The sequence below is a fragment of the Varroa destructor genome, unplaced genomic scaffold (assembly GCF_002443255.2).
Source record: "Varroa destructor unplaced genomic scaffold, Vdes_3.0 BEIS01000001.1, whole genome shotgun sequence".
In the NCBI taxonomy this organism is placed as follows: Eukaryota; Metazoa; Arthropoda; class Arachnida; order Mesostigmata; family Varroidae; genus Varroa; species Varroa destructor.
Window position 1 is genome coordinate 25,728,387 of NW_019211454.1, and position 544,751 is coordinate 26,273,137.

Genomic DNA, 544,751 nt, shown 5'->3' on the forward strand with positions numbered 1-544,751 from the left:
GACAGATAGAGCAGTGGGGGAGTAAGGATCAGTGCCAGGAAAGTGACACCACAAGACAACTATTGCTGTTGCTAGTGTTCATTTTGTGGCAGTGCCTCGGCGGCTGACAGCCACTCAGCCGCGGCATTTGCTGTTGCGTTAGAGGCGGACAAGGATGACTTTCACTTCGGTGCGAAATAAACTTGTACGTGTTCTCGCCAATCAATATGAGCCAATTTGCGCCAAAACGAAAGACAATCACTTAGATCTAATCAATAGAAAAAACATTAATCAAGTCTTGTCTTAGAGTTAGAATTGTTTTATTTAAATTATTGACTTGAAAACGATTACATAGATGTTCTCCTTCCCGAGAGTCGATGAAAAGCAACTGTGGCATAATATCGAAGTTTTTTTAATCAAAAAAATATTTAGTATTTTTGACAAGCGTTTCTGGGTGACAATCTGGGTGAAATTGCTGATCTGGCATTTGTTACCTTCTGCTGTCGTTGTGGCATCTAGTACACACATTGCTACAAATGACCGAATATTATAAAATTATGGCAACAGTATGCTTAAAATAGTAGCTGATTATTAACGAATTCACATGTCTAGTGTCATACCTGGTTCTCCTCACTATTCTTGAGTCGGCGATCATTGTCGATTTTGTCCAGATCCTGCTGAGATAAAAGGGCACGCACATTGATCGTGCAAACCTTGTCGAACTCTTCTAGACTGTCCACGGGTGTCAGATCGTTTACGCTTGGTGGTAACTTGGCCGAACCTTCAACGAGTAATAGAATTGGATCTACTATAGGCTTGGTGAGATCCTGCTGTTCAACCATATCGAGATATTTGAGCGATTAGCGTCACAGATTCGAAGTTCGATTGGCTTCGATGTTGGGCGCCATGTTTGTTTACAGATTCGATATACAGAAGCACCGCCCTCTAGCGGCGTGCGCCAGAAATGGCGCCAAATAGAAATCGCTGTCAGTGTTACTCGAAGCATAATAGAGTAACTATTTAACAATGAAGAGCATTCCTGATGATTCAATGTAATATGTTGTATTTTGCTCGGATTATCCCGCAGCCGGTTAGTGGGCTTACTGTAATCTTACATGCCATTACTTACGCTCAGTTAAACATAAACTGCTGTACAACAACGTTTAGATGTTGAAAATATTTTCATCTTTGTTTGAAAAATGCAGTAATACTTGGTTGAACTAGTTTTTAATTTTTATTTCTTCGGAAGTAGTAATAGCTCTGAGACTTCGTGTTACTTTTTTACCGAATACTTTGCACTGCGTTACAGTAACAAAAAATAGCAGCGCGATCTAAATGTGATCCTTATCATTGGTGTCTCTTCGTTCAGGTGAGTTGTACGACCCTGACCATGATAGCAAGCCGAAGGAACTGAATGCTACCTGCAGAACCAAAGTTCTACAAGACCGATAAACAAGACAACAGAAAACACCAAACAAAGCCAGAACACTTACAGTAGAAGCATAGAATATATACACAAACATACCAGAACAGGCATACATATATATGGATGGCTTCTATATGCACCGAGAGCTCGAAGAATGAACACGCTCGCGTCAAAGCTTATAGTTACACGTGCAGGGTTTGTATCATGTACATACATACACACAGATACACACAAAATGAAAGTATATAACAATGTTCGCTTTTACTCTAAAAAGTTTTAGTCTTACTTCAGCATCTGTTAAGCTGTTTGTCCGCGTTGTTTGTTAGATCGAGGCTGCTGCATTGCTGAATTTTGAATAATGGAGCCAATTCGATAGGTCAATGAAGTATGGTACTAGTTAGAAATGTACGATAGTTTAGACTCCGATCAATTCGCACTGCCCTGAAAAACTGCTCAGAAACATCTGACACGTATACGCAAATATGTTTTGTTATTTTGTACTATAGAACAGATAACCGTATAATGCTATAACAGAACTTCGTTTAATATTAATATATTATATAGCTATAGATTGTATGTATTTGTCTCTAAGGTAAAAAAAAAAAGATACAAAACTCAAGCCAATAAAATGAAAAAATAATGTTGGATGTCGGAGGTAACGTATCAACACGTACCTTTTTCCTAAATTGTGCATTATTGTTACGCGTCTATCTTGTGGTAGCAACTCCGTAAGCCAATTATATTATTTTTTACATGAAAAGTGTGATCGCATCGTGAAAACATACGAAGCATTATTTCATAAATCCCATAGAAGTCGAATCGGAATGAAAGGGGATTATATAGAATATGAAATAGAAACCATTTCATACACAATAACTGGCTGCTACAAGCTGCGCTGTAGCGCATACATGACGTAGGGACCCTCAACCTGCCCTTGTCTCGTATTCAAAATTCGTTCAGTCACATATGAGGTACTAAATGGTGACGCCAAACAATCGGGACACTACTACACTGTCGTATGCTAGGAGGTAGATCACGCTGGCGCGCTGCGTTCTTCACGCATATTGCACTTTTGTCCTTGTTATCAACAGCACCGGCAAGGGTAGTCAAAACAGCGAGCAGCGGTTAAACAGGAACAGTAGACAGAATTCAAGAGGTCCCATGTAGGCTCAAGCTTACATTGGGCATTGCATTCGCAAAATGACTGTCGCCGGAGAACACCTTGTGAGGAAGAGAATGTTGGCCATCGCAGACTTTTTCTTGGGTTTGGTCCCAGTCGGTCTGTTGACCGCCGCCTGCCCGCCCGCTCGAATTCGTAATACTTCCACGGCGGCCAGATCGATAGATAAGCAAAGGAGTGCGACCGAAAACTGCCAAAACAAGATTGGCAAGGAAACACGATTTATATATATATATATATATATATATATATATATATATATATATATGAGCGCATGTCTGTGAGAGTGCGGTAGCACGCAATAGGTACTAAAATGGTTTGAACGCGTTTCTGAAGTAACACTAGTTCTTTGGTAATTGTAACTAGTCATTTGTGCTGCGAGGTACCTGGCACTAGCATTTCCAGAAGCACATGGATCGCGAAACGGCCAGGGAATAGCAAACGAGCGAGCAAATGAAGGAACTAACAACGAAGTCATTTTGTGGCTGCTGGTCGTGGTTAAGATAGTTAAGAGCGGTGATGATGATAGGGTAAAACGAGGTGTATGAGGATGAAAATGAGGGTAACGGCGAGAGGGGGAACTGGTTGGGGAACAGTTGTTGATAAAGGTGTTGATGTGGTGGTCGCTTCGGTGACTGCCCATTTTGGCAACGACACATACAGTTCGTAGGCGATGCCACGATTAGACGCGGGCCCATGTGATGATTGTCCGCTGCTGTTGCGGCGGCAGCGGCGGTGCTGGGGGAAAAGTGCGCCAAAGAAAACCTCTATTGGTCGGCCCGTCGAAGTGCTCACTGTTTGTTGAAGCCGCATCTGCCGTCGCAGCTGAGTGGAGGGACGGCCAAGGCCAAAATAGTTGGTACTCTCTTTCGCTTTTGACTCGTTCTTTGATTTGGCCTTTTTTCTGATTGCTCACCTTTCGCCACCGTCACGGTTTTCTTCGTTTTCTTCGTGGGCTGTCTCATGTAGGGCATTGAGCGAGATATGCATAGATATTTCGGTTGATTGTAAATCAGTCTTGATCTTTGGTTTGATTTGATATTTTTGGATACATAAGAACCAATAAGTTACTGAGTTAATCAATGCCGTTGTGGAAAAAACGGAAAGACATACGCATTCAGATAGATTGGGACGTGTTTACGAGTATGTCAATAATTGACTTATTTAGTGTTGAAGAAAAACACATTTCGTTCTCATTAGCCCTAGACTGTACTGTGCCAATGTAGACGATTGCAATAAACACATAATAACAATAGTAAGAGAAAATAGCGCGTTGGTAATTATGACATAGTACTAATTTCGAATTTATACGGGCGGCAAATTTTATGAAGCTTCAATAAAAATCAAATACGCTGATCCCGATCAAATGCGTGTCAACCCCACCCCACGGTAATGTTCATGTATCGTTGCATTGTTCCTGTTGATCTGTCCATCTGGGTCTGATAGCGTTCCAGCCCACATTTACGTCGTGTACGGGTACGACACTGCTAGTTTTCACAATAGTGACGAGACAAACACCACTGTTGCCAGCTAAACTGAATATGTAGAGAAACACTTCGCTGGTTAGTGTTATGTTTGATCCGTCCAACTTCTGGTTGGTAATTTCTAAATGGGAAGCGAGGGCCAGCGAATAATATGTTAAAAGGAATGGCTGAACGGTTGCTGATCATGCTGAGGACCAATAAATTGACCTAGACTATGCAGCCATTGAAGAATACGGTAAACACAATATAACATGATTACAATAGCAATTAATGGCCAAAAAACACTAATGTCTATGGGGATTAACTAGGCAGGCTTTCCTACATTCAGCTTAGATTAATGTTCTGCAAGGAAGCGTGACAACTTCTAGTGCAATCACCGAATATCATACAGACCCTTGTCATGTAATGTAAAAATGGGAATCGTCATTCGTTATCGAACGTTTCCTTTGCGATGCAGGCAGATACGTTTGACGATAAGCTATATCCTGTATAGATACTATTCGTATGCTTAGAATCTGTGTTCAAACAAAAGTTTACCTTTGTGCAAGTGTGATGCCAAGGCTGTTCTACAACAAAAAAAAAGAACGAACTTCAAGCTGTATAAAGGCTTCAATTTGCGCCACAGTGAAAACAACAACAGCTACCTTAGCGTTTTCATCTCATTAACATTGGCATGAATTACTGGTTTTGCAATCAGCTAGGTTACGAGCATCGGCGCGCTCAACGCCGTAACGCAAAAACAATAGTATCTCTAGTGAAACTAATGAGTAATAGAAAACTTTAATGCTATATTGCAAAGCAGGAAGTACGAATTTATTCTGAGCTTTCATTAAATTCATTAAAAAATAAAAAAAGGAAAGACAACCCCACTATTATTGTGGGATAAGCATACCCACAATATGACGGGAGTACACTAATAACGTTAGTAGGCGTAACTGTGCCCCACTACTTCAGTCCCAGGCGGTCGCGCTGGACAGTCTTTTCCTCGATGAAGTGACTCGAAATTGGCGGAAGCCATTTAAAAGTCTGACGCTTTCACGCCATCTTTTTAACCTTCGCACACTTCATAATATAGTGCGATCAGATACACCTATCATCTCAAAGGCTCCGTTGTTTTGGCATTTTGGTAAACATGTAATTTCAAGGACTGAAAAAACAACGATAACAACCGCCAATTAAGTCTCTGACGATGATCGTGTGAACTATAAAAATCCCTGAAATGTCATTATTGCGCACCAAATATCGCTGCGCGTGTCATGTACTAAGTTCTTTGTATAGTATTGTGTTACACATATATCAATTTTTATCTCAATAACCCAAGGTACGTCCTCTGAATGGTAGACATTTGTAGATATGGAGACTTGAGAAATGTAGTACACATCAGCAATTGACGGTCATTTATCTTACATTTCTTCTCGGAAGTGTCAAAAGTTCAAGCTTTGTACTGTGCCGATGCCGTTCCTTTATTCCAAGGCCAAGCTTGTGACGTCCTAATTATGAGCGTACGCCGATTCACTGCACTCTCTCCTCTTTCGTCCTATCCTTGATGTATACGCTTGTTTGGATGCAATATTAAACGCGGTCTCGTTTCATTCGTCTCGAAGGCAAATGCACTTATTATCAGGCCGTAAGGCTGGAGTATTGCGACAATAGTCAATGTCCTCTGTGCAGCAGTGACAACCATAGGAGAGTTCGGAGTATGTTGGGGCTGTTTTAGTTCAAGAGACAGTCAGAAAACGATTAGTGATGCACGCATCCGTAATAGCAGCGATGGCGGCAGAAGTTACAGCAAGTACCATCTTATCGTATACGAACGCAAACGAGCGTGTGGCATTTTGCCGAAGTTCGCGGAAGGAACCAGTCTCTGAACTTCAGCGTCCCAGGCCTGAGTCGCACCTTAGGTAGCTCATTTAAGCGAACCAGCTAATTGAACTATGCATCCGAGAAAAGGGACTGTCATCGCAATTGCCACCATGCGCATATTACGGCGTACCCGCCCAAGCTATATAGGGGCTGTATAATTATTATTACAATGACAGTTACTAACCAGCGCTACCGTGTCGTCTACATTGTAACGATGCGTACTAATTGTTGAGTGTTACGTTCGGTATCGCCGTTAGGCGTTCCGTTAGACAGCTGGCTCCTAGCACGAAACGAAACGCGTCTACGCCCGGAGTCGAACCTAGACCATTGCGTGTTCCTAAAGTTAAGAAAAGCACTACTCTAGAAAGTGTAGCTATCGTTGCTGCTGTCCGGCAGCCATTGCGTCTGCTTGTGTCTTTATGTACGCGTGTATCCGACTATCGTATATTATTGATACTTAAAATATACGACATCGCAAGGGGCCGTCCTCTTCCTTAGTCAACCTTTAACGTTCGTCTTTTGCACAAGTGAACGGCCAAACTGGGCTTGTTAAATGCCAAGTGTGGTGTGGGCTTACAGCCGACTACCATCAGATACTCGGCATATGCATATGTCTGTATATAATACTGTGAAGCAATATTAGTTAAAGTTGGATGGATTTAATCGTTGCAGCACAGTCGTATAGAGCGGCACCGCTGGATGCGTTTTTAGATATAAGATGTGATAAAGACATCGAAATTTTCGACAAATAAGGACCAATAGAAAAGAGATAGTTGTTGGTTGGGAAAATTTTGGCTTCTTAGGAAGCCACGTGCATACGATTATGGAGAATTGATATTTTGTCTCCAGTCGACTGACAATCGGGACTTTTGATCAGCATACACGTAATGACAATCAGAAGGCAAACCTGCGGTTCATCCACTTACTCCAGTCTCCCTCGTCTACCGTGCCTTATACTAGTGACATGCCGTGGTACGTTTCTCGTGTAAACAGAAGCGACTATTTCGGACGCTGAGGCAGCTGCGCAACGATCAGACAGTAACTGCTAGCTGGCCGAATAAGCGTTGAAGACGGTGCGACGGCGGCTGCAGTAGACAGAGAAGCTGGGTCAAATTGGCTATATCGTCATTGGGGCAATTCAATATATTCGAATAATAATAATATACCTACTGTGTGTGTGTGCTGGTGATGCTTTGCCATCTGCCACGTTGGTGCTTTCTGTGTTAAGAAGGCAAGCATGGCTTACGGGGGCAAGAAATGAACTAGGAAACTTAGCTGGGAGAAGAGCTATCCATCTATTTACATCGCGTCTGGAGGCAATTCAACACGAACGACTATGGCGAATTTGATTTTCGAATGGCTTTAACGTTGCCACTGTGACCGCCGCCAATCTGCCAGCTTTTTTTATTGGACTGACTTTAGATGCATTCATCTAACTACACGTTCGAGGAAACAAAGACTTCACTATGTATTGACCAAGACGTGTGCAGGGCAAATATGTAAAAAAACAAAGTGACTTTCTACGTGGTTGGTACGGTGCATAACAATGATAGCGTATATCCTAATCCTGTTTACAATAGGACCCTCCTCAGATGTTCGCCCGTACGTTAATATCGCGAGTTGTGTATTTTTAGTATTGCTGTTTATGCCACTGTAGAGGTTCTTAATTATAACGAACTGATACTTACTTTTTATTGATACTTAAATATCCGAAATAGTAGTCGGATTTTGTTTATACGAGGCTGAATCTCTCAAGCCAATTGTATTATTTCTAACTAATCATTACTATTTGATATACAATGACTGATTGATGTGGCAGCAGAAAAATAGCGGATTTTTTACGGCTCACCTGTCGACGGTTTACCACCAACGATCGTAAACTTTGCGATATTTTGACAGAGCGTTGCATTGCAGTAGATGTTCTATTTGTTGCCAGAGTAATTTTTCTTAAGGTTTGACCTAAGGCATCAACCAATTACTAGAAAATAAAGTCACCTGTTTGGTACCTCGCAGTGATTTCTTAGATCGTACTCATCGCTTGGTAAATGCTGCGAGGCCCGCATAACAGCAGAGTCTCAAACACGACCGGGAATAATTCTGAGTATGCGCATTCTTTCTGCAGGAGAAATTTTGAAAATGTGACATTTTGCGCTTTGCAGAGTACGGTTATGTAAACTACTTATCGCCATCGACCGTTGCCTTTCACAGACGAGCATGAATACTGACATGTTGGCTGTCTCCTTCTTATAATTTTCCTCTAATTGCTTTTTGCATGTAGGCTCTGCTACGTGCTTTCGGTGAAGTTCGTTCGATGAAATTTATAGTAATTCTCTCGCTTTTATTTGGTCCACTTATAGTTTCATTTCTTGTGCCTAGCGTATTTGTTTGCGAGGGTGCGTGCCTCTATGGGTGCGTGTAGCTTTCTTGACAGGAATGCGATGATACCGAACTTGGAGGTAGACGAAGACAAATTGGGGAACAGATAACGTGCACAGTGCACGACACCGAATCAGTGCCATCAACTGGTCAAACATTTTATTTTTCGATAGAACACAGAAGCCCGTTCTGTTAGTCGCTACCCCATCAAGTCTGTAACTAAAGGTGAACATCATACAGTCATCGAGGATTTCTACATGCTCTTTTGCTATGGCTGTGTGTGTATGAACTATACAGAGTATATCTGTGTGAGGTTGCTGCTGCGCAAATGGCAACAATCGGCTACACATACAAGGCCTGTAGGTACGGGTCCGAAAGCTGCCCTTGTCTGGTGGTGCACCTTTAGAGCAGACCGACAGGCCCACTAGCTTTGTCTAACGGTCCGGCAGCCGTAGCTGCAGCAAGAGAGCTAGCGCGATGCTTCGCGACGTTTCAAGCCAACGTGACATTTGTTGTTGTTGTTGTTGTTGTTGTTGCCACCGTTGACGACCGTTCGAACGCCACTCATGCATAAAGATCAATTGGAGGATACGCTTAACTTTCTGCGTGAGCCAGTGGAAAAAACTTTTCAAACGCAAGTGTAATTTCGATGTCAATGCTGATGTTGGTAGCGATAACAATAGTATTGTTGCTCTAGTTTGACACGATCGGATGGCACCCGCCGTGGGCGCTCTCGCTTTGTAGTAGCACGCTCGCACACTGAAAACACACAATTTCGTCAAACGGGATATATACGTGCTTCTCAGTTTTACACGACGCTTAAAAATTGAAACAACGTCTTATTGGCGTCTCAAAATTACACTCTACGACATTATTACGACAGGAATAGGCCAGGGGCATCTTATTTCTCCTGTGGAGGAAATGACCTCCAACAACGATTGTAGCTACCTAATTGACCGATTATTGCTATTGCGATTGTCATATCAGTCCTACAACAAGAATTACGCGATATCCACAAGGAGAAACTGTCCAAGCCAGAATAACCCACGTAGAGTTTAGTCCTGTGCAACGCTTTTACATACGCAACACTCATCTTTTCCGTAAAAAAAAAACAGTTAAATACCCTTCAACTGGTATCGAGAAAATCGACCTTCGTTATGCGAAGAATAAATCATGCGACTAATTAGTTTTCATTGCACTAGAACTACTAATAGACTTAGTTCCTGCGACAACAGCATCTGTTTCTGTATCGTAGACTCTAAACTTCTCTAAGTTCCAAGTTTTACGTATCGTATCGCCACTAGGCAATCCATCTGGCTTCAAGCATGAGCCAAAGTGTGTTTCAGCCCAGCATTCGAACCCAGATCACAACGTGTTCCTAAGCCGTCTGATGGGATGCCTTACAGCAGTGCCAGACGTGAAATTCAAAACATTTTTTACTTTTAAGATTTTTCTTTTATGCGTTGCTTTATTTCGACACAAGTTTTAAAATAGCTGCTTTAGTTGCGTGTTTCCCACAGATGTTTTTGTCGGGACGTTAGACCCGTTAAGAGAACGAACAAAATATCAAATTAAAACATCAGTAATTTTCTTATAGTGCTTTCGTCCTCACTCTGCCATTTTTCTCATCCGGTCAACACACAGGACTGGCGTTGAAAATTTCCTCGTCGATACTCTTTTCACTTTCAAATGTACGTTTGTTAATTTCATATTATAGTAATAAAAAAAAAAAAAAAAAGTTATAATCCATCGGAATATACGGTGGATGTGACCCCATCTGAGCTATAGCATTATTATGGAGAAGGACAAGGTTGCCTTGTCTATGGCCTTTTCTGTTGAATGGCTTGATTCACTCGATCCATCTAGGCCACACGTAGGTCCTTGTTCGTCTTGTAGACTGTCTTTTTCTTCTCAAACATTTTGCAGAACATAGAACCCAGCCAAACACAAATCACCGTTTTCTTGGAATAGAAATCTGGCTTAAACCTAGGTGGCGTATCTCTTGGGAGAACTAGCTATTTTTCTCTACCTGTATTTCTCTGCGTTATGTGGACGTGGGGGCACCGCTTATTGTCGTCAGTGACGACTCTGAGTGGAAACCTGTCATTACGGCTGCGTGCTGACCAGTGCCGAACAAGGTGTTGGGGAGCAACGAGAAGCTGCTCGCTTAACTCAGGGGTAGATAAGGTCCTAATTTTTAAGTGAATTTTATAGATCCAGTATGCTTGTCGATAGCTGCATGGCTGCAGTTTATTTTCTCGCCCAGTTTAGGGATTGTGTTCCTTCAGTAGTGTCCCTCTAAAAGTCTTTTTAATAGGCCGCTATCGACTTTAAATAGCCGTTTCGTTATAGTCTCCTCGCTGCCCAGGACATAAAGACTCGATGCTGCTGCGTTAGCTGTTTGACCTCGGCGGAAAGAAAAATCGAAAGTAGGTATAGAAGATGCACTTTCTTTTCGTTTCGAACTCTCGCCTTCGGAACCTGAATTTAAACGAAAATCTCTTAATGCTCAATGAAATTACGATGGATTTAATACGAAACAAGATACTTTTGAATAGTAAATAGAAGTAAACAAACAATAAAGAAGTAAAAAAGGAAGTATTTAAATCGAATCGAAGTGACGAAAATCACAAAGTAACTAATGCTTCCGTGAGGGAAACCTCTAGACCACAGTGATAGACATGTGCACTTTACCAATGTAAATTTAACAATGTGTTCTTTTATGGTAACAAAGAACCTGGAAGAATAGTTGATGAGGCTGCCTGGTTTTGCGAATGTATCCCGAAAAGCTAAGAATCATTAACTGTTTTAGGCTTCAAGGCTCGAAAATGCTATAAGTGTTGACCAAACATGAATGAACTGATGATTTTATGATAAAGCGGTTAGCGTCGACCGGAACGGACAGCGAAATAGAGTAGCCTGACTAGATCCTGCAATACCGTATAGTACAAGTGTCAGCTTCAGTGTTTGTAAAGATCGCTTATTCGATAACTATATTTAGAATCGTTTTGCAAAGTAGCGTTAATCTATAATATAAAGAAATGGAGAACTGATTGAAACAACTCATATATATTATCAAGGAGCATTGCTAGTAAACTTGATGAACGGCTCCTCAGTACTGACAACACAGCACATAAACGCATTAAATTGTCCAAATCTATTTAGTGGGTCGGGACAAATCTGACTAATTTTTGAATCGTATGAGAGAAAACATTGAAATTTGGGTATATGCGCCCCCCTGTGAATTTCTCAATGGATGTGCACTTGTAACTTGGGCCATTTTACCTGATCCTGTTATTAATGGATGTCTGAGTATCGGGAGTAGAATACGTTACACTATCGTTTGCGTATCAAAACGAGGAAACAACCGAACTAATACGCACTTAAAATTATAGAATATCTAAGATTAGCAATTGCTCAATTTTGTTGTTCTTTACCTAGATCGTGATCGAAGCGCTACAATTAAGATCGAAAATAATCGTCGAGCAACTATACAACGTACGATGAATTGCTACGCTATACATTAATGAAACTATATATCTATATATAGCAATATTAAGCATCTTCGTTTTGAGCAATATTTTGTGATTGTAAATGATTCATTGTTAACTCAGACTAATTCGGCATTGTCACCAAAGTCGTTTTCTTTCCATATGTCGTCTTTATTGTGCCGGTAATAAGGCCGCAAATTTTTCTTAGAGTTTATCATACGTGTTCGCATCTGTACTGGACTTCGTTTGTAGAGCTTTTTGTTTCTCCGTTACATCTTCACTAGTTTCGTTACAACTGCATAGTACATGTTTCAAAAAAATCCCACATTTAACTAATAGCAAGCACTTTATTCATGCTCTGTTGATTAAAAAAATTATTTTCCCTTTTTAACTACTTGATGTGTAACCACTTCCGCTATCGCTTTCGATATTCTAGTTTCTGTTTTTAGAATGATCGCACCAGCAAGTATTGTTCTTTGCTTAAAACCTCCTCTCAGATGCTTTCACATGGTAGATTTCAGCGAAGTTTCACAAATTTGAAGAGGAACAAACTTCATAACTGCAAGTTGACTTCAAACTTTAAATGATAGCCCTGCCTCTGAACTCATCTCTCTCTCTCTGATTATATTTGATTAGCTTACAATCGTCAATTGCCAAAAGCCTGACGCTGAATACCTACGAAAATTTCGTCTGCTAATGTTACGTAGCCTAGATATTAATATTAAAATATTCGGTATTAAGCTACTTCCTGGTACGCTATTTTGACGCGGAATTCTACGTTACTAGTGGGCTCCAGCAAAACTGGTGACTTGTTGATAGTGTGAAAAATAATCTTGGCTAGCAAGTCTAGTACCAAAAGCCGACAGTTTATCATAAGCAGATTAGCCCTCGAAGCTTTTAATTCTTTCAGAGACAAGAGATATCAATTGGAGACGACGATTTGATTGTACAATAAAGCACTAGGGCGCATGACGTTTCGCATTCGTTTTTAAAGATCATCCCATAAAACACTGTTTAGCGCCGATAACAGTTCGGCTGATGCATTTATTATTTGAATACGATTTGGTTACAAAGAACTCGCAATTATTCGCGTTTGCACTAAAACTATAAACGGGCAAAAATCGTTTGAAAAACTATTACACATGTCCTGCCATCGTTGCAGCATAACTTTTCTCAATACTGAAATTAAGTTGCATTCAATTCGATTTCTCCGGACAATTCTAGAAATGGCCGGAAGCATTTTAGGCGCATGCGTAATACAAACAATTTCCTAAGTGGTGCCATGTTTTAAATAGACAAATGAATGATTTCTCATGTGGACACTGTATCATTATCTTCTATAACTTAAAAGCATACTCGAACCATGCTTGTTTACATATATGCATTATGAAAGATTTAAGACCAAAATGTTAGGTTTTATTATAACCGCCGGGTGACGCCAATGAAGCGCAGTGAGACTGATCTGTTTTCTTATACATACGAACAAGGCCTATCGCAGGATACGGTTATATATATATATACACACTTATATATCTAGCTATATTAAGTGTAGTCGGAAAAGCAGGGAAATCATAGTGCGCTGCTTTTCACGTATATCAAAGCTTAAAAGCGGCACTCACGATGGGCTAAAGATATGTAGGTCCCGAATCTAGAAAATTAGAAGAGATCGCAACAACGGCACAAGAAAGCGCTTTCTTGTATATGGCTGAAGCAGAAAGAAGCACACATTTGTGCTCCTGGTCGTGTTGTTTGCGTGTGTGTGTGTGTCTGTCTATCTGTCTTTGACTGTTCTTTCTGTTGTTGTTGTTGTTGCTGCTGCTGCTGCAAGCGCCTTGTTGCTAGCATCTAAACTACCTTACCACGGAAAACTTTCTTCTTCATCGCTATAGTGAGAGTCTTTGCCATTGGCTGATGAACGCAAGCCGTTCACGTTTCGGGGCGAATAGCAACAGTGGCACATTTGGCCGGTCGGAGTAACGTAGTGCCCAAGTAGACGGGAGATCCAGAGCCTAGTCAATCGTATCGAAGAAGTCGGCATCGCAATTGCCGACGGTTTCGTAGCTGGAGCAGCGGCTAGGAAGGCAGATATTGTAGTAACGTTACCGCGTATCACGCCAACAACAGCTACAGCAATCAATCCGCTTGGTTCGTCGCTTCGTCGGCCGTTCAGTTGCATAGACGAAACCGTTTGCCATCGCGGCCCCCTTCGGGATCAAAACTCGGTGCTGCTGCTGCTCCAGCCACCAGTCACTTGGTTCGACGTTGTCGCTACTTCTTTGGCGCTGTCTCGTCAGCCCGCCGGTCGGTCATTCGTTCGTCTCGTTCGCAACGGTAACCCACAAGTTTCTGGGTTAACCGTTACCCAGCTGCAGCGACGGACTGACCTATATCCTGGCAACTCGTCGGCTGGTTCTTGTCTAACGAGCGGCCGCCGCTTCTGCAGCGCACAGAACACGGTTGTTCTTTACACACAGCCATTGCCTGGCAACCAGCGACAGCAGCAGTTAGATAGCGAGTTAGCCAGTCGGTCGACAAGTCCGCTTGCCAGCCATCCAGAGGTCCGGGAAGAGCACTTCTTCAGCTTCAGGGTGCACGATGCACCGACAACAGGAGCGACTGAAGTAATAGCGGCGGCCACGGTAAAAACGACGTTGCATGCGATGAGCTCTAAGGCCGGCCTCGCGTCGCTGGTGCCGCTGCTTCTCCAATCCCTAAGCTGCTCTTGCCGTTATTGTTGTTATGGCTGTACCGAAGTCGACTACGACCACGACTTCGCCGTTGTCAGAAGCAACAACAGCAACCGCTTCAGCAACAGGATCGGCTTCAGCAGTTATAAAGAAGAAGGCACTCGAACGCGACCAGATCTTGTTGGTGTGGCATGGCATGATATGGCGGCACTGCAACAGAAACAATTACAACAACGGCAGCAACAACTACGGCTCTCTTTCGCCACAGAGCGGTAACGGCGTTTATCGAAGAAGATCAAGCAGGGAAGCTGGTTGGCTGACTGACTGACATCTATCGAACGGCGACGCTAATCGCCGTTCCCAGCTGCGCAGACTGTCCGTCCTTCTATCTCATCTCATTCTAACATCGAATGAGACGCAATCAGCCAACAACGAGGAAGAGTTCTCCGCCTCGCCGATGCTAAACGCTGGCGGACCACAAACCCGCGATCTATTTGGTGAGTTTACCATATGCGTATGTGTGTGGTGTTTAATAGCGAATGGTATGCAGGGCGACGGGCAGATCCAGATAGAGCCGCAATGGATCGACCCGGGGCACACCGCATGGGGGGCTTCGATAACTCCAAATCCAGTTCAACAGGGCAGTTGACCCAGCTAAATTATACCGAGCTAAATGCGCACATTACGAGCTATAGTTACTCTGTCCTGCGATTGCCTTTTACATGCCTACATTCGTCATTCGAATATCACCACCACACGACCTATTAAAAACATACTCAAATGTGATACTAAGCTTTTGATGCAGGATTAGATGCAATTATTAATTAAGTTATTGCAGTATATACAAGAACGTAGGCTGTATGGGCCAAAATTTACTTGATATAATTGTTGACAATAATCAATGCCATAGAAAGAAAGTATGCCAGTAATCCCACTATTATCTAGTTTAAACGAGTTCACAACAATTCGATAATATTCGACGATTGAAGGCGCCTATGTCGTCCCATGTGGTCTTACAAGGTGGCGTTATATGCGTCAGAGATATCCATACACTTATAATTTTACGCGAGGACTGTAAAGGGAAAATGTCCTTCCTTCTTGAAAAGGATGTGATTATGGCCAAAAATACGATGCTTTATAATCAGAGTGAAGCAGGCAAAAGACTATTCTAAAATAAGGTCGCAGGAAGTTCTTCCGCGTCAAGTGAGGTCGACGTATAAATGGCTCTAATACACCGATTGATAAGTTATTTGTTCAAGAAAAACGGGGGAAAATATCGCTCATTAGGACAAACTTGACCCTGCAGAAGTCCATACAGCTGTTGTAATTATATGTAATACTTGTATAAATTATTACCTATGTGGCATTCTGGTCCATGACGGTTACAATCGACAACGTAGTACATATGTGAGTAATATTTCTTCGTTCGAATGGTGCATTAAGTCAATAAGATCGTAATAACTTCTTTTAAAGGCAATCATATATGACACATTGTTGACGACAACTGTGTGGTGCGAGCAGAATGGGTGGCAGTTTACGTCACACATATACGCTTTCCGACTCACTTAAGACCACTTTTTTTTTGTAATATTAGCATCCGATTCCGTATCTATTCGAAACCCAGCGGCCCATATAGCCCCATAACATCCTGATCTATTTAATCCTTCAGGGTGGTCATCTAACATATTCAATGTAATAACTTTTCTAAAAGCTGAATTAGTTTAAATTTGACTTTGAATTGTGGCTCTACAACAGGTAAGAGTGGTCGAGAAAAAAAATCTAATTAATAAAGTTCTCTATGACTCAACAAAAGTTCGATAAAGTGCAAAAAAAACATACTTTTCTGTTTTTGCGCGAATCGCACTGAGCTCCTGACCGGCACGCAACTCGAAAAATCTAAAAGTTTGATAGTATTCAATTTTAAGATCAATGTTCCGATAAAGCCGGGAAAAAAAACGGAACGGTTTATATATCAGAAAACCAATGGCATTTCTATTGGAGTGTCTGCCTTATGAACATAGGACGAATTTAATGATAAGCAATAACATTCTCCCTAATGTCAATCCTCAGTTCTGCATTCAAATATAAGTTTGTCTGGCTTAGAAGAAAGAAAGGGAGAATAAATGAACGACTATGGGTCCGAATTTAGGTCAGACTTGAAGTCATCAACGCCAGACCAACGGATATGATAAGCCAACATTAAAAAGCCTGATCGTATTGGACTTCCAAGGGGAGCGAAGCCATCTTGTCGACTTAAAATTCTACAGCTTTAGAAGTTGGCTCTAATACGCCGGGTCTGCGCGCCATCCGCATGCTAAATTTCAAAATGTATCTGAGACAAACAAAGCAAAACAATCGTACTGTTATTATGCAACACGTAGTCAAACGATCAATAGCAACTCGTTATTTCCGAACGTGTGTCAGCAAATAAAACGTTTAATTTCCCTAATTTTCATCAAACGTGTGTTTATTAGATTTATGTAAACAACATTACCTGGCCGATATGTAAACATTGTAACGAGTTATACGACGTACCTGTTCACGTATCTATTCTACTCAGTTTTTGAAAGCGAGTTTTGTTTACCATCGTGATCAATTCATCCTTCTATTCATGATGAGATCGTGCCATTTTCAGTTTGGGTTATGTAAAACTAAGCGTGTATGACATCGGCTTGCCCTCTTCGAGCCTCTATTGGCACAGGTTTGCCCAGCTGGACATCATCTTTTCCGTGAACCGCTCAACAAGCAAGGGAATACAAGATTTAAATGTTTACAAAAAAAAAAATTTATATTTATGCGCGCGTGTCATTCCTTAGTTCCTGTTTGTTGGAGTCCTGTGGCAGCTGTTGTCGCCGCTAGGTGTCGTTGTCATTATCTTTTGGTATTTCGAAGATTGATCCGTTAGCAGCACAAGTAATGTCAATATCGAGGTTATATTTACTTGTTCAGCTTCCCGCCATTGGCAAAGCAGCTGCCATACCTAGTGAAGAACATTGGCAACAGCATCCAGGGTAGCATCAACAGAGCAAATGAACGCTATCAACGGAAGCCAAATCGTTACTGCCGCCGCCGCCGCCGCATCAGTAACGTCGCTGCTGTCGACTATTAGCACTTTCTGCTGCAACAAAACTAATTAAAGTTTGTCGTATAGTTCATTAAGGTGCTTCATGAAGTCGACGTCACTACCGGCTAGAGTAAGCGCCATCACGATTAAGACATTTGTGTACATAATATAGAAAGGACGTCAGAGGAATACGCGTGATTATAATAACAAGAACAAAAAGAACTGACAATACGCATCCATATCCTGACAAAGGCGATTCATTCCCACTTTTTGTTCAGAAAACGACAATCGCAGTGTGGTGACAACAAAATCGAGTATCGGTACATTTATTGTAGGATGCTATGAGGCTCTTTATTGCTTTCATATACATATATAGATACACTTTTTATACGAATTATGCTGAGGTGTTGGACAACTTAAACATGCAGCTGTGATAACGGCGCAACGCTTCTATACGCCGATGGCAGTAATAGCAGTCAGCTAGCGCTCGCTCATGAAAGCTAACGTTAGATAGACTATACATCGTAATACGGTAAGCGCTATTCCGACTTCCTGGCCAAGTATGACCGTCACCTTGGACTCAGGGCCGTCGATTTACGCCGCTGCTGTTCCTGCCATTGCTAAGGCTTAATTCTGTTTGAATGCTGACTTTCCGACGCTGGATGATGTATTAGCAACGCTAGTAGCGCTCAGTCAATATAGTATTTTTGGAGCTGTTTTGCCATCTGCTGTTGCGCTACCTGACCATAGGGCTAGTATAGTAGCGGTAGTAAAACCCCAAACTTAATGCCGGTTCCGCCCTGACCCCCCTACGAACGATTTGGCGCTCACAGTATGCAGGCCGATAGCGAGTATGTGGACACCATCACATGGTTGTTGTGTGTGTGAGCTACTGGAGCAGCTCACTACCATGCGCATATGTATATATAATATATATTTTCTTATGATGGGCACATTTATTTACTAGCTTATCGTACTCTGCTATGAACAGCGCTGGAGAATATACACCCAGAAGTCTGCTGAAACGCTGTCTCTCCTGTTAAGACGATATGAAGCATGGCATAACAACAAAAGCAGTTGTATATTGCAATGTAGATATATATGACAAACAAACTATCGGGTTTTAAGCTGGTTAGGATATCCGAGAAGCAGATCCCGGATAAGAAAAAAGTAGCTTTTGTCCCAGCGTTATAACGGACAGTTAACCAACTAATTAACGCCGAGAGCTTTGATTACAATGGCACTGGGTTCGCCCGATGAACTAAGGTTACTAAGGTGATAACTGTTATATATTATCAGACCTTGCTCTCATTGATCCGAAGATCATCACTTCGGGGAAGTGCGTGTACATTCTATATTAGCCGATCATGAAGACATGTTAAGCTCCATATAATTCGAAAGAACATTAGAAAATTTCTCGATTCGATTAAAAAAATCATCGATTGATATGCGTTTTACTTCAAGTGGTCCAAAACGGTACACGTTTAACTGAAAAATAGGTCGATCGTAATTAAATTGTTAGTAAGCAGCCAAACTAGAATTTATCACAACTTTCATACGAACACATACGTACATATCGTAGAGAATCTAGAATCTTTTTCCTATATACATACCGCATCAAATACTTTCGCCAGATCTCATCTACTCGCCGTCTAATATTAATTAATTAAATCAAGGTTGTTTGTTGATTTGATCGAATATTTCTGTTAGGGGTGACCTTCTTGCACTATGCTTCTATCAGCAGCAGCAGCAGCGACAGAAGGAACCGCCGGCGGTGCCGCTACAACAACGCTGATAAACTTCTTGTCGTTGTCGTCGCCTCTACCGCTCTACGTGTTATCAATGTCGATTGAGGTTTTCCTTTCGTATCAGTTGTCACCACGAATCGTCTCTGTCTAATATTCACGATAGTCGTGCCGTTATTGATGGTTACATGACTAGAAAAAGCTTCAATAAGGCTAATCAAAGACTTGTGAATCTACCAAAATGTCGCACATATCGTCTGGTGCGTAGTTAAGTATATCGCGATTCGCCCGTAGATGACGTACGGTTTCGCAGTCTCATCCTGGAGTCCAATGGGGCGACCGGTTCGTTGCGAAGAGAGGTTCTAGCAGGAGCAGTGGCGAGAACGCGAGGGCGTGCGTCCCAATAGGAGTAAGATGACACAGAATAGTACGAGACGTTCCGTATGCGCGGCTACACTTCAACATTGACACATTTTGTCGGCCTATATTGATATTCATCGTGCCTTTTAGAAAAGCGAGTACAAATAGGTAGCGGGAACATGCATGTCTCGGGAAGACAGCCAGGGAGACGGGCGGACAGATGATGGCACGATAGCGTTTTACATGACAACATGCAACCGGTGTATAAATGGCCCTTCTCATGTATCTTAGGCGTTAGCCTAATTAGCCTAGTAAAAAAAAGGACCGGGTAGCTAGCTCCGATACGGGGTTCGAAACCTCCGCGAATCATCTGGAATGTCACGCACATCATTTACGGAATTCTAAATAAAGAAATACCTGCAAGCAAGCTCGTTTAGTCCCGCTGGAATGAAGGAACTTGCGACAAAATTCCGGCCAACGAGCTAGAAGTAATTGTTGAGGCGCAACGAGTCGCTTCTGTGATCGGACATTCATATTCCACACATTACCACACGTTACCTGCAGCTAGTTTATTCCTTTTTCCTTCCTTTTTTCATCTTCTACCCGATTTTGATTGCGAACTGAAATACTGTGTACGAAACAGAAGAATAAAACGAAACTGATGGAAGAAATTCACAAAGAACCGGTAACGGATCATCGCTGTCGGCAAGTCAACCGAAACCGAGTGGAAATCCATGATCCGTGCGCCCTCTGTGGCCGTGCAGTGAAGTTTGCACTTTCACCGGTAACCGTCCATTGATAGTCGTTGTAGTAGTAGTAGTAGTAGTTGTGATAGCCGATTACTGCCATCGGTAGTTATATGCTGATTGCCGGGTACGACAGCGGAGCATAGCTTGCCAGTAGTAACCGAGCCAGCAAAACGTAAGACGGCGCCGTATATTTGTGTAAGCAACATTCCTCGGGAACGAACGTTCTACTAGGGAGAAGTTGCAGCGCAATAGGCTATGCGTTCGCCTGCCGCGGCTAGCGATTCGCTGGTGAAACATGAAGCGGCTTGTCAGCCACCTTGCACGTTGCTTTGCGTGGAAAACTTATGTTTGGTCTTCAGCATCGCAAAGCTCGGGCCCGCCGGTCGACCCAGTTGGAAGGCGAAAGTGGGACAGGAGACCGAAGTCGGGTAGATGAGTATCACGGTGATAGTGGCGCTAGTGCTGCTGCTGTTGTCATTATTGATGTTGCTGCAGCTTCTGCCGATGCCGTCTTGTGCCCAGTCGCTCAGCGTCGGGGGAGAGCAGCAAAAAGCGCAGTCCCTGTTACTGGCGCCACCACACTCGTATATAGCCTATAGAAAAAGCAGCGACTCGAATAGCAGCTGTAGCGGCGGCGACGGCCGCGTGGCAGAAGAGGCCAGAAGAGCGGACAAGGAACGCCACTTCTGCCGTTACTGCCTTGTCTAGTTAACGCTTTCACTTGCCGCTGCTCGATAGCCGCTTGTCGGTAGTTATCTTCGGCGTCGTCGTTGTTTTTGCGATTCCCGTCTGCCGTTGGCCCGGAACGGATTAAGCGGCCTGCGCCGACTTGTAAAGCGGCGAGAGGAGCGGCGCCGGGAAACGAAGAGGTAACAATGAGTGGTGAGGCGGGCTAGCTTTGATTTAAACAGTCGTAGCGTAGTAATCGCCTCGCGGTGATGCATTCTTTCATTGTGCCAAAAAATGAGCCTATTTGGCAACGACTACTGTGACAATTTACTGCACCGTTTAGCCGTCTGCTAGGGCCACCCCTCAACTGTCATATATATATATATATAGTAGAGTTAGTCAGTAAGCAACTGTAAGTGCTGATCCTAACAAGAATGATGAGTGCAACACAAAATATTGAATCGGTATTTTTTTTTTATTCCTTTCCTAGTCGTCAGCAAAATGGCTACGGCAAACCAGCAGCCGAAACCAAATCAGATATTCTTTAGCTATCACATTAACAATGAGATTCTTATCAACTTATTAGGGTTGCGGCGATAAACAGATGAGTTTATTTGTGAACGTCCGTCCATCTGTGCGTGTCTCAGTTTAATTTTGCGGTCCTTTTCCTATTAACGAACGCGTCGCGTATAGCCTGTGGCATTACACAGAGGCGTGGTAATTTTTGCGCTATTATATACACTTGGTTCGTTCTATTATCTAAGCTAAAGTCGCTTGAATTGAGATGACGATAATTTGAATACATAGCGAACGAATGGTAGCTGAGACATAATGCAGGACTGCGGAACTAAACAGAGCAGTACGCTGAGATATGTGTACACGGTGAAGTCACGGGTCGTTCGTTGTCAGACCACACCGCTCGCTTGTAGAAGTAGCGGTAAACAGGAAGTGCCTTGGTCAACCGGCTGTTTCGTCGCCGCTATAGCTATAGTATCTAAATAGTGCCACCGCCGTAGGACAGACTGGGCTGTCTGCGCTTACCTGCTATTAGTCATTACTACTACTGATGCTGTTTCATCAGCATCGTCAAGCCAGCCCGACGATCATATGTTGTCAAGGCTCTTTATCTCCCTCGAACAACTCAATATGGCTAGATAATGCTTAGAACTGAGCGCACACTGATATCCATTCGATTCTCGATTGTACATGTATGCCTACTCTACCGGCATTCGCTACTGAACAGCGTCCATGCCCAGGCGAGATGATTCAAAGCTTTTATAGAGCATACTTCATTTGTCAGATGCACTTATCTCAGCGTGTGTCTGGCTCATTGGTAGGAAGTCGCTAAACAGGCGGAGAGAATCCACAAGTTGCCTATTACTCGTATTAATACGATGGCGTGTAATGCATACTATTTGTTCTCTCTTTAGAGTGATTGACCAGAGTGAAGTCCTATTGATGGACGCGAGCTTGTTGCGCATGCCCTAAGCGGCCGGCAAATAACAAACTGTGCTAGTGAAGGTCGTCAACCTCGAAGTTGAGGTCCTCGACCTTCACTTCCGCCTATGACTCCAAAACGTGCGCTCGTTACCATCGGTGAGGATGGCATATATTGGCAGAAACTCACACGTTAGATGCTATACCAAAAGGGTTTTTTAAGGCTTCGGTAATAAAAAAAAAAGCTGAAATATATAGGATGTCCTTTTTTTTCTCACTTCGTTACCTAGCAGCGCTTTGGTGCCGTCTATTTCACTTGTGTACATGGTCACATTAGAGCATTACCTTTGTTATCATTTTGCTATCACATGGACTCTATAATTTTAATGTCACATACGTGATTAAGAAGATTAAATTGAAGTTATGAGTTCGGCCAGAATGACTGTCGTTGCATTGTCGTATATCTTCGTTATAAATTGCCAAACGTACCAGGAGACTGCCTTAATAACATCGTTATAGAATTATCATACGAGTGGTGAGATTACCGTTGCCAATCGTCGCAGGATGTTGACTTTGCGTTTACTTCATCGCAGAGGCAGTTATGGAATTACGGATTGGATCCTGCTTCAGTTAGCTTTTGACACGCATCAAAAGAGAGTCGCAATTTGCGTAAAAACATCTGACCTTTGAAGTTATTTACCAGCGCAAAATTCTAACAAAACATTCGACGTACATTTGATGTAGAAACATACAAATTTTTTTCTATATATTTAAATACTAAAATAAAACTTTTTTTTTTTCTATTTGTATTTATTCCAACGGTTTTATGACAAAGGGTTTATTGCAAATTCAAAACTTCCCTCCTAGCCACTGCCTGCCAAGTTCCTGGATTGATAAGTGGTCACACGTAAGTTCTCTTACCGCCGAGCTTGTATGATTACGGTGGTCTACAGGATTAAAACTAACAAAAATGGAGCCGACTAGGTTACCCAGCAAATCGATTCCAGATGAACGTATATAAGGCATCTTCTAGCGTATGTGGCGACCGTCGCAAAAGGATCCTGCTAAAATCAACGTTGAACTAAAACTGCTTAGACTCCTAGTTCCGACGGCCTCGCTCGGCTGACTGATGGGATCTCGTGTAAGACCGCCGTATGACAACAGAGCTCGGAGTGAATGACCCCTAGGTGAACTGTCGAACGTGTCCTAACAGAACTCGTACAACGAGAATGAACGACAAATAAAGAGAAGCACTAGTTCTGAATAAGCGTGGTGGGTGTAAATGACTCAGAGCAGGTAGAATACAACGCCATCGGTGGGTTTAGAACAGGATTGATCGCGTGCACGCAGATAGCTTTTATGCTGACAGTGTTCTGCAGCGTCAACCAAACTATGATGACAATCCCTCCGCGGTGTGACGGTAGCAATTTTGTATTATGTTTATCGCTAGCCGCTGTTCCGTTCGTACGCTGGTGTCGTTGCTATCAAAGTCGTGTACCTGAACAATATTTTATCGCTCTTCCTTTGTTATGAATCAGAAAGTAATCTATTAAAGAAAACGACAGAAAAGGTACATTTTTTTTTATGGAAAAATTTAAAAGGCAGGTCTATGGGTTCCAGACACAGAAGCGTGTCTTAAGGTGCGTCGCCTAGAAAATCCTATAGTAAGCTAGTAAGATGCCAGATCGTTGAAAAGGATATTCGAGGAGCAGTGCTAAGCGACAGGCTCTAATTGAGCAAAATGTATTTGATATTTACATGTGACTTTTTGTTCACCGATGATGGCTTCGTACGTAAGAAGCTTCATGTTACGTTTGATTACCTTCACTTTCAAAATCCATTATCCATTTTGGCGGCAATCTGCTGACGCACCCATTGTGCGCCTTTAATCAGGGACGAAATATTAGTGACATACGTAATATATTTTAAGGTCGACCTAAATAAAATAAATTTATACTCACCACATTATATAGTAGATATGATGAGAACTGGAGCAAAAGGCGAGGGGGCGGAACAGGCAAAAAAAAATAGGGGCGTGCAGTTACGAGTTTCGCTTAGACTAGTCCATTGAACTCTGTTCATTAATAGGTTTACAGGGTTGAACCTACCCGGAAGCGGGAAATAGTCACCGGATATTAACTAGTCGTGGGTTGGATGCTACTTAATATACTTTTGAGTTGGAATAGATCAATTCTAGGAAGCTGTTCCTGGTTACACGTACACAGAGCCTCACACGTATAATACACGTACAGCATACCTTTCGATGTATATTTATTTATATTCTACATATATGTTTGCATTGTATGGTTAATGTGCGCGGATCATAGATATGAACATTGCAAAAGTGTGTATATTGTAATTATAGCGGCTTGTTAAGAATTTATGAGCTTGTATCTTGTTTGCGTTTTTTTTTTATCCTGTACAGTAACCTCCGATAGGGCCTGTTGCCAATTCAGAAACGCTCTTGCGTCCCCTCCACTTTCCTACTTTATACTCATTGATACTGCAAAATATTAAGCTTTTGATAAGATTTATCCCATTGTCGGCATCTCACTTGTCTTTGTCACAGGAACTTCGCGCCATTTTCGTTGGTAGTTCACTGCGCTCTATCTAAGTAAAACAAAATAAAAGCACGACGACGACGTCATCGCATTTTCCAATCAATTCGAAGCGGGTCGGTGCTGCCTATGCTTAACGTTCAAGACACATCAGCAAAACCGCTGCTCTCTCGAACGTCATCTGAACGGAACTCGGTGGACCGCTCCGTTGGGGACCGGCCAGTTGATGATGGTTGAGGTCGGCCACTCATCTCTTTGCTGTAGAGGGAGGTCATCGACCCTCTGCCGTCTCTTGTCTATCCGCGTCGTTTAACGCGCGCGCGAGCCGCTTCTATCTGTAAATACGTTCCTACTATCGACGTGGACTCAGAGAGAAGAGGAGATGAAAGGAGGGGGGTAAACGGGCAACAGGGTGCGGCAGAGCAAATAACAGCACAATTGTAGCAAGAGTATAGAGGAAACAGTTTAACAACAAATACCGTTCGATACCGCTGTCAACGAATCAAGCCTCACTGCTAATGTAGCTAAGCTGTTGGTGTTTTTCGATCTTACGCCGTCTGCCGTTTCAGAGCAGAGATGAGCCACACCAACGACGTAAATAACAATTGATAGCAGCAGGAGGAGCAGCAACATGAGATGCAATGAGTTTTATGGCATACTGCACGATAATGCTCGAAACAAATGTGTTAAGTTATTTGACAATTGTCTATTATAAATTGGCTAGCTATAGCGTTTGGCATCGAAATCAATGCGATGTTGTGCGGCAAGGTGCTGTTGATAACGCTATAAGACTCAAGCTTATTTTTTCTTGAGGTTTAACAACGAGTCATTCAGAGATGACTGCAAAATACAAAGCAAATGGGAAAATATAACATGATTGTTTTTTTTTTTCTACAGTGACGATTTAATAACTTAGGCATTCTATACGGATCAGCGATGACGGCCCTAGATATTCTTCAACAACGGCAAAGGCCGGGCTGTGTATCCACCTACAGTGGCACTGTCGCTGTCGCTGCTGATGACGACAATGAAAGTGACAATAATAAAAGTGCCCTAGCGACCTTAAAGTCGTATCGGCAGGGGTGAACGGCCTCAATTAAGCGCTCCTCCGTTGCGGAGGCAGTAGTGGTCAATCTACGAATGTTGGTTAGTCGCCTCTCCGTGCCTATACTCGGACGTACATACGGCGACAGGTCGTTCGGTGGCCTCATGCGAGGCGAGGTAATAGCACCCTACTATTGTTAGCGCTCTGTGTTTTTCGGGGGATTTAGCCCCCGAAAAGAGCTTCGAGGGTAAACTTGGGCAAAAATCAGAGAAGGACGCCCACGGGCATAACAAGAGGCAACACTACGCAATGGACCAACCTGCTTTGGGGCATGACGTTGTATCTCACACCGAGCTGCGCAATCCGACCCATCTGGGTTCAAAGACCTCAGTAGTCGATGCAATCCGTCTGCTGGGTCTATTCCGCTACACCGGAGGGTGCCTGAGCAAAGCGAGCGGATGGTCGGGCCAAAATAGGCACGCAACCTACCAACGTAAACCAGCCAACGAATCCAGCAACGAGCACCAGTACCTAGGTACAGATCCGCCTAAGGGCTCATTGTCAACGTTACACAACGCTTGCCGGCGCGCGGTGCATATCGCACGAGCCACGTGCTTCGTTTACCGGCTATCTCTTAGGCTTTCTACCGTCATACATATATAACAACGGTAGACCGGGTTTTCGATGGCAATCAGCTGTTTTGATAGCGGAGCGCGCAGCTGGCTTATATTGAATGCTGGTGAACACCCACTTCTAAATGCAGTTAGCCGAGGATGTGAAGACCGACTCTCGCAACTGCTCGAAAAGTTGTTACGGCAGGTGGCTGTCCGTTAATAGAATTTTAGAGAGTTATTCGTGATTGTTGTGCGAATAAACGGCGAAATAATGAAGTATTTACGTGTGTGTGTGTGTGTGTGGGTGCATGTTTAGCCTTTAGGACGATCAAGGAAGTGCTTCACAACTATAGTGGACCGACATTAGGAGGGAAGTTGGAAAGAGAGAAAAAACAACAACTACCCGCACGCCATGGACTGTCATCGTCTAACAAGAGGATCTTGCTAGTGCAACAATTTGACTATTACGTTTCACTAGAGATTTTGTTTCTCGTCGATCGATTTGACCGAAGTTGGACTGGCGCTCGTTGATGAACGGGGCATCGGAGATAAATAATCAACTTGAAAGGTGTGCTAAGATAACAAGACAGTAACAATGTACCTGCTTTTCTTTGAACTCAAAAAAAAAAGGTCGATTCCATGTGCTAACCACTCCATTCTGTAAAAGCATATAAGTAAGTCTATTAAATTTATTATTAAAAAATGACTACAGACTAGATCTGTCTTCAAAAATATAGATCTGCTTTTGAATAGTATCATCCATTGTTACGTCACTAGCTGCCAATTATGGAGGCTGCGGAACCTCCCCACTCAAAGAAATCTTTCTCCGAAGTCCACAGTTTGGTCTGTGATTCGAATGCTGCTTAAAACTATTGAATTATGGTACCATCAGGCAAACGTAACAGGTTGCTTGGGCATTAGTTACATCTTGTTTGGTAGCTATATTTATTTATTACTACCGTGTGCATATATATAATAATAATAATACACACCTCAGTTTTTGGGTCGTAACTTGATGAAGTTATTTTGGTAGAAATAAGGCCGACATTAATTGTTTGTTTTATCATGTCGCCACGGTCTCTTTTTGTAATGGGATGTTTTGGCAGACATTACCTGTTGTCGGAATATGCTGTTATGCCCTATGTATAGTAGAATGTTAGCTTCATTTTATAAGAAAATTATAAGGAATTACTTCGCCAGTGGATATTTCTGGCTTATTTTAGCTAAGTCATACACTGTTGTCTCGCTCGCAGCATCGCTTTCGTACTTCCGCATTCTGCCTGCCCCCTTCAACGTCGATGAAGGATCATTTTTTTACCCCTATGAGAGCTCTAAGTTTTCTGTCCAAGTAGTTTGCCAGATACGAATTCATGAGATAAATTGAAACGGACAGCGAATCATTGCTTTACGCTGATAAAATTAGAACGGTGTACACCGTCATCAAATAAAGATTTCACAAAAAAATAAAGATACATTAATATTGAAGGGTTAAGTTGTCTCTGAAAGCTTTGTCTTCAGGTATATTCATTTCTAGTCGCCTATTGGTAGAGTGCAACTATGGTGTAAATAAGTGAGTCTTTGAATGAACGGTAAGAACGAGTTTAGATACGAATTCTGTGTGTTTTACAGCTAATCTCCTAGAGAAGTTTTCTAGAAATACTCAAGACTTTTCGAAGCAGTTGAAGGTATTAATGATGCAGGCCTTACAAGTTATCGGCCGCCATAACTCCTTCGTATATAGTATATACAATGTATTTAGGACAAATCGGCTAACCTCGATTTATATAGTAATTTCTTTAAAATTTTGATGTATAAACTAGACCTTTGCGTGCAATTCGATTAGACAACGATTCATATAGTAATTACGTGTGCTCGAACTCAATATAGATGGGCTTTCCCTGAGGTGAGACTGCTTCATCGAACATTAACGCTATCCAACAACAGGACCTAATTAGTTAATTGATATGTTTTTTTTGTTCGACTACGTTTATAATAAAGTATGACATTATACTACAAAGCTAAAATTTACCGTATAATTTTACTTCATCATTATCGCTATTATGTAAAATAGGTCAGCTTCTGTAATTAATATTGATTTTTCGTATATCGTATCGTTTGTCGAGAGGGCAACGGTAATACCCTTGCAGCTGAGTGACCTGAGAACACCCTGGGGGCGCCTTTATTTTCTCATTGACGTTTTTATTTTTCCCATTCTATAGGAGAGTAGGCTTTGTTCGAACTGATAGGCCATAAGACAGAATCCGTTCGGCAACAAAGACCAACGCCAGTACACACCTCTTGGTATACACATAATAGATTTTGGGACACAGTACATGAAAGTTAAAATCGACGAAAAAAATAATAGGAAAGTGGAAGATATAGATATATATTAACTGCTCTCATCGATTGTAGTCGTATTCTACTTAGTTGAGAAACACTTGTGTTGTACCATTAGGGATATTTTTCCCCCAGTCTACCGAACAAAGTAAATGTCGGTCATTCTTAATTTGTACCTGTTTAAAGTTACAATTTAGCAAATATATATAAAGCAAATTTTTATCTTAGAATAATTTTACTTTTGAAAAGTGGTCTCAAACTATCGTCCTCTACAAGAAACAGCTGTGCTCGTATCAGACGAACTGGCAAAGTTCAAAAAGCTCATAAAGTTAATCTGTGTTTTATGGACTCCGAGATTTGGGACATTTTGTAATTGCAACTGAATAAACTGTAAATAATTTGTCTATATAATAATATAATTCTTCGACAATAATAAATTTTAACACAAATTCTTCTGCTTTGTTTTCAGGTAAGAGCAGTATAAACAGAACGGAGTCCCTCTAAGTTACGCAAGCATAAGAGCCCAATACGTCCAACGGGCTAAAGACTCTTAATACTACTAATCTTGTCATAGTATTTTTTCATAAGTTTTATATTTACGTAATACAAATAAACGTTTGCAATGGGCCAAATGGCTAGTGGTTCGATCGACTATTGTAGTTTTATCTTCCGCGTCGATATTTAAATTTCGCGCGCTTTCTTATATGGCTCTTTTCCATAATATGCGGGGCGGTCGCAATAAATTAGGACACTGTTTGACGGGCTGTTTTTCGTAATGGGAAGAAATTGATTGATATGTTGTCTTTTGATACCAGAGAAACAACGGTATTTTGTATGACAAAACCACAAACTGCGCATGGCAAAGGCAAAAGGCTCGTGTTCGGAATATGAATGAAGGCTCCCAGTGTCTTCACATTGGACGAACCCCCACCGAGGTTATACGCCTTCTTGATTGCCCGAAGCGATTTTGCCGGTTTTCATGCTGCTTCCAAAGAAGGTTTTCATGCAAGCAATGCGGAAGATTCATTACAGGGATTAGATCCAAAGCGTTTAAAAATCATTAAAAGGGCCATTTCTGATTATCCGAAAGCTTATATGCGGAACTGAGCGTCTGTTTTCGAAGTACAGAAAAACAGTATCTTTCATCAATTAGGTTGCCCATATAAGCCTCAACGGTGATTTTTTAGACTTTGATTTTTTTCGGACCTTTTAGTTTTTCGACCGTTTCGAGCCGAATTTAGCGTGCTCGGGCGAGATTTCAACAAGTTTGTACGCGTGAATATAAATTTACTTACGATTATTATTTCATTAAAGAATTATACGCATTTTGGGAGATGTAATTTTTAACTCGAAATTTTTTAATTTTGCAATTTAATCGAAACCATAGCTGAAGCAACTTGAAATTACATTGAAACTTACGCAAAAAAGATGATTTTTGTTTAGATGTAGCATGAAAGCAGGCGGTATCTTTGATGTTGACCATGCTCTATATATACAAAACTTTTGATACGTAAAGCTGTTTATTCAGCTACGATATCAATAAGTCTGTATCCATAACAAGCTTCGTAAAAATTAAGCCCTATAATTTTGTAGTATTTGCCAGAGCTTATGAAATTAAGCGTTATTAGATTACTTACTCGGAATGCTCTGTGCAAAAATATGTTCTTTCGGGTACAGTGCAGAGATACGTTAGCACGGACCTGTACATTGATTCGGTCCAACATTATCTATAGCGGCTGGGAAGATCACCAACTGAAGAAAGTACTGTGCAGTTTGCTATACTTCAAGTGTTTATACCTAGACTGCCTGTTAACTTCAAACTTCGATTAACTTGACACCTGGAATTTATTTAGATGGCAATGTCTACTTTTCAGAAAGGCTAATGCTAGGTTTTTACAAGGCGAATGTAGAGCAGGTCTAGCATTTACTATAAATGTAGCAGAGTTGAAAGCAGCCGAATACTATTTACCTTGTTTATATTTTGATAGAAATTATGACAAGGTCTACCAGTTCATACTGGTAAATTTCTATGCGAGCAATAATGGTATTGAGCCAAACAATAGTAACGTTACTATGGCGTTGTTGGCTTTTCGATCTCATTTACGAGGATTCGTCCTCTCGTGTATTCATTCTTCTCGACGATCTCTATAAAATAATTGATTTTTCCCTGTGAAGCAGAGTAGAGCCTTGTCGGACATTTTTCAGAAACAGCAAACCATACTTCGTTTCAGTTTCCGTGTCCTACTCAAGTTTTTCATTCACTGCCTCTTTTTGAAACAGAGGCCATTGTTACGGTCGTGATAATACCATCAAGCTGCAAATATTCTTTTAATTCTGTCAAGAAGTTCAGATGGAATAAAAAATTATAATATATAAATATTTTTTCTTCCATGAAATTCATTTGAAAGATCGATAGTTTTTCAATTGAGTTATTATCGTTATTGTTATTCTACGAATATTTGAGTTGATTAGATGTTATATTGACTTGAAACATAGCTCAAACATCGGCGGTATAGGCATTAGCTATAAATTAAATTTATCTTCCTTTAATTACATAATTTTTCACAGATAAACATCGTACCACAGTTTGCTCTGAAAACATTTACATAGCACCAAGCAAGTAGTAACAATAATCTCATATATTAAAATGTTTACTAAAAACATCACCAAAAACTTAAATGAGTGAAATGTTATTATTGCTAGATATTTGGTTCCATACGATATAGACTTTAAGATAGTATAGGCGGTGTCAATATGACATTTAGCGCACATGTCGTTAGGAACTCGTACAGGATGCTTCAGGACTCGAGGTAAGTTATAAGGGAAGTTGTAGACCTCATAGTCTTTCCCAGTGGGCTATCTGGAATTTGAGCTCTTAAAGTTGAAATTATGAAAATTATGAAAGAAAAAGTGATATACCAGATATACTTTTAGGAAGTAGATGATTGTGTTGGAAATGCTTGGAAAAGTAAAAGTATGTGCATGAAGGATGAGAGGCGCAGACTCTCTCCTACATGCACACTGATGTCAAACTTCAGCAACTCTGGGATAAAGTAAGTTAAGATGAATTCAGTGCAATCGTGCGATGTGGCAGAATTGAACGAGCAGTCAACTTTTTAGCCAAATTATTCATGAACATCACAGAAAGTGGTCGAAGTAGTGATCGTTAACTCACCGCACGCTTAGTGCGAACACCTATTTTCTAAGATATCGAGTATTTCAAGCCGATAACGAGTGCCTCAGTGAAAAACATTTTTACTGACCGAAATACAAGAAAATCAATCCATCGCTTGAAAATCAATACTTTTCATCTACTTTCATTAAAAAAAATAAATAGAACTCGCTAAGTGGGCCCACTGCAAACAACAGGCCCCCAAATGTTAATAAAATAATTCTAAATATTGATGTTCAAATAGAAACGCACGACAATATCAAAAGGAGCTAAACTACTTAAGCTGATAGTCTGAAGCCTACTTGGTAACTCTGACCGCAGGATTTGTCCCAGAAATACCCGCTACCTTCGAAAACATCTGTCAGTAAGTTTTTACCATGTCAAGGGCGCGTTATACTTAAGGACTGTCATTTCAAATATTTATTGTAGCATCAACACTTGGCTACGATGGGTAATGAACTACTACTTCACAAAGCAGTGAATTGTTTGGATGAAATGCCACGTTTTTAACAATTGAAGCATGTTTTAGAAAAACTTCCGCAAGTTTCAATGGTCTTGGAGTGACAGCAATGAAAGAACAGAGTCTTACCTTTGCACGAATCTTAAGCGTTCGGCCATGGTAGAGATCTTTCGACAAATCAATTTGTTAGACAATCACATAATTCCACAGGGATACTGGCTAAGTCTTTTTTTTAATAAATTTTTATTTCCCTAGATAAAATGAATACTGGTGCCCCATGGTTTTATAATTTAAAGTGCTTCAATTAATGGATTCTGTCAACTCCTCCTTCAGTTTTGAAACACCCTGTATATGTATATACGTTCATCGAAAAAAACTGCTACAATTTACAAAAGAAGACTTAGGCGCGGTACTAAGTTTTTGAATATTGCTTCCGTGATTGCTTCCATGGGAAGACATCGTTCATGAACTATTTTGTTGTTATACATTTTTCTAAAACATCTCTTTTAGCTTTAGCTAGCACTCAGAAATGGCTATAATTTTAATTTGGTTTCTGCTACAGTGGCGCTTATATGCAATCTTCTCTGCGAATATATAAATCAAGATCTCTGACCCAGTAAGTCCGTAAAATCCAGTTGGAACGTCGTGTCAACTATTACGTCTGCTGTATATTCTGGACATTTTGGAGGCGTAAACGTAAACCTAAGTCTTTAACTATAAGCCTGCCGACATTTCATGTATATCGATATTAACTACGCCTGGTAAAAATAACCGATCCATAAAAAATCTATCGTTTTTCTATGAATAAACGTAGATTTTCCATGGTGTTAAGATCGATGGCTACATCAAGTTCGAATACGTGTATTTGTAAAAAAAATTGCAAGCCAATTGACATCCAGTGGTAAATTTAGTGATAATAAATCTGCATTATGGAGCTTAAGATTTACATTACCTATGCTAAAATCTTGTTTTGTAGTCCTATACTCAACTGTGAAACGGCGCACTTTTTAAAAGAAAGTATTAAATCTAATCTTTTAGTTCATTCGTAAAAGTCTACCAAAGCTTGGTGCATAACAGAATTCTCTTGTAAGCAATATTCAGGTCCGTATATTTTCGCCGATATTGACGGCGGCGTATGTGTACAATGGAGAGTCTATGTACAATGCATGATGTCCCGAAGACGTTCACCCATTACACTAGCACTCACGGAATACTGACCATTTACACGTATTTTGAAAGTTTTAAATTGATAAACGCTTTCCCTCAACGAGCGGAAGACGGTCAGCGATTTCCAGTATATAACGCATTCGAAAACAAATTTGAACTCGAAGTTCACAGTACCGAGGGATCGAGACTCGCTACATTAGGTGTCCCAGTCAAATTGAATATCCAGCTACAATGTTCTTCCGTATTTTTGTCTACAGAAGAATTGTGTATTGATATTTTTGATAATTTTTGAGTGTAGTTTGAGCCGTAATAATTTTCAGGATTTTACGCGCAATAGCAGTTACTGGCACCGGTCAAATACTCGAAGGATCTATTTTTTAACGTTTTTTTTTATAGACACAATAGTTATCCTAAGGATTTCTAGTATTCCTCATTCGTCGGAGGACTTTTGAAAGATTGATGAGAGCGACGTGTTATTAATTAACAATCCAAGCTTTTGATCGTGACTAAAAGCATAAGAAGAATCTGGCGTTTTATTTGCTTTGAACTGTAACTTCTTCAGATGTTGCCAGATGTTTATTGCACAGACAACGACGGCATCGTCAGCATTCTGAAGAGGTCCTGCTCTTGCGAACGTTTTCAAATTTCATCGATGGCCTATGTCTTTTTTAAGTGTTTTTCAGGTTTTCGACCTTCTCTCTATTGCTTGTGGTGGATATTCCATAGGATCTACAAGTTACATTTAGAGAGTCCCTTGACGCGATCCTTTTGCGACCATAGTCTTGAACGCCTTCACAGTACAGACTGCATAGTGTTCCCTAGTACCGCGTTGGGTTTTCGTATTCTTGGCTATTGGAGTTGTATCCTTGTTTTTAGGCTTGACGTGCTTTTTTAATCCACTCAAGTATGAAAAAGACGTCTGAATTCTTTTTATCCGTAGGGAACAGATTTAAACGCTCATTTTTGAGGCTGACTTATCGTTACATAGAACAACATACAGTATAAAAGTGGCTCTTTAGTCGTGACGAATTGATCCTGGTGTGTATTATGTATTTGAGTAAGATATTTTATTTAGACATTTCTCAGCTGTTCCGGGTCATAACAGAGTTTCTTCCTTGATTTTTGGTTGACTGAGATCATCCGACATTACATTAGCATGCTGTGAATCTGCGAGACCTTCTAGCTCCACGGTTAGCTTCTTCATGTAATTTAGCAGCCGTTGGAGTTATACTATTGACAAAAAATAGATCAATGTTAGATACATCGCACTATCGTGGAAGGTAAGGTCGCAGACGACTATCTGAGATGAAAATTCGGTAATTTTGATGTTGGCACACAGAAATATACTTTGGCATCTTGTTGTAACAGATCGCTGCAAATTACGTTGTCGTAGTTTACGTCTGTCATAGAAATTAGTCCAATTTCCACGAATACTAAGATTAGATGTATTTATTCGTGAGTGTCGAAGTGATTGTGCAGTCTTTCAGCAGTTATACTTGTGCATATTCTCGTTACACGCAATTCCCTCGTGTTTATCTATATTTACGCTACGATATATATTTAAGTACGATGAAGGAGTTTCTGTTAAAATACTAGTCCTGCTAGCACTAGTAATACTGCTAGTACTTTTTTTTTATATTACTATCTTTGTGTCTTCCCCTTATTAGCGATTTTGCCAACTTTTGTCACTGTCTTATTTCTCATAAGTCTTTTTGAGCTGAAATCCCTGAAGAGTAACTCTATTGATACTCCAGTCTCGTTGTATCTTTTTTTTTGCCGAGAACACGTCGAACATAACTTTCCGAACGGTTTTTTTGTAAACTGTTGCTGACTTTATTGAGGGCTTGTACCTGCTCTACTAACCGATCATTCGTCTTTGTGAGCCATTCCACTGACAGCTTTACCTCGTCGCTTTCCTGCTCAGGATATGTATATGACGTACTTGTAAGATATTCGAAATAAAACACAGAAGATATTTTTCTGAGACCAGACCTGCACTTGTGGAAGGCTCTTCAAAAATGTTTGTATAGGCTATCAGATCGTCGGTTGTTATTAGAGAAATCAATCTAAGATAGATGCCATATTTATTAAGTATATATCGATTAGTTAGTGATTCTCTGAGTTGATAACTCATGGTAGAGTCAAATTGTCTATTCTGATCTTGAAGCAGAACGATATCATTGAAGTTATCGAACTGCAGTAATATCTTGTCTATTTGAAGTTGAAGTCATTTTCAAGTCTTTTTTTTTTCTTATTTATGTTAGAACTCTAAACTGGCCTCTAGCTCGATGCCTTAAGTATTGTAACATAACAGCTTTTAAATTTTCAACCATTTCTACTGTTCACGTTCATTGAGCATATCGTCAAACTGGCTGGTAATCTTATACTAGGATTCTGGTACAAGTGCTATAAATTGAGGTGAACATATGGCAACGTATTTTTGAATAAACAGATTTTACAGTGGATTCTTAAGGTGAAGACGCTCGCTTAAATATTTCACAAATTTAGGTCTTCAAGATGAAGAAGATTGCTTGAAGAATAGATTTTTTTTGGGTTAACTAGATATTATAATTTTTTCAACATTGAATAATAATTTCAATTTTTTTGGCTTTTTAACTAGTAGTTGATTTTTTTGCGTGATTGTATATTGAGACATATATTTTCGATATCCATAGTATCTTTGAACATAGAGAAACTTGAAATGTATATTTAACGTAATATATATATATATATATATATATGTATAGTCGTTTATTTACATATTAAAATATTTAGTTAAAAAAATTATTAAAGACAATAGCGTTCAGTATATTAATTGTCTAAATGTCATTCCTCAAATCATCATAGCCCGAATGGTATGTTCACCTTCTAATAGGAATTACATTTGGGGTGGGTGCATTTTCAGCCTTAGCCCGTTTTGAATCGGCGGTGTACGCTGTGCTACCGCAGCTGTAAGCAAAAACGAAGATGTTCCGCATTGCCATGGTGTTCGCAGTGTCCAGTCAGCAATGGTCGATGCTGTCGACGTTTCATCTGATGCCTCTAGCGGAGTGCCAACCCAGCTCGCCTTTTAACCCATTGGCGACTAGGCAATTTTATCATTAGTAGTAGCATTATTGTTTCTAGCAAAGACAGAAATACAACAGCAACGAGTAGAAAGTTGATCGTTATCGACTTCTCAATGCACGATTTTGTTTTTGCAACGAGTTTCACCGAATTGAATTTTTCCATTCAATGAAAAGTTTTCAACTTCGTTTACTGTTATTTACGTTGTTATTTATGCTGCCGCTGGCACCGTTTCTGTTAAGTTAATGTTTCATTCTATTGATTATTAATATAATTATCCCAACTATTGAGAATATTACATTCACGTAATCGAACGTAACGACGCAGACTACGCTTACGGTCTCCGGTATGAAGTTGCTCACGTTCGTATTGGTTTAAGCAAGAAAACAGGAAGATTTTCGGAAGAAGCTAAAAAAGAGAGACTACGGATATATGTAAGAGGTTATAGAGAAAGAGTATTTATTGTTGGTTCTACCACTATGAGGGCCGTTACCACCCCAGAAGGTTGACGAGTAATACACGACAATTGAAGAAATCTAGTTAATTGTTATTAGACGAAAGATGATAGAAAGAATAAACGTTTAGAGTTTGTCGAAACATTCTGCATGCAACGATATACGAAAATAGTTCGTTCGATTTTTTATAATCGCCACCAAAGACCAAAAAAAATTGGTGGTTTAGAAAAAATACAATATCGTAGATTTTTTTGCATGCTAGCGCTTGCACAAAAATACACTCGATTGAAACGTACGGACCAAGAAAGGCATAATCGTCTACTTTGCTTAAACGGTGATCCTGGCAGCCTTAAACAGGTACAAACTCATTAGCTTTTAAGCTGCACTTCAGCCTTAAAAAGAAATAAACCTTTCCTTATCTGTGGAGCGTTCCCAGCCCACTTTGCCTTGCATTGCATTACGTGGTCACGAGTCTTCTTCGAGACCGTTTCGAAATAACAAATACACAATATGCCGTACATCGACGATGACCTTTTATGGTGTCAGGAGCAGAGTGACAAAACGATGACAGAGTTGACCAATTTGTCATGCCTGGACACCACGATCACGCTTGTATCAACCGGACCAACTCCAGTTGAAGGCACGCTCACGGAGCTCAGCCACACCGACCTCACAGGGCTCGCAACAGCTCCGGACGCGGAAGAGTCCGAAGAGCTCTTAAAGTCGCTTAACGATTCGCATCTCGACAATATCGAGTCTATCTTTGCCGATCTCGAGCCACAAAGCAAACAATTAGACAATCTAACCATTCTTGGCGACCTACCGCCGCGGCGACGAAAGCGTAGGAAAAGTGCGGATAGTACGTCACATCTGACGCCAACCATTGCCCCTCTGCAAGCCGATGACACATTCTCAACGGTAAGTTTCACTAATGTAAAAATAAGGTTACATAAAGTCTTAAAACCAAATTAAATAGTTAGTTAAATTAATTATATCACCGAAATTGAAGTTTCTGAGACTAACCGTTCCGTTTTACCAATATGTTATCTATTGTCGCTTCATCTGGATTTCTGCCGGTGCATCCATGTAGCATCTTGAAACAGCTCTAAGAGGATCAGTGTACCATGTGGTTATGTTTAGCACTTACAAATCTCATGTAGATCTATCTTTGTCGTAGAAAAGTCAACCAGTATTACTAAATAGACAATATGAGACTTTCTATGAACCTTATCTGATTTAAGCAAAATTAGTCTGTTTATTTGGCATTTGCTACGTAATATATATATATATTATATGACTGAAAATAAATATACGTCTTCCGTCATCGAACCCAGTTTCCATTAAGCTGCCTACATGAGATGGCAAAGAAACTACCATTGCTTAAAAACTCTTTTTGTTGTTTTTTTTTTTTACAAATTTGTGGGTTCATATTCACGGCAGGTTCAAGTAAAGGTTGAGCCTGGAGATCTGGACGGACTTGACGTCTATATCAAACAAGAACCGAGCAATACAACACCCGACAGCGGAACAACAGATATCAGCGATTTACGTAAGTAGCTAAATTACAATTTGCATGACTGTATAGTACACGTACAATAGGAAATTGGGAGCCTAAATAAAGAAATAGAAATGTCTGTTTTGTATTCTAAGATGTTATATATATATATATATATATATATATATATATATTCGTAGATGAAAAGGATGTATACATGGAACTGTAATAGGCACGTCTTTTCCTGAAGATCTATATTTCGTAGCTGAACCGGATACGACTGAACCTTTGCAACTCTATTATAGAAAAATAAATTATTTTTTTTGATAAAACAGATAGGTCGACCGCTTCGGTATTGGGTTCCCAGTTTTGAGCCCGATTATTAATTACAAAGTTTTTATTTTTTTTGTTTATGTGGAAATGTATATCAATTTCGTTTGTCCTAGAGACAGTTACACAGGGCTTAATGGCTTGCCTAGCTGTTGCCTACCCGAGCCAAAGAGTAGACATTGAATGGTAGAATAACAAGAATTATTATATCTAGAGTTTACGAATCTTTATGAGTTTTGAAAATACTCTATTCGAAATTTTCACTGCTTTCAAGTAATTTTTTTTTTATAGACAGGCCACGGTTTTACCACACATAGAAGATTTTTTTTGTCATATTGTCGTTGTAAACTTTCGTCCAAAACTAAAACAGCGGCAAGATCCTTCTATTTATTATATGACTCTATTTTATTACAGAATCATGTTTTACATAACTATACTGCGGTAATGAACATAGAGGAGTGTTCGTGACTTCTAGAACGAGGTGATAGTTAGGAATTCCGGCATAATCTTCACACAATTACTGCTCGATTTATATTAAAGAGTATAAATGATTCTACTAACGATTAGTTAAGTAAGATATAACCCGTGGCATCGAAAATATTCAAGGAAGGAGAATTATTGAAATAATTTTAATTTCAAAATAATGACGGCATTTGGGGGCATGTGTCTCAAGCCAATTATTTTAGCTGCCCTTATATCCATGATGCTATACTGTCTACAAAGAAATTGTCGAAGACGTTTCCCTAAGTCAACGGTGCGCGTTGCTTTATTATTATTCAGGTTTATAGTTAGTATAGCCACGTTCTTACTTGAATGTTTTCTAGAACATCTGGATTTTTACCAGCCATTACAGCAACCTCGTGGATCATGTAGTGAACTGTTCGAAACAAAGATACCCGTATTTATTAGTTTACGACCTCATTTTCAGGAAATACGTGCCCTCGATATACCTGGCACGCTTATATTTATATTGACAACGTATAAACGTACGTGAAGCTAAATACTGAAACGTAGTTTTAGTATGCAGGAAACTTCACAACAGTGTACTTTTTATTTTTTTTTTCAAGTTTTGTTGACGTTTTTTGATTCGTTGACTTTTCGCATTTGACAATACTGAGATAGTTAACGCGAGCAGTCTTGCGTCGGATCTTTTTACTTTGCCTGGGACGTATGTATATCAACATTAGCTGCCGAAGCGAACGAGAAAATTATGTTTGCAGGCATATTGCATAGTTGTTCGAATAATATGGCTCGCGAATTCGTGATTGCTGGTTCGTCCTTCATGGCAACAAGGTACAAAGAAGCGCTCCTCGCTGGAAGAATCGCGTAACAAATGTTGCTTGCAAAGCCTATTTTTCTCAAATCGTTTTCATTTCCAGCTAACATTGATATCCAATATCTACGTTCCAACAGCGATCGATTAATTTGATCACTTCGCTCTATCAAAGTTCCCCTTTTAATAACCGTAGACATATTTATATACAGAGCTGCTGTTAGTTAACTCAGTTCTAGGGCAAGTCAGCTGTTACCAGTTGAAATATTGGATACGCCGCAGTACGCGCCACCTGCCAATAGGATTATCATGTCGTACTGCGATGGTTGAAGATAAAAACCTGTTTCAACAACAACATTGGTAGACTGGCGCTGCATGCACCATGCATGAACCTGGGCCTGGCACCGGCCAGGTTTATCACATCCAGCAGCCCTTGACGGCCGAGTAACGCTTTGCTATGCCTAAGTTTTTACGGCATGGTGAGAAAATTCAACGTGAACAAAGGGTTATCGATTCGATGCCGCGTTTCGCCAGCTCTCAATCCAAGTGCAGATTCTCTCAAGATTCTCTTCCATCTGATCCGGAGTGTCACTCATAAGTTCGTGTACAATTTCCTCGTCATATGCTGACTTGGCCTCGTCCAGCAGCACTTGGAAGATTTCGCACTGAACATTATCTTCAAGCTTCTTGCCCTCGTAACCACGATGCACTAGTCGATCGTAGAGCAGTTTTGTATTAGTGCGCAGTACGAATACAACGTCAAACCAGCGTTTTGGAAAGAAGTCACAGCCATGGTAATCGACAATTTTCCCTCCAAAAGGTTCACTCATGCGATCCTCCATCTCGTCCATAACCTTCTCCTCATCGAGAATGGCGCAGTCGTACTGCTCATCGTACGCTTCATAACAGTTATTTGCTTTGGCTAATTCAGCAATGTTGATCCACTCAAGATCAGCCACACGATTAGCCAGCTCTGAGCACAGGGTAGTCTTGCCGGTTCCAGGTGTTCCGGTAATCAGTATATTTGGAACTGTTCGCCGTTCCATTTCTCGCACCACAGTTAGCCTAATTAGCTGGTCCACATGGACGAACTGGTGAGGCGGAGCACGTTACTGCCACGCAGAGAACGCACAGGAGAACATAGAAAATCTCACTTGCAACAGCCAGACTCGCCTACAGTTGCCAACATTATGCATCTAAATTCTGCATAGTTTTTGTTCGCACCGTTTGCAGATCGTTATCCTTCGATACGTATTGATTTTCTTACGAGGTTCGTAATTGTATTCCTGCAGAAATCGGCGAACCACGTGGGCTCGTGGCTCAGTTCGATCGGCTGACGACGCATTCAGTGTTATGATGTTGCGCTGCTGTCGCACCATTGTGGGGGGAAGTCTGTTTGTCGCTTCCGGGCTTGCGCGTGTCAGCGCCACGAGCGGCCGTTGTCGGTACTACCGAACTTGGGACTAGCGATAACTGACAAACGATCGCGAGATGGCGCCACACACCCTAAGGAAAACCAGCATAGGAGTTTTTGCCGTACATAAAATTGGAGTTTTCGTTGGTTAAGCAAGTACGTCTCACGTGAAAAGTGTGTTTGTTTGTCCAACCTCGAAACAGCAGCATTCCCACATACCACATACCTGTCTCCGTAAAGTAGCATAATAAAAGGATAATGGCGTTTTCCTAAAAGTAGCCAGCTTAGTTTTGCAAGAACTGGTGTCGATTATGTACCACAAAAATCACACTTGGAATCTTGTCGAAAAAGAATATATCGCTAATTAAGGCCCATCTTCCTTTTGCAAGTCTTTCCTGTTCGACCAGCTGGCCTGCAGAGTTATCGACACGCTGAGGAACGGCACCATAAATAATATTCGCTCATAGATTTGTGCTGTGGATTTGATCGACTGTATATAACATAATAGGATTATTACTATAGAGTTGTATTCTTGATAAAAGTACGAATTTTCTCAAGTCATAGCGTTTAACTTACCGGTGCCGAGCCGACCAAAGTGCGCGCACAATATATACAACAGACAACCCGTGATAGATGTAATGTAGCCGTTAATTCAATAATGGATTACGCTCATCTGATTATTCGTTATTGGTAAAGTATAATTAGATAAAATATGTCAGCGTATTACATCTAAAATATAGTTCAACGTCATTCTTTTTGTTACAACAATATTAATAAGTATGAGTTGCAATACCCGACGAAAATCTAAAATGACGTCAAAATTTTATTTACATTATTATTACGCCATTTGTTTTTAGCCAAATACAAGACCTTTAAGCGCATGTATATAAGCTAGTTAGTTAATTCGGTCTAGCGGCCGCCAAATTTAAATAATAAAAATGGTTAATATTAGTGTTTTAAATGATAGCGGTATATAACGAGGGAGTTCATGCTGGTCGTATAGAAAGAGAGCAGATTTAGAAACAAAATGTATATATTAATTCTGCGATTTGCTATTTGCCCCATTTCATTTTTCAAGGGTCAGTGGCATTTACGGTGTTGATATGGAGGGTGGCATAGCGTAGATATGTTTAGACTCGTATTAATTTATTTGAGGATTTCGATTATACCACATTAACGGTCAGAAATCTGAGCATGCCAAACCTGTTTTTATTTCAGTCATTTACACACAAGCGGGGCTTTATTCTCTTGGTCTGTGTCCAAATCGACTCGATTTGCCTTCACCGTCAAGAGTCGCTAGGCTGGTTAAGGTAAACTTTTCAACACCGACTTTATAAGAAATCGCCACCGACCACCTCTGAGAAGCATGAACATTACGAGAGCGAAAACGCCAATCAGATCAAGTATGGGTGCGCATTATATATATATAGCAGCGATGGCAGAGAAAGAGCTGAGACACCGCAGCGGGCTACGTCGATCGCTCGATCGAGGCGCTTGCCGCCATGCCGGGTAATCTCTATTAATAAGAAGTTCATTATATCGGTTATTATCGCCGACTGCCGGCACTGCTTTATCATCGTTTACGAACATTCATGCATTCTGCAGTGGCGATACGCCCAGATGACGGGAGCAACGGCGACGGCAGCAATATTGCCAGCGGCAAAATCTCAGATATTGTCTATTTCTGCTACTGGTAACGTCTTGAACTACGAGCAGTTTTAGTAAGTTTAACTACGTTACTTACTTAGTGATAAAGCATTCGGTTCACACACAAACGAACATATGGACGTTGTGTATCAGCTTTGTTTCCACGATTCTTTCTTCAATCCCCGCCTGGGATCTCTTCGACAAAAAAAAAACACCGATTTGACAGGATTGTGCGCCATAGTTGACTTGTAACGATTCCTTTGTTCGATTATGTAGTTTTGCCCGATTATCACCTCCTTAGCGAAGCAGAGCGTACGAATGGGGAGAAATCGAATGTTTCTTTCACATCAGCCGTGGAAACCGTTGGCCCTTAGCGTCATATTTCTATGATGTGTCATATCATATGGAACACGTGAGCGTACTCCATTCTCCAGTTGGTCTGGCATAGTATGAGTAGAATAGACTTGAAGGCTATGAGGAGTTCTTTGTGCGGCATGCACACGAACGAGCAGATGTCGATAAAGTTAGTAAGTCGAAATAATTATAGGGTAATGGAATATATGGAGTGACTATTTGCTTTCTTTTTGTGGACCCACTGCGATGACGGCGGCGGCGGTGGCAGCAGTGGTAGTAGCGTTGGCGATTCAGGCAAACGGCAGGACGAATGCCGTTGTCAACATGTTAATCGTTGTTCTTGTTATTGTTATTAACGTCTTCATCGTTAGCTGCATGTTTTCATGTGTATCTTGGTTGTATGCTAGAGCGCATGGTTCTGAATCCTGTGGCCGCTGCCCCTTGTGAGAATCGGAACGGATCGATTGATCTTCCACGAAATGTTTATCGTATCGTTACCAACGCCAGTGAGCGAAATAACAAAAAAAGTCCGCTGTGCTAGCAAACCAGTGAATAACATCGTCAACAGCCTTGATGTCGCCTACGCCTAACATGCTTCTCAGCCTTCCTTGTTCACTTGAGCCTTTCCTTGTTCCTGCTTAGTATGTTCAGATACCAACGTAGACAGTCTGATTCAGCTCTACTAGAATCATTGCTTATCAAATATTGCATCGATCAAAAATACCTAGAATTTCGTAAACAAAAAGAGACAAGTGGATGCAATGTGGATAAGCAGGATACGGGGGCATATCGAATGGACACCGATTTAAAATTTGTCGCGTGATGATTTTCAGCTGTTAAACAATGAGGGGTTGAAAAATGGTTTCTTTAATTTACGTGGCCGCCTTTGCGACTTCGGCGGAAGCAGTAGACGGGGCTAGCAGCAGGAGGGCAACGGCAGCCTTGAGGCGTTGACCACGGTGTCTGTCACTCGACTCGAGGGTGGTGGGAGCGATAGCCGCCATCGTTCGCTGCTTGGGTCATTAATGACTTGTTTATCGTTGGCCATTTTTGCTGGACGTCTGTATACGGGCACAGCTCCCACTACCAGAGGCTATTCAATCTATTGAAATGTGAAAGCCGACTAATGACTGACTTGTGGCCACCGATGGCAAATTACTGCCGCTGGCTCTTCCGTTCACTTACGTCCAAATTCATGATCTAAATAGTACGATGATTACAATAGGCAGTGGCAATAAATACTGTACAAATAACGCCACTAATGATAACAGAGAATGCTCACCTAGATAGCATCATGGTCAATCATATCAGCCGCTAGCCGACCTCTATTTCCGTGTTGAAGATGGAGAGCGAATTTTAGACGTACCTCTTTCGACGCACACCCGTCAAGGATTCGGCCATGACGGCGTCGACGAATCCAGCTTGTTCGCTTCGCCGAAAGATGTCAACAGACTATTCAACTTAAATTTGAAACGAAAAGTTACCACTGAAATCTTCAAAGGTCCAATGTTCTTCATAACTTCTAGTATAATATAACGACAATGCTTCGACGCTGCTATATTTGTTCATCAGGCGCCAGCATTTCTGTCAGGTGTCATCTACTATTTTTTAGCATTGCGGCTTATTTTTGGCCGCGTTGATTACGCGTAACATTAAACACTGATATGACGCAACGTGATATGTAACCCCCTTTTTTCACTGTTATACACGCATGACCATTCATGATATCCATCTGTAAACTACGCGTCAAATTATGCATTGGGTACGACGTAGAAGCTTGTCTGCGGCAAACTGTTCGCCGGCTTTTTGCCACACAACCCGTTGGTAACCACAATGATCTAGATTCATTCTATTCTGTGAATGTGTACATTGATGCGTGCCATTTTGCGGCTCTTGCATAACATGAATGTGCCGCCTTTCGCCCCCGAAACTTCTGGCAGAATCAAATCTTAGCCCAGCTTCGCATCGTCTCCACATGCACGAATAAAAAGTTCAGACTTAGCATTGTGGGCAGCATACGACTACGTGCCTATGTGGTTACTGAAGTAACGGATGCACACCCAACGAAAGGGAGATCAAAAGATTTGCGTAACGAAACCAGTGTCCTGATAAATGATGGAGGTGATTTGTAACTTGCAATTGTGTCTGCCGAAATTCTCCTCTAGTCAGGAACCATCAAAGGTACCGCCGCAGCGGTTCCTCACTTGCTCGTTCGCTTCCACTAGCTACTCGTGAGGCCGCTTTCACTGCGCAACGGTTGTGGATCGTCGACCTATGCAACGAACAACCTCAAAGAACTGCTGGATGCCGGGCGTTCAGTGTCCTCCAACTGGACATCCAATCTCAGATCTCGTGGCTCACTCCGTCAGCGAATGGCGAGATATCTTACTTAACAACAATACTTTAGGGATAGTGAAGAACAGCTAAAAGAAGATCTAGCCTACTGACATTTCGTATCACTTTAAGCCGCACCGCTAGGTAGGTAGTAAGCGTCGATAGAAGCATTGGTTCGTGTTCAATCGCTGTTCAACAACGTATTCTCCGTTTGAGTTTCCAAATCTTTCAGTCCATATAGCTAAACGAGAGAGCCGCTTGTGGGGAAAGAACCCTCCTATAATGATCGCATAATCTCTTCGAAGTGAACTATCTTACGGATTGCCGGTACTCTCACTCATGGGCAGTTCGGTTCGGCGAGTGAGGCTAGAAGGGTTGAATGGCGCCCAGATTAACACTTCGGCTATGCTTACGTGTGCTGGAAATAATTTGAAATCAATCATTAAAACTTCTGAACTTACAGCAACCTATTGCTTATTGCCGTTTCACCGTCTACATACTAGGTGCTATTATTTCTAAGTCATCTGTGACCAGTCAAGTGCTGTAGATGGAGGCCCTTTTTGCCGCGTATCTGTCCATATGTGCCATATAGAGTTTGTGACTATCTGCCGGGGTCGGCCATGAAGTCTGCTAGATTCAGGAGGTTCTGCTTGTGATAGCCGTACAGCAGAGCACGACCACGACAATGATGATGACAGTCATCGTAGCAGGATCAGCAGCAATGGTTACTAGCGTCACCACGTCAAACTCATTTTCTTCCTCCTCCAGTGCCTCTCCGACGCTCGGCCGCTGCCTGCGCCGATGCCGCCCTACGCTCCGCATCGCGATGGATGGTTACTACAAATAGGTAGCACTAGTACTGTCTAATGATAAGAGGCAAGAAACCATGTAGTGTTTGTAGTAGTAAAGATTGTTAGAGTGACCGCTAGCTGCTTTGTATCTCAATCTCGTCTAGTTCGCGCTTCTGCTAGACAGGAGAACTACAACGATGATAATGATATTCATGGTAGCGACGGCGACGAGGTAAACGCAAACGGAGCAATGGCCGCCTCAACCATCACTAGGCTCAACCCTCTCGTTCAGTTTAACCCAGTCTATCGTTCAGATGGAGGTTGCCGCTCGATCCCTGAGCGCAAAGCTATGAAAGTCCATCCAGGCAACCATCTGGTCTGAATGTCTCAATTTTTGTTCGCTCGTTTGCTCGCCCGTTCAAGATAAGTGCGCAGCGCTTCGTGCTGATGTGGTCATCGTGGTTCTCTATCGATTGCTGGCAGTAGTAAGTAGGTCGTAGCACTGGATATGCGGCCCACCATCGGCAGTTCGAGTTGTCTCATGACTTTCTTTCTCATTCATGTATCGTCTGGCATCGTGGCTCCGTCCATTGGTTAGTCGTCGGTCTGTAACTCTTTCGATCTGGATGTCTGGAGGCCGACTGCTGTGACTGACCACTATACTACACTAGTTAAAGTAGTTTATAGTAGAAGTGATAGTCCGTAACATTGGCTATTCGACGGATCTTAGGGCGAACACTTTCGTTGGTACTGAGTCCCTACTTGTATCGCAATCTTCCATGAAGAAGAGTTGGTTTGCGGTTGATTTGCACGATCTGTGCTTTCGCGAGGTGCTTTGGAGTCGACTCTCTGTGTCCTTTCGAGTGTCACTCGCTCGCCACTGAGCGGTTGCTGTAGACGAGCTAAAGAAGACGAATAGTCTAAACCACAGTAAAGGGATAGAAACACAATGTCACTTGTGAGTGGGCGGATGTGTGTTCTTTGTCCACAGTTAGTAATACAATTTCTTTCCTTCACCCTGATCCAGAAGTTCAGACAAGAGTGGCCGACCTGTGACGCAATCGTATGTCGGAAGCTACTATTCGGTCTCCGGCAAACAACACAAGATTGGCCGAAAATATCTAGTGGAGTTCTACATAAAAATGAGCAAAATTTTTATTTTGTAATCTTTCCGAGAGGTGCAATAAAGGTTCACATAAACGAGAGCTGTTTATAACTGATCTTCTATTTTCGATTTATTGCATCTCAACTATGGTCACAGTTTGGAGAGAACGTATCGGAGTGTGGCACGTCATTTTGTCCAAGGTCGTATGGAGGTTAGCTGAACTAATAATAAGGTATGGATTGCGCAGTAGGTTAGAGAATGGGGACGAGTTTTTTGGCGATTGCAGAGGCAAAGGCCATCCTTGTAGGTTTCAAAGGTTCGAAACGATGACCGCTAGCAACAAGCTTCAAGGCCAGAGGAGAGTCTGTTGCTCACTTCGTCCCTGGATCACACCATACGCGTCTGTCTGAACGATGGTTCAGCCCGGTTGGGTTTGGTGAGCTCGAAACTCAACGATGTTTCGCGCGTGACGCCCAGACCACAGAAATGCTGTCTAGTATTATTTTATTATCATTCTATAACTTAAAAATACTCAAAATAATTTTGTCAAACGCTTCCTGGCTGCATACACAGTTCGATATCATTTTGCTGACAAAAACATGGCGTATGACCTTTTGTATGATGAGTGTACCATGAGCGTCATTAGTCCTAAAAGTGATTTAACCAAATGTTGCACAAAGCGGAAGCGATGCTTGTTTTGTTTGATTATGGGGGTTTGTTCTAATTACGGCTGTCGATAATGTGAAATGATCGATAAGAGCCGCCGTGTGAAAGCGATTGTTCCATTCAAGTATTAGCTCGTCACCGCTTGGTGCACTGCTAACGGTTGACTGTGTTATTGGCTTTCGAAGTATAATTATATAAATAGATCAATTTCGCTCAGCGGGCAGTGCAGCCACAGTCAGCGAGAATGAAAAACAACGGGAAAACAGCGGTCCGATAGTCTTTTTATCTAGCTACCACGAAGATAACTATAGCTGGTCACTTCAGATAGCAATATGGCCTTTAACTCTCGCTAGGCAACACTCATTCTGTCGCTCGCACGCGAGTTCAAGGCCGTCGTGGCCGACTCGTCGAACATGGTAGTATAAACACGCGCGAGGGAGGTAAGATGGGAGGACTAACGAAAGTCGCGCGACAGAAGGGAGAGTCTACTTCACCTGATTAGCGATCGACAAGCTCTACGAGAGAGGTCGCCAAAGCGCGAAGTAAAGAACATCAGGCGAAGACGAAGGCACAGCAGCGGTGCTAAAAGTTAGAAAAAAAAAGGACGAAACTTTTATGAACGGCGATCCAGTGACGACACCTCATTCAGCCTCGAGGGCGGATAGTGTGTCCCAAACCGTTGCTTGGAGAACAGACGCTTCCTCGAACAGGCCTGCCAGTCTGCTGGCCTCTTTCTTTGAGGGATCGTCGACTGAGAGGCGAACGAGTCGAGAAGTGAGGGCGTGGCTGGACGAAATGCTTTGACTGGCTATTTTGATGAGAATTTCGTCTCGTTGGGTGTTACTCCTCTTTCTTCGAGGTAGCCCATATTCGCTCCTCGTTTAGTTCCTTGTCGTCATGATTTTTACCGTCGTTGCCTACCTTGCTGGAGAGATAGACGCACGACTGCAACATCAAACTTTAAGCTACAGAGCGATTTGTCGTGGCCAGCCTCCATCCACAGCTAGATCCCATAATTAGCTCGAGGAAAATAACACCAACAACGAGATGAGGAAGAAGATCATTATAAGTGGACCTCAATACGCTATAGCGCGACGGAGGGGAAAGGATCGTGAGGGCAGAGAGGACGATTATCTGGACAGCAGTATGTGCTATGAGAGATTTGATAAAGGGTAGAGCTTCAGAGAACTGGTTGCTAACGAAATAGGCAGCCAATAGATAACTGTATGGGCAGTGATATTAGTAGTGATAGCACCGGCAACAGAAAAAAGGCAAATCGTCCATCCGGTTTCGGTGTTGTGTACGAAAGCTGACACATCCAACGATCCTATAAAAAAGGAAAAAAAGAGTCGATAGACATTTATCATAACGGATTCGATTCAAGATAGTAATGGCGTAGGAACTGCGCGGTCCTCTGTCGGTGTACAAAGGTGTATCGTGTTGTCGTGTGTAGCTGCCCGGTGTGTCTCAAAGGTGCGTACATTATACTCCAATCAATGTCCTGACACTACTACTACGACTACCTTTTTTTCCATGAATAGCAGTAGAAGAACATAGTGTTGAAGCGCTATAGTCGGCGGATGAATTAGCTGATTGCACTCTTGCGCAGACGGCAATCCTCTGATCAAATTGTCAAAAGGGAAGAGACACAGTTAAAAGGGAAGCTCAGCTAGAGGGCGCTTACGCTGCCAGATAGCGCTGTTACTAGCCGCTGCATTAGCGGCGAGCGTATACGACTATCGTATGGTGTCGCACCCGCGGCGGTTCTTGACGACCGCTCACAAGGATTGACCGGCGTTGTTATTGTTCCTGCTGCTGTTGGCAAGTTTAGTAACCAGGCCGTCCAGTTTAAGACTCGGTAGAGACAGTCGTAGTTGTCTAATACCTTGCTTAGTCTGTCGCAATGCCGCTGTCAGCCGATGAAGCACAATTACTCCGTTCAAGCGATCGAGAAAACAGGAACAGCCGATACTGCTGCTATTGATGCTGATGGTAATCTTGTGACGTGAGCAGAAGGATCTACTAACTGGTCGTTGTTGCGATAATGGCAGCGGCGGCGGTACTGGCTCGTTGAGTATAGCTTGGCAGAATAACAGACCGAGCGTGGATATACACGCGAGAGCAAAAGCGCGCGCGTGAAGTACCAGAAAGGAAATGATAGAGCCAATGATAGGCGAATACATGAGAAGAAGAACGAATGGCGGCCACGACATTAGAGGTTAAAAAAAAAAGTAGGGACGTCATGATAGATTAGCAATCGCCGGTTAGGTTTAGAAACTGATGTTACTGCTGGTGCATCCGAGCGGCCCTGTTAGTTGTAATGTGCTCTACTGCAGGCACGAAATGTGGCAGGCGGTTATGCCTGCCAGGTCATCGGCCAGGAGTCAAGGTTGTGAGCGCCGCATCCTTTAGCCATTAACAGCAACGGCATCATCCACTGGCCAGTTGCCACGGGTGGCCATTTGGCCCCAGCGTCCGATCTGTGCAACGGTAACGCACATTGTATGGACCGTGTTAGCGGCTAGAACGGAAAGACAGCGAACATGTTTCAGAGATGTGTGCTGCCTCATCGAACGAGTTTAGAGAAAACGCTCACATGCGTAACTCACACTGTCCGCAACGTTGGTACAATGACATAAACGAAACCATCGGCTCTGAGAACAATGCCCGACGGGTCACTTATTAGGGCGTTTGTTGAGCATCGGTCAATTGAGGCAAATCAAGATTGGACGCTTGCTAAAAGTTTTTCGCAGATGTTCCTCGGTCGTCAATATACGAACGTACCCTACTGATACCAGAGCTCTGATCATCTCTATAAGAAGAGACAGAATGTTATAACATACCTATATACATTTAGCGGAATATAATTAACGTTTCGACGTCATAGTCTTCTATATTTCTATATATATATATATGGAAAGATCTATATTCCTTATTTGAACTGGATTCTTTTATGATCCACCTCCAGAAGCATTATTGACTAATCAAACCTTACATCGAGGCTAGGAAGACAGTCTGGGAATACAGCAGCAAAGACCCGTAGTGCCAGTTTGGCTTAACTGGATAGGTCGTTTGTTCTGCTTGTCTCTTTGATTTGGGGGTATCACGCGGAATCTCTCCACTCGTTCTTTCGCTAGTGGCTATTTCTACAGTCGTCCGGTCGGCACGCTTCCAGAGGCCTCTCAGGGGTGCCTCAGATGACCAAGGACAGAAAGCACGCTAGACAACCCTTGCATAACCCGTTACTTGAGCTCCAACCCATCAGGCCCTTTGAGATTCAGAGAAGATAATCCCATTGACAGGCAAAGCTGCTACAATGGAGGAACACCCACGCTTAGAGGCGGATATCCGTGACTACTGCGCGCAGAGCTGCTCTAACCGTAACCGTGGCACTAATGTTAGTTACCCTTTTCCTGTGGAAATAGCCGAAATACTATAATGCCGCTTACTGCTTGTTCCAGAAGATCATTTGTGCATAGTGTCTCCCCGCACTACTGCTAGCCAAGCGTGTGGTATATCTTTAACCATATATACGATAAGAAAGATTTGCGTGGCCAGGTCAAAGCACGTCAAGGATCATCTTCCAGCACCCCCTTCCCCCACCCACCTCTATATTTCGATGTCTTTGGCGATGAGGGTTTTAAGTTTTGACCAGGGTCTTGGTCCAAATACTGTCTAACTAACATCGCCAGCAATTCCCACCATAATGACAAAAAGAACAAGTTTTATTTGCCATTTTTCCTGAGCGATTGAAACTTTCGCTGTTATTGCTAGCTTAACACTGCTACGTTCATTTCTAATGTATCTGCTGTTCTCCTTTAGAGCTTAACGTGCTCTGTAGTATTTCAGAAGGTGAAAGTGGTCGAATTTTTAAACAAAATCCCTGTATACCTATGCAACCCCCACTTATTCCCCGGCCCTTTACACTCCACCCCTCTAGGACGGCTAGCCAGTAGTACATTTCGTCCTCTGGCACGCGAGTTCGGCGCCATACAGCGAGGTCCAGTGAAGTTCGATTCGTCACTGGCTTGTCTACCGGATCTTTTCATGTCCGACCCCGGCATGGGCATGGATATCCGCTCGACTCGGCACCAGCCCGAAGCTCTAGCGCTACAGAGAGAGAGAGTAACGATAGCGCTGCTGGTAGTTATTGTGCGAGCGAGTGAACGATCGACGAGGCAGATCTGCTCATGTATCGCTCCTTCCCTCCCTCATCATCATCCACCGTCCATCGGGGGAACCGCACTCAGCGCTGCGCCATGGTCCCCGCTGAGGTCCAGGTGACATGCTGACCTCGAAACACTGACCTAGCCCTATAACGGACCGGTCAGAGGCCTCAGTCTATGCACCTCGCTGGCCCACTGGTACTCGTTGCAGTCCTCGTCGTAGCAGTAGTAGCTGTTGTAGCCACTCCGGCTTCCAGTTTGGCTTGAAGCGCTCGCCTGTCTCGGCTCAGCTTCTTTGGCCGTTGTCGCTGCTGCTATTGCTTCTGCAGCCGTACTGCCTTGTTATCTAGCGGCATAGCTAGTAAGCAAATTGATAATACAGTTGGTGCATATAGTAGCCTGGCTGCAGCGCTCAAATGAGCAACCATGCAAGAAACTGCTGGGGTTGTTATGGCGTCTGCAACGACAGCGGCAGGCACGAACGCTCATAGCTTTGCTGTGCGCATATAGTCTGCCTTGCGGTCTCCTATACTTGTCAGTACGGTGTAATTCTGTATGATATCCCAAATACGCAGTCAAGATATTCAACGTCGTTAGTCGACCCACAGCATGGCCAGACAGGCGTCGTCAGCCAGAAAACGAATATCGACGTACAGTCCCGTTCCAGTGATGTCCGATCGACGGGAACGTCTCAAAATCAGGCAGGTTCGAAGCTTAGGCCCTTCGTATACTATCTGCGGGTACGTCTGTTACTATGACGCATTTTCTCTTCGAACTTGTTTGTTGGTATTTTTCATATTTGTGTGGTTCATGCGGTAACCTGGTTTTAGGTTCAGGCGTGCGTCCTTCCTTGTAAACGCCGGTGATGTCTTGAGGCGCAAACAGGCCTCATCGCTCCATCCGGTCGAAATCATTTAGCTGGCACGCACGCGCACACACACCCACCAAGATTCAGAGGGACACACATGAGCATCGTGTATATATGGCTATCCGCATGTGGGCATCACGTTAATGTATATGCATATCGGTCATAAATAAGCGTTTGTGCTAATAATAAAGTAAGCCACGAGCAATATTTATGTGCAATATTTGCGGCCGCTGTCTAAACATGAACGGGCTTTCGGTATTACAAAGTGAATGAACCGATGAAAGATCCAATATGACTTCATCGCGGACCGCTTCGTCTCTCGGTTGACCCACAGGGAAGGATTAGGCTCTACAAATTAATCTATTTTGACGTATGCATACAACGAGTAACCACTAGCGACTGCCAGTCGCGCATTAGCTCACTCTCGCCATTGCTGAACTGCTTACCGCGACAGTGGCATCCTCACCGCCAACTGACCACTGGAATTCACTACATTCGCTAAAAGGCGATCCTTTCGCGATTCCTCCACGCGTCTGTGCATGTATTCAATCGTTGGCTACGGGCGTGATTTGGTGTGGTTTTTTTTGCGTAAACTATTATTCCGTTTGATGGCTGTTGGCTGGGTCATTTCGACTGATTCGGATGATCTCATGCGTTCTTTGCCGATCAGAAGCTGGGCAACCGCAATATGCCTCTATGTGTTCGTGTGTTTGTATTCAGAGGGCTTCAAAGCAGGCATCTGGTCTGATACATATTGGTCGGCCATTGTTCTCGGTCTACTGTACACTCCCGATTTCGCCCGTTCGTCCTTTGTGCTTTCTTGTGCCTCTGCTGATGCGTCGTATGTTACAAGTATGTGGAAGACAAACTATACCTCTACCGCTATATAGCAGGGCGGGCACGCGAGCGTTGCCCTCAGGGCTTTCTTCCGCTAACTGCTGTTTTGTTGATAGGTTTTCAAAATGGGGTTAAGACGCAGACTAACTCGAATCTGTGAAGCTTGTCTAAGGCAATTTCTTGTTCTAGCAACTAGCTGACCGTCCCGTTACTTCTAACTGGAACTTCTACCTGCTTTTCATTCAAATTTGGCCGCTCACAGTTCCGCGACCTAGCAGCACTGGCTTGATTTTTCGATCATTTAATCGTCGTTGTTGACGTTGTCAACACATTGCTATCACGAGCATCATGATCCGATGCCGATAGAGCGAGTTCCGGTGCTTCCGGTGCGCGGTCAACCGCCGGGTCCAATCTTTGCTGACCGCCTCGAGTCCCATCGGCAGCGCCGACAACACCAGCGACTTTCCTGCCGCTGTCTTTATTGTTTGGTTGCTCGGCTGGCTGGCTGCGATCCTGGCTGACCGGAGGCGGAACCTATACCGTTACCCTGGCCGGAGCTGGCCTTTCCGCTGTCCGTTTCTCACACGCATCTCTATGACTTAAACGAGACCCACAATGATTTAGTCAACTCTCAAGTTTTCAGGGAGTAATCCCCTAGTAGGGCCGTCTTATTTTCATTGTAACGGCGTCGTTGCGCCACATTTTAGCCGTCGCTCTCCCAAGGTGCCAAATAACGAGGAGGAATGGTGAAAGTTCTGCTGTTTCTTCTGCGTCGTGTTCCTGCGATTATAGCCATCGAATTTGCGACAGCTCGATTTTTAGGAACACTTTTTTGCGTTGTCAGCCGAACCGGAGATATGACACTCACGCTTTACTTGTCCGTGTCATCGTTGATGTACTCTACGCATGCATCGATCAGACTGCTGCGATTCGACTGAACTCGAAGGATGTCCGATAGAGATTTGATGATCGACTACCGAGATCGTCTGTACAACGAGCCGCTGCAACAGTTCTGACTTCATATTTGAGGGCTCGACACTTAATTTAGTATGCGCAAAACGGCGAAAGTTTTCCGAGAAAGAAAAAAAACATGGTTGCTTTAGATCGAGAGCGCCGATTAATACATTTTGAAGTCCTTCGATATTCAAAAATATTGCAAATCGTGTGCTAGAACGCGATCGGTCACGTATAAATTATAGGATTATATTGTCCCGCTGGCTTTGCAATGGCTCGACATAGATAATTTTCGATATTATTCTGTCACAAGTGTTGTCACACAACAGTGTGACGTCTATTCATTACAACGAGCAGTGAATCGACGACACGTTGTTGCTCGCCAGTATTGTAACATAGTCCAATGCACAACAGCAATAGATTCATACTAAATTAATGATGACGTTGATAAAGCCAACAAAGAAAAATTCGAAATACTTCTGGACAACGAAATACCCTTCGCTGTACACTGACACGTACGACAATAGTTAGCCACATGAGACTATTTTCATGTCCGATTTATCTTTACTGAGCACACGCGACCTTTTAGGAGAAAGGATTAGGCAGTTGTCCTATTTCTCTCCTAGTAAAAGGATCTCGCGATCAGTTTATAAGACTGATCACCTCAAGACAATTGCCGATATGTGAATCAAGATCGAGATAATAGCTATTTAACGCGACGTATGGTCAGCATATTAATGTTATCTGTTTTTTTTTTTTAGATAATTCACATCACGGGTTCCACCTGTAATGACATCGCCCAATCCATTAGCTTATTTTTCTTTAATATATAATAGTCGGTTCTTTTAGCTGCCCTGTGTTACTACATGACGCATAATATCTGTGAAGGTACACTCAGTTGAACATCGTTTCATTTAGGCGCCACTGCCGCGTCCTTCGTACTAGGTATGCTGATATATTTATTATATAGCTATTAAATTGTTCGCCCCCCCGAGTAATTAAGTTATCGAAAGCTTTGGCTAAGTTAACCGCGCCGTCAGAAGCCGCGTAAACAGGACACGGTAATAGAAGTATCGTCGGGGCCGATTTGTCCGTGGCGGAGACTGGTAGTAACTGTAGATGTCCTGTGTCGAAGTGCGTTGAGCCGTACGAATGACCACAAGTTCGCTTTTTCTAGTCGATCAACATTGTATGGACGATCCGCTTGAGCAATGCTCAGACGAAGGTTTTTGCAGTACATCCGCCGGAAGGTCCCGTTAGAAGGCTGGACTTCCGACTGCAATTGTAACAGCGACATATTCGAACAACGAGACGAGTATGAACTCGACACGCCGAACCCGAAGCGAACGATGATAATCAAAGTATAGAATATATATATTACTGGTAGTAACACCCGCAAGAACCGATCACCAGTCGCAGTGGCCTACTCTCGATTGATCGTTGTTATACGAGTTCGATGAACTATCAATCCTGCTCGCGTGCATTAGCACTGTTTTTCATGATGACCGGCAGTAGTGATGGCCGGCAGTGATACTCATCGACAAGGAAACGCGGACTTTTCTCATTCGAAGAAAACTGTGCATTGACTAAATCGTTGAAAAAATACATTGTTGCAATGTTTCTCTAGGCATACTAGGCATATTATTGTTTGCGTACACTGATACGAGAAGGCCTTATGTCAGACAAGGATCTAACGGCTCGTAATAGGGGTAATAGTATATACTATTAACTCCTGTCGTAGTAGCAGCGGTAACAATCTGCCGCTGTTTGAAGCAATGTTTAAGGGAAGCTCTGGGCTTGAAATGCGACACATTTATTTTCGAAAGCAACGTAAGAACACATAGTTATACAATAATACGACCAGAATAATGTAGCTGCATGGTTATAGTTATTACTTACCGTGAGTGAACACTACTAAGAAACAGCGTTAAGTGAACTAAATAATAAGCTAGCCCACCGATAATAAAACAAGAATTACCTGTTCGTTAGACGTATGTTTAAGTTCTTCTTGTTAAGGATAAAAGGGTGACTCACTTGACCGGAAAAAAAACGTCAGATTGCCTAGCAGGTTGGCTATTTGCTAGCCGTACGAGACCGGTGTTAACCTATCCAAAGGTTCTCAGCGACGACCGCTGCTGCTGTGATTGCAGTGGCTAGCTTAAGGTCGTTCCTACGGAACCAGGAAGCCAAAAATAGAAACTATCCATGTGTCAAGTTGGATGTCTGTTTACCTAGTTTCAGACTGTACGCTACACGAGTGGATGGCAAAACACGGCCGTTCGTTGTCATGAAGGTCGAGAAGTTTGAGACGCCCGAGAAAGAGGAAATAACCGCGGTTGGCCATTATTCTTTTTCGTTCTGACTCAGGCACTTTTCGTATCGCTCTCCTCTTTACGCGTTCGCTGAGCAAAGAAGACGATGACAACGACAAAGAAGCGGCCACACGGAGCTGCAAGGGCGTCCCATCATTGACGGCGATATCTGATTATCGATCCGGATCATTGTACACTTCACTTCCATAAGTCCCATTCTCACCTCAACAAAACAACTTGCTCAAGGTTTCGTACTAGATTCACCTTGAGAGTCATGTCTGCTTCTATCGCCTGTTGAGGAAATGGTGGGGTGATATGTGAACTCAGTGGCTAGCCAATAGTTACTTCGAATAACAGCTCACAACGAGCAATCCGTCCGCAGGCCACGAGAAGCAGCTTAGCAATTCGTGCGCCATGTTGACTTACTTATGAATACTACTTCAGCTGCAGATTCGTGGGGAACAAAAACACATTTCACAGGCCTGCCGCCGATATAAGCTTGTACATGATAGAATATAGAATTTGCGGCCGAAATTTTTCGGCATGCTGCACTGCCTTGAAGGCACTGTGACTTTTGAATTGTCTCCTTCAAACGATGACCTCGAAGTCTTCTCAGGTCCGAATGTTTCGTTTGTTATTTGAACTTGATTCGGTTTCATATTTCGAATGTAAATTCATTTTAAATGAGTGTTGTCCATTAATAATCCTCAATGACCTCGACTGTGCTACCTGGCTAACGAGACGCCGTCGTCGGATCCGTCCGGCATTGCTCGATCACATCGCATACTTCACTCACTTAGTTACACATGTGCGCCGTTCCGGCGAGCACAATCTCGTCCAGCGGAACCTCCCATTGCTGTCTGTGTTTTTCTGCCTTGTCTGCTACGGACGTTTCGACCGGTAGTCCGTCGTCCTCAAGTCCAAAGCGCCTGCTCTCGTGTACCACAGCCCGGAACCCGGAACGCGACCTTCAGAAACATCCAGACACGACATGATTAGCGAGCCGGTCAGATGCAGTTCACTGAAGTACAATACGTCATGGGATGGGTACCACTGCGCTTGAGCGGCTCTCGTCATCGGAATAACGAGCGCGTTATCCTTCCCTGCTACGAAGCAATGCACTTATCATCTCTCGCATCCATTCAGGCAGATTCCGTCTATTGTCCTAGCGTCGAAAAACGAACGAAGTAGAAATTGACAAATACAGTTACGTACGCGAGCACAAATCTCGTATGAGACAAAACGTAATAACATCGACTAATGAGTAAATAAAAGCTCGCGCTGCCCAACTGTCTTGGTCTACGACACTTTTAGATTTACATAGTCCAATTCGGACTTCAATAGCGGTGGGTGCTGCTGAATTTAGCAATCAAAAATAGGCGTCGCACTTCCACGTATTTTTTGCACAGAACACCAGCGGTTAATACGCTGATTATTTTCAGTGCAGTGAGGGTCCGTGTTTACAGTCTGTACGTGGCGTGGTGGATAGCGTCAATAACAAAAAAGAAAACACTATTGCAAAAACCCAGAATTAACTGTTTGTTAAGGTCTACTTGTTTGTGGATTGTAAATTTGAATGGCTGCAGATTTATGTTATAAGGACCTGTTCTAAATTTGGCAGAATGGAGCCGAGCCACCGATGTGACTTACTTAATTTTCTTAATTTCAATCTACATTAATTGCATTGCAGTTAGGAAAATTAAATTTCTTATGAGGAAATTATTCTTATTGAGAGAAAAATTTTACCTTTATGTAATGACATACTCCCATCAGGGAGCTACACCGAGGTGTGGTCGTCTGCTGAAACCAGCCGATTTCACAACATATCCTAAACAACTTCAACTACTTCCCGCCCATATAACAGAGCCTGTTATATGCTTCTTAACTCTGGCGAAAAGAGGATGATCTCGAGGTCTGAGGTGAATCCTTGCCTCGTCAGAGCTATAGCTAATAAAGAACGACTTATAGAAGCTGATTCGAATGGGAACCGCGTCCTTTAAAGTGTTCTATCAAATACCTATTAACTGGTTAATATGCAGCCATCCCATGTATCTGTTGTAATGTGTACGTGGAAACAACGTACGTATTCTAGAGAAGTGCCACATCTGCTTCAAATGCTCCTCTGGAGGGTATAGGGTCGAAGAATCGTCCACGTCGTTCATTGCATATATATCCAAGCATGAGTGGCAGAAATTTAGCGAAAGCTACATAGCCAAACACTCATAGAAACATCTATTATATGCGAAAGTTGCTGATTTCTACTGGTTGTAATACCAGCGTATGTAACGAGGTGAGTGAGTGAGCAAGCGACGGAAAGAGGTAAAAAAAACAGGCAGAATGCATTGTTATTTCGGATAAACAGTGTGAACCCTTTACTGGTGTTTGAGGTGCCCCCGGTTGTGTCATATCCTCTTGGCTCGTGTTTTCGCATAAGTGATCCAACCATGTATCGCATCGTCATTCGATTCGATCGACAGCGATGCACTGTGATGTTTCCCGTGCGCACCGGTGAACACTTCGAGTACCAATCGAAACGAAAAAAACCGCTCAAATTTTCGTGGTGAAAATTTGGTCTGCTCGAAGGCGCGGCTGCGGAAGCGACACGCCACAAATGGCAGTAACAGTGGCCGGGGCCATCGAATCATCGCCGAGGTGTTCATTTGTAAAGGAAATTCTTCGAAGTGCTCAAGGTGCTTCCTAGTAACATAATACGTGAAGCAAAGGGTTTGTTCGACTTTCGAGGCTCGAATTTGAAGAGAGATTCATTGCCTGCAAACGAGCTGCAAACGTTTTTATGCTCTAGCTTTTGCTTAGTGCTGTTACTCTCTGTCGACTCCAGCTAGGACAACGGCGACATCGGCATTGATGGCCAAAAATCGATGCGTATTCAACTAGTCGCGAGCCTACGACAATCGAGCAACCCAATGGGTTCACGGTAGCAATCCCGCCCAAGGTTGTTGCGGCGTGTTCGTGGAACTTGTACTTCGCAGTCCTCTCCGCCTTGTCTCGACGACGGCCACACGCAGCAGCAGAAGTAGAAGCAGTCTGTAACAGTAATAGCACGACTCTGCTAGACAACTGCCGCTGCTGCTTCTGCTTGTGCTGGTTGTCGATTTTTGTCCTTAAAAATTGCCTCCAAGCTGGAGGCTTATTTTTCTCGGCTTTTCAAGAGCTTTTCTTTTTCGTTTTCCGGCTGCTGCTGCTGCTGCTGCTGCTACCGGCGATATTTAGACATACCCCTCAAAGAGGCGAATAGGCATTGGTGACACCGGGAGTACTTGAGTTACATAAGTAAAGGGGTTGTGTTGTGTAACCGGGAAATATGGCTGGTTCCCAAACCTTTTGCAGATCATTCCTTCTAATTTTTGTTTTCTTCATCGTGCCTACCTAATGCTGACGTACTGTGTCAAAATGTCGGTATAACACACACGCTGCCGAGGTATGCTGTGCTTTGCTATTTTGTTGCAGTGTGATCTAACAAGGTTTAAACAAAAGGAGAGTTGACCTCGACCTGCCGCAGGCCAGACTCCTTCCTGGAGTAGCGAAGCGCAGCGGCAGCTCAGAGTGCCAAGCAGTAGTTACTTTATCTTGTTGTTTCAGCCCAGCCGTTCAGTAACCCCTTCTCCTTTCATCCAAGTGGGACAGCTTAAGCGAACGGCCTTCAAGGGTAAGCGACGTTTGACGCAGGCAGCGGGTAGTGTAGATGTTGGTGCTGATCGCTTGCCTGTGTGCCTGTCCGTTGTTGTTGGCGTTGCCTTTGTTTTTGGGGAGAGGGCTGTGACGGCCGTGGCTTTTCTTCTCACGGCACAGTGAACCAAGCAAATCGAAGCCAATGTCAAGCCGTCCTGTCTTCCGCCTAGCAGTGACTGCACAAGTGAGCGGTGTCCTGGGGTCGCCGGTGAGTGAGATGCTGCTTCACCATATCCGACGTTAAGCCCAGGAATGCTGATTCTGTCCTAGTCCCGATTGTCCAGACGCCTAGTCCATATATTCTCTATTTCTTGTTGTTACCATCCAGTTTTACTGCTAGCAACACGCAGCTCAACGCAGAACGCCGCTGCCTAGATGAGCTGCCCTGTCAGAATAACATGTACGCCGTCGCCTAATCTCATGCCCTCTAGACGCCCAAGGACATTGGTAGAAGCCACCCTTTCTATCTCGTCTGCTTTGCTAACCTTGCCATTTGTAGCCTCGCTAAGCTTGTATTACAGTGCCATGGCCACCCGTCCACGCAGCCAACTGCAAGAGGTTCATCTATGCTCCTGCTTTTTCTCCCTATATTGGGCCCAGTCTCTGCACCGCTACCGGCTACGTGCCAACTTCCTAGAATTCGATAAAAGCGACTGGGCCACATCTTCAATGTCATTACTACACGACCTCTGCGTTTCTTGTCCCTTTCTTCCGCTTTCCCTCGGTACCTCCATTTCCTGAGCCAATGCCAAAGACAATGCAAGTTTGATGTGAACGGACGGGTTTAGAGGTGGACGGAACGCCTTTCGCAAGTTGTCAGGTCGTCTCCATTGTGCGCGTGCGTGCAAGTGTGTGCGGGCGATAGTAGTAGAAAAGAAGGCCACCAACAGGACGAATAGGTGAACGGTGCTACCAAGTAGCAGAAGCAGTAGTAGCCCTATGCGGGCAACGGCAAAGCCAGATACTGCTGCGGTTGCTGTAGCAAAAGTTCGCTTTAGCTGGTAGTTGTAGCTTTGTCCTCGGAGTAGTGGCAGCGAGAAGGACACCTGGGTAAAGTAGGCAGGAGGTGTGCAGAATGATAGTGGCGACCGCATTTCCTTAATTTCCTGCTGCTGGTGCCTTTTCTGCAACGGTGGCCGCAACGGCTTCTGTGCATGCTTTTGCGAATTATTCCCCAACTACTTTGATCGGCCTCCGCCCTTTTCTCTGCGCTGTCTCTTTTTTCCCTTCATTCTTGCTTCTTCTCGTTCTAGTCGATTCTTCGTTTTCCTGGAAGCTCTTTCTTCCTTCCTGGGTATCGTCATCCGGTCCTGTGGTGATTCAGCAGGAACTTTCTGTATGTCGGAGCGAACAAAACCTTTCGCTTTTAGCCTAGGAAAGCCGCTGATACTATCCTTTCTGTGTGACAGAGGGTACAGTAGTAGCGGGCACGGCGGCAGCGGTGGTGACGATGGCGGCAATAGAAGCCGCAGCTGAAACCAAAAGAAGGCCAAGACTTGAGCGAAGAACTGGGAAAACCACAGACGGACTAGAAAGTAGGTTATTAGGTAGTGACTGGCAATTCTTGGCTACCGGGAACTAGCCCAAAGGGGATGCTTATTTCCGGAACAGTCTCCTTCCCTTTCGCCTAGGCGATACCCGCTCCCACAGCAAGTCAAGGTCATAGGTCCGTCCGAAAAGATGCCGTTGAAATTCTAGAGCCTACCCAAGGTCCATTACCCAGCCGACAGGAGAACCGTTCCCATCATACCATCGTCTCCCCCGGCTCCTCAGTAATTATGGTGACAACGGCCAGAACCAACAGTTGTCAACGGCACCACTCGCTTTTAAGTTAGACGTTACGAAACGCGCCCTATACAACACAAGGATCGAGCAGCAGCTAACAGAGGTGCCCGGAAACCTAAACATGAGCTGTAGGTGTATGTGTATGTTATTATACTTTTGCGATCAGATCAATTCCGTCACCTAAATGGATAGAACGATGAAGGGAACAAACGAATTACATACATTAAACAGATCTGTTCGGTCTTTCTTCCACACTCTCACACAGACACCGACATGCAAAGGTCACCACATACTATCATCATCAACACCATTTATCGTTATTGCCTAAAGCCATAAACGGTCATATCGATGGCTAACTTAGCTGCTTTGCTATTATAAAAGGAGCGCGTTCATAAAAATACAGTTGTTCATCTTACGTAGTAACAGGTGTCGTAAATAAGCACAGACGCCGGTCGGCATGCGTTGACTTGGTGCGCTGATCCGAGCACATGCTGACAGGACACGCAGACACGTATACACAAGTACAGCTACACTTAGGCCTACTGACTGACCAACAAATCGGGGGACATCCGGGGTATAACGTGCGAATTCCACCCCGAGAATGTACACAGGGGAAGAAACATGTTGTCTTAGTAGTCAAACCGGGCAAAAGGATAGAGATGCATATATATATAGCCTCATATCATGAACATTTGGTAACGATTGCTATACGTAGAGAGTTGGCCACACGCGCCGTCTTCGGATACGTGGAATAATGGAGCCAGTGGCAATAGCAGTCACCTCAGCGTTAGGTGAACTCTCTATCAGCCCTACTCTATTTATTCTCGCCTCACAGCACTACCGCTCTCGCTTGACTCCCGCTTAGTTCCCATTCGGGCTCATTTCGCTGGCTGATCCTTTTGTTGTTGTTGTTTCCGCTGCCACTGCCGCTGACGAAAGTTGCTACAGTATGTATGCCCCATCGATTAAGTAACAGCCTGAACCGGTAGTAGCATCGGCGACAGGCAACTGCGACAAGAAGAACAAGAACTGCTGCTAGCGCGGCAGCAGCCGAAAGCCGGACGGGACGCAACAACGGTTAGACAGTCTGGGAAGTAGGAGGAATGTATGAGGTATACATCGATATAAGGACGTCACGAGGAGTCGACCTGGATGTGGTAAGAAGGCTAGCATGTGTACGTGCGTATGTTGGGAGAGGTGTAGGGGTGTCAGCAGATACCTATCAGGGGTTGAGTTGGCCTGGCGACAGCGTCATCCTGCGGCTGGTTGGTGTCTGTAGGGTTATCGCTGTAGTCGCACTGCAGTGTAGCATAATGTACAGGGAATAAAAAGTTACAGAGTGTAGACAGACGCGCACGGTTCTTCGACTTACGCCGTGTTTTGAGTGCGGTGCCCACGGCAGCAGTAGCAGTGTGCCAGACAGACGGGCAGGGAGCGGCGATGGGGCGAAGCCTCCTACCCCAAAGGACCACGCTAACCTTGAATACACGCGCCGATGTCTTCTCTCCGTCACGCTGCCGACAGCAATCGAGTCAGCCACCCGAACAACGCAAATACGGCAGAGACATAGCCTGCTGCTGTTGTTGACTGCCATGCAACCAGCCAGTCGGTCGGTCGGTCGGCCGGCCTGGCTGTTCCCTACTCCTCATCGCCGCCTGCTGTTGGCCTGCTCAGCGCTGTTCTCCTAGGCAGTCAGCCAGCCCTACCCTTACCCACCAGACATTGACTCCACGCGACTGGCAGAAATACGACCATTCTACTAAATCCCCCAACCAACTCAGGCCATTTTAGCTGGCTAAAGGCAGCCCGTATGTCCACCAAATGGACGGGCAGACGAACGATCGGTTGGTGGGTCTGACAGTTATCCCAGCGGAGACCCTAAGTGGACTGTACCTTCCCCCTGTTTACCGATGCTGCTACCCACGAAGTTGTACCCGTTCAGTGACCCCCACAGCAGCATCGTCTCCCGTCGACACCCGTCGTCTCCCCAGCTGGTGACTGCTCATATTAAGGGGAGAGGGGCGTAGATGAGTACATCTGCCTAAGAAAGAATGGCACGGATCGAAAGCTATAAGGCCAAGCCGATTAATCTCCTTCCGCATGTGTCACTTCCTCCCTCAGCTGAGTCACATGCTTGACGTAGGGATCTAGGTGGCGTAAGCGATATAGGCAACGGGGTATGGACACACAGAGACAAGTGTTGGTATCTTCAATTAAAGAAAATTCATAAATTTTCGTTGACAACGTATACAGACGTGTAAAGTAATGCAGTATCTAGCTTTTCGATCACAACTATAACAACAATCAACAGCTAAATGACTTTCTCATGAAATTGTTACTTTATTTTTATGTGTATAGATGTAATGCATTTACGTAGATGTAAAATCAGGTAAATCGACAATATATCATATCAAGGTACGTTATAATTTAGCGCGCGATCTCTATCTTTTATGTGCGGTATTGTTTCATGTTTCGTTCAGAGCACCTAAACAGAATCGGACATTGAAATCCTGACTTTTTTTTCTAATGAGTTGCTTATAAGACTGTACCTAGATAAAAACATATCAACAAAATGTTTTGTACATGTTACAAGTGCCCTTTTTTTTGTTTGTTTGCTGACTTTGACCACAGATTCGGTTTGGGATTTAAACCACTGACCCAATCATTCTCAATGCGCAAACAACTCATTAACAGCAACGGTGTGTCAGGCAATATTGGTAGGCAATATAAACTTGTTGACGCGTTTCTCATATTCACTATACACATACAGCAAATTAAGGTCTGGACTTATACCAGGCCAAAGCTACCGAGAATTCGAAGGCGCTAAATGGCCAAAAAGCTTAAAAAGGTGAAAAAGGATACTGAATGTCTTCAGAACTTTTACGCTTATCTGGATGATCTAATAGCAATTGATATTCCCTAAAACAGTCGTTTCATCCGTATATTAGAAATGGTTTCTTTAAGTCGTAGGTTTTGATTAATTTCGAGCTTTTCAAAGCTAAACCCCACTGAGTATTTTTTGATTTGTCTCAAAAAGGCATTGCTTGATTTTTTGAAAACCCGCCTAAAAACTAGCAATAGTCTGTCAATTTCGGGCAAAGGACACTGCTATCGTCACCGAAAGCATTAAGGACAATCAAATAAGATCCATTAGTGGTAGCAACGATATTTGGCCTATTTTATTTGTGGCCGTTGTAGTATAGCGACTATAGTTTAACGACAACTGCAGCAGTACGGCTTCGTCCCCAGCTTGAAGAGGCGGAGACGAAAATTGTGATAGAATAATACGAGCACTACTAATATTAACTGGTTCTGGGGGCAGCAAAAGCAGTTTTAAGCTGCCATCGTCCGTGCCACCCTCGATATAGCCGCTTCTCCCCGGTTGTGCCGTCAACAGGAAGTGCAGGAGGAGGGTAGGCGGATTTGTGCGGTACGACACATGTCCTGTCTGAACGGCCTTGGCCCTTCAAGGCCGCTTCACCAGCGTGGAGCCACCACCCACTACTACCCTAGCATTGTCCAACTCACTATCGTGTCAGTACACTGGACATTCACTCTGTATAACCTTTGCCCTTTCATGGCAGAGAACGAGGGCAAACCGAAGCAAATGCGCGGGCGAAGGGGCGGAAGCAAATAAGCAAGCAGACGCACAGCCGCCCTATCCCCACCTGGCGGAGCTCATCGCCAAGATCCGCTCATAGTTTGCTCCAATTTTATTCGACTCTTCGACAACAAGGCCGAGGACGACCGAAGTACTACGAGTCAGACAGCCCCATTTACCAAGGACGTTTCAACGGCTCGTCGCTGGATCGAAATATACGGACAACGTATGAGTCGACGTGTCGAGGCAAACCCTAAGAAAGCCTTAGGGATGTCTGCTTGAGAATATTCAGTACATTCTAACGCTCCGCCTTCACGACCGCTATGCACGAAGCGCCATTTACGCACGCCACCCTTGTGATCAAATTGCAGCTGTTGCTAGACGGTCTGTAGCTGGTGACGATGCACGGGTAAGGTTACTAGCATTTGGCCATAATAGCATCTAGACTACGTTTGTATTGATTCAGTAAGATAATGTTTGATTGCCCGTGCAGATATACGTCACAGAACAAAACAACAACCGTACTTCAGCAGGTGTTCGGCCATTTTTTATTGACCTTTCGCTTGAGAAATGCAATGTGACTTTCGTATTGATAAACATAGCCCTCTCTAAAACCTAAGTCCAGACATAAATAGCCTGCCAGAGATCTCTAATTGCTATCATCGTTATTATTATGCTGCTATATATTTTAATATGGATAATTTGCAACGTTGTATGAAGATACGACGCAACAACAATAACAGATGACGCATTATAGATACTTACTAAAAAAAAGGTCAAAAAGATATATTCATTCCGATCTGGTCTTGCAGCAAAAAGCGTATCTTGCCTGCACAACATGCAATTTTCATCTCATTCATAGTATATATATATATATAATAAACTAATTCTTCGAGTGTATATACAAATATGTATATTCTAATACATTTTTCTTTAAGCTTATTGTTTTGCTCTTGACGAAGCCGTTCTTCTAAAGATCGCAACCCGCATGTAGTCTTCTAATAAATCATATTAAAAAGTAGCCTTTCTGATAGCCATATAATGTTCATTTTGTGGATACCATAAAATTTATTGCCCGCAAACGAGTGTTGTTCGATTCGAGACTGCCTCTCTCGCACTTTTTAGAGCTTAAGAGTGACACGATAGGACTATAGCTAAGTTACGGTGCTGCCTAGACCGAGGTGTCACCGTCAAGAAGAGCGGCGTGCCGTGTGCAAGCATCACCGTTGCGCGTATGGCCTCGATGCTGCCGCCGTCGCTGCTACTACTTTGTGCGTGTGAGAATAAATGATGCAAGCTAGCCAGTAGATTAGGGCGGTAAAACGTGTCATTCTTCATTTCAGATATATGAAGCACGTATGTAGACAGATAGACAGGCAAACAGGCAGAGTTTCCAAACGTGATCTGGTTGATCGGCGGCCGGCCGGTTAGCTTTAAGAGCGACAACAAGCGCTGCTTGATGAGCTACAGGTCTGGGGCTCGTTCTCTTTACTATTGGAGCAACGATAGGACTTAGCGCCAGTTCAGCTCGGTGCTGCGTATGAAACGATGAGGCCTTTCCTTCGTGTCGTTGCGTATCTCAGTCGCAAGAGACAATAACAGAACTTCGAGACAGAGAGGTGAAGATCAGGCGCGATTTTCAGAGATCGAGAAGACCCACCGACCGCTGCTCCTACCACTATGCACCGACCAGCTATGACCGGCGATTGGCACATGCCGCCTCCGGCCAATTCGAATGTCTAAGCGATGGCCACATTAGCCTCTGATGAGCAGACCACAAAATATCACTTTACGCTATCACTGTCGCTTATGCACATTGTCGTGTGCACTCTCTTTTTTTTCTGGTTAGCGTGTGTCCGTCCTAGGCACGCCCAGATCAGCTTTGAGTTGTGTTTAACTTGCTTAACGTTCTGTGTCTTGTCGTAAGCTGCTGTTCTATATATCTGTGTGCAGTCTTCTATTGGTTTCTCGGCGGGGCACAGAAAGGCCAGAAAACCCTTTTACCTCCTTTGGGAACAGCTGTCGCCGGCAGCAGATGCAGCAGCTCATGAAGCCGCGTTTCCAACAGTGACAACACAGTCTACTATGATAGCTAACGTCGGTAACAACAGCGAAAACGACACTTCCACGCCCAGAGTGAACTTTTCTAGTATGGTAGCTTAATTTCCAGCTGTTTCCTGTTTTTATCTGCTGCTGCTGCTGCTGCTGCTACTCTTGTCGTGAATGACAAGCGACGCGTGCCTGGGGTCCGTCGTTTAGGTCGTTTGCCAAGAAAATGCCTTGCCTCCTTTCCTCACCTTTTTTGCGACTCTGCGTTACGCTATTGCAAACCGCAGTCCAATAGGAGCCTGATGCATTACTTATGTGTGATACGATGCCCGAGACATTGACGACAATGCTGTTCGTGACTGGTGACTATTTGTGCCGAAGCTGGCGACGCCGTCACCTCGGCGAAGCTGCTTGTAGCCTCCTGATTGTTTGCATGTTTCTTGCCTGTCTCTCTGACCAGCGGCCACCTCGTCTAGGTTTTTTCTATACGACGCAGATGAGCCGAAACGAGTGGAGACAGACAGATAGTAGAGACATGGTTTTTTGTCGGGAGACAGTACCCAGCAAGCGCCAAAGCTGTAATCGCGGCAGCGGTAACAACCGCAGTCTTCATACATGCCGCTGTCATTTACCCATATAAAATATATTGTCGACTTTTCAGCGACCCCGTTCTGAGTACTTTCTCAGTAGCAGCAGCAGCCATCGCCGCCGTTGGTGCCGCGGCCAATAGTGAAACGATGAGGCAAGGCAATGTAAAGGTGACGGCGGCCGGCGATATAAACGCCAACTGCAACGCCGACAACATTATCACCATCATTTGTTATTCTTTATCCGCTGCAGCGCGTTTTGACCGTTCTGATTTCTCGTTAAGTTGCTTGTTGCCATCGTTGGGGGGAGAGGGGAGGGGATGAAGGTAAAAAAACTGAAAGCTTCGGCGTAGAAACATATATATAGAGAGTTCAACAAGGAAGACTCGGAAGAGTTAGCGAGAGCTAAGAGGGCAAGACAAAAGAGCTTCCTAATTGATTGTAGAATAGTTCGAAGAAACAGCACATAATTATCGGCGTGATGTTTGTATACATATGTTCTTAAAGGAAGTATAAATCAAGATGAGTTTACAGGGAAATACACAATCCGTTATCGAAAAAAAAGCCGTCTACTTAGTTACCAGAGACCCATCGCCTCGACGATACCCGTATGTAATGCCACCTTTTCTTTGCAATGTATGATATTTACACACCGGACTGGTTCCTTTTTACAAAGGATTCAAGGTCTTTTTAATCGCATAAATCGTTTTATCGTTAAAATACGTTAAAGCGGCAGTCCTATTCTTACAGGTAAGTACCCTGTGTTCGTTACTAATCAATGACATAAAGGCAGCTAAAAATTACGCATGTGGTCGAGTTTGATCGAAAATAGCTTCGCACCCGCACTAGATATTGATATTCGGGTTGTCAAAGCTGCTCCCCTGTGCTTTCTAATGATGTCACGACATGTCGATAGAGGAGCATCTACAGACTTCAGGAAGGAGGGCACTCCTTGCTTGAAATACTATATTTCTGAGTTGCGAGAAGCTTGTGATTTCCTATTTGGTCCTGACACACTTTTGACATAATGCCGCACACTTTAGATCGGATCCAAGTTCGATGAGTTTCCAGATCATGGCAAAAACTCAACACCGATAGCTGAGAGCAGCTCAGGAGAACACTTTGCCATACGAGATGATGAGCCGCTATGCATCGACACTTAGTTTCCACCCGAAAGTCACTCTCGTACCTAGGATAGCATTTTCGTCTGCTTTTCCACACTGCTTTGTGCTTTTTTGTAATCCCGTTGAATAATAAACGTAAAGTCCCGGTACCGCAGAGAAAAATCACGACTCGCTCGGATGTTTGACTTCCTAAATTACACAGGATTCGCAGGATCTTTCGCCAAAACATATGTAGACGTACTGAGCGTAATTATCCAAAATTAAGAAAATGCTATTGATCTGTCTCACTTTGAAATTATTTTACCCATTTGGAGTGCGCATGTGCGTGTAAAGAGTTTATTCGAGGTTTTCTGATTGCTCATGACAGCTATAAACGACTATCTTAAACATGGCGTTGGAGAATCCTTATGGATATAGGGATAAACTGCACAGGAACGTGTTTACACTGTTGAAAAACCGCTACAGACAGGGAATAATCCTCTTTCCTCGCTGTGTTATACATCGTTTCCAATCTCTGATACAGAAATTCCGTCCTCTACCTTTAGGCTACATTGTCTGCTGGACATTCCCACTCAGTTTTTCGTGCGCTGTCGCTTTTTTGTATTGAGTCTGGCTATTACGATCGTTGCTTTGCAGCGAGGTCTGCTCGTAATTCTATCAAGAGTTCACATATGGCCGGCAAGGCACAAACCACAATTGAAGCTCACTTCGAAATTATCTGCGGGTGCAACCATATTATCATTGGAGAGGGTGATAATTGCTAGTATCATCTGGCTCTTTCCATAAAAACAAAAAGACGAAACCGAACCCTCGAATTTCCCTACGTTTTGGAGGTTTCGGATAGCCATTGCGTTACCCGTCTCCTTTTTTCCAAAGCTTCTTAAAAATACTCTTAGAAAGCAGAAGGACGCAGCTTTACATAAAAGCCACATGAATATGAAATTCGTTTAGGGTGTGGGGATACTTTCGATTAAACTCGACGATGTGTAAAATTTTATTAGGTAGCCTTATTAGGTTAGTGAATATGTATATATTCGCCACCCTAGGCAGGTGACGTAAGACAAAGTGAAGCTTGCTTAAGCGCAATACATGCGAGTGAAGAGAAGTGAATTGTTTCTCTTCTTATCTATCATTTCCTAATCTCCCATTATTCAAGATAACGCCTGGTCGCTCGGGGCGCTGCCGTTGTTGCTGCCGATAGGTGGGCGGGATGCCATTTGCGTCGATTATAGACAAACTGGCAGAAGCAGCATCTGTAGAAGCAAAGCCGCTTTGTTGCCTACATTGTGTAGAACGGTTACACGTCGAGTGCAGTGCGGTCAAACATTGTGTGTCCTGCTAGCCTTTCCTGGCTATCCGCCTTGCACGTAGTACGTCTATGAAAAAAATTGGGCTTGAAGCCTGCAGACGGCGTTCGCAGCCTTTGACGCGAACACATCTACTGCGCTAATGGCAGCCCTCCGTCTCTCTGGTCACGAGCACTTCACCAACCCGCAAGCTACGAAATATAGTTTTCCTTATTTTGCCGTAGCCTTATTCTTCTTTTTATTTTCACCAACATTGCTACTTCTGTATCGTAGAAAGCGAAAATAGTAGTCAGCAATGGTGGTGCAGAGGGATGATCGGCAGTAAGACGGTCAGCAGCTCCGGACGCTGAAAACAGCGCAGCGCTGACGGATGGAACAGCCGATCAAACACATGGCTACAATATCTTCGAGCTTTGAAAGCGTCGCAGGAGGTTATGTTGTTACTGTCATTGTCTCAACCCTGTTCTCCTGTCAGTGTCCGCTGTCTGTACTTCATCAGTAGTAACGCTTCGTCACGCTTTCGCTGCCGCTGGGAATAAACTCGCGATGTTGGCTGACTGTCTGGCTGGCAACCTTTACTGTCTGTCTGGATGTCCTTCCCTGGCCATCTCGCAAAGCCAGTATTATCTAATTAACAAGAAAATGCCAAAACAGTATTGAAGAACTACTGCAAGCATTTCTTCTATTGTGTTGAAAAGGAAAATGCATAGGGGCCAAATTGCGGGGTAAATGGTGTTTTACTATTGAGCCATGAATAGCCGCTAACCACAAACAAGTTTCGATTCTATTGGGAACTGCAATAAGCTGCTGCAGTAGAAAAAGCTCGAGAATCAATATCAGTTCCAATAGTAGAGAAAGACGTCGCGACTCAAGTCGTCGACACTGTTATTCGGTGCTAAGACGACCTCGGACGCTAACTTTGTTCGTTCTGACCACCGCTTTTGGCGGACGAGCGCCGTCGTTTAGGTGTTGCCTAGTGGGGCCGTTTGAACAAATCGAACGAACGCGCAATTTTTCATCATGGCCTGCGATGACGTCCCTTGGGGAGACTTCCGCAAAGGTCTGTAGTATGTTAATTGTGATGAAAGCGAACGGTCAATTCGAAAAGTGTGGACCGCCGTGACTGCTCTCATCGTCGTTGTTAGTTAGACCTTTCGACTATCTCTGTGCTACAATTATATGCTATACGAAAGCTATGGATAAAGTAAGCGAAAAGCAAGCATGCAAACAAGTGATCTGTGTCAGCGTAACAGCAAAATCTAAATTGAACTTGCAGAAAAGCGAACCGCTTAATTCAGATCAATATAATCGTCGCTGATATTGAGAGAACGATGCGTTTTCGAGTGACCTTTTGCACCGAACGTAACAATGAAGGTAGAGTAATTAAGTAATATTTTTCGTTCTGCTTTATAAAAGGAAAGGAGAAAATGGCTGGAGAAAAAATTTGTCGGTTGGTATGTAATCAGATTCTATTTTTTACGAACCACCCGCCATCTTATGGCTTTACTTGACCAGCATTAATGTTCCGTGTACACTTAGTCGCTTCGAAGACAGAATCTGTAAGGGTCCTCATGTGTTTTATTGCCCTCTAGGCTAAGTAACTTCGACCATTTTCGTACGCGATACCATGATGCCAACTAATCTGAAAAAAGGAAATAATAAAAAAAGATTGATGTACAAATGGCACAAAAAAAAAATCATAATATTAACCTCTCTTTAACCGGTCAAGGATTGGCTTAGAGATTTACATCCGCAATGATTTTTTTTTTTTATTAAAGACGTCATTCTTGTCTGGCTCTTTCGATAAGTATTCTTGAAAGTGGGTTCCTGGATTCAAAAGGGAAGGTTTTTTCATGGCCATGTTTTTGCACAATCTTCTAACTTCACTCAAAAGTCAGACTGCTACCTGGACTTCCCTATTGTTAAACAATAGACAGTGAATAGGTCACAGCATCCGTTAAATGACAACTTTAATAGTGACATTATAAGGAAGAGATTAAGAATGCTCTTTATCTGAACGAAAGTATACCCACAATGATGAGCCTTACAAACGATGAACACAATTAAAGAAAGTTTTACGTTTTCTGTGGCGATCCTTCATTGCGTAAAATTTTCAGAGGCAAAAAAGAAAGAGGAAAAGTACATCTTGTTCATTGGCATATTTTATTAACAACACGTATCAGAGTATTGCTTTGACGCGATGCAGAACTCAGTTCGCTAGCTGTACCTGACTCTTAAATGGAGCCTCTATATGGCCTCGTTTATATCTAGTATATATTTCATAACGTAACTGTCTACCTAATATGTACATAAAGTGTATTTTGAGCAGTGACGAACCACAGAGGGGAAACACGATAAACCCATGTTTCTATGTGCGAAATTTCCAATAAGTGTCTCCGTGGTGAGCGTGGCAGTCCCGCACTCATTAAGCAGAGTGTAGTAAGCTTCCGCTAACACCGTCTATCGCTTCCACAAAATAGTTTGGACATGATTGTTTACAACGTCGTTCCAAGCTTTAGCAACTTACCTAGAACTTCGCTTTTCTTTGAAGCGGTAACGACTCGTTCTTAATCTTATTTTCAGCTATGAGACCCAGCTGTATGTAATTCGCTAGAATGCCGGGGCATACAAAACCCGTTTCATGTCAAGTTACGACACCCCGTTTTACCATATTGAGCGCAGTGTCATATGCACAGTCTATTTGTTAATTTAGTAGCGCTTCTAGGAATCAACAAGTTTCATGCGGGTATTTCTCTTCTCCATGTGTTATACTTTCAATAACAAATCCGTGGAGTTAGTAAACATATTTGCCAAAAGATTTACTATTGTAAATCCTTTACAGACTAACTCTCATCGTATTATGCCTATATAGAGGGTGCCTGTATTCCCGATAAGCGCTGTTATGAGCAGAGGAATTTAACAAGGAACCACAGCGGTTGATGACCACAGTTATTTGCTCTTCATTCCATTTGCTTTTGATGGCATCATCGTGATCGTCCTCTATCAATGTGGTCGGCTCAGACTCCTTAGATCGCGCGGTGATGAAGCCTTAGCCCATATCAACCCCCAATCTAGGTTGTAAACCGGCCGGCTATGTTCGGCACGGAACATCGCTGTGGCAGCCAGTATTTAGCCTGCAATAGTGCTAGTCGATGATTCTGCCGGGGCACGCCTCGGGTTAAGTTCGATAGTTTCATCAACGGCATCCCAAGTAGCACGTTCTCCAAATAGCGACATCTCGGTTACCGCTGCTTTGGGTATCTCGAAATCATACAAAATCACACCCACCCACCCTTCTGTCGCCCCCGTACCCTCTCTCTCTCTCTCTCTCTCGGCTACTTTCTTAGCGATGCTGTCTGTGTTGTAAGTCGCGGATGGCCAACAACGAGCGGCAATAAGAGCTGCAAATAATTTACGGTAGTTGGCGGTGGCTCACAGTTTGCATTTGTTCCCGATATCGCCATGTCGGCATCTCCAGGAGTTCACAAGCTTTGCTTAGTACTTTTGTATCATCCCATCATAATTCTCATGCAAAGATCAAACTGTTAAAATAGGTTTGTCGGATACTGCTTTGGTTATAACCCCCGTTCCCCAGACACCATCCTCATTTTTGATCGATGCTCCGGGGGGTTAGGGCGACCTTGAGGTGCAGTACAAGTGGAGCAATTGTTTAAAGCTGAACTGGTGTTGAACATCTCTAATTTCGCCATATTTTCATCGTCTAGCCTTTGTTTCTCTAAAGCCGTTTTTTTGCGCCTGCCATCTATGTTCGCCGTCACCTCATACTGATTAGACTTTGCCCAATATCTCAAAGACATTCCTTACAAATGAGAAGCAAATAAAGCGATACATCAAAGATAAATCCACAGAATGCCAAATTGAACAAAAGGAAACTTCTCAGGCCGACGAATTACTATCTCACGGTGAAAATAAACACGGTGTTGTCCCTAGCTGGCGGGGATTCGCGCCAAATCTTTTATCCACCGATTTACAACGAGGAAAGAGCGTGGCCATTTTTTTTATCGTGCAGAACCTCCCACATGGACTTCGCACTATTAAAGTTTACGGTTAACTAAATCGGAACCCCAGCGAACCTGTTAACAACGAAGCGTCCCTTTAAGGTAGTAGGCTATGCGCGGAAATCGATAAACCCAGTTATCCAATACTTTATTGCTGAATTTTTATACTTATTCTCTTGTTCCATAGTTGTTGTGTTGCATTGTATTGTACTGCATACCATAGATATTCGTTTTAAAACTAAATTGACTGAACTTGATTAGATCGGGCTGAACTTACGGAAGGCGTCGGAACTCGCGGTGGATAACGCGTAGCTAACAGCGAAGGAGAGAAACACAGTATCATAAGTTCTATACAATTTAGACGGATACGAGACTAGAATATAGGACTTCTAATTACTATATTCGTCCCATTCACCTCGGACAAATGCATTTTTCTCGCTTGCTCGTAATATGTTTTCTCTGTTATTACTGTCGCAATGGGATTTTCTGCTGGAAAAAAATCCTGCCATTTAACACATCTATTTTATTTTGCTATCGCCCCTCTTGTGTATTATTATTATTTATGTACACCTACGTTGTCGAAATTGGATTTTTTCCTCTGTTGGGCGATGCATTTCAAACAATTCTCTCAGCTACATTTGATTTTTACTAATCCAGTAACCTACTCTATAGCTGATTCAGCGGCAACCTAGGTCAACTCATTCTGCTCGTCCACTTCTGTCCTGCCGTGGATAAAAGTCCTTCCCTGTAACAGGACAAAGTTAACTAAAGTTAGCATAGTGGTCCATGGTTCCAAGATCAGGAAATGACAGCGCTATTGTAGAAGCCGGCGACAACATCTCTTGCACGTCTGCTAGGTTGTACGCAAGGTAACCTATATTACATCACTATGTTATCGAAAAGCTATTGATCGTTTTTGTATCTAGATAACTTAAAAGTAACGTAGGTTGCATCGAATCGGCGTTGCGTCCTCTCGCTATTTGCAGGTTGGTAGTAGTAGATGTACTGAAACAGAATTCGAATGCTTTTGATCAGACTTAAGCTGGAACTCGCTGAAGGTTGTTGAAATTTCTCCAAACATGCGTTATTTACTGTCACAGTACGTTACCGAAGGAAACGGGCCCAATATAGTTCCGTAGGTTTTGTTTTGGAAATTACGGTGTGAACTATGTTCCTTGATATGGCCAGTTCATTACGGTGAAGGTTTATGAAGTTATTGTGAAAGTTAGGCAGGACCGACATGTGACTGACTAACCATGATATCATCAGAAAGCTAAACCGCTAAACAGTTTCAAGCCAATTGAAGATACTTGACTATAAAAAAAAGTTTGATATTTGGATGATGCAGAAAAATGGACTTAATCGTGAACCGCAACAAAATCTTTTTATTATTTACGTTTCTTACGGACGATGAAAAATGTATCATGTACAACAATAGCCTAAACAAAAAAACGTTTTGTGAAAACTCAAAGACTGATGCCAGACAAGGTAACGTTACGTGTTTAGTGGAAATTGAAAAGCAATTATGGGTTGTTTTCGTTTACCAAATGGTTGACTCAAACCTCTACTGTTAACAGCTAGCAGTATTACAAGGATCTAATCGGAACTAGTGAGCAGAAAAAGCGTTGTCTTCTACCATGTACATCTTCAATTACCAGGCAAAAAAACTGACAGGACTTGGATGGAAAAATCTGAATCCGTTTGTCGTATGGTGCGCATATTAGTGGGTGTCCGCACCAACAGGCTACCTGTTTTGCAGGATATCCTTAATAATGTTGGTTTAGTTGCAACTGAGGGGTGAACAAATCACCTGTTTTTTTTTTTAATTTGTGATTGTAACTTTTCATTATATTGTAACTTTAAAATATTTGCCTCAGCTTTGACTTTTTCAACAATCCAATATCCTGCCCTAATCTGGTCATAGCCTATTATATTTCCTGTCTATTATCATATGCGTTGGCGGTCGTCTACTACAGGAGGCTGTGCGGGGGAGCATGCCGATGTAACAGCTTCGCATGGTCTGAGTGCCGCGTAACCACAAGGCTCCAGAACAACATCTGTACAAGCCTTACATTTCCTCTGCAACTTCGATCTTCGTCTACCTCTCACATATTAATAATCTCCAAACCATAACATTTTTTTAAGATATAATGTAAAAAAAAAAACAGCCTGTTGGGAATTTCTATTATATATACAGGTTTACCACAAACATATAATGTGGGCCTGTAGAGCTGAATCAGACGCTGCTAGACATTGAGTTTTACTAATACCAGGGATGGGTCCCGCTGATTTTCTTAGAAAATAACTTTTCTTTGTCTTCGAATGTAAAATTTGATTCATTGGCTCGCTTTTAAATATAGGCACTTTTGTTATCGTGAAATTTGTGATGCTCTAACTTTTCTCCTTGTGTTTTTGGCTGGCCATTTAAAGATAGTAGTTACATATCAAAACGAAGTATCTTGAAGGAATCTCGCTTCACCGAAGTAAATTTGGATACAAGATACATCCCAATGGTTTCTAACAACATTTACCTTTGGGACTAATTTTGAACTACGCAGTTTTTGGGGGCGAACTTGTATATTTTATAAGCTAGCTCTATTATGTAAGAATTAAATGAATGAAACAGATTTACCTACGGAGTGGATGGTGTTAGTTAAAAATCTTCTACAACGACGACGACGAGTATAGATCTAAAACAAAAAAATTGATTAGGTGATCCTGTGCTCGTCGTGTTGCAATTTTTCGAATGACCATCTAATAGATATTTTTTATGAATACTGAATGGCAATGCGCCGGTATTCGGTGCGCCTGTACAAGTCGTGGTGATCGCAGGAGATCCCGAATAGGAAAAAAAAACTCCCCTGACCGTCGAAAATTAGATTAAGACAGCTGCGAGTTTACGCCTTTTTGGGTAGTTCCGTTACTATATTTGAGAATGTTTTTACAGTATTTAGCGAACTTTGATTGTGTTTCTGCGCGTAGCTTCCTGGCAATGAAAAAAAAAAAAAAAAGGGAATTAAATTTAAAACGCAAGACCGTTTTTGGACTCAATTCTTTCGGCACGTGTGTCGTTACGGTAGTTTGATTAGTGAAAGCGTCGGACGAAGCAGTATAGCACATTTTGTCTGCTTTATGCACATATACAAACCAATTCAGTTTTTTCTGCCATTATTTGCTATCTTGACCAACTGTTTATTGGGTCATCAGTCACCGAGCAAAGAACATTTGTGCTTGTGTGGAAACAGAGCCTGATCAGCAAGTCAGTGAATCACAAACTGATTACCCTTAATGTAAAAATAGTTTGTTTGTCGTTGTTTTTAGATGTGCTTCGATGTTGTTAAGATCAATTATAGTCATTTAAGTAACGTTTCCATAGAGAAATTTCAATACAATGGTCTCAGCAGACTTATATGTGCTTTCTCTTTTTAGGTATGTGTGCGAACATACTGACAAATACATTTAAAGTGCGCTTTTGGGTTTACTGCGGATCATCCGAACCTGCGTTACCTCAGTGCCGTCAGCGTAATTCACTAATCATCTTGTTTGGCGTAGTTTTGAAGCGTCGCGTTCTCAACGCTTTGTACTGTGATACCTAGACGATCGCAGCACTTGCTGGCCTAAAAAGATTAGAAGCTGGCTTTGCCTACCTTCTCTTCCTTACTACTGCTTTGGCCGAATAACGTTGTTCTAATATCTTTTCGAGCTAGCCTCAAGTGACGCGGCCTAAACACACGGACGGCTGGGCAAAACTCTTGTACAGCGATAATAGCATTTAGGGCGGAATTCGCCTGAACAAAATGGATTCATCATACATATACACACACACACACACATTAACACCAAAAAAAAACTCGCGTGGATGCGCCCAGCGATATTAATCCAGCAGATCTTTGAGCTGCCGAATTAGTAGCGCTGTTATCGATGCAAACGTCTTGACTGTATACACTTTAATTTTTTCAAAAAGTTATATGTCCAGAAGAGATGAAGATTTGCTTGAAGTCTTCAAAGCAAAGTACCTCTACATGCTTTATTCCTAAACCAAGCGATATAGCTTTCTAGCTGTAGACGACCGGGGACTCCTTATAAAGCGAAATGACGGAAACATGAACACATAATTAGTGCTACCTTGACCAGCGCTATTATATGTGTGACGTTTGTCGTCATAGCGAACTCTCTGAGTGCTTCATTCAGCTACCTCTGCCTTATCGTGTTATTCGACATAAATTGCAGAAATCACCTACGAGCCAGCGGAGAATTGTCAAACGGGACGAGAATGTGTCTTCTACGAGAATAGGTACATGACCGCTGTAAATATTGCTGACAGTGATTATCATAGAATTGATGGTAGATTTTTCCCTATCTTCTTGGCGGCGTTTGGTAAGACCGAAGTGCACGGTACGACCACAGTAATAGTTGCAATAATCCGCTCGAATGCTGTTTTCAGTTGCCTTACAATCTCTGTCAGAAAGATTCGGTGAATGAAGAGAGGTGCCCTCCGATCGACACAGGCGGTTGCCTTATTTGGCTGCCTTCAACGCCTTGTCGCCAGTAATGGGTCGGTAATTGTATAGCAATTGCCGCGGCCCTAGACGGCGTTAGAGAGTGCGGTCTCCTTGCGCTGTTTTGCTGACTACTGCACCCCTGATAGTCTGGAATGGCAAAGGCGATGGTGGCATCGCGGAGTCAACAATCGGGGTCTAACAGGCCATTGCCGTTGCTGCTGCCATCGCCGGCATCACGGACGCCCCAGACCTTGGCTCACTTCCTGCCACGCGCCTAGATTGACCTTGGAACTGAATTGGCCTGAACTTGGCCTTGCAGTACAGACGGACAACTAGCCCTACAACGTCCGTCTACCCGGTACCAACTTTGCTAAAGTATGTTTCCCTCTTTGAATGGCCTACTCTTGATGCAGCGACATCCATCGACTCTATAGACCGCTCATACGATGTCGTATAACTCTGCTTAGTAAACGGATGGTCCTAGAATTTTAGGATAGAGAAATGGGAACAGCTAACTGATCCTTGCGTTGACAAGAGTGATAATAAGAATGATAATAGCCATTGTCCGCCGCGTTTTCAGTCTCTTTGGTTTTGCGAATGAATCCATCCGCATCGACATATAATACAGCAGTGAGCTCTTTTGAGCATCTTGACAACGTTTTTCATTTTCTGAAATTTTCTATGTTTGACCCTGCTCGCATTCTGCATTTGAGAAGTGCTGGAAGCTAGATTTGGCGAAAGGTCGATTGCCACGAGTGAAGAAGAGATGGATGAATAGGAGTTTGAACGGCCATGTGTTGCTCGTGTGCTGCCGCTATTGTCACGGCTGTTAGTGCTTTCTATATCGATATATAGTCAGTCAGTCGCGGGGTTAACGCCTTCTCGACAATAATATCACAAAGCGGTTAGGCTTTTTTTGCCCAAAGGCCTTAGAGGTACACAGGACTAAGGGCGCTGTGCCGCTGGGGCCGGGTTGCTCAGACATAGACACACCTCGTTTTGTGGTGGGAGCCAACCGTCTGATGGAACGCCTAACGGCGATACCGGACGTAGGACTCGAAACCTGGACGACTGCTAGGACAAAGCTGGGACGAAGTGAAGACGACTATTTGCAGCAGGTCTTCCGGGCCTTCTGACGCTATATAGGAATAATCATATCCGCTCCCTAGGTAAAACTTCCATCCACTGAATCGATTACTGCTCCCTATAAACACAAACACTCAAGCAGATATACAAACATATAAGTGGGCGAAAGATGCTGCTCTCGGCAGCATAAACAGCAAATACTCAACATTTGTAAGGCAACGAATAATCGGTGTCCTACTTGATTAAAGCAAATTTAAACAGAAAATATTAGCACTAAAGAATGTGCTCTGACAAAAATGAAAAATCATTGCAGGTATAACTTTCCTAAGGGTGGTCACTCTTATATTCACAGAGTCATACAGTTATCAAAGAAGAGCTTGCTATTTATTTATCGCGATCTATTAAGTTCTTATTCAGCAATAAAGAGTTTACGGCACTGCATAGACGTTTAGCTGAGGGCTATACATAGTTTTACTCAGTCAGGCCTGTTGGCCACCCCACGTTAGAGATGTTGACTCCAGATACAACATAATAAAACGTTTACATTTAAAATATATCCATAATAAAAATGCATTCTATTAAGGTAAAACGTTGGATTTTGAAATTGAGTCGGATCTGTTGGACTAAAAAGCAAACAATTCGCAATGAATTTCTGAAGGCTTAGGTTTTTTTTTGGAGAGTCTTTACCTTTTTGAGCCCAGGGCATCCGTTAAGACAGTAATTTCGATTTCATCTTTTTCTTTTGCGCCCCCCGCGCCATTTATCTGATTCTTACTCTGACCCGATTTCTTGTTCTTCCGACTGTCCTGCCTGTTCTTGAAATTTTGTTACAAATAAACCTGTTTCATTTCAGAAAACCCATTTTCATTGTGCTTGACGTTGAATTCATAACTTCGTTGTCGGGAGTTAAGAAAAGAACGGCACCGACAATAGATATGAATAGGGAACAGCAACGCTTACGGCAATCCCATCTTTTGGACGCAATTCAGAGCGCTCTATTTTCCTTCTGGTCAACCCCCGACAAACAACGATGCTGGAGGCAGCAGCGTCTGAGGCACGCGCCTGCCAAGTCGATTTAGCATGACCGCGCACGTGTATCTATATTTGAGTTCGCGGCTCCACATCGCGGATGAATATAGTAGAAAAATAGATGACGGTTTTCCCTGCTGCTGCTTACAGCTTTGTATGCGTTTGTCTTTTCTGACGTATGTATGCAAATATATCTATGCGTGTTTGTATGTATATGTGCATGCATGTGGGTTGTGTATGCGTACATGCGTGTTTGCGTGTGCGCCTATTCGTGTAAGCGACTATGTAGGTGTAGAGGAAGACCGAAGCACAACAAGTGTCGTAACGTGCTGATGCGGGCGTCTGTACACTCTTCGTACACTGGGCCTTGATTGAGGGACCGGTCGATGGCCCAAAGGACGAGCGGAGTCAGGGTTCACTACCCGTGACAATGTCCAGTCAGCAGTTGATACTAGCGTGAGGTGCAGACAAGACCAGCAGGATGCCGAAACGAGCTGACCAATCCCGCGTCCTCGCTCGGTCGCTCGCTCTCATTGCCTCTTTGTCTGCCTGCGTACTTACTAGCTTACTCGCTCTGCCGTTGGCACGCAAGACACAGCGGGTCGTCGCCATGCCATGCGATGCAGTGCCATCGACATTAGAACGGACGGAACGCATGAGGGAATAGAAGCGCAGGCAGCGCTACACACAAACATCTACCCACACTCGCCTCTAATACACCGACAAAGACCTTTCCTGATGGCGAACTCCTTCAGCCTAGCTGCCAACCAGGCAGGTAGACGAGTACCCAACGGGCTAGCGAGCGTCCTGTTTGCGGAAGCAGGCTCCGCGGCTGCTGCAGCCCGACCGGGAGAAAGCCCTTGCAAACAGAGATGAGCTACTCTGCTAAGCTAGTTTCTGTACGTTTTGCTGGTTCCTGGTGGACCTTCGGCCCCACTCTGCCGTCTTACATAGTCATTGTCACGTTTCTTGACAGAAGGGCTGAGAGTGAGCGGGCACTGACGTTGGGGAGTCAGAAAGGGAATCAAATTTAAGGAGCCCAGGAGGCTAGCTAGCTGGCCGATCGCATAACGAGCTCGCCCGCTGCTATTTTCCGAGACCGCCCTCTAATCACATAGAAAGCGGCCGAGTTAGGGACCATGCTTGTATATAAACGTAGCGAGACGTAAACGGCAACAAGTCCTAAGACATCACTACTGCAACTCTACATGCGAATAACTTGGTGTCGTTGTCATCATCGCGGGTTCCGTTGTCATGGAGATAATGCTGCTGGTGCTATTATAAGACGCAGTACTATGTTTTATCGAGGCTATCGGCTTTATCTGTTGTTGATGTTGTTACTGTTGCGATGTAACTGCACTAAGGTGTACGCTGGAATACCATGAATAAGGTACTCTGATGAGCAGTACTTGTGCAAAAGTTCATTTGCACCGTCAGGGTAAGGAGGTCCAGAAGCTTCCATTTGCCAACTGCACGAAAAAAACGTGACGTTCGTTCGTCTATGCAGATTCCTTTATAACAATGATAAAGAATTATTAAGGTACTAAACAATAATCGCTTTTGAAATCAACGCAATATTAATTGTATAAACACGGCTCTATATAAACTTTGAGTGCTTGTCATTGCACATGGTCTTTGTTATTACGACTTAATCTTCTTGTAGCTCATTATTTTAATTAACTCATCATATATTTCTCCATACTATACTACTGTTTCAGTACGCAACTCGTTTTGGTAGTGAAGCCCTAGGCGGAGGTACAATTTCATACCTATACCAGCTGTTTTACCCTTTGATAACAGTGAAGCTACCGCATTCTGTTACCACCTCGGATATCTACAACTCGAGAACAGCTACTTAGGTGGCCCTCATCAACGCAGAGCACCGCCCATCTCACAGGCCTTATATTTGGCCAGACCGACACTCAGCTGGAAAAACAGGTTCTAGTGGTTTTCGTATGTTTGTAATAAACGCTGCTCATAGTCAGCCTATTTACACGAGATACCTTAAGGGCCAAGTCGTTCACTATTAGTAGGACGGCAATTTGCAAAAACAAGCAGCTTCAAACTCATTTTACATACAGTCTCCTGGGCAACCTTCGGCGGAGAAATACGTTGCTGCGTTACCGTAAAGTCGAAATGGCCTATAGAACCGAAAAGAAGCTGTAGTTATTTTCAAGGGAATTAATTAGGATGGACTTTAAAATACACTTTTTCTATTATGTTTCAAAATTTTGGTTTCCAAGCGCTGTTTTCATAGATTAAATAGAAACAAATTACGGCCAAGCGTAGTGCAGGACGTACATGACCCGTATATCTGTGCCTTCAGGCTCTGTCTGTTTATTGCTGTTGCACAAAGGCCGCTCCATAACGATTACGAATTCCTTCGCCCTTTGTAGGACTGGCACCTTCCCCGTATCTTTGTCAAACATATCATGTAGCACATGCCTAGGTGGACTATTAAGCAAAGTACCCCTTGAAATCTACCATACCTGGGAACTTTGAGTATTCGAAGTTTATAAAATATCTGACGAGAAACTTACTGCAACAATTTTCTATAATCATAGTAGTCTCTAGTGAAGACAACTGAAGACCTCAGTTGGTATGACAGCGATTACTGTTCCTTTTCGTGATTAGATTCTATGCTAAGCAGCTGAGATGAAATATCGAAGACGGAGAGAACGAACAACGGTGACGCTACATGACGTCATAATGATGTCGGTGTCTTGCCACAACTGAGCCGTCTACTAATAGGACAGGTCCACTCGTCTCAGATGCATCCGGTATAGAGGCAGACGGCTGTCCAGCCAATATCATCACTAATGATCTGCTGCGACCGGGCAGGAAAGCGTCTTTTGGCGGGACAAAAGTTGGTATTCCGTTATCTCAAAAGACTGACATTCTGCCCAGCTTTTTACCCACGTCTACGGCAGTGCGTACGTCTCTAACTATTCACTAGCAACACGGCTTGTAAGCACGAATCCTGCCATGACTATGACATATTTATTTGTGTGTAATGCTATCTATACCTAAGAAACCCTAATCAGAAATGCACAAACTGCCCAGTCAAAGTAGTATTTCTAGCCGAGTAGAGAAAGCCCGGGTTATTTGAATTGTACACGGTAACAACTGACGAGGGTTAATAACTCACTAACCTAAGAACGAGAGGTAAATAATCTTTATCCGGTAGTACAACAAGCGCCGTAAGAATACGAATTAAAAGGTAACGAAATGATTCGAATTGTGTCGTTGCACTCTCACACTGCACTCGCTTACAAGATATCCCCTATTGCCTATCCTTGGCATTGTATTGGCAAGAAAAGGTTTAATGCATTTGGTTGAGTTATGTGGTCCTTTTTTCCCCGATAACTGACGAGACGAAGCTAGGTATCCAAAATTATACAACCGAAAAAGCTGGGTGTTCTCTCGACCTTTTTTTTCTCGCGTTTTGTTCCCATGTATGATTTTTTTTCTTGGTTTACGCTAGCTTGAAGGAACACTACTACCTGCCTGAAAAAGCAATGGTAATGTCGCATTGTACACATTATTCATAAGTTACAGCTTATTGTTAGCCTGTCTCCCCAATCGGCATCTCCCTGTCACGGCTTAAATATGCATTAAGCTTCTAAGCAACTAAGGCCACAAAGCCAAATCAACGGCTATCACTGCCTAGTTAACACCAATGTACCCCATCCTTTACCTTTCGAGGTATCGTAGATGGCTTCAAGGGCTCTCACGTGCGCATATATCATAGATGTTCAGATTCTTACACTCTAGTCACGTATGCACAGCCTTAAGTATCATGATGTATGCGCTTTCGGAGGACTATACGAGAGAAATATGAGTGTCTAAACTTATCCAGGAGAAATAGCTTGGTGCTGAAGGAAAATTGTAAAATACACTGGGTACCCGTACACCAAGTTCATAGTAAGCCATTTTTTTTACATGGTTCAGTATATTTACTCGGCTAGAATATAATCGCTAGCTCCCGCAATTAAGAAAAAAAAAGGCGCTTTACCAGAAACTCATTCGTTTCTCACATGTTGTATAGGCAACTTTCCCAAATGGAAAGATCTTGTGCGACGTTCTCTGTATACTATATTTTTGCGAAGTATGCGTGAACGATTGAATCCGTTATGTCTCTCAGACTGAGCCCTGTATAGCATGCCTATTTCGACTTCTTCGATGATCTTTAACTACGCATACTATAGGCATTTATACAATATATCGGTGAAAAGGTAAATTACATATCGAGAGAGGCCGACCGTGAAGTAGCAATAGTAGCGGTGGTGCCTGTATTTTCTGCAGGTAATGCCACTTGCTGGCATCGCTACGGCCAGTGGTAGGAACGCCGCCGCTGCCTCCACAGTTGCTGTCAATGGCAACCATTAGCCCCCATCCGGCAACGCCAAGCGGAGACGCCAGCGACGGCGGCAGCCGCACCGGCCACTGCCGCTTTCAGCACAGCTGACCCACCCAATAGATGTAGAATTAGAGAAATGGCAGTCGACTGTGTGGTACACACTGTGTTTTCCGGGTTGGAAAGATTCACCGAGGAGGGGACAATAGGAAAGGGAACTCCGACTCGTGGCAGGTGGCCTCGACCGTCAACTTTTCGAGGGAAAAGAGATCGCCAGACAAGAGTCATCGCGTGTTCAGTACCGGTGTATTCCGTCGTCCTTTCAAAATAGCATCGTTTAGGATTAAAGCCACCGCTGCCACGGAGCAATAACACGTTTATCCTGGGTCTCCATCTCTCGCTCATCCATTCAGTCATCATGTTTTCCCGTCGCCTCTCTCGACCACTAGTTAAAGAAGACAACAATGCAAGGCAATGTTGCATGATGCATAATCATTTCAACTGATATTTCTATAGCTATACTAATTGTGATTCTATGCTAGCTAGCTCAGCTCGGCTGACTGGCGAAGGTGCTCACACACATAGAGAGACTATAGATACAGCCAGCTACTCTAGCGGGCAAGACAAACGTGCGAGTCGTTATACCGCTTAAATAAAGGTTTGCTCTACGAGATAGGAACATAAAGCAAAATTAAAAAAAAAACTTGATAAAAATAGTGAGGTCATGAACTTGTACGGGTCGAACGCATAAAGTCATTGTTGTAGCTTAGTTTCCGTTTGCCCCGTACAGGAAACGTTAGCAACCGCAGCGATAGTATTTTCCAACAGTGAATGAACAAGAAAGGCGAATATAATCTGTAGCCAAAAAAAAAAGCTTATAAAGGTCTGGCAAGAAGAGCCTGTTTGCAGAACGAGCGCTTCGTAGAAAAATCAAAACGTGGCAACGATAGCGATAGCAGCCCTAGGGTTGGGGAATGATTGTGGCATGAGGAAAAATCAGGAGTACCTATTCCAGGAGACTAACAGACAATTGCGTTTTCGTTATTTAAAATACATTTCCGGTTAGAAGTTGATATCCGTTCAATTTCCGTTTCCGGTCGAATCGACATTGCCATACTCCTAAATCGGACGTTCCCTCAATGCTACAGCAAGAAGATGCTACTAGCCACACCTTATCGTTATATTGTCGTTGGTACACACACACAAAAACTCTCACTTACATATAGAGAGAAGAACTTAGAAAGAAACACGAATACATGAAAATGCAGTGGAATCATTGAAGTGAGCTAGTCTGCATGATATTCGTAGACAAATGCCATGGATAACGTGTGTGCCCTACCTCCCTCTGTACGCGTCCATCTGGGTTTTTGGAATCTAAAATTCTCCTTTAACTTAACATCCTGTTGCATCCTGTTCACTTAACATAAGATAAACCTTCAATGATACTTGGTCCAATTTGGGTAGAGTGGACCTATCTTGTCTTACTAACCAGGTATCTGCACAGACCTGCAAATCTAATCCATAACGGTGGACGGCTTTGATCGTTGACCGGAGTCTGCAGCGTTCGTATTACGGTTTCTATTGCTGTCTGGCGAGCGCTTTTTTATTATTATACAGTCAAATTCTAGCATCCAAATCTAGCCACTATTACAGCAGTCTATGCCTATACACAACTTCCTGTTCTGCCCTAGTCGTAGCCTTTGCCGCTGATGGAGTTGATACCGTCATTGTCGTAATCCATCTACATCTTCGCTTCTTTTTCCGTAGTTATTGCCACTGAAACGCACTCTCCCGCACTACTTAGTTCCAATTAGGTAGTGGCTTTCGTAGGCCGTTTCGTGACCGTAAACCCGGCCGTAAGCTGGTCAGATCGCTATCACTACTTCAGCATGCTCCCTCTCCTTCCTTTCTTTTACCCAAGCTTGACATCGTTCTGCTTGCACAATCCCGCTCCGTATGATGGACCTTGGCTCGTTTGACCGCTTGGCTTCCAATGGGCAAAAGATTTCTCAGGGGAGACTGACCCCAAAGAACAGCCGAAAGCGATGACATCCCAGAGACTTTTAGCGAAGAAAGGAAGCTGACTTGGCTCAATGCGACATGCGGGTTCTAGGTTACGTGTCGCGTATCTCTATCTGGCCCCACCTCAGCCCCAAAAGGAGTTGCCCCTGGCGAAATGCAACCAGCCCTACCAGTGGCTGGCCGGTTAATGGTCGTTGTGGCTCAGATTTTATCCCGTGAATGAAGTAAGGCAAACAGTCGTTTCTAGTAGATGGCCAAACGCGGCTCTGCACAATATCTAACTGAAAATTCGAATATAGGGAACAGTTTGTATGTGCTTCTTGCTTCTATATGCATTCCTTCTCTATTCGTCCAATTTGACTCTAGTCGAATTTGTCTATGTCACCGATATGAGCGAGACTGTGTAAGCGAAAACCGATCGAAAATCCCATTCCATTATAGACCTCAGTCGGAAGACTGAGCTGACGATGTTCTTCATAAACGAATGTTCGGAAATCTAATATTGTAAGGTTTACAACGACCTGTTGCCCCGCGCCTCAGGCACTCACGAAGTGTTCGCGCGAAAAAAGCCCGCACTGGAGCAGACATTTCTATTATACTCCATACGATGACATTCAATTTTTTTACCGTTTTAAAGGATTTTTAGTGACAGAAATTGCACTAGCTCAATCTGGACCATGTTTACTTTCAGACTCAAAGACAAATATTGTCGACAAAACCCGACATTCTAGCGTTGATGTCATATAATTCAACCGTATGCGATATGATGGCAAGTCCGAATCATACTTCAAATTTATACAGCCAGTCTAGATTCCAGTTTGTTTTCCAGATTCAGCTAATGGGGTTTTTCGAAATGTGTAATGTTGGTAAGTTAACAGAGCACAGCACCAAAAAATTCTTGTTCAGCACAAGCTCTCGCTGTTTGTCTTAGACGCGTGTGCGTATTTTTGCATCGCCCAATAGCGTCTGCTTAAGCAGGCACGCTCCAGCTGCATAAAAAAATGCCTGGACCCCTCACGCCTCTCGCTAAGCTTTCTAAGTTTAGCAGGGGGTGCTAGTGGTATTGACTCAAAACGTACATCGTTGGACGCGATAGAAAAAGCAATGTTAGGAAATAAATAAAAGGTAGGCATTTTTAACGGCCTCGACTGATAATAACGTACAGGACAATTAGTCGTCCTATTTCCTCTTTTTATTGAAGGTGATCATAAACTGCCCTCATCGGGAACTTAATGAATACGTAATTTGGAAGTGTTTTTCTCTCGTCGTTCACGTTGGTCGTTAGGTTCAGAAGGCTGTGTTTATGGCAGATCATAGGACAGAAGGGACTGTCAATATACACCACAAGATGTATCGATATCCTGCTAATTGTAAATAGAATCATCGTCTTGTTAAAAGTACATGCATCTGTTATCACCCTCGTGAGTGCAATTTTTACATATTAAATAAATATAACGTACATAAAATCACATTTCTATAGAAAAAAAAAAACGTAGTAAAATCTGCTGGGAACACCGGCGTAACAACTACGCATTAGATAAAACAAAGTTTGCTAAGCCGTAAGTAAATGCAATATGTTACCTTACACAATGTTGTGTACTTCGAGTTTTTTTTATGATCCACTTAAATCTACTTCACTAAATGAATCACTTGGAAAGGCATATCGTCGTATATTTTACTTTTAACGACAGCCCATGTCACACCTTTTTTTGTAGATCCTTGACCTAGGACCTTGACCACACTGTGCGTCGATAGAAGTTAATTTAATTGGTTAGGCTCATAACAGTACAGGCCCTGGCAACATCGGACGCGGTTTTTCAGTATTAATGCAAATCAAGAGAAATGAAAGGACAAAACTTGGCTTATAAATACTTCTATTCTTTGGGCCTGTAGGCGCCCTATGAAGGGTTCGAAAGGCCGTCATACGGCGAACACGCAGGGCGGTCTAAGTTTTCGACGTGCAAGTTGGTTGTTTGGCCTGCTTTGCTGAGAACCGCTTCAGATGTGAAACACAAAATACCTACGAACTAATAAAGAGATAGACCGATAGATGGACTGACAGGACCGACAGAAAGGCATCACTCAGTCATCGAAACACAGATCAAAGAAGTACTCTGAGTTTTCTAATAGGCTACTTAAAACGGTTCGAGTTTGCCGTCCAAAGGGGCCATCAGGCTTAGATCACCACCATTATTGCCACTGCCACCGTTGGATGACAAATGCGGCGAAGCTCAGGAAGGGTAACTATATAAGATAGACGGTGGGCTTTTACGTATGTAATTCAGCATTGCCTTTATTGATTGCTTGCTGTGGTAATGTTTTCGTTTCTCAACCTGTATCTTCGTCTAGCGGCTACGGCGTAGACTGCAAATATGTCGGCTTACCTTTAGCATTTGTCGCGAATTTGATAAACTGGCTCATTTTTTACTTGATTGTATCGAAGATACAATTAGTTTTCTACGACACGTTGAAATAGTAGGAAGTTCTTCATATCGATTGCAAGTACTTAATGCAACGTGCAATTGCTATTAATTAATTAAGTTATATAACTACTTTTTTGTATAAATTGACATAGTAAAGGAAAAAGTGAAGTTTCACTGCTCTTCTATTTGTTACTGACATAAATTCAGGTGCTCTGGTTAATCTCGACTTCACCTGATCTCAACGGAGTTTCAAAAGGAGTGGGTAATGAAACGCATCAAAATGAAGTTGTCATCGTGGGTCGATGACATATAGTCAGATCATTTCGGTTTTGGCAATAGCAGCAGCAGCAGCAGCAGCTTCAATGGATAGTATGACTTTCTTTTCTCCGCTTCAGGCAGATCTAACAGAAAAGCTGGATGACTGCTTTTCTTTACGAACAATAGTAGTTATCTTCGGATTTTTTTACCGTTAGTGAGTAGCTGATTCTGATGTATTTAATCAAAGAGGATATAAGTTAGAAATGAAGTAGGTAACTTGAAGCGCTTGCATTGCCGTATGCTTACCAGACAACCTGCTCGTCGCAATGTTATACCACTAATTCGAATGTGGCTTTATCGATTTATGGACAGAGAAAAACAATTGTATTCTTATTGCGTTTGACACGTATGCCCCAAGCAATATTTATCTACCTGTTCCTTTGCCTGATCTCAACCCCAGCTGGCCCAGTGGCCCATTTTTTCTTTACCTCAACTCTGAGCGCTCAACCTCTTTGCCGAAAACGGACCGAAAAGTGTCTATTCGTTTGTGTCTATTCATGCCGTTCCAATCATAGAAGTTTTTGAAAAAAAAGAGGGCATAGGTAACATGCTCCTCGCTCTGAACTTACTGTAGGATTTTTCGAAATACGCGCTGACGATTACAATTAAAATAATGAAGATAGAAAACAAAAGAAAGATATAAGTTTTATTATAAGCTCGGTCCAGGACAGACGAAAGCGCGTGTGTTGCAGGGAAGATTTGCATCATTCAGGACAGGTCAGTTTGTATGATCCATCACTGAACAATCGGACGACAGAACGGCGTTAAGCAGAAGAGAAAGCAATCTAGTTAGCAGTGCAGGGCAAATATGTGTGCAGGTTGACGCTTATACTCACAATGTACATCGGGCATATGTATTCGGGATGTGTCTCAAAACACATATTCGCGGTGGGCGCCCTAAGAGAAACAGCATCAGGCTGTAAATCAGCCTTGATTGCTTCCAGTTTCTGAAGGGGCAATCGATAGGCCAACGTATCTTACGTCAATGTTATCAATAACGAGACGATTACGCAAATCATAAGTTTACAGGCGTTGGCTTTATTGTGTAGCCATTAAAGAAAGATACATCGAACATATAAGCGGACGCGGACTACTTTGCACTGAGCTTATGTATTGACTGCCATGCCTACAATGTGTTCGAAATCAATTGAGACAGAGTCATTGCCTGTTTATAAGCCGCATCTACATAAAACTAGACAATTGGCTGGCATTTTTTAGGCAGGTAGATAGGTAGGAGCAGTCCTCTCGAAGGCTTTATTCACAGCTTTGATTCGAAAGCCTAAACCATTTACAGGTATTCTGGAAAATTCAGTCTCTAAATGTATAAATCACGTTTTGACTTTAATCGCACACAAAGAGATGGTGGTACGTACAAGTTCGTTGAAATACCGCTCACATATGCCGAACAGAATGAATCCAGCGAATTCGGAGCTACTAAAAGTCAAGAGATGAGAAATGTTAAAGCTTGAAAAAAATCAACAGTTGCAAGAAAACCTAACCGTCGAACCCGACTCAGCCGGTAATAGATATTCTTCCTTTAAGAATGACCCCTGATTTTGGCCATAACTTCGGAATCACTAGAAGTGGCCTGCTGCACTATTTTAATTATTTTTTAAGACATAATATGACATTCCCGCTTCGCCCTATGGGAATTTTTCTCGATGTTTGTGAACAGCCCCGTGGAGGTTGTCAACAACATCGTCGACTGTAGAGTTCGGGCGACCTAGGAACTCTTGCAGGGTTTATAATTGCAGTAGGATTTCATCCAGCGCGAAGACATTGCGCAATAGCTGATCTTCGCTTATAGCCTAAATTCGAACCTCCTGCCCCGTCGTAATTGACTTATTATATCTTCGCAGAAGGAAATGACTTTCTGGCCTTTAGCACAGAACAGAGCCGTGAATGTATGCGTGCCGACAGTTCCATAGTATATGTTCTCATTCATCTCGAATACATATGTAATTAACTACCTCCTGCAATCTGGCCGATAAAATTTCTTACTTTTATATGAAGGAAGAAGTATATCCGTATAACAAAATTCATAGCAGGCCGATACTATACGGTACGTGTATTTAATAGTATGTCTGTAGTAGGATAGTCCTTTCCGTAGGATATTTCAGCGGAATAGTTACAACAGCTATAGCAGCGGCTAACGATCGTCATGTACCTTTTAAAAGTAGGTAAAGGTAGGCGCTAGTAATGGAGTTGTACGCATACGTTGCCTAGTCCTGGCCAGGTCTGCTTAGGCGTTTTACTGTTTGCGCCCCAGATATTTTGTTTTTGCGAAGCTTGTGAATCTACAGTTACTAAAGTAGCAATCGCAATCGCGGGGCGCGACATATAACAGGACTTAGACTTTATTTTAACTTTAGTCGCTAGTGGTAGTGATGGTGCTGCCACTGCTGCAATGAGTGTAAAATTCTCGACACGGTAATAGGGGAGCAGAATTTTCTGACGGACGGCAGTCGTATCAGCTAGGACATAGCGTACACGTGCCGGCGAGGCGTTTATTCGCAGGTTTATATAGGCTGCCCGCGCGTACTTTCTTGGTTACTGCCTTATTTGCTGCCTCGAGGGTTGGTGCAGTCGATGATTTTTTGTTGTTGACAGCGGCCAGCGACGTCGCTTCTGCCATCGATTCCACTAGTAGCTACCTGACAACTTGATCGATAGCTAAAGGCGCCAATCTTTAGATACGATAGAAACAGGAACAGCAGCAGCCACATCGGCAATCGCTATGAGAGAAAGCCCTGGCGAAAGAAGAATCAGGAAACGCTACGAAATCACCCTTTCATACTCTTCGGCTTGTTCTCGGTAGGACGCTCACTGTTCAAGGCTGATTCAAAACGAATATTTATCTGTTTTGTGTGTGTGTGTGTGTGTGTGTGTGTGTGTGTGTGTATCTGCGCGCGCGTTGAGAACCCGCCGTCACCCTAAAACTTCTTAGCGCGCAATTTGTATTTCTGGCTGTTATTGCGTCCGTTCGTGTGTGTGCAAATTGTATGGCGCCGCACTCCCAAACGAGATCTCTATATTCGTGATAGCGTGAACGTTGTTGCTTCTGTTTGTTAATGTACGCTGCAGAGCCCCTATACTCTACAATACGTTAACCATGTGAGGCCACGCAGCACCCAACAACGGCGGCGGCGGCAGCAGTAGTAACACGGGTGGCCACCAGGGGCAAATTCCGCAACGATAGACAAAAAGAAAGAAGCGAGCGTGTTTGAATGCCTGCTCGCCTAGCGTAAAACTGCATGTGGCTGTGTATGTATACTGTACGAGCGTTTGGCTCTATAGGGTTCAATCCTGGAAACCCGCTCATCTCATGCCCAAGGACTGTGGCATTGCCGGCGTAGCTGTTGCCAGCCACGACCGCAACAGACGAATAGGCGACTGTAATACAAGTAGGGAAGCAAGCGCGCACGCGTTGAGTGGCCAAGGAGAGCTGCTCGGCCACACACGGCAGGTCAGTGTCCGCCGTTGGCAGAGTCAGCGTCGCGAGCAGTGACAACGGCCTGCGCCGACGATCAAGGCCTTGGGACAATCTCGCGAATCTCTGGCAGACAACACGGCGACGACCGCTGAACCTGAACCCGCTAAATCGGCCCGTTAGCTGTGCATCAGAGCGCACCACTCGAACGGTCCCTCCCTCGAGACGCACTCAAGTCAAGCTTGCATTAATAGCAACAGTTATGAATTGACAACGCGTGTTGTGCATGCATTGGTAAAAACTAGCGAGAAATCGATTGGAGACATTGCAGGTCAGGCTGGAGCTAAATGATACCAAGGGATCAGATGCGTCGATAAAGCGTTAGCGGGAAGGTTGTGCATACGAGAATATGATGATGTTTTATAGATATCTTCTTTATATTGCTTGATAAAAAAAAAAAAAGAAAAAAAACGCTATGGAAGTGCACACGGTGTTGTTTCTGCTCGAGAAGCCAGTTCTGCTGTTCTTCGACATTGCCAAATCGCGATTCTAATGAACTCATAAGACCCTAATGTAGACGTAGACTGAACGTCAGTCATGCGGTTGCTTGCCCTTGGCTTCCTGAAAGTAAGCACCCCTGCCTTCTACTCTGAGTGCAAGTCTGGGAAAACATTATAGAAGTTTGAGACCCAGAGGCGGCGATGGCAGCAGCGACCAACCGTCATTGTTGGTAGCGGTGCTTCCTGAAGTTTCAGCCACCACCGTATATCACTATCGCTGCGCGAGAGACCACCCGGCGACTCTACGCGAAAAATTCTTGCTTTGGCAAAGAAAAACAAGCATGACGTCTATTGAAGTCATATAGACACACCACCACATCACCGTAACGCCTTCTCGAATCGTAGACCTATCGTAAGGTTGTAGGACATGATGATAGACTTCACTGTTTCTGCGACGCCATACAGTCTTGTAATATCATTTTAGCAGCATGGCTAAGAAAAGCACCTGCCTTCTTTCTTTTCTCGCCTGATAAGAGAATGACGATGGTAGCAGATTTAGTTGTTGTTTACTACAGGCTAAACAAACGGGCATTGCTAGCTTACACACATGGCACTGCTGTAACGTACCCGACCGCGACGCCAACCGACGCGGCGCGCTCGTGGTTCGGTTCATTGCGCTCCGGGACTTCGGCACGTCATTGGACTTTCGATCACTTTCACTCTCTAATCCCACTATTTGCCCCACCTTGTGAAAGCCTTCTCGGAGTCCTTTGGAAATGAGTCTACGTATGAGTCTGCGGTTGTGTGTGACTGTCTGAAGCTATCGCTGTCTGAAGTTGAGGCAACGAGCTGGACCGAACGGCACCAAAAGTAACCACCGAAAGCTAAAGACTCACCCTGTGCCCTCGTCGCTCGTCTTCATCGGTCTCTCGTTTTGAGCATATCTCTTCTGCTTTCAATTAATTGGACGTAACGAAGCGGGAGCCTCTTCGTGGGCGGCTGGTTTGGAGCAAGTGGCAATGTTATATCGATGCTGCCGCTCTGATTGCCGAGCAGCAAACCTTAGAGAGGCAGCGATCAACAGCGAGGTCGGGCGACTGGCTGTTGTCTCACTACAAACACACAGTGGCCACCGTTCGACCGACCGATGTCTGTCTGCGAAGATGAGACGGTGACGTCGACGAGGCCGATCGCACGAAGGAAGGCACTTCGCGCTTCGAAGGAGCTTTTGCTGTAGGATATAAACATGCCGATGTTGTTATTCGTTTAAATCACATGTAAATGATTCAGGAGAAAGAAACGGACAGACACGCACTAACTGATGATAATAGTAAACAGCGAAAAGAGCACACTTACAGACATGTACGCAGCGATAACCTAACAAGGAGTAGACAGGCGTCAGGAACCGATAGAAACCTCGATGATGAGTGGAATATGAATTTTATCAGATCGAACATAAAACTATATTCAGCTATCCTAATATTGTTAAGGCCGCTCTGGGTGCTTGGTTCTTCAACATGATCTTCCGGCTGAAACCACATCCCATCGGCGTTATCATGTTAATTAGTCAACTCCATAATTTGATTTAGCGAACCTGATTTCATTCGTTAGTATGAGTTAGCATTAGGTAGTTTTTTGCCCCTTGTATGAATATGTAAATGTAGTCGGACTTAACGTAGCCTTGTAGTTGCGACAGTAATACTAATAGCGCTATCAGTACCATGACTCAGTCTGGTTCTCTGACTGATTGTATAAGTTGAAATAAAAATCATTCTGCCACTTATTGGTTTTGGCAATGTTCGCCTACCTTACCTTCCTAATTTCGTCGTCCTCTTCCTCGTTACCACCATTGTCATCATTATTATACATTGCTCTGCTTTGCATTGCCACTCGATCATGAACAAAAACAACGGCATAAATGCCGTCTATCATCGTAGCGTGTACGATGACCCGCCGCTTGCCAGGCATCCAAAGTTGGCTGACCGCAACAAAAAAAGAAGCGCTCCTATGGAAGCGTTTGTCCTTAGTGTTGTTGTCTTGACGGCGAGGCCTTGTTCCGTTGTCTAAATATAGCGCGCTTGCCCTCCTACGATGTCGCTCCTATAACAGCTTCTGCGATTTTTTCTTCGCCGTCATCTGGTACTGCCGCAACTTTTTCTACGGTTGCGCCTGCTGACATCGTTCTGTTTCCCTCCGTTCCTCCTCTTGTTTTTCGGCGACCTATCTACTCTCACAGATCTGGAGGAGTGTCTACGTGCTCCTCACCTCAGCCTGAATCAGTCCCATTTCTGAGCAGCAGGCGACCACTCCCAGACGGGCAGGTAGTGGGCAAATCATTGTCAAAGCGAAGCAAAGTAGAAGCTGAGAATAGGAAAATAAATCTTTATTTTTTGTCTGAAGCAGAAAACTTCCTTCTCATATTATCTCTCCGCTTTTACGTTTTTCGCCTCCTTCTGTAGTTGTTATTGCCATCACTTCTGCTTCGATTACCGCTATCGCACTGACGGATCGAATTGTTGTTTTGGTTGTTGCCATCGCTGCAGCTGCCGCGGTATTATTGTTGTTATCGCGCTTCTGCCCCAGAGTGCAAAACCTGCCGCACCTGTTCATATTTGTATAGGATCTGGTTGACGGCAGTTTTCTATATCGTTCATAATTGGTCAACCTTGCTCGCCGCCGATGAATAATCCGGAGACGGTGGCAGCGATGTAGTCGTATGACGGAAACAGCGTATGTGTGCAACTTAAAGCTGCGTTCTATCAACTTCAAGTGAACGAATTAGTTGAGACAGCCAGGGAAAGATATAGAAGTACTTTACCTACACTGCAGTGTTTTTGCTATTAAAAAAAAGTGTAGTTAATTAATGTTTCAAGTTTTGAACAACGCCGTCGGTAAGCATTGCTTCGAATAGCTGGCTCACAGTACGAGGTGTGGCTACGTCTGGTTTCGAACCTGCACCGCCACGTATTTCTAATGGGTAAACACCTTACCATTGCAGCGTGCGGGTATGACAATAGAGAACTGTATAGAGTGACGAGCAAGATTTAATGTGCAAATATGATAACCAAGGTTCTGTAGGCAGCTCCTTCTCTAAAATAGTAGTCGACACTGATTGGTAATACTGGGTTCAATTAGAGTGAACCCCCACTTGCGTCTTCTCTCTCACCATTGTGTTGACTTTGCTCCGTTTGCCGTATGAGTTATATCGTTTCATACGGAGGCGCCCACGAAACATACACCATTATATATGGCTAGTAAACAGGAAAGGGTAGCAACCGACAACGATAGTTCGATAAGAATTGATATCCAGGGGAGACTGAGAAAGATATGTATCGATTTATACGAAACGAAGTAGAAATATAGCGTTGCCACTAAGAAGACACCGCAAACACGACCTGCTCAGCTCACTCTACTTTGTTACGGAATGGAGGGGTTCGGCCGACCCGGCTAGCATAACGGGTTAGAAAACAAAGCTGTCCCCCTCAACAATGTCGAGTCGCGGCCTTCAACGTGAATCGAAGTTGAATAACTAAGTATTGATCAAATCTACTTGGTCAAAAATGGCAAACCCAAACTCGAGGGTGTTGCTGTCGTTGATGCTGAATGTAGAGATGGTTGGAGGCGTTGGCAGCGAATATCGCCTCTACTTTCTGTCGCGTAGCGACTCCCGAACCTAGAGACTATCGACTAGAACGATGTAGCGCGCACGGCAGATCGCACCTGCGACTGTGCAGCACCAGCTGCGCATTTTCAAGACACAAACGAAGTCGGACAAAAGCAAAAACAACGGGTTTGCGAGGCGCCCTGCCCGCTGAACTGTGGTTATACCGGCTCTGTTCTTTCGAGGAGGATGAGAAGGCTGATGATGAAAAGAACAAGAGGAAAGGGAAAGATGAGGTGGGGGGACGGGGGGGAGGTCAGGATAGCGAAGGATCGAACCGCGAAGATCGGGAGGCCATAACACATACTTTGATCGTGGCGGGGAGCAAACTAAGAGATCGGATGAACGAAGGCGTATCTGCCAAAGAACCAGTGGCCACCGATGTAGTTCTAATGATCCGAATGCAATGCATATGCGTCGCGTCTTTGCCGACTCCCCTGTTTCTTTTTCTTTATTTCGTGAAACTGGCCATCTCGACAGCCTGAATGGCGGCGGAGTGCGTGCCAGCTGCTCTACTCTCGGATGGACAGACAGCGACCATCTGGACAGATATTATACAGAAAGAAGATCGACATCGAACGAACGACGAACCTCCCCTTGCCAAACTAGTCCGTTCTGTCGATGAACTTTTTTTTTTTGTAACCCGCGAGCATCTTTCACTCGAGCGTCTTAAACTCGAGATACGCTCGGTATCGCGCCAGAGTTAGTAATAACGGTACCATTTGGTTACAGCTAGTACGTCCGCATATGTACATAAAGCAGAGAATTCGTGTGTACATTCTGACGTGAGATTACGGTACTCACTGCATTTCTGTATTATGGTATTGTGCAATTCTATTATGCTTGTGTCGAGTTTCGTAACCCCCAATAAGGCCATTCGTGCTAGGCCGTCATAGAAGCAATACATTCGGATATGACTCTATACAGCCGATAAATTAATTCAGTTCTGTGACATACGTAAATGCAATTGGCCCCCGAATAACTTAACGTGATAAAGTGTTCTGTTGTTGACTAGCGATTCCGTATGTAGGATCGCAACCACATCATGTTTTTCAAAAATTTCAGCCGCACAATGATGCTTTAGAGGCACCTTCTTCGTGTTCTGTCATTTAGCATAGTGTGTCTGTATATATTGCGAAGAGGTAAACGTAGGGTATCATCGCGTACGGCTACTGCTTTACTTGGTCATAGTTCAGGCTATATGGTCTGTCCAGCTGGATACTACTCCTCGCTGATTCATCAACCTAGTCGCTATCTTGTGTAGCAGCTTCCTTCACAGTTGACACAATGCATCCTCGTATTGCTGTTGTTTAGACTGCGGAGTCACACGCTCACGAGGAAAGGGTATTTATGTGTCTAGGTGCAATTAGGGCGGAAAGGGCGATAGTCGAGAAAAGCCGATAATTCGCGACCGGGTGGTAACTGGAGGCGAAAAGCCTCCTGCTATGACAGACCGCGATTCGGATTAGGTGGGAGTAAGTAGTCGCTAGCTCCGATCGTCGAGCTGGTAGTGCTGCCCGTAGCGGTGGCGGCGCTATAATAGTGACGTCTGCTGCACGAGCGACGGAGCCTCACGGACGTTGAAATCTCCCTTGTGGTAGAATATGAACGCTAGTAGAGATGACGATGATGATGATGATGATGGTGGTCGTAGATGGCTTTAGTTGTATCCATCCAGCTGGGGGCACCCGCTGAACTTCCTCAGCTTCCGTGACGAACGCTGCACTGACAGACAGCGCCGTGCGTCAGGCCGAACCCGGCACTCACCAGCCATCGAATGAATCCGGACAAAAAGAGGCGATAAGGATTTCTGCTTCTTTGCTTTCCACTTCGTCAGTACACTTTCGCAGTAGCGTTATATAGAGGATAGGTGTCTACTGCACGATTCAACGTCGACCGGACGCAGGCACCTTGCCGTTTCGCCCGTTTCCTTTGCTCACTTCTATGTAAGTGTATCATGCGCATTTGCTTATTCTTTCCGTTGCTTACCTCTGCTTCGACTCCTACTAAATCGAAATGCTTTGAGTTGTACGTCTCGTACCGCCGTTAGCCACTCCATCAGACGATACGGTCATAGTATAACCAGTAGTGGTCATACTACTACGAAATTGGGTCTTAGCGATTGTTGCCGTGCTTTAGCACCCCTCGCCCCTTGCCGAGTAGCGAATGGCCAAGCGGTAGCCCTTCTTCCGTGAGCCTGTTCTACGTCTACTTCAGTTATTTCCGCTGTATCCTGCTACGCTACGAAGGACGAGCTACAAATACCGTAAACGAGCGTTTCTCTCAATGCTCCCTATGTCTGCGTTGATTTTTTGTACCCATAGGGCCTCCATGGAATGTGTATGGGTACAGACGACCATCACACTATCCCCGCATCGGATCTTCGGCGTTCAGTTGAGGACGCAGAAGAGATAGAAAAAAAAAAAAGAGAAAGAAATGCCGTAGGATCTTTTTATGCCCTCATCACCCCGTAAGTCCATAACAGCGTAGTTCAACAGGCACCAACTACGTTAGATTCGCTAACGGAACTTATCAGAAGTATGTTGCCTCTCCCTTTTGATCTCAAAGCCCAGACGCGTTAGAGGCAGGCTTGAGACAGAGTGTGCTTGTTGCCTTACGGCTTACCCACTAATTTTTGATGCTCGCAAAAGACCACGGGGGCTCTATCTCGACTAAGCACTAACTTCACTTTTTACGGTACACAAATAAAAGCAAACGACAGTTAAACTGTATTAAGTAGGTATGCCCAAACGGAAATACTTGTCACCTAGGAACCGTTACTGCACTGATTTGCTGATTGCAGAACAATGTACCATTGTCTAGTTTGAGTAACTTGGGCAAATTTATTTTCATCGCACACAGCATCTCTGACATCCTGCAGATTGTCCAAAAGAACGCCATTCCACTGAGGTTATATGGCCAGCCTCAGGTATAACTGTTTTGACAAAGAATGACCACCCAAATGAATACACACATATATCGGTGTTTACTGGCTGGATCGGTTGATCCGAAGGCTTCTGCAAAAAGCCTACAGCGATCATATAAAAAAAGCAATAGATTAAGGCAGGGATAGATCAGATTCTATAACCAACTGCAAATAGCGCAAAGCTTTAAGGTCTACGAGTGTTTGTACGAAGGCCCAGAGAGAGCGTACGGAGCTCACTGAATACTTGCAGATGCCATAAGCATTAAATGTTTATAAATTTAACGACTATAAACGAATCGAACAGCTGTCGTCAAACTCGGATTACTCCGCCTGGCGTTGATAATATTTCGTGAATTTTGCGGTACTTCTCTAGGTCGTTTTATCGCTTAAAAAAATTATATCACTATCGTGCTGTAAATCTAAAACTGACCAAGAGATTTTTCAGGTCAGTGAATTCAAAAAGGAGTGCCCTTTCCATACCTGAATTAAGTGACTTCTCCTTTTTGATGTAAGGCACGATCCATTCATAGTAATGTTGTCTATCAACCTTATAATTGCTACCAGCTACACTCCTTGTAATCACGGCTGAGATTATTAATCAGACATCTGTAATCTGTTTCTATCTATCCTGTAAAAAAAAACTTCTGTCTGTGTGTTTATCTATCGGTTTACTCTCCTGTTAGTCTATTCTCCTAAATGGACCCACGTGGAGTGGTCCTTTCTATCTGTCGTTTTGTAGCCTGCTAGAGACTCTTCCTCAAGCACTGGCCGTTAGGTTCGATTTGGGTAGTTTGTTGGCTTAAGGCCTAGTTTGGACGATTTGTTCGATCACCGTTGAGCATCATTATTGAAGGTTTGTATCGAAAAGTGGCCGCTTTTTCAGGCATCATAGTTTTTACTTAAAAAGAGTTTTACGTATTTTTCTCGCAAAAGTGATGAGCTGCTAGCATTTGCGAAATGACAGAGAACTGTAGAGAAGTTCAGAAATAACTTACTTGCAATGACAATACAAAGTACGTGTGCGCACACGCAGCGACCTGTTACGCGTAGCAGCGTTCCAAACAAGCTGACCTATCAACACGATAACAAAGTTTGACTAATGTTAGCTTTATGTAACACCATTTTTGCCTTTCTATGGTGATCGTTTCCTCAGGTGCCGGTAGGTTGCAGGTGATGCATTTTGTGCAAAGGCAGAACGACACGATCATAACAGAGGAACGGGCTGGTTACAACAAAGCATCCTAATAGGGGAACTATGTTAGTATAGCAGAGTAACTGCATCGGAGTACGACTGTTCGCGGATTTAGCCAATCACTAGAATAGGATTACAGGGTAACCGCACCAGGGTAATCACGGGACGGCTGAGATAACGAACGATTGCTGATTCAGCGAAATAATAGAATCACTGTGACCAAGTAAACGAATCAGTAATAGCGTCTTGAGAGACGTGCATGCATGTATGTATTCATAAGGCCAAGTGGGTGATGCTTTACACTATTCGAAACTAGCATTAACTAACTACTACAGCGTACTAATGGAATCATCATAACAAGGCTACATCAGAAATGTTCCATTGAAACAACGGAGCAGTTGAAATCTAAGTGGACAACCTAGGTAGGGTAACTGCCACGCAATAATCGTTTGTGTGCTTCCAAACATCTTCTTTTTTTAGGTTCGATTTGACAACCGTTAAACCAAATAGTTATGGTAGCAGGAGCCCAGTTAGAACTAGATTGAAGATTATATATATGGAAGAATTGGCAGTAGTCCCATTCAACAGGTATCGTTCAAACAGCATTTGGTGAATTAATCTGCTAAAGTTACTTTGTGAAGCGAAGTACCTGCATTTATGTGCTAGTCAATTTCCCTACCTCGGGCTTTTTTTTTTTAACGTTAGCGTCTAGAATTGAGTAACCTAGAACAGTTGGCACGTTCTAGTAGCAGTTCTCTAATCAACATGCGGCTTGCGGCCTCGTCGTCGCTATTACCGTTGGTGCCGCTTGGCGTAGATTCAATTTTCTTTTTACCGCACTTGACAATTGTGTACGCTCCGAAAAAAAGTGCCTAAATAGGTAACTAGGTCAGGAGAAACATACGAACAGGACATACGGATATGATACGGAGTTTGTTGCGAATTCAGTCACATAGTCAGCGGGTCAGTCGATTCTCGGCTCGGTCCTGGGTCGAATGACAAACGGGCGAGCGCTCGCCCAGGCAGAGCACTAGATTGTCTAGCCTGCTGGTTGGCCTACAATGTACCTGTGACATTATTTTGTCCCTTCAGTCGTCTTCCAGATTTCCGACAATAGTAAACTAGTGTTCCTACCGCACATTTCTTACCCATGACCGGTAATAGAATAGGATTGAGACCATTTGCAAAAACTATTCTTGACTAGCGTGCGATTAAAACGACCGGACGGGGGTAATAATAGTAAGAAGGACAAAGAAGATAGAATCGATTTTCGCTCTTGAAGAGAAATCAAGCTGCGTTACCGATGTCATCGTCGGTGAACGTTAGTTGGCGCCGCCGGATCAGGTGAGCGCATGGTACGTTCAGTAAAAGGCGGAGCAGGCCGAAATGTCCCAGCGGCCATAGCTTTTTTGTCACATGCTCGTTTCACTGGTTTTTTTTTTTCGACATTAAAAAGCCAACGGTGACCGCAAAAGGAAAATGAGGGAAGAGTCAGCGGGAAAGGAAAACAGGGATCGCCCCAACGGAATCGACCAAAACAGATGTACTATTGTTGTAAGAGTAGTGTTTTTATTTACGAAACCGAGTGGCTGCACTTCCGTCGGAGCACTAAGTGAGCAGTCAGTTGTACTAGCCGATAGGACAGGCAGGCAGGCAGGCAGGCAGGCAGGTAGGCGCAGAGATAGGCACATAGCCGAAGAACGAGCTGATCATTTGGAGGGCCGAGCGGAGCGCATTGCCACAGCTCGCAAAATTATGGAATCGAAATATGTACGTCTGCATATCTCTAGGCGAGTGTATGTATGTGCTAAAGTGTAAGCGCACAAATCTAGGTTAAATGCATGGACCCTCATTTTGCCTGAGCTTCAGAAAAGCTGGCGACGATATGCCTTTCATGTGTTGCCACTACGGTATTATGACAATGGTGTTTGTCGGTTAATGGTATGCCTACGCTAGCGGAAATCACATGCTATTGTTGATGTTCAGTGGAAAGTAGTAGTGGTGGTGGTCAAGAACAAGCTCTAATCACCATAGTAGCTATGTGTTGCTCGTTAGTTGCTATCAGAGAACTTTCCTGCGTCCATAGCATAGACAGGTGACCTAGAAAATTAGCTCTTAATGCCATCCATATTTCGCCATAACATGTGCTGTGGCCAGCTTTTCGACTGTTTGTCTGTGGTACATGGCATTGTCGCTACTTTGGCTACGATGCATCAGCGTATAGCCCATCAGCTTGTAACTGAACGCACACACATACAAGAACTTAAATACATCTAAACACCATTCAACTGCTAATGAAAGGTTGCGATTCATTTGCTGTTTAGGCCACACCAAATCGCTGATAGGACGGACGTTATAAGTTAAAACATTAATTTTACTGCGAGAAAAATGCACATCAAATCTGCCAGTTGTTTAAAAGCGAGAATCAGACAGAGAAAACCTTAGCGAAACAACTCATTATTCAGGTAACTTTCATAACTTAACTAAGGTAAAAATATGATCCGTTAATTTTATTTTGTCCTGTCATGACGCAGTGGTGCCTTCCATCGATATATTAATCAGGCATTCGACCGATCAATAGAAAACTAGTTAGTCCACTTGATGCATTACCGCGATAGATTGTGGTGACATGAGACAACGACGTCACGCGAATCATGCGTGCTCGGTACCTATTGACCTAAAGGCCTTACTCGAACTGCTTCCACACGGCTGCTTAAATACTTAGTTACCTACATACCCAGATTCGTCAGAACAACGTCTGTCGTCGATTATGGTAGAGAGACAATAAGACAAGAAGGCAAAGGAACGCCTTCCGCTGATTATGGAAACAATGTGCGCAGGGTTGAGGGAAAAGTAGGGACGTGTGTATAGCGAAATAAACATAGCTAAAAAAGATTTTCAAAAAAAATGCCACGGCCAGAAGAGCGATTCCGGTTGCGTAACCAAGAGGAGAATGAGTTACAGAACGGCTGCCAATGACTGTGCGAGACAGCGAATAAAAGATAGAAACAGATGAAATGAACCTTTTAACCTCTTATTGTGTTTCTCGGTTGGGTGCTGGCTGACTGGCTGGCTGGCTGGCTGGCTGGCTGATACAACTGACGACGGCCATGACGATGGTAAGTGCAGTGCAGAATGCCTGAGACACCGCTGACCTAGAGATGCCGTTGGATGCAAAAAGTCGAGCTCTCGGGGGATAGCGCCCGAACCACTCGCAGGTCACTGTATGATGTCTCATTGGAAGAGAGAAAAATCTGCCTCTCTGATGACGGTAGCTTTCGTTCTTCGGCTCGCTTCTATTCTGCGATCATCCTTCTCCATGTTTCGATTTGGCTGACTACACAGTCTGTCCCTCTTGTGTTTTTCCATTTCACTTTCGCTGCTGGTAGATCCGCCGGAAGATGTCAATGTCGTCATCCTCTCTCAGTTGCCGCTAGAATAAATTATTACTGATATCATATTCTCGTAGATTTCCCTATGCGCGTATATCGTTCTGCAATAGCGATACCGCATCTAATGAGTGCTCTTCTGCCCTGAGAATAGTAGTTAGCCGTATGACGAGTACATTATTTTACCATGACAGTTTTTTTTATCTTTACTTGACAATTGGCGTTCATGCATATACACCGATACTTATAGAACTATATTCTTTCATAGTCTTAGAGAAACTCACTTATTTTCGGTCTTTTGCTCATTTCTTTAGAATGCGCTTACCGCGCACTTGCGCGATGCGTTAAATCGTGCTGCTTTCTTTTTTACGCTGCCATATACGACGAGGAGCGGCGGGGTTCGCGGTCAAGGTAGTAGGAGTAACATGCATACGAGCGCGATACGATGGGTCTAGGTTTTTAGGTTAGTGGTTCAATGCATAATAGTTATATTTGGCGGCGGAACCTGTTTTTCATCATTCTCTGCTGCTGCTACTGGAGTTCTTCTTGCAGCGTGTTCTTGACCGGGACGACTTGCGATGGCAGCTAGCTGATTGGGCTAACCTGACTAAGTCCACTGGGTCGGCAGCTGCCCAACTGCTGCTGCTGCTGCTGCTGCTGCTGCTGACTCTGTCTGCTGGCGTCAACGCACGTAGTGAAAAGCGCATTATTGGAGTTAGTGCCGCCGACGTTACGATTAGATAAGACACTCGTACACAAGCATACACATACGTAGTTGGGTCGATAGTGAGTGGCGGGAAGCCCGGCGAAGTTTTCAACAGCAACTATACACTATTCCACACGAAGAAAACTGGGGATGCTGTGAAAACGGTGACTCGCTGCTTGTTGACTCGTAATGGGACGATGATCTCGACCCGCGTTGCTTGCTCCTCGATACGAAATCTATCAAAGAGGACGCTACTGTAAATATGGCAAAAATCTGTTTGTCAGTCGTAGCTGAAGTAAAGAATCTTACCAGCCGATTGAAAGTTTACAGATTTGTCTCTTGCGTCTCTCATCCGTAACGTACTTTAGATAGTGCACATTTTCTAGCTTATAATCAAATTTATGGCCGTACGTACGTCTGTAAATCGCCGAAATGAAACTAAAAATGGTAAACGTTTATTTATAACAGCCGTAAACTGTTTTTAGCTGGCTTACCACCATGAATCGAGAACAAGCAACTAAAACGACCTTTATTCTGTCGTATAACCCTCCTTATACAGTATGGTCTGCGGTCACACCTGACGCCCATCGCTTTATTTTTTATTTGTTGCGCGAGAAGCGTCCGATGCGTCTATTTCAGACATATTATAACTCGAAGCACATGCTGTTGTCGAATAATACCGTAGCATATAGACAGAGACGAACGTACTCACGCTCACGAACACCGGATTGAATCTATTATAATTTTAGTATGGCGTAATTGTGGTAGGAATTGCCAAAAAAGACCACTCTCTAACTGCTAGCGCATAACGAAACGCCGCATGGATAGCTTTTCCATTCCTCCTTTCTCAAGTCGATTTTTTTCCCCTTCTATCGCGTAGCAATACATAACGCCGAGTCAGATATAGACACAACAGGCCCAATTATGATAATAACGACAATCATTGGTAAAAAAAAAATGCTATTTTCACTTTGTGGTGGCATACCAATTCACAAAAAGGCTACCCCGACCGGCGGGGAGAGAACTGGTAATCGCAGGTCGACTACAGGTCGATTCGACGACCTGAGAACGCCAACGAGCAGCGGCGACAGCAGTAACAACGATGCGCGCAATAAGCGGGTGGGATGGGACGCCCTCAAGCGACAAGTACAGACCAATAGGAACGGAAACGCTTAAAAAGCAATATTGGCAACAACAGAAAGAGAAGGTAACCGTAGCGAAGACTACAATAGATCAATGACTGCTGCTGCCGTTACCGCTGCCGCCAGCTACGACCGAATTAGAAGTCAAATAGTTTTACAGATAATGACAGTCATGGTAGTAGCAGCAACAGGCAACGACACACAACAGAACAAGCTAAGGTGCATAGAAACATAAAAGCATATAGACATGCTTACTGATTATTGCTAAGGAGGTGATTCTTGTGTTGGACGGCGCAGGGACCATTCCAGGCCGGCAACAAAAAAGTTCGACTCTGTGAGATTTGTCGACTGGTGACATTTGGCTGGCAATTTTAGCTCAACAGATAAGCGCCGACCTGATCGCCCGGTGTTGCTTCGTTCGACTGAGTTAGAAGCTGTTAAAACCTGTTTAGATCTCTACTTTTTGCCAGCAAATGCTCGTCAACTGCACTAGCAGTGGCATCGTTATCGGAAAATGGGTCAGGTTAATATCTGACGGCGGGATGGCCAGAATTGTCTAAGCGGCCTTGAGAGTATCCCACACGTAAACCTACCGGCAAGGACATACACCAATGTTGAACCTACTGATCTAGTTGAGGTTGTTGTTAATGTTAATCCGATAGAACTGGTACGAAGTTATCTTCTTAATTATGGACACAGGTTTGTTGTATCCTATCGCCGTACTGCCTTCGTCAGTATCCATACAGCACGTGTACGTTTGAACGGGAAGCGTTCTTTGCTTATTTCAGGCCAGTAGTCGCCATTATCCCTAGACGAACCTTACGAGCATTTACCTTTCGGGGGCCTATGTTTCTACATAGTGTCTATTGATACTTCGGCACCGTTGCCGAGTATCTCACAAGCCATACGCACTACAGTTTGTTGCTGCTGTTACTCTCATATTTTGTTTGTGTTTTTATCTATAAGATAGACACGTGAACCTAATCGATAAGAACGCCATCTACAATAAGTATTCTGTAGTAGATATCTATAGGATTTAGGGTGCATAGTTATTTGGTTTGCTTTGGATAGTTTAAGCTTCGTTTGGCTTTGGTCGTCATTTTTCGCTCTGTTTTTTCTGTTGTTGTTCAGTTTATTGGATCGAAGTAATACGCGAACGTCAAATGCCGCGTCAAATCGGGCGTTCTATATATATAGTGTTGCTGTTCTTTCTCGTGCGCCATAACCGCGTTCGTCCGGCAACAATTCATTGGGGCTGGCGGCAGGCAGTCGCGGTCACCGCGTTGCGCCTTCGTAATCGGTTAACTGGTCAGGTTGGTTACCAGTTAGGCAGGCCACTACGCGGTTGCTTGGCCAGCAGATGGTGAGGTAAAGTGTTGGCTTGCGGCGACGGCGGCTCAATTCTTGTTGTTCGCGTTATCAAACAGATAGCACATAGAACTAAACTCATATTTCATGTCATTGGCTAGAGGTGGTTATGTATATATATATATATATGTATAGATATATTTGTAGTCGTAGTACATGTTGTGGCGCTAGAAAGTAAACGCGATAGGATACCAACAAGATGGGACTGGATAAGCACTAGTAGCATAACTCGGAAGCACGTTTGCCCCCGCCCGTTGTACGCTGGTATAGGTCTGCTGCCGTAATTCGTTCGCAGTTTATTGACTATTGACTGCTACTACTACCCATATTCTAGTCCAGTAGTAGTAGTAGTAGTAGTAGTAGTAGTAGTAGTAGTAGTAGTAGTAGTAGTAGTAGTAGTAGTAGTAGTAGTAGTAGTAGTAGTAGTAGTAGTAGTAGTAGTAGTAGTAGTAGTAGTAGTAGTAGTAGTAGTAGTAGTAGTAGTAGTAGTAGTAGTAGTAGTAGTAGTAGTAGTAGTAGTAGTAGTAGTAGTAGTAGTAGTAGTAGTAGTAGTAGTAGTAGTAGTAGTAGTAGTAGTAGTAGTAGTAGTAGTAGTAGTAGTAGTAGTAGTAGTAGTAGTAGTAGTAGTAGTAGTAGTAGTAGTAGTAGTAGTAGTAGTAGTAGTAGTAGTAGTAGTAGTAGTAGTAGTAGTAGTAGTAGTAGTAGTAGTAGTAGTAGTAGTAGTAGTAGTAGTAGTAGTAGTAGTAGTAGTAGTAGTAGTAGTAGTAGTAGTAGTAGTAGTAGTAGTAGTAGTAGTAGTAGTAGTAGTAGTAGTAGTAGTAGTAGTAGTAGTAGTAGTAGTAGTAGTAGTAGTAGTAGTAGTAGTAGTAGTAGTAGTAGTAGTAGTAGTAGTAGTAGTAGTAGTAGTAGTAGTAGTAGTAGTAGTAGTAGTAGTAGTAGTAGTAGTAGTAGTAGTAGTAGTAGTAGTAGTAGTAGTAGTAGTAGTAGTAGTAGTAGTAGTAGTAGTAGTAGTAGTAGTAGTAGTAGTAGTAGTAGTAGTAGTAGTAGTAGTAGTAGTAGTAGTAGTAGTAGTAGTAGTAGTAGTAGTAGATAGTAGTAGTAGTAGTAGTAGTAGTAGTAGTAGTAGTAGTAGTAGTAGTAGTAGTAGTAGTAGTAGTAGTAGTAGTAGTAGTAGTAGTAGTAGTAGTAGTAGTAGTAGTAGTAGTAGTAGTAGTAGTAGTAGTAGTAGTAGTAGTAGTAGTAGTAGTAGTAGTAGTAGTAGTAGTAGTAGTAGTAGTAGTAGTAGTAGTAGTAGTAGTAGTAGTAGTAGTAGTAGTAGTAGTAGTAGTAGTAGTAGTAGTAGTAGTAGTAGTAGTAGTAGTAGTAGTAGTAGTAGTAGTAGTAGTAGTAGTAGTAGTAGTAGTAGTAGTAGTAGTAGTAGTAGTAGTAGTAGTAGTAGTAGTAGTAGTAGTAGTAGTAGTAGTAGTAGTAGTAGTAGTAGTAGTAGTAGTAGTAGTAGTAGTAGTAGTAGTAGTAGTAGTAGTAGTAGTAGTAGTAGTAGTAGTAGTAGTAGTAGTAGTAGTAGTAGTAGTAGTAGTAGTAGTAGTAGTAGTAGTAGTAGTAGTAGTAGTAGTAGTAGTAGTAGTAGTAGTAGTAGTAGTAGTAGTAGTAGTAGTAGTAGTAGTAGTAGTAGTAGTAGTAGTAGTAGTAGTAGTAGTAGTAGTAGTAGTAGTAGTAGTAGTAGTAGTAGTAGTAGTAGTAGTAGTAGTAGTAGTAGTAGTAGTAGTAGTAGTATAGTAGTAGTAGTAGTAGTAGTAGTAGTAGTAGTAGTAGTAGTAGTAGTAGTAGTAGTAGTAGTAGTAGTAGTAGTAGTAGTAGTAGTAGTAGTAGTAGTAGTAGTAGTAGTAGTAGTAGTAGTAGTAGTAGTAGTAGTAGTAGTAGTAGTAGTAGTAGTAGTAGTAGTAGTAGTAGTAGTAGTAGTAGTAGTAGTAGTAGTAGTAGTAGTAGTAGTAGTAGTAGTAGTAGTAGTAGTAGTAGTAGTAGTAGTAGTAGTAGTAGTAGTAGTAGTAGTAGTAGTAGTAGTAGTAGTAGTAGTAGTAGTAGTAGTAGTAGTAGTAGTAGTAGTAGTAGTAGTAGTAGTAGTAGTAGTAGTAGTAGTAGTAGTAGTAGTAGTAGTAGTAGTAGTAGTAGTAGTAGTAGTAGTAGTAGTAGTAGTAGTAGTAGTAGTAGTAGTAGTAGTAGTAGTAGTAGTAGTAGTAGTAGTAGTAGTAGTAGTAGTAGTAGTAGTAGTAGTAGTAGTAGTAGTAGTAGTAGTAGTAGTAGTAGTAGTAGTAGTAGTAGTAGTAGTAGTAGTAGTAGTAGTAGTAGTAGTAGTAGTAGTAGTAGTAGTAGTAGTAGTAGTAGTAGTAGTAGTAGTAGTGGTGGTAGTGGTAGTATTAGACTACTCCTAGTAATAATAGTTGTAGAAAAATGGCACGTTCGTCCAATTGGAACTTCTCAACGTGTTTGATGGAACAAACATGAACCATAGCGGCGTAACATTGTTCATTAACAAGGAATTAAGCCGCTAAACGGGTAAACAGAAAAAAAAAGTAGATGCAGCATGTGAAATCATTGTTATCACGTCGTCGTCGTCGTCGTCATCGATAACAACTTAACGAAATGATCCTATTTGTAGTCTACGAATGGACAACTGGGTTCTGAAGTTCTGAAGAAGGCAGGAAATGATAAAACGAGCGGCTCTTGTTTGGTTTGGCGTGAGATCGGCGCGGCATTTGACGTGAGAGTACGTATCAACTGGAATGCCGAGGTACTTCCTAGAAAGCGTTCAATAGAGAAAATACATACAACTGTGGCGGTGAAACGTTGAAAGCAAGATAGTCGTCGGGGATATTGATCATGTGGTACGATAAATTTACACCGGACATTTGGATGAAGAACGAACCTATAGCATTTTATGCTACATCGTTTAGCGAAAATGTGGTAGAGTTTAGAACGTCAAGCGCTGTTGTGAAATACTCTATAGACAACTAACTATACGAGGCGTATCTAATTGAATTAGTAACAGTGTGCTTTTTGTTTTATGTTGTCGATAGAAATGTAAATGTATTGAGTTAATGAGAAATGACCCAGAAATAGCAAAGTAAATTAGTGACGAAAAACTATTTAGCATCATGTGAGGGACGTTGGCTCGCGGACAAATACTAACGCATCGAGTCACGGACTATTCTGATATAGCCTACGCTAGGAAGTCTTGTTCCAAATACTGTTTAATTAAAGAAAGTGTTGTTACGAGCGAGCTGTCATTCAAGACCCATAAGCGTTCTCATCGTAAGATAGACGTGATCTTTCCTCCCGGTATTGTCTGTCCGCATGTATCTGATTCATTTATAATTAGAAGCAAGGAAATTGCCGGTCGGAATCGATAAAACAAAAAACATTTCAACCGGTGATACCATATGCGTTCGCAAGATATATAAGGCCTGTTTAAAGAACAGTACTGTAATTAACTAACAATAATTACTTTTTTTTTTTTTCTGTTTTACAGGTAAGTGGCTTTGCTGACTCAATATTCAGTCGATGTCACGCGTGGTTCTATTATATATCTAACTAGAAGTTGTTTTATAGAAGCAAGCATTATGTAATACGATGTGCTACACATCACATACATGTACATCATGTATATATTATGAAGACGACGTCGACGACGATTGCGGTTCCTCCATCTTCAGTGCGTCATATGTCCGCTTGGCTGGCGGGTGGGCGCCGGTCGCTGATTGTGACGAAGCATTTGTCGTTCACCCTGCAGGAGGTTCTAAACTGGACCTGTCTTCAGCGTCTAGATCGCTCCAGCGGCAGCTTGATCGCAGTGTTAATCATTTACCATCCGCGCGTTCAATTCTCCTTCTCATTTATTTATGTATGTGTGTGTATGCGTTCTATATTCTGGTGCCTATGGTCAGTGCTCACATGAATGTACCGTGCAGTGTCGCAACGCCGAAACATCACCACCATTACCGTAATAGTCAGCGCCACCATCAGCGAGGTGCGTAAATACGCATGTTCGGCATCAACAACGACACTTCTTCGTCCCTCGAGTCCTCTCCGACTGGTACCATTTCGACCGAGTCCTTTGCGGTAGTGGTGTGCCTTCTTTTTTGGATGTATCAGCAATAACAGCCAGCGCGGCGACCGCGAATTCTCTGTCGGCGACCAGACGAATAATCCACTTATCCTTTCTCTTATGTATCTATCGCTTGTCCGTTTTGGCAGCTAAGCTCTACTAAACTGTTACTCTTCTACCATTACATGCAAACTTCGTAGGGTATAGCATATGCTCGCTATTAACGCGTCCGCCAACCGCTTGGTCTGACGAACTGGCTTGTTTCATAGAACGAGTCCTCTCATTATTACTGGCGCTAACGTAGCAGCCTCATGTCCTCGTATGACTAACGCGTCAGTTCCAATCGTCAGCCCAAGAAAAGTAGTTGGAATGGCCCTTTGTTTGTTGTTGCTCTGTTCTTTTGCAACCATTCTCTCCACTTTCAATGAACAGTGAGCGGCAAGGGTTCTATAGGTAAGAACTTCTGCTGCTGCTGCTGCTGCTGTTAATCCACCGACTATCGCCGTTGTCGTTATTGTCGCTTAAATGTCGACTTCTTGTTTCGTCCCAGTCGGTGCGGTGCGGCTGCGCTTTTCTATCGCCTGGCTCGGTGAATGTGTACGTGTGACTCCCGCCCGCTGCGTCATCTGCAATTCGTTTTCGCGGCCTGCGACAGCTCGTCGCTAGCTGCTGCTGCTGCTGCTGTTGCCTGTGGTAGTGTTTGAGAGAGAATTTGCATCCTTGAAGGGTCACTCACTCGGCCGCCGCTGCTGCCGCCACGTGTGAAGGCGCGACCAACGAAACAACGATGTTGGTTGCCGGTGACAGCAATGGCAGCATTGGTAACAGCAACTTCAGCGACGAAGGAAACAAGAACAGCCCCTTTGTACTTGTTGATTCTGCCACTGTCGCTGGATAATCGACGGGGAATACGCGCTCGATGTTCGCGGATCCCTAGAAAAAAACAGAGCACTTCGTAACCAATTGGACGGTGATCCGTACAGTCATAACGCCGCGCGCTCATAGGGTGCTATTAATGGTATTAATAGCGACAGTTAGCGCGGCCAGCACCAACACAGCTACCGGTCGTCGCTCTGTTTGTTTCGCACGCGCTCCGGTGCCGTTGCCGCCGCTCGCGTTCCTATTAGCACAATCGTCATTGCACCTCCTGCGAACTTGAACGAGCGTCGAGGTCTACATCGTACCACTCGAGTTACTGACTCGTTTCGGAACTGTTCAACATCAACAGCAACGTATTATGGCAGCGTAATAAACGCTGCTAGCTGCCGTCGGTGCGCATCGCGTTCTGGTCGACACTACTTTGCCATCAGGGGCAACGCTAGCGTTAGTATTCTACTAGTAGTAGAAGTGTTAATAAATACGTCTCGTATTGGCATCTATTCATGACGACTGGTTGCTAAATGAATGCGAAGATGTTGCTAAAATCAGCGACACCAACGACATCAGTTACAAGCTACAGATATCAACAGGCGCGACAGCAGCATCATCATCGTTCAAGAATCACGACGCGACTGCTGATGGTGATGATGCTTATGAAGACGATGAAGCTGGTGACGGCAGTGATACAGAATGCGGTCGTCACCGCCGCTGTCGCCACCGCCGCTGTCGCCACCGCCGTCGTCGACGTCGCAATGCAAAAACAGAACGACATAAAATGGAATTAAGCAGATCGGATCCCAACACATGCAAACAAATCGAGGCGAACAGACCAATAGCTAGACTGGCCAACCAGCAACTGACAGAAAGGCTTCTTCTTCTTCTTCTGGAGAAAGGAGGCCCCGGCAACGGCGGCGTCGAACGGCGGCTACGGAAGCACCACGAGGAAGGTGAGGGCGAGTAGGGGCCGATACGGGCAGGACAAATGCTAGACAGAGACGAACGGACATGGCGCGCGCAGACACACACACACACACACAGACGGACCGAACGAACGGCGGATACGCGCTAGGCCACATATAGTGAAATACATAGACGGCTAGATAAACTGAGCGACCGAGCGGCACGACAACAGTAGTGATAGCGACGACGACGACGGCAACGACGGTGGCACCGGCAGAGCGCGTCAGGCAATGCACTTCCTCTTAAGCGGGAAATGCGCGCACACAAGCACACATACACTGTCGGATAGACATGTAGATAATGTGGACAGAAAAGAGGAAACCCATGGAGAACGCAAAGAAAAAAGGACAGAATGCCGTACTATAGCAGAAGTCGTGGCGGTGTTGATGATGGGCTGGAATTGCCGTGCGCTGTCTGGCCGTTGTCTCCACAATTAGTCGCCCGTAGGCCTGTCGCCCGGTCGTTTCTGTTCACATATCTAAATAATGGTAAGTAGCTAGGTAAAGTGAAATATAATAATTCTACGACCGGATCACTTAAAATCGACGCCGGGTGGTGAAACGACCATCATAAGAATGGTGACAACAACAACAACGTAAAGTGGGTAAAGGTATCGTAGAAAAGCAAATGTTTGAAGTAAGAAACGTTGCTGGTAAAAATATGAGCTTCAATCCGCGAATAAAATAACAGCAGTTGCATCGTAGTAATTACGACGAGACGCGCAAGAGCAATTCATTAATCGTATGAAACTTATTGTTATAACTTGGTATATGATCGTGAAGTTATTTGAACAAGAATATATGGATATATCGTAATGATTAGCACGATGACATGACGCCTCAGTTATAATTCGAATATAATATTCTAGAAAATTCATGGAGGCTTCAATATTTTTTTCGTTGTTCTATCAGTTTATGGACGGACGATACGACACGCCTTCCTGTGCTTCTTGACTATTCTGGTCTGCTTATACATTGTTCCCAGAGGCATAACTGTATCATGGTCTTCCTCGATGTTGGTCGAACGAAACATAAACAAGGTAGCATTTCTACCCAGTATCATCGTTGGGATGATAAGACAGGACTATCTCTCTATTGATTCGTTCGAAGCATTTATAATAACATGCTAACTGTGTAAGAGTGGTAAATTTATATATTGTTGTGGGCCATCAAGATTTACCGGCTTGACTAGTCGCTACCGAAGGAAAAAGGTAGGGAAAAACAGCAACAGCAGGAACACCACCATCATCAGAGACAGCGAGTTAGAAACGCCAGCGACCGCGTCGTTGGCATCACCAAACAATGACTGTTGATATTCAGCTCTAATTATGGTGACGGTACGTCCCAGAACTGTACCTAAACATTACCAATAACAAGCTTGCTCGAGCCAAGTTAAATTGAAGAGATGTGCTTCGTCACTGTAGAAAAATCACTTCAACCAATATTCATCGTGCTCTAGATAGGTTAGGTGGCGCAATCGGCTGTACTACGCTATAGAAAAAACAATGATAACCGCAGCATAGATAAATGGGAAGTCTCAGCCATTCACGGCCACGTGTCGAAAGCAATCTAACAATAGATCAAAGGGATCACAGACAGATTCATTAGATAGTACCACCCATTCCTCCGTTCACCGAGATGACGCTGCATCATCTCACTACCTTAAATATACATGCGCATGCGTTCCTATCTTCCTGTATATATACGCGTATATATATTCAAGGACGAGATCGGTAGTGATGTGGCGGCGCTGGTTGGTGTCTGCGATGGCCGCGCTCCTAGCGTTGGAGGAAAAAGGAGAGAGTGTGGCCCTGGTGCAGGCTCTTGAACCCGCCGCCGCCGCGGCCGCCGCCGCCGCCGCCGCCGCCGCCACGGATGGTAGCCTGTAACGGGCGCTGCCCTTGCCGCGACTGTTGTCGTTTCGATGTCGTTGTCATCGTCAACGGCTGTGCATTAGCTATCGCTACCGCTGATTTTGCTGCGGATAGTGAGTGGTGCCGGTGTCTATGCTAAGACGTATTGGTGACCCAGAAAACATCACAGACGATATTCGACTGTATGCATCCGTCCGGCACCGACGACGCTACCGTTGCCGTGCGGCTGCCCAGACAGGCTGACAACTACGAGCGCTTCTACTAGACGTTTGCCGTAGACCGCCACTTTGATTACTACGCTTATTAACTTAGTCATGTAGAAAAATACTGTTACAGCTGTTAGATCTGTTCAGCGATTCTGTCCGCCTAACAGACTACATGTCGATATACAAAAGTGTGACCTCTGTTTTTTGCAAACGCGTCAAGCACATTCGCGATGAGTGTCTGCAGTATCGCATATCGATCAATATTGTCAAGTGCACAGAAAAGCACAGTAATAAATATGGTTATGTGAAGGCGCACGTGGCGTAAGGGGGAGACCATTACTTGAAGGAACGCAATTCGCCCGTCGCCGTTTAGAAACAAGATGTAACGTGGACGATTTCTCGATCGTTTCCGCTATTCCAACGGTCGGCGTAGTTTCTTTTCGAGTTTTGCTTTCTTTGCATCTCATTGGTGTCGTCTTCCGAAACCTGCCACTATTATGTTCTATTTAGAAAAGTGTTTGGCTACGACCTAATTACCGCTGAATTAAGCAGATTAAAAAAGCGAGCCATGTTAGTAAGGAGACAATCATACTCGCTGCGACTGCTGTCATTCTTCGCTCTATATGCGACTGAAACGGTCAGCCGATCGTCGCCGTGTGACTCCGGTCTTAGCGCTACGAAAGCGCTAAGGCTGAATCGATAGCGAGAAAGATGAGCAGAATGCAAGATCTATTTATTTCAACGTTCAATGCTGATTGCCTAGAAGGTTTTAATCGGAACCGAATAGAAATGATCAAGCTGCTGGAGTGGTTGCGTCTGTGCTATCTCTCCAATAAAGAGTCAAAATTACCCCTGCTATCGTTGTTGTCACCGCTATGGCGACATATAAAAATCAATATGCAAGCAAACAGGGAAGCTGCTAAGCGTCGGCAGGAGCGACGAGTTGGCGCCGATCCTTCCGGAGTTTGTAATGGCCGCGTCTGACGTGAGTCTACGATATCGTCGGATTCCGGTTCAGCTTTCCACCCGCTCCGATCTCTACTTTCCCGCAAGCTACCGTTGATGGAATACATTATGCATTATTATATAATTATCAGATTAAAATTCTTGCATGCACAACTGGCGTCGCACCAGGCCGTAGCTCAGCAGTCGCCACTGAGCTTTCGATTTATGTTGCCGCGTGATCGATGAGTTGTCATCATTGACGTTATCGTAAATCTAAAATGGCTACGTCAATAGATCGTTTCTGTAATTGTTCGAAATCATCAAGCCGAAACATTTAGTAGCTGATGAACATTATCAAAACGCAGGTATTTCTTTAATAATTGGAAAACGGATCTTAATTAGCATTTATCTATTTATTTAGCACAATTTCGAAACATTTCAAAAGCATCAGTCAATACTTACGACGTTTCTTAAGTATACTTGAGTTTGGTGCCTTCGCATCTTTATCACAGACTTTATTCAGACATTCTGCATTTGAAGTTCACCGGATAGTTCCACAATATGCAATTCACGGTGTCCGTCTATTATTTTTCGAGAAGGCGCGTCCCTGTCTTCGTCATTTAACTCTGATGATAATTAAACCGATAGCGTATATATATATATCGAAGCTAAATGTGTTTTTCGGTGTGCTTGAGGCCGATCTTGTAGCTCGCAATATGCTGCAATCTATTGTAATACGGCCATCCAGCCATAAACGGCGAGCCGCTGCTGGGAGTCATTAGTGAGCGCCGGGCGAACGTGGCGAAGTCTGCCGACGGATCAAGCGACGCCACATCGAGCGCCAGTATCACCATCAGCATCATCACCACGGTTATAACGACGGTGGCCGGCGACCGGATGCGCGCGTATTCCTGCGCTCTGTTCTCCACTGCGCTCTTCTTTCTTTTTCGTCTCCTATGTTGTGCGTGCTTCTTTCCGTTTTCCTTGACGTGCTGTTTAAATCTTTCTTTGAGCAGCTTGTTCCGACGCTAGCGACTTCTGCCTATCTGTCGATTGGGGAAGTTTGTTCACAGCGTCGCTTTCGCACTGCCGTATCGCGGAGTCTGCTCGACCAATAGTCGTTCCATAGTCTTTGCCGCTGCTGCTGCGGTCTGTCTTCGATACCCACTTTCGTTCCGATGAGTTTCTTGTGAATGAGATCCCAGCACGACGTTAGTACTAGCTAATCGCTGGTGCCAAAAGATACGGTTTTTCTTTCCGTTCCTACTCGCGCAGACGACTGGCTACACATGTTGGCCACATCGACACATAGAAACCGGCGAGCACTGATAAACAAAGTAATTGAAGGATAAGCTGCAGTTTGGGGCAGAAACGACTGCTGACGATATAGTAGCCAAGGGTTTCGAGTAACTAAAATGGCGAGTATTCTAAATATAACGACAGAAGATGAATACACACGACAGTGCGCATTGCCTGTAGTGAAACCCTTGGCGAAGGCACAGTGTGGGAATGTGTTGGTTGACGGAGTTTCGTGGTACGAGACCACTTGCGTCTCTTTCTCTCTCTATTCGCCTTGCATTTATATTATGGCCTGCTACCATTCAATGTGTGCCTCATCCAAACGTATATATATCGATTCAGGCAATATTTATGAGTGCGCAATGACCTGCCTTCTGGTTAGCGAGCCTGTCCTGGCGCTGGCCTGCCGAGCGAGGCCGTCTGTCTGTCTGTCTGTCTGTCTGTCACGCTCACGGGCCGGGTGGTGCCCGCGAGCACATTTGCGTAGACATAGGTGGAGAAGCGGTCGGCACCTGCCACGGAGAGAGCAATACTCAGTGGGTTGCTTTGGCTGATCGGGTGGCTTGTCAGCTGGTCGCAGGGTTTATCGAGAGTTTGAGGCATCGGTGTGGGTATCATCAGTCGTGGTAACAACAGTAGCAGCAACGGCGATTTAAGAAGGCTCCGAACAACGGATGAGCGCGCGTGGAGGTCGCGTGTAGTGCGCGACTCTAGCTTGCCGGCTTTGTCCTTCACCCTTGGTAGCTCATCGGACTCACAAACTTTTTTCGTTTCCACTACGCAAGACCGTGTCACTGGTACGCGCAGGTGAAGCGGCGCCCTCACTATGGAACAACATCGAATGGCCTCCAACAGCAACATTACAATCATCAACCAGCATCTGGTGAGATAGAGTTTGGCGCTGTCTTTCAACATTTCGTATACTGCGCATGCTAAAAGGCACAATTTCGAACTTCGCATCCTCCTCGATTTGTTTGCGCGTTATATTTTTTTACTCACACACAAGTCTCAATGTAGCTAGAAGCCGGGCTCATCGTTTAGTCCCAGTCGTAGATTTAAAATCCAGTACGCTTTGTGGGTAGATTAATGAGTGACTTGCGTCTTCTCCGTGTATGTTTTGGTGTCTAGTTGGCTGTCTGTCGTTGTCATGCTGGCACGGCGAAGTTCATACTTATCCCACTGCGAACATTTGTAGTTAAATTCAGTATGAAACGGTTGCTAGCCTTGTTATTAGGCAACCTTTTAGGCAAAACGAAAATCGATATCGATGTATACCTAATGCGATACAGGATCAGTAGAGATACAATTACTGTAGACACAAATTTGTACATAGCAATACGGTTTCCTACAACCTTCAGTTGGCAGACACCTTCTAGTTCATCGGAACTGTTTTCTCGTTGATCTTTTTCATCAAAAACCTTTCCGTGAACGGTTGATAATCTCATACGTTAGTAGCATGGCATCTCTTCTCGTCGACCCTTTTTGTTAAATATCGAGCTACTACCGTTATCGTTACTTTAGCCGCAATTGCTGCACACTTGTGCTAAATGTCACGATTATGTTCCACGTGTTTGACGTGTATTTTTTTCAACATAAAGATTTTCCTCGAAGCGCGATCTTTTTTCATACCACTATTACTGGCAGTATTTATACACCAGTGACTGTCACTTCCAGCAGCGCGGCGCTGGGGTTTTGAGCCGCGGTCGGCTAGGTTTACCTAAGCAGCAACTACTGCTGCCACTGCTCGTGCCGCTGCCGCCAAGGGGTCAGGAACGTACGCGGGCGGCGGCGGCTGCTGGGCGCACCTTGCTCCCCGCCCCCGTTTGGCCTATAATACACTTCGTCTTCTACTTCTAGCTAGCAGATACGCTGCTTCTTAGCCAGCCAGCCAGCCAGCCAGCTATCGATGCATGTACAAGTATCTAGGTAGATAGGGGGGTAGTAAAGCTAGTGGACTTGTTGGACGAGCTACCACAAAAACAGACAGCCAACGAGCCACACGCCTTGAGCGGCAGACACAGGGTTAGAAGCTCAAGGTCCTGGGTGCTCTCAGTCCACTTCTTCTCTGATCCTGCCGCATCGGCGGCGGCAGCAGCAGCATCAGCCAATGCGGCTGCTTGACAATCATCTGTAGAGTGAATGTCGTATTACAGTAGCAGCGATAGCCCAGATGAAAGATCGAACGAGTGGCGGTGCTTGTGCCGCCACTGCTGCGCTGTAGGCCGTAACTACCGTTGACGATGGTGCACGAGTGAACGAACCGTACCTCATCCCCAACCAAAACCCCCACTCGATTCCCCACCCCACTTAATCATGATCCCTAAAACTCAGTAAATGTGACTTAGCGCTATTTATCTCTCTCTCTCTCTCTGTTCAAACGTTATTGGAGCTGCATTAATGGCGCGCACGCGATCACAACGCTCACTTGCTCAAATTGACGGTACTTGTACGGCTACTACGACTATGGAGCATACTGTTGCCCCAACTGCTAATATGGCCGCTGCGGCTACGCCAGCGACTGCTGATCGCGGTTGCAAGTCTCGTACTGGTCCCTCCGTTTGCCTCCTCGCAACGTAGGGCGTCACACGATTTCCGTTATTGATAATAAGGCTACCGATCTCGAGCCGTCGTTGGTCTTTAGTTCACATCGACAACAGTACCCGTCAGTATGAGCAGCTGCTAGTCGTATGGCACAAACGATAGATGACGTACTTCGCAGTCGTCCGTTCTCTATCTGCGGTGTCCATCATACTGCACTCTGCTGCACCACGGTTGTTTGGGGTGGCCTGCGACCTGTGTTCTAAGTGAGCCTGGTAGACGTCGGAAAGTAAAAACGTCAAGTTGCTACATGAATAGCTGTGGAACTGTCTCTAGTCCACTCCATTCATATATTGGAGCAGTATTAACGACGACGATGACGAACGGGCTTCGCACTCGGCCACACAATGAAGTAGTCACTGTCGAGGTTAACGGGTCACGGTCGAGAAGGAACAAGGTATTCAGGACGGCGGCACGTCGCCGATAACTGTCTCCATTGAACGTGAAGCGGAAGGCGTGCGGTAGCGACGGCGGTCCGTTGCTTACTTGCACCGTGGCCGCTGCCATTGCTGGTATCGCCATGCGACGACTGGGTAGACAGATCCTTTATGCCGCGACGTCGTTGTCGTCTGTATCGAGCAGAGTAAGGCGAACGCTCGTTGACTAGCCAGCTAGCTAGATTAACGACACGTAGCTGGCTATAATTGCCAGCTATGCATTGCTACACATAGTTGCTCATCCTATTGCGACAGAAGATAATTCCACCCTAAAAAGACAGGGGTGCGCTATTAACAGCTGATACCAGCAGGGTGCGTTCGTTGCGCCGCGGCGGCGACCAGCCGAAACGGAGTGGTGACATCAATAGAAATGTAAATGATGCCGACAGGACAAGAACGAGCGAAACAGCCCAATTTTGAACGAGTGAGTAATTATTGGAGAGATCGATTTACTGTTTCACTGAAGTTTATTTCGGGCTGGAATGGAGTTACTATTTCTACCGTCAGAAGTTGACGTTTCTGTTAAACTGATAGCTTCTCGTGTTCGAAAAGACATTACCTAAAAATGTATATCATTTTATGGCAACTCTCCTTCTATTGAGAAATGTGTAAAAAGTACTCAACGGTCTCCTTTAATACTTAGTTTAAATCAACAGAGAAAAATCAATCACAATCCCTCTAAAAATACAAAATTGGATTTGGCACGTCTGCTGTTTTAGCCTCAAGGTGAGATTGCCAAAAATACCTACCCAAAAAAAAGATGTTGTGAAATGCATTAAACACTTTGTTGTTAACAGAGTATCAATGAAATGGCCGCTCGAACTAAAACAAGAGACTTTCCATTCTTGAGCGGAGTGACTTACATCAGATTACAATCTGGTGTCTTATTGGGGGTACGTTATCCTCAAAGAGCGCAAAGAGGGCATCTCCTGAAATACTCTGGCGAAGGGCAAGTCTTTGTAAGTTATAATTGGTTCTTCATTCAAGATGGAGAGCATCTTGCCGTTGTTAAGAGACACCACCAGTTTGGACTAAATAAAAAATACCGCTGCAGGAGTTAGGAATCCGCTTCAAGGTTTTACAAACAATAGTTGGAGTTTGATTGATACTCAATGAACAAGAGGAGTATAATCCTTTGCGCGGCCGACTTAACGTCTTAGATCATGTTCCATAATCAAGCACACTTTGCGTTAGCGTCAGTTACAGTTGTAATTGTCTTCGTCCGTATATTCGTACACTCTGTAATACTACACTACAGTAAATGGATCGACATGTGTACAATTTGTATTTATGTTTACATTATTTGTGTGTGGTAGATTGACGATATGTTGCTGTTGCTGCTATTGTGCGCTCTTCATCTTCTTACGTTGGCTCGGATTCGTTAGCTCAGGAGGGCCTCGGGGAATCGGGAACAGCGGTGAAGACTGTGGCCGCCGGAGCGACTACAGCGACGCGCGCTTTCCATATGTCCAGCAGGAGGACTATTCGGACGACCGATCTATTTGCTGCTCAGTTAACTCGCTTTATACAGAGGAGACGTAGTGCTATTTAAACCGAGAACCTAAAACTGGCCGTATGACGATGAGTATCTTGACAAGCGATAAAGGCGACAATAATTACGTTCAGAAACAAACACCCCCTTCTCGTTCGATTCAATTCCTATGTCCAAGCGTAGGATGGCTTCAAATATCGGCAAAGTCGCTAAGAAGTCGCGGTAAAATACGATAACTTGCTACATACACATGTGTAGGCATTACAGACGGTACCTGTATAGGTTGAACGAACCATCAACAGTTGAATCTATGGCAAGGCCTGTAGCTACGGCCTATCTCCGTTACTCGCTTGGATAAGACAGCCGTCCCCTCCTACAACGCTCCCTTCATTGGTAGCAGATATTTTTGTACTCAAGGATGTGACAGTATTCGTCCTAAGGACCTCACCCTCGCAACCCAACCCTTTTTATCCAGGAAAAAAACGAATATTTCGTTCAAAATGGGCCTCGACTGGCAGCGCAGTATAGTGACAACAGCTACAGCGTTCGCCTCTGGCGCAGGAAACGGCATACGCGTGTCGGTGTCGAGTAATGTTATTTGTGTGGCTAAGCGAATCTACGGCGGACGACGCCCCGACAATTAGAGGGGAGCTGCTATTGGAGGGTGGGAGGCTGACGCCGTACTCACTCACTCGTTGAAAAAGCTTACATACAGAGGGCGGACTAGAGTAAGACCGAGATCGCGAGTCATCAGCGAGGCGGATGAATCGCTGTTTTGCCGCCAGTACTCTGCCACATACATACATACACAAAACGAGGAAAGGAAGAAATCGCGAGTAAAATTCCTCCCGAATTTCACCCTCGTCGAACTCCCTCGTAACCTTGAAGAGCAATCCGCCCGCGTACCATTCTAAAGGGAAACCAACTGGGCCCCTCAAGACAGACCCGGGCAACAGCCCAAGCAACTTAGCCGAGTAGAGCAGCAGCCCAATCTCTCGTCTAACTTCAGCTTCTTTGATGTTGCTGCCGCTTATTCTGTTCCTTCCTCTCCGCCACCTCTAAGTGTGCTTCCCCAATCGAGTCTGTAGCTGTAGCTGCGCGTGTTTGCATGGCCACTATACGGCAGTGGGTACACCGGTAGTGTAAGCTAAAACACTCTGTTATACGGAGCCTATCGAAGGCTTATCAAAAGCGATCAAAAACATATCTCAACGAGATGATAACAATAGCTGCTGAGTAATAGAAATGTTAACCAACGAATCAACTTCCTTCGAATACATACATTCTATTCGACCGTCAATGGCACCACACCTCACCGTTGTAGGCCACAGGTATCGGAAATAAACATGGAGATAAGTCGATATATTTCTGCATGCACGTCACGGTTCATTATTCCATTTCGTACGTGAGTGTTCGTTGGAGCCAATCGAGTATGTTCGCTGGAATCGTTCACCGTCAAGGGCCTGAGCTATGCAAAAGGTTATGGGTCTAAGCTAAAGAGCCATCTCGAGGTTGGATCATCATACTTCGACAAGTCAATCCTTCTGACCATGACTGGTCGGCATGGCACTCTCGTACTCGACGTATGGGTGACTCATCGTGGTTAACCATAGATGCCGCCGCTTGGCTTCCAGCAATGACCAATGACTCAACTAGAAGAAGGCAACAGGTCCTTTGTAGAGTGTTATCTCGGCAGTACCAAGAGCAACGAGAGTAGTTAACCGGATCAAACGAGCACTGTCGGGTAAACCACAAAAAAGGGTATTAATGACGTTCGGCTGTGATACATTGTATTACCTGACAGTTATGTACATATCTAGTATGTGACAGTCTACGGAAGAAAAGAACAGTATAGAAAGTTTATATCGTTTCGTATATAGTCAATTTCACTATACTGGAGAAGGTGTATGGATATAATATACAATTAAAAATTACTATTTGATTTAACGTAACAACTCCACGAGCAAACAGTCACGCAAAACAATATGGATCAGTTATGAAACTCCTATATGTTTGTCTAAAAAATGAGTGGGGAATTTTACGATGCGATAATGCACCTACCCGCCTTAGTTACGTAAGTTTCTGTTATGCGAGTAGATGTAACGTAACACATTACAGTGAGCCAATGCCGTCTGTTCATACCCAACGTCTGCCGAGGCACCGCTAGCTAGAGTACAGCACCCCCTGAACTAGAGCTGTGAGGCCTTCGTGGTACAGTCAGACTCTCGACATTTTCACGCTACTTCACTCGCTTTATTTCGCTTTTACTCCCCCCGCCTCCCACCTCCCAGCTCTGGCCTCCTATGTTCCCCGCTGTAAAGCAGGAGGAAGTCGAGACTGTATTTATTGAATTATGATCTGCCTTTGCTACCGCCAGCGGTTTCGAATTGGTGTTCTCTTTCGGGACGACACGAACGCTACAATGAAAGCCGTCGAGTATCGAGGGAATGTTGGGCTAGACCAGTTTCACTCGTTGATGAAGGGTTTACATGACATGGCCCAAACCTGCCAAAAGAATAGAAAATATCTTCGTAATCTAATCAGATCGGAGGTAATTATTTTACCTATGTATTCTACTACTCACTTTGGAAAAATACGTCAGTGTCCTATGAATTGCGTTCAGAGTCGGACTCCTATAACTGGGTATTGAGTGGCATATTTTACATAGAAAGAAGGCGCAATCTGACGTGATGTCCCATCTGATTACTTCTTCTGCTAAATATTTCGAGTTTTACGTCCGGTAGCGTTGTTGGCCACTCCAGCAGACAAAACTGCCTCTTCCAGTGTTGTTACTCAATGGGCAAGAATTATTTTAATTTGTATGTATATCAATACGTTATATTTTGCGATGTACCTTTTTTCGCCCGCTTGTTCTTCTTTTCATCGTCTCTATATATTACTTCTTTCTTTCTTGTTTGCGCTGCTGCTACTATCGTTTTTGTCCAATGCCGTTAACCTCGCGCATTGCCCCTACTTTGCCTCTCCAGAAAGGCGGTGCGAAGGCACGAAGAATTCAGGCATGATTACTAGGGAAAAAAAGGCTGACATTTTGTTGTTCGCATGTCGTCATAGACGTCAGAGTGAAGCTGAAGCGGGTCTCGTTCTTCTTTTTTTTTCTGGAATGCCTCCATGTGGTTGCGCTTGGTCAGGAAACTTGCCGAGCCTACGTTGATTTTTTGGGCTCTTTGTGGCAGCGGCGCTAGCAGGGAGCACTTGTTTCACTGCCGGGTCGATTTCGCCTGGGTCTGGTCCGGATTATATTCTGAACACGGCATAGACTCTGTTGATCCTCGTTGTTTCCTCGGATCGTTGTTGTTCTGCTTCTCCCTTAGGCCACCAACAACAAGGACAGCCGTAACACGATGACGAATGCTTCCTTCTTCGTATACCAGAAATTGGCCCGCAGCTACAGAATAGAGGAAGTGGAACCCGCTTCTGTGGCCCGCTGCCACGCCACGTTCGGCGTCGCCACGATTCACCCGCGGCCAAACTGGCATTCAAGCAGTGGCAACTGCGTCTCAGACGCTTCTTATACCTCTTTTCCTTTTTCATATTCTTTTCTTTATCTGGCCGTCTCCGAGTAGCTTTCTGCCGGCGCTGTCACCGTCGCTGGTTATAGTGCTTCGCAGCAAACTGGACCTTCGGCGCTTCGTTTCTGGATCCGAGTAAACGAGAAAAGGCTGGCTGCTCTGGGTACAACCGCACGAGCCGCACAACACGGTATAAGAGTACAGTGGTAGTTGGTACTGGTCTTCAACGGGTCGACGTTGTTCGCGTCCATTGTAGCAACAACCCGTCGTCGAAACCCGACGATGCCGACCAAGTTGGACCGGAGCCGTTGGACCCACTCATTTACTGACTGGCTGCCCAAACAGTTCAGACGACGCTGTCGCGGCCGCATCTGCAGCAGCGCAGCGGAGGTTCAGTGACTTCTGCAGCGCACGTCCACCAGCGGCGGCAGCAGAACTTGTCGCTGCTGCTGCTTTTGCTGTTGCCGCCTCAGCGCCGCTGTCCGCTGAAGTTGAAGCGGCCGTCAGACGAAACCGCTGTCCGCCTGCTTTTCACGGACACGAAACAGCGTCACGGAAAGTCTCGCCTTGTTGTTATCTGGCTGTGAGCACCAGAGAACTGCTGCTGCTGACGATGCGGACACAGCTACCGCAGCGAACCAGCCGTCGAATAAGCCTACCGAGCGTTGGCTACCAAAAGATCCATGCGCCGGTGTGGTGGCATCGAGCACGACAACAAGCACTGCGTTCAGCATCAACAGCAGCAGCGGATGGACGCGAGCACAACAAGGAAACGACGAAACAAAGCAGAACGTCCGATCAACGTCCGAGCGACGTGGCTACGTTTAACCGATGTGACGTAGCTAAGGAATGCTTCGCTGTTTGACCACGAACTCGGCTTGTGAAAGAGAACGTTAGACAACAACAGCAAGATTGTGCCTAAGCTGAAATGTTTCAAAGCCGATCAACCAGAGATATAGAGGGCTAAACTCCGGCGTTACGGACAGGCGAAAATTGTATTTCACCACCCAAATGCAGTCAATGGTACAGGCTAGTAAAAACAACAATAGAGCCAACTCACCCGTAAGCTTGTTTGATTGTTAGCTCGACCATTGATTACAATTTCGTCGTTAGATCGTCAAACACTTGCCTCTCTATTAGCGCAGTATGGCTCTCGTATGCTATTGATAATATATTATGTTGGAAAATAGGTTTTTCCTTAGCTGCTCGAGATAGAGAAATGCGGATAACGTTAGCAGTGGGAACAGAATGTCCTTTGTAAGCAAAACGTTTTATAGAATAATAAATGAAACGTTGACTTCTGTCAACCTGAATCGCGCAAGATCGTTTGTGATATGTTATTGGAAAACTTTAAGTTTGTCTAACTGCGTCTCTTTACATTTATTTATACGACGATACACTAAAGATACAAACTAGTAGTACCGTACAGACCCGATTTGAGGTTCAACGTAAATTACTAATGCGAAATGTACTAACTGCAAGGGAAACTGGGTGACGCAGCTACACGATAGCATGGAAGGTAAATCATCTATTGCTGGACTGAATGATTCAGCTCGAACATTAGAAACGTGAAAGGAATTTAATTTGAAGAGGGACCCGAATCTAGAAGTAAGTAGAATACCAACTTGCTCATTCCCATATGTTTTACCGTTCAGGTCCCGATGGGAGAAAACGTTTGTGTCCTGCACCGAAGCAGGTTATGCATAAATTCAATAGAAAAATATTCTCTTGGCACTACGACGCTGTCCGGAGTTTACTATCTATCTATGCAAATATCTATTTCTCAACAGACCGGCACACACACGCACCCCGGTTATGTGCGTATGTTGCTCGTGAATCTTTGTTAAGGCAACTTCGGTGCGATGACTATGGTTCATGTCGTAACAAACGCAGCAAGTGCGGTTACATTGACAGCGCCACAGCAGCAGCGGCGGCGGTGGCGATCGCGGCGGCAGGCCAGCAGCGGAGCAGACGTTGCGTACGACCGCAGTTTAAATTCGGTTATGCAACGCAGACGGCGCACGAGTGAGGAAGATGGCGACACTTACCAAAGGCCAGCTGAAACAGCAGCTTCGCTATCGTCGGTATTGGCAGCACAGCCCGTCATCTGTAACGTCTGTGTTCGCCGTCGACTTTTCCAGCAGCAAGCGACCCTCAAGACGTTCTTGTTTTACAGTTACCCATTCTGCTCGCTGCCGTCGCTACCAGCGCATCATAAGTTAGGCGAGTAGCCAATCTCAACAGCAGCAGCAGGAACAAGAAAAGAAAAAAATAAATAAAACAGAAAAATGGCCTATCTTCCCGTTCGCACCGTCGTGCTGCTGAGACAACACGAGACAGAATGACACCTTTAGTAGTCCTGCTTTACCGGACCTGCGGGTCCAGCGGCGACCGGCGTGTATATTTTGCAGTACCCATACATACAATGTCCGTATTCTGAGATCTAGCTACGGCGGAAACCGAGCGCGTGAGCGACTGCTCGTTCCTTCGCTTGCTGACTAAGCCAGGCGTGCGATATGAGCTGTTGGCTTCTGATAGTTGCGTCGCCTGTTGTCAATGTCGTATTCACTATCTGGGCATAGATGTCGCCATCTTTGTTGTCTCGGCTATCCGCTCATTATTGAGCAAATCGACGGGACTTCTCCATCGCAGGCTACTTGATGTGGCGAAGTATTTTATGCATCCGGCTCTCGACTGCTGCTGCCTCTGCCACCGCCACTGTTTGTGCTCTAGGATTTTCTATGTAAACAGAATACTTATGCTTATATATAAGGAAAGAGGGAAGTATAGTTTTACTGCGGGACGGACGCTAGGCAGGTGTCACTGAGCAGGTATTTTGCTCATGTATAAATGTATTACATTATGTAACAGTATGACAAATAGAGAGGCATCGTCCTATTGACTCCCGATTGTTCAAGAAACAATTCGTGCGATCAATTAAACATATATTAGTATAAGGCTAGGGCTGATTCGCAGCTCGAACGAAGTTCTGCTATGCTGACACAGAATTTACGTTTTAGAAATTATTCTGTATTTTATGGTAACTCAGGTGATTACGAACGGCCTGTAGTACCTACCAACCGTCACGACAATAGGTTAACAAAAACGTAGTAAAGCAGAAGATTAACAGGAACAAGAAGAGTGCAAATTTTGTTTTTAGATAGTTACTTTGTATCCTTTTGTGCTGTAATTTGTTGCATAAAATTTTTCTGCAAAAACCTCGAAATACATTTCGGATCGATAGTACAGCAGCCGAGTGCGGTGAACGCGAGTACGTACGTCGAGCACCGCATGCTAATTCTTCCCGAGTGATCGTAGCGAAAAACTTTAGCTAGATCACAGTTGAGGTCGCTAATCCGAAGCCCCCTGTGTTCTATTACGTGAAAACGGGCGAATATTGTCTAGCCAGAATCAACAGTTTCTGTGGCATCGAAGCTTAATTTTTCAATTATAAAAAATCGAATGGGGAATCCTTAGTAGCCTATCTGAATCACCTAGAGCCACGAGAATATTGAGCAACAACATTTAAGCGATTCTAAAAAACTTAGCATCGTTTTACTATCAGCGGTCTAAGTATAACCTCTAAGCTTTTGCTTGTATCCATTTGGCAGCCCTAAAGTGACCGGAGCAATGCCGTTGTGCACGACGACTTCGTGGGTACTTGCCCGAGCACTCGTTGTAACGTGGGACGTGTGCGGAAGTTTTATGGTCAGTTTGGGCGTATGAATAATGAATTCTAGACAGATGTTACAAAGTGCGCGTGTCCATGTTCTTCTTTCAGTAGACCTACTATTTACGCTCTATTCCGTACAAATATAGAGACTCCTTTGATTGACAATCATCACAGTTCCAGGACTGAGAATATCAAGCAGACCGTTCTTATACTCGAGTCGACTGAACCTGCACTATTTAGATTTAAGGTAGACACTAAAGTGGCTAGGAATGCCCCTAAAATGATAGTGAAATTCCATTTGCTGTTGTGAGAAAATTCCCTTTCCTATAGACCCACAACGATTGCTTTCTACTTAATTGTAGCCGACATCTGATGGCATTAATAGACGGCGGGAATCGGTAGAGTTTTTTTTTCGGCTTCGAAGGTCTTGTGGTCCTGATTCTTGCCCTGGACTGTTTGCTCCGCCGTGTCTGAACTTATTAGCACAACGACCATTCGTAGAAGAGCCGTACGTTTCACCGCCGTCACCTTCACCGAGCTACGTAACCAATGTCTTTATATAGGCAGTGCGGGTCACAGATGCGACAAATCGCAAACTCAATACCGCACCACGACGCTTGTACATAGAATACGAAATACGCGTTATACGTCCTACGTAGAACAGAAATTATTTACACGGTCGAATCGAGACGGAAGACGAAGTATAGTTATTGTGCGCCGTCAGCTCTATTCCTAATTTTCTCTTTCAATAGCTTTGTGCCGATGGTCTCTGCCTGTGCAGCAAAACGACTGAAAAAAGACATTCTCGACTATTAACAAAAATGAGTGGCGTTGAGTGTGACATCTCTTATTATGATATAACATTTGAATAGAAAAGTAAAAAACACTATTTACATGAGGGCAAGGCTCGATTTGTGTGAATGTATGTGTGTGTGTGTGTGTGTGTGTGTGTGTGTGTGTGTGTGTGTACATTTACATACCTTTTTAAATCTTTAAAATTTCAATGGTAGATTTGTGTCGTCCGACACGGTACGCAGCAATAACTGCTGTTTCCGGCTCAGCCTCAATCTATTCGATCGGATGCGTATTTTACGTTAGATACTCACCAATAGCTGCAGCAGCGGCAACGGCGTCTATGAAGCGCAAGGCCTCCGTCGTAGAGTGTCGCTATCAAAGTGCCATTGCTATCGTCGACTTGGGCACATTTTGGTCACAGTCTTCTTGTGTTCAGCAGCGAATTGCTGGTAGGGGCTGTAAGACTAGACGGTTACGCCGCTGTTGTTTGATTCGTCGCGCGATCACTGGATTAGCACAAACGCCACGAAGCGACTGCCCGGTCGCCGAAGGGTTAAGAGACTTTCAGGGCCGCCAGGGTAAACAATTGTGCGATACAAGGTGCGCGAAAGCCGATAGACGCCGTTGCACTTTCTAGCGTGCATTTGTTCGCTTGTCTGTGTGTGTCCGGATACGGATCAGCATATTCATGGCTGCTTTTGTTGTTGGTACCATTACGGTAGTCAGCTTTCCAGGCCTAGGAGCACTAGCTAGGATCAAGTGAAACGTCCACATTAGCCTGCTGTTCTGGCTATGCGCAGTCTACGGTCCTCAATTTCTATCTTTTTCTTCTCGATATGACTAGCTACTTGCCTTCGAGAACAAAAACAGGAAGCCTCTTAAGACCCATACAGGCAACAATTGATCTCGGAGGCTTGCCATCCGACCAACATGTCTAGAACACAAGCGTCACACATCATTTGTCTATACATGCATATATACTGTGTGCGCGTGTGTATGTCGGTGTGTTTTTGTTTGTGTGTGTGTGTAATACCCAGTGGGCAAGGAAAAACAGTGTAGAAGAATAGATCGTATTACACTGAAAATGCATATAAGCGTTTATAACACCGATAAGTTCCTTTGTAGTCAAATAAGAAAAGGTAAGCAAGGAAGCTCATGATGATAAACTACATAAATGTATAGCGACGCTGTCCCGTTAGACTGCGCAGATTCAACAATGTCTATGTTAGAGGAACTTCTAAAGTGGCTTAGTGCGTTGGTGACGATGACACCGCGTGCTGGTCGATGGTATACCGATGAATGGTTTCCAATACACGTTTGGTCGAATACAGGTTTGGTCCGGAATCGGATATGGGGTATCATTCAGCGAAACATTCGTATGCCACCACTATGGCCAGGCACCCACATAGCAGAATGCCCACTATGTAACGTCTACTTTTGCTCAGCAACAATTTCAGACTCAAGTTCTAACTGATATTGTACATTAACCTATGCTTTGAGCTCTAACCTGGTATCCTACCGTTTTGATGGCGCTGACGTTGGTGTTGACGGGCCTACTTTCACGGCGGTAATGACGGACAGCTAGCTGAAATAGCTACATTCGTAGCGAGTTCGCAATAGCAAAGTAAACCAGATTTTTTTGCGCAAACGAACTTTTTCAACTTTTTTTTCTCACGGGATTTTGATCATCGAAATCGTTGCCGCCTGCCGGGCAAAAAGCCCGACTCATTTCAAACTGGTTTAAGGTGACCCAACCGGTACTCGTCGAATATTTTTGCTGTTGATTTTCAAGCGGCGGCAATAGACTGAAGTGCGAGAGATAGACAGGGGCGCGAGTTCTGTTGCTTTTGTCCGATTCATCCCCAGGCCGAGCTGGCCTGTAGGTTGGGACCACTCCATCCTACATTGCTAATGTGTAGATATGCATAGAGTCGAGTATTGCGCTCCGTTTTGGGGACATTTCGCTGTATATTTCTTTCTCTTATTTACTCGCTTCTCGCCCGTTTCGGCTCCTGATTTGGTCGCACCTCGGCCAAAAACAGAACTTGATTTAAGGATTACCGTTTAAGTTTTGAGGAAAGCACACAGCTGTAGCTTCCCACCTTTGTTTCTTTTTCGGTTAGTCTCTTTTTCGCGCTAGCATTGGCCCTTTATATATATGCACGTCTCTATAGTTGGCCTGTTTCGCCCCATTATTTCGTCTACTTTCGCATATATATATGTCCTATACCTTTGCGTAGTTATCCGTATGGCAATGGATTTCTACTTCAGTTTTTTACCTCTCGTTGCCGCCCTGTCGCCATCGCGATCACCGTCTTCGTCGTCGTCGCCAAAAGCAATCTTTGCAAGCAGTGTCCATAGTGGTGGTAATGATGGTGGACCTCATCCAGTAAATCCACTGCGTTAGGCAAGCTGGCGTCGCTACATCAGCTTCTAGGTTTAGGATCATTCAAAACAAAGAAATGAAGAACGAGGGAGAGCGTTGACCGTTGTTTCATTTCGTTTCTTTGCTGATGATAGTCTTGAAGCGTACGGTTGTGTTTCTGTCTATTTGTGTCATTGTTAAAAGCGTTCCCGCATTAGACTATTGCCTACTCTCTCTGATGGTCCTCAACTATGGGTGCGTTTAGAGATGTTCGAGCATACCAAATTACGAAAAAGAGACACACGCTCATACCCATATCACCACCTGCATACGCGCACAGAAGCGCATAAACAAATATATAGATACATGTGTAAAGACAGGGGTGAAAGAGGATCGAGTATCTGCAAACTCGGTGGAACCTGTTCCTCCTAACGATCGGCAGAGCGCTGCAATACAACGTCAGCCCATGTCGCTTTGTTGCGTTGCTGCAAAACTGCGCGAACCAACGAATCGTGAGGTCGTCGTAGCGGGCCCAGTAGCGGGTTGTAACTTTCAAAGTTTCTACTTTTTTACGTATTTTTTTTCGATTGGTTGCAGACGGTTGCTGGTATTGCAGAGTCAATTGTAGAGAAAACTGACAGCTGCTCTGTACAGATGCAAATAGTTGTAGTCAGTCGCAGATACTAGCGTGATGTGTAGCGTACCGTTCAAGTAAAAGTTTATGGCTAACTTGAATAACGTCATCAACTAGACACAAAAGTGTGCTGTATTTGAAGGTGTTACAAAGCTCTATTAGAGCCAGACACGCCTCGCCATGTCCGTGCCATCTTATGCATGCGGAAAGCATAGGCAGGACATGTAAACGTATATGTCGATTCATATGTTTGTCACGACTTAATATCATTTTATTCTACTCTGGCCGGTAAAAAGCAAGCTTTCAATACTCTATGACAAGGTCGATGATTGTCTACGCAGTTAAAAGTTAACTTCCTTAAAACTTTATTTCGGCGAAACAAAGATGAATCACGTGTCAGGATAAGCTATAGGCTAAAATAGAACGTCAACCTACGTGGCTGAATAAGACCTCAATTATGAGATCCAACCACTGCGTGTGACTGGCCAACGGAACATCAGTGCCCTTCTGCTTGCTGATTACGTTAAATCTCAACTGTAGCACACAGTCGCACAGATCGGCAGAAGCAGGCTCGCTAGAGATACATTCATGTTGCGTAATTGTGCCCCGTGTATACACCAAGCCTTGTATATAGCTTCCTCTAGCCGTCTCTTGTTAAATGATGTTGTTGCCATTGGTTAACATGTTAGTTGTACTGCCGTATTAGAAAAATGGTCCGTTTGGCCTAATGGCTAAAAACAGCCAATACATGTTATACAAGCGCTGCTGTTGACCGCAGATATGTTAATAGTTAGTTGCTAGTCGTCCGCTAAGACCATCTAAAGCAGTGATTAGTCTACTGATTTACCAAAGTATTATTTTAGGATAGTGCGATTTTTTATGCTTTCAACTTGAGTTCGATCTATATATTAGAAAAACGGTCGCTTTTGGGAGCGCTTTTTGTGACACCCCGGGTGGCGACTGCTTCGTCGCACGCACGTCACGTACATACGTACGTACGGCGAAGCAGCTCAGCAGGACAACAGTTAAGTAGAGCTCGGCCTCTGACTATACAGAGTAGGTAGAGGGATATGACCTTGAAAAAGACAACTTTATTTCGATACCTTACTAGGGACGGTCACTACGGCGATCCGTTAAGGAAGGAAGAATCTGCTGAGAATTCGACACGGCGCCATCGAAAGCTACCGCTACGCTGCCGACAAAAGCTCTGTAGCTGTGAAACTGCTGGTTTGTGTACCCCCATTTCAGAGCCTTATCGTCGGTGTATGTATAGCGGCTCTATTGGAGGTGAGTGATACTGCTGCTTCAGCTGTAGTGGGTCAGCCGCTATCCCTCACCATGTAGAGAAAAGGGGTGGGCGGAAAAAGGCGGCTAACAGGCTGCGCCTGGAGCAGCCGCTGCCGCGAAGCGTCATCAAGATGTGAGGAAGAGAAAGTGAAAGACTTAGGCCAATGTTAGTGGTGGTTGTTGTTATCGTCATTGCACTGATGCCTGTAGCAATCAACTCGAAGCACAATGGCCGCTGGTGAAGTGTATAATTGAGAATGTGATTTATACCAGATGCTGCTGCTGCTACTACAACAATCGGGCGGCTGGCCACAGACCCTGAGGTGGCGTTGCTGCTAGTGACATCGACAGTAGCGGCGCTTCAGTCGCTTGGAATCAAAGGACCAGGCAAGGAAGTATTCAGGCAAGAAGACGTCCTGACAGCGCGTCGAGCCTAAGTACAATATACAGAAAGAATGATGTAGATGATTCGCTTGGCTATACTATCCATAGTGTATTAGAAGCAAGGCGGTAGCAGTACAGGCTGACTGAGAATATGCCATAATTGAGAGCACTTCATATAGATTTATTCGAAGTTCGTTTGGTGTAGTCTTAACGGCATAGACCAATTGACAGACTGTTCGTTACGACCAGGCGTATCGCGTAGACGTTTTTTTCGTGCATACGTTCAAGTATGAGTAGAAATGCAGCGCATTCCAAGTGCCGTTTGATAAGTACCCTTACTGCATTTCTATCTAAACACATAACGCCCACAACGATAAATGCATGGCTCAGTTTGACTGTCGTTTGTCCTTAGTGCTCCTAGTGTTAGCGCTGCCGAACGACTTGTACGTCCTGAATCGGAAAACTAATCTCAATAAACAGCGTTAGCACAATGATCCAATTTGCAAACTGAGGCATCTCAAGACCTTGGTCGGTTATGACTTGAGGCGTTTGTTGATAGCAGAGATTTGATAGATTTAGCCGATGTCCTCCATACAATTCGACGATGAAATCGGACTGATTCATCGTTCTTATTGTGCCTGCGAAACCTTATCTGTTCGAATGAACTCTGATACCGCTATTGCTGCTAGTACAGTCAATCAGACAATATAGCGACCAATACATATACGTACCCGCATACACAGTCATATCGCAGTTCATAGATCATCGGGGAACCTCCTTCGAAATCTCAGCTGTCGTCTTACGAGCAAGTTGTCCGACAACGCTATCAGCGCTGCTCGTGGATACGTTAGAAGAAATAGATACTGAATGCTCCTGTTAAGCGTTTGGCGGTATGGTCATGCGACCATATAGTTACTACAACAGCAGAAGTCCCTGATATCAGGGTGTCATTTTCGCTAGAAAAAGTTAACCCAACAAGCAGCAGCAACCGCATCGATATCGCACCGTCTCGCTGGCTTTCGCTCTCGCCTTCAAGTCAATCGCGCGCGTAGTCTCGTCTACGAAAATAAGGCTCCTTAAGAGCTCGCTGTATGTGGGACATATGTCCTCAAAGCCTTTTCTTTAAACGGATGGATACTTCGTTTCGTACGGGCCGTTCAGGTGAGCAGGCAGGTCATGCTGTTTTTCGCCTGAAGAGTCTTAGAAGAAGCTCAGAAACCAGTGCTTCCGCTATTGGGCTTCTTGAGCGGCTGTAGAGGCCGTTGCCGCCGCCGTCGTCGCCGCCGCCGCCGCCATCTCCGTTATGGTTGATCTCTCCTGTTTAAGAAGTCTGGTTCAAGGAGATCGAACAGCGCCGGCGGCGCCGCACTATTACCGCCGAAGCAAGCGAAAGAGGTGGTGGAGTGAGCCGAGCCTCCGCAGTCACTCACACTCGCAGTCGTCGCCGTCGTGGAGGCAGCAGCCGCACTTACGAGTGGCCGATAGTAGCAGCAGCAGTAACAGTACGAGGTGATCAAAAAGAGAAACTGTTTTCATTGTGCGGTCGTCTACTCTGCTGCTATTGGTAGTAGTTTTGCCGCAAAGCTCTGCAACCCCTTCTCGCCCTAAGGTTCAGACTACACATGCCTTTCTAGAAGAGTTAAGCACTATTCTCTCTCCTTCTTGTGAGTCGTGCCTGTCTGTGGTCAGCCAGCTCCGTCTGCCATTAGCGATTTCTACCTTCGCCACATATGTCTGTCCTCGCTTCTATCTACATATGCGCAGATATCAGCCAGCTCCACTGCATCTAGTGAGTTCCTTTTTTTTCGGCTGGCGGAGCGCTTCCGAGTTTTTCGTGACCTAATCTGTTGCTTACATGCAGCAACCTAATCTTGAGAGATGTTGATTCAACCACTTAAGCTACTGGGAAAACCTAAGGAAGTAAAATGCTTGATGAAATAAATGAAGCTGAAAGCTCACAATCGTTGGTCGACGGCAAAAAGCTATTGTCCTTTTATTCTGATAGCATGAAGAGCCGCACGTAGTATATTTATATCTATACACTTATATGTATATATAAGCTTTATTTGTGCTCACTAGTAGACAGATTGCACAAGTCATTCTACAGAGTGGACAAACGTTTCGCTTATTTATAACGTAGCTGATAATGTGGATGATAACAGTGACTATGATTACTCGCTTGCATCGAAAAGTGAAATGCGTACTGGCCTTTTTTTGCTAATTCCGAATGACCGACACCTTTGTCTGAAGGCCAGGATTTAGGTAACAATAGTTAGGCTTCGCGGGCCCTTATCGAAATTCCTGCTCAACGCCACGTGAAATCATCTTGTTTTCCTCGGAAGAACACCCCTTTTTTTTCGTATCTCCCGCCAAATGTTTTTACGCCCGACTTCTTCGATCTATTGATTGCATTCGCTCATGCTAGATAACTGCATACAATGACCGCGTCGGATGAGCGGGGCATCTTCAGTGAGCGACAGTCATACCTGATGCTTCCTGGCTGCGTTCGACGAAATGAAAGTTTAGATAAGCGCACTTCACGGATAGGGCGGCAATGAAAAGGCACAGACTTAGGCTAACCCCTTTTGATTCGCAAGAAACAGATGCCGTTTAGAAAGCGAGTCTGAAATCATACAACGTGAAAACACCGATCGTGGCCACCAATAGCTTAGTAACGTTGGTTGTGTTCCTTTGGTCGTTCTTCGTCTTCATCATTATCACTACGATGGGAAAGAGACGCGGGGCCAATAGATGGCGATGATGACGGCGGTGATGTAAGGCTGTATGTTCTGCCGAGAAAGTCTGCGAACTCCGAAAGGAGAGCAAAAAAATAGGAGGACGAGATGTTTAAAGGCGCTTTTTTCCTACCGAATCTCCTTCAGACGCGTCTCGCTAAGCTGCTCTGAGATTAATGCCTGCTTGTCCTACCAGCCAGTCGGTTCAATCAATGCGTCTTTCACCTCGGCGTCCGCTCGGCTATTGGATACGATTTTACTTTCAATGTCACACGTCCAGCTGATCTTCCGATGCGCATATAGAAAGAACTATGTTGGTGCTATGGCAGCAGCAGCGGGCGATTTTTGGTCTTCCGACGACTACCTACTCCTCACAGCCCAGAGGAACTTCATCCGGACGATGGGAATGTCCCCACTGTGGATCGAATGGGAGAAAATGAATTTTAGTCTCAAAAAAACTTTTACGGATCGAATCGAGTCGCCGAATGTGGGGAAGTTAAGAGCGACGAGTACACGTTTCGATAATGTCGTGCGTATGTGAATTGAATGGTTTGATCAGAAGCTCGAACTGGTCCTCGATGCTGCAGACAGACTGAATATTTTCCATAAAAGCTTCGAAGTAAAAAATTACTGATCTAATGAAATTGCGAGAAGCGTCGAGGTAAATGATAGGTGTAAAAGACAAAAAAAAAAAAAAGAGTTATTCAAACCATTCTTGCCGCGAGAAGTAAGTTAGATCGGCTTAGCCGCTTATATTTGTGGGTGTGGGTTAACTTGCTGCTTCGCAGATCCCACTGAGTGAGGACAGATTTCCAATTTTGCGTGTTGGTCATCTTGTTTTATTAGTGTATCATAAACCCTAGTTGTTATGTAAATGATGATGAGTGGATAGGATCCTAAGTGGTAAAACAAAAAACGATATAGTAGAAACTGCTCAATATACACACATACGACTCACATCTTCGTCAACGATCGCTTATAGTACACGAAGGACAGGGGTCAGGGGAGTCGATATGGTGCTATAGGTCACAAATGATGCATATACATGGCAGTCGCACTCGTATATGGTGGAAACCCCAAAAAAATTGTTGCAATGGCTCTGCTAAGTCGGTCAGTCGAGACACGGTCCGGATCATTGTGTTGATTCAATGTGTGCGCGCGGGGTGGCGGATGTTACAGAACATCGGAAGACCGCTTGGAGGAGGACTGACGAAACAGCAGCGGCCTAAACTAGTCAGACGCCTGGCCTGATATAGAACTATCCGTTAACTTTAACGAACGCATCATGTGTATGTATATATATATATAGAACTTGCTAGTGGCCGTGATGCGATAGTGTTATGATGCGACCGACGGTGTTGGCTGTAAAGGGCAACTGGCGCCGCACATCGTCACGGTGGGCTAGACCATTGCCGATGCAACGAATACGGCTCTGTAACTTCATGGACTAGGCACATAAGCAGTCAGTTTGAATCTTGGTCACTCAGCGACCGAATATAGATATTGCTAAGTGATTAACAAGTTGAAAATAAGTTGAATGTGTCGTTGTGTGTATATATCCCACGCTAGAAACTGATCGCGTGGCCATATAACAGCCACTAGTCGCGCAAGATTCAAGGGAAGTAAATCGCTTCTTCTTACCAATAATTTTCTACCTTTCTTTTTCTGTTGCACCCCGCCAGAGTGAAGATTATTCCATACAGCTTCTAATTTTACCCGAATGTATGTTACTTTTCACTAGCGATGAGTTGTCATGACATACGTAATAGATATTGTCTTATCACATAGCCAACTGTGTTCGAGGAATGCAAAGAAGGATCGCAGAAGTAACAACATTCAATCAAACCGGCAAACTATTGGCACTAAATTTGGAAACATTTTTATGGCTGGCTCGGGGTCTTGCTACGGTAACGTTCTTACGTAACGCTGCTGCTGTTGCTACGATGATGGGGTAGTCGTCGTAGATTGTGGCCGGTTGATACGACCCGATCGGTATACATACGGTCAACAGTCATATCGGTCGCTTGTCCTTTGTCGCTGGGTTGCCACACTTCTCCGTGCCCGTAGAAGCGGTCACAGCAAAAGCAATAAGTAAGGTGTTGGCCTGTGTGTGTGCCTGTCAACGATGCGTGTGCTCGTGGTCGACGAGAGACGAACGAGACGGCTGAGCGGTTTATCGCGAACTTTATTTACGATGCCCACCAGGTAGTGCAGCCACAAAATAAATCGCGATAACAATGATTACTAAAGATATAGAGACCGCTTGCTAAGTTTTAGGTTGTATACTTATATATACATATATATAGATGACCGCATGGCAAACGCCCAGCAAAATCAAACCAGAATATTATCCTGCGCATCCGTCAACAATACTAGCTGCTGTCTAATTATAATTATTAGGGTACTATATACGACTGAACGACTGTTCGTTTCTATTGGGCATTTCGCTATAAATATAACGCTGTGTACGCAAAAATATCGAGTCTGGAGTTCTGCTGCAAGGTCGATTCTGTCGTTTCATACTCGTAACTGCCCCGTAACTTATAAACCGCTAGCATAATGTCTAACAGCGCGCTACTTAACTTCCATCAGTTTCTTTTTCGTAGCGTTCATCGTCTTTCCGTTTCTACCACTGTGTACTGTTATATGTTCACCTCACCCTCGTCAATAATGGTTTAGCTTTTGAAAACGTCCGTCCACGAGGTACAGCGCTGTAGGCAGTCCTAGAAAGGATCAAGTTGCTCCACGTGAGGAGGAAGGAGAATGATCTTTGACCAATGTCGTCATTAATCCACTAACAACAATTGGGTGACGGCATTAAGAACGGCACGAACAGATAGTCTGCAGGCTATAGGCGACATACATATAATGTGAAACAACACACGGACGAACGAGCTGTATATATATAAAGGGGGAGAGAGAGTCGGACGAACCGTTCAGTCGACCGAAGACGGGTAGTGACAACTCTCTGATAGAAGACTGCCTATGCATTGATAACTGTATATCTGTTTATTTATACGAATCTCTGTATTTGCGTTACCATGCTAATACCGCAGTCACCTATTATGGTCATCATGGCCAACACGGTGATCGACGACCGCGAGCGACATCACTATTACTAACCCACCACAAGGGTACGTTTATCTATCTATCCAGTTACAAGAACTATCCTCACCAATACCTACCTGTACTAATCGCCCAGCACCTTTAACTTAGCTTGCATCGCCATGCCATATGCAAAAGTTGGCCGTTTCGTACCACACGTTATTCTACCCAATAGACCCCGCAACGGCTACGTGGTTGTGGACAATCAATGTCATTATTAGTGCTATTATTATTAGTATTTCTGTTTGATCCATGTCTACTGATCGGGCACAGTTGTTTGATTGGTTCAAGTGGAAATAGCCGGGAAACAACGACATCCATACTGTCCCTAGGTCAACTGGATATGCGCAGCAGATTCCGTCCGGATCTCGCGTACTAACGTTGTCACAGACTGGCATCCTACATGAACATATCTAGGATCTCTACGTAGTCGGTCGTTCTCAATGTGTGTTACAGGGCGGTGCGTGGCCATGCAACAGACTGCAATCATTGAACAGTCGGACGCGGACCACTGCTGATAGTAATGATCTGCATCGAACCGGCGCTGCAGGCCGTTGCACAGACATCCAGAGGAGAAACGTGTATATACAGACCTGATAGAAATACACGTACAGGCACCTAAAAAACTGCCAGTGACAGTTAACCCCGAACCCGGATCTGCGCGACGATGACCAAGTGAAAGCTTAGCCATTCTAACTAGTCTTGGCTCGAAGTTGCCGCCAACCGTCACAACCATAGCGGCGACGAGCGTTACTACTGCTGCTGCAACGACTGGCCGAACAGGCAGACTGGTACGGAATTCGACCTGTTACTAAGAGCCATCGCGCACGTCGATGCGGGTGCCTGAAGGTCTCAATAGGACTGTGTATATCTGCCTGCGAATACGCTTATAAATTTATTTTCAATAAATATTTAACTATTATGTCATGTCGACGTTGGTTGTTTTTGAATTCTCCTGCTGCATAAACGTCTCTGTAGCTAGCTACTCGTGTAAATGTGTCTGCCATCTACAGTGTCGATAGACATAACTAAATACTGGAACTCCCGATGTATTTACGTATAGCCGCAGTATCAGCGGGAGTGGCTCTTGCAGTGAGAGCAATCGTGGCCGGTCGCTGGAGCCAGAAGCCGTTCCAAAAAGGGATGAAAATGTAATTAATCAACAGGTCAGCCACGTGCCATCAGATTAGGAAAATGAATGTCGTCTTTGGTATACCCACAGATCGACAGTTGACTTGAAGTGTTCACCCGCAACAGAAGATGGCAATTGATAACTGTGGATGTATTTTTGACTGTATAATACCCATAATATCAAAGCGAATTGTTACGTCGCTAGCGCGTAAGGGGACAGGGCGGGACCATTGTGTGTACAGCCATGCTTCGTAACGAACAGTCTGGATTTTCTATTAGAGCGATGCTTCGCTGGTGAGTCAGCAAAGCAAGCGACCAATCGTTCCCGAATTTTAATAATTGTCTCCGCTTCCTTATCCGTTTCATCAACATCGTCAGGACTATCGTCGTCATAATAACCGCCAACAATAAAAGCGATGGGGAAGCTCTTCTGCTGTCAGATGACCCACAGGTTGTGGTTGGGTGTTCATCAGTTAGTAGTGAGTTCGCTGCTCGGACGCGGATAGTGCCGAACACCCTACACCATCACAGCCTGCAAACGGCAATTTTACCAGCGAACGCTACTCCTCGTTGACGACCGACCATCGTCACCACAACGATGATGACGGCGCCAACAGAACAGTAATGACTACTGAGGTGCCGCCGCAGCAACGGTAGCGGTGATGCAGCTACAGTCGCATCGTATCATGGCCACTACAAGTAACGAATGCAATGGACGGCAGAAGCAACTACACCCTGTTCCAACTAGCTTCTAGTAGTACTATATTACACTATACACTATATGATAAAAGCTCACGGGTCCGCAATGCACCTTTGCTTGGTCGGACGGACAGAAGAACGAACGGTTCGATTGACGTGGCCGCTACTGAACGAGCTCTTGGCGCTACTGCTGAGCACTCTGCATGATTAGCAGCAGCAGCAGCAGCAGCAGCAGCAGCAGCAGCAGCAGAATGCCTGTTGATGATGCGTCTCACTGCGCTGATTGTTTGATCCTTGATAGTTCGTTCACATTGCGGTAGTGATGCGCTGAGCGGCCAAGCGCAAGACCGACAGCATGCGAGAGTAAGAAAGAAAGCCCGCGCGCGCGCACCAGCCAGCAACCACAAGTTCACATGAACGTCCGTAAACCGGCAATGCCAGTGATGGCGACAACGACATCACCACCATCATCACTGTGTAGCGGTTTGGCGTACAACATTAACAGCAGTAGCGGCCAGAATGGGTGAAGGCGCCGCTGCTATGATCGCTGCTCTCCATTGCTCACGACATCCGCCAGCCACGCAGACAAGTAGAGCGCATCACTAGTGCCATCGGGGCTACAAAACGCGAATGCCCTCCCCAAGGTCGATGTCAGCTGCTGCTGCTGCCGCCACAATGATGTTGCGCAGATGGTGACAATGCCACTTGTGTTACTATTATAGCGAGATGCTGCGTCCATCCGATCGTCTAGCTGTGCATCTGTCTGTCCCTGGAGCATTTGTCTCCCTTTCCTTTGTGTCTGCCATTGCGCGCCTGTTCGTGGAGCAAAACCCATGGCTTCGCGGCCATTGGGCACTAAGTCTGTCATCCCCACCACCCCACGCTACAACAAGCAACCGGCGGTACAATGCCGACGCCGGCATCGGTCGAGGGCGGATATGGTGGGGCGAAGGGAGCGACCGAGCGACAGTTGCGCCGAAGGCGACAACGGAAACAATTATATCTAGCCGCAGAGGATATACAAATAGAGAAAGAAAGAAAGAAAAAATATATAGAATACGCAAAAATTGGATTGTACATGAAAATTTCTCTCTTTTTTGCCGTTCGCTGCTGCCATACCCACAGGGAGAGATACGTGCACACACGCACACGCGCGCGCACACGCACAGACACACACACACACAAAAACACACACACACACACACACACACACACATACACAAACAAACACACTTTTTTCAATTCGATTCTGCCTGAGCCTAAAATAATAGAAAAGCGTTTTTCGTGGTCGTCGCTGCTCGTCACCGTTGTAATAATAACCGTCGTTGTCATCGCCTTGCTTGTGGCTGGTCGCCTACGTATGGCAGATAAAGGATCAACAGCCGATGATGGTGGAATACAAAATCTCTCTGTTTTCCTTTATCCGGCTCCTTATTCTCGGATCATATTAGATTTATAGGCTTTAGTATCAGTATATGTACATGTAGCCCGTCGATCCACTGTTATCTATGAGCGACTGCGCGCTTCGAAATGACTGTTTGGGTTTATAGAGGCTTAACTGCTGTTAAACAGAATGGCCGATTGATGCAAAACACTACGAACGTTGCCTGTTCAGCCTTGTCCTCCGAGGGCAGAAGCGGCAACAGTAAAAAGACTTGGGCCATCGCCCAGGAGAGAAGTGACACAACTACTGCTGCTATGCTCTAGATGTGTTGCTTGCTGCCCTTGTGACTGCTGCCGTTACGTTAGATCCGCTAGCGGACTGTCGTTGTTTGAAAAGCGTTCGGGCTACGACGCTGGTGACTGTAGCGTTGGGTCGGCGGCGACTCGCTGCCTTGTCGCCGGTGTCACTGGAGCATGGTGCCTGTTTTCGGAGCACCGGTTGGTGGCAAGGTGCTGGTTACGACGACGGCGCACAGAGGAAGCACCTTCAGACCTCATAGCCCACCGTCCTCATGACAACATCAAGCAACATCAGTAGGTGCTGCTACTGTCGCTGTTCGTGACTGCTTTAGCGGTCGCAAGCGACTTTCGTCGTTGGCTTTATCGGGCGCTCGTAGGCTGACGCTTTCTATTGCTGGGGCCAGCAGTGGCCGGTAAACTGGATCGACGTCAGAGATGACAACAGCCGCTCGTTGCCGCCGCCATATCCTATCCTTCTCTGTTTTCAAGCTCAGCACCGGATCTCGGGAGTCGTCGGACAGCAAAATCCTCACCGGCGCATAGTAGAGTGCGCCATCGGCGTCCGCAGATCCCGCCATTACGGCCGCTCCGCCACAATAGAGAACAACTGAAAAATTAAACTCTCCCATTTTTACGTCCGGATGTGCCATTGAGCATTTCATCAGACGAACTACTGTCATCACTTACCGCTGATCCTTGTCTTACTGCTACTGCTGCTGCTGCTCCTGTTGATCTCAGCGGCTGACGACAGGAGGAAGGAAGTTAACAGCAGCAGCGGCCGCGGCATGAGAAGACAATTATTCCGTACGGATATGACTCAGTAGCGCTTTATCACGATGCATTCATCAATGTTCCGGCTTCGGGGACATTTTCCAGCGACGACAAACATCATCAGACAAGGGAGTACCAGCGTGAGTAACGCCCCTAGCAGACGTGACAAATGCAACCTATACCATCACCTAACGATAAGTACTGCCTTGGCCGGGCTCACTTCGAGAATTCTGTTAATAATTAGTTATCTGAGGTATATGCACATACTTCTGATAACTAAAGGTTTAAGTCCGGTACTACGTTGAGCACTGCCTCAAACAGGCATGCGTCCGCAACAGTCCAGTAAACTCCTCCGTACTTTCGATTTTGTCGCCCGTGAATTCTATTCATGACCATTACCTTACATCGAATTGTCCAGTTTGAAAATATCGCCAAGGAAGAAAGCTGTACACGCAATTGACAGACAGTGATAACAACATCAATTATGTCTGGAGTCGACTACATAACATGCTTTTATAAGTTTCCAACGTTCAACTAAAGTCGTGAATTTGGGAAGAGTGGATGTATTTTCCTGTCGGCAGTAACGCACAGCGTATACACGCTTACGACGACTGGTCACCATAGCGACTATTATAATATTAATTACTATTATCGCTACGGAAACGCAACAGCCACGCTATGGCTACCGTAACTGCCGTGACTTATTGATCTACGATTGTTTGAAGATGACTCAAGCGAGGCGGCCAAGGGAACAAAGCCGTACGTTTAATATAGACGCGCTTCCGCCAGCCTATAGTAGACTTAGATGTAGCTGTAGTGGTAAACGTCGAGGATCAAAAAGACGAGACGCCAATATTGTAGCCACTCTCAATGGTAATATAGAATTATATATATATATATATATATTTGTTTTTCTTTCAGCGGCGTTTGGTACAGTGATCTTGCACTAGGTACGGCTGGTTAATATACAATAAGACGATAATCTCTTACGACGACCATCTTTCGTCAATGTCTGTTGTCTAACAGCCGACGCTTGCTCGCTCCTTCACTAGAGTAGATTATTAATGATTTTTTTTTTCTTTACAGGTGAGTACCTACTTGATCATTACACGAAGATTGGCGACATGACTTAGCTGCCGACTTATGTTCCTCACAACTGGGCTGATTCGTCGAAGAATTCCCTAGGAAAGGCGAAGGGATCGTTCTGCCGGACATAGCCAGAAAAGAAAATAGGGACATTTATAGACGGCTCCTTCTGCACTATTACGACACAAAACTGCTCACAGTTAATGCTAATATTCCAGCGGCAATGTCTCAGAAATAATTGGCCAAAACGATATCAGCCGCTGTGAATTATTCTTCTATTACCGCATCCGTGCCTAACAGTTCCTATTCCATTTATTCCTCATTCAAGGATAAACTATCCCAGATGGAACGATCTAATTATTCCCGCTGCAAGTGTCGTTTCATCTTGTTTCGAATTATTTATAACAACAAATTTAATTACGGCACCAGCGTGTCTCTCTTGGCCATCTAGAGTAAATGTAATACAAAGATGAAATTAATGGGCGTCCCAGTCGCAACCCCCTAGCAAAGAACAGCATCAGCTTGACGCTGAGGAGAAAGTTCCGTCGAAATCAGCACGCACGCACGCCGCGACGCCGCTCTCTGCATGGACAGTTACGCACGTCCACCATTATTTATTTGCCTAGCAAGAATATCGTTCACGTCAAACAATCTAGCTCAAGCGGGCGCCATTCGTTTGAAATGAATTTTTTTAGTACTAACATGATTCGGTCTGATAGTAGTAATATACTTTAGACTCAGCTATCGTAGCAGTAAATGAGACTTGAAACGGCCGAGCTCGTAACAGATGCCCTTTCGTTATATGTCACTGGCTTTAGTGGTTTTATTTGACCTGGCAAACGTTCATTCGAAAAAAACGTACCAAATGAGCATGCCAAAAAGAGATTCATTTGTCCTAGACTGCGTACAACACCTAGCAGCTGCCGATTCTCACCGTCTCTCAATATACTTTACCTCTTTGCCCCTATGTGATCTGCGAGAACGACGTACGCACGTCAATTAGCAGTCAGCGAAGGCGACTAGCTTCGCTGGGGTCCGTCGCCGAGGATGCGGCTAGATTTCCTTATTTTGGCTCTGTGCGAATACCTACCTGTCAGTTGGTTTGTGCGTAAGCGGCTTCGATTGCCACCCCGCCGTAGTTACAGTAACACGCGTTCGATCCTTGTCGTCGCTAGCAAAGGCTGTTGTTGCTGCCAGCTTTCTGCATCCCTTCAAGCAATTACCCGTGCTATCACAGATTCCTGAGTAACAACAACTTTTTAGCCCGACTGAGTTGTGCCGTAACAACTCTATGCTTAGACACCGAAGGGTGGACAGCTCAACGCTTATCCTGATGATGCGGATAGGACGAATGGGGAAAAGCGGGCTTCTGAGTTCTTTCTTTCCTCCTTCCTTCCTGCTCTTCGTCGTTCGTTACTGCTTTTGGAAAAAAAAGTACGCTATAGCGAGATTGTGAGACAAGACAATTTATCTATTTCGTTCTTGACGTACAGCAAGAGAGCATACACACATTCAAATATCTCTCTATAGACAAATAATAGGAGGATCTGTGACGTCTAAACGAACTCTGCCTTTATCAGTATCGCCATTAGCACCATTATCAACAGTGACGGCCGTCGCTGCATTACGACACATCAAAAAGCAACGATAACAGCACCTTTACCACTGCTTCAACAATTACATTAGCTTACAACGTTCGCGTGCTGCTCCTTCACTGATTTCGACATCTTTATTCGCTCCGATCGGCGACCCTCCCGCTTCCTTCACGTTCGCCATTACTTCATTGTAATTTCGTTTCACTATTGCATTCAGACTTCATACACATGGATGCACGTAGACGTTTTAATCTATATTCATTTTAATAATTTCCACAAGCTTATGACACATTAGTCCCTGCTCAAAATGATCTATACGCTCATAATCCCTTTAATTTTTCACTTAATAACATCTCCTACCCATTACCCTAGCTACTCACGTTATATTTGTCAACGAATCATAAACTACACAGTTTGTCCTACCGATATCCTCGAATCTTCCCTGCTACCGACATCATAGAGAACCATTGCGTTACGGAAACATGTCGTTCTCATTTGTAATGTACATATATATATATATCGATTGGTAAGTGTGAGCCAGCAGCAGCAATAGTAATAGTGGCATCTGTATAATAAGGTGTGTAATAATGGTTAATAGTGTTTGTGTAACATTCGGTCTCCGCCCCTTTATTGATTTTTTGACTTTTTGTTTGGCTAACATTCTCCCACCGAACGTGTTGCCATCGCCGCCGCCGGTGCCGCTGGCGCTGTTTGAAGCTGCCCGGCTCGTATTCGGATATTACCATGATTATTATTACTTAGTTATATGGCTCAGGCGCACTTTTTCGAATTACACTCTTTCATCTAGTTCTCCTTTATGCCACTGTAAAAGAATTTTTTTATGCTTTTATTTGACACGACGTCGGTGAATCACTCTTGCCGCTACTGCTTCTGCTGCCGCTATGCTAAAAAAGTACCATGTCATTCGGCGGCGCTGTTTACCGCTGTAATATTTGCGGCTATTTCCGCTGGCACAGCAGCATTTGTATTTCATAAAAACTGACATACTTTCGCACCCTGCTAACTTAGGCTACTTTATTCTCTCTCCCACACACACGCCTACATGTACGCACGTCGCTACGTTTCAGCACGGCAACGGCCGTACTGTTGACGACGCAACGTCTTTGCTTGCAGCAGCCGCCGCCGCCGTCGTCGTCGTCGGCGTTGCCGATGGTGCTGCCGCCGCCGCCGCCATTATTTGGAATGGGCAGATACGCGGGGGAGACGAGGGCAAGTTGGAGAGACGAAAACGATAAGCGGAACACAAATTAACAGCATCAGATGAAAGCCGAACGAAGTAACGCAAAGTTTTAGAGCAACTGAAGCAACAGAAGCGACTTAGCTAAGAAGGGACAAGCTACCCGGCCATGTTGCGGCGATTTCTTCCTTTGAAAGGCGCAATGCTTTACAATCTTACCTCTACCCCCAATAATTCCCGGTTCTACGGCGCCGATGGTGACGTCGTGTCAGAAGTATCGTGTCCTTCAATAGTCCTCAGCGCTTCGAAAACCCGAGCCAAAGGATTGGCTGCATTATCCATTTTGGTCGTAATGTCAGATTACAATTCGTAAGCTCTAACTAGAACAAGAACGCAACACAAGCGAAAAGGCGAAGTATAGCACAGTTACTACGTCTAGTACTACACTTCGCCTTATTGGTAAGGTCGATGTAACGATTTCGTTAGCAGCATATGTGCACGGTCTTTTCTTTTTCTAGCTGTTCCCCGTTTCGGCTGGATCTAGTGTCATCGCTCAATGTCGTTGTGACTATTTATCACTGTCTCCCGTTGCTCTCGATATGTAGATCGTTTTCGGATTTCCGTAGCTGTATCAGCTGACATTGAGCACGAGAGTACGCGCTACTCGGGCTGAGGATCTAGAAATCAACACGTGCCGCAAGTGGAAAATCGAGTGGACGAAGGGAGGTGGCTTTCGTGTTTACCTTAGAAAGGCAGGTTTACCCTCAGAACGAAAACTAGGGGCTTAACTGCGAATGACAGTTTCTCAATACAGCGTCAAAAACGGACAAAGGACAAGAGGAAAGCATCAAAAAGACTGAGAGTAGTGCTGGCAGGCAAAACTATAGTCGTAGTTCGTTGGTCAGTCTGTCGCTCGGCCGGTCGCTCGGTACCGTTTCTGCGACTGTACCCGCTGGAGCGGGTAATCATCGGTGGGATCCGTAAAGAACTACGGCAAAAAAACCGTTGCTTGTTATAGAAGTTGCCGAAGTAGATGACACACATGACGACAACAGCAGCAGCAGCAGCAGCAACGACAAGAACAATGGTGATGGAAAAGACTGACCACTTCGGTTCGAACACGACGCTACGTTGCTGCGCCGGGGGCGACTACAACGCCGGTGAGGCCAGTGGGCCTGCGCGTGAACGGCCGTCTAGATTGATTGGGCCGTTAACTGCTGTTGCTGCTGCTGTTTATTGCGGTAAAGAACCAGACTAAATAGAGGCAAGAGATATAGCTGCAAACGAAACAGCAACAACGGCTGAGGGAGCAGCAGTAGCAAGAAGACCTTGACATGTCTCATCGTCTTCACTTGTTTCGGCTCTGTGGTACCAGCGACTGCCGCGATGGCCAGTGGTGGTAACCGTGCTGCTGCCGGTGCGGGGAGCTGCTGGGATGGGATGGCACTGAAAAGCATGCGCAAAGCGGACGCTAACGGGGTCCACTGTTGAGCGACGACTTACGATGTAACAGACAGAGAAGACAACAACAATAATAGCAACGCCAACCGTATAGACGGACACACCGGCAGACGGGCTAATGAACAGAGAAGCTGATAGGCTGATAAAGAGATAGACGTCTAGACGAATCTGGTCTGACAAACCGATTAGTGGATTGGCCGACCGATGAGCCACTATACAAGCTACAATCTTGGCTAAGTTTTTCAAACTCAGATTTGCACGACAATAAAAGATAAAGGCCTGCTGGCAGTTCTATTCTTCTTTGCTTCGTGATACCTTATGCGGTTGATATATTGGTGCGCCTAAAACAGTATGCTATACTCTATTGTATAAAATATAGATACTGGGGTGATAAGAAAAAAAGGTTTAGCTGAAAGAACAAAAATGAGGTCAATAACGCAAAAAACCTTAGGCAGCCGTAATGGAAAAATCCCACTGTTAGCTTTGTATCTCTTTTTACCCCCGATTCGTACTACGCTGTAGGACTGCTGTTGAAATATTTTGAGACGTGGTATGATTTCGCACACATACAACAGTGATTACGGTCATAAAGTTAAATTTCACAATTTTTCTGTGTAAATGAGTGCATCAATAACTATGAATTATATTGATCTGAAGAATCAGCTAGTAATTGCAACATTGTACAATGAATTTGAAAGATTTCCTCAAATTTTCCTAAAGGATAACGGCTATAAATGTAACTTCACCAAGCCCCATAAACTTAACATGTCGCAAAAGACAAGTTGTCACCATTTAAGCGTGAAATGACACATTTTCTTAAAAGCCAATAATGCCTTGAGCCGACATCTGCTTTTACGGAGCTGCCAAGGCTTATCTGTGCTGTTCAGTAGATAGATTAGATAAATAGATACGCATCGGGATTCATAATGATCGTTCGTGTACAATTTGCCACCATTTTCACTGCAATACATGAAGAAGAGTAAAAACATCTCTAATGAAAAAGCTCATTTTCTAGTTGCTCGGACATAAGCTTATGATTGGCTATAACTGCGTGGAAAAAATGTATAAAGTCCCGACTATATGTTTTGGCTGGCCTATTGCCGCAGGCTGTTAGCTCTTTCAGGCATATTTTGTTCCAGGCAGTGTCCTTTTCCACTTGTTTTAAAATTTTTTTTTCTTTATTTTACAACGCATCGGTGCATGAGCGTTTCCAGCTGCTCTCAGAGTACTCTTCCGTTCTTTCCTCTGCTCTCCTTTTTATTAGGCAAAATACAATGTCGAAGTACTGCATCACTGTGTAGTAGTTGTGAGTGCTAAATAAAAGATGATATCTCGTCTTGTCACGGACCAGAGGAGGGACGTTCCTCAGCACGTGCTGAGAGCCGTTGAAGCTCGTCGAAACGCTTCGCTGCTTCTTAAGCCATCGCTGTGCACATTGTGTCTAGCAGGATGATGGCATAATGATTCTTTGGCCAATTGCCATCTGCTCGGCATCCGGTGACCACGGATCCTCATATTCCCGGAACATCAGACTCGGCGCTATGCGACAATTGCTTCTGAATATTGTCTGTTTTTCGTACCTTCTCTATATACACCTTTACAGTTTCAGAGTTCCGCAGCGTCGTGCAAGAAATGGTCATAAAATATAGATAGAATGAGAAATACACTAATGTCCGAAAATATAGGGAAACTATAATACAAACGGAATTAGCGGCTGTTAGGCAAAGAAAGGTTATTGTGGCTGACAGGTGCATAATATGGTGGTGGCTGTTGGTTCAATTGCGGAAAGTCTAGACACAGGATCATATTTTGTCTGCGAAAAGGATCGCTTCTGATCGCTGATTAACTAATGAACAAAAAAAAAAAGAGTAATATCTTGAAGGGAAGTGCTTTTTTGGTCTCCAACAGCAACAACAACAGACGCGTGCTATCTATAGTCTATTCCTGCTTTACGCTCAAACATTTCGCAAGCGAATTATCTCGCACGGTATAAAAAGGTCTGAAGACACGCTGACCTTTCCCCTACACAGGATTTTTCGTATCATTAAAACCGATCATCATGTGAAGTACGCCCCTTTGCCCGATTCTATTAGAGTTAGCTGGAATTGATTCCAGCTTTTACTGCTGCCTGCTTTTGTCGACTTGTCGTTTCGGCACGATCTCGACAATCTCTATCGTTACATGTACACGTGCAAATTGATTCTGTGTTCTTTAGGTTATTTTATCCGGCGTCTATCGACATAAAGTATGAAAACTTTTAAAGCTTATTCTGTAAAAATTATCGATTACAGTGATTCTTGACAGCAAACCCTTTGACGTGTCCTATTTGTACGATCGGGTGACTCTGTTCACGGGAGCATTTTACAGCATGCATAATTCTAGTAATCCTTCGATGTGGCCAAAGCTTCATGGGCAACTATTGTGCTACCTCGTTAACAGGAATTAACTTGAAGCTTATTCATGCCGCCATTCCTTCATCTGTATGTCATGCATCCATTGTAGATTGATTTGTAAACCAAATAAGCGAACACCAACGTAATCGCTGGATGTTAACGCGGAAAGCGGCAAAAGACTGCCTTGTGACAACAACGATTTTCGCTACGGCACTGAACACTCGAATAACGTCGAGCACTGTCGTATGACTGCGACGTTCGTCCGTTTATTGTGTCAGTCACTCTGGACACGATCCTACCATTACTGTTGGCCGTGCCTACGTCCGCTCTTTCTCTCGGTCTATCTTTTTCTATGCGTATGTGTGCGTTTCGACGCGCTCATGCCAGCAGCAGCAATTGCACCGTGTTCCTGCTGGTGCCGTTTGGTATAGCGCCGCATCTGATCCGTTGGTTAAGATTGCTGAACGGCTGATTTCCCTGCAACGACTGCTCGTACTGGCGCTACCGGCCCGTAGTTGTGGTCCCGGCTGGCGTCATTTTCATCAGTACCACTACCGCTGCTGCCCCCGCTAATAGCAGCAGTCGCATCCTGCTGTTTGGTATTATGGTTGTTGTTGATGTTCGTGGCCGCTGTTTTATTGGCGCCACCGTCAGAGGCAGGTGTTGCGCTACTGCTATTACCACCAGATCTAGCGCCGATGCCGCCATTGCCATTGCTATAGGCGGCGATGGCGGTCGACGGATGATTCGGCAGTCGCGCAGAGTGTCGACTGACGACGACGAACACTACTTTACTTCCCTCGTTTTCTAGCTGCTGCCATAGCAGTTAGAAAAGCTAACTGTAGTTGTAGTATCGGTAGTGATAGCGGCGCCAACGGTGGTGATGCTGATCTCACCCTATGGCCCCCTATTGCGATCGAGCTACTGCCACCGCCGCTGTTACCGGCTCACTGAATGAATAACTGCATAACTGGATAGATGTTTTCTATCGTTTTCGTCTGCTGCTGCCGCTACCTCTGTTGTGTAAACTTTGTGGCAGCGTCAGTGATAGCGGCGGCCTGCATTCGCTACGCTGGTGGTGTTGATGCTGATGATACGTTCGTTGCGGCCGTCTGCAGTTAGTGCCGTGGCGGCCTATGCCGGCCCTGACGCGCATCTCCTCATAATGTGTGACCTTGCCGGCTTCCTCCGTAACGTAACGCAACGCAACGCAACGCATTGTCTTCCTTCACGTTGGCCGTTGTCGGTAATTTTTACTTGTCGCTACTGTCATTGGTCGGACGATAGCGGTAACCAGTCAGCCAGGCAGCGTGAAAGGGCAGTAGCAGCAGCGAACGTTAGCGGCCTGGCGTTCCATCCCGACTGATTACGGAAAGTAAGCGCTGCTCTTGTTGTCCTCCATTCGTTTGGTCATCTATCCACCCGTCTACCCGACCCTCTCTCTTAATGAGTGTGTCTGTTTGTTCTCCAGCCAGCGACTAAAAAAACCGTTCGCCCCTACCGCTGTTTGTCTAATCGTACGAATATCGACCCCTGCCGTCTGATCCAGTCAACCGCGTAACTACCCGCCCGTTTCGTCGTTCGTCAACCAGTCACCAGTCGCCGTTGCTGTTGCTGCTTGCCCCACACAGCACCGCCGATGGTATAGCGGAATAGGGCGACGAAATCTGGGATCTGGAACCCTTGAGCTCCCAACGGCAAGACAGAACGCCATCAACGACGTCAGGGTCAACGCAATTGGGAGGCGGCGGTAGCCGCAACGACGAGAAGGGAAAGGTAATGCCATGGCCGCGAAAACGCTACCGAATGAAAAAGTAGGCGAACTGATGGGTCGTTTGGCCATTGCGTCGGAGGGGGAGACGGGGGAGACGAAAACTGCTGAAAGCGTTTTGCATTAAATGAAAAGAAAGGAACAAATAATGGAATCGACTGATCAATCGGTAACTAAGTCGGCTTATCGGACTCGAGTCAACCGTACCCATAGAATGTCGACAACATCAACCGGCGAAACAAGCAGACACTAGCAAATTGAAGGTAGAGATGTTCTCAATACGTAAAAGCCGAAGAAGGATAATAAGAGGAATTCGCTTGATTTGACCGACGTGTCGAAACAATCGTTCTACGAGCGTTATACGAGGACATCACGGGAGCGCTCGAAGTGTAGGCGAACTTTTGTCTGTAGGGGGGCAAAAGGAGGGACTAATCCGCATAATGATTAATTGGTGTCCACAACCGATTGTCAAGTAGAATTCTCAATAGGCACGCCTTTCTGTTTTAAACGTTCTGCCGTCAGCTTATAGGCTCGGCAAAAGTCAAGGGTACGAGGGTTAGTCATGGATGGAATGGCGATAGAATGTCGACTTCATTGAACAGGTATAATAATGGTATGTCATTGATAACGACCCTATTATTGGCTGCTACTGCTATAGCGGCTACACTTCGTACGCGCGCCACGCAGTTTTCCACCATGCAGACGTCCACTCAAAGCTCTTATCGTCGGAGAATGAGGAACTCTATCGTATGAACGAAAAAGAACGCGGCGCTCATGTCAACGAACAGAACGTTGGCATTTGCTTATTGACTCGGGGTGCCGGTACACTCCACGTATTATGTAACAGTGTTGTGCCAGTCCAACGTTTCTATCGTCTGTGTGGCTCACGCATGGTTTGTATTGCTGATTTTCTGTTGCCGTCAGTCGCCTGCGACGTCCGTAATGGCTGCAGCAGCAGTCGCCGCCGCCATCGCTCCATGCTTTGCTGCTGTCGCTGCCCCGTCAACAGTGGCCCTTATGTCCACCACGACAATTCAAAACTGAAGTTTTCGAGCGTCTGTGCGTTTGCTGGCCGTTCGTTAAAAGATCATGATCGGCCCAGCTGCGACTGAAGACTCAAATTTCCTTGTTGCTCTACACAGCCACAGCATTGGTAATGGCAAACGCTGACATTAGCACAGTAGCGCGATTGCAGACAGCATAGCGATTCCGTCGACTTCGTCGTTGCCGTGATGTTCTGGTCTGTTCTCTAGCGAATCCCGGCGCCGCGTAGCTGTCCTTCATACTTTGGCAGTGTTTCGAAGCAACAGCAGTAACAGCATTGTCGAGTCGGGGTCTTCTGATGTCCCGAAAGGATTTTGAAAATGATCTGTTGTCGCTGCTGCTGCTACTACTGCCATGTTGATGACCTGTAACTGTGAGTCACCAGCAGCCGAGTGGCAACTGTTGCGAAGAGCCTCCCAGACGGAACGGCCGATAACGCGATGACTGAAACTGAAGCCGAAGCAGATGGGGACTGCTTTTTCAACTGAAGTAGCAGCAACGAATGGCTGGATACTTCGATGGTCCTCCTGATGATGTTCTTATCGCCGCTGCTACTACAGCAAAGAAAAAGGATTATGAAACAGAGTTCGCTGAACCGTTCGCAGTTGTTGGCGGGCAGGAATAATTCGCGGCTCCTGACTCGCCTTGGTCTCAAGGATGTTCCAAAGGCGATTCTATGTTTGGCCTATGCCAAGGGGAAGAGCTGGCAGCAACAAGTATTACTGCCACGCAGCAGCTACTGGCTTTACCGCGAGATTGCCCTGTAATGGCCAACATCAGTGAAGACGAGCCATCACTGATTTCTTTTGTAATGGAAAATGCAACCGCTACGTTAGATTATCATGTAATCGATAGAGCTAGTGCTGAGGATAGGAGTAACAATTACCCAGATATATTTTGTTTGTTATAGATGAAGACACTATTTGCGATAGTTCTAATCATTTCTGCAGAAACTTATTTCCCTATTACAGTGCATAAATCGAGCAATATGCCCCGCTTCTAACCGAATATGCATCTACCAACATGACTTGTAGCAAGTGGTGAAATTCCAGCGGCTCTTTTATATCGACCAACAAGCATCATATGAAGCTGTGAATGCGGAAAAATTACGTCCCTTATCGTAGTCACTTCAATTTAGTGGCGCCTGTAGCCTCGGTTCTAGTTGCTTTGGCATGGTTACCCCCCGTACTTATATGAACTATATAGGAATTACCTTGCTGGGGTAAGACTCTGTGAAAATGATCACCACTGCATAGTTACGATGTGTCGCATTTCTATTTTCTCGCGCATAGATATAACGGTTTTACTCTTATTGGCGTGTGGGCTACTGTCGCCACGGTAACGCTCGTTTCGTTGCGCGACACTTTGTAACCCACACGAGCGAGTTGGTCGCCACCGCATCACGCAGCTGCCCAGTACCTGTCTGCTGTCACTGAGTGACTTCGTGTGCCACATAGTACTGGTGCGTGCTTTGCTAGTTAGGCGGCAGCACCACCACTAGCGGGAATAAACGCTTCAACGTGCAACCATAATGATGTTATGACGTGTTTGCAGCGGGTGACAACGACGGCGGCGATGATGTCCTTGACTTCGTCTCTATGCAACAACAGCAACACGACCCAATCATCCGCTGCTGCCGGCGGCGATTACCCAATCGGTTATGCTTAAACATGGATGAATTCTGGAACAAGGTCGTTCTGCTTTTACTACGAGTCAGTGTTGCTTGGCATTTATATCTAACTTACATATTTAACTTATTTAGATTGCTAAACTTTATATTCGTCTAGGAAATTATGCATGTAGCATAAACATCGTACAAATATTCGTCACCGATAAGTTCGACGAAGCTATTGCAAGTGACCTTTGTACCAACACCATTAACAATATACTCTTGGCTATATATATAAAGACTTGGCTGAGGCGGCGATAACTCCGATGGAGGAGTGTGACTATATATATGAAGACGGCGAAGGCAGCTCTTCCGAAGACTTTCGACTAGCCGTTGTTATCGACATTTGATAACGATTATTCAATGTCTGTATTACCGTTCTCTCAATTAACTCTTTTACCGCGGCTATGATGATGATGATAATAATAAATATCAGAAGGCTTATGAAAACAATTACGATCCGTCCTATCATTCTACAACCGGTGACTGCCGATGAAATCGCGATGCACTGGTTACTTCAACGAAATCATCTACTTGATCTTCTTGTTGGACGTTAAGATTTCCTGGATAATGTTATCTACGTTCTTCTGTGCTATATAAAATAAGTTTCATTTTCAAGAATAGCGATTTCAGCTTTTAAAAACGAAGGTGATAGATACCGGTAGGTCAGCGCTGTCTTGCAGATCCAACACTTTGCCGTTCTGAACCAGATACATAAATAAATCTTTGGGCGATCATAGCAGCAGTATGATTCGCTCGCGTAAACGCAACCTTCTCTCAACCAGACGATTGTTAGAGTATGGGCAAACAACCATCTTACTGAATTTCGCTACTCATAAGATGTTACATTTTCATTATATATGTAGACGACAGGTTTTTATATGGTTATAGGTATAACGTCCTTACAATCCCGAAACTGACGGTAGAGCTGATCGGCCCTTGCCGTTATCACATTGATCTATCAGCTGTATGTTGCGTAGACAGATGTACACGTTCCGCACTCACAATTGCTTCCGTAAACCCGTATTCCTTCTACATAGGAAGGCCTCCGAATCATGCCTCGGAAAATGCTTTGCATAAATAAATACCTATACGTAGCTACAACCGTTTTATCACCTGTGATCCGCTCAGCGTTCTCGGCCCGGATGTATCAGGAGCCCGACTGGCTTGTCTCTGTCTCGCTGTCTCGTGTTGTGCATTTGATCGTCAAGCCAGCTTTTCTCGGTCAAAATGCATCCTATTCCGCTGACCCCTTCACTAACCTAAATTCGAACAAAAACCTATCGGCACTCGCAAGGCCTTTTTCGCTAGTATCTAAGGAAGTAAAGAATTTAGATTGGCGTACATCACTTCTTCAAATACCATTATTACCGATGTATTATGTATTGTCGCCACTACTGAATCATCCGAAAACTAAAAGAAGATACAAGGTAACAGGCTATCCCAGGCGTCTAACTACGGGTCTGCGTATACGACCCTTTTCAATACAACTCATGAACTGGCCTGACCTAGTGTGTGACACTAGTTAATGTCCATACGTTTATGAGTGTGTGGGTGTGTAAGACAGCTGGAGCAGCATCGGAATCACTAGCGGTGATCTTAACTGTTTGGCGGGAGTCGTCTTCGCGTAGAAATCGCACAGCAATTTCTTCGTAGCCAACGGCGCGGGTGGAGCCCATCGAGTTGTTCTCCACTTTGACCGATGCGCTCACTATCCGGTGTATTGTAACTCTCAAGCCCCGTCCCGTTGGTTGTCGCTGATCGTATATGATCGTTGGTCTTTCTGGGCCGACCCAGACAAACACATACACATCCATAGAATTCAAAGACCAGGCAGTGATGGCGATAGTCGTCGACAAGAGGAAGGATTGCAGGAAAGTAGAAAGGCGTCAGGTGGCAGGCGAGGCTGGGAGAGCACATTTTGTACCACTGGGATAGTGGAACAAGACGCCCAAAAAGTTTCTTCTTTTACATAGCTTCATGAGCATCTTGAAGAACTTACTCAATACGAGAATCCGTTGCAAGAGCATTTGCTTATTGCGAACCTAAGAAAGACTCAGGACACAGATATTATAGGTCCTGCAACAAACATCGGGATCCTTGTTCCCCTTTATCTCTGTCTCGCACCTTTTTTCGTCGATTCGAGTGTCCGATCTAGGCTTGCGGTCCGATCGATGATACAGCGAAGATAAGCAAACCTGATCGACGCAATCAACTGATAAAAACACGTACGCGACGATTGCCATATTAGTGTTCCCACTCTTTCCTGTATTAACAGGTGCTGTGTGCGTGCGCGGTATGTTTAGGACATCATATTCAGACGGCTCGTTTAAACCGGACGTTTTAGGTGGCCAAACGCACTGCTTTTGACCCTTGTCCGTCTGCCTTTCTGCCCACCTATCTGGCCGGTCATATCACGGTTACCGTCGATCGCTGTACGAAAGCAGCAGCGGCAATGCGGGTATTAGTAGTGTATATGACCGCACTTCGATCTTCTACTGCAGTCAATGCCCCTAGAATTGACTCTGTGTTAATGTAAACAATCATGCGCGAGTTCAAAGAGTTTAAACAGGTTCAACTAATTGCGCCACGTGGATAGCTGGTGTTAGCGGTCGTTGGCTATGCGACTGGCTTATAGGCGGACGTCCGCGTAAAACAAGAGGGAAAAACACGGTAGTAATGTTTACAACCGCGAAATTTGACTAGTAATCTGACTAAAAGAACGCACAACGTCGTAACAGCCCATAGTAGTAGATTCTACTTCACACCGTCCTATAATGCTTTGCCCTGACTATAATTTTTCATTGCCACCACTAACCCTAAGTTACCGCTGGGCTTCTGTGTGCACTGCTATCGAATGAATCGTATAACATTTCAAGAGCGGCTGTTAATAGCTCTCTGCTCGACTAAATTATACTAAACATCGACTCCTTGGAGGAGACGTTTCTTAGTGAGAAATTGTAGATTCCTGCAGCTGCTTTTTCTGCAGGCCACGGTGAGTCTTTTCTTTATCATCTATTATTTTCCATGATATAACACAATACATCAATACCGCGGCTGTGGTCGTCGTCGTCATCGCTGCCGCAAATAGTAACAGGCAAACTGTTTACAGCTCTTGTTGTTAGCTATTCGTTGTTGCCCTGCGACTCCATCATTGATGCCTGCGGCGACACCGGCTAAGTAACGGACCGACCCAATAGGCTGCGCTCAGCTTGTACGTGTATATATATATATATATATATTACGTTAGGTCAAGGTCGTGTTACTCACTGTTCGTCGGCTGCTTTCCGTCTGCCGGCAGTTGTAGCGGTAACGACGCGGGCTCACTTCACTATGTCGGTTTAAAGTCTAAAGCGAACGGTAAATAGTGACAAGAGAAATGGCGGCTGTTGGCTGATTTGCCATGTTCTATTGGTGACTGTACGACAAGGCGTGTACAATTCGTATGTGCAGACGTAAATACATTGTGATTCAGTGAACTGCTGCACAGACATCGTGCTGCGTGTACCGTTTACGTGTACGTGTCTCGGGCAATCTGTGCTTTGCAATCGTAATGACACCAGCAGATCCAGACATAACATCGGGCTGTTGTTTCTTTAGGGTTAAAGTTTCGCGCCTCATTCACAGAATGAGCCCGATTGAGTCGTTTCGAGAAAAATGGCAGCCGATTATTGGAACACTGTTGAATACGCTTCTTGATGACGATACTGATGCACTTGCTAATTGGTCATCATTTCACCTCAGCTCAGGTCAAGGGGTCGCAAAGTAGAAATTGTTGTTGTCGTTTAAACCGCTAACAAAAGCGTCTCACGAGCTGAACACTTCTGTTTGCTTTAGCTAGCGGAAGATAAAAAAAAAAAAAAAAAAAGAGGTATTTGGGTGAATTTTCGAAAGACTTTAATACTGAACTCTCTTTCTGAGTCAGGCAAACTAACAGGTAGGCGCAGATGGAACGAAAACGAAGATGGTCGTATTCGTCATTAGGAGGATAGACTTTCAATTAACGAGATAAACATGAGAAGCGTATATGCTGCCTAAGGACTCGAACAACATATACATAGTTTTGAGGTTTTTGGTAGACTGCAAGAAAAAAATTGCACATATTCCCCAAAGCGTCACCACAACAAAAAATATCTTAAGTACTCATTGAGTAATAGATAATCAACCTGTTTTTTTTTTTTTTCGTCTTCTGTCTAAAATAACCTACACCGGACCCTGTAACGACCTATATTTAATATCTCTGCCGTGGTTATAATATTATTATTCGTCATCTTACTTGACAAAAAGAGTGAGACCAATGTTGAATTGTCGGCCGTCACTAGAACTTACGAATTTTATAATAGTTTATACATTACTTGAATCCACTCGCTATACGAAAGCATAGACACGTCGAAGGATCAACGGCGTCATTAGATCAGTTCTACACGGGCGTTTATGGACACGAAAACACACACATACACGCACCAGCGGGGAGGAATGACTACGACAATTACGCTGATGATGATTGTTATTTTTGATGCAACCATCACTGACCCGTGGCCCACGCTACAATAACCGGCTGCTGACAGTGCTGTTCCCTGGCCAATGATGATGCGGTAATAGCAGCTGGAACTATTACATGGATACAGTAACATCGGCACTGCTCGCGGAGTCCACAGAATGCAGACACCATCAACACCGCCCAAACAAAGCCCCAGTTAAGGGCGCCAAAGTTCGACTACCTACTTTGTTACTTTGTTGATGATAACGCTGATACCGACTCTGACAATATCAGTAGCGACAGTTGTATCAGTAACGTCAATAAATATAGAGAACCTCGCTCCAAACGTCTTGTGTAAATGAAGGTCGGTGGCAAGATGCTGGCGGCTACAGCAGCGCAACGGGGCAAAAAAACGACGACGAAGAGGAAGAGAAGGCAGCGACACAATGGTAGCGGAGACTGAAGTTTATGAAAATTCCGCCGTCAAAAGCCGGGGCAAACGGCGCAGCGCTTGAAAATGTTTGACAACAGCAATGACGTACACGGTCGGGGTTCGACCACCGTCATCATTATCATAGTACTATGTATATACATTTCGTATATTATCGTTCGTTGAACGGTGCAGCTATTGCTCCTATCGCCACCATCGTACGTCAAGCAACGACGTCCGCCCGCTGCCTTCCCGTCTCATGTGTCTGTGCGCATTTACTATACATGTACGTCCTTCCTTTTGCCGGTCCAATAAGATGGCAGCGACTAAAGTTCTGTCTGCGTGTTCTGTTGCCAGCCATGACGGCAAGCTGGTAGGACTGCATATAAATGCTACGTGTTGTAGCAGTGCTTAGTAAGTACGGCTTTTCATAGTGAATTCCTTTTTTCGCCGATGCCTTCACACGAAAAACGAAGCAAACACTTCCTTCAGTGTGTATACGACTACGGTGCCCTAGCAATAGATGAAAAATATATCATATATATATGTGTGTGTGTGTGTGTGTGTGTGCGTGCGCGTATGTATAATCTCCATTACAAATAATGCCTACATTAACGCATCGTTCGCTGCTCCTTGCGTATTTAATACTCGACCCCGGTCTGTCGACTATGGCACGCCCCTTGCCGCCCCGTACATCACTGAAGCCACGTTGCGTTCATCTTGTAAAAAAAAAAACCCTTTTCCACTATTGGTTGGATACAGATGTTCCGCTATCTATATTTCATATATGAAAAATGTAAAATTTTACTGGACCTGAGTTTACCAAACTTCGATAAAAGCTGACAGTATTTCGGTATTATGATCTGTGTAACATATACGCTAGAAAATATATAAGGTGTTCAAATATCTACTCATCTACGAGAACAGACCTGACGAGTACGGTGATAAAAATGCCAGTCAAACGTTCGTATATTGGTGTTTGATCCCTGCCTCGTTTTGCATAACAGTAACAAACGATCGTTCAATGATGAATTGAATTATTATTGTATAATGGTACGACTGCCATACCAGTAGAAGGGACGATGGCAGACCACTTTTTCGGAGGGGATTTCTTCTATTCGACCTTTGCAATTAGTCTAATTATTATCTTAGTTTCTGGACGGAGTCCAAGTCCGGCCCCCTCGCCCGAGGTACTTCGACAATGGCCTTGAACTAATTACATTGTTTGCGTTTTTCTATAAGGATCGTTATCCAGCCAGCCGCTTGCCTGTTGGCCTGCCGCAGCAGCAGCAGCAGCAGCAGCTGCTATCGTTTTTGCCGCGCAGTGTAAGGCGTAATGGTGTTCTGACGCTTCTGCCCTGTCCCATTTATACCACTACTGGCACTATTAACTTCGCTGTCATTTCTTCCTTCCATGCTAATTATTTGCAAGTAATTATTTGATTTTTCTAATTATCCATCACCTGCGGATCAAAAAGCAAAATAACGAACGATTCCTCTCTATACATACAATGGTCCATACTATTCTAGTTCTGAATAGATCAGCGTTAGTCAGCACCAGAGTTTGGCCAGGTCCGTTCGGCCGTCTCTGACCCTCCCATCTATTATTATTGTTATGCCGCTGCTGCCGTCTTCTACCTACCGTTCAGGCTGACCATTGGCAGTGCGGTGACGTCGCTGTCTTTGTCGCGGTGCTTCTCGCGAATTATCTCGACTTCGAGTCGACCTCCAAGTTGCCGTCAGCAGCCGCAGCTCTAGCTGTCAGGGGCAGTGCTGTGCTTCAGCAATAATTGTATGCTAAAGTGGGGCAATGCCAATCGCCAGAGACAGCAGCAGCGAACGTGCCGGCTAACTGACATATCGCAACGCCACAGCTCTCAGTTTTGTTAGACGACGGACAAAGACAGCATCAAACAACACACGACCAGTAGGCAGCGGCCGTCGATCTGCTCTGAATGAATTTGTCGTCGTTAACGGCGGCGGTTGAATCGATAGAGTCAGCGCAGCAGCAGCAGCAGCAAACAACGCCGATGGATTACAATGCCTGCGTTCTCCTCCTCGTGACACCCTCCATCCAATGCCTTAGTCAACCGGCGACGTTATCATCGTCACTGTTTGTTGTTGTTCGGTTGCATAAGACGCTAGCAATAGTTGAGGATTTCGTGATGGTGATGATGATACTACTATAAGAACTTCTTTGGCTATCCAATGCCAAGCGAAAGTAACTGTGACTGTGGTTAAGGACTGCTGTGGACAGAGTCGGCGGGAGCAGCAGCAGCAACGTTCAATGAGGAACTTCTTCGTCTTCTATGTGGAAGACGTCGTGTTGTAACGCATTGTTATATGTGTGTGCGTGTGTGTGTGTGTGTTTTGAGTCACATGGTTGTATGAGTCTCGAACTGTTGCCATTCGATCTTAGAGCATCGGTTTTTTGTTGGGCACCGGGGTGGTTATCACGACTGGTAGCGTGACCCTGAACGGGACCCGTACGCGTTCACGTTACGCCGCTCTGCTGATGTTATTGTCGCCGTTGTTGCTGCTGTCTCCGCCATCGCTGCATCAACGCCTCGTCCGGCAAAACCAGCTGCTGGCCTGCTATACCAGGAACGCCAGCCAAGCAAAAGTATGGTATACACAAACAAGCAGCGCAAAGCAACCCATTCATGCTCTGATGCTAGGCCGCTGCGAATGCTATGATCACCCCCACTGTGCGCGACTATATGAAGGTACAAAAACGCTATGCATAGCGGACCCTGTACGCACTGCGTCAATCCCCACTCTGGGCTCTATACTGTGCGCTTATGTGGCGAGTGGTAAGAAAATGGAAAGCATACGGACACCATTTAGCACCACGGACACTTACTTGCTAAATAAATGTTTAGGAGGAATACGTTTGTCATGAGTGTACAACACTGGAAAGAAACGTGAACGTCACGCACAAAATGGGAACATTTCCAGATAGGGGCATGAATATTAGTAATGATAACACACAAACATGGCGACAGCTGAAACAAAGCGTGAAGTACAACGAAGTAAAAACTGCCAGAATTCGGCCCGCAGAAGTTTTCACCAGAGTTGTTCTGATACGATGTTCTGCTCTTAGCAGTGGAGTTAGCTCACTGCCAAGTGCTCATACAGGTAGAATCTGTGTGTAAATGACTGCCCAATCACACACAGCTCATTTTGCCTAAGTCAATATTTCAATCAGATATTCTCGAAATTCGGATTGTGCTTTATCGCCGAAATCGCTGGCTCGTTTTTCCGTCCCTTCCGTGATGCTTAGCCGAGAGCTGTCTGTATCTCGCTTCCTAGCGGCATACATCTGCTCATCGTAGAGACTGCATTTTATCATCATATAGTACTAAGCAAACAAAAAGATTAGACTTTCTCAATCAGTGAGACGGTGATACAGTCACAAGATTTAATTTCGAATTTAATTGCCGTGAGATACGGGGGAAGGCCGTAAACATAGAGGAAGTTACGTTCGTGCATGCATCATGAACACGCATAGAACCTGTGACAAAGCAACACCATGCACTCTATGAGTCCATCTATAATATTAATAGCAGCTTCGCAGATTAAAAACTGTTCCTTAAACCCGAGTGACGCACTCGACCAAGGGCTGAATAAGAGCAGAAGCTTCTCCTGTCTACTCACTTGTGTGGCCGGCCGTTATCTTGCTCTACTGCCCATCATCGTCACTGTTATCATCATCACACTCGGCAACGCAGACTCGTTTGTCTGTATTGACTTTCGTCTCGTCTGTTTTTGTAGCTGCACATAGTTCCGACGAACACCGCTTTGAGCTGATGCTGACGATGCTAATGATGATAGTGATGAAGGTGATGCTGACGAGCGAGGCCATCTTGACTCCAGACCCTGGACGTTCCGCGTACATCCCCGTTCCCCAGAGGCAAACGTTGCAGTCACTGTTATCTAGTTTCCCCTGTCCGGCGACGCCAGCGGTGAGGCACTGAGCGTCGGTTATTACAACATAAAGATATGTAGTATGCGATTTAGTTGTCGGCCGGCACCATCGTCACTGCTACTGCTGCTATTATCAGCCATAGCAGCAACAGCGACTTGTTGCTATTGCTAGTGCCGGCTTCTCTTCGCCAGCTGCTCTTGACCTAAAAGCGCCGGACCCAGGGAACATCACCAAACCCGGTATTAGCATCGCAATCATCATCATCAACGGTTGCGGCTACGGCGTCAGCCAGACCCCGTCCGGCGACGCATCGCTGGCTGACGCGCCGCGACGGAGCTTCGGAGCCAAAGCTAACTAACTAGCTAGCAGCAAGCACCAGACGACCTGGGCTGCGCGGCGCAGCTTATGCAATCCAAGGTCTCAAACGTCATCGTGGGCCAACAACAAGGGGCTACGATCAGCGTTGCACATACAAACAGCAGCCAGTCGCACAAACTCACTGACACAGGCGGACCGACGTGATCACACAGACACAAAATGAAGCAAAGCGCCAAACAGTCAATGCGTAAGCGGCAGGTGTTTGTGTGTCAGCCTCCCCCGGTTGCGTCCCTGTCCCCTCCCCACGATGGACCCAGCCCTTTAAGCTGGTGGTATTTTAGTTCGCGTTATTCTTACTTTGCAGTCGCGGTGGAGGCTTTATTCACTACGTGTGCCCTCTCGCCTCCTTTTACTCACAAACCGATCGCCACCACCCCCCGTTCGGACGTCGTGGGGCCCCTCTTAAAACATTTACGTTAGCTTGTTACGCTATCGCTGTGGTCGCTGAAACCACTTTTACACGCATGCACAGCAAGGCACACAAATCAGAGAAGATTGCACAGGTACGATCGCTCTAAGATGTTACTTTTGAAAATTGTTGCGAGAAGTGCGTAGCAAGGGAGCAACGCTAAAGCCGTACTCGGCTATAGATTTCAATCGTAAAGGATGTAACAGCAGATTCGAATGAACGTGTTTCACGTAGACCCCCTCCTGGCATACGACACGTACAGCGTACTTGATGTGTTCATCCTCATTCCTCGAATTGCTTCTCTCGCCATTATATAACCGTTCGTATCGATATTCATGAACAAGTATTATATATCTGCGCCCCAGGACAATTTCTTAATTCTGCTCTTCGGTAGAAAAACCACAGCAGTAGATGCGGATATTATTATTGCTACTTTTATCGTCCTACATCAACGTCTTCGGTTCGCAATTTCCCTAAGAACAGATTGCACACATATCCAGTAACAAAAAACAGTAGTTCCTATAGCACTTGACGCTGAATATCGATGCTGCAGTTCTGCGGGATCGAGGATGGAATGGATTTGATTGAGAAAGCATTAAATCGCGCATCGCGAAACGAACCAGTTGGATTAATAGCAATATCGGGGCGCCACCTCCCCCTTCCGTCCGCCCAAATGCCCGACCGACCGCCCGCCCAACCACCCGCCAGTCCGCTTTCGCCACTCACAACAGCCGCGCAGGCGACCCCTTTCTCCGTTCGCTCGTGTCACCGTGCCGTCTTCTCCCCCCTGTTTGTCGGGTTGTCTACGAGTGTTGTCGTCGCTGCTTCTGCTGATCATTGTCTGTTGCAAGGCTATAGAGCTGGCCACTGTTACGCCAACGAACGGACAACAATGCTAAAGGTAAACGGAACACACCGATTGCGCTTCTTAAACCACTTGTGCTTCTGTAGCAACATCAGACAGAACGACAATGACATCAGCAGCAGCTGAAAGGCTGCCGCGGATGCTGCTGCTACCGTAGCCTTAAATAGCCCGTGTGGCAACGGCGATACGACGCAATACGGCCGGCCACGATGCGTACGATCTTGACCCAGTTAGTAGCCGCGACTGGAGTTGTGGCGGTCGTATTTTGGCAAAAGAGTGCCTAATACTGCTGGAATTGCGGCTGTGAACGGTAACAACATGCATCATCACCATTAGCAACATCGTCGTCGTCGATAACAACAGGAATAATAGCCCCTCGTCGCCGTAACGGCGGCAGCAGTAACAGTCCCGGTGATGATAGACGTACGGACAATAGCAACGGTATCCACATGAACAGCTACGGCAGCAGAACCGCCTTTACATACGGTGCTGTCAGCTATGCAATAGAGCAATATGCTGTACAACGCTGTACATGCAAACGCCAAGTCTAACACAAATATCCATGTATATATATGCCGCTGCTGCTGGACACTACTGGCACTGGCAACGACGTGTCGAAGGAAATACCGGTAAGCGCCAATAGCAGCATACAGGCAGGTGCACGTACAACGACACGACACAAGACGATGAGCTGCAACTCGCTCGGTCACCATTTGCCAGTAATTCACCAGCGTAGCACATAGCCCCCATCGTTAGAGCCGCACACTTTAAAAATGCTATATTTATACGTCCGTCCATATGCTATGGCTAGATGTACAGGACAATAATGATGGCGATACCCGTGACGACGACCGGCACACAGCGCAATGACGCAACACCTCTAGGGAGACACATGAAACGATGCGTGCCTATATTGATCGAAGGACTACAACTGTAATTCGTTTGTCGGACGAGCATATGATAATACCTGCGTAGCTAATTAGTCACAAGTACGACCTCTAATTTTTGCCGTCCGTAACTTTGGCTCAGTTCCCAGAGAAGGAACTTGGGGCAAGCTAAAGTTCTCTTGGCTAGCAGCAGTCTAACACAGCCAGCAGTAGCAGCCGAAGTAACAGCATTTGGGTACCGCAAGGACCGTTGAGGTTCCCAGTTAGTTATTCTTGATGGCCACTTGTGTACTCGTCTAAATATTTCCTCTATCTGTATATGAACGTATAATAGTGATTCGCTCACGTAGTAAGCTACAAAGTGACGACAAGCAAAAAGATCTAGCGCAGTGTGAATAATTGTTTAATTTAGCAACGCCGGGCTCAAACAGAAAAAATAACATGTAGTTTTTATTTTCGTTCATATTGAAATTGTTATAGAAAGCGTGCAGTATACCTGACAAATTTCAGTAAACACGATAAATTGATGCACTCCGTAATATCCACTAGCGCTGAGCCCATAATATCCTGGGTAGTCACATAGTTGGGCTGGGAATCGGAAGCGTACAACGGCAAGTACAACGACGCAGATTGCAGATTGGTCTCTGCGGAAAGCAACGAAATGTACACAAAAATATATGCCTATGTATAGCTAGTGATATAACCTACGATAACGCGGTTACCGCCCGATAATGTTGTTTAAGTTAATGTGTATGCGCGTGTTTTTTTTTTCTGACAAGGACGCAACGGATGATCCAGTTGCGTATCAATTTCATTGAGCAGCGGCAGAGAACAGATTAAATAGAAATCATTCTGGCACAATTACTTTACGAAGCTTTGTCGTAGCATACAGCCAGATCATTATTTCATAAGCCTGTTTGCGTTATATAGTTCGAATTATGAGCCAAAGATGAATAGGTGTTGAGCAACTAAAAAATTGCTTCCATAGAAAAGTTCAGTAGCTACCGTAGGCATGTAGCTATTTTACCTATTTGAACAAGGTAACCGTTTACTATCGTAACTGTCTGGACTCAGCTTTCGATTAGGATGAAACTCATTTGCAAAAGCTTCGTCAGTTGTTAAACCTCAACCAATATCTCAAAGTTACCACGAAAAGATGCTCATTTTCTACGGGGGTATGATCCTTTCGAGTTGAAGGAACAGCTGTGGGCTCAGTCGGTCCAGTCAACGAGAGCTAAATTTACTATGAAATGAAAGCTAACTCTTGCGCTGATAGTCAGCCGTGGCCGAGATACAAATGAAGGCTCACTCTTGACTGAACTGCGGCGGTTTTATCTGAAGATGGCAGAGGACAGACCACAAGTCGTAACTTCGAACCCCCCAAATGTTCTTCCTCAGCTACTCATATAGCAGCGAAAGCTTCCTCAACAAAGCAAAACATTTGCATTCGTACAAGAATGAATAAAACGTATATATATATATATATATATAACAATGACTAGAGAGACAGGCCATTATACAGCATTTATCTTTATCAAACTAAGTTAGTAGGCAATGTCTTACTATCTACTTTAAGCGTTTCTTGCGTCGTCTTCTGCTAGCCGACCTTCTGTGTCTCATCTCTACTATCGTTCGCCTTGAAGTTCCTCTCGATAGTCATTATGCAATCGCTGCTTATTCTTTTCTAGGTGCGATGTCAACATTTGCTACAAACTGGCGTATCTAAGTTAGATATCCCAAATTCCTTTTCTAACTTGTAGCATTACGTGGCGGACAAATCCTCTTGAATGAAGGACAAAGCCATAGGCCTCGTCGGATTTGCTTGGTAACGTCCTTTGCAGCTTGACGCAGACCTGCGCTAATGCGCGACTCAACGCGAGCTCTACCGGTGTAAAAAACGAGCGTTCTTTGCTACTGTTAAGCCGTTGCTGTTTCACCGACAACTGGGGTATTATGAGATAGTGCACTGTAGATGAGTTAAATTATTTATTATGTTCCGTTACAACGTATACTCTGAATCTGAGATAAGATGAACACGCATTTCTGAAATCTCCACAAGGGAACACTTTTGCAGTATTAATCTGTATTTTCAAACATAGCGTGAAAGGTTACCCCGCCTCAGTCCCCAGCATAGAAACCAAACAGGAGTATACCTACAGAGTCTACTTATTTTCAGATTCGATTTTATCAATATGTACAGTGGGGAAACCTAGAATTAATACTACAATTGCAAGCTACACAACGCATTATTTCTGCTTCCGGTGCTTGAGGAACGGCTTGGTTAAATAATGGACAGTTCAGTCCCATTTAGTCGGAGAGCGAGACAATCTTGCCGAGTTTAGTGTAGCATAGCAGTACCCGAAGCGCTACTCCTACATCAGCTTAACACACCGTCGCTTTAAATCTTCTTTACTCGCATTTAAATCTGTGTGTGTCGACGACAATGATGATTATCACTATTTAATTAACGAGACAAGCCGTAACTACGATTGATAGCGTCACTCTTTCTCCGCTTCTCCTGTCTGTAATTGCTGACGAACTCCAGTGTTTTGTTGGAAGATAAATGAACGCTTTGCGCACTACAGTCTTAGCGTCGTCAGTCGATGATAAGGAGGCAAACTTCCAAAGGTACTTTGTCTGTATATCTGCCCGCGCCCAGTGTTCATATAGTGTATGCATACCCACTGTAGTAATCGTACTGACCCTGACCAGCATCAGCGTAACTTCGAGTCCCTCCGCGCGCCGCGGCTCAGTTGCCTGCTGCATTGGCTACGATCACAGCCAGTATCAGATGCCTGTTCAGCTGTGTTCTTTGCGTGACAGTACTTAGGAGGGGGAACGTGTAGCGACTGGCCGTCTGCATTTAGCGAGCGCGCAGGTCCGCTTCAAATACGTGCCTGCGTCCTCCAGTAACCTCGACGAGTGGGACAAAACTGGCTGGGCGTAGAGTCATACAAATGCTACGCACCCGTTGAACCTGAATCGGCTCGGCTGGGCTGCCGCCGCCGACACTTCCACCGCTACGGCCGCTGTCGCTGGCTTCGGAGAGGGCTGCGAGGGGAGAGGGTAGATCAAGGGTAAGTGGTGTGATTGAACGTGCTGGTGTAAGCCGCACGAGGGATGGTTAGTCCTGTGAGCGCTTCCCCGCTGAACAGCCAGCGTTGCGCGAGTAACGTTGTGGGGTGGTTACGGATGTGACATTTCAGTAGCCATATTTAACATACAGTGAGAGTTTCAGCAGCCAGATAGCGAACCACAAGTAAATCTATGCGAAATGGTAGAGGCTCGTGCGACGTATGCCGCAGTACTTGTATACGACGGTTTGCGTCTGCTACGGCTACTGCCATAACGGTAACGACAGCAGATCACTGGAGATAATACTAGCTAGTCTCAGAGTTCAGTGTCGTGGATCTTTGTCAAGTGAAACCACTTAAAAAGTGGCAGTGTCTAATACCCGTTCGGACTAGGTATACATGTTCATACATACATGCACAGGCTATAGAAGTGGCGACTTTTCTGCAGACAAAAAATTGCAACAGAGTCCTACTACTGTTACTGTGGTGGTTGTTTAGCAAATTTGTGATCGTCACCCGTTAGCTGTGTATGTATAGTGGTGATTTGTTTGACTTCAGATAACTAAACCGAAACAAGAGTGCAGATTGACTGACGAGCGCACCTCGCGGATTATTAAATGGGTGCAGTCAGTGTGGACTTAACTCGGCTATTGTTAGCGGCAACTGTCGGGAATAAGTTGAGAATGGCCGCCGAGCAGGTGGTGCCTGACCAAAGTCCGAATTCGGACGCCGACTCGATGCTGTCATCGGGCGAAGAGAGCGAAAACGAGGTGCTTGACCTGCACATTGACAGGTCGCGCTCTCCGGCTAGCTCACCGTCACCACCCCCACGAAGGGCGCCGTCGCTCATCTCGTCCGATCCTAAGAGGACAACCTTCAAGAAGTCTCTAATGAAACGATATTGTAAGTTCGTTGTCTTTATAATGGCACATTGTATTCCATAGATAGATACATGAAAGTTGACACTACCAAAGGCACCGTTGCTCATCGATCATCTGCTATACCCCAACTGATGCTATTAACAATTTATTACTATTATTATTATTATTATCTGTATTAGATTATAGCAAAAGTTTAGGAACAGCATTCGCGATTGTCAGCAAGTGGTCTGCCCTCGATTCTTCTCTAATAATTAATATCTACATGCACATACGCCTATATATATTTGCGTGTGTCTGTGTGTGTGTGTGTGCCTGTGTGTGAGTGTATGTGTATATAGTTGCAGAGAGAAAAGGGCGGTATGCAGAGTTGAGGCAGTTTTACCTCTTTGGCTTTTTCAACTCCCTCCCCACTGGGTAGCTGCCTGAAAACTTTGTCCTCAGCTTCGTCCTGTTTATTACGAAGGAGATATAGTATTTATAGAATTATTATTGTCGTTGTACGAGTAGTAGCAGTGATAGTAGTAGGTAGAGCACAGTCCTTCCTCGTGGATTAAGCATCTTCGGCGTTGGCCCTCCTCTTTGTGAGTTGCTTGGCAATTCCCTTCCTCGTGGCGCTGCTATGGCAGCGGCATCATGCCGCTTGCCTGCTCTCAGACGCTTAGATTGCCGTGGCAGTGGTAGCAGCGAGTTCCGCCAGAGCATCGGTGCTATCGTATCCGTTTGCTGGCTGCTGATGCTGTTGCTACATGAGAGTCTTCCACGCTTCCGTGTCTTCTGACGCCTGTCTGCCTGTGTGTCTATCTGCCTGCCTGCTTTCGCTTACCTGCCCTAGGAATGCACACGCTTTTCTCTCCTGCGGCACACCGAGAAAAAGAAGAGCTTTTTTTCGACGTGCCGTGGCGGCTGCTGCTGCTATTGCCGTCACTGGTGTTGCCTCCGTCACAACGAGGAATCGAACAGCCGTGGAGAGAGGAGTCGCTCAGCCAACAAACGCACTGTTACCCTGCTGCTGCGGGTGCTGTTAGCCAGCGAGCAAGCTGAACGGCGCTACCGCCTTACTCTCTGGGTCAATGGCACGGCGCGTTTCAAGGCCAGTCTCGCGCATGCTCCGGAGGGCCTACGGTGCTCCTTTCGGGCCCCACAATGCTAGTCGATATTGTACGGCAACGGCGACCGTCGCGGTGACTGGTCTCTTAGGAAATGGGCGAGGGCTGACACGAGTCTCTAACCCCTTCCCTAATGCAGCGGGGTGGGGGGATCAAGGGGCAGAGAGAAGAGAATGAGGGAGCGCCTTAGGGATGCGGACATACTTTGCTAGCAGCAGTAGGAGGGTAGAAGAATGTTAGACCCGTACTCCTCCTTCTCGCGGCAAGCATACGAGATGTGGTTCGGTTTATAAGACTTGGAGCACAACCTCAAGTTGGACAAATGGAAGGGCTAGGGAGTGCGAGTGGCTTTAAGGGATACTGGAAAGATTGATTGGGAGGCATCGCTGTATTGGGAAGAAGCGAATAAGAAAAGAGCCTGTCGTCCGGTTACTCCTTACCCGTTCCAGGAAGCCTGCCCACCGAGGCTCCAAGCGGAGTGGTCGGCGTATGGCGCGATCTTGCTTTTACGATTCCACTTTTTGTGGCCGTTTCTAAAGCCCACCAACTCTTGGAGGACAACCAATCCAAGCGGCGTTCTAAGGGAACGGTCGCTTGGTGGAGCGGGTGGGCAAATGACGACCGGAAAAGCGCTAGCCCATAACAGACGGAGTGCCTTAGGTAGTGGTCGCTGGTTGATCCTCCACACACTATCGTCGCGTGAGCTAGTACAGCTTGCCAGCGCACAGAAAAGAAGAAAGGCCAATCCGTTGGAAACGGACTCGAAGAGTAGCTCGTATCTAAACGCTGAGAGACGGCAATGGCGTTACCTACGCAGTCGTTCATCCATTCGCTAAATCGACTCAACCTGAGCTGAGTCGCGTCGAAAATTACTGCGGAAACATAGTTCGAAGTATACTGACTTAGATTGGGGTGAGTTGGCACTGCTTAGTTGCGTGAAAGTAGCGACAGACGCGCAGGTTGGTCGGTGGGTTGGTAGGCGCTCGCTAGGGACAGCTAGACGAGAGCGAAGTAGAGAGAAAGAAATGGTCCTTACATACATACGTAGGTGGATAGGTCGCTTTGACTTGGCAGCCCTTTTTCAAGCCTTAGCGTTCTTCTCCTATAACCCAGTTTACAAGAGCCTGATCGTCCAGCGCCAGCCTTGGAGCTGTGGTGAATAGTGCTGCGTCTGTTGTTGCTTTCGCTGGACAGACGTTTAGAAAGTTGAAGTAGGGAAACTGGTTGCCTGACAGCCAGCAGGCATTCTGAGAAGCGCTCTCCTTTGCGACGACGATAGAAGTCGTCGTTATGGCGGTGGCGGTGATGGTAGTCTTAACCAAGCATTACTCACCTCGCTCACTGCCTCTCAGGACGAACTCACCTGGTAGTTGCGTCCTTAGCAGTACTGCAACCCACCTGGGGTGCAGTACTGCTAAGGAGCTGGGGTGCTCCCTCGGGAGGAACAGCCTGAGCTCCTGGCTTATTCCTGCTGTCGCTGCTGCTGTTACTTCTTATCTGCGGGATGCTCCCCGGGGCTATTACAAATGGCTCTCACAGCCGACAGACAGACATTAGGAGGTGGACTCCCTGACTGACTGGCTGGCTGGCTAGCAAGCAATAACAACCAGCGAATAGTTGAACCCAACAGCCAAAGTATGGGTCGTAGCATTGCATGCAAGAAAAGGAAACGAACAGACAGATACAGCTTTAAGCAGTGAGAGAAACAGCTATAGAAAACTTAGCCCCATAACATCCTGAATCACCTCCGAGACCAATTCACAGTCCAGAGATGTATGAGAGCAGAGGCAGGCGAGTAAACGAAAACGCCCCGCACCAACACGTACCTATACATGCATACACATACTAGCGGCGGTCAGTCAATCGGCGGCCCTCATTACAATTTTTATCACGAGACAGACATAATGGTGCAATGTACTTTCTACAGAGGTCGAGGCAGTGATACTAATCGTCAATTTTGTACTTGCAGATACGTGGTTTGTATTTGTAAAAGTGGCAAATAAAAATGAGCAATGAAGAACTGCTTATAGGTGTGCTCCAGTCTATAACTCTTGTATAAATTTAATGTATATATGCAGTGGTCTATGTATGTTCGACTTGGCATCGAGATGGACGGCGACCACGTGTCGTAGTCCTTGGACGCTCATGCGAGCTTCCTGGTTGGCCGTTGGACGACGGTTGGAAGTTTGGCGAGTCTCCATGACCCAGTTCCTTCTCCAGCATGAGCAACGGTCGTATAGTGGGACTGACGGATCGACAAAGAAGCAGGTTGCTTGCCATTAACTGTTGACTGTAATCTAGCAATTATCCAGGTACCCGCGCTGTCCATTTGCCGTCGTCATCATCGGCTAGCTTGTTCGTTCGTTCATTCGCTCGCTGTCGCCTAGAGGATTATATAAGTCGAAAGCGCATACTAGCACAATCAGCGGCAGCACCGAATGACGCGGCGGCAGCAGTCGACGCGATTTAGCCGACAGCCAGCCAGGAAAATGCTGATGGTGCTCACTTTCCTTATAGCGGCATCAACAGCAGGACAGTAACAGACCGACAAATCGCGCGCTTATATTATTACCAGCATCACGAATATCACTACCAACTACCACGGCAGACTTCTGGTGCCAAGATGTGTGTCAAGACCAACTAACAGTAGTGGCTCGTCTAACTGCCGCTGCCGCTGTTGTCGCCAGTGTTGCGTTGTTGCAAGCAGCAGTAACGGCCCCCGCCCCCGCCGATACGCACGGTACCCGTGCCACGCTAGATCAACTATTGACGATATTACTAGTGCAATGCAAATACTATTAATAGATTGTTCTCGCTTAATCGTTTGAGTACCTTTATGGCAAACGGTCCCGCTGCTGCTACTGCGGCGGCATCTAAGGCCGCAGCCCAACGTCGGCAACGCCGCCAGCTGAAGTAAGGTTGAACGTCGAAAATACGATGAAACGGGTCCAAAGTTAGCATCCCTTCAATAACTTTTGACTTTGCTGCTATATGAAGAGCGAGCGAAGCTGCATAAAAGTAGGTGCAAGAATAAATAGTCGTTTATGACATTGTAGCTGCTGTCATCACCGGCGCAACACAACAATACGCACGCATTCGCATAAAAGCGTTCATGGCGCCAATTAAATGGGGTTAAACAAACGCCATGCAAAACCGACAACTCGACTCATGACCGTCGAGTTTGCAATGCGGAGCCTGTGCAAAGAGACTTCGCTTGTGAGCGTTCTTCATAGCGCCGTAGCAATAGGCACAACGGCAGCAGATCGCTAGGCCCTTAGCTGTTCAGGTTCATGCAGGACGCGATTTCAGTCCAACGGACAGTCAATTTACGTATGCAATTCTAGTCGCAAGGAATGTGATAAATCCACGACGGCTGGTCGTTCCCATGTCAGTCAACCATCGTTCGGGCCGTCATCCTCGTCGCTACCGCCGCCGCCTAGTATCGAACAAGTCAACAGCAACCACTGCAAATGGACGGACCTGAGCTAATAGTAGCCGATGATCCGTCTGTCCAGCAGCAGGGGGCCTCTCCCCCTCTGACTGTGCGTGCTCCATTATACGCCGATGACCGGATTCGGTAGCAGCAGACAACAATGTTGGCTGAGGATATCTGTTCGGGCAATGCTGTATCCGTTCACACGCCTCCGTTGAACGTCCCGTTTAGGATGCTCATACCGAATTGAAATCTAACGAGCTATATAGTAGCGAGCCTGACTGCTACGAGCGAATGCTGACTGCATGCACAAGTTTAATTAAAAATACTCATTCTATCTAAAATGGGCCTTTCTTCATACCTTTACTTACTATAAGCGTTACCACTGTCTATGCTGAATCATCGCTTGTACTTCAAAATGACAACAACTAACTTCGTGTACAATGAAATAGAATTACGACACTGTCTCACGTTGAAGTCCGAGACTAAACGCATACATATAGCGGTTCTATATAGATACTATACATATCACAGGATCCGTGATATCGCTAGCTACACAGTCAGTCTTCACCAGCGCCAACGTCGCCATGTGACGATGATGATGTAAAAGGAAAACACTGACGGTTAGTTGATGCGTGCGGAAACGCGGAAAGCGAAGCTGGCTCGTCCGTTGCCGTCGCCACTGCCGCTGTTCTAGCTTTGCGTAGTATCGTGCTGATGTTCAGCTGCAACGGCTATGACGACTACGATCCGGACTCTGCACGAATGCTGCGATCGCTTTGGCGCTAGTGTTGCTAATGCTGATGGCGGTGGGTAGGCGACGACGCTGTCGAGCTTTCATAACCGCCGCTGCCGCCGTTACAACAGCGGCGGCAGCAGCAGCAGCAGCAGTAAACAAGAGCTGCGGCCGCTAAAGCTTTCGTCACTGGCGTCAGTGCTGTGCGCGGCGCGAGGTTCACAAGCGGCACTCTAGTTGCGGCTGCTGCTGCTGCCGCCGCCGTAACGAACGCCAGTCGCTGCAGCATTGCGCGAGCTGTTCGGGTCTCCTGTGAGTCGCAGTACTCAACAACAACAACAGCCACCGTCAGTGTCATAGGCGTTGCGCAGTGGCCATCGACCAGCAGTCACTTGGTCATACGCAACGGCTCAGAGAGCAACCAAACAAGCAATTTTCAATAGCACTTCTTCAACTGCTTGCTTAACTCTTTTATCGTCGTCGTCTTGTGCAAAGGGATTAGTGTCTGCCTTCAGAAGCGACACGACACAGTCACCGATCCAGCAGCCGGTTTCGAAAACGTAAGCACAGGCCAAGACGATGATGACGGCAGTGATGACTACTGCAGTAACAAGCGAAACGAACCGGCCGACGGACCAACTATTCGCAGGTCAAGCAAAGCAAAGCAGCTATCAGTTGTTCGTCAATCAGTTCGTCAAGCATCGCAGTAACGGCGGTCAAGGCGGCGGCAGTAGCAGCAGCAGCGTCGGCATCCACTATAACTGTGACAACAGTAGCAACGGCCAGCCAAAACGACCAGTCACTTTCTGCTTCTTCTTCATCGAGCTCCACAGCGGCCACCCAGCTAAAAATGATTGCTCGGATCATTTTTAGCAAAAAAAATTTGGAGCTATTTATAGGCAATACATAAATACGCAATGCAGGCACGTTCACAGTGGCTGACCGGCGCGGATGTGTAAGTACAAAAAAGCATAGCATGGGTACAATGAATTGTTATGTAAGATATGGCGTTCGAACGCATTGGCCTAAGGTGAGAGGAAGCACGGAAGCTTTCGAAAAGCTGCGATCGTAGTCACTCATATACATCATTTTCTAATGATTTTCATGTAAGACATATTTGAACTTCGTTATTGTAGGTAAACAAAGTACGATTCATATCAACTATCATGCTATCCATGCACCTAAATTCGTGCCATTAGCATGCCATTAGTGCCTTTTCGCACATAGAGCAACTGGAACAGGATACTCTGAAAAACATAACTTAACAGTTTATCTAAAGATTTAATTATTCATTCGCAGTTGATGGCGGAGATCTTTCCCGATCCCATAACCGACACAAGCATCAGGCTGCGGTGGATTCGGACTCGAAAAACGCCCTTCTCGTGCACAGCCTCATGCTCCAACAGCAGCAGCAACAGCACCAGCAGCAATTCATGGCTGGAACCGGTCTCTCCTCACTGCCGCCTTCACCCGCCGACTCAGGAGTATCTGATGTCGATTCATCATCCGGCCACCTCTCAACTGACGAGGCCGCCAAAACATCAGGGGTGTCACCCTCATCGTCATCATCATCATCGTCATCGTCATCGTCGTCGTCGTCGTCGTCGTCGCCGTCGTCGTCGTCGTCGTCTTCCACCTCTTCTCCTCCTTCTTCAACATTAACAACAGCAGCGACTTCATCCCGCTTGCATGGAGACCTCGGTGGTACGAAGGCTTTTCTTCTTCCATTATTATGATTGTCGCATCAGTGAACTGCAGCTCCAATTAACAGTCTATTTGTACCAGTTCGTGTAGCTACGTGTCTATACATAGATGGGTTAACTTGTTTATTGCATGCATTTTTCCGACCATCGTCGATACAGACGGATGACTCACTCTTAAGTTGGTACGCTGATGCAAGCAGCCGTTGTATATCGCATCAGCGCAAACTACGTTAAACTCTAGAATAATAGTAAACATCATCTTCATCACTCCCCACCGTCACCATCATCGTGGTCATTGGTGCAGTGTGTATTCGTGGCGTGTGTACGTAGACAATTCGCAAGAGTTCGTCACTGCTTGTCCAAACAACAACTGACTGCTAGCTCGTCGCTAGCATAACAGCTGTATGGCTATACGATACAGTATCATAGATAGATTGAACTGTACGGTTGCTTCGTTACCTCAACGATGCCACAAATTACTTTACGATCAGAATTTGACCGTGAACGGACGCTGATATACTAGCCAACACTGTAGTAATACGCTTGGCAAATTTGAAATCGTAGAGACCAAATATGAGTTTTTCTCCAACACTTCTAGACGGCATGTGCGTTAAGTGGAGGCTTCGATATTTGTTGTACTAATAATAATAACATTATATACTCAAAAATTCACTGTAGCCGCATCGCCCTGAGGAGGGACGATGATAACGATTATGCAATGGCCCCGTCAATAGCATTGACGGACAACGATGCTGTTCATAACTAACTATAACCATTGTGTCCTGCTGCTGACAATGCAACGAGGTGCTACCACTGTAGGGTCCTTATCACGTTCATAATCGACCCGTCCCTTCGTGGTCTTGTTGTTACTCGTCGTCCCCTTCTAGTGCTTGCTATCGCCATCCTGAATTCATGGCAGCGACCTGAGTAATCGTTCTACCCTCACCATCGCTGCTGTTACGCCTGGCTAACAGTAGCAGTTGTAGCGCAGAACCAACCGCGATGGCGCACTCGGTAGCGTGTTTACCTGCTAAACTTACCTAAGCGACATGTGGTGGTGCAGGTTCAAATCCCAGCGTGGCCACTGGCAACAATCGAATGTTGTCGCTACAACCACATACACTTAGATATATATTTCCACGTTGGTTGCGTTAACTGGGCGCTGCCATTCGTCGCTGACGCTTCGTTGTGGCACAGTTGCCAATGGCTGCTAATGGTATTGCGGGACTCCGAAATGGGACTATTGCATAATCGACCCAACGAGAAGTAACAGCGCCAGCGTTGCGGCCGCTGAGAACGCTGAAGCACTGCCAACAGCAGCAGCAGCAGCAGCAGCAGCGGCAGTGGCAACCGGCAACGCTTTTGCAACAATAGCGCGTCGTTGCCGGTTGCTGCAGCAACTAAAACACCGAACAGTCACCGGACGCAACGCAACATGGCGATATGGAACGAACGCGTTGCATTACAGCCGCAAAGCTGCTGAGGAGATATATATATAGAGAGAGAGAAAACGGTGATTATGAGGATACTGTTTATGTTATTTCGTCAGTGGTAATGACTTTGAACTTGGAAGTCAACAACAAATTAAACAACAATTTCTCGGTGCCCTGAGCACACGGTTGTAGCGCTTCAAGCAAACGGGCCGCCACCGTGCCGGTGACCCAATAGTTGCCCGCGTAGGCGCTCACTATGATCGCACGGAGCCGCTATGATGCCGCCCCGCCAAACATTTTCGTCATGGTTTACTTGAAATTTGCTCCAACTGATATCAGTCCAATATTTCGACATTTCCGATCCGCTTCACCTGTCTGTTCTTTCTTGAAAATTTATGTGCGACCATATGCTGCTGTCGGCGATCCCATTTCTGCAGACGATCACATATCGTCATCGCCAAAAACAACGACATTGCGTAGCTATTTCCAGTAGTTTTTGTCGTGACATACCGCAGACGGGTCACTTAATCACCTATTTACTCTCGACTCGGTCGCTAGCGTCGCCATGTTGACGGACAATAGACGGAAGCAGTAAACCGCCTACGTCAAGTGTCTACCGCCAGCTTGGGGGTCGGCCGTCACTGCGCTGTAAATGATGCTGGCGACTGCGAGATTTCTGCCCGTCGCAACGGCTGATAGGAAGCCGTGGCACACAGTAGCGCTCACTGAGAGCGCGGTACAGAGTGGGGTCACAAGGTGAGTTGCCGCCGTTGCTGCTATTTCGCACATTGATTGGATCGAAGTTCAACCTCCTTGTCATCATCGTCGCCGCCGTCGTCGGCGCTACTGCCAAAATGGCTAGGGCTGCATCGGCCGATCCCTGGTCGAAATCTGATAGGAGAACGACGCTGTCTGGACAGCTATTCCGAGTTCGTATTCGCTGAATGTAGATGTGTGCGTATGTGCGTGCTTGAGTACGGGAATCAAACAACAGGGTGTAAGGGCATCGCGTATGACAGCATTCAGTGTGGAAATAGAAAGAAACGTCGTAGAGACCACAGCATCAGGGGAGCATACCAACCCGGCTTTATTTAGTATTCCCGTTCAAGTGAGATGTTAGCAAGCTGACAAAATTGAGAGAAACGTGGAGAAAGATTGGTGGAAAGCTACGCCACTTCTGGATGGATCCGTAATGGCACTCTCTTTTCCTTTTCTTTGTATCCATTTTCCTATCTTTCCTCTGTTTACTAGGCAAACACCAGGTTCAACAAGTTGGATTAAGAGCCTGCTGGCGATAGTGGTCACACTGAAAATGAATTCTTCTAATTAATAAACAAAGCGCTATCTCGTCTCTCCTCTTCAGTTACGTATACGAGACGAAAAGGTAGAGTAAGAACGCACGGGCGTTGGCCTATATCATACTATGCTATAGATGGCTAAAAAACAAGCGAGGAACCGATGAGCGTGCTCACGAACGTACATGTATGCAGACAGTGGCTGCCCTGAAACCTTACCCGGACGCATTCACCCAGAAACACAGACTCACATCCAAGTCTGCACACGCGCGATACAGTGAACCGAAAGGCTTCTACGATGAGCCTACAAAGGACCATTTTCTTCCTACAACTAACGCTGCACGGTTGGAGCGGAATTGAGGTGAAGGAGTGCGGGAGCCCCACACCCACCGATGCGATGGTCCCCAACGAGAGTTCGTCAGCTACCTCTCCCCACGCGTTAGCTTGCTCGCGCCCCCAGCCATCCCCTTCCCCAGCGTCAGTCCACTCGCCCACGAGAATCCGGGGGAGCTGGGCTAGAACCACCCGTAACTCTCCATTCCCTCCTTTCTGTGTCTTTGCCAGTCGCTCCCGCTGGGGTGGCGACTTGAGGGAGATTGTGTGCGTGAGCAGCGCGGTGTCGAGGAAACCAACCGACCGCTCGACAGCCAACAGCGTCTGGGTTTGAATCGTCAGGGAATCCCCATGGAAGTAGAGGGCCAACCAGCGCTAAGGGAAGCAGGATAGTGGAGTACGGGAGCCTAGCAAGCAAACGCAGGTCGAGCGAGGGTCGATAGAGTGGTTAGGGCGATATGGGGGAACAATACCTACTTTCGACACCACCCACCAATGCCGCTGCGGCCGCCGCCGCCGCTGCTGCTATTCCCCGTTTGCTACCTCGGCTTCTTCTCTCAAGCCAACCCACGATCACCGTCACCGCCATCACTTCTCATCGCATGCCCAACGCTCATTGAAAGTAGAACGCGTAGAGCTGCGACTCATACGGATAGCTCAGCAGCGTGAACCTTGATAACACAAAGGAACAGGAAGAGCGTCGAAAACAGGAATGCCGCCTCTTGGCTGTAGGTTCTCTACCTTTGCCATGTCGATGCTCGTGGTATGGGGCATTTTGGGCGACGCTTGCTGGCACAGATACCACAGTACAGTGGCGAGCTGGCTGCACCAAAGAACCATGGTGGTTGGCGCCGCGCATGCGTCAGCGTTTCAAGGTTAGAGGGTCAGTAGTAGGAGGGAGTGTGGATGGTATCAGTGTGCATGAGCTCGCGTCTGTCTGTTCGCGTCAATGTGTATGCGTGTCTGGATGCATCTGGCTGTGATGGGGAGCAGTTGTGGCCAGGCGTCTATCAGGGGACAGCTTCTCTGGCATTAGTACCGCCATCGCCATCGTCTCTCGGTACGGGTCCCACTGGGTATCGGCGCGTCTCTCAGTCGCCAGGTCTGTTGTCCCTCTCCGATGGTCGTGCTGATGCCGTCAGTACGGGTCCATAGCCGGCTACCTAGCAGCAGCAACCACAGCGGTAGCAGACAGCACTCGTGCCTTCCTCACGCGCGTCAGCAGCAGCGCTGGCGGTATGGCCAGCCGGCAACCAGCAGGCGACCCGATGTTACACAGTGTTACGTAGGAGCTAGATGGCACGGCCAAGCCAGCAAAACCGTACTATCAACACTACTGTTACTATAGCAGCAGCAGCAGCAGCAGCAGCAGCAGCACATCCTCTACGACATAAAGAGGGCGCTCGCTGACTAACTTGCTGAATGAGGTTTACTGCTGCTGCTGCTGCTGCTGCTATTAGCCTATTGTTTAAATGAGTGAGTGAGAAGAAAGGCAAGCGGAAGAGTCCTTCCTGGATGTATATGTACATTTACATATATCCTGATCGCCCATGAAAGAGTGAACGCTTTGGTTGGCTACAGTAATGTTGATCGTGACAACAATGCTAGGTGCTCTGTATGACAACGCCAGCATTGACGTTGTGGCAGAAGGAACCATTGGAGTGCCTATAGCGCTAGCATGAGCATAGCTAGGCAGACAAAGATAAGACGTGGCATTCCCAAGCTCTCGCATGCTCTCATAGGTAAACCCTGAAAAAGCTTGAACTTGAACCTTGAATAGCGAAGTGAGAGGCCCGACAGGTGAATTGGAAATCACTGTATATTGGAGGACTGTAGGTAGGCAGGAAGGTATAGCTGCTCTCTACGAAGGAGCAAAGAAAGAAAAGATCGAATGAGTAAGCGGCCGCGGCGGCGGCGGTGGCGGCGGCGGCCGCAGGAGAGAACCAGTGGAAGGGTTACTTGGTCGATTCGTGTGATCAAGGTCGCAATGCTTTCTTTTTATCTTTCTTGCTCGCTAGTTTTCGTCGTTTCATCGTTTGATTGTAGGAGCGGCTAGGTATTCACTCAGGGTGATCCACCCCGCTCACTTGGCCTATAGATATCAACCACCACAAAGCAATGACAATGTAGAAAAATAGCGACTTCCTCGATCGCGAATGCGAACAACTGAGTTGCATTATCATTATTGTGTTGGCTCATGGACGTAGAGAATAGGTTCTGAGAATAGTTGCTCCCATCGCGTCAACAAGGAAAGAAATCAGCAAAAGTACACAAAGGTTATGTGAGAAAAAAAAAAAGGAAATAGGGGAGTATACCATGTGAAGCCTGCTTTTCACATTGGGGGAAAAGAGTATTACAATCTTGCATCGAATATGGGAAACTTTTCTTCTGTAGGGATTAATTTGCATCTGAGTTGGCCGATTGCTCAGCCAGCAGGTTAACCGTTTGGTTATCAGCCGTTTTGCGAAAGCTGTTGTCACTTTCTCTTTGAAGTTTGTTTAAAAGGTCAGAACAAAATTCTGCGTTTCACGTTTAGCTCTCACTACGCTCACCGCCATATTCGTTCGTTTTCCGGTAGCGACGAAATGTAGATGTGTCACTGCCTTCGGTACCATGTAGGCGCACAGAGGGAATAGGGAAAATAAACTAGCCTGACGGAAGTATAATAAAGGCATAGCGCAACAACGAAAAGGGCTACAACGACGATGGCGACAGCAGCAGCGTCTTGTCCGGTAGCTTGGCTAGGTTGGCGTCTACTCCAGCCCGAACATATGTCGTGACTAAAGCATCTTTGTAATTCCAACAGCTCACGCTTGTTGGCATGCCAACGGCAGCAGCAGGAACACAAAGGAGGCACTACGTCCATGGAGTTACGTTTGTTAGAGATACGCTGCTCTGTTGCTGGCATTGGCAATTGTGATAGTACTGGTAATAATAAAGGCGGAAGGGCTATATTAGCTGATGCGCGATGTTTGTCGTTATCTTCCTCTTTCTTCGCCTGCGCGTGTTGTGTAAAAGAGAGCACCGTCTAAAGCATGTTGTTGACAGAACTAAAACACTCTCCAAGGTCCAGCAGACTAACCTGGACGTCCTCGTGGACGGATTGTTATTCTTGTTGATGCTGCCGCGGCGGCTTCTGACGTAGCTGTTGACCATTCGCTTAAGCGGCTGTGCGTCGGCAGCTTGTTTGAAATGTTCCGTTCACGCTGTGGCTACTCTCTGAAGCAATAGCAGCACTCACCGTATTTGTTAGCCTTTCGTAGTAACAGCAGCAGCAGTAAAGTCAGGGGCGAGAAAGAAAAGAGAACAGCAAGAGGCCCACCTCTGTTAGTGGCGACGCCATCGCGTTATAGCTAACGGCATAAATGGCACAGACAGCAACCGAGTGGGTGCATGGACCACGGCAGCAGCATATCTGTTGTTGTTTTGGCGCCCCCAGGGCCCCTCAAGGCTCATCTAATTTATCAGAATATATATTGGCACAACCACAACACACACATATATATATATATACATCAAGCTTTACGCACTTGACTATCACTACAAGCATTGGGTGAAAAAAAAGGCAATCAAAACACGATGCATATGACGATAAACGCTACATAACGTTGTCATTTTTAAATTCACAAGTTCTATTTAGCTATGAAATGCTAACAGATCTAACTTTTAGTACCAGATGATTCATCAAAGCCAATGCAGCTAATTTCTCCGTCTATGTCGTTATGTTTTTCGTTCTCTTCAGACTCCGATTTAAGTGGAATCTATACCGGCTCCACAACACTCCCCGCTGTCCAGCAGCAGTTTATGTACCGCCAACTGCACAGCGGAGGCCTACAAATTACGCCGACTTCGTCACAAAATCTACTCGGTTCATCAGGTTCGTTGCCATCCGCTTCGTCGCTCAATACCAACGGAGGATTCAGTCGGCAGTACGAAGATCAGAAGCCGTTCCTGCCACTTGCACTGACCAAGAATCTTCCTGCCTCAACACAGATCCTACCAGCGCCTGCCGCATCCCCCCACAGTCCAGGGGCGGGTTCGCCCCCTGCTGGTGGAACCAATAGCAATGGAGGCGGCAGCAACAACAGCTTCTTCCCCAACTACTATTTCACTGCCGGCCAGTCAAACGCTGCTAATCTCAGTAGTTTGTCGCCCCAGCAGCAATACTACCAGGAGGATCTAGGCTACTATTTCGCTGAAGATCTATCGACTGGTGGCGGCCTAAAAGCGAAGAAAGCGCCGGGTGCTCTTGGGCTTGGCGGACTCAGCCCGAAACGACCAATCAAGCCATACGATCCCAGCCAGTCCCAGCCCCTGAAGCGCAAAAGCCGCGAAGGATCGACCACATATCTGTGGGAGTTCCTCCTTAAACTACTTCAGGACCGCGAATGCTGTCCCCGCTTTATCAAATGGACCCACCGCGAGAAGGGCATCTTCAAACTGGTGGACTCCAAAGCCGTCTCTAGGCTGTGGGGTCTGCATAAGAACAAGCCAGACATGAATTATGAAACCATGGGTCGTGCCCTCAGGTGAGTATAAGTAAATAATAAGTCTATGTGTGCTAATTTAATATTAACTGATTAGCAGAAGTACGTATAGAACCACATACAATACACACACGTCCCCGCTTGAGCTAGTAATTTTCCAAGGCTCTACAAATTATCAATAACACTCTTATTTGTTGTTTCTCCTTGTTACTTGTTCGCAGGTATTACTACCAAAGGGGCATCCTTGCTAAAGTTGACGGCCAGCGCCTGGTCTATCAGTTTGTTGATGTGCCCAAAGACATCGTCGAAATCGACTGCTCAGGAGCCTAAGTTAGCCTCGAGGCACCTTCAATAATAATAATTAACCACTCAAGATGTAACCCAAAAGATCAAGATGCAACGTCGACAGCACCCCCGACTGAGTTACCACCGACTCGCCGGCAAGCAGCCCTTTCGCACCGTTCGTAGTGAACTGGTTCCGGACCTGTCAACCAACAACGAGGACGAATTTGGCATTACCATTGTTTTTAGATCCAACGAATCCACTCGAAGATATCCACCTGCCGTGGATTTTTCTCATACACTGCTCAGAAGCATGATAATTTGAAGCCTATATCTTGCCCCACCTGGCAACAGCGCGTCAAATACATACGTATATGTATCGGCTCTAGCTTAAAATTCAGGACAAAAGCCCCGTAGATAGATACCCCTAGTTCCCTTTTCCGCGGCTTTTTCTTCCTTTCTCCGCCCCGCCGGAGATCAAAACACTAACAACAAAAACGAGCGAGCGAGTTGACTTGCGATTTGGAGCGCCGATTTTTGTGCTGTCTATTGAAACAAACAGAGAAATAATGTCGCTGAAATATGTCAATCAACTGAACTGTGATTCGAGGTTTGAAATACGTCTTACGTGGGTGCGACTGTAGGCGTTCCGTTCACGAGCTATCATTGATCGTTTCCTGCCACCCTGCTCCTTGTAAATAACGAAACGACCACAGACCTGTTTGTGTGTCGTCGATAAGACGTCACAACAGATATAAGGTGGAAAGGATGCTGATAAAAGTAATTGAAGAGAAGTAGATAATGACGCTAGCGAGCAGCATGGCGATTTTACAGGAAAAATAACAACGGTGATGAGGTACGGCGTCGGAGTACCGCAAAATCAACATGGGGACACGATATAGAATGCAAACGACAAGGGGGAGAGGGGGAGGGATAAGTAACCGACACAGAGATTTCAACGTGACAACAGCGTAGAGAAGAACGAACAGCGCAAGAGACACAAGTGAATTAGTTGACTAGCCATATAAATATACATAGCTATAAATATATGATAGCTTACAGGATAGACAAATGCAGTAGAGTAATAATGATTGAGATGAAGAAAATAAGAAAAACCCGACAGAAAACAAAGATTGGACAGAAAGATGGTATATTCATAACAATAATAATAAGAATAATAATAATTATTATTATATTGATAATTGATGGACATTAAAGACGACGGTGATGATGCCACCAGGTAGAAGGCTAAGGATAATAGTAATGCTGATGATAAATATTATGAAATGAGATAATAAGAATACGAAACTAAAAATACACACACACACACAGACACACACACACACACACACACACACATACACAGACACACATAGATACACAAATACATGCAATTGATACCACATAAACAATAATTAACGTTTACTTATAATAACTATAATGATGGATAAACAATGAAAGAAAGCTCGTATAAATGACGAAATATAACTGTAATCGATCACTATTATTATTATTATTAATATTGTGCACGATATAAAATAGACGACGTTAATAGAACGGTACAACAGTTGTGTAACAAACTCAGTTAATAGTACAGCGGAAAATGGAGTGAAAAAGAATAAGGCACAGGGAGAGAAAAGTAAGACGATTGCTAAGACGCAGTTAATGAAACAGCGACACACACGCGCACGCGTTCAGGGAATGATTATAACTTAGAAGAGGACACCGCGTTAAACAAAAATACAACAAGAACGACAACAACAAACACAGATACAGACGTGAAGGTTTATTATATCGACAATACGATGCTGTTCTATTTGCCGCATAAAACTGTGTTGCGTTCTCTAGGAGAGAGACACAAGTACCGTGTAGTCAATATTATTTTTGTAGTGACATTTGAAAGGCATCAAAAAGCCGACACTGAAACCGATAAGCACGTACGAGTACATGCGTATTTAACACGCCCAGATGTCTGCCCTCTATTTAGAATCACCCCCGAAAACGCTCATTTTCAGAAATCAACGACATTGGCAAACAGATACATAGAGGCATATCGAATCACTCAACCCAGCACACAATCAGACAAGTAACCAACTCTCTTTCAATTAGGTGCTGACGTGATGACATTTCGTCGCATGTATCTTATAGTATAATAACTATTCTTAGATGAGAGTGCTAAACAGGGGAACAGAACATCAAAAGGAAAATAAAGGAAAAGTATAAATAAACATCGATCATCTCGTCCCACACTTGCAGAGTGCTCAATCAATCTTACACCTACCACACGTGAACATCTCATAACAAATTCAGGATTGTCCAGATGATCGTCACAGATTGATATTGTACTGATAACACTGATGACATAATATAATGATGACTCTTCGTTACCTTTACTACTTTTCGTATAGGAACTGTTTGTTCTCTCCGCATAACCGACCGACTTGCTAATCTGAAAAGTTCAGCGGGGATGGAATATATGAGTAATATAAATATATGCATACATGCGCGACGGATACAGAAGGACATAAATCATGGAGCATTGCAAATAAACGGGATGTCGTTAGAAGCAGATGCCGAAAATAGATTAATATAGTGACGATGACGACAATGGCGACGATGTATATGGTGGCGTAATCTTTGTCTCGACCTGTTTTCACGGCCACGACGACGACAACAACGACGACGATGACGACGATGATGATGATAGCGATAATGGTACTCTTCGTTTTTCAAGAATCTCTGTCGATACTTAATGAGATAATACACTCTTCCCTATCTATGGATGAACATGTCGTTCTATAACAGTCTGTCACGTATTTATCACGCCAGCGCAGCGGATAGCAGAAAACACTACGAAAATGGCGCAGAACGTTATAAAGTTGTTCAGAAGAAAAAGGAGAGGAAAAAGAGATAGAGATATGCTATACTGTTGCTGAAGTGGCCTTATTTTTGAAAACAACAACTGCTATTACTACTGCTACTACCATTACGCTGTACTACTCTGACAACAATATTTTACTGACGTAAATACATTATCAACCAACGACCACCTCACTCAGTGAACATCCTCTGACACATTGACATAATACAGCTATTATATAAAGCAACGAGATTTCTTGACAATTAATAATAAAGTAGAAAGTTATTGTATTATTCTATCAAAAAAACTCGTCCCCCGACCCCAGTCGATGCGACAGTAATACTTACATGCCAATATCCATAAACACGCAGACACTCGTGAACGGCATCTCAATGTTGACAAAGACGTTTTGTAGATTGAAGCTGAAGTGACGAGAAGTAGTCAAACAATGGCCAGCGAATAAGTGAGAACAGAAGCATACAAATTACTTACAAGGTGATAATAATAACGACCAATCATGAAGAAAAGTCGGCTAACATAGATATATGGAAATAAAATATAAAACTATGGTAACAAGTTATACATACTACAACCAATATTGTTGCCACAGGCAGTAATGAAAAATATGACAGATACAAATTGTTCATTTATTTATCTTCTATTTATCAAATGTACTCGAAACATATTTTTACTACTTCCGCTACCCCATTTCAAAAAATGTGTCCCCATGTCAAAACCTGTAAACATCCAAGTAATTACTACATTGCTACTGATTACACAGAAAGCGAATAACGCCAGACATATACATAGACAGGTATACACAGAGAATCACACAGTCGCATCAAAAACAAAAGAAACACATACATACATAAATATGACGAGGGAATGAGAGCAGAAAAACACCCATACAGAACAAATATAAACTTACATACTGATAAGTACGCACGATTCTAAATAAATGAAAATGGGTCTATAAAAAGAATGTTATATAAGAACGAAGTTGGTTAACGTGATGGTGATGATAAATAGAAAGAAATATGGCATACTTTTTGGTGTCCACGTATTTTCGTATTGATCCTGGCTGAAAACGAAATGAGATGTTTTTCTCACTTGTGTACATTACTTGGACAGCTGAAAAAAGGACTGGCGAATTTTGCGTAAAACAAAGTAAGCAAAAAAAAGAAAGAGAGAATCAATACGCTCCCGTATTTCTCAGGCGCCCCAAATTTTGTAGACCTTTCCTGCGCCATGTTTTAGTGCGCTCCCGTTTTTAAACGAATTTTAGACAAAAATCGAGAAAATAGTAAACGACGGCGCTGCTTGTACTGTACGGCCCGCTAATCCTTATCCATTTATTTGGTTTCCTACGACTTCTACCACAAAAGTTGAATCAACAACATAAAAATGTACTACATTAAATAATACAGTCATCAACAAGTAAATGGTGTTTAGAGATCATTCGTTACCCGTCTGGTCCCGTCGTGAAGACTCTTTGTATTATTATTATTATTATTATTATTATTATTATTATTGTTATAAATTATTATTATACCACGCTTACGTCGTGTGAATCTTCTGTGCGCGCCTTGTGCTTAGCCGCACTTTGTGCCGAAAGGTTAGTCGGCTGGCTAGATTCCCAGGTCAGATCACGTTCTGTGTAATAGTTTTATTTTCGCTATCTTAACTTTCTTAAAAAAAAAATGGAGCAGTAAGAAGACACTTCTCCAGACATCGAACGAGGTAAAAAAAAACCATGATGTCTAGACAGATTATAACAACAACTGTAATGATGATGATGATGGTGATTATCATGTCAAGGATGATAACCTGCGCTCTCTGACGAGCAGAGCCTTAGCTGGCAGTACCCCACCTCGATATACCTTCGATGGGCGCACATATAAACAGAGAAAAAGCACATGGGATACATTTGGCGCGGTCAATATGCCTCCTGCGCGCTGTAGAGAAAGCCTCAACTCAGTTTGTCAAATCTGCCGAGCGCAAAAATCACTGTCGCCCGCTTCCTCACACATACAGGAATACACATAGACACACACAACACAGATATAACCTGGTGTGCTACGTCGGGTTGTACAACTTATCAGACGTAACGGACAATGTGAACCGATTGAACATCGTGTGGGCGGCGTGATTCAATTTGCTGCCTGGAGAATAGAAGTTCAAGGGGGAACAGGATGCGTAGGATCATAGAACGGTTTCCAAACGACTCCACCCGCCGGCCAATGTTCTCCACAAAAGAAACAGTTTGTAAATACGTGATTTGGCGTGGCAGGCGTTGAGGGTGGCTCTTTTTCTGTAGGTGCCCTGTGTAACCGTGACCGACCACGAGGAGACAGTCAGCTAGTCATAGCTCTAGGTGTTTCTGTTGACCCAAATTGCGACGGCTGGTAGCTTCTTCTCCTCAAATAATGTCCCGCCGCGACACCGCCCCCGACGCCCTCACACACCAATGTATCTGTACATAATATATTAATAAGCATATGCTCTATATATAATATTATGCTCACGAGGCAGAAAGACTATATTAAATAAATGTTACAATGTCCTTGCTTTGGAACCCGTAAAATCCACCGATGTTTTCTATATTCATGGCGAATAGCATTTAAGAATACTTTCTTCATATATATATATATATATAGTAATAGAACTTGAACAAAAGAGCAGAATTCATATTATAGAAGTTTTAGCAGCGGAGGTGATGGGAGTAAAGCAGTAAGATGACCGAAATTGAACATCCTTCAAAGTATAATACACAAAAAATTAGGGTTGCTTCTTTGTTGTAAGTTCTGAGTTCTCAAAAGGATGTACGCTAGAAATATCAGAAGATGAGCTCGGCAGCAGGTTTACTTTGGCTATTCATTCACACGATGTTTTCCGATCAGTTCATGCGATCAAACATAATATGTCATCTTAAATCAGTTTCTTCTTTTACTGCTAGCTAATTTATCTCTAGCACCGTTGTTGTTACCAAGTTACTGAAATGTCTAGACATTTGCTGATGATGAGTATACGTCCTAGCTAACGCGATCCGATAGTCTCGTATAGATAGATATTAAAACAGCTCGCTGTCGTCCAAGATACTCTATGGTATCACTAAAAGAGAAAGTAGATAAAAGTATCCACCTTCGGTATTATGCAATAGCAATGGCAGAGTCTATTGAATCGGGAATTGTTAGAAAAGGCTTGCTAATATAGATATATATATATATATATATATATATATATACATGCCTGCCTTTCTATCACGCTTGAACGGTTTTGCGATGATGAATAGCTTGTTTTAATAGCCTCGTAACGCTAGAGACGCCGTCGCTCGATCATCATCATAATAATCATTCGACATCAATGATAAATGCTTATACACACTTTACAATGACGAGCTGTGTATGGGTACGCAGAGGCTCGCCAAAACATCCGTCCCTTATCGTAGTGTTTTTGTGTCAAGACATAGACTCCAACTTGCTAGATCAATAACGATAGTCAAAAAAATATTTTGTTTTTGGGCTTTCTTCTGCCAACATTTGGAACACACTAAACTTCCTAACTTACTTTATTTGGGTTTACACAACCATCCTTACCGTTCGAATATCATACGAGTTTCTTCCAGAATAAAACAGTCTTTTGCAAAGCGACTGATTTATAGATGCATCTGAAGACTTCTGCTCATCTGTTCTGTTTCATTTGCCTTAAAAGGAATGCTGCTTAAATATGAACAGGTCTTATTAAATAGAGCGAAATCTAAACTACAGCAAGACGCAACCAAATTTAGGCCCCGCCAAAACCTCTAATCAGGTTCCGCGTTTTTTTTGAAGATTGTCTAGAAAATTACTATTCATTCTCGATCTAAAGGTTGTCTGAATGTAGCGCCTTTGGTTTCTGGTATAGACTTTACACTAAGATGAGTTTGTTTTCTGCGATGTGAGCAGTGCTATAGACACATACACCTAGTCGACGATGAAGTTTTATTGTATTCATTCGATTAAAGGCAATCAAAAGCTTTTATTTTATCTGGATCTTTTTAGCAAAAATTAGGTATGTGTCTTTTTTTCATAGTTTACATAGGATGGATATAACACACGTAATAATATCACTGAGCCGATATTTTAATTTCAAAACAATCTACAACAAAGTTCTCTTTTTTTCTTTTAGCAGTAGTACCACTTAATTTACATATAAAACGCATTTACTCTTTTTTTAACCGACAATGAAAATATTTGATGACGCTTTTTGAGCGACAACTTCATTTAGACATTAAACACTTTCTGCATACATTGTATGCGCCTACACTTCCAACTATGCTTAATCAATTTGTACAAACTATTTTTTTTCGCTACCCTAAAGATGCCCCTGTGTGATTTGGGTATTGTTTCTTCAAGGAGCTGAGTTGACAGTCAGTCAGAACACTAACTCTATATACCATAGGTATCAAACTGCTAGAACGAATGTAACGCTGTTGGAGTTGTTTAAAGACGCTGTTTCAGTATAACATTAAGAAGCCTTGATAAATGCTTTACAATATATATATATATATATATATATATATATATATATATATATGTCATCCATACAGATATGAATAAGAAAACTCTTGATAACAAGTCACCCCATTAAGTATATACATTTATTGGCTTCCACTGATGTTTACCAATATATGACTTATAGGTGACGGTTCCAAACACGCTATAACCAGTATTCTAAATCAATTTGATTTCATCATTTTGTACATAATATTAATTTATAGGAGGGTATCTTCGCACCGAAGATACTCGCCCACATCTGCCTGATGGAAAACGACAATTGTCATGGGATCGGCCTTCCTACACTCGGCTGTAGCCTTAGCTGCGACTCCGAAACCAATCGGTAGATCTGCCATGTTGTAGACCACAATTCCTTGATAACGCTCTACGTTTTCGGAAATCTGCGACACGCCGCTCTTGAGCACGTTATGTCCATAGAGGAACTGTTGTTCAGCGCTTGGCTTAAGCCATACTTTTCCTTTCGCATACGGCGCAATTTGATCCAACGCTGTTACTTGTAGCCGAAATTTGCCTTTGGGATAGAAAGCATAATACACACGGTAAAAACAACAAATGCTATTTTTCGCTACGATCGTTGTAGCTTTAAATCCACGTAAAATTTTTATTAATTCTTGTACGCAAAGAGATCCTTGTTTACAGTCGGTTTCTTAGATGATACAACACTGTAAACTGCACGCCATCGTAACTTTATACGTATATATATATATATATATATATAAACTCAGAAACGACAAGTCAGATCTTGGTCATTTGAAAGAGCAGGATTTACCTGTCTATGAAAAAAATTTTCACGGAATACTTCAGGCCTCGTACTCTGAAGATACAGCGGCTTAGGCCGTTCTGTGTCGAAGTATTGAATGGATGAGTAAGGTTATTTGCTTATTTCACAAGCAGGAACTGGCTTAAAAAACTCTTTAAAAACGCATTAAATAATTACAGTAAGGAATCTTGCAACATTAAGAAATGCAAGTCCTATGGCTCACACTAGCCCGTCAGCTACAAAATGTATCCGAAAGGCTGTGTCTACTCTGTTGTCCTCAATTGTATGTTCATTCAAGTAAAATCTCCACCACGCCTTTGCAGTGATGCCACTGCAGTTCTGCTGGGTTGCTTCCAATTAATTTACATCTTTTGTAGTTTAGTAATAGTTTATAGCTCAATCCGACAGACTTAAGGGAGCTAGAATGCGAGCAGCACTTGACAACTTACCGGATTTAGTGAACTTTCCAAAACATACACCCATCATCAGCAGTTGCTCTCTGGGTACGTTGCAAGCCATTTTAAGTACACTTTCTGAAATATAAAACACCCTGTCCTTCTGTATACGAAAGCAGTACGTGCCATCTTTCCGGTCTATGAGTAGTTTCACTGATGCTCCGATGAACTTGTCTATCTTTTCTAGGACGGCTTTTGTCTCCTCGTCTGTTAAAGGCCTCATATTTGTCTTTATAAAAGTAATAAGCGCTGCAAGAATGAAATTGTTATGTTGTCCAACAATCTGCGGACTTATTAGTCACAACGCACAGCGATGATAGCGCTCAAATATATGGCTGAGGTCCTGCGAAATCGAACGTATGGGTTGTGTTTTGATGCAGCACGTGTGTCCAACCGACACAGACCCTCACATGTCTAGTGTGTCCTGTATTTACACAGTCAAGACGGAAACATTTGATGATTTATCGAAATTTTTTTTTTAACTATGTATCTACTCTTTTCTTTACAGACACATATACCTGTTCTATGTGTTTAACCATTTTTTGTATGATATATAGGATTTACTTACACTTTACTTTTAATAAATATCATTTGTGATCATGTATAGTCACCTAAGAAACAATAGAGGTATAAATTCACTTTTTATTACAAAAAATTAATCGTTGTTCAAGCGTGTTGTCACGGTCATCTTAGGTATATATACCTAAAAAATGAAGCAAATCTGCTCAACTTAAATTAATATAGATTAAATAGTTAATGGGCGCGATTAAATTAACTCGGGTTCTTCTCGCTAGGTATTTATTGGTCGTTAGGTTAGTACATGGGAGTACATAACATATATTTCTGATTCAAACACCTTTTACCAATTTATGTGAATCAGTAATTTTTTAGAATATTTTTTAGAATTTTTTAGAAAATTTATGTGAATGTTCTCAATGGTTAATAGTAGTATCTTGAACTACATATGTTTTTGGTAACAACATATTACAGAAAGGTAGGGCCATATTTGGGAGGCATCAACTCGGTAGCACAAAAATGCGGCCATAAAGTCTGATACTTTGATGCTCCTATGAATACTTTACTTGAAAAACGTTTTAGTGGTTACGAATGAAAAGGATAAACCAAAGAGGATCTACCCCGCGCCGTAGCCTGAGGGGCTAGTGCGCAGCTCCTAAGTGTATTGCCATGGTACCCATAACTAAAAGGCGTTCTGCCACGTAGCGAAAGGATTGCCATATATTAATAATTCGGAGAATAAGAAGCTACAGGAAAAGAAATAATTAGGAAAAATAAAATATAGGGCTCAATAGCTGCTTGTATAATTAGCACGCCGTTCCATAGGTTTATTGGAAAAACCCCACATAAGTCCAGCAAGACCCACTTCAGTTAGATTTTTAATGGGGGTGTGTCCTTGGATATGGACCTAAAAAAAGATGATTCCGAGTATTTTTTCGTAGCCTCGAATTAAAAAGAAACAGGAAACATCCAGCAGAAAAAAGATCCATTTTTGACTATTTTAGCATATTCCTTAACTAATAAACATTAAACTTCTAATAATCACAGGGTGTGTCATAAACCATTTCTCTAAATCCGATCGAGATACATTCGAGAATGCGTACATCCGTTCCTTTTAAATGTGATGTAATTCCCAAGAGTAATGGAACGTATGCCAAAGGTATGATACTGCCAATCGATGAAAGAACCGTCCTTCTAAAAATAACAATTATTATTAGCCTATACTTAGTGTTTCTTCGAATTATACAGGTAGATCACTTTTACTGGCTGCAGTTTGTGTATGAGGTTTACGATCCCTTCTAAGAAAATACGTAATCATTGATGGCTTGAGCTTTCTTTAAATACGTAAAATCGTTATCTAAACCCTTTTGGTATAAGCAGTAAGGCTAATAATGGCGGACTATCTCTATACAATTTACACAACAGCCGCTAAGCCAAGTAGGCTTGACAACATGTAATTGTTTATGCTGTGCATTTTCCTTGTTACGGTATGTCTCGGTACGTTTAATGGCAGCCTTCTGGATAAATTTCCCCATGAATCTCCGCCGAACAAACATACCTAAGTGGTAATCTATTTGCGACGTGTTTTCTAGTCAGAAATGTATAATTCAATGATAGTATAGTGCACTTTCTTCATATGCTCTGTAAAAATCTCGTCTTCATTGAGGTACAGGGGTCTGCTTTCCACGTGGCTGATGTAGATTATACGAGGCGCGTAGCAATCGCTACCTCATCAACTCATACCCTGAAGTTTCCTGGCAAGATTCTTTTTGAACTTCGATGTCTTCTCCTTTTTAATACTCTTCTTGAGCTTCTCACGCTTCTGTTTGCCAAATTTGCCGGCACATTTTTTTAATCCTTTTTGTTTTCGTTCCTGTTGCTGGGACTTTCTCTCCATTTTCTTCTTGTTGATTCGTTCTTTAGAGCCCCCCATCTGTTTAAATGTCGATGACGAAAAAAGCTTAGTCTTGCAGCATCAGTATGCAGATTAGTCAACAAGTATATTATTGTAATTAATATGGCGAATTTAGTCTATTATACAGCAAACATCTGTGCAAGTGCAAACATTTACGGAGATTATTACCTGAATATTTTTCGACGCTGCAACTGTTCCACGAGCGTCTCCGCTTTGCTTCTTTTTTTCAATCGCGGTCACTCGAATGGTGCGATTTTTCAAAACTTTTCCCGAAAACTCTAGAGCCATCATCGCAGCACTTGATTCCTTAAATACAACAAATGCTATCCCCTTACCATTACCTAGAAACAATGTATTTTGTTAAATTTTTCAAGTTGTCTGTGGCTGGTTGATATTGGTCCAATGCAGTATAACAACGATTGCAATTAAGAAATCGCCATAATTCTTAATAATTAACCTCCCGTTGTGTTCCTCTGTAATATACGTAAATTTGAAAACTTTTTGAAAATATTTTTGTTCTCGGTAATTAACTCTCACACATATATATGGGGATACAAATCGGTAATTACTAATTTTTAGCCGGTTTGATCAGAAGTGAGCATACCCGTGATACTATCCCTGATGACCCGCACATAATCGATTTGGCCTGCTTCACCAAAAAATTCCCAGAGTTCATCGTCTGTGACATCGAAGGGAATGTTTCCGCAGAAGACGCTTCTCTTTGGCGGAACAGTTGACGCTTCACGCCTGTCAACTCGAAGATGGTGGCCTTCGAACTCAATCCCATTCAGACTGAGCGCTGCTGTCACCGAGTTTATATCGGCAAATACGACATATGAGCATATCTGTTAACGGAACGTAATGTTGTATTGAAAAGTTAGTAAGCAGAATAATTTAATGCGGTGGAAAAATGATATAAGGGCATAATAATGCGAATCGCAGTGCGCTACGATGTCCTGCGAATATATGCTAGTTCGTGTAGCTGGTACAATAATGCTAAGTTATAACTGATGGGTACATGTAAAGGCTGATACACTAATGCTGACGTTTCAGATTGAGCTCCGTGGGGTACGGCTTAAATATGACTGTTATTTAATTGATACTATAAAAGCTTGATCGCTCTGCATCATTAGCTGAGAAATTAATGTTGAAGCCTGTATGTTATAGTAAATGAAAGTGCACACCGTCGTTCCTTCCTTGATAAGAGATCGTTTCTTGACCGCTGCCTCGGCTGGGATAGAAGACTTCGCTGGAATCGCGTTTGTGAATCGTACAAAAAGAATATCGCCGCATTTCCCGAATATTTCCTTTATCTGTTTCCTTCTTGTCTTTGGAGGTAGATTCTTGACAAAGATCGTCCTGGGTATGTATGTAGGATCATCCTCGTAATAGCAAAAGTTGCGCTTGTTATCTTCCTCGTTCTCGACACCTTCGGATTTCACCTTATCTGAAAGAACATCCATGCACAGTGGCTTCTGTTTAGCGCAAAATAATGTTCTGTGTTATTTTATTGCAAAAGATTACGATGATGATAAGTCTAATAGTCTTTAATGTTTGCCTGTCTAGTTTAATTGAAAACATTCGAAAACTGCGATTTACTCACCAGTATCTTTATGTTTAGCCGTTTCTTTTAGTTCACTGTCTTGTTCTTTCTTCGTCCGCTTCTGTACTTTTATGTCCCCGCTGTCATGTTCAATTGTTTCCGATTTTGCTTTTTTTTTGTTAATTCGAAACAGAGCGGCCTCTTTGTTACTCATGCCTTTTCTAGGACTCTTTAGGGTTTCGCACGCCTTCGGAGTTCTTTCGTTAAGCTTCTCCGTCTGTGGCAATGCGTAAACAAAGCGGCCCTTCTTTGCGGTAATATGAGCGGCCTCAGAGGACTTCCCTTCGGCCAATTTCCGTTTGACGTCTTGCTTTTTAAACTGTACTTGCTGATCGCCCAGTTCTTTGCCAACTTTCGTGGGCGCTTTACGAGGCTTGAACTCCTCATACATTTGCTTGACGTGTGTCAACTTAACAGGTTCAGAGCCCTCGGCGTTATTAAAGGACGATTTTCTGCCAAACAAAGCAGACAGCGCGCCCGCTACGTACTCGGCCATATTTTAATACACCGTTTGATCGCTAATATCCTGCAACGATAAAAAAAAATTGATTTCCTGTGAGATTACTGCTGGTGCTTCATGGAATACAGGCTATGGTCATTTAGCAAGCGCATTATTTTTAATACAACGTTATGTTATTAAACAAAAAGGAACAACTGATATTCGGCTGGTACAGTATGGTCAAAAACACGCTTCTGTTACACGTAACAGTTGCATTTTAACAATACCTGCACATATAAGTCTTATCGATAACGATTCATAAATTGAAAAAAAATTGCGGCTATAATTCGGTATGCTACATATTAAATGCACTATAGTCAAATTGGCTGAAGTTCGACTGCGTCTGGGTATTGATCAAAATTCTACATAAAACACTAAAATTTTGACCACAGTGACTACGAAAAATTGCCGCGTTTTTCAAACTTGCCGGCATTGCCGGTTGGCCCTTGTGAGATTCACAACACTTATCGTCTCAAATTCAACGGCCAGAAGTTTTCGAGATCTACGATATTTGCAAGGGCAACCTTATATCAGACAACAAAAAACTTGACTGCATTTTCGTTCCATTATACTTTATCATACCCCGAGTATTCTGGCTACTGAAATGCTACTTAATTTGGTTAAAACTGTCAGTACTTTACGTGCTCGCGAGCTTTTCCTTTCTTTGATTTGAGAATTCGTGTTTCTTTGTGCTCGAATTCGTTGTGCAAAACACTGTTGCTGTGCTAAATGCTTCCAAACACACGGGCCAGAGCGAACCGGTCCAAATACGACGATATTCAATTCTGTTTAAACCCTCTATCCAACTGCGAGTATCAAAACAACATCGGCTTCCGCCTTTCGCGCCCGCTGTTTCGAACTAATGCTAATTCGAATGCAGTTGACAAAGAACTTGATTCTGTTTAATCGCATCGTGTTTCGGTTTGCATATTATCTAGGCTTTTAAACCGTATTTATTTGTTCTTTTTACTTTTGCAAAGATGAGAACGACCGACCCTTTGCAATTCTCAGCAGCTGATGTCCTTCATAGTAGAGTCAGTTGCCGTAATCCGGTTGTTAGAAAGATACCGTTCCGGGAGATGCTACCGATGCAGCTTAAGGATAAGGTGTCAGGAAAAAAAGAAAATTCAAAGGGTAAGACCATTTACGATTGTTGTATCATAACAAGTTTCGCGACAACTGAAGGAAGGTAACAGTAGTTTATATATATATATATATATATATATATATAAGAAAAACGAAGCATGATTTTTAAAAACGAGCAGGGTTAATTCTGGTTGGATTTGCCAGCTACTCTTAGGCGTTATAATATTGTGGTCTAGATTCGAATCCGGGCATAGACACACAGTTCGTTCCGCGCTGAGAACCAGCTGTCTGACTGAATGCCTGCCGGCGATGCCGGACATAGAGCTCGAAACACAGAGAGGTCTACTCGAACTAAAATTGGGCCCTAATCCAATGGAAGAGATTGCCTAAATATTAGCGTTTTAATAAGAAGCTACGACTGTTTTAAATCGTTATCATTTTTTTTTCAAAATTAGTTATATGGACATCTTCTTCAGGTGCCTCTGTCTTTTCAATTTTTCAAATTAACACTAATTCATTGCTGCTACGGGCTATTGCGCCAGCGACTGGTTTCAAGGCCCGCAATCTACGTGCAAGGCAATTTATTGTATTGTATTAAGTGATAAGATACTAAATACCTAAGCTTTTAGGTAGTCAATTTTTACAAATTTCAACATATGATTCTCTTTTATTATCGGTCGTGTTTTTTTATTGTTGCTGAGATAATTTAAATGAAGACTCTGGCCACTTTTATTCAAATGATGAATTGATGTGCAGGTTATCCCAAAGATGTATACATCGTTTGAATGGTTGTAACTCCGGTTTTTTTTTATACATATGTTGAAAATTAATTGCAAAAGAGGCTACATAATATGTGTAACCTACCTTCTTACACCAAATGGTCAAATTTTTACTGTTCTGATCAATATTGTGCTTAATAACGGGCTATTGAGATCAATAAACATGGTGTTTGTTTTCGGTGTTTGGTATTTCTTACAAGAAAAAATCGATTGGCATCTATTTGGGCAACGAAGAGGGTGTTCCATGGGTTTTATTGTTTAACCTATTTGTTTGAAAAATTCTTATCAGAATGTGTTCTTCTATGAAGATAATGGTATATAGGGGCTCTGTTTTGTCAAAAATAAAATTTATCATTCTCATCAAAATTTTTCCTAGTAAATGGCAAAGCAGTTTTGCACTATAACCAGAAAATTTGCACCAGTCATTGTCCTCTGAATACAGAACGGCCGTTGACCCTTCGCTTGAAATATCGCCCGCCTCTATAATTCCCGGTAAATATACAAGGTTTTCTCATGTAGCATGTGAATTTAAAACTGCCCAGTAAATGCAATTATATTGATTAATTGTGCCATCTAATTCAATGTGGCTTCATCGCTTCAAATAATTTTCCGTAAGAACTGCGTGTTGCGACAATTTACAAAGTTTTATGACTTTAATTGATAGTATGTTCCATTGACCTTCCATGTATCTTTTTAGTCGACAAAGGTTTAAAATGTGAGAGACACTTGATTTGCCGACGCAAAGGGCACGACTTTACCGTCTTGAAGATTTTTGGCATATTTCGTAATAAATTTCCAGCACTTTTTTTTGCTTCTTCTTGAAAGAAAATTTTTGGTCTTTCAATGCGTTGTCTGTGAACATTCTTATTAAACTCATCTTAAACTCATCTTTAATCCGATTAATTGTAAGCCACACAGATGGATTTGCCTGGGACTCCCTGCGAAATTATATTTCTATTGCTGCCACATTTTGGTACTGAATATCAGTTTAAATAAGTTTTCTTTGTTTAAAAAATTTATCTTCTCATTATTTTCGATTAATTACACCGTGAAACAGGAGCCAGCAATCCGAAAGTTGTGACTCGTTAAACAACATATGGAGACGCATCGCATAATTACTGATTTTAGTGTATTTGTCCCGCATGTTCAGTATACTATTTTGCAATAGTTTTTCTACAGTTTTCTTGATTATTTACTATATTACGTGCTAGCAACTTTTTAACAAAAGCTAGCAACAAAAATTGATTCCAATATTATATCCCATTATATATATTTCAATATATATAAAAAAAAGACCACATTTAGTATTGTGGAGCACATTATTTCTTCCAAGATATCATTATCATATAATACTTAATTATTATCTGATAATATATCATCGGCCCTTTATAGATTATTTACCTTTGCTAAGATAAAAATAGTAACAAAAATACAACATATGGAGACAAAAGTTTCTGCCAATTATCGATGTGTATTGGTCAGATTATTATTTGTGACGTCTTACTCAAAGAACATTTTTCTCAGCTAGTTATTTTTGGCAGCGTAGATGTTAACATGCAAAAGCAAGCAATGATCAGTTTTTCTTTTTCTTTTGTTAATTACTACAGAGTGTATCAATTTTTGCCACTTGCGTGTATATTGGTATTTGTATTTTACAGGTGTCGCTTGTCTTCCAGAGATGTTTACGCTGTTTACCTGTTTAAGCAAAACGGACTTCGACACTCTGAAGTGCCCCAATGAAGTTAAGGCCTTTCAACTGTGCTACAAGAACCATACTGTATGTATAGCCTCCAACAGGTGCTTCTTCTTACCTGTTCTGTCTTGTAATAATGTGAATAAGTAATATATATATATATATAATAAAAAATAAATAAGAATGAAAGTGGTTGTCGTCGTGAACGCAAAAGCATTCATTTATCGTTCAGTGTCAATGACATATGAAGTAATGTTCATGCCGACAAGACAATGCGTATTTCAAACTGTAGGCCTATTGTTTATCAGTGACATGGATTTTAACGCGTTCCCTTTGAGGATATCTAAAATGTCTATTTTCTTAATAACGTTGGTTTTCTTTTTACAGGCGAACGTTGCTGAGTACAAAGCTAAAGGCTCCCTCGGAATTCTCGTTCCCGACCAGAAACTGAATGACATGACCTCACAACAAATCAACACCCTCCTGAAAAAGTACCCGATAGGGCAGTTCATGAAGAAGATTCGCTGGTAGTCGAAGCAGATAGAAGAGACGGTCTCTTTCGGTTGCTAACCATAGAACATTTAAATGAACTAATTTAAACAGTCATCTAATTTTGCTGTAATACACGTGTAGTAAGAAATCGCATTGAAAAACAGAATAAACGCTTATAGCTTTTAATGGAAGTGTGTTTATTATGACCCGGCTCGATTGTGTATGGCACCTTTTGTTCTAATCCTTGCTCGCTAATTTTATCCAATCCACAATCATTAGTGCACAACTCCACCAACAGCCCGGCGTCTGTTTTATAAATGGGAGAAGTGCATGGTTTTAGCTGTGAATGTTTCTATCTTATGGGAGCCAGCCCGGCTAAGCACATTACATTTTTATTTCAGATGCATCATACCTTTGTTGGTATCCCAGTATATAGGATAAAACTTGTAAAAGAAGTTCAAGGGCATTTTTTAACGGCATTAGTCTTGCTTGAAAATCACAGGACTTCGTTGTGGGATCAAAACATGCACTTAACCTTACTTAATTGTTTCCTCAGCAAATATTTTTCAAAGCAAGTGAAAGTCATATTTATGGCATAATGATATTTGTTAGACTGAGTTTTTAACCTGATCGGTTGTCTCCGAACGCATGACCTCCTGCAAGCGTCTTTGTGTGTCATGGTATTGTCAACAAGGCCTATGAATGTATAAGTATTTATATATTCTATGACTATACTATGTTTTTTTCTACCTCTGTGAATAAGAAGGACTGTCTACCTGACAGTTCGAGGTTTCAGACACGGTAGCAAACATGTCACGTGAAATGAGCATTAGGCACCACGAAAACTTTAAAGAAAGTTATTTTTCTTAACCATAATCAAAATATTTTGGAAATATTTGTTTTCTATATTTTTGTGTGCAAGCTTTAAAACATTAATTTTTAGATGCATTGCTGGGTCGAAAACGATTGCTTATCACTAATTATTGTTTTATCTGGCGCAAAAAATAATCACAGAGCGAGTTTCCCGCTTTACATACAGTAATCATGTCTTTACTACCCATCACGTAGTCCAAGCACCATTTTTAGAGCTGGCATAAGAACTATTTTCCTTTAATCCTTACGTTTAAATCAGCGAAATTATCGACATGGTCCCTATCTGACACATTAACACTTTGTCTTGGATTGGCCATTTGTTGGTAACGCGTTGCTGAATGGTATTGGGTCTTAATGATGTTATTTCGTCTGAAAAGCCCATTTCAAAAACACTTGTCTTGTTAATTCAAATCCACATATGGCTTGTTATACATCAGCCAACGAAAGCCGTTTTCTAAATTGGTACATTTTCAAAATTTTTTAACTAATCTTCAGAGACCCAATTACTTTTGTGTGATGTTAATTGTAATAGAAGTTTGGTAAAAGTCCTTGGGTGGGTCGTACTCCTACTATCAATAAGTCAAACGTTTATAATTAACTAAGCATTGTTGTTTCATGTCACCGTTCGGTGTCGGTAACCATTAAATTGAACGTAATTTTATTTTTTGGGTTCAACCGTGCGGGATGAGCTATACTCTACGCGTCTCTAATTATGCTTTCCTAATGTTATGTTTTTACATTTACATGCAATATTAAATAGAACAAAGCTTGCGCACTGTTCTTAGGTCTCTTATCTGACAGTGTCTATTTTTGACTTACGTAGTTATAGTTTTGTGCCCTCTGAATTCATTTAAAATTATTGTAATGGTAAAAAAAAATCAGTTTAAATCCTACGAGCTCAACTAAGCCTCACACCTTAACCTAAATCTGAAACAAATGGATATAAAGCAGTTTAATCGTTTAAGTGAACCTCTGTTCTTTCATAAGAGATGGATTTATTGGTAAATTATCACCATCATTTTTATTATAACCCAATGTAGGCTGATAAGGAGCATGAATGATTGTCTCCACCTAATCCAAATCATAATAGTAACGAAATGTAATAGTGTTGGCCGTGCCCTTTAAGTAACGGTAAGTGATCGTACCGCAAACTTAGTACAAGTCGTAGGTATATTTTTTAATATAGAAAATATGGCGAGTTTTCGACATCTCGAATGAATATTTCAACGATTTTTATGATACTTCGAATGGTGACAAGACTTCAATGGAAAACGTTATGGCGGGAACAACAGATATCGACAAGTACGGTCCACACTAAAATGAATGAAAAGACAATACTCGTACTCAGTTTCGTTTCCTGCCCAAAAAACATGACAGCGACACATTTGAATTAGGCTAACTAGATAATACAAGCAAGCCGACGAAGTTGCTTAAGCTATACCATGAAATTATTAAAGCAGTAAAATGGAGTAACACAAAGATAACCTATTGACTTGAACAATGCGGTGGACTTTGGCAGAAAGTCTATCAGATCCGTGGATAGCGTAACAACATAAACTTTTTCAACGATTGCAGGCTAAAAAGCGAGGTTCAAGCTAAGCAGACGGACGTGCTTTGGAATTAAATAAAAAAACTAACGAAGCATACACTATATATATATATATATAGATTGAGAACAGAGTCTTCACTCCATATACACACATCTTTTATATATACGCACAGAGTAGCAGATCATAAGTTAGCGATTACAATAAGAAGCAGATTTAACGAAGTGATGCATTTGTGATACAGGCACTTTAATACCATCACAATACTTGCCATAGGGTTAATATATGCCTAAACTGTAACAACTATAGGCTGTGTCAAATGCCTATATGCTGTTTCGTTTCTCCCCGTGTTTGCAAACAAGTAAAGGCTACCAGACTATTACGCGACTACAACGCAGCAGCATTTGCGGTTTGTTATAATTTGGCTGCGATAGCAGCAAGTTTGAAGCGCGTTTGTTTTTCATAGAAACCTGTCGTCCAAATGAGGATCAATCGCGGTGGCAATCCGCAGGTGCCGCATAGAACATGGATGATACTTCTCGTTACCGAAGGCCACACAGAAACATTAGATCAAAAAAAAAGAAAGGCTGACTTACCGTAGATAAAACGAGGCCAGGAAGATCCCGAACAGATCGCAACTCAGCTGCAGTACAAAGCAGAGTACTTGCCGAGCCAGTGACCTTAGCCACGTCATGCTCCACAATTTCGCCAAAAACGAGTACTGGGAACATACCATATTTGTGAAGTAATTGTTAAAGTTGATACTAAACGATGCAAGACCTTAGTTGAAAATTACGAGAAACAAATCGATTAAGCGGTTCTTACAAGGCCATTTAGCTGTTTTTTATCTGTGGTGTAGATAAACGCCGAACGATGAGCTAACACAGTTAATAAAAAGACACACAAAAACTCGTGTCTGTTTTCCATTTCGAGAACATGTAGATGGAATAGTAGCTTTTGGCACATCCTACAACAGTGACTACAATGGTCATTCAAACAGTTTTATTGACTGCTACCAGAATAGTACCATTTAAGAACCTACTAGAAACTATTTTTCAAACTATATTGAAGTACGACGTCAAGTAGGTAATATAGATAATATCGTGATTCAATGTACGACAATCAACGACAAGATGTTTTCCAACAAACCAGGAACCTTCGACGGTGCTTAGTTCGTATATCTGTTAGCGATCTTAGAGAAACAAAAAGATGCTCGAAGCCAGATCTGACATATTCAAGGTGTATGAGAAAGAATGTTTAATTTGGGATAATCGCAGCCTAGTGAACTACACCTTCAAGATAGGTTACTGAGTGCGGTAATATGCTTGTAGCATATTATAGAACTGGTCGGGACGGTATTAGGATGCCCCTATTACAAATGTGTTACATAGTTATGTCTGCTTTTCATTGCTATAATTTACATATTTTCTGCAACTTTAACATATATAAAGACTCCAACTCTCCAGGACGCTATTTCTAATTTATGTATAAACCTAAAAGAAAACCGTAAAAAAGAAATATGTTTCTTCGATCAGCCTCATCGAGAATTGCCTACTGCGACTAAATTCATTTGGAACATTTATTATTTTTATAATTAACGTGTGCCATACTTTATCTTATTACTAGCTTTTCGCCGTTTCTATTTGTACACAAATTTCTTGTTTCTTTTTTTCTTATCTCTTTTTCTCAGCCTTTGCTTTCAAAGGTTTGACATGCAATTATTGCGCACCTGCTTTGAAACATAAGACTGCATTTTAGCCTATTATGCTTTTTTTCCTGAAACAGGTCAAGTGCATTGAATCTAGAGCAATACATCTGTTCGGTAAATGATTCCCACTAGCGGCTTCAACGTCAGTTTGGACTACGATATTGAATCTTGTTCTTTCGCATTTTCTATTTACGCAACTTTTCAGTGGTAGTTTTTCAGGCGTTTTACGTACGGTACTTGAGCTGTTCGGCATCGGATTTCAGCGGTATTCCAACTCATTTTAAATATTCCCGCCACCAGAGCGCACACTGTTCCTGTTTCGATTTGCCTTGTTGCGTCGTCCGCATTTTCGAACGACTGTCCTGTCTTTGATATTACTCGTGTACAACAAAGTGGTAGTGATCACAGTGCTTGACGGTGCTATCGATTGTAGCGTGCAATCTGTCGTGTGTTGATAGTGACAACGGGTGAACGCACACTTTGGTGCAACTGACGATCGATCAGCGAACGGGAAAGTTCCGTATAAAATCTGTCTGTCTGTGTGTTGCTATTATAGCGGTGTGTTCTTCAAGACGAGTCGTTCCGGTGAATGCTACTACTGTGCTCGTTTTGTTGTGAGAGTGCTGTTTCGGAATTTTTGGGCAGTTTGAGACGTTGTTCTTGTTGCGTGTGTGCGTTTACAAGTAGTCGTCCAAAGCTGCCGCCGTCTACTCCACAAGCGTCTCCACATACCTCCGCAGTTGTGCGAGCCACCCGGCCGATTCGAAAGCGGACGGCATGGCGAAAGACAAGAAGAAAAACCGCCGCCAGGATGATCAGAGCAGGTTCGTTCGTGTCGGATTGATCTGGCAAGTTCCAAGTCATCCGAGTAAGCCTGATTAATAGATAGACTAGACAAAGCATGTAACCTGTGCAAGTTGCCGGGCCCCATTGTCTAAACGTTCAGTGACCGACAGATGAAGGCGAAACAGTACAGTGCCATGGCTGTCGGTGCACGTTTCAGCAGTAGACGGCGTAGCCTGTGCGGGTAACTGATTGTTGACAATGGGCTCTACTAAAACAGCCTATGGCCTCAATTGTCTCTGATATAAGTTAAGAACTGCTCAAACTACGACGTACTGTGTTTGGCATATGGGTGAAATGTCTCATCAGGGCACAAAAATTTATGTAGAACGGACTAAATCGCGGCATTATAATGAAATTGGTTCAAGGATCTTAGAAAAGAAAGATAAAAAAATCATACCTCTCGTTTCCTATTTTATTTTATTTTAGATTTATATTCATGAAGCCTAGCTGTCTATGAGTTGATCGTAAAATGTGACATTTAAATGGCTCTACTTCACGCCTATAATTAGCTAATCAAAGTACCTATGGAAAATACTTGTATTAAAAGCAGGTAAAGCTCTCACACTAGCCATATGTTGCTAATATTGGTATCGATTGTAGTTTTGATATATTCGTTTTGAAGTGCGGACGTGGATTTAGGACTACGTAAAACTATTATAAAACATCGATAAACATATAAACATCGAGTAGAATGTTCCTTAAGCCATTGCCACTTTATAAAAGTGACATTCATTTATCATACGAAATATTACATTTTCTCAGCTACTATTCTAATGCTAGTACTTTGTAAGTAGAGAACCTTACAATTAAGTTAAGCCAAGTTAATTATAATTAAATTTTTAAAGAAGTTAAATAATTTTATTCAATATAAGCCGCATTTTCTAGTAATTGCAATTTGCTAATTTACCTAAATATTTACACAGAGTGTTTCTGATAATTATACTATGATTCATTTTTTGTTAGTGTTGTTAAGTGTCTTTGCATCTAGTTAGTTCAAAGTATGTAAGTTTATTTACGTATGGATTTGTTGAACTTGAACGTACAAACTGAGCAAAGTCTCCGTATCAAAATTTTTATACAATTTGCAGTGTCTCCGAAATTCAAGTACGATAATTATTGAAAGAAGCCGCAAAAAAGCTTGTATGATAGATCAGCGCAATGATAAATAAGACATCAGACTTATTGCCAGTTTCTCGTTGCAGTTCCCCTAGCCGAGTTTCCATTAGCCTACTACATTGTTTGAACGTTCTGTTATATTGCTGTGTTATTCCACACATACATATAATTTTAGCAGGTAGATAATAATAACTTCAGTAATTCTGTTACCTTGCATTGATTGCTTAGTCATCCTGATTCAGAAAATCGAGTGCCATTTTTTAGCCATCCTGAGCCATGGCGAGCCATTCATTATGTCAATTATTTCGTGCCGTCAGTACAATTGAATCACCGCAATTTTATAACGAATTTTCTGCATGGTTTCCTTTGCAGCGATGACGAAGCAGAGCAGCCCACGGCAGCGGTTGCCAAGGGTTTGGGGGACGACATCGAAAGAGCAAGAAAAGCGAACAAAAAGGACAAGGGCAAAGAAAAACAGGACAAAGATACTGAGCTCGATCAGGCCAACCGGAACACATCTAAAAATGATAACAGTGACGATAATGAGACTCCTGAGCCAGCAAAAGGTTATACATTTGAAAATTTAAATGCCATTTTTGTTCATTCTATCAAATTATACCTTACAACCTGCGTTAGTTTTACTTACTAGCTAAAACCATTTTCGATGTTTGTAGCTAAAAAGAAGGACAAGAAAAAAGCTACCAAAAAAAAGCAGGATTCTTCGGATGATGATATGCTTGACCTTGTTAAAAGGGCGGCCCTTGGTGAAGCCGGAAATAGCGATGACGAAATAGCCGTTATAGCTCCCAAGAGCAAAGCAAAAAAGGTCAAAGGTGGCTTCGCTGCACTTGCTGTAGAGGATGACGATGAAGAAGAAGGTAATCTAAAATATAAATCTACGCTATAATTTTTGTTTTCACTTTATGAAATATGCAAATTTTTGGAGAATACACGACGCCTATTCTGAGACTCTTGAGTGATTATACGTAGTATTAATGAAGCTCCTTTAATATAAAAATTAAAAGAAGATCAGTATTCGAGATGCAATTTTTATTTCCACATATGGGATGTGCATACAAACAGTTCTAGGTATAACTTGGAATAATAATCTCTTTAGCTCATACCCTAAAAGTAACAATAGACTTATCAGCGTGACGCTCGTGACACAGTACGTAAATTCACAGCGTAAAAGGCCCATACATTTTCTTACCATAACACATTTATGTACACATAAATTTACAGTTATGACTGTAACTCCCGCGAAACTAAAGAGCGGGTTTGCGGCACTTATGGACGACGAAAGATCCGACAATGATGACATAGAGACTCAAGACTCCGAAAAGTTCATTGAACCGGTGAAAAAAGAAAAACGGGAGAAGAAAAGAACGAAATTGATTGCGTTTTCACACAACAGTGACGATGATAATGCGAATGTTGTTAAACTCGAGGACTGTCCTGACTCGGACAATGAAAAGGTACAATCTATTATGCTAATACCAACATACCCCATTTCTTTCTGAGAATACTTCATTAATAAGATAAAGATCATTGTGCTGAATTTTGCAGTTTGCTATTTCTCTTATCATAGTTTTTGAGGCAGTACCTATATGCGAATATGGAATAGTCAAAAGGTCTTTTTTATTTATACTAATGTGCTTCTCTAAATCTCATTATACTCTTTATCTGAGCTCAGGCGATCAAAAAAGAAAAAAAAACTAAGGATAAAAAAGGCAGAAAAGGTAAAAAAGACGCCCTTGAAGAGGGCGGTGGAGGCGAAGAGGACCTTGACAAATTATTAGCTGATATGAATATTGAGATTAAGGAGGATCCTGCCAAAAAGGATAAGAAGAAAAAAAAGAAGAACAAAAAAGAGGCCGAAGGCGATGGTGTAGAAACAGAAATTCAGAAGGAAAACGTCATAGAGCAACAAAAAGATCCGGTCAGCACGGAAGATGCTATAAACGATAAAGTTGAACCTGTTGATGACGAAGTAGCGGGTGCTACCGCCGACGATAAGAAGAAAAAGAAAAAGGTTTGTATTATCATGAATACATTTGACGCAAATATGCATTTTGATTTTAAGCGGCGTTCCGATTAACTATAATTAGAGTCAGACTTATCTGATTTCGATTGCTGTATTTTACAGAAAAAAAAGAAGGACGAAAGGGAGACATCTACTGCACCAGGTAACAAGGAAAATGGCGAAGGACAGGAAGTTGCCGAGGAAGAGACTGGTAAAAAGAAGAAAAAAGACGCCAAAGGAGCCAAAGGCAAAAAGCCCGGAAAAGCTGCCGTAAGTTTAAAAATAGGCGGATCCCGCTTTTTGTCTGTTTTTGGATTAATCAGTAATAAACTATGCCATGACAAAGTAGATTTATGCTCACGCGGAAAAACGAACATTTGCGTAATACTTGGCTAGAGGTGGATAACTCATCCAAGGGCTAGCAGAGAAAGACAGATGCGGAAAGCTGGAATCAGTCATGTTCTAGAATCTTGTTGGTGCCAGCTATTTTGAGCTCTACACTCGGTAGTTTTAAACGTGTTTGAATGGAAGTTCCATGACAAAGACAGCTGGTCGTCAGGGTCTTGCCTTAGTAAATTAGGTTTCAGTTTAAGAGTATCATTAGATTTAAATTCGAAAGAATGATCTAAAGGATGAAATTTTTGAGCTAAAGTAGGGGTGATCTTTGCAGATGCCTTATAAAACCATAAAATATAACTGAAACTTGTGCAGTTATATTTTACGGTTACCACTACACTCAGCAACTGGCGTCGGGGACTGAGCCGATGACGTTCTAGCTTTGCTATTATTACTTTGGCCTCATTTTTTCAAGGATCTGATGGCATCCAATTTAACAGATTGGTAAATGGAAGCTTTTATAGCCAGCTGGTGGCTCTTAGGCACTTGGAGACAAGTGTAGTGGCATAAAGACCCTGCGGCAACTTTTCGTATGAGAACAAGGACTGTTTAGTCAGTCCTCCACTATTTGTACAGTAATAATTATTAATTTTAAGTATTTAATGCTGAATTTCTTTAAATGCAAATGCTACTGTTCCAGAGTTGTTCAAGGCTAGGCTGAATGACCGGTAGATTTTGAGTGGAGTCGCAAATAACTTGCTCGTTGCTGTAATGCAGAAGGGGACAGGTCATCTTTCGGTGATTTTAGCTGCGATATTTGTGTCGGTAGTGAAGAATGGATAGTAACATCGCTAGTGTGATTACGTCATCGGAAGAGTATTAACGCGTATCAAATAGAAATAGGTCATGCCACATTACTGCACTATAATTGGCCTTTATTTAATAGCTAGTGCATGCAAAGTATCTAAGGCATGTTTGAGAACCAGTGATGAGAGAATAAAAAACATTGGTGAATGAAAACATTGGTTCCTGAAAAAGATGCACATTAGCCACCCAGATCTTGCCGCCCCTAAGACTGCAGTGTTGACAAAGCTCCCAGAGGTAAAACTTTCACAGATGTGTTTGGATTAATAGTGGTGACACTTCAAGAAAGTATTATCAGAATCAACAACGTAGGGTTCCTGAATGGCCACCACTTCAATGTACCACTGAACGTACACAGGTAGAAAAACTAAGCCATCTTCTTTTCCTATTGAGGGACCTACCCGAAAACGTCTGTGAAAATTGTCAAAGCCTTATTCGCAAATCACTTAATCATCCGTCCATGGGTTAAGTGAGTTCTAGACGAAGCAGACCCTTACTCGGTATTATAGAGTCGCCACTACACAGAACTTAACTGTGAATCTCACGAAAACAAAAGCAATGAGGCTTAGGTAGCTAGGCCGAACAGAATAGCTCCAATACGAAGTAGCTGTCTGTATGGCATAAAAGGTCTCATTATACCCTAATAATTCATCGAACCTACGTCAACAAGTTTCTATGCATATAGCTGCAGATCCGGTAGAACGACTGCGACTTCATATCGGACATAGATAAAAGAAGGAAACGCAATGAGTGCAACGGATACCACAAAGAGTCTGCAACGTCTATGCATCTTAATTGCTTCAACTTTTTTTCCTTCAGTAACAACATATGGCATCAATGTAGAACTGATCGATTTGATCGTAGAGAACTTCGGGTAGTCATATCGGCCGAAAGCGTGTTGTTTCAAAACGTGTGTTGGTAGTACACTGCTCTACATGGAATATACTCGCATATCTCCTTGCCGATATACCGATATGTAGAAGATTTTGGAATACGCCTAACATTCCGCGCAGAGATTCTTTCGAGAAAAAACTCAAAACGTACAAATTTGCATGAATTACTTACAGCACTAGAGTAGTGAGGGGTGACACGTAGATAAATTGTTACAGCCGGCACATTGTGACGTAATCCACAAAAGTTATATATATGTACCAAGAAGAGGCATGAGAGGTATGCATAGATGGATTGTCTTCCATAATATGGAGATGCAAAAGCGTGTAAAAAGCAAAAGCCATACAACTTTTCGCTTTTCACACGCCTTAGTTATGCACGGCGTGGGCAAGACCAAAAGATAAAATAAGGGAAAAGAAGGAAGACCACAGGTTAGAAGAAGCGCATGTTAAGTGTGTCAGGTCTGAGAATTTGTAATTTTCTAAACAAAATGCTTATTTCACCAGTTAAATAGTTTACGATGGATGGAGATTTTGACATCTCTCATTGGAAGTCTGAGTAACTCTAACTTATTTGCTAGCGGCCAGTCAGTGAAGAACAGGTTTTTGTAGAGAACTTTCGAGCTTGGTGTTGTTGTGACCATTTCTCGCATACCGCTATAAAGCGCGTAGTGCAATTAACTTTATACTAAAAAAAATTATACATGTTTTTGTAAAATATAGTAAGACACTCAGCGAAATGTGTCTCGAAACTACAAAGCTTAGTGCTCTCAGTACTGCTTAACAGTAAATCACCGTAACAAATAACATGTTACTAAATGTACCATTGTTTATTCGTAAATAACTGACTTGCAGCTGGCCCACATGCAAGAGACACTCCGCCAGGTGAAAGAGGTGGAGGAACGTTTGAAGGCTGAAGCTGAGGAAAAGGCTCGCCTTGAGGAAGAAGCCGAGCGATTGCGACTGCAAAAATTGCAAGAGGAGAAGGAAAAAAAAGAGCTGAAAAAGCAGCGCGAAAAAGAGAAAAAGGAACAGCTTAGGTTGCAAGGAAAATTGCTCACAAAGGCTCAGAAACAGGCTCAGGCTCGGGCTGTCGCAGCACTTGAAGCTCTACGAATGCACGGTTTGAATGTACCAGACATCAACGACCGCCCGGAGAGTGGCAAACCGGGACGAGCCCCAATTTTCCGACGAAACAAGGATAAGAATAAGGTGACTAAACAAGCAGATGCGTCGCAGCCGGCAGCAGTGTATGAGACAACAGCGAAGGAACCGGAAACGGTTCAAGTGGAAATAAAGGATGCTACACCGTCGACGGGAACAGAGAGCGGTGTCACCGATGAAAAGAAAGCAGGCGACTCCGAAGATGATGTGCGTGAAGCCTGGGATGAGACCAGTGAATCCGAAGGAGAGCCGGGTATGTAACTTCTAAAGCTAGCAGGTGCATAGATTGTTAATAACTGCAAATTAACTCTAAACTAGCTGCAAATTAAACATGTTTAGTTTAAATGTTTTTGTTTTTAGATGATATATCCTTTCAGACGTTGTTTTTTTGTTCTAATAATCACTAGGGACGTAAGAAATTCAATGAGACCAGCATTTCTGTGTCATGTTTGTTTTAATTATGTAGAAAAACCTGCACCCACGACTGTCAGTAGTGGAGACGACACAAAAGTTGATATAAAATCGATCGAAGCAAAGGCAACACTAAAGGTGGCGGCCTCCAAGAAGGTAGAGGTTTCCTCAGGAGATGAAGAAGATGAGAGCGAAGAGGACTCATCAGAAGAAGGATCCTCGGAAGATGAAGAGTCAAGTGAAGATGAAGAAAGCTCCGATGATGACGTAGAAGATCGAAAGGAGAAACTACGTCAAAAGGTTTTGGAAAGAATTAGAAAACGGCGAGAAACGAATGAAAAGAATCGCTCAACGGACCACCTCAGAAGTCCCGTTATCTGCGTGTTGGGTCACGTCGATACGGGAAAAACGAAGATTCTCGATTATGTAAGTATAGTACCCTGACAGAGTTCCTTAGGATACTAGAATTATAAAAATACACAAGCATATTAAAAAGAACCAGCATCAGCATTTTACCTTGTGCACACATACGTGGTTATGTCTAGCTGTGTGCATAAAGTCATTTAAATATTTATGGGCTAGTCATCGAGGGCATAGTGGCCCCTCGCTAATGTTCCCCTATTGTTACTTTTTGTCAATTGTATTGCAGATTCGCCGAACGCATGTACAAGACAACGAGGCCGGCGGAATCACACAACAGATTGGTGCAACACAGGTTCCTGTCGAAGCCATCAAGGAGCAATGCAAAGCAGTGAAGGATTTTGCCAGCAAACCGCTGCGAATTCCTGGCGCATTAATTATCGATACGCCCGGTCACGAGTCGTTTTCAAATCTCCGTTCACGAGGTTCATCACTCTGCGATATGGCAATCCTCGTGGTCGATATAATGCATGGTCTTCAACCGCAGACGATAGAAAGTATCAATCTGTTAAAGAGTAAAAAAACACCATTCGTCGTTGCATTAAATAAAATTGATCGCTTATACGACTGGAAGGGTAACAAACACAAGGACATAGTAGATGTTATCAAAGCACAACGAAGTAATACGAAGATGGAGTTTGAAAAGCGTGCCCGTAGCGTAATAACGCAATTTGCCGAGCAGGGTCTCAATGCAGCTCTTTTCTACGAAAACCCCGACCAAAAGTCGTTTATTTCGCTTGTACCTACTTCGGCATTCAGTGGCGACGGAATGGGCAACTTAATCTCACTTGTTGTGGAGCTTACTCACAGTGAGTGTTTACTTTTCTCAGTCGCCGTATCTTCTCTTATCCATATACTTCCCTTTCATCTAACAAAATTATAACATATTCTATTTCTATATAACTTTAGTTGTTGTCCCTTAGTTACATAGTTGTCATTTGGACGCCATACGAATGAATACATTACTACGTTAATGAGTGGTACACATGTTAATAAAACTAATGTTAAGGTATAACCAGTCTAAACCTGCCAACATCGATATAATCTTAACAAGTTTCCTCTATATGTTTGCATGAATCTTCATGTTGCTCCTAAGAGTTCGCGTGTAACTTTAGTGCCGCTTAGGTGCATATTGCAGGTTTCGAAACTAACTTTATTATGATTTGTTTCGGTAAGGCTCAGCGACTTTTGCGTTAACAATTACACCAAGGCAGTCATTTTATTCGTATAATGTATCCTTTTTACCAACTACTTTTATCGTGATTGGTCATCGCAGAGATGTTGGCTTCAAGGATCGCGTACAGTGCGGAGTTGCAGGCTACAGTGCTTGAAGTTAAAGCAATTCCAGGTCTAGGGACGACCATCGACGTGATTGTTGTAAATGGGGAACTCAAGGAAGGTGACACGATGGTGCTTGCGGGTCACGAGGGGCCATTGGTTACTCAAATCCGGTCGTTGTTAATGCCCCAACCGCTTAAAGAGTTACGTGTCAAAAACGCGTACCAAGAGTTTAAAACCGTTAAGGGTGCCCAGGGAGTAAAGATTGCCGCTAAGGACCTAGATAAGGCCATCGCCGGCCTGAATGTTCTAGTGGCTCATCATCCAGATGAGATTGATATTCTAAAAGAGGAGATTGCGCGTTCCGTTAAGGAAGTAATGAGTAGTTTCAAACTACAGGAGCAGGGTGTCTACGTGCAAGCGTCTACGCTTGGCTCGCTCGAAGCACTTCTTGTATTTCTACGCGAGTCAAAAATTCCCTATTCCGGTATCCGAATTGGGCCTGTTGCTAAGAAAGACGTCATGAAGGCTTCTGTCATGCTTGAGCACGACAGCCAATACGCCGTCATTCTAGCTTTCGATGTTAAGACTGATCGCGATGCCCAGGAGCTTGCAGACCACGTCGGTGTGAAGATCTTCTCTGCTGACATCATCTACCACTTGTTCGACAAATTTACGGCATATAGGTTAGTACGCATAGTAGTGTAACTCGCATCATGGAAGTAGTCGCAGTTGCTAACGCCGAAGTAGATGCACCGGTTTTCTACATAGTTGTCAACTGCAACTAAGGCTTGATAGTATAATACTATTCGCATCGTGTATTATTTTTCGTGCATTTCATGTTCCTATCGTAAATGTTTGATACGGCCGCTTTGTTTAGTGAAGCAATCTTTAATGGATTGACGTACTGTACTCAATTAGGCAATCCAAAGCAAATTTGTGCCAATTAGGCGCAAAGCAAGTTTGTGTGTCATTATGGAGTTTTGGAGAGCTCGTCGAGAATTTTCATGTTCACTAAGTAAATTCAGTTCAACAGATCCAAAAGAGCAGCTAATGCGGCTATCTATGAAACCCATATCTCACAAAAGTATGAATAAGTGTTAAAGAGTAACTATTTCTGTTCCTATCGATTTTTGATAGAGAGGACCTTCGTGCCAGAAAACGCGAGGAATTCAAAAACATTGCTGTTTTCCCGTGTAAACTTCGAGTGTTACCCGACTGCATCTTCAACAAACGCGATCCCATTATAATAGGTGTGGTGGTTGAGGGGGGTATAGTGAAATTGGGCACCCCGCTCTGTGTGCCAACCAGAGAGAATCTTTTCATTGGGACAGTTTCCAGTATCGAAATCTATCACAAACAGCAGGAAACAGCTAGAAAGGGTGAGTTTTTCAAGTGAAATTCTGCTTGGCCTTGGTGCCGTGCCATTACAAAAACTCGTTTAGACTTAGGTATGACAATTACAAACTGAAAAAGCCTGTTGTAGCTTAATGTCATTGGAGAGATAGAGTAAAATCAATGTTTTCTATTTACTTTTTAGGCACAAGTATCCATTGAAAAAGGATCAGTTTTGTTTGAACGAATGAGCATATACACTAAGATTTCCATGGAGTTATTGTTGACTTTACTGTGGTTCCCTTCTGATCATCATCCTGTGACTTGAAAGCTGCATTTGCTTTTACGATTCTGTTCGTATCTTAAGCGGTATCGTGCGTACTTTTAGAACAGTAGGTATAATCCGTCTCTGATCTAGAGTTAGATACTAGACCGACCCGCGGGCTTCGCCCTACGCTTTGCAGCTCATTTTGCGTGAGTAGAAATAAATTATGAATGCGATGAGGTTAACGTTGAATAACCCCCGTTTTATCTCAAAGCTCGGCTCGTTGTTGCGCTTAAAATCCGTTTGACCTTTCAGTTTTGGGGGACCGTAAAAAAGACCGTTATTTCTGCTTTGGATTTCGTTCTGTTTTTTTTTCGTTTTATTGAAAGATTTTTTTTTGCTGTAGGAATAGAGGCAATGTTGTCGATTTTCAGATCCTACCCTTCAAGTTCCAAGCCATGTATATAAGAAGCTTTTACAATGTGTGGAGTGGTACAAATGACGATATTTTTAGTTCTTGTGCTTTCTTTTATGAACACCATAGGAAGCATTTTGGGGGCATAATACTGAGAGCAACGCATTAATGACATTAATTATATACTGATTCTTCTTCGAAAGATTAGGATGTTTTCGACTTTTGTCCTTGTGCTTGTGATGGTACTTGAAATTGATACCGTAGTGATAAATCATCCTCCTCTGGAAAATGGAAAGCATTCCTCGAAAGTATGACGATATGGTCTTTGATTTTACCGCTAATAATCCTCGCGACAAGAAGATGACTGTATAGATCATTAGTGCCGCAGAGATTGGTAGGGTTCAAGTTCTTCATTAGCATGATCTTGGGCTCATCTTTCTTTAGTTGCAACTTATAACGCGGCAATGTGAGTCCTTCAAGGCTATCAAGAAATTTTGAGGCTTATAGTGGTTTATAGTTATCTCGACCATTGTATTAATAAGAAATAATATGCATTTCTTCGGAAAAGTAGTAATTCTCGAATGATGTTGACAGATAGATAAGGTCGATACACTATGCAATGAAATCATTTCCTCACAATTTTTTCAGTTAGTGTATTTTCACTAACAGTTGTCCTCCTTAACGTCGAATAAAAACTTGGGAGTACTCGGCGTTAGTATTGCTTAGTCGTATATTAGTAATTAAGTTGTAAGTATTTGGACGTGCCCTCATGGGTGTAATTTTTCTATACAGGCGTCCTCGTACATTGTAAGCTTGTTTGACTACTGGCGACAGTTGAAAAAATGTCCTGAGAATATAGTTAAGATTTCTTTAGAAGATTCATTTTTATTGCATATCACGGAGCATTCGAGCAGCGGCTTCAAAGATTTCTTGTTTAATGATAAGACTTTTATACCAAACGATAGGTTTTGTCGTATGAAATAAATTTATACTTTCAGAATTTTCTTTATTACATACTGAATTCCTTTTGACATGAATAGAAATCTTGAAACGGGACTGCAGTTTTTTTCTCCAGGTAAATTGCTGCAATTCCTGGCGATGCTAATGCAATGGCCATTCTTCATCTCGTCTTACTTTGCCAAAATTAAATTGGTAACGGAGGTTTTATCTGCTCTTCCTGGAGCGTCGACGAAGATAATTGAAACATTGTTCTTGCTTTGACAGTCAGACATATATGTAAAGTTTTTATACGGTAAGGTGTTGCCGTAGACCAATAAACGTTACGCTTTATACGAAAAAGTGTTTGACGAATCGGCCTCGTCTTCGCGTCACGAAAGAAAACTCTAGCGACCCGGAAAGATCTGCTCAATTTAACTACTTTAAAAAAGTCGTTTTAAGTTTAGTAAATAAACAGACAAACGGACAGACTTAGTGGTGTAGTATATATACAACATAGGCAACATAACATACACTGGATAAAATTACGTGTAGAAACTTGATGCCTGGAACACCACTGGCTTAATTTTAAACTTCAGATCATTTATTAGAAAAATTCGCGTTATTTAGACACTAGTCCAGTGATTTCGTTTTGTCTAGTTGTTTGTGCGCAGGATCACTTAAAACCAAAGATCAACCTGAAATTTCTGTTGTTCCAGGTCAAGAGGTATGCGTCCGAATTGAGAATACGACAGGAGATGCACCGAAGCTGTATGGACGGCATTTTGACTACACAGACCTGCTGGTATCAAAGATCACCCGAGAATCAATTGACGCCTGCAAGAATCATTTTAGGACTGACCTCACCAAACAGGACTGGCAGCTCATGGTTGAACTCAAGAAGGTTTTCGAGATTATGTGAACAACAGTGGAATTTAGACTTGGGCATCGTACCGTACATGGGGCGAATATTCCACCTTCCCTGTCTATTAGGCCCTCGTTAAGTAACGAAGAAATTAAGCCTCTGATAAAGATGATATATCAAATCGAACAGAATTGAGATTCCCGACTCATTACATGAAGAAAGAAATGAAATTACGGAATCAAAAGTGGTCGCGTATCAAGCCTAATCGCAACGGTTTGTGCGCTACTAGCTAACTTGACAATATATATATATATACATATATATTTAGGAAGATACTATATCTTATAAATGTATGCCTGATGTGATTTTGTGTAGCCTGGCTGTTTTCAAACATCCATGTTAGCGGGGAATAACATGTCGTTGAAGAAATAAAGTGGTTTATACATATTCGTGCAAAAACGAGGGTTTCTGAACCATCCATAACGAATTACAGATAATGAAAAAACTATTACAAAGCGCACCTATAATGGTTAGGAATCAAACGTAAATGGGATCTGCATATGTGACGACGCAAAGATTGTACAGCGTTAGAGATATCCCCGGTGTATGACGTACAACTGCGCTTGGGGTCCGCCAGCAAAAATATCAAATTCCTGCCTATTGACAGATTTATAAGGCTTGCCTGCAAGAGGGTAGGTAAGATAGCTATACACAAAGAATTATAAATTCAAGAATGTGTGATTATAGTTATATCTCTGTTGAATTTGCAGAAGATATTTGTTGTTGGTAAGGGCAAACGTAGGGTAACAGAACACGGTGAAAGATGGTTATGTTAAAGTCTCTTTCGTTCGCTGTGAAGAACAGATGATGAACGTGATTACTTTAACATTCAATAAATAAATGTTGTATTATCTTTGTACAGAACCTCTAAGATGTGTGTAATTTGTTCATGTGCGCACGTAATAGATAATTGGGCTTACAGCTCTTTATTTCAGCGATAAAGCCCTAATTTTAAAAAAATGAATAGATCGATTAATGTTAACCTTTGATGAGGCAATCAGATTGCGATTGATAATGTCAATAGTTTATTTTGTAGAAAAATATGGATAGCCCCAAAAGTACTTTTCACAGAATTTTTATTAAAACTTACTGCTACCAGGAGCGTTAGAAAAGCGTAGCTAGAATAACCTAAATCGAACACACTGAAAACATTTACTGAAATACAATAATTTATTCTGTGTATATAAATTTTTCATCTATATAGTTTTGCGACAGCCCTAAGGAGTACATCGCGTGGTACATCACAGAATAGGTAGCCTACAGTATATCGGTTTTAGCAAACAAACGTGTTCATTACTCAGAGGTTACCCAATTCGCCAGACACGTTTTCTCTTGGCTTCTACCAACTCCACCACGTTTTTCTGGCTCTAATCGTCACTTGGTTTTTATGTATACTACAGACATATCTCTGAAGTGGCCATTAATAATTGTCCTATATATTTTGCGTCAATTATAGCTGTTGCTATGCTCTTTTACATTTACATAATCATATTCGTGCACTCTCTTATAACCCCGCTAGAAGTGCTTGTTCCCCTGAAGTCGGAAGGCAGCCGTTGAACGTATGACAGTCACAAGATACCGCGCAGTGTCCCAGTATTACAACTAGTAGACGATATAAGTAGTATTTCCACTATCCTTCTGCCATGATCGTCTCTTATGTGATCCTTCAGGACGTGTCGTTCTCGTCGTCGGTCTCATGGATTCAATATAGCAAAACACCAAAAAGGCCAGTAGTATACATTTATCTACCGTACCACACTCTATAGGGTTGATGTTGAAGTAGCACTTAATTATGCTTCCCACTCTTCTTTCATTTTAATACAGTATGGTGGATAAGCGCCTCCTAACTATTCGATTCAATCAGTGACTTCCTGGTGTTACTGTCTCAAGAAAAAGGGGGTAATAACATTTAGACATACAGCCTTTCTAAATTCACATAACCTGCGTGAACGAAGAAAGTTAAATATTCGGATATAGGCTGCTGCGAGGCGTAAGTGTCACGCCGTAATGTCAAAAAGGTACCCTATGTGTTATATAAAGGTTTTGAAGAAGAGAGGCGTAGCGGACCACAAAAAATCGTTTTCCAATAGAATTACAGTCGTTTTTCCTAATATTTTACTGCTAGAACACAGAGTTGCGTTTTTTATGGTTAGAGGTGGTGACTATGTCACTAGGCGTCCGCCGTTTTCTCACTTTTTATCTAATGAATGAATTTATTCAAATATGCCATCCCTATTTACTAATCATTAGTATTTTTAACAGAGACTATGATTGTGGCTGTAATTTGGTGGCTGTGGTTGGCTTTTTTCAGGCAGTGAGATCGAGCATTACGATGGCTCTCTATACAGCGTACATGCATCGTGCTGGCGCAATTTCATGCAATCGGACGGATGTGAACGGTGAAAACCAGGCTAGACTGAATCGACCAAACACGGCCCGAAAGCTCGACCATGCTGTACGACGACGCCAACGGATTGCCTCCTTCTTCAGCTGTTCGATACCGGTCTCATCACTTAAGATTGCCTGAATTTGAGAGCCGAACATCACCATCGTAAAAATAGCAAACAAGAGAGCTTCAAATATAAGAAGAATCAGCAGGATGACAGTAGCTGCTGGCGAGCCCTGTTGTGAGCACAGACGCCACTCCTCGTTGACGCAACTAACGAAGTGCTGAATCGCGAGGAACAGCGAATGGCTTGATACCAAAGTAATGTATAATGTGAACAAAACGAAAAATTTCTGATTGTTCTCCCCGATGCAATTGTTCACCCAAGGACAGTGATGATCCATCTTGCGCACGCAACGATTACACACAGAACAATGGTGAGCCCGCTCCGGTTTAATGCAGCAACACTTTGGACATTTGTAAACAACCTGATTCTCGCGAAGGCCGAGGCTGTCGACAGCCTCCCGGGTGGCGGTGCCCTGCGGTACTACGCCGGGATCTGTCACCATAGTGCGAATATGCGAAGCACACGCTAGGAAACACAGTGATTCGAACACAACGAGGTTAACGACGCCGAACAACGTGTTAAAGATAGGACTGATAATAATGATAAGGACGACGCACTGCGCGTATAGGATCAATAGCCAAGTCATTACAGCACAAATAATCCCGCAGATGTCTCTTACGAACCAAACTTGACATAGACGAGGATGGGCAGCGTACGCCACACCGCCCAACGACGAGGACCCGATGCCTCGCGGGCTATTTCGGCTACGGCAATCCAGGATGGCAGCTGAAGTCGGGCAGCAGCGATGATCACTTTTCTAACAGAATTGTTAGTAAACGAGGTTGTAAGGGCAAATGCCACAACCGGGTGTTTGTTCCTGGAAACAGCTAGTTTTGTTGCTGTTTTTATCGCCGGTAGTGTCGCTATTACGTTGGTCAATTTATTTCAGTCATCTAACAGTAGCTAAAGTTACTACACAATGCTTTTTACCAAAAAACTGATATCCGTCCTCTAATCAACAGTCGACTTGCCGCCCAAGATCATTGAAATTCTGGTGGCAACATTCAGCATAACCACCTCGACGTTATTGCAATGCGACCAGTATGACAGATTACACGATTCTTGCAGCTGACTGCCGCAGTTTCTTTCGGCTGAAAACTTAATCAAGCCTTTTCTCGATGGTAATGTTACCGTCTGACGGGAATAGTTGCTCGCAATGAGCTCCAGCGAACCTTGCCATCGTACTCCCGCTGCAGTCCGTAGTCGTATTCTTTTTCCATTTCATGAAACAGTTCAGTCCGCCAGCCTTTGCTGGCGACCAGCGCGGCATACGCACTCCGCTTCTGTTTTGCAGTTGAGAATTGCGATCACCACACAACGAGGACAGCTCGACCAACTAGCGTTATTATTATTATTATTACAGTTCTCCCTGCCTACACTTCCCGCCCTATCTATCTAGCTATCTACAAAACAAGATCGCCGGGACATCACATATAGAGTACCGCAACAATAACAGAACAGCAGAACGTTGGATGCATTCACTTGGATAATCAAAACAGTTCTGCACGGTCGGGCGGCTGAGCGGACCATAAGGTAAAGAAGCCACAACAGGTGAGGTATCTGCGTACGCATTTATGCGCGCAAGGCCATCTTTTGATAAAACAGACTTCTTGGCAGCACATATTATTGGTCGCTCAACCTCTATACCTTTAAGTAAGTGCAGTTGTTGTAAGAATACTATCACTCATTGATTTTCATGTTTGAAATTGTGTTGAGATCCTCATCGAATTTTTATTGATTTAACCGGCTCGAGGTTCTGCGTTGACTTGCTATGACATAATGCTCTGCACTGAAACCGGATATCCGCCCAAAATCCGTTCAGTTGCTCCAGATAGCTGCACGAAACAAGGTTTTCCTATGGTTACTATTACTCTTTACTTTATTTAGGTAAGGCTGCTTATAATTGTTTAGCAGTGAATGTGTATCGTGTGCTTAAATGAACTTGTAAGCGTTATTAGAGCTTAATATAACAAAGCGTAGCAGCTTACCCATAGACATACGCTAAATTATAAAAGTGGAAAAAACAAATACATATTGTAAATTTGCGTTATTATTAGCGCCTTAATATGATTTTCCCATAATTTTTTCTATTGTTGTCATAAATCATAGCGAAGCTCTGCTACCATTAATCAGTGATCATAATTTATTGAAGTATGAGACGGTATATGCAAGTTTTTCTAGATAGAGTTATTTGCAGTAGAATTGAAAGGAATAAATATTTGAACAATTATGTCTGATGACACTATGTTTAATATTTAAAGAGCCTGGTTTATTTTGTCTACACGTAATGCGAGCCGCTACAGTGCGGGAGCCAATGGAGATATTTGCTGAAATTTTCTGGATACTGAAATAGAAAGCATAGATCAGATAATGAACGAGTGCAAGACAATTCCTTCGCTGCATTGTATGTGGGTTGCAAAATTGGCAGTGTACCTTGGTTTATAGATATATTTTTTATTATTAAAGTATATATAATTATTACTACTACTATGAAATTCCGTTGTTCACAGTTTTCTGTTGGATAATTAATGTAACTTAGAAGTTCGTTTATTCTTAATTCATGTTCAGAGTTGTACCATAATTGACTATATGCTACATAGGCATGATGAACAATTGGATAGGTACCTTCGATAAGAAACTTGAGCAAAATTCCCAGCCTTAAAACTACACTAACGACTTTTTTGCAAAAATTTTGTATGATTTTTTCGAAAAGCGCTCAAAAGGAGTTTCAGCTTGCGCTATTCATGAAACGAGTATAGCGAGTAAGGCTGTCTTAGTGTTTTTGTCCTCGAGATTTATACAAAAGTAAATTACATTCAGCCAGTGTTATAAACATGCAATTAGAACTGCTTGTCCTACTCCATCACCGATTTAAGTGATATATCTAGATAATGATTCCGTTCAGATGGCTTCGTATCAGGTGTAGGCCGCTGATTAACCTATATGAAACTAGCAAGTATGTCATCTAGGTGCATTCAAGCGTGGCAGTAGTTGCCCTTTAAGAGGTTCAGCTGACGGAGCGCATGCCCAGCTGGACCCACTTTCCATCGAAGTGCACATGCTGATCACACATAGTTTAGATAATGTCACCTTTAAGCCGTTTGACGACATTTGTATTGAATGTTTTTGGAGTCATTCTAGGTAAGGTTAAGTTTTCCACCAATGGAATCCGTTTGTTTGGCCAACACGGGTAGAATAGGCCGTGAACATCCGCCCTTTCATTGTTAAAAAACCACAAAGCAGCCAGCCAAAATACTGACGATTTCGATAACTCGCCTATTTCGTCTGTCATAGATTAGGCTCGCCCCCAGGATTTTAAACATATGACAGCTCCATTGTGATCATCCGGGATAAAAAATCGCTCTTTAGTTCTACATCGCGCAAAAAAACTCCGTAGAACCGCAACCGCTCCCGAAGCTCGCGCCACCATCGCGACAGCGAATTCTACCACAGCACTACCTGTAGCAGCAATCACTTCCTCCTTACCACCGACATCGTGGCCGTGTTGCGGGAGAGCTAGTATGCCTTTTAGCTGCTGCAAACGTTAGGGCAGCGAGCGCTTTGTTCGTAGCGGCACCATATCAATTATCTGAACAGTCTATCGTATTGTGTCAACGTCGGCTACACGATTGAAACTTTTTCGATTCTTATGGAAACGATGTAACATCTGCGATACTTTGTTACTACTCATCGACTGCATCGCCGTCGCTGCTATCGACATTGTTTTAGAGTAGACAGGTGACCGTGACTTAAATTTGCTGCCGTTGTTGTAGTAGCAAGGATGGCGCCGACGCTCAGTAAACAATTTCTCAACGGACTTAACCAGGCCAAACAACCAGCGGTTATTGCTGCTGTTGCCACTGCAGTTTACATTTATTCGTATTCACGATTTTTAGCAAAACAGAGGCGTACACAAAAAGGCCACGATGTGGTCAAAGTCTCGTTCGATAGGAAGGACAACAAAAAACAGAAGGCATATGTCGATGGTCGATTTTTCAGGCAGCTCCGGGAACTGTTTAGTATTGTGTGCCCTGGAGTGTTCACGGCGGAGTTCGGTTATATGGTACTCGTAGCAGTAACGCTACTAGGACGAACCTCTTGTGATATCTGGATGATCAACAATGGCACAGTCATAGAGCGGGCCATTATATCGCGAAATTTCGAACTATTCCGCCAAAAGTTGCTTGAGTTCATTTTGGCCATGCCGACTTTATCACTTGTCAACAACCTGATGAAATACGGTCTGAAAGAGATTAACCTACGCTTCCGAACACGCCTGTCTTACGCACTGTACGAAAAGTACCTAGGTGGTATAACCTACTATAAGATGTGCAATCTAGATAATCGTATTTCAAATCCTGATCATCTGCTTACTAAAGATGTCGAGAAATTCTGTTCGTCGTTGACGGACCTATATTCGAATCTCAGCAAACCGATCCTTGATATCATCCTGTACGTTCGATGGCTGTCGGTATCAATCGGCGCTAAGGCGCCAGGATTTATGTTACTTTACTTGCTATTTGCGGGCTTTCTGCTGACCAATATGAGGCGGCCAGTCGGTAAATTGACAATGGATGAGCAGAAACTTGAAGGTGAACTGCATTATGTGCACTCGAGGCTAATTACAAACTCGGAAGAAATTGCTTTCTACAACGGCAATAGGCGTGAGAAAAAGACAATTGACTTAACGTTCCAGCGTCTCGTGAACCATTTGCGCAATTTTTTAGAGTACCGCTTCTCGCTTGGAATGATCGACGACATTGTGGCCAAATATCTTGCGACTGTCGTTGGTTATTTGCTCATATCTAGACCATTTCTTGGAACGAAGCACATTCAACTAAGTCACAACAAGAGACTTGAAGAGTACTATAAAAGTGGTCGTATGCTGGTTAAGTTAGCCGAAGCGATCGGTCGAGTTGTTCTTGCGGGCCGCGAAATGACTAGATTGGCAGGGTATACTGCCAGGGTAGCCGAACTCAATAAGGTACTACAGGATGTCAATAGAGGCCAATACGTGCGAGGTATGATCAAGGATGAGCAGGAGAAAAGCGGTCGAAAGCTTGAGCTCATCCCTGGAGCTGGTAGGATCATCACACAGGATAAAATTATCCGTTTCACACGGGTACCGTTGGTCACCCCCAATGGCGATGTGCTTGTTGAGGAGCTCACTTTTGAAGTAAAATCTGGCAAGAACGTGCTTATCTGCGGCCCCAACGGCTGCGGCAAAAGCTCTCTGTTCAGAATCTTAGGTGAGTTGTGGCCATTGTTTGGTGGTACCATAGTGAAGCCGGCGAAGAACAAGCTGTTCTATGTGCCTCAGAAGCCGTATATGACGCTGGGAACGCTTCGAGACCAGGTGATTTACCCCGACACAAAACATGATATGATTAAGAATGGCTTCACCGACGATAAGCTTGAAGAGCTACTGGACGTGGTGCAACTTAGATATCTGCTTGAACGTGAAGGTGGCTGGGAATCGGTGCAAGATTGGCTAGACATTCTATCAGGCGGGGAGAAACAACGTATAGCTATGGCTCGTCTATTCTACAAACGTCCACAGTTCGCCATCTTAGACGAATGTACTAGCGCAGTGTCGGTCGATGTTGAAGGAGCAATGTACAGTTACTGTCGTAACGAGGGGATCACCCTCTTCACCGTATCGCACCGCAAGTCCCTCTGGAAGTATCACGAGTACTGCCTGCATATCGATGGCCGAGGAGGATATGAATTCTCAGAGATTACGCCTGACACCATGCAATTTGGGTCCTAACCATTGGCTAACAGAATTGTGTATTTACGTACCGATTTGTTAACAGTATTTTTTATTTTTATCATAACTATTTGTGTACTTTAGTGAATTGGTGAAACCACCCGTAAGAGGCTACTGGCAGTGAGACACAACAACAGTTGATAACAAAAAAAAACCCGTGGAGTAAACCATTAACGCTGCGACATCATGTTTCGCTGTTTATGGAAACACAGGCTGTAAGCCTCATTGGACGTCGAAACGGATGCCTCCCTGAAGTTTATTAGACTCAAATGTGGTTACAGTAGAAAAGGTGGTGGTATGGGACCGTCCTATTTGTATTAATGCTTGTCGTGACGATGCTTTTGATACTCCTATAGGAAAAGTATACCACACAGCTAGGTAACAACTGTTATTATTAGTGTTGTTGCATTATAAACATATGATATAATGGGCACATACTGCGATGGTTTTGTAATAAATAAGTGTATTTTGTCGTTAGATGAGTCTTCATTCTTTAGTGGGGTCCCTATACTGTCAGCAATGAAACATCCGTCCCTTGCAAAGCCGGCATAAATATGTATATGCGTGTTAATTTCTTTTAACCTATGTAAATTTAGGTTGCGGCTTATGGACAACTGTACGTAAATTTAGTGGAGGCGATAGATTCTGTTTTTTTAATGTTAGGCCTCTGGCGTTCAGGTCGAGATAATTATGATTGTTGTTTATTTATATTGTTATTTATCGTTATTTATTGCTTACGACTGACCGGTTCATGACCATGAGTGGATTTCTTTCGCTTGAATCTGTTTTCTAACGAATTCCCTAGCATGCATGGTATCCACGCAGGATCGCACGAGATTCTGTGTGGGCGCAAATCGAATGAGGCACCTGTAACTTAACAAAATTGCCCTTGCTTCGGAAGCTTGAGACAAAACTATCAAATTTATTGTAGTGTTTTAATTTATGGCATCGCATTAACATTGTGTTTGATTCGAATATTCCCCTTACTGGCAAAATAATAAGTCAAGTTTCGAAAAAAACGTCAATTTTTGATACGCATTTTTCTTTACCTATTTATTTAATAAACGAGGCATTGTAAAAATTTTAAAGACCTATAGAATTACGGTATCATTACACCCATAACGTGTTTCTCTTATGTTGTTATGTACAGTTATTAAGGTTATTAATATACGACATCAGTTTGCTATACCAAAAAAATAAAGGATATATATTAATAACAACAGACGTCTTTCAAATAGCGTTTTACCGAAAGACTATATATTAACACATTCGTAAAATATTTTGTTACATCGAAAGAAAGTTTGGCTCCTCCTATATTGAATCTAACCATGTTGAGTTTAAATATATTTAATATGCTACAGATCGCATTTTGAGTTAAGCACAGATTAAGATGATTTTGAGATGTAGGTACACATTGCGTTTAATACTAGATATATATGCATGAATGGAGTTACGTTTGTTTTGTTATATTTTTGATTCAATATCTTAGTCAGTTTATAACTACATTTACCTTATTACACAAATACAATGCCAGAAGATGGAGGAAATTACTCTGGTTCTTCACTTTTCAAAATGGTTTTATCATCTTGTTTCTCAAAACTTATAAACAGCATCAAACGGTGTCATTTCATATTGCCGACCCAATTTGTGATCTGAGAGCGTACGGTGTATTAGAAAAATATCGTCGAAAGGGCCCGTCTCGTGCCACTGCTGATTGTGGCAACGAATCACAACTGAGCCGCCACTCCATTGAACGACATCGCGACGTGATCTTGATGTGTAGATGCATGTATCGTATGTGCCTTATACTATCAGTTCTAGTGTCTAGCAGCACAAGGAAGCTAGCACACAATTTCAATGCGGAAGGCTACGCCAACTCAGCCATGAGCTTGTCGATGGGTGACCATCGTCCTAATTAATGAGTTAGTCACACTCGTTTTTCATGCTTGACATCACCTCGATGTGGTCTTCCTACGTGCTTTGCCTTGTTCCCTCGTCAAAACATCACTAAATTATGCTAAATCGTTATTGCGGCCATCGATCGATGATGGTAGCGCAGCCCAGCTAGCATTGCACAAAAGAAACTACTCAATAAATTTAACAGACAACGTTTTGATATTTTGCTTTACGAGGGATCGTATTATCAAATACATATAATACGTTCTTCTCTTGCCTTCTTCATTTACTGTATTTATTTTCGGAACGCATTATCTATACAATTTCGTATCGGAAAAACGTGTGAGGATTTAACGTGGTTTGTAATACTGAGTCAAAAAGAGAGAAATCAACAGATTTTCACGATTTTCAGTTACCAAGACGGGTCAATGCACAAATATTTTCGTAAAAAAGTGTCATTCAATTTAACACAATGTGCATTTGTGAGCCTCGTACTTATTATTGTAGATCACGTCTCCGCACGTTTTTTTTCACTATGTACTACGTAAGTCTGAAACACGGTTTAGCTTAATAACTTATGTCTCAATAAACCAATTAATATAACCTACTTGGTAATAGATATTAGTAACTACAGGTTTTTGGGTTAGTTACAGATATTCTGCGTTTTCATAGTGGCTTAGAGAAATGTACTATATCGGCACTAAATACAGAGTGTATAAGAAATAACTGGTTTGCAAAGCACTACGCAAGAGATCCGATATTTTTAGCCAATCAAAAAGTATCTTGTATTGATATTCCCTCGTTAATAATAGCTTTGCGATAGAATCGTAAGATTCAAATGCAAAAAAGTAATAAACATGACATATTTAACACACGCTGTACATTGAGTACTACAACTTCGCTACGCACACACTTAGTGGCACACATCACATGTTGATCAATTTAATCGTATTTTTTTTCTAGCAAAACGAAAATAACGTTATTTTCGTTTTTGTGCGAAAAAACTTACATACAATATATGAGCGCAATTCAAATAACAAGGGGTTAGGCATCAGAATCATAGAAACGATTAATGTCCTTCTTTCTCCCGAAGCTGCTAGAACTTCTGTTCTCTAAAAAAATCAATAAGCCTTGACACCAGATCAGAATATCGGCACAGTTTCTTTACGTGAATCCGTTGTTTGCTTTAGTTAAAGTTCCTCGTTGTTCAGTTTGTGTGACAGATATGGTAGTCGTGCTTTGGGCTGGATCGGCGGCTTTTTTTAAAGCAAAATATCGCTAAATACACCGTAAGAGCGATCAGCAGGAACAAAAATGCGACCAGGCCCAACACTCCATAGATGCTAATACGCACTAAAAAATAAAAAAAAAACAGATGGAGGTTAAAAAGCTACGTGCTCATAAAAAGAGTAGGCTAAAATCAATAACTGCCGAGAGTTCTATTCTATAGAGCTTCAATTTCAATTTACACGTTAACAAATTCCACTGCTTTATGGATTTACTTGATTGTTATAAAGACGTAATAGTTCTGATTGCTGTCAATATTTTAGCATAATGTAGTCACCGTATTCGCCGTTATTAATAAGATTAAGTTTTGGTTCACTTATATGGGTGCAATGATCTTTTTAGGATAATTTGTATCAATACCGATAGTTTCACAGCGCAAAGAGTAAGTAATCTATCCATATAAATGTGCTAAACAAAATGAGAGCTAACAATACTACTTACGGCAGTCCTTCTCGTCGGTTCCGTCACTGCAGTCCTCGATGCCATCACACCAGAGATCCTCTGAGATGCACATCTGGTCCAGCTTGCAGTAAAAATCCTGCTCCTCTGGGCAGATACCGAGCTCGTTGCCTAAGGATTGGGCCATAGCATCGAACGGTAACGATCCATTCAGATGGTACCGGTCAAGTCGATTCTCATAAACTCCTGTTCAGCATCAACATTACTGGTATGGAATATGATGAGAAGTGACAAAGTAATTCAGTGGCAAAACTACGAACAGAAGCCGAGTTAAATTTATGCGCGCCAAGAATTTGTAAGCCGTGGTCATGTTACCAGGAGCTGTCCTATTAGCTTTTGGGTATCCTTAGACATAGACGATTCCTTCCTCCCTCTATACATTTTACAAAAATTCCAAGCGTTTATTATCTGAACTCACGTCGAGCGGCGAAGACGCGAATTATCATTCGGAAGCTCGGGTCAAAGAAGCTGCCTCGGTGGTACTTGATTGATGTATGGTTTCTCGAAGTAGCAAACGTGATCTTCTCATCGTCCTTTAGTTCCTCGTAGCGTCCGCATATCCGTCGATCGTTAATCTGCCGATACTCGCCAGCAGGACAACACCAAATACAACCGGTATACAACACAGGCACGCAGTCTCTGTCTGTTACATAATCTGATTGCAAAGATAAATCTCATATCACAGTTGGGCTTACTGATAAACGCATCAACCCATAACTGTTAGAAAAAAATCTATTCATATGAGGCGTTAACCAAAGAATGGATAGATGTCCATAATCGTGTAGCAGAAGTATTGCAAAGTTGCACTGTACAATATTGACGTTGCCTATGGGTAATTTGCCTAATGATAGGCTGGATTTTGCTAAGAATATTTCATAGTAGAAATCGAATTGTCAGTACCGTGAGGTGTTCAGTTGTACAAGGCACACTTCCGAAGTTAAAGTCAGCTATTCGGATAACAAGGATGTTCGAGCTTCCTGTCATGTTAAAAGGAAAATGGAAGGCAACGCTGCGTTGATACTCGAACATGAGTCGCCACGCAGTCTGAGTTAAGTAGATCGTGGCGTAGTTCGTCAAGTCAATGCATTGGGATATTGAATCCGGCGGGCCGTAGTTTTCCAGGTAGACTGCAAATAACCAACACATGCAAAAAACTTACGTTGTATTTTACGTTCGGAGAGAACCTCTATGTATTCTTTGGCTCGTGTATTTTGTGCTGTTGTTGTGCGTTTGCGCAAGGCCACATGTTAAATACCTAGATTTTTTATCAGGACCGAAATTTTCCTGCAATAATATTCTGCTGTAAATTCATCGTTAGCATTATAGGGACCCATTTCGGGAAATGGGGGGATCGGGGGCAATAGTAGGGATATACAACACGATCGTTGCGTAACATCTTCGTGCTAGTCAAAAACCAAATAAGCGACGAGCTGTTATTAACAGAAATCATTTGGAATGGCCACATCTATACTATTTCTTAAGGTTACTTTTAAACATCGGAATCGTTGCATTTGGGGCTATTTTTTATCGCGTTGGAAATTTCTAATCGTTGGTATCGTATCAGTCTACAGTAGACGGTTAATTTGGTCAACTCATACCCATGAACGAAGTTGAGGTACGCAAACCTAAAACGCTTATCAAACTTACACTCATGTTCCGTTCCCCGAGCTGCAAATACGATACAACCAAGCAGGAGTGCTAGCGAAATCATTATCTTGTTTTCCGTTACAGCTAGATTTATAGTCTTGCAAATAGAAGGCACAGCACCGTTCACAGCGCCTACAGTGGCTCCTTCAGCAGTTCGTGAATCGTCAGAGATTTTGGAGAACCCACAATAGAGCCTTGACCATGTTGAGATTCGTATTAACTTCTACTGCCCGTACTTGTTTCTCAGATACAACTGTCGGAGACTGGTGGAGAACACGGAGGCGTCTCACCTTTTTCACATGCCAACGCACCCTCTCAAACTCCGCCTTTCTACGGCAATATGAGCCGAGTCCGTCATGCTGTTACAATGCAGCATAATAAACTCAAAGGTACAAACAGCCATTTTCATGAAGAATTGACGTGGTTGCAGAAACCTCATCGAGGTGACGCTTGATGATGAGATTGTCCGGCCTCCGGCCTTCTAACGCAGTAACGCACGAATCACAGGCTGTATGGATCGTGACACATCACTCGTAGGTAGTGTAGGAATTCGTTTTATCGAAGGAAATATGTGGAATATACCAATTGAAGCTTCTTTTATCTGAGTCAGCGGAAGACATAGGAAATGTGATGTGTAATAGAAAGAGACTACAGAATTCCCAGATGGAAGATGCAATTTGCTACAGCTAACTGTCATGTTGGTGAGTGCATCGACAGTGAGCCATTCATGATGGGGACGTATTGGGAGTCAATATTGGGTCAGATGGGCAGAGATGATACTGGCCGTCAATCTACCAGCATGCCTATGCTGATATATATGCGCACTAGAAAAATCTAAACAGACTTATATTATGGCCAAAAAAGCATTGCTTGTTTAAAAAGAAAAGATTATTTTTCAAGTTAGTGTCAAATATTGTTCAACCAGGCTGGACAATAGATGCAAAATTTAGGCACATAGAGCCAATGATTGCGTAGATTTCGTACTACTTCGTGAAAAGGGCTGGTTTATTCTTATGATTAAGTTTGTTGCTACAGGCTACAGCTTTGATTTCATCCAAAGTGGAAAGTGTAAAATTAATATTTATTATTATTGTTTAATCGACATATACGAAATTCGTTTAAACCAACTAATATATATATATGATTAACTAACTAAAATATATATATATATATATATATATATGTAAATGAAAATCCAAACATTACGGCATATATGTCTTCTTATTATTAAATAATTTATACATTTACTAAATCAATGCAAAAATACTGTGTGGGATGGTGGCAACGTCGAAAGTGACGACGATTTACCACTGGCCACTGACGGAGTTATCGACACTTTTTTGGTGCATGTACACTCGAATACTCTTTGCTATGCTCTAATAACGTTATTTTTTTTATGTAAGCTTTCCTTGATCTCTTCCACCTTTATCAAGTATTTGTCGGAAGTTTAAATCGTCAGATCCAGTGGCTGTTCTATCATTGTTTAGAACGGCCATAGTTGTTGCTGAGCTCTCATAGCTATTAGTGGGTTTAGTTGCTTGAATATGCAGCTTCTTAAAACTGGGTGATATGACAAATGAATGAATAAAGCAATGAATTAATTCATGGAGAGATAACCCGGATTTGTCCACAATATTACTAGGTGTTGCCGCCAACCGCCCCCGCGGTTCATACGCGCGCATTCGGACACACTTGTTTCGTCACATGAATAAGATGTTTTTCCATTTGATATCTATATATTTATATTGATATATACATTGAACACGACAAGTAGTATGAAACAGTTTGGCTATGATTACACAGGTGATAGCCTTTCTTCAGCTACCTAATATATAATCTATAGGTATCATGGCTTCCAAGTAAATGTAATAGATCATCCTCTCAATCATTTCTGTTTTCTGAATTCGAATTTGTAATATCTGTACGGGTGTTCTTGTACTTATAGGGACCTTATAGAATCAATAAGTAGAGAACATAAACCTGTTTTTTTATCCAAGTAGCTGCGTCATTTTTAATCAGCTCCAACACGCTTTATTATCAAAAAAACAGCTTCATTTTTATTTGTCGTCTACGAAAATGTCGGTCTTATTCTATAAGTGCCTTTCACGATACATGCGTATCCTTAACTCAAACTTCCATTTTGGTTTAAAACACCACCTTCGGTCATGCCTGCTTTTAGATCATGGCCTTATCAGCGCTGCGGTGATGGTTCCAAATAGCCCATTTAGAAGCACTGTTCAAATTTTATTATAATGCTGTTTGATGATATTTAATGATGCTGCCGGTTGTGGTGCAACTGTGATGTGTTATCCTGCCCCTGCTGAGAGGTATACTGCTGATACAGAATCTTTTCCTGCTGATCCTGATACATGTGGCGCTGTTGTTGCTGTTGCTGAGTTGAGTACATTGTTTGAGAACCCCACGAATAGCGGCCCTAAAAAGGTAGATGGCGAGAGCATTAGGCAAAACGCACGTAGATCTACCTCGAATACATATACCAGTATATGTTTCTTTTTATATATATATATATATATATATATATATATATATATATATATATATATATATAGAGCAACTTGTAACGACTCTACCAAATGCCACACTTGCAACATTTAGACTCGTCTTGATGCATTGTGAGTTAGAATAGTACTGTATATTCATCATTGACTAGAAGAAGTACATCATATAGCGATAATAATCTCTAGTGGGGAAAAGCAGTAAAGCTCAAAAATAGCTAACAACAAAATGCTTTGAACTATAGGGAACCTAAATACCTTTTGAAAACTGTTTCCATTTAGCAATACATATGAGCTATGCGGAAGATAAAGAACCAAGTATAGCAGAGAAGCTATATTGTAACAAATGCAATTATCTGCCTAAGACTTTGGCTGTCTTCTCGCCTTTATTTACCGATTGTGACACCGGAGTGGGGTGGGCGACCTGTGGCACGGATGAATTCAATGCCGCCTGACGCTGCAGTTGTTGTGATTGTTGTGACGTAGACTGCTGGTGAGTTGAGTTCTGATAAACGGACGTCGCTACTGCAGCCGAGGCTGCTGCTGCTGCTGATGATGTGTAATATGAAGGGATCGTTGTCGCGGGAGAAGCCGCTTGGGAATGAGAAGTCATCGACGACGGGAAGGACTTCATACCCTCCAAATTAGATGAGCTTCTGTAATGTAAGAACATTTGGCAGAATATGTGAATTACCAATGCTGGGAAACTAGTACATTGTAACGAAAATGTGTTTCACCCACGCACGAGGTCTCCTTGCAAGAGTTCAATAAAAAAAAAAACTGCTAAATTACTAGCTCCTATGTATAGTATCAAAATTTAGTGTCTTCTCTTTTCTTCTGACAACTATTTTTATTATTAGTGATTTCAGAAAACAGTTTTTAGCCAACCTGTCCATCCGAAGACCTTCAAATTCTAGTACAAGGAAATAAATTGTCTAATTATTTTCGTTCGGCATCTTTTTCTTTTCCCTTCTTGCATTTCGTATATATATGACCATTCTCTATGATGAAGGATATCAGTCTCTTACGAAATCGAATAGAAGTTATACCTCTGCTGCTGCTGCACCTGCATCCCTTGTTGCTGTGATGAACAGTTAGTGCCGCTGCTGCTGTTGGAGCTTCTGTTGTTAGCTGAAGAGCTTGTATTCTTATGAGGCTGCTGTAGTGCCTCGTAGATATTGTATGAGGACGGCATTGATGCACGCGGTAACTGGGGTGATTTATGTTGCTGCTGCTGCGACTGCTGCGACTGCTGGTGCGAGGAACGGTGCGACGGGGGTGACATTAGCGAAGCAGCTCCTCCCAATGTATAACTTCCAACAGAATTGCCGCCGGACGTTGTTGTAGGATAGTTGCTGCCGCTACCACCGGTGGTCGCGCTTCCAAAAACAGCTGCGGTTACCGAACTGCCTGTAGATGACAGGTGTAGCGTGTTGCCTCCACTGCTCGGGTATGAGTTTGTGGCTGCGAACGTTTTTAGGCGCATATCGTTATATTTTTGAAGGCCTACATTCTGATGGGCGCATTATAAATACGGGATAGTAGTATCGCATAGAAGTTGTTAAGCAACTCCAGAACATTTCCTCTTTAAAAATTCTTGAGTCTTCTAAATAAGATAGGTAGAGTTGGCAATCGGACGACCCCGCTCTTCCTACGTACTTACCAAGTTGCTGCGTAATTATTCGATCCAACACTTGTGATGCCATGAGGGGTTCTTTGTCGCGCGGTAATGTTGACTGGTGACCACTATTGCTCGTGTGCGTTCCAGCGCCACCTGCGTGGTTGCTGTGAGATCCTCCGCCTCCCCCTAGACTACCGCTGCCACTGCCGTGCTGCTGCTGCTGCTGTCCACCAGATTGACCGCTTGATCCACTGTAGTAATTGTTATGAGATGAGCCCCCATAATGGCTATTGTTGCCATTGTTTGCCCCCTGGTGGCCTGCCTGAGGCGTCGATTGCTGTTGGCTGTTATTCCCTGATTGTTGTTGCTGGTATTTGTGCTGCTGTTGTTGATAGGTCGGCGTGGCAGATTTCGACTGATGGTATTGTCCGCTGTTATTGCTGCTACTGTTGTTCGTAGCCGCCGTATGAGTTGCTCCAGATGACGCCATCGTCGTGGACGATTGGGTCGACTTGTGGGTTGTGCCTGATGAAGGGTAGCTGATAGAGCCAGCGTTCGAGGCCGCTGCAGCTGCTGCCGCCGCAGCTGCGGCCACCTTCTGCGAAAACTGAGAAAAGAGAGAAAACAGCTTGCGTATTAAAGCTCTACTTTAAAAAAACGAACACTTGTGTTTAGTTGTTGAATCCGAGCATTCAAACGATATCCTACGTATTATCGAATTTTATATATAGACATATGTTTTTATTTATCGTATTCTGGAACACTAAATTATTGGTAAGTGCAGTGTTGTTAACTTCGTACCTGAGCAAAGGCTTGCGCCGCGGACGGCGACGTGACGGCAGAAGTTGATGAACCGACGCCTGTCGATGCATTTGCCAATGCGCCGCCCGACGTGCCAAAAGGTGGGCTTTTCTGTAATGCCGCTTGGTAGTTTGCTTTTAGCAGAGGCGTGGCCGAGTGCTGCTTTTTTGGTGGAGCAGGAGTCTGGGCTGTAGCCGATGACGCATGGTTGGCAGAGTTAGTGCCTGTCGTCGTCACATTTGCTGTCGTGGCAATGAGAGGAGCAAATGAATCGCCGAACGAAGGAGTCTCCACCTGTGGCAGAAGTTGTGACGCCGTTTGTGACGGCTGTTGTTGCTTGGCAGGAGATGAGGTGATGACACTCATGTGAACAGGGGTTGTAGCAGAATCGGAATGGGCTGCGGCTGACGCCGCTAACGGGGTGCTGGTAATACCTATAGGAGAGCATCGATCGTTTATAGCGCTCGATGTTGGTGGACTCACTGCGGGTGACGGTACCCGCTCTTCTTTCACTAGTACGGAAGGCGAATCTGAAATGGTAGACGATAATAACAGAGCGAGTAAGTAAAGGCTACAACCACTCCACTTCCTCCAAATTGTCTTTTTTACGTATGGCTCGTATGCTGACAATGCTATAACTGCTCTGACAGGATTCGTAAGATAAGATGTTGAGATGTAATTGAGGGATGTCATGAGCGGACCAATATGAATATATACTTTCAGAAGTGACTTGCTTGTCAGGGCTTGTCAGAAATCGTAACTCGATGGAACAATCCAATTAAGCATTATGGTGCCGGTGTGTTGCGTAGGTGAACTGACCAGAGATCACAGAAAGAACGGAATGGCCGGAGTCACGATGCTCGCGAGAAGCAGCAGACGAAGTGCCAGTTCCTAATCCCGGCGTTAACGGATGACTTCGGAGCCCGCTAGGCGGGTCTTCGGGCGTCCGTGTATTTGCACCTGACGAACCTTTCTCACGAATGACTGAAGTGTTTCCTGGGGTAGTGGAACGCGAGGACGGTGTCACGTCCAGCTGCTGAAATCGACAAAACGACGCACAATGAACTTTCTGTCAGCGCATGCGCAATTATTGCTACCTTCAGCAATGCCTTAACTTGAGCATTAGCGTAAAATATTGTGATTTACCGGTGTATTACATGAGATGCGTGGTTTCATATCATAGAGCACGTAGATGATTAGACAAAGGTCTCTTACCTGCATGGCATCCTTATACGAATCCTTTAATGGCGTTTCGATCGACGAGTATGAATTATTCGCACGGAGAGCTCCAAGAGGCGTCGTTGGTGTGTGCGGGGCGCTAGGTACAACTTCCACGCCAGGTGTGCCATTGGCTCCCCCGAAGTTTTGCAGCTGGGTGAGTTTCCGGGGAGCAGAACCGATAGAATCAGAGCGAGCTCTCTGAAAAAGTTGCTCCTCGCGAGCCATCCGCAACAGGGTCCGGACATTCATCCAGCCACGAGGCCACAAAATAATCATCTGTCGAGGACAAACGAAACACTTAAATAATGCGTGGTATAGGATTCGCAACCGCTTGAATTATCAATGTTCGATGAATCGTTCTGTCAGTTATGAGGGTAAGGAAATCACTTCTAACATGTACAGGAAAATTTATGAACCGTTTAGCGCTACTTACATCAATTTCGAAAAAGTTTCTGACGTAGTCTTCGGCAGATGTCGCCCGTAGTTTGGACACTTCATACGTTTTGAGCTTGAGCGAGACGACTTCTCGGAAAAGACGTCTTAGGGCATCTGTCCATTCAAATATCCGGTGAACGCGGACATCGTTATCCTCGGCTTCCGAGTCAGAAACACCACAAGGTGTCTGACCCGCCTCTTTACACCGGCGTCGATACCTTTCCAGTTGCTCCTCAACCATATGATTTAATTCGGCTTTAAATCTGTAATTCAACACGATAACATCAACCAGTTTATTAACTTTTTTTTCGATAAGGTTTATAAATACCTGCTTAAGCATTTGCCACATTTACACCCTGTCTCCTCGATTATGAAAGAACTAAGTGATTACAGGCCAGCTTTTACTTACATTATCCTTTAGTTACAAAAACAAAACTTGAAATAATACGAGCGTTTCATGAATTATAAGTTTATTCTTCAAACCCCATTCTAAAACTGTTGACGCATCCTACCTCGCCATAGGTTCTTTGACTTTCATATCCTCTTCGTCCAATCGCAGTTTTTTTATTCTTTTGAGCAAGGTTTCTTTACTGCAAGGCAGGTGTGCCGTCAGATAGGCGTATAACTGAGTACGTTGTGAACACGGAAGGGATTGACGTGCCATTCGATCAATATGAAGTAAGGTTTCATTGACGCCTGTAGGAAAATACGAAAACAAATTCAATTTACTGAAGAATTATGAACAAATAAAGTGTGTTGTACTGAAAATTGTCATTTCTGGGAAGCTTAGAATTTTTCTACTGCAGTTTGCCTATTGTGCGCGGCCATCTCAGTGGTCGACTTACCGTTTGCCTGGAAAAACTTGCTCTTTCCAAGGTTTTCTCTGGCCACTGCTGTAATGTCTGCGATCATTTTCTCAAGATCGCGTGGCATACGGTCAGGCAACCTGACGGCAGCGTCAGGTAGCCTATGAAGAGCGAATTCATTGGCCGCCCCAGCAACTGATGCAGAATAATCAATTTTCTGTTCGATCATCATTCGTTCCTTGTCCCTTGAGTCACCTCGGTCCCGTGGTTGATCTATTCGTTGTTGCTGTTGCGATTGCTGCTGACTACTGACTTGTTGCTGCGACTGTTGCTGCTGTTGTGACTGAAGTTGCTGTTGCAACACGACCCGCTGTTGATCTCGTTCACGGTCCTTTTCGGGTTCGCGATCCTTTTGGTGAATTTGTATACGATCTCGAGCTTCTCGATTGTTGTCTTTCTCCCGTTGTAATAGTAACCGCTCCTTGTTGTCCCGGTTACTAGTATCTTTATTATCCTTCGGTACGGTGAGCTGTTGTTGTTGGCGTTCTTTTTCGATTCGTTCGAGACGTTCCTTGTTTTGTCGTCGTTCCTTTTGGCGTTCCTCGCGTTCCATTTCTTCTTCCTGCTGACGCAGTAACTCCAGTTCCTCCTACAAATAAAATACCGAAACAAGTTAAAGCATAATCAGCAAATATCCAAAAATCTCGTCCCTTGTATGACTTGAACCGACTAATGATAAAACAATAATCCCGTGCCACTTATTGCACTTAGCTCATCTAGGTCGTACCTCTTCAACTTCTTTTTTGTTTTGTTCACGGGCTTTTCGTACTACAGACTCAATTGCATCATCCAGTTGTCGCTCCTGCTTGACACTCATCCTCTCTAACAATTTTTCTTTCATTTCCTTGTCCTTATCCCGATCCACTCGGTTCAAGTTGTCTCTGATTTCGTCCTTGACAGCTTTTTCTCTATCCGTTTGTCCTGCGTCATCCGGACTTCTATCGCCATCAGCGTCTTCATCGGAACTACTTTCAATCCGCTTAATCTTTTTCTTCAGCATAAGCATTTTTTCTTTTCGTTTTTGCCTGCGGTCCTCACGCTCCTTTTCACCCAACCCTTGATCTCGATTATCCTTTGAGTCATCCGAATCTAATCGCTTGCGTTTTCGCCGTCTTTTAACCTTCAAGGGACTCCGCTGTTTTTCCTCTTTCGGCGATCGGGCTCGTTCGCTTTCTACAAAATAAAAAAAAATTGACAAATATATTTTTAGTGACATGTTGCCTATATATTCAACTGAATAAAGGGGATTAACTTTAAAAGGCTAACCTTAGGGATGAGCTTACTGAAATTACACCAGTATTCATTATCATGCAATAATATAGACAACATCGTCTATCTAACTGACCTTGCTCGGAGTCTTCGTCGGGTGGCGAGTCTTCTAACGTCACCTTGTTTTTATTGGCCTCGTTCTGCTGATGATAATGCATGTACTGGAGAGGTGGAGCGTGAACAAACTCGAGCTCACCAGAATTAATGTAGAATCCACCATGCTTTGTGTTCAGGTCCAACGGCACTACTTCATCATATGCCTCTCCATTGTCGATAAACGAATCGTCTTCATCATAGCTGACGAATTACAATGCCCGAATTCGAGACGTTAAGTTCGATCAAGGATCTTTAAATAGTATTTAAGGGGGGTACGCATATATTCTCGAGGCTTACGTAGCAATTTCAGTTTTTTAATCAGTACGAAACAAAGGAAAACTCATCTACCTGCTGTCTTACCTGTATGTATGCAACTGAACTCAAATCATATACGTCAATATCTGTATTAGCCATATTTTCAGCTTAACGAGAAATAAATTTCCCTAAAAAATGTCAGATTTACACCCCATAACGTTGATTCATAAATGCGCATATCTTATTATATACGCATAATCTACAGGTACTGAAAACTAGCAGAACTAGTTCTTGCATCAAAACCACTTACCCTTGACCTCTATCGACGTCATCGTCCCAGGCCACTTTCACCGAGCCATATTTCTCTTCCATTTTTCTAGCAATCGCTGCCACTTCGTCCTCATCTGACTCTTCAAAAGGATCATCGCCTTCTGGAGGTTCCGGTTTGCACCTCTGTAAAGCAGAAAACACAATACAAAGCTAGCATATTAAGTTTGCGTAGTTTTCTCCAAATATTGGGAAAAAAGGCGAGCAATAATGAATAATCACCAAACAAACAAGCTATTGCGCGTGCGATAGTTGTCATTTGTTGCATGGATCTATTCATTGCACATTGTACGCACGCTTAAATCAATAGGATCTAAATCGACTATTACGTTCTTATCCAATCGATAAAATCACAAAATCAATAATTGGATTTGAGTGAAGTCTTATATAAATCAGTCCAATGTCATGTTGCAAGTTATCATATTTAAGCAACGCATTTTTTCTGGAAATGTAAGTGTGAGATGTTTTATGTATTAACCCTGGTTTTCATCATTATAGTACTTGCTCAAGAGTATTCACCGAATTTCAGATGTCTGCTTCACTTTCCCAGTTTTCACTGGGCCATTTCCATACAATTTACTTACTATACTTAAGACACTGGTTAAAGACAATATTACTGCCAATTTAAAATTTTAATTGTTCACTGCAACGACTTTATATATAAAGGTCACTAGGGCAAAAAATATGTATTTTGTGTACATTCAGGTCTGAAGACTTAAGAGACTCAAAAAATAGAGACAAATATAGCAAGGTGTTTGTATGACGGCTAGTTGACGCAAGAGCTCGCCCTGCTACGAAAAAGTTCTGTATTTAAAAAAATTAGCACAAAACTTTCTACCAGGAAATGACATCAATTCGACCTAACTTTCCTGTTAGTGAATTTGCACATACGAATTTTCTATGCAGGCACCATATAAAAAGGTAACAATAGAGATTCAGCAAATAGAGCGTCGCAAACTATTTGGCAATTGTTGTAGCTTATAAAGTAACCACGAGATTCGATTTCCATATTCTGTAGTTGCCTGCCGAATCGTTAGTATTCTATATAATGATAGCAAATCAGTAAACAAGGACGCAAACAACTGAAAAACATTAACATGTTTTTAAGTAAAGTACTTTAAGCTCTCCATTAAATGCATTAGGAATTTCGAGCAACATGCGTTATTATTAAGCACGCACGTATAGTGGTGACAGAAAATACAAGGACAACGAAAAAAAATATATTTATGATTCAAAATTTATTTAAACACGTTAACATTTTAAACAAACATCAGAATTTGTCTTTTACCTCACCTGATTAGTTATTTCATAAAGACAAAAGTACACTGCCGATGACAACATTAAACTTTGCAACAGGTGCATAAAGAAAAATATGGGAGGCAGTTACAAATATCTGTCTATCTAATACCTTTATCTACTTATTACTATTACAGCTCTGCCGTTCAGAACAACTAATGGTAGTCTAACAAGAACTTTTATACTATAACAGATAAAATATATAAATAAAAATCATAATCATACATATGTAATGTGGCGTTCAGTGTTTCAAAACACAGATCTCTTAATTTCTTGTAAATTTCTTGGAATCGTGATCAATAGTCGACAGACATGTAGTATGCACAAAATTTCCAGTAAGTTGCGGTGCTACATACACCTATAGACCCACAAATGAAAGTAATCAATGCTATCGTGTTGTCGGTTAAGATTCTTGTTGGTCCCTTTTCGCCGCCTGTTATACTACGTTTACCGGGTTCACTCGGCCTTTTTTCTTATTTTTCAGCCGGAGGCTCCGTACTTTCCTTTTCAGTTGAGAAAGTTTCACCTTGTATAACATCACTGCTGACTTTGGCTTCAAGCTGTTCTGGAACGCATAATCCGGCCATACACTTTCCCGGAATTAGATAGCGTGTGCCAAGTACGGACACCTCCTTAGTTTCACGGACAGGTATCTTGCATTTGGTCAATTCTGGTAACTTTTCCTCTACTATGCGCACATCTCCACGGATCTCAACCTGCCCTAAAACACCTACAACTTGGCAGGCTTGCCTGCAGTCATCATCCGGATTTTGGGTCAGCACGGAAGGGTTAACCACTGCACTCTCATAGGGTTCACACCCAGAGGCGTTTCGCATTCCCACTGGTGGAACTGTGATCCGAAGATTGAACACTTCAATATGGCCATCGAGGTATGAGCGAGGACTATAGGGAACGTGCTTTCGGAGATCTTTTTGAAACGGTGTGTTTTGATATTCTGACAACTTGACCGGAACACATTGGCAGTGATCGTTGCAACGACCAAAACTGTACGTAACATTGAACCCGCTGAGGCGTGACTCAACTGGGTTCCGACAGTAATGACCCTTTGGACGGCACGCAGCCCGAGCGCGACGGGGTTGTTCGTCGGCAATCTGCACTCCTCCGAAGTATCCATCCATGATACAGACCAATGAGCAACCTACATCGCCCGATACCTCCAGCTCCCTCTCATAGAGCTCACAACGGTGCTGGTTTCGAGATTGCGCCTCTGGAACTGAGATCTCGATCCGGGACCACACCGGCCGCCATTCGATTATCAAAAACGACAGGAGGATGGCAGATAGGAATCCCATCGCAATTGGAGATTTCTTTTCAGTGGCTGAAGAACGTTTGGCCCAATACGATACTGTGCTTGAATGCGCTGATTCAGCGGACTCATTGCAGACAAACGAAGCTGGTCGCAACGAAGAGCTTCAGAAGGATCACCTTGGATTGGAAGGTCACACCCAGCTTTTACGTCACCATTTACACGTTGCGACGCGCTAACATCAAAATTTATTACCGCGAGAGCAGAGAAGCTGAATGTGGCAGCTTTAAAGCAGCAGAACTTGCTAATGCTAATAGTGTGTCTATACAATAATGGGAAAACAGGGTGAGATTATCAATCACAGGGCCATCACGGAACACTTCAACTTAATCAAACAATCATAACAGCACAGAAATTGACGAACTGCCGCACGAAGTAACTACAGTTGAATTATCAGCTATACACATTACAGAATAATAAGCTGATCAAAAGCGTTCGTAACTTGGCGAATGCAAAGAGGTGCTTACTGGCTGTCATACGTTCTAACAATGGCATGATCGCACTTTTCCCACTTTCTGACTAAAGTCTTTCTCAGCGGCCCACTCTCCGGCGGCTTGCACTGCTTTGTTTCCTTTTTCTGTCGGACAAGTTTCAGTACTCCTGCGGTTAGCGCAGCTCGCCCTCGAAGCGGTCAATAAAACAAGTTAGAGGCAGCAGGCACGTAAAGCACATATAGCTGGCAGTGAAGGTTTCTGTCTGCATTTAATTGCCTCGTCGACATAGTGAACAATATTGGAGACAAGCACAAATACGTCAAAATACGACCGTTCGTCTTCCCGTCTCCCCTCTGCCCTAGGCTGCTTTTGTGCTTCTAGACATAACATTGTCCGACATACAACACGCACATACTCGCAGACAAAGTTACCACCAAATGAGGAAGCCTTGCCCCAGTCGCTTCTTCAACTACTACTACTACAGGCATTAGAGTGGTTACGACTGCTCTTACTATTATTACTAGGTCACAATACTAGTCCCTATAGCAAATACGGGTCTCCACCGGAGAAACACTGACGGCCCTCCCTACCTAGCCGATCTCCCGTCAGATATGGATAATTCACAGCAAATGAGCACTTCACTCGTTTTTTTTGGTTCTTTTAACACGAACGACTTCTTTAATACTGTGGTCTATTTTAAGAAATTGTTTTCGCTCAATAAAAGGCAAATTAGTTAATATCATCCCATCTAAATGTTTTCAAAATTTTTAAAGCTGTTATAATTTGTACTATACAACGGTACATTGCATTTGCTAGAAACGAAACTAGAATCTTATTTATTAGTAACCCTTGTCTTATACTGCAAGAAATCTATCTTCAACAATACCAGAGTTTAATAATTGATTGTTCAACAGGTTATTCAATTACCAATAGCACAATTTGCTATACTTCAAGCAGCTTTTCGTACGCGTTGTTAACATCATATTGTGATTTTTCAGCATGTCAACGAGGCGACCAATATATGTATCGGTAATAATAATTGACACATAATTTTTAAGCATTGTTATTGTGACGACAAATGAAGAAATGTCCTTTAAGTTATTTGTGCTGCTTTTCGTCAAATGGTGAAATCCAACTATTAATTAACTAGTTTGCAGAGATACGCCTGAGCCTTAAAGAAGAAGTTTAATTAATTTCAAGCACAGAGCCATAGGCTCTAGTAAAAAAATTGTTCTTTAATAGCCTTAAATCTTTATAGAGGTGATCGATTAATATTTCATTTGGTATCTTGTTATGAGCTAAATAGGATGAATATCCAAGCATACTCGAACACCGTCTGAGTCATTGCAGAACAAAACAAAAAAAGAAATGCCACCCTATACTCAACTAAAGTTTTCGAGGGGTTCTTGACCAATGCAAAAAGAAAGAACACCGCTACACAACTATAACAATTGTGATGACTACAGTAACATACGACATTTATGTCGTAAGTAATGATGTACCATTTAATAGACGTGTCTGCAAATAAGGCGGCAACGGTTACGCTAAGCGGGGGATGGCGCACAGCTATCCAATGATTTCAATAACTGAGTTGATTTCATTATCATCATTCTTATCACACAATTGTTATCGTAGGACACTGTCACTTGACAAGAAGACGCAGAAGTCAACTGGCGTTACCTAATCTAGATAAAGAATAACATGCGCTGTATGCTAACCTGTCTCAACAAAATATATCTAAATTGACATCGGAGATGGACATAACTGGACTTCCGTAATACAAACCCTGAACTTTGTGCACATTTGACTTGTACAGCTATCCAATGCCAGAAACACTGAATAGTAAGAACTAAATCTTGAAACAGTAGTGAGACAATCAGTGTATCTATCCAGAATTTATAGTCACGAAAAAACATTATTTTTTCGTAAGAGTAGATAGTCAGGCCTGAGCTTACTTTGCAACGACAATACAAGCAGAATAGCCGAAATCAAATATCCAATGGAAGGATCAGATACTAACGGCAATGACAATGATCTGATTTAGTAATCTGCCCGGTTTGACTGCACTAGTCTAGTTATGTCGCGTCTATTAGGGGCTTTCTGTATAGGTGTAATATACCTTGTGATTTCGAACGAGTTCGATATAGTTAAACTCGTGGCAGACGTCCTCGTTGGGATCGCCGAGATCCAAGTTGAAACGCATCGTCAGGCGTTTCTTTCTCTTGGAAGAGGCCGGTTTCGAGCCGACAGCGCCGCCGCCTGCTGGATCACCGACTCGCTCGGCTAATCGGTCAACCGCCGGCTGCAGCGACACTCTCCTGGGCTCGGACATGACTATTTGCTTGGCAGACTAAGCAAGGCTAGCTGTCCTAGCTGGCTAGAGCCAGCTGTGCTAATGGTATTAATTTGTTTTGATGTTGCCGATGATAGTAGAGCTGCGGCGGCTGTATCACCAGCCCCAAATGTCGCGCTATTGAACAACACGGCACATAACTTATCGCTTCGACGACAAACAGTTCTTGCTTTAAACCACCATTGCTCTCGTCGTCACACATACAGGCGATCTCGGCACACACTCGCACGGTTTGTATTAGGGGGGTGGGTGGGGGCGGCAGCTATACGCTCAGTAGTGGGTTGTTCTTCTTGCATTCGACTGCACTACTCACACAACAACAACTACTATCACGCAACAACAACAACACCACCGACAAGTGTTCACACACTTCTTGCACTATTGCTGCTGCTCCTGCTGTTGCCGTTGCCCCTGCCGCTGCGACTGCTGCTGCTGCTGCTGGTCGCACTTGAATAAGGCCAGCTTTTTTCGAACGCACTCTCTCTATTTGTTGACATCGGACGCCTAACCACTACTGGAAGGAACATCCATTGCCAATATGATGATGGCGCGCAATTTGAAACGACCTCTTCAAGGTGGTCTGCTACCGTAAATTGTCTTCGAATGCATTAAGGCGGTTGATATCGGAAGTAGGGTTCGCCTAGTTGCAGTCATTTGGCTGGTCGACACGTTTTGTTTTGGTAAAGTTCATCAATTTCTATATGCCTGTAGCCAATTGAATCGTAAGTTGAAGTTATCACTATGATATATATATATATATATATATAGATATACATATACATATATATATATATATATATAGGGAACTGAGCTAAGAAGCCGCGGTGCCAGCTGGTGGATAAATAAACAAAGATTGTGACGATAACACCATAAGTAAAGAAGTGAAAAGGCCACTTAGTTGGCTGGTGTTTCCTTTGAAGGAGAGAGCATCAAATGTGATAGTCGTTAGAGAACGATGAGCGCTTGCGGTGAACAGGCGTGCGACTAGTAGGACGTAGAGGTTCTGCTCCGCGGCACGGAATCTCATATTTGTCAGTTCTTGCGGTGGTCGCCTATAATAAGATCTGTAGCTGATTCGTAGTTAATCGTGCAGCAGGCGCATAATAGGAAGCAATACCCATTATGAGTTTCAACCCCATATAATTTTACTTAAGTAGTGTTATGATTTATTAAGTAATACAACTTTAATTTTATAAATTCTCCGCAGTATTAATAGCAACAAATACAGGACACATTCGAGTGGTGCTGTTTTTTTTTATTATGCTTTTATAGCGTTCGTTCATTTGCAAACTAGTTTGATTGCGTTAGGCTTTGATTGGACAGTTAATGAAGCTCAAAGACTATAGTATATACACATATATGTATAAATGTATACATCTTTATACTTTTTTTTGATAAATAAAAATTAAAGGGTTGCCGATACTTCGTCAAAAATAAGTTCATAATGACATGAACTAAGTTAATCTGTCGTTTAATTTACGTTTTATGACGGCGTTTTTTAAAGCGTTTTGCTCCACTTTTCAGCATGACAAGAATAGCGTCTAATGGAATGATAAAGAATACAGAATGTTAAGGGATTTTAGCGTCTTCCGCGGTAGGTAAGTTTTTGTAACCTTATTTTTGCCCATAAGGAATCTTTGTTATATTAGCTAATTTTATTGACAAGGAAACAACTTTTGTCTACAGGTAGCCAAATAGAGCTAACGTGTTGTCCAAAAGTGGAACATTCATACGCTGTCCTCCGCTTAGTTAGTGCAATCGGCTAATAATTAAGGACCATGTACGTTGTATTAATATTTCTAAACAATATTCATTATACTGGGGAGTATTAATAGAATTAGGATTGAAAGATCAAAATTACTGCAGAAATTCATAGGAATGTCTGCCACCATTCCGCAAAGTTTTTGGAGCTTTGTAAAAATACTTGCAAAAAAATCAATTCCGATTAATTAAAGGGGGTCTGTTCGTACCTCAAACCCTTGCTGCTTGGTTGGCTGGCCCTAGCGGCGAGTTTCCTCGTTCCATACATTGCAATCCAGATTATCTAAAATGAGCATTAGTTGCTTGTGCTTATGTTACGTCCAGATAATCAAATTATGTAGAATAAGATTAATGAATAAAAGAAAAATATATCTTTCGCAGATCACTGGAATTGTAGAAAGGCAAATGAAATTACGTAACTACTGAACAGGCCCGTGGGTTTGCCCCGCGCCTGTCTTGCCATAATCTAAAGAAAATCGGACCCCCCTTCCGAAATGTAATGTTGAACTTGTATGTATGAAAGAGTACACAACTTTCCGAGATAAATATGTCCTAAATTTTCGGCGAGTGTTGAGCAAATTGCTAAAAGCAAAGTCAGCTTGCTTGAATAGACATGACGCAAAAGAAAAAGTTTCTTTAGACAGAACTTGAAAAAAGAAAAATTAAAAGTATCATCCAGTTGAGAAAAATAAATCGTGTATACCGAAATGGTTTAGATGTTATCAACCTTAACCAACAAATCAACCAAATTAGCATCCCTACTTCCAAACGAAAAGTAAACTACTTTTCCGGAAAAAAGCAATTCAAGTTAAATATTATAAATATTTTCTTTAAATAAAAAAAATATATTATGTATATATATATATATTCATTAGTAATAATTTGAGCGAAAATCACCACTTAACGGTTAAATCAAAGGAGTGTAAAAAATCAGTCAATTTTCTTGAAGTCTAATATCTCATCCACTGTGTAGAACTGGAAAAGACAATTTATACATGAATAATCCAGAAATTCTTCACGGTCGGTGGGCGATTTAAGAAAATGACAAGCTTGCTCAAATTAACAGTACACTATATAGAAAAGATAATCACCAAGAAGAAAATGGCATTCACGCGCACAGATGGCTAGACCTGCAGAGTAGGCAGACCCGGGGATTTGGTTTGTTCATGTTACACCCTGCCTAGTATAACCACTATAGTATACACCAGCAGTTATCTTGTCGCAATTACCTTGCCTACTAATCCCTTTATCCTTTTGCAACCTGTTTTTATACGAGCGTATTGGATTCGCGCTCACCCTAGCCTAACGTAAACTACTGTTGGATTGTATATCCACATCCACACAGTTATTCGGTTAAAACTTTTTTCAGACTCTGCACAATAAATTTCATTATTCCGTAGCTGATAGTTTGTTCCTCTAATTCTATTTCTCAGATTCAATCAATCTATGAGCAATATCGATCCCGTTTCCTCACTGAAACATTTCAACGGCTGCAGTGATCACATTAATATTATTATGAATTAGTATTAATAACGGTCGGCTAGTATTCGATCCGTATTATACCTAATCTGAGATTCATTATTCTGTCTTCTCATTTACTGATTATAGTAATTATTATCTTCTTAGTTTAGTAAACCCTTTCTTGGGGATTTCGTAAGCTTGGTGCAGTTATATAACCCATTAGTCTTGCTTATAATAACTTTGCTATGTATGTCTTAGTGTTTTTATTGCCTCGTTCTCGTTTATCCGTTAACCCATTACGTGTAACTGAGCCAAGTTGAAAATCTCCCACTATCAACCCAAGAAAAATTTACTTCATTTGCATGTGGAAAACTATTTGATATCGTCGCCTCGATAATTCTACCACCCGGAGAAAATCATACAAATTATATCTAAAAATGGTTCATATATAATCAGTCTTTTGTAAGCTACCCAAATTAACATTACGCCTGCCTTTGGGACATGAAATTAGGCACCGAAAAAAGTATTTACCCTATAAAGCGGTCCTATAAGACATGAGTTCGTATTAAAAAAAATATGAACCACATAGGCCAAGAATCACCATTTTATACCTCAACAGTCAACAGAAAATGTTTTATTTCATTATATCATATTTAGCTGGCCAAAACTTTAATAAATGCTGAGATCGTTTGTATTTTATTAACCATTTCGCAAATTCTCCAAATTGACATTACGCCCCCTATGAGAAGAAGAAGCTATTCCTTAGAAGAAGTATGTATGCCCCCTAAAAGAAAATGAATTGATATAGTTTATATTTCAGGTTCTAACAATTTCGGGAAAACTATTTTTTACCGCCAAATCGTAAAAATGTAAAATTTACCCTTCACATGTAAAAATGCGTGTGTTGTTTAGAGCTTGAAAAACAATATACAAATTATTGACGGTTTTCAGGCAAATTGCTCCGGCGTGCCTAAATTAACATTCCGCTTTATCGGAAAAAGGCCGACAACTATAAGGAGTCGATTTGGGTTGCACAGACAGACCGACACATTCATATTCAGAAAAACGGAAAGTAATTGCAGGGCGCAGGAGTACGCGTTTACCGCTGGTGTCCCGCAGAGCTCGATCCTTGCACTATTGCCGTGGAACCTGACCTATGACGGGTTCTTAGATCTAGAAGAGTTTCTGGAGGGAGTCGAAATGCTGGCCTGCACCGATGGTTTACACCGATGGTGGTGCGTCAATTTACAACCAACCAACAATTAATATTAAGCTTTATAGAAAAAGCTTTTTCCTTTAGGAAAAAATAACATCTAGCCAACCGTCCTCTAGAAAAAGTATTCGGCCAATGAAAAATCAGCCCAACGCAATATACCTTGAAGGATCAACGTGGGTCCGAGAAATGGGCGGACACAGATTCTTAGTGGTAGAAATAGAATGAATGCATGTGGTAGATGTACTATGCAGATGGGATATAGGTTATTATTTTCACTAAATTTATTGCGAAAACACTTTCCATACTCTATGCATGTGTTGTAGGTCACTTCAGGATAATATTACATTTCAGCGTCGTGGTCTTTGTGTAACAAGCCCATGGCATCATTCACACGAATAGAATCCGCAGATAACACTGGATGCGCAGCTCAAATAGTACGATGATCTCTATTATGCTTGGGAAACAAAGCTTAAGGTCAACGTCGATAAAGTTGTTACGCGTATGTGTCAACCGTAATCAACTTTAGCAGATTTAAAGGAGTAGCCCGTACGCTTTACTTAAAACCATCCATTCTTTCTAGATTCGGCTAGAATACACGACACAAAACCATGTGGCGAGTAGATCCTGATGGGCACGTATAGCAATTGTCCAGACGTCATCTATATTCTTCCACCTTCACTTCAGTTATAAGTTCCTCAGTTATAATCTTGTTGCATAATAATAAATTTAAGCCTAATCAAATAGGCTTCTTAAAAGTAAAAATAATCATTTGTTTTTTAAATTGATCGATTAAATCTTCGAAATTTGATTAAAGGTTAGTTTTGCTTTGGCCGTTTTCATTAATACTGCAACTGCGATTGACACGAATCGGATAGCGTTTTTGGTAAAGAATAAAAAGAAAAACAATCAATTGAGTGCTTTGAATTTCCATAAAACTGACACGTGTCGGTAATACGTTGTCGCAGTAAGTTTTTCTTAAGCGAGTCAAGTTTAAGGTTCACGTTTACTTGAAAAATTATAGTTAAATAAAAATGTAGCTTTTCTGTCAGAAAGCTAAACTCGTAAATCGAAACAAGAAGACGATGTGTTTTGCTCATCGGAACGTATAATGTTTCGGCCATGACCGCCTACAACTCTTTTGCACCACATGATGCACTAAAATGATGCCATGCTGGGTGTTGGCCTCTTTTCCGGCGGCTCGTCGACCTTGATGTATCTTCCGCACAAATTGGCCAAGCAGAAAAGATTAATACGAAATCAATACCTATCAGCGTAGAATATAGGTCAGCATTTTAAGCTAGTATTATTTTATCATCATTTAGAATCATTATTAGCTAAATTATTCGCCGCCGCTTGCTTTAATTTATTGTTGCTTCCACCGGTCGTTGGTTTAAGGTCAACTATGCTTCAATCAGATTTGGACACACAGTATCAGGTAAAATGATTGAACCGGGAAAAGGATTGTGAGTGTCAAGTTTTTTTAATAGTAATCTTACCTTTCTACAACTAATGGTACTGTCCAGATATTATAATGTGATATGCTACAGCTGACTGAGTAACATTTGTTTAAATAAATATCTTTATTTAATTGATATGGGATTCTTTGGGGTTCTCCGTGTGGCAAAGGCAAGTGCCTGCACGTATTCTCTCATTAAAATGCGCGTACATATGTTCATTTGATGTCTATTCATTTGGTACCCCTAAGTGTTTTGTCTATATCTACGAACAAATCTTCGGAATCTTTTTTTTTTTTAGAACGGCATCAAGCTCTCACTAAAGGTCTAACCGAAATGGTTCTTGCTGAATTAATCTAGGGTTTCTCTAATGGACCACTGCAACTGCATCGCAATCACACAAGCAGCTATTAGTGTAGATGATAATTTCATATTTACCTTCTTAATATCTTATTTTCCTCGCTATGCATTCGAGGTAATCACTTCTGCCAACGCTGGTATTTGAACCATGCTTGTTCGTTAATGTTTACCATGGCAACGCATTTAAAGAAATCCATATGAGCCTGCCAGATCACACCTTTACCCGTTTACTGTTTATGAATATATAGCGCAAGATGGTGATTTTTTTAACAACATGTGCGGTGTGTAAGATGCTTGTATTACAATAAACATTGACCGGTATCATGGATTGTTTATGTTAAGTGTCTTGTTTATCATTACTTGTGATAGCTATACATCTGTTAATATCGATCGGTACATGTACAATCCTTTTGTCTCTCCAAGCGTGTTCGAGAAAGTCCCAACTTGGGTCCTTTTGGCTAAGTTTGGTCAGCTACGCTAGTCGGCTAAGTGGGCTGTCGACGTTGTGATTCCTGTGACCAGACTGCGTCGTGCTTTTGAAACTCGTCAGTGGCACTTGCAGATATCTTGTTAACGGCAGTATTTTCGTTCTATTGTACCATGGCGCTACTATGTACTTCGTGTTTACCAAAGCAACTCTTCTAACAGATATTTTCTAGTAGTTCTGGTGGCTTTAGAGTAATCGGAAAAGCGGGTACCTACGACAAAAATAATGTATCGAATCTAATTCAAATATGGTTCTGTGTACAATTTTGCCCATTGCTAGATTAATCGGTTTACATGTTTTTGCCGAATGTGAAATTATAGCCTTCTTTATGTTTTAACGTGCTCATGATATATATACCTCTGCCAGGATAATTTCCTATTTGGTCTGACTCCAAGGTGTTTTGTCTTTGTAGTGTTACTGACCACGGGGCCGTCGGATGCGTTCCTTGACTGAGCTTCACATGTTGTTCTGTAAATTCCTAGTCTCTTTTCGGCACATTCCGGAACTACCAGAAGAAGTCATGTATTGAGAACCATTTGTTGTATGGGATACATCCGCTTATCTGAGCATTACATTGTTAATTCTGTAGTGTAAGTAAGGTAACATTTATACACGATGCATATTGTTAGCGTATTCGATGCGAATTTCGTTTTTCGCTACTAAGATAAGCCATCATTTCTATTGGTTCCATAGTTTCCCCGTGGGGTACGCTGTAATTGATAGAACGTATTTTTGGGGCTTATTTACTTAACGATTTGATTTTATTCATTGATGAATGGTTTGTAAGTTGGAATGCTACTTTTGAACACCCATCTTTCAAGTTTGTTTACAAAATCGTCTTTCAGGGCCGTGTGAAAACCACTATTGAATTCTTTGAATATTTTTTTTTTAAATTTCCTGAATTTGTCTTCGTAAGCAACGTGCTACTTCTTGTGTCCTAACCGTTCGTAAAGCCAAACCGTCTGTAGAGTTACGTGTTCATGGTTCTACTACCAGACGTTCTATTACTTAGAACCCAGAGGTGCAATAGGTCTGAACTGTGACAGTTACATTTTTAACGAAATTTCGTAATGTCGTTTCTAACTCCTTGTTGTTGTCGTCATTGTATTGAACCTTTCCTTGAATAGAACCTTTTATCGCCGCAAGGACATTTCAATATGGACTTTTTTGCTGTGTAATTTTACGGTTGATGTCGCACCCTTTGTTGCTTCAAAGGGTTGCCATGACTCCTTCGATTCGTTCGAAAAGGATTTACTTCGGCGCGATGACAAGAAGCCAGTACGTAAGATGATGTTAATCGTACAGGATGCTGCACTATGCTAGCATCTTCACTATGTATGGCTATTGCATATCGCTGCCGAGTATATGAACAAACTTATTCGAGGCAAGTTGCAGAACGCGTCATGAAAACGTGTTGTTATTTTTGTCTACGTATAACTAATGATGTAACGTTAACGGCAATAGTGGTGTTTGTTTGGCCTGATGTTTAGCGTACGCGCGCGGTGTTACCTGTATAATGGAACTTTTTTCATTAAATACTATTTCTTCTTTTCCATATGAATGACTAATTCATTGGTAAAACCGGCGCAGTTGATGAGCAGTTCCGTATTTGTCCTGGTGGTCTTTTGACTAATATCCTGAAGGCACTGAATCTTAGCATGAGACAGCATGCTAATATTGCACGGCTATTACAGTTCTATCGTGACGCACTGGGGTCCTACTAAGAACTGAACGGCTCACTTACTGACCTGCATAACCGAACTCCTTCCTTCCAAGCCACGAGAAGGGCTTTCGTTAATCAAACACAACTAATGAAACCTTTATATAATGAAAGCCTAGATTAGTATACAGCCTATCCCACTTGTCGTCGTGGTAATCATTAGAAACTCCACGAAGTTCATTCTGCGAATAAGGATTCGCTTAACAAACTCTGTCAAGACTGCGGAAACGTCGATTTAAAATTTACGCTATTTCATCTATTTATTTAACTATAGGCTTTAGCAAATGTACTGCTTCCTAATTCTATCCTGAAAAGACTAAAAATTAATGTTTGTTCATTAAAATTCGTGTCTATTTTAGAGCAAGTGTATTTCATGCATGAAGCGTACTTGCCGATCGACAGATGGCGATGACTTCTTTGACCTTGAAACCAATTTCTAGCTATTAGTGTGCTGAAAAAAAAAGATTTTTGTACGTATTAGATTTTTTTTTGGCTATTTGGGTTACTCGTTAAATATCATCTGCCGCTGGATAAGAGTAATAACAAGGCTTACATATGCTTGTCGTTTGTGAGACGTGCCCATTTTCGCAGGGCTTCTGCCACTCAAGAACGCCTAATTTCATCCGATGCAATCTCGAGTTTTCCGGTGAGATTGAGTAAACCCGTATAGTAAGTGTTTTGCTTTTCCCAAATCGACAGGCAACGGACCTGAATTGGAGTTTTGGGTGGAAAATAAGGTCAAACGCACAGGCACTTGGTGGGTGTTACAGAATATCTACGGAAACCACATAGTAAGCAGTTAGTTTAAATATTTCAGGAACAAAGGTGAGTTCAACGCAGGACAGTCCTGCGACTGCTATCGTGAACAAGAACTTGGTTAGGGTGAAACTATTCACTTGCCGAGCACTGAGCCACCACAAAAACCTAACAGAAAAGATGGAGTTATTGTTAGGCCATTTTAACCTGTTCACTAGGTACCAAAAAGCGTACGATAAAGCTTGTGCCGAGACAACTGAATATCTAGGTATTTGTGAAGAACTTTATCACGAAAAACCTTTGGCAATTCCGAAATAGCCAAGCTTAATTGAACACGTCATTACGGGTGACCAGACACAAACGTATGGCTATTAGGAAGAGACCACGATTCAACCTTTTGGATATCGGTTTAGACTGAAAAAAATCGCACATCGAAATACAAGACTAAGGTTCACCTCACGAGTTTTTTCGGCCTTTGGGGCATTTTTAGTTATGAGTTTATGCTTCTTAGATCCACGATAATCACAGAATACTATCAAGAAGCCTTAAACAAATTCGGCAGGCGTCTCCGACATAAGGGATCAGCACTCTAGCACAACAAGCCTCCGATGCTCCGTCATAAAAATGCATCACCTACACAAAATGCACGTCATCACTCGTGCAGTAAAAAAAACTGCGTGTTGCCGCCAACATTTCCATACAACAGACCTAGCTCTATGCAGGTTTAAGGAAAAATATGAAAGAAGTGTTTCGACGCTAAAAGCAGTTTGCGATATTGTAGTTCAGAGCGCAAGTACATCGAACCGGTGTGCTAGTCTTAATATCAGTCAACATAGAATAATAAGGTTTTGAAAATTTTTGGAGCGTAAAATTGACCTATACCATTGAGCGTAGGACTTAACCACGACCCGTTTGCACAGAAAGCATCAATAGCATCTTGAAAATGGTATTCAACACTGAAATTATGGAAACTGGAGACACACGAAGAATTCTTGTTCCAACCAATGTGTCTGTAGTGTATACGTGACAGAAAAACCTGGAATTGATTTATAAATAGTGGAGTTTTTTCAAAGAATCCCTTTACCTATCTACTGCTTTTTTATTCTTAAATAGTAATTGGGAGGGGAGGGGGTCCCCCTCCGTAAGTTCGTTTAACTTTATTGGACTGTTAGCTCGCGTTGATGGTTGTAAAGATACGTTTTTGGTAGAAAAATGCATTTTTTAGATCTGTTTTGACATCTAGCAATGTCGAAAAGCTATGGAAGCTACCGGAGGCAATTTTGCCGTATGCGGCCTCATGGCTGAAAGAGCTCCTATGTAAAAGTGCTTTGCTTAGCTCAATAATTGCACCTTTGGACCTGAGAGTTTACCCTTTTGGTCGGACCGCCCGAAGGCATTTCTAAACGAAGACCGCTGGCACAAACGCAAAAATTACTCGAGAATATGAATTGCAGTGTCTTGATTATCGTGAAGTATCTTCAACCTATGAGGTACCCTTGAACATTTCTCCCGATACTGAGCCGTAATAGTATCGGTATGTTAACGTAAAGCAGGGAAGCGAGTTGGCAGCTCCGGATACGAATAGAAACCCCCTGATACACGGATGTTCAGGAGAAAGCCGGAGATTTGAAGCCGGATGAACTTATGTTTGGCTAAACTGGAAGGGTTTTGAACACTTAAAAGAGCTTTGAACACTGCAAGAAGAGAGCGTTTTATCCTCCAAACTTTGCGCTGACGGCATAGCATTTTTTACAATCTCTGAAAAATGGAGCTCGCCTCAGAACAGGTGATAGTAAAAAAGGGCTTGAGAACGATCCGCTTTTGAGTTCTTCAACATCAGACCTGATAATTCGTGGTAAGACGACAAATTGGTTGACAAATGGGTGAACGTCATAAACATTTACGCAAACGCGCAACTAATGGATTGCTGAAGTTTTGTTAGACTTCTGTTTTCAGCCGATTGATTTGGGTTGGTTGTCTATACCTTTCAAAATGTGCTGCTTCAAGTTCAGCTAGGAGACATGGACGTACACGCTATATAGCTGAAAAATGCATGTTTTAAACGCAATGAAGGGCACATTGCGAGCTCTACTCGCTCAATTTTAAATGTTGCCCTTATTTACTAGACGTTTTTTCGATACATAGTAATCAAACAGGTATCTTCATGACACTAGCCTGCAGTTTTCTGACATCTCCTTCTTAACTTCTTTACGGAAATGCCTGTGCTGCTATAAGGAATACAGCATTGGATCTATCCAAAGAGGCTTCTGGATAAACGGATACAATTTTCAGAATCAAAAACCTTAGCCTATTTATCTAACGGAAACATAGCGTTCAGTTTTCCAATTTACATTAATACACATGAAGAAAAGGAAAGCATTACTACTATTAGTTGCTAGTCGACGTACGTATATGCCGCTGCAGTAATTATCGGAGCTGGTCGTACCATTCAACGCCTGTCATTTGACATTTGAAATGTATCAGTTGTTCTGTTTTGTGGCACCTTCATAACATTTGGTATGGCTGTCTATGCCATCTAAATAATGCAACGAACAGCGTACACACAACTATTAAATTTGATTTGATTTTTAACGTCCGTTCTCTATTAGCTATACAATTATTGTCGTGCGAGAAAACCTATAATAACACCTCATACTTAATCACTATTGTCATGACATATATGATAGTCGTTTTATGCCGTTCTCTTTTATGCCGCCTCAGTGACCTCAGCAAGGGTACCGTTTAAGGTCATGCCAGTTACGAACCTAATACATGTCGGTTTATACCAACCGTTCAATGTGCATAGTGAGTGCTATTATTATATTATATTTATTATAATTTATATATATATATATTATATTATATATATTAGATCATATTGACGCATCGATCACGTACACTCGTGTCCTATAACCAGAAGAACTGTGCAGCGTCCAAAGGTTTTCGCTGAGCTTAGTTAGGTTTTGCATATTCATTTGGCGTAAGGTAGGTCAATGAAGAGGATTTTAATTGGCAGACAATAGGGTGTTGGTGATGCAATATACTTAGACATACAGACCTGTAGAATATCCCGATAGATGAAAACTTCAGTCAGAGGAAAGCCTATGTAAGTTCACAATATTTGAAAAATTATAGTTATATTTGCTTCGTTGTTGAGGCAGTCTGACTATGTTGTTTACAATTTCTCTCTTAATTAGGCAGAACTATTCGAATAGTTAGTTCTAAGTACGGATTTATTATGCCACTATGGGCTAATGGCTGCCATTTTATGCTGATAATTTAGTTACAGAATACTCGTATTTTTTATCCTTCGTCGATTTAATGGCAGGCTGCTAATAGTTCAATTCGTTAGGCAACAAATTAATCCCATAAGTTAAGTTATCCTGAATAAGTCTTCAGTCATTGGTAGTAATAATTATTGATTCATAGGTGAGCTAATGTGGTTTGAAACAATTTGACTGACGAAGTTTATTGCATCGTGGCGCTGAAATCAGAAATATATCGTTATGATAGAGGACGCGAACTCATAATACTTCGGGCGTTAACAAGTTCAGTGCTCTAAATACAACCAGCTCAATGATTTTCCAGCAGTCTCGATTTCACGATACAACGAGTTAGGGGAATGGGATTTAGCTAGTTACTTCTGTTTTTGCCGTGCAGTGCCCGTTAACCCGATCAGTTCTGTATTCAATAACCAGCTATAGGACCTGTTGCAACGATCTGGGCGTTAGGTTGGCTCACATTAGGAGATCACCACTTCCATCTTTACACTATTCGTGTGTGCCACGGTTAACTGGTATTCTCCCAGCGGGTTGATCAATACGATAACTGGGCGAAGTTTTAGCCAGTTCCACGCAACTTCGATACGCGCTGGCGGAGTAGAGCTACGGTGAGATTATCTATTGAGATCAAGAGTCGTATCATATCCAGTTGTTCCTTGCAAAATCGTCTCGGTTGTATTCGTTTGCCTGCCTTTACACTGACGATATTCGCACATATTGAACAAGTATTTAGAACGAGGCGGAACTATTAAGGATAGGCACAATGGAGGACGGCACGGAGGCTAATAGCAACAGGAGTTATGTTCCGTGTGTATGTATATTTGTGTGTGTGTGTGTGTATATACATATGTATGTATATATCAATAGTCGAACAGACCTTCTCAGACATCTGAGAGAGGGCAAAGGAGGAGAATAGCAAACAGAACTATTTAAAGTACACGAATGCCGTACAAAGCAGCAGCAAAGGTTGAGCAACGGCACCAGCCCCAGCGGTTTCGAGTCATTTGAGATCCAGCAGTGGCAACGAAAGCGTCAATAACGCTGGAACGCACAAAGATAACGCCCTCTCTCTCCCTCTCTCTCGCTCTCTCTGAGAAGACGCTCCATGTGGATACCTCGGAGACATACAACGTTGAGTTGAATGAAGCGTTTCGTAGAAATAAGAAATTCAGTTCCCAAAACTTGGAAAGTAATGGAGAGCCACCGCGAACGGCCAAATTCTACTCGTTGAACACGCAAATGGCGGTTTTCGTTCAGCTCTGAAAACAGGCGGATTTCGACGCCTAATGCAGCTGCGCGTGCAAGTTAAGCAACTATCGATTTCACCTATAGTAACAGGCAGAACTTAGATGACGGAGTAAAACGTAAGACACTCTCCCTGTGAAGTTTATATAGAGTTTTTGTAAGAGATAAACGATGCAAAATGATAAGCGTGTACGTCGTACGTTCGGAGGTGCTGTTAGGTCACTTCAACATAAACTGAACATTGTTAGATAAAAAAAAAAAGACAGTTGAATATATTGTGTTTAGGCAACGATAATTATCTAAAATAACACAGGTGTTGTTTGGGTGACACACTTGTTAATTCTTGGAAGACAGTTCTTTTGGTACATTACACGATGTGGAACTTTTGCAAATATAAACTGAGACGTCAAGTTTTCAACGCGTAAGCGAATAACAAGAAGACTTCGAACAAGCCGTGTGTATCGCTGAGCAATTGGTTTATAGAAACGCCGGCTATTGTTTGATGTTTAGGACTTGAAAAGCCGTCTCTAGTACTTGTAACGTCTTGTTACGTATATAAGAATCAAAGTTCGTCGACAATGGAGACAGTCCATCTGAATCGTAACTTTAACTTTCAGAGCATTCTTAACTTTGTTCTAGAATCATAGTACTTTGTACTGTTTTACTCTAGAATGTCGCCACAACAGCCTATAAAATTTCGGAAATCCAAAATATGTCGAATGGTGGTGATCTGTGTGGGCTTCTATGACACGAATTATAAAGCTAAAGTAAGTTTAAGAAATTCTAATTGGAATGACCTGATCGTTTGTTTACGACATTAAAATAGCATAATATTTGCTACCAATACAACTCTATAAGATAAAAAAAAAAACCCGTACGTCTGCGGCCCTCTAATCTAATTGTTCATGTTCTAATTATAATCATTTTGCAGAAATCTACTGTTGGATCGTGATGCTCGAAGCTAAACAGAGGGTTCGCATCACAGTTCTTGGGCCAAGGAAGGCTGGAAAAACTGGTGGGTGAAAATCGACATTGGTACTTTCGCTGCGTTTTCCACCATCACAGAGATTGATATAGAAAGCTATGTTGTATAATAAATAGAAGCAGCTTAGAAATTGCGATGAGTCAGTTGAACATCGGTGTACGTTAGATAACGTATATGCGTTACCGCTATATGTGCGTAAAGTAAACGGACCAAATTGTATTAGTTAGATAAATATAGTTTCGTGTCTATGAATTTCAGGCCATTGAAGCATGAGATACTCAACAGTGCACGCATAAATATGTCATTCGAAGTATAAGGCTACTGAGAATCGCAAAAAAAATCGTTGAAATGGGAATCAGTTGTTCATGATCGTTGAGTCGATTGCATGTATCAGCTTTCGTTAAAACCGTTACCCTTGCAGCAATGAAAACGGTACACGCTTGCGAGTGTGAGTCGCTGGCCGAAACACGGGACGCCATACGCTAATGACTGAATTAGTAAAAGTATTACCTTTAACTCTATGCCGGTGGTGCTTTTGTCTCTGTGGGTACGTCGGCAAAAACTGTTTGATCACTGCTACTGCTGCTACCAGCTGAATAGGGCAGCAGCTTTTATTAGTTGTTATTTGTTGTTAGAAAGGATAAAAAAGTAGATTAAAGGGCTTTTTTGATCTACTTTTTTGTCCTTCTCTGTCATCACGAATTTGTGGTGGCTTTTTGGCATGAACAAACTGTAGATCGGACGACCTTTGAAATCAGGACTCTGGAAATCGGAGTGCTACGAGACTTTGTAGGTTGTCAACCCTAGGCAGATCATCACTTCCCGCAGTGTCTAATACGATCTGTCTTTGCGACCTCTGTTGTATAGCTGTTTATTTTAAGCGTAATATTATCTCGGTATTTATTTGTAGAGTCCGTTGATCCCGAAATCGGCTTGCCTATAAAGAAAGTTCGATGTCCACATGACCGTAAATTGTACAAATACGGTTACAGCCATTTCGCATCGTTATATATCGCAGTAATATCTAGCGGAACGTAGATCATTCGCCTTACCCTAACTCTCTCTCTCCCCTTTCCCCTCTCTCCTCTCCCTCTCCCTTTTGTCAGGCTTGTTGATGTTTCGTGGCAAGCTATAAGCAAACTTTTTTGTCGAATGTGATCGTGGTGACGATGGTGGAGTTCTAGGTATTATTGTTTTTTCAATAATTTCAAACACTGGTACTAGTGAGCCGGCATATGAGAAAAGACCGTCAAAATAGAAAGGATTCGATACTATATGTCGTAGCGTCGATACGACCGTTGGTCTCAGTAGGGGCTTTTATTTAGCGTCGTGTTTTTGCAAGTTTGCTTGTAGCTCATTATGTATCGACCTATGACGAAACAGCACTCAGACGCTGATGTCACTGCGTCCCAGTCGATCCGTCAGCTCAGAGTCGTCTATGAAATCTGTCTGATTTACAGCGCTTGTTTTCCGATATATGGCCAGGCTATTCGTGGCTACCGACAGAGGGGGCAACAATGCAACTGGCGCTAGCAGCGGCAGCAGCAGCAGCGACAGCAGCAGCAGCGACAACAAGAATAGCAGTTCACGCTCGTATTCAGGCGCTCTGGATAATCTATACTATCACTGTGTCTGTTTGGATAACGTCTTATACGACCTCGAAATACTTGACTTGGCACAGTCGAAGGTAAAGAACGTGTTCTCTACACATGTTTAATGATTGTAAACACGTGGTCGTTCATATCCGGGCTGACACAGTCCAGAGTGATCAGTCAACTGGCGGCTATTGTATCTACAATCTAATAGCATCTACAAGATAGCACTTAGAGCAGACACGTTTGAATGTTTTTATTCGAAAATTTTAATTCACCTGCCATTTGCGGGCGGTCTGTAGCAGCTCGATCTACGAGATAATAATACATTCGCAGTTGACGGGTATTTCTGGCATCGATACAGCTACGTAGAAGACGTTACAAGTAAAATTATAGCTTCTAAAAGGTGGGTTTTCTCAACAAACGATTATCCCTTTGATCGCCTCATAGCTATCGTATTATATGTATCGTTAATATAGGCAACAGGAGAGCCTTAGGTTTATGTAAACTTCTGGTGGACGCCGAGCCTAAGAAATGTAGTAATGGAAAGGGCCAGAAGGCGTGCACTAATATGCAGTGTTTCTGCTATAATACTAAATGTACGTGCTTGTATCAAGAGCACCACTTAAGCGGATTTTAGCCAGTTTATGATATAACTTCGTAACCACCGGTTAAATGTATTTTTTCATGCACACAAGCTTATGCACGACGGTGTAGTAGCTTCTATTACGGTACCGTTCCACACACCGCACATTATACAGCCTCCATCACAAAGTGACAATCGTGTGCGATACGGACATTATAGTCACAAACGCTTTTCTTTGTACGCAGAAATTTGATATTATGATTGTAGTGTTAGACATGACATAACTGTTATATGGAGAAGCGGTCAAAAAATATGCATAAATATATAAAGCTTACTCCGTTTTAGCACCCTGACAAGTCGTAACCTCAGTCGGTCGTGCGCTGCCGTGTAATTTCAGAACGTGTTAAAATTTGAACGTTGCTCCGACGCATTTATAGTTGTGTATTCCGTTGCTCTGCGATCCGATTTCGAAGAAGCGGTTCTACTGTGTAATAGGCTCCGAGCTATTTACCCACGAAAACCTCTATTGCTTGTCGGCAATAAGACAGATCTGACTCGACAGGTGACCACAAGCGAAGGACAAAAGGTACATTGAGACCAAGCTACTGTCAAAACTAGTATCTTAAACGTCGTTGAACAAATTCTGTGGCATATAGAAAGCTAATCTATAGTGAAATGTCGCATAGTTCTACTGTGGCATAATTTCTGTCGTTATTTTCCAAAATGTGTTGCTTGATTCTAACGGATCACTTTATTTCACGTCATTTTTCATACCTTCATAGGTTGGGGGCGTGTTATTCGCTGAGGTAAGTGTGGCTCATGTGGGGAGCTGGGAGGTCCACCAGGCGATGTATCGACTTCTGCGACGGGTATCAGAGATAAGAGCTGAGCAAGCAGCGTCAAACAAGTGCCATTTTGTTGTTCAAAATGCAGAAGAGGCCTTCGGCCGAAGAGATTCAATGGATACATCCTCAGCTTAATGTGAATACAGATATTGAAATATTTAAGCCTCGAGATTGGTTTTTGCCAAGATATGTTCGGTTTGGCCAGAAGCTCATACGGTTATTCATGAGATAAATTATTTTTTAATTATCTTAAGGCTGTTTATCGTAGATTTTATTTTGTATCAATAAACTCGTTGTTTTTTATAACAAATTACCGATAAAACGTCTGCAACGTCAATAAAGTTCATAAGAATTCAAGATCAATTCGATATTCAATATTCAAGAGTTCTCTTCAATTTTTTAGTTATTTTTCATCCGTGTTTGCTGCTGTTTTGCTTTATTTACTTACACGTAAATAATAGCGTACAATCGAAAGCTTTTCTACTATCAACAATGTCTATACGTGTGATCGAACACTGTACGATTTCAGCTAATTCATAAAGATTTTTGTATCTAGGAGTCCAAACAAGCCCCATCAAACCATTTTTCAAAATGCACGTTTTTCATCCAGCATCAGGCAAGGAGGCGTATCACACGCGCTATCAGCGAGAAATGTTGCATCATTTGTAATGTAAATAAGCCGTAACACCATTGTTAGGATAAAGCAATTTCGATATACTTTAGAATCATGTAATAGCTACCGTAGCTAATTACCCTACAAAATTGCATTAGTGCTAACAGGAATTATTGTTAAACAATAATTCAGACGGATATATAATATGAGCTATAGCTTTATCTGTCTTTTTCTTCGCCACTAAACTCCTTGATAAGGACAAAGTCTTTTTTGTCCACCCTAGATTCACTATGGAATTCGCACTTAACAAACGGAACCAGTTTTGCTGAGGATAAGTTGCCAAACGGCAATCAGCTGGGACAACAGCCGAAGTACATCCGTAGCAGGCCACTGCCGCACGCTGTTACGGTTTCGTATGTTTCTGTCATAGATCATAAAGGCCACATAATTTAGAACAATGCAAAAATCAATCTACGATATCTTCATACACGCTGCTTTTATATTTTGACTTTCAGTTTGCTCCGTCTCGCTAGCTTTAGGTATTTACCATCATTTTTGTATCGCGAGTCAGATAAACTCAAGTTGAATACGTCACCTCTTTTGTCAGCCATATCTGTGCAATTCCAATGAAGCTCAAAATCATTGTACGTTGAACAATTTCAAAACATAAAACTGGAGTACATGGTAGCGTATAAGCATTCAGTTGGTGGACATTGCTTTCTTATGTATAAAATCTATGTGCCTGGGATAATTATAAAAAATATATCATTAAGGTTTGATACTACGATGTCTAAGGTCGTTAAGATATGCGTTGTAGCATTGTAAAATATATATATATATATATATATATATATATATATATATATATACTTTATTATTTACTTTGTACTATTTGCAAGAGTTATAATTCAGTGAACTTGATGCGGCTTGACATTGTGCCTACATAATTATCAGGCACGAAGCACACGCAACTAGACGTAGATAGGAAATGCGACAGAAACGACCCCTTGTAATGATTAGAGGGATCAATAACCAGCAGAGATCGAAAATTATACCTCTGCTCACACCAGCTCTGAAAACACCACGCAATATAGCTGCATGCATTGCCCTGCGTCATGAAAATGAAAACGTTATTTATGATTAGAACTCGATTTTCAAAGCTTTTTTTTTTTTTTTTTTTTTTTATAAAAACACTCAAAATAACGCAATTAGAAGCTTCAGCTAAAATTGCTATATTGAAAATTTTCGTTATACGATGTTGAATCTTGCACATAAGCTATTTTTAGAAATCCCGTGGTAGCATAACGACTTTGAACAACTTTATTTGATTTAAAAAAAAAGCATTTTTATTAATATAAAAATGTTATTTTTGATAGCATGGACTCATAGCGATGCCTGTAACTATAGTGATACAGTTTTTAAATTATAATTAATTATTAATTGGTTGGAATGAATGAAGAATTAATTTCCATGGTTACTGCGGTGAAGCCATGCTTAATGGGTCCTTGCCATACTTCGCAGGAATTTGTTTGAGGTCGATAATTGTGGCCCATTCCTCAGAGCGTTACAATGAAAAGCCTTAGACGCCTCAACCCTTTTTTGGTTTGTCGACCTCACATCTGAGTGCCAGGTGGTGGTGCTAGCTGATCAGTTTGTTTACCGTAATCGCCTACAGCGCTGAGGTACCTTTAGCATTTCGACAAATTTTTAGCTTTTGTTTGCCGTATAACTAACTAGGACACTTGTATATATATACATATATATGTATATAAATATATATATGTGTCCTAGTTTGCGCTTGTTCGATTTAATTATGTCGCAAAAATAATCATACTGATTATTAAATTATTACAACAAATATTCATAGTGCAATTCTAACAAGAAAAAATCCTAAACCCGGTAAAAATTTTGAAGAAATGCTCATTTGGAGTGAAATGCGCCTTTGAGTCGATCCCAAAAGTTGACGGATTCATATATTAGTTTATAACATAATTTTAACACAGTTTGTCACATAACAACATTTGCTAATTAGCTTAACCCTTGGCCAAAGTGAAACGTAAAAAAACCTGAGCAATAGCTTAAATTCAATGGGAAAGCACCAAGGAATAACAGAATCAACGGTTTACTCACCAGTCACCCTACAATGTTTTATCGTTAATTTATTGAAAAATCTTTTCATCATCGTCTTAATAACGATTCTCTTTAACGCTTTAATCATATCTATTTATCACTGAAGAGGTATGGTGGGGGTTATGAAAAATTGTTCATATTCTAAGCCATGCCTTCCTAATTCAACAATTCTACAAAGTAAGGTATGTCCAAAACGAGAATGACTTATACGTAGAAGGCTACCCCCTATAGAGTGTGTGTGTGTACAATTTTTTCGTTGTCGATTTCATTATAAACAAGTACATGTAATTACCAAAATGGTTGTTTACCGGTATGTATGTGTTTGGATCGGCAAGTGAAGCTCAACGGCATCCTAAAAAATGACGCGATCTACTAGGGGGATCTACGTCAAATGATTAAATTGCTTTACTAGCTGCAAAGAACAACATAGATAACTGAGTCATTTTAGAAATTGTGAAAAGCTTCGCAACTGACCTGCGTTTAATTTCGGTGACTGTTTAAACGTAATGCGGGGTATTTATGACCCCAAGCCATTTGCCATTCGTGTTACGCGTACAGCCGAGCTGGATAACCCTGGTAGTTGAATCACAGGCCAAAATGGGCGAATCGGGCTCAGCCAGCTTAGAGACGGGACGCTAATAGATCGCAGAACAGTTTCTCTAGTGGCCATTTGAAATATTTTCTCACCTAACTGATCAAAGCCCTCCTTGCCAATCAATAGGCAAACAAAATAAAAGTAATAAATTGAATAGGGTCAACTACTAACGAAACAATCTATTAAAACCTAAGGCACCAGAAAGAATCGTTTTGTACTTTTGAAAATATTTTTTGTGGTGAAAATGTTGCTGGATCAATTTTTTTTTAAAGGCGTCATGTGGTTAGAATGAAATGAATCCTGATGACGCTAACCTAGTGTACTTCTCGGGTGTGAAACATGCAGAGCTTCTGTTTTTGGAGCTGTTCCCCCTTTTGGCTTTTCTTTGATCAAAGGTAGCCTGAATTGGCATGTTAGCTTTCTTAGCTGTGATTCATCTACTTCTATTTCGGTTAGGCCAAGATCCGTTTCGAAATTTGCCTGTCTTTGCATCCTCAGCATTGGCTGCACTGCCTAATACTTGGCGAATGTCATTAGTTGAACCGGTCGAAGTTTCATTGTGAGCGGTGACGTTTAAAAGTTCAATCCAAGTCCATACGTCATGGAAACTAGGAATGCTCAGATTGTTTTGACCGCTAGCACTCGTTAGAGAATCTGGCATTTCTTCAGCAGGGAAAATAAAGAGTGTACATATCAAGCATAATAAAGGCAAAATAATCATTGCAATTTGTAAGATTCGTAAAGTTTGATCTAGATTAGAACACATACCGTCCTCAGCTTTATGATTCATATTTCACAACATAGTTATTAAGTACCGAACTACGTAAGGCGGCTATATAATACCAGGCGATTGATACTACGAAGTACATAGAATGGAACACGCCATAGGTATGCTCTTCGTAGTAACTAAATTTTAGGTCTGTCGCAGTTAACTCTTCCAAGTTCTATTACTCTATTTATCTAATAACTTCGAGCCTGACATAAGACAATCACTCTATTCATTGCATCTGATATCCAATAGAGTGCTATGACTAGAACAAAGGTACACTACATTCATTGTTTATGTTCTACGAAGTGAATAAACGCGTTTTGCGCACCTAACCTAACCTAACCTTAGTACCCTAGCGAATTTCGAATTTAGAAACCATTTTAAGTATCGCTTATTGTTGGATAAACTACAAAATCGTATAGATTTTTTGTGTTTTTCGTTGCTCTTCGTGCCGCTTGACGACTCATAGATTTAAAATCAATGACACAAGCTACATTTATAAGCGTATAACGAATCGAATATGACCTAATTTCTCTACGGTTTCGGTCATATGTCGTTGGTTCGGGAGCCGGTCAAATGTCGAAAACTAATTTTCAAGTAATTTTTGTCTCTTTTTAGAAATAAGACGATATTTACCAGGCGTCATCGTTAGAGTTTTTTGCCGGTTCGGCAGCTATGAATATCAATGATTGTATTAATATGTTTCAAAATAGTATATTCATAATAAAACCAGTGAAAATAATCACGAAGGGTTATTATGATTTGACAGAAAACGTGCAGAGTAGCGATATTTCATAAATCACTGCCATATCAGTGACTGAACCATGGAGCAACCACCTTTTGCCTTTCAAAAACGATACAAGTTAATTCGAGTTGTCAATAATAATGATGGTCAGTAAACGTACCATACGAAGCAAAATTCGAAGTTGACTAGAAATTTCACTTGGTCTAAAAGATGAATTAGAGTTTGCCATATAAACAAATTTTCAATAGCCATATTATTAGAAAACTTTTTTTCGATTATTAGAAGTTTTCGTTCTCTATTCGTCCTTTTTTTTTAGCTGAAGTTAATTTTTTTTTATGTAAAAGTGATCTGACGTTTGTGTTACCGTAGGGTGCGCGTTATTCACAGTGTATTAAGCGTGTAGGTTCGGAGAATTGGAGCTAGGAAGATAAATGTTTATCCGAGCAGTTCATCTAACTATTTCAGTTATCAATACCTTTTGACACGTACTTTTTTTGGACTGTCATAGGTAAGATGAGACGAAAGCCTTGATATTCCATTAATTAGGAAGACAAGTCCCATGTCTTGTTTGCTGTGAATGTCGTAATCGCTATCGTTGAATCTCCGGAAGACGTTTTCTTGCCATATCCCTATCTCGTAAAATGTAAAATCAAATAAATCACTTATGAAGTTCTACTTGAAAACGGCCATTAACTAAAAGCAACGAGTGAGTTCGGTTCATAAGAAATGTTTGTGCTTCAAAATGACAGAAAACTTATCGACACTGAAGGCGAATGGTATGCAGGAAGGTATCTACCATGGCAAAGCCTGAACATTTTTTTGATTGTGGAAGATAGTTTAAGTTAGCTTTCTGAACCTATCGAACTAATTAAATTTACAGGAAAGTGAAGTTTCTCGTTAGAACTGTTAACAATCCTAAAGTTCTCCGGGTTTTTTCTACTTGCCTGTCTAGTAAATCAAACATAAATAACGGAACAGCTGGAACTCAAATACCAACTAATTTATGTGTTACAATTATTATAGTGACATCCTCAAATTAATATAACTAAACATTAAAAAGTAATGACATACGTTTTATATGGAAGTACTGTGCAAGAAAATCTTGCTTTTCCTTATTTATGGGTTCAGCAGATGGAACGTTAGTAAAACCCATAAGTGAAATTTTATGATCTTGAATCGACCACGAACAACCATATAGCAGAAGTCATAGAGTATTTGGAATGAATTGGGATAAACTTTGCCGTAATATTTATCTTAGCCTTCGTCCGGTCTTCTTGGTACTAGGAGCATGCTAGCTTTTTTAGAATATAGTCATAAACTCATTATGGTACAGACGTAAGGACTTTAGGTTTCGAAGTATGAATCAAGATTATTAATTCAGGGTGGGTTATTAATTAATTAGGGGTGAGAAACTTCTCACCTAGGTTGCGAGTATTTAAAACTGATGGTCCTTGCAGATGCCGGTTAGTACACGGCTTCCGAAAAATTCGAGCAGAATTTTCAAAGCACACAAGAAGGATTAGACAGAATGTGCCGAAATATCATCAAAACTGGATGATTCTAGAATTTTATGGGATTTCATGGCATTGTGTGGATAGTTTCAAAGTGGATTTATCTCTCAGCTGTAAAGGCCTCCAATTAGACTCTACCGATTAGTTATTTTTCGACTTTTTGTGTATTCTTGCGCTTTTGGACCTTTCTATCTGTTTGAGCTCTTGGATTTCCAGGATCGTAAGGTATATCCCAGCTGTATTTGAGCGAGGTCCAACAAGTATAAACTTATCTATATCGCTTCAATCATGGTTCTTATAAAAATAAGTCATTTACAAATTTAGAGAGTACAATTTAGCAGATTACTTATCAGAGGTTTATGTTTCGAATCGAAGTCGTAGCCAAAACGAATGGCAGGCTCAACGAAGAAAGACGTCCTGCATGCAACAAATTTCATACGATTATCTAATTTCCTTTGAATACGCCAGCGATATCAATTCGATCAAACTGAGCACAATCTGTTTCTGTCTGTGAACCAGGCTATATCAATATCAACTAACTTTTCAGTATGAAATTTTCCACCACACTACAATTTAGCTGTCATTCACATGTATTTTTCCAGTCTAAACATGCGTTGCATTACAGCTGCTCAAGACCTTGTACTTCTGAAATCAAGGAATATTGGCTCTGGATTAAATTTCTATATGATGTCTGTTATATTTTCATCGGGTCGCGCAATATGACCATGCTAATATCATTTGAGAGTAGTCAGTTGACCAGTGTAAACGGCATGATAGATCAAAAAAACTTCAGAAATCACAGTCAACCACAATTCTGCGTTCCCGTTCAAGTCGCTTATTAGGCATCCGAGCTTCGATGTCACCAGAAGGGTGCCTAGCTGTTTAAGCTGCATAACATAATTATTACCAGAAGCCAAGTTTCCTGTTAGTGCTCCAACAAAAACTAATTACAATAAAAATATGCCTGACTAGAGTAAGGTTATATTTGCAAGCCGCTAAACTGGTCACGCAATACACATTGTGAGTTCTAAGGCTGATTCACTAATCTCATATATCTGATATGTGATAATTTCCTCCGTCCGTGGTGAAAACGCATAGAAATGTTTAGTCCACACAAGAGAAATCGTAGATCAGGACATAGCCTGAAAAAGTCAAGTATAAAAAATCTTTCAAATTTTCAAAACTAAGAAAATCAGAAATCGAATACAATATTCAAATATTCATAACTGACGAAACTTCGAGAATCTGATCATTTCAAAAGAACCATTCATATTCCTGATATTTTGAAACAGATTTATTTCTAGTACCAAGAACATAGAACCTTTAGCTCTAGGAATTGTTTTGAAGAAACGAAAAACTATTACTCAGCCGTATTAAAATAGTCAACGCGAAAATAGAACTTCGTGTCATCGTAGAAAAAATATTTTTTCTAAATTCTGCCGATTGCCGAATGATAGTTCACTCGCGTCCCTTTAGCTGACCCTCCGGGTATCGATACCTTGCCACACTTCACTTCCATCGTCTTTTTTCATTACACATCACTCACTGACAATCCGCCTGGCGCGTTCATTCTTCTCGACTTTGCTTCCTGTACTATTCATTCACTATCACAATCTTAAACGTCACTCTTCTGTTAATAACCGGCTGTAATAATAACTTCTTTGAGCAGCGGATCGATCTCTCTAGATCTCACGGCAATACGACAGATTTCAATGAGCTAACCCCAGTAGCGCCTTGCAACTACTTCAACTATGCAGTAGTTGCTTGGTCTGTTAGTTAATCTGAAAGTAGCACAAATGGGGCACCTGAATCGTATTGCATTATTATGATTATAATTAAAATAAAAAAAAGAGCTTCCTTTAAAGACATGTTTTCTCATTGATCCTTCTTTTCTCAACGTGCAATTGAGTGAATGGTTAACTACGTCTTGGGATTACCGTGAACTTTAACCATGAAGAATTGCTCCGCGCTCATTCGATAACTTTTTCTGTATCTTGGCAGTAAAAATAATAAAGTTCTGCCCGCCAGCAGCAGCCGCAGCAGCAGTAGTAGCCGTGATAGTTGTAGCAGTAGTTTATCTGGCAAGCGAGTAAGCTGTAGCCGTACGATAGGAACGACCAAAAAGGGAGTCGACGTTCATTGGTAAAATATATGAAAGAATCATGTTGACGTTGTTCCTGTTCTTTCTTGGTGTTTTCTTACTTTCGCTAAATATTTCCAGCTTCCAACTTTGTCCCTCTTCTTGACAGACTCCGAAAACAAGCCTGCACCAGCTATTGCCGCTGTTGTTTGAGTTGCAGCGGCACCGGGAGATAACCAATCCAGGAACAAGATGAGTTCCACAGTTCCACTAATATTACTGGCAGTAATATTGCAGCGCCACAACGGCATTACCTTCTTGGGATCAATTTTGTTATCCATAGGCACGCATTCCGCTAAAACAGAACATCGACATATCGCCCATGACAACAGCAATAAGAACTATGATGATAACAACAATTTGTGCTCCACAAGTGAGTCTCCCACTTTTATTAGGTTGTTGTGGTAATAACAGTGACAAATCAGGAGCTCTAATAAGAAATTGAGCCCGGAAATAAAAAAAGCCCGGAAGAGGTATCTTCCACAAACTATGGGCTGCAGCATCACTATGTGTGTTTCAGATACCGGTACTAAAGAAGCCAATGGCCCTCGTGGAAAGAAAAGACCGATGTAAGAATCTGTTATAGTCTCGATCACAAATGGAGATCTACGTCTGTTTCTATGGGATTTCAAATAAAACGTGTACAAAACAATGGTGCACCAATAGCTTCGAACGTGTTCGGCAAGCTGATCCGACAGTATAATCATATTCAATCACGTTGCCAGTTATTTGCTCTACTTATTTTATTACTAAACGAAAAACGAAACCGATGTATCGCTATTTATGCTCAAATAGTGATAGTACATGGTATATGAGGGACCTACTACATAAGCCAAGCGGCTAGGATTACGTAGCATTAAATCCCAGCTACTATCTTGTAATATTCGCATATTAAGGGCCATATAAAAGGGCTTAGACATTTTCTGTTTCGAAAATTGTGTCTTTTCAGCATGATTATTTTAGGAATTGCTTCGGCACTTCACGTTCTCTTCCGCTATGTCAGTTAATTCGTCCTTTTTGGAAAACGCAGTCGTGCTTAATCAGCAACTGAAATCATTAAGTTGATCGATTTGGTACTAGTTTCCACCAGCCTGCGTTTCTCGGGTTACTGCCTTATCGTGATCTTACAGGCAGTGTCTTGCTTTGCCTCGTTGCTTACAACTTTTTTTACGGCTATGGATGTTAAGAACTTGAGGCAAATGCCATATAAGTTTCAGTCTAAGTTGGAACTGGATGTACTTTCGCATTTACACAAAAAAAACAAATCACGCACCATTATTCAATCACACCAGGCAGATCAACTAGCATAATTTACTTGCATTGTGTAAGAGGTATATATATATATATATATAGCCTTATAAGCACCGTGACGGGTGCATAAAACATATTTAGGATGTAGTCTGCTATTCATCGGAATCTTTTATTCAATTCAGCTGAACATATTATTATTATTACTATATATTTGTTATTTAATATCAAATTAGTTTATAAAACGGGCTTTATGCATATGGATCACGCAAAATTTATGACTGAATAAAAAACTTTTACTTTAGCATTGATTGAGTGATTTTCTCTCCCATTCAGTAAAAGTCAGCGAAATTCTCTTCTATCATAGCTGAAAGTTTCTACCCCTGATCGACTTCCACGTTTAGTCCTCAACGCTGTATATATCGAAGTGATCGCTGACTATTCCACATCAGACCAAAATATTGTTAACACCAAACAAGTGTTTAGAAATACGGAAATAGGCAACACTCCTGTAACCTAAATGTGTAGCTTACCTGTATGTGCCGTCGTTAAGCGGGATAGTATCGCGGTTATAAATATGCTTATATGTAAAAACGTAACCTACAAAGAGAAGTTCAACAGGGGCGCTTCGAATTTACTACGCCTACATTTAGGCCTTCTATTCATTAAAGTGAGATCAACTTTACGTCCTACAAGAAACATGCGGTGTGCCCTATAAAATACGTGAAGCATCATTTATTGTAGGCGGATACACCGTGTCAATGGCACTGGGTACGCTTTAAAATTGTTTTTACACGTTGCTCCTATAACATGCACGGAGAGGGCTTGTGAGTGGGCACAGAAAGCTCCCACCTCTGAGAGAACAATACAACTTTCAAATAAAGACAATTGTTCGTAACAAAAACGTAGTCCAAAAACATCCGTAAGTCGCTGGCTGAAGCCAGTTGGCATTATCCAGATATAAGTATCTGTTCAGTTTAAAGACACATATCGTACTTTCTCCTGCTTTCCAAAACGGGAAGCGGTATTATGCAAAAACCAACCTATCGCATATTTCGACTTAGCAAACAGTATTTAAAAAAATTAATGAAAAACATGATAGATGCCAAATGTGTAATGATTCATTATTACAGTTACTCACCGTTTCACAGAAATATCAATTATGTGAAAAAGTTCGTTGGCGATTTTTTATATACAAACTTAATAAAAATGTACGTCGTGGTGTATTGTCTTGCTGTTCCGTTGGTGTTATTATGCAAGTCCAAACGCTTTTAGGGCCGTTTCTTTCTTTTAGATGCTAATCAAAGTGTGCTTACTTTTATTATGTGCAACATTGGTGATAAACGTCTGAACTAGGTCACACTTTTTTTAAGTAGGACGCCTTTGATATTTGATGTATTTTTCCTTATCGTCCCAGCTTAATAAAGCACCAAGGGCAATAAGGATCGGTTTCTTACTCTCTAAATAAGATGGATTAGAAAAAAGCTACTGGCATTGCGATAAGATGAATTTAACTTACCTGACGTTGTAAAGAAGAAAGAGATTTAACGAAACATAAAAAAAGCATCAACTTGCAAAAAAATGCATTCTACCCACTTAAATGAAAAGCGCGTGTCTTCCGTCACGCTACGAAAATAGCTGATTTTCGACAATGGCAACAAAATTCAGTTAAGCCCGATTCATTTTACAGCTGACCGGGCGTCTGCTGGACTGGAAGGTATTGTAGTACTTCAGTGTGTTCGTCCTATGTTCAGAAGAGACAGGCTATTCAAGTCAGTAGAAATGGTAGCATCAAAACGGGGAAACTACAGCTTCTAACGTTCCGTTCGTTACGCGATGGCAGAGCTAGTTGTATGTTTGTTATACAGTGATAATCCCTTCCCCCCCCCCTCTCTTTCTCTCTCTCTCCGAATACACGTAGTTCATTTCTAGCCGTCGAGTCAATCGCGCTTGGCCAATTCTAAATGAAGTAGGTGACTGCTTTGGCAGTACGCGTATCCATCGATCCGTTCGGTTTCAAGCCAGTTTTTCATTATCTAACTGGGCAGTTTCTTTCTGCTGTTTGTTAGATTTCCACTACCTGTATGCCATGATAAAAAATGTGTATTTTTACTGTCATACGCCAACGGCACTCGGGGTTCTTTGAAGAGCTTTGGATGTAAATTCGTAAGATGGTATGCTCATTGTAAAGAGTTGTATTCGTCGAATCTCCTCCACTAATAGTCTCTTGAGTATCCAGGTAGTTAGGTAGATCACGACCGAGACTTTAACAACCACAAAATCGCATATAAAACTTGTAGGGATCTGAGAGTTTACCCGAGCAAATTATCGCCTAATTTGATAATGCCGCTAGCGTTTCTAGACAGCTAGTTGAAAACAGTTTCACCGTAAAATTTAGCCCCAATAATTTCAGTGTAGGGGATGGCTTGTTTTTCTTTTTACCAAATTAAAGTTTAGATCTAAAGTAGCGGAAGGGACTGGAATCGCAGACAGAATGGAGGACACCGTTGCCCCACTACCCCCCAAACCTACCTCCTGAAGACGTAGGGGCGATCAACTGTCGACTTATCATAAAAAACGTTCCAACCGACGATTAAGGCTTGTAATAAAAGCTTTGCGGCCTTTTATTAAAAAAAAACTGGTAAAAGTTTTGACCGCCTATTCACCTAGCGTACTTCTCCGCAGACCGATAGACCTCTGGTGGGAGGGTTTGACTTTCTCCCGTACAGAACGGCGGCAACTGAACTAACTCGACGGGCAAACGGCCAGTGATCTTGACGACTGTTGGCTGTAAAATGGTCTTTCGGAGCACATACAAATCGAAATTTTAAAATATTATATACTAAATAAACTAGCAAACTTAGTCATTTTGATGCTGATTAGTCTTACAAATATAAGTCGTTAAGGTTGTACATCGAAGCTAACATGATCCTGGGTACACTCGAGTGCAGGGCAAGAATTATCTCCTTGTACAGAGCCTGCTACCTTGTAATAGAATATACTTTGAACCCAGATTGTCACATTATTATCGCCATTCTATGGTTGACGTTGCTATGGGTCTGGCGAACACAATATCTGCTAACTTCTTTACGGCACGATTTGAGCCGGACAAATATACACTTAGTTTCAATAGTATAGTATGAAACGGTAAAAAATCAGCAGGTTACAGTTTGATTATTGAAATGAGAGATTGATATCAACCTGCGTGCTTCCGTTGATTAATACTGTTGCACAATTCGGGGATGCGGTGAACGATTTGGTATAGCCACGGCCGATTTCTAAGGTGCGTTCGAAACATGGCGCATAACCTATTGACCAATTTGTGCCGGCAATAGGTGTAGTTCTTGCATGAAAGCACTGTTAGCATAATAAGAAATGAAACCTTCCAAAAGACAGAAATACTACTACAATATAATAGAATATCGATTACTTACGCTTATACTTAGTATATCAATTAACTAAAGTTAATTCTTACCGATAATAATACCGATAAGTTAAAGTTGCTAAAATAAACACCCTTTGAACGGAACTAATGTACACCAATGAAGGCACGATTTCTTGCATTGACAGTGAACCATGGGACTGTCACCGTGAACTCCAGTCCCATACTTGGAACAATTTCGAAGAGTTCGAAATATTACGTAGTCATAATATTAGTTCAATTGCGTAAAAATGGCAAAGATCGGAAAAGCGAAAACTCGTTAGAAGCCCGTTTCGGTGCATCTTTCTTTTCTAGGAAGCATGTAAACAGATGCGAGTGATTATGTACATGGACTTTGAAAAGTTTCATTAACCAAAATAATAAAGCTCATGTATAAAATTGTGCCACTGTAATACATTACTAATCGTATGGTACGCGTGTACGGTCTACGGTATAGCTAAATGTCGAGATTTGAGAAGATGCAGAGAAGAGACGTTACCTACAATGGCTCAAAGTCAGGTGCTATCTAGAGGGAGGAAGCGTGCAGATGGTAATCATGCAGGGTCATGACCATGAGAGCACGCCCTTGAATTCATTAAGGATGATGACCTAAGTCGTTCTTGATGTGATATTCGTACTACGGTCAACTACATCATGAGTTGGCTTGTAACATAGTACAGGTTTTTAGAGAGTTCAAAGAGAATAAATTGTGTTTCCTTCTAAAATCAGTTATTTAATTTTGAAGTCGGAAAATAATTTGATTATTTTAAAGTTAAATAAGATTCTGACATTTCAGTGCGTTTTATACACATGATGTATTTTAGTTATAGGCAAACGAAATGTTCATCATTAGGGCAAAATTCTAAGTTCTGGGGGTATTGCGAAAGATTACCCTTATGAAATCCAAAACGTCTTGCTGGGTTTGTCTGACTTTTACCTAACTGAGCCAGGTGACGACAGGATTGAGTGCATACAGCTCAGCACAATCATTGAGAAAAAAAGAACGATCTTAATGTGTCGCTACCTGAATTTTTGAATTGCGATCAGCAGTGGTTAGTAAACTTATGAATTTGCATACTTTACAACTTATGAAACGTATTTAGTCTATGACTATATATGCGTTACTCGAGTTGTGTATAAACTCTAACATTATTAATAATTAAGGTTTGACATTGTCATGATAAGTTACGATATGTGAACTCTCAAATCGGGAGGGTCTATATTTGATTAAGTAATTCTTCTTCTATTGCAACTACTACGGAGACCATAACGACCCAGCTGAATACAAACTGACAATGAGGCCGCCCTCTGCTTTGTTTCGATATTTGTTCTCCATCCGGGTCCATTGCGCTTCTTCGGGCCTAAATCCGCGTGCCCTATGGTCTTCTGCAATCTCAAAACTAAATCTGAATTCAGCGAAAATGAAAATTCAGTATTTCTATTAGCGAACTTCAATATTTGGCGTCATACCCTTGTTTAGATAGTGGCTCTAGAGCACTGAAATGATATTACAAAATTAGCAACGACGGCTTTCACGCTCTTCTCATTCCCAACCGTATTTGTATGGCATCCCTTCTTGTGTGCCTTTCGCAGACCAAGTCACTACTTGCTCGGTCTATATGCAGTAGAGTATCTTCCACTCTTTCTAGCCCAGGGGACCCTCTATGGAGCCTAGATGCAGTGAAGGTACGCAAAGTGTGAACATAGCTGACTGATGGCGTATTTTACACATTTTGTTATCCGTTCGCGACCTGTTCTGTTCTAAGTTTACGACGCGCTGTTTTTTTCCGAGGTTGATGCTATTACTGGCATCAACTTCTCAGGGTTCACTTGCTGATGTAACGTTACTCTGAACTTTGATGCTAGCGGCCGACATTAAGTGAATAGCTGGCGACAGCGACAGTATAAGTCTTGGTGTTGTGTATTATTCGGGCCGTTCTGTAGTTCGGGCAGAGTAGTGGGCCCGTCGTCAACTGGGACCAGCCGCTGGGTCGTGCTGGTAGTGTCCGGGTGGACTCTAGGCTGCGGCAGGTCTGTGCAGTGGTGATAGTGGTCGCTGTAAGCAGCGGTTGTTATCGTGGTAGTCATTCGCTGGTCCTATTGCAATGCGGCGTCTGTGGGCGAGCGCGGTGGGAGCGTGCGTGTTGTTGGGAGGTTTGATTACCCTTTCCATGCCGTCGGAGGCAATCGAACCACTGTCACTCACCGCCGGCGGTGTGGGATTAGCCGTCTCAGCAGGATATGCGTTCTACAATTCGTTGCGTTGCAAATATGAGGAATGTTGCTCAGAGCCATGGATTCGCAAGATTAGTAAGTGCAACAAATTGATGGTAGAATTAGGGAGAAAAGAAGAGGTAATTGGTAGCGTCAAAGCTGTGCTTCTTGCAGGTCAAAATTGCTAACGAGTAGATGTGCGACAATCAATATACGCTGTTCTATTGAAAGACAATTCGAACCATTCTAAGAACCATTTCTATGTTCGTTGTCTATGTCTGCTTGCAGAGTGTTCACCCTCGGCTAAAGGAAACAAGGACGTAAAGAACAGTGAGTAACTCTACTTAGAACCGACGAATGCCAATACTACAATTGTTTGCGTTGAAGCAAGCGATTTTTAAATAAGGACTTCTTTTTGCCATAATTATGATGCTACTGGCTGCCTGTTTGTGTTCGTGTGTGTATGTGTTTCGGCGCTTGGATGAGCCTCTGGAAGAATATATTCCTTGGAAAATTGATTGTTTTCTTCGGCTAGTTGTGTTTGGTCGGTTCAGCAATCATGCCCTTGTCATGGAGAGCCAGGCAGAGGTTCGAGAATAATGCGGATACTTCTTATTTTTTAGCTGGACATTGCTTCAGAAAAACCCGTTACGGCGTGCCAAAGTAGGCAGTGGTACGTTAACACTTAGTAATACTTAGAAGATGTAAGGATATTTAAGATAAATCTAACATGTTATTACCGAGCGATTTTTATCGAGTGCTGGTCTGGATGGTTCCTCAAAAATATTGAATTCTGTCATATTCGGGAAGCGGTTAATATCTGTTCGCAGCTAGACGGGAAATAGAATGATTAAAATGAAGTTCAGTATCCAATTAGATGACAGCTTTGAATGATAGGCACGGCATAATGACTTCGTTGTCGTAGCGGAGCCGAAATGAGCATGTACAGTGTGCCGCTCGTTTCGAAATGGATATGGTCTATAACTGTAAATGTCACCATAAAAGAATGACAAAGAACAGAGCTATCTTCCTGTGTTGGGAATCTTCTCCGCTTTCAGCGCGAAGACAAGACACTTAGTATGCAGTATAACTATACATAGTTTTTAGCATTAGAATTATGCTTTATTTTTCTATAAACAGAAAGAGGCGTCCTTCAGACTTCCATTAAAGTAAGCGACCATCGTAGTTACTGTAGAACGGAGATCAATTTGTTTAATTATGTCTAGGAACGAATGAGTGCGTGTGAATTTGTATGCATTCGAACGCATACGAAAATATGCTTGCTTTAAGCTATAATACTTTGCTGTTTTCTTCCTGTGAGAAGTATTATCACCAACCCTTATTGACCGGACAACTCAAAGGGGCGACCCAGAGACTTCTCGTATGGTCTGGCTCGAGTCTCGCTCGAGTGCGCTAAGAATATCGACGAAACCAGTGATTCTAATAATGCTGCCGCTGCTACCTAGAAGGCCGGCCGGTCAGAGCCTTAGGTGTTTGTAAAGTCTTGGACACGGGACTTACCTAGTACCCTCCTCGTAGGCTATTCGGCTTACAGCCTGCATGACCTGCTGCGAGTCCTGTCGGCGCCGTTCTTACGACAGGAAGGCTACGAAAGTGTCTCTTGTCGCGAAACGCATAGAACAACAACGCGAAGTGTGTAGTCATTCAACTCTGAGTGAGTTGGCGAGCTTGGCTACGTTCTCGGCTTAAGCCTTGTCTTAGTTAGAGCGTGCGGTGGACTTGAAGCTGCCTTAAGTGAGGTTGTTTCATCCGCCATCTCTTTAACGCACAGTTCAGGCGGGGTACAACGCGCATATGACTCCTTGGCACCAGAGCTTTGATTTGACGCTTCTGCTATAGTAATATGCGACAAAGGTGCCTCGGTTGTATGTGTCATATATTCACTATGTGTATGACATTGTATTGTTCGTTCTGTGCCTCTTTCATAGGGCTTCATCTATCGGGCCGAAATAGATATTTTTAAAATAATTCTCTGACGTAAATAAAAAAAAACATACCAATTATACCAGTATAATTGACCTTTCTCTTATGAGGATGCTTATATCTGCCATTAATGCGAAGACGACCCTACTTGCATGGTATTTCAGGTTGCGTTATTTATTAATAAATATGTAATAATTAGGTATGATGAGAATCAGCGACCCATTTTACCCGTTTAACACCAACAAACGAATAGGTTGTATAGGGTCCTCAGTCATCTAGGAAAATCAGCAACATCAATGCCTACGCTCACGATTTTATGCCTTTGTAGAGTTCTTGATCGGAACTCTAATGGTGTGCAGCTGCAATTGTTTATTGTACATATTTTATATACTAAATAGAGTTATGTGGGATGAGAAAGCAACAGACGCTGACGCTCGTTTAGGTCATTTGGGAGCACTGATTTGTGAAGTGTGATAAATTGAAATGAAATCGCTTGATGCATTTCAGTATATATTTTATATTAATCATTACAGACATGGTACTAACGTTTGCGGTGTTTTTTTTGCATGTTTAGAGAACCCTCCAACGGATAATGATTACGGCTGTAAGTTACATTACTGTTTTTCAGTGTCTGTACATCTTAAAAATTACCCACATATTATTGCAAACATTTATTTTAGTCATGTTTTGATTAGAATTTTCTTAATTTGCTTAGCTATGTTAGCTACAATGGAAAAGGTTATCGATTCACGATCTTTCTGTGCGCTGATTCATAATTGATTATACGTTACCGCTACATGAGATTATTTACGTTATTCCGTACCGTAGTGTGATTCCTGATCAGGTCAGAAAAACATGGCTCCGTAGAAAAAATTATTATTTTTTTTACTACGTAACAAATGTCCTATCCGGTCATGCGCCTGAATCGTGATTTCCATAATCGTAATCTATATACCGGAATAAATGCTTTTCATTTCGTCGTTACAGAAGCATATTATCCTCGAGTATTTTTCGATGATATTTATGTATAAAGGCAACTTAAGCACAATAGGCTCTTAAGACACCAGGCACATATGACATTGCCAGCACGTCCTTTAGGTGGCACTGCAGTCGTTATTCGCTTCCTTACGGCTAACTGATCTATTCGAAATTTTACGTCATACTATTATTTGTTGTCGAGGCAAGAGTCATTAATACTAACTTGACCGATACCGACAGTTATAAAGACAGCATGCAGCAGTAGCGGTATTACCATTTATAAAGCCGTAAAATTTACTTATTTACCTTACAAGTATTGGAGGGTCGCTAGTTAGTAAGGAAAACTAAAGTTTTTCTTGGCTACTTAAAAACGATATCGTTGAATCAAATACTGGTTTTATAACGCGTTATCGTTTTTGCGGTGATCGACTAGATCTTGAGCAGGTTCTGAAGCAGAGCCTCCATGGACAACCACTCGTTTACGCCTCGGTCCCCGGTGCCGTCGCACAACACCTGTGCAACCCCAACCCAAAAAAAGCTCTCGTCATGTCCTTCCACGGCTGGACCGGGGGTGGAAAAAATTACGCATCGATGATCCTTGCCAACTACCTCTATAAGAAAGGACTCAGATCTGACTTTGTAAAGCTCTACGTATCAACCCTGCACTTCCCTCACCAGGATGAAATTGGCCGATATAAGGTACATAATAGAAAAGTGTTTCAGAAATGAGCCTGGCCGCGATCACGGTACGATGATCTTCCTGTGTTAGCTCTGAATGTTAGTTCTATTTGAAGTCATTATTGATCACACAAGTGTAATTTACGTCATTCTCAAACTGAAATGGTTGCAGCGCAAGCTCCAAAAGGAAATTGTTGAACAAGTGAAAAAATGTCCTCAGTCGATGTTCATCTTCGACGAGATCGACAAGATGCCGGCTGGTTTAATTGATATCATCAAGCCTTTCTTGGATTTTCACACTTCCCTCGATGGAGTTGACTATCGAAAGTGTATTTTCGTCTTTCTCTCGAACACTGCTGGTGACCTTATTGCGAGGCAGGCGCTCACGTATTGGAAGGATGGCATCGACCGCAACAGGATTGCGCTTAAGGCAAGCTAGAATTGTTCAAAGCAATAATAACACTTTCATAAACGGCTGATTTTTATTATAACATCAACAATACATAACCCGTTTTCCGAATTTTTATAAGAATAAATTCAATCAGCAATTAATATTACTCGTATATAGGACATGGAATCCGTGATTGGACTTGGCAGCTTTAATGAGAAGGGTGGTCTGTACCGCGCGGATATTGTGGATAAGAATCTCATCGACGTGTTTGTACCGTTCCTGCCTCTCGAGAAGAGGCAGATTAATCAGTGCATTCGCGACGACTTTCACCGGAAGAATGTCGAGCCTACCAAAAAGATGGTACGTATGGTACTAGTGAGAGGCGCTGTGCATGATTTTTAATATCCTGTTGGTCTCTATGGACAAGGACAATAGTCATACATGCTGTTGATATGGGCACAGCGCTAAGATGTTTAGTCCAACATACGCAATGAATCGATTGCCTGCCTAATTTGTCGCTTCCCAACAGGTTGATACTATTGCCGACGAACTTGAATACATCCCTCAGGAATTTCAGCTGTACTCGTCCACCGGTTGCAAGAAGGTCCAACACAAAGTGCAGCAATATCTTCACGGTGGGGTCAGTGCAGAAGAAGATAGTGAAGAAAATTAAACCTTTCTACAGAAACCTGCACTGCCCGAATGGTTCCTTGTGCCCTTCATATCGAAAACATCCCCACAGCCATAACTGCTGCATTCTTCCCGTCAGAAGACAATGCGACGTCTTGAAAGACGCGGTGTCGTTATGATGGTGCAGGGATAAAATTACCATGTGAACTACACGTGCCCTATTACCTACGTTATTAACTATGTAACAATACAGACGATGCCGATGCTGAAAAGTCAACAAGAAAGAATAACCGTTTCCGATCATAAGCGTGACTACGGAGGATCACAGGCTCATCGATGCGCGCCGACTATAGCAGCCGCAATCATCTAGTCAAAAACAGGCCAGCAGCAGAAGAAGCAGCGAATTGAATGCGAGATGCAACTTGGTCCTAGCTGCACCGTACAAGAGTGTGATTGCTAACAAACAAGATTTTTGAGTATCCTGAGCCCAACGTCTTGTAAAGAGGTAGCGTGAGTTTGATGGGTCTCTTGAGCGATACACTTATGACTGCCTTTTATTATTCAATTTAGGAATTATTTTAGAAATATCGTCCTTGTCATTATCCTTATTATAGATGCTGTACAATAACATAATGTGGTTAATAGAAAGATATTGTTGTGACATTGGATATTATCAATGCCATTGGATCGAACCAGCTGGTTTCATTTGCCTGCTGTCTTCACGTAGCTTAATGCAGGTGGCTCGAAATTGACAGACGAATTTATGTTTAACGGCATTAGACTTTGTAAGGAAAAAAATAATTATAAGGACCATTGTCATGTATTTCTTTATATTCGTGTGTTTAGGATACGTTTGTTTCTAAGCACCGTTATTGTTTCGATCTAAACTGCTTAATCTGAGGGGTGCAATACGAAACTTAACGGCCCTTTTATAAGCTACAAAACAAAGGTATAACTAATCTCTCGCGTGTTATTAATGCATCAATAAAGCCCATGCAATGAAAAATTATACACTAGCAAATAGCTGCACAACGGTAGTAATTTATACATTGCTAATTATAATCATAGAAAATAAAAAATCATTTGAAGAATGCACGATGAAGATGATTTAGGAAGAATTAATTCGAAAAGTGATGGCGTGTTAGATAAAACGATATTATTCTTGCCGTTATAAGGAGCAGGGAAACGTTGTTGGGTCGCGTGAACACCTCGATTGAGATATGCATTTAGATAGAAAATAGGAAGTAGCGATGTCAGATGTTGATTTATCATCAAGTGGAAATGATTAAGGATGGGTAACTCACTGTTGAATTTGTACCTACCGTCAGGCACCATCGCCATTTGGTGACAAAATGAACCTTAAGTGAAACGAAAGGCCCTCTGAGTAGGAGTGGCCCAGAAGCAAAATGATATGAAAAATAAATAGTTAAATAAGTAAATACAAGAAAAAAAGAGAAGCGATTACTTAAGTGAAGCGCATTGCAAGAGTCATAAGACGCCGAAGTGCCTTCCTTCATCCATTTTTTGCTCATCGCTTTCAATGCCGCTGCAACGATGTCAGCGCCGTCCAGTTTTTGTAAATAGAGGAAAAAAGAATGTTCGTCTTGTTTTTCGGTAATTGTGTACGTTTCTCTACAAAATGTTTGGTTTGTTTTTCTTAATAAATTGGGCTATTTATTCAATTATTGTCTTTATCTAGATATTTACTGCATTAATAAGATCGCTTTGAATAAACGACGAATCAGCCATAGAAGATAATTGTTGTACACATGCTGTAGAGGCCAATAGCATCGATAATCAATTAAGGAACGGAACTTCTACGCATCAGGTGGTAGTGGCACGTGCTCTTAGTGAAAAATACGTGACGGTGGATCATCTACGTTTACAAGAACCACTTGATGTTTAATGCGAAGAAATATTGTTTGATTTTGAAATAATTTGATTGTGTCAAGGATTTGTAATGATACATGAATGTGCAAAAGTTACGGAAGTCAGTGGCTCTATGCTTCTTTCGTCGTCAAATGCTTCTTTCTATTGATAATGAGAGGATGAAATAAGCGTTTTTTAAATAGTTTTGCTGCAAATGCTCTATCTACAACATCGTTGGGCCCGACGTGACGAGGCTATCCTGTAGTAGTTCGTTGTACGCCGCTACTTCGGATTGAACCTTCTGTTGCAGATGTCGCCACGAATGCTGTGCCACTTTGGACGCGATGGCCTCGCGCAGCTGTTGATTGTTGGCCTCAACATGTTGCCAACGTCTTTCCAGGTTTGCAAGCTTGCCAAAGGTGTCATCTTGTTCCAGTTCGCGCCTAAGTGCGTCGACCTCACGGGATTGTTCCTCAACCACCTGCATTTAGCGGCAAGCGTATATTGTCTATGGGTCTACCAAGTTCACTAGTATCAATTTGATTTGCTTATATATGGCGAGTATTTTCAACGTTATCATTGCAAACAATAAAAAGGGTGTTCATTAGGGAATAAGTTACGAATGTCGCGTCTCGCCGTGCCCGCTTTACTCGTTTAGCTGTTTAACCTACGTAACAACGACAATTAAGTGGATCTGTGAGCTACAGCCTGCAGTTATCAGTGTAACTTCTCTAAGTCAACACGTCTCTTTCTCGTCCAGCAAAACTTCTTGGGACAAATTGGCTCGCGTGGTACACATACAAACATACAGACCCAGACCTGATTTCTCTGTCATATAGATATACCTTTCGTGTGGTGTCCTTCCTTAGGAGCAGTGATTCTTGTTCCTTAATAAGAGATTCTCTCTTTTCCTGTGCCTGTGCTTTGAGGCGGTCGATGTCTTCATAAATAAGCATCTCTTCTCTCATCGTTGTCAAACGGGCTTTGATCGTTTCCATCTCCTGACGCACCTTCACATCCAGTTGCTCAATCTAATTGAGAAAAAAATGCTTTTTGAGTAAGTAAATGCATCATAGTTTATCCTTATAGTAACCGGCTCGTATAGCGATTCGTATTAGTCTGACGTAATTCTTTTTATGGTTTCAGAAAGTCTGTTTAAATAGACAGCCGGTACCAATATATAGCCACTCTATACAGACCAGTTGAAAATACGAGCCGTGGAAGGGGTTCGCGCCTTTTACCGTGCCTACTCTTCACTTCAGACAGAATTTCATCACTTACCTTATTTTATAGACGAATAAACTTATCGTTGCTTGTAAGACCTAAGTTCCTACCTTTTGTAGATCCGAAGCAAGCTTACGCTGTTCGATTTCTAGACCCGACATCGTTGACTTACTTTTCTCAAGCTCTCCCTCTTTGAAACTAAAAAAAAAAACATAAAATACTCAAGTGAATATTTCACTTAATATATATAAGTGGACAACTGTATTGTTACGATGGCATAGCGATTCCGTAGTTAACGTGTGTTCGTTTAAACAATGATTTTTGAATTACGATCCTCACTTCTATTACACAAAATTGTGAAGACCATATGTTAGACATAAAGTGTAATTAGAAATTTGGTCTTTAATCTATGCGTTAGATTCATACAAGGTACCTGAGGTCGTTCTGGAGCTCCTGCAGCTTATTTTGAGATGGCAAATTGTTGGCTTGATACGTTTTTTGGTCGGTGTCTTGTCTGAGACGACGAACGCTTTCTTTGATCTTATCCTGGCGTTCAAGTTCTGCAGCTTTTGTCTGCTCGAACGAATCCAAAAAAGCATCCATAGTCTCCTCGCCTAATTATGAATAATATTTGTTTAATATTGTTGTCGTTTGGCAATTTTTTTTGCTAACGTGACGCTTATTATTAAACGTTTGTTTTAGTACAGTCATGACCATCGTCATAGCTAAAGTGTATGCACTCTGTATGGGTAATGTTAACAGGCTTGCCAGGGAGATCCATCTCGATGTCATAGATAATGTAACCTTTCTATGCATTTCTCACTATATTTATAACGCGTAGAAGAAAAGGCGTACCATTGAGGCCTATCTGAACTCACGCTTTTTCAGCTCGCGGTATTTAGCGCTGCGTTCTGAATTTTGATCATCGAGCTCGCTTTCAAGCTGAGATATTTCTTCCTTTGCGCGACCAATACTTTGTGTTAGCTCCTGGATCTTAGCTTCAATACCTATCGTAAATATAAGTCACACCATTAACAACTCAATAAACCTCGGCTTTGTGGGCAATTCGTATTTCCTTTGCGTCCTGAGGACATAGCAGGTACGAGATCTCATCGTGACAAGACCCATATTCTTATACATTTTCAACAGCAAATAGCATTATGTGATTATCAGCTCATATAGCTATAATCGCACAGCTGATCCTAAACAAAAACACACTTTCAAAAAAAGCTGTAATATATCTATTTGGGAAAGAAATATCATGTATCGGATTTAATCGCTCTATCTCAAGGACTGTTTTAGTAAAAGCAAAACGTTGAGCGTGACAATTTTCCTCTAGCTTTCGACTGTTTGGTAAGACGACGGTTCAGGCTCAACGCTTTGCACGTACATCTAAATTGGTTGTCCTTCTTAAATTACTTAGGGTTCGATATGGCTTGCGAATTAAGGAAGTGCGAATGTTCATACGTTTTTTTGCATAGTCGGCCTTCTGCCGTCCTTTCTAGGACATGTCCTGGTATAGCTCTTTTCCTAGCATTCTTCGAACGACTTATTAGGGTAGGGGGGCTGAGTACTAATAGTTTGGAAAGAGTGAGCAATCTATAGCTTTTACTAACGCTGACATTTTTGTTGAAGGACCAAGGTGTGTCAGCACTAACTATTGAGCGTAGCCCACCTCTGGATTTGCGCATTCAGTAGCCAAATACCATAGTATTGTCTTACCGCCTCAGAAACTGCACATGTTTATATTCACCTGCCAGTTGAACATTGTCCTGCTTGACCTGCTTAAGGAGGCGCTCCCTTTCCTGTACTGGTGTCCCCTTTGTAGCTTCTTCCTCAAGAAGAGCCTCCTTCTTTTCGCGGGCTTCTCGCAGCTTGCTATAGAGAGCCACGGCCTCTAGCTTGACCTGTACATTTAATTGTTTTCAAATAACCTTTTTATCGGTATTATTATCTGATCACGACTGTTTTTTTTTTTATATCGAGCCCACTATGCCACGAAAAGGGCATTTTCGAACGTTATTCATCTAAAAAAATATATTCAAAACACCCAAAATGATGTATTGCCTTGATTTAAATATAGTTTTCGAAATACTAAAACCTCAATTCTGGTACATATCTAAATTGATAAGTAAATGGCCTACTTGGCAAAACGCTTGAACAACAAAGAAGGTACATGCTACTTTAGCCAGTCTATTGACTATTAAGTTTTTGAGCCTCTTTCCTGTAAAAACATTCAACTCGTAAACAAATATATTTACAGTTATGTAAAAAATGCCTGCAGTCGTTAATATCTAACGGTTTGCAGGATCCCAATGAAAATAAGAATCTGATGTTTATTAATGACCTGTGATAAGGAGACCTCTTCCTCAAGCTGTTTGCGTTTGGCTGCGATACTAGCTGCTTCTTCCTGCAGTTTTTCAAGCTCTCCACCCAGCAGTTTCGACTGGCGCATTAATTCAACATACTTTTGTCGTTGATCAGCTTTCATCTGGGAGATCATATTATCTGCAATATTTCTGAATAGGTATTGATAATATGTTGATTTATTGGCTGTATAGGGCACCGTGGTATTAAACACTGTAACTGTAAAAAGTTCACGATCTTTTACGTTCAAATTTATAATTGTCTCAAAGCTTTAAGCGAATAAATTTGTTCACCTGACATCGAGTATCTCTCGCTCTAAGTCACGAATTTTTGCCTCGTTTTCTTGACGTTGTTCGAAGAGCGCCTCCACAGAACGAGCCTCCTGGTCATTTTGAGTCTTGATGAAAATTTATTTTAGAAAAATTAGAGCGTATTAGCTAGATTTTTATTACTTAATGAAGCCCTGTATAAACTCATCGCTAGGTCGAGAAAATTGTGGACTATTGGTCAGGTCGATGGAGCAGAAGGGGAGCTGAAATGTTGTCTCGGTTCAAAATGTTGGACTAACTGTTAAAGTATTATTGAGCCAGCTTACCCTTTATTGAAGCCATGCTTCCTATGTTCAGGTGATTCAACCTGTACCTTCTTTAACGATTACACTTCTTACGGCTTATGGAAAGCCTATGAATTGTCTATTTTTTAATACTGATTAAGTTAAGCTCCTGTAACGGTACTCTTTGTTATGGAAACCGTACGAACTACTTAAAGTCCGTGACTGTTCCTTCAAAAACAAAATGGTCGGTGTCAACCCACAATTCCTCAAGACAAAGGCAATTATAAGCGCACTCCAAATTGGCAATAAAATTTGGCGTCTCTGCCTCGAAGAGAAAAAAATATAGGCTTGATTGGCTAATGCAATCAATCCACGACGTCATCTTGTTTTTTCTTTTTATTCAAAAGGTTTTTCGATGATAGGCGCAAAATGCAATACCAGTATAACGATTAGAAAGTAACTAACAGGGGCTTAATCTTTGCCAGCCGGCCTGGTGGCATTTGCCACGCCCTCTCATCAGCTTGTACCGCCATCAAAAGAAAATCCGAGCTGGCACGAACTGATGTACAAAAGGGAAATCCGGCTGAATTATTGGGTATTCGTTACGACGGAATTATGTTCAGCCGATAGGGTCAAGCCTGCTACTCGATTCACGTTAGGTAAGTTTTTCCTTGGCGGTAACTGGTCGCCTATAAATTCCAGTACTCGAACCCCTCTAGAAAAATATATATCCATGTGGGCTTAAATATAGTTTTCGTGAATGCAAATTGTAAGTGTTGCATAAGATATATGCATATTTGTACAACAATGTATTGTTGACTTACATTTATTATACCTGTAAGTACTATCTGGTTCCAGTAGAATGCTATCGTGATGACCTTACCAATACTGTAATTAGAGTGGGTATATTCATGCTTTACTTTTATGTGAGTTCGTCACTCACGTTCGAACAGTTTTCTACCTATTTTTTTATTCGCATAACTTTTTTACAAAAATAATTCCCAATATACTTGATTGATGTGACACATAAAATTGCAATTTATCTTTTAAACAAGACCAGGGCATTGAGTGGAGCAGTTCTGGCCTAAAACGATTTAACAACTTTTGTCCTTATTATCCTTCTCGTTTTTTTTGTGCAAATTATCAACACTTTTGAATTAAAGACAGTGAAGAAGAGTTTTGACAGTTGGCTCATTTTTTTTTTACCTTGAGCTCATTGCACTCGTGCTCAATATCGTCGACTCCCTCATTCACGTTCATTTTATCGATAACGATATTGTAATCTGCTAACTCCCCCTGAAGAAGTTTCAGCTCACTTGCTAAGGATTCAGCTTTCTTTTGGAGAACCATCACATTCCTACAGTAAAACAAATTTAGCGTACATCTGTGACGTTAATGAGCATTATTTTGTTTCTTCAAATTAATATTTTACTAACGTAGTCATAACGTAGTCATATTTGACGATTAATCATAAATTACTAGTGAACTGTCATAGTTCCATATGCCCAAATGAGGTACGGCAGCTTGCCTTTGTTCTTCCTGCATACGGTCGTTCTCCTTCTGGAGCTTTGTGATTTCTGCATAAAGTTCAGACATCTTGTTACGGATCAAGGCCATAAAGTAGGACTTATCCTGAATCTGTCGCCGCGTGCCCGACCGGGTACCTGTTTCGTGTAAGCACAATTACATGCATGGTTGTGAGAAATTGGTGACAGTTATTCGCTGTGTCAGGAATTTAGTCATAATCTGAAATCGTTGTGGCTTCCTCTGATTAGAGAGCCAAGCATCTGAGTACGTTCTTATTATTACGATCAACATTCAAATGAACGTCTGCCTAATCGATAACTACCGGTCTTCGGTGCGTAGAGTCCATGTTGGGTAGTTGGCCTATCGGCAATACTGACTGATGGAGGCGGCGGAACGAGAGTGGAGCGAGAGCCTGGCCTTTGGCTCGCAGACACCAAGCGGCTCGCTGTACCAGGAACGGAGCCATTTGCCAAACTGCCGCGTCCTGTAGCAGCGATGATGTATATAGTGAAAAATCATATAGGTAATTCGACAAAGACGTACGTGTACGTACAATGCTATCGCTCAATTTATAGGAGAAGAGCATACACGCATAAGTTTCATCTACGTAATGGCATATATGAGAAGCGAAACAACTGTACAATGAAGGTACATAAATTCGACGATAACGACATAGCACTTAGACAACATATTTCACAGCAGCTTGCTCGGCTGTCGTTATTAAATTGTACTATTAAATCGACCAGAGAATACAATACACGGCAACCATGTATTAGACCAGCGGGATGGTCACTTAACGGCATCGAAACTCCAATCTATCACAGAACTGATACATGGTCAATCGCCTCATCTCCATTCAAGGATAAACTCAAAATGGTGGTTCTCAGCCATTCACGCATGTGTGGCTACCAAAGAAAAAAGGACAACACTTATACTACGCAATACAATGTATGACTTGATTAGCGCCACTATAAAGTACAAAGCACACAATCGTTGACAGCTTTCACCATAAATAAGTACATAACAAACAACTGCCAAGCAACAACGAATCTGCGCCGAAATACTATTGCATACGTATACGGAACAGTCGAAAAATTCGATAATCTTACCTGTAAAGAGACGCACTCCCGATGGAGGCCGACGAGCCGAAGATGTTGATGGACGATTGTCCATTTAAGAACGGAACCTTCTATGGACTTAGGAGTGGGAAAACTCACTATCGCACAAAGAACTTTCGCTAAATCTTCCCGCCGCTATGCCTACGAAGTGGCACTCTCTGCTATGGTCGTCGACCTCCGAGTCCACGGTTTCCATAGTTACATGAGACGGCCTACAGAGATGAGTGTAGTGGCTTATTCGGTTTCACACTATCGTACTAACTACGAGCGAGACTGGCTAGCTATGAAACACAGAAAATATTTATTTATTTGTGAATTGTACACTGCATTATTTGAAATATAGGAGCGTGCATCTGAGCAGCGGAACCGTAATTGTCCTATTAAAACGCAACGGAAATTCCCTGTGTATATCTATGCAATTGAAAAGGAACTATAGGGTCACCCGAATAGTTGTAATTGCACAAGGAGTACTGTTAAAGGTCATATATCATGTTGATGTAAACAAATCTGCTATATATGTCCTATAGAAAAAAAATACTGTTTTTCTATATATATATATATATTTTATAGGACATATAAAATGATTTTGTAAGAACCGGATAGGCCAATGGAACCTACAGGTTAGCTGGGGGTTCCGGTTGTCGATGAAGCCGCTGCGGAGTATTGGTTATGGGTCAATTTGCATCCTTGGCTGCCCGTAGCGAACGATTCTTTTTTTTCTTAAGGTTGTTGAATTGCTGCGACTATCTGAAATGCGCTTAGAGCCCATTACCTGTCGACCTAGCAGGTCAGAAGCTAACAGGCTTACCTATACATATATATATATACCTATCTAGTCAAACTTTCTTTACACAGATACGTGCCCCAAAATGTCCGAGAGGTTTATGCTGGCTTGACTAAACACTTCGGCAGTGATATAGCTTTGAAGGAGCTCCCCTGTAATGTTTCAATTATGGAGGACTCTAAATATAGAGTCCTCCGTGTAGGATCACACGGCGTACATCCAAGGAAAATATGTAATATTCTCAAAATCATATATGCGTTATACTATAAAAGCACCTATGTTTTTTATTCGACCTAGTGATATTTTCTAGAGGATTCATTTCTCGGTTCATTTTGTCGAGTTTGTCCTGTGACATATAGGTACTTCATATCTTGAGCCTAGAGTCTTTGATCGCAATATGTATACTCATTGCAGGCGTCCTCTACGCGCGATTTACGATACACAATACCTGTCTTGGAATTACTAACGAATCTAGCCTAGAGATAAGAACATAAAGTTGTACGTCGTCGTATTGCGCATCAGATATTATATATAGGGGGGTACAACTCGACGGTTTGCATAGCTTCGCAGACAATGTCGGAACTAAAGCTATGTTGACTACGCAGAGCTTCTTGAATCTGGGTCGCGATATCATCTCAGAATCGATAAAAGGTCGGAAAACTGGGTTCATTCCTATTATCATCAACTAGTTCTCATCGTCATTTGTCCATCCCATTGCACGTGGCAACTTGGCTTGAGGCTCACGAAGAGCAGGTACACGTAGGCTGTGATTTTAAAGATCCGAGTGATGCGTTTAACAAATACGTATAAATGGTCCAATTTGACTACAGTAAACCTTTATTTTGCTTCTACATCATGACAGAAAGCGCAACTTACAACGATTACAAATAAATACTCCAAGTAACTAAGTTCATCAAAGAATGAGGTTCCGTATCATATCCGTGTTCTAACTACAACTAAATAATTAACTAATAACACATTGCCAATTATAATGAAAACTAAATAGTATACTTTTTAGGGTCTAATTATAAAAATGGCACCTTGACACTTTTCCAGAAGCACGATTTATTAAGATTCACTATCATTGTTGCCATCAATACCAGCGTCATAGTGTTTATCGTTCTTTGTTTATTCGATACGACGACGATAACAGCCACTATCGAGAGAGGAGCGCTTCAAAGATAACGCGTCAAGATCAACGTCGGGCCATCACTCCTACGACGTAAATAATTATTAAGTTACCCGTAATACGTATGCGAAGGTCGCATTTAATCGATCCTGCCTAATAGTTCCCTACCGTTCAGCATCGTATTACTAATTAATAACACAATATCTAATAATTACAATTGATCGTCGTTAAGTGATATAGCCCTACGAACGCCATTCCTCCATTCCATGAGTCTTATATGTTTCATCACTTGTCACATAGTACTTATGATATTAAAAATCGATTTCTTTAGGAGTGACTGAATAGGAATTGTGACTGTCTGTTGCCCATTGTTTCGATATCTCCATAAGCCTATTCCTGACTTTGTTCTCGTGATGCTGCATGCACCTTGTTGAATTGTATTTTCATGGTTCACGTACTACAAAATGTGTTTAAAGATGATGGCATCGACATGTTAGGTCAGTATTGACCAATAGTCGGAAGCATAGTAGGCAAGTTCCGATCTTCGTTTCTGTAGGTACAATAAAAACAGCGGAAATAGTTATTGCAGTTATCTCGTTTTGAAATTTTAGCGCTTTCTCCTTACTCACGAAAATATCCTATTATTATTATTATTATTATTCTCATTTACGATACTTAGTTAATCATTCGAGGGACGATTTAGGCGTAAAACGCTTCCTTTCTCTGCCTTTCCATGTTTGCGTGCGATAAATTTATGAGGTCTTCTGCTAGTGAGGTTACTTCTTCTCGAGTGTTGTTTATTGCCATAAAATGTTGTTTTTTTTTTTTGCTTTTAGCTTTCAATAAATATGAGGGGTCACATGAGTGGAAATCTTACAACCACTGCCAGTTGCAAGTAATTCTCGTAGTAGCCAACTCGACTGAGCAACATGAGACAGCGAAACCCCACATTCTCTATGTTCCCTGTCAGCTTTCCACTATGCGTGTGGTAAAAGAACTGTAACTTGATTTCTGTTACTGCCCTATGGCTGCCTATTGGCAGTGGTAGTGCGAGTCATGCTGTGAAATTAACAGGGTTGCCGCTATGATGTGGCATTGGAATTGCCGCCGAGGCAATTTTACATTATGTATATAAGTGGTTGATGGAGATCCGAAATTTGAATCTAAGATACATCGTCGATAACAAGAGGACCATGCGTTCCGACTCTGTATTGTTGGTCGTTTTGTTGTCAACACGATAATGTCAACATACCGAGACCATGTGCGTTAATACGGCAGGATGCGTGTCCAAAAACATACACTACAGTATGCAACAGCCCATCCAGAGGACACAGTTTGCCGTCCGTTTGGTACAAATATAGTACTTGGTCACACGTCGTTATACTCACAGATAGCTGTCGTTGTGGTGACGGAGTTCCTATCTTTCTGAGTAACCATAGTGATTATAATAATAGTAACAGCAACGATTTAAGGGAAATACTTTCTATCCGGTTTTATCTCATAGAGCCAATGGTAGAGGTTGTTATCAGCATTTCTACATGGCTTAATCGTACTACATTCAGCCTCCGATCCTTGATGACTTCGTTCAGTTTCGTGGAGAAAAAAGTCGGCCTACCTTACATCAGCAGATTAAGTGCTGCATAAATTATATATTAGTTTGAAGTTATAACTTTCTTTATTCACGCAGGTTATGTAGCTGGCGGGACTTAGAGCAGCGACCCCTGATCTCTTTCAATCAAACACTGACGTTTAATAATGTATCAGCTGTTTGTATATTGTAATATCTGTAATTATTAGATTAGATCCGATATTCTGTCTATAATTGGCTGTTTAGCATCATTTTTATATCACTTATGTCTTCATTATTTTCCAGCTTATAAGTACTTGTGGATCCGTAGACCCAGAGATCTTCTGCAAAACAAAAGAAGTATTGGACGCACGAACTCGTACAGGCGGTCTAAAAAGCGGCAAACAAACGAATCATATTTATGATTAATCGACCTCATCTTTATGATTCGCATCTAACCGGTAAACTGCCAGGTTGACCCTTCGCCGAAATATACCGCCATATATATCTTTATCAGGGGATCAGTAAATGTTCAGCAGAGCTTTCAACAAGTAGAGCATAATGTGAGAAGATCGGACAATTTTTTGGTGCGATTATTAACTGTTTTTCTGAGATGCGCACGGGCGTGCTCAAGACACGAGAGTTGCAATGCAGGTAGATATCATCTTGAGAAGATACGTATTTTTAGGTTTCTCAAGATGGTGAAATAGACCGAAACACCTATCGACGTCCACTCTGGATGAGGCGGTTTCGGAAAGCCTGGATGCGATTGCCGTTCTGCTGATTCATAATGAAGTCCGGCAAGTCAACACCCATCATTACTGAAATACAGAAGAATATAATATAGGAAACTAATATAACATAAGAAGAAGAATATAAACCAAAGCAATTTAATGAGCTTAAATGTATTATAAAGCTATTCGAGTTATATGGTGAAGGCGTTAATGAGCTGAAATTCAAAAGGCATATCATTCTTTCTTTGGACTAAAATCTATCGAAGTTTTTTTTTTTTGAAAAAGCGCATTTGAAGTTGAGGCTAAATCTGCCAGAATTCGCTTAACGCTATCTTTGAAAAGAAGCGGCACCACCGAAAATAAAAAAATTATACCGATGTATTCGTCTAGGACCCTTCTATTATATGGCTTAAATGGGCTCACCGCAATGCGTTCATTTTTGAGAACTATTCTGTTGAAGACACCTATGCTGTTAGCCCATATAGCCCCATGGTACGGGGTAACTAATGGTCTTGCATGAAAAGCTGGTCATTCCACAAAGCTAAATGGAAAATGTTTTTCTTTTTAAAAGATGGCTGTAATTATTACTAGAAAAGCTGATCCTTTGTAATTATTTATTGATAAGTTTGGCAGGTCAAAGATTATGGTTTGTCTCCTATAAATCTACATGAATTTTTGCCGCCCCGAGTGAAGTTGGCGGTTTAAGTAGCTAAAGTGTTGGGACATACAAGCGTCGTGTTTTCTTTAGAAGTGATAACCGTGCTTATCTGCAATGTGATGCGTATGTCGGTACCCTTGTTTTGTCCAAACAACATGTTATGTCAATGAAGTCGTCCAAAAGTCCTTCAAAAGAAGCCATATGTAACACGTTGACAATAACGACATGTGGTACACGCAACGAGTACAGAGATACGATACCTTAATTTACACATACTTAGCTTACATATCGGTACTAAGCTGAATTGTGGCTTTAGAATTTCCTAAATTTCTTCTTAAAATGAGCAGCGACTATACACGATGCAATCTGTGGGCAAAATGCAATGGCCTATACGGCCCCAGCTTTTTGCATATACAGACGTCAGCCCAACTGGCTCAACCGTCTTAATAGCCATTGTCCTCTTAGTAGTCCCAAAGTGATTCCAATGAACGTATGCTACAGTGTTTCCAGTGGCAAAAAGTGTTCTCCAATTTGACCGCAAAAATGGAAAAAAATCCTGGCCTAATTTTTTTAGATGGCTCGAATATTTTTTTTCAAAATGGTCAGTGATAGCTCGTATGAAGTGTCTAACCCTTTTGAGAGCTTCCTTCCGTTGCTTTACACTCGTCTTTGTCCGTACAGGTCGCTGCTACAGGCTGGTCAAAATAAGTCATGCTCAAGACTTCGTCTGTCGCGAAAACGTTGGTATGGTTTGCGCATTTCGCATTGGTTTATGGTCCTGGCCCCGAAAGCCTTTTGTACTACGTATCAGCAATTCATTTATTTCTTAAAACACGATCGCGCTCGTTTCGGTGTGCGAAAATTATAAATATAGCTAAAACCGGAAAGGATATATATGACAAAGACTTACTCAAAGCCCGTGCACAGAATGATTTCGACCAAGAAAAACCGCTAAAAAGCATAAGGAAAATTACGTTCACGGTTTTTAGCTTGAACAAAAGTTACAATATGTAAAAGATATCCTAAAGAGGACCATGATTATAGCCCTGGATGCTGAAATGGCAACCAGGCTAACGTACTATACTATCGGGGGCTATCGTTCAGCTGCGCACAAAAGTTATGGTTATCGTATTTAAGAATGATAAACTAACTAGTTTTTAAGTAGTCTAGACATCGATTTAGAAGCAAAGGTACAGTTAAATGCGTACAGAGACAGATTAGTGCCAAAGATCTTAGAAAAAGTTACTTATGTTCCATCTTCGATTATCAACAAAGTGAAACAGGCCGAGACTTGTTCACTTCAAACCGCCTATATATGGATCGAATATAGATCATACGTTTGGATATGAATCTGGCCTCTGACTAGTAGAGAGACTATCTAGGCCACGGGTCGACAAAAGCCAGACGTTGTCACAATTTTAAAATACTATAAAATTGTTTGGTAATAATGTTTATATGTTCTTGCCCGCTGCAGTAAATAGCCTACTAAACGCTCCTAGAAATAAAATTCACCTCCACGCTTAAGAAAGCTGAATGGATGACTTGCGTACTCGGACCTGACCATCCTCTGGACGAAAGGTATTCCTCTAGAGGCCGTCAGCGTGGAAGGTCTAGTGAGTAGAGATATGGCGTATGGCCGGAGCAATACGGGCTCGCCCGCCGATGTAATTCCGCTCGTCGCGCCCCTGAAACGCATGCGTATAGTGATATTAAAGCGCGAACGAACAAACCTACTTTTTAATGGCCTAGCACGTGCTTCTGCCTCACGTAAATTTCAACAGGCAAAGCACTAACGAACATGTTATTCGAAAACGGGCGATACTTTGAATTGGACAAAACTCTCACAAAAATTGCCTTCAGGGTAATTTCAAAGATATCAGCAGTGATTATTTCCACAGGTGTGATTTTCACTAGGGAAATTTAAGAAAAACGGCAGGTCTCCGTTGTAGATAACTGGCAAAATTGGAACAATAGAAAGCAATGACAAAACTGCTTATTGTCTGCCCTTTGCGGATTAGTTTCAACAGATTTGTTCCATATTTATCGGGCCATGTCCCTTAAAGCTGAGCAGGAAAAGTCAATGTACTATAACGTTTTCTGCAGGAATATTAACACGTTTAATAATTCCATTTTAGACAACGGACAAAGTAATTAAACTATTATAAGAAAAAAGAAGTAAAATTTATAGACACACAAATAGGGTCTCGGTACACATGCCCTCACACACCAGAATAAGTGTGTTGGACTTAGGAGAGTGTCGACCAAATACCTGAACTCCAGTTCTTCCCTTAAGAATTAAGCCGTAAACGTAAACCTTTGTCGCTTTGTAGTATATTGTGCCTATAATTTCTAGGCTAATTTGCGTGATTGCAGTAAGACACAACAAAGAGGAAATGCGCTCCAGTCCTTGCTCTGCAGGTCTCGATCCCAACATCTTGATTTATTGAGTTATCAAAATTTCTATGCATTTATTTGAATCGAACCGTGTGTAGCATCCGGAACCAACTAGGCCTATATCGATTAAGAAATTCTGAATTAAAACAGTACTGTAAATTCCTCCAATTACTACTTACGAAGTGATTCTGAATAGAATATCAACGCGCTTTACCTCTGTTGTGGAAATATACATAAAATGATTATTAGTTGACGGATTAGTTTGTTCTGTGTAGTCTAGCCAAGGTCGTTCATAAAAGTGGACAACGATTTATCTCTAGCCATAGTTTGTCAATGGTTACGTAACCTCGTCCATTTATTTATGGGCAACCCATTTTTCAATATTATAACGCGTGGAAACATAAAGTAGGCTGTACGTCTATTATTCAAAACAACAAAATCCATTACCTGTAGCATGACACTAAATTGAAATGAAATTAAAATAATATTAATTATAAGGCGCCCTCTTTTCGGAATGTCCAACCAAAACGAGAAAAGACTACATAAGTTGCAATACGACCTAACCTAACCTAAAAGTTAGTAATCGTATGTATATCAGAAAAGAACGTGCAATGCATGCACGACGTGGTTGCTTCAGTAAGCGGTTACGCATGTTACAAAAACTTAGGCCAGAACGACCGTTCAACATAGTGACCACACATGTCTATGATGGGCTTCTTTAAAAACCCAGTCCGCAGCGCGCCTATCTTTTCTTCCTTTTGTTTTTTTCTATGAAAATTTTTTTACAAACCCGTAATGCTCTTGTTGTATATTGTCATACTCACTTGCTGTGTTTAGAAATTAGATTTTACCATTTTAAGTCGAACCTATAACACAAATTATGTGCTTTAGACGAATTTCATAGCTTCACATACCCAGAAGTTTTCACAGTATGGCATTAATACCCTTTAACTTAATTGTCCTATTCTTAAACTTCGGCATCGCTGTTATATTACTATCCAAACTCGTTGGCCTACTCCAAGGCTAAACTTTCAAGACTGATTTATCAGGACCAGATATGAGTCGTCTTAGACTGATTCGGTTCACCTGAAGCGTTAATATGTTCCTAGTTTCTTTACTTTGATTGGTGCTATCTCAGATAAGTATGTTATTTCATATACAGCGCAATAAACTTGAGCGAGATGTTCACCACACTTTGAAGATTTTAGGGTTGTATAGGCAGCTCGTACACGATCAATTGAACAAATCCTAATGATAGAATACTGAGTGTCGTTGCGAAATTACATACGAATGCGTCTTAAATTTATGCATTTCTAAATTAGGCATCTTTTGAACTTGAATATCGTTTTTACCCACTTTTTTGTAATCAAGAGGGTATAAAAAAAAAATTAATAATCATAATTGACGATTTTCAATTCTTCTAAATATTTTTGCACAGAACATAAATATTTTTCCACACAAAAGATAGAAAAGCTTTGGTCTACCGGAGAAGTAACATCTATCATTGCATTTACCCTAATCCCCGAATTCTACAGTGCATGCACCACAACACATAGTATAGCATGAAATCGACAAAGATAGGATAGGATAGGATATGATAGGAGCAGGCGCATTATAATCGCTAAGGAATTCCGCCTATTAAAATCTATGCCTCGAAGATGCATATGACTATTATTTCAAAATGAAACAATTTGGGCCATATCCGGCCGTCTCGCTTAAGGGGAGCTAAGTAAATTTGGTAATCGAATTCCGTTCCCCAATCCGCGAACACGACTTCCTAACCAAGAAATTTAACTATGTAAGAATCAGTCATGGAAATCGCATTTTCTTAATACACCAGAAGCCGGATACCAATCATGTCTACTCATATAATGATACATACCTTTGATTAATTTGATTCTTCAGACCTGTTTTTTGCCCGCTCAAACATACCACTTCGAAGATGCATTTACTACACAGCTCTCTACGCAGTTGTCGAAATAACAGTCTACCTTTATTAGTTATTTCAACAATGGATATGTTTCTCGCGTTGAGAGATGTCATGCAGTAACTAACAAATGGTTGATCTATGCTGTCACGAGACGTTCTCTTATACGGTATATGGCCGCCATCAAGGAATGACCCTTTACGCTACCCAGTTCTTCGCCAGCTCAGGAACTACGCGCAAAACTGAACTTAAAACAGCATACGGCTAAGCGTGAGCATGATGTAACAAGTGCGTAAAGAAATCCTTCAGTTCGGTTAAATCAGCGAGACTGTTAACGATGGTTCAGGAATGTTCGTGTTGCTTCTAAACTACTCCGATATGTATTTTAAAGATGCTTTTATTCGGAACAACTCCGGTAAGGGAGGTTGGATAAAGGATGACATAAATTAGGAGGCAGATCATAGGTAGTTGTAAGATTCTAACAGTCCGTTATAACACGCTAACTACTTAGCATACGCCAAGCTCCAGTGTTAATTTTGCTTTTTTTTCGAAGGTACATTTCTTAGCATCGCTTACAATGCCAAACTACAGAAACAGATGTTTGTCGAGTAACGGTCAATGTTGGAGACAGTTTCCTGAACACGCATAACCTAGTACATACACACGGGACGCCTACACAGTTCCACGGTCAAACACTATATTTAGTACAGAGACGACTTACATTTCTTTATCTATATCAATCGCAAAACCGGCCTTTACAGTCTTTGGCAATTTTTTTTTGAAAATTAGTCGACGTTTTTGGAGCAGTCTAAAACAGCGGGAACAAATGAGTAGTGTGATTTTTGCCTATTGCTGAATGTCTGCGATGGCATGAGAATACTGTCGACTCTATATCTACGACGACACTAGGCAAATCAGTACAGTTATTATAATTTTATTTAGGGCAGTTTTTGTTAAGTTACAGAGGAGAAGAGAGTTGTAACTGCTTGCATTCAGCACAACTGACTGACTGCCAATATCGCGAAAGCAATCAACTATTATCGCAGTATCAATTGTGACGATTATATTCATTTCGGTTGTGCGCGGGGCGTTCCGATAATCTGAACGCTATTAGATTAGTGTCACATGTACGTACGAACGCATATGAGCCGGACTGCATCGGGAACGACCCACCTGGCAAATACTAGCGCTCGTTACCAACAGAGGACCGGGAGAAAGGGAGCGGGATCGCCGTTAACGATGTACTTTCAGTGGGCACTCCAGCTAATACTATAAAAAAAACAGATGCATCAACGACCAATATCTATTGTGTTACTCGTGGGTCTCGAAGTGGCTAAAATGAATTGTACGTTCATCGACTACATTACATTACCCCATAGCCAGAGCTAAATGATTCGGTTGCTTGATAACAGTAACTAGCGACTATATCGTCATATAGAGGCGGATTGGTCTAGCCAATAACTTTTTTCATTATACAAATATATGTCATGCGTAGGTGTATATAATATTTATGCTCGATATAAAGTTCCTGAACATTAGACACTGCCAAATTTCCTTCTCGATCTCTCCGTCCCTTCATCTTTGAGTCACTTGCTCAGTTTTTTGATAATTTATATTTATTATTATACATATCACGAGTGAACTTTTTTAGAAGGATTTAGTTAAAGGTATTATTTAAGCTGATTTCGTACGTGTAGAATTTTCGTTATGGCCATTGCATTCGTTCATAACTAGGAAATAGGCCACTTGAGTACGTTACTACCTTTCTAAGAAATCCACCAAGCGAGTCAGGATTGGCTTGTGCTCCCTAAATTTATGGGATTTATCGCCGATGTACATTGTCTGAGTGTCGGACCTGAACGAAAAGCTCAAAAGGAAGTTTCTTGCTTACCAGGAGAGGCGACTGTCATCTTGGCCAGGTAGCGTATTCTCTTCACTGATTTCCTCCTGGGGAGAGCGACTCGCTGCGACCCCACCAACAAAATGAAGTGATACCAACGTAACCAGCGAGTACAGGAGCGCCGCTCTGTGGCGGGCTGACAATGCTCGCATGGCCGCTGGTATCGAAGACTTCGCTGACTGTCGTGACGGCGATTTCATTTAGAGAATTGGTCTGCAAATAATATAAATTGTAGATAGCGTACTAGATCAACAAACGCCTCTAAATCTTCATTCGTCACCTGCGAAATAATTATATAAATGTTACAGTAAGCAGGAGATGGAAAGCTAATCTCTAACACTGAAAGTGAGTAGGTATGTTGTGTAATGCTTCGCTCAATAGTATCCAACCTTTTTGTTCACCTTCAAGATACTGAAGGCCTTTTACAACAACTATTTTGCTATCTTGTTTAATTTATCTTATGAAATCTTCTTATGATCTTATGAAAATGTATCTTATTATCTAGTTATAATTTTTTTATGTACAATACGACTAACTTGCGAAAGTTGTGCATCTTCTAACAATAAGATGCGCTTTCAGTAACCTGGGCGTAATTGACAACGAAGGTCATCACAAATCTAGTTATAATGAGGGACGCTAACATAGTTCCTATGCACCTTCACCGTACGTCCGTCCATTATTTATATGTAATGATGTGTATATTACGAAACGAGAAAGTGTCGGTAACACCTGAGACATTTACAGCCATGCTGCTCAAGTGATTACTGGTGAATTTAGATTGTTTTCGACAACGGTAACTACTGCTCAGCGAATCATACATTGGCATAAACCGTTCCATTACTATTTGGAACAGTAAATTCAGAGTCGTCATGCCCATAATACCGAAAAACCCTTTTAGTTGGGTTTTGAGATGAGCTTGCATTGCGGGCGAATGCTAGTGTCGTTCAGATTCATGTTGAAGGATTTTTCGTACCAAAAAACTTATCTACTTCCTTGCTGGCATCAGTTGCAACCATGAAGCATGAAAAAACACTTGTATGGCGGTAAGACCATTGCAGCAAACAATGTTTCTTCGTCCTTGAAAGGCACAGACATCGGTAGTCCGTATCCCACTGATGTAACAGAGCGGATGGCCAGCAATCAGTGGAAAAAAACATAGAATATAGTAATAGTAGCTAACACTTTGCAATGCCAGACTGCTCCTCACGCTTTAGCAAAGGGTTGAAATGGGCCCAGCTATGACGTGAGCAATATCCCACGGTGCAGATCTAAGGTAATTCAAGGCATGGTAAATCGGGGCTCAAAAAGAAAACGATTAGCCATTTTTTTTTTAATGAAGCATCGGAAACTGGATTATGTCGGTTCATATATATATATATATATGATAGGCAAACGTGTTGATACAGTCGTATGTGTAAAATCTGTCGGATTACAATCGGTAGTTAATCACTGGGTCGAAGGTTGTAGATTTTTAATATTGATTTACGCTGAGTTGAACATTTACTATACTGCAAAATTATAGCGGGACATTTTTAAACGTTAACAGAATCTATTTGATACAAGAGTATTACTAGTGCAGTACCGTGATGATCCACGAGTAAAGTGTATAGACTTCAGGCTGAGAGTAATATCAACTGGTCGTTACGTGCCAAGAATTAGCCGTCCAAAGCAGCGCAGCGTAGCCGAACGTAAAGCTCAGAACGTGTATAGGAATACAAAATGCAATATCACGTCAATGCAGCACAATTTTAGTAATTTAGAAAATAATGTATGGAACAAATTCGAAAATTTATAAAACTTCAGTCAGCGATTCCTCTACTCAGCCTACTAATGAAGGCTTGCTCACACACGCAAATTACAGTTGTTGCAGGATGTGAACCCAACAAAGAACTTACAACATTAACCTTTTTCGTTGTTCGTCTTGTGTGTGTGTATTAATTTAACTTGTTTACACATGTTTATTCTTGTGAAATAAATCAGCTGTTCCTGAAATTTACCTATTTGTACATACGAAATAGTGCGAGTACTCAGAATTAAGCCTCGTTTAGACAATCATAGATGATTGTTCATTCTAACGGCTAGCCGACCGTTAACCGAGCATTATGATTTTAAAATTTGTGCACTACTAATAATTTGTTTATTAACAGTAAGGTAGCTTTTGCTGGCTAGACAACGTATTTTCCAGCTAGTTGACTCAAAGTTATTAATAGTCAAGTTATATTTTAAGTAGCTCTATATTCGTCCCGGACTGTCCATCGACCATAATCTAGGTAAGATGTGATCTCCCTCATTTTCTCATTCAACATTTATCGCTTATCTCATATTTGCGATGCTTCTGACCTACTGATACTATCAGCAAGACATCGTGAAGATTCTTACAAGGTATCCGACAGACCAGATATTTGGTGCGGCAGCCGCTATCGTATCTCTGTCCGCTCAAACATCTCGCATTCTAAGTCTGTCTTCCTTACCCCCCGGCGAGCTAGATTAGCTGACCAAAGCACAATTGTTACTAGAATCTGAGAAGCGAAATTGTCAGCAGCAACGCGTAGTAGTTACAAATAGATCGAATAGTAAATAGTAAACTAGTTAAGCGTTCTGAAGTTGACTATGACAAAATCATGGCGCTGTACGGACATGTTCAAACTTGCATATCAGCGGCTAAATCTCTAACGACGGAGTACTATAAGATGCACTCTACACTTCCCGGAAGAAAACTCCTGTACAACATAAAGTGAAGGAAGCAAGCCAGGACGATTTGATGAAACACAACAAATGAAAAGCAACACTGTTAAATGATCGCAATGCGTCGTATCACAAGCATAGCCTGTGTCCTACAACCTGTGCCACTTTTATCGTTGCCTATTCGCCTATATGTCACAAAACTTTTAAGCGCTAAATCCCCATTGAATGCAACCATTACTGCTTTTGAATATAAATCACGATTATTAGTATTAAAGGGTACTGTCACTCTCTCGTCTAGAAGCGTTTTGCTAATTACAATCTGCAACATTTCCCTGTGAAAAATTTTCCTAAGAAATATTTACCATTTCTTACAAACACCAATTGTATTTAATAGCAGGAACTTAGTTCAACGGGAATCGAGATTGAGGCGCCCTCTGCCACAGAACGCCCATGGCGTGTACCGTCCGTTGGAGGGATTGGATTGTACCAAGAAGAAGTAGGTGGTCCTGCGGGCAGGTACGATCGTCATCGGGTGACTGCAGTCACGACGTTCAGTCGTCTAACGGTTGTTAGTTGCCGCTGCAATAACGCTGTATCGGTGTAGATTCACACAATGGGTCATCGAGCTTTCATAAAATGGGTTTGTCAAAATGACACGAAGTTTCGTGGACGATGGCAACCAAAATGTAAAGTTATACTTCATCTTACCGGATTTACGTTTGCTGTGAGAGACCGTGTTAATTATGTCCTAGTTTCCTCACGACTCGTACCGATCTATCGGCAACGATACAATCCCTTGCTTCGACGATGGCTGGACAACCCAACGAAATACTATTTCAACCATCGTGTGGTTGTTCGTAGGCAAACACGCTGTCTGGCTGATCTACTAATGATGGTCACGTCGGGTCCAGGGAACATACGCCGCCATCAAGCTATCGCTTCACATGGGCGAAAGACGTCCCATCCACGGTGAACCGTAGCATTATCTTTGTTATTAGCCGAGTACCGGAAGAAAACCTCATGGACGTACGTTACGAGGTAGGGTTAAACAGGGATATTTTAATGTTTGACTTTGATGATTCCTACCGAATTGCTGCAATTAAAACGGTGCTCAGTGTCAGGTACGCCGCTGACTGCAGACCTCGTTACCTGTTGAAGGCAGATGACGACACATATGTGAAGATCGAGAGTGAAATTTCTAGAAAGAGCGCTAAATGAGCCGTTTATAGCTGAGCAAGTTAACAGTGCACATATACCCCATTGACGGACAACTAAATGGATCGTCGATCGTGAGCAATATCCCGAGCCGGAATATCTGCCTTACATAAGCGGAAATCTTTATATAGCTTCCGGGAAACTTCTGACATGCATGGCATCAACAGCAATGTACACGGCCCATCTAAACTTAGGAGATATGTTTATGACTGGTCTGGTGGCCACGGAATTGTCAGTTCCCCGGGTCGACATTGACGGCGTATGGGATCGCAAACGTTCATCAACGCCGTACTGCGCGTTAGAGCATCTTGTGTCATCGAACATGACGCAAATTCGCAAAGCGCGTTCCGCATATACAGAAGATTTTTAGGAATTAGCTGGTGTAGCTATGTGTTGAAGCTATTTTTACCTAAATTTAGCTCATGCCGACACAGAGAAAAGATGTTTAACGCCGTTTCCTTTACTGGGACCGGAATACGTTTACCCTATTCTACGGCCCTTATCAAATCAAGGCATTATCATGGGATGTCGTAGTTTGACTAACTCGATCACATTATCATTTGGGAAGTGATTTCCAAGCCGTACGAAGGTATTTGCTTGATACTATTCATAACAAAGATAGCTAATCAGCAAACTACGTAATGATCGAAATTAACGAATATATATATATATATATATATATATATAGTAAGGCTCTGAGGCCTAGAAGGGTGCGCACTGTGAAAATCATGAGCACAATTCAGAAAATAATACTTAAAACAAACTGTTATAATTCGATTCGATACGTTTTTAATGTAAAAAATGAGGGGACAGGTGCATGTAGCGCTGTTTATAACGTTGACCGGAGAAAAAACGGCTTCGCGGGGTAGCTGCTTGGCCACATTATCGGCTTGAATTTTTTCACCTCACGATATATTCGGGACACTTTTCATGAAAACTGTATATACATTAGTTATTTTGTATAAGTCATTATTGGTTGCAAGTGAATTTACGCCTTAGGCTTCGAGCCTCACCCCTAAGCAACTAAAGCTTTGAAAATGAATGAAACCTTTGCCAAACAAAAAAAAACGGAATAGGCCCCTATATATCGGCTTTTGAACTGTTTGAAGTATTGTATGCGTCTAGGTACCTGAAAATGTAATCGATTTGTCTTTTGACCCGTAATTTAAGGTTAATACGTAGATCCACCTGACAAAATTTGAAAACAATATTATGTTTAAGGTATACTTCTGGAAGACTTGGACTCTATGCAGGCTGACTAGGACCGAATAAGAGCAAACGTACAGATATAAAATCCGGTATTAAAATGTAGTTATCTAACATGACATTCGTCTGCTCACAACCGAGTAGTACACTCCCCTGCTCGGACGTGTTGTGCGTTTTCAATAAAATGCATTTTCTGTTGTATCTTTCGGCTCGTTTCGGTGCTGCACCTGGACAAAGATCAGATAAAGACATGCTGTACTCTTTTGCCTAGTACTAACCTCTTCTCGGTGCAAGATAAAACGTTACCGTCTATATGAAATGATTCAGTGGAGCTCCCTGAAGAAGATACCATTTGCTGATTGAAAAGATGTTTTGGAGCAGAGTTGGAGCAATGTTGCCCGATCGTTTTGTCGCTTAATTTATCGCGATAAATAAATCATCGTGTAGGGATTCGTACAAATATTTTATTTTTGTCTCGTTTAATACGTAGAGTAATACGTATAGCATTCGTGCTTTCAAGCCGTTGTTTCTTCGCGGACAAATTAATCCCGTAGGCGTCTACACCCACCGAATTTCTTCACGACGATGAAATATGCACGTACTTTCATTGCTAGCGGGTGCCTGTGGTTTTTAGTCGTCTAACAAGTAAGCTCAATTTTATTTCTTATTTTCATGTATGCTTTAGAAGTAGACTTCTGAGTTAGGGGAATGACTCTAAGTAATTTCCTCTTAAGAGGAACTAAAGGTTATAGGCCATCGATGCAGAGACTTGGAAGTGGTTTTATTGAATCCTTCCGTTCGCATATATACTTTACTTATAGATAACCATAGTCTTTCTTTTTTTTTTTTTTACTTACTTGCTTACTACGCTTATCGATCGGCTACCCCATATCATTCCTGTTTTATCCTACTCTTCGGACTAATAATAATTCGGGCTACTCGAACGGAATATATTCATTGGCACGTAAAGAACGGTTTGAAACGCTGGAGTTTCATTAGCTTGACGAAGACCTAGTATGAATATAGCATAAATATTAATTGCTTTCATTGGCACTGTTTTGAAGAATCAATGAGCATTTACGTTTGCGTGAGAAGAAGGCGTTCATCGAACACGGCCGACTCACTTCAGAAACGAGCACATAACATAATTACCTACTAAATATAGCTGCCTTTCGAACCATTAGCTCTCGTAATAACTTGGAACAGTTGTTACGCGATGGAAGATCAGCTGTTTTAGCGATAGGAATAACAGTATTGCTGTACGGTACCGACATCATTGAAGCTTTCAACTTTTCATCTTTTCTCTTTGCATGTCCACTAGGTCTTGACAAGAACTTCTCAGTAACAACCCATAGGTAAAAGCAACAGTCAGCTGATGTGGATATTTTGGTCGTAACCCGTGTTAATCACACCTACGAGACGAGAAATGACCAAAACATCGATTACTGCCGCTTAGCTTAGCAGTTTGCTATAATCATACATCGGCCAATTCTTTCGTTCTATTGGTACACGGGATGGGGCTTGAAAGAGCTCTAAGTGGTATGCTTATCCGCGCAAAATTGTGTACTGAGGCCTGTGCGGACGCTGGACATTCGGCGGGGTCGGGTCGGGTCGGGTCGATAAACGGTAACAACAGCAACGCGCGAAGTACCGTCCCGGGGTCACTACGTGGCACGTTGTATTGTTTCGGCGTCAGCAAACCCGATAGCAGAGCGATAACTTTTGTAAAGGTTGTGAATGGCGTGAGCAACGTTCCTCGCAGTTTCTTATGTTCACTGTAGTTCAAGATTCATCTTCGAAATCCAGTTCGGTGGCGGAGATGTGTTTGTTATCAAAAGTGCAATTACACATATAAACATAACATTTATTAGTTAAGCAAAATGTACAATCGAAAAGAACACCTTTTACGTATGACTGCTAGATAAAGAAATTTTATTAAGGGTAGAATTTGTACGATAAGGCTTAAATTACTTCATAACGATATAGTTTTTCTCTGTACAGAACAGTCCAGTGTCGTACTAGCTGGGGTACGAAGCCGATATAGTTCGTAAACTATAGAGCTGTCAACTTAAACATAGCTTCTTAAATACCAGGTCCAGCCAACTACTAGATACTTGATTCGGCCTGACAACCACGTGCTAGAAGTCTGAGTGCTTCAATACGCCTCTGAACTCGTCGCACACGAAAGCCTATCGAAGGCTTCCGTTTCGTACGTCACAGTAGAAAACGTTCTGATGGCCAGGTTTAAGCTTTCCTCAGCAACAGAGCTTTGTAACGTTAGTGGAATTGATCAGCGTTCTAGGTGTCCTCAAGCTACGCTGCTGGGATCATTGATTTATCTATTCTACGTAAACGTTCTAATGTATACACTGCCACGATCAGCATCATTGAAAATATTTGCGAATTATGTGAAATTTATCTATCTGTCAGTAGTAACTTATAAGAGGAATCTAAAAGTGAAGTTTGCTAGACTTTTACAGATCCGAAAAATTTCACCCTTCGAGCGTGGGAGCGCGGAACAGCAATTAAAGCTATTTCAAACGTTGTGCTTTACGTGATATAACGTTCAATTTTACTGATTTTTTGGAAAGATGTCTTGATTTGTAAATCAAACTGCAGTTATGATCTGCCCAGCGTCAGTGTCCAGGCCCAACAAGAAAAATACAAAAGGAGCATATGACTGCAAATATAATAGAAATCTAATTGAGATTATAGCTATTTTAAAGCGTTTCAAGATTACAGATGAAATTATATTTATAAAACTAGAGAAAACGGCCGCCTATGGCCGAAGATTTGTTCAATATTATTCAGACCAGGGCCGGAGCTTAAAAAAAATGTCTCAGCAAAACTTATGGCTAGACAAACGATCCGTTTACTCAGAGAACGTATGGCCACCGAATGGTCTTCGTTCTTTAAAACCGATCCTCTAATCAAGTGGGAATATGTATATCTATACGCGTCCAGTGAGACACTGCGACAAATCTGTATACTACATATATTGGTTACTGTCAGTCCAGTGGCATTTCAGGAGGTGCAGGAACGCCTATGATAATGTCAAGCCACGAATATTCAAGATAACGTGTACCCTCCTCGTTCGCTCAATAGGACCAAAATATTTTTTATTTTACCATATGAATTTTATTGTATCATATGATTATCAGTTCGTGTAACAGACCTATTTTATTTGCAAGATATACTTCTGCCATCTGCATCCTCTCGCTATCGAGGACCTCACTGTAATACCCATCTGGCTTCGTCATATAGCAACGTATCAGAACATGTGCAGAATAATAGTGTTTCTGACTTGAAACTATATGGGAAAATCACTTCTATAGAATATTGATAAAGCATCCTAATCCACAGCACGAACATCGCTCCATTTTATCTGGACAAATCAACATTTTGTTAGTTTATTACGCTAAGGTACCGCGGACAGTACCTTTAATAAATATACATATTCGCGTGAAGAATCAGTAGTAGCTGATTCAGCTTAATGCATCTTGACAACAGGACGCTCATGGGCATTTTCAATATCGCGTTGGATTCAACGATGACACAACCTCTAAGTAAAAGAGACCCGATCGGCACTCTTTCGGAGTAATACTTTGTCAACTTCGAATTAATAAGAGGCTTCAAGGTTTCTCATAAACTTCACCTAATATCGGGTTTTTCCTTAGATTACGGAGCATCCTAATTTCTTTAGCAATGAATCTAAAAAAAACGAGTGCTCATTTTTTTCACACATGTAAATGTTCCCGACGCTACCTTTGCTATTCCCTGGCTGCTGAGATTCGGAGGCAAACGCTGACGCAGTGTTCCATACACAATTAAAATCCGCGCTTGGAACAGCTGAAATGTGTTAGCAGCAACACTTCTAACGAGTTTTTACAATGTATCAATAACAGTACCAAAGTGCTACTGTTTGGATAGTCAAGATAAGCAGATACGGAAAATAACACTGATAAAATATTATCTTCGAAGCGCACAGACACGCATTCTTCCGTGGCCTATCTTAAATTTAACTCAATTGTTTATCAAAAGTATATTAGTTTGCAGTTAAATATTTTATAAACAAAAAAATTGTATTATCCTTTGAAAGTTCTTCAAGTTGCACTTGGTTAAAATAGCATCATGCGTGTTAATATCCTCGTGAAGTGAAATCATTTCGCTATTAAGCTCAAGTTATTTCTAAAAATGGCCCGCGATTTAAAGAGGTGAAGCCACGCCGGCCGCGTAACTCGTGAAGCACTTCAATAAGGTGATGTCCCGCGTGAAAAACGGTTGGCTTCTTCAGTCGTCTGCCGCTAAGAAAAGCTAAAAGTAATGAAAACAAGACTGTGGATTTTGAGTTAGATGATCACGTCGTACCTGCTATTGCGTTTGCGACTAATAGAAAAAATATATCTTGTTTCAAACACATGATTGCCTATTGATAAAAATAGAATTCTACGAAGTCAATATTTTCCAGTTTATGTATCTGAGCGGGTTTCACTAATGCCATCATGAAATCATCTATCTCCATCTTAATCGCCTAGCCAAAAAAACCCGCTGAGTGTGATAGTTTTTATAACTACGGCCCTTTTTCCTGTAAAAATTGCTAAGTTGCGACGAAGCTGCGCGTCTACATTTAGAAGTCGGCGTTACACTAAAACAATGTCCATAATGACTAATGAAGCCTCTCAGTTTCGTTTGTTTGATCAATGAGCCAAGTAGTGCCTCATATCATTCGTGACAATTATCAACACGCGTTTTGATCTAACCTGTGCAGGTGCGCGTAGGTTGAAGTATTAAGACGAGACCTAAAAGATATTTGCGCAACTCTTGCTTAACAAACATTAACAGTTGCTACCCCCTGTAAACAATATATAACTAGATCGGATTGAATAAAAACATCCTTAGCACGTGAAATTTATGAATGTTTACGGAAAGTCTATGAAAGCTCTCGAAACATGTGTTGTACGCTTCATCCGTATGTGTATGGCCGTACGCGGCAATGATAATTTCAAATCTCGTAAACATTAGTTGAAAGAAACAACAGCTGCTTCTATGCAAATTATGTTGTTCGAAGTAAGGTAGATAGATTTGATAAGATGCAGTCAACGTGGCGTGGTATCTTCTTTAACATGAAGCTTGATTTTAGCTTTCAGTATAGCCAAATTTCGATCGGATACTGCGTAATATTCACACGTAGTTACAGGAGGAAGTTTGTCTAAACAGAGCTACACCAACGCGTTTATGAAAATAACAAATGTTTTATATCTGTTAGGCAAACCACTATCTCGATTGATCTGCATTTTGAGATACAGTGCACATCGCTGGCATGAAAAGAAGCTGCGACTGTTGAACTGGCCCAAAGTGTACTATGGTACTTGAACTATTGTTATTTTCAAAGCTTGACAGCTTATGCTCGCGGAATAAACACAATTCGAATATCATGATCAGGTCTCCTCAGTTGTCAGAGGCCAACTCTCTCTATTTAACAACATCACATCGACTACACACTTTGAGGGGGGTAATAGGCGAACGTGATACGCTTGTTGCCCCCGACCGAGGCGAGTAGGTAGCGTCCACTGCGACTTCAGATCAATTTTTTGTGTGTTCTGCGGGAACAAGTATATGACAGTACACATTTTCAATATCTGTGATTAAAAGGATTAATTCAACGCTGTACACTATGATATTTACACGCGACTACAGAACGTGTACAACAAACCGAAAGTGTCACTGGAGAAAACGGCAGCGTGACTGTATGTATGTAACACGAGCAGGAGATTTTACCGTGACCTGTGTTTGAGTTTGAACTGCACTATAATAACTTCATAATTGCAATTATCTAAGTAAATTACTAAAAGAATAAATAATCTTACTGTTTACCAAAAGAAAAAATACGCCAATTTGAAACGAACGATATGAGCAGCATTAATAAAAAGGCGTAAGTTTATATTCGTCTGAGGGGCATATTGGGGCATGTTTTTTTGAGGGAGGAAATAGGGACGGCACTGATTCCTTTGTCTGCCTCTGTCTAATGACATAAGCAACGCACTCAATGTAAGACTACGCTATGAAGTCGCTATGCTAGTATTTTCTTGTAACGGACTTTAATTGCCGTTTATTTGTCGCTATAAATCTGAAACTTGTATAAATAAACTTGCAGCAGTTGGATATTGACAATTAAGCACACACTGAAAGCTGCCAATCAATTATCAAAGAGAGCAAATCGGCTATTTTTTCAGAACACTTCGGCACGCAAGTATTTCCTTTAAAAAGCCAGCTACGAGCTCTTTTGAAAGACGAAAATGCCAAAATCGTTTCGTCTATTGACATCGACTCCGGAGACCATACGTGTTATACTTATACGGTACACGGAAAAACAGTTTTTATTTCGCTAACATTACGATACTTCGGTTGGGGGACGACAGAAGCGTCGTCGAGGGCCTGGGTACTTCTCCTCTACGAATGGCACATCTGTGCTTTCTAGATTGTGCCTTAAACGAAAAAAAAGTAAAAATAATCGTCGAAAATGTGGCGCAGTAACTTGACTCTAAATAAATTACGTCGTTCATCTTCATAACTCTGATACCTACCTCATCCTGAATAGATCGATATTCATGGTCTAATTTGTATTAGTTTCATAAATTAGTATATACATAATGGAAGCATTTCTCGCTAGCTGGGATGTGATCCTGTGTAAAAATTTAAACCTAAACCTAAAAAAAAAACTGTTTTTCTATTATAGCTCTTCAAATTAAAAGCCGATTACATGCATAGTTCTTATTTACAGGGTTTATTGAGATACATTCCAAAGCGACCTATGCTATTAGCAGAAAAATATAAAAAAATACAGAAACATCTCTATCATAGAATTTGTCGTACGTCCCGCTTGCATCGCCTTTTATTTAAATTTATTTTTTCCCATTTTGTTCTTGTTACCTACCTTTTCATTTTATTTACAACTTCTATTGAAATTGCCTACACTAGAACAAGATTAAGACCGAGTGTTTTCGGTCCATCCTTCTGCATGCTAGTATCAGCGAGAAAGCTATTATTTATAGTAGCAGTAACTCCTCTATCCTCAACTAAAGAGAAACAAAGTCGATCTAATGAGCTATTTTCTGCAATGCCATAGAATCGCAGCGTCGTGATACCTCTAGAAAACCCCGACAGACCCAGGCCAACGGAAATCAGCAGGTGTCACAGCGGTAACCAGCACTGCAGTTAAACTATACTGACTAGTACCGTATAGGACGATATCCGATTGCTTGCCAAATTTTGGTGGAATTATTGATACAATATTGTTTTTCAAATAGGCCGAACCTGTCCTTATTCCATCTAAATTTTTTTAAGGGACGTCGCCGCCTCACGTATTATCTATCGAACGAACTGATTTTTCTCAAGTCTGATATTCGCTGCCAGTTAGACAACGCCGCTTAGTTGGGTTGTATGCTTTCAGAAAGCCTATGTGTCACTGAAATGAATAGGATCGATATAATTCTGAGAACTTTAGAAACAAAAAAAACAGTGTTGAATATATGTCGATAACTGCTGGCACTGACAACTTATTTATATTTTGTCATACTGTCAGAGATGTGTTAGGGCTGTCCACAGACATCGTTCTACCGAAGGCGTGCATTGATTTGTTGTAGAATAAAAAGCACTGGCTTTTTGATAACTTGAAACAGCAAAAGCAACGAAAGCAGTTAACCCCGAGAGACAAGTTGTTTCATATTTCCAAAAATGCGGCAATATTTCAGCTGATTTTTGCATAAAAATTCTCCTTAACTCCAGGAATAACCACCGATAAACAAGCAGTAAGGAAAATAGCTATTACGTACGCTAGTTGTTGATTTTTCGACATTGTTTCAGACAGCTGGTTCCCAGCACGAAAAATAAGGTATCTCTAGCCAACCTTCGGCCTGTAGTGCCTTAAAGCATTCCAGCTGTCGAATCTTTTAGACACAGCTACGGGAAGCAATGAAGCGCCCACAGTCAGCCTTGTAGCCACGCAGTCTGCATATGTTTTTCCGATGTTATTGATCACAGTTGATCCATCTTTTGCTTACTCATCAGTTCATCAAAGCTTTCTTCGAAGACACCTCTACACGAATGTCCAGATTCGAATTAGTGACCTATGCTCAACCGGCTTAGCCTTTGTACCGTCTCAGTCATCACCGAGAAACTTTTAACATGGTCGTAAGTTTGGTAGCCAAATACGCTATAGCTGCTTCGTTAAACATCGTATGAGTAAACCACTATATACATATTTATAGGCCACTATTATCGTATATGTAAACGCTTACGTGGCAGTAAGCACAGATAGGAGTACGGGCTGGCTTAGTTAATGTACGTCTTTTTTTCAAATGCAATATCGATTTTTGCTACCTGCATGTATTGCAATAACTGAAAATCTATGGCTAGTACCTAAATATAAGTCTATTAAATATAGCTGCATTCCACGGCCGTCGTCGTGCAAATATGACACGGCCAATATCTTCCCTTTAATCGCCTGTAAGGACAGTTTAAGTCCATTTTTGCATATCCATGGCACTCTCAAGCCTGCATGTGCCTTGCAGAAACTTTTACCGCCGTCACCGACTTCCCAATGCTGCTCGATCCCGCACCTACTATGAGCCCAGTCATGTATTGCAAATGACTACGTGTCGGATCTAATACTCAGCAAGTACTTGCCAATAACTTCTAACTCAAAACGGTGTCGATAATCGAACGAACTATGAAGTTTATAAAAGCGTAGTAAATTATGAAAAAAAAAAATTTATTAGAAGAAGTGCAATATGGTAGATTCTTATTGCACCAGGTATGGTCCAAGCAGCATCACCCTCGGAGTACCCCATAATACCAGACTAATTTCCAAAAACTGAGTTCGGAAGGGTGTACAAATACTCACGTTGGTTATGTGTAAGTTGATATCAATAAAGTGCAAGTTTCAGAAAAGAATCATTGTCTCAGCTGGGTATCGAACTCCGCACCCCTTAAAAATTTAACAGGGTGCATCAATTTATGGCTGCTTATTATCTGCCAAAATAGTTAAGGCATAGCTCTTCAAGTTATACTGATACCCTGCACCGCCGTATCCATTAAATATATATGTTGGCACGTATGTCCGGCATGTACTTCAAACCACCAACTTGGCATGTTTTTCTAAAAATATATATATATATATATATAAAATAACCTTTATTGTACACACACTATTAGAGCTAATAGCACCAGTAATCGAAAGTTAGTGGCATATCAAACTACGCACATTGTCACAACAGTGCATGCTATATACTTAAACATTGACCTATTAGTGATACATCGTTATAAATGAATAATTTTTTATGTAAACTTGAAAACATCACCCGTGTCTTGAGAAAAGTTTGAACCTCACCTTTCTGGCGGCTTTCTCCGTTCAGTTGTATCTGACCCGCACTTTTCGAGCTGATAACTTTGAAGCTGTTTGGCCGTCAGTACTCCCAATTGCGCTGTGTAGCTTCTTGATGCCACGCGTTAAGAACTCCAACGACAACAATGTGTTGACAATGCAAACGAAATGAACGACGACAGCAATAACAATAACAGGACGGCCAAGAAAGTCCCACAGGACACCGAACGTCAACCAAACTAATGCTTCTTAGTCCGCGCTAGCCGGCAGGCTTTTATAACGCTGGCGTGGGCGGGCCCTCAGATCCCATTGGTCACCAGCCAACCACACGGCTTGAAGCCGGTTTGCCGGCTGAGGCCATGACGTCATGGCTTACTCGACCCACGATCGTGCGTAGTGGAGGCATGAAGCCTCCACACTGAACGTTTACAGTGCACGGCGATTTACAATATCAAAACGTACATGGAAGAACCGAACGCGACTCACTAACAGGTGGTTGGACGGACGTTTAGGAAAGGGAGGGCCCTATTCGAATCCGGACACCCCAATAAACGTCGCACTTCACACACAGGCGCCTCTTTCGTTCCACGCTCAAAACGAAAGGCGCTAAGACCTGCTTCGCTTTCAGGTCCAACCCGGTTAGGCCTAAGCCAATAGATAAGGATAGCCTGTCTCCGATGGCGGAGTTAAGGTTCGATGCGAACTATTAGAAATATGCTGACGCCGTTCGTATATATTCTTCGGTAAGAATATTTAATCGCCGAAATAGATGTTCTGGGGAGAGACGAGCGAGGAAAGAAACTAGCGATAAGATTCATACACGTACATGGTCAGCTTAGCCCTATTAGTGATCATATGGAGGAGCGAACGAATAAATCTACGTCTAAAAATTTGACGAAGTTAGCGTTTTTACAGAAATTGAATACATATCAGGTAGAAACCGGAACAGGGGGCTGGCAGAGGGAGTCTAGAGTCTACGGGCTCAAACACTACAAACACACACAAAACGCTAAACTAGGACAAGCGTCTTGCTTTATACATTAAGTTGCTTAGATAGTAGCTTCGTTTCATCAGCCCACTTTAAATGCTGCAAACTTTTAAGGGAACCTAATTTGCTTTATAAGGTTATTTATTTGGTTTCCTTTGGACTTCCCCAATTGCTTAGACAACAGAACGGGTTCTTCGGCTAAAAGCGGAAGTACACTTGGAAGCGATCCACTTATAGAACAACTTTCGGATTTCTGTTTTGAATAGCTTACGTTCTAACCCGTAAGTCAGTATATTATAATAATCATGATCACTTTATGTAGTCCCTTGCCTCCTCGAGGGTTTTGCACTGTCAATTATTTGAGTGGGTTTATCTTTTTCGGTCGAATTGCGGTCTGCTATCATCGTATCTTTATATTGTAGAAAGTTATACTAGATCATTCTTATAAATATAGCTAAATTAGCAGAGGTGTCGTTTCGATGAGTTCGTAGATATTTAAATTTTCTCTCCGATATTAAGACAGCGTTTCACTTGTCTTCTTGGATTACAGTTATCTGTATACATTCAGGCGATCAGTAGTGGCACAACGCAGCGACCAACTCTAAGTTACCTTTTGGTCAGAGCAGGAGTCATCAGCCCAAAAAGTTCCTGACGTAACTAACTGCAATTAATTGTCATCTGCTTTATGTGGCTGTCTGAAGTTTGACTTCTGCTATAAGTCCAGATCTTTAGCTTTCAAGATCTGAGACCTGTTTCAACAAACGCTGCCAGACACTCCTCATCCATTTTCACATAGAGGAACACTTCAGTCGCAAGAGAACTTAGCTAAAATATAAACAGTACCATGAACTTCGAACAATTCAAACATGTAAATAGAGTGCTTGAGCAACGGAGCTCATAGGTTGCCCAAATTATTTGCCGACTTACCGAAAGCATTTTCTACTTATTTACATGTATTCAAACACCCCCAGGAGACAGCACAGATCTAATCAAGCAACGTACGCCCTTTAAACACGTGTCAAAGGACTGAAAAACATTTCAGTCGGAAGGAAGGTTATAGATTTTGGCCTTCGTCCACCACAGAGTGTGTCCTGCCATGTCTTCTATGCTACGCTAGGACGTCTTTGCTCCTTTCAGTTTTCGACATACACACACGGCATCTAATTACTTCGCTTACAAATGATGCCTCACGTCTGGCGTTTCACCCAGTGCGCCGACATATATAAGTACGTATTTTATCGTTATATTGATCGGAAATGAATTTAATTTCCATTCAATTGTAGGGTTATACAGCCATGTATCGTATTGTACTATCGGCCAGAGGAACTTTAAGCGATGTATTTTATAATGTAATCATAGACGTCCTTTGGAACCCACAGAAACCAAAATCCTTTTGCCTTATTAGTGAGACCTAGTTCGTCTGAACTGCTGCATCAGAAAGGAACACGTTTATGCATCGTAGAAGATAAGACTACTGCTAAGGGCTTACATGAGCGTGCTTTGGTTGATCGGGATGTAATTTATATCTATTGAATAATTAATTCCTGATATGAAAAACGTTTTTCGGGTTTTACATCGGCTAGTTAAGCCCGTTAGGCTTTATCTCAGACAGCTGGTTCTCAGCACGAAACGAAGTTTGCCTAGGCTCAAATTGCCCCCACGTGTTTTCAAGATGTACGTATCCCTGAGGATAAACACAAATGGAAACTATAATGCCGGATATAAACATTCACTATAAACAACACAGATGGACAGAAAGTTCCTTCCCCTAGCTCTTGTACGCATAAGCGATTGGCGCACACCAAACTTTTTGCAAACAACGAAATTGTCCCTAATTTTATATCCGATCTGTTTCGTTAAAAACAAATTTCACTTTTTCAAAATATCGGCATTTAGCTATTGTATAGAGTAGGTCACATCGCAATCTACCGGCCTTGGAAACTATTTTTAAATTAACAATCATGAGCGCAGTGTGATTACAGTTTTCTTATATTCGGGCAACGCAAATTTTGCGTCACCTTCCCACCTATGACATATTCAAGTCGACTCAAGTCGTAGGGCTACACTTATAATGAAGATACGCTTTGAGAATTCATAGTCGTCAAAAATTATCCAAGTTTTAAGTGGGTTAGATTAATTTACATTCTTACATAGGTTTCTATTATATTGATTAGCAGCCGTGCTTATTGTAGAAGTTAATATCGCTATTTTGAGCCCAAAGGACGTTTTAGAATTAACTTACTGTCGCTATGGTGTGATCACTTAAATTCTATCCGAGCGTAATCGTGAAATTTTAGCGACCCTACATCCGCGTCGCTCAATATGTATGGCAATGCCCCTTATCGAAGTACTGTGCCACAAGCATAGGCCAAAGGCTGCATATGTATAGCTTAACAACACAATATCCTAATATCGGATTAAATATACAGAACACAGATTTGCGTGGTGTGGAATATAGGCGTCTTTAGTTTGTAAAACGAATTTAAGAGATTTGTCAGATTAAATTACAGATGGTACCATGGGAAACATGGGCGGCGTGCAATTTCCTCCGTATCTGAAGCACAAATATTGCCAGACTCGTCCAAACTCGGTTTTTTGGTGAAAACTATACTGAAGCTCACGTGCGGACAAGCGAATAGACAACCCATCACCTACCTTTACAAGTAGGATTGGCTTATGAGCAGCGGACAAATCTTTATGACGTTCCCACACTGCCAAAGCAACTAGTGCGAGATACATACGTACATATACGGTGATATCCGAGACTAAAAACTCAATTGTGTGTTTGTATGTTTGACTAGATTAAAGCAACAGAAGGCGCAGAAAATGACTGTAACCAACGCGGGCTTCGGAACGCCTGCGTGCATTGGTTAAACCACTATGGGAAAGCTTATTCACGTACAATTCGTATCAATTAAGTGGAGCAACAGACGCAGTCCTCCCGCGACAAATATGACGAGCGTCGAAAATTAAGCTACAATTTCCAAATGATTCGAAGAGGTGCGCCTTTTTACTCGTACAAAAATCTGTTAGTAGATACCGTGATGTGTATTGAAAAAAATATACAATTTCAAGACATTTTGCAATAATTCCATTTCGAGCAGGCTACCGAAATCAGGATAGAAGCTTAAATTGTAATTTGGTCAGCGTTCAGTACAGCGTTGGTCAGAGTCTCAATTCACTATCTTGATCTTCGTCAACTTCGTGAACTGGGGCTGCGTATTTTTGACAGCTTTATACCGGGCTACCCTGGGCTCGTTAAGAACTCATCGAACGGACGGAAAAATTTTTAAGTAACGTAGTTAGAGCGGTGTTATTGCCTTAAGGTAACGTTACAGTGATTAGGTAGAAATGTCAGTGGTAACAACGAAGGCAGAAGATCTTGCTTAAATTCGTCATTATTGCTTTCACAGAATGGTCCAGGGTTGGCATATGAAATTAGTTTACTAACATTAGACTGAATTATATCGTTCTGGATTCGATTCCCAGTGGACGTTCTCTGATTTCTTATTTCAAACTCCATCAAACAGCGCATGCACTGCGCTGGTCGCAGTATCAAATTTTAATATATTACCTCTATTACCTATATTAACTGTATAGAACTCGGACATACTAATCCGTATGTAACCATTTATCTAAGGAAAAGAGTAAAGTATTTGAGCTGAGTTTTTTGGAGTTGTGCGTGTACCATTCATGCGTAGTCCGGGTAAACATACACGTACAACGAATATTAGGATAAATGGTTGCCATTTCTTACGTTTGCGCCACCTGCGACTTATAAATTTAACGATATGCTATTGCCATTTTTTATAAACACCTGCATATGACAGGGCCTGGCAAATGTTGAATTTTTGTGGTAAAGGGTTAGATCCCAGTGTGATGCTTATAATAAATTGCATCCAGTTATCCTGTGCGTTTTGCTTTACTCTCGAAAGGATCGTGGCAAAGGAGGACGATATTCAAAGGAGTCTCAGGTGATCGTGAAAGCCAATTCTTCGAAGAATAAAGAATTGCCACAGACTTGTACAGAACATTCGAAATTATACCAGCCTTTGCAAAGGCGTTGTATAAGCGCGAATGTATAATGTTGTAAAATAATGTGTGTCAGGAATACGAAATCTGCATATGAATAATAATAATACCAATAGTATTATATTGTCGTGCCATTATGAAGACAATCGTGGCGCGTATTCACTTCAAACGAACCACTACGTGGTTCGTTTGAAGTGAATTCGGTCTGCACAGGTAGAATAGCATGGCGCTGTTGTCGTTCTGAAGCGGCAGGGTGATGTCAATCGCAATTTAAAAAGACCCCATTGAAAACGGGGAATAGGTCGCGGCTATTCTGCCAAATCTCAGGATGCCATATAAAAAAGTGACATATTTTCGGCTGCCGAGCATTCGACGTGTTCCTCAATGGGCAGTGACAGAAAGAAGTTTGCCTTGTGTAACAATGGCCAGATGGGAAATGGAGAGGGTAAACAAAACATCTGTCGGCGAACGAGGACCCGGCATATGAGTCAACCAAATCGAATATTTCAGATCGGAACTGGTGAGACAAATTTAATTCATTACCTTTGAATTTATTAATAATTATAACACAATGTTAGGTATAATTATGATTTCGATTCCAATACCAAGTGTAGTACCCTAGAAGATCATATTAGCGGTCAATTATTGTTAACCTTGTCGGTGATTTATGACATGAAACGAGGCACGTGCCGCCGTGCAGAATATTCTAACCTTTTACCTGAAGACCACATTACAGCTTTCGCCCTAAATTTACCACTAAGGGTGCACAAAGTCTTCGTTTAATGCTAACGAAGCTAGCTAATGCCTAGCGGCAGCTTTGGACCTAAAACTTCAAAATTTATTTTTTAAGTACTGAAGAAAGCGCGGTTGCTGTTTACGAATCAAGCTTTATTTCGATTATGAAGCGTTAAGTTCATCTGCAATCTAATTTTATCTTATGTTTTCTATATATATATATATATATATATATATATATATATATATATATATATATATAAAGAGAGAGTTAAAGAGGAAATGCTTTCTGTGCACAAAGAGCATACACTAAGGGTCATATATCTTGCATAGAAATAGAAAATCTGAGCTATACACAAACGAACGTAAAATAGTGTTTTCCCCGCTCCTTTACGACGTTTTGCAATCAGACCATGCATGAATTAGCACTAACGTATAAAACAAAGCATATAGCTTTGTTACGATCTTTTCTATAGACTAAGCTCCGTATCGTATTAAATCGGTATCACTAACGGTTATAACCCGTTACCGTTAAGTTACGCAAAAGTTAGATGCCACTATATAATGCTATCCTACGTATACCGATCTGATATTCAAGCAGTTTCTGTTGTCTTTTACCTCGTCGCTATTAAAGACAGATTTAGCAGACAGTTGGTCGTAGCAAACATGTCTACACCAGTCCTTTGTTGTCCAAAACTGTTGCCTCATTATGATGGAGGGCGGAGATCAGTATTTGGAATATAAACAAAAATCACGCATTGTCCAGTGCTCGCGTTGAAAAGAGAGACGCAAGAAAGTTTCCCATACGACAACGCAGAAGATCTACAACTAGAGCTATCTACTACTTGCTGAAATAATTCCGGGTGGTTAAGGCCCTGAGTAAAAAAGGCATGAAATACGTGGAAGTTACGTTAAGCAAATAAAATGTGCCCCTATTAGTACATGCGAGCAACTTATTCGAGTATTTTTTTCTTTTGAATTCAGCTGCTTATGAAGAAGTAATATAAAATTTGTTCGAGTTATAACGGAGCATTGTGCATGGCACAGTCAGTCATTCTTTTCCGAAGCACGTTCTTTATTTTATAAGTGTACGGTATACCTGATTCGAGAAACTTTCCTTTTGTGTGACACATATTTGGAGGTTCTCGAACTTGGGGTACGTTGAAGAGAAAAATTGTATGTACATGTTATATTAACATATTTAATAAATATGCTCCTCAAATACGTCTAACGACGTTGAACAGCCTAAAATGGAATCCAAAACTGTTTCTGTTATCAACACAACTTGTGTATACTCGCCGTAATGTTCCCATCATCGTTGTATAACATTGCTAACTGGATAAAGATATTGTATGTACAGTGGGTCTAATATACTTATGGCTTCCATAGCTACGGGTTAGTTCGACAAGAAAATAGGACCAGAGTGTTTACAAAGTGTACGTAAAATATTTTTAACTGTTCGTGGTCACATATGTGGCCTATTGCAAGCCGATTTGTTTCCTTGTCTACTTCTTATGACAGCGCCAATTGCTCAAACATGACTTACTACGCCCCAAGGTTAGTTTTCAGATAGCAATACCAATTGGAAGCTAAAAAACACAAAAAGTTGAAAACGTTTTCGGACGACCAGTGCATCGGTTAGGGTGAAGTTTTTAATTAACAAGTATAAATATGTTTCTTTTTCCGGGGCTCTTATTATTTTAGGTTACTGTTTATCTTTATTTTGTCAAAGGTCATTTGTAAAAAAAGACCACACCTGTACAAGAGACGTAAAACCATACCGTTACAGGTAACGGATAAGTAGTGGGTATATAAGTAGAGTTAGAAGCAGAACATTTTCCTAAAGCCCGGATGGAGAAGCGATTCTTCCATAAGAGCAAATAGTTCGTTTTTGTAATGGAACCTACGGACACGAGTTTGGAACGTGCAAGCGGAACGTAGGACCTGATGTAATCATTGGGTACCGAATTCCTTAGGATGACCTTCGCGACCAGTCTGTTACGTTGTCGGCAATCGAAAATGAAAGAAGCCCGGTAAAACTCACCGGAAAACATACGCGTTATTTCGCGAGTTCCTACAATAGCTTACGTCGCTATGGAATAAGTTGCAAATGCTTAATGGAAGAAGTTTCGAACGAAAAGGACAATGTTATGTGACTATTTTATAGCATAAATCATAATAAAAAGTTTTTTGGACCTGCTGAGCTAATTGTAGTATCTTGTACATTATTGTCAGCAAACCTCAGCAGAGTATTCAGGATTTGTGCCCGGTGAGACAAGTAGGCTCCGGCTGTACAATATATTCTATTAAAAAGCCATGTTTTGTAACGACACTGGTATTTCTTTATCAGAATGTTGAGCATATGGTACTTAAGGTGATAATTAAGAGAGCTACATACATAGAAAAACACTGGTGTAGTTCCACTATTGCTGTACGATCCTTAACACGGCGCCTTTTTCACCAATGAACAACAGGCGATTTCACAGAACCGCTTAACCTAGCTGAGCTTGTAGATAGAAGTGCGACTATTCAAACCAAATCTTGCCCGGGATATTTTGTCAAATATCGAGAACAACGTACAGTTAGTAATATAACATTGCATAACTATGCATACGTTTACTACATATTAAATTGGCAGGTAGGCACTTTATGTCGAGGGTAGGTTAAGGATCAAAAAGCCATTACAAATCAAATGCGATCACAAAAATGGAACAGTAAAAATAGATCCTTTAAAAATAATCTTTGTTTGACTTTTTGCAGTAGTAAAGGGTTCCCCTTGGCTGAACAGACCTACTGTTAGAAATGGGTACCTTAGGCGATTGATACATTTGATGATTACGCCGTTATGCACAGTCGTGTATGTCGAGCGGCAAAGGATATATTCGGAGTCGGGGCCAGCCTAAATAAATACCTTAGCCGGGTGCTTATAGTTCAACTGCGTGTAATTAAGAGCGTAGTTTAACTGCTTGGGTTATGCCAGCTATAAGATTGGAAAAAAATGCGCCTTTTATGCTCGTATAAGATAAGGCAGCCATGTCAGACTTAACATGAAATGAGGCTTTTACGAGAGGAAACACCTGACCGTGGCCGCGTATATGAACTGCCCATGTGTTGCCAGCCGGACAGTCTTAACTTATTTGACCTCATGCGACAAATGCTCTTCATACAGAAAGAATTTCAGAAACAAATAGACCTGATCCTACCTATCAGTGTCAACGTCAGTACCCATTAACACTAAATTTGCGTTTCTGTGTAAAGATTGGACTGCTGTTTAATCAGGACATTATTTCAAGGACAATTTAATCATATGTATTATAGGCAGAGCCATACAGCTAGGACGCGGCTCCAGTTTTCCTAAGATGACTTTGCCTTAGGTGTTTTCAGCCCGGGTTTATAAAATGGTTCTGACTCTTTTAAGCTAGGTTTTTCTGTATGCCGATAAGTAATGAAAAGGTCCTAAAATCACCTAGCGAACAGACTCCAACGGTTCTACTGCTTATGAAAAGTGTAAGACATTCTCTGATAATTTCAAACGAGAAATAAGGTTTAGTTTCTAATTCGAGGAGCAGTTGACGGGCTTCCAAGGAGCCTTGTATCCTTAAATTGAAGGGTAGTGTAGAACGTGTTAGAAGCGCGGTAATCGCAACTTATTTCTTAGGAGCTATAGCATTAACTTTCGGTGATTTGAACTCCACGTGATCATTCAAGAGCTTAAATGCTGAGAACGACCTCGTGCTCCATAATCCTTATTTGGAGTAACTCCTAGCTTAATTTGGATTTGACCAAATATTCACATTTTTAGCCGTCAGACACAAGGCAGGTAAGTGCTGGGCTCGCACGCATTGTTGGGCCTTATGAATATATTTTTGGCCATGATGGTGTTTTAGTGTTGTTGGCCTGGGTCACTTAAGGTCACTTAAGATGTCAGGCAGATCGGAGAACGAAAATGTTAGTTGAAGGAAGTTTCCTTATTAAAGCCTCACTATGCCTTCGTTTTTCGTCTTCAGGATGTACCGGTATAATTGATAATAAAATTTTTTAAAGGGTCTAAACATGCTGTCGCAGTTGCCATAGTATTTAAAACGCTATTCCGTATTCTGGGACCATTATAAAGGTACTAGAATAAGGCTATAGCGTAATCAAAAAAGAAGCCCTTTTTTCACACATTGCAAAAATCAGCAGTAAAGCTATAACTGATAAAAATTTTCATAATCATCGTGTTGTATAGTATATGAAATGTATACTAGGTAAAATCATTATCGTCATCTTGCTTAATGTGAAACCTACTGAGGTTGTCTAATATAGCATATCGTCACTTAGGCTGTCATGCAATCGTTGTATTTATCGATAAATAGATGCGGCGATAATCGCAGTGAACCTATTGTTTCCATTAGTAGTATTAGTTGGTATTAGTAGCATTAGTAGTATTAATTTTTGCGCCAGATACAGCGTCAGTCATCTCGTTGAGAGTACAAGGTGTCAGACATATATAAGTTGTAACCACTATTCCTCATGGTACTCAGAGTTGGCGACCAGTCAAGCCTTATTTATTACATTGTAGGTAGGCTATTAGGAATTCAGTGAGCTAAGGATATCCGTCGGCGGGAGTATGTTTCTTCCAGGCCCATTATATACGCAACATGCAGAGCCAACTCTATACCTTATAATGGTAAGAAAATTGTTAAAGGAAAAATAGGGCCACGCCATAAGTGTAACCGGCCTAATTGCTTGCTCATCAGCCTATTAATAAACAATGCCATGAGTATCACAATGAACTGATGATTCACAGAAACGGTTGCTAACTGCCACCGGTATGATTCAGTGGCAATTGATGATCTCTAAAGCCGCATTTACAATAACCAGGAGAAAACTCAACGCTCGGACAAAATTTGCCCCACAAATCGGGCCGGGTTTCAGATAACTAATTATGATAATTGAAAGTAATAATAGATAAGTAACTTGCTTAAATGTATTTATATATTTAAATTGCAACTACTAGGTGTTTTAGGGACGGCTGCAGGAAACTAACCTACTTTTACTTTACAAATATCATTAATAAAGTGCGTATTCTACTGAATTGAATATGTTATACATATACTCGATGAAGCAAAACACATACCGATGAACTGAGCTCTTTGCCGAATTAATTAAATGCTTGAAGCTAACATTTAGTAATTGTCAGGCCTCTTAGGATAAGAACAAAAACAACGGTATTAATATGGTGACTAAGATTATTTGTCGGGTAGTACCCATAAGAGGTCCATTTTTCTCCTCTTGTATGTGTCGTTCGCACTGGTTGCGGTAAAGCAAGCAAAAATCATCCACAACATTATTGACAAATAAGCTCACGGGTAGCGGCCACATGCGGTTCGAAATCTCCGCCATTGCCGCTGGATATATTAACCGGAGTGGCTAACGTCGTGTGGTGTTCGTGTAAAAACATTGGACTCTGCAATATACCGAAGTGAGCACAAGCATTGTTACTATATACTTGGCATTGAGTTTTAGTGATAGTTTTATTTAATATCGTTTATACTTTATTAACAGTTCATGTAGTATTTGGAACACGCTGGACAGGAACACGCTGTGTTGCCTTCATATTGTAATCAACGTACCACTGAAAAAGTCTCATTTTCTATGATAGTAATGAAACTAATTTTCAAGCTGACTGTCCGCGTTTAATAAACCAGTATAAAATGCTTTACTATAAAACGGGCACACGTGCAACATTTACGAGCATCTATTGCAGTCGTGTTTTATGTGGTTCTCGTTGGAAAATACTAGTTTAACAGATCGAGAATGTTGTTCAAGTACCATGGAACCCCGTCCTATGGTCCTGAAACATATTTCATGGCTGAAAAATCAATTAAAAGCTTACAGGTTAAAATCGTAAGCCATGTTCCATTTTTGAAACCAAGATAAATTTAATTAATAAGTGCTTATTTCAAAATATAACCATTTCAATTAGTGAAGACAAAATCATATTTTCACAATGTATGGAGTACGGAAACTTTTACTTACTACAATGTTTATTTTTTGCGGTGAAAAATAGCTAATTATGCCAACTTCTTATGGTAAGTTTGCAGGCCACTGAAAGAAAGACCCATTTTAACGTCGTGTTAGAAATCTAAGAACATCTATATCATCGTTACGCCATCACAGTTTCATCGGTCGTCATTTCGTTATAAAATTAAAAAATGTCGGGGGAGGGCGCCGAAGCGTCAGTGCAGGGTAAATTTGTCACCAGGGATCCAGACTACGCCGTTCCGTTGATTGCTATCGCTCTCGAGAGACGCTTCAATTCGGAACACCTTTCCGCGATTATCAATAAGTTGCTTCATCGTGAAAATGATGACGTAGTTGAGTTTGAATTTTTCATTCAGGATAACATCCTTTTAGGTTCTGTAGAGGAGCATCTAGAAGAACATGGGCTCATTGTCGAAAATGAAATTGAGGTAAGACATACAAACAAAACCTAAGAAAGATACGGCGTATTGTGCATTTAGTGTGCCATTCTTATCCTAATAGTAAAATAATTTGCGAGCTTTGCTTAAGCGTAGTTTGCCCTTACTTTAGCTATGTTCTCTGATTTGTTGCTGTCAAGCGCAGCCTGACGTAAAATAAATATAACTCTACTAAAGAGCCCGAGCATTAGAATGCGTTTACTGTTTTCGTGTTCACCACTACTATTGTTGACTGATTCAGCTTGTGTTACATCCAGCTTAATCTAAACGACAGCCTAGGTAGGTAAATATACGAAGCTACGTTTGCGACCCTGCTGCACTACATCCATCACCCTTCTGCTGCAATTGACTCATTCTATTTTCCCTTTACTCCACAATTCCATCGCCGTTTATTCGCTGCTTCAGTGTGCGGCTCCGACTACTTCGAAATCTAACTGGTATTGATTTAAAAATTTCCAGTATGAGCCTCCAGTCTCTCTAAGCGAATTTATTGACTTGCATTGTTGATAAAAACAGGAGACTCCGCTTAAATTCCAGATTAGATGCACACCTACTCGTTTTCCCACTGCCAATTGAAGTTATTTAATGGCAAAAAAAATCGCGTTTTGTAGAACTACAAAAACTAAACCACTTTAGATAAAAATTTTCAGAAACATTTGGCACAAACAAGATAAGTTTAGATTTATCTGCTCTATAAAGATATAAAACCTAATTAATTTGTGTGACCTTTTGAGATAAATCTCGACGGATTACATTTACCCAGTTTACTCTTATGAGAGAAAAATCTGGCTCTTAAAAAAAATTATACGACTCATAACTATCAACCCTAAAGAAGATTAGATCAAAACAATGCATTTACACAAACCATTTTTAGACCCACATAATATATAAATATGTATAGACATTAAGAATTGTTCATGCGGTGAATTGTCATATCAATGCCAGCTGCGATGAACTCCTGTTTTTATGCTATTCTCCGACAACAAATTCCCCTTTTGCATGTCTGTTCGGTATCCGTATCCCTGTACACACCATCTGTTACCATCTGTATCTGTATACTTTAGATTGAGTACTCAGTGAAGTGCCCAATTCCGGAGGTGCTAGACAGCTTGACACACGATGATTGGGTATCGGCTGTACATTGTGCTCGTATAGGGTCTCGGGATCTCATCCTCACCGGTAGTTATGATTGTTCCGTCACTATCTGGACCACCGCAGGGAAAAAGCTTACCACCTTGGCAGGTATATGTTACTGTGAATCTGTGAATGTGAGAAACAAAGTCGTCTAGAGCTTAGTCCTTTCTCGTTTTATTATTCTTATGAAATAATAATACTTCGTTAAGCATTTGTACATGCAGCTCAAAATAATTATGTTGGTGCTGACAAGGAATTTCCATTTTAAATACGCCCTTTACTGTTTTATGCGCTTATTGCTCTCTGCGTAAGCATTGGCATATTTTTCTTCTAACAATGCCGGTTGTTGCAAATCTAAAATAATAACAATAATATGAATATAATATCGACGCCCTTTCATCTAAAGGTGCAATATTATATATTTATATATAATGAAAACATATTTTTTGGTGATTCGCTAATTTTCTAAGGCTGTTATGATTATTTAATGTATAGGCCATGAATCACCCGTGAAAAGCGTTCGTTGGGTTGAATACGATGGGAAAAATGCCCGTTTTATTTCAACCTCCCACGATGAGACGGCGGTACTTTGGAGCTGGAATGTTGAGCGTAATAGTATCAATGCAATGGTCACATGTAAAGGTCATGAAAGAAGTGTCGATTGCGTTGATGTGGATGTACCCAGCAATAGGTGCGTATTAATAAATATTGTCAATTTTAGATACTGGCCTTTTAATTGAGGATTTCTAAATGAATTCATCGCGTTAGATCTTTTTCTTTGAACGTTATTTGTAACGCGCGTCAGCATTGCGATACACAAAAAGAGAATAAAAGATTACAATAAGGGCTAGGGCTTTACGTTGTATCCATACTACAATAATATTAAACATATGATTTGAACATATCTTTAAACGTAGATTCATAAAAGGAGTTCTTATTAATCATTGCAATATACATACTCCTCTTTAACAGGTCCTTTTGGACATTTATTGTGACATACTATTCCTTGACATGTATAACTGTATCAGGCTCTGCCTTTTTTTAAATGATCGTAGATTTGCCACATCAGGCTTCGACAACGTTGTGAAATTGTGGTCGACCTCAACAGAGGAGACACAATTAGACGTTAAGAAAGAAGAAGCCACCGAAGGAGATGTGAAAAGGAGTCGCTTCGAAGTGGATCATCCTACTGTACGACGCTTCACAAGAACTCCTCTTGTGTCGCTCGCCAGTCATACGGAGGCCGTCACAGGTTTAGTTTAAGAATCTTTATAACGTAGACTATTTGAACTTATTTTGAAAGCAAGGTACAAGGGTTTCCCCAGGCAGCGTATAGGTCTATAGCTAATATTACATCAAACCTTGAACGAAACGAATTTAAAATACGAAGTTTATAATTGTCTGTACTTGTTTTCAGTATAATAATAGCTATAGTAGTAATTAAAAAATGACGTGGTTAGGCATTTACAAGCTTCTACTTTGGTTACCATTTTTAGTTTTCGCAATGTTGGGATAAAATAATATTCGTGACGGAAAAAGGATTATTTATTTACGTAAGCTGAATATAAAGTAAAACCGTATCGTACTGGTTGTTCATTTTGTACGTTTAGCTGTGAAGTTTATGAACTCATCGGAAATGTTGACGTGCTCAATGGATTGCACGCTCAAGGTATGGGATATCGAAATTGGGGGATTTAGCAACAACCTGCTTGGATCGAAGGCCTTCCTTGATCTCTGCTATTCACCACTTAACCAATCGATTGTGACAGCGCATGCAGACCGACATATTCGATTATGGGATCCACGCTCCAAACAAGGTAGGTTTGCGCTTACGAATATGGTTATAATGCTATGAACTGTCGTTACAATGAGCGAACTAACTGCGACGATATTTAATCTGGATGAACCTCCACCAAAAACTCTTATGACTAGCCAAAAATGATATTTATTGGATAATAGCTGGCTGTGCGATAGCTATAAAAATGGTGAAAAATTTCTATATAACATAATGGAAGGTTCATGACCAGCCATTCTAAGGACCGGAGAACTACACAAAAAGGTGCATTTTCGATGGCGCGTAATATTTTGCTGTATTTCTAGAGGGCTAAGCATCACGTGATAGGGACTACGATTGCTCGACTAAGGTCGAGTAGGAGTTTTATATTATAAAATCAGGCAAAATCTCTTTGAAACACCTATGCTAAAACTTTGTTCTTGGGTTTTCGTAAAACTCTGTTGAAATGGCGTTGCTCAGATCGCCTTCAATATCTCGCCGATGAAAAATATTTTCCATGAGTGTAAAAATCATCTGTAAGAACCATCGCTATTTTGAGTAAGATGAAGAAATCATGCCGCCATATCTTTTTACAGAAGGCATTACCGAAGAAGAAAAATTTAGTTTCACGTTCTTCAGGCTTGTGGTGAGACTGTGGGTGGAGGCTGTGTCAAACTATGTAATAAATCATTCACGTTTCAGTGGTGGACCTGCTGATATAAGCAAGTTAGTGCAGGACTGAATAGTTGACTTGTTCGCGAAGCATTATTTCTCACTTTCGCTCCAGATTTTGATTCGTTGAATTATCATGTAGGTGATTTAATGAGCGTTTAACGGAGTTCGACATCGATTCGCGCGTTGTCGCTATTACGGGGGGCTGAAAAAAAATGAATAGCTTGGCTTTGAGGCGGGCAGGTACATGGCTTAGATCCCGAAGGTGAAGCCAGATCAGATTAAATGAATATTGCACTAAATAAGTAAAATAAATAAACACATCTATCGATGATGCCTTTCGTCCCACCAAAAAATTCTTCAATCCTACTTATAGACGAATGACGTCGGAACGCTTTTATTTAGACTAAGTTCCCTCCATGAGAAATTCAACAAGGCAAAGTTTGCGTATGACATCTGTGACATCGCTTCGTTTTCGCCATATATTAAAAAATGTCCCGTTTATTCGCGCTTAGAAAGTACTATATTTTAAAATCTAATGTTCCATGAAAGCTTCCTTGGCTTTTCGATGCTCGACGGAGACTAACCGTTATTAAACAGTGCTAATCGCCGATATACGTATGTAGTTTTTAAGGCACAAAACTATTTTGCTTTTCTTTAGGTTCCGTGGTAAAGGCAAACTTCACATCTCATAGCGGTTGGGTTACTGCCGTTTGCTGGAGTCCAGCACAAGCCACGCAATTCATATCATCTTCATATGATACTCTTGTAAAGCTCTGGGATACCCGCTCGACGAAGACGCCTCTGTATGATATGCAGGGTCATGAAGACAGGGTAAGTCGAATGAAATCGTTCGAAATGCTCGATGATCTACACAGTTTCATTAATGACAAGCAACTTCATCTTTTTTTTTTTGATGAGTAGCAAATTCGATAGACCAAGCTTGTGATGATCGTTTTAGCTAAAGAGAGATAATAAGAGAACGTCAAACGGTATGTAATAATACGCCTGCATCGCCCAAAAAGTTAATTTGTACTGTTTCTCACTTATATCTCTTCATTCACATTGTTATCGCACATTGCATTATAGACGAGTGCAAAAGACTTGGCCAAGTGTATACACTTCATAACGTACGAGCATTGCTAAAAACACTCATTGTATATATTTTAGATCCTCTGCTGCGACTGGAGCATACCTGAATACATGGTAAGCGGTGGAGCGGATAATCAACTGAAATTGTTTAAACATGAGGCCCCTTGTAGCAAAGCCGGGAGCCAACTTCAAGTACATAAGGAACAACTGAAAAGCTAAATCATATTCATTTTTCATAGAAACCACGTGCTAGAACTTTATAGTAGGTATCTTTTATCAAGTCATTAAAATAAATGCTGTATAATTTCTTCGAGTCTTTTTAATGATTTTCCTCCTAATGGCAAACTTTATTCCTAGTGCTTTATTCCGGATATTTGGTCTTTTGTTTAAAGGATCATGGTAGTAAATGAAATCCTAAGCAATTACATCCTTATCTTAACTTAACCTTAATCTATTTTTAAGCCGTAATGGATAATATCAAATGTTATCGACATATACATTCAAATCATATTGTTGGCATGCTTGCGGATGTTAGGCAAAACATCTGGAAATGAGGAACAGAGCATTCGTTGAGCTATATTATCCACTTTTGTGCCATTAATGAGTAATGTGAATTGTGGATAGAAACCAATCCGAAAGAAGAAACTGAGATTACATAACGATGTATGCAATATTTACTGTACTTCTTCGCTGCAGGCTAAAGAGAGCGATAAAATGTACAGCGATTATCTTGAGGTTTATGCAGAAATTCTGTCTTGCAAAGACCTGGGCGCATCCAGAAGGCAATCAACCACAACTGCGGTAATTGCGTGACTAATAGGATGGGGGTGCTAGTCTGACGTCCCCAATAGGCCCCGATAGCACTCTGTACAACGTAATGTAACCAGACTCTGCTGAAGTAGCTTTCTATAATACTAAGATTTAAATGTGATATCCCATAGAAACATGGCATTTTATAGTGACATTGAGGACATAGTGAATCTCGATTTTCTCGTGTATGACCCGATGTGCAGGGTTTTTCTGTATAGATTATGGCTAGGTTTATTTGGCTGTATGAAGCTTTAGCCACGTCTATGGGTTGCACACGTGTAAGCAAGCTGTAATAAAAAAGTTGCTGTTCCTCTCTTATTTCTAACTTCAGAGTCCAAGACAGAATTGTAAAAAGGACGTTCCGTGTGCACTAATATATGTCGTAACTTATTGCTTGCTTTAGTATTTAAGTTATTAAATTAGTAAAGTAAGTAATTAAGTGAGTCCATAACAAACTTTGTATATTGTTAGAGGAAATAATTTGAAGAGTAGTTTCTTATAGATAAGATATAAAGCTGTCACCTTTGATACAATTTTCATAACATTACAAATAACAATAGAAAGACAAATATATAAGCGGGCCCAATTCAGTGGACGTTATTTTTAAGTTTTAGAAATATGAAAGCTAGAAAAGTAACCGCCACTGCGATTCTAAGTAGCATAAGATAAACTAAACAGTGGACTTCATATAGTTTCATAAATTTTACTTTCTCTAGAATTAAGCGATGGCTTCATTGGTAATTATACTACATTGGTCTGTGTCATATGTGACATTGCCAAATACAAAATATTAAATACGATTACTAAATAAATATTCTTAAAGCGACACAACGCTGTCAAGATCCATGAAAGTTCGACGCTTCTGAAAATAATTTCCTGTTTATTTACGCATTCCTTCTGCTTTGTTAATACAATATTAGATAATTACTTCTTTTGCAAATGAAAAGAGTGTTTTAAGAGAACTGTGTTAAAAATGCTTTTAAGAATTAAAATTTCAGAAGCAATTTAATACCTAGAGCAATGTTTAACATTCTTCGAGGTAAAACTTGCTGGCTTTTATTTTTCTTTTTATTTCGAAACACATCGTATGATCTAAATATCTATTAGCAGGAAGCAACGAAGGTTTACCTGAGGCCTTACTTCTTAAAATCTTATTTTAACTACTAAGTGCGTTTTACAAATCTGGCGGAAGAGGTTAATTTTGGTATCATGATTATATTGATACTATGATTTGCAGTGACAGAGTAAACGTACCTTTTTTTTTGCAGTTTTAGTCAGGAACAATTCAATAAATGTTAGTAATACCAATACCACCTAACATTCTGTAGAAATACTGATGATGAAATATTTACAGAAATAAGACTGGTAATCGGAGTCCAAGAACTACATCTTTATATTCTAGACTATAACGTGTATATATATGCGGCATTACGAAATTGTAAGCAGCCACCCGTACCAGCCAAGAAGTTAGCATAGCATAATAGCTTCAGAAAGGCTGCCTGAAACGGATTTCTGTGGTTCGCGGAGAATAACACATTTAAACTTTAGAAACTAAGAGACGTGTAGAAAATGAAATTCAGAATGCTGTCATTATCACCATTGCGACCACCAAAACAAGTCGATTCTACCGATTTTACAGCACGCTTCGCTTGCCTACTCAATATCGCATTAGAACTTTTTGCTTCATACATGAACCTTTTAAACCATCGTTGTTCTTAGCCAGCCAACACACGCTGGTTACCGATACTTTAATGTGCAAGCACCACTGTGTATGTGTTAGCGTCTGCTGGTTTTATTTCTTGAGACTGTAGTTCTGTCGTAAGCGTTAATATTTTCTTTCACTCAGTGTTTATCGGAACACAATGACTATGGCCGTGACATGAATGGCAGGGCAGGGTGAATTGTTCCATCGCCTTACTTGCATGCTACTTTTTGAGCGCCAGTGCCCTATAATATTACGTTGAAGAATACGTAAGTCGCATCACTATCGCTACTCGCAGCATAACGACAGTGCAACATTTAGGCACACAATAGTTAACATGACATAACTGTAGATTTGTTTTATACCACTTTTATAAGTTAGTGCAGTTGTCATTGGCGTTGTTGTTGTTTATAACGTCAGGGTCATCACTACATATGTCATAGATTAAAAGATTTGCCGGTTAGCTGCAGCAGGATTTTTCAATCCTACCTATATGGCTTTTATCAGCTTGCTATTATTGTTATTGCTACTGAGGCATTACATAAAACTAAGAGGGTCAATTTTGCTTATGGTTTGCCAGTTTGCCTAGTTTACAGCTATGGCGGCTGTCTAACATCCCCGATTGGACTGAGTGAACCAAAACGACTTAACATTTGATATTGTAAAAACGGTAGCAAGGTAAAGACCATTGTTTGTCCGTTGCTTGGTTAAAATATGGAACAGTTTTATTAGCAGCTATGTTATATGATTGTATAATTTTCCTCGAATAGTTTCTATGATCGTTGTTTCATCTGAAAACAAACTGTCAGTTTATTGGCAATATTTCGAGTGTCTAAAAAAAAAACCATGTACCATTTTTCTTTAGCGCTGCACACAATAGCTATGCTGTATAATACAAAATACTCCATTGCAATAATATGCTTTCTTAAGGTCCAGTCAAGTCAGTAAATTGTTCCAGGCAACATGCTTTGTTCTCTGAAGAAGCGGAGAAAACTTCAGGGCGAAAAAAGGAAAACATAATTAAAGCATTATTAATAAACTAGGGCTAGAAGGTTTTTCTTATATTATTTATTTTAAAGTACAGTTTATTTCAAAGTCAAACCGTTTGAAACACTCACATTTCGGATTTAAAATCGACTATTACTGAAAGTGACAACCAGGTCACGCAAATCTGCAAGCTATGTCTGGGAGCACGTCTATTATCGGCTCTCAAGTCACTCTGTTTTATCTTTTTCCACGGAAGTATTTACTTGAACTCCCTATTTAGGTCCTAGACATCTTACAGCTTACTACCGAACTGTGGACAGCATGCGCAAGCTTCAGCTGAGATAAAATTTTAAGCACGTAAAAGTTGTTGGAAAAGTAATACAGGTATTCGACCTTATAACCTGACAGACTAGACAATTAAGGATTGATCACGAATTATTTTAGGCTGTATATAAATTTGTTTTTTCTTGATTCAGTTACATTAATCGTGTAGCATTTGTCATCGACAGTGCGAGTAAACATCTTGGACAAATGTCTATCAAGACCCAAGGTGTTTTCAATTAAACTCACAATAATACTAGAAGCATACACCGTTGGATATCAAAAGGTACTGGTGCTATAAATCTAAACGCTAAAAAAATGCCAAGATAATCTGAAATTATAGTATTTATAAAATCCTATCGTCTCAAACCTGGGTCGTTTTGGCTATCTCTATGGGTTAGCTAGTATACAACATGGGCTGCTCAAATTGGACAAAACCTTGGTAGGTTGTCTGTTGTAACAGGCATATGTCCATACGTTACTCTTCGCAGGAGAGAAAAGCCTGTTCTTTCCCGAATCGAACCAAAAACTTGCCATGGCCAACTCTGCCTTGTTTTTTCGTAGTTTGAGCGAAGATTAATTCTTAAACAAGCTTTCAGTGCTAGACAAACCCTCACCAATATCAGGAACTTCCTTTTTGCCCTCTATGTTGACGGGTCGTGTTAGTGCCAGTTTTCATATGGTGATCACACATAATTTCACATTCAAAATCTGAATAACATTTCCATGGAAGCGACCGGAAGATCTTTATTAAAGATCTTTGAGAGTTTTGAATGGTTTCAACGTTTATCAAAGGATCTCAAATAGATTTTTTATGCAGAACTTAATGGCCCTTGCCGAAAGAAAAATATCAATTATTCATTGGCTCGTTCAGATAGACTCCAATGACTTTTTAAAACGTTCTGCGCCTCCTATACTTTTTCGCAGTTTTGACCCTTCTGCGTGTTTAAACGTTTCGGCTTGCCGGCAGCTTAACATGGAACATTTAAGCAACGCTTTATTGAATATACAGCTACATAGCAGAGTTATTGAAATGTTATTTACAGATTAAGAAGGAAGTATCTCGAAAACGACTAATGTGCGGTTTTGTTCCTAAATCAAGGCTGCAATCCTCGTGGCTTATATTGATTATATTGGATAATCACGACAGACAGGTATGACACTTTTAGCACATGCAAAAGACAAATATTTAGCAACCTCATGTATAGATAAGCCCACTTGAAATGTACTCTCGAGGGTTGGCAAACGCTTTTCATAGATCGTATTCTTAAATTCTTTCAGAGAGCAGCACACAATGGAAACTTATTAAACGTTATTAAGTATTATATGCTCTTACGTATAAACTTCTAAGTGTTGACCTTGCTTTCGCACTTTGCCTAATGCACCCTTTTCATGAAGCAACAATCACACTGCAGCAGAAGACAACAGTGGCTTGACGCTGCTCGTACTGTTTAGTGAAAGTAGAGTTAGAACCTTATCTAAACATGTGAAACGGACTTGGCCTTTGTACCCACAATACTAGATAGTCGCAGGCCGAATATCTAGACTAGGTCGTCTGAAATAATAAAATAATATAGTTTGTCCTGAATACTCAAAAGATAGCCTGAACATTGAATTCACCATGACCTAGAAATCTAAATGACTATATTTATATATATAAAAAAAACTACTCAACTAAAAAAAATGTTGATTTATTTTTGGTCATACAAATGAGAACTTGTTTGTGTCATGTTAGCAGAGAACGACTTCAATTTATCTTAAACATAAAGCCCTCTTTTATGCAAAGGTATAATAAGTAATGTGAGAAAAACCTTCTCTGGCGATCGAAGCGTAGCAAAGGAACAGTAAACATAGCAATGAGTAAAAAAAATAGTGAATCACCGCCCAGCCAATAAAACTTGAGCGGCGGTGTTTGTATCTACTTTAATGAATTTAAATTATATGTGCAACAGGATGGTATTTTGTCTCGGAGTTTGCGTTTAGTCGATATAATCACGGTTTAATCTAGAGCTTCGACAACAGATTTCCTGAAACCATAGAAAATCATTTATGTTCGAATGAAACATAAACGTAGATCATTATTAGAAATCAACTTTGCAGTTCATCACCATATCCGCTTCACACAGCTAGTCTAAACATAAATAGGGAGCATGACATTTTAGGTCTGCGGGTAACATATACGTATATATATGTTACCCGCAGCACTTAATTAAGCATTACAAGCACTGAATCGTTATATTTCATTAAATGTTGTAGCTCATCAAAGTCTCGACGCTTCGCAGTAACAGAAAAATTTGTCCCCTATAACTTAATTTGTTCCAAACCAAAAACGGCAATGAAACTTTAGATTAGTTCTAATTTTCAGCTGAAGCCAATACGTTACATGATTCCCTGTAGGGATACAGGGCTGTTCTCGTAGATAGTTCTTTCACTGCATGGCTTTGTAAGAACCTTAGGAACTGTCACAATTTTTTTTTTGCCCAAAACGAAACGTGATAGTGGATACAAGTACATAGGCGAGTTTATTATTTGGCACTCCTAGAGTAAGTGTAAAACGGATAAACTTTATTTTCACAGAACTGCGCAGCTCTTAGAATTATGTTGAACCGGCAATTTTCCTTTACAAATTATAGACAAGGGTTTGAATGAGGTAGACGGGAGTACAATGAAAAGAATCCTCAATACAGTCAAATATGAAAGGAAGCTTATTACTTTTTTTATGCGCCTTTATCAATGCAAATGCAAGTAGTTTATTCTTTTATTTCTCAAGGGAGTACGATATATTAGTTAAAAGGTCATTCTCTATTATTATTAACTAACTTATCCGGCAAGTTGCTCCACAGATTGTTCAACGGCCTCACACGTCAGTTTCCCTGCGTACATCCCATCAATATAAATGTATAACGTTAGCTTCAGGTACAATGGTTTTACAAATACGTCGGCATTATTAAAAGACATTGAAAATAAGTAAATGAGTGCTAAATAAGAAATGGAAATTAATCGAATGGTCAATCGAATCGTCAGTATAATCGAGTTTTTCTAGTGAAAATAAATGCTTCGAGCCTTGTGTAGGTCTAGCCATTACATCGAACTGCTATTGCCTAGAACGGAGCGAATTATAACAGGCTCTGCTCTCTTATATATAATATATGCGTACTGTAAGGTTCGTGGAAAACATTGTGGAAGCCTGTTTCAGTCTAGCAACAACGGTACGATATTTGTCAGCTCGGAAGTTTCATGATTGTAACTTTTAGTGAAGACTGAGCTGCGCTGCATCGTGGTGCAATTAAATCATGCTAAGAGCGATTTAAGCCCTTAACTGGCTCCGGTTGGTTAGGCTATTCATTATTTGTGAGCTTTTCAGCATCACGTTTTTGTAATTACCTTAAAAGCATGGATACCTCATATATATATGTCTACGGCGAACTTGAACAAGCATGGAAAAATGATTTGATGGGCATTATCAGTCATTGCGCAGCGATTACGTACGTCCGAATATCCACAAAGTTTAAATTTTCACTAGAAATTTCAAATTGTGTAGAATTTAATTTAAATCATATTGATCGTATTAATGGCGGTCCGTTACTTCTCAAGTTCGTTATGTTTATCTGAAGGTTGAAAAATCTAAATCATTCATTTCCCATGATTATCTCCATCTGATGTCAGTAATACGACTAAAACTGCGACTAAACTGTATACCGAAGACCGGTTCTTTTTATTATTCCTGTATCGCTTGAATTTTGGCATCAACATCACTTTTTGTCACTGTCAATGGTAACAGTGATCGGGGGTATTTTCTTCACAGCCATTTCCAACCCCGATGCCAGACATATTGAAATTGATGTTAAAGACTAATAATACAGATGTAAGTGAATATGGCTATCTTGCGGATGACAATTTTGTTTTTAGGTCCAGCTACTGTTTATAGCATTTTTGTTGTGCTTAATTTAAATTAAAATAAGCAAATTCTCAATTAAATTATTAATTTAAAAACCACAGCCCTCACTCTCAGTTTCAATATAATGACCTTATGAAATGTATTTATTAACAAAAAAAAAGTGAATTTCATCTTTTGGTAGCCAGTGGACGAGATTAGTAAACCGTTATTAGATTACATAAATCACGAAAGGTGTGTGGCAGATATAACAGCGACTGATTAACGTCACCGTCAGCTAGCACCAACGCTCTAGTAATATCCATTTTGCTCCAAGGCGTCACCTATTTGACCTGATTTGTTATGTTATTAACAGTCGTGTAATAATAAAGGAGTCGTATGTACTCTGTATATTTCTAATATTCTGCTGCTTGCACGACAATACGGTGAGGCCCTGCTAGATGGCGCCACGGAGCGTGCTTGCGCTATTCCCGGATCGTTCTAGAGAAGGCTATAACGAGCGGGCAAAAAACGTCTGCTTCCCGTGTCAACACTGAGTGGGCTGCCGAGCTGTCGACCAAAATACAAACCTCGTTCCATCGGGGCACGGATCAAATAGAGAGAGAACGCAACAGAGAGAGCGGTCGGTGATCAACCGATCGCATGGCCGAATAACGGAATGACCTTCTAAGTGGAAAAAATACTATACACCAGGAAGCTACCTTTCCTATGGCTGATGCCGCAGGTGGCATCTTTTTGAGAATACATTCACGCACATGCAAATCATCGTTGTGGAGTCTGATTTGATTTTGGCCAGCTGCTATGTGGCCACTTCTCTCTGACGCGCCGGGTGTCTACATACTAAGCGTAACGGCTTTGTTGGCGCTTAACTTGTATAATTACCTTTTGGGCAATCGTTAAACCATTGCGCTGTTTAGTAGAATCATCTCTGGTAGCTGATACTAGCAACGTCAACTATAGCTACCAGCAACGGTAAGATTTTACCACCATGACAATAGAATTTACGTTTACATTCCCTAATATATTGCTTCTGTTTGGTATTTGATGAAGCAACTGACTGTCATATAGAACCGTATCGAAGCTGACCATTCTTTCACTTGAAGCTGTTAACTATTTAAACTAACTGCTATCACCCTCTTGGCCTGGCGTATTAATAATTAAAGTTAGCCTGTAGTTTGCTCAGTCTATTGTAAGTGTGGTCGTATAAAGTAAGCTGAACAGCGTAAGTGTGTATGTGCTTTTCATGCAGCGAAGTGATCCTGCTAATTGCGCGATAGCTCGGTGTCCTTCTTTCCTGTTTATTCAGTGATCGCTGCTCCTGCATTCAACAAGTAATTTCAAGAAAACAGGACTGAAGAAAAACGCGGCCCGTCTTTGCCTGCCACCCGTTTGTCCGTCCATTGCGCTCTCGCCACACCGACTGAAGTCTCAGGGGCTAAACGGCTCAAAAAGTGGCTTCGTTCCCCCTTGATGCGTTTCAGCGACTGGTCACAACCGCCACAGCTATCGCTTGTTGAGTAGCTGGGGCACCAGCAGGTTTCGCCACATCTGCAGGGTTTTCTGCTGGGGCTCAGTGGATCGTCTGCAGCCGATCTACAAGTAACTGTGCTGGATTCTCGATTTAGAAGCAAAAACGCAGAGCACATCACAGTAGCAGATCCCGGTTCAGCATCGCTAGCGTATTACCATAACACGCTGTAGTCTGTGGCCAAAAAAAGAAGCACACCAATACGTTCCTGTGTGAATTCGCGTGGATGGATCTGACTCGCGCCTGTCTGCTGGTGCTGTTGGCGTTGCTTCTATCGCCGCTGGTTAGTTCCGCCTCTCAACGTCCGCACACACTTAAGCAGCCAGTTACGTCGCCTCACCTTCGTTAGTATATTCATCTTTCTTCCTTTCCTCCTCTCCGCTTTCGGCTGCTGGCTTCACTACAGTTGGCTAACGTAGGAAGGTGGCAAGCAACGGCGACGGCAACGTCCAGCCACCATGATAATAATTATAGCATAGTGAACTGGTCATGAGCCGCGCCGACCCCATTGTACACTTCTCCCATTAGAGGATTCTCTTTGCAAGCGACATCTCGTAGCTGGTGACAGGACCTTGCAAAGAAAATTACGAAAGAAAAGAAAGCAAGGCAACAGTAACGACCAGAGCCCGAAGTGTGGCGTGGCTGTAGAAGCTTCGGTGTCTGCTGAATTTGTCTGTGTGTGTCCGTGTGCACGGCTGAAAAGCGTACGGCGATTTTGGGAGACGTGGCTTCTGCTGAAACAGCCTCGCAATACTCGCTTCTGCAACTGCAGCTACAACCACTGTTATTGTCACTGCTACAACAACATTGTCTCCCACTTCGCCGCGCTCTAACTAGCTTACTATTCAGCTGACGTCAGGAACTGTCCTTCACGTGGCTGACTGCCACCGCACTCGTGTGCAGGTTTTTGAGGTTCGCAGTGCGCCTTGAACTGAACTAAGCTTGCCTGCTTCTGCACCAACCACCCACGTCGCTAGATTCATCGGCACATCGGTTATATTTGTCGACAACGACGACGACAGAAACTGTGTGTTTAAAAGTATGGCTTCTATGTGTGTGTAGCTGCGTAAGCGTAACAGGTATATGTGAGAATCTGCGAACAAATACGTCCTCTCCTATGTGTAGAGTGTGATCGTTTTTAGTCATCGTCGGTTGTGCGATATGTTGTAAAAAAGCTCTGTGCGCGCTATCTTGAACTTGCGAACTCTGGCAGTGGCTGTTTGCAACGCACTAACAGCTGTCAAATTAAGAAGCAAACCGGGCAGAACATTACACATTTCCGCAACAGCAACAACATTAGTATCCACACGAAAACGGCAGCGTCGATAAAAGCCTAAAGAACGTTGGTCACCCCACTGCCCTTGCCCCGTTACTATCAGGGCTGCCACTTCCAAGGTACTACTAATATCGCTGCAGTTACTACTGCAGCTTTGCCCCTGTGCCTGCCCCATGGACCGTTACTACGACTGCGGTAGCAATCTTTTCCTTCGTCGCTGACGACGGCGGCCTTCCTTCCTTACCACTTCTGCTCCTAATCTCTGCCACCCGTGTGTTTGTGGTACCTTACCCACCGACGCCTGGTTCACACCTCCTTGCCCTTCTAAAGAGTCCAATAGTTCGCCGAAGTCGACGGTCGATTGGTAAGGACCTTTCAGTATACAGCGCTCCTTGCATCGTGCAAGTACGACGACTGTCGATACTCAATAACAAACAACCAACAAAAAAACACGAGCTAAAAAGTCAACAACAACAAGGTCAACGACACCGGATACAATCATTACTCCAGAGAGCCCCGTGAGTGTCTCTATCTTTGTTTTTATCTTTCTATTTGTTTCTGTGTCTAGGACTCTGTGTGGGTTTTGTGCTCTTTCGCGACAGCACGCAGCTTTAGTCTGAGTCTTGGAATCTCTAAGCGCGCCTCCCCTGACTTGTAGCGCCTAAAACTTAGGGGGTAATGAAGAAAAGTTTCAGCAGAAAACAAGTAAGCGAAGCCGTCTCTCTCTGTCAGTCTCGCCTTGTGGCGACAAACATAGCAAAAAATTATCATCTAAGGTTTGCATCATCAGTGGAGGTGGATCCCAAGTGTTAATTCGTCCATGTGCAACGATTTGTGAATAACTAATATTGTGTATGTGTTGAAAAAAGTTAAAAAAAAAGTTTAAATAAACTTTCGGTAACAAAGGATCTTGTGCTAATTCATCTGCAGGTGGTGCCCTTCATTTCGGCAGCTGTGAATCTCGTACAGCGGAATAATTGGTGAAATAGCTTATTGTGTCGTGCGTGTGTCGGGGCTTTGCAGCTTTAGCTGTAGAGAACAACAATAACAGCAGGAAGACGACTTCTCCTCGAGGTGCGAAGGCGGTTCGATTCATTGAGCCCGAGGTTAAAATCAGTTGGGAACGAGGCTGGTTTCTACAGGGATTCGTGCGCGGGCCCTTCACGTGCCCTGGAAATTCGGCAACGGCTGGAGGGGCAACGCCAATAGTGTGCGGGTGTTAAGGATGTGGCTCAAAGTAGCAGGTGCGTGTGGGCTACTGGCGGGGGCCATTGCGGCAGAGTTTTCACTCAATCAACTTTTTCTTCTAATATTCATATATTACGCGGCTACAGGCGGATGGAGATTCCTCTGGATCGTCTGGGTTACAGGATGGCGCGATCTCCGGTAAGTGGCACTGTGAAAGCATTTCCATTTTGGTGTTTAGTTGAATAAGTATAACCTTACGTAGTCATTTTTTAGAGGTAGCGGGCACCGTGAACCGGCAAAATCAAATTACTGCATACGCATTGTTTTTCAAGTATGCTTCTGCCACGCCCCCTACCAGTATACATATAATGGTTCTCAGAGCAAGAAAAATTAACTGTAGAGACTTAAAAAATTAAATGTATGCTACGCTAAAGTTCCTAGTCTCTAGAAACATTAAATTGGTGATAAAAAAACATTGACTTAAATATCTGTGTACCGCATAACATATTCCACGTAAGTGCCACTAAACAGCCAAAATGTACGTTTACTATATGCTATATATATTCGTACACCGATGTCCGCTAAAAAAATGCAGACAAATTACTAGTTGCTTTGTCATGTGCATTTCTTTTTCGCTTGTACTTATTCAGAATAAAACAATGTGTTTGTTCATATGCTGATGTGATTTGCGTTTGCAAATTTCCTTTATTTAAATATTTCTTCAAGTATAGAAAATTTATCATAACCTAGAAAACCAGCAGTTTTATCCGCCGTTAATTTGGCTTCATTAAATAGTCCTGTATACGCACAAATACACTTAAATCATGACCTTAGAGGGATTTGGTGATAAATTTTCCCGTTATCCTCTGGCAATTTGCCAGGCGTGATTATACTATCACAACCATTTTTCTTGTCCAGTAAAGCTGAAAAATATACGACTTCATATCTTCATACAGTGAAGGTCATGGCCGCGCGTAACGATAAAAACTTCAGTGATAAAAACGATATTTATATCGTAAAGAGGAAAGTCAAATTTTTTATTGTAAGTTTTGTGTAGTCGTTGAAAAATTGAGCTTTTGGCTGTTTCAGAAGTTTCGAATATAGCATTTTGTAAGAAGTATTCAGCTGAGTTTCAAAAATAAAGGTATATTCGACAAACACTTTCGTTGTCTACATAAATATTCAATAAGAAACGAAGACCTTCACGCAAACAAGATATATATAAGAGCGCCGTGACGATTTTTTGCCGCCCACAAATGCTCACGTTGTTGTTACAATGCTATGACATTTATAGATTTTGTTGTTTATATGCTCTTGGCGGTCCATAATTTGTGATTTTTCGAGTATTTCATTTTAACATTCTAGTAATATTACTTCAGTAGTATTCCGAAACGTCAATTATGACAACCTACACAGTTCCGTTCGTTCCAGACTTATCTTCTATCTAATTAACTGCAGGTAGCGTGAGTAGATCTGCCTGAAGTCCGTCTTATACTTCTGCTATATTGTCATATTATAGCATTTCAGAATGAATTCTCTTTGTTGATTCTTCGCTAATGTCCATTATTTCAAACTAATTATATTGTGAATAATAATTCAGGTAAGAAAGATATGACCCGTCAAACGGTGTATTTTTTTTGTATCACACTGTGTGTATCCATTGTATCAGACTAACAAACCAATCGAGAATCAGGAATGATTCTAGTAACGTTGGTTAGTTTTTCCACTTTCTATCGTCTTGGTGGCCGTTCCCCGCAGTCGGCATCTGCCAGTCTGTCGCATTTCTCTCTGGGCCACTAGGTTACCCGTGGCATGTGTATGCTCGCCGCAGCTTGACGCTTATCGGTCGGCACCTCAAAGGGCTATACGAGCTGAACGTTCTTTCCCAGTAAGTATGAGCGTATCGGATATAGTCAGCTGATGTATTGCTTATTCGGGTCTAACTGCAGTGTTGCTCGTGTTATTTTAGTAAATCATTGCTGGCAATTGATGGACAAAAATGACCGATTGGCTTTGTGGTAAATGTATGTATGCATCTTTGTATACCGTGTGTGCCTATATATCCTTTTTGTCCGTTTTTCAGTCTACTTATTTGAAAATTGCTCCTTTGGTGCGAACATTTAGTTAACCAATTTTGTACGAATTCAGTAGTAATAATTCAATTGAGTACACCTGATGTACTTTTTCTACTATTCTTATGTGTCATCACGTATGCGTCGGACTCAATGACGAATGGGACCTAAAGGCTGTCGATCTGGGTGACGGCAAGATGAATTTTTGTAATATACGTAAAAAGCGATTTTGTTTCAGCTGATAGGATATTTACTGAACAACGTTGCTATAATCGTACATGGAAATCTAAAACACACATCCGGTTATACCGAATACCGCGATACCGCGATACCGCTTATAATATGACTGAAATGAGAAGCTGAGACGCTACAAACGTGACGATCTGGGATATAACTGGATTTAAACGGTTATACCAGTGATATGCTTGTGAAATATCAGCGAACATGAATTATTTGTTGTGTTTTGCTTCATTTGGTCACCTCACTTGCCTTTTTTGATATGTAGATTTGAATGAATATAAATACGGTGCTTGTATATTAAACGTTTATCACCAAACGCAAATCAACAAAGCAGTGTAAAATTATAAATTGCCTCCTGAGGTGGGTCAGATCGAAGGCTTGAGCTACTATTTAAAAACAAAGCATTTACCATCGAAGTTCCTTCAGAGAGCATTGGCGCGCAATGTACCCTGTTTAATATCTTACGGAACCCACAGTGCATAACAGGATCAATGTCGAAGACTGAGCTCAAAGAAACGGGGCCAATTTTTCTACAAGAATTATAATTTTCTTCTACATCTAAGTACATAGATACTTTCTGATGTTGATCCACTTTAAGTAAAATAACTATCCTTCTACCCATTTATGAATAGTTTGTTTATGGAGCACAAGTTTTTCTTAATAATGTATCAAAATATTCATTCAGTCATCGGCTGGCGCTTCCAATGTACTGTCTCGTAATATGTCGTACCTTGGTATCTTGTAAGCAGAGTGTCAGATTATTAAGATCTCATACTTTCTAGATCAATCTCTCATAGGTTCTGTCATCTATGTAAAATAAAAAGGATGATCTGTATTGAGAAGAGCTTCCAGGAATGAGGGGATCAAAGAACAAACATCAGTAATGATCTGATTTACTTTGCCACCACTCTCCATTTAAATGACGACATTGATTTTGGAAACAAAAAAAGTAAATTTTATATGATATTCTGTAGACTCTCCTTAAGACTTTTTGTTTTAAGTATTTCGCAGTTGATATTTTGTAGGATACCGTTTTTTAAGTCGAAATAGTCAGAGGTCAGTTTTCTGATGCTCTCAGCCTCTAAGAAATATTTTCAACAAAACGGATTTTGACGATCGCTTGCAGGAGCCAAATCTGGAGAGTAAACCGGGTAAGCGCGCAGTGGTTTTTCTTGGATCCTTAGAAGGCTGTCTGGAAAGAGGACCTTTTGCTTTATTTACCAAGTTGACATTAACATCGATGTTCAATAATCATTTCTCTAGAACTTAGAAGCTGATAATAGAGTACTTTCTTCATGTTCCGCCAGACACGCAGAAGAACTTCCTTTACATTAATGTCTCGCATGTCTGTGACTAGCAGAGGTCTTATGGTTCGGATGATCCTTCTCATGTAGCTGAAGATAGTTCATTCAACAATTTGCAAGGGCAACTACGATGCGGTATTATGCTTGTTCATTGAGTTGATGTTTCCTGTACATTTTCCTGCATTGTTTACCTTCTCGCAGGGCTCAAAACTGTCCGTTAAGTCATACTTAACAGATTAGCAAGTTTCTATTGAATTTAAGCGGCATATTCATCCTTTAGTGCCTAAAGTCCTTCAGCCTGAAATCCTTTGAGGTGTTTAGGCCGCCCATGAAAATTTTTTTAATGGTATTTACTTTCGACCTTTGCTATTCTATTTTGATATATGTTATGTCCTTTTTGTCTCTCGCAAGGTCGAATACCACTCAATCTTAGTACCAACCTGTAGCTTGGAGGCGCAAGTGATTGTTTGGTACCTAAATAGACTATCAATGCCTGGAACTTCGCACTGGGAGTGACCATTCGAAGCTGAGTTTGATTAACAAAGGCCAAGCTCGAATTGCATTTTCAATGATTTAAAGCCTCTTAATTATTTTCCGGACGGCAAAACAGTGCGTTAACATTGGAGAATCGGAACAAGCTTGCAGTTTCCACTCCCGTCTTAGACGTGACTCGAGTAATCGGCTCCGTTTATTGCATTTCTTTCTGAAGCGGAAGACCCAAAACTGATGTTGTAGGATACCGTTTTTTAAGATGTTGACGAAGAGAAAACGAGAAGTGAATTATCTCGAACATCGTTGCAATGACAGCAATCAATACAATGTAAGCAAACGAGACTGTCTTAAGATAGGGCCGCCATTTGTAACGGAAAATTAAAAAACACGTACATGCAGAATGAAGCAAAGATGTCCTAGCAAAGTGACCTGAGGACCCGACATCGCAACTCTGTTTCCTAGTTTCATGTGCCACTTCGACACTCATGATTATATTCTACATTGGAAGTCTTCCAGACTCTGAAACTAGACAATCAAAATTAGCAGCTGCCAGTTGACTGATTCCCTTTCATTTTTTTACTCAAGGCGATTTGAGCAGATGAAGTAGAGGCTTTTATAAAGATCTTATTTATTCTACATTGGACTCTAAAACTAGACCATGAAAGAACTTCTTTGCCAGCAGCAGCCTGTTGGGTGGTTACTTTTTTTTTCGTCTAGTTAGAACGGTTTGAAGAGGTCAGGTAAAAACTTTCGAAGAGACTTGCATAGTCGGTAGATCATTCTGATAATGATTCTATACGGCCCATAGCTAAGTTAGCAATCACTTTGCGCCCTTTGCGGCAGGGCCGATGCAGGGTTGTCACAGCTAAGCTATAGTTAGCATGACAGATCCTAGTTAAATAATCCGCAAGCAGTTCAATAATGGGAGACATCTGGTCAAACGTTTTTATGAGGTTGGTCAAGCTATAGGAAAAAGCCGAAAAAAGAATCATAATTCAACAAGGATCCTGCTTACGGCTAACTCACTGCGACTTACTCACAGCGGTGCCGTTCTCTGCCTTCATCTGCCTATCCACATTTCCTTGTCTACTTTTTTGTATCACACAGCAGCCACGAATTGAAGGCGAAACTCCTTGCATCGGTGATGCGTGTGAATGTATGTTTGTGTCGATGTTTCGGTCGCTCTATTGGTATGTTGATAGCATCGGCTCTAGCCCTGGCAGCATCGACCGGCTTCGAGCGAGATCTTCGGCCGACCCATTTTCTGCTCTTTCCGCTTTTTCGGTGCGGTAACCAAGCATCTAGACTTTGTTTCGGGTCGACCGCTCGACTGGGGTTTAACGAAAGTCTAATGTATTTGTCCGCTTCCTAGTGGTGTGCACGTCTACGTAGTGACTACCATTGCCATTTAGCAAGTAAAGTATTCGGCTTTTTTCTCTCTAGGCAATGCGGTAACCAGCATGGTTGTTATTCAGTAAAATCTATTGAAACCAGGGCTTTTTGTCGATTGGAGTTAATCATCCGAAATTCCCACATCTGGACTTGGGCTGTTTATGTTCAAAAGGGTTATTTGATTGCCATTGAGGATTGCTTTTCCAGCTTGCTTCATTTCTGGATCATGCTGATGTTTGTTTTTCGTGTTGATATTCCAGTTCCACTGGCCCGGAATAAAGGAGCCATGTAAAGAGATCTTCATGTCTTGTTTTCGGAACGAAACGTACGTCATCGTCGAAATAAATCACTATAATATTTATGCAACGGATGTTAATGGGAAAAACGACGTTATTCGCTGTAGCAATCAAATACATTTATCTATCTATCTATCTAATAACGAGCGTGTGATACGACACAAGTGAAAAAAAATAAACGACGGTACATAGAATAGATAAGTGCCCGGTCCACTTTTTTCTGCGCCAGTATTGTCTTCAAAGGCTTAAACGTGCTCTTTTCGAAGGATCTTTAGGACGTGTAACCCAGCGAGACTGCTTATTCAGTCAAACCATATCGTAAGTTTTTGGAAAAGGGATTACAATACTGAACTCAAAGCTATCCCGATCGACTAACTTCAGCAAATAAATTAAACAGTTTTCAAAACTGAACTATTTTTCCTCACTACATATATATATATAAAATGTTCGGTTAGATTTTACCTGAAAATAATAAAAAAAATTGCCCCTTACGTCTCGTGGCTCATTACATGTGACGTTTTATTTGTGCGGTAAATCAAGCTTTACCCCTTTACTTTTTTGTTTTCCGGTTAAATAATGACGAGCGAATCTTTTCGACGCCATTGGTGCGATTCGACACAACCAAAAGATTAGCGTCCATGCGCGCACACAAAAGGACACGGAAACGTCGACGGACGCAGAGTAAAATAATGTAATTTGTAATGATGTTACTGTTTGTGTTTTACGAGACGTATAGTCGACAGATAATGTTTCTTTATTCAGTATTGGATGTTGCTAGCTTTAATAAGCATTAAAATGCCACGGCTCCAGCAAGTGTAGCAATTTATTATAATCATGCATGGTGCGGTTTTATGATACTGATATTGAACTGAGTTAAACACGCGTCGGATATTTTTTCCATCACTATATAAGCTTATTCACTTTTTGCTTCTATGAGCGAGATTTCGTACACAGTAAAGTGCGAACCCTTCGGCCCTCTTATTTACAATGAAATTTTCAATTGCCAAGTAAGGTACACATCTAGAAACATCTTTGTGAACTCCCGATTAAGTATTACATTAAGTAATGTGGAAATGTAATGTATTATATTGTCTAAAATATATCCGCCCTGATAGTATAGAGACTTATACCTCAAATGATCTATCTGAACGATGAATGTAATGAGAAATTCGTGTTCATCTATTGAAATCGAAATAGCTGGAGCGAGCGACTAAGCTGCGGGCTGAAAATGAACAAACTGCGGAGAACGGCAATATTTTGAGAGAGTTCTATGAAAACAACATTACCACACGCTATTATTACACAACATTAACGATATATATGTAGTAAAACATTGAAACCTAGATGAACCTTGGCGGGTTGCCTGTAATGGCGAGCGCGCATTTGATTTCGTTAGTACTTTTTTTTAAAACAAAACGGCAAAATCAGGGCGAGACACAGGACATTTGGGTGAAAATTAAGTATTACACAGCTTGCTCACGTAGGGCAAGCCCTTATTAAAACGACAAATTTTCTAATATGCTCGAAACCTACCGTCTATGTTATGACGAATTTTCGCGGGGCTTCTGAGTTTTTCGAAAAAATAATTTATAGGAAGCAAGCTGAAGAATCTTCAATAGGGTTCTGATTTGAAGGGCTCGAAGATCAGTTGAAATTACCCAAAAAGTTGTTCTTGATATACATTCATTTTTTACATATTAAGTTGAAAACCATTTTGAGGAACAGATTATCAATTGTGTCGTCGAAATAAGCTCTAATGGTGGTGGCTCTAATAAGTTGTCTATAGACTTTCTACGCCTCTTTGCACCTCTTATGCTTATTGGCAACTCGAACCCTTGCATTTTTAGGATCTTTGGCCTGTTATCAGCCAAAATAAAACTCCCCGGCATGTACCGTATTTCAGTGATGCTCTAACATATCTACACCTACCAGGTATGTGTCCCAACATGCGGTGCAAGACTGTTCCACGCTGGAATACGTTTATCGAACACACTCGCGCGCACGCACCTCAACACACTATCTGAGCAGCTGCTTCCGTATTTATAGATTATCGCGAATTGGAACCGACGTCGAAATACCCGCGTAGTGGCTCCTAAACGTTAGATATCCGCTACCTTCGCGCTCAATGCTCCGCCGTCTTTACCTATAAATGCATGTAGAATTTTTCACCCAAAATGTCTGCTATTTTCGATTGCTTCCAACCTATTTAGGGGGGTCGAAAAACCTGAATAACTTTTAAAACGTGTAACGTAAATCAACGATATTTTTCTCATTACTTTATTTCATTACATTGATTCTACATGTATCTCAACAGCTATGTACCTGTGATTTGCCGTAATTACTTACCTCATTGATAACTTGCTTGAGGGAATCAGCATTAATAGCCGTTATGTTATCTCTCGTCATTTTTGCGGTATGGAAGCAGGCCAAATATTAGCCTGACGTAAAACTGGAGAATTAAAAGTTGAAGCCATTATCTGATTCTATCTTTATTTATCGGAATCTTAGTTCAAGCTTGGCGATGAGGTTGTGCGTTATTGTCGAGAGAACATAATGTGTGCTGTCGGTTGGCATGCTACACTTCTTTAAGACTTTTTAGGAGTTCGAAATATCAATTTTTTTTTGTTCAACGCCATTTTTTTGATGTTTCGTCTATAATGACGATAGGGTCTAAGCGCGATTCTGTTGGTAGCTTTTACGTAAATCGTGTTTTTCCGTATGTCCTGAACTTAATTAGTTTACGAAGAACCAACTCGTTGCTATTGCTCTTCATCTTCATTCTGGTACTACGTGCTTTAAGTAACCGCATATTGAGTTGACAAGTAACGTATTGTCCATACTCAACTTCACTCAAAAACAATCGTGATCACAGCAACTTATTCGCTCTGTTTAGGTCCTAAGTTGTAGTTACCCTTCCTCTGTGATTTTTAAGCCCCCCAGTTTCACTAATTTGCACCAGTAACGCACTGTTGTTTCACTAAAAACCTTTTTAGCTCAGTTGTTTAAGCAGTCCTCGACAGACTTAAGTAGTATCCGAACTTCCGACGAGTAGAAACTTAGTCAATGAACCTTAATTTTTAACTTAAATGATATCTAGACTCATTGGTTTTTGCTGACATTTACTCAACAGATTAGGTAAATAGTTAAAAGCTTGGTAAATTCTAAATGTTTACCGATGCAGGGACACAATTTTGATTGTCCTAAGAATCCTTGATTGTCCTGATTGAAGTTTTGCCTACTACTTTACGAACAAGTAAGATTACTATGTATAGCACGTACAATTTGCTCGTTATGCATTAGCCTTTAGCATCTTTTCTTCTGATGCCTTCGAGTACGTCAGAGGGCATTAGGCAAACACAATGAGTAAAAAGGTATCGGGCAAAGATGCCGCAGTTAGCTTTGGGCGGTCACGGCTTTCACCCCCGGGTGTCAGATTGATTTTATGTCGTTACTATCTAAAGCGCTGTCTAACGCTGGATGGGTGCGATTCCGCACTTCTTTAGCTATCCGATTTCGAGCCAGATGCTATACAGGTATATAGATACGTTCTATATGTATAGTATAGGAAAGAAAATAAAAGCATTACCAAGCACGAATTTTGTATATAGGCAGGCGGTGAAAAATTGCAAAAAATATTTTGTGAGCTCACTGCTACCGTTAGCTTACCGCATCACGTTACAGCTAATGTTGTACGAGTAATATTGTTTCATTATATATCAGTAGGATTAATTAATGCCGCTATTTAAACAGCAGTTGCCAAGTGAGACGAAATACACTTATGTATTTGTCTAAGATTTCTATGTTGAAACGTTAAAGAGATTTACAGCTGATCGTTGCTTTTAAGGAAAATATAATTTAAATAGAGATTAACGAACTCATATGAGTCAGATATGAAACTATATGACTTGCTAACGATTTCGTTTAACAAAACTAGGGGAGGATTTTCCTCTTCAAAAGAAATCATATTTTGTTCCAGAAGTAAAGGGAAGTTCTAGCTATATTGACGTTGGCCTTCAGAGCCAGCTTGATAGCTAAATCTATATAGTTGTTTTGACTAGAGCTTATACGATATTCAGAATTTTGGAATAAGTAATTGTTTATGGTCAAGGTCTGAGTCGAGATCACCCGGAGTACAATGCACTCGTCGGCAACATCAGATATATAACATCCATATAAGATGGTGCCCTAATTTATGTCGGCGTATAGTGGCTGGCTTTTAGATGTTTATTCAAAATGAGTCTTTCAAATTAGACATCAGTGGAATTTTTATTTTTATACACCCGACATACACACAGCCTCACTGTATCCCATACAGCCCCCATTTATAGTATGATCATTTATAGAACCCAAGTCACTTTTAGAAGACATCTACTTACTAGGACTATATTCGATATCTGACCTGTATGATGCCCAGAGTGTTCATAGATTTATTTTTTATGTATTTTTAAGACAATCACTTTCTTGTTAGAAAAAATGGCATGATCTAAAAAATAGTCAGTACCCATTTAATTCCGCAGTTTTCTACCATTGAATCTCGTGTTAGCTAATCTTTCAGTTGAACCATGACTGTTTATTGTAAAGGTAAGTGATAAACAAAATTTCTACTGTGGTAATTTAGATGAATATAAATCTAATCTGGAGTCCGCTGGCTACTTTTGAGGTGGCTTTATATTTCAGCATGCGTAAGTACTGAAAACTTTTCTAACTTGAGGACATACAGCTTTTGTGAACAAGTTGCTCCCGTTGACAGTTGAGGTGCCACTCTTTTTTATCGGTGAAAAACTTCTGCTCTTTCATATGCGAGTTTTGAAGTTGTCAATTGTGTAATCCGAACAGCCTTCCTGCAGGAAGTTGTACACATAAAACTGCAAAATACATTTTTCTTTTTGTAAGGAGGTACATTATTTTTGTAATGTACAGCGAACTGCGACAGGCTAAAACTGTTGTAAGTCTTGATTAATTGTACGCTGGCACTATTGTACAACGGGTAGGATTAACTTTAACCGGTACAAGCGCGCGTCTGAGAAGTAAGGTTGCCACTCGTTTTATCAGAGTGCAATGGCGTAAGCTTTGGCGGGCCTAGGACTGGTTCTGTAGTATCCGGATATAACGCAGGAACTCGAATGAACGTTTCGCCGCCAAATCGCATGAAAGAAGAAAGCTGTCACGACCACTTAACGTTAATCCTCGAAATAGTAGTGCCGGTAATGAGAGGTCTTTGGATCGCTGGCCTGCCATTACTGGGCAAGTGGACAGCTTGGCAGAGTGGCTGCTGTACATAGTGCCCTATCGCATGGGGTTATTATAAGCCAAGCTTAGATCATTTCAATGGAAAGTCTAGGTATAACGCACTATTTTATGACCAGCGTGCAGATAATTCGAATGAGATGTCGAACACCGCTTTTAATTTCTGGCATCCAGTCCACCGGGGATAGTCTTCGTGCTTCTGTCAGCTACGCTTCTACGTGCTTCTGTCGTAATAATTTGCTATAGGAAGTTGTTTTTACAGGATTCATTATTATAGTCAATCATCTGATAGCACGGAAATTTACTTGTTCTGGCCATATTGTCGGTATCAATATGTCGTTATCGCCTATTATGGATGCTCTGTAATGTAAAAAAACAGTACAACTAGTGGTACGGTGACATAAGTTCTCCGCCTCTTTATGAAAAACCACAACTTGTTCTTTGTAAACCACCGTCGCCGCGATGGTCGGACAGCCTTTCATTACAGGAGTTAACACTACTTGGTCTTTTTTCTATACGAGTGAAGTGTACACATATGGACACAGACATCCTTGTACCGTAAGGTTGATTGACACCTGCGAGTACGCAGACTGATTAGTGGAATTTAAGCAGACCAAAGTCATCTATTTAAAGCCAGCTCATATGCTCCGAAGTTGTCATGAAGGATATCTCATGATATATTATTCTGAGCATCATATTAATATCAAAGATATATTTATTAACTTTTCGATTGTTAGTTAGGGCATGCTAGGTGAAGAACCGCGTCAAATGCACAAATAAGTAGATTTAGTTTTTTTTTAGACATATGACCAAAGATTTCTATTTAGCTTCGTTCAAATAGTGACCATTATGTTCGATGAAACTGAATCCTTATTGGTCCCTTGGCTAACGGTATATTTGGCCCGATTTTATTTCAGATTTCATCGGTTTACTGCTAATAGATCATATATTCCGAAGTTTGTTTATTATCAAAGTAGCCGATCCATTGAAAAGTGCGTAACTTCCGATTCGTCCCTGAGAAAATCTAAAATGCTTGAGTTGAGAAAACTAAAAATTTTATTATACCACTTAAATTTGTAAATGTCATATGTCCCAGCCGAATCAAAAGATTATTTTTTCTAACAGTACGCAACGGAAACGCGTATCAGAAGCTAGAATTAAGGTCTATATGCGATTTGACTAACAAGCGAAAACTCCACGCTGTTTTCTTTAGATCCTTGTCTACCTACGGAGAGAGAGGGACTAGGGCTTGAGAAGCGAAATATTGGCATTAATTCCCTGTAAATAGGTTATTCCAATGGAACGGCATCTGTTGTTTACAGATAAACAGGAACAACAAGGTATTCTATTAGCAATAAGAGTAGCAAAGACAATCCGTAAAATTCATTGGGGACCTAGAACTAAGCGTAAAGGTATGAGCATTTTTTACCATTTTATGCAATGTCTAACGACAGTGCTGAATGTAAAATTGAAACACGCGATTTCGTCCTAGCGAGGTGGAGTGCTCAGCGTGGCGTTAAACAGATAGCCGCTGTTGCTTTTGCAAGCCACTAAGTTACCTATCAGTAGCACACGATGCATCTTCATCGTCATGGTATGTTGCTATGATTGCAATTTAGTGAGCCGTTGCCGTATGCTATACATTAAAATAATGACATTGCAACGGGATCATGGAGATGATGAGGAGGAGAATCTGCTCCGGATGATGATTTTGATCCCGTGTTTCCGTTACTCGTGATAATAATCGAGGCAATGGCTGTTTCTCTTGTAATACTGCCAAACTCACCCTGTAACCTATAGATGTATATTAATTGATTTGCATTTGGTAAATTCTCTTTCGTCTAATGACCGAGCCAAAAGTGCCGTCATTAGGTGGGCTTGTTGCCTTACAATCCTCCAAGTAAAAACGCTCGATAAAAATGTCAACCGATAGTGTGTATAACAATACTACACATCCGAAAACATAGGAAACACGTGTTTCTTTCTGCCACCGAGCTTGATGAGACTAAATCTGACAGGCATTTGCTGTTTTTAAAAAAGAATTATTGAACATCCTGTGGTATTTTCTTGGGCACTTTATGTTCGACACAAGCAAGCATTTTGTTTCGTACATAGGCATCTATATAATAAAATCAGCTGTTCATGCATCCTCTGCCAGTGGGCACCACTCAAGCGAAGGAAGATTCTTGACGATAATAATCTCTAACCTGGTTGTATTTTAATGTGGCCATTTTAATCAAGTTCACAATGTCTGTCGTCATATCAAGTTCATGTTTGCTATTTACCGTAGCGTTCTGTAGCAAAGAAGTTCACGAGCTCTGGCAAGCAAACAATTCGTGCAATACAAGAGTCTGACTGCCGAGTTTCCCCTTTCCATTCAATCCGCTACGCTATAGGCATCACCAAAATTTTAAAACTGCAGTGGATAATTTAGAAGACAGATTCTACTGCGTTTCCTACAGATAAATATTTGTAGTTTTACGTCTGGTGCTCTCTTAAGTAGCATATCAATGTAAATGACGATACCATCCAATAGAATAAGTCACCTAAGTATAGCCGTTTAGAGTTAATGTAATGTAATGTTAATGTATGCAGGTGCTCATTTCAGATTATGAGTAAATAACATTTCATATGTAACTATATTTCCGTAGAAATTGCAACGACTTTTTATCGCACCACGTAGTAAGTCGATAAATATGGATGTCTGGTTACAATATAAGAAGGATTTAGGTTTTCTTCATTTTGTGCCACTAAGCTCTTATTTGAAAATGACCCCATCCAAAGTGTTTTCTCGAAGAAATTTTATTTAAGTAAGCTGTCTTCATATCAACTCCTTTCAATCGAAATGCTTTTTCGGTCGTTAACTTATTCCACTCGCCTTAATACGTCTACACTACATTGTTAAGGCCGAGTTAAACTTGATTTAAATGCCTAAATGTGAATCCAAAGACGTCAATTGAAAGAGACGATCACGCTAAATTGTCTGTTCGAAATTAGCAGCTGTGCAATTGTACAGCTGCTACAACAGAAAAACAAGTATGATGACGTCAATGGTTCGATCGCGTATATGCAGGTTCGTACGGAAAGCTATACTTAAATCATGGTAACAAGCACAGATAACTACGTCCCTAAATAGCGTACCTTCACAAAAACAAAGTTGTGCGGTTTTATCGAGAACCTTCTTCTTCTTCTTCTTCTTCTTCCGCCGCTGCCAACGCCTCCGCTACCGCCTAGCGGAACTCAGCGAAAGCAACAGTTTAGCTGTTCTAGTAGTAGTTGTCGTCGTCGTCGTCGTCGTTGTTGCTATTGCCGACTAAAATCGGGGCAATATGCAGCGGCTGGCCCTAGACCGTCAATTCGCTGTTGAAGACCATATCGATATTTTCTGCTGTGTGGCAATGACCGCTAGCCGAGTTGAGAAGGAAGACGCTGTTCAATAGATCTACGACACGACAGGGCCGTGGATCTCGCTGGCAACATGCAAACAGAAATGTAAGCTTTTTTGCCAACTTGCCTTCATTTAGCATGACTGGTGTTGGCGCCAACACTATTGCTGCAATGTAAAGTACAGGGTAAGTGGTTGGATCAGACAATCGAACGTGAAAAGGCAACATTTTTTAGATGGACGAACTTATGTGCCGAGGTATATGTAACAGCATAAGGAATAGGCCTCTTTATCGGATTACCTGCTGCTGTAAGCTTTTTATCTCTCTGATGGCCAGATTAGCTGAAGCAGCAACGTCTTATCGAAGCGGGTAGCGTATGTCGAAGTAAGCGGTCCTGTTGTCTCCGTCAGTAAGGAGAGAATTTTCTTTTTTGTGCCATCATTTAATATTGGACTGATCAAACTTCGAGATTTCTTGTGTAAAGATTGCGAGATGAAAAACAAACAATAAGACCACACTAGCGAGTTTGTATTCCGAGTGATATTTTGGTTACCCTATTTAGTAAACGTCAGCTCGTATGTGCTTTCCGTATGGCTGCCTGAGAAGCGTATGTGAAGCAACGTTTGTTAAGTAAGCTAAGGCAATGATATTCTGGGTTGAGTCGGCGTAAGATAACAAGTTAGCAGAAGTTCAAATATAGCACGAGACAACCGCATGTATTCATAATACGTGCTAATAGTTTATGCATATTCAAAATCCGGTTTACCTGGAAAGATATATGGAAAGTAAAAATAACAAGATATTAACTTCCGTATTTTCCTGTCTTAAATGAAAAACCTATGACTCTGTTCAAAAGAAATGCATTAGATATGAAGAATGGTATATATTATCAATAGTTATTTGTGATGATAGTACGCAGCTAGGTTTTCCAGTCTATTAGGCTCAGTGCTGAATCAGCCATGACCGTACTGCATCGTATAAAAACCGTTTCCATAGAAAGCTGCGACATTGAAAAATATTGTTTGCCGCCATTGTAAAACCCAGCTTTCGACTGCACATTTCAGTTAGTGTCGTTATTTTCGAAAACAAATGTGAAAATAACTAAGAAAATTGCTGTTAAATCTTGTACAGAGTGGATGGCTAAGGGTCAGTCTTCAGTGTTGGAGACGTAGTTACGAACCTCAAAGCTGAAACCTGCACAAACCATGAATAATCAAAGTTTTTTAGGGAGTTTCATCAACAGATATCGATAAAAACCTGCTGTCGACTATATGAACGACTTTAGGATATATATTATACCTATGTAAACCCATAAATCAAATACAATACGAGTAATACAGTCGTTATAGTTGCATATACTCTTATTCGGTTCATTAGGAAAAAATAAGCCAACTGAAATAACTCAATTTAAAAGCTATTTCTATTTATGGGGTAGTCGGTTTGTTTTGGGTCATCGAAAATTTGGCTGGCTCGTCATAAGCATAAATGGCCTGAACGTTCCACGGATCCTCTAAGATGTTATACTGTTAAGAGGCCAAAAAGGCGACGTCGTAAGTAAAGTGCCAAACACTATTTCGAACTAAAGAAAGAAATAATATATACATTTTACTTAATTTCCAAAGGCTTACATTAACATTATCAAATAAGCTGTCATTATTTTAGATTGTGCAGTGAAGCTTACCTAATCTGCGATCAGCATCACGGTAGTAATAATAACACTAGATTGATAATTTATTGCGTTCTTCTATATTGGTAGCAGACCATTGTCAAAAATGGTATTTAGTCAATTCGCTAGAAAAAGATGCATGGATATAGGAGACAAACGAAACTAGCCAACTCTTCATAGATATCCTTTATGGAAAAAGTTCATAATAGAAAGCTCGTTTTTGTCTCTAATATTTCATGTGCATTCTCATGCGTCACTGCATAGGTGGGGGTGTAAATAATATGTGATTTAGTTTATTTCGGTTCGAAGGCCGCAAAAAGAATCGTACGTCTATGACCAGCCTTTATATGAGGTGTCGAAAACGATGCAACCGAAAAACCTCGCCTCGCAGACTGAGAGGTACGGAGATGAAGAAGGGGGTAGCGACGGGTTTTATACTGATCGGCGTAGCACTTCGCATTCCTAAGAATAGTATAACATTCATTGAAGCAAGCCTATTAGTGCTTGTATACGGTGTTTGAAACAACAATCTAGATTTTCTTAACGAATACTAATTACCTGTGTCTGTACGTTGATTTTTCATAGACGTCCTTCCAATAACATTGTCGTTTGCAGCCGCTGCGAAATAACGCGCAGACATCTGTTGCGTAAGTGCATCAGGCAGCCACGCAATGCCGTGTCTAGTTAATACCACGATTGGCGTCTGTCTGGACGGTACTAGGGTATTAAGACATGTGCATGGGCCAAGATAAGTTCATGGTTCCGCATTGATGCCAATACGCGCGTTTCCACGTTTGGAAACAAACGAATGGTTATATTACCTCAGTTTGTTAGGAGAAATTGCACATTGCCAACTGTTCCGTTCGGTGTGCTCACTTCAGCCAGTAACAAATTTCAAACTGACGAGGCTTAGAATTAAATAATGTTGCCATTTTAGTGTAAAATGCTGATAGATTTTAGCAAGGCGATGGTGGTGACTTCCATAAATCCACATGGTGTACTTAGGTGTTTTCTATTCTTCGTTACCGATTTGCTGGCTGGTCGCTATGTTTCGGCGTTGCGGTTGTGTACCATTGTGAGGTTTACGCCAGAGGCCAGAGGATATATACACACACACACATATGTATTACATTAAATGACGTCTCTAGAGCAATTGAAGTTATTGTTAACATTGTTGTATTAACACGTTAACAATATTGTTAACATGGCGAAAGCCACACGCGACAAACAACACAGTCGCTAAAAATTTCTTCTCTTGTAAATGCTATTGGAATTGCTATTCGAAAATTATGTATTTTGGTTTTAGCCTTCTATTAATAGCTTTTAGCGTTGTAAAAAAATAGTAATAATAGGAATGGGAGTCGTATCAGTGAGAACTGTATTATTCTTGCGATGGACAATGATCTATTATATGATATATATATATGAACTGTTATTACAAGGCCTCCGCTCTTATTGGTGACGTTATTCTCGTACTTGTATTATAAGCAAGTTTATATAGCATGTATAGCTAGCGACCCAAGCCAGGTGAGCTTCAATTGTTTATCGCTGACCACAATATCGGAGGACGTTCAGAATGACCAATGAGCAAAAGTGATGCTCGTACTAAATACGGTACTTGTGTTACTACGACCATTATCATCGAACCCTACTCATTCTCATGAGACTAATTAGAACATCGATAGTTTTCCATCTACTGATCGCTAAAGTGCCGATTGGTTTGTCATATATATTGAGGTGTTATTTGACAAGAGCCTTTAGTTAACAATATCCCGACAGCTTTTCCATTACCATACGTATCATTCCATGTACGTACCATTCCGTACGCCAACGACGTGGAATAAAACATATGTGAAAAAAATTCCAACAACATTTCTGGCCAAAATCGGTCCATATCGGATAATAATAATAATCGGATTGCGATTCCATGATGGACAAGACAAGTAGTTGAAAAATGATTTTTGCCAGGCGGGGCATAATTGATCGTGATACGACACACTCGGCAAACATGGGGCCAATATATCGACATAATCCACGTCAATAAACTGACGAGATGGTTCCGCCAAGTAATAAAAGCTCTAAGGCAGAGCAGTAAATAGTACGAAGAACTTGAATCCTTTTGGATTACCGTACTACTGGGGCTTACGGCGTATTCCCCTTGTTGTGTAACAGTTCGGGAATATGACTGATATCGTCTTGCGTCGTGTGTATTATAATTGCCGGCTACGTCGATGTAGATGTCTGTATATGTAAAGCTGTAAGCGTCTTGATATGTTATTTTATGTAAGAGATACAACGATGACGACGACGACGAAGGCCGTTCATTGCCGTTCACGTAAACGGGTCGTTGCTCCTACCGATTTGTGCGCCGATGTGTCACACATATACAGCCTGCCACAGATTGCCAACTGTGTTTCGCTCCATACGCTTGTGCTTCATTTATCCGACTGACCGACCGACCGACCGACCGAACCAAAGAAAAGCCAGCCAGACCGCCTGACCGCCCGCCCCCCCGCCATCGTTGGGGAATTTCGTGGGACAGAAGTCGTTACTTACCAACAACGAACGGTCGGCTTCATGTCTGGTTTATTTACCCTGTGGCTTTGTCGTTCGATGGGCCGTTCGCTGGTGTGTTGGTCCATCGGTTAGTGGATCCATTTAACTCGGCTGGCCAGCGCTTGTTGCGCGCGCGCGCGCGCGTCTAAGATCGACCAGAGAAAATGTGACAGAGGTTAGTCGAAGGGCTGGCCGTTTAAGTAACAGAACGGGCAGCTCTATGTACAGCTGTATGATAGCCGTCACTGTATTTGCAACGGCACCGACGTTATCGTTGTTTGCCTGTAGATAGAATAAATAACCTTACGAGGAAACTGTAATGTTTATAAATGTTCTTATTTGAGTGCGTGTTTATGTACATATTCGATATATGCATGTATAGTTACATAGATTATTAGTACATAAGTAAAAATAGGAGTAGCAGAAGTAAGAGCTCCGCGGTAATGTTAGGGGCTCAACCGTGCGATGCGAGCCAGCGATTGTGGACGTAAAAGCTTGGAAGTGCCTTGATCTAAAATAGTGAATGGTAATAGCTGCAGCTTTTGCTAAATAGTTTTTGCCCTTGCTAGTGTCGCCGTCTGTTGCGGGGTTTGAAACTGAGGTTGTAAAGACAGAGGATAACGTCTGGAGCCTATTCGCCCAGCGTAGAATCCGTAGAGCGCCAGCCGCTGTAGCTAGGAAGGACATGAATAAACAGACGAAAGGATATCCCTTTCGGATTGCGACAATTTTTCGAAATTGCTATTTTAAAGACATGTATATTGGTTAGGTAGAAAACGTGATAACAACGCACGACGTGAAGCAACTGTTTTAGCTCTTGTTTGTCATAAATAAGAAATGCAAGTTGAACTAAAAAGAGGAACTCTTGGAGAGTTCCTCTTTTCGAAATTAGCGAAGTATCGAAATTAGCCATAGGGAACCATTGTTACTGTTAAAAACGTCCGCAGATGGTAAAATTTTTAATCGCTTCAACAGAAATCAGATGCGAGCTCGAGTTCGATCATCCTTTGTTGCCTTGCGGTAGAATTATATTAAAAAACATTCATGTTTCTGTGGCTTGTAGTAAATGGTAGGTTTAGGGAGCGATCACTACAGGATTCTATTTCGTCAAATGAAGCATGTCCCGGACGTAGCACATAGAGTATACTGTTTGTTTTTTTTATCATAGATGGGCATCAGATTGCTGCACTCTGTCGAAGCTACGCTACCTTGTGCCATTGAATTGTGTCGACATAACAAATAACCCGAACTACACCTATCGCCGTTTCGATTTTCCAAGACCACATTATATTTGCATATATTTAAACATTGTCAATATGGCCTACAACAATTAGGCATCCTTAAATATACAAGGAGTATTTTCAACTGTCTTTGTAATCCATATGTACGAGTACCGGGTTACATACCTAGTGTCGCTGTGAACTGTTATTTCGTCCTTTTATTATCATCGTTATATGAATGTAACAGAGTGTGGCTAAGTACATCCGGAGTCGATGGGCTTGTCAACAAACTGCCTAAGAACGATATAAAATATTTTCTTTATGAAAAAAATCAGCGGCAAAGGACATTCGGCTTTTGACTGGCCTTGCGCGCCCCTTCAGCATGACTTTTTGCCGGACAGCCATTAAATCTAAACGTTTGTTTTCCGGCCCACTCGAAATAAGATGAATATTATCTAGTCGCATGTTTAAAGACGCTTCCACGCAACTCTGTTCCAGTCTCAACTTGTTTACTTGGCCACTAGCTTTGAAGTTAGAATAACCATGTAGAACATATCGTGTCTGTCTCACTGGAACAATCTATCGAACCATTGGTGCTTAAGTGTCTATTTGATTTACGTTTGTCTCCAATACTAAACGTCTCTGTATTCTAGAGACGTTTGTTTGAATATAGTACGAAAAGGTGAATGTTTATTTGAAAATAAAAGCCGACATAATAGAAAACCGCCTATCCGCTACTGAAGTTACCTTAATAGGTCTTCATAGATAATTTTATTATTGACCGGTGTTATACCTTAAAAGAAAGACGAAGTTCTGGTTAGTTTCGTTGCTTAGTTTATATTCAAGGTCTGTCGGAAAAGTGTATTGCTTCTAAATAACTACTAGCCTAACACTCATTATAGTCTTTATATATGTTTTTATGTAGTATGTCGCCTGTCGGAGCTACGACCCAGCGACACCATTTACGGTTATGTTTTCATCCATTACCCGCGTAACGTTCAACGTCAACACATCTGCGGCTTCATCTTAGGCCAACGCAATTCCTCTAACTTTTTTTTATTCATATAGATTCGAGTATTTTTATGGATTGACGTTAAACTGGCAGTAACAAAAAATCTGCTTGCTTTCAGAACTGAACGAAAGCTTAAGGCCGTGTATAGATTGGGCTGCTACAAACGAATCTGATGGATTTTGAAACTGAGAAAATTTTGAGCTATCTGGACAAAAATAATGGTTTTCAGTTATCTGTTAGAGTTACCCTTTTTCAATTTTTACACAGGTGCCCTGGCGCTCTGACAGCTTCTAGATAGCCATATATCTACCGTATGTGATTCTCTAGCTTCTCGGAGTAAAGCGATAGTGAGATATGCTCATCTAATTGTCGACTCTTTCAGGACATGAAAATCTCCGTAATCACACGGACCTAAGAATGAACGAGTTGAAGCCAATGGTGGATATTTCTTCGCTCAATCTGTAACAAACGTCTAGCAACAAGATTCGGCATTATCTCAAAGTAATTAAACTGTGTGTTTTTCGATAATCGTGCCGACGGTTCATGATCTTTTGGGAGACTTGAGATAGCGGGCTGCATTTATTCTATCATCTTCGGCGAGTATCTCATAGCAGTAGATACCTGAATATTCAACGCAAATGATATAATCACCTAAAGTCCGAATTCACTCTACACTTGATTCTCCTTCAGGGTGACGCTTGTGTTTCGCTTTATTTCCCCCTGACTGGCAGTAGAGATTGAACTGTGTCTCGTCTATGACGACCGTATACCCCATACAGGTTTTTTATTGATTAAAATTCCGCGCGTCGTATGCGGAACACACCCCGCGCATGTCCAGCTGGCCTGCAGTTCATTCACAGAGGACCCATTTTTTTACTCAATGTCCGCACATTCAGAATTTGGGTTATGCTTGTAAAATCAATTTGGGCCGACAGAGCCTTTCAGACTCGAAGTTTTCGCGAAAAGCTTCGACTAGGGCGTTGCGTTTTTGTTCTTTGGGTCACTACATCAGTTACCGCTTCGCTATTGCTCGGCACTCCAGGCTGCGTTCTTGAAATATTTACATTATTCACGTACTGGGCTTTCGCCCAAGGCTTCCTCTTCTAAGACGTTCACCAATACTCGATGGAATTTCGCAGGCTTGCGGCCTTCGAAAAACAAAAACCTTGATTTTCGACACTAAAGGATGCTTTGCTTTCTGACTTTATTTTACCTAGAGTAACTTAACCGGTTTTACGCTGAAGTATTCGCAAGCCATATTTTATTTGCCCAAAAGTCTGCCGCGTTCATTTCGAAGAGCTGCTCAATGTTATGGTTTGACCGTAAAACCTTAAGGGCTGCGGCGCCTCTATTCGAATATTCCCACATTTCGAAAAAAAAAAAGTGAAAAGTTATAGTAATTTAACTTATCAGACCGGTTGGTTAATACCAATGAAATCTGTAGCTCGTCCGAGTGACTCTAATGGTTCAATTACGTATATGACGTGAATGACGGCCAAAAGCTTTGATTGCAATCTATGACGAAATTTTTTAATATTTTTTGTTTCACTGATTTTTTCGGTGCAAGTATTTTTATTTAGCCACTGTTGCTATTCTACAGCTGTTTTTAATGTAAGTGTACTAAGTACGTAAGTATATATAAGTGCTTCTACTCAAATCGCTTAAGGGTAGGAACTGTCACACAATCCCTCATTTGTTTAACCCGTTGCAACATTACTAACTATGGCGAACCGTAGACTATTCAATATTTTAAATATGGATATTATGACCTTACTTTTAAGTAGCTCTAATGTCTAGAATTGAAGAAAAAGATAAGCTACCTTGTGGGGAGCGACTGAGTTCATTGACGTTGCTATTATATAACAGGTTTGTGCTAAGTACTAGAAATATTTTGTTTGAGAAGTGCTTTCGTATCGTCTATTTTGCCCCTTAGGTCAAGCGATACATGTATTAGATGCAATGTTGAACGTATTCTCACATTAGATATGTCAGGATATTTTCTATTTTCTAAACATAGCCTATTATGCCGTATGGCCGATTTTAGTAGTCGGGGCACTGAGCACTTGGCGAAATTGATTTGTTGCTTTGTAACCAAACCCAACATGTCTTAAGTGCAATTGGTAACTGCTATATAGTCGTCGTGCTAAAAGTGATGTGTCGATTCTACCGGGAGCGTTGGCCATTGCTTTTCTGTTCATCTCGTAGTACCTATTCATCGTCAGGGTTGTCGCCGACGTCGCGCTGATCGTCGTCGTTTATAACCTTCAAAAAAAGAAGTACGCGATGCGCTAAGAGAAGCCATCACGCCACCGTGCACCGACCATCTTGAAAGTTACCGCGTTGGTCTTTTTAAAGAGGTAGTCAAGCGATGATATAGTGTATGGCGCTGTACGAGTAGTACTTCGCGTATTGATGTCACAACCGCTGAAAGTGGCGGATATCTAATAAGAAAGCCAACCGGATATAAGATGTTCAACAACAAAGCTGTCCGGGAAATTATATAACAATTTGACACGAAAAAAAAAAGTCTTACACGAAAAAGTGACTTATGATTTGAGAACTTGAAGCTGTTTCTGTTGTACTATTACACCGAGTCTCCGGATGCTTTTTTTTTCTTTTTTTTTTTTCTTCTGTGAAGCGATTTTGTTTTCGGGACATCCAACTACGCGATCTTATGACGCTACGCATACACTGAGCGATATGAAATCAATGTTTTTAAAACTCGATAGTCTTGACTTCACAATTCCGTCACGTAAATCTGTCGATCGGAAGTTATGTACGTCAAGCGATTTTTTCTGCTATAATTTTCGTTTCAGATAGGCTAGCAGATCTACTGTGCCAGGCTGCATGAGCCGCCGCACCAGTTACATATATTTCCCGAAAAGCCATTCTCCAAGCACTAGATTCATTGCATCCTCGACATACGACGCACAGACTAAAAAAAACACATGTACAATACGACAAGTATTGATAAAGAATACATAAAAGAATTGAAAGAAGACAAAAGTATGCTATTTTATTTTTCTGTGAAAAGAATATTTCAGCACGACAGATATGTGTTTCGCACACACACCGTGTTTGTTGATTTGCCTGTATGAACGGCTCAGAATAATTTAGATTTCATCGACAACTGTGCGCAATTAATTAGCCCATCGATAACGTATTGGCCGTTTTCTAACCGGATAGACATATCCGAGATGACATAAATTGCCCCTTGTAGTGACTGACCGATTTCAGAGTGGGTTGACGAAATCATTATCGAGCCTTGGGTAACCATCAGATGGTCAAAAGATTAAACATCCGCCACCATTACCGCTAACTACCGTTTAAAAAAGCGGCTGACGCAAGACCATTTCTTCGATAGTGTTTCCTTTTACTAAAGAACATAACGAAATCGAGCCAGGTCTTTATCACAGGTGATGAAATATCGATCGTAAGCTATGGGAAAGCGTAAACGGACGCCAAAGAAGGTGATGCTAACTGTTTGGCGAGAGGTGGAAAGGGATCGTGCATTGTTATTGCTTAGCAAAGTCACTGACTTTTACCGTTGCTGGCAGAAAAACTAGCAATAAGCCACCATCAACAACAACAGATCTACTAGAGCTTAACTTTAAAATCTACATAATCATTTTCTTTTGCTTGTGTCTTTTATATTCTTAGATGCCTTTTTGGGCTTCGAACGGGTCCAATAGATGCCGAATTGCTTGGAGACAAAGTTATTTCCCCCATTTTAGCAAATTTGTGAACATTATTTTAGAAGATTAATTTAAATGGGCATATTGAAGCTGTTGTATCATACAAGACTAATTTACCAATAGGTATTTTTGCGACATGCTATTTATTCAGATATACTATAAATGCATACAGATATGTGTCCTCCTAAACCTAAGCGTCTAGAACCTGCTTTAGAATAACCCCTTTAGATTCCTTTACTTCAATTTGATAAATGATCCATGGAATATTAGAGTTTTGCAGAAAAAAAATATCTGATTCAGTATCTAATCGAGCTGCGAACGCTTGTTTATCTATTGTTTAGCTATTTCGTATTGAAACAATTGAGCTCTTAGTGAATGAACTCCACAGTAGGTTAATGTATTTGTTGATGGTTTTTGTACCGGTTGTAAATACAGCCGACAACAAACGTGTGAGGCGCAAAAAATATTCAACGATAAATAATGGAAGATTAAACAAGGAACTTGTTAAAAGCTTTGTCGAAAACTAAATCTTTCAACAAAGCCGCATGTAATCCCATTGTTGACTGCATGGAGAAACTTCGAAAGATCTTTTGGCCAACCTGTTTTTGACGCATCATAAGGCTTAATCAACCCAACTATGCAACAAAAGAAATAGTCTATAAGCGAAGGCTCTTCCTATGGTTTAACAAGTCGTAAATTTCTGCCTGCGGCTGCAGCTGCGTTGTAGATGGAAGAAGAAAGGCCGCATGATTATAATAATCATAATAAGATAATTTACATATATTCACATTTCACCGTAAACGTCTGGTACAATTTTATAAAATGAGATTTGTGCGTACCGTTTATTTTTGGGATGCATATTGCACGCTGGGAAAAAATCTTACATTACAAAATCTCGAAACATCTATGCCAGTTTTGAATCTGATATCACATAATTTTCCGATACTTTACGATGGAGTTTTTTTTCTAGTTTTTAATTTCAATGATCGTCAAACGACCCAAAATAGGTGAGGTAACTGAGCAAAATCTTCATCACATAACACTTGAATGCTCCTCGTTTTGCCGGTGTGTTCCGGACTTGTAATAGAAGTCTCCTACCTTTCGTTAGACCTGGATTTGACACTCGTGCTGCGCAGATATCATTTGGGACGTTGTGTTGCGTGAAGCACAACGTCCGCCGTACGTTCTGAACGTAATGACACTTAGATATTATTTCATTGCACCTTGAGATCCGAGATTTGCGTCACGTATATTTGTTCTCACGCTTAATGGGTAAAATGGCGCACTTTTCCACATGCAACACTAGGTTAAGTCTTCCGTTCCACTCATGAAAGTCTAGCGGACTTCACTGTATGGATTTCGCTTGTGAACGAATCACAAACTCGCCCGTATATTTTCACATCATTTGCGTATATTTTAAGCGGGTATAAATAACGGCGGGAAAGCTTACATAAAATACGTACGTCAAAGGGCTTAGTTTAGTAAGCTAAGGGCATCCAGACGTCACGCTAGACCTCTGAAAACATTGACCGCTTACACAACTTTTACGTACTTACACCGCTTTAGGCATATATTCAGGTCGAATAAAGACTGGTTATTGCACAATATATTGTCGAATAATATTGCAAATATAAAACCGTGGATTTGGCTAACTTTTAACGCAAAGTTACGCAAAAGTTCCACAGTCGGGATCACAGTTAGGCTATAGCGGACGTAATATAAACTACAGTGCTCGCCATTAGCGTGTAGACAGGGGGTTTCCTAGTTCATGATAATTCACAGTGACGATACTCTTTTACGGCATAGAGCGTCGGTTAGAAATAATCTAAGCAATACATCAATTAGATCGATGTTCACAAATGAGCTGCAAAACTTCATTGCAAGTTTTCTACGTTGCTTAGATAAGTGATTTTTTATATTATAGTAGTCTTGAGTCAGTTTAAGGGTGTGGTTTGCTTTGTTTGTAAAAAATTTGAGGAAACTACCGAACGACAATGTTAAAAGGTATCTTAGGATCGAAAAGAGCCAGGCTGGTTTTTAGTGAGAGCTTAACTGGTCCTTCAGTTGTTCTGGCTGCTACCACAGTCTTCGAGATATAGGCTTTCAGCGACACGTGAATAGGTGATAGAAGAGCGTCCCAATAGAATTGAGTCATAGCTCTGTGCTATCCAGTCGCAGTGCCCACTGCTTTAGGTCGATTGTCGCGTCAAAATTTGATAGCTTCCATCGAACGCTGACATCTTGCCCTAGGTTATCCACGTAGGCGCGATGACTAGTCATGCCCTGCTGAATATCAAAGCGACGTCTGCTACGTACTACAAGATCATTTGTAGGAAGCACAGTGTCGATTTGAGTATGCCGGCTCTTGAAATCCCTGGACGAATCACCACGTAGTCCAGACAAGGGCGGGAGGCTAAAATTGATAGTCTGAGTCAAATGGCTCAAGTCGTGGATTAGCGTCCACTGTAATAATGTTCAAGATTGCCTCTATCTAATCCTAGGATATTCGCTCGTCAACAATCACTTGTCCCAGGAGACAACATGGATCTGACAACACAGTTAGATAGAAGCATTACATTATTTGTTTATTGGCAGTGGATTTTATCCTAATACGTTTCCAGTATTTGTTTGAGAGATTACTACAATTAAAGATGAAGAGAAACATGGACGTAAGTGAGCGGTTTCCGCTATAGTACAAGAATCGCGTGCTCCTGATTATGCCTTGTTTCCTAGTGAAGATAGAAATAATCTAAAGCAGACGACAATGAAATTCGATAAAAGATATCAGCGAAAGTAATCAGTAACACAATAGTAAGGTTGCTTTATGTCGTAAGGTCGTGTAACTTGTTATAATTCCGTAGATTGTTACAGCTATGGCAGATACGAGCGTATTTCAGAAAGATAACGTACCTAATGTTTGATGAGGATGACTCTGGTTCTTAGGCATCCAGCTTCAGTGTCTGACCTTGAGATTATCATTTTACGCTCTGAGAAAATGTTTTGACAATTGATAAGATTCATGATTCGTATCAGGTCAGAATTTATTGATACTAGCTTTAAAAATAACGGGCCCACGGCTGCCAGATCCGCATGTGTTCTCGATTGACTACAGGCTTGCTATAATTTAGACGTGGTCCGAGTTCGGTCGTCCTACATTTCATTTCCGATTAGGGCCTGCGAGCTCGAGACCAACATGTGAATTTCTACAGCCTACCTTCAATATGTGTACTTGCACGATAACTTCTTCTGCTCAAGCTATGTCTATTTTATGCTACGACCGTTCTAAAATGGTTAAGTTTTGTGATGTATTTTGCTTTTCATATGCAAGCTATGGCTATAGTGGTACCTTTTATAAAAATATTAAAAGATAAAGTCCGTTGGACCCCGACGGGCCGGTGCAAGATGGCTACGTTGACTCTCTCTCATCTACCTCTATCATAATTGTTATTATGATTGGTTATTTTTAGGGGGCTGATACGTCTCTTACACACGGCCGTCTACTTCAGGAGCGCGGTTCGGAACAATCGTACGGTGGCAGAACTGTTCGAGAAAAGCGTTAAGAGATGGCCCAATCGGATCGCATTTCGCTGTGATGATACTAGATGGACCTTCAAAGAGGTGACGATTTATCAGGAGGGCATCCTTTGATCGTTCTTTTTACTTAGCGATTTCGTTCTGCAGTCAATTTTTTTCCTTAATAAACCATAACGTACTTTTAGAATATACTCCTATTGTCCCAGTTCTGACGTTTCGACCTATTTCATTATGATATATATTTTAACAAATGTATATTCATAGCGCGAGCCCAACCATCCGGTTGCAATTTTCTTTACGACTTAGGCTCTATGGTATTATTCACTGCTATAAACACCGATAGCAATAGGTAAGTAAGTACATTGCTTTTATTAATTATATATACATATATACACATATACATATATATATATATATATATATATCTGCTTCGATTCGATTTTGTATACGCAGCAAACACCCAGCAAAGGACTTTAGCGTATCAAGGTACACTATATGGCGATGAAGAGCGATATTTGAACTAATCTCTAAAAGTAGAAAGAGGCGTTTTTTTCTTATGTTTATAATTAGTCCGTTCGACGAAAACATGGCTAGATGACGCTGGTACCTGTTCGAGCGGATAGATTGAGTAGTTTTTTGTGGATCTCTAAAAATTTCGCTAAGGATGAATCTATCGTGTCTAAAACAAGGGTGTTTGATGTAAGTACGATTTATACACATATGCAGTTTGTCACTTGTGGATGTCTTCGTAACACAATTGACTAAACATCAGTGTACACGCATTCTTAATGTACAGACAGACATGGTGATGTTGTGCAAGTAAGATTTTCAGCTGACTCGCCCACCGGGTACACAACGGTAAGCTGACACTGTCACAATACGTATCTGAAATTTTGTTAATTTTTACGTAGCAAAAGTTGACCTTCTGCTTGAGAGCGTAGTTTGCTTTTACAGTAGCTAATTGCAGCTGGAGAAAAGTTCTAAGCTATACGTTTTAAGTAGTCTGTGCTACATAATGCGATTGTAAACATAATTAATTTCGAAATTTTCGATGATATACTGTTATTGTGATAGACTTATCGTTTTGATGGCCTTTCAGTATGGAACGACAGATTCATCTATGGTTTCGTACTAAATAAACTAACCCTGTTATCTCAAAACAATAACAAATAACATCTATTTACAGGTGTTTCTTTTTACAAGTATTGCAATAAATTAAAAAGTTAGGGTTATTACTGTACCGCACGTTCAGAAACACCGAGGTGTTTATAGCTATCGGAGCTGTATATGTATATATATCTCAAACATATTGATTGTTTCTATAGCTCTTTATAGCTTTCAAGTCGCGCGTCTCAGCTAATACCGGCTCGGTATCATTTGAGTACTGAAATTTGAAAAATGAACTCAGATTGTGGGAATACCTCTATTTAGACTGAAGGTAGAATGCCTTGAAGACAAGTGAAATTTCTATAAACACTCCCTACATTTCGCAATTGGATTACGATTAGGGCAAAAAAAGGCTGCCCAGGTCCATAAAAAGAACGTTCCACTTATAGGCAAAGACGTTTCTCTCGCTTTCGTTCTAGAAATTTCGGTGGGAAGAAAGCTTTTCGTACCACTCGAGCAATTACGGGAAAAATTGACGAATTTTTTACGTGACATTTTCATGGCTATGATGTCGCTAAGGAACTAAATATCCACTGCTAAACAGTTTTAAATTATTTGTAGAAAGTTAATTCGAAAAAAAGAGCTTGATGTTTGAACGCTGCATGAATCGATATAACTTACTCGATCGTGTCCCTACCTGCAAAACGCTACAGAGACGCAGCGAAATAGAACCATCTCCGATCACGAATGACAAACGAAAAAAAGAAACACGAAAAAATATTCTCTACAGAGCTTAAACTCATGCCAAAAAAGGCGATTCTTATGTGTTTTGCAAAAGGAACCGTGCATCCTATGTTGCTGCCACTTGGCGGAACGATTGAGTTCGACCCCTACTGTTGACAACCAGCAAGAGATCTGCTGGAACAACAATGTCAAACCACATACATCTTTAGCTAATCGGGAATAGTCTGGGGAAGTTGGATCAAAAATCTCAGTGGGTACGCCGCATGGCCCGGATTTTGCACCATTAGACTATCATCTGTTTCCGTCTCTATGGAATTAACGGTGTTAATTTAGTTTCAGGGGAGGGATGCGAAACTCACTTGTCACAACTTTTCGCCCAGAACACTCAAAGGTTCCGCAGTGATGGGATAATGGTGTTATAAGAGAAATGGCAGAATATCGCATATTCAGTTTGTAAATGTTATTATAGACTGTAAAAAAATATTACTTTATTTTTTTACCGTTTATACGTTCTCGACAACCCAATAGATAGCGTGCATTAGTGAGCTCGGCGCAGAGTAAACGGACGTTGACGCTTTTCAGAGATTGTCGTTAATGGTGCAACATTTGTAGTCTACAATTGGCAGAATACAATGGATATTCATACGTTATTGTTTCAGTGAATATGATAACTATAGCGATATAACTTACCCAACGCGACATTCTCCAACGTAAGTATGTCTGCCATAGCTCGCAAGTTCGGCTATCAGTAAATTGTACTGAGCGGGCCATTTACTAATTTCTACCAATTCAATACTGAACGTTTCTCAAATTTTGTTAGCCATGAATCCCGCAATTTCTATAACTATATGTTGAACATGCCACTGGAGAACAATTTCGAAATATTTACTTATATAGTAAGTAAACATTTCGATACAAAGCGAGGTATATGACAGATATCGATTTTGATGTTCGTTTTGTTCAAGTTCGTATTCGCGAAGTTCAGCAAACAGCGACGGTGCATTGTACCTAACATAAAATGTGCGAGGCAGTTACCTCCAAGACTGGCCTATAATCGAGTAAAAGTAGTGTTAGGCTGATTTAGTTGTATGTCCCGAATTAGGGTTTTGATTTTGTTATTTAGGGTTCATGTGGGGAAAAGTGGCTTACTTAATAAATAGTTGTACTTAATAAATAGAGGTACATTGTATTCACGAATACAATAGACCTCAGTGGCCTTTATTGCCCTGTTGTTCAACAGTATCTAAAGCTTGGTAGCATTCGTGTTTCGTAAATTCCAACGCTCTATTGGAAACAACTAACGTACATAAACGTTAATATGGCCAATTGGATCTGCACGGTGCTTTGCACAAGCGTGACATCATTAGCTCACAACAACTTCAGCATTATAAATATTATAAAAGTTATATATAAGTTGTGCGGTGAAAAAATGATATACAATTGTGTGTGTGTGTCTGTTTTTAGCGTTTTGAGACGTAATTAAAATCTTCTTTGGTTCGCTCTATAGTTCTATTTGCTCTATAGAGTATTTTAGCGTGTATCTAAACTGGCTTTTTCAATGTCTTTGCAGGTAGAGGAGCAATCCAACCGAGTGGCTAATTGTTTCCTCCAGTTGGGCTTCAAGCCTGGCGATGAGGTGTGCCTTTTCATGGACTCACGACCCGAGTTCGTCATGATGTGGCTTGGCCTCTCGAAAATTGGAGTTGTTTCTGCCCTCGTCAATAACAATCTGCGTCTACAACCACTCGTCCATTCTCTGTCCAGTGTACCCGCAAAGGCTTTCGTTTTCGGACCCAACCAGGCTTCCGGTGGGTGGCTAATCGTACAATTATTACTATCAATCGCAAATATATTGTCGAATCGTCGTTAACATTGTGACGTTTGAAATTCTACGTGCCTGAGATAGTCGAATTATATGGTGGATGCCCCTATGTTTCGATGTTTTACGTCCGGTGTTGCCATTAGGCACCCTATCGGACGGCTGGTTCGCCGCACGAAACGGGATCTGTCCCGTTTGCTCGGGTTCGAACCTGCGCCACGAGGTGTTCCCAAGGTTGCCAGGCAAATATTTTTCCCACTAGGCTATTACGGGCGCCTAAAAAGACATAAGCATCCTTAGTTCTATCCAAGTTATTATGCCAAAATATTTCATTTCGATCAAGTAAGTTTTTCTTTTCTTTCTTAATACACTTGCTGACAAGACATGAAGAAAGAGATACATTTCTCCTGGAAGTTAGCATCCAGCGACTGTGGTAAGAATCGGTCGGTGTGGCACACTAGTGTGGATGCGGGGGACAGCCACCAGAATTATATTTATTTCCGTTAGACACTTACGTGTCCGCAAAAAGAATGTTTCTAGTTACCTTGTATCATCAGTATATGATCTGTGGATTTTGGGTAATTTTAGGATTGACGATAGTGGAACAGAAAGACGTAAATATCCCAGCAAATGAGAGGGAGAAGTTTATTGCTTTGGATATGTTTGAATTAATAGTGAGTGACATGCGTCTAAGCGAGTCGTTGTCGTCATTTTTTTTTCTAAATGTTTATATAAATAAGCACTAGATTCATACTTGAATAAAAAAAAATATTAATTAAATAGGCAAACAAACTAGTGAAAAAAAAAAAAAGCTGAAAAGATTATAAATAATCTAGATGTGATTCACATACATAGGTCCAATACGCTTCTTTTTTAAATAAGAAGCTAGGATATAGTTGTTTCGTGCATTCTCTCTTTCTCTCGCACCGTTATTACTCTCTGAATTTAAGCAAAAAGTAAATTATTAGATGGAAGAAAATTGCTAAAAGGTCATGAGAATACCTATATATAAATTATATTATTTTTATATAAAAAAAATCTAACGTATTGGAATATGTAACGAAAATAGATATGGAACGTTAAATGAATAGCAACCTGTAAAGGAAAATGAAAAAGTTTATTATAGAATAATGAAAAATTATTAAAAAGAAGATATTCTCCTTACAGAGCAGTATGTGTAAGCGCAGAATAATTAAGTTAAACGCGAATAACAAAGCTAATAAAAATGTATATATGGGTATTCTTGTTATTACTTTCATATCTTTTCATCTTTTACATATACACGAAGCCCCCCGGGGCTCAAACCATTTGCTTTATTGGTAAATTCCCCTGCCAATCAACAATGAAAGCAGAGCGCTTGTCAACTTCTAATAATATAAAACGTTGCCCCAAAGGCAATAAACAGGCAGACCTATTTAAAGCCCTGTCACGTTCCGCTAGTGCGAATCACAGGTCCCTGTCAGGTATATCGTTTGCTCGCAACAGCCCCAGGAGGTCAATCTTGTGGGAACAACAAAGATTCTCGCTTTTTTAACAACTTGGTGAAACAACTGCCCTATCCTCATTCCAGCCTTCTATTGCTCACATAATCACATCAAGCTCTTCACATCAAGCAACACACAATCAAAATGTAAGCAGGTAACTCAAAACTACCCGTTGCACATCTGGAAATTCTGCCCTGATCCTTATACCCAGCTTGAAAATAAGACTAGTGCATCTCAAATCGTGTACATTCCGCCACAATCGTAGCGTACTTAACACATACGAAATATCTCTTTACGGTGCGGCACGTATTGCATATTAAGCCTTTCATTGACTCTCTTTGCTTGAAGTACGATCGTTAATGACTAGCAGAGAAGAGAGCTCTATAGTTATGATATATTCATAGATGTGACGCTATTTTAGTGACAACCACTCTTCGAGCCACTTTAACATAGATTTACTCAATTTAGGCAAACATGACCCCATTTCATGCATAAGTTCCAAGTTTAACCCATTTAAAAAGAAGGTATACAAAAAGATCGGCGGTATATACTCGTAATTGTATTTTCGTAACGGAAATCTATATTGAGCTGAACATTCTTTTAACAAAATGTAATCGGTAAGATAGGCTAGGTCGTATGGGAAGTCCGTATCCTTGCAAAAATAACGTTCACCTCAATGAAGTCACAAATAGTGTTTGTTCTCGGAAATCGTTTTAACAGACACAGTCAACAGTGCTAACATCCGAGCCACCGTCTGATAGAAGAAGGGATATTTTTTCTGCAACTAGGACTACAAAGATAATTATTGAAAGCAAAGATGATGAAGCCCTGGACGACCTTATGAGACTAGACTGTCTCACTCTAATTCCGAGTGGTTTGAACCTACCATCAGTCAACTGAGATTCATTAAAAACACTCGCTTTTGACTGCGGCGAAAACTATATACGTGCGTTCTAATCTATATACCTACGTATTCCCGCGTGCTCCGCACGTAGGGCTATTCTCATTCCATTCTCAAGGATGATAAAAACATAATCGACATTACTGTACAAGCTTTTGCATTTAACTTACGTCACTGAGCAGTTTACTGATCAGCATTACTATAAAAATACCTGAAACATGTCCTTTCTTCCATAGGCTGTTGCTATATCTCAGGCTAAGTAGCAGACGCATGTGAATCCATTAAACGCTTTTTTCGGAACATCTCTGTCTTGACTTTTCGCTGTGCGAATTAACCGTATAGTCCTCCATGATATCTGGAAAGCTGCGATCTTTTGTGGTTACCTTCAAAGTGTATATACTCGCCTTCCAAACTTTCAAATACACTCTTTTCCTCGGAAAGTTACGAACCTATTGAGCAACGCCGTGTTTACTGTTAAAATATGCACACTTTCAGCTATGCAAAGGTAACATTGGACGCAGCTCGATTCCAGGCATCATCATATTTTATGGACTTCCTGTTGAACGTTTGCTTGAAGGAAGATTTCCCAGGTGTTTTTATGATTTGGTCGTGGCATCCTCAATTTGCGAATTTACCTCACTCTAGCAACCCCTTTACGTCGTCTCATGGCCAAGTCACCTTTATCTAGTGGAATAGGCATTAACTACAGACTCATGTTTAGTAATTAATGACTAATACAATACATGTCTACAAAGTCGTTGTTTTAGTTCTTCGCCTATTAGCTACGTAAACATGTCACTTGTACATATATCAAGCCTCTTCCTGAACTTATTTTAACCTCGATTAAAATAGTAAGTGATTTGACTTTAGAATACGTCATATATAGCCACCATTATCGTCGTGAACAGTTGAGGTAAAGGGACACATATTACTAACTTCATTTTCAACAATGCATTTTTGCGTTACGCACAAGGTACTCAGAAACTTCAATGAGTCGTTTTAAATGAAAAACAAAAACGTTTTTCATTTGATGCTTGGTCGTTATAAACAAGGGCAGCGGACCTATGTTTGTGCAATGGGAACTTTCCAATCCAAAACGGATGTGACCTGTGGACAAACTCGTGGTTGACGTTTCCTGATTCATCTATGTATATAAAAAAAAAAAACAAAGAAACCATACATCTCTTTTGGCCTGAATAATAGGGATTTATTAAGGACAGTTCGGCAGCCTTCTATCTTTTGAAATCAGACTGCGACTGGGCGGGTGCAGGTAATCAAAGGTGTATCATTATAGAGTACGTATACTGATTTTCGCACAACCTCGACCGCGCTTGAAAAATGATGTTTCGCAAAATTTAGGACTGGTGGCTGTCTATTCACTCGGGGTCATTTTCCCCTTTTTACTCCTCCAGGAATTCCCCTTGGGCCCCCATTTTCGTGTGGCGGTCTTTGGTCTTCGCGAGAAGAACCTTGCAAGTCGTATGCTGTTGGCCTAAGGTTGTATATTGAAGCGCTTAACAAGACCAACAAGGAATTGTAGCTGGCGATAAATTTATTTGTTTTTTATAATGTTAGCACGATAGAATGAGAGTATCTGCACTCAAATGAGCTACCCCGAAAGCTTACTCATATATTAGCTAGTCGATATCTCCGGGGAGTTATTTTCGATGAGAACATGATATTTGTACGACACAGTTCTCTTGCCGGCAAAGTTAACTGTTCTACCTAAATTTTTAGAGCTTCTATCAGGTAAGAATGACCTATCCCCAAATCTTATTGACAAGTTATTACCAAGTTGCCCATTTATAGTTCATCCTTAAATCGATAATATATCAACCCTTTTGTTTTGTAATAGATGCGTTTCCGCCGAGCAGAATTTTCAAATAGATTATACGAAAAACCGCAAGTTTTTGCAATTGGACCAAATAGCTATCGTTGTCTGAACTATAGTTGAACCATAGTATCGTTGCACGCAGGACGACGTAGTTTTGTGTGCCCGTATTTTTCCAGTTTACTGAAAACAGCCGCGTGTCAACATCTACCATCCGGTATTTTAAAAGTGGCAGAACTTGTTGCTATTTGGAGAGTAAGTTATTGCAACGCTCATCTATATATATTGGTCGACTGCGTTCAACTATCTCTCGTATATATAATACAAGTTAATATATATATAATAATAAGTTAATATATTGATAATAATAATAATAATAAAGTTTATTATCACTATTACCACGACCATGAAAATTGTACTTTCGAATTTTTCTTGACGCTTGCTACATTTTACCGCCACCATACGCCTGTCCTTCTATGATAGTAGACTTTCGTCAGGAGTGGTCAGTTGCTTAATACCATCGCTATAGCTCGGAACGTGTGTCGACGACTTATTGTTGCGAAATTTGTCTCTGCGTGCTACGGATTTATTCGGGTTCCCGCGCCTCGCCTGAACAAATGCGCTCACGTGAGCATCACGACGACTGATATCGCGGCGCGTCTGATCCGTAGAAGACCGCAAGCAACAATTTATCTACAGACGTTGCCTCCTTTTAATATGCCTTGCCGAAACGCACGTCGTTCTATACCTGTCGTGTCTGTTTGCTTTCATAATATCTCGGGATTATGTTCTTTCGATATTTTTAACATTTAGTTTTAATATTTGCATCGCTGCTGCCGTTACCTGGCGCAGGTGGGCGGCGGAAGCCCTTGGTGGATCACTGCAAGCGTGCCGGTAGCTATCTGTTAGCAACGTGACGGAATTTTCGTAACAGACTCTGTCATAATTTGAGCTACTGGAATAACTGCGACGTTTATCTAAGTTCCCGTATTTAACTAAAAGCTATAGCTAACGAATGAAAGCGCCAACTTCTGATTTCTACCGAAAAGGCCTCGCAGTACGAATACCATGCCGGATAGCGTGCGCTCTATAGAGGAACAAGTGGCTATATGAAATGTCGAAAAATCGAATTGGATTCAAAACAATTACGCGTTGGCCAATTCGTCCCTGACAAAAGGACATACGGCAGAGTTCCAACAATATTTACTTGATTGTGGAAGACGGTGCCGAGAGAATAGATTGAAGCTTTTGAGAATAGATTGAAGATCTTGATATAAAATTCGAAAAGTATTATATTTAGGCAAAAATATTAACTGGCTGAGGTAGAACTTATTTTCTAAACGAGTCACTTGATATTACTATATGATTGCGTCTGCTTAGTTACGTCCATATCATTTTTTAATCTTATCACACGACAATAACAAGTATAGTATAGGGATTTATCCAGAATTTCGTCTGTATAGGAGCGGTATAAGCCTCTGTAACCATCAGACATCGTGGTTTTCAGAGGAAGACCGATGCAGAATCGCTCGATTGACTTCTTGGGCCGCTCGTTGACGCAATGCGCACATTACATATTACTGTGACAAGTAACTTCAACTATAAAAGCTGCTAAAGTCACCCGAAATTTTTGTCTTGCATCGAAAAATTAAGGAAGTTCACATTCAGATAGTACGTTTGCCTAGACGGCGTTTTCTCTTGACGCTGCTAAAGTTTCCTTCTGCCTAAATACTCACCACAGATACGTGCCTATCTATCGGCCAGTTTGAATTTCTAAACAATGGCTGGACGAAACTGGCAGCCATCTTGAACGTCGCGTTTACCTGCACCGCTCTACCCATCCGATTTATGAATGCGATAATGATTTTGATATGGCAAGGCCCATTCTAAACTGCAATGATTTATATTGACCGTAAGTTAGAGTGAGCATGGGTCTGTATCAAAAAAGGCGGTACCGTTGGCACGCACAGGTTTATTATGGTATTCATGTTAGTCTCGTTGTCTCTAATACAAAAATGATGCTCCGCGTTTAAATACACGGTCAATCGATGCTTTTGCATTTACATAAATTAAACGTAAAAGTTTTAACAATACTGAGTTTTTCTCAAAGGCTATGCACATAGGTTGATACTGCGTTATTGGTGTAACCTTCGTTCAGATCGGTGGCTGTTGCTAGGGGACGCCTATACAGATAATTCCTAAAGCGGGAAGCACTATCTTCTGCTTGCTAGACCATCCGTTCAAACCCATCATGTGTCCCGATATGTAGAGGACCGGGAGATCCGGTGAGCGAACATCTAGTTAATCTGACCGTCAAGAACGACCGTTGACAAGAAGAGGAAATTGCTCTAGTCTGTAAAAATACCAATCAATTATGCTTATGTCGTTGGTCTTTTTTTTACCTGGAACAGGACTCTAGTGGGGATCAGTAATTTCGTATGACAAAATTAGTGATTCGAGAAAACTATAAGGTTCTCACTTTTTATTTTATTAAAATCTGCGGCTATGGCACGAAGAGGCGATGTTCCGTTTACTTCCAGACTGCCTATGTCATGGGTGACCATTCGATAACATGACGTTTTACTGAATCGTACGAAGCCAAGGTATGAATGCCCCAAATATTGACACATTTAGAAGTTGTTCTTGAAAGCTAACTTTATTACACTGACCCTATGTGATTCTCGCAGTTACCCATGATTCGGACGTAAAGAGTTATTTATACTATCGTAACTATGATGAAGATTATGCATCTGTGAAAAAGCATTGCTTATTGTGCTATTCCGATACGGTTGTCAACATTTTTTTTTAGCGACAACAATATATGGTATGCTGTTGATAACAACGGCATGCGGCACAGTGAGCTTTATTTCGTTTCAACGTATTCTTGGTAGGTTGGCTGAGGCCTGAAACAAGATTATTCATTGAGCCTCTATGTCAAATTAGCAATCTTACTTCGGGAAAGTTCAAAACGTCCTATCCCATACAGCCTTTAAGAATGGTAAGATATTCCATAATATAGCTTAACGTAGTGACTCTAATAAAACACAATTTTCTGTTGGTTTAGAAAAGTGTAGTTTGTCCATCGACGGTACTGTTACTGCAAAATTAGCCGATTATTTGTGTTCCTTCCTGCTTTATAGAGTTCGACAATGATGCCTGACTGTTCCAAGTAGCGCCATCTTGGTTGAAAAAGGATCCGGTAACACCAGCTGCTTTACATGCAAGTCCGACATCCTCAAAGATGCTACATGTTTGATACTTCGAGTTTTCGGGACTAACTTCCCTTGGCTAGATAAATGAATAACAGAAACAGCCCCAATCGTCTGCTATCGACTACGAAGACGGTCTTGGCACACACATTACACCCTGCTAAATAAAGAAGAAGATTCTTGTTTGTTCATGTTGGCGGCAATTATCTATTATGTTGCGTTTATTTTAGATTGACCGGTAAATGAACTAGATTGTCGTAATTACGTAAGCTGACGTAAATTCAATGTTTATGCTGGCCTACGCTATTTTTAAAAAATCAAACACTAATCGTGGCAAGATCCTCTACACCCAAGATGAAGAACTTTGCTGCGCACCCTTCCGATTATAATCATTGCAAAATTGCTATTTTCCCATACTGTTCCATCCATACTGGGCACGCAATAGCCTAGCGGTTTTTAGAAAACATATTAAACAGCGTCCGATCAGCGCTACAATGCCGACTGGCAAGCGAAAATCGGTTCCACGGCATTTGCTATTTTGCTGGTTTTAGACTATTATTTCCTAACACCCTTCGACAAACGCGTCTTGTTGCTTTTTAATGATCGTTTTATTAGAGTTTGATCGACTTACAATGGCGTAGCTTTTGCACACTATGTACACTGGATCATTCTGTACCTGTATCACCTTGAACTAAGAGTCTTGATGTAATATTTCTCTTTTGAAGAGACGAAATCCGATTTAGGCCCCGCCAGTATTTAGTCACTATGGTTTATTAAAAGATCAATCAAAATTTTGACGGAATTACACAGGGTCCAGTATTTCGATTTACGCCCGATTATTTCGATTTCAAAACCTGCTACCCATTTTTCCTTACAGAAAGGGGGTGACGACGTTAATTTACCCAAACCAGTATTCATTATCGTAGTAAATAATGAAATGGAAATTTGCCCACAAGACAATTTCATCTCACGCGGTAAAACAATTTTTTTCCAAGAAAATCACCACTACAATGCGTATCAATGTCTTATTGATTGTTTAAACAATTCTCCCTATTGTTTAATTTCGAATATCTTTCAAATGAAATTGGCTAAAAAATCAATCAAGCTAATTGGCTAGGCATATTACAACGCAAGAGCTGATAAACTTTTGCGTCGTTATACTACACGTCCTTGAGAGTAAAAATTCAGTATTAAATGCAGGAGCAACGCATCGATGAAACACATTTAATTAGTGGCCATATTTCAAATCAAGTCTTCTTCATTGCGCTGTATACTAACGTACACAGCGTTCGGATATGCGGCGGCATGTTGCTTCTGCATAGCGCCCACGTGCTTCCCCAAACACGATTAGCGAGCTCCAGAAAAATGACGGGCTCCGGAAAATAGTTTTATATAGACTAATAGGATATTTTTAGTTGCGAAGCTTTTTCAAATTTAGCTCCGATAGGACCTTTTCAGCGTTCGACCGTATGTAGGGTAGCTGTATTTAGAATAGATACATTTGACCAGCGTAAGACCGTGCGATCCATAGGCTACACACACTAATTTGTATGGGAAACCGATGGCCCGTTGGCCTTCCGTATATTTTGTACTCGATCAGTGATCACTCAATATTGTCCCTTGAATTAAGCTAACAATTGACGGTTATCGACAAAACCTGCTACCCATTTTTCCTTATAGAAAGGGGGTGACGACGTTAATTTACCCAAACCAGTATTCATTATCGTAGTAAATAATGAAACTTTGTTCGAAACCATATCAGAATAACAGTAGTTTCGCACCTCTCTTGACCCCTTTCTAAAACGCTATTATAGAGTTATGTTATGCTACAAACAATTGCTGCTAATTACTTCTACTTGAACTGTTTAACCAATGGTATCGTTTCAATTTTTAGGCATGAACGACATTGCTGGCGAAATACTGGCCCATAACAAGGAGCTGAAGTTTTTCTGCTATGGAACGGCAGACGTTGCTCCGGAACTCCATTCGATGAATCTTGAAAAGCTGCTTGAGACCAGCTCGTCAGATAGGCCACAGCTGAACTACAAGGGGTCCATTCATGGTACGTATTTATGGTACTATATGTAATATGGACAAACATTTGACAAAATAAAAAAATATGACAACGCAAATGAGCTGACGTTTTCATTTTTTTATGAACAATTTCAAAGTCTGCTTGTAACAGGAGCTATACGGATTTGCTTGTGGAAGAGCCGGTTATATTTACTGTAGGTAACTGTGAGTATCAAATTAAGACGGCTTACGGTTTTATAGTTTTCAATTTCACTGAATGTTGTTACCTCACTGATTATCTATTGTGACGTAATGATTCACACGTGAGTTCACTTGAACATCTCAAAAAGCTCTCGGCGTTTTTCAGGAAAAGTTATACGCCTTAGTCGGTGCGAAGTAGCCACAATCAAAACTTAGAACAACTGCATAGGTGCCATGCAGTCTTAACTTACTGCGTTATTCGAGAACGGAAATAAGGAAAACGAGAATGAGCAACTATATTACACTAGACGAAGGTTACATTTGTTTTAGAAAAGTATATGATTTTTTTTTGTTATAACATACTGTTCAAACTACAGTATTCGCTACGACTGCACGAAAGATAACTCTGACATGAGTCCTTCTATTGAGATAATTCAGTTAAATTACCTGGGAGTTGCCCATCCTTAGATATGTTCAGATAGACCCCGTTTTACGCGTGTCTGTCGGGTGTATTGTACATTTGTAGTAAGAGACGCACTCCTTTTGAAACAGATGATGATCAGAATCACTCCTTTTATAGAACACAAGGATAACTGTGGAACTGTGCAACTCTCTAATTGTTTGTGTTTGCTGGTTAGCAGGCCAAGCTGGCTTTATCTGGGTATCGCTTGATTGAAAGCGTTTGTGCCTGAAAATCACGCAGATATTATAGCACGCATTTCGTTGTGCTTTTTAAATCCATTCAATTAAAGAAAAAGTTATTTTTCGTGTCGCGCAACTTCTAAGGGACACCTTTTACCTCGTTCACAAAACCACCTCTATATATCGGGTAATTCCTTTCATCACATTGGAAAATCAATGCTTCAAGATTGATGCAAGTTCGATTCTCTGTCTAGTTGCCAAACCGTAAACAAGCACGTCGCAGGCCTTAAGAGAAGCTTTGTGGCAAAAGAGCTGCGGAAGCAATTTTAGAGTGATAGTGCTCACCGGCGTTTGATGGGTTAACCTTTCAAGTGGAAATCGCCTTCATAACCCCAGGTAGCTGCGTGTAATGCTGTTCACGCCATCCTCGAATCCTGTCTAGCCTCGACCGAGCGTTGACGCTTTGAAAAGATCGGCACGGCAAACATTCAGCCAATCTGCTTTTCTATGTTTTCGCCGCGACATTAAGGCAAAGTAAAACTTCTGCCACAGGAGTAAGGACGTCCTTGCTGTGTCTTCGTAAAAGATTGCTACTTTGTGCACCAAGACCATCAGAAATGTTAGCTTAATCCTCTGCTTCGCGGCTATGCCTTCTAACGAAAGATACTTCATAGAAGCCCTTTTTGCTGCTACCCCGATTGGTCGCTGAGCGGACGGAATTCTTCTTGCTTCCAATTTGTCATTACTAGCATTCATTACTAGCACACACTTTCGTAGAACTATATTATTATAATCATTAAATATTCAATCTGAAGAGACATAACGGGTGTATGTGGTCATTTGTATTTGCGAGAAAGTTTTTTGAAGATAAGATCTAACTAACCGGTTCATGTTAAATGAACCGGATGCAGGGACTAAGATCCGGTGTACCAGTTGTTGGGCGATCACGGAAATCATGAGCTTTTGATTTGAAAGTTGAGCAATTTAATGGTGGATTGATTATTTATACAATCATTTAACTGTGTATTTCAGCTATGCACATTTAGAACAGATCTGACTTGGCAATTTAAGTATCTATTAATTCTCTATAATATACGGCGTCCTTAACTCGTCCTTCCCTTGTATTGATATTGCAGAAAATGTTCTAGAGGGAAAATTTTAAACACCAGATAGACATTTTCGTTCCGTTCCACCTTTCCCGCCTCTGAAAAGCCAAGCCTGTTTTATTACTATTGGAAATAGGACCAAACTACCAGATAGCTGTACGTCTACATAGGCCATTGTGACAGTTTTTCAAGGATTTAATACGTCACGCTGCTATCCGCCATTCGGATTGAATAGAAAAGCTTCTTGCACGTTCGATCTTTATATGCAGTACGTATATGTAGTGAACGCTATCTCCCGTGAGTAATATATAGCCAATTCCTAATAGAAACGATTCAGACATAATATACATTTAGAGAATCGTGTTCGTTTGTTGCAACCAAACCTTCGCAACAAGAGTTCCTTGGCAATGCCTGAGCTATCGAAGACTTTCGATTTTTATTTTTAATGCTTGGAAAGTTTTAACACTTCACGGTAGGCTTATACCTAAAATAGAATTTCTAATTTATGCTTTAATTTTCGTAAGATAAACGTTGAAATCAAACATTTTCAGCACTTACATTAAAATAGTTCCTCTCCAGTCAGGCTAGGTCAAAACTAGGCGTGGTGCTTTGTGTTCGGCAGTTTGCAATGTATTTTTAGCAACTTCGATACTTGTTACCTGCGCGCTTTATCTGCACGCTTGGTTTGAAACGTACTACACCCTTTTCTGAATTGCCATGTCATTGCTTATGCTCTAACTAGGTCCGTTAGTAAGAGTTCCTGTTCGTCAGTTCTGCGCAACGAAATCATGGAACTCAAAAAACCTGCCTTCGTCATAAGTTTTTCGCTAGAATGGTGCAGTTAAAAGGACAAGATTTGAGTATAAGATCGGGAGGCGGATCTGAAAGCGCTTACCAAGATAGGTTTTAGCGATTCTAGATCGGAGAATTAAGTTTGAACCATAAACAATGCTACGGACGAGCACGTAGAGGTGGCAAAGATTGACCGCAGCTAGTCCTTAGGAGCCTTTCGCACACTTAAGGGTCACCTGGCTGGCGAACTGGCATGAATCAGCTGCACGCACTAGGGTTGGGCACAGGAAGATTAGTAGCACATACGCTCCTGCGGTATTGATAAAAGTCAAATAAGTGATCTTCACAGCAGAAGCGACCTTATTGGCGAGGCCTTTCAAGATATCTGGAAATCTAGCAATCTAGTCGATAGTTAAGACAGTACATATCTATTACTGCAGACGTTTGGCAAAGGCATCTTTAAACGAGTAGGTTAATTAAAGGTTATAGCGTTCGATAAACGGCTATTATCGCGCCGCGCGATACCTCGGTACTATCCAACTGGCAACGTTATTGACTAATATGAAACACTTCTGATGCTGTAGCTTGTTATGCATGAAACTAATTTACGGCCTCGACAAGACATTAATTAAATTAGCTGATCGCCTTAATTGTCGATTTCAGATAAACTGGTATACATCTACACTTCAGGCACGACTGGTCTTCCAAAAGCTGCGATTATCAAGCAGTCGCGCTTCATTTCAATGGCCTCAATCGCCAGCAACATTATGCCGGTGAAAAGTAACGATATTTTCTATACGTGTCTACCGCTATATCACACGGCTGGCGGAATCGTCGTGGTGAGCCAGGCGCTACTTTTCGGTGAGATATGTTTACTTACATAGGGCATGTACGCGTACTTCAAGCTTGTGATCTTTTTTTTTTTGGAAAATATTCTTGTCCTGAAAAAATGTCGATATCAACGATCGTGTTAATAGTGACGTGCATTTCGTCGAGGAATCATTTCCTGTACAGGGTAATTGCTATATTACGCGACTTGCCAATCGATACTACCTCGTTCACCTTGGTTAGCGCAACTATCCCTGATAACAAATGTGTTGGTTGATAGAAAACAAGGTTTGAAATTTAAGTTTATCTTATCTAGTCATGAGGTATTTGGGGAAACGGTTCTAAGTTTATATTAGAATATATATATCCAGCTTTTATCCTATATATATATATATAGGATGAAACCTGGGTATTTTCAACATTAGAGTTCGTCGAGATATTATGAACAATGAGCTCAACAATGATTATCTTCAATGTGCCTTTTATATTGTGTACAATCAGCCCTTACTGGTCTTTGCTCACTCCGCTCGAGGTTGCATTCTGCAATAAGCGGTTATTGCATCGAAGACTTTTGCAGCCAGTATCTCAAAGTAACGTATCGACTAACTAGCGCGATGCGTGCGCGGAGGTTTTATTACTAGCTATTTCAGTTATCAATGAACTCAGCCAGCTATATATGACACTATTGTTATTACTACCGACTCATGTACCCTGCGTTATTTCGTATAAGGGTAGTTATTTTCGTTTTGTGGCACTAACGTAAATGCTAGAGAGACGTCTTTCGCCAGAAGTCACTTTTCCTATCAGGACTCAGACGTGCGTAGCCTAACGTGTCGTCGTGAACAGGGAAGCAGTTAGTCCAGTCATAAATACCGAGAGCCATGCGGTCTCACAGGAAGCGGCGAAATCGCCTCTGTTCTCCTTATACTATGCGTTTTCCTACCTGCAAAGTACGACTCCTGGAGGATCCACTTCACATCACCGGTCAGCAGAGGAGTTCATTTCGGCCGAAATCCTGGCTTTCGCAGTTTCCTGACCCGTACCATTACGCCACCATTGCACTATATAATATGCAGGGTGTACCTAACAAGCCCCACCCGTCCGTGGATTTACTGCTGTAACTGTTGACGTAGTGTTCCTTACTTAAGCAGTCACTGCGGAACTATATACAGTGTAACATATCTTGCGTAGACAAATCAGTTTTTTAGAGAATTGTTCCGCCTTGGTGGTATTTCGGTTCTGATCTCAACGTCTGTATTATTGGCTTGGAGATGTTACGATATGCATATAGTATTCGTTTGTGCACTGCAATATACGTCCAGTTAAAAGAAGCTACAACAAAAACTTGCGAAGCTACCCTAGTTAGTTACTAATATTTAGTTTGTTTTTTTTTTGTAGTCAGTCAGTCAGTCAGTCAGTCAGTCCTTTAATTTAGAGGCCGTACTGACGTTGCTATCTCTTGGTCTGTTAAATGAGTGCCCCTTTTAACTCGAATCAGTCGGTATTTCCTTGGGGAATAGTTTGTGAATATATATATATATATATATATATATATATATATAAGGGTCGGAACATAATGAGTTTTATTTGTTTCAGAAACTACATTTAACAGAACAGTGCTAGAAATGTCGTTACTGCTGGTCGTGTTTTTTTAATATAATTACTACTGTTTATTTCCATTATAGCTTCGATTCGGCTCCTAAAGCACTCACAGGCCCAGGCTCGTTTCAAAGATTCGCTTTACGATTCCACCAATGCCTTCTTGATAACACGAGTAAGAGAGTTGAGGTTGTCACGCCGACCTTCTTGAACTCTTGATCAATAATGATGATAATCGAACGAGTCTAAATCTCGGAACGAGTGACGGCCATATTCGTCGGCTACAGAACATGCTCGCCACTGATTGGCTTGTATGAGCTGGTACACCATCTTATTGGAAGGCGTATGGTCTTTAGAACAACACTTTGCAGAATATATAAGTAAACGTCTTTAATAATGTATTCTTCCTTCCGAAAGGAGTATGGCACTGTGATGTGTCTTTCGCCAAGAACATGACTTCATGTGAAAATTTGCTTCTATTCAAAATACCGACATGCTTCAACCGTGAGCAGGGCAGCGATCACTTCTATGCTTCGTGTTTGCACTAAGGATAAAAGATTTTTAGTAAGAAAAATCGAAGATAGCCTGCTATTTTATTGTTGAAAGAACTGAATAGCAAACAACGCCAGAAAAAAATCCCTCAGTTCGATTATCCCCGCAGAATATCTGTCTTTGTGACATATGGCGTGTATAAAGAGCGTGTATGAGATCGTATACTCACTCACATCAGATTCATTTACTAAAGTCCCAATCGAAACAGAGCGGCCATTAGAAATGCACCTGTGGACGGCAGCAATAGGCTTTGGAATCCGCACTGCCATAGATTTGTATCGTTGTATTGTGCTAGGACCTGTTCTTGCTTTTTCTTTAGCCTCGTACTTATCTACGACGCAACAGATTGTCGGTCCGGGGTGACTTAAATAGAAACATTCGTAAAGGCCAGTTTTTACTAGAATTTCAAAAAAGGACGCATTGTTATTCGTGATGACGGCTCTGTTGTTTTATCGTAAAAAAAAACTGGCTTTTACCTAGTGGCAGTAGCATGTACTGCTACGGAATAGCCTGGCAAAATTTCCGTCAGTTTTCAGGTCATCCATCCATATGGGTACGTTTATGATAAACGTAGTATTGTACTTCTAGGAAGTCAATTGCAACAAACAATCCGTATCGATATTGATATGTTGGGTTTATCGGGTGTGTCCTACGTGAGGAATCTGCGCCTTACTTAAATATTTCATCCAGAAGAGCAACTGCAGATTAAAAATTGAGATCATATTAGATGAAAGGGGCGATGTTTATTTAGTCGAGTAGGCAAACTGCGAAGAAAGGTAAGTGGAGGCGGCTACCACACGCTAACATCGATGGAAAAGCGGCCGGTTGCCCTTCTTCGGTAGTTAATTACTCGCTCATGTAGCTGTGGTCACCATGTGGGACTTCGCAGTAGACAGTGGTAATGATTTCGCAAGAACGGGAACTCATTGAGCGGGTTGGTGCGTTCTCAAACAGCTGTTCATCAAAACCCCAGCTTCGCTGTCGACGCAACTACCTATTCTTCCATGTAGAAGTGCTAATGGTAGCGGATAAATCAGCTGTCCCTAGTCATGTCAACCCACACTCCCTCTAGAGGGCTCTCCAATACTTTTACGGCTTCTGCTATCGAACAAAACACACACATTCTGCATTCCTGCTTTTTCTAGAAACATCGCTTACACAGTTCTCCTAAAACAGGTGCCCCCGTCAGAACGCCTGTTGGGACGCGCTTGGACCTGTTCAACTAAGTGTACTCGCAAAGGCCACCTTCGGCAGGGGGATGTAGTTCAGGGGTTAAGCGTTGCTTTTTCTTAGATTAAAAAGGGTGTGCATGAGAATATAGTTGGAGTTCACTTACATAAGTAATTTATGGCTATTGCTTGTGCAGTGGTTAGAACAGCCACAAAGATTAACCTGACTCTCGGGCAATGACCTAGAAGTGCTTGGCGTAATAAGAACGTAGTGGTTGGATAGGTGGGTGAATTAATGAAGTTTCGAACGTGTTCACGCGCCAACGGTTTCTTCGCACAGTTTCTATGCATAGTACAATATACGTTAGTAATGTAATATTATATGAGAAGTACCAGTACCTCCTCGAAGTGGGCCGTCTTGACAAAATATATCGATTACCTAAATGTTCATTTAAAAGTTTTGCTAGTTTCCGACGGTTTTCTGCTTACAAGATGCTCCGATTGCGTGAACATCTGGATTGTATCTTGTTGTCGGCGTTCTGAACGGTGACTACAGTTACGATTACTAAGCTACTTTTGATAAATGGTGGAATGGATGTTTATGTTTATAGCTTCATATCCTCTGTAAATGTAATTAAGTGGGCTAATTTTCTCTAAGATTAGACATAGCCAGTGTTGGCGATGTTGGATGTGCACAGACAGACCCAGCAATTAGGTCTGTCTTATACTAGTTAGCCAAACTGACGTTGGGTCCATAATAGGACTGAGATTAAATTTGGCCGGGCTGTAAGAGGACCAAACGTTCGCTCACCTAATCAATACAGTAATAGAACATTTTTTGAGTGGCAGATATATAATGAAGCTATTGAACTTTGTACCGCATTGACTGTACCCCATACGCAAACTGTGTTAGATCCACGTCGAAAGGTATCCCTAGAATAGTTCGCCTATTTTGACGCCTCCAGTGACGTGAGTGTACTTTCTCTGTCAGCGAGGTCATCGAAAACTAGATATGGATCATTCAGAGTTAAAAGTGACAAGTTTTTCGTAAAACCGCTCACCTTACCAGGACTAGAACTAGCCATGCGGCACAACTAAGCAACTTCGGCAGATGTTGATGTCTTTGAAGTTCTTGTAGTTGTTAAGGATGGACTGGTTAAGCTTGCTGGTCGCCGGGTTGTCACAACAGTATCGCTTCAAATGTCATTCGTTCGAACTGAGTGAAGTTGAAGACGCAGTAGCGAGGCTTCAAGTACATCCGGCACGCAAGAGTTTCCCAGGGAAAGTCTAAGACGTAAAGTGGATGTTGTAGCCGCCTGGCGTTCTTATTACCAACTGATCTTTTCAAGTAGCGCTGTACTAACAGCTGGCAGATTTCGCTCCACTGGGTTTCTGTTTGGCAGCTATTGAGGATTCTGCCTTCTGGCTAGAGGCTTCCGCTTCTAATTTGGCAATGCACAAATAGATGCAGTGCGTGAAAGAAGAGTTATCAATGCCTCTCGACGGGACTGAGCGGATTTAACAGGACTATTAGTACCTGTTTAGCAAGAAAGCCCGAAACGGTAGCCTGCTGCGAAAGATATCAAATGTATTCTAGCGAACGGATACAAGATATCTGCTTTATCCCAGCAACCAGTTACGGTTTTAGAGAGATTCCTAGGAAATGCGGCTCACTCGCCAGCACAAAGACAAAGACTCTTGCACCCCTGTACTGGCTCCTTAACTCTTTGTAATAATTCAATAACTTAAAAATGGTTTTTGTACGACAGCTATCGTTGGCCTGTAGCGGCTTCGTTCTTCTAATACGGCCTCTCCAAACGTAAGTGATCTAGCCCCTATAGCTATCCGATTTACTAGGTAGAAAAAGTAAAGAAGAAACGTTTGCTATCACCTAGAAGCTGGGCACTTGGACTTGAGTGCAAAAATCTATACTCGGACGGCTAACGCAATATTTCTATTAAATTGATATTTGTCTAACGACTTAAGCAAACACAGTTTGTGGCTCTAAATCATGCGGCTCTTACAAATTATATATACAAGTGGATAAACTTTTCGCCATGTTTTATTATGCTTCAGTTCTGAGAACATAATCGTTTCAGGTTTTTACTGTCCTGTTAATCGAAATGTGTGCCGACAGTTACGGCCTTGTTCGAAACCTCTTCTTGCATTGCATGAAAATTTGTCATAGACACAAAGCGCATCCGAGCAGGTCGTTCCGCTAATTTAGAAGTATTTGAAGATGTGCGTCAACGTATCTTGCAGAATTTACCAGCAATGTTTGCTTTGACATGTTTGCAATGGCTCAGGAGAATGCCAGTTATTTTGTGATGTAACAGAAGACCGGGCATCACAACAGCTTATTGTATATCTGTTAAAAACGTACTGTACATATTAGTGTTTACGATATATGGATGTAGCCTTGAAATATCTTGAGATTCACACCTTTGCACGGCTCATAGGGCTGCGTAATAGCCGGCTCCTTTGATTGATGGCTGCATCTTTCGCCTTGCATGTCCGAAATCATTGCGTAGGAATTAATTTACCTGCTGTGTACGTTGTGCTCTTTACGACGATAGATGGCATCACCACGCCCAGGTAGCAAAGCCTTAACAAGGTCTGGCATACTCGGATTAAGGAGTGAGTAAAAGATAAATGGCGTAGATCACAAAAGTTCCTCTATTCGCTAACATCCCCAGTAAGACTCCTCAACGACTCGATTTGCTAATTGACGCAAATGAACTTAAGCTTCACGTTTACACGTCTAAAATCGTCGGTACAATCTACGGGCAGAATATTAGATATAAGTATTAGACTGGTATAAGCGAATTTGGCGAGCTCGAGCTGGCATAGCTATGTGTCTGTATGTATTAGAGGTACTTCCGTTTATTTCTAGCGCTTTGGAGGCCTCTGATTAATATTTCTAAATAGATGCGTACACTTATTTCAAGAGAAGATCAAGTCTAGCCCTGTGCCACGCGCAGACAGCATCGGCGAAAACCTACTTGCTAAACTTGTACTTCTGCGTTAGAATTATTTAGAGCGGACAAACACCGCTCAAAGGTGCTACTTGAGTGCCACATCAGCACCCGCCTGGTTCTTGCTACTGTTTGTCTGCACGGAGGACTAAGCAAAATAGGACTAACTGGTGGAATGTATATGGATGCTTCCATTGGGCGTTGGTCAATATGACGGGTCGGTCGAAATAAATGCCGGGACATAGCACAGGGAACCGTGCTCACTTCTATGGAGTCTTAAAAAAACTGTAAGCGTTCGCAGTAGACGTTGATAGTAGATGCGAAAGCTTATTCTGGGCCAAGGTTCCTACAAAAAGATTCCTCCCTATATAAGTCGATGATCTTCACTTGTACACAGTCCGTGGTACCGATGTGGTTTTGCGCTAATGTGTAATAGCTAATAAACGAAGCGTTTCAAGCAGTCCTCGGCTTGAGTATTATCGTTTTTTTGTATTGTTTTGACTTTTGGGGATGGTATATTTAAACTTGGCCTCGATCTCTATCTGCGCTAATTATTGCGTCATGTCTCCAACATACAAATAAACATTCAAACAGATTCAGCTTTGCCAGGACGCGCTTGATCTTCGGCATATTGGGATGTTCAAAGCATACGTCAATACACCTCCGAGCTTGGTATAGCACTGAGGGCTGCTAGCATTTGAGGGGGACGCCTGAATGTGACAATCGTAAATTATTTTATTGCAAAAATAGACTTACGTTAATTTCTGAGCTTTTAAAAAAAAAATAGGAACTTTTTTGTTGGAAACAAAAATTGAAGCGCTTAGTAGAGGTACGCGCTCTACTTGTCTCAGCTCAAGGAGCTAAATGCCCTAAAGAACGTTTTCTGTTAACTCAACTGAGCAATCTTATTAATAAGTCACTTTTGTTAGTTGTCATGTTTTTGATGTTATTGTTTTCTCCCTTGTTTGTCTGCTTGCGTTTTTCTAAGACGCATCAAACTGAATAGAACCAAGTCGACCACAAGGGGTACAGACCAAAATGAAGTTGGCAGAAGCGAAGTAGTATACGCAAAAGCTCAACGCCTTCTAAGCGCTCGACGAGAGTAGTATCTGCTGGAGTGTATCTAATAAAATTCGCGCCGGTGATCACGTACATGCATTTACCGCAAAAGGATTATTGACGAGACATAGCAACATACGTGATTCGAACCCGTGAGGACGGCCTACACCATTAGTTCGTATTTGGCGGAACTTATTCATTCCTTCATAACTTCAGTCAGAGACAACAAACAAGTTAATCCATGTTATTGTTAGTGAATGATACTTTGGCTAGATGAGCCGAGTCCGCCAGTATGCACTCTAAGAAACAGGCATTTATTATGCTTATTTTAGTTAATATATTTAGTGATAATGAAAAGAATAATAGGACAGTTGGGGCCCTTCTCCTATATTAGTCCTCTGAGCTAAGGCTCATGGGCCAGAACTTATTTAATTTAGTATATAAAACCTTTCGACTAGTCGGGCTAGAGTGATGGTTTTTTTTGGAGGTTTTCACACATCTCTCCGAACTCCTTGACAACTTGTCCGAAACCACCATGTGCGTTTTCATTATGTCTATGGTTTCTCCAAGCGAATCGAGACTGAGATACGTTTGCTCACCAATTGGCCGTCTTAGGTCGCGGGAAGCTTATAAATAAACGAATTTAAATTTGAGAGCGGGCCCGTTGGAGCTAACGTTAGATATTTCGTTGCTTAAGTCAGAGAATACTGAGACTGCGTGCTTTTGGATACTGTGTTAACAGTCCACTGGTTTTTCGTGGACCTCGAGGTGGCGGGCTGCATTCATTATTTCATAGTAGCAAATGTCTCTGATGTCCATGGCAAGTACTAGCATCACTGATATTCGGCAGACCGAACTCCATTTCTCTCCACGGCGATAGCAGACTTTCGCCACGTTCTGGCTGGCAGTATAGATAGAACCATACCTCGTCTGGACCGATCATATGCTCCAAGCGAGCTTTTTTGGTGAATAGAGTTTTGCAAACTATGTGACACACGTTTTTAACTGGCCTCAAGTCGATTTACGTTGCACTCAGTGCCCGTATTTTGATTACAATATCTTTTGCAGAAGTTGAACGTCTTATAAAAACTTAAGCGAAATTAAGAGAATTTCATATAGAACGAGTGACGGTTTTTCTACGTGATTTATGCTACTTCCCACTTTTGCTTTGATTGTTATTGGATAGTGCGCATTACTAGATCACTGAATCCGACATGTACTTGTTATGTAGAGAAAACTTCTATAGACATAAAAGAACGAATGGGTTTGTATTTTTTAGGCAATACGGTGTGTATCCGGCCAAAATTTTCTGCCTCTAAATTCTGGGACGATTGTATAAAGTACGAGGCAACTGTTACCCAATATATTGGTGAGATCTGCCGTTACCTTCTTGCACAACCGGAGAAACCGCAAGATAAGCAGCATCGCATTCGGATGATGTTCGGAAACGGTCTCCGGCCGCAGATCTGGACAGAATTCTCACAACGGTTAGTATGAACTATTGGGTTAAATGTTCTACTTTGTATTACGATACCTCACGACCTTTAGTCCTATTACGCTTATGTAGATAATAATAATAATAATACTGTCGGTTCCCTGTGCTATTTTTCTGCACAGATGAAAGAAGCGGATACGTGTCTCACTTTTTGTATAACCTAAAGAAATTTTACATGTGTTTTTATGTGATATATACGCAAGCTACATGTACGTTGACTAGTATGTCATGGGAAAAGTCGCTTGTGATGTTTATTCTGCTTTTTCGCACACCAGCGTTAAGAGAAGCTAGATGTATAGTGAAAACAGCTTTGTTTTCTATCACTTTACTTCTGTTTTGTCTGTTCTGTGTATTTTTTTGTCTCGCATAATTTAATAAGCCACATGAACCTTGCTTTCGTTTTTCGACCCTTTTATTACTAGCTATTGTTAATATGGACTCTGCACTTACGCTACGCACGTACAAGGTGTATTATAGATATTTATTGGCCACTCGTATTGTTCTTGATGTCATATATCGTAATAGTAACCAGAGTTAGCGCTGCCTTTTTTTTTCTACTGTGAATTTTTACTTTTTTTGCTCTACTGTGAATCAATTAGATTCAACATTACGAACCTTCGCGAATTTTACGGCTCAACGGAGGGTAACGCACACGTAATGAACATTGACAATACTGTTGGAGCAGTTGGATTTGTGTCCCGCATCGCCGAAAACGTTCATCCTGTTCGACTAATCAGAATCGATGAGTCTACAGGCCTACCGATGAGAAATGGCAAGGGCCTTTGCATTCCGTGTCAACCAGGCCAAGTCGGCGAATTAGTTGGTGTAAGTTCATCTCTGCTTTAGTTTGTTATAGGAGGACGTCTCTAACTGCTCTAGGTAATAAGTTCAACTAATCTGATAGGTACCTGTTGTTCTAATAAGATGTACCTTCTTATATTAATGAGCTCTAATAAATCAAGTTATACGACAAAAAGCATTCATATTGTGATCCTATGTCCATTGATCTAAATAACACATAGAAGAAAAGGCGCAATTATATGTATTGCAATGTCGTTCGAGTCTGTCCAGTAGAGAGTGCTCCTCGTAACTTGACGTCATTTTTGCCTTTCGACTAGAAAAGGTGATCTGCTCCGGTAGGAGGAACGATCAGTCAATTCCTATCATGCCGCGCTCTTATTAGATCAGTTTGTATGGTCATTTGAACGTAAGGCCTTATGTTTCAGGTAGATTGTTAGTACTTTAGATCTGATAGAGTAGCATGGTCTGTCCATTGACTTTTTTTTGTATCTAATGAGATCCTATTAGGAGTGAGCAAAAAGCTTCTCGCCTTATTATGTCTTATGCTTTCGATAATTGGCTTTAGCATATATTGCTGATATCTAGAGTTACGCATTCGGTATATTTTACTTTTTTTTTTTTTTTTTTTTAACAAAAGCCGTTTTTTTTTGCTGAGTGTATTTGATACGTATAAGCAGAATTGGACCCACCCAGTGGATGCTGAGTATCTGCTTTCTGAAGTACCATCTATCCCATATCGAACGTATGGTTGTTTCAAACGGCGGCTACAACAATGAGCACTCATCCATTCGTTCCATCAGTTACGCTGCCCACAATTAACGCGTCGTTATCGTCAACTTTTTTCGTTTTCGTTGTTTATGTTACCTATAACGTTCTTAAACTGACCCTTTTTTGTCCTGGCGAAAAGGTCGTTGACCTAAGAAGGAAGCGAGTCATTTGTTAACAAAAAAAAGGTGGCTAACACACATATCTTTAAGTAACCTGCGGTTGAAAATGAATAGGGAGGAATCCAGACAACGGCACCAGAGGGCGCTGTTTACATTCTAGCCAGGAATGAATCCGATCCGCAAAAGGAAACAAAAAATCAGGTAGATGAGTTTCCAATGGTCGCAAATTTGCACATCCGTGTAGGAACTACGATAAATATTTATCTGTGGACGTGAGTTGGCTTCCTGCGATATAGGTCTCTTCTTTGTTTTTCGTCGAAACGCTTCTTTTTGGCTTCCCATATTTACGGTGGGCATGTGAGTAATGCGGTTTCAACATCTGCATGGTTAGGTTTTTGGCAGATTTGTTCCTGGTTATTCCTGAAGTTAATTGATGTTAATTTTTCATGGTCTTTTAGTTGTGTAGTGTCAATGTCATGGCTTTCTTTTTCCACCATATTTCTAGGTGAATCAGCATTTCGCATGGCTTATAATACTGATCTAGCGTTTTAAAATCATTTGTAAAATTCTTCTTGCACGGTGAAATCCTGCAAACAGTGAGCTAAAATTGTTTTTGTTTTTTAAAATAAACAAATCAGTTCTTCTCGTAATCAAACTCATAGGAGACGTAATAAAAAGAGATAATACGAAAAATCGTATAATGTGCTGATGCTTTAGGTGCAGGGTCTCAAACTTGGTATACCATAGACTACGTCAAAGCACGTGCTCTGAAACGTGTCGTGAAAAAAATCCCGTGTCGAAGACTATCTTCGTTAATCATCATATTTGTGTTGAAAACCCTTGTAAACAGTTACTGATTATTGACCGAGCGTAGAGCATTATTAGTACAGTTTGATATAAAATCGAATGGATTACTCTTCACACAGATTAATATTAGAATTTTATTAAATGTCTTGTCAGCCCCTTCTTTATTAGTTTATTGTCAATTTTAGTTTAGCCAGCTTTTAAGATTATAGTAAGGCAACATTTTATTGGAATGGCAAGGTTTGAGTGGCTAATTCACGTCTCTTTGGGCGCGTTCCCATAGTAACCATAACTAAAAGGCACCTGGCTGTGTTGATTCAAATCGGGGCGTTGGAAAAAATGATCAGTAAAAATTAATTACGTGGAAGATAAGGAGTAAAGGAACAAATAGGGAAAATAAGGTATTGCTCTTTATACAGTTTCCATGTATCTGTTGGAAAAACTTATCATGATAAGTCCTTTTCAGCTACCAATGGGGCCAAGTCACTAACGCCACACGTAAAAATAAGTGATTCCGAGGACTTGTTCACATACAGCTCATAATTGAAAATGGTAAATGAATAATAAAAAAAAAATTGTCTATGTATTCAGAAAGGTGCGTTTAGGGAGTGCTTTGACAAAAATTCCCCTACGCGAAGCTGTGTTGGTTAATCATGACAGTCGGTTGTCTTTGGCCTATTTAAAACTCTCGAGGTCGTGTGGCCGCTCATTATGACCAGCTGTTGAGCCTGCTGAGGTGTACTAGCTACATTTTTGTAGAAAATGAAATGCCTTACTTTTCACTTGGATGAATACCAGAATACCATTTAGTGTAATGCCAGCCTTTTCGGTAAGTGTTTCTTATCGGTTTGAAAGTTTAGGTCAGTTTTATTGCCAAGTTGAATTGTAATAGTTTCAAGATCACAATAGGATAGCGTGTTACTATCATACTTGATAACAGCGGCTGTCTATGTCTGTGTGCATATGTGATAATTCTGTATAACGGAGGTATTGCTTCATTGTTTTAGCTGGCTTTGCTCAAAGCTCTCCTACTCTTACAGGTTATCCGGGTGAACGATCATATCCATTCTTTCGATGGATATGCATCTCAGCAGGCGACATCAAAAAAGATGTACCGCGACGTCTTTCGTAAAGATGACGCTGTTTTTGCCTCAGGTGACTTGCTCGTTATGGACGAATTTGGATATTTGTTCTTCAAAGACCGCACCGGAGACACATTTCGTTGGAAGGGTGAAAACGTCTCCACATCGGAAGTCGAAGGAATAGCAGCGAGGTCAGTTGAGCTGGGAGTTTATACCGTTGAACTTTGGTTTTTCCCGTCTACTTTTGACTAATCTTATGCTAACGTATAAAACACACCAATGCCAGTATGTGTTAGAGAATGTGGTTGAGACGGCTGTAACCTTATAACTGTGTGTATAACTGTTTTAGTAAGTATATAACTGTAATAAGGGACCCGTTTTTTTCTGCGGTCTGGTCGCTATAAGCGTAGTAACCGTAGAAGTACGAGCTCTTTAACTTGGCCCTTAACACCCTTCTCATGTGAACTCTGAACATTTTTTAGAGATACTAGTGCAAGCAATAATAACTTTTCATTCGCAAGTATATCGGCATGTTTTGCATTGGTGCCTGCAAAGAGGATTGAGTTGTTGTGTGACGCACTTATTTGGGCGGCATTTTCAAATCTCACTGACAGTGAAATTTCCCTTTACGCTTCTTCTTCTTTGCCCGTTTTCTCCTATGCGTGCTCGTTTTCGTCCGGTTATTAGCGGATGTTTGATGACTATAGGGCAGCGTAAATAATGTTGAGTTTGCTCTCGATGGAGCAACAATTTCGCTGCTAGTAATGGTAGAGCAACCAGGCATCGAATAAGACGTAAGCGGTGGTGGGACCTTTGCTGAAATTGAAAATTGCGCCACTTCGGAGGTAGATGAATGTTCAGACAGCAACGGACGCTCACAACAGGCAGTCATCTACTTTGGATACTGGATGCAATCGTCTACGCTCTTCTAAAAACTTGGAAATTCTAAAAACGGACGTTTTGTCTGACCGAGACAACGGATTTATAATACCAATTTGCATTTTAGTACACGATATTTGTATTACAGAATATCAAAGTGATCTGAGTCTACTTCGGAGAGTCGGATGCAAAGACGGAGAAGATGGTGTGTAGGGAATGCCACGACGCGCAAGTGATGGCGCGTTCTCTGTTGCTTTTTAGGCAAAAAGGTCAATAGATTTAAATTTATTGTATTTTCGATACTTCGGAGAATAAAGAGTTGTTGACTGCCAGCACACTGCGGTTTATCGGGCCTTGAAAACTATTCAATCTCGAAAAATGTCTCCGTATATCGATGACAACATGTCCTATATATACATTATATATTTCATCTAATAGATTTGCTTCGGTAAGGATAAAGTTATTTCTTCTGGTTGATTACACGTAGTGTAAAATATTTGATCGACCTGAACCGTTTCGGCGCATAACTGAGGAAAGAATGTCCGAATACTAGGATTCAATGAATATTGCGGCATGAAAAAGGATGAAACGAGCGACGATTGCTTCAAAGATGTTGGAATTTTCTGACACATCCTCCCCGTAGAGTTCTATAGCCGCTGTCGCCAAAGCGGAAGTGTAAATTTCTGATCAACTGACATCAGCAGGGAGGAACTGCTTGTCCTTACCGTGCCTTTGGACCTGAAAACAGGAGAGGCGAACAGAGAAAGAGGCAATCGACAACTGAATGGGGAATAGAGAAAGAGCCGATGCTGCGCAAAATGGGTTGCGCGTCAGCTAACCTAGGTGGAAAATGGGGCAAAGCGTCACATCAATTGACTGTTGTGGGGTGGCGTCCTCTCTTCATTACCACTGAAGCGTTTCATTTACGATCCTAATTTCAATGTGTCAATGGAGTATCGAGTTTTCTCTCCTGGAGAATGTATTTCAGCTGCCTCAATCCCTTGTACAACATCCTCGGGCAGTCTAATAGATTCTCATGCTGTTAAAGCACGTTAGGCCGTCTTGTATTTTTTGATGTTACCACTTTTTGTTTGTTGTGACGCTTAACTAAATGTGAACAGCATGCAAGGGCGAGCCAACGATGACTGTGACCTTTACATACTTGCACGATTGCCTATCGGGTACTATCATGACGGAATTTAAACCTCTTGTAAAGCCTTTGTATAAGTAGCTCGGCATGAATGTTGCACGTTGGCCACTTTATGAAGAGGTACTTAGTAAGCAATAAAATCCATGAGCGGATTCATATGGCGGGGAGACGAAAGACTGGCTGAAGACTAGCAGTTTAGCAAATTATCATTGTCATTCTAGAAAATGTTAAAAAAGTAAATAGATGGCCGTTATTTGGCACAATTCTTTAAGGTCATATTAATTCAGCTAACGCCCATATCAGTTGTAGCGCGATACGTTTATCTCAGAGCAACCCGCTACATTCGCTCTCAGATAACCGACATTTAAACAAGCTCGATTCCTATTTGATCTGCTGAAGCGTACTGACTGTATAATGCTGTTTTCGATAGCCGAAGTTTTTGTTCGGTGGTCATCAGACGTGGCCATAAGTATGGCTGAATTGTTCTACATAAGCCTCTTCTAATGACTTAGGGCAAACCTAACTTCTGTACATGTCTTTTTGATCTTGTGCAAGGATTCTGAACATGGTGGATGTTGTTTGCTATGGAGTACCACTTCCTGGTTCTGAGGGTCGCGCAGGAATGATCGCCGTTGCAGATGCTAACGATGCCTTTGACCTGAATCACTTCCTCTCCGAGATTCGTCTCTCACTGCCCGCATACGCAGTTCCACTCTTCGTGCGAAAACTCCGTCAGGTCGACACGACAGGTTTGTAAGCTAGTTAATATTTTCATGCTTATACTAAAGCCTTTATTTTTTTAGATTATAAAAAGTACAAAGTTTACTGCTCTGTACGGTACATTGCAACGTTTCTGTGTTAATCTATTCTCAAACAGCCATGTATCACGACATTATTTGGTTGAAATCGGCGCGCATATTTGGCTGTGCCGCTATTCGTTAATAATTTGGAGCTTGGTCAGCGTCTACAAGGGCCTTCGTAGCTAATGGAGGGTGTTTTTGGTATAAAACAATAGCATTAACATTAGGTCTTTTGCATTAATATTTAATATGACGAATACGCTGTCTCACTATTTAGGAACATACAAGCTGAAAAAGGTCGAGCTGCAGAAGGAGGGCTTCGATATTAATCTGACCAAGGACCCCATCTATTTCCTCAAGGATGAGGCCTACATTCGAATCGATCAGCATCTCCTACAGCAGATCAACGATTGCAAGATCCGAGTCTAGGCCAGACTCGTCGCGTGTCGGCAATATCTTCCCTGAGGGCACGACTCGGACCTCATAGGACATCGTTTTCCCACAGGCAGCAAGTTTACCTTCAGTAAACAAAATAAACTGGCTTCTATGAACAGTCGATCATCTGGTACCACTATTCCATTTTCAGCAGCTGATGGAGTCGTGCCGCTCATCGTGTACAAATTCAATAGGACCGATCGAGTCCCACGATGTACTAAGTCGATTGCATATGGGAATCATGCGGATTTCGAAATATAATAAGGCTAATAACATCCTGTCGACAAGTGTGAATGACAAATAAGGTAGGAAATATAGGCACTCTACAGATACGGATCACACTTCCATTGTTTACGATCGTTAACGCGAAAGAGTGACTATTGTCGTAGTTTCGTTAGTTTTCTACTGTCTATTCTGAGACCTAATTCTGGCCACGCACTCTTTGGTCGCCGAGCAATTGACGCAATATGTGATCTTGTTCGTATATGAAATGTCGCAAAAATCATAGAACAGACACGTGCTACGCATTCACCCCCTAAAATATTAGGGTTAGAGAGAGAGAGGACCTTTCGCAGAGTCTATAAATGCCGTGAGCCGCATGAGCCAGAGGGATGTTCATGGCCTTATTAAATAATCATAATAAACATAAAACAGAGAGCTAAAGTTTAATAGCTCAGCTCGTTTTTGACTTTTGTATCAGGGAGTGGTAATAATGGGCGGATTTAATGTAAATTGCGGTTTCAAATATTTACAACACGCTATTGTCTATAGACAGACAAATTCGATAATTTATGTTAGGAATATAGGCACGAGATAATAGTAATAAAAAGAGATGCGAAAAAGTTACTAAACTGATAGCTTGTACAATGAAAATTTTGTGTTTTGTGAAAAGTTTTTACATCTCTAGTAGAAAAATCATAGATAGTTCATAGAGTCCCGATATCTTTTACTGATAAATGTCGTATTCATTACCAGGTTCGGTCAACTTTGCATTTCAGCGCCTTTGTCTTATAGTAGATGGCTGTGCGAATGTGATACACAGTGTACCGTATAATATTCTATGTAATAATGATGATAATTACCATGTTGATGAGTGAAATTATATTCATATAGGGAAAAATATTTGTTATTATATGCTATTCGCTCTATCCTGTCCATATATATGTGCAACCATGTGGCTGATAGGTGTTTTGCAAAAAAAATGTGGCCGATTGAATAAACGTATACGATACACACAAACATCTTTCCAACATTACCAAAACAGCGACAGAAGGACTGACGTAGTTATTCAAGCGTGTCATAACGTGAGGTCTGAGATATTGTTGGTTTTTTTTTTTACTACTTTTTTCGATTTTACATCGAGTACAGACGACTGGGATGTGACAGCATCACCAAAAATCAAACGACATTCGGGTTACGGGATAAGGAATAAATGTCAGATAATATTTTGATTACACAAGTAAAAATAAATGTATTTTAGAAGTAAACGATCTAGCTTTTTCCTTTGACTCGACGGCTTCATGTACTATTAGAGTGTTCATTTTTGAGTGAACTTCATTAGGCAGTAAAGCGTTCCTCAACTCTAGTTGTGAGATGAGAAATGATGATTATTCGCTAATGTTCTAGACACTGGCAATGGCTGCAAGATCAATCAGAAGAATTCTATAATTTGAGGTACCCTGATTACAGAGGGGTATTCATAGATAGCTCGCAACATTCGTGCACCAATTGTCTCGTTTTTCTTTTGTTTTGTAAATTTCGTCACACTGTAGTCTATAAGAACAGATCCGTGTTACTGGCATCCAAATCGATCGTTCGAAAACATCTAGCAAGACATCTAGAAACCAAAGCAATCAAGCATAGATTTGACGATTCCTCATGGTTCAGCATGGCAACACCAGTCTCACACATCTGCCGTGACCTATTATGGAATGACCTGTCCTGTTCGTTTAATAGTCCTGACCGTACCCCTTCCTATTATCGCTTTTTTTTTGCAGAACGCCCTTAACATGGAACATTGTATACGTTCAAAGGATGCATACTGACTAATAGATCACAAACAATGATACTAACCTCTGAAAAATTTTCAGTGAAAAGCTGCCTGAAATATGCGACAGGGTCATTGCTAGTAGCGGCCAATACATGGGCTAAAGTTGTCTCGGAACGTAGTTCTTTTCATTGAAAATTTGGTAAAAATCTAATGTGAATTTATAGGACGATCACAATATTAGGCTTATCAATCGTTTCTTTATGCTATACCTGACATGTAGCCTTTAGCTAGGCTACTTTCAGGCTGGATCAGCCTCCTTCGAGAAAAGTAAAACACACATCCTTAACATCCGCCATTTTGTACAACGTTTAACTTGTATTTAGTTATTTAAAAACATCAATACATTGGCCCTTTGAATTTTCGCTTTTGATTAATTAGTGAAACACGAAATACGAGTTCTCTCAATATTGGCAAGCGTCCTTTAGCTCGTTGTGCGGAACGGACGTCCCCACAAGATCTTAGAGGAACCTTCCCGGACGAACGGAACTTCGTACAAGCTCGCCGAATTTGAGAAACTTTTTGTGATCATTCGTAGTAAGTTGTTTTTGTCATGCAATAAGAAAAATCTGTATGTATGTTCCATTTTAGCATACACACATGTCCGTTCGTCATTTAATGACTCTATTATTAAGGTGTACACAAATCAGCAACCGCTTCGACTAAAAAGGATCCTTTCAGTTCATTCGATGGGTAAAATCGTCAAGGCATATTCGCTTTCGTATGACCGTAACGATAACACTCTGGATTTATCGGCGGCGAAAAAATACCTTTGAAAAATAAATCACATGAGAACACTTACGGGTTTCCTTAAATCGATTTCGATCATCGAAATGACAGACTCTAAAGTATACCGAATGATTTGATAAGACAAAGGCCCACGAAAATGGGATGTGAAACGCTCACTTAGCTCCCTTAGGGAGAATAGTAATGCTCACACACCAGCGAGGGATCCCACTAAGTATATCTAGCTTTTGATACAACGACAAAGCTCGATAGGGTGCTGATTTTTTTTCTAGCCACATGATTTTCAGGACAGATATGTCAGGCAATCAATATGAGTCGCATCATGTACATCGGTGTTGGTGTCATTTGTCAGGAAGTTGTCAATGGGATAAAGCTAGTGGAAGGGCTAACTTTTAGGTAAGAGTATTTTAACGTGAATAGAATTTCTATGCATATATTTGCTGTCGTTTACAATTATATTACGATAGAGGCGTACAAACTGTGCTGGCTTAGGAAAAAAATTACGCTGTTCATGGCCAAGGGGCATTCTAGGAAAATCGGTCTGAAAGTGGTTCTGTCGATTCTGTTAGCATTTCTGTGCACTGAATGCTCCTCGTAGCGGTCACAATTACGAAAAAGTTTGTAAAATTCTAGCGAAAGTTGAGCGAGTAGCCATGAAACCGCTAATGATCTAAACATCTATCACCAAACAGGTTTAAACCATAGGAAAAAAAAGCCTAGACGTTCGAGTTCGACAGAAATTGGCATCAAAGAACTTAGATGATCATATACTCGTCGGCGAAACTCTAAAAAAACGGTAATGACAAATACGATAATGATGTGCAAAAAATATTACAATCGGTAGGCAGAACAGTTCCACAATCCATGATAAAGCCCGAACCTACGCCGAAGAGGGTGATGCCATGCATTGGGTAGAATTGGAAAGGAATCGCGCGATATGAGCTGCTGTTGGTTGGTAAAACAATTAATTCAGACCACTACTACAAGCCATTAAAAAATCCTCTAGTGTACACAAGTACCGTAGTCTTTTACCACGACTTCCAAATGACTACACGCGTCTTTAGCGGCTAGACAAAAACTCAGAGAGCTTGGACGGTAAATTTGAACGTATGTGCGATATAGGCTGGATCTTACACCACTGGATCACGATCTATTTCGATTTCTGCAAAGCTTTTCTAATAGCATTCCAATAGAGGGATTAAAAAGTCACTGGTCACAAATTTCCGCCAAAAAATCATGTAGATTCTACAGGGACGGGACCATGGCGTCACTACGAAAGTGGCAAAAAGTCATCGATAAAAAGAGAACATATTTAGTTTATTAGTGTTGTTTTTTAATATAAAAAAATACTTGCTTCCGGTATGGCTTGAAAACCGTTACTGTTTTTTTCGTTATTCAGTATAAAAGAGACACTTGCCAACGCGTTTAGACGTGCCGACGGCCTGCATCATACATCCTACACCAATCTTCAATGATTAAAAGGCGAAATGATTCATTCATTCATTCGTTCCGTTTATGGCCTTTTAGTTTCAGAACGTCTTATCTGAGCGATGCGTAATGTTCTCAACGGTAATCTCAAATCTCTCGATTCCAGCTTGTCAGGCACTGATATGGTTTTCACGCTAGGCCATTCATAAACAAAATAAAGTAGATCAATGAATATAATAAGGCCTTGCCGTTAATGAGTAGCTGGCAAATTGATTATTGCTACCATTCAACAGAGTTGCTCCTTCGTTTCATTCAAGTTACATTACAAACAAAGAGAGCAAGCCCCGGTACGTAACCTATTCAGGCGAAAAATACTTTTTGGATTTGAGTACATCGCCATGGTAGTCTATGAGATGTTTTATCGCTGTATGAAAAAGCTGGCTGATTTCAATCACAGAAGGTAGCAACGGCCCACTTAAGCGTTACTCTGCGTGCAATTGACGTTTATGTACGGATTCGAGTTGTACCTCTGCCTTATCACCTCTTTTTGCGTACTTCTGTTTATTTTGTCATATTTTTTTTTTTTTTTCGAATGGATGTTTCTCTTTATGTTGGCTACGTGCCAATTTGTACGTACTTGGACGGGTTCATATAATGCCATTATCCTTAAACGAATGAACCCAACTTTGCTGTTTCTTGGTAGTTTAGCTGACAGTTACGTCCTCTATCTCAAACGGCTGCACAAAAAAAGAAATAACTGTACACAACGCACCCATTAACAAGCGGCTCTGGGTCAATTATATTGTTATTATTATATTAAACAGACAAGAAATAATTCATATTTTGATATTCAAGGGGGAATGTTTTACGGTCCCACTTACCAACGTAAACGGTTAAGCGGTGACTGGGGCCGATATCCAATGTTTCGTGTCTAGAAATGACGCAACGACAGTACGAGCTTAGCTATTCCGGCATACATTGCCACTGCAACTACAAATACATGTGTGAAGTATAGACTAATTATTGCGGACCAGTACGCTAAAAACGTTTATCATCCCGCCGTTTTTGGTAACGTTTTTCACGTAGATCCGTCAGATAAATCTTCTTCTGTTGGTTAAGTATGTTTCTAAACAAGGAGCGAAGATAGTTTCGGTAATTTCCGCATAATGACTTTGGAACGAAGCTGTCAAATCGAGTCGTAACGAAGACAATTACTAAATTTCGTACTGTTATTTCCCTACATGGCTTCAAATATGCCGTTTGTCTTCGTCATGGAGCCGGCGATGCTAATTTTTGTGTCTTAATTGAACGGACGCGACCGAAAAAGCTCTAAATATGACAGGAAAAACGATGTAGTCACTTGTGTGTATTTTATTCATCTATTGTCTGTTTCAAGCGACAATTCTGGCTCATGTAACACTACTGCGACAACAATTGTACATTGATGCACTTTGCTTTAGAAATATGTTTGTTTTCTAATTTCCTACGAAAAAGATAGCTACAACGAGTTCTTCCACGGTTTAATGCAGAGTACATGCGCAGCATATTTGTGCACCGCTTCTGAGACCTTCGAATGGGAGCCTTGGTATAAGCCTTAAATTTATTACGGGAAATTAGATTCATTGGACATTAATAGGCTTTGATGTTTGCTTCGTGCAACATAAAGCATGTGCACGCAACGTGTATTTGTACACATATCTTTATCAATCTGATTGCAATGTTTTATTCCTTATAAATATGATTTCTTCGTACAGTGATCGCTGCGTTCGTGTCCATTGAAACCTGGCTGTCCTGAAGCTAATAGTTGAACTTTGTTCAAGTTTCGGAAATTATTCCGCCGTTTTATACTGCTCAATTTGACAACAAGGAAAACTGAAGGCGCAGTAGGGACTTCTTCCAGACTTAAATGAACACGGAAAATAACTTAGAGCACGGGCTGCCTTTTATAATTGTGTGACATAATCGTAAATAAACCTATTCGCTGTATAAAATGAAGTATATATAATTCGTTTAAACAAAAAATTAGAGTTTCCTATTAAGTTTTTACTAGGGGCAACTTTTCTGCTTAAGAAGAGCTTTGCTGCTCAAGGTGGGCAGGGTATGAAACGTTTAAGTGTAACGCCTCAAGCAAGTTTCTGCACGAAAATTTGTTCCCCTAAACAAGAGTATACTACTGCAGTATAAATAACTACCCTTTACATGTTGTCACAGCGGTGAACAGCTTGTGCCTGGGCTCGAGGGCGCACTAATGGCGTTCAGGGTTGAACTGCCAGTTCCCGTGCTAGCTTATTGATTAACGCGTTTTCCTTCTAGTCTTAGGGACGCGTTGTGGTCTAGGTTCTAACCAGGACATCCGCGGACTTACTTTCGTGCTGGGAGCAACCATCTACTGCATGACCGAACGTAAAAATAACCGCTATTCACACCTACGACCATCCTTATGGGCTGAATGAGCGAAAGAATATAAACGATCACTGATAGCAGACGTTACTTGCTGTAGCGTTGGTATCGATGATTTATAGACACAAAAAATGAATTGAAAATATTGACGGGTCAGAACATTTTGGTTTTTAACCTTAGATACATACTATTATATATATACATATAAAAACTCCATTAAGGTAGACAAAAACGCTATTCTTTATCCAATTTTTATTATTCAAAAGTTTAGTAGTATAGATTTTAGAACTTGTATCTTCTAATAACTCAGTAGCAGAATATTTTTTATCAGTTATCTGATTTTGACTTTACATGTACAATGGCAAAACTTCGTTCGTAAGAGACCGCAAGATATAGGAAAAGTGTTGACAAATGCATATAAGCAAATCATTACGGCTTTTCTATTCGAGTTGAGACGATAGCCATGAAGCAGTGTTGAGAGATTGGGGTTGGCCATGTGTTTTCCCGTAAGGGTATTTATAAAAGTGCACAGACATTTCAAAGCTCGATGTAAACTCCTCAAGCGGGTAATAGGGCCCAATGCACGAAACCTTTTTTCAATGAGCCCATAGGGTTCCGAGCCGATGTTCATTTTACGACTAAATGTTAAAGCTCAGTCAACATATTGCTTGACAGGTTTAATTTCTGAAAACGTATAACTGTGTAGGAAACACTGAAAGTATATGCGGGGAATCAGCTTTTTTTTTTTGTTGCTTATCTCAAATCGGTTGACTGAAAACTACTAGTAGTAATTGAATAATTTGGTATCATCTTACTTCATTTCTCAGCTCGAAAACTCTAAGAAACTTTATTAAGGCCGGAGGCCTAGGAGGAGACTGGTTTGCATGGGCGTGTTCTTACGTTCTTAATCAAGACAATGTTTTCTACTTCCTACACGATCCAATATTAATACAGACGACACAAAGTGTGTTACTATGTAGGGGGGTGAACCAAAAGTCTTAGACAAAACAGTCTTAACCTTTTAAAAAAAAACTCGTTTTATGGTAGACGAGTTGTCATTTTACATATAGGTAAAGTACCAAGAAACAGTCACACTATTCCAATGAAGTGCAGATCTAGATATATAACGAATTTGTAATGTGGACAGACTAATGCCATTTTAATATCTTATAATACCATGTTATCACCATACGACAAGCTATAGTATTACAGTGGTGTATATTGAAAGCCCTATTGACTTTTAACCATCTTAATTAACTAATTGGCAATTTCTTATTTCATGCGTGTTTGTGCTTTTCTGTAGCCGCACATTTTCCTATTTCTTCCCAGTTTGATTCAATATGCCTCTAGATCAAATATAATGGTCCTGCTTCGGCCCGGTTACGACGCCTCATCGGCACAAGGCTTGACAAACGTTTCTTCTGATGATTAAACGAACTTTTCAATACGGAATTACCCTTTTGGTAACCAACGGCTCACTGGCGATTGGTGAAAACTACTTTAAATTGTAATACACTGTTTCTGAGGGGACTGTCTCCGATACGGTTCACTAAGTTCCCACGCGCTTTAGTAACATCGAGGACACTCTGCATACGTGTTTTGACCAAAGTTTGGGATAGCACAAAATAGGCTTGAGCAAAAGTTGGCCGATATTTCCAACAATATGCCCCCAGCCGCCTTTAAGGAGCCAAGCCTTTTTTGGTCATCTTTAAAAGTTGTTGTGCAAAAGGGATTACACGCTTAATCTTCGGGAGAACCTTGTCACTTCTGGCTACAAAAAAGTACTACGGTTGGCTTCTGAAGGTTATGGTCCCATTGTTCAAAACTCTCTATCCTGCGTTGTCACAAAAGACATCACCGTAGGTCACATATCCGCCTATCTATGGTCGTCTATAATCTCGGATTCGAATAATAAAGTCAACGGCTGATAGGCGCTTACGATTGGACAATCTATTAGCTAATCCAATTGGCATTAATGCACTCCCTGAAACTTATTTTGATGTTGCCGGTGTATATGACCGAGTAAATCAGAACATGTTAGGCGTATAGGATGTCTGTCCTCGGTATAGGCCTTAGAGTAACGACGAATGTCGTCGCTACCGCACGGATCGTTCGTTCAGAGTGAGGCTCAGTCTTCCCTTGTTAGTTTTTGTAGAGGTTCAGAAATCACGCTGCTAAATGTTCATCACAGCCACACAGTATTTTATTACGAAGTTATATCTTGCAAAATCTTTAACTTTACGTGAATGTCAATAGCGGCCTAATTGTTTCTAAATGGTTATTATTGCGTACAATTATGATCTCTATTTCATTATAAAAATATGAGTATCTGACAAAGTGTAAAACGAATAACATAGAAAGGTAATGTCACCATAAGTCTCTTTAGCTACAAAACATTGCATCTTTCCATAGCCCCTGAAGTAGCTGCTCTTGGCATTATTAACAGTCTGTTTTCATTTCGGGCGGCAAGCCTAGTCCAAAAAGGGCCCGCCTCGCGCTATTACATTGTAACCCCTTAAGTTACACAAACTTTGTTTTTTATTGCAAACTTCTCGCACATGGTAAAATTCTAGCTCTGCATACAGCTTGTCGTCCAGCGTGTTATATTTAGTATAGTGAATTTCGTGACCAACGCGGTTCAAAATACAAAGTCGTCAACTATGGAGGATGGTAAATGTACACAATTACTTTCTACCTATAAGTTATTACATCGACGATTGTTGAACCCAGTGGGCCAAGCAGTGTCTTACAATAGCGTGTTCCAGTTACTTATTAGATGCATAATTCGAGCGGCTCGCCAAGTACAACAACGCTTAGTGTTTCGACATCAGAGCTGCTTTCAAACCCACCACACTCCCAAAACTGCGGGCCCGTTCTTCGCGTTCTGGGGAAGGATACCTTTCAGTGGCTTGGCTTAAAGCTCTTGTCTGTGATAGAAATTTCTAAAGTTCGTATTCGATATTTTGTATACTCCCACACACCCATGTACACAGCCAATATTATTCAAAACACAACAACCTGGCACTAGTTTACAGAATAATCTACTATGTACTAAGCTTTATTAGGCTTTTATGCGCGGTTTTATGTTTAGGGCATACGGGCCCAAACGAAGACATAACATGGGGAGGGAGGAAGGGGTGTGTCAATTCGTGTGCCTTCGAACGCAGTCCCGAACGTCATTACAATTACCCCTTTAATATATTTAGAACATACGGCGTAGATTGTGCTCTGTACGATACAACGCCCCAACTGAATTGCACGAACGTTTATGACAAGAGATAGCAACGTGTATGTGAGACTCTTTCGCATATACGTTGAACCAATCGTGAACTATGCAAGCTTAGTATGCGACACTCAGTCGACGTAATCATCAAAGGTATAACGCTTCTAGAGAGAGTTTCGAGCAAAAATGCTAGAACAGTAGCATCTTTATACTATTGTAACAAGATTACTCCTAATAATACTCATAAAGATAGCAAAAACAGAACTACAAATGGGTCGGAAGGCTGTTTAATAGAACGATACGTGAACGATCTTTTCCCTGGAGGCTATTGTGCATGTTTGAAGTACTAACGGCCGCACAAGTACCGCTTCTGTAAAACTACTAAACCTTTTTAGTAAAGTACGACTGTATATAAATATAAAGTTCTCCTTAAGGTCGGATAAAAATCAAAATAAGAGAAAAAAAAACATTCGACGATAGCCGCGTTCTATTTTTTAATTGTGCATAATGTGTAACATTGCATGCAGCAATAATGGTGCATTAGACAATTCGTTCTCTCCATCTAACATGACTATTCCATGGAGTGCTAATTAAAGGTCAGCAGAATAGGATTGTTACTGTACCACAGAGGGCGTCTAGCAAAAACAGATCTGAGACTATAAAGACACGCCGTCGTCGAGGCGGACAATAATATATAACAAGTCATTGTTGTATATATATATATATATATGTTTACCTAAATAGTAACAGAACTAATATGTTCGTACGACTTCTAAGGCCCGAGCTCAAGAACTCATTATTTAATATCATTACCTATAAAATGGATCAGAAGCACTCTACAAGGCCGGACCGAATTAGCGGACCCAGCTCATCAAACGGCAGACATATGAGAGATCTTTCGCCGTCCAGCAAAATGGGTGATCTATTTACTCATTGTATCTACTTCGACAGTTAATCGATGAATCACCTTATACTCAATAGTACGTTACAGACCACGATAGAACGAATATATACTTTCAATAGCGATTATGCACAGCCCGACCGCTTTTAATAAATGCTATTTTTTCTTTGCCCTACAACTTGGAAGCTTGCTATCGAACGTAGAAGACTTTCTGACATACAAAATCCTATATACCTATTTTACCCTATATGTCATTGGCAAGGTTTGAACTACCGTCGCCCGGTCTTTCTACTTACATCCGGTTAGACACGAGACATTTGCTACATATAATTAGTTAGTGTTGCGCTGTTTCTGTAAAGTCTACCTGATCGTGATCTTGCTTTTTGTGGGTGTGTCTGTACTTATTTTTAGACATATCAACCGTAAGGAATATCGGTTTCTTTAGTAACGGTCCATTCAGCTTGACTCGAATATTTGTTCATTTAGTTAAGAGAATATTATAAGTTCAGGAAAAATACTGTACCAGGACTCTGTGGCCAAGTTCGTTTATTAGCGAATATAATGTAGGACCTACATTAAAGTAATTCAATGTAGGTCCTACATCTGGTCAATTGAAAAGCCATTTAAACTATACAAAATCTGTAAAGTTTTATCAAGTTGTATCAAAATCAAATTGAGGCATCTCATCATTTGCCTCTATCGATTAGAGCGCTAGTAACGACCTTACGTTATTTCCAAAGAAAGGTGGAGTCTATCGACAGTCCGTAGTCAGGCTTATTCGGTCCACCTTTGCAAGAATTTTCTGGTCACACGCAGATATACACAAGATAACGGACGCGTCTGTGACAGGATAAACAAGGTGTAATGCACGATTATATTTTCACACAAAAGCTAAGTTTGACCTTCACGACATTGTACTGCATATAGTTCTCCAACAACCTCATTCACTATACAACATATAGTGAAATAGCTGATGGTAACGAAGACCTCATTTACCTGACCCCCTGCGATTGTCTCACTCAGACAGACAAAGCCCACTGGACAACGTAGTAGTGAGAGCGGATAAGAGGGCAAAAGTCAAGCGAAGTATATCCATGGTATTTTGTGTGGCCATTTGCCGTGTTTCTTTCTGGACCGGCAACTACTTTATTAAAAATATGTTTTCATGGCTCCTTTCTGCATATAGACGGTATGCTCACAGATTCGTCGCCAATAATATCGTTCTATTCGAGATTAAATAATAGAAGTTGCTGAAGCTATGAAGTGGTAAAAGGACGACAATGAGTGCGTAAGGGCCTACACTTTAGACGCGCTTTGGCCTTTGGCGTCTTTCAAAGGACCTAACTATATACGGCTTGTGATAGATTTGAGGGTAACAGAGACGTCAGAGGTTTTTTCTTCGAGTCTGGAAGTGTCAACGTTAGTTATAATTGCATATATTGCCACGAATACTTGTACATTTATTTTTACTGTAGCTTTTGTATCAATAACTTTACTTACGTACGCAATTGATGCTGTCACAGCATATGTCATTTGGGGGGCTTTAAGCAGCAGAGAATTCTAGTCCCCTTATAGTAGAAGCTTCGCTGTTTAAGCAATAGAGTAAGATATGGGCACATTTCTTAAGGACGTATATCATTTGTATCCGCCTCACTAACGCTGTTTTTCCTCATATACACTAACCCTGGCCTGCCTAGCAGAAGTGTTTCGGGTCTGCTTTACGGCATGTTTTACCGTCGGTCAATTGTTATATCTAATGTCGTCTGTTTTATTGACCTTGGTTTAGATATAATAATAAATCGCCAAGTTTTATGGATCGTTTTTTCAAAGTTTTTATTTATTTTCTTACAAGTACAGTGGAGTGATGTGCATCGTGCGGCAGCAGATTACATGAAACGCCCCTTTTAGGCTATCGTCGAGCTTTAACAGTTTAAGTTTCCAACCGGGTAAACATACTTGTCTTACTGAAAAGGTATACACTCTTCAACACCTACTTAGTTTTACTCAAGATGAGGTTTCGAAGAAATAATATATCCTAACAAACTCGATCTTAGCCGTAATTTCATTCAGAAAAGACGCGGCGACACCTAGCGGAGAAACGCCCACTTTTTATTACTAGATGAACAACGTCCAAAGCCGTTGCTAGGATGCCTCTCAAACGTATTGTCTTTTTTATTCGGTAAAACTTGTGGCATACATCTCTAATCAGCTTTATGCGTCACTTCCACCGTCAGACACAAGCTATGGCTATTACAGATAGTATTACGTACCTTCTACACAGAATACACGTGAAGGGAGAAAATAAAAGCAAATGACGCATCGACCGCTACAACCAATGGTCCTAGGAAGTCAAGGTTTAACTATTAATCTATTACCGCTGAATGGGGTGGTCGGACGTGTCGAAAGGACGCACTTGATCATCAACAAGGATTGAGCCGACAACGACAAGTGATCCTGCAAAGGAAATGGCTGTGATGACGATGATGGCGGTACAAAATGACTCTGTATCCCACGCAATAAACAGCTATAGTTTTTCAATGTCAAACTAAAGTGTAACTTTAAAAAACACCAGCCGTATTGTTCTACACTTCGTACGTGACAATTAAGGACACAAATGTTCAAGCTGAATATGTCTTCTTAGCTAAATATCTATCAAGCTATGAGCTTGTATATGGTAGCTGGAAAAATCAGAACTTAACTAGGGTTTTTTCGACATGTTTCGGTTAGTTTACCTTTCGATGGTCATCCACTAATCCAGCACAGGGTAAATAAGACATGTACCGGTCCATTTAAAAACAGGTCGGGTAAATTTAGAAGGTTCAGAGCGCCGTTAAGCATCAGCTTTTGCAGACACAGGCCCAAGGTCGCAAGGCACGCCATACAAAAATACATAAAGACAAGTCGTTGAGGCAATTGGAATATCAGTATCGTATTTATCTACCAAACAAATGCATATATATCCGTCTGCCAGTTCGGTAACAAACCCCCTCGTTACAAATCTTCAAGACATTATAAAGACAGAGAGCCAACTAACGAAGTCAAGCACTCCCATTTGGCTAATTAATTTTTCTAGCCGCAAACGTTTCATTTCAGAAACTCGAATTTTTCGCACTGATAGTCCTCTTGATAAAAATAAATAGAGCCCATGCAGTGGATAATAGATTTCCCATAACAAGATATAACATCAGTTTATTGAGCTATTGCGTCGCGATTCATTGATTCTCTCCAAATGGCAAACTATGTCTGACCGCGTCCTATGCGTTCTAGTTCACTCAGCGTAATCACACAGAAACTGAAGTTAGCAACACAATAAGGTTTATGTTACTAAAATCGCAAAAGACGTTCGTAATCAAAAATTAAGATAAAGCACCTAGTTTATATCAACATGGTTGTAGGATAAGCCTTGCATTTTACTATGTCAGACGCGACACCCGAATCGCGCGTCTTCTGCCTCACTCATGGCCGGCAATGTGGCCTCGGTTTGCGGCGGCGACTTGTTTCATCCTTTCCTTTATCGTTGGGGCCATCCCCCCTGTCTTATCTTCTTTATATCCGTGCGTTTCTTTTTCTTGTGTTGTTCTACCGCCAGACGTGTAGCTTCCCTCTGCCCAGTTGCGACGGGAGCGTATAATACTTCTTAGCTTGTAGCGCGGCTCATGTCAAGCTTCTTCCTCGCGCCAATGGCTGGTGGTTCGTTGTAGTCGCGGGCCAAAACGACGCTTTGATCCGCAGTGATTTACGGTGAACTGAACTTATCGTATGCTTTTACACGCACCGTCAGCATTGAGACGTATATCAGTCACACTTCTGCTTCTTCGTTCCCTACTAACGGCTTTGATGATGGCAATGACGTAGAGGGTCATCTATTCGAAACAACAACTGAGTGACCTTGACCGTGGCCAACTTGAAAACCGCTACACAGGAACTTTCGCTTGAATCAAACTTAGAGCTGTTTACACGTAATTCACAATTAAAGGAAATATAAGTTATTTAACAAACTTCAACGTTCTTATAAAGTGAATTACAAACCCTCTGACGGTGATTGCTGCTCACCTAACGAAGCTAATATAATGAGTGTTACAAATTTCTACTCCTATATATGGTCACTCCGCGACCCTAGAACGGAAGGCTGGGGTCTTACAGCTGATGCCAAATTCGTGTTTCCCGTCTTAGCTTTATACCTTTATGTTGTAAAGGTAGCTGGACCACGTTTCATGAAGCATCGAAAACCGTATCAATTAAAACCTGCCATTTTAGCATACAATTTGTTCATGGTTGCGGCGAATCTCTACTTCTTTTGGAATTATCTTCGAAGGTCCTATGCTGGAGGAGGATATAATATTTTTTGCCAGGTAAGTTTTTTACATCTTGAGAACCTTGATATTAGTTTGGCGACACAATGACAAATAATATTCAGTCTATATTTCACCTCATTATATCGTTCTACTTGATAAAAATCAGATGTTTGAGCATGTCATCGCTATAATGTATCTGCAATTTAAAGATGAACATAATGCGCATATTTCCAATATAGTTTTAGGGGAGGCAACATTGTTTTTATAAGTAAGTTCGCCTCGAGGGTCTGTGCGAAATAATTACTTAATTATTAATTAATTAATAGGAAATCCCCTGATAATGTAAAGTGGATAATTTTGGCTAATTTGAGTTCATTCGAAACTCATCGAACGCCAGAGAAAGAAATTGAGATTCATTTAGAAAGCAGGCGGTAGTACATAATAAACGAAAATAGTGCTAGAAAATTGTACTCAGTGAGTTCTCCATTAGTGCTGTTGAAAAGGGAGTATGTCAAATGTCCCATCGCTTTAAACACGTTACAATAGACTTGTTGAGCAATCGGCTTCGTGAAGCTAGAAAAGAGGCGTCCTTTTATATATTCAAGTAACAGAAACAGATTCTAGTTGAAATGAAAAAGACTTTTGTCGCAAAATTCACTATCTATTTATATAGCCTAAGGAAAGATAAAATGTCTAAATTAAAAATCAATTACAAGCAGATCCACAAATGTAATAATTAGCATAATCTAGTGTATTTTTTCTGTGTATTAGGGCGTCACCTACGGAACGGATAAGAATTCAATGGAGATTCTGGAACTGACCTGGTGGTACGTGATAGTTCGTATTTTAGACTTCATCGATACGCTCTTCTTTCTCCTACGAAAAAAGTACTCGCACATTTCAACGTTGCACGTAGCGCACCATTCACTCGTCGTCTTTTCCGGCTGGCTGTGGCTGACGTTCGGATGTGACGGCCAGGTTCTTCTGGGAATTTGCTTCAATGCGTTCATTCATGTCATCATGTACTCTTACTATGCGCTTTCAGCACTCGGCCCTCGAATTCAGCGTCACCTCTGGTGGAAACCACATTTGACCAAGCTACAGATTTTCCAGTTCGTCTTCCTTACAGCGCACGTCTGTATTCCATTAGTATATGACTGTAACTATCCACGAATCCTAACGCTCATCGCAGCAGCGCAAGGTTTACTTGGTCTGACAATGTTCATCAATTTCTACCTAAACACTTATCGTACCATGCCCGACGCGTCATTCTGTACGCTACAAACAGGCAGCATATATGCAGCAACAGAGAAAATTCTATCTGGTGGTGAAATTCTGCGTGGAGACAGAAAAAGGGCCTAGGACAGAGGGATTGAGAGGCCGCAGTGTTATGCCTGCTATTACAGTTAGAACGAGGTACTGCTAGCTACCTCTTAATACTCAAGGTGGCCTTCTCAGCTGCACAGGTACGTCTTCCCTTGCTTCTCCATCAAAGGCGTACATGACCTCGGCGCCTATATACATTTCGAGTATAAGGGCGGCAAGTATCCGCAGTTTTTCCAGTAACCATGTCCGAAGCACGAACAGATTGTTCGTTTACGTATGGGAAGGCCGACGGTGTCAGCGATATATCGTAATATTCCAGAGGCACCTTCCTCTTTTTGTATTTATGTTTCTTTCTAACTCGTGTAACTCGAATCGACGAGGTCTACTTGTTAAGAAAGGCTTTCCTATAGAGTCAGAACCTGGCGTGAATTAAAGTAACTGATGAAAGATACTTGAAACATATGACGGCGTTGTTTTTACGTTATTAGGAGCATTATTAAAATTTGGTGACAAAAAAGTGAATCACGAAATGTATACATTATAAGTAATCAATATCGACAGAATGTCTATAAATTTAATGGGTTCATTATCGTATTATTCCATAAAGTGTGTTTTGATTATAAGGTCAAAACCAGACCTCCTATATAAAATATAAGTTTTACTTTACTAAGGATATCTTGTCGTCATATAGTTGTTGCCTGCACGTCAACTTGCGTAGAAACGAGCATGACTTCTAGAAATTGTACTGCTCTAAAATAATGTTTACTATGGCTCGTCATAAGCTGCTTACACCGATAAGAAAGCACGTTGATATTTTAGAATCCGTTTTAAGTCAGAATTGTATCAAAGGGAAGAAAAAATAAGTCATTGTACAGTGAGTCGAGATGCCTCACATCGATAGCGAACGTCCCATACACTCTAAATTGTCGGCCTGCAAATTTTTTCCTTGTGGATCTGTTACGTTGCACTACGACGTGAAGTTCGATTCGTTTGTTCGCGATAAGGCGAAGGGCTATTGTAAGTTTTTAAAGTAAAGTGCAAAGTAAGGTTAAAAGAAATCATAATATAGTGCGAAGCATATCGATTTGTCCTGCGGGTGGCAAAGGGGCAATGATCGTTCCAGTATGGCGACAACAGCGACTACGAGAGCTGTTACAACATCGTTGTTGAAAACATGTTGAAAACAACAACAACAATAATAACAATAAGCAACGTACTCCAAGAAGAGCCAACAGTCTGCTCCCGTAACAGACTATACTGTGTTACTGGTTCCCATATACAAGTGGCGGCCGAAATTAAACGAAGTGGAAACTAGACGTGACGCGACGCGACAAACTGAAAGGACTGCAATGCCAAGCCGGTTGTTACCGTGGGGTGCTTTAATGGAGTGACATGCAAGTGCTATATTTATAAAGTGACCCCCTCTGGAAGCAGAACTTCTGAGGATTCATTTGATGCTGGCTCCGTACGACCGAAGACATTATCGCCGACTGCTATGAACTGAGTTGGTGGCAGGTTGCCATCGCGCTCAGCGACAATTGGACATCCGCTCTGATTTATAGGCTAAATCATAACGATATAGATTGAACTTATGAAGCAGTATTGAAGATTTACTACTTACGCTAAATTAATACCAGCCAACAGCCGACGGAAATGGACTATTCAAAAAGATTTGAAACGGCAAAGAAACGAGCGAGCGGATGTAAAAGTTGTCGCAATAAAAGGCCCAAAACACTTCTTTGTAACTTTGAGGTCAGTCAGAAAGCACTGGCGTTTTTCGGCTCATTTGAATATGTTATTTTTTTAAAAAAACCAGGTTCTCTTACTGAAGTTATTGAAGCTAAAATAGTTTCTTACGACCCTTCTCAATCATTAGGACAACGAACGGATTTTTTGGAGGAATGTTTATGAAGGTAATCGGGTATTAAGCGAGCCATATTCGGACTTTTACCCCTTATTTTGCTTCATTTGTTTTCCACGCTGTCCTGTATAGATACGAACAATTCATATCGGAGCACAAAAGAAGGTCCCATTAAAGTCTGTCAGAATCTTCTAGAATTGCTTGTTGTCAAGTGTTACTACTCAGCATGATCACTTACATTGCTACATTTCAGGGTCGTTCTTAGCTCCATGTTTTAAACATGACAAAATTGCCACTCATGAAGTAATAACTTGACCAAGTAACTTGAATTTCAAAGCAAACATGAACATTCAACGTACAGGTACCGACGTCCAAAAGTTATCGAAGCTACATTTTGATCCTTCTAAACCTTTTTCGCATCTAGTTTTTTTTCTAACCCTATAAAACCTGAAAGTCGTTATCGTCGCTTTAGGTACACGCTAACTGACGCAAAATTTCAACAATCTCACAAATATATTGTCTGCCACGCTTAATCAACCCAAATTAGACCGCTTCGATTTCCATAACTAATCACACGGTGTTCTCTGGTCAATGTTATAGACTTTGCAATATTAGTTTTTGGATGTCGGGTGGTAGATCCTACCATTCCTTATCTTGACCCTATGTACAGATATCCCGAGGGACATCGTTGTATGGGGTAGAACTTCTTACCAGTCGGCCAACGTAGAGTCGGACGTAGAGGTGGGCAATAGGCTGTTTTAGGCTTAAGTGAATATGTTAATGTGACATTTTTCAAGTAAATGAATGCCTTTTCAAAACTAAAAATGTATTTTTCATACTCGGTGTTTTTATATTTCGTGTCTGTTGTAAAACGAAAAAATAAGACAGTACTGACGTTATCTGTTTGCTATGTGAGATATATATTATAATTTCCAACGCTAATGAATATGTATTGATGATCTCAGGTATTTTCCTACTGAAAGGTGTATAAAATGTTTGGTAATTAATCAACGATTATGCTCTGCAACGTACCAAGAAATACAGTTGCATAGCAATCCTTTCTCTATATAGATCTTTATCGAATGCTTCATGTATCCTCCTGGTAAGTGCGACATTAACGATGTTCTTTGACTCATCAGTAAATATTATTTATTTAGTTTATTTAAAATTTAGCCTATCATCTAACTTAGTACCGACGCAGTAACAGGCTTCTTTGCTACATCGACAAAGAAATGAAAGGAGAGCATGAGTTGGCAGCATGAGAAGGGGCAGTGTGAGTATCGGCGGTGAACGCCTCTGTCGTATCATACGATCAGGAACCGGTAGCCCAGCCGCAACCCCTTCTGCCTTAGTCGTACATCCCGATTAAGTGTAGATAGGCCGTAACCTTCCCACGGACACGGCGTTGCCGTAGCGGTACAGGCAGCAGCGTTCGTGGTCGCTCTATCGACCCTACAAGGTAAGATTTCAGCTTTCCGACATCGTTCTACCCAGAATTACCTCCTCTTTGGCCGATTTCTCGTTCATCCTCATCGAACTGCTAAAGCTCAACTTGTACAGACGTGCGTCTATGTCCACATCGGGACTCCGTGTTGCCTGCTCTTCCTTTGTTAGGCTATTCGACTATCCAACTCTCCGAGAATAACCGACCGATTGGTATTCGCATCTTCTTTTTTGTCCTCTCCGGCTGAAATGGTATTGCAACTATTCTTGCCGCTTCGTCTATACAGGAAGGCTGGCTCAACCATACCGACCGACCTGCTGACCAGCGAATGTACGCGCTGACCAACAGCAATGCGCGAACACTTGACACGAAACACTGACTGGCCCAGCCCTCCTGCCCCCCTAATCAGACGATCTGCCAAACTTGATGTTCTGTGCTGCTTTTATCACCTCCTCTGTTGCCCTGTAACGGCCAAAGGGATAAACAGCTGTCTACATTATCACTAGGAGAAAGCGAGCTTTCGTTCACCGTAGCTAGTATTTCGGTGCCAGGTTTTACTTTAATGAAAACTAAATAAATGCAGGCATATGAAACGACACTTGGACGCTTTTTGTGCAAAGCAGTTTTATTTACTGTTTTATTTATTACTATATTAGATTCAGTTGTTTAAGCATATTGTAAAATGAAGTGTTTCCTGTGTGCAACAAAGTGACGTTTTATTCTCAATAAAGTACCACTTTATCAAACATAATCGTCGCGATTATTTTGATGTAAGCTAGCAGCCAGTCTGTACGTCGGTTATGGGTATGAAGTCATTGTAAATTTTGGAAAATTGGAGTCTAATTGGCTAAGGCAAATATTCTGAGCATCGCGTGATACATAATATGGTAACTAGAGCCACAAAAATCGGCCATGCGCCTAAGAAATAGTGTTAGTCGCTCTTCCGTCGTCCTGCAAACCTTGCATTATAAATTCAGGCGGCCAGACGTCGTCTCCTGACGTGTAATTCGAAATGCCTCACGCGCTGAATAATAATAGGCAGATCCTATCCTCAACGTGTTAGGCCATGGATGACAACAGCTTGAGTGGACAACACACATTCTCTTTGGGTCTATTCTTATTGCGTTTTCTAGGATTCACGTCACCAAATTACCCGGGTAAAACGTTTGCAAGGTACGCCCAACTACTATAGAATTTTACTATTAATAGTAACCCTTCTACAAATTAAGCTCCCTGTTCACTAAGCAGTTGGTCAGCGTTATATATATATATATATATATGTATAGCGAGCAAAAGAGGGAGAGAATATGGTAATTAAACTCGGATAAACCTTGACAAAGTACCTGTCGTAATAAGCATACGTTAAGTCAGAAGGCCACTTTTTTTTTGGTGAATTTATCATGTTTTTAGAATTTTGGTCAAAAAACCGCTTATTATATGTTCATGCAGGACGAACCTTCCCACGAAATAATAACCAACATTAAGTCCCCGAAATCGAATTGTTTGCGTTACTGTCGCTTTTTTTGCGGCGTTGAAAAAAACATCGATGAACCTATTTTTTTTAATCTAAAAAGCAGCGGCTATCTGAAGAGTAGGATATTGTTTGTCCATCCAGGTAAGTTCCAGTGGTTAATTTTCTTGAGACATTCTGTATCCTCCTGCATCTTTTGTACATATTGGCCGTTTTGAGCCCTTGCATTGGGCCCAGCTAAAAATTTGTATCTGTTAGAATTTGAATGATCCATAATTTGATGAATTGCCTGATGCACAGTTACTGCTATAAGGCTATTTGCAGATTACGGAAGAAATACTCTGAAAATGATTAGCTAGTGGTTTCGATTATGAATTGAAAACGTAAAGTCACGATTAATGTCGGTGGTTATATCGGATAAATATGACCGTCAAAGATAAAACTTCTATGAAATAGGAAAATTTCATTTAAAATCTAGTTTTTGTTTTCCAGAACAGCTGATGAGCAAAAGCTTGCAGCCTATATATCCTGCTATATACTGCTTAGGAAGAATATATATGTACACGTGTCAACACAGACATTCTGGTACTGTACACTTGATTTACATCCCTACATAATACCTGTGTTTTTTGCGTTTAGTTGCGCCATTTTCCACATTTCTGTATATATTTTCTATATATTGAGTAAATATACTTCGGGTTCCTATAAACTGTTTGGCAGGCAATTCTTAGTTGGGCGGTACTCTTGTGTGAAGTGTACACGAAGGTCCATTTTTTATTACTATGGATTATGTTCTCGTAAGAAGACGATATGCCAGGTTCCAATAGGAGCTCTGCACACAAATTTATCTTCTTTTCGTACTGTGCAGTTATCCAGATGACAAGTGGGCCTACGCCTGCGGGCTTGTGATTGCCTCTTAAAATGCGTCCATACGCGACTCGTCAGCATCGAAACGTGTTCAAAAATATCTCAAGAGCCCTAATTTTTCGACGAAAATTATCCATCGAAATGAGACAAAAAATGCTTATCAGTTTTGGATAATTGAAATTTACTGCTGACAGCTGGCTCTAATTAGGGAGTCTGTCATAACTAAAGCTTTCTTCACAAATATGTTTCGATCGAGTTAATACGTACGATCCACTCCAACGTCGAGTATCGGATCTAGGGTCAATTAACAGTTTTTTCGAACATTTTTTTCAATTTACATTGTAATAGAATACGGGATGAGGGTACGATATAATGTTTTGCTTTGGAGGAGAGTTTACGAAACAACAATAATGGCGCAATAGAAATCACGATAGGTTTACCTCTGTTAGTCATAAACAGTGTACTACAGATAACCCCCGTTCTAGTTTTTCGGGTCTACGGATGGTAAGTTTCCCATTTTAGATACTTTTACTGTAGTCATACAAACTATGCACTGTGGACGGCTCCGCTGAGGGTCACTTTGGGGTCAATTTGTACATCGTCTTGGCCGAACACTGGTTTCAACAGATGCGTAACGCAAACAAATATTCCCTTTCAACGAAAAATTGTCTATAGACTTTATTAACTATAACTGTTATCCTACTGCTGAATGCTTACAGCACTTGATGACTTTGATCACCTGTACACTCACGATGTAAAAGGCTTCTACGCCTTCGATGATTTCCTGTCAGTGGGTTCTGAATAACGTCTCCGGCATAGTGTCAAACATTTGCCCCCGCTAGAAGGTCTAGCCAGGGTGGGTTTTGCTGGAAATGATCGAGTTCTCCTCACGGACGTACAGAATGGCGCTGTCAGCATAGGCCAGCGATGAAGAATAGAAAGTTTTTACTATACAAAACTGTGTCATTGTGCAATTTAGTAACGATCTTTTTTCATTGCTACACACATATGCTTTCGTCTATTTTATACATTGCGAGGATAGGATACATTGCACGCTGATCAGTTTTTCGATTATTAAAGTACTATGTACATTTCGCTAATATGTTACTGCGACATTGTGCGTATGCAGTAGCACCCCATCGAGCTCGAATTGATACCGTTTCATCAACATCAAAAGCTGATGTTTCCGATTGATAAACTTCGTGTCTATCTGTTTTGCCACCCATATATTTTCATCGTGAGGCTTGAAAAAATTTTCCAAAGTTCGGCTCACGTCAAGTTAATTCGATAACCTGGCCTTTAAGTAGGCTGTCGTTAAAAATTATGCGTCTACCTGCTGCTTCAAGCTCGCTCCGCGTAACTGGTAGATACTTGCCAACCTATTAGCACCCATAGACTGAAAAACGCTCTATAATTACAGAGGCATTTGGTAAGTTAGCCGACTTATTTCTTCTCTTTGAAACTAGCTTCATAGGCGGAACGCATGGCTTGGCATACGACGCACGGATGGATATACGTATTATGTTTTCGTTTGTTAATATGTTATTTTTTAATATACTAATATAACATGATATATATATATACATGACGCTTGTTAAGCGTTACTACGCTGATACGTTCTTGTATACGTTCAGCGTCATTATCAAGTAAGTATTATCAAGTGTTACGTCATTACACGTTATTATAAACGGCAAAAAAAATGAATGTATTAACTAATAGCATTGAACGACTCTCTGGTGTACCGTCTAGTGTACGCTTTTTATATTGGTCGTAATATATATATATATATATATTGATTGGGTCGTCTGCTGATTATGCATATCCAGTAGAAACAAGAACGTAGGAGTTCTTTAGAAACAAAAATGAGTTTTGTAGTCGATTTGCACAGTGTAGAGATGTAAAACGGGATGTCCAAATGGAGAGTTGTGGAACAACTGGCAAATCTAGATGATTTTTCGAATTCGTATCAACCCAAAACCCATTTTATTGCAAATTCTGTCATCGGTGGATTTTGGTGTGCCATCACCATAATTTGTCTGTCTGCCAGAGAAAAGCAGAGTAGCAGCTGTTACGGGGGCTTTAATATCTTCGTCTGAAAGATAAAAAAAAAAAAAAAGCTCACCTTAAACTATCCAATATGCATAGAGAAGCTCTAGCTTATTGGCAACTTTTATATTTTCTACGTTTACAAGGTACTGATGTGTCGCTTATTTTCACAACAGAACAAAAAAGTTTCTGAAAAGGTTAATGCCTGTACACACAGGGACCCGAGGGATCTAGATAAAGAGTCTTTTAAAGCATTATTTGAGCCGGCAGTGTGGTCTCAGTTGAGTAGTGCCGACCGGCAACCAGAAGAGATCCAACCGATGGAACTGCATATAGTAGTCATAATGCTAAACGCTCATAGACCCGATGAACTCAGGGAAAGCAAAGACGCTCTTGATAAAAGATAGAAAAAGGATTTTCTGCACCTATAAACGCAGCTATTTTTGTCGGTTGGTGTGAGCGAGCATCTTACATAGTGTTCGAACACAGTGCCCGCGGCCGACCACCGAAGGGTGTTAAAATGTATATATTATTTTCATAACAAGGTAAAACAGTCTCACCTATTCACCCCGCTAGCTCGTTTCCCGCAAGCTTGTTACAATACAAATAACGCTAGTATGTTTTTTTTTTTTCGACTGTCTCTCATGAGCCTCGTATGGAGAATCTAAACCCATGTTTTTCATTTTGGAACCCTTTTTTTTTCATTTTCAATTTCTTCTCACAGGTGGGTTATGTCACATAAACAACCTAGTTTTGTCAAAAACACGTTCTACTTTTCTGAGACAGGCGATTTAAACGCCTCAGGCATACTTCGGAACGTTTGCAAGCTTTTTATCAAGTTGCGTATGTATTATAATTTCCCAAAGCGACTTCCAGCTTGACAGCATCAGAAGCGTTATACAGGCTATAAATACTTTGATTTGGACTAAACTAAGGCCATACTGTTTGCCCTCGAATACACTCAATTTAGCCTGATTGGCAATAGTGGTGTGTATGTGCCATAAGTGAAGAAGGGTTCAACTGAACTACCCCCATGTTCGACACGGCAACTGCGTTATACTGCTTTAGTCTTTAAATTGTACTCATCGTTTACGATATAGTTTAGAATAGTTTAAAAAGAAATCATAAAATATGATATTACTTTACCAACCTTCAGGTCGGTAGTTTTACATTTTATCGATTGTGTATTAAAGGTCCTCTACCTTCCGCCTGCATTTTAAATTATTTCGCATATGAACCGTGAGGTACTACGGCAAGGTCACCCTGGAGAGGCCTCACGGCATAACTTGTCTTTAGTGCCCCGTAAGAACCTATTAAGAGCAAGCGTAACTTTAGCAATGTTAACTCCAATATGCGCAACTTGTATCTTGATTGGTGTCCGCCGTTCGCTGCATCAGCGACATACGGACGCAAAATGTCTTCCTCCCATATGGACAACGATCCGTACAAGATATGTTGTTTGTTGTCATTATTACGGCCGTCGTCATTATCCACGTGTCGTTGTTACGATTACGGCTGCCTTCGCTATTATATCAGTATTGTTTGATACCTAAAGGTCTCTGCACACAGATACAGTCGTCATTAGGTGGGTAAACAATCACCGATATTTTTTCACGAAAACTCCTACTGGCCCTTAACGCGAATTGTACCCATACCACCAACATGGTAACGCTGTTCACGGACCGGAGTCAATTGGTTCCGTCAAACCATTACTGCCACACTGCTGAATAAACGTTGCTCACCTTAAACAATACCGGAACAGCTGAGTAAGTTATGTGCAGACTGAATGTATAAAAATACACTGACTGGAATTGCTCTTTTCTTTCTCAGTAATTCTTCTACAGTTTGCTACTGTTGACCAAGTCTGTATTGCTACCGTTAATGAAGCTGCTGACCCAACCGCTGGTACTATGCCTACAGCTGTAGAGGTAGCAGGAATCGCGATTTTGACTTAAGCATTTAAGTAAGTAACATCTCTACAACAAATGGATCCATGTAACCATTCTAGGCGGATTTAAACACTTAAAAGTGTAGACACCTGTCCCCAAAATAATAGTTTACATAACGTCGGTAGAAAATCATAGGAAAATTCAACTTCAAAAAGTTACACTAATGATAAGGCCAAAATAGCTGTCCGTTAACCTGTCTCGCTACAGGCTTGCATTTTGCAATACGTTTCAACACCTTTTAAGAAACACGTATAGTCCAATGCATCAGCTCACTTTTTGTCATTGAGCTCTAAATGTTGAGCCATCCAAATATCAAAAATAATCATTTTCCTAGAAGTGTCTATAGTGTGACAGCTTGGAACCAATATTAGCTAATTCTAATTTGGTAATGCGGTCATCTATAATACTCCACCTGCCTACGTGAGTGTCACCAACACGTTATTCTCAAACATAGTTGCAAAAACTCTTAAGTACAGAAAATTGTGTTAGCGGTATTACCCCCCACATCTAATTTTGCTCGCGAACAAACTGCTTTCAGATCATCCAAGTTTCTGATTCGATTCATAGATTCCGACAAAGAAAAGCTCTCTACCACCGTCTAACCGAACTCACATACTCCCGTGTCTTTCATTAATAGAGTAAATATGCGGCTATACTACATGATGGCGGAATATGCGCTTAGTTGTGGAACATTTGGCCTATAAGGTGTCCCTCGCAGAATAGGGTGCTCTTTCTTGCAAGCAGCTTTGGTCACTGCCTTTGCCGTTAGGCGTTCACTTCAGGACCTAGCAGCGACAGCATAAGGATTAGAGTTGCGGAGCAGTGGCTTAAGCACAGACAGAGACGGCAATGGTCGCCAGCGTCGTTATTCTACGAAGACATTTCTCTTGACGCTGCTTGCCTGTGCGTCTTTCAAAGGAACCAACATTGAGCATGTAGCTGCATACGTTATTTATGGAGGAAGTTCCCAAATTTATGTCCTTGTGTTAAGGACATCTTACTCCTCTAATGCCCAAGATACAGTGCGGCTACCTAACTAATAGAGGCAAACATCGCTACGAAGGCTACTAGAGTTTACGATCACCAGGCTTTCTAAGGTCCCGCTACACCGTAACATCTCACGAAAACACTGGTCATCGTCTTGATTTGCAAGTATCAGGTATAATACGTAGAAAACTAAAGGTCGTTCTGGTAGCTTGACGGACTTCCCCGGAAACGAGCGACTTCTCAACAAGTTAACTAGCTTGATTTTTCGAAATCCAGAAACAGCTAGCCGAAACAAAAGCATTTAAAACGACTTCTAACTGTGGTTAACGTATCACATAGTCGATTTGTATAGGCCTAAATCTCGATCGTCACTGCGTCGACCATTGTCAACGAAAACCGGTTAGGGATATAACAGTATTTTAGCTATATAAATAATTTGTTCTTAATGGAAGTCGTACGTACGGGAAACAGGAAAACAAACAGTTTCGAAAGGAACACCGCGGACTAGAGGCACCATAATTTAGATTTGATAATATTTATTTCAAAAGTTTTTATGGTATCAGAGTTATTATGCTTTCATTGCCTCTTTCATTGGCCTCCAAATAGGCTGATTTAGATGCGTGCTTTGATGATAGCAAACAATTCTATCTGGATTTTTTGAAGCTAATTACGTTTCCTATCTACCGAAATGCCGCAGTTATTAGGAGAAACAAATTGTTCTAAACCCATGTGCCCTATATTGTTACTTTACTGTAACAAACACGTTGGTGGCGCCCAGCAACTACACTGGTCCACTGAATAATTGTATAAAAAACCCGCCATGTTTTAAAAAGACTAGATTTTTTCAAGGACAATATTTGCCTATTAGTAAAGAGTTTTTTTTTCTCTTGATTTTCACATTTTAATAGGTGAACGACTTTGTATTCGCAGCATTATCTTACAAACTATAATTTTCTAAATAAGATTTTTTTTATATGTATTGCACGCTCATAATTGATTCGCAAATATTCACTATGGTTGCCATGACAACAATTTTACAGATAATGGTCTAAATTACAAATTTACATTTTTTACGATCCACAGTATCAAAATCTCTATGCAATCCACCCACTATATTATTAAAGGGACTGATCCTACCATTACATTTATATATATATATATATATATATATATATATATATATATATATAAACAGTATGCATACATTGCTTACGGATCCAACCAAAAAAAGCGTATCAAGGATGGCAAACATCTCTAATGTCTCATATATATATATATATATATATATTTGCAAACAGAAACAATAACAACAGAATGAGGATGAATTCATTAAAACAAACACATGGTAGTTTCTATTGTGGCATGAAGATAGATATATATATATATATAGTAGGTTTGTGGGGTGGGGCATTTCAAAGTAAAAAAATGCCACTAATGAATAGCAACTGTACGCTTTTGCCTAAACGGCAGTGAAACGTTTGTCGGTGTTGTGTTTATGCCTGGACATAACTGTTCTTCTTTACCAGGTACTACAACCCATACAAGCTCAAGCCTGCGTGTGCACGTTTTGGCATCGGCAAAACATTTCGCTATGACCTTATTGGTACAGTAGATTACCTTAAATTATAGTGTTCAGATACAACACTTCGGGATGTTTGCAACGGGTCAAGGCTTGTGAAATAAAAAGATCTATCTTAGTTGATGTCGATCCGCAAGTATCAGACCAACTATGTATGATAAATGCCCATTCTCGATACATCTGCTTGCGATTTTTTTTTTTGTTTGTTTTGTTTTTTTTTAGGAAATGGCATGGACATTCTATCTGTTGCGAAACTTACTTCACACTTCTGTAATGCATTTAGGTATGAATAGACCGCATCTACATTGATGGCATCGAAAACGTTTCGACATAATTCTTACCAAATATTAGTCAGCTTTTAGTTTACTATATTTCACAATGAGATCCCAACGAGTTTCTGATCAAGATGTATGCATATTTCGACTATTATGGGATTACTAAGGGTCCATTATTAGTCAAGACCATTTCTTTCGTTCTATCTACTCTTATGAGTCTAGTGAATCCTCATTCTTCACGTTCCATAATATACAGTTAATTAATCGCTCGCTTTTAAGGTTGCCGTAGAATAAAGCTTGGCTTTGAGGTCTTCTCTAAACGCTTATTTCGAAATAGATAGCCGCAGATACCACTTGATTCTGTCTGGGTACGGTTGGTGATTTCGGGGCACCTCATTTTTGATATATATTCCAAAAACGCACGTCTGCACCAGAATATACGTAATTGCTAAAGTGTTTGAATTGATTTAAAGACGCCAAATAACAAGGGTGAATGGGGAAGATATAGATAGCATTAATTAAACGAAATGCCCGTGTTGAAAAGCCATTACAAACAATGGAAGCTAAACCGGGCAGCCATTACGGATAGCTAGACTATGATGAACTGTTAGTAAGCGGATGGAAAATCAAAACGGTACCATCTGTTGTATCAACACATATATCTACCAGTTACTTATTACGTGAAGTTAGAAACACCTATTCGAAGGAGCACCACTTCGCTATTGGTCAGGCGGACTAAAACCTGTAACAGGCTGCTTTATGCCTGTGCAAATAAGAGTAAGGGAATGGAATTAACATAGAGAATAGGTACTCAGCTAATCTAACCGTACAGCCATATGGGGCAACAAATATGAATTTACTCAGATGCACTTTTTACAGCAGTGAACTCTTTTTATCGCTATTTTATGATGTGTTAACATAATAAGTCACTGCGATGCATCGATTCTTATGGGCCGTACGCGTGCCGTAGACTTATATGCCGAAAGAGCTTGAAGCCGGAAAATGCATAGCAAAATTTTACGAGAAAGACCTCAAATATACAGAGCTGTTAAATTGGAAACCTTAAATGTGTTTTCTCGAAGAGACGGCACTTTAAGGATAGCTTCTCGTTCAAAGAGCCCCGTAAATCGTAGCCAAAATACTCGAGAGCAATCTCACAAAGATCTAGCGACGTATTTACAGCCAAGCTGCGAGCTCTTCTCCGGTAAAGGAAACCATACGAGTAAGGCATGTCCCGCAGAAATATGTACGCTGATGTCGTACAGTGATGCTTAACAATACGAAGACGTCACATTAGATTCGCTTGTATACGGCCTCAGTGATGGATCGTCGACAGTAAGCTATAGCCACCATGGACTCGATGTCAAACGGTCACCCAAAGCTGAGTTTGTTTTTTTTTTCCTATTTTTGTTATATTTTGGCGGTTCTTCTAAATCATCCGAACTACTTCGAATTTCGCTGAGATACAGAATGATGAAAAGTGCGACCGGTTCGCTGATGTGCGATTATTTTTTCTGATCATCGTTTTTAGTTAGTCCTCGCCCCATATGAGCGATTCACGCATTGTTCCTTATAAATAGCCGGACGGATGACGAGTAGATGCCTTTTTACGTGCTATCAATGCAATGCAATGCAATGTTTGCTGGCTAGGAATGTAGTTAACTGGTTGTATCTGAAGATCAACATTGGCCTTATCAATTCAAACTCACTCTCAGAAGAGCGCAAAAGATAAACGGTCAGTTATCAGTGTATTCAGCATTGGCTATGCGTCGTGCAGGATATTTCTGCAGAACCCTGTGAAACAATTCGAACGCTTGTCTTCTGTTTTCAGACGGGGAAAAGAATTATATAGTGGGCGATTAAGTGTGTCGGATGTCCTTGCTAGAATAGCTCCATGTTTAAACTGGTGAAAAGTCGACTCTTTTATGAAACTTTAATATATCGTCGTTTATACACGCTACTTACAACATAATAGGTAACAAACTATTTACAAATAATCGCGTTCTATTCAAAGTACTCATTGAGGCTTATTTTCGGTTTAGTGATACTTAAACCCATCTTGGCATCGTGTTGGAATAGGGGGTTATTAATTTGTCTATATGAGTGTCATTATTCCTGCCAATAAGGGTGAATAAGTAAGACTTTATTTCAATCTCTATTTCGACCGTGATTCGTATACATACTTTCCAGCAGCATCTCTACGATTTCGTATCGCGTAGATCTAGCTAGAATTTTTAGGTGTTCTAGCACAGCGTCGGGCAGCGCAGACCCGCAAGGCTTCTTAGCTAGATTTAGGCCATTAGTTAGGCGCTAACAACTGTGCATCGAACAGTTGTACGATCAACCAGTCGTATACGTTTGTCATATAGGTTGGGCAATTTAAAGAAAGAAATTAAAAATCGAAAAATTTAAAGGCCGACAAGTATTAACCGACCTAAGGCCTGTCGTGCATGGAACTGAGAGTCAGTTATAGCGTTTCAAGGTTAGCTGCTCGCCTCCTGAAGGACGGCAATCTTAACTGCATATGTAAGTAAATAGAAATATTTTCGATTTTCATGTAGTGAAGTGAGGCTTTTCTACACAGAAAAGATTATTACTCATGGTGGATCCGGTCCGCTGAGGCCAGGAACGCCTAATTCAAATACAGAGATCCCTCCTACCGTTGATGTTATTCTGAAACAAAGCTGAGCATCTACGATGTTGTCGAGGTTATCTGAAGACATTGCAATTGACGGAAGTTTTGCCTGCTACACGTATCCGCTCGCAAAATCTACTAACGTGTCAACTAACTGTTAAATGATCTAGACTTTTCAGGCAAACCGAGCTTTTCCGGCACAAATTAGATTTAGATTCAAGCTCACGGTGTGGTTTATCACAAGTCTGCTTCTATGTACAAGTATGCTGTAATGCTACTGTTACTATGTGTCGATGTAGGTAAGCTCATTGCAAGCTTCATGAGATAAGGCGCATGCATCGAGGCACGGGCTGAGCACGTTACTCGCATAGACAAAAGTTTGTACAGTTTAGTGACACAATTTGGCACGATTTTGCAGGGGAATTGTCGTTAACTCACTTACGCCGAATTAAACAGTCGTTTCAATCGACACGCCTGTCAGTGGATTCGTCTAAAGGAGGTACTCATACCTATGCTCCAATTGGTACATTTGGGCTCGTAATCCGTCGTGCCTAACCTATAGAATCTGACAGCCAACTCTGACAATAGTCACTTGGTTTCGAGAAGCAAGTTGGTAAGTTGTTCTTAGATCTTAAGTTTTAAAAAAAGTTGCTTGGGGCTTGGTACTTTGGTCATGGATGATGCTTTACTTTAACGGACAAAAGTACCGTTGTCAGAAAAGAGCAACTAGATTTTGTCGCAGACTTGCACTTGACCTCTTGGCCGAAGGTCACGCTCATCTACTTCGCGGAGCGCTTTCTTACATGAGATAAAGATCGTTTTGATGTCTTGCCGAAATAAAGATAATATCTTAATAACTAATTATCGAAGGAATGTTCGCAACGACAGTGTTGTTAGGTCTTCGTTGATTTGACTTTGCGCCTGCATAATCCATTGGAATAAATAAATTCCTGAACTTCGGCGTTTGTTAATTATCAGATATTGCTGTATTTTTTTCTTACAGACTGGTACTTGGATGTTACTGAGAGGTCAATTCTAGTTTCCTCTTAGTTTATAACATATCCCACGGATTTTTCGGTGGGAAGCAGTCCTTCGTATAAACATTTATCCTTGCCTTGAAGTCTGCGCGTACTGTAACTATGCCATTATCTTTTGGACGGTAAACAACAGGGTGTGTCCATTCAGTAAACATAGCTGGCTATAATACGTCCCGTTCAACCTGTTCTAGTGCATCTTTTTTGTCTTTTTTCCTAATAATTTTGCAACTCTTTTTGCTATTTAACGTAATCTTGGTGCCGGTTTCAGCGCTATGAAGCTAGCTAAAAATAATTGTAATTTTTCAGTCTTATCTGCTCTTGTTTCAGCCACATCTGAGGTTAGTCTGGTACTTCCTGTTTCTTAATTATTCCAGATCATGTATCTTATCGTGTACAGGTATACAAACACCGGATAACACGAAATTAGATACTAGAACTGGATATCAATACACCTCTATTTTATTTGATTTATTAGAATTGGCATTATTTATTGAATATAATCAAAGATCTAATAGGCTAAATCGTTCTGCTGTCTGGGTTCAATATCGACAAATGAGTGTGGTCCTATAAATTTTCTTTCTGACTAAATATAGTTTTAAGTATTTTTTTTTTGATCTGGTAGAATTTCTTTGAGGGTCAGTATCAGCGCTGTGAATACTTTGGGATGCGTGTATGGGCAGTCCCTGCTATTTGCTTAGCGTTAACTCCAGATTGGATGACGACTGTTACAGCATCCATTGAAACCTTCAATTCAGATACTATGTAATGCCTGTAGTTTATTTCAACGGTGTTTTAAACTTTGTAAAAAAAGCTTCAATAAGAGTTAGTTCTTGTAGCTTGTAGTTTCGAACGTACTCGCTTAATTTAGTTTCGAAATCGGCAATAGATCGATGGAGTCATTGACACAGAGGTCTACATATAGAGTAAAATGAATAGAATCGCTAACAAAGCCAAAGGTACCACTCCGGTACTTAAGCAACTACCCCCTGGTAGAAAACTGACACCCGAGGAAGGTTCGCTACATCAAGCCATATACGGCTTGGCCTAAATGATTCCAAATTGCTTATCGCGTTTGAATCGAAGGAAACGTGTTCAGAAACACACGTGGCTTGTGAAATTCTTTCTAGTGGGCGAATCATGCCACGCTGAGAAACAGAGAGCACTTAGATGCTCAGAAAGACTCAGACGTTAGGTCTGAATCCTTTACAACGCATTCACAGCTAACCAGGATAAGTCTAATTCTATTGCGACGTTGTATTTCAAGCACCTAGCACTTCTACTTTTAAGCTAGAACGGACCAACAACTTGCTCAGTTTACACTATTCGTTGCTAACCGACGTTCCAACACGATTTCATTGTGGAGCCTATCGATAGTGTCTTAAAAGTATTGATGCATACCACACTCAATATGACTATGCCAGACTCATTTACAATGGTTTTCCGGGTTGTTCCCGTCAGCTTTTGACCTCAGTCACGTCCCAGCTGGCAGGTGTTGCCGTAAAGCTTATGCTGCTCATAGGCTCTAAATCGTCGTGCTTTTTTTCATGACGCTTTGGTAAATGTGGCCAGGAAACGACTCGTGAGTAGATACAGTCGTGCCGTCATGCAACAGCAGACCTGTCCCGAGGCGCCGGCAACACGAGCCAGGCTGTTTTGGAGTGCCTTTCAAATTAGGCAAATCGCTTGCCCCAGGCGGTGTTCGAACCATTAAGTAACAGAAAGTTAATTTCCTTTTATGGAAAACCTCTCTTGGCATTAACAGATACGTCAAGCTGATATTTTGACTTTTTAAGCTTCGTATGTTTTTATCTTATGCATTAAGTTGTTATAGGTGGTTCTAAAATTGAATAACCTTTAAACTAGTAAGACTAGAATGGTGTTCTTAATGTATGTCAGAGGTTGTTTCTGCATGTGTAATTTCTCTATCTATAATTTCTAGAAGTTAATCGGTAGTGGGATCCGCTAGCTTAATCGTTGTCCTTTTTAGGGCATGGAAAGCCCCGAAATCGCGCGGACCTAGGTCAAAGGAAAAGCCGCCCTGAGGCGCACATTAGATATTCCCTTGCTCAATCCAGGAAATTATTGAGGCACGGCGACAAGGTCTGGTGTTGTCATCAAGTGATCAGACTGCGCAGTTCCGAGTGTCAATGGCCCATTGCCCTCTTAAGGAACTCGAGATAGCAGGCTGCATTAGTTTTATTTTTGGCTATTATATAGTGGTAAATGCCTCTGATGTTCACTGCAGCTCCTATCAACTTATTTTCGTATCTACATGGTACTGTTACCGTGCTCCATCTCTCCCTAGAGCAATGCTATTCTCTTGCCTAGACTGTTTTCGACTGGCGGTAGAAATTGAACCATGTCTCGATTGTGGCGAACGTATGCTTTACGTATGGTTTTCATTAATTAAAGTTCTGCGAATCGCACATATAGAAGCACTACATGTATTTTCATTTGGCCTAAAGTAAGTCGGCGGTAAAAAGATGGAAACTGAATAAGAATTCAGTTTCCGCATATACATGCGGAATGCCGGTTTTCCCCGCAGGTTCCTCAGATTCGGAGCTCTGCGTTTGTGAAAAAGCTTTCAACATTGAGCAATACGCTCTTCGAATTTCGTTACCTGGCTACCTTCCTACGAACCTTCAGCATTTCACTCTCTGCTCCTATAGCATTTGTTCCATTCACGTGCTGTGTTTTCATTGAACTCCACCTTGCTTAATGTTTTTACCAATCTTCGAGAAACTTCCGCAGCGCCGTGGCTTCGAAGTAGCAAAAACCTGACCAGCGAACGGTCATCTTTCAGACTAAAAAATGTCTCTCTTTTAATATCGAATGAACTCAACGGGTTTGCATCACAAGTTTCTACCAAATGCCATTTGCTAGTGGCGCGCAATTCAAAAGTTACTTAATTTCGTTGTACAAGGCTAATACGTAGCATTTGAAACAAGGTTACATAGATGCAAACAAAAAGCACAAATTACAAACCGTAAGAAAGTCAACCCTGTTCGATTAAATGGAGGCGTGCATAGGCGAATCATTTCGAAACGAAAAATAAATATTCGAGTAATACTAACATTTTACGACTGTACATGATTACATATGAATCGATGTATGTTATTAATGTACCTAGTCTCCGCTTCGGCTGTAAATGTCTGCTCTCTCCTTATAACTCGAAACATAGGAGGTAATTTGGACAACTTCGAAAAAAATTGACGACGATATCTCACGTTTTAGTTTAGTACTTCAATGTATACTGAATCGCTTATTATGTATTATTTGATAGTCCGGCAATATGTCGACAAGCTTCAGATAACTTCGTGAATTTCTACGATTTTTGATAAAAGAAATCATCGAAAAGACTACAAACTCCGATCTACTAGTAAGACTCGAATTATCAACGATACATGTTGAAACAAACACACAATAGAAGGCTTGTGTAAATCAGCTCTAATTAAAGCTAGTCTCTTTAACGTGAAAGCATGGCTTTTAATTAAACATAGATTGGAGTCATAGATATCTTGAGTTTACCTGCACTATAGATAACGAGTAATATCTCTGAGTTTTCCGAACATAAGGCAATCCACAGACAGTGCCTTGATCTTCGCTGGAAAGATCGTTCGAGTCAATGTGTAGGCTGTACGGATTGTTTACAAATCATCAGAGTCTGCTTGGCAAAATTAACGAATCTGTGAACTCAGAGTGTTGCTAATAGACGGAGGCTTTGTTGTAGCTTTAATAGTACTAAGCAAACGAAAAACACTGCCCAAATCGCGCCGCAGTTCGTATAGCCTATCGCAATTAAAATTCCGCAATATATTGAACGTTATTAGGTATCGAATAGAAAATTGTATGTTGCGGAAACGGATGGGACCAGAAGCGATAGGCGATTCTTATAATGTAAGATAAATTATTATAACCCGCGCACTAAATGATTCTTCTGCACGGTTCCTGCTGTCAAAGCTATAGAAATTGCAGAAGTTGCCAATGGCCGTAGCCTGTTGCATTACGAGAAATATTCGAGTCACGCCATATATCGACCTTAGACTTTCACAGATCTGTGATCTTCTTAGGGCAAAACGGAAGTGAGAGCATCGTTCCGTATGTCACAGCTGACAAATTTTTTTCAACGTAAGAGCATAATCAAATTTCAGTATCTACGATAAAGCCGGTCATTTAAGTGTCACCAATTATCGAGTCCCGAAGAACGAGCCTTTATAGAAAATACAACAGCCGAACCTTCAATCGGCGCTAGTAGAGGTATTAGGGCCATTTTGAAGGTTAAGTTGAACCACATACGCTTGTGAATCGGACAGATATATTGTTTCGTAGAATTTCGTGAAAATAGCGGCGGCCATTTTTTTGGAGGGTGCTCGGTATGGCCCTTTGGGACAGTTGTACGGTACGTGACAAAAAGAAAAATGGCCATGAGATAAATTGTGTTAAAGAAAGTTGGCGACGTTACGAGTTGTTCAGCGTAAACACAGATTGGTGTAAGCGTTCACAACGTAAGCAGTATAATAGTAACGTTGTTGTCAAATGCGTGATATGAAGTTGAAGAAACCGGCTGCGCGTAAACGATGTGCGGACTTATGGTCGGAGAATACCTTATTTTCTTCTAGATTAATAGGATTGCCTTCTATACGTATTTTTCCACTATTTAAACATCAAACGATTTTTCATGCAGTCCTGGATTTCGTTAGTTAACACTGTATCCCTAAGGTTATGAACTGTGCGAATCATAGTATGTCCTAACGATTTTGGAGGAGACAATATGTTCGAATTACCCTTTTCCCTATCAGCACACTGCTTCGATAATTTAAAGAAAAAAAAAAACATACACTAGACCTTAGTTTAGGAGACGCTTGCTAGGCAACCATGATTACGACAAGCAGAGAATTAACTGACTAGCCACAAATACGATTGGAATACAAGATGTCCTGCCAAATATGTATATTTTCGCGGTGACCCGTTATCGAGGGCCACTATAACAGGTACTACAGCAAGCGCTTGGAGTTTCCTTTTATCTAAACTTTAACGATCAAAAACTATCGAATTTGGCAAATGGCCTTGGCCGTGAGCTTAATTCAATTGACTACCTTATCTATGATTAATAACAAGTTAATGTAACGTACAGGAACCGCGCGTCTGCAATTAGGTGATCCTAAGCGAAATTAAGAACTTGATATCCAATACATCTAGCGCTATATCGAGCTGAACTTTACTTTTTATCTCATTGTTTCGATAGAGATAATAGAGACATACGTCCTCAGGGTTTTTCTTTCGCACGACGCTGACTTCTTTCGAAGTAAAAATGGCCGAAGTATTCGAAGCGGCTACTTGACCAAGCCGAAGCTTGGTTTTTAGAACGCGTCTTGGGTCTGCATCGCTTACCGTTGAGTAGATACGTGTGCCTTCTAGGCGATGCAACGCTATTTTTAGGAGAAGATCTGAAACGCAGATTCAAACTCTTTGCTATTCGACGCAATACATTCTCTATAGCTAGATGGATTTAAAGTCACATATTTCGGCTGATATGAGTTGTGTTGCAAAGAATACCTTGGTTCAGGCTTGAAATAGAGTGCCTCAAAGATTACTGTAATCTCTGTATCAATTCGCTGCATGCTACACTTGTATTACTATGTATCTGTAGATAGGCAAATCCCGTTGTTCATTGCTTAGATGCGTTACTAAAAGAAAAACATAAAGACGTTTTTTCTGGAATTTCGCGGTAAAATACATTTCTTGTAGTGCTCCAAGATTCTATAAAAAAAAACAAAGGGGACGGAATTTTTGCAAAGGTTGAGCTAGACCGACCCGCGAATAGCTATGGCATCGTTAAGGAATTAAAAATCCACCATCAAAACTATTCGAAAAGAGTTGACTACAAAACAACCGAACGTTTAGATACTACGCGAATTCTCAATTCTGTTTCCATTTGCAGTACCCTTTAAAAACTCAACCGGTCTTTCTAAGGCGATTGATCACGGGTGACGATGACGAAAAATGAACCACATACGATAATAATAATAATACGCAAGGAAAAAAATGTACACCACAATCGATGGCAAAGCCCAGACTGACGCCAGGAAAAGTAACGCCATGCATTGTCGTGTGGTATAAGCTGGTGTCGTTTGACGATACGGTTAATTCGGTTTAAATTTGTTGTCAACAACTAGTAAAATTAGAACAAACCATTGAGAAAAACCCATCGAAATGAATACATAGACAGAGCATTGTCTTCTTCCATCACAGTGCCGAGTTACGCAGGTATTTAGTTACTCGGGAAAAATGAGAGAACTTAGATGGAAAATTCTAATGCATCTGTCCACCATCAGACTATCGTCTGTTTCGGTCTCTGCGGAGTTCCCTTAACATCGTTTTTCAGTTTAGTTTCAATGGAAGGATGCACATGGAACGATTTTTCATCCAGCGACCACTGAGTTCTACAGTGATAGAGGTATGGTGTTACCGGACAAACGGTAGAAGTTCATTGATCAACTAGTGTAGTAAGATTATTTGAAGATGAGAGACATATATAATGAAAAAAAAAAAATATATATATATATATATAAAACGGTCAATGGTTTTTCGACAATACACTGGACAATCAATTACCTCTGCTGATATTGGGGAGTTATGATCAGCGCCTGTTGCAACGCACGTTACGGGATAGAGTTGCATGCATTAGATGCGGTCAGACTTGTGGAAGGTCCATTGCTAACGGTTGTTAGATTATAACTTAAAGTTAAGGTGCTTGGCTTTCTGTTGAAATATGAAAAGTACCCTGCGAACGTTTAATCAGACCTACCTTTGTAAGATGATCAATTTACTAGGAACAAGAGCGTGCTGTTGTTTCCTGTTGAGCGGAAGCTTCGGTTAGATCTGGTATATGCGTATGGATAAAAGTGAATTTTGTTTGTATAAGTAGATTGCTGGCCGTATAATTTAGTAGCCTGACATCTAGCCACAACAGGCCGGCTGTGAATATACAAACTATTTATATTTTAGAAAATCAAGCACAGCATGAAGCTAGCTTGAATTAGATCGGATCTTCTAATAAACGCAATTTCGCTCTTCCATTTATTCATTTATTAAGATCAACAAGATAGGAGTAAATGCAAAATTTATTAATGAATTTTTGAGACATTTTTAGTTAGCGAACGAAGACATTTTCGTATAGGCGGCTGAAAATCACGGCGACAGCTGATAGATAATAAATAAATGAGCCGATATATGGATCCAAGCATGTCCTTGTGATATTATCTCTCGTCGATCTATTTACAGACGGAAAATAGATTTTTTCAAGTCCGTAAGCACACGAATTATTCGATATTCTTCAGCGTTGGCCATAGGCGCTACATCCGACGTATGTCGCCAGTGACGAACTGGGTTAGACTTATTGCCTTCTTAACGCTGAGTACTATGTAGTGTAAAAAATTGCGCTCAGACTCTGTTCAGGCACCTTGTATGTACACTGCTGTACGCAGTTCGAACCCAAATCGGTTAGAAACAATATACGATGGTCTAAGAAGTGAGAAAAAATGCCATGCGATGTTTATAGACATTTATAGGCAGGTGATTGATCAATAACCACACGACTGAATGAAATTTAGCTGGAATGCGACGGATTAATAGAAAGGAATAACCAGGAATATTAAAAAAAAAAAAAAAAAAAAAAAGATTATTGGATACGATTAAATAATAGAAAATGAAACCTTGAAAGGCAAAGCTAGAGAACTTGCAGACGGAAGGATAAAGACCAGGGTTGTAGAAAGAAAGATAAAGTGCTATGAAGTCGAAGACGAACGAAGCTGTTTAAATATGGCAGTTCATTGCCTGACAGAGCACCTTGCCCCACTAAACCCATAAAAGCTCTCAGGCGTATACGTAACAATGTACATATTCATCTGAAGTTAATACATAGGGCATAATATATGTGTATTTGGTCCCAGGCATCTGAATATTATAGCATGTCCATCTGGTAATAAGTTATTTTAGATGTATCTTGGACATCAAGTGACAAACGTCGTTAAGTTAATCGTACTAAGTACCGACCTAGAGAAACGCTTCCTTTGCATACCTTCCGTAAAGGTATGCAAAGGTGTGGTGGAAGGGATGCAACTTCGCCGATTTGTAGAATGTCAGCTCTCATCACGCTTCAAAAAATCGACAAAATGGTATAAGAAAATAATCTGTTGCGTACCAAGCCAGTAAAAAAAAATCATGGGACGTTACTATACGGTCACCGGGCAAGTTTTTCAATAGTGTTTGAACTGAGTTAAAAAATGATTATGGATGATACCAGTTATGTTAATCATTGAGCCAGCCCCATGTTCAGCATATGGAGAGAACTGTTTCGAAGACGTAGTGACGAAAGCCCCCAGTAATTACAGACGGTCTTCTTTAGGAAGTCGTAATTGCGGTAACACAGTGCAGTTGTCTCAAAATCTGAGAAACGCGAGTAACATCCGTGAGATCAAATTCTAGAAGCCACGAAGCGGAACACATAGTACGTCTGCGCTTTGCTCGGGGATTTACACCTTTCTCCAGCAAAAACACACACACAGTGTTGGGAAAATTAAGTTTAGCAAGAATATCAACAATGGGGCTGTTGCTGATGTCTGTTACTCCCCAACAAGCTGAAATGGGCCCTTTGACTTTGTACAATATTAGGGAATACGTTTCCCATTACTCAGTGTGCTGGGGGAGTTTAACAGTTATGTGTCCATTTGCTGATTTAATCGATTCGGACGTCGTAGATGAACTGACATTGCCCTACACATCAGAACAATTACGTCTATGCCAGTGCCCAGTTACGCAATATTGAGGTACACACGGGAGCATGGTACACCGATGCGCAGTAAATGTAATGCGGTTCCTGCATGCTTCTAGATTTCTTTCATAAAATTAAAATAATGATGGTGATGATCATCATCACCTCTATGATAATAACAAGGCTCGTTATGCTCTTCCTATATACACAGAACTGAGAGCTGTAACCAAATCCTTTAGGCCCGAAGTTTGGAGATGTTGGCGCTTGACAGCTGGTGTCTCAATGACAGGTCCTGCGAAAGACAAGACTCACCTTACTATAATAATAATAAACAAGACATAGTGCTAGCAACAAATCAGATGCGCCTTTGATAAATCCAAGAAAGCGGGTGACTTATGGCGAAGATCTTTAATATAGCTGTAAGATCAAATTAATGCTAGTACTGGAATATTCGTGCAACTAGGCAGAGCTTGTGGGGTTACTCTCCTGTGTATACTCCAAGTCGACCAGTTTTCATAGAAATGTCTGTATTTTGCCACCCGATATCGTCGATTGCGAAATATCGTCAATCGCTATGATGTGGCGCAGCGACTGAGAACATATTCATACGGACTATCAAGAGCTTACAGTCCGATAAAGTAGCAGATTTAGATGGAATAGGACCTGAATATCTCAGAAGCGCCCTTGTTCTATGTCAAACAACTTTACTCAACGACTATGTGCAAACAGGAACACCGATATTCGAATGCAGGAATGATTCTCTAAGAAGTGTCTCTGGGAAAAGAAAACCCCACCTTTTGGTACCCATCGCACTGAATCCCCAAAACGCGTATCTATCTTAAGTTGCTATTACGTTCGCTGGAGATGGAGCTAAGTTGCTACAGAAAGGCCCTGAAAGTTTACACAGTTACCTGCGCCTCAAAGGTAGCAATCTATCGAAATTACGGATATAACTCTCACGACCAGCCTCAAGCAGGCAAGTCATGAAGGAGTCTATAAGCAATCTTCGTTGACTTCGATCCCCTGTTATTTTCGACTCTGCTGAATAACTTACCTGACCGTCTAAGCGGGTCAAAGAACCTATTATGTGCTGACGCCTAACTTATATATGGAATTACTAAAATCAGCTACAGCACGCTTTAGCCGAGCTTCATTTAGCGACTGTAGAGCCAGAGCGAACTGCGAATCCGGTAAGGACCGAGGCAATGAAATTACGAGAAGAAATAGAGCCGCACCTAGAGGCCTAGTCGGCACGTTTAGTACTATCGACAGATTTCCCACTTATAATTGCTACTCTCATTGAACGGCTGCTGCCTCATCGCGTACGTTTTTGAGAAATAAAAGAAATCACTCGGGCTCGCAGGGCGTTTCCATTGCAATCGCCCTTCGTCTGTTCGCTGTAGATTGCCTTAAGAGCAGCGTCCTCAAAGTGAACAAATTAGGTCAAGGCCTTTGACCTGAAGCAGAAATTAACCTTGCACAGCTTGCCACGTAACCCACCTGTATATTTGTTGTCAGATACCCACATGCTCACGGGAAACCTCAGACGCTTTTCTGAACTACTAACGACTAGAATCTAGAAATAGGAAATAAAATCTTTTACAAGACGTATCGAAATCTAAAAGCAAACATTTGTTGAAATCAAAGAAGACTCCTAAAATACAAGCATAACAGCTGAAGGAGCTATGGCGCCAGGACAGACACGTGGTGACACGCTTCGAAACGCACAACTATTCGAAACGCAACAAGCTGTTTAGGAACACAGGGTCTTCACGAATAAAATAAATGGTATATTTATGGGGCTAGCTGTGATGACTATTATTCTGCTCTTCAGTAACTCGAATAAAAACCCTGCCTCATAAGACCATTGTAAACAATAAATGTGCGTTCGAATTTTATGTACAATTATACATTGTCTTGATCCTGGATTTAGCAATAAATGGTTTTAGGCGGGTATTAATAAATACGCATGAGTACTAACTATACAATAATTCAGTATATCAATAAAATCAGTCAGCCTCTAAAAGGCGTTCTTCAGAGCACCATTCTAGGCCTCGCAGTATTTTTTCTCTTCGCTCCCCATTTTCAAAATTTTTTAATTATCTTTGGTTTCTTCCTTTTCTGCAGTTCCTTCCAGCGATAATTACCCTTCGAAGTTTAGTGATAACGCTTTGTTCTTTTAGTATTCCCTTACACGGGAACTTCATATCAGTCTTCTTTTCCAAAATGGCCCCATGTTATCCTTCACTTTTATTACCTAAAACCTTTCGGTCTGTCTCCGAAAATATTAATCGTAGCTTTCAAACCCCTGTCTATCCCCTTTCTTTTTATTACGTGTGGGATATGTCTATGAAATAAACTACGCTCTTGCCTCCAACCAGCCCATATACAGCGCCAACTTTCATGGTGTGGCCGTTCTCGGACATCGATCACCCTCCTCGTTCTTGACCCCCTGTCACCGATTTTTTCGCTGAAATCCTAATTACTCATTTCCTAAAACATGAAAATTTCTCTTCAATTTCCAGGGAAACATTGTCATTCTGCCCATTCCAAAGCTCTGTGATTGACTATCTACTTTCCTTATCATTGGTCCTCAGCTTTACACAGCTTAGCTAAATTCTAATTAACCCGTTCTGCTTTTCCTTAATCGTGTTATGGTCATTATTGCCACTTGTACTGCTATTGTTGTTATTGATCTTTTCGATAAAAATTTTTCGTGTATTCGTCCCTGAAGTCCACGAGTCGAGAATCACCCATTATAAGTTATCAATGCAGTAGTCGTGCAACATTCTCGACTACCGTCATACATAGCGTGTATTTTTTAATTAAATTAAAATTTGAAATTTGCCATCAGGGATGAACAAGCTTGATTGATGTTCTTGTATACCGCATCCGCGTCACTTCTGTCTTCACAAAGGTTTTTGATAAATGTCTCATTGTCACAATTTCACCGTGTTAGTCTGAATCTTTTATAGTTTTAGCAGGACATTGAAAAATGTTGTTTCATTTCTTGCTGCAACCAAAATGACGTTCGTGCTGTAAGCTTTGAAGGTATTTTACGGAAAGTTCATTGGACATCTTTGCTGAAATTATTCATTTCGAAATGGAAACGACTTAGCCTGGTCTCTCCTGAACTTTGTTTGAAAGAAATGCATTCTACATTGATCTGGGCTACCTCGAAACCCAGATAGATAAGGTGGAGCAACACATTTAGTGAAACTAACTAAAACGGTATATTCGAACATCGCAAACTTCGAAAAAGGCACAACGGAAATTTAATTAAATTTTATGTAGGTGATTTATACTTAGCATGTCAATATTAAATTGACTACATCCACGGCGAACGCGAAATATGCCAAGAACCTTGGCAAGTTTCAACGGAAGGGTACGCCACCAAACGGGGGGCAAGAAGCATCTACACACAACTAGAACAGCTGTGATGCGCGCGCGTTCTGTGCAATCCAACCTCTATCTTTCTTAGCATTCCATTAGAGGCGCTATTTTACGCTTTGAAGTAGAACAAATCCGTTTTCAGCATGACGCACGATACATGCATACACATACTTCGAAAGCGGTGATGCATAAAGCAGAACGGCCTGCTCCTGCATTTGAAAAAGGGGTGCTAGCAGCTGAAGATTTTGTGCCTGAATTACTCGTGCACGTACAGAACGCACGCGCGAAGCCCTACTCTAAAGTAGGCTGCGTCAAGCGAACTAATGCATCTTAGGCTGCTTCGTATCTTCACTATAACACCTTAAATTTATTCGAAACCGATTGAGGTTATCTAATGTGATAATTTAGTCAGACTGAATTACTAACGACTATACTCAAATGACGGACGGACTACCTACCTTTCGCAAACAGAAAGCTCAGTAGAAAACATGTTAGGGAGGCTACTTAGTGGAAAAAATATACACATTTATCACCTAGGATCCAGGATATTCGAAGTGCTCTTATCGTTGTCTTATCGTTAATGTAAATGTAATCTTCTAACTAAAAACATGGTCCATTTGCACGGTGGCGTATCACATGGTCCTTAAGCAATAAACTTGTTGTCAATTTTATAATTGTAGTGTACATATTGTTCAACAAACCATACTTTTCTCATTATTATTTCCATTAATTGGAAATTAATTAATTAATTAAGGCAATTAATTGGAAACAATAAAAAGACCAAAATTAATTATTGAACGAAGGAGATTTATTTTAATATACCATTGGGAGTATGAAAATACAGCAAAAGTGCAAAGGTAACATTCCAGGGGGTTTTAAGCAGATCCATCTATACAACTTACAGCTAATCGGACAGGAATAATTTTGAGACGACTGAAGTTGTTCGGGGTATCCATGAACAACGCTCCGAAAAACCGAGGGCATCAACGAGCTTTATCGTCTAAGAAAGCGTACTGAAAAGCTATAGCGTAGCAACTTAAAAATCGTTAGAGCAATCAGGTCGCGAGCTTCGTATAATCAAATCAAATCCCCACTGTATTTTAGTACAGTGTAGATTTAATTACAGTAGTTTTTGTGGATTTAACTACTTAAGACCTAAGTAATGGATGGCGGCGTACATCTACGATTAAACGCATAGGCGCCTGCTTAGACATTTTTATAAACTTTTGGTAGCCCAAGCCCAGCACTTGCTCGAATCTGTTGTGGGCAACCCGGAAAAAAATGTTTTTTCCGTGTTGGCAAAAAACGGGTTTCAGGCTCATCTATATATAAGGACCGGGGTGTTTTTTGGTGACTGATGACGTACCGGCAAGCGGCTATGGCCTTTAAAGCCTAATCGCACTTGAACCCGCTGATGTTTACTGTTTAGAAAAAGACAATATATATATGTATATTTTTTTTTATATATAGGCTACGGCAGCCTTCATTGGGACAGACTTTGGCAGGCCGTTTGTTATTACGACCACGCATTTATCGCTTAATGCATGTTTAGTATTAAAAGGCCATTTGCGTGTTATGAATAGTGAGTGATTCAGGTTTCGAATTTGAACTGTAATCGTGGTAAACGGAATCTCTAGAAATTACGCTTTTTAGTACGTCTAAAAAAATGTACGTTATTTTTATAGTTGAAGCTAGCAGTATCTTATAGGGGTGCGAAATTCTGCGCCGTTTTTTTCATTTTCGAGATGTATTTGCACTTTCTGGAGTCTAAGACCATTCAGTTGGATACCGTCACTCAGAGTTTAGCAAGCGAGCTACGGTGGCCCTCTGGAGCATAAAAAAAAAGCTTTGAATACGACTGCCATACTAGAACTAGAACGGCGAGGACAGCTTTCCGTGTAAACTCTGTGTGTGGTTTCCACGATCTACTGCAGAACGACAAAAACAAATTGCGACCTATGAAAACACATGGGCCTGAATTGACCAGACGTTATCCAAAAGTAGATATAAGTTTATATATAGATATAATCTCTTTGGTAGTTTAATGCCTCTGCTATTTTTTAAAGCCTCAGTGGAATCTACTATCAATTATTAGCGAAAATGATACGCAAATTCCAAATTAAGCAGCCAAGATCAGTAAACAGGGCTAAACCACTCCTGATATACGTGACCTCTTCTCCCTACACTATCGCAGGAATCGCGATGGAAAAAAGTGGAGACCCCCCGGGCAACCATTATACTTGGTAAACGTTGTTCCCACAAATTAACGCTTTCTCAGAGTTTCAATTTCTCAATCGAGAAACCACCGTTCAATGTTTAAAATGACGTTGACGTTGCCCTTGCAGACTCCTATGTTCCACGTGGACTGGATAAACTATCCCTTAAATGGTAGACAGTTGTATACAATAATGATCCATATTTCGACTGAAAATAGAAGAACTTTATGTAAACGAAACAAGAACAGCTTGAGAAAGATTTTATACCGAGCGACTTATAATATATACATTGTATTTTCCAACCCCACTGAGTCATTTCCGCATGTGTACAGTATGTCAATCGGATATATAGAATGCAATTTAGTGATACGCTGTACTACAAATACCAAGTAGTAATGATAAAGTAATAATTATTATGCTCAAACTCTCGCAAATTTCTACGAGCATTTACCTATAAAAGATGGTCCTTAAAGAAAAAAATCCCTGCTTATCGTTAATGTGGCAAAGTGTTAGCTGACTGTTACAGATATCTGTCCTATTGCTGTCTGTATTTCATATCATTGAAGAGCTTATTACCTATTGATGCGGTAATTTACACTGTCCTTCCTGTTTGCTAGTAATTATGCAATAGCAACGTACGGGTTCTATGTATACTCGTTCCAAGCAGCTTTTTGATCATGCCTGCATCGATAATGCTTAAATTGATCATGCCTTCTTCGAGTGATAAGATAGACCGATGCAAAAGCTGACGCGACGGTTCAAACTTTATGGTGCTTTTTGTCGTGATCTTATCACGGGTGTATGTTTCACATCTATAAATTTTCGCAAGAATGGCCTACTCTCCGTTAAACATAATATTTAAGATTACGTTTTATAAAGGGGGCTTTTACAAAAATCGAACCTTTGCTTCTTTGGTCTCGAGTTCCCCGCACCGCAAATAGCCCTGGATCAGATGAAGATAGCATCTGAAAGCTCTATTTAGATGCCTTGAGAAAGGACGCGCCGATAATGAATTAGTCTGATAGATATTAGGTGTAACTTATGTTAGTCGGATCTACCTTTCACGTTCTGAACAAATGGACGCAAACGATTAATGAAAAAAAAAGGTCTACGTTCGTAGAGAACAAGTAGTAACGAAAAGCCATCTCTAGTGGTCTCTATCGGTTAAATTGTTGCCAGTCTATAACGTGAGGCAAAATGCAGTGATCCGCAGAGCAAGGAGCCCGTTTGTCTCAAAATGCTTTTCTGCTTAAACAAACAAAATAGTCAATTTCGTACATTTGTCAGGGCAAGAACCTCTTTACTATAAATTGATTATACCATAGCTTGTCGGCGGGAACCGCATCCGATTTTATAAACATTGTGACAATTGTTTTTCGCATAAAATTTGACAAAAATTCTAATATCGGCAATCGGTCACATTTTAATGTTCAGGTACTGTGTGGACAGGAAATAAATCAGCCGATAAAATGTTAGTAGTAAGTTATTCATTCTTAGTATAGAGGATAAGATTTAGAAAGTAGCTAGCTCTCCTTTAAAATCAACTTTTTGAGAACTAGGGTTGATACAAAAGAAGCACCTAAACCTCTATGAAGAAGCCAAAGTGATTTTGCTATCAACGACCTATCGTCCATGGTGCAAAACAGAGTGTATCGATACTCGAAGTAACTGGTGCTAGGAACCTAAATGATGATCAGACCCAGAGTGGGCATTACAGCCCGAATCACCCGGTGGCTGCCACACCCAACCTACGACCACGGAAATAGTTACCAGCGGCAGAAGCAGTGGCGATCCGAATTAAAGCAAATGCTTCGTTGTCTTTTTCTTTTTAATCTCAAATGAAGAAAACCTGATTAAAGGCACTATGGCGAATTGAACTGATCGAACTTACATTAAAACTTCAACTTTGTCTCGATAGTTAATTACACCTTGTTAATCTGATCAACTGTATATACGATTAATGATAGTTTTGTAAGCGTAAACTCTGGAATCACCAACGCTAGAATCAAACTGTAAATATTGACTGTAGTTATCCGGATCAAGCTACAGCAGCGCTATGGAGAATCAAGAAGTTAATTCAGTTAAGAAAACTTTGATAACCAAAATACCTTGAATGAAGCACAATAACTTAGCCAAAAAGTTGTAGTTATTCAACAAAATGAGGACAAGATGGCTAAATTTAACGTAGATCCTAGTAAATTTCGGGAACGCCATCAATTATTCGATTCGTATACACTAAGCAAAAAGCATCTCAAGCCAATTTAAACGTTGATCCGCTTTCAACAGAGCCTAGTCGTAGCTTGAGACACTGTACAACATCGAGGTGGACACAGCCGACATAGCCTTAGAGCTCATTAGGAGAAAAAATCGGCCGAAGAAGAGCATATCAAACAGCTTCAGAAACTGTATGACTACCCTAACCTAAATTGGCCAGACTGTATATACCTATATTGAGCCAAAGTACTCAAACTCTAGCAGCGCTAGGTCGTTCACAAGAAGTAGTTTTTTACCTTTATCATATTCTACGACACTGACCTGTCTAAAAACGTTTTAGAGGGAAGCTTGGATGGGTAGTGAAAGACAAGGATATGTTAACTCAATCTAAAACACCTATATTGACTATGTGTTCTGTTAGAATTCTGTTAATAGAATTTGCAGATGTGAAACGTGAAATTGGCTATAGCCGTAGTAGTAATAAATAGCATGGTTAGGTCACCACAATGTTACGCAGCTATCGTATAGTGAGGGGACCCAATCAAGTGAATCCCTAAGGGATCAAGACTATTAACCGAGTAGGCAATTTTTCCGCTTCTCTCCGCGCATAACCATAATATATGTACGTAACAAATATGATAAGGCGTGTCTATAGTTAGACACAATCAATTCATCCAGTGACTAAAAACAACTCATCTTCTAACAATTGTTGGGCTAAGGTAAGACTAGCAAAATGCAATATGGCATTGCAATGTGTCCTAAACGTGTTAATTTAAGCATGCTTGTCCCTACGTTTGGCAAAAGCAATTGTCACTATGATGAAAATAACTTCAAAAATTCAATTTGCCCTAGGATTGGGAAAGACTTGCGGGGTCATGCTCGATATAGGGAAACAGAGCTCAACATCTCCCGTTCGTAAATGAACTTCAAATCAATAGACGATTCAGTTCATTGCTAACGATATGTTTAAGGTAACGTATGTCAAATAGATCCACATTTACGCTTCGTTAGCCGTCAAATATTGGGAAGTTCCAGGAAGGCCTCCAGGTATTCCTCAGTTTATCGCTTCGCGCCCGTCACTGGTTATAGTGAGAGCTGATATACGTTCTGATCCGTATGGGTTTCATGTCACCGTTCCGTATCGATGACGATCAGCCAAAAGGGAACAGAGTCGCAACAAGGATGTCCTTTGAATGGATACTTTATGGTGTCTGCGCTAGGTCGCTGTTCTAGCTAACTACACAACGTTGCTATGATGATTCCACGGAAGTAGTCTGTGGGCGTAATTTTCAGTCCGGCTGAATAGAATAGAATAGAATGCTGAAGTTATAAGTGTATCTCCAGTCAAAAAAAACAAATCAGTAAAAACAACGAATTTAGAAATGTTCGATTTCAAGATTACCTCCAGGCCATTGTGTGGTGAGCCTTCCGTTTGAGGGGAAGTACTAGTCTTTTAGCTGACAACCAACATACTCGCCTGAACATGTTTTTTTTCCGCCACAGGTGAAAACAGGGTGGGCAATATGCAGAAACATATAGAGAGGAGATTTACTCATGCAGCTATTCCAGGAAGCACTGTTTACCTATTTAGGTAGCTGCCGAAGAGTCAAGCGCCTCTTGCGATCTGAGAACGCGCGGTGATTAGGCTTCAATACGAATCTGCCTTAAGCGACGTTTTACATAGAGAAAATAAATTACGTTCTCAAATAACGAGAGTATTATTTCGCTTTCGGAAACAGAAGATTAAAATCGTCTCTGATGTAAAGGTAAGCACCTTCCTTCGCAGTTTCTCATTAAGATGGTTCACTGCACTTTTTCCAAATGCTCTTAGCCACTAGATAGTTTGAGAAATTTCGACATGGAGATCTTTAAATTTTGGAAACGGCTCAAAGTTTAGCCCGCCTATATCCATGGTCGAGGCATAGGGTCTCACTTGAAGAATAAGATCTCAAACTATTCGCGGCAGGCAAAATACACCCGCGAAACTATTGATCATGTCGCTGTGTTGTTGATATTGTCGGTGGTACGAACAACAACAGAGTGTTCTAATGATTGAAATATGGTCTACTAATTCATCGGAATGAGCGGACCGTATCCAAGAGCTAGCAGCGTGTAGCGGTTCCTTATAATGATATGATACCCGCTGGGTGCTCAATAGGACCAGGCACCTGGTTCCATCGAGGTCCTTGTGGACAATTGCGCTGACAGAAACGTCTAACGGTACTTGAGGTATCTGCTAATATCTCTCGTCCCGATTAGCTTGCTATCGCTATCGCCCCTTAACCGTACCCTAGTACGGTTAAGGGGCAACAGTTTCGTTCCGATAACTGTAGCAATACCGACCAATTCAAATATCTCTTTGAATAGTAGCAGCCTGGACTGTTTTGATGAATTTATCACTCACCTTTATTCCACCAAGTTCATATGTCTATTGACAGTGCACTTGATGATACTTATATGTGCACACGGTGTTTTCAGCTGAGCAATTTTGCTTCTTCAGCATAAATTCGGCCCCTACTCGTGTAAACTATTCGAAGATGGCCAATCGTGTCGATTCTGTTATCGTTCGCAAACACACAGGTGCGCATGCTTACAGCCAATGGCACAATTCACCGCCTAGGACTTTTCGCTGCCGTTGCACGATACACATGATTAAAAGTGAACTTGAGTAAAATATTCACAAAATAGCACTTTACTCTGACTTCTCTTGGATTCGCGACGCACCTACCCGTTGGAAAACGTTTGTAGCCAACAGAATAGGCGAAAGCTGGCAATTATCAGCTCCGTCTGATTGGCGATAAGCAACGCGAAGCAAAAACCAGCCGGATCTGCTCAGCCGGCATGTATCCCTTGAACGCAGATCGTCTTCTAACATGCTATCCACATTATGTGTTAACAGCGCACAGCACATATACGAACAAGCTTTCGTCATAAATAAAATTCATCGACATACGTAATGGGTTCCATTGGCAAGAAGCCCAACACCATTATCATACCGTTCGTCTCGGAAGTCACGAACGCGTACGAGACTCTTGATTTCTTTTTGCCCTTTCTGAATATCTAGAGCACGTGCTTTCAGGCTGAACCAGACACCCATGTGAACACAATTCAAAGAGAGATCGCCTTTATCAATACACTTCCTTTGTGGACGAAACAGATGCCACTGCGGTTCACGTTTAAAAAAAAAGCGGAACGTTTGTTTGTCAACGAGCGCTATCGTGCCTGATCACCAGGCGACGATACATCGGTACGTTTCAGTCAAACAAAAGCTTGCATTACATTACATTTCATCAGACAGCGATCCTCCATGCTCTAAGCACATAAGACAACTTTAAGGGTAATGGCGGACTGCAGGATATGTCTTAAGGTTAAGGTGAAACTAACCGTTGAACGAATCCCTTTACAAGCAGTGCTTTGAACTAAAAAGAATCACCTGTTACTCACAGGTTGTGCAAGAATGATCGGGTGCCAAGCTACGCCGCTTTATTCGCGATTAGTGTTATGGACGGCCCATCTTAAGTTGTCCTCACGTTTTGCATAACTATTCGTATTTGGAACATTTTCAGTTAGGCTCCCAAGGGCAACTAAGTTACAGTTCTGATAATGGGGAAACGCCTAACTACACTGCCAAGAATATGCAATTAATTTTTCCGCACAGAGATTTCTAGATTGGATTGGCCAAATCCGCGATAAATTGCGAACCTATCACAGAAAAAAAAAACATGTGGATAACTTGATTTTACAGACGATTCACTTTGTCAATTTCAGATGGGTTCTTGGATGACATATTTTTCGTTTTAGAGGATTACAAGATTGTTCTCTTACGTCTCGAGGCCATGATCAATAGCCGACCTCTGTCGACTGCTGGAAGCGCTATAAACTTGTTCTGTATCCCCCAGATATTCCGTTCGGCCATATACTGAAAGTGTCTCCATTGTGAACTAGCAAAATGTCATTCTGATAGCTCGGTGATTATGCTGGCTAAAAAAGTGGTACCGCTAACAACCGATCCGAAATTCTGAAAACGACTTAAAAGCAATCATCTACATTCTGCTCATGTACAGAAGTCTGAACGAGCCCGTCCGTCTCACGCCGAAGGTATCGGGCTACTCGAAGCTTCCTCGGCAAATCGTGTTTACTAGTTTTTGTGTCATGTTATATGTGTACACACGAGGGAAGAACACACCCCCCGAAGCTGGTCTTGCTTAACGGGAGTGGCTACCTATTGCATTCTAGAGCGTACTAACTGAACCGTTTACTCATTTAAATATGTGGAGAAGCGTGGATCTCGTTATGGACAAGGAAGCCATCAGCACTTAGTATTATTATGCCTAAACAGTTACCTTGGCACATGATGGGTTTGTGTTTCAGTCTTCAATATATGACACAGTGCAGAGTTCGCTGTGCTAATCGCGCTGATGTAATATTGTGGTGTTCAATCTCTTGAGTGTCCTCGGAATTTCAGCGATTGTGATGAACGGGAACCGTCGGTTCTATACCGAACCTTCAACTTCGTCTCAATAACCAGTTAATTTTCGTTAATCTGATCGCATGCATCTGTACTCAATGATAACGTAGGAACATGAAATCGGCAGAAATAAGCGAGAGACGAAGCGCCCGTCGGTGGAAAGCCCGTTATTCACGAGAGATCATCATTCTGACACGCAGCAGAACCGCTCTCAATCCGAAGCGTAGTCACTCAGAGACGCTACCTCCGTCTTGCACCTCACCCATCCGAGCCACTAAAGAAAGAATTATTAGGTGTTATTCATTGGATAAATGGACAGTAGGTAGTGTGCGTTTGCAGACCCAATATAAAAAATTTTATAATTGTTCAAAGCTTACGAGTCATATGGTTAGGTCGCGCTACAAGTTTCCACAAAGAACCAAAAACGTTTCCACAGTGAATACGCGGTTCATGGCTAGGCAATGCAGTCTAGGTAGCAGTATGTGTTCAGAGCCTATAGAAAGAGCACGGTTGCTTTCCAAGCTACCAGAATATCTGGCCGGAATAGCGGTAAGTATATTACACATAACAGTTACTCTTCGATAAGCTAATACAACGATCTCCTTAGTCCAACGGCAGTACCGTAACTTCCGATGTTTTATTATATCCAACGATCGGCACTGGGCTGCTCCAAATTATCAGATAATTATTGTATGAGCGTAAATAAACCAGGTATAAATATAAATATATACCGGTATCGAATTCGCAATAAAGACCCGAAGTTCTGATAAAAGTCAACACGCTAGCAAAAAACTTCTATTCGGTGTGGATAGCCAGTGTCTCGCATTGCTATAAACAACGAGGTTGACGAAAAACCCATAAGAAATTTAACTTGCCAATGTTATAAACCAGGCAAGGTAGATAATGGAGGAAATACTCTACAACAGGCTCCCGATCAAAATTTTAACTTCGTCTGATCAACTTCTTCTGTATAGATGAGGTGCGAGAATAACCCAGTTTGCTTAATTATGGATCACATGAAAACCGCTGGGGAATTTGAACATACATGGCATCCTTAAATTAAATGGAAAATCGATCGTATTTATGTATGTAATAAGCTAATAATTCACTATAAAGAACGCTGAAAGGTATACGCGGCCGGCATCGCAGTGATTGTTTGACCTGTAGAATCTGGCTATTTCGTTCGTTCAACGACATAATCTTTTCGTACCACATTACAAAAAAGGAATTGCGGCGATGTCTACCTCAGGGAGTCCCCGACCTTTTCTGGTCGGTAGCGTTCCCGGCTATTTGAGTTCAACATAGCCCCAGTGGCTGTTTATGACCAAGAGACCATATGAGAAAATCCCTTTCTTGCAGACTTGAAGCAAGTAAATGAACTTAAAGATAGCCTATCCTAAGCGTACTTTCAGTCTCCACTTTCCGGTAAAGAACCGACCCGTTTTTGGATCCTCGTTGGGAGGCCCTTGTTTACCAAGGGCTTAAAATGACGTTTCAACCCACCGCTTACGTTTGCCGTTGTCACTTGGGAGGGCAAATTCGCAGGGATAGATGTGCGATTCTATATATCTACACCTATGTTAAACCTTGCATAGGTGTCAGTGAAGCGGCCAAATCGTCATTTTGTAAATAATAATGAAATGCATGACTTTACCAGAAGCTATATACCACAGCGAATTCTCATGAACCAAATAGATTGTGCATATATGAAAGATACGAAAAGTAGCATGGTGTCAAACACCATGCCTCTCGATGTCCGCTCTGGGTTTTGTTATGTTTATAACATTTGATAGGCGAAATAGTAGAGCGTGTTAATCATGTTTCAAAGATTACTTCAACTTGTTAATTATTTTCGTAGTTTTGCAAGATATAACATCTACGATATCTATATTCATGAGAAAGCCTTTATTATCTGTTATGGCTATAAGGCCACTTATAACATTGTTACAGCGTTTATATCCGCCTTATGTTACGTAAAAGCTAAATTTAACGGACAATTTCTCTCGACGGTGGTTAATATAATAATTATCAGAACTCAGGTATGTGCAGCAGCCGCTTCCTTTTACGTAGTAGCACCAAGATTCATGAATTTATTCATTGATTTTCTGCGCATGTTACGCGTATTACGCGGCTACTTTCCAACACCACTTCGTCACTCACCCCACTCAAACCCCAAGCAAGTTCATACCTCATTGACCCGCAATCGTACTCGTTATAGTTATTACCTTATCATTAGTTTATCCTGTTGTGTATGGGTTTGTTGAGGAAGCACCAAACATGTCTCGGCAAGACTCAGCCCGGTGAATTTAGACAGCGGGAGCGGGCTTTTTATGCAAAAGATGATTCCGAAGACTTGTTCAACACGGTATATAAAGTAGCCAAAGATGGTAAATAAAACAATAACCTGAATATGTACGTTAACTATGCAACCAAGCAGTAAATCATTGGGCTGGGCCTAATGACTTACTTCTGGAGCCGCTGAATCCTATCTGCGGTTATGCTGACATACAAACGCCATAGCTTCTCATAGCTCATGACAACTGATTGGTCCACTGTGGAAATAAATCGGAAATTCGGAAGTTCGATTGTTAACAAAGTTTATGTACCCAAAACAAATTTGCTAAATTCATTAGAATACCTGATATATATATATATATATATCAGGTTGATTAGGGTGCATGGGAGGACAGATACTATCGTTCTGGCCCGAAAAAATTGCGACCCGTACTTCCGCGGGGAGTCGAGACTTCAGTATGTTTTAATCGTTATCATGATTATTTAACTGCACAAAAAATTGTCCGTTATTTAGATTATAGCATGTGCGTATGTACGCGACTGCGGTATGTGCCAGTTCGCGGGGGAAAGCTGTAAAAGTAAGTTCTGTTCTGCTTTATAGACAATGGATAAGCAAATTCGCATTCTCAAAAAAAAAACAGCATAGATCTTATTGGGCAGAACAAACAGCTAATATCACTACGAGTACTACCGCCATAATAGAGTATACGTCAGGACGAAGAAAGGTTTTATTGCCTGATTCCGCGAACCCATGCAGGACATCCTTGATCACTTCGGTAGCCAAATTTCGTTCGACACGCGCACGAGGAGATGGCAAGAGGACCTAGAGAGCACAGCGTGAAGTTCACTTCACTGGGAATTGGAGGATATCACTTTTAAACTAAGGATATGAGATTTTTACGACACTAATACGATTATACGTACGCAGCAGAACAAATAGCTGCGAGATGCTCGTTCTTGCCAACCAACGACAAACCAAATCTAGTCCGCTTCACTATATGCATATAGATTACTACATGCAATAATGAATTTACACTTAGATACTTTTGCCGGTACCTATATCTAATGGGCACTGTTGGTAGAATAAGTTGCATTTGGCCGATAGTTAATGTGTGATGACTAGATTTTGTGGGCAGGCCATATGACGAAGTAGTCGGCGACGATGTCAAGAGCTGCTGTGAAATAGATCACTTCACCGCCGGACCTGCCCACTTCTATCTATTTGAGACACAGATAGTTGACCCTGACAAGAGTTTGGGCAAAGCAACAAACCTCATCAGCGCCTGCTCAAGCATACTCATGGACATCTGTCGAAACAAGCAAAGCACTAATTCAGGTCATATTTGCGAAAGACAAAGTAGTATTTGCGGGCAAGCAGGAACGTCAAGGTTTTGTTATTCCAGTGAAGATAAAAACTTCCGTTGGAAAGCATTTAAGGAGTTCGGAGACATAAAGGAACACTGCCAGTTTGCTGCTTTCATTAATCATATCTTCGGGGCCCCCTTTCATCGAATTGCCTTTTCTCTGTAATTACCTAGCATTATTATTTGTCTAATATGTAACTTAAATATACTTTTTTAGTGGCGGAGCGTCAAAAGTCCGAAGTTAGTGAATAATCTTTTTTCTTCTTGAATTTCACGTCCGGTGATGCCCTTGGGTATTGCTTTCGACGGCCAACTTTTGAAATGAAGCGGGCTGTGTTTTAAAGCCAGTCATTGATCTGCGATTATTGCGGTAGTTGGGAGCGCATTAGCGAATCAACAGTGCCCAGCAGAAGATAAGGTGCAAGACCTGGGCGTTTAGTAAAGCATTAGTCTCATTTAGTAAAGCTGACAGCATCCGTTGCGAAAGACAATCGGGCTAGACGAGCCCACACAAACTCAGAGGAAGACCATGCTTAATTAGGATGACTGCGGAATTTAACGGTGACGAGAATGTACTTACGCTACGGTTCCTTTAATACAAAAGAAATGAAGCATGACCGCCCTATTATATGATATCCTTGGCGGAGATCACCGTCCGGCTTAATCAAACGTGAGAAATAGCGGGGCATATGGGCGTTTGTGCTTATACTTAGGTGTTCTTATATAGGATTTAGGATGTAGTAAAAGGTAAACGGCGCGCCACCCAAGTGTTTCCAGCCGTTAGCGGTGCGCGGTTCATGACGAAGACATACATACCCGAATGGGGATTTGTCCTCTACGGCCTTCCCGATAGATGAATGAAAAGGCCACGTCTGTTACTAATATACAGGCCAAGAAGGATGTTGTGGGTTATGCAACCGTTTTAGTGGTAATTGACTAACTTCGTAACCAAAAGAGGCAACGTCGATCGTTAGGCGGGCGGAAGCGCCCATATAGACGAAAAACCTGACAGAATCAAACCATACGCTAAAAAACATATTTCTGTAGATGACCAAGTGTAACGACGTGCCAAGAATATATATATATATATATATGTATATATATAGCGAGTGCTTAGAAGTAATACATTGTATTAACTCCATAAGTATTTCTGTTGGGAGTGATACTCAATTGCCTAGATGAAGGCAGTCTAGCTCTGCTAAAGAGCTATTCAGAAAGTGTCATCGGTAGACGTTTCCAGTTGAAAAACATTAGTTCGAAAAATAGGCCTCAGCCTGCCAACAGGGTGGCGGGATGTTAAGCTTGAATAATGATGAGCGTCGCCTCATAGGGACGGGAGCGGTATTCCATTTTATTCAAGTGCGATAAACCGCCAAGTTAGGTCGAACTTGTGTCCATTCTAGATTTGCATCTGTAAGACATTAGGGATCGAGAAGAACAAGGCTGTCTACATATCAGCATTATTTCATTTCACCTTGTCTTGGCGTTTTTGCAAGGGTTGCGACCGAAGGCGGTTTCTGTGACAGGATTAAGACAGCACTGAAGGCCGTACGCAGCAGCAGATGAAGTTGCGTAAACTGTCATAAAAGTTGTAGAATTTAGCCCAGGATAATTAACTGCCAGATGCCATTTAAGGTGTTTGCCTTTAAAACTACGTTTGCAACAAGTCCGCGAAACCTTATTTTCATCACTTGCGCTCGTGGCATAGAAAGCGCAAAAGACAAGGGCTGCGTGTCACTAAATTGAATTCTCTTCACCCAGCCTCATCCTGATATGCGATTGTTTTTTTTACTGAGCTTGGTGTCGATGTATGTGACCTATTTAAAGGTAACAATTGAGTTTAAAGCTTTATCCATTTTAGCACTGCCAATGTTGTAGCCAAGCGGGATGGCAGGTCACTGAGGTAGCAAGAGAGGGAACTGAACGACGCAGTGCTTAGTGCTTCTGTGGCTTCTTAGCAGATTGGCCTATAGGGTGGGTATCATTAGAATGGTTCATAGTTGTCCTATTAATTGGGTTGTACATTTAGCTGTCCTCTTGTAACAACGTCTAAGTCTGGGCATCGATCGCAGGAGCGGCAATTCGATGTTTAACGACCGAGCTTTATTCGGTGCCTTCGTGACTTAATTTGCATGAAATAGAAGGGCTTTCATGGCTAACAAGTTTACTGCGCTGATTCGGAAAACTCTCAGAGTGGCAGCGCCATCGAGTAGGCCGTTGATACGTGATAGAAGACTTACATCTCTCCTTCTACCTTTATTTTTCTCTTAGGAGGGAGTATAGGGTGTGGGCACCCTACACTCCCTCCTAAGTATGGGTCTCTATAAGTCGCATATCTCAGGGCAGTCTTAAAAACGTGGACAAGCTGCCAGGACGTATTACAGTTCCGACAGTCTTGATCCTGGAAATAAACCGCCGCAAACTGACCGATTCCCTAGCGTTTTTAATACCTACACGACAGCGATGCCTTTATACAAACGCTGCGAATACGGTCTACCGGAAACATCTGAATGGAAGGCGCCAACTAAGACAAGGCTAATTTGGGGAAGCTAGCCTTGCTTCGGTACCGATGATTTTCCTAACGTCAAAAATGTCTAGAACAGAAAACTCTATAAAAACAGTTTCATCCAACAAAGCTGCGTCTACGATAGTAATAAATGCTCACATTTCTTATGGCACCCGCCTATATACCGCTACTCCGCCTAAGTAGATGACAGTTACTAGCTTCTCAAGCTATACTTTTCCTTGAAAAAAACTTTTTTGAGTCTTATTGACATTATTAACGTTTGTTGGTTTTCTTAAGGTGGCGTTCTGGTAAAAGTGTTTTTTAGATAGGGATAGAAGTAGAGGAAAATGAGATACCAGCTAGGCGGTTGTTCCTCTTAGGTGACTTGGACGCTACCTTGTGGACTTCCTTTGCGTCTGATTCAATTCCATCCTTATACGTCACCAAAGCAATTTTGTTCTCGTGGGGCACACTAATCTCGCGTTACCTCTCGTAGGTAGACAACGTGAGATTGGTGATACCCTAATGGCTATGTGGTACTTAGCATAATCAACGGATCATTTCATAATCAATAAAATCGTGCGCAAACATTTTCGGACCTTAACCGTTCAAACCATGTGATTTTTACGTCCTCGAATCGAGTCAGCGACCGCTTGTCGTGGCGGATCTTCCTGACGTACTATTCGTATGCGACCCGACACCTGGCTATAAAATGTGTCTACAAAAAAATAAATCGCAACATGGATTTCTTATATAGTTGCATGAATTTTTATAAACCGAATATGTGCTATATCTCTCACGTTTCAATTGTTTGTTTTATACTAGTGAGCCAGAACTATCACATATCATACGTGCTTTGTGATTGTATAATACGTCCCTATATACGTTAGGTAAAAGTGATTTTTCTCTAAACAAAAAAAAAAATGCAAAGAATTAAAACACCTGAAGCGCAAGTATCTGTGTTTTAAAAAAACCGCAAAAATGTCCTCCTCGAGTCGTGCCGAATGCACGGAGCACAGGATAGGTCGCAAGACGCAGGAATGTAATATCTCGCCGTTGCCGCGTTATTTCGAATAGCAGTTGGCATACGTTAGAATCAAGCAAGTAAATCCGAAAAAACATACATGTTCAGGGGCAGCGAAGATAAGTGAGGGGGATCCGCGACGAGTCAAGCTGAAATTGACACTTCACCGTTGCAAAAACGAAATATGGTTTGCCGTTTCTCGGCTTCACATGGCGGCTCGACTTGTGCGTTCAATCCGAACGTTTGACGAAGCGAAGCTAAATGACAGCGACAGCAAACACATATAGAAAAGCCCAGTAACGCCCCTATAACCCGTTTTTTCCAACACTAACCGTGCTGTCAATACTTTGTCGTGCACGAAATTGAGCATCTAACCACTGGTCTTACAGAGGAAACTACCGATACCAGGAAAGGGTGTACGTAAGCTATATAAAACTGCAGGCCAGTAGTATAGCGTGTCTGATAGATATAAGCGACTCTGAACACGGCCCGTTCCAGTAACAAGGTGCTTGAGCAGTTAAAGACACAACGAACGAATCTTGTTTGCAACATAAACGAAGAATCGCCGCGGTCTGCAGATGAACGTATGTCAACAGATGTTTGAAATTTATCTGCCCTCGTTTTCCGGTTCTAGTGCTAGCTGTATGGCAGGACATCTTTTATACTCTTGGAGCCTGCGGGTATCATTCAAGGCATAGAAATGCATTGCGATGAAGACATCCCGTTGACGTAAATCTGCCTGGCTCTGATATTCGTTGCCGCCCTTCGGCATTGCTCACCACTAGCGTCAGTCGGTTTTTTGCCTGGCTAGCAAGAGACTATGGTCCGTGCTACTTTTACACACAATTTTCAATACATACATGTAGAGCGGCATGTATGTTCCAGTAAGCTATAGCGATTCCGGTCGTTCGGTTTACTATAGTCCTATACTCATGATAAGGCTTGACAGGAAACACTAATAGTAGAGTTCACACCAGATCAAACGAACGGTAGATGGGGACGTCGAGCTGATGTGCAGTGATGAAACGTATCAATATATATTTCCGTAAACGCCGGCCGTTGAGTTGGCTTCGACGAAAAAAGACTGTACCAAACAGTGGAACTAGTTGCCCCAGAGGATATGAGGGGCTTACAATAAAGTAGAAAATAAACAAAATTTTCTTTTTTCGAACTCACAGAGCTCTTAGTTGGCGAGCCACCCGCCATAAGGTTCAATTACTTACATTTTCAGTTTCCACGACCTCGAATGGCCTCATAGCTTTTAAGATCATTATAGGTAATTTCAAATATTTTATGATCTGTATTTAGTTATTAACTAATTAGTGTTAAATTATTAATTGTGCTTAATCCCAGTGATGGTGTAATGATAACGCACGTGCTTACTGACCTTAGAAACACATGACGACCTGGGTCCGAGATGAGGCGTAGAGAGACACATTATACCTATACAATATCGCCGGAATCACAGAAGGAAAACACTTTATTAATTCAAATGACACAGTTTAGTATGAAAATGATATCGCCGTTTCTAATACTAGGATCAATAAATACATTCAGTGCTATAACACAAAAATAGTAGCTGTGGATTAATGAAAATAATTATAATAAAGTTTATTACTACAATGATTATCACCAAGCTCTATTAGCGTTGTGAACTTGGAAGAAAACATACGTCTTTAGAGGTGTTTTAAGATCGAAGCGCACGTAGTTCCTCAATAAGTTCTGGTTTTAGTGTCTTAAAAAACAGTGAGGTTCATGAAAATAATTGTACAAATGAAGCGATGCTGCGATTTAATACAACTGTTAGATTTCTTCATATTTCCCATAAGTTACACATGCACGTAAGTTCTTGCTAACTCACTTAAAGTATTAAATCGTATGCTGATCTGTATTGATGCGAATTGTCGGCCATCACCAACGTGCTGACACTTGCGATGCGTCGAAGAAGATTTCCCATTGGGGTGGGCGTGGGTACTTACCTTTTCAGAGAATATTTTATTATAGGATACTGGATTACTGAATGCCTATTCCATAGTGTTATTGCGGAACATACAGTGTTTCGCTGGTGGCAAAAATGACCATTGCTCTCCTTCGCTCAAAACATGATTTTCCATAATTGTGGCCAATGAAACTCATGTCAGCATAAAAACTCATGTATAGTTACTCGCATAGGATCAGTGAGACCCTTTAGAGTTATAAAGTCAACAGTAAATTGAAGATGAACATTGCCGGGTTATGCCGAATCATTTCGAGGCATACCTTATGTATTTTTTCTCTTGTCCTTTTATAGCCAGATAAAGAGGTCATGCCAGGCAACGCTGCAGTGCTCATACACGGTTCATACAGAGAATTTTTCGGCGCTTAATTTCGAATCTACAGCTTACTTAAAAATTACGTTCGATTTTTACTATCAAAGGGACTAACAGTTGTTTCTTTCTATTTGTCCATAGCTAGTAGTGGCCAGGCACATAAATAAAAATGCTCTTATCAAATGAAAGTTCTGCCTTGTCCATTTTTAATGATTGCACTTACCTCAATTTTTTTGAAAATGGCATCGCTCGCCCTCCTACACGTAGAGACTAATAGATGTCCTCATTATGCAGCCAGGACAGTGGATTTCATGGTCCTGTGTTATAATTAAAAACAGTCTTGTGTTATATAGTAATCAAGCATTTATCGACAATTCCTAAACTTATGGAATTTCCACGAGGTGACAATCCATGTTCGAGGCGTTTCAAGGCGCCTTTCATCAAAAAAGCTTAACGGAACTTTTTTTTTATATCATCTGCTAGAGATTATCGCCGACTCTCGCGGCTCAAATATAAACGAAGAAAGGACTGTTTGTCAAAACAACTTTGAAAGCCTGCAGCAATCAAGGCATCGATAGCCTGACTAAACTATTTTCATAGCTTCATCCAAGGCTAATCTTTCGAAGCAGTCAAGAAAAAAGTTCGAGTCAGATCAACTAAATTGTTAGTATTGAGTGCTGCCGAAACTGATGACGGAAAAGGGAGGCTCGGCCACAAAAGACTGCTGATTAAGGAAAAAGACTTGGCGAAGCAGGAGGCGAAACGCCAGATGAATGCCGTGGGGGTTTCGAGTCGCCAGATATGCATCAGAAAAACTAAGGCTGAAAAAGCGTCGAGATCGTACCACGACAATGGATGAGAGTATGAAAGCACCAGGATCACTAGAAGACTTCGACGATGGCGTGTAGTCGCTGATAATCAATATAGTTTCCGAGAACCGCCTGCTACTTCAATTTTTCAGGCAAGGCCTCTCGGATACAGAAGTCTCTTGTTATCAGATGGTGGAAGTTACTTGGGGCGCAGCCTCAAATGGGTTCCTTTTGCCGCCAGACTCCGTGGTATCTTCAAGCGTGTCAATTCCATGTCATCGCATTGTCTTGGCGATTCTAAGATTAGACTAAGACGATATGATTTGCAGCCGTGGGACGGCAGCCGAAGTCAATGACTTCATCGTAAATATCATAAAATGGATAAAGTAGAATGAAGAAAATTATCGCTTATATCTTTGACCCAACCATGCAGCTACTGTTTTTCGCCCTTCGCGGTAAACTAGTGGTTTAGTAACTATCCACACATATAGAGTATGGTCATACCATCGTCCCTGTGAGAACACTTTCATGGGTCGATGATAAAGATTCAAGCTCTCCAGGAAATCGGTATTCAACGATACTGTGGAGTCGGCGGCGAGCGAGCTATCAAATATTATCTGTACATTTTCCAAAATGATTCAGAATCATCTTACGTCATTGCTGCGTATATTGATGGCGAAATCCAGATCGACACCTCGAGACAAACGTTTCTGCTGCGCCTGCTAGTTCATGTGTTTGGCGCTATTTTGTCGACCGTTTGGCCGTCAAGATGGATAGAGTGTTCCACTATAAGGACCCGACTGTCACGTACTGTTAGCGCACAGCAGAACAGCCTTCAAAATAAGAGACTTTTGTTAGCAAGCGCGTCGCTGAGATTCGTAGACTTTTAACCCCGCACGAGTGGCACCCTGCGCAAGGTAAGGCCAACATTTCTCTGGCTGCTCGTGGCGTTGCAGCTGCTGATCTGAAAGTCAACTCAGTATAGTGGCATGGGCCGCCATGGATGCCGTTGCCAATGGTAGCAGTACGATGAATAAAATCAGTCGTATACGTAATTAGCACTACACAGACCTACTGTGCTTTCTTCGCAGCTAGTTACTACGTCAGGCTGGGTGGGACAAAAATGATAACGCCAGCTGCCGGGACTTATGGCGACTAGGTTCTCGCACAATAGGCTCATTCAGATGTGGGTTAAACATATAGTCAATTAGATCTATACGATTTCAACTGCCAGCTTTTCAGTCAAGCCACTTTGAGATTCATGCAGGCCTTCCAGTGCCTACGCCTCAGTTGAAAATAGTCATTATCACTTTTACTAGGTATACAAGAATGTTGAAAACACGGGATGACTCCTTTTATAACACATCGAAGATATATCATTAAACGGAATACTGCTAAGATCATATCTGCTAAGCATCTATTCGGCCTTAAAAACTACCTCGTATAGTGAGTCAATCTGTCTAACTCTATGTTTGTTTACTATTCAATCCGACTATCTGCATAGTGCGGAACCAAAACATGGCTTTGTTCGTCACCGTCGTCAAATGGACGAAACGAAACTGGGTCGGTGTTTTTTTACTTGCTTGTTACTGTATTAACGTTCCGTCATATCCGTAAAAACACTATACTACATCGTTATGATGATTAATTACAAAAAGTCCCTTTCTTTTTTATGTGAAGCCCTATCGTTCATGAGAAGCGCTAACAATGTGTTACTCCGGTATGTTTAGTATTTGAGTACAATGCTATGAATGATAACAATCTAAAATAGTAACCTTGAATTGCAGCCATCTTGCGTAAATATATAGTTCACAAAAAAAAAAAAAAACGTAAAAAACGCATCATTATACCGCGAAGTTATTGCCTTAGTAACGCATTTAGCGTTGGCGCTCATCGTATATGTTTCTATCGGCGTCGCTTTACAGCCTTTTAATAAATTCCTCTGATCTCTCTGTTAATAAAACATAGTTTACTTTGTTACAGTCCTCAATGAATCCGAATTTCGTGTATCTACAGAAGGCGACCTTCTTCTGGCTAACTGTGAACGAATAATGAAATTTAGATAAATGAATACTAGTATTTCTTAGTAGTATTATCATTTTATATAATGCAACGGAATTTTAAAACGAATTTAAAATTAGAAGTTTTTGCAAAGGACTTCTGTTGGAAGCCAGTGAGCTAATCCGTGGTCGAAATTTCAAATTCTAATCTGGGACGCTTTTCTCATTAAGTTCTAAAACATCTGCTGCCGATCTGTAGTGCCACTACACCGATCGGTACTTCTTTAGTTGGCTATATTTTATGGCCTGCCAACACGTTCAGAATGAGATCTCTGCTTTAACTGTACCACCACTTGGCCTGGTTCATTGCGTTCGATGCTCATAGTTTCTTTTTTTTACTGCTCTATCGTCGCTGAAGACAAAGACTCTGACAAAATGGCTGTAAAAGATTCCCGAAGTTAATTGTATTTGCTTTATGGTAGAGACATTTTTAGACATTGGCTTACGGAAAAAATAAAAACATAAGTAAAAATTTGCATATACATGCAAATCGGGCAGGCGGCTAGCGAGGCACAACCAGAGTTGACGCCAAGGCCAACTCTGGGGAGATTGAAGTTCGTGCCCATATTTGATTACCTGGAATTGGATCGTAGAAAAAGCGCCTCATTCGTATTGCGTGAAGGAGTATGCTTAACGTGTGCTACGTCAAAAACTATCTTCAGCCTATGCTTTGAAGAAACTATTAAATCCTGTGTATCAATATTATGGCCTAGTCCTTTATTTCTAGTATAACTATAATTAGCGTTATACTCCTATGCGGGCAACGTCGAACGTGCCTGGTAGAAAGACGGGCGCAAGGCAAGGCACACTGGCCCTGTTGGCATGCAACCAAATGTACCAAGTTTCTTTGACTCTATTCCTAAACGACCAAACAAATATCAAGCGGGCTTACAGAAATGTATACTACCGAAATTTTAAAATGGTCTTTGAAAAACTTTCCGATATAATCACTATTTGATAAACAATAACAAATGTGCCGCCTTCGAAGCTCAATGTCAATTATTTTAGGTGATTTCATAGAGGTACTTGCGACGTAATCAGAAGAGCGACGGAACACTTTTTTTGCAGTGAAGTTCTATAATTTCTGAAAGAACCTTTCTTAAAGTTTATTTGCATTTGTTCTTTGGCAAATACATACTCAGATAGTGGTGTTTATTCTAGCGTATAATAAAGGGAAATAGTCCATCTCAGATAAGTTCAGACTTTAATAACAACCCTGACCGGGCGTTGCCATTTTAACCAACCGTTACTTGCTTTTCTAGAGTTACTTCTCTAGATTTCCGAGAGGCCTATTGCGACCCAACTAGACAAAATAGACCTTTATGTAATATTCAGTGGTAATAGCGGTGGGGAACAGTGAATATATTCGTGTTTTTGGGAAAGAGAAAGCTACAGTAATACGCCAGGAATTAGGGGGTGATCCTTTTTGTTGAAGGACGGCATGCTGTATCGCCCCTTCCAACTGTCGAAGTGATCCTATCGGAAAGGAAGCTCAAATCTGTGTTGTTATTTGATGATCATACCTTTTTTTTACCATTAATCTAGCTCTTCGCTCGACTATTTCTGGCAATTTGAATCGCCATTTGGGTTTCAATCAGAGTTTCGCATTTTCTAAGGTAAAGTTTTCAGATTATTTCTTTTCTCTTTGAAATTAGTCTGAGTATATATCTGGAGGGTAAGAAATGCGTGCGTCTCTGTGAAGTTAATAGAAGTATCAGACCCATATGCATCTCAGTTTTGCGGTAAATCGATAACCTTTGTCGATTTACTTCAACTATGTTTTTTGACGCGCATTCTGTTTTTCTCGAAATATTTTTAGAAAAGAGTGTGATTTTTTTTACCACTTCTACTTGATTAAAAATGTTTTAAATGTTCCTTCAAGGATGAATATATCACGCAGCCTCAAAGTTTATCGCCAGGGGACTACTATTTATGTTTTTTTGCTGATTGCTACTATTTATGATTTAGACTAAATCGATATAAGAAAATGCAAGTACCATTGGATAAGGGGAAAGACCTGAACACCTCTGAAGGATCAAATAGTTGGTTGTCACAATACAAAACTAAACTGCTCTATTAAAGTATCGCCAATATAACATAAAAGGGGTCGACTTGAAGGTTTTTAACCTGCGGTTTGTTCTCATCCTCTACTCTCTGTATATTCAATTGTCTCGAATCTAAACCATGAGATATTACTACAGGAATCATCCAAAAAAGGGCTCACGGCCCAACTAGGCCTACTGCAGCCTCTGCCGAACTCCGCGAAGAGCATGCTTATATAGCGGAGTGTCAGTCCCGATGTAAAGTGCTGTTATATACTACGTTACGTTCGACCGTGTCAGGACCTACAGTGATGAACAAAACACTTGGATAGAGCTACACTTGCAAACGATGACTTATTCTGGGCATCTTACATGTTGGGCGATCACTTTGTTTCTAACAGTGCCTTGGTGTGTATCAGCGCGTTCTCCTTGTACCTATCGCTTAGTTCAACGGCTGCTGTATGGCGGCGCCACTGTGCCCTCGTTGCCTTCTCCTCTAGCCTGTATGTTTCATACACGCACATGTAGATACCTGCCCGCACGTATATTACGTACGTATATTAACTCTGCTTGCACTCATACGGTTAGCAAGTAACACTAACGAATGGCAATCGGTTATTGGCTATCCGGTCTTTTGGATCAGTGAAATATGGACCCCGATGTTTGTGCCACTTATAGACAAAGAGGCGTGCCAGACGTATTGTCCGCTGCAATGGCTACAGCCGTCGCCACTACCATGCAAATATTATGTCATGGATGAGAGTTGGTACTGACTGCATCCTCTCACGGTCGCTGCCACGACCGTACGATGCGGGATAAAAGAAAAGATTATACGAAATTGGAGTGACTCCGTTTGCATATATGGCCAGGCACCAAGTGATGAAACAATACGCTATATAATACTAGTCGCCACCTTGGATAGCTGAACTGGAAAGTTACTTTTAAAGTCGTTTCCTTAAACTGCGTCAAAGTTGTCGTTTCAATAGGATGTACTAAATATTTGAGCATCAACATTACGTTGGAGATGAGCCACGCTGAGAAAGATAATTTCATCTAGAAAAATGTTACATTGCCTCCCGTAATTCTCCTTGCTACATTCGAATAAAATAAACAACGGTATCCGCACATAAGTACAATACGAGAATTTGTGTGTAACCATGCGAGCATATAATCGTAGGTACTCAGACTTTCCTGGCACTGATAACACGCTAAGAATGAAGTTTTTGACACGGTACGTACTGCCGGCCCCATTTACAATGTGACGTCAGTAGTTTATCTGGTTCCCAAGATTAGCTGTCGAATATTTATTAGCAGTTACCTTTTGAGCATGCTAATTCAGGTAGTATATTGTATCGTCAGAAAGAATGACACAACGCCTTTTCATAGCTCCATTCAGTTCTTCTCACATTGAGGAATTTCTAAATTTCTAGTGAGTCTTTGATATTGCGGATTCCTCTATATAGCTTAAGGTCATTCGCGTACATTTTGTAGGCCAGTCCTAGTTGGCAGAGCCGCATACCTAGGCTTTATGTGAAGGTGGCTTACAGAACATAGCCTGTGCATGATTTTATGAGGAACTCCGGACGGACTATTGGCTCGGGCCGGCATAGGCTCATGGATTTTGACCATGAGGGCTTGACTTGTGGGGTACAACCAGCATCAAGCAATTACCCAGGAACCGAATTCTAAAGATGCTGTCGCCTGATGAAAGATACAATAGTCAACTTGTTCAAACGCACACGAGACATCGAAGTTCGTTATATGCAGTCTCAAGCCTTGTGCTCCGGTAGATCGTCCTTTTCGAAGCCCACATTATGGAGGTTAAGCAGGTTGTTTGAAGATAGGCAGAGGTAAATGGCATCAAAGATTGTTTTTTCTATAGAAATATACATATATATATGCTGAGCGATAAACTCTTGGTTTTCTAAATAGCGATCACAACAGATTCGCGAAACCGTGAAGGATTCACACCAACCTCAAAACTGCGGATGAAAAAACATACGAAGATACAACACAAGAGCAAGTGGTTGCCTTCAGGGAGATCGGCGGTAATCGTCTTAAGTAAGGCTGCATTTGCGTTTAACCTCACGAGGCTTCGCAGTGATGATTTTGTGTGTTAATTCAATATCATTAAGCTATACATTAGTTTGCATTAGCTGAACGCTTTACTTTAAGATGCGGTCATAGAGAGCTTGCCGAAAGAATAGTATGGATCAGTAGGGTATCAGCGCTTGCAAATATGGATTTACTTTTAAAAACATATTTTCAACAACTTATATTTTTCTACGTTAGACTAAGCAGCTACATATGTTTATAACTGACCTAGTGGCAGCTATTATATAAGACGACTCACGATGATGATGGTGACACGACCCGTTTATAGCTCGAATTTCTCGTACTGTATTAATTTCAATTCATATAGAAACTGAAATTTACTTACAAAGCCCCTTTCGCTATTTCTTATTCACTGTTGTTTTAGATTGCGGCATATTTCGCATGAAGCGTAATTTTACTTCTTATGCTGAGACGTTTAAAACGTTATGCAATTTTGAAATTGGCCGCCAGAAATTACCTCGGAAAAGTGGGAAATTTATTTATGTTGCAATTCTTATTAAATTTTTGTGAATGCTACCATATCCAGTTTTTGCATTTAATGAGGTTAGGGGAAACAACTAAGGCTAAATTACTTTGTGTCATTAACACGCATTTTCATTGGAAAAATGAGCTTCATTTTTAGGGTGATAAAAACGTTTGATATTGGGAGCGACCATGTATGATTATATTAAAGGTAGTCCTAATATACATAAGCACAGAACTAACTCAATCTAAATCACAAAGACAATACGCATATCAAGCCTTTGCACCCCATTCAGACGTAGTTCAGAAGGCAATGGCTTATATGATACGTTTTTTATATACACGAGGGTTCATTACGCTGTGAGGCCTATTTTGTTATCGTTATTACTTCATTTTTGCTTGACTAAGCAGATCGGTGTGACCTCGAAAGTGGCTCTGTGTTATTACAGCCATCTGTTATATGAGCGGGCCTATTCCGGGCTGGTTTTAATGTGCAACAGTATCTATTGTGGGTCAAGGTAACTCAGTCAGCTATGAGAAATATTTCAAACTAGTTTTATAGCAATCTATAACTGGAAGTAAATACTCCCGCAGAAAACTGGCATCATACTGCTTCCGAATAAGGTATTGTGTTAATTTACCTAGCAAACATGAAACCAAGGATGGACCTCTTCCTTGCGTGACGAGAGTTTCCATTAGCACAAAGCGTATACTCTCTACATAAATACAATCTAGGCATGCTATTGTTTGTCACTCATTTTAACCCAATCATACAGTTTTTTCTTTGTTTGCTCATAAGAGTAGCATTCGGTGCTTATGACTTACTATAGACTATATAAGCATATGCCGCTGTGCGTGAGTATGCTTATATAGTCCATAGTCAGCGGATCATACGGTCTATAGTTTAATAGGAGGCGAACATCTCAGACTGCCATGAAACAGACATGCCTTTATCTGTCAGGTTTGCTTATACGCTTTACGAACAGAAAGTCCACCTGACAAGTGTAAAATCACTTATTTTGTCCGATAGCTTTAATTTACTTGTAGAAGATCGGAAACTGCTACAAAACTTTGGATATGCTGAATTCTATTGCTGAAGGGTTCATACGTAATTAATGCCCCGTTAGGCCCTTCTTAATTTCGAATCGAATGAGTACAAAATTATTTTTCTATACAAATCTAACCTATCTTTGCACTCTATTTCGTTGCATGTAGCAGATTATGGCAGCTTCAAAGAAAGCAGTAGCTACGAGAAAAAATCTTTTAAGGAGACAGGGCACAGACTGTTTCGACAATACTTCCGCTCCTGACGCGGGTGTTTTACGGCACCTACTGTTAACTCCGCTAATAAATACCGAAAGTCTACCACGTTTTACATGGGTCAAAGTAAGTTGGTGATCGATCGCGCAATCAGCAATTACATTCTTCTGCCTGTTCTTGCCGCGGGATCTAGTTACGGACACACACAACACATTTCAGACTTGAAATTTTCAAAAACGAGTTCAACAAGCTCACTTTCGATCGACCTCGCAAGTTTACTTTAAATTAACTTCACTTTGGACTAACTTTATGGAAATTGTTACTTCGGGTGCATGATGAAGTGCTTTTATGGGAACATACGCGAAACAAGCAATGTACTAGCTTTAGATGCAAGGCTGATTGAGTACGTTGTCAGCACCAAATCAGTCGCTCATTTGGCCATAAAATTCTATTACTTGACGCTGTGGATTTGTAGCATACGAAAACGTAGTATATAAATTTTATGTGGAAACATTTTGTATTTTACTTCGTATACGTATGTTGGCGACGACCCCAAAAAATCGATAGGCTTTAAGGCCGCTGATCGAAATTGAATCTTACTTTGGATGGATATTGGACCTGAGAGGTGTCAAATGGAAGTAAGCCATAGGAACGAAGCCAAGTTGGAATTGTCCTTATTATAAAGAATAAATAGTTATTTATTAAAATACAGTTTTAACAATGTTGAAATATTCGCAGAAAACAATGGTAGAAAATGTCACATTGCACTAAATATTTTACATCTAATTATTGTATTTTTTTAAATAACATTGTCTTAATTATTAGTAATAACCTGAAATAATTAGATCTTTGTTTGTAAATTATTCAGTTTACGTTTCTCTACCGAGTTGAGCGATTCGATTCCACGAGAAAAAGAAACCTAGACTGACGATAAGCGGCAAGCGGGAACGTGTCCACGAATTGCCGCCTGATAGGAATGGACCCAGATGGTTCGTCAAACTTGCCCCACTTTTTCGCTTGCATTAGTAAAAAGGGGTTCCCTTTCTAGAGCTGCATTGCTACGAATGGCTTATTTAGGTGACTTGCAAAGCTGATATGGGGCAGATTAACAGCGCGATCCAGAACAGCTAGACGAAAGGAGCACGTCTAAAATAGGCACTAATAACAAGACAGCGAGCGCAGGACAGGCGCTACTGTAAACTCATCGACGCATTACTTAACCGGTAAAATCCTCAATTCCCACTAAGGACTTCCAATATCGACACTTTTAAACTGTGCTAAAAAATATTCGATTTCCAGTTTTAGCGGTCAAAAATATGGCAAAACTCCACTTGCTTTATGGTAAGACGACTAAATAAATTATTGCATATTTTGAGCTAGATATTAAAAATATACAAGAGAGCGTTGGTTTAGGTCAGGAACGTCGTCAAACAATAGAGGTGCAGATATCATAGCCTTCACACGGAATAACCTGTTTTTAAGGTGAACACTAGCTTATATACGAGGAATTAATTATATCAGGTAGACGCGCTTCGTTCTCTATGGCAATCACTATTATCTAAAGTTATGCAAAATCGTGCGCACGCATATGCAGCAGCAGCAGCAGCAGCAGTGCGCTAATGGTAGGACAGCTGGCTTTCAAAAAGTGACAGGTGGGTAGACGCTGGCGGCAATCCCGTACATAATTAAATCAAGATTATATATAAAAAGGTCAGTACACAAGTGCTCTATTTTCTTACCACTCCAATTTTAGTGAGCGACTAAACTTAATTTAAAAAAGTGAAAGTAGATACAATTAAGTTAACAAAAAAAAAAAAAAAAAAAAAACTATATCACTTGGTTGTCAACAAGTTTCTCTCTGTCTTGAAATTATGTGGATTTGACTTTTAAACGAGAGACATTTGTCAACCATTTTTTGCCTGCCACTTTTTTTTAAAGCGAAAAAACGTCATCACGGGTATGTTCAAGTTGGCCTGGTAACTGCTCAATTTTATCTATAAATTGTTTGTGTAATCTATGAGGTTACGGGCAGGTTCTTTTATCTAGTAGTAAAAACGTTCTATAAAAGAAGTGTTTCCTTCTGCGCGAAAGTGCCTTCAACATTAGAAAATTTGTTCAAAAACATGTCTCCAGAACTACTTTAACTTATTCATTAGAGCAGTAATTAGAACACTGAATGTTATAGCCACCTCGTGATTAGACATAATGGTAAAGTTAGTCGAGATTAACTCGTCAGATTAACGCGAGCTGAGCTTCTTTGGACTTCGTTTGGTTTATAATTGAAGGCATATTCAAGTTCATTTATATTGGCCATGCTTTCATTTTGAATAAATGGCCAATATAAAATTAAGATGAAACACACGCTTGAAGGAGCGTATTGTGCGACTGGACAAGACACAAGATATATGCTGCCAGATAACAGGGGTTAGAAATTAAGTACTTCTTTAAACGCACAGCACTGACTATTTGTCATGTATTCGTGACTTAATAAAAGGTATGTTCCATAGCAATTGTCGCCGTCAAAGTAGCTCCTAAGAACAAGAGCCAGATTCAGGATAATAAAAAAAAAATGGCCGAGAACAATTTCCGCTAATCTAATAACGTCCTGTTTACTGTCTTGTAACTCCAGAACGATGAATACTTCAGAAATAGCCGTTCATTTCTCTATTATTATAATACATCTTTTTGTGATCGTCCTATAATCTCCAATAGTTACCTGCACGAACAGTTCCAGCTAGTGAGATAGAAAGCCTTTTAATGTTTAAACGAAAGTTTTTTCGAACTTCTAACGCATCGGAAGTCCACAATAAGTTCTAAAGAAACAATTAATCTATCATACGTATGTACCAAGACAAACAATTATTTAAGCTGTTAAATTAAGCAAGCCAAGTATTCTGGGTAGATCTAGCGCACCAATTTGAAAGTTTTGGTTGTTAGAAACGTCTCTGCCGAACTCTGCATGAGCAATTCTAAGGACAGAGAATAGATAAAATAAGCAAAATTGCCGGCTAAATATTCTGTGTTTATTCGCAGTTCATTCTAGTTCAGCCTTAAGGATTATATGTGCAGAATCGTCACTTCATCACTCATCATTTAAGATAAGTAAATGCTGACCTGATGATTTTAGCTTTTACATTTTCATGTACTAATTCAAAGGGGTAGTTCCCTGTTTCCACTAAAAACAGCTCGCAAAAACAGTTGGCATATTAACGTGATCGATAGATTTCCATCGAATATGCTGGAGTACCGGTTGGAAATATTGGCGTTGACCGCCTAAAGTGACCTGAATAAGATTAAACCTCGCGTAAGTTACACAGTAACTTGATTCTCTAATATTTTCTGTATTTGCAGAAAAGGGACATGCGTAATTCAATTACTGTATTTATACGTAAAGATAAATTTAAAACTTGTACAATAAATAATTGGCTTTTTTACCTTTGATATTTGTTGCTACAAACGTGCATTTCAGAGTATATAAAAGAAAATAACTTAGAACCACCGTAATACCCATCAATTTCTTTTAGCTTCCAGACGAGCTCTTAAAAAATGATTAATGTTTATTTACCATATAATTTCTCGGCAAGTCTATCCGATCAAAGATACTCTGTGCTGTCAATGGGTATGATTACAGTATAGAAGTCAATATGAAATTAAAGTAAGGATCGAATTGATAATAGTCTGGCCCTTGGCACATATGCACATATTTTATGAACAAAATAAGCCTTTTCTTATCAAAAGCAAGCATTGTCTTGAAATGTTATTTTTCCAAGTTTTCATATTTTATGGCTTATTCAACTTCAGGTAAAAAATATTTAGACATCGTGAACGATTTGGCCTATGATAGCTAAAATACTATAGGATACACCCAAGAAGCTTCCTCCCTTCAACCCTACATACAGAAATATGATTCATAAGGTCTGCCCCTAAGCCATCTCATGTTGTTTTTAAGCTAACTATCAGCTGGCTACCGAGGTACGGTCCATTGTGTGTAAGCTCCTCGGATAATGTGCATTTTTAGGAAGGTCATTAAGCCTCCTTAGGCATGTTAAATACCAATATAACCAATTTCATCCCGTGCATCCCAACATCCCGAAAATATTCGGTATTTACAGGGGGCTTATGAGCGAACGGCCGCCACCTCGAGAACGTGCTGATCGACCTCAAGAGAGCACCCATGCACTTAGTCCCCGAATTACAAGGTTAAACGACAGTGTTGTAACTTATATCCTCTGCATTAGGCACAGCCGAATACGCGCGCAGACAATCCTGGGTACACCTTAGACGACATGACCGCGGGATTCACGTCAGCCCAGGCGTAGCATTAGCAAAACCAACAACAAACACAAGCCAGCGGTGTAGGTGTCGCATTGGATCGACATTCGGCGAAGTGTCCGTCAGTGCACGAAAAAGGCCGTATTCCTCATCGCAACCATCTCGGCCATAAGACGCGCAACTAGGAAGTGCACGATATATAACGAGTGCACGAAAGGCAATATCTGTATATGCTGTTCGAAGTGTAATAGAGTAGTACATGTGGCCCCATAGGCAAATGGGGTATGCCCATTGCCAACATCAGAATGGTCAACAAAAAAGTGAAATGTTTAAATAGGTGTGCGCTGGAGTATAAGTCAATGGGTCTTGTGATGTTTCTGTGTCGCGTCTGTGCGCCGTCTTGCGATAAACACGAATGCCCGAGGCCGCCTCTGTTGAAGTATCTCCATTTTTAGCTGACCTTATGTCGTGCCTAATGGAGAATGACGCCATACATGGCCAATGACTAAATCTCGTAGCAACCTGTGTTTGGTTGAACGATTCGAAATTAGCATAACTACTAGTTGAGAGGCTTATCAGTCGATTGGAAACTCTCTCATTCTGTTTCTCCATTGGTCATTGCCGACAATTTGAACGCCCGCGTCGACCAGCAGAACTCGAGCCACGCTACAGTCCTTCACGACTTACTTGACTTTCGTTGCTGGGCAGTCAATCTCACCTCCACGCGGACCTTATTAGGACATACAAAAAGTTGGGTTATCGATCTATTTTCGACAAACGTGATCAGATACTACAAATAGAAGTTTTCTAGGTAAAAATAATTGTTTGCCGGAATAGACAAGCATTTGTGCTTACGTACTGACGGCGATAGATTTACCTGTCCGGGAGTACCCACGAAGTTCTCTTTATACCTGACGTAGCGTATACCGGTTGAAATACTTCAGCTTGTGCGTTCCTCCAGGTCTATAGGCTTTTGTTCGACAGTATATGTAGCCTTGCCCGAAAATCTCAAAATGGCTTTCAGGCTTATGATCGAGACACAGTCTGAGTTCTATCCTTTATGTTCCGTTTTTGAGACGGTGTATCTTGAAACATATGCGTCACAAAGGTAACAATACCTTAAGCGGCTGGTAATACGTTTGGCTGCAGAGGAAGATTAGTAACTACACAAATGACTAATACATTATTGCAGCTCGGCCTGATTAGTAACTTGGTCTTCGTAAATTTTTTCTCGGAAATATTTCAGTCAAGGGATCAGGTACCATGCGCATAGCCCTTTTTGCTGCGTCGTGTGAAGGGGGGATCTCAATACAGCACGATATCCTTTGATGAGAGTTATAATGCGGGAACTAACGCAGAGTAACAATAAAGCCGCCGGTCCATATAGGTTTTGCAACAAGCATCTCAGATGCGTCGTCGTGCTGGACAGCATTATTTAATAAATGTCTATATACTGATAAGTCACCGTTTAGTGGACAGATGCTACCCTAATAGTAACCTCTAAAAGAAAGGGCGATCCAATTTCATTCATCATTATCATGGCGGGGAAGAGCGAAGGAGAACGTTTGGTATAAACTACTGGCTAAGAGATTTTACAGCTACTTCCGGAGAGAAGTTTCCACAATGGGGTATACAGTGTTCTATACGATGTTCGTCGACCCCAAGGCACCCTTCAATTGATCGCGCAGGAACAAGGTTATATTCACGCTGGCCGAAGTGGTGCTTAATCTTCCCGCTGTGATTCTACAAAAGGACAGAATAATCGTCGACGACGCAGTGGCCGAATTTCCGCCTTTTGTACAGACATATGATCAGGGTAAAACAGGCAACCTAAGTCCACTTTCTCTCACTATATTGCTGAAGACCTCTCTGACAAAATAAATTAGCCGAAAAAATAAGCCGAGGCCGTGTTGTAGGCAGACGGCTTATATGCGGGGCGAGAAAGTTCCAAGTGTAGCAAACTCTAACCCGGCTCCATACGGCAATCACAGATTTAAGACTAACCATAAACTTGACCAAGATGCAGGTGCTAAATTTCAGAGGAGGCAAGACAGCGGACACTGACATCCCGGTTCGGTATTCGTACTTGGCGTTGTTCTTGTCAGAGAACTGCATTAGGTTCATCGCGCTTGTCACCGAAGTACGCAAGAAAGCAGGTTGGCCGCATCGGCAATTAAGTCACCTCATCGCTTGCCTTTCGCAACTGTTCTGAGTTTGTTCGACCTCGAGTTGCAATGTATGAACAGAGAGATTTCACAGTAAACGACCTCGAATAATTAAATCACTTCAAAGTTTTCTTCCTCAAAAAAGCACTAGGGTTATACCTAAGATCGTCTTGTGTATCCTGTAACCGACTCGTTACTGCTATTCGCGAACCTACATTGCCGCTTCGAGCACCAAAAGACTGAAAACAAGGAGCATAAGATTGTGGAGATTGATAGGGATCTCTTTGCTTCAAGTTAGATGAGGAACGACAAACGAGCAGAGAAGGACAAAACAAGGTAAGTAAACAGGTCATCAGTCTTCTAGCCGTGTATAAATTCCGTCGTAAGGTCTGCATAATTGCCAGGTCTCCATGAGCCTGACGATACATGTAGGTGCTTCAAATGCGAAGAAAATTATTATCGACATCATGTCGCTTGCCGCCACCCAATGCCATTTTTAGGATATTTAACAAATGTTTCAACTTGGTTTTGTAAACTCAACAAGGTTCGTGTAACCTATGTGCTATGGATGGTTTTATATACTCTTTCTGATATTAGGATATTGCGTCGCTGTCCTTTTAGGTTTTGACCCCTATTAGCAAATGTAAATAAATAAAGTTCGCGTAATCACCAGGTAGTCTGAACAATAAAATTACGATACTATTGTTTGTTATACACATCTAGAATATCACTTATGTCTCTCTCTCTCTCTCATTGTATTTGTCAAGGGGTAGTCCAGACTGGTTGGCAAAAATAGTTCCCGCTTACTTAAACAATCAAGTGCAAATCTAAATTTTTAAGAAACACCTATTCCTAAAGAAAGACGCATTTCTGACAAGAATAGTATGATTCGTAATTTATTTCTTTATTATCATTATTATTATGGTTCTTTATTTGTTGGCAACGTTTTCATATTTATATATACAGTACAAATACAAAGTTGTTACACTCAGAATCGGCTATAAATTAAACACATAGTATTGTCTCGTAGTTGTTATCTTCACTACTATTATTACTTGTTAGTGTTATTATTTTTTTAATATTTTTTATAAATAATAATTGTGTGGCATCCAAGAAAATGTGTTATCTACCACAACTGGCAAAGGATTACCCTAGTATTAATTAGGTTTTATCACTTATTCACTAACTTCAGTATTACTATTATGTTTATTGTTATTACTCGTTCTGACCATAATCTTCTTCTGATGGAAAAGGTACTAACATTAGCACCGAGCGTCGCAGCTTTAAACGTACACGGTGCTCTGCCTTGTCTTCGATTTGAGAAGATCTTTCGCCCTGGACCAGAGTCACAAAGTTTGAATAATTAGTAGTAACGGTACGTGTGCATTACTGTCACTTTTTCGCATCAGGACATCATCGTTGACAGGTAAGACTAATCATAAAAAGCTAATCAAAGCGGCTCAAATTATAAGTACGTATTCTACTATATATCAAATGCCATACACATGTACCGTTGTTAAAGACGACAGACCGATTTAACTGCTGGATTTGGTTGTACTATGCCACACGTGACTGTCGGTAACAGGCGTTATTTCGAAATTCGGAATAGTGGACATCTTTTTAAGCGGTTCGAATAAAATGATTAAGACCATATACTCTCTGAGCTGAACGCTTGTAATTCATGTACGATCGGATTATTTCGCATTCAGACTACTATTTAGCATTGACGGTTGCTAGTAATGACGTATTCCAAGAATTTAACTTCTGCAAGTGTTCTTTTAGCATCTTCCTCTAAATATCTATTTTATATTTTTTACTGCTAACGCTTGATAACTGTCTCAGTCGTTTTGAAGCCGAAATGTGACCAATGCTATTGTATAATTCGGAGTTCCTGCTTGAGCCATAGCTTTCGTTGACTCCGCGTCGACGGTGACGCAAGAGTATCATTTTGTCTTTGCTTTCTCTAGATGTTGAGTTTTCTTTTTTTTTCCCCCTTATCTATCCGTGTCGATGACTTAATTGTTTTCTTGTGCTTTTTTCGAATTGGTCCTTGAGATGTTCATACTGCTACACGTACTCGCCATCTTAGCCGACATGTGACATCGCTGCAATCCCTGCTAGTCTATTTGTTTGTGCTGCTAAGAGTGTTACTGATGCTGCTGAACTTCTGATAAGCGTGTCCGATCAGTTGTCGAAAACCTCAAACAAAAACGCTCCCATAGAGGTAACCAATGTATTCGACATTGACTTAAATTTCATTCGAACTGGTTGATTCATTCCTGCCACAGAACATACTGAAAGTAATTGAACTAGAAAACGTTTCGTGCCCATCCTGGTGCCGCATTATTACTATTCGGACTAAGCGGACAAGTGTCGACCTATTAGGCTATATACAAAGACCGCAACGCTTTTCTAATACCTTCCGTCCTGTCTTGTATCTATGTGATACAATGCGACAACGATGACTACGAAGACGATACGTTTTGCGGATAATACTTACATAAACAGAGCGGTTCCGTTTCATCTTATACAAGCAGTCTTGGTACCAAGAGAAGTTCTTAAGCTACTAGTGACGACCGGCCGTCTGCCCGCCTGCAAAGTGTGTCGTCTACAATCTCATTCAACCAGTCGCTGCGACCTTTTGTTGTTCTATGGAACAGGTTACATCTGCAGGAAAATTTCATGCATGCAGTGAACGTACGTCATGGCCACTAAGGCCTGTATCATACCACGACCATCGTTAAGTTCTACACAGACTTTTTTTTCTCTTCGACACCATACGTACCGGCGTTGGCCCGACACTTAAACAATTGTCCGAACGTAATACTTCTTGTTATTTTTTCTAAATCGGCTCTGGTCTTGTATATGGATTTGTGTGTATGAACGACTCCATCTGATCTTAAATCGTTTAACTTGTGGAGGTCTTAGGTGGCTCGAGATTTTAGCTAGGATTTGAGTTATCATTAGCAAGCTTTAAAACTATACGTACAGGCATACGTCTACGTATTTTGAATTTATATACTGGCAGCATCTGTTCCGTGAGCCATATTCACAAATGATGATGACAATAATTACAGTACTCTCAACCATATGATTTCAATAGAATTTCTGTAAGCACAGCGTCTTATCCATGATCAAAATGGATTGGTTGACAGTCGACAGCAACAAAGTATTGCTATTTAAAAAGTTTCTATTTTACCTTTATTTTGTTAAATTCTGTTAACAAAGCCTTTGTTGTATCATTACGTTGTTCGTTGTTAAATGTGCAGTTTGCATTGATGCATTTCCGTGTTGCTGACGCGCACAACAATCACTCCAATTTACTAAGATGGCGTCCAATAAATAAATTCATTACCATTGCTAATCTCAGATAATCTTGAATGTGTACTATACGATTTGTCGTCTTATCTATATATCACATAGTCGGCGTCACGCTGAACGAGAATGACTTCGCCATTATCGAGGTTTGCCGGATTTCTATGGATCCGGAAACGGAACATTCGGTAGTAACTTGCGCAAACATGCTAACGCAGGCTTACCTTTATGCGCTATTCAGTCTTCTATCACTAGGGGTCTCATTTTTCGTATTTTCAATGGTACTGAAGTTCTAAGCGCAAATGTGTTTGACCAATCTTCGTTCCTTCACCGTGATCTGCAAGTCGCTTCTTGGCTCGCCACATGAACTCCTATTGAGCCTTATGCATCCTATAGGAAACAAAGGATTAGATTACTAACGTGTGGTCCAATGTCTGGTAACGATGGTGATTATTACCTGATTAGACCGAACGTCAGGACGCTGCTACACCTGCGGATACACAGGCAGCGTCCTGAATCATTCGGCGGAGGAAGTACGCCCTGGCGACGGATCCTCCTGGCAGTCACGCGAGCGCCGTAACCGCCTGATCTGGCGAATGTAATGAGGTGCGTGCGCAAAGATGCTTGTGCCCAGTTTGTGGTGAGTTGTGTAGATGACCATGATCTGAGTTGGCAAAGAGTTGCCTGCGTTCTCGGTGATCTTGCAGACTCCTCCTATTCAGTGGAATGGTATCGCTGCGTAACGATGTCATCGTTCGTTTCCGATCGGTATCGATGGCGGCGGTTGGCAGATACTTTGACCAGCATCCGGTCAGCCACATGCGTCGTAGGCCGCTACGAACCTCAGGCATACGGACCGTATAAATGATCGGGTCGCAGAGGCACTTGACAAAGATAAGGGAATTGGTCGCAATGCCAAATCCCGTTCGTGTCCGGACATCCAGTGAGTTAAGTGGACACGGACATTCGTCGCAGGTGAGTGCGTAAAACACGATGGCGGGCATATAACCAATCAGGTACGTACCGAGAATGAGCAATGTCGTGATTACCGCCTTGACATTACGTTTTATATGCAGCTGGTTTCCACCCACCTGATTTTTCTGCCCCATAAGAAAGCTGTTGTGATTGCGTTTAACGGTTATGAATATGTGGATATATAGAATAGTCATTATGACGAGTGGCGCAAAGAACAACGATGAAACAGTGACCCGATACGGTAGATGGGTCATAAATTCGTAGTTGCAATGTAAATGCCGAAAGTCATTTTCGGGGTGATTGAGTATGATGAGTGCGTATGTGACGAACGGTATCACCCACAGAGCAACAATGACTAACGTCAGTCGGCGGCGGGTAATTGTCGATGCATAATGAAGCGGCCGAAGGATGCCGACATAATGATTTATAGCTAATGCCAGAAGATGAAGCGCTGACGAGGTTAAACCTGTCATGCGAAACACTTCGAGAAGAAGTGCCCAACAGATATTTGGGGACCACTCGTAGACGACAGGCAAAAAACTGTTGACGGCCATTGATCCGGTGCACGTAATAACGGCATAGGCGTTTGCCGCTACCAAACTCAAAGAGAAGAACACTGTTGGTGTAATTTTCCTAATATATCGCGCAGAGAAGAGCACCAGCAGGTTGATAAACACCGAAGCCAGCATTCCTAAAGAAGAAATCACTACAAGCCATTGATAAAGTATCATTCGCACCTCAGCGAAGTTTGGATCTTCGATATCACCGTTACCTCGAACCAGCGTACAGTTGTTCAGTTGCAGATGTTCGAAGGCAACGGATGAAGATGAGTTGAGATCACAAGGCTCACTCGAGTTCAGGTCGCCGTCATCAATACCCTTGACGGAGTACGCTTTGAACACCGACGGCAATGTGCTGTCAGCCTGGACGAGGATGATTGCCGGAAGGCGATCGGCGAAATGCTCGGGTAACATCGTTAATAGCAGCAGTAGTGGGGTGGGGCCAGCGGAAAGTGTTGTAGAAAGGGTCGAATAAGGTACGTCAGGCATCCCGCAGTCGACGTCTAAACGGGACACAAAGGCCACCACCACATGATATCGAAAGAGTCGTTTGAACTGAAAGCATCCACAAACAGAGAAATGACAAGGCACGCAGTTCGTGTTAGATGACTCTTTCTAGCACATGTACTTCAAGTTCACCTGCACTCAGAAAACAAAAACAAACAAATTGTTTATCTTTTTCATAAAAACATTTTTAGTGAAAGATATTGGATGGCAAAAATTCATGGAAATATTTTTAAAAAGCCATCACGGATATCAACGTAACAGAAACTATCAATAGAGCATTTAGCTTGACTCGTTTTAATTTTAGATGGACCAATGCACTTCGTCACGCGCCTGTTTTGTTGTTAACCTATTAATTTGATTCACTGATATTACATTCAGACTCAGGATAATCAATCTCATCGTACCCGTTAGCGTTCTGCTACCAGTGGTCCCAGCCAACTTCGTCGTTATTTTTTTACTTTTAGTACATTTCCGTTATGTGAGTTTTTTAGTGCTGCTTAATTGAATTTTTCTTTAGAAACACACATCCCATTTTTGAATAGCGTGTGTAAATCAAGTCAGCTTTTTACCTTGCAGTACTAGTTTGTCTACATAATATATAGACAGGATGTTAAAAATGATTATCTAATTAGTATCGAAGTAATTTACTGAGCTATATGAAATATCTATATATATATATATCAAAATAGCATCCACGTTTGAGAAGGCTTTCAAAGAAAATTAATTTTGCAATATTTGTAATAATTTTCGCTACATTCTTAAACGTTCAACTGGGTAGCAGAATCACAGGAGGAGGAGGACTAATTTTTCACCCCCCTACCTATGTACCCTTGCGGATGCGCTTTCTGTTTATTAATCTGTGGCCTGAACCCACAAGCTAGGATCTATAGTATATACATAGCGCCTGTTTTTCGTCTTCGTCGTTTACCGGACAGCAGGCCCTCTTGCAGATCAGTTTCTAATGTATTTATATCAGAAGTAACTAGATGTAATAAATAGCTCGAACAATTAGTACAGCAATATACGATGCTATCTAATTAATCAGACCTATTTTTACTTGAGTTCATAATCTAGCACACGAATAAGGCAAGCGATTTGCCCAATCGATATCGTCGGTGCGCGATGATACCGCTGTAGCCACTGCTAGTGGTCGGGCTAAAATTGCTATTGTTGCCGATAGCTGAAATAGATAAATCATTGACCCAGACAGACTGGGTGCGGTGTAAACGGCGTAATATATGGACTGTGACACCTTCGTTATGTTGGTGGCCTGTTAAGGCGGCCAAGGACAACGATTCGTCTCTATACGACAGCGTTCGAGCCTCGGACTGTCTTCATTTCGTTAAATCGGACTCAGCAACGAAGCTAAATTTTTCATATGAGAGTCTCACACACGGCTAGTTCATATAAGCCGGCCTCTGGATATCTTTGTTGCGTAGGGCCAGTGGCCGCCCAGTGAAGCCATGTTGACATTACAGGTGACACCGGTGTATGCGGGAGGTCCTAGTGCTGTCCTGGCGTAGATATTCGTAAGCAGTATGCTATTCTCAACTCATAGGTCTATGCAATTGATTAATAGAACAGTGGCTAGTCATTTTGACTGTCGCATTGGTAAGATTCGCAGTTCTGCCTAGACTGCTAGCTATGACATACTACTTACCCTATTCTACCTTATTATTATTATGTACTCATATCCGTTGGGCTAGACGGACAATCTTTATATCGATACTGAACAACTATGCTTCAGGAAATAATAATAATTTCTATATATTTATATATAAAGCTAGCACGCTAGCAATAACGAGAGCCTGTTACCTCGAGACGAAGGTACAGCTTATGATCGCTTAATGAATCTGCACTAGGATTATTTTTGTGCAGTACAGATTTTATACATCATTTTTGTTATCTACTTTTTGTTAGGAGTATCCAGCCAACATCGGACTGCAGAGTATTGTGACCTTTTCGTGGCGTAAAGAGATCTGTTTCTATTTCAATCAAATATTGCTACTGCTTAGCATATATTTTTTGTTCGAATTTTACAACGTTAAATAACGCAACTTAACGGGAAGGACGCCTTAGTCCTTAGTTGCTCACAACGAATACAATTCTAATTAGATTCGATCGTACGGCTGATCCCTGAATATTGCAGATCCTTCTCAGGAAATGTCTACCAAAAAAGTGTGTGAACATCCAGCTTACTCGGTAGGTGACCTGATTAGTGATAGAATGTTTTATAAATGTTACGTACTGAATATGAAGTAGCATTTTTTCACGAAAATAGTTTTCGAAAATAAACTATTCGTCAGGCAGTGTCGATTATGGCTATGGGTTGAGAACGTAACGCACCCTACTAAAGCCGTAACGATTGGGGGGTGGATAATGGGGTTTGTCGTTACGAGTTCGATTTCGGTGTCGAAATCCTCATGTGTTAGCCCTCATTTGGCATGAGCTTGTAAAACATATATAAAACATTATTTCGACGAATGAATACTGCTTAACAGACGCATTAAAATACCTACGGCAATATATAGAGGCCACTCTAGAACCTGTGATGGTTCGAAGGTCTGTACCTGCTTTTGAAACAAACATTGGTCAGCAATAGCTCTGGATACCCTCTCCGTCATTTCGGAGACCGCTGTTCTTAAAAGGTTTTACTATGGGTAAGCAATTATGACCCGTACGAATTGACATAGCGGTATTCATTTCTCAGCAGTTGTAATCTGTCATTATTATATTCCAAAAAAAAACTGAGACTGTTTATGCTTCTGTTCACATTTTTCTAAAGGCGCATCAGTGACGAGTAACCATCGGTACATAATCATACAATCATCACAGGTAGATGCAATACATAGAAATCGACATTGGCTCCAATCAAGTTCCCCAGCAGATACGCATTTTAACAAATGATTACGTTCCTCATTTCACTGAGTTTTGGCCATACGGACGCATTCGTAGCGTCTGTACGATTTGGAATAGTGAAAACCGAAATGACTGCATACATAGGTTAAACGATTTGTCCTATTTGTCTATAACTTGTTTACGAAAAGCACTGAGATAATTAACGTACGCAATCTGAAGCGGGATACCTTACCTAAATATTTCGAGTTTTACATTCGATACGCGTTGCGTCAGACGGCTAGCTACCAGAACAGAACGAAGTGTAGTCCACGCTGGGATTCGAACCATAGATCACCGCACCTCAAGTCTAGCAGACACACACGGCCATCATGGAAACATTGACTCGACATGCCTAATGTGACCAAACAGGGTATGAAATCATCCCGAAAAATTATATCACTGTCTATGCATAATCGTGTTATAGTAACATGATGTTGTTAAATGCTGACTATAGACGATGTGTGTTGATATTTGCGTACAATGGCAAGCTGGTCCAAAAGATCCATTTTGTTTCAAACAACGTAAGTTTTCGATGTATATTAGGCCTCCGTGTAGCGCGTAGTATACTAGAATAACTTCTGAAGAAGCAAGCGTCTGATCTCGAAACGCGATTAACAATGCGTCTTGGACATGAGGAGTACTACGTGAACATTTGTTCTTCTAGGCAAAAACCATTTTTTCTTCCCCACAGTTCAGACACCCGTCGGAGGCTGCCGACGTCTCACATAACGACAGGAACAACATTGCGTTTTCCCCTTTGACGTTCGGCTAAAGTGTTCACCGCAGACGATAGGTGAGGATGTTCGAGCGGGGTGTGGAAATACAGCAAAAGACCAATTGGAAACTGGGTTTTTCCTATGGTCGTTTTCGAGTCGACAACCGCTGCCATCAAATACCACTGAGCTTTCACTTTAAAGTATCGAGACAGAAACAATTTTTTAATCGTTTTTCTTCGATGTGCGACTGTACAGTTCAGATTATGATGTAATATACGATATCTTACATCAATCGCCCTCTGAGAATACGTCAACAGTATAAGGAAGGAAAGCAGTTCCGTTGTTATGTTAGAAGTTATTTTCACTTACTCTGTTTATGGGAACCGTGTTCTTCCAATCAGAGGAGTAACCAACCAGCAGTTTTACTTTATGATGATTTTGCCTGTTGCAGAATAATATATAGATTATGTTAGAATAGTAAATACAGAGTGAAGTGAATCCAGCCTTATTCCGAGCCATAGAGGTTGTTGACGAAAAGCAACGTATGCTTTTGTTGTTCACGTGTTGTTTGTTGTATTGAAAAAATGCCATGCTGGGCGCACTCAACTTAACGAATCGAACTTTAAAAACATTCTGCGCCGTCATTGAATAGAAGTTATTGCTGGTAGAATTATTTTACGCTGTTACGTTTTCACAGTATGTGGAACAAGTGTCGTGGACCGCTTGTAAAAAAAAGCAAAATTAATTGCATCGAAGTCTCATAGGTCTTGTCCAGGCAAGTATCTACACTAGATATTCTGGCAAATAGATATTCTGGTAGTGATGTTGCCTGTGAAACAAGGAAATCTCATAGGATGTAAAACTCCGTATAATATGTGTATATATAGAGAATGAGCGGGACCAAGTACCGTGTTCATTCTGTTCAACTATTTCCTTGTTCCTTCAACTAGTTCGACCTGTATGTTAACCATTTTGGAAAGTCTGCGATTAGCGCGTACCTGATGAGGAGGATCATTAGAATTATCTATCGAACTACGTTTAGCTAGAATGATTCGAGGAAAATTGGACACCTCTAATTACCTTCTCTTGTCCGTGTGTAGCAATGGTTGGTCTCGGAATGGACGATATGATAATATGTTAATCGTCATTGCACAGTCAAGCAAGCCAGCAACTAGAAGATGCCCAAATGTAGCTGTCAGCAATTAGAATTGTCAATTGTCTACCGTCACATCGATCTAAATGCTTTGAATGGGAAGAACTGAATGCAAACGTACATAAAATGACCACGCAAGTTTGCCCAGAACCCACATATTCACCTCCTATACTTGATTTAAGAAACACTTCTATTTTGAGAGGTTATTGATATACGTATATTCTCCTAATAGGTTTCATTTATTTATTTATTTATTTTTTTCTTTTAACACAGAAAGCGTTTTCGGTCACAACTCTCGCAGGAACGCCGGGGTGAAACTGCAGACATTTCGAAATAGTGCTGAGATGTGGACAGTCTTGTTCTACTTTGTCTGTTAGCCGACAGATGCCAATCTAGAAAGGGCAGAAGTTCGCGGCCTAACTTTGCGGCTTACCGCACTGACGTAAAATAGAATACTGCTCCCTCCTCCAGGCGGGGGGCGCCCGTCATCATACAAGCTTAATATCCTTCCGCACCCATTAGCGAACTAATGCCTTTTTCGAACTTGGCTTACATTGTTTAATTGGAAACGTCTACCGATGATGCTAAGGCATCCGTCAGGAAGTTTCCGAATACCTGCCCCGCCTAGTCCTACCGCCTCCGTTCTAGACGAATAAATACCACACTCAACAGAAAGCTATGACTTAATATAGTATATAATTATTCTAACTACTTCTACTAACCTGTGAGACGGCTTTGTGACATTACTGGGTTAATTTTAACTTGGTATTCATCATACGCGAACATTTCCGTTGAACGTCTTTGCGTGCAAGTGCTTCGGGCAATTAGGAAGGAAATAATCGAAAATTTCTCAGGCACTGGTTGAGAAGCTGTGGCTCTATAAGCCGTATTCTATTAATTTTTTGGGGCATTGTTCATTAATAGATCATGTTATTGGCTTGCATGACACCGATTTGAAGTCTTTCCTTCCATTTCGGACAACAAAACATTCACTACGAGACATCATTAGCAACAAAAAGACATAAACAAATTACTAACCCACTTTTGATGCGTTTTTGCTGCATTTACTTGTTAATTAACAACTAGTAAGGTGATAGTAGAGCGGTAGAATAGCGGTTCAGTTGAGCTGTTGTCCTTAAAAGCGATTTGCGCCCGTATTTGCTAGAAGGCATCACCAACTTCGACAGCACGTCTCGTGATGGATCTACCGAAGGCTTTTGTGCTACCTTATGAGCAAAATAGAAAGTGCTGCGATAACCTACGCCAATTAAACGACCGCAGACCCCCGGAGTATACTGCAGAGTAGCTAGTGCTGGAGGGGCAGAAATTATATAAAAGGGGCGTCTAGCAGATGGTGTCAATGGCAGAGTAATGGCGTATTGCGACAGCCTTAGGTAATTTATGAGATAGGCCTTGATGGCTTATATGCACTATGTAAATTAGCCACCATAGGTTAAAATCTACAATAGAGAAAAATTCGAAAGTAGCTCCAACCTATTACGCGTAAATTGGGTGCATATAAACGCCAAGCATGCCACTTAAGTTTTTTAAAATCTTCCTTTTCCTAGAGGTTGTGCGTGACGATACTATTTTATCCTCACGTGGTGGGCCTACGTACGTTCGCTGTCTGTGTGATTCTTTCCGAGTATCTATTGGATGACAGTAAAAACGCGGATTGAATACCTACGTCCTCTGATTAACACCTAGGTCATGCGCGCTACTGTCACTGACCTGTTGGTTTCAGGCGCGAAGGTCAGAAACAGAGCGAGCGAAATGGTAGCATAACGGCTGCCTAATTCTACGACAGAGAGCCATAGCGAAACAGGCCGGCCTTAGGCTTACCTCGTTTGTGAGTGACCTGCAAGGTCAACTCGATTTTTCTGGTATTATTCCGCTTGACCGCGCAGCATTGCACTCTTGTAAATTGCGAAGGCTCACCTTCAATGAAAAAATCTGTTTTCGTACGGAAGTGGTTCCTGACCAAAATTTTAGGTAGGAACTTCTTGATATCTTAGTTTGTGAAAGTTTCTATGTTAATCTGAGAATTCTAGAAAAATATTTGTTGAATGACGAATCATTTTTAGTTTCACATCTTAATACCTTTGTGTGCCGATGCCTTAGATATATATATGTACGAGTCTCGTGTCGATGTATGTTTGTGGGCCAGAAAACGGCTAGCGGGATCTATATTTTTCCAATACACGCTTCTATGCTGATAGCTTGCTGAATTATGAACGTAGGACTATAGAAGCCCAGATTGAACGAGTCGTGTCGAAGCCCTTCAGATATACGTTGCCAGGCCAAGTCATTTTGCCGTTTCACTTTATTTTTCAATTATACACATAATAATCATCTCGTTCGTAGCAATTCAAATTAAACTGAGGATTAGTTTTATCAGAGATCTACTTTATAGGTATTGTCTTGTCTACGGTTTTGTTTAAAGTCAAGAGGCCGAATTTCTCCCGCCAGTCCCTGTTACGAAGGCCGCTCACTCAACATTCCAAAAATGATCTATATGGATAGTTGCTATCGTTTAAACCTAAAAAATAATTTCTATAACACCTGAATTCTATGTAATGAGCGAACCGACTAAGGGAAAAAGACGTTTTAAAAATTGCTATGCAAAATACGAACAGATTCCTGTATGCAAATCAAATCCAGACTACATTGCACCCCAAATCACAAAAAAACATTTGCAGGTTCAGTAAGCAATAATTTCCCCTCACTCAAATATGCAAAAAAAAACAGACAATCCTATCACCATAGGAAAGGCTCAAAATTCGTTTTCAATAAATTTAAATAAGAAAGACACAAAATAGAACATCTAATAGTAGTTTAATTATTGCGCGCGGCGGATCAGGAGGTCATTTATAATTCAGTAGATTTAATCTAGGGTTTCACTGCTGCAATAGCTTGCCTCCTGTGGTGTCTGTATGAGTTTTTATGATCTGTAAGGTTTTCTTTTGAAGAGACATTCTCATCGATTGTTTCTTCTTCGCCGCCAGATAAACACGGCAGCTACCCAATCGCGTATATAGAGTATCTAGCGAGAATTCGAAAAAAAAAAAAGCAAAGGTTAATAAGCACCCTAGTTTCCTGGTTTGGCAAAATATAATAAGCTGTGGAAACGTCTCTCTTATGTTGCAATGCACACCTAATTCAACCGATGTGCTTTTGTTCTTATTGCCCGTTTGTTTATTTTCCTTGCAACCTTTACAACCTAAGGCATAATTTCCGTCAATCATTTATGAAATGTTGCCTTTGCTAACGAAATGGTTACGAAGGGCTTCGAGCACACCCGCCCAACTTCAAAAATGACAGTAAGTTGATTAGCAATTAGATTTAAAGTCGCTACGACAACAAGCCGCCAGATTGTACCATCGTTCTTTTTCGATACTCTGAAGAGAATGGAAGGCTCTACGAACCTGAAGTATTGCAAGTGCAAGCATGAACATACGCCATCTGCCACATTTATCACACGTCCCGATTTCCTGAAAAAAAATCTAAACATCCTGAATGTATCTCTATTAGACAGGGTAACGCCTCAGTTCTTGGCACCGGACCTAAGCGAGCACGCAGTAACTTTTAACAGCCTCGCATACTTTGATATTTATCCAATATAATCCGAAGAACGCTTAGCTTTTTTAAAATTGGAGCAAACACTATAGAAGTTATTGTTACTACAGTGTCCAGCACCTCATTTGTAAAACTCTTACTTAATAGAAATCGGTCCGGAACATTATATCTAATTAAACTAGTTAACCAAGCAGCGAGTGTCGACACCTAGTCAGTTAAACGTACCAGGTAAACGATGCATACATCGTCTCTTATAATATGCGCTTGAGCGTTCAGTATATAATGTGAGATCTTCTTCTCATTCCGAATAAGTCTTCATTTCAAATTATTACCCGCCTACTTCGAGCATGAAGTTGGCAAGCGACTGATGCGCACAGAAGTTCCCAAGTCTCAATATAGCATTAGCGCCTTTACCAGTGGTAGACTAGTGCGTCTGCATGTTCTGGCACGCGTATATAATCACAGATCTCGCTCGGTATTATCGTTCTACGCCAGATTTATCACGCATCGCCCTGTAATGGGTGGCATTTTCATAAGGCACAAGGGTGCATTACATGAAAACGAAACAGCCTCCGGTAAAGACACAATTTGGTCGATATGATATTCCGTTTACGTGATATTATTATCATGACCGTACGTGTATATAATATGGCTGGTTTCTTAAGATGAGGCTGGCCACGAAGTTCGAAACGTTTGGAAAGATAACTAAATCAATGATTTGTCAATTACGACCGTCGAGCTACTTGGTTATCGTCGACGATCGACGCTGGACCATCGATTATAACTACGCTACGTTAAAGGCATAACTATTCAGGGCAATTATTTCGTCCTGCACGTTTAGATGACAGGATGCAACCATCTATTTGAGATTACTTGGTGCGGAAACTACGCATTATTTAAAACGTAGCTGATCCAGGGCAATGCCGTATAGATGTTTTGAACATGGCGAATGGATAGCATATTTAAAAATTTATCGGCCAGCGCTTTTAAAAAAATCCTCCGAATAACCCGTTCTTGGACAAAGCAGGGATTCGGGGATTACCGAACAGGACATTATAATTATATGTAATGATTTCAATCGACAAAGGTACCTATTTGAAATAGCTTTGCGCTTCTCGCTGCAAATGCCAGTTACTTTCGACTGCAAAAAGTCATACCTATTCATGTTATGACTGCAACACTGAGTTTAGAAACATGTGAGAGTCGCTCGAACGCCTGTTTGTCTTCTCTTTTTTTTATTTTTACTTTGCTAAGTAGGCCTTACATCCCATAGCATGAGCAAACATTTATTAGTCGGTGACCCTCTTGAACTCAGTAAAAATCGTTATCGTTTGTCCTAGTGGTCCTATAGTTTTGACCCAAGTCACCGACAACAAGGAAGCAAATCACGCGTCATGAAATTTAAACCTTCCATCCTTCTTTCGTGTTAGTAGAACACGTCTGCCGCGTGTTAAGTCGTTCATATGCCTTAGTCTCACCACAACGTTAGTGGAACGTTCGCTGCCAGAAAGCCTAACAGAACGACCTTAAAAGGCGATGCCAACTGCGAGTCATTATTTTGCGATAAAATGTTTCAGTTTAATGATTGCATCGAGTGCTTTGCATGGAACCAGTCACCCGGCAAAGAGTAAGTCTCCGAGGTCTGGTTGCCATGGAGCCTGATGTTGGTGCCGGGATTACACTCATCAAGCCGAAACCGCCCATTGAACCTGATGACAAAGACCCTTCCTTCTATTTGTCGAAAAGCTTTGAACGCCTCTCTGAAGGACTAACGTATTGCGCCTTTACTACCAGACATACGTAGATAGTGGACCCGCATTCTATCTGCCACCTACAGTGGCCAGCGAGGAATGGAGACGTATAAATGGAAGCAGTAGATTTAGATTCACTGCGTACGTGCACGACGCAAAGTTTCTGAGAAGCTCTGAAACACAGCTGTACATTTTCATATATAAACTTTGTAATCCTAACTGTTGTCAATATCATTCCGATTATCAGAGTGCGATCTGAACCTATAAATCAACTAGCAAATTCGATGTCTAGCTTTTCGTAAGCCTGTTTTTAGCACTGTATATATAATTATCATACATAACTGTAAGGGATGCAGCTTACGTGATACAAGTAGCTTTGACAGATCCGTTTCAGATAATTCGACTTAGATGCTTCAACGGCATGGAACAGCCTTGGTGCTCACGTAAGCAGTGTGCTGATTTAAACCCACTTTATTTCAAGTACATACCCATCAAGCGCTTGATTAGTTCGTCTCGATTAGGGACAAGCGGCTCTTCAAGTATTGCTTAATATAACTTGATATCTAGCTCGGTGCTTCAATGTGTTAAATATTTCAGCGAGATCTAAGAATGCTACAGAGATTCGATACTGGCCGAGTGCTGGCTCACGGACCATCGATGCTTCTTAGCCCATCTTGCCATTCATTGTAAAGACGTTACCAGGATGAAGTATTTTACAATAATTCCGTTTCATATAGCACAGTATTGGGTACTTCCCGTTTGCTTTCTTCGTTTTACTTGTTTACTTATATATTTTAGGCGCTTCTACTTACGGATGTCCATTATGATTTCATTGTACAATAAAGCAACCCTTATAAACATTTATAAATGAAAAAAAGTGCACTTTAATAACATTGACTCTATTTCGTTTCTATGGGAAAGTAGCATGAAATACCTAGGTCGTGTACAACAAGGCCTTTAGAACTGGGAGGACTGCTCTGCTAATTTGAATATGGCATTTTGGAGGATGTAGTCTGGCCCGGTCGGTCTACTGAGGTCGATGAAGGTCATTGGTTGAAGGCATTGTTGAAAAAAGACGACCTGCAGACAAATGGTGAAATACACTACAAATTAAACTGTAGCCATATAACAATATTTGGATCGATGGAATTTATTAAAAAATATTCGTTTGAATGCCTTATGAACACCACAGACACACACGGTTTCTGATTGCCCTTCAACATGTAGCCAGACACCAAACATCATGCAGCCGCATTAACAAATTTCTACACCTAATTGTCACCGGTGACGAAACCGAGATCCCCACGTCAATATAAAAGAGGATAACTGAGGAAGGTAAGCGGGACTGACAAGGACCTAAACACTGGGACATCGCTCAGACAGATAATCGTCTCTTCCAATTGCTGACAAATAAAATCAGGTTTTAAAAAAAAAGGACAAAAAAAAAGTTTGACGGTGCGGAGGATCCCTAGTTCCTCAACAGCAGAACTGTACATTTATGGCGAGAAAGAATCAATAAATCGACTGTCAAATAGGAGAAGGCCATGGAAGGCACGGTCAAAAATACGATAGATTAATTAAAGTAGAATTTGTATGAAATTTCAGGTTTCGTGCTAGGTTTGAAAAAAAAAAAAAGCCGAAATAACATAATAGGTTATCCGTGCATGCTGAGTAAACGGCACCCACTGCGCAACGATAATGAGATGAAAACAAAAGACAAATGTACGAGTTCAGAGCGCTTTTTTTCGGTTACCTTATATCGTAATGTGACCAAAATGTCTAGAGCAATAAATAAATAATGGAACAATGACGGACCAGTTTGAGTTGGCTTAAATTGTATATTAATTAATAATAATAACAAATTAGTGTATTATATACATTATGTGGCGATATTGTGTTCCAAAATCGTCAAAGTACTGCTTTCATTGCACATAAAGAGTTGGATTAGATGGGGGTGCCACAGTGTTGTTTTAGACATTCACATCGGAAATAGGGGTGTAGGGATAATTGGAAGATATATCCCTTTGGGGCCATTTGCACATGGCCAATGCGGCGACCCTTGCTATTACATAAGGGGGACACGTTTTTCTTGCACTCGTCGTTTATACCAGGAATGAATTCGTGAGAAACTAATCATCGCTGGTAATGACTGTCATAGATAATACGTTATACAAAATGACCAGTTTTCTATTGTAGCCATGTATAGATTATCGGACCCGCTTAGATATGGTTTCTACCTGCTGAGTAAAAAATAATTGACACACATGCGCATAGAACCAAAAATATTCAGTATAACTGTCCCCGGGTTAAGGCTGTACCAGTTTTCTGATCCTATTGTGCAATATTCAGATCTAATCTACCAGTTCAAGACGAAGCCTAACAATGGGTTTTCGAGCTCATGGAGAAAGATACGTTTTAATGAAGCTCAAAGAATTGTACAGCAGACATGACCATTACTGTGTTCTTCCTTTAAATGATGTTTCATAATTATCAGTAATTGCCTTATCTCCTTCGATACGGACGTATCATTATAACGAACGAACCATTCCGCATAAATTAATGAAGTGGCGGCCGCAGTAACTTCGACGTCTATCGCATTGAAAAGGATTTGCTCTAAATTATAATTGGCGTTAAAACTTGTTTTTCTAACGTATCGACTGCCTCGTCAGACTGCTGAATCTTCTATTTTGGAAAGATGAAGTTGTCAGCGATCAATCAAGTCTTCGGCTCTTCTTGCGTAAAGCAAAATGTTGAATCTATCCAGCAATTAGCGACAATACTAGCCTATACTAAGAATAGTCAAGATACCGCTTCGTACACCTAGTATCGTCTCTATGTCTATAGCACGCATCTCAACGTTTTGGCAGTTTGCATTTTCTTTTGTCTTACTCGCTTCTGCCTGCGTTATGTATTGCGAACGAATAAGCATTGGTCGACACTTTTTTCCATCTATAATTTTTCTGTACACGTTGTTGTTGGGCTGTTTTTGGGGAGTAGGAGCACTATGCATTGCTGGCTTCTTGTTTTTCTGGCCTGTTTTACTATTTATTCATCTGCTCTCAGCTGATCGATGCAGTGCTCCGCGCGCATTCGCCAGAGGGGGATGTTGTTAGACGCACTCGGCAAGGACAATGTTCAACAAGTTGTGCCTGTATCTGTTAAGCCGCCGATTTTTGTGGGTAGACCGTTGGTATTAGCAAGCCGAAAAATATATGGGCTGAGCTTCCGGCAGGCATTTATGGCCTCGCCTTACTATAATAATAGGCCCGCTACGGCAGCTGATAGAAGTTTAGGCAAGTTTTTTTTGTAGAATTTTTTTTTGTAGATACGCGGGCTATGGAAGAAAATGGGCAAACAGTCGACAATTTTTTTGTTAGGCAAAATGACAAGTTTTATAAAGTCAGTTTTCTAGATATGCAATAGCAATTCGATCCGCTGACACTTCCTAGGAGATTGCGGGGCAGACGAAATCTTTGTAGCCCAATTCTTGGCAGATGCTTGTCCATTCTGGAGAGGTAAGATTTTGGGTCACATAATAATTCAACTATAAAGGCATGTGAAGATACTAGACGCTGATTTCAATAGAACAAAATTCAAATAATATAAGCAAGCTAGTGTTCAAATGATCAAGTGCCCTTAAATCTTAGGAGCGCGTCAAGTGTTCTCTGCGTGGCTCCTTAACTCCCGATCTTTTCTGAGCGAAGTCAAGGCCGGATTCAGCGAGACTGAAAGTTCTTCGTCACGCGGTTGCTCGAAGATTTAGATATACAATAACTACGTGCTGTACATGGAATGCTATAAATGATAACCTATTTCAGAAGGCCAAAGCGTGCACGAAACGTATAGGTCCAATAGGACTTATACGAGAAAGCACTTTACAGCTATTGGATGCTACGACGGGATGTTTGTATTCAGGGTGCAAACAAAATTGTATACAGAGAGTTACGAATGCGTTAACAAGACATTACATATGAGCTTGTTAACAGGCATAACAGAGCCTGCCAGCGAGCTACGTTGGAAATTGCCTTTGCCAGGTTACGATGGTATTTGAAGTACATCGCTTTACGTAATGCGTTCCTATAGTATAGTCTAGCCGTATTGGATAACTCACTATACAGTAAAAGACGCACCCTTGCCACTTTGTCTTAACGGCTTACCCGCTTCTCATGGAGAAAAAAAATGTTCAAAGCAATCGTTTGCTGAAATAATTCACTCGCGTAGACATTTAGTTGTTGATCCTTCATAGAATAAATAAGCCCCATCTAGATGGCGAGATACGCTAGTGGGGAGCTGTAGAAAATACATATGAAAACATTCCTTTTCCTACCTCGAGTTAAGTTCTTGACGTTTTGAAAAGATCTTCTACAATATTGCAAATGAAGCTGATATTCGTTAGCACATCGACGCTGTAGGTCGGAGATGTATATATCGTTAATTTATGTACATTCTGAGAGGTGTTCGGCTGTACTTATATATGTGTGTATGTGCGACTTTGCCAAGTATGGGATTGATCAGCCCAATGTTTTTATTTTTTCGCAGCATACCGTCGACCTAAGCGCTTAACATATTGATGATTCCCGAATGTGATAGCTTAAAATGATACCTTTTTTAACACAGTTAGTTCCGAGTATATTGGTTAGAACAATAGCTTGATAATCAGCCGTGATGCTTATCGCTGCGGGCTTGCCACTCGGCATGTGGCAGATTAGATAGATAACCGGTCCGATACTGATTCCCTTCATGCGTATTGAAACCGGCGTCTAATTCTTCATATTAGGTGTCTATGGTTATCGATAGAGATAACAGCTTTGTTCACAGATCGACTCGGTAGTGATTTGGATGTATGTTTATTATAAAAGAGTAAAGACTCGTTGTCAGGGTTCAGCGCGTTTTGTTTCATCGAGACAACTGAATCGTTGGTTGGCATCGTACGGCCTTGGCCCTATACTTCGTACTTTTTTTCTTTTTTATACTCTGCTATCTTTGAACATCTGTAGAAAAGGCCGGCTTGCCTATCGACAAGTGTTTTTAGCATATGCAAATAACTATTTTCATTATTCAACGACATTTAAACATGTTTTTATTTGTTAATACCCATGCGACAAGTAAGTTCCTCTTGGGGTAAACAATAAACGCGACGCTTTTGATTCAATAAATCGCCATCAGCCTTGCGCTGTACGTCGTTACGTTAAGTTCAGAAGATATGTTATACTCAGCACTTGCACTCTATTCGAAAGAAAAAAAAAACAAGCAAGCGCTAGTCAAATGGAAGACGGTGTTCTACCGAACGGTCGCGATATGTCTTGATGATCATATATTGTCGAAGTAACAAGCTGATATGCAGCGATACTGGGATACTGTGTACGCAAACTTCGAACTACCATTTCTTCTCTAACTTTATTTGATGTTCATAGTGAAGTTCTACTAACCTATACATTGATGCTACCAGTTGTTATCTACTGGCGTGACACGTAACAACAACAAAATGAACGGCTCAAATTAGTAAGTAAACTTGCGCCGAGTCCGATAGGCTTTTCGCGCTGTTTCAAGAGAGAATGGCTATGTTAGCAAAGATACATTTACGTTTCCAGAGAAGTTCATTTAACTGAGATCACTGTATTGTCCCCCGACAACATACAGCCAGGGCGTATTCCCGCTGTCCGTAAGTATCTCATTAGATAAGTTCCTATTTTGACTATCATTGAACGACGCTATTTTGCTCGAACGAAACAACTCGAAACGCTCTTGATGAACGCTAATTCAGATAGAAAGGACAAAAATCCGTGTGTACCTAGAGGAACATTTTTAAGCGTGGGACCATATATATATTCTTTTCGCTTGTCACACGAATAATTACAGTACGGTAGTACTCGTCTGTTTGCTGGCTGCTTCATTGTTTACTAGATTTGATAACGCGTACACGCACAACGTACTCGCACTAAACCACTTTGCTTGCATATAATTTGCAATATGTTCCCAGTGGACGTTCACCAAAGGACTAGATGCCATGAAAAACTCACGACGCCACCAGGGGACATATAAGCCTCAACGATACCACAGTCAATATCAGCCACTGTATAATAACGTTTGTATCTGACACGCTCCATTGAGCGCGTATGTTTCAATAGCTAAGCAAAGACTTATTTCAGTAGACAAAAATAAACTTATTTACAGTTGTTCGGTAGCTTAGATCACTCGTTTCCGAAGCTAATCTCAAGCAATTCCCAGGACTCCTCTAGAAATGCTCATGTTTATCTGAAAATGGCTAACGGCGAACTGCAAGCTTGAGAAAACCTGTTATATATATATATACACACACACACACACACACACACACACAAATACACATAAGCAATGCTAATAATATCTGATCGACACTATTAGGTAAATAAGGGCTTGGAATTTGACAAGCTGCCAAAAAGTAACTAACCGATATTGCAGATGTCACAACTTTGAGGCTATTGTATGAAAACTTAACCGTCGCACGCCCATTGTACCAGTCAATCTGCTTCTTAGTCGGCAGAACTAGGACTATTACTTACGCTACCCAGGTATTTTTAACATACAACGCAGTTATATTAATTACAGACACTTCCGTCAGCAATCCCTAAAACTTGGACCATTGTTACGCTCACTTAATCATATGTTTATAGAAGATAATGTTTCTAACTGTTTTTGTTCACAGGCTCAAAAAAGGCACTTTTTGGGGGTTGGCATGCTATAAATAGTCTATATGTTGATTTAGTCGGATCCATAAAAACAACGTTCCGAGTTCGCACAAATTATGAATAGTTAAAACACAAACACTTGGTAAATGACGGAAAATTCTACTCAGTCGCCTTAGCCCATCCTGCTCGCTTGACAGTTCAGCCTGCGAGATGAATACAATGAACAAGAAATGACCGCCCAGATCTTGGCCCACGATGGTTTGCTTCGGCCAATTCGATGACACTTTCTCGTTGGCAACTTTTACCACCTATCGGCGACTTAGGGAAGCAGAAGAAGACCCTGAAGCTTGCCTTGTGACAATCAGGCGGGCAGACAAACTCCTAGCTTTTGCACTACACTAATGCTTTGTTTGCCCTATTATGGGATACTTGTAGCATACTTACAATCTAACAGAGAAGAATGTGCGTTTGAAATAGATGGATCGAGCTCGTCACATAAAATATCATTCGATACCCTATGTTCTCTAACGAGCCAAGCGGTAAGTTGAATTTCAACTTGCAGAAATAGTTCCAAAATTTTCCATTATTTAGTGGCGGCGAGGACTTATCTGTTGGGCTTATAATAGTTCACGCTAGCATAGCCTGTTACTGGAGCCTTATGCCCATAACGTTGGCTAGCGCCTTTTCCTTTGTTTTGTGATTTTCCTTTTGAAAAAGCTTGGGTAGTATAGAAAGACTATGTCAAATCAAGCTAGGAAAAGTTCCTTTCTTTTTAAAGATGATTTATGTTAGTGCAAGTTAGTCAAAATTTAATCACTAGATGGAAGTTTGAAACTAGTACTAGTAACTAACACCAAGATTTACGAAGGCTTTCCATCTGAGCTAGACGTACCGCATTAGCTTTGTAGAAAAACTGAAAAAGCCTTACCATAATTTTAAAGCACTATTTTTATGATTACTTCAAATGCTGCCTTCAAAACGTACGTTCGTGAATTCGGGAGACATATCGAATCGTTCAATAGACTTCAAGAAAGACTTCAATCTAAATCGTTTATACAAAAATTGCATTTTAAGAAGCGTAGGTACGATTCGTTTTTCGCGTATAACAGATACATTGAAACAAATATTCTACATAGCCTACAATAGTATAGCTAATGTAAATAGTAGGACATTTTGTTCGATGATCTTTCGCCTTTTTTTCTAGAATCTTCCGGGCAAAAAATTACCACATGGTTTTTGCGTCCCTTCCTTGAAACTGAACAATTAAGGGATTTCTGTGAGTGGCGGAGAAGGTACTAACTACACGGCGGATACCAGAAGCGTTTGCATGCATTTTTGCCCGATAGCTAAAAGGTACGTGTTCTTGTCCGAAACAATTGCTTTGCCAGACAGTATAATACACGTAATCCCACCAAACTCTTAGCATCACTTTTTTTTTGACGTCGGTCTTTTTTTATTTGCACGCTACCCTCTTTGTTGCTACATATTGTATGATCCATATTAAAAAGGGGCTTAAATTCCGTTACGGTTCTCCAATGGAAACATAATCGAGTAAATTATTTTCTGTAAATCCGTACGGTACAAAAAATATCGATCGAACTTTTCAGTTAAGCCAACCCTCGTCGAATTATTTAGTTGTTTGAAAGTTACTATTGTTCAATTGGTAGACGTTGAGTGATGTCATGAATATGTTATTCAACTTTTATTCGTAGATGCTGATCGACCACCTCGAGGGGCATCCTTCGCGTCGGTATTTCCAGACTGAACGCCGATTTTTGAGCGTAAACAGCATAGTAGCCCGGACAGCATATATGCCCGTATATTATTCTTATTTATATATATATACATTTGTATATATACACATATATATACATACATACACTGGAAATGGAATTTCGCACAGATATTTCTGATGAACAGGTCAAAACAGTAGTGAGCTGCTAACCAAATCAAGGAAAATTGATTGAATACTTGATCATTTTAATCGAAAGAGTCTATTCGGCACTTCCCTCTAGGTGACTGTTGTTTATGACTCCCCCTGATCAATGTTCGCATTATTTCTATGGCCTTGAAATTATGTTTCAATATACATGTTATTCAACATGTTATTCAATGGAGCGATTTTATCCCGTCTGCGTCGTTTCAGCTTCTGGTTGTGCATCGTATCGTTGTACAGCAGCCACGTCAGAGATACAGTTCAAACAGATCTCGCACTGCTTGTATTTCAGATACATAATATATACTCGAGACGTCTAAACGAAAATTTCACTACGACGACTTGTCTATTAGACGAACCTTTCTATTGACAAGCCGCCGGAGAAAAGGCTTTTCCAGCGTGAAAAGGCTCCGCTCAAAGATAATTCACCTAAAATCATTTTCGTATTGTTGCATTGCGTTGTCAAAACGTGTCGAAAGCTAAAACTATCAAAGTACCCACCCATCTTATCTACTTGTGCTGCGATGATCGGCTCCGAACTATCGTCGAGTAAACTTCACTTTGATTCGAGGTCGCTTAACTTCAGCGCGTTCGATATCCACCAGTCTTTTACCACCACCGGTCGTAATGACTGTCATCTTAAAAAAAAAAACGCCAGTTGGAGACTTCATTCCTGAAACGATCTTAATTTTGGCTTAAATATGTGTATACGCCAGCCAGCCAGCCAGCCAGCCAGCGAGACGTTCCTGGGACTAAAAGTGCATAGAAGGGCTTCTTCACTGTAGTTCTATGAGCCGTTATGAATCTATTCAATAGGCCACAAAAAGCTATTTGACAGGCACGAATAGAGTTTGCACGAGCGAAGCAATCTCTTAAATGACCCAGAATCTCTTGCGATATTAAATTAGCAAATAAAACTGGCAATAAACCAAACACCTGAATGGCCTGTTTAGGTAGCTTAGGCATCTTCGACTCTTACTGCCATCATACTCTGCTCCGAGTTTCTAAATATATAGTTATATAGCGCAACAAATATATCATTCTAGTTCTAATCAGACAATTTTATCGAATCTATTATGTGTGTGTGTGTATATGTTTCTCTGTCCACAGGACACGGTACAAAAGGAAGAAAGGTGTATCGTTGTAATAACGAACACAATGCGTAAACGTTTCGAAGAAAATGCAGCCTTCTAATTAGATCAATGTCCTTTCTACGCATACGCAAGTCGCAACAACGAAGGCACTAACAAAAATAAGACCCTTTTGAAAATTCGTATTCGTTAACGCTAGGGGGTGAAGGGCAATGGCGGCCAGACAGCGCAGATAAGAGCGCTTCGACATGACGATAACTCGCAATATCGATACACAGTCGTCAAGCTAAATGGCAGCACACGAAACAAACCCTAACCGAAACAACCGTACAATGCAATATAACTGGTAGTACAAAAAGCAAATTAGTTTACGAGTCATCACCAGTAGAACACACAATTCTACTTAGAAAGTACACGTGTCCTATCTCATTAAAATAACACGATGTGTTGTAAATAGATGCGTTGCATAACTGCAACGCAAAAAGAAAAACCTTTATACTAGTTTCAATTCTAATTTAGCGGATCTTCATTGTAGAAAGAAGACAAATTAATGAAATCCGCTTGCAGGCATACATACGGAACATTGGAGTCCACCTTTTTATCCAGGCTTGGGATTGCAATAGGACCACAGTTAACCAACCTCGAAGGATAAGATTTTTGTTCGAGTTAGCCTGCCGGCAGTTGTGTGGTAACTGAAAAATAAGGATCAGAGTAAACAAATTAAGGCAGAGCTTCATAGGGAAGCAAACAACAAATAGCACACATTATGTACCTCTTTTGTAACGGCTAAGACCATTGCTCATGACAGTAAGCCTGCAATGTCGTAATCCTGCAAAAATATAGGATCGACATTTTGAATAAACAAGAAGACTAATAAATATAATATAGTAAACAATATCCACGTCAAATAAATGACTCTGCTTGCTGAGATGGCCCCCAAAAATATATTCATTTAAGCAATTACCGAATATCAGCTGCTGCAGCTAGGACCCGCGACCTTGTATTTGCAAACGCTTTGCGTCCTCGCCATTTTAAAGTATATATCCAATCGGCTGCTAATACATAGATTCCGTGTGCGACGTTCAGAGTGTTATATCATGAAGCAAATTACAGAGTTTGCCGATGGATGATATCTTATATCTGATAGCAAAATAATTATCTGGTAGAACAAAGAAATAAAGTGAAGCCAATTCTGCTAGAGGGCATTTGAAGGAAACCTAAATACTGTGGTTCGTTTTACCAGAATCTACCGTGTTCATTATACAAAACAATATCTGAATGTACCGGTGATAGAATAATCAGAAACAGTCGTATTTTGTATCGACAGCTGAACATGATCCAGTCGATATTGCAGAAGTTCACCAATTTCCGAGTACGGTAAAGCCGTCTCTGTTTTCCACAGTCGGATATTTTTCGGACGTAGCTCTGATCTGTGATTCTTAAGATTCCTAATTTCGCTATAAAAGTACGCTTAGCAATTAGATTCAGTTGTATACTATCGTTTACGTTCCTGTCGTGATCTCCTCCAATCTCAAGCCAACTCTTGCCCAAAGCTACGAGTCAATATTAACTGGAAACCACTATAAGAGGCATTGGCAAAATTAAGATAGACAAACATTGCCGCTGGTTAAGCAGAGATACTATGTATAATATGTATACATTTCAGTTAACATTTGTTTACTCTTTGACCGTAAAGTGGCTAAATCTAAAAGAAAAGGCAGGACGGAACTTGGCTCTTTTCACTCGTGTACAATCATTGGTTTGCAGGTTGAAGCTCGGTCAAAAAGGGACCAACCTGGTAACTTAAAGCAAGTTAACTTTGTTGTGTGCTTATCTCTCGTATTCGCGAAATCTACAGGCACAGTTGCAAGATATCCCTGGAAGCGAAAAACGCAGAAGCTACCAATGAAGATACTTGTCAATTGTTTTGCTACGTGAATTCTAGTCGGAATATGGGTTTGTTTTGTAGGTTGTAAAGCTGGGCGTAATATGCTGGGCGTCAACAGGAGTTGTGCTTGGTAAACAATATCAAAAGGGTCACCAGCATTATTGTTTTAAGGTTTCGCTAAAAAAAACCCTTTGTATTCTGCCAATGGGAACGGAAAATTACGTTAACGCGATGCTAATTGATAGGTGAACTCCTATCACGAGTATTCAACGATGTCCAAATTATGATCGCTTTCGGCATTTCCACGCCATATTTTGAAAGGAAGCAAACATACGCATCCTGTGAATGAGGCTGCTTAAATAAACGAATCCCTAAATTCGAACTGAATTTTGCCCGTATTGCCATTTTAGAGAGACACCGATAGGTATCTATTCAGCGTAGCCGAGAAACGATCACTGACAGAGTCCAATGAAACACCTACAACACAGAGAACAGTATGTGTTTCAATGTGTAATATGTGATCGTTTTTATATTTGTTTATTGCTCCCAGTGTTTCGTTTCCTGCTCGCTGATGACAGCATATATATATATATGTGTGTATACTAGATAGCTATTAGTACTATTAGATAGCTTTTTCCTTTGCTCTGTATGGCCGATATCATCGTTCTGTTCGGCATATAGACTGACAATGAAATAAATTAACGAGAGCGACTGTTCGGCAACGAAAAAGATTCCGAAAGCAAGTTAACAATTCTCTCTCTAGCAAGGTGACGATCTGATTTCTAAGAGATATAACTCGATCTACTACAACGAGGTTGGGGTAAGCCCCCTGAAACTCGAACAAAATATATCTTTGTGTGGATCAGATTTTTTAAATGCCATTTTTTAACTTGCCAAGTCACTTTTCGATAATACTCCTAGCTGTAGAGTCGTTATTCTATCTATTCTCGCTTATTGACTTCGAATAGGGAAAAACAGAAGATTTGTTAGCTGATAAATCTCTATTTTTATGACTCGAATGGTATGCGGAGCAAATCATAACAATGAGCATACAAACAGACGAGATATCAATAACAAAAAATTGTCATTACTCATTTGAAACACCGAAGACTTTCTTTGAAAATCGGTTACGTTAGAAGATAATTAATCATGTGTCAACGGGCTTAGCATGTAATGTTATAACGTTGACTGTGATTCTTGATACATATAGATCACTATATATTCAAATAGCTAAAATTACAGCCGTGAATATGTGCAATAAAACAGCTTTATATATGGCTATATATACGGCTAGCCGATGTGGTACTGTGCGCCGTGTACCCTATTCATGTTATTGGAGGGTCGTCAGCGTTTGTGAAGAAGCGAAACAGGACGGGGTGTCAAGCCATGCTCAGAGCAACGCATACGATTCGTAATGGTCTGGAAATCTACAGTCTAGTATTGTGTATGTTCACTATCGAAATGGCAACTCCTATGACTTTCATTCAACCAGATAAAACAAACTGCGGAAAACAACCAATTCACTTGAAACTATCTCGATGCGCGACAGTCTGTTTGGCCGCCGCCGTCCAATGATTTATCTCCTTTCGATTTTTTGCCATGGGGCTATGTGCAAGACAACGTCCATAAGGTAGAACCCAAAAAATCACAGCCTGAAATACAGTATTCCTAAAGCCATTGATAAAATTGTAAAAAACAAGCGATTGTAATAAATTGGGTAGGCCCATGATTTGGCATTACATGTAACTGATTTGGTTACGCAAGCGGTCTGTGAGAAGACGTTTGGCTATCGTTGTTTTCCATGTGAAGTGGAAAACTGCCTGGGCCAGTTGAGCGTAAGAATTAAAAACATACTAGAAAAACAAACCCGTTTTTGTTTTTTACTTTGTGATATTAATATTCGCTGGGAACTTGTAGCGCACTCTATATTATACAATTTTTAGTTCACTCTAATATACCGTTTGTGAACGCTGCGTTCTTTTACTACTTTTGCTAGACGGCAGTATAATTGAAGAAAATTGCAAGTTTTACGTCTAATTACGGGTATTAAGCAAAGTTCTAAAACTTTAGCCCTCAACATGAAACGACGTGGGTTTGCGACCGGTTTCTAATCTAGACTACTTTATATGTTTCTGAATGTTTCACCTGCTGTTTTGCCCTTGAGCATCGATCTCGATACCTGGTTCTCAAGACTAATATGTCCGTGATTCACTCCGAAACAAGACCACCTTGAATTCGGTGAGAAAAACATTTTTCCAGTTTATACTATCGAGAAGGGTGTAAGTAACCGTACAACGTGCAAAAAAACCCAGTTCTTAGAGAGCGTGACTCCTCACAAACACCTCATGATTAAACTAGCCCATTTTCTAGTGAGGCTTTGGGAACAACTATTGATCGTGATCTCTGAAAGTAAAATAATACGCAGAACTGTGTTATTCGACCTCTAAGAATACCACCATTATGCTATATACATATGAAATCGCTTTAAAGAACTTTCTGTAGAACAAATGCTGGCATTCGAAGAAAGTAGTAAGAAAGCCCGCGAAAGTACGTTAGCATTATTGTTAACATACACTTGTTGGCTTTCTGTTGGCACTGAAATGTATGTTATACTTATTTAAGTTATGTCTTTGTGGATATATGTCGACAGTGTAAGCCACTGCTATGCACACCAACCTGTACACGACGGCACGTACGCATCAGCCCATGTGTCTTTTAAGTTCTCCATACTCACACAAAACAACATCGGCACATGTGTGCCGCAGATTGCTTCAGACATAGATTATAAAAATCTATATTCCAAATTTTAAATTCGTTATAGGCGTACGGTGTATGAGAAGTCGAGTTACTGTAACAGTACAGTGGAAGCCCCGCAGCCCTTGGTGTGGCCTAGGGATTCTAATCCAAAGAGCCTCCAGCCGAACTACGAGTTTCTATACTTAGTTCCACTTCGGAATTACCTACGCTTAAAACAATTGAGGTCACATTATTCTCTTGTGTTTGTAACACATACAGCCTTATATACACGCAGCTTATGTACGTATGATGTGTACACCTATGTGCACTAAACAAATAACTTTCCCTGCTTGTACGAATCACGTTTCGTTGACTAAGTTATAATAACTTGCCGTTTTGTCTAGACGATTTTCGTGGCTTTTATTTGGATAGGCTGATTGAAACTTTTGCGGCATGCGTAGCTTATATATCCGACATAAACCACTGAAGTGGACCACAGAACGCGTAGTCGTGCTTTTTCTCGAGTAACGAAATACATCGTATTTAAAAGGTGTTGATCCTCTTAGCCAAAAACGTTTCTGGTAAGATTGTCACCGCTCTCGATGAGCTCCAGCCAGCTCCAAATTGATTTAGAAAAAATTTATTTTCAGTATATATTTCGAAATTCAATCTACTGCATATATAAACGCATATGACGGCTGGACGGTAAACCCTGCTATCTTACCAATCAATGCCCTAGAACCGAATACTACACAAATTGCTTAACTAGTAAGGATCGCTACAAGTTGTTTTGTTGCTTTACAATATATATTCCTTTAAGAACGCATCAAGCCAGCCTCTACTATTTTTATTCCATCTACAACTTCGACACCATCGTACCATTTCAAACTTCCGGCCGAACTGCGTGCATTTTAAACCAAAAATATCTATTTATTCAAATATTTCTTATTATCTAGAACCCCAACATACCTTGCTCTAGTTTGCCACCTAGATATGTCCATCACGGTACCGACACAGGCCGGCGCTGTTGAAAATCTGATCATTATCACGTCCGTATAAACTACTTCGATTCTTTCGGGTTGTAGCGATAGCAGACAACAACTCAATGAAGAGGTAAATAAATCACACCCGGCTTGTACACGCCCCTTTCAGTTTCAGTAAAGCGTTCTCATCTGCAATTCTGTCTTGCTTCCTCGTATCCGAAATGATGCACAATGGCGGCTTCACGAACTTGATACTACACATCTGTTATTCCTAGCAATTATGCAGAATTCCAGCCATTTTTTAGCATGATTATCTCCTTCGAACCGTTTTCTATCTCTTCGAAAATAATCGACACAGACGACAACTCCGATAAGATATTCATGGTGCATGTACACACACAGATTGAGCACCAGGTTCTTTCTTTGCCTCAAAATCACTTTATATCACCGTCGTGAAAGCGCTATAACTAACGTTTTTTCGTTAGCATCCGACTTGCAAAAATCTTTTTGGCGGAAGGTGGAGCGCATAGCTGACGAGATCCATATGTCACCTCCTAATTTTTGGCAGTATTTTCTGTACTGGATGATCCGTATAGTTCACATGGCTTCTCTATCGAGTTTCCTCAACGCCCCACTCTAATCATCGAATTTTGCGTCTGATACTGCCCCAAACAGCTAGAAGAACTTTCTTCCTTTGCCCCCTAACACTATTGAAAAAGAGATCTTCGCAGAACTGCTGTAGCTCCCAGTGTGTAATAATGTATGACAAAAGCAATGGTATCCTCCGGTCCCGTCGGTGTTTCTAGTATTTAAGCTGCATTTGACTATCTAGTGTTGCCGTCATATGAATGGGTGTAGCATTGTTGTTCTCTGTACGCACGTACTTAATAGAGTAACCTAATCTACAGAAGAAAAATGGCGGTTGGCTGGTAGAATAGATGTCACTTGGATCCACGTGTACATTTACATGACACTCTATGAGTGAGTTCTTCCATATCTACTTAGCCGGCCGTTCGATTCATGCAATTGTTGTCGTATGAAGCTCTTTCTCTATGTTCTTATAGCACTTTTCTGTCTAGGTTTTTCTCGGTATGCAGTACGACAATCGATGACCAATCACCTTACTTAGCGGTCACGTTATCTAGCAAGTTCAAGACAATGACTCATTGTGTCTAAAATGTATGTCCTGTTGTGTACGTCAATGTCTTCAAGCTTCGAGTCGCGTTTAAGTTAGCGGAAACTTTCTGACGCAATTTCTCCCGTCGAAACGGCGGTACCGTACTCACAAGAGGCTTCGGAACTAGCTGCTCAGACAGAAATGACAGCATATCTTGCTGAAGGCTGGAGAGAGCGATAGTTCAGACCGCTGCTCACAGGGAAGTCCAGCTGGAACGTCCGTCATTAGCTAACAAACCTCTTGCCAAGCACCTTTTTCCTTCTCGAGTACGCAAAAGCAATGGCCGCTTCGCGCGCTTACTTTTGCTATTAGGTGTTCATTTGATTGCTAAAATCTTCTGCCTTATTACTTCTTGCAGTGATTAATAAGTGCACAAGTATAATGGTAGTAGAAGTATCCAGAGATAGGCGTCTAAATATTTATTCTAAAACTGAACTCTGCAGTTCCTATATAGTTTGCTGGTGAAGTTTACTTGACCACTTGCACTAGGTGAAACCAATGGGCCCCATCCTGTCACTGTTGCCGCTCAATTGAGGAACAAACGAGGAAAGGGCGACAACCACTCCCCCAAAACTCAAGCTACCTGTACTCACTACACCATAATGGCAAAGCCTGGCAGCGGGATGCAGGCAAATCATTGACGATTAGGCGAGGACCTACGCTGGGAGAGGGTAGACCAGACCGACGTGGGTGAGAGAAGCTCTATAGAAAATTGCGCTCGGGAGAGATGAGCGCAGACGGCCTTTTGCTTTCGGAAGAAGGTACGCTATTGAGGATATTAAAATTTGCCTTTTAGATGTCTAGATGCGGCGTTGATGTCCTGGTGACGGAGCACATACAATCACGTGACTCTCCCAGTATTTATTCATGTTATTTTAACACAACGTAAAAAGTTGTTCACGATATGGAATTTTGCATTTTTCCAATGCCTACCCATATAGTGAAGGCTGTGCATGGCATGTATCCACTAACGCTGAAGCGAAAACCAGCGAGCCCAATTAGTCCTGTCACTGGCCTTAGTGACTCGGCCTACGATGAGGAAATTTTTCGCATTCATCAACTCGCGAACGGTTTAGGTGTTTGCCTAAACTACACACACACACACACACATATCGATCATGGAAAAACGCCCATTATGGCAACTCCGGCAGTGTTCTGATTTAACAAACACAACAGTAAATCACACGTATAGCAATCACTCACCGCTCAAGTCGACAACTTGTGGATACACATAATTTCTTAAAATTGCTTAAATGAGTATCTTTACGATGTGAATTAAAATACCCACACAAGCTAACTGTAGGAACCTAATTGCTTCTGTAAGTGTAATTTTGTTGGTTCCTTTAGATAAAGGTTATTTGAACTTTAGACTCTGAGGTAGAAAAACGCCCTCAGATAAAGATAGCACCGAAGAAACTCAAGAGGTTATCAACAGCATTTGGTCTTCTAATGGATTTATGCTAATTTTTCAAAATAGAAATTTCGGCATCTTAAGATACGAAGTAATAGCCGCGTTTAGGAAAATTATTAGGGCATGTAAAAAAACAACCTTGTCGAAGTTACTATTGGATCATAAATATGGCTTGTCTTCCATTGAGCTCTGACCCACATTTCACCCTATGATAGCTATCTTGTGACAATTTTTTAGCTTTTATTGCTTTCAGTTAATTTCGGTCACCTTGATTCCTGTTTAAAAGTCGGTTGCTGGTCGGTTTTCGATTGAATTACTTGTTTATCTAGCTATCAGGCTTTAGTGTGACTGGTATCTCTCATCTGTTTTTTTTAACAGAACATGAAACATACCATTTTGAAAATTAATTCATCCAACTTACTAGAAGCTTTTATTTGGACGAAGTAAAAAACAGGAAAATAGAGCTAAGGAAGAAGTTTTCGTTTCTATGCAGTGCTTCGGCACATAACAGAGGGCACGTCTAATATAAGATAGGCAACATGTACGATAGCAGAAGCCTATCAAATTATTGAATATAATAAACGAAGAAAAAATTCGACAAGGACCCAAAGTATTTTTCAATAAGCCTTTCTCATTAGCCTATCCCTGTTACTCTATATATAGAGATATGTTGCCTTCTTGCGAATTAAAACCAGCGAGTTGTTTTGTTTCCTACGTGAAAATGATAAGTGTCGTTTTCGCATAGGAAACAGCAGAGAAATCTGCAACTCAATTCTGTGTCTACGGAGCCTAGTAACGTGTAAAAAGTTGGAGACAAATCAGAGAATTGGTAGACAGCTGCAGCAGTTCATAACACCAAAAGTTACAGCAAACATTATTGAATCATACCGTATCCCGATTCGTCAATAATATGATGAAGCTGAATCCGCAGTATTCCTATATCTGAAAATGAGCGAAAGTCCCGCTCCAAGACAGATCTATTCTACATATTTTTGTGCGTGTGTGGAAATACGTGACGTACGGCTGAATCAAAACCAGTCGAAATGCGGCAATATACATGTCACACGGAAATGTCTTAGTTAGAAATATTATCGCGAGGCATCTAATTTGTGCTGCATTTCGTTCTACCAATGCCCCCAAATGCTCACAGCAGAGGACAGTTTTCGAAGAAGATGTAATCAATCTAGAGGTAAAGATGGGTAGTCCATGTTATTATATTTTAGATACGTTTTTTGTGTGGGTACATGTTTTATGTCGTGTGGGGTTGTTTCGTCCAAGTTACATTGGGAATTTTTCGCCATGTTATGGAAATATTCTAAACTATTTGCAGTCAAACTGGCTAGAAGTCATTAAAAAGCTATCATTCCATTGGGTAGAGTTAGTAGGAGCTGGAAGGATTATTTTGTACTTGCTCATTCATCTAGAGTACAATCGAAGTGAGATCCCAATATGTATATATAGTTGCATTACCCAAATATCAATTATCCTTTAGCGTCCTTAAATAGACACAAAACAGTAAGATGTTAACCGCCAGCTATATAACGAAACCCTTTTTCATATGATCCTAATTAATCAAGTTGTCCAAGACCGCAGACGTCCTTGAGAGGATTTAGCCCTTCGTGACACGAAAACGACTTAAATAACACGTAAAACAACCGTAGTCGAATGTCAGCTATTGCAATTAAGTCGTTACATCAAGCGAATAGATTCTGCTCGTCGGCAGCTTCGCCTTCGTTTCTTTCGAGCGATGTTTTTTTGTCTTCGAAATACTGTACAAATGACACCCAGCACATACACGGTAGGCCTTTCGGCAGCTTCTACGGTAGGGAGTCGTGTAGATGGAATACTAAAGTGAGTGCGTCATAGCGGAAAATGGAATTGCGATAGGAATCACCTATCGTAGTCGTGCCACTTTAACTAATACGTGATGAAAAAAACACGTCGTAGCTGGGAAAAAAAAACACTCTACAATCGTCCATAATTACCCACAATTCATAGGAAACGGTCCATACGTAGCCACAACTGTGGGATGAATTGGTTCGACTAAGGACAGGTGTCACTTTGTATTTGAAGTCGATCATAAAACGATGCTTAACTTCGTTGTTTTATTTTTGATTCGAAATGAACTCCAATGGCTGACAGAGTAGACGAAGGTATCATTTGCTGTCTACGAAACTCTACTTCGTTTTTCGAAATCATGTCTAGCTGGACAGCCAAGCTATAACCTGACAGGACTGCAGGTTTCGGTCGGCCCCCGCTCCTTTTCTCGTTTTCCGTAAACGACTCGTTTTACGCTTTTATGATGTTCTACACGTACATCGATTGGCACGTAGAGAACAGTCATGACCAAAGCATGCAGCTTCGTAAGGTTGCTAATTGCGCGTCCAACGCAATATGAAGCTTTTAGGCTAACTCTTAGCCATATACTCAGATCATTATCGAATTACAGTTTCCTTGTGTCCCTATGATAGCGACTTTGAAAATAGCAAAAGTAGCGTGCTGTCCACAAATCCTAACGACGCTACCAAGATAAGATTTTGAGCGATTCTTTCTCTATCTGTATATAGTAGTATTGACTTGCTTCTTTTATCTTTAGCAGTCCTTGTAAAGCATAGCTGTATATTATTGGCCAGGTTTTTCACTTCAGCTTCAGAACAATAAAAGTAAGCCTTCTGACAAGTTATAAGTAAGCCATCTTTAATAGATGTAAAAAAAACGCTAGGGCGGCTAAGGTCTCACAACTTTAAACAACGATTAGCCTTACGAGCTGGTCCTTTGCCTCGTGAGGCAATCATTATTAAAGCGTTTAAAAAACCTCGATTCTTCAAGGACATTTGTCGTTAGCACCCATAAATAGGTATTTGCGCCCATCAATGGTGAGCTAAGAAAGATCTCTGCTAGCCCCGAATTCCGTTATTAGGCCAACCCATTGCAACTGCGAAACAACCAGGCCGACTGCGACTGTGGCCTAAACTGGACATCGACTACGCGTGGCATTTCAAAGTCATCGATGCTAAGCATTAGAAATGGCTATTAGAAAGCAAATTGATACAATTTTTTATTGATAAAGCTTTAGCTCATAAAGCCCGTAATAGCTACTATGCAGACTATCTGTATATATATCCAAAGATGTCTTCTCGATTCGTATTTGTAACAAATCAATGTTACGTCTCACCAATATCTGTGCAAGACTCAACGAAGAAGAGAGCTTTAAAGGGGGGGTCATGGCGGCAAGGTGAATGATGTAATTTAGCTTAAATAGGAGTCCTTTCCGTATTTATATTTCGTATGGATTAACGTCATTATGATTTTTACGAAGCCAATAAAGCACCAGCTTGCTATAAAGGTCTTAAAGACAGTTGCGTTGTTTCTTTACCAGAGGATGCCATTCCTACGATACTACAGAACTCTGTTAGGAGGTGCTTCGTTCTAGATACCCGTTCGAGTAAAATACCGTTACTGATCGTCTTTTCCTTTTAAAAGGCATTCGGTATACCTAAATTGACACCTTCTTTAGTCAGCCGAAACAAAAACAAATCGATTAGTGCTGCATCCATCAGGTTCCGTCAACAGAAGGCTATTGACGAAACAATACTCCTTAGATAGGAACAAAGGTGCACCAACGACATTGTATTAGGCCATCACCATCAGACAGTGGAACCATTTCTTTTACTTCTTTCTTCGTGATACGTAGACGTCGTTTGCGAAAGTACGTATATTAGTAAAACGAGAAACAATACGTCCATTTGAGAGTATCGGAAAAATATTAGACCTCAAGATGAGAATATCTTAGTGCATTACGCCTTACGTTAACTCTTAGCCGTATACTAAAATTGAGCTTTTTGTCTCAGTTCTAAAACAGAACCGGTGTCGCGGATTCTCGGTTCTGCGTCTTCCGATGTTTCTTACTAAAGCATATAGGATGCTTAAAATTGCAACAAGAGAACTCGAATTAAAGCAACTAATGAGATATGAAAATTTGTGTTACTTCCACTTTAGGTCATCTACTGCGTATCTATAGTAGCGTACTTGTTTACAATACAGGCCTACATAGGCAAAGTTATATACAAAACTGGCCAGTTACGCTTGTGGATCTCCCCCCAGTGATGGTGACCTTGTCACCTCGATTCCATTCACCGTCGTCTTATAGTGTGCATTTCTTGTGGCCGAGTCGTCATTTATTCATGGAGCTTATATTTCTTTAGAACTTTTCCGATAAATGTGATACCAGCACCGTTTGCGTCAGCGTACCACTTTCCTACTATATAGGGCACGCTATGACTTTTTTGCCGTAAGGAAATTGCGTTCATAAGGTTGGTATAGTCTACATGAACAATCTCTATGATTGATTATGATTCATAATACTTCACCAGCTGGGAATCAAAGACTTCGCGTTCAGGACTTCGCGTCTAGTGCTTACATGCCCCGCCACAACGGATGCAATAATTTTATTAGGAGTAGCATGTTATTCATTATAGCATAGAACCAGGGCGAATGGCTTAGAAAAGTTCTGAAGGGGCAGTCTACCAAAATGGAACCTAATTTGTGTCCGATTTTCAAGATTATATAGACTTCGATCCTTAACGTACAGGATTCATAGTCAAGGCATTTTATGCAGCGCACCGTGCCATAACCTAAAGTGTTGTAGTTCCGCTGCAGTCTGATGTATTGTTTGTCTCAGTGCACAGCTTGTATCCATTGCAATATCGATAGTAGCAAAATGCAACGGAGTTCAACACATTTCTCATGTCGTCATTTCAAAAAACAGGCTCTTGTAAATACTGCCGCTTCGAAGATTTCAGGAAGGCTCTTGTGTGGCAACATTTTTTCTTTAAGTATCCCTATTAACATTATCTATCGCGTCTATGACAGTAACTGCTTGGCTGTTTTAGACAGTACCTAATAAATCATGATTCGTTTGCTGCAAGAAGCTACAATTAGAAAACTTAATTTAGGACTATGCGATTTCTCGTACACTTATGTATATTATATAGAGAAATATAAATCTTATATTTCGCCCCGTATGTATATAGTCAACTCACTTATTTCTATTGGTTAGTTCGCTCTTGTTTTCAAGCGATGAGCTCTCTCGCGCGGCAAACATTAGTGAGAAAGTTATCTCGGCGTTTAGTTTTTTTTCTCAGTTTGTGGCTATTTCAATACGTGGAGCGCAAAACAGCTACGAGTTTTGTAGAACTTATTCACTTTTCGACGTGCCGTTTTTACACTGTTCTCCGTATACCCAATGAGAATGAAAGTTCTATATTCTAAGTTCTACTTAGAAAGAACCTCACAAGCCTAACATCAAAGTTATTTTAGTTTATGGTTACAATTGCCCTTGATGCTACTGAGAGAACTTTCTAAAACATTAATCGTTTTTTTTTTCTATGTAAAAGCACAGCTATAGAGACAAATGCATCTTATCGCGTGTGCATTAAAACGCTCGCTCATAGAGAGATTCATAGAGGTCTCGCAATGCTAGTCTACGGTAACATTGTCTGCACACAAGCCGTTAATCTGAAAAGCCTATTATACCCATATAAAACAAAAAATGGCGTGGTACGCTTTTTCAACTCGGTATCTTTTGTTGTATATTTACAAGCTAACCTATAAAGCCTATTAGGCCGTTTCAGGTGATTTTCCGATTCCTGCCTTATATGACTAGAAATTTACAGTCAATATTTACGAGTTTTTTTTTATTAAATACTAACAGTAGCTTTAAAAATGCGTAATTATTTAAACAACGCTTATACGCAAAGATGGTTATGTAGACGATGGAAGCTGGCCTGCTTAAAAAATACCTTGTTCTTTGCAAATCAAGAGCAAAGAATTTTCTGTCGTCTTTTTAGTTCGTTGTTACACGGATGATACGTACCTTCTTGACCTAATCATATATATAACCTAATTTACGATAATTTTTAAGAATCCTTACTGGGTTTATACCACCACCACCTTCTTTCTTCTAAAATCCTTTACTTTCTTGATATTTAACTCGGTCCTACTGGTGTCTTTGGCTGCACTTCCTGCTAACTTTGCACCTCAATAGAAGTTGCACGTCCCTTGCAAATTGTAGGCGTTGCTTGAGATAATTTTACACCTTGCATTGCGTCTGCTCCCGAACTTAGGCTTGTTTTAGCACTATTCGGACCCTAGGAAGATCCTCAACTATCACGTGATTACACACAAATGGTAAAGCTAGTATGCTTAAATAGGAAAATTAGACAAGATATATCACCCGCTCTAACACCGCAGTAACCTTCTGCATAATTTTGATAAAGTGAAACAATTTAAATAAAACATACTAATATGATGTTGATTTGGAATTATACATCTACGACACTGAGTAAAGTTTTCGAAGCATTTTGTCAAAAAAGACATTGGTCAAATCTATCTAACTACGGAATTGTTGTACCTGAAATTATTACCCAAAAACCAAATTTATCATTAAAAGGCTGCAGGTAGTAGTAGTATTAGACAATAATTTAATACTGTGCTAGTCATGCTAAACCCTGAAAGATCCTATAGGGAAAAGCACGGCCCGCACGACGGCGAAAGCCACGGAGCGCTACGGAAAGCGTGGAGCGCTTTGAAGCTTCTCCGAACGATATTAGTAAACGGCCATGATATGCTACCGTGTTTAGGCATAGATCGCGCACGGTGACGGTGGCCGACATTAAACCGGGCCTGTGGAAATGGATCGAAACCCATATCGATCCAACATAGGACTCTTTTTAAATAAATGCTTGAGAATCACATCGTCCCTTCGTCGTCAGCAGCGAGTACTGCTCCTATTTCAATCCCTCTTATTCTATAGTAAATATTTAATATACTGTATCTTGAAAGTCTTCTGATCTGCTGAGGATCACATGTAAAAAGACAACGCATATATATATGCGTCTGAAAAAACATGCCTTGAGTGCTAACAATTCTTTCAAGCCTCATACTCATATAATAGCAGTAACTACATATTCTGAAATGGGCATACCGCTCCGTAATGGCACTTACACTTGATTCCGTTGGGATCATAACATACCACCAGTAGTTATGTTTGATTCCTCTTTCATACCTTACTCTGAACCACCCTGGACCATTTTTGTTCAACCGTACTAAACCCAGTATTAGGCTTTTCTAAACTTTTATTACAAACCGGGAAGTGTAGTCTACTCTTGAGCTGAATACACGTTGTGTTTAAAAAAAGACCGTTTTCGTCGGCCTGGCCTCTGTGTACAGCAGAAAATAAGATTGCCACCTTCTCAGTTTGAGTGTACAAGTTATAACTACCTATAACGTTAGCATTACCATTGTGCAGCATTCCAGGTTTAAATCCTAAATCGACTTGAACATTTTTGGGGGGTACAATTCAGAAACACATTCGTCTATAAATAAGTAAGCTTGCCCCTGAGCTGTACCACGCAAATGATAACACCATAGCCAATTATTGGAGCTATACGATGCGACTAAAAAGGGCAGGGACTAAAAAATGTTTCCCTAAGGTTAGCTATTGTCAAGTAGTCCTACCGCATGCCTTTACAAAAAAACGGATAGAAGCAGTTGGCCAGTGCGATAGAAGCTTTTAAAATGCAGAAGCTGTACTACTACTACTGTCCCCCCCCCCTCCCCCCCCCCCCGGTGAACCAGAGCTAATAGTTTCCTTTTGTTAAAATGATAAGACTCTATGAGAAATACTATGAAAAAAGAACAACATATTCACTATTTTTTTGTAATGGTGTTAATTCGATATCTATTGTTTAGGATTAGCAATAGTAATGTACTATAATCCGCGCACTCAACAAAAGCTGTAACATTATTTAAATATAGGTCTTTTCTGTACGAAATAAAATTTATTTATCGATACATACTTACGCGTACTTTTTCTTAAAACAATTTATTTTCTATAAGAGTGAATATGCCCATTTATTGAAAATGAATCACCATTTAAAAAAAAAACCTACAGGTTACGCAAAAAACAGTCATAGGTGTATACTGCAAGGACGACAATTATCAATGAAATCAGTTTTCCACTAGGCAGTTTATGTTTTTTCCCTTAGTCACACACATATTTTCTTGGGCATTAATGTAGGTATATAATGCGACCTTCACTTCCGGAAGTTGCAGTTGGTTGTAACTAGGTTAATCTCAAACGAGGTCTTTTGCAGCACATATCTCCGCTACCTCTGCGAAAATAGTAATATGCTAATCTCTTTCCATAGCTTACAGAAAAACACCACTGAAGTCGACAATGTCGCTTATTCTTCTTACAAATAAGCAGCTCGTTTATAACAGTTGCTTACGTAAACTGATTTAGATGTGTCCCAAAAATAAGAATACTTGCGTCGGTGTCAAAAGCCATTCAAAAAATCACTTACCCTAAAACCCTACGCGAGACCCGAACTGGAGATTTGGCGAAGTTCTAGAAGAAATGGCGACGGCGATACCGGACGTACAACTTGAAACATAGTTGTTTGTAGGGGTTGTGTGAGAGCCGACCCAGAGTAAAGCTCGTGCCAGCCAAGTTCCTGGGACCATCCTCAAACGGAATGAAATTTGCACTGTACAATCGGTCAACAAATCGTTCAAGCAGAAACTTCGCTAAGGCTCCAAGCGCGCTGCGATAGCAGGACGAAGCCTCCATTGCTACAGCTTGCGTAATGGATCTCTTCAATATAGTGGTGGCCAATACTACTGTGTAATGGGTCCGAATGACGCTTATTTCTGCTGAACCCTGATCGACGTGCAGGTAGTGACGATGTAATTTCCAAGGTTAAACCGGTACTTTACGGCGAATTCAATAGTATTTTTTCTTAGACTATGGCTTGGAATCTTTTTTTTCTCACACTATACAATGAAAAATTTAATAGTTTCGTGGGATTCTTAACTTGAATGGGTCTGTCTCCGTGATGGTGCATCGGTAACGTGTTTGCCTGCTGAACTTAAGGGCACGTGGTAATCTAATGGGGCGTGAACTTCTTTTATTTCGTGCAGAAAGTTAGTCGTTTAAACAATGTTTAAGGACGGCAGTGGTGGATGTTAAGCCTGCAACAAAAAAAGACAGTTAAAAAATCTTTTTCTTAAAATCCATTTCATATATATTGTTAAACAATGGCAACTATATCATTAGATCGTAGATAATTATACCTTATCCAAAAGTATCCCGAATTGCTACATTTATGAAGATTCTTTTTGTGGGAAACTTGAAGTACGAAATGCTGGTCACTTTATAAACAATGATTATTTAAAACGGCTATGGTAGAATCACCCGTTTGTTCTCTAAGCCAAGACAGATCAGGTCAATCGTCAACGTTAATAGTAGCCACTATGAGTTTTTGTTACATGTTCGTATCTTTTATAACGCCTCATGAATAATCATAGCTGGAAGACATTGATTGCCACTTCTCCGACTGGAAAATTTACCTAGCCTAGGCACCTCTTTCTCAAAGGGCCCGCTGTATTGCCATACACAAGCGTAATCATAGCAGTGGTCTTGTTTTATTGCTCAGCGTACCTTATACGGTACTTCGTGACATAGTGATAAGATGATTTGCAACTCTGAACGTACCATACCTCTTCTATATCAATACGCACCACTAGTATAGAGCCGAACAGAGACAGTACTTACTTATAAGGCCTACATTATCTAACTCTCTTTAACTATCTCTCTAAGCAGATTTATTTTACTTTACGCTCAGTTCTAACGGTTCGTAAGTTTGCCCAGGAACCAATAAAAACAGTCATATATCCATCTGGCCATATTGTTTTTGTTTGCATTTATTCATCGCATCTAGATTCGCTGCTTCAAGTTTTGCCGATATCGCATCAAAAGTACACAACTAGCGTGAAAAAAAAATTATTACTTACCCAATTTATGGTACTCCGGTTTGAATGGTGCTCAAAATTAATAGATGAGGAGTATAGTTCTCGCGCTCAAAAGCTTTCCTTTATCATTTCTCTCTCGTCTAATATCCCCTTCGAATACACTCTTCTAATTCTATCTGTATGCTGTGAGCGCAACTCTAGTTCGACAGAGTTCCTTAAAAACGTGTTTTCAACAAGTTCTATACCAGGCGTCTCGCCAAGACTAGGACATTGCCTAAACCGCTCGGAACGTTTGCCTTGTGTACGGCAATTATGCTATCACTCAAAAGATTACTGAAGAAAAAAGGTGGTTTGCCAAGCTTGAAAATAACAATGGGACCTAGGGTATTCTCCCCCCTCTGACCAGTTATCCGATCTTGATAAGTACCATTTGGAAATACTTTTGTAGGAAGATGGTCAACAATTAACTTAGGAATTAGCCAAAAAGATCAGCTGCAGTCATACGACCCTTGTTAACTATTTCGAGTCATATGAGTCTAAACAGAAACTTCGGTACCCCACTAACCATCTGAATATAGCGACTAAGCGCTGCACCTCAGCACTTCACTCGGCGTCATGAGTCGCGTGGCCACAGTAACTAATCTTTACACAGAATTGTCATCGGCGTGAGAAGTGGCGTCCGTACATCAACACGAACTAGATTAGATGTTCCAGACGAGCAGGCAAGGCCCAGGGTCCAACCATGTTTTTATCTAAGAAAGGTTGGGCTTTGCGTGTGATGGGACTGCGACAGCCCGATTTACTAACTGCAACCATATCGGCGGTCGACGTGGTTCATTGGCCCAATTGTGTCGAGTCAACCGGGCCCTTCATGACAAAGGACCTGATAAACGAGATCCGGTGATCTTGCGCGACAAAAACGCGAGGTACACGCAGCAAACCTTCTCAAAGCTACACTTTTAGACTTTGAACGGGAGATTCCGTTGTATCCCTTATAATGCCCGAACCCGACGCCAACGCGCTTTCTTTTTTTCTGTTCACTGGCCAATCACCTTTTTGACTTTACCGTCGAAACGAAACCCGCTACCTTCTGGTGAGACGCCACATATGTTATTTAGGCGAAAGGTGGGAAGATATTGTGATTAGTGTCGGGGATGCATAACATGATCTCTTATCGTCACAGCTATAGGTGAGGACTCAGGCTCTATACGTTGCATTTGTTCCGAAATCAGTTTTCTGAAACTGCCCACTTCGGATCATCGTGATAGCACTGAAAAAAGCAACCGGCAGAGCGTTGGAACCATTTAAGATGAATACAACTACGTAAAATTATCAGTTCTGCAATAGATATTTTAGCCTTGATGTATTGCGGTACGTAAATATCAAGAAGGCTTAAATTAGTTAGCGCTCGTCGATCACTGTTAGCTCAAATCCATCATTGTATGTTGACTGCATAACAGCTTTTTGTGCACGTTTGTTCACGCAGCGTCATGGCTTGATAAATGCTCAATAGGTCGGTTTGTCCGCAAACTGTTGGAGAAGCCGCGGTATTGACAACTTTTTGCTTACTGTTACGGACTGTAGTTGACAAACAACAAGCCTACAATTACGTCTACTACATACATATATATATATATATATATATAAACTAGAAAAAAAAAAGTTGTTTCATATGGTAGCTTGTGTGTATCGATTCAGCATTCGATGTGTATAGGTTTCTGCAGTGGCAGAAATTCATCCTCGTTCGCTTTATATCGTTCGACTTTTACCACGAGTGCTTTGCTAATGCGTGAAGTTACTAGAGTCTGCCTACAAATCTGCTTCGACTTTTTCTCAGGTACATTACTATTATATTGTCTAGTGGTACTGAATTTCAGACTCATTAGCAAGTGGCGTGCCGGCAAGGTATCTCCTTGTTCGTATTCTACCTGCGGCTAGCTGGCCGTACTGCCGAGTTTAGTCATGCATAAAATGGGCTGTCTTCAACAGCAGTGATAAATAGGTTGTCCTGGCCTTTCCTATAAGCACTGAAGTAGTCAGGAAACCCCTTTGCCGAAGTTAACGCATGATGTTTTCTTCGGCAGAGCGAAACCTTGGCACTAAAAAAGCGTATTCTTCGATATTGGAGACGAGACAGGCAGCATGGAACGTAGAGAAAACGAAGGACCGCCGAAAAGCAACAAGCATGTATGAGACGAATGGCTTTTACATTTTCCAGATACACATTGAATGTACTCGTACAGCTTCAGCTATACACTGCCGTACCTCAAGACACGAGTAAAATTATACGTAGTTACGTCCGTCGAACGTATATTATTGTCAAAAAGCGTAGCATTCGATGTTTTCACGCAGCTTTTTCAATCGTACGCTTGTGATTCTATCAAAATAAAACTGGTAGATTCAAGCTGGCACATATTTATATACATGTTATTAAAAATACTACTTACGACAATGAACGTCTAAAGAAAAATAATCACAACTCGAGTGCAACATGTTTATTAACTAGGTTTACATGTAGGTATATGAGCTCGTAGTAAGCTCTATCTGCAGCCCGATAAATCGTAGCGTTGTCAGATAGACCTGATTTTGTAACGCGGTAGTTTTTTTTTTTTACTACTTGTCATCCATCAATAGTTACTTATTAATCCCAAACAGAGAATATCTACTTTTCTTTCGACGGCGACATATTCGATTGTTGGTAATCGTTCGCTTTAGAAACCAAGTAGATTTATAACAAATGAATAGTATTTTTTTAATTTTACAATATTTTATCTATTTAATATTTTAATTTACAATATTTATTTAGTTAATAAGAAGATCGCCACAATATATCAGCTTACCGAATCAAAAATGAAACTTCACACCATTTCGAAACAAATTTAGGTATTATTCGTACGTGAATTTTAATAAAATTATTATATTTAAGAAAATTATTAACTAAGCGGTTAAGGCGACGACGAAAGGTGAAAGACCGCTCCTTACTATCCTATTTCTACTTTATTTAGCACAATAGAATACTTATAGGGTTGTGTAGTGGACCTAACACCTCCAGCGCGAACTATAGGGGCCCGGGAAACTTTTGGGTATTTCCGCAAACTCGCGAATTTACTCTTCTCTGTTATTATGCATACTTTGACAGCCAGAATTACTCTTAATTAGTTAATTTTTCCTTAACAGACTTATTTTAGCTAATTAATTAACCAATTACGGAATTTCAAGGACAACAAATGCCGACTTCCCTCCGTAAATAGGTACATGTTTCAATTTGGTTTAACCTATCGTTTTTTAAAATAATATCCTTTCGACCCGTATCTTTTCATTGCCTCTTTATTTGCAAATAGCAATATATCCACTGCAGACTGCAAAATCACTTCGAGAGAGCAGTTTTGTTTGTACACTTAACTATTCGTTTACGAGTTCAGATGGAAAATAAAATACTTATCATATCAATTGTTAAGTGATATTTTTTGTCATGTTCCTTTAACAGGAAGCCGTACTTGGGTTTCCAATAATCCGGGGCTGTAGGTTCGACTCAGTCATATATTCCTCCACTGTCGAGCCACTGGTTTATTATTGTCAAGCCGCTGACATTTAATAGCGCTGCTTTTGAGCCGAGGCTCTTCCGCTTTCCATGCGGCTCTGAGGGCGCCGACCCCTTGAGCCAGTGGACGTTGAGCGAGCGTTGTTCACCTCCACCCACTCAAACATTGAAGGTTGTACACCGCCAGCTGAGGTCTGCCGTCGTGTCGCACCCTGATCGGGAGCCTTGTAAACGACTTTGAGCTTATTCTTGTTGTCTAGAATAATTTCTCCATCCAAATAAACCTCATTTATGAAGCTTAAGAGTCGATCCACCTGCACATAGTTAGAAAGATGCCACGTCAAACGGAGTATAGGGTCCGCTAAAGCGAAAACTAGCGTGTATGTTGCACAATACGTATTTGTCAGATTACCTTTCGCTTCTTAAAGCATTTATCCAGCTTTGTTTCTACTCGGACAAAATTATACGGTAGCAGTATTTTTCTTGTATTGTGTACAATTACAACGTTTGTATCAAAGCTAATGAAAAGCTAATAACAACGTTCAAGAAGTAGACCTTTTCAGGAAGAGAATGAACTTGTGACTCGATCGTCATGGGCTGCTCGGTAGTTCTTCCATTTCCTCGGCTCATTCCAAAAAAGCCCTTGAATATAATAGTCATGTACAAAGTTATCAGTATTTACCTATTCGATGTTCAACATTATGCATTAGATTTTTATGACTTCGGGATGAAACGATCTAATCTTACAGAGATAGCATCCTGTAATACCTACCTTGACCTTTCGACCCATGAAGCTGATGATCTCGTAGTCATTACATTGTTTTTCTATATCCGCTTTGACTGACTGGAACGAGCTAATGATCAGTGTTACGAAGAGATTGAGAAGTATCACCGACGTGATGAAGGCGAACACGAAAAATACAAGGGGTCCGATGACCGGTGACGCCATTGAGATCTCGTCAAACTTGAATTGGCCTCGTGCCATGTCGAAACATGTTTCCGCCGATGTAACGAAACTTGAAAACTCCTTCATTTTGGTCCCTAGCACGATGTAAAACACCTGAGTGAACGCGAGGAAAATCACCCAGAAAACAACGAAGAACGATGACAGATCCTTCGAGCATTGCGACAGTGTCGAATAAAGTACGCCGATCCGCTTGTTGAATCGAAGTAGCTTCGTGAATTTGAGAATTGAGATAAAGATTAGGAAGCTCATTAGGTAGCCGAATACTTCGTCGACGGCCGCCACCCGCTGCAATTTTATGTAGGCGTTGCCGTGTGACCGTTCGAATATTTTGAGAATTTTTCTTGTCATTGCCATACGCGATATGTAGAAGAACATGCAGGCATAGCTAAGACCTAGAACAACGAGTTCGGTGATATTCCAGTACGAGCGGAAGTAATCTATCCGCAATGCTCGAAAACTCTTTGCCTCACGCACAGTGAAGTATATGATAAAGCCGATAAAGGAAACTTCGCAGAGGAGCACAAATAGGCCAAATCCTTGATGGTAGCGCATCAGCCGAATGCCATCTATTCGGTAATTGGGTATAATTCCGCCGCCCGGATGAAATTCGGCCACAATTGTTACTACACCGAATAGGTTCACCTGTTGATAATATAAAATAAGCAAACTTTACTTGGCTAGATACAGTAAAACGTACTGCGTAGGTATGAGACGCCAAGTTCGACGAACGCACGATTCCGTCTCGTAAACTATTGTCTTTTACCTGCGCGTTGTAAACGGAGAATTCGATGAATACAGCACGGGTCCCTCCGTCAATCCAGTTGGACACCTCAAGTTCATTTATTCGCTTGATAATGCTTTCCTTGGTACCTCGAAGACGCATAATATAACCACCACCTAAATGGAATGGTAATAATTAGTAGATAATAGATAGTTAGCTACGTTGCATGACTGCGTTTCAATAAAAAAACAAGTAATTACGAGTAAATCGCTCTGAGAGCCGACTAGATAACAATCTAATATCAGTTAAACAATAGCTTTACGCTGTAGAAGTATCATTTTTATCAACAGAAGTTAAAAGCAAATTTCGCTTTACATTATTTTGGTAGCAGAACCAAAACGCACACTCATTTGCACCGCATATATAGTATACCTCCGTAAACATCGAGTTTTCCCCAAAATGGAAGTCCGTGGAGTTCTTTGGCCTTCTTATGTCTCCATTCCTCGTCTGTTAGATTAGCTGGATTGAATAGGATACTATGATTTTTGGCCATCGAAACCCACTTAGGGTGATAGTGTTTTTTGTCTTCTTTGATCAATGAAGACTGTCCTCGACATTGACTGACCACGTTCCGCATCAGTTTCTCCACCTTACACGAATCTATAATTAATAGAGTAAAATAATTAACGATGTGCAATAATAATAAGGAGCGAGTTCAATGTATGCGAAAGGTATTGTAATTATTTTCATCATTGGCTTCAATACTTCACTCCATCGACTAAGTATTGCATCACGAGTCCGATGGTCGGTATTATTTAGTTGCGTTCACGAAGTACGGAGCAGTTATTTTCTACCGACAGTGTTCTTCTTGGTCGATCAGATCGCTTAGCACTTGTCTAATTGAAGGCTGTGAAGCTTTTTTCCACACCGTGTGAATTTGTGAAGATAATTTTCAAAACCGCCATTGCTAGTCAAGTAACGTTCGTGCTAGTAAAGCATAGTCTTCTCTACATCACTTAATCCTCTCGTATTGTGCACGTCAAGATGAAGTTAAAGTAGGTATCTTAATCGTTCTGTTTCATCGTTCGTGAGCCACGTAATACGTTTTGTGCTGACACTTACTTGGTTTGGCGCGTATCTGCCTCATAACAGCATAGCCCATGATACGATTGACTCGGTCGTTTATGAATCCACGTAGACCGAATGGCTGTTGACCGTTGTACCATTCTCCCACTTTCAGCTGAGGCACGACCGTTTCGCGAACGTATTTGTAGAACCCGTCGGTCGATGAAAGCTGCAAAGGGAAACGTTCGCATGTATGTACAATGGAACGTGCTGAAACGTGTGTTTTCTGAAAGTATTTATTATAGGTGCACTGTACAATAAAGAAAAAAACTGAGCATTTGGGATCAATTGAGACACTTTCAGGAGGCACTGCTTGTCATAGAGGGCGTGCGCTTCTTCGGACTGAAAAAAAATCAGATTTTTTTAGCATAAATCATTTACGGTGGAGACAAAGGATTTGTGCTTTAGGTATTAGCGAACATTAGTTATTGTGCATTTTTGGAGCACTAATCCTTTCTACATCCATATAAATTAGAAACATTTATGGTTGCCCGAAGTCGATCATGTACATGGAAAGCCCGATTCTACACGGTTCCTGAACGGTCTGAAAATGGAATCCATAAGGCGAAGTAAATAATCTACGATAGGGATTAAATTATAGAGCTTGAAACTTCGCTTAAAAGTAACGCAGGAACAAATAGTAGAAAATACCATTTTGGATGAGGAAGTTTAATAAGAATGAAATTAACAGTTGTTTGTAGAGAGGCGCACTCAGCTGCCTACTTCTTGCGCTTTCTTTTAATATGATTTGTACTATTTGCAATTGTAGTCTAATGTCAGCATAACGTTTAAATATGCTAGGTCAGTCGGACGGACAAAACACGATCATGAAGAATGTGCTAAGAAGCATTAAGGAAAAGAAGAAAAAGTTTCACCTCCTGAATATTTGTCTTCCTTTGGATGCAGCCTATAAACGAGCACAATAGTTTCTCCCGGACTTTATATATCATTTCACTCCTAGTTGAAGTACGGTGTATACCCAACGTATACAAACCTCCATAAATTTAGCGTTCTCGATGAACTCGTTCTTGAGGTTCATCTGCATCCAATATGCGTTAGGATCACGATTTCCATATGATAATACGGTAAGTAGCCAAAGGAAGAGTAGATACGAGAAAATCTCACGTAAGATGGCCGACATTTTTAGTTCTCGCATCCTTTCCTCGCGAACGCCATCGAGATCACCCTTTTGCGGCGGTTTATACTGCCGACGACGCGCGCTACCCGCAGATGTACCAGCTGCAATGAAACAATCCAACTAATTATTACTAGTCAGGTTGTTACATAAACTTTTAATGTATACTGAAACGTTTAAGCGGACATCGATCAGAGAACGCGTTGAGTTGCTGATTCCATAATAGCTAAATGTAAATTAGTCGAATCACAAAGGTTTTATAATGATCGCAAATTTATATCTAAACTCAATAGACAAAAAAAGTCAGCTTTCAGAATTTAAATTTCGTTTAATCCGCCCCGAAATGTTGTTGGTCCAACTCTGAGGTAGGAATTTTTATTGAAATTTCAGGTTGTCGCCTGTTTTTCTGTCGCTACAAATTGAAGTAGAGGATAGAAATGCCGAACCGAAGGTGATTTGTGTCCGCACATATATCATATGATTTCGTCAAATCGGTCGTACCTTTATTAAACAAAGGGGCAAATGGTGTAAAGGAGCAGAATATGGTATCTTTATGTATAATCGATGCAATGGCGACTATTGTTCTAAATCTTCTAACATTAGTAAATGCTTTAATACTGCATTGGTAAGCTTAATGAAAACATCGTGACTAGTCGCGTACGGATCGTATGATCATTTGAGAAAAAACTACTAAGATAATTTCGGTCCGAAAAATTTCAATTTTCAATTAGAAGTACCGTTGCGACTTTTGTCCGATCAATATCCCGGCAATTTCAAAAAAAGTGCACCGTTCCAACTATACTCTTTGACCACTTCAGACATCTTTCAACACCATTATTATTACCATGTTATATCTTATTATTAACATGTTTATATCTAAAATGATCAAGTTAAGGACGCGTTGTTCCAAGTGTGCGTTTGACATGGCACAACTATTACTTTTTCAGTAAAGTGCTATTGTGACTGCTTTTTACGATAGTACCTTTGAAACGGACTATAGAAAATTCAGTTTCTCCATGCGTTACCACTTGCTAACTCACCAAAATAATAGTTTACGAATATAGTGGCTTCTAGATTCATGGTAGCGTAAGTAGCAGGACTTTTTCAAACATGATGTTACTCGTTCAAAAGCTGGGTAGTATTGCATTTAAATGATGCCATCTCGAAATTGTAATTATGCTTTCCTGCTGCCCTTAAAACATACCAGACTGAAAAAATCTTCCAGACAGGTTCGTGAAATTAAAAAATAACCGTTCGTTTACATTGTCAAGTATTTTTTTTCAGTGACAGTCGATTGAGATCGTACGTGGAAAACAACGCAGGCCTTCACCAGTAACTTTCCTGTATCGAAAAGGCTATGCATTTGTTGTTATGAGGAACAACTGGCGTATAGACACACAAAGGCAACGCAAGGTCCGGCTGACGATTAGGTCTATCGACATCGGGTGCCCTTCGAAGCCAATCGAAAATGACAGTGAGACGAAACAGTTTCTGCACAAATGGCCCCCAATGACTAGAGAACTGTTGCTGAATCGTATGTAGCACTAGAAGAAATCAGTCTCGTAACTGAGGCTAGCTTGAGAAGGAGACGTGTCGGTCACGCAAGAGCGCAAAGGGACAGTACAAAGAAGAAATCAATGAATATCCTGTCAGGAGAGCATTACGGCTGTGGAAATACATTTTTGTCGAATTTTACCTAGCAAATGTATTTACAGGTTTATAAACAGGTTTACTTT

General features: G+C 41.5%; 21 protein-coding genes, 7 long non-coding RNA genes and 1 pseudogene across 96 annotated transcripts in view; 14 read left to right on the forward strand and 15 right to left on the reverse strand.

Moving 5' to 3' along the window:
* The window catches only part of LOC111249535 (U7 snRNA-associated Sm-like protein LSm11), a 28,257-nt gene extending 26,789 nt beyond the window's left edge, over positions 1-1,468 (reverse strand). The window contains exon 1 of one of the 6 annotated variants that reach the window (XM_086977408.1): positions 600-1,468. In XM_086977408.1, the coding sequence (XP_086833534.1) occupies positions 600-821 (222 nt within the window). In that variant the 5' untranslated portion in view covers positions 822-1,468. The remainder of the gene's footprint in view (positions 1-599) is intronic. The other 5 variants (XM_086977409.1, XM_086977410.1, XM_022803533.2 and 2 more) reach the window with 5 other exon arrangements.
* Positions 1,469-36,850: 35,382 nt separating this feature from the next.
* Positions 36,851-110,426, reverse strand: LOC147758436 (uncharacterized). 2 transcript variants are annotated; one of them, XR_015319140.1, is made up of 5 exons: positions 107,212-110,425; positions 103,342-106,971; positions 76,758-76,837; positions 73,558-73,715; positions 36,851-36,985 (listed from the first exon to the last, which is right to left on the reverse strand). It is a non-coding gene; the product is annotated as an uncharacterized LOC147758436 (long non-coding RNA). The 2 variants fall into 2 exon arrangements; XR_015319139.1 differs by lacking the exons at positions 36,851-36,985; positions 73,558-73,715 and having other exon boundaries at positions 76,189-76,837; positions 103,342-110,426.
* LOC111249520 (uncharacterized) lies at positions 36,979-195,527 on the forward strand. 2 transcript variants are annotated; one of them, XM_022803513.2, is made up of 5 exons: positions 36,979-38,302; positions 38,825-38,933; positions 181,850-182,254; positions 189,057-189,843; positions 190,023-195,527. In XM_022803513.2, exons 1-5 carry the CDS (start codon positions 37,895-37,897, stop codon positions 190,129-190,131), a joined length of 1,818 nt encoding a protein of 605 aa, XP_022659248.1. In that variant the 5' UTR covers positions 36,979-37,894; the 3' UTR covers positions 190,132-195,527. The 2 variants fall into 2 exon arrangements, with proteins under 2 accessions (XP_022659248.1, XP_022659257.1); XM_022803522.2 differs by lacking the exons at positions 36,979-38,302; positions 38,825-38,933 and adding an exon at positions 174,432-175,297.
* On the reverse strand, positions 39,588-41,872 carry Ak6 (adenylate kinase isoenzyme 6). Its single transcript, XM_022803582.2, has one exon. It carries the CDS (start codon positions 41,526-41,528, stop codon positions 40,989-40,991), a length of 540 nt encoding a protein of 179 aa, XP_022659317.1. The 5' UTR covers positions 41,529-41,872; the 3' UTR covers positions 39,588-40,988.
* LOC147758437 (uncharacterized) lies at positions 113,689-153,366 on the forward strand. 2 transcript variants are annotated; one of them, XR_015319132.1, is made up of 2 exons: positions 113,689-116,572; positions 148,813-149,908. It is a non-coding gene; the product is annotated as an uncharacterized LOC147758437 (long non-coding RNA). The 2 variants fall into 2 exon arrangements; XR_015319133.1 differs by lacking the exon at positions 148,813-149,908 and adding an exon at positions 151,496-153,366 and having other exon boundaries at positions 116,467-116,572.
* On the forward strand, positions 123,741-146,688 carry LOC147758438 (uncharacterized). Its single transcript, XR_015319141.1, has 3 exons — positions 123,741-123,866; positions 124,759-143,471; positions 143,899-146,688. It is a non-coding gene; the product is annotated as an uncharacterized LOC147758438 (long non-coding RNA).
* Positions 140,618-150,025, reverse strand: LOC147758439 (uncharacterized). Its single transcript, XR_015319143.1, has 3 exons — positions 149,903-150,025; positions 148,825-148,930; positions 140,618-140,752 (listed from the first exon to the last, which is right to left on the reverse strand). It is a non-coding gene; the product is annotated as an uncharacterized LOC147758439 (long non-coding RNA).
* A 2,026-nt stretch (positions 195,528-197,553) lies between the features above and the next one.
* LOC111255259 (60S ribosome subunit biogenesis protein NIP7 homolog) lies at positions 197,554-199,326 on the reverse strand. The gene is made up of 2 exons (XM_022817024.2): positions 198,709-199,326; positions 197,554-198,010 (listed from the first exon to the last, which is right to left on the reverse strand). The coding sequence occupies exons 1-2, from the start codon at positions 198,935-198,937 to the stop codon at positions 197,697-197,699; spliced, it is 543 nt and encodes a 180-aa protein (XP_022672759.1). The 5' UTR covers positions 198,938-199,326; the 3' UTR covers positions 197,554-197,696.
* A 154-nt stretch (positions 199,327-199,480) lies between these two features.
* Positions 199,481-204,030, reverse strand: LOC111255258 (uncharacterized). 2 transcript variants are annotated; one of them, XM_022817021.2, is made up of 6 exons: positions 203,884-204,030; positions 202,749-203,274; positions 202,330-202,592; positions 201,750-201,990; positions 201,314-201,486; positions 199,481-201,163 (listed from the first exon to the last, which is right to left on the reverse strand). In XM_022817021.2, the coding sequence occupies exons 2-6, from the start codon at positions 203,242-203,244 to the stop codon at positions 200,963-200,965; spliced, it is 1,374 nt and encodes a 457-aa protein (XP_022672756.1). In that variant the 5' UTR covers positions 203,245-203,274; positions 203,884-204,030; the 3' UTR covers positions 199,481-200,962. The 2 variants fall into 2 exon arrangements, with proteins under 2 accessions (XP_022672756.1, XP_022672757.1); XM_022817022.1 differs by having other exon boundaries at positions 203,889-204,024.
* A 50-nt stretch (positions 204,031-204,080) lies between these two features.
* Positions 204,081-207,483, forward strand: LOC111255260 (uncharacterized). The gene is made up of 3 exons (XM_022817025.2): positions 204,081-204,381; positions 206,771-206,889; positions 207,193-207,483. Exons 1-3 carry the CDS (start codon positions 204,228-204,230, stop codon positions 207,334-207,336), a joined length of 417 nt encoding a protein of 138 aa, XP_022672760.1. The 5' UTR covers positions 204,081-204,227; the 3' UTR covers positions 207,337-207,483.
* LOC147758440 (uncharacterized) lies at positions 204,311-211,796 on the reverse strand. 3 transcript variants are annotated; one of them, XM_086977425.1, is made up of 3 exons: positions 211,658-211,796; positions 210,314-210,438; positions 204,311-208,539 (listed from the first exon to the last, which is right to left on the reverse strand). In XM_086977425.1, the coding sequence occupies exons 1-3, from the start codon at positions 211,676-211,678 to the stop codon at positions 208,398-208,400; spliced, it is 288 nt and encodes a 95-aa protein (XP_086833551.1). In that variant the 5' UTR covers positions 211,679-211,796; the 3' UTR covers positions 204,311-208,397. The 3 variants fall into 3 exon arrangements, 2 of the variants coding, with proteins under 2 accessions (XP_086833551.1, XP_086833550.1); XM_086977424.1 differs by lacking the exon at positions 211,658-211,796 and adding an exon at positions 210,543-211,634; XR_015319130.1 differs by lacking the exons at positions 204,311-208,539; positions 211,658-211,796 and adding an exon at positions 208,570-209,484 and having other exon boundaries at positions 210,314-211,634.
* A 33-nt stretch (positions 211,797-211,829) lies between these two features.
* eIF5B (eukaryotic translation initiation factor 5B) lies at positions 211,830-225,520 on the forward strand. The gene is made up of 12 exons (XM_022812132.2): positions 211,830-212,249; positions 213,760-213,953; positions 214,062-214,265; positions 214,630-214,862; positions 215,081-215,419; positions 215,534-215,680; positions 218,356-218,917; positions 219,131-219,501; positions 219,725-220,304; positions 220,772-221,459; positions 221,914-222,155; positions 224,444-225,520. The coding sequence occupies exons 1-12, from the start codon at positions 212,203-212,205 to the stop codon at positions 224,644-224,646; spliced, it is 3,810 nt and encodes a 1,269-aa protein (XP_022667867.1). The 5' UTR covers positions 211,830-212,202; the 3' UTR covers positions 224,647-225,520.
* A 280-nt stretch (positions 225,521-225,800) lies between these two features.
* On the reverse strand, positions 225,801-228,759 carry LOC111243243 (palmitoyltransferase ZDHHC3). Its single transcript, XM_086977421.1, has one exon. It carries the CDS (start codon positions 227,746-227,748, stop codon positions 226,990-226,992), a length of 759 nt encoding a protein of 252 aa, XP_086833547.1. The 5' UTR covers positions 227,749-228,759; the 3' UTR covers positions 225,801-226,989.
* Positions 228,760-230,213: 1,454 nt separating this feature from the next.
* Abcd3 (ATP binding cassette subfamily D member Pmp70) lies at positions 230,214-233,409 on the forward strand. Its single transcript, XM_022817234.2, has one exon. The coding sequence runs from the start codon at positions 230,944-230,946 to the stop codon at positions 232,930-232,932; it is 1,989 nt and encodes a 662-aa protein (XP_022672969.1). The 5' UTR covers positions 230,214-230,943; the 3' UTR covers positions 232,933-233,409.
* A 2,172-nt stretch (positions 233,410-235,581) lies between these two features.
* Positions 235,582-238,499, reverse strand: LOC111255351 (uncharacterized). Of its 2 annotated transcripts, none has more exons than XM_022817235.2 (5): positions 238,222-238,499; positions 237,475-237,701; positions 236,993-237,149; positions 236,557-236,760; positions 235,582-236,181 (listed from the first exon to the last, which is right to left on the reverse strand). In XM_022817235.2, exons 1-5 carry the CDS (start codon positions 238,283-238,285, stop codon positions 236,036-236,038), a joined length of 798 nt encoding a protein of 265 aa, XP_022672970.1. In that variant the 5' UTR covers positions 238,286-238,499; the 3' UTR covers positions 235,582-236,035. The 2 variants fall into 2 exon arrangements, with proteins under 2 accessions (XP_022672970.1, XP_022672971.1); XM_022817236.2 differs by having other exon boundaries at positions 236,557-236,685; positions 238,222-238,496.
* A 924-nt stretch (positions 238,500-239,423) lies between these two features.
* On the reverse strand, positions 239,424-253,480 carry LOC111250996 (uncharacterized). Of its 2 annotated transcripts, none has more exons than XM_022807122.2 (14): positions 252,805-253,480; positions 247,612-247,754; positions 247,027-247,247; positions 246,409-246,854; positions 245,661-246,270; positions 245,328-245,511; positions 244,814-245,078; positions 244,375-244,656; positions 243,979-244,192; positions 243,160-243,689; positions 242,401-242,965; positions 241,787-242,201; positions 241,132-241,393; positions 239,424-240,655 (listed from the first exon to the last, which is right to left on the reverse strand). In XM_022807122.2, the coding sequence occupies exons 1-14, from the start codon at positions 253,015-253,017 to the stop codon at positions 240,491-240,493; spliced, it is 4,515 nt and encodes a 1,504-aa protein (XP_022662857.1). In that variant the 5' UTR covers positions 253,018-253,480; the 3' UTR covers positions 239,424-240,490. The 2 variants fall into 2 exon arrangements, with proteins under 2 accessions (XP_022662857.1, XP_022662848.1); XM_022807113.2 differs by having other exon boundaries at positions 243,979-244,195; positions 252,805-253,479.
* Positions 253,481-253,582: 102 nt separating this feature from the next.
* On the forward strand, positions 253,583-271,162 carry LOC111251008 (ras-related and estrogen-regulated growth inhibitor-like). 10 transcript variants are annotated; one of them, XM_086977413.1, is made up of 8 exons: positions 253,583-253,718; positions 254,563-254,636; positions 257,212-257,495; positions 262,197-262,254; positions 267,711-267,794; positions 269,225-269,451; positions 270,340-270,528; positions 270,725-271,162. In XM_086977413.1, exons 3-8 carry the CDS (start codon positions 257,490-257,492, stop codon positions 270,920-270,922), a joined length of 762 nt encoding a protein of 253 aa, XP_086833539.1. In that variant the 5' UTR covers positions 253,583-253,718; positions 254,563-254,636; positions 257,212-257,489; the 3' UTR covers positions 270,923-271,162. The 10 variants fall into 10 exon arrangements, with proteins under 10 accessions (XP_086833539.1, XP_086833541.1, XP_086833537.1 ...); XM_086977411.1 differs by having other exon boundaries at positions 253,617-253,760; XM_086977412.1 differs by lacking the exon at positions 253,583-253,718 and adding an exon at positions 253,854-254,069.
* On the reverse strand, positions 261,505-266,437 carry LOC111251016 (uncharacterized). 2 transcript variants are annotated; one of them, XR_002673604.2, is made up of 3 exons: positions 265,312-266,437; positions 262,051-262,205; positions 261,505-261,948 (listed from the first exon to the last, which is right to left on the reverse strand). It is a non-coding gene; the product is annotated as an uncharacterized LOC111251016 (long non-coding RNA). The 2 variants fall into 2 exon arrangements; XR_002673603.2 differs by having other exon boundaries at positions 262,051-262,272.
* Positions 271,163-285,648: 14,486 nt separating the features above from the next.
* Torsin (torsin family member) lies at positions 285,649-292,476 on the forward strand. 2 transcript variants are annotated; one of them, XM_022816893.2, is made up of 7 exons: positions 285,649-286,269; positions 286,462-286,503; positions 288,692-288,721; positions 289,529-289,794; positions 289,946-290,203; positions 290,342-290,524; positions 290,694-292,476. In XM_022816893.2, the coding sequence occupies exons 1-7, from the start codon at positions 286,065-286,067 to the stop codon at positions 290,835-290,837; spliced, it is 1,128 nt and encodes a 375-aa protein (XP_022672628.1). In that variant the 5' UTR covers positions 285,649-286,064; the 3' UTR covers positions 290,838-292,476. The 2 variants fall into 2 exon arrangements, with proteins under 2 accessions (XP_022672628.1, XP_022672637.1); XM_022816902.2 differs by lacking the exon at positions 288,692-288,721 and having other exon boundaries at positions 285,652-286,269.
* On the reverse strand, positions 291,216-299,673 carry LOC111255190 (intraflagellar transport protein 74 homolog). The gene is made up of 12 exons (XM_022816877.2): positions 299,444-299,673; positions 298,657-298,818; positions 298,336-298,471; positions 298,014-298,164; positions 296,548-296,651; positions 296,235-296,406; positions 295,641-295,794; positions 294,766-294,894; positions 294,321-294,501; positions 293,998-294,085; positions 293,509-293,694; positions 291,216-293,144 (listed from the first exon to the last, which is right to left on the reverse strand). Exons 1-12 carry the CDS (start codon positions 299,505-299,507, stop codon positions 292,887-292,889), a joined length of 1,785 nt encoding a protein of 594 aa, XP_022672612.1. The 5' UTR covers positions 299,508-299,673; the 3' UTR covers positions 291,216-292,886.
* Positions 299,674-301,281: 1,608 nt separating this feature from the next.
* Positions 301,282-466,192, reverse strand: LOC111242848 (uncharacterized). 13 transcript variants are annotated; one of them, XM_086978082.1, is made up of 7 exons: positions 465,950-466,192; positions 368,361-368,826; positions 367,816-368,227; positions 361,357-361,570; positions 310,537-310,758; positions 305,837-306,009; positions 301,282-303,753 (listed from the first exon to the last, which is right to left on the reverse strand). In XM_086978082.1, the coding sequence occupies exons 5-7, from the start codon at positions 310,743-310,745 to the stop codon at positions 303,653-303,655; spliced, it is 483 nt and encodes a 160-aa protein (XP_086834208.1). In that variant the 5' UTR covers positions 310,746-310,758; positions 361,357-361,570; positions 367,816-368,227; positions 368,361-368,826; positions 465,950-466,192; the 3' UTR covers positions 301,282-303,652. The 13 variants fall into 13 exon arrangements, with proteins under 13 accessions (XP_086834208.1, XP_086834206.1, XP_086834205.1 ...); XM_086978080.1 differs by having other exon boundaries at positions 368,361-368,533; positions 465,626-466,192; XM_086978079.1 differs by having other exon boundaries at positions 367,816-368,144; positions 465,626-466,192.
* On the forward strand, positions 314,123-314,815 carry LOC147758441 (beta-1,4-mannosylglycolipid beta-1,3-N-acetylglucosaminyltransferase brn-like; annotated as a pseudogene).
* On the forward strand, positions 336,095-342,232 carry LOC111242846 (ribosome biogenesis protein WDR12 homolog). 2 transcript variants are annotated; one of them, XM_022787728.2, is made up of 8 exons: positions 336,095-336,252; positions 336,868-337,243; positions 338,317-338,494; positions 338,882-339,077; positions 339,442-339,638; positions 339,997-340,203; positions 341,494-341,666; positions 342,003-342,232. In XM_022787728.2, the coding sequence occupies exons 2-8, from the start codon at positions 336,986-336,988 to the stop codon at positions 342,141-342,143; spliced, it is 1,350 nt and encodes a 449-aa protein (XP_022643463.1). In that variant the 5' UTR covers positions 336,095-336,252; positions 336,868-336,985; the 3' UTR covers positions 342,144-342,232. The 2 variants fall into 2 exon arrangements, with proteins under 2 accessions (XP_022643463.1, XP_022643464.1); XM_022787729.2 differs by having other exon boundaries at positions 336,096-336,252; positions 336,875-337,243.
* Positions 350,169-415,594, forward strand: LOC111242844 (long-chain fatty acid transport protein 1-like). 8 transcript variants are annotated; one of them, XM_022787723.2, is made up of 12 exons: positions 350,170-352,961; positions 353,374-353,687; positions 353,778-353,829; positions 381,677-381,827; positions 385,165-385,402; positions 394,733-394,900; positions 398,256-398,453; positions 407,054-407,261; positions 407,869-408,094; positions 410,802-411,034; positions 413,428-413,621; positions 413,950-415,594. In XM_022787723.2, exons 2-12 carry the CDS (start codon positions 353,669-353,671, stop codon positions 414,099-414,101), a joined length of 1,839 nt encoding a protein of 612 aa, XP_022643458.1. In that variant the 5' UTR covers positions 350,170-352,961; positions 353,374-353,668; the 3' UTR covers positions 414,102-415,594. The 8 variants fall into 8 exon arrangements, with proteins under 8 accessions (XP_022643461.1, XP_086834202.1, XP_022643458.1 ...); XM_022787720.2 differs by having other exon boundaries at positions 350,170-350,611; positions 350,889-352,961; positions 353,374-353,829; XM_022787721.2 differs by having other exon boundaries at positions 350,170-350,611; positions 350,946-352,961; positions 353,374-353,829.
* LOC111242847 (very long chain fatty acid elongase 4-like) lies at positions 428,446-431,211 on the forward strand. Its single transcript, XM_022787730.2, has 2 exons — positions 428,446-429,205; positions 429,920-431,211. The coding sequence occupies exons 1-2, from the start codon at positions 428,924-428,926 to the stop codon at positions 430,508-430,510; spliced, it is 873 nt and encodes a 290-aa protein (XP_022643465.1). The 5' UTR covers positions 428,446-428,923; the 3' UTR covers positions 430,511-431,211.
* A 16-nt stretch (positions 466,193-466,208) lies between the features above and the next one.
* LOC147758442 (uncharacterized) lies at positions 466,209-476,518 on the forward strand. Of its 2 annotated transcripts, none has more exons than XR_015319547.1 (2): positions 466,209-466,468; positions 466,990-468,487. It is a non-coding gene; the product is annotated as an uncharacterized LOC147758442 (long non-coding RNA). The 2 variants fall into 2 exon arrangements; XR_015319548.1 differs by having other exon boundaries at positions 466,440-466,558; positions 466,990-476,518.
* A 16,721-nt stretch (positions 476,519-493,239) lies between these two features.
* On the reverse strand, positions 493,240-524,889 carry LOC111242849 (octopamine receptor beta-2R-like). 24 transcript variants are annotated; one of them, XM_086989386.1, is made up of 9 exons: positions 523,112-524,889; positions 519,314-519,395; positions 518,096-518,210; positions 516,929-517,065; positions 505,922-505,987; positions 503,219-505,539; positions 502,424-502,514; positions 501,713-501,785; positions 493,240-497,777 (listed from the first exon to the last, which is right to left on the reverse strand). In XM_086989386.1, exons 6-9 carry the CDS (start codon positions 503,280-503,282, stop codon positions 496,251-496,253), a joined length of 1,755 nt encoding a protein of 584 aa, XP_086845512.1. In that variant the 5' UTR covers positions 503,283-505,539; positions 505,922-505,987; positions 516,929-517,065; positions 518,096-518,210; positions 519,314-519,395; positions 523,112-524,889; the 3' UTR covers positions 493,240-496,250. The 24 variants fall into 24 exon arrangements, with proteins under 24 accessions (XP_086845512.1, XP_086845495.1, XP_086845508.1 ...); XM_086989369.1 differs by lacking the exon at positions 519,314-519,395; XM_086989382.1 differs by lacking the exons at positions 516,929-517,065; positions 519,314-519,395.
* Positions 514,867-516,766, forward strand: LOC111242850 (uncharacterized). Its single transcript, XR_002670181.2, has 3 exons — positions 514,867-515,030; positions 515,696-515,844; positions 516,638-516,766. It is a non-coding gene; the product is annotated as an uncharacterized LOC111242850 (long non-coding RNA).
* A 13,117-nt stretch (positions 524,890-538,006) lies between the features above and the next one.
* Positions 538,007-544,751, reverse strand: part of LOC111255262 (polycystin-1-like) — an 81,957-nt gene continuing 75,212 nt past the window's right edge. The window contains exons 46-52 of the mRNA XM_022817028.2: positions 542,875-543,119; positions 541,878-542,049; positions 541,188-541,415; positions 540,798-540,931; positions 539,840-540,676; positions 539,623-539,709; positions 538,007-539,381 (exon numbers count right to left, since the gene is read on the reverse strand). Coding sequence (XP_022672763.1) covers positions 539,118-539,381; positions 539,623-539,709; positions 539,840-540,676; positions 540,798-540,931; positions 541,188-541,415; positions 541,878-542,049; positions 542,875-543,119 — 1,967 coding nt within the window. The 3' untranslated portion in view covers positions 538,007-539,117. The remainder of the gene's footprint in view (positions 539,382-539,622; positions 539,710-539,839; positions 540,677-540,797; positions 540,932-541,187; positions 541,416-541,877; positions 542,050-542,874; positions 543,120-544,751) is intronic.

What these genes read in the sequence shown, in the direction of transcription:
- Ak6 (XM_022803582.2), bottom strand. Translation starts at nt 41,528, where the DNA reads ATGGAACGGCGAACAGTTCCAAATATACTGATTACCGGAACACCTGGA.
- LOC111243243 (XM_086977421.1), bottom strand. Translation starts at nt 227,748, where the DNA reads ATGACTTGGCTATTGATCCTATACGCGCAGTGCGTCGTCCTTATCATT.
- LOC111250996 (XM_022807113.2), bottom strand. Translation starts at nt 253,017, where the DNA reads ATGTCCGAGCCCAGGAGAGTGTCGCTGCAGCCGGCGGTTGACCGATTA. An exon ending in CAAGTTTTTCCAGGCAAACG is followed by an intron (nt 245,512 to 245,660) that starts GTAAGTCGACCA and finishes ATTTTCCTACAG; the next exon opens with GCGTCAATGAAACCTTACTT. An exon ending in CAGGTGCAGCAGCAGCAGAG is followed by an intron (nt 241,394 to 241,786) that starts GTATAACTTCTA and finishes CTTACATTACAG; the next exon opens with AAGCTCATCTAATTTGGAGG.
- LOC111242849 (XM_086989390.1), bottom strand. Translation starts at nt 503,282, where the DNA reads ATGTTCGCGTATGATGAATACCAAGTTAAAATTAACCCAGTAATGTCA. An exon ending in CTACACACGGACAAGAGAAG is followed by an intron (nt 501,786 to 502,423) that starts GTAATTAGAGGT and finishes ATTCTGCAACAG; the next exon opens with GCAAAATCATCATAAAGTAA. An exon ending in ACACGGTTCCCATAAACAGA is followed by an intron (nt 497,778 to 501,712) that starts GTAAGTGAAAAT and finishes GGATGCTTTCAG; the next exon opens with TTCAAACGACTCTTTCGATA.
- LOC111255351 (XM_022817235.2), bottom strand. Translation starts at nt 238,285, where the DNA reads ATGATTTCGCTAGCACTCCTGCTTGGTTGTATCGTATTTGCAGCTCGG. An exon ending in GTACAACTGAACACCTCACG is followed by an intron (nt 237,150 to 237,474) that starts GTACTGACAATT and finishes GAGTATCGGCAG; the next exon opens with ATTAACGATCGACGGATATG. An exon ending in TCGCGTCTTCGCCGCTCGAC is followed by an intron (nt 236,761 to 236,992) that starts GTGAGTTCAGAT and finishes GATGCTGAACAG; the next exon opens with GAGTTTATGAGAATCGACTT.
- LOC111251008 (XM_086977413.1), top strand. An exon ending in GTCAAACGCACAGGCACTTG is followed by an intron (nt 262,255 to 267,710) that starts GTGGGTGTTACA and finishes ATCATTTTGCAG; the next exon opens with AAATCTACTGTTGGATCGTG. An exon ending in CCACAAGCGAAGGACAAAAG is followed by an intron (nt 270,529 to 270,724) that starts GTACATTGAGAC and finishes ATACCTTCATAG; the next exon opens with GTTGGGGGCGTGTTATTCGC.
- eIF5B (XM_022812132.2), top strand. Translation starts at nt 212,203, where the DNA reads ATGGCGAAAGACAAGAAGAAAAACCGCCGCCAGGATGATCAGAGCAG. An exon ending in GGATGACGATGAAGAAGAAG is followed by an intron (nt 214,266 to 214,629) that starts GTAATCTAAAAT and finishes ATAAATTTACAG; the next exon opens with TTATGACTGTAACTCCCGCG. An exon ending in AAACGAAGATTCTCGATTAT is followed by an intron (nt 219,502 to 219,724) that starts GTAAGTATAGTA and finishes ATTGTATTGCAG; the next exon opens with ATTCGCCGAACGCATGTACA.
- LOC111242847 (XM_022787730.2), top strand. Translation starts at nt 428,924, where the DNA reads ATGAGTGTTACAAATTTCTACTCCTATATATGGTCACTCCGCGACCCT. An exon ending in GATATAATATTTTTTGCCAG is followed by an intron (nt 429,206 to 429,919) that starts GTAAGTTTTTTA and finishes TCTGTGTATTAG; the next exon opens with GGCGTCACCTACGGAACGGA.
- LOC111249520 (XM_022803513.2), top strand. Translation starts at nt 37,895, where the DNA reads ATGCCGTACATCGACGATGACCTTTTATGGTGTCAGGAGCAGAGTGAC. An exon ending in CCGATGACACATTCTCAACG is followed by an intron (nt 38,303 to 38,824) that starts GTAAGTTTCACT and finishes TATTCACGGCAG; the next exon opens with GTTCAAGTAAAGGTTGAGCC. An exon ending in ACCATGGGTCGTGCCCTCAG is followed by an intron (nt 189,844 to 190,022) that starts GTGAGTATAAGT and finishes ACTTGTTCGCAG; the next exon opens with GTATTACTACCAAAGGGGCA.
- LOC111242846 (XM_022787728.2), top strand. Translation starts at nt 336,986, where the DNA reads ATGTCGGGGGAGGGCGCCGAAGCGTCAGTGCAGGGTAAATTTGTCACC. An exon ending in AAAGCTTACCACCTTGGCAG is followed by an intron (nt 338,495 to 338,881) that starts GTATATGTTACT and finishes TTTAATGTATAG; the next exon opens with GCCATGAATCACCCGTGAAA. An exon ending in TGCAGGGTCATGAAGACAGG is followed by an intron (nt 341,667 to 342,002) that starts GTAAGTCGAATG and finishes TATATATTTTAG; the next exon opens with ATCCTCTGCTGCGACTGGAG.
- LOC111255259 (XM_022817024.2), bottom strand. Translation starts at nt 198,937, where the DNA reads ATGAGGCCTTTAACAGACGAGGAGACAAAAGCCGTCCTAGAAAAGATA. An exon ending in TGGAAAGTTCACTAAATCCG is followed by an intron (nt 198,011 to 198,708) that starts GTAAGTTGTCAA and finishes TCTATCCCAAAG; the next exon opens with GCAAATTTCGGCTACAAGTA.
- LOC111255258 (XM_022817021.2), bottom strand. Translation starts at nt 203,244, where the DNA reads ATGGCCGAGTACGTAGCGGGCGCGCTGTCTGCTTTGTTTGGCAGAAAA. An exon ending in TTATCAAGGAAGGAACGACG is followed by an intron (nt 201,991 to 202,329) that starts GTGTGCACTTTC and finishes TTCCGTTAACAG; the next exon opens with ATATGCTCATATGTCGTATT. An exon ending in CATCAGGGATAGTATCACGG is followed by an intron (nt 201,487 to 201,749) that starts GTATGCTCACTT and finishes CATTGTTTCTAG; the next exon opens with GTAATGGTAAGGGGATAGCA.
- LOC147758440 (XM_086977424.1), bottom strand. Translation starts at nt 210,683, where the DNA reads ATGTGCCAAAAGCTACTATTCCATCTACATGTTCTCGAAATGGAAAAC. An exon ending in AAAAACAGCTAAATGGCCTT is followed by an intron (nt 210,439 to 210,542) that starts GTAAGAACCGCT and finishes GTATGTTCCCAG; the next exon opens with TACTCGTTTTTGGCGAAATT. An exon ending in CTGGCCTCGTTTTATCTACG is followed by an intron (nt 208,540 to 210,313) that starts GTAAGTCAGCCT and finishes TGGGCTTTTCAG; the next exon opens with ACGAAATAACATCATTAAGA.
- Abcd3 (XM_022817234.2), top strand. Translation starts at nt 230,944, where the DNA reads ATGGCGCCGACGCTCAGTAAACAATTTCTCAACGGACTTAACCAGGCC.
- LOC111242844 (XM_022787719.2), top strand. Translation starts at nt 353,669, where the DNA reads ATGTGGCTCAAAGTAGCAGGTGCGTGTGGGCTACTGGCGGGGGCCATT. An exon ending in ACAGGATGGCGCGATCTCCG is followed by an intron (nt 353,830 to 381,676) that starts GTAAGTGGCACT and finishes GGTTATTTTTAG; the next exon opens with GGGGCTGATACGTCTCTTAC. An exon ending in CTAGATGGACCTTCAAAGAG is followed by an intron (nt 381,828 to 385,164) that starts GTGACGATTTAT and finishes ATGTCTTTGCAG; the next exon opens with GTAGAGGAGCAATCCAACCG.
- LOC111255260 (XM_022817025.2), top strand. Translation starts at nt 204,228, where the DNA reads ATGAGAACGACCGACCCTTTGCAATTCTCAGCAGCTGATGTCCTTCAT. An exon ending in AAAAAAAGAAAATTCAAAGG is followed by an intron (nt 204,382 to 206,770) that starts GTAAGACCATTT and finishes TGTATTTTACAG; the next exon opens with GTGTCGCTTGTCTTCCAGAG. An exon ending in TGTGCTACAAGAACCATACT is followed by an intron (nt 206,890 to 207,192) that starts GTATGTATAGCC and finishes TTCTTTTTACAG; the next exon opens with GCGAACGTTGCTGAGTACAA.
- LOC111242848 (XM_086978082.1), bottom strand. Translation starts at nt 310,745, where the DNA reads ATGAAATCGCCGTCACGACAGTCAGCGAAGTCTTCGATACCAGCGGCC. An exon ending in GATGACAGTCGCCTCTCCTG is followed by an intron (nt 306,010 to 310,536) that starts GTAAGCAAGAAA and finishes CATGCGTTTCAG; the next exon opens with GGGCGCGACGAGCGGAATTA. An exon ending in CAGCTTTCTTAAGCGTGGAG is followed by an intron (nt 303,754 to 305,836) that starts GTGAATTTTATT and finishes TCTGTATTTCAG; the next exon opens with TAATGATGGGTGTTGACTTG.
- LOC111255190 (XM_022816877.2), bottom strand. Translation starts at nt 299,507, where the DNA reads ATGGACAATCGTCCATCAACATCTTCGGCTCGTCGGCCTCCATCGGGA. An exon ending in AAGAGGTCTCCTTATCACAG is followed by an intron (nt 295,795 to 296,234) that starts GTCATTAATAAA and finishes TTAAATGTACAG; the next exon opens with GTCAAGCTAGAGGCCGTGGC. An exon ending in GGAAGGACACCACACGAAAG is followed by an intron (nt 293,145 to 293,508) that starts GTATATCTATAT and finishes CGCTAAATGCAG; the next exon opens with GTGGTTGAGGAACAATCCCG.
- Torsin (XM_022816893.2), top strand. Translation starts at nt 286,065, where the DNA reads ATGCGGCGTCTGTGGGCGAGCGCGGTGGGAGCGTGCGTGTTGTTGGGA. An exon ending in ATGAAATTGGCCGATATAAG is followed by an intron (nt 289,795 to 289,945) that starts GTACATAATAGA and finishes AAATGGTTGCAG; the next exon opens with CGCAAGCTCCAAAAGGAAAT. An exon ending in TCGAGCCTACCAAAAAGATG is followed by an intron (nt 290,525 to 290,693) that starts GTACGTATGGTA and finishes GCTTCCCAACAG; the next exon opens with GTTGATACTATTGCCGACGA.